At 38.4% G+C, this 576,716-nt stretch overlaps 6 protein-coding genes, 1 long non-coding RNA gene and 4 pseudogenes across 9 annotated transcripts; 5 read left to right on the top strand and 6 right to left on the bottom strand.

The window, feature by feature from the left end:
- Positions 1-23,917: 23,917 nt before the first annotated feature.
- LOC114262542 (protein EARLY FLOWERING 3) lies at positions 23,918-42,134 on the bottom strand. Its single transcript, XM_082900351.1, is given in 8 exon segments — positions 23,918-24,396; positions 24,448-24,848; positions 24,851-24,899; positions 25,030-25,081; positions 26,728-27,224; positions 28,246-28,503; positions 41,909-41,934; positions 41,996-42,134. Coding segments are annotated over 8 exon segments (1,734 nt in total). The 3' UTR covers positions 23,918-24,084.
- Positions 42,135-42,617: 483 nt separating this feature from the next.
- Positions 42,618-50,825, top strand: LOC114262563 (glycosyltransferase BC10-like; annotated as a pseudogene). The gene is made up of 2 exons (XR_014348540.1): positions 42,618-43,245; positions 50,043-50,825. The product of XR_014348540.1 is annotated as a glycosyltransferase BC10-like (transcript).
- Positions 50,826-117,141: 66,316 nt separating this feature from the next.
- LOC114261452 (uncharacterized) lies at positions 117,142-129,983 on the bottom strand. The gene is made up of 18 exons (XM_082901734.1): positions 129,589-129,983; positions 129,101-129,153; positions 128,807-128,856; positions 128,612-128,651; positions 127,459-127,530; positions 127,061-127,263; positions 124,187-124,231; positions 124,060-124,089; positions 123,804-123,923; positions 123,175-123,434; positions 122,932-123,023; positions 121,294-121,445; positions 119,652-119,909; positions 119,339-119,563; positions 118,776-118,867; positions 117,823-117,885; positions 117,606-117,722; positions 117,142-117,504 (listed from the first exon to the last, which is right to left on the bottom strand). The coding sequence occupies exons 10-15, from the start codon at positions 123,252-123,254 to the stop codon at positions 118,814-118,816; spliced, it is 861 nt and encodes a 286-aa protein (XP_082757860.1). The 5' UTR covers positions 123,255-123,434; positions 123,804-123,923; positions 124,060-124,089; positions 124,187-124,231; positions 127,061-127,263; positions 127,459-127,530; positions 128,612-128,651; positions 128,807-128,856; positions 129,101-129,153; positions 129,589-129,983; the 3' UTR covers positions 117,142-117,504; positions 117,606-117,722; positions 117,823-117,885; positions 118,776-118,813.
- A 47,653-nt stretch (positions 129,984-177,636) lies between these two features.
- Positions 177,637-429,516, top strand: LOC114261451 (profilin-1-like; annotated as a pseudogene). The gene is made up of 4 exons (XR_014347831.1): positions 177,637-177,751; positions 179,291-179,432; positions 398,095-398,156; positions 429,388-429,516. The product of XR_014347831.1 is annotated as a profilin-1-like (transcript).
- LOC114261449 (protein JINGUBANG pseudogene) lies at positions 203,399-204,031 on the bottom strand (annotated as a pseudogene).
- On the bottom strand, positions 301,976-311,035 carry LOC114261359 (uncharacterized). The gene is made up of 5 exons (XM_028201632.2): positions 309,648-311,035; positions 309,421-309,489; positions 305,951-306,187; positions 305,776-305,841; positions 301,976-302,331 (listed from the first exon to the last, which is right to left on the bottom strand). Exons 1-5 carry the CDS (start codon positions 310,915-310,917, stop codon positions 302,291-302,293), a joined length of 1,683 nt encoding a protein of 560 aa, XP_028057433.2. The 5' UTR covers positions 310,918-311,035; the 3' UTR covers positions 301,976-302,290.
- On the top strand, positions 324,931-358,982 carry LOC145806247 (serine/threonine-protein kinase Aurora-2-like; annotated as a pseudogene).
- Positions 369,161-378,605, bottom strand: LOC114261368 (vacuolar protein sorting-associated protein 26A-like). The gene is made up of 4 exons (XM_082903875.1): positions 377,956-378,605; positions 377,597-377,705; positions 369,691-369,757; positions 369,161-369,575 (listed from the first exon to the last, which is right to left on the bottom strand). The coding sequence occupies exons 1-4, from the start codon at positions 377,996-377,998 to the stop codon at positions 369,570-369,572; spliced, it is 225 nt and encodes a 74-aa protein (XP_082760001.1). The 5' UTR covers positions 377,999-378,605; the 3' UTR covers positions 369,161-369,569.
- Positions 429,517-481,021: 51,505 nt separating the features above from the next.
- On the top strand, positions 481,022-492,505 carry LOC145805250 (uncharacterized). The gene is made up of 5 exons (XM_082900350.1): positions 481,022-482,114; positions 482,275-482,346; positions 484,994-485,230; positions 485,340-485,405; positions 492,213-492,505. Exons 1-5 carry the CDS (start codon positions 481,022-481,024, stop codon positions 492,263-492,265), a joined length of 1,521 nt encoding a protein of 506 aa, XP_082756476.1. The 3' UTR covers positions 492,266-492,505.
- Positions 492,506-519,459: 26,954 nt separating this feature from the next.
- On the bottom strand, positions 519,460-520,107 carry LOC145805794 (uncharacterized). Its single transcript, XM_082901011.1, has 2 exons — positions 520,011-520,107; positions 519,460-519,768 (listed from the first exon to the last, which is right to left on the bottom strand). Exons 1-2 carry the CDS (start codon positions 520,074-520,076, stop codon positions 519,484-519,486), a joined length of 351 nt encoding a protein of 116 aa, XP_082757137.1. The 5' UTR covers positions 520,077-520,107; the 3' UTR covers positions 519,460-519,483.
- A 29,007-nt stretch (positions 520,108-549,114) lies between these two features.
- On the top strand, positions 549,115-553,477 carry LOC145806077 (uncharacterized). Its single transcript, XR_014348538.1, has 5 exons — positions 549,115-549,170; positions 549,271-549,318; positions 549,413-549,459; positions 552,133-552,375; positions 552,907-553,477. It is a non-coding gene; the product is annotated as an uncharacterized LOC145806077 (long non-coding RNA).
- The last annotated feature ends 23,239 nt before the right edge of the window (positions 553,478-576,716 follow it).

The following is a 576,716-nucleotide window of genomic DNA, read 5'->3' as shown; positions in this document are numbered from 1 at the left end:
TTGGGATTAGGTATGGACCAGAAGTTGATGGTTGGTCGGCTGGATCAGAGGTTGACCCTTGGTCAGCCCGAGATGTTGATGCTATTTGTAGAATGGTAGCAGAGGACGGAGATAGGCTCTTCTTTTTTCTTTTTGGGACGTCGGGCAGTGTAGATTTGTATGTCAGAATAAAATTCAGTAACAGGGGAGCCTTGCGCTTGTGGATTGGAAGAGCTAGGAGCTTCTTTAAATCTTTTCCTGGGAAGTAGGATTGGCGGAAGTTTTTTGGTGGCTGATGAAGATCTGCAGGACAGACAAACGGACATTAAAAACAGACAAAGTTTTGAAGATTTGGAAAAGAAACAACTAAGTATTGACGCTGGGCTCTTACCCTTGCCCTCTTTAACTGTTCGAGGAAGAGGGTAGAGATGAACATCTTCCTCTGGGCCAAATTCCCAACTTCCCGAAGCAATGACATAGTCATCCCCGGCTCCCTTGTTGGAGTTTGGGAGGTCGGCTACAATTTTAAATTCAGTAGACCTCGGCTTGAGGTAGTAGACGTAACCTCTTTCCTTCAGGTTAAAGGGGCACATGGTATAGCAGTATTGTATATCGGCAAGGGTGATCCTAACATTCTCCTGCCTAGCTAGGGCTATGATACCATTAATCACGCGATAGGAGTTGATGGTAAGTTGCATGGGGTTCAACTTGTAAAAGTGAAGAATTTGGCGAAAAAGAATGTTAAGTGGGAGCCGGAGTCCGCACTCAGTAAAAGCTACTATAGGGAAGGGCATTGAATCATCTGTGGGCACGATAGTGTCATCATCTTCAGCTAGCCTCAGATGGACATCGGCAGGAATAGAAAACTCCCGCCTAAAGTACTCAAGTCTGGTCGGGGTATCGACCCTATGTCTCCACATGCCCATAACGTCGGCCTAAAATCAGAGGGCTAGATTTCAGAAAGAAGGTGTTGTCAAGGGGTTATTGGGACCTCGGCAAAACCCTAGGTAAGGACTGATAAGGCTTGCTTTAGTTTTTTCCTAAAAATTGAAGGCTCTACAGACAAAACCCAAACCTAAATTTATGAAGGCAAAGATTGAAAGCAAGATTTAAAAGCAGAGATCTGGAATGGAAAAACATAAAACAAAAAACAAAGAACAACGTTTCAGAATCAAAGAACAGATGTACGGTTCTTAAAAAAGAAAAGAAAATACAGAAGTAAAAGGTCAAGAACAGTGGCAAGAAAAGTGTTGAAAACAGTGCAAGTGTTTAAGATATAGGTGAAATCATGAATAGACACATCCAAATAGATAGTTCAGTAAATCAAAGGTTTGAAACAGAGCAGTAATGGCAGTACGTAAACGAAAGCACATAGAAGAAATTGGGAATAAGAGGAGCGAAGGCTTACCAAAACAAAAGATGCCGGAATAAGAGTCGCTGAGGTAAGGCAGCGGTTGCAGACACGACGGAATGACGAAAGCTTCGTTGGAATGGAGGAATGAAGACGGTTGCAGAGCTTTGAGCAAGATCAATGGCGGTTTTGAGAAAGTTTAGAGAGAGAGAAAGCCAGAAAGCCGAATACAAAAGTAAAGAAGTAAAGATGAAAAGAAAAGTTTTGTAAAAAAACTCGAAACGGCGACAAAAACACGGCATTTATTGTGCCTAGAGGAATGCGTGCGTCAGACGGCATAGACGGACGAAAGACGGCTTACAGGCGCGTCGCGGACACGGGCCAATAAGGATGTAATGCATGAATAAAACGGTTGAAAAGTGATGTGTGACAGCTCATACGCATAAAGGGATTCACTTGAAGTTCTTATTCCCCGATGAAGACATGTGGGCCTAACGTGAATGATCTCGGCCAAGGAGCTCTTACGCCGAGGCAATAGAAGAAAATACAGATATAGGTTCCATCACCTCAGAATGCCGAGGTAATAGAACCTAGGGGGCAGTTGTGGGGATATATTTTCTGAGTACCAACACGTGGCATGGTGACGCCGACGTGTCAGCCGAGGTGCCACGTGTCGTGGTAGCTGTGCCGAGGTTATCTTGGCGATGCCGAGGTTGCCTCCGAAGATATCGGAATCCAAGATAAGCGGATAAGGGTTAAGAGTCTTGGAGAAAAGAGAAGACTTTACTAAGATAAGGATAAAGCTCTAAGGGAGTTTATCTTTATCTCTTAAGGAATCCAAAGTGAGTACTAAATTGGAGTCCATAGAAGTCAGACTTCTAGTGGGACTTGGATTTAGTAAACTATAGAAGAGAGGCACCCCCGTGGGTCTAAGGTACGCAGTTTTATACTCAAGCTTATGAGTTTAGCACTTGATTATCTTTGAAAGATATACTAACTTGATCGTCGGAGTGCCCCCGGGTGGAAGAGCCACCGCCGGAGCCTTTTTCTTTCTGTTACAGGTTACTAAAGCCATCTATTCTGCCGGTGCTCTCCAGCTGATTACTAGGCGGACAGTGTGGTCGGAAAATCACCCACACAATTTCTACCTAATCTATATTATATATTGAAGGAAAAAATAGTGAAACATCACTCTACTTTGTGTAGTAAGAGAGGTCCAAAATGTGTTTTTTTATTAGCTAAGGTCTCTCAATATTTTCACAGAGTAAATTCGACTCAGAAAAATTTCGTCTGACTTAGAAAAATTTCACTTTAGTCAGAGAAATTTCACCTCCGACTCAAAGAAATTTCTCTGGAATCACAGAGAAAAAATTGAAGGCTCCGTTTGGTGGAGTTTTCAAAATCTAGTTCCACACTTACTTTTGAGTGTGGTGTTTGTTTAGGGTTTTCAAATCATAATTCTACACTCATTTCTCAAAACTCAATTCAAAACATAATCATTACTTTTCAAAACTCATAACCAAACACATAATTCAAAACTTTTTTCAAAACTCCATTCAAATCAATATTTTAAAAATATTTTAATTTTGTTAAGATTTTAAATATTTTAATATTTAAATATGTTACGATTTTTTTAATTTTTTAATTTTTTTAATTTTTTTGAATATTTTTAAATATTACGATTTTAATTTTTTAAATTTTAAAATATTTTATAAAAATAAATTCAAACTCTATTTTATAAAAATATTTTTAAATATTTTAATTTTTTTGTTATGTATTTGGTTACGATTTGAGTGTAGAGTTGTGAAAGTAGTATGGAGTTTCGAGTTATGTGTTTCGTTATGAGTTTTAAAAATAATTTTTTAATTGAGTTTTGTTTTATGTGTTTGGTTACGATTTGAGTGTAGAGTTGTTTTTAAATTTAAATTTTTAAAATTTTAAATTATTTTAATTATTTAAATTTTTACGATTTAAAATTTTTGAATATTTATTTTAATTTTTTACTTATTAAAATTTTTAGATTATTTAAATTATTTAAATATTTATGATTTAAATTTTTTGAATATTTATTTTGAAAAAAAAAATTATTTCCTTTGTAGTATTTTCAATTAAAAAATTGATTAATGTTATTTTTTGTTAATAATAAATTTTTTTAATTGAATTTTAAAAAGAGTTTGGTTATGAGTGTTGATCAAAATTTTCAATAATGTGAAAATAATGTGTTTTGTTATGAGTTATAACAATTTGAATTAAGTTTTGAAAACTCTTTTCAAAACTCATAACCAAACAAATTTTCTTACTTTACATATCAAATCAAACTTTCAAAACTCAATTCTACACTCAATTCCACACTCAATTCAACACTTTATTCAAAAACCATAACCAAACAAATTTTCTACACTCAAATCATAATTCTAAAATACACAAACTCAAAATACAACTCATATTCTCAAATCATAATTACAAAACTCTACCAAACGGAGCCGAAATTTCTCTGAGTCGGGATAAAAATTTTCTTGGTTAAATTTTCTCAGTGAAAATATTGAGGAACTTTAACTATTACGAAAATATTATATATTTTTTATCTTATAAAATTTTAATATCAAAAATCTTAAAAAAAAAAAAACTCCCATGTCAAATAGACTTTATGTTCTGTGTATTTTGTGTACAAGATGTATGTTTGTCGGGGAGAGAGAACAAGAACAAACAATTGCTCAAAAATTGGCTTATTGAAGGTAACTTCAAATTGACTTGCGATATACTGTCTCTCTCTAACACGCACATGACACCAATACAATCTAAAACAGCACAAACTCAATCCAACGATTCCACGTGAGAGCATGTATGGGTTGCTTTTGTTGGACAATTCTCTCTCTCTCTCTCTCTCTCTCTCTCTCTCTCCGAGCCAAAAACAATATTTATACAGTTTATTTTATAAATCACATAGTAAAATCTATTTGTGTAAAAAATTATTTTCGTTAGATATTGATGCATTAGTGAATGAATCAAATTTTATTTTACAAAATTAGTTTAAGTTTGAACTCATAGTTTTTATTTATTTTTTGAAATAAAATATAATTTGTTCACTAAAATCAATTTATATAAACTATTTTTACTATAAAATTTACAAGATGAGCCATATCATCGTTGTGGGCTCGGAATGATACCCATAAACTAGAGTATGGTGAATTGCGAGGTTCCTCTATAGAATCCCTACAATTACAAACATTTTTTTTTTTTTAATGTTTAAGGCTAATTTACCAAATCATCCTTTAGTCAATTTTTTCAAAATTTTCTTTCGGCTAATGCCTCGTTTAGGAATATGTTATTTTAATAATTTTTTGACTTTTTAAAAAAAGATATGCAGAAAAGTAAAGAGAGTAATGTGACAATTTATAATAATTTTTTAACTAAAATACTTAATCTCCGAACGAAGCTTTAAGAGAGAGTTTGGTAACTTCATAAAAAAAAGCCAATAAGCAAAAAAAATTATTATAACTTATCACATCATATATTTTATAAAAAATAAAAAATTAAAATTAAAATCCCACTCTAAAATTATTAAGTTGCCTTTAAAGCCAAGCATACTTAGGCTTCGTTTGGAAAGACAGATCCGGGTTATTTTAGTCACGAAAAGACAAAATAAATCTTTTAATTTAATAAGACAAAATATCACACCCAATTCATAATCATTACATTCTTTCTTTCACAAAAAATCAAAAAAATCAAAAGATTTTTCCAAACGAAACTTTTTAGTCTCAAGCTAAAGTAGTCAAAAAGCCAACTTATTTTCCAAACGAACCGTTAAGTGGAAGGGGCAAAAGCAGTTACTTGTGGTTTCGGCGGTGTGTGTTGATTTTCCGAAAAGAAAATAAAAAAAACAAATTGTTGTTGTAGTGGAAAGACAAAAAATATTTGCAAAAAGTAATAAACATTATAAATATGAGAAAATTATTTTTAAAAAAAATTGTAAAATTTAATCCTTATAACAAAATAAATATTGAGATCTTAATTTTATCACCTTAAATCCTGAAGTTTTTATTTGTTTTCAATATAAACTATTTATCTATTTTTGTGAAGTAAAATCAATAAAAAAATTAGATATTTTAGTCATTAAATTTAATAAAAATGGGTATTTTGTTAAAATATTATTTTTTAATCATTTTTATTTAACAAAAATAGACAAATAGTTTATATTGAAAACAAAGTAAAAGATTAGAGTTTAAATTGATAAAATTAAAAACTTAAGGTTTATATTATTGCAAAGGTCAAACATTGGAAATTTTTTATTTTATTTTATAATTATCCCTATATATATTAATAATTATAATTATAATTTTTTTTATAAATATTTTTGTCTTTCCACTTATGTCTAATTCTCTCATTTATTATAGATAATGTATAATATAATAATGGCCGATAAATATTTGCAGAATACTAGATTAAATTTTTTTTTCCATTCCTTTTAGGGGAAATTATCAAAAAGTCCTATTTACCAATCTATTACTCCATCTGGTCCCACATTCATTCTTTTGGATTGGCAAGTCCTGTTTGGCATGTTTTGTGGACAACCAGGTTCCATTTTTAATTTATGTGATGTGTGTGGACGGGTTTGCCCTTTTTTTGTTTTTTCTTTAGAGGTGTATATTGGGATTGAATGCAGATTTTGTGGGATATGTTTGCTGATCCACGTTTGGTAATTCGGATCCCATGTTTTGGGGTGTGATAACGTGGATTATGGAATCACACCAACACTGCGTGAACCAACAAATGTGAACCCAACAAATCAAATACTTCTGTGAACCCAACAATGGATACAACGGCCACACACTGACAAGAATACTCCTCCTGAGCTTCAAATGGTGCCTCCTCAGCATTCTCAGTTCCATACATCTTCATCGCTATCCATGGCCAAGCATGGAGCTCAGACCAAAGCAGTGGAGTTTTGGTGGCTTTTCTAATGGTTTGGGCTCTTTTGTCCTTCATAAACCCTAACCCTAGTTCTGGTTTCTCAGAGAACGAAACGAAGGCATCGATTTTTTCAAAGAAGCGAGATTGCACTGGGGGTGTGCACGGGGTTAACCTGCACAACGACCCAGATGACCCGATATTCTACGACGACCCAGAACTCAGTTACTCCATAAGAGGGCAGGAGATTGAGAGCTGGGACGAGAAACGGTGGGATTGGCTGAAGCATCACTCGTTGTACGTCGCCGGAGCAGGCGATCAGATTCTGCGTGAACCCAACAAATGGTAAGGTTCACGTCGAAAGTGATGCTTTAACGTGACTGAGAAGGTAAAAGATGTGAGAGAGAGAGAGAGTGATGCTTTATTTTTTTGTATTGTTCAGTCACACTGCTAGGAAAGCCGAAACGTCACAAATGGCAATCGGAAAAAAAGGGGTCAAATTGTGGGAAAGCCGAAACGTGACACACTTGCTCCTGTCAAATTGCTTGTGTTCACGTCACGCACGGAATAACACTTACAACGTAACCCACGTCCCACTTTGCAAGTGTTACACATTTACTAAATTAAAAAAAGTATTAGTGCGCTTTTTCGATCAATGTGACACACAAACACCCATTCACCTTCTCCCATACAAACCCACACCAAATGTCAATCAATAATACTAACAGTGGCAAAACTATCAACAAACAAATTAAGGGATCACTCAGTCACCAAGAAAACATTCAGGACCTTATGGATTACAAGTCCACAAAATGAGATTTACTGGTCAATTCCCCTTGATTTTATTCAATAAAAATATTAATAATTCTAATTGAGAATAAATTAAAAATTAAAAATTTATTTTATTATAAACCCTATAATAATAATAAAAAACAAGAATTTTGTTTTGTTTGAATTTTCAAAAATTATTTTTAGATGAATTTTTATTTTTTTTATTGAATTTTATTTCATATTTTAGTTTTTTTTTTAAATTTAGATTAAATGTATCTAAAAGGTAAAAAAATTTAACTAAAATAATTTTAAAAAATCATTAAAAACAAATAAAAACCCAAACAAAAATGCACATAGATTTTTGTTTCAATTTTCATTTATTTTTAGCGATTTCTTTTTAAAATATTTTAATTTATTTATTTTACTTTCTAACTATATCTTAATTAAAAACATTTAAAAGTACAAAAACAATTAATTTAAATATAAAAGCTCACTAATAATAAATGAGAACTCATCCACAAATAGGTTTTTAAAAATTAAACCACATACACACGAGTTTTTGGGTCTACCTCAAACTCTACAGTTTGTGTGTGTGTTTATGTATGTGTGTTTATTTTCTCCTCATATAATATAATTCAAGTAACTCAAATTGTGATGGCATATCTTATGTTATAGTGGCGTATCTAAGATGATGATATTGTTCTCACTGGCAGCAGTAGCTATAGATGCCCACAGTTTTATGTTTCTGTTCTGTGCTGTGAGGCGGTTGAAAGCGGATCCTTTGGGTTGCAGCTTAATTAAGGTTTTTATAAGTATTTGGTAATTGAAATTATGATATAAAACAAATAGCAAATAGCATGCATTTTTAAGTGTATACTTGTAGATCATGGCTTGTTGAAATTTTTTTACTTTTGTTGATTTTAGCTATAACTAACATGACGTTTGTTCACCCAAAAACACATATGTTCTTTGCTAGAGCGAGATCAATTGTCCGTTGTCTGAACGACGATGGTGTTTTTCATCAATGTAATCAATTGGGGATTTGTCAAGTAGTTGCGAAACTTTCCCCTCATCTCCAGCATATAGAGTTCGATGGAGCTGGACCTCCTATATGGTCCTACAATTTTCATGCCCCTTTCACATATGATGGTCTTGGCGGTAAACGCATTTTCTTTTTTTGATTTTATTTAAATTTACGTTTTACTTTTTAGATTATTTTTTTTTTTTGGTTGTAAATACGGTGATTAAGTACAATGATGTCATTCATATTGAAGCATGTCTGTATGGATGTACCACTTAACATGAGAACTCTTCTTAAGTTGCCATTTTATCGATCAATTTCTCAAAATATTACCAATTTCTATTCTAGGGCTTTTGTTTTTTTATTTTTTACTTATAAACACTAGTCATATATATTTAAAAGGATGTTTTTACATCTATCAAAATTGGCCGCCAACATAGTATGGGTGGATGGTATTGATTGATGTCCGGGTGCAAAGTGTTGCTGTGATCAAAGGGATTATTGTAGCTCAAAAGAAAGTAACTTTAACTAGCTTGATTCTAATCCATTTTTTGATACGTTGTTTTTAAATGTTGAGTTAATTTCAAAATAAAATTTTGAATCCCTGTATAAGAGGGTGCATAGCAAGAGTTTTGTGCTAGTCATATATATTGAGAAAATTTCAACATGTTTAAAACACTTTACACATATTAAAATTAGGATAAATTACACTGACACCCCCTGAGGTTTATATTTATTACAGTTCTTTCTCTCACCTTTTGGAAATTACATCTTTTCCTTGAGATTTAAAGTTTTATTACAGATTCCCCCCTCAGCAATTTAATTTTTTTAAATACCAATTTTGCCCTCATTGCGTAAATTACATTGCCACCCCTCACATTTTAGAAATTACAATCCCCTTCTTAAGGTTTAAAGTAGCATTACCAATTGTCCACTCGGTTATTATTAGTTGGAAAAAAAAAATTCATTGATTAGAAAAAAAATTAATTGAAAAAAATTAACCAGATTAATTTTTGATAAGTCATAATTTTTTCATAATTAATTTGGTCAAAAAATTTATTTGATAATTATTTTTTATTTCTTAACCAAATTAATTTTTAATTTTTTTAAAAAAAAATTTAAATCAAACCATACATAGCCTAAGAATCTTTTGATAAGTCATTTCTTATGTTGGTAACTTATTTAATTATTTGTTAATTTTACGACATTTTTACCATGTGAAACCTATTTGGTAATCATTTCGTTTTCAGTTTTCAATTTATATTTACAAAAATTTTAAAAATTGTCATAAAAACTTATTTGATAATTTTTTTAGTTTATAAATGATTGTCTCAGTTTGTAAATTTGAGAAAAAAATATAAATTCAAAAAATGAATTTGCGTTAGTTTTTAAACAAAAATTTAAAAATTTTACTAACAAAAAAATTTTTCAATTAATTTTTTTTTCAATGAATTTTTTTTTCAACTAATACTAACCGAGGAGGCAATTGGTAATGCTATATTAAATCTTAGAGAGGGGATTGTAATTTTTAAAATGTGAGGGGTGTCAATGTAATTTACCTAATGAGGGAAAAATTGGTGTTTAAAAAAATTAAATTGCTGCGGGAGAAAATTTGTAATGAAACTTTAAACCTCAGGAGGAAAAATATAATTTTCAAGAGGTAAGAGAGAAAACTGTAATAAACATAAACCTTAGGGGTGCCAGCATAATTTACCCTTAAAATTAAAAGGAAAATGATTCAATTTGGTCTTTATGAGCTTTAATTAATGACTCAAACAGTTTTTAATATTTTGGAATTGGAACGTAATCATTTCATGAAAAAGTTGGATAAATTATAAATATACCTTTTAAGATTTATTTAAAAATTAATTTGACAAAAGTAACAGATAAGGTAAAAATCCTAACTAATATTGTATACAATAATATATTAATTAAATTATTAATTGAAATATATTTGTAACGTTGTTAAAAATTATTAATCTATTTGATAATTTATTTTTTAATAAAAGAGAAAATTTGTTATGAAATTAGAATATTTGTAATTAATGTAAAAGGTATGAAGATATAAAGATAAATAACATAATATATATTTTTTAATTTTAAAAAGATGTTAATATTATTTTTTAATCTATAAAACTAATGACTATTGATAAAAATAAAAATAAATATTATGCAAATTAAAATTTTAAAAGAGTAATATAATTATATTAAAATCAAACGAAACATTTAAGTCAGTTTTGATTTCCTCAATTCATAAATCCCATTGAACCAAACCGAAACAACTACTCGAACACCCACCCTGTATCCCTTCAGAAGAACCCAACCATTGCCTCAGAAGGTAACTTCAAACTCAGATACGATGATAAGAATTACAAGCTGAAAAGGACGTGTGGGGATATATTTTTTGAGTATCCACACGTGACAAGGTGACGCCGACGTGTCAGCCGAAGTGCCACGTGTCATGGTCGTGACGCCGAGGTTATCTTGGCAAGGCCGAGGTTATCTCCAAAGATATCGGAATCCGAGATAAGAGGATAAAAGATAAGGGACAAGAGTCCTAGAACAAAGAGGAGATTTAGCCAAGATGAGGATAAAGCTCTTAGGGAGTTTATCTTTATCTCTTGAGGAGTCCAAAGTAAGTACTGAATTGGAGTCCATAGAAGTGAGGCTTCTAGTGGGACTAGGATTAAGTAAACTATAAAGAGAGGCACCCCCGTGAGTCTAAGGTACGCATTTTGTGCTTTGAGTAGTGAGTTTAGCACTTGATTATCTTTGAGAGATATACTGACTTGATCGTCGGAGTGCCTCCGGGTGGAAGAGCCACCGCTGGAGCCTTTTCTTTCTGTTACAGGTTAACTGAAGTCATCTATTCTGCCAGTGCTCTCTAGCTGATTACTAAACGGGCAGTGTGGTCAGAAAATTACTCAAACAATTTGGCGTCGTCTGTGGGAAATTAGAAGAATAGATGGCCAGTAACGGACAGAGGGAAAAGATTGGGGACGGCACTCCTGCTAGGAGTGGCAGACCTATCGACCTTGATATTGAAGGAGACAACAACAATGCAGAAACTCGTGACCAGGGCCACGAAGAGAAAGGCGTTGGCCAGGAGACCGACACTTCGAAGAAGACAGACCAAAACAAGTACTACAACGAAGATAACCTCCAGGTATGGAGGGATAGGTGCCTGCGGAGGGATGAAGAAATAAAAGAATTGGCAAACAAGTTGGCAGACCTACAGTCGGTCGTCAACTTCATGATGCAAAACAATGTCATGCAGCCACCATACCCGCTGCACGACACGCCAATTCCAGCAATTAATACCCAGACGGGAGGAAGGAAAACAATCCCCGAAGCCCCTCAGCACACCAGAAGTGGAAGGCACTCTCACCGACCTTCCAGGGAAGTCGGACGAGAGGAGCCGAGACGAGAGGAGTCCCGAAGGACGTATCACACAAAGGACCCAGAGCCTAAAGAACATCGGCATGTTCAAGGGCAGGCGCTCTGCTTTGACACAACCCATGGAGAGAGATCAAAACGGGCCCACCACAAGGCCGAAAGTAGTGTGCCGAAAATATTGAAGTCCAAAGATAGCCGAGCTCCAAGAAGGAGTAAAGAAGACTTGAGAGATTACCTCAAGAGGAAGTAACAGAATGCTGAAGCCGAAGTAACTTCCCCGGTTAAGCCGAGGACACCATTCTCGGTGGAACTAGACAAATTTGAAGCACCAAAAAGATTCAGTATGCCGAGATTCCAAATATATGATGGTAAGTCAGATCCCAACTTTCACGTTGGACTATACCTAAATTCAATGGCGTTATATAGTGGGAACGAGCCGTTGCTCTGCAAAGTATTTCCCTCATCTTTCGGGGAGATTGCATCAAATTAGTTCCATAAACTACCGAAGGGAAGCGTAAAGACTTGGGAAGGCCTGGCCGAGATGTTTGTGACCAGGTTTGTGACGAACAAACTACAGCCCTTGAGGGTCGACGCACTGATGGCTTTAAAAATCACCAAGGATGAAGGCCTTAGGGCCTACGCAAAAAGGTACTACGAGGTGTTCAATCGAATACCCGAATGCAACCAAGAGGTGGCGGTCGTGTCTTTCAAGAACGGCCTGAAAGATGACTGTCCACTACGAAAGTCTTTGGCAAAGACATTGCCAAAAAGCATGGAAGAACTCATGGCGAGAATCGAGAAGTACGCTAGAGCCGAGGAGGATGCGTCGGGAAACAAAGAGACAAAGCAGGAGAAAGGAAACGGCTCGCCGAAGCGAAGCCGAAGTAACAATGGATCGATCAAACAAGAAACGGAATTGAGGGCTAAACAGGCAGTGACGACTGTGTTCCGAATCCCAGTCCACAAAGTCCTGGATCAAATACGAAACTAACCCTATTTCAGAGCATCGACAAGAACACCAGGGGAATTTATGGGAAGAAACGTCGGTAGGTGTTGTGCTTACTACAATGAAGAAGGGCACCCAACTCAGGGTTGCAGAGCCCTAAAAGCACACTTAGAAGACTTGGTGAGGCAAGGCCATTCGAGGGCCTTGTCGATGAAGCTAGGACAAGGGAAGAACAGGCAAGATTGCCTCAAGCACCAGCAGCTCCGCCTCCCCCAGCACAGCAACCACAGGCTGGAGGACCACGGGTGGTTAATATAATTCACTCAAAAGTGAACGAAAACGACATACGAGGGGAGACCCAGAAGGTAAAACACCTACAGCACGTAAACCAGGTCAGACATAAAAGACCTCAGCCTGAAGAATGCCAGGGACCGATAATAGCCTTTACAGACGCCGACCTAGAGATGGTCCAGCATCCACATAATGATGCCTTGGTAGTATCCCTCCAGGTTGGGGAGTGCCAAGTGAAACGCATCCTGATTGATCAAGGCAGCTCTTGCGACATCATGTATGTTAGATGTTACAAGGAGCTGGGCCTTCATCCTGATGACTTGGAAGAATCCAATGGCCCGATGGTCGGCTTCAATGGAACGCCGACGTGGCCACTGGACGTAACAAGCTTGGAAGTACAAGCCGGCACTAAGAAGATCAAGACAGAATTCATGGTGATTGACACGCCCTCGCCATACAACATCATCTTGGGAAGGCCATGGTTGCATGCAATGGGAGCAGTTCCCTCAACGTTGCATCAACTACTACGGTTCCCAACAGAGCATGGGATTGAAGAAGTCAAAGGAGATCAACTGCAGGCAAAGAATTGCTCCATGACAGCAATGAAATCTACCTACAGCGTGCGAGAGCCAAAGAAGGCAAAAATTGAAGATGAGGGCGTGGAGGTCCTAGAAGACGTCGGCAAAGAACCAGCCGAAAAGAGCAAAGAGGCGCTAAAGAAGATCCTCGTCCAGGATGGAGATGAAGAACGCTTCTTTCTTCTCGGCTCGGGCTTAGCCAAAGAAGAGGAAAAAGAGTTGGAAACATTTTTTAGAGCAAATATGGAGGTGTTCGCTTGGACACCTTACGAAATGCCTGGCATTGACCCCGAGGTCACTTGCCACAAACTAAATGTTGACAGGTCGGCCAAACCTGTAATTCAGCGAGCCAAAAGACCGACGTTGATACACGTCGAAGCAGTAGAAGAAGAAGTAGACAGACTTCTGGAGGCTAGGGCCATTAGAGAAGTACACTACCCAACATGGCTATCCAATACAGTGGTGGTATAGCGATCCCGGTTCTTTCTCCTTTGGTTGTAGTATCCGGACTTAGTTCCGTGGATTCCGGTTGTTGTTTTGAACTTGTTTCTGTCCTTCAATTCTTTAAATTTGAGTTATAGAATGTTTTGGACTTGTTCGTTCCAGGTTGGGTGTGATTGGGAGCAGGTGGTTGCTGCCCAGGTTTTTAGTCCTTCGCTCGAGCGAGATGTTTGTCGCTCGAGCGAGCGTTGAGTTTTGTGTCTGGTGGGTCAAGCCAGGGTGGCTTCGCTCGAGCGAGCGTTGCGTCTGGTACTAGGACCTGAAAACTGGAATTCTTGGCTCGAGCGAGCTTGTCTTCGCTCGAGCGAGTCTATCGTATTTCAGTAGGCAGCAGCGGGGAAAAAGATCATTTTTCTCCCTCTTTCATTCTTGAAACCCTAGCAACCGAGAGTCTCTCTCTCTAAACTTATTATCTCTCTAAATTTCATCTCCTTCTAGTATGAATCCATCCTAGGTCCTTTGTTAAAAAGGTAGAGGGTGTCGAGGGCTTCGTCTTAATCGGAAAAATTGTGGATTTGGAGCACTTTGATTTCGGGTCATCATCTCCCTTTGAGTTCTCCTTTGAGGTAGGGATTCTCCTTGTTCTTTTTCAATACTACGTCTATAGATAGACATGTGGTAATTTTTGTATTGCATGAAAACCATTTTATGTTGGATTTTTGTATAAATTCATGAGGTTGAACTTTAGGTTAGTTGTTGGATTTAGATCTATTATCATTAGATGTGTTTTGGGGCTAATTGGGTGTTAATTAGCATGTTGTTGTTGTAAGGAGAGGAAACCCTAATATTTATTTGGTTTAATAACTCAATAGAGGGGTTTTGATCATTGGGTAAATATTTGGGTATTTTGGGTTTTGAATGAAGCCATTGTTGTTTATTGTAGATGATTAAACCTTTTTATCCATATTGGGAGAAGGGGAGGGAAATCCTATTTTAGTGATTATGATTTAACTTGTATAATTAAATTGGAATGGCTTGGAGATGAATGTAGTAGATTAAAATGAGCTTTGGCTTTATTGTCCTTGGATTTGATTTTGTGAAAAACAAAAGGAATAAAACCGGTTTTGAAAAATAAAGAGAGTTGGTTTTGTGAAATGGGAAAGGTACTTTGAAATGAGTATGAATGTTGGATTGTTGTATCTTATACTACTATGTTAGTATTAGTGATAAGTTGATGATCTCATGATATTTGAGTCTGTTAATAGATGTACAATATACATGCATCTAGAGGTTTTGTCCTTGGTCATCGGTGGAGGATGACATGGTTGTGTTGAATTGTTGTGGATACATTACACCTATGTGTTTATCTACTTTAACTCGTTGTTAGATTTTTGTTGGTTATGTATATGCATTATACATGTTGGATATGCCTTGTTGCATGGTTGTTGTTGGCGTTATATGCCGCGCTTATAATCAAAGGTACCGTTACTTTCCAGCTAGCGCCTGGAGAACTGTATGCGCTAATAATAGAAGGCACCATACCCTTCCAGCTAGCGCCTGGTAAACTGGTATTTTGGCTTACTACGCACATAGCTAGTAGAGCGAAGTTGGTTGTAGTTATTTTAGTATATCTTTGGCTTACTAAGCGCATAGCTAGTTGAGCAGGGTGGAATTGTTGTTGTTTAGTTGTAACTGAAAATATCATAGATTTGATTGGTTCCATTTCGGAGAACCGAGTTACACCATTGATTGATTGTATACATGTGGGTGGGTTGTACATTTATATTTTTACAAGGTTATGCATGTATAGGTATGATAGTAGTGGAAATGAACCAAAATGTCTTTTTTTGTCTTTTGGGAAGTGTGAAGGAGAATGAATGTTTAACGATAAACATGATTTGAAAAGGTACATCTGTGTATGTATAGGAAGTGGAAGAGAGTATCGGGCTTAGTGAGATTATTTTCCTAAGTAATTGTTAATGTTATGAAAGAATGGGAATGGGGATTAATGAAAGGAATAAGGAAAGATGAATCGCTTATAGCGTTGAATGAAACGGTTGTTTTCAAGAAAAGTTTATATATATATATATATATATTTTGTATAAACTGTCATATTACTATTCTAGTACGAGAATGAGTGTGCATGATCATAGCTATCTGTAAGTTGTTATTGTTGAGGATCATGTTGAGATCCCTACTAGACTTTATGTTCATCCCACGTTGTTGAATCTTTTTCAGGTATTTAGCAGGTTGTGCTACAGGATTTGGATCTTCTTATTTGTTGGCCACAGGGCCTCTTTGTTGTTGGCGGAACACCATAAGTGTAAAAGGGTTACACCCCTTCATTTGTTTATTTAAAGGTTGTAAGCCCAAGGGCAATTTATAGAGTATGTTCATGTAACATTTACTTTGCATACGAATGAGAGTATTTATATTCATTTCTATGGATTGAATGTATGAGTTTATTTCCGCATGTTATCTCTGAAATTGAATTAAGTTAATAAATTTGGTAATGGCTTCGAGTAATAAAAGTGGGGCGTGACAGGTGGTAAAGAAGAAGAACGGTAAATGGAGGGTCTGCGCAGATTTTACAAGTCTGAACAAAGCTTGTCCCAAAGACAGCTTTCCTCTACCCAAGATTGACTAGTTGGTAGACGCCACATCTGGATATAGAAGGATGAGCTTCCTGGATGCTTACAGGGGATACCACCAGATAGCCATGTACCCCTCAAATGAGGAGAAGACAGCGTTTATCACCCCGAAATGGCTGTATTGTTACAAGATAATGCCTTTTGGGTTGAAAAACGCAGAAGCAACTTACCAAAGGCTGATAACCAAGATGTTCAAACACTTGATTGGCCGAACAGTAGAAATCTACATCGATGACATGGTCGTGAAGACCAAGGAACCTCAAGGTCATCTTGCCGACCTAAAAGAGGTCTTTGATATACTCAAAACATACAGGCTCCGACTCAACGCATCGAAGTGCGCGTTTGGAGTTAGATCAAGTAAGTTTTTGGGGTACCTGGTAACAAGAAAGGGCATCGAGGCCAGCCCAGATTAGATCAAGGCCATCTTAGAGTTAAAGAGCCCAACGTCGGCAAAACAGGTGCAGATGCTAACTAGAAGGGCCGCAGCCCTAAACAGATTCATCAGCAGAAGCTCAGACAAATGTAAACCTTTCTTCAACCTGGTGAAAAAGGCTACTGACTTCCTATGGACTGAAGAATGTGAGGTTGCTTTGGCCGACCTAAAAAATTATCTGATCACGGCTCCAGTCCTCTCAACACCTGAACCTGGAGAAGAACTGTTTTTGTATTTGGCAGTTTCAGAACACGCAGTAAGTGCAGTGCTAATCCGAGAGGAAAAGGGGGAGCAAAAGACTGTTTATTATGTAAGCAAAACCTTGGCCGATGCAGAAACAAGGTACCTACCACTAGAGAAATTAATGCTGGCCTTAGTAATGGCTTCAAAGAAGTTGAATCATTACTTTCAAGCGCACAAGATTATAGTGCTAACAGAGCACCCACTGAAGTCCTTGTTGCAACAAGGAGACTTAACTGGAAGAATAGCAAGATGGGCAGTGGCCTTGGGCCAGTACGACCTGGAGTTCAGGCCGAGAACAGCAATTGAAGGCCAAGTTTTGGCCGACTTCGTGGCCGAATTCACGCCGAAATCCATTGAACATCGGGCTCTGTTGAGCCAAGATGAACAATGTCTAAGCAAACAAGGAGAAGCCCAGCCAAAGGCAAAAGAACAAGGAAAGGAAAAACTCAGACCCTGTAGCATTTACATCGGCGACTCCTTTCGCCTGTTTGTCGATGGGAGCTCAAACCAGCAAGGAGCGGGGGCAGGAGTAGTGTTAATATCTCCTGAGGAGATATTGGAATAGTCTATTCGATTAGGGTTTAAGGCCTCAAACAATGAGGCAGAATACGAAGCATTGATTGCAAGACTAAAGCTGGCGGTGGCAGCAGAGGCAGATGAGGTAATAATTTTTTGTGATTCACAACTTATAGTAAATCAAACAACAGGAGAGTTTGCAACCTGAGACGAGAAGATGTCGGCATACGCAAAGGAAGTCATCAGGCTGGCAGCCTTGTTTCGCAACTGCCGACTTCTGCAAGTTAGCCGAGATGATAGCAGCCACACCGACGCATTGGCCAACTTGGCAAGTTCAATACAAACTGAAAAAACAAGGACAATAATAGTTGACTATTTGTCAAACCCGAGCATAGAACCACCGCTCACAGAACAAGAAGCAATGTGTGTAGACTTGGGACCAAGCTGGATGGATGCGATTGTTGCATTCCTAAAAAAAGGAAAGCTACCAGAAGACCATAAGGAAGCACAAAAGGTCAGATTGAAGTCGGCAAGATTCAATCTGACAGCGGATGGACATCTCTACAAAAGGTCTTTCACTAGACCCCTTTTAAGGTGCGTACACCCTTTGCAGGTTGAAGATTTTCTATATGAAATTCATGAAGGGGTTTATGGAAGCCACGCTGGGGGCAAATCACTAGCTCATAGGGCCATTACCCAGGGGTATTGGTGGCCCTACATGCAAAAAGATGCAGAAGCCTACGTGAAGAAGTGTGAACAATGCCAAAGGTTTGCACCTTTGATACACCAGCTAGCTACTGACCTGAACCCTATATCCAGTCCATGGCCATTTGCCCAATGGGGCATAGATCTCATTGGGCAGTTGCCCCAAGCAACTGGGCAAATGAAGTACTTGCTGGTAGCAACAGATTACTTCACAAAGTGGATAGAAGTAGAACCTCTTGCCAAAATCCGAGATGTGGACGTCAAAAACTTTATATGGAGAAACATCATCACCGGATTTGGCATTCCAAGGGCAATAGTTGCCGACAACGGAACACAGTTTGACAGCAAACTTATCAAGAACTTCTGTGCAAAATTCAAGATAAAGAATTACTTTTCAACACCAAGCTTTACCCAAAGCAATGGCCAAACAGAAGCATCCAACAAAGTAATTTTGGATGAGATAAAGAAGAGGCTGCAGGCAGCAAAAAGAAAGTGGGTAGACGAGTTGCCCAATGTACTCTGGGCATATCGGACTACGCCGAGAAGATCAATATTCCCTTTTCCATGGCTTACGGCACAGAAGCAGTCATCCCACTAGAGATCGGCATCCCAGGGATCAGAACCCAGGGAGTAGAGAATGGGACTAATGACATACTTCTAGCCCGAGATCTAAATCTCTTAGAAGAACGAAGAGAGAAAGCTGCAATTCAGCTCCCAGCATACTAACAGCAGCTTGCTAGAGCTTACAATAAGATGGTCAATCCAAGGGATTTTCAGGTCGGCGACCTAGTCCTAAGAAAAGTTGTTGGCAACAAGAAGGATCCCAGAGAGGGCAAGCTTGGCCCAAACTGGGAAGGACCCTACAGAATTACTTCGGTATTAGGCAATGGAGCATACCGGCTTGAAGATAATGAAGGCAAAACATTGCCAAGACCCTGAAACACTTGTAATTTGAAATTTTTCTATCATTAGCTGTTCCTTGTTATTTTCTTTTTCTTTTTGCCGACGTCATCAATAAAATCTTAGTAGAATTTTTCAAGACTTGTGAATTGATAAAAGATACATAATGTTGTTTCTGAATAATGAGAACCCAAGTGGAACTCAGGTTCACATTGGGGGCAGAGAGAAGATACAAATGCTTAACGCTTGTTGAAATTTGTAGCAATTTACAAGTTGAAATTAAGCCTAGATTATTGTTTATCTTCACTTATTAAAATTTGTAACAATTTACAAGTTGAAGTTAAACCGAAGTAATACTTAACGCTTGTTGAAATTTGTAGCAATTTACAAGTTGAAGTTAAACCGAGATTATTGTTTATCTTCACTTGTTGAAATTTGTAGCAATTTACAAGTTGAAGTTAAGCCGAGATTATTGTTTATCTTCACTTGTTGAAATTTATAGCAATTTACAAGTTGAAGTTAAACCGAAGTAATGCTTAACGCTTGTTGAAATTTGTAGCAATTTACAAGTTGAAGTTAAGTCGAGATTATTGTTTATCTTCACTTGTTGAAATTTGTACCAATTTACAAGTTGAAGTTAAGCCAAGATTATTGTTTATCTTCACTTGTTGAAATTTGTGGACAATTTACATGTTAAGTTAAACTAGTATGATGTTCAACATCTACTAAAAGTTTACAAGAAATTTGTCTATCCAAGGTATGTCACCCCGAGAAGATTGCACAAAGAAGGAAGAGTACATAAGACATACGAAATATTCTAAGTATATAATCATGCAAGAACAGTTAAAAGAAGACAAAGATACAAGCATTCACTGAATAAAAATTGTGTTAAGCATTCAGTTGAAACAGGAAAACATCGGCCATATGAAAAAGCATACATTGTCTAAGGAAACAAAACAGTATAAAAGACAAAACAGGAAAAACATGAAAATTAAGCTTCATCGGCATCAACAGCAACTTGGGTTTAGACCTCGGAAGGTTCTGAAAGAGCTACCTCGGCCGCCTTTTCCTCCGCGATCTCAGCATCAATCTGGGCAAGGGTATCATCAATGCTTTTTTCGGCTACAGGAACATCGGAGGATGCCTGCTCTGGGGTAGTTTCCTTGACAACTCCATCGCCCTCTTCATCTTGAATCAAGTCTGGGACTTGCTCAGTTGAAGGAAGGGATTTGGACGCAGTAGCCTCTTTCTTCCCTTTTCTCACCAAGGCATCGTCCTCTTCCTCATCACCATCTTCAGACTTAGATTCGCCGATATCTTGACATGAAGATTGAGCTGGAGGGAATGGAAGAGGGATAGCATCGGCTTTCCTCAATGGTGAGTCCTCAGGAACATTGAGTTTTTTCAAAAGAGACATCCAACTAAGAGTGAAACTCTTGTTGCATGCCTGCTTCACTTGAAGTTCATAGGCCTCAGTAACGGCGGCCATGCCTTGAGTATACGCCTTTTCATCAGCTTCTTTTATTTCGACGTCCTTGGTGGCCAGGGCTTCCTGAAGCTCCTTTTCGGCCTGGGCCATTTTTTCCTCAGCTTCTCTCTTTTGAGACTCAGCCACTTTTCTGATGGCCTCAGCAGCCTCAGCCTTTTCTTCGGCATTGTTCTGAGCTTTGATCGCAGCCTCGGCTTGGTCCTCTAATTTTTTCATCTTTGCTTGTAAAACTTTGTTAGTCTTTTGGAGGGAAGAGAACTCCCTCTTCATCTCGACAAGCCTCTCCCGATTCTCAAAAGACTGCATTGAGAAAGAGTGGGCATGCTGGATGGCCTGAAAAAAAAACAGAGGTATTAGAGAATATTCAAAGTATGAAATAAAGGGAAGGAAAGAAGAACGTTACCACATAGAAGACATTTACCTGAACGGAGTGCTGAAGCATTAAAGCGTAGTTCTCATACTCACTATATTGGGCGTTTCACTCCAGATCGCTTAGAAGAAGCAGAGCGGTACTGAGTGCGATGCCGACGTTTATATCATCGGCGCTATCACTTGCCATGACAGGCTTGTCTTCTAGAGTAATTGTGGGGGCCCATGGGGCATCAGGCTTTTTTGATCCCGAAGTTGTTGCAAAAGAAGACCTCGGCTTTTTTGGTTATTGTGATTCTAGTGGTTAAGATTCAAAGCACCTCTTCCCAGCGGAAGGCTGAGATTTATCACTCTCAGCCAACTTTGAAATAGGCAGAGTGTCTTCAGACTCAACCTGAGCTACCTTGGCCTTTAGTTGAGCCTTTTTTATTCTTTTTGGCTTCGGTGGAGGAAGGGTTTGTGTTGGCTGCTCATCAACAGATGATGGAATACTGGCCAAAAGATCTTTTACAACAGGCTTAGGGCGACCCATCTCGACAGTAAGGACAAGTCGTCGCCGACGTTTTCGTTCTGATATTAGGACCAGGTATGGAGCTGAAGTTGATGGTTGGTCAGCTGGATTAGATGTTGATCCTTAATCTGTTCGTGATGTGGATGCAGTCAATGAAGTTGTAGCAGAGGGTGGAGAAAGGCTTTTCTTCTTCCTTTTGGGAACATCGGGCAAAGTTGACTTGTATGATGGAATGAAATTAAGAAGCACAGGCGCTTTCCTTTTATGGACTGGCAAGTCCAAAAGTTTCTTCAAGTCTTTGCTAAAGATAAAGGATTGTCGAAAATTTTTCGGTGACTAACGAACAGCTGCAAGAAGAACAGATGTCAGAAATAGACAAAGTATTTAAGACTTCGAAAGAAAACAGGCAAAGATGAATATTGGGCTCTTACCCTTGCCCTCTAAAACTGATCGGAGAAGAGGGTAGAGATGGATGTCCTCGTCTGGAGCAAACTCCCAATTTCTCGAGGTAATAAGATAGTCATCTCCAGCCCCCTTGTTGGAGTTTGGGAGGTCAGCTACGATTTTGAATTCTGTAGACCTCGACTTAAGGTAATAAATGTAGTCTTTTTCTTAAGGGCACACATGGTATAGCAATACTGGATATCGGCTAGGGCGATCCTAGCGTTTTCCTGTTTAGCTAAGGCTATGGCATCAAAGATCACTCGATAGGAGTTGATTGCCAGTTGCATGGGGTTCAACTTATAATAGTGAAGAATCTCGCGAAAGAGGATATTAAGTGGGAGCCGGAGTCCGCACTCAGTAAAAGCTACAATGGGAAAGGGCATGGAGTTTTCTGTAGGCATGATGGAGTCATCATCCCCAGCCAGCCTCAGATGGACATCGACAGGGATGGAGAACTCTTGCCTAAAGTACTCAAGTTTGGTGGGGGTATCTACCCTATGTCTCCACATACCCATGATATCGGCCTAAATTAGAAGGGTTGGAATTCAGAAAGAAGATATTTCTTATTGATGGGACCTCGGCAAAAACCTAGGTTTGGGCTGGTACAGAAATTTGTAAGGAATGTTTCAGCTTTGCCCTAAATCGTGGGTTCTACAAACAAATTCCAAACCTAAAACTATGGAGGTGAAGATCAAAGGCACAGATCTGAAAAAGACGCAAAAAAAAAAAAAAAAGCAAGAATGGAATTTCAGAATCAAGAACAAAGATGGTTTATTAAGAGCATAAAGAATACAAGAAATACAGGGCCAAGAATAGTGACAAAGATACAAGGAAGTAGTGAAACAATGCGTATGTTTAAAATATGGGCAAGGGCAAAATCATGGGAAGGACACATTCAGATGTATGAATCGCAAATTAAAAGTTTCAACAGATGTAGTAAAGGCAACAAGTAATGAAGAATATCAACAGAATTGAAAATGAAAGGAACAGTAGCTTACCAGAAAAGAGTGAAGCCGGTATGAAGATTACCGAAGTCAGACGACAGTTACAGATGTAACGAGAACGACGAAAGCTTCATCAGGAAGGGAGAACGGAAGACAATTGCAGAGCCTGGAGCTTGAGCAATGGCAGATTCGAAAAAAAGAGTTTAGAGAGAGAAAAAGCAAGAGAAATCAGATGCAAAAGTAGAAAAATAAAGAAAGGGAGAAAGGTTTTGTCAAAAATAATCAATACGCCTAAAAGAACGTATACGTCAAACGGCGCACGTGAGAAAGAGACGGCTTATGAATGCGTCACAAGTACGAACCAGTAAGAAAGAAACGCGTGGTTAAAAACAGTTGAATTATGGTGTATGACAGCTCATACGCGTGAAAAGGTTCTTGAAATTCTTGTTCTTCAATAAATGGATATCGGCCAAAATAATGATCTCGGCTGAGATACTAAAAACCGACGTACTGGAAAAACAGAATGATATAGGTTCCATCACCTCAAAATGCCGAGGTAATAGAACCTAGGGGGCAGTTGTGGGGATATATTTTCTGAGTACCAACACGTGGCAAGGTGACGCCGACGTGTCAGCCGAGGTGCCACGTGTCCTGGTCGTGACGTCGAGGTTATCTCGGCAAGGCCGAGGTTATCTCCGAAGATATTGAAATTCAAGATAAGAGGATAAAAGATAAGGGACAAGAGTCCTAGAATAAAGAGGAGATTTAGCCAAGATGAGAATAAAGCTCTTAGGGAGTTTATCTTTATCTCTTGAGGAGTCCAAAGTAAGTACTGAATTGGAGTTCATAGAAGTGAGGCTTCTAGTGGGACTAGGATTAAGTAAACTATAAAATAGAGATACCCCGTGGGTCTAAGGTATACATTTTGTGCTTTGAGTAGTGAGTTTAGCACTTGATTATCTTTGAGAGATATACTGACTTGATCGTCGGAGTGCCCCCGGGTGGAAGAGTCACCGTCGGAGCCTTTTCTTTCTGTTACAGGTTAACTGAAGCCATCTATTCTGCCAGTGCTCTCTAGCTGATTACTAAACGGATAGTGTGGTCAGAAAATTACTCACACAGGACCCAAGCCTAAAAATCAAATTAATACAACAAAAACTGAAAGATAATCTTCAGACACAGGTAAACTGAATCAAATTAAAATGAGTCGCACTGTTTTCTTTCTTCTTGTATAGACTGGAAAATCCGAGCTGTAGATTCAGTGGCAGATCTAGCATTGCGAGGCACGACTTTAATCACTCTTGTTGGTTGGCAAGTGTCTTGGAGCTCTGCGGATCCCTCTGCAAAGTGCACAACTGGTATTGGAGAAGTTGGGAAAAGTGTAAGCACATTTCTTCTTTTGCTACCAAATTCTTGAGCTCTCTCACCGGAGCTACTTGCTGTACTGCCTAAAAACTCACTCTCACTAGATGCAGGCTGCTTAACGTCATTTGAAATTGCTCCACTCTTCTGGGTTGGCACATTACACGAGTTTTGGTGTAACTAGCCAGGTTAATTTGCTTGTTCAACAGCTGAGCCTGAGATACCCATCATAGGATTTGACCCCGGATGCCCACAACCTCTGCAAACCGGGCCCAGGAGTCCGTGTCCGGGATAATATGGCTTGTATATTAGTCCTTCAGAAGGGGACATTACCAGAACCAACCATTGGTGCCCAGGTGATTGATGGAAACCCCAAGGACTAACACCTTGTTCTGAAAATAGTCTGTAGTTTGAAGGCTGACTAAAATTTTGCTCAGAAGAACAAAATGTCTTTCTAACACCGTTTTCAGCCAAGCATTCCATCTTACGATTTGGGTTCCTGGAATCATCTTTATGCTTCACAATATGAGGAGATGGTTTAACAACATTCTCGATTGGAAGCTTCTTTGGAGAAGAGCCCTTTAGAGGTTTTCCTAAAAAGCACTACCTTCGATCAAAAGATGTGGTGATCCAGCAATCAATCTCTGGGCCTGTTACAATATCAAGAACTAAACTCAAATCCGCTTCCATATAAAATAAATAAATACATAGGATGCAAAATAAATTACGCTTCATATTTCAGGTAAGTTGGAACTTAGCTAAGATTGATGACCTCCTTACCTTTATCAATCTATGCAACTCGAATACTTGAACAGCAAACACTCTTTGTTGACTGAAAAGGGTAAGAGGGATCAGATCAAGAATGAAGAAAATACAATTTCATGTGGCTTGGCTTTTACAAGCATGCAACCAACATGAGATATAAACCTAACATCGATTGACCAGTGATTCACAATCAAGCACCATACGGTACCATCATTTTGAGAAAAAACAAAAACAAAAACAAAAACAAAACAAGAGCATCAATTTAGACCAAATACAAATCTATGAAGGTATAGTAGTAAGAAACTTGAGAACTACTTAAAATTTTTATCTTCTATTTGAGCAAATAACTTTCTTCTATTGTATGTGAAATAGTGTGAATTGCAATAAAGTGACAAGTGTATAAATAAAAACCCCGGGATAATGTCAAGTTCGAAGCTCAAGCCCAGGAATAAAAAGCTTTAAGGCAAAAGCCATTAACCCAATCTCCTTTGGGTAGTCACAGAGCTATTCTTAAAGTGCTTCATACCAATTGGGGCCATGGTTAAAAGAATTCCCAAGAAAGCAAGAGGTTAATATCATCATGTCCATATTCAATACAACTTTACATGGAACAACATAAAAAATTTGAAAATATTCACCAAAAACTTGTTTCTCTTCTTCCTCTGAAGCCACAAACTGCTAGAAAAAGTGAGCTTCCCCAAATGTGAAGGGTTGAAATCCAATCAATATGTGAATGAAAATAAAAAATATCCTGAAAGGTAGGAGCAAAATAGAAAATGAATTGAGAATCACCCACCATCTAGCAACTTACCTTGCATAATATACATTAGTTCGAAATGGGTATACGATACTCCACCACCAAAAACCTTCAAGGGCCGCTGAACACAAAAATGTCAATTTGGAGGGAACCCCAGACTCCGCACCTGAGATCTTCCCTCCCTTAAGACCTTATTTCCAAATTTTCAGCTCAAATTGGACAAAATATACCCAACCAAAAGTATTAAAACTCGATATTGCCTTCAACGATCAAATTAAGTTTTGAACTATTAGAAGATGAAAAAGAAATAATCCGAAACATACAAAATAATTGCAGCTTCTAAACTCTACATTAGATGACTACATGTTGTCCCAATACAAGATCACTAATCTTCACCAAGAAATATAAAATACTATCTAAAATATAAGAATAGAAATTACCCAATGTTCCCAATATCACGTGCAATCATCTTACAATACCTCGGCAGGTCTAACCCAAAGATGGGATTAGAAAAGGATTCTATAAGGAATAATTTTGAATCAGCTAGGACAAGACTTCCAAAAATAGCCCTAAAGCAATTCATCCTTTCTAAGTGCTCAACAACCAAGAGATAAATTGAGATGCAGAATATCATGTGAAAGCACTAATGTTTAGAAGATAATTAAGGAAACATTAGTAAACTAGCAATTTTATTTAATTTGATGGAAAAGAAGATAATTCTACAGTGTCTTTCAAAAATCTAGTTCCTTTCTACTACTAGAGTATAATAATTTTTTATTTCTTATCGAAGAAGAAAATATCAAGATAAAAATTGTACACTACTTTTTCAGATTTTATCAAATTAACGTATCTACTGGAGAGAGAGAGAGAGAGAGAGAGAGAAAAAAAGGAAGCACATATGTGATATTCAAAAATACAACATATTTGAGAAGCTATTTGTAAGCAAAGGAACTTACTTTACTATTGCTCTTCGTGCTTTCCAAAATTGCTTCTGACCTATAATTCCCACAACATCATCAGGGGACATATCCAAGCCTGGTACAGAATCCACCATGGAAGTCTCTGAGGCATCATCCTCTCTGTCCCCTTTTGCTATCTGTAATGACTCACATCTATTGTCTTCGTGATAACCACTTTCAAAAGTGGGGTTATTAGGACTTCCCAGCTCTTCTAGACAAGAATCTTTACTAAGGATGGAAGAATGCCCATTTTCTATGCCCCTCACAGGCTCATTATCCTCCCTATCAATGCCATTAGAATTTTTTCTCTGATCTTGACCTATTTCCAACTGAACAAAGATAGGAACCATAAAATCCTCTTCATCGTGCTTCTTATTGTGCTCAAGTGGTGTCAATGGGGAGTTAAAATCAGAATAGCCAGCATATGACTTCCCAGCTGGATGTGTTGAACGTTGTAGGTGAGGTGGAAAAAACATACCCTCATGGTTGGTTCCCTACAACAAGAAGTTATTACAAGTGTCAAGCAATTTCTACATGAGTATAGATACGAACAGGCTGACTTTTCTCAAATGTAAACATAGAAGGACAAAAAGACCATGAAGAGTGAAAACTTAATAAAAGAAAAATAAAAATTCCATACTAGAGATGGCATCTAAGACTTGAATAAGCAGTTTAGAGAAGTTTGAGTTTCAAAACTCCATGGATCACAACTATACTAGCTCAAGTTCTTCCCTCATGGAGGGGCAATGCAGGTAATGGGTTCTTCATTTTCCATGAGCCCCTCTTTCTAAATTTTTTTTCCCTGGGTGAACATGATTATTGGAAAACCACTAGTAAATAATAAAGCAACAAACAATAAATTGTTGGGAAAATTTCACTTTGCCCCTCCTGTGGTACACAGGCCATATGCATATAACCCCTATGATTTGTCGACAAAAATACACCGTCACATTTTCAATCCAAATTAACAGGAAGTGCATTACACATTTCCAAACGACATGAATTTTACGTGCCCATAACCTATACCACAACAGTTAAAGTGAAGGGTTTAGTTCAAAAATAAGGAAGAAGACAAGGACAATTAGATTAATTTACAAGTGCCATTGATGGAAATTAGTGGTGCGTTTTAGTCCACAAACCACAAAATGGTGGAATTATATGCACATGGCCTATAGGGCCGAGTGAAGTTTGCCCTAAATTGTTACACCAAATTTCAAACCTATGGTCTACTCCATTAGGTCAATAACCCCACCTCCACCAAACCAAAAGAAATGATTAAACAGTATACTCCTTTAAACACACAATAGTTATGCAGCAGCCTATTAAAAGCATAAATATGACATAAAACACACAAAATCATTTTTCTTTAATATTCAAACAGTTCCATATACATAAAATTGTGCACCAAAGATGTCAATTACCTCAAACAGAACATTATAGAACCATCACTGAAAGATGCACAAATAAAAGAAACCATGAATTTCAAACAGCAGACCCATTTAAATTCTAGCTCACTTGGCTTGAGGATGCTGGAGGAGGTACCACACTGGCAGTATTTTTAGGGTTAGGATTGAATCTCTGAGAAGGGATGCTAAGCTGTTCATAAAGGGCCATCTTGTTCCTTGGGGGTGCTCTTGGCCCTCCTTTCTCTTTATCATTAACATGAAGCCTCAGGAACATAGGTTGCATAATTTTCTCATTATCTTTCCCTCCTTCATCCTCCCTCCCTCCCTCCCTCTCTCTCTCTCTCTCTCTCTCTCTCGCTCTCAATTTCTAACCCTGCATCAACACATACCCCAACTACATGACACTTAAAAATCCCGTGTAACAAACCTCCAAAACCTATCAAAATCGGCTCGAATTCACGGGAAACGAGATCTTTAAAGCCAAAACGCACTTGTAGAAGCCCAGATTTCACAAACCAAGAATCCAAAATCGAACACTTCTCTTGAACATGATGCTATTTCTCACCGACCCAGTTCAAGAAACATTGTTTATTCACCTGAAATTGATGAAAAATGTGTCAAAGCCCACTTGGAGAAATCCGGAATCAAGCAAACCCAGATCAAAAAAAGCTCCTCTTTCTCAAAACTCAAAGCGATTCCTGAAGAACACACAACAGGGGTATAGTGTTTAGTTCGTTTTAGGGTAAACTAGCAATAATTTACAATAGTTGGACTTAATTTCTATCAAGTCGTGTTGAAAATAAGTCTCGATAAAATTATCGTTAAAAATAATTTTTTTGTGATAATTTTTTATATATATCACTAAAAATTGACAATTAGTAACTTTTATTTTCATAATTTTTATAAATTATCGCTAAAACTTATTATTAGTGACTTTTTTATAATAAATTTTTATCATAAGACCTATTAGACAATAAGTCGACTTATTAGAACTTACACGTAAGTACCCCTTAGTTTTAAGTCTTGTTTGATCTAAAATGTATTTTTTTTCACTTTCTATAAAAACATATGTAAAAAATAAAGAGATGATATGATTTAAAAATGATAAAAAGATAAAAATTTTAAAAAATGTGTTTATATAGTATACGCCAAATAATTTGGGAGTTGTGTTTTGAGTTTTTGAATAATGATTTGAAATGAAAAAAATTATTTGGTCATAACCAAATAATTTTGGAATGTTTGTAATTTTTTTTTTTTTATTGATTGATGTATAGAATGTGAGAGGAGAAAATTTTTATTGATAAATCTCATTAAGGGGTGTTCTAACCCAATAAGTCTAAAAAAAAAATTTATAACCTAATTAGTTCCATATGTTTGTACTTTTATTCCATGAAATTCTTTTTTCCTAGTTTTATATTTTTTTTTGGAACTATATTATACCCTTATATATTATATTGATACATAATATACATAAAAAATGAAATACACGTTGCTGTTTTGTTTGTTAGTGTTATTCATGTTGATGGTTCTGATTCAATTAATCAATGTCGATCGTTTATGGTAGGGTTTCATTGTGGTAGGGTTTCGGTGCAGTGGAGAGAAGACAACGATAGGTTTATGTGCAATGGGAGAGAAGACGACGACGACGAGGAGTTTCTGTCCATAGGTGTGTTCGTTTTCGTAGTTTAGTGTTTGTGTGTGCTCTGGTTTGTTACGTAATTGTTGGAGATCAATCGTTGATCGAAGGTGGAGAACGATTACAAAATTTCTTTCTCAAGGTTAGTATCATTTTGTTTATGAATACATGTTTATTTATGTGAAGGATTGCGTGCTCTGCTTTTGAATCATGTGCATTTTCTATAATACATGGGTAATACAAGTGTATGTTTGATGAATGATGTTTTGATTTTTTACTGATAATGCATGTATATTTTTGTTGTTGGAGTTTCGAATATTTGACAGAGATGCATGTACAGTTATTTGAACAAATTGATTGTGGTGGGTCATTAGTGAAAGGTTGTTTTTGGTTGATTGGTTTATTTTTTCTTATTGTTTTGTGATTGTTTTCATATGATTTTTGTAGTATTCGGTGTATCATCTCTGTTTGGTTAGATAATTTAGATTATGTGAACAATTTTACAATCAACACGTAATAAAAAAAAAATTGATTTAAGATATCATCTTGGAATTTACTAATACATAATACAATAGATAAATTTTTTTTTAATAATACTGTAATTTAGCTGGGTTTTGTTCCAATCACTAGAATGACAACGAACAATTTGTTCAAATGACTTAGGAGTGACTTGTTGAAGGAGGATGCCACCGTAACCAACATCAGAGGCATCAGTTTGAATAATCTTAAAAGAATTCTCAGTAAGAATACCAAGATAAGTGTGACACTTTTGTTTTTGGGTCCGCTCGAGCGTCAAAAGATGTGCTCCAGAGGAAAATCTTAACTCTCAGTATCCTTTGAGTTTGCAGGCGGGACGCTCGAGCACAAGAAGTGGTGTTCGAGCGGAGAATGTTGGCTCCCAATAGTTCTTCTGTAACTCTGTAAAACTACTAGAACTTGTCATTTTATGCTCGAGCGAGGGATTCATTGCTCGAGCAGGCCTCTTAGTTTGTGTCTTACGCTCGAGCGGACTGCGCGGACTCAGCAACTTTAAAAACGTGATGCTAAATCTTTCCTTCCACTTTTCATTTCTATCTTCCCTCTCCTCACCCCTTTTTCAAAAAACCCTAGTTTCTCACTCTAAAATACCTCCCATTCCATTAAGATTTGGCTTAGATCATCTAGCTAAAAGTGAAGAACACTTGGAGATCTTACTCTCCCGCCGATTGGATCTTGATTTTGCGAAGGATTCTTCAAGGGTCTTCATTTTCTTCATATTTGTAGAGGTAGGGATACTTTTACCCTAGTATTTCTTTATTTTGAATGGATTTCATGGTGTGGTTGTGATTTATGAGCCAATTTGAAGATATTATTGGATTGTTCCTATGTTCCACATAAGAAACCATTTTATTTGACACTTGTTTGAAACTTCTTATACTCTCCTCTCAAAACATGTATATAAATATTGTTGGAACCCATTTCTTTGATAAACAAGACAAACCCCCAAATTTGGTAGAGCCCTAAATTTTCAATTTGAGTTAAAGACCCTAAATTGAATGAAATTTCCTTTAACTCATGGAATGTTGTGAACAATAAAGATATGAGGAGATTGTTATAGTAGATGAATTGAGGCTTGGATGTCATTTTCTTTAAAATGTGGTGTTGTATTCCATTCGTTGATAATGTTAGATGCTTGTTGATTGAATTAAAATGTGATTGAATTGTTGATTGTGCATGAGTCCGGGTAAGAGTCACTTTTGAAAATGTGGTGTTGTGTTGGTACCGTGCGGGGAGTTTAAAAGGTACCAAATTGCCCTGTCTAGGCTTATCGCTGGACGAATGTGGGAAAAATGATTTTTGGGTGTCCACACAGTCTCGCCGTATAATAGCCAGCAAAAGTGGAAAAACTGATGGTTTTCTTTGGGTGCCCACTCCCTGCCATATAATAGCCGGCAAATGTGGGGTTGGTTTTAAAACAAAGGCAAAGAGTGTTTTGAGTTGGACTCTTATAGGCGGACTCTTGGTTTGTCTTCCATGGTTGTGATCATTTATGTGTGGTACTTGATGACATGAATTGTGTGGTGCCTGACGGTGTGAATTATAATTTATCACTCTTGAGTCATTTTGTATCACTATGATTGATTAAAGCCATTTGTGGAGATAAATTTTCCCTGTTCTATTTTGTCACAAAGATACCATAATCCACTTTGAAAAGATTAAATACTTGGTTAAATGTATTCCTATTGGGCATATAGCTCAACCCTATGTTATTTTTCAAGAATTAACGAAGCACCACCCCCTTGATGGATAGGATCCAGTTGTAGCTCTTTTTTAGATGAAGTTGACTCAAGTGTATTTTGATATTTTGAATTGGGATTTTGTAACAAGACTATCAAGTTCGTTTGTTGTTGTTGTATGCCCTAGAGGCTTATAATTTGTAAGACCATCTAATTCATTGAACTTGCATATGAATCATGAATCTTGGGAAGTTGTACGTGGTGAAATGTAATCTTTTGATGTTTAGTTCAATGAAAAAGATGACTTTTGAGCATGTTCTTATGTTTGTCTTGGCTAATCCTTGTGCGAATTTCTAGGGCGTTACAAATGGTATTAGAGCTTAGGTTTGAATACGACCGGGACATAACCGGACATTCGGGTGGACATCCGGGCAGATGACCACCACAAACAAAACTCTATCTGGGACATCCGGGTGGACAACCACTCTATATGAATCAGTTCTACAACGGTTATTTTTCAAAGGTCAACTTTGTAACGGCTAGCTGATTCACACCCATCTTCCAGCAAGCAAAACTCACATAGGCTAGAGACAAAGGCTTGCATTGATTATATATATTATCTCACCATCACTTCAATGGGAAGAAAACAAGCATACGTTAGAGCTCTAAACTCTATTATATATAGAGAGAGAGACAGCTCTGATGTGAAAAGCAAATATAGAAAGATGAACAACAAACCAAAAATTTCTTATTCTTCACATATTCCATCTTCTCTGAGCTATCTGAAGAGGTCTCACTCTTTATTTCATCAATCATTCAGCAAACATACACTGAGCTTTAGCCTTAAGCTTATTTTCCTTTGAGAGGTTTTACACTGTGATTTCAGGCACGGGTATACGCTAGTATATATATATATATATATATAACGAAGGTGTCACATACAAATAGGGGGAATCAATAGTAAGAAAGTAAAGGCTAAGGGTCAATATTAAGGTGAGTTATATTATATCTTAAATCACCATAACATATTTTATGTATGTCTCGAATTATCATAATTTATTTTATACAATTCATGTTTTATAAATTATATTAATATTTTAATTACATTGGTTATTTTCTGAACTCTATTTGCTTAAATTGAAACCCATGAATACGATTGTTTAAATTTTAGAAATTATTTGACAATAATTATGTAAATACTTATTTTTATAAGTACCACAACGGGAGTTCTATGCCTTGGAGGATTTAAATAAACCATTGGCTTTTGATTGGTCACTTTGTGATCTTCTGTTTGTCATGAATCTATTGACCTCTATTCTGTTCTGTACCGTAGTTATGATTATTTGTTTACATAATTTCTGGACTTTAGATTCTGCCACTTAAATAATTTATTTATTCGAATTAAGTTATATAATGTTTTAGCTTAAATAACTATCCATGGTTATTTTGAATCATACGCTCTTGACATAATATCTCTCACTCTACTATCCCTTTCAAGTGATGAGATTTAGCGAGATCAAGATTGAGAATAAATCGCATTGATTTTTTATTTATTTTGTTTTTTTATTTACTATTAGTAATCTTGATCAAACTTTTATAATTAAATAAGGCTCAAATAAATATTTGCCTTTTAAATAAATTTGTTGTTTTTGTATCAATTTATTTTATTTGATCCGCTTATACTATTAATATAAAAATTTTAATTTTTTTTTTATTATCGCGATGCTTAACCGCTTGGTACCGAGGTTCGATTGTGAAAAAATATCACGCGTGAACAATGTGATGATGTGAATATATGAAAACTAATTTGAATTACAAATCAAATCATAACACAATAAATCTAGAAACTCACATCAAGATGTGACCAAAACCGACAAAAAGGCACGAAACAAGCCCCCACAGTATCCCTTCAAAACCCACGTCAAGATTATTCAGAAATTGATGTAACCACCAAACCCACGCACACAACCAACAAACCCACATCAAGATTATTCATCGGCCGCTTGACTAGCCGGTAGTGGCGCATGATGAATTATGACATGAGGATTGGCTAAAGATCTCACATACCTAACGAAATACAAAACGTAAGCTAATAATTTTGATATTATATTATTAACAAAGTATTTTTTTTAGGTGAATAAAAAAAAACTTTATTGATATTATAATGTCAAAATTATTAAATACAAAACATTCAGGCTTGTGCCTTAGGCCTCATATTTTGGCCTAAAAATAGGGCTCCTAAATTTAAAAAGTTGTTATAGGTTCATCATTTTTTTTTTTTTAAGATCAATTTAAAGAGCCCCAAATGTTTTATTGGGCCCATGTATAATTTAGCCCATATTTATTTATAATATTTATTTATAAATGTGTTTGGCCCATATTTATTAAAATGAAAATACATATATAAATAAATAAAAAACAATAGGGCCCCTAAATTTGGCCCAAAAATAGGGCCCCTAAATTTGATAAAATATTATAGACTCAATGTTTTTTTGTTTTTTTTTGGTTTTAGGATCAATTTAAAGGGTCCCAAAATATTTTTTTGGGTCCATGTATGATTTACTCCATATTTATTTATAAGTGTAGTTTGGTCCATATTTATTAAAATGAAAATATATATTAAAAAAAAAGTGTTTGGGCTCAAGAAAAATAATACATACAATATATGGGCCCTATTTTTTTATTTTTTATTTTTACCTTTTTTTTCTATTAGATTTTAGTGGAATAAATAATTTTGCTCAAATTTTTTTACCTAGGTCTTTATCAATTTTAATTGAATAATTTTTTCCTAATTTTTTTGTTCTAATTTTGTTTTATTAAATTGTTTTATTTATAATTTTAATGATTATATGTGTAAGTAATTTTTTTTATGGTTACAAACAAATAAAAAAATTATAACTTATCGTTTTATTCATGAATTTTTTTTCAATATAAAAGGGCCCCATTTCCGAAATTCGCCTTAGGCCCCGACCAACTCAAGGCCGGCCCTGAAAACATTAACTATACTTATTCTCAATACAAACCTTTCTGACGCACCAATCTACTTTATACCACAACATTTTTATCTTATTTCATAAACTAATAATTTTGATATTATATTATCAACAAAATCTTTTTTTTGGGTGAATAAAAAATAAAAAAATAAAAACTTTGTTGATAATATAATGTCAAAATTATTAAATACAAAACATTAACTATACTTATTCTCAGTAAAAACATTTCTCACCCACCAATCACTCTATACCACAACACTTTTATCTTATTTCTATATTTTTAAAATGCCACAACATTTTTATCTTATTTTTATAATTTTTAAAATGAGGGATGTTTCCTGTATAATCATTCACTTCCTTAGGTCTCGTTTGGCAAGTGATTTTTTTAATAAAAAAATCAAAAAGTTATTAAAAAAATCAAAAAGCCAACAATCTATATTAAAAAGTCAAAAAAAAAAAATTCTCTCTACTTTTTACACATTTTTTCATAAAAAATTAAAAAGCCATCTCAAACATACTAATTTTTTTAGCTCATATTTTAATCAAATAGTTAAAAAATTACTAAATTAGCATGTTCCCAAACGAGACCTTAATAAATGGTTAGGATCAACTTGATTTAAGAGCTAATCATTAACCTTCTAAAATATTTTATGATCTTTTTATCCTTTCACTATATTTTAAAATTCTGTAAATTTTTTTAATACGGGTGTTAGAACCTTCTAAATTTACTTAGGTAATTAATGAACCTATTCCCATGAATAAGATTAGGTTGATAGATGTGATCATCCACATGGTAACATAATTGGTCCAAACTAGCTCGCCGCCATTGAATTTTTATGTTTATAAATATTTTACTGAATGAGTTTTAAAAAGTAAATAATTTAAATAACTGAAATTAATCTTAAAATGAGTTTACTATGCTTAAATAATCTCTCAAATTGAGATGACAATTTAGAAAAAAATTAAAACCTAATTATAATCCATTGAATCAAAATGATGACAAATCATAAACTCTGAATGATAATAATAGAGATACAGTAGATAAGATAAACAACGCACGAGACTGGTAGAGAGGGTGTTGGAAAAATTGAGAAAGAGAGAGATCTATGGAATCTGCTTGTTGGGTCTTTGAAGAATGTAATTGACATTGGTTTGTACAAATTTTGGCCAAGTTAATAGATTATTTTTGTATTTTTTTAATTTTTTGATTAAAATATAAGGTAAAAAAAATTAATATGTTTGAAATGACTTTTTAATTTTTTTATAAAAAAGATGTATAAAAAGTTGAGAAAAAATAAAATTTTAACTTTTTGATATATGTTGTGGACTTTTTAGTCTTTTTAGTGACTTTTTGATTTTCAAGTTAAAATATTCACTTGCCAAACAAGGCCTAAAGAGGTTTTAGATAGGTGTGCCAAGATTTGACAAAAATAAATGTTAAAAAATTATTTTTGAATTTTTTAAAATTATTTCTACCTACTAAAGATAAAATTATATAAAATTAATAAATCTTTAAACATCTATTTATTTTTTTACCAAATTAATTTTTATTATGTATTTGGATGATGATCATGTAAAATTAATTTTTAAAAATTAATCATGTAATTTTTATTAATTTTTATCAATTTTACATAATTTTATTTTTGGTGGATAGAAATAATTTTTAAAAATTTTAAAATATTTTTTTGACGTTTATTTTTTGTCAAATTAGTTTATATTTTATCAAATTAACGATTTTGCCCTGAAAATTAAGCAATGGTATGTTAATTGTCCTTATTTGGAACAAGATTCAAAATTCAGGGTCAAATGTGTCACAATTGAAAAGTCAGGGACTAAAGTGACACAAGTCCTAAACTATAGGAACTATTAGTTAATTTGTCCTTTATAATTTAAGAGATCAAAATGATACTCCTCAATAATAAAGGTGAGTAATGTTCGGTTTGGTTTGATTTTGAAATAAATCTTGGAACCAAACCAAACTAAACCATGAAAACATGGTTCGATTCAATTTGGCTTGGAATCACGATTTTTATAAATCTTGTTACCGGTGACAATATGATCACAACATACACAAATATCAAATAAAATGCCATCATTTTACAAGCAATAGTCATTTAAATGATTATTTGATAAAACTACAATTATAAAAGAGCATACTTGCAAGAGTGATGATTAACAACTTATGAATATATATGAGATATTAGTAAAGTATTCAAGTATTTATGATAAATAACAAATTATATATATAATTAAACGGGGTGGTTTGATTTTGAATTGGAATTATAATTATATAATTACGGACCGAATCATTAAATACCGTTTGCCTATTTTAAGAGTTAGGATCAAACTATATACTAAAAAGTAAACCAAATCATGTGATTTGATCTGAATCAGAACAGTTTGAATTTTTTTTTCCGCCCAATCTACTCAGTAGTTTAGGCAGTTTTTATATAAATAACCAACAAAATGATCATATATTTTGTTATTATTAAGGGGTTGTTTAGGAATGCACTATAAGTGTACTTATTTGAAAAAAGAACTTATTTAGGTTATATCACATCTTTATTTTTTTATACATTTTTTATAAAAAAATAAAAAATACAAACAATCCCTAAGCAAGATACACGACAACACAGGTAGGAATGGCAATGGGGTGGGGCGGGGCAGGGGATCACCCTTCTCGTCCCCGATCCCTGATTATGAAAATCTCCCCGGTCCGGCCCCGATCGGGAACCCACCACCTCCCCCGCCGCCATCTCCTAACGGGGATCGAGTTTCCCCGACCCCGAAATATCCCCGACAGTTCTCAACACACACACAAGAACTGTTCAGATCAACAACCATCACCAATAGCGACAGATATATATATATCAACTTTAAAAAAAAATATTTGTTCATCAACACAAACAGACAACAACAGATGTATATATATATATATATATATAACTTTAAAAAAAAAAATTGTTCATCAACAAGAGAGAGAGAGAGGGAGGGCTTCTGCAGATCCAGATCGATAGCTTCACGGTCTGTTCAAATCGAACCACGATCTGTTCAGATCGATCCAGATCGGTAGCTTCACGAGATCGATCCTGGTCCTGTGTACAGGGCTGTGACACGGTGATATGAAAGAGATGAGAGACGTGAGTGAGGGAGAGAGAGATGAAAGAGATGAGAGACGTGAGAAACAATGAGGGAGAGAGATATGAGAGAAGCAGTGAGATGAGAGAAATGAGAGACATGAGTGAGGGAGAGAGAGACGAAAGACACGGTGAAATAAGTCTGAAAAATGAAAGTGTGATAAAGGGTTGGTTTTTATATATATACCTAGGGGTAAAATAGTAATTTCATTTCGGGGATAAACGGGGACGGGGACGGGCCGGGTACGGGGCTGTGACACGTATCTCCGGGCCCGGCCTGCGAGTGATCGGGGATTGATTTTTTAATACCATTTCCGTCCCGTTGGGAATATTTTTCGAGAAAAAATCGCTCAAATCGGGGTCGGGAGGTTGGGTCCCCATCGAGCCGAGTTCAGATTGCCATCCCTAAACACAGGAGCGTTTTGACAACATAGTAAAAAGCCAATTTTTTGGTTTTTAGATTTTTTTAAATCGTATCGTCTCTCTACTTTTTTAACACAAAAAGTTAAAAAACTATAAGGGTGTGTTTGGTAACGTTTACGTTTTCAGTTTATATTTACAAAAATTTTATAAACTGGTTTTTGTTTATTTTTAGAAAAACATAAACTGCAAACGCGTTTGGTAATTGACAAAATGTTTAAAAAAAATTTAAAATATAAAAAGAGTGAGAAATAACAAGTGGTGGCAAGTGGCGGCAGAAGACGGTGGTGGAAAGTGATGACGGTGGGTGGTGGGTAGCTGGTGGTGGCGGGTGGGTGGTGGTGGTGGGTGAGTGGGTGGGTGGGTGGGTGGGTGGGTGACGGTGGCGGGTGGTGAGTGGTAGCGAGTGGGTGGTGGTGGTGGTGGTGGTGGTGGCAGGTGGCAGATGGGTGGCGGATGGCGGTTGGTTGTAGCGGGTAGGTAGTGGGTGGTGGTGGTGGTGGGTGGATGGGTGGTTGACAGTGGCGGCTGGTGGGTGGTGGGTGGTAGCGAGTGGGTGGTGGTGGCGGGTGGCGGGTGGATGGGTGGTTGACGGTGGCGGGTGGTAGGTGGTAGCGAGTGGGTGGTGGTGGCGGGTGGGTGGTGGGTGGTGATGGTGCGTGGGTGGGTGACGGTGGCGAGTGATGGGTGGTAGCAAGTGGGTGGTGGTGGTGGTGGCGGCGGCGGCGGCGGCGGTAGTGGTGGTGGTGGTGATGGGTGGGTGGGTGACGGTGGTGGTAGGTGGTAGCAAGTGGGTGGTGGTGGTAGTAGTGGTGGATGGTGGCAGGTGGTGAGTGGTGGTGGCAAGTAGGTAGCGGGCGGTGGATGGTATTGGCGGGTGGCGGGTGGATGGCAGATGGGTGGTGGGTGGTGGTGGTAGTGGTGGCGAGGGGTTGATGGTGGTGGTAAGTAGGTGGCAGGTGGGTGGTGGTGGCAGGTGGGTGATGGGGGGTAGGTGGTGGTGGCGGAAGATGGTGGTGGAAAATTGTGGCGGGCGGTGGCTAGTGTTGGGTGGTAAAAAAAAAAAAAACTGAAAACTCAAAATGGAAACACATTTTTTGTGTTTTCATTTTTTAGACAAATTTATAAACTGAGACCACTGATTTATAAATCAAAAATTTTACCAAACAAGTTTTTATTTGAGTTTTTAAAATTTTTGTAAATATAAACAGAAAACAGAAAATATAAGTGTTACCAAACGGCACCTAAAAAAAATAAAAAATTAACTTTTTGCCAAAATTTTAAAATATAACATAGTAGGTACAACCTACTGAATTATTTTTTGAGAAAGAATTGTCTGACAAGGATAACTCGTATCTATTCGTGTGGAATCGTGGATTGAATTTGTGTTGTATTATATTGGGTTTGTGTCGTGGGTAACTAAATCATAAATTTTTATAATATTAATTATAAAATTTTAAATTTTTTATTATATTAATTTATAATAAAATTGTGTATTTTATAATTGATAAGAGTTAGCAATTCTTGATACAAAAATAATAGGGTAAATTACACTTTGTTCCCTAAAGTTTCACCTATTTTTCACTTGGGCTCTTTAAGTTTAATTTTTTTTTTTACTTTGGTTCTTTATATTTGCAATCCTTCTCACTTTGACCCTTTAAGTTTAATTTTTTCTACTTTGGTCCTTCATGTTTGCTATTCATCACATTTTGGCCCTTCATATTTGCAATCCTTTTCACTTTATTCCTAAACTAACGTTCATTCAAAAAATTAACAGAACCTGCCACATCACTAACACAACCAGCTCCATGTGTGATGTAAAAAATTCACTAAAAATGCAAAAAATAAAAAATAAAAAACAAAAAAATTGAATTTTTTTTTAGTCTTTAATGATTTTTTTTTTGTCAAATTTATTCATAAACATTATTACATTATAGATGCATCTAGATTAGATGTGACTAAAAAAATAAAAACAAATTTAACTAAAAAAAGAAAAAAGTTCACTAAAGACCCACAAAAATGAAAATAGATTGACTTAAACACTTGTATTGTCAATTCTGAAATGAAAAATTTACTATCTTTTTTTTTCGTCTTTATTAAACTTTTTTTTTTTTTTGGTTAAGTTTGTTTTTATTTTTTTAGCTGCTTTTAATGTAGATGCATCTATAATGTAATAATGTTTATGAATAAAATTGAAAAAAAAAATACTAAAGACAATTTTTTTTATTTTTTTGTTTTTTATTTTTTACTTTTTGCATCTTTAGTAATTTTTTTGCATCACATATGGACCTGATGTGTTAGTGAAGTGACAAATTCTATTACTTTTTAAATGAAAGTTGGTTTAAGAATAAAGTGGGAAAGATTACAAACATAGAGGGTTAAAATGAAAAAAATTAAACTTAAAAGGCCAAAGTAAAAAATGGGTAAAACTTTAAAGAGGAAAGAGTAATTTACCCAAAATAATATACCAATTCACTTTTTAAATTTATTTTCAAAAATCAATAATACATAATTGGTATTTTGGTTTTTCCTGATTAGGGGTGAGTATGGTTCAGATTGGATCGGATTGGGATAAAATCAGGACTAATCTGTTATTTACGGTTCTTGAAAAATTTGAACCAATCTAATCCGTTTAAATCGTGAAACTAAACCGAACCAATCTATTTAAACATGAATTGGATCGGTTTAGGACTACAGATTTATATAATTAAATAACAAAAATATATATAAATATATAACACTTTAATTTCATAAAAATATAATTATAGTATCATATTAGTTTCATAATAACAACATGTCTTTTCATAATAGCGACATAATGTTCTAGAATTTAAACAATCATAAGAAAACTGATTCCGCCATAAGTATTTAGACCGTTACAAATTAACATTAAAAACTAACAAACAAAAATAATAAAAGAAGATACTATGTGAGTTTAGGTTTAGATTTAAATTTTATACAAAATAAGAGAAGATACTATGCAAGAGGGTATATAATAAAAATATAGACTATTTATATACGGTCCGGATCGATTTCAATCTGAAATCATGAGATTCAATCCGGAACCAATCCATAAACTACAAACTATGTTTGGTTTGTGTTTGAGAGATGTGTTTTAGAGATAAAAAGTACGAAAAGTTGTTTGGTTTGGTTTTTTTCAAAAGATATTTTGGAAAATTATTTTGAGAGAGAATTTTGAAAAAAGTGATTGATTTGATGTGTGTGAGAGAGAGATTTGTTTGGAAAACTTGTTTGGTTTACAAGTTTTGAGAATTTTTTTTAAAAAAATTTGTTTGGTTTGATTACTTTTAAAAATTTAATTGTAAAAAACATTTCCCAAATTTTTTTCAGAAATACAAACCAAACGAACCTTTAATTTTTCAATCCGAAATCGACCTACGAATTCAAAAAAATTCAATCCACACATACTAAATTGGACCATACTGAATCTAATTACGGCCTTCACGGATTTCTTCCTGCTCAGCACTGTTCCTGATATCAATTATACATTTTTCACGGACCCAGCTAAGAGATTCCCATAGATCTCTCTTCTCCATCTTTCCATTCTTCTGCCACTCTCGTGGGTTGTTGTTCATCTTATCTACTATTCTCTGTTTTTTCACTCTCTCAGCCGCCTTAAACTTGCTCACTTTTGACCACGGCCGGTCTTCTCTACCAAAAAAGAGCTAAACTATTTGCTCAAGGTAAAGTTACTCTGCCGAAGAACAAGACTCGAGACTCAAAGTAAAGTTGTCTTCTCATCAACTCATGGTACGCTTATCTCTTTGCTTTATCGAAAATCAATCGAAATCTTCTTTCTATTTAAAAAAAATTTGATCTTTGAAACTCATGCCCATGATCTGTATGCTTGTATTTCAGCAGATGTGCTAAAGGTTGCTATTTGTTTCTCTGCTTTGAAAAATAGAGTACAATTAGATCCCAAAGTTTTTCTGATGCTAAGAAGGCCTTACTCTACATAAGTTAAACCCTAGAAAAATTCAAACCCACTTCACTGATTAGAGTGCTCTAAGATGCTATTCGGGAATCTGGGTTTGCTGTATTTGGGGGAAAAGTTGCAAATTTTGAGAACTTTTGGAATTCGAAATTGTTCTGTGTTTGGAAAGGGTTTTATTGGAATTGGAATTGCAGAAAACAAAATACCCAGAAGGTAGATTTTGATTTGTTTTTGTTGTGAAAGGTGCAACCTAGGGTAGTGCCAATGGAGGAAGGCAAGGACCCTACTGTTACAGCTAGAACAACTCAATCTAGGGTTTTCCCACAAAGGCTGCTTCTTGCACATTCCTGTTATTGTTTATTTGCTTTTCAGTCATTAGTATCTACATGATTCTGTATTTCGGAGTTAATACTGCCACAGCACTGCCGAGTTTCCAACCATGTGTCGTTGAGGAGCCTACTAGTTTAGAACAATGGATCAAGCCTCCGTCGAATTTGCTTCGCAAAATGACCGACAAAGAGCTCTTGTGGAGGGCATCTTTTACCTCGTGAGTAAAGAAGTATCCATTCGATAGAGTTTCAAAGATTGCATTCATGTTCTTGACCAAGGGGCCATTGCCATTGGCACCTCTTTGGGAAAGGTTTTTAAAGGGGCACGAGGGGCTATATTTGATCTATATTCATTCACTGCCATCGTTCCAAGTTGATTTCCCTTCCTCCTCGGTTTTCTACAGGAGACAAATACCAAGCCAGGTATGCAGTTAAATTTCAAAGAAAAAAGTTGTGGATTAAAAGCATGTGCAGTTAATGTTGTAATTTTCATGTTGTATGTTTCTCAATACTGTCTCACATTTTTGTTATGCATGAGCTTATCGTTGCACAAAAGTTCATTTTTATTTGAAGAATAAGGTGATATGTGAGCCATTTCCTCTTCTCCCCAATATGTTGAACTGTTCACTCAGAAATATGATAATTGCTGATCTTATTTAGGGGTAACTCAATTAGGAAGTGATGTCTCTATATAATTGGCTCTTTCTAACATTTTGGAAGAACTTTTTTTAGGCATATGCCATTTTTTTTCTTTATTTTGTGTGCTTTAAATGGATTGTTCCCCCGTCTGGTCTGCATTGGTTGCACTGATGATTGTGATTTTACATTTGATTTCAGTACACATGAACTACTATCTCAAACAACTCTCTCTTAGGTTGTCCTCGGTGCTACCATTAGGGGTTTGAGGTTTGATTATAGTATTGTAGTTATCATGTTCTCATACCATGCTAGATTGATACGTGTATAATTTTCTAACTCTTCCTAAACATGTACAATGGTGAAGATCACATGATGAAAAACATCCTTGTTTGCAGCACTTGTCTTTGAGTAACAGTTCAACTGTTGGATGGTTGAGGTCTGATTTCCATTCAATTTTAATTCAGTTTAAGATTACGTTTTTGACGCCCCCATGGTAACATAATTTTAGAATGCATTATAATTAATTTTATAATTCACTTAGATGCAGTGTGCTTTAGTTGACTACCTTCTTTTTCTATCAACAATGACACAAAGCAAAAATTACTTGTTTGCTTCTTTTTCTCTTTTTCTTCTTTTGCTAACTGGAGCCATCTCTTCTAATTAGAGAATAGTTTAGGTGTTGCACATGATCTGTCTCCAACGTAGTTCATTCAGAACTCTGTTTTAGTCAGAACAGAAGGGAGATCTAATCACAAAAACACACAAAAGGCATCTTCTAGAGGAACATTTGAATACTTTTACATTTAATGCAGGGAATTCATATGGGATATACAGTTCATCAAGCAAGAGAATACCAGAAAATTTAAAGAAACCTTGTACAAAAAATTTTGGACAGAAATATCTGTGTGGCTCATATATCTTGTGCATTTTCACTTTGCGTGGAGGAAGTATTGAAAGATTGGCTCATAAGAGACAATCATTTTAAGAGTTTGGAGATGCCATGTGCTAGGTTGACAATGAGTGTTGGTTCTCTCTCTCTCTCTCTCTCTCATGCAGACATTTTTCTGTGTGTGTGTTGGTTTTGGGCAAGGGAGATGTGAGAATTTGATTTAGCTTTGTTATTATGTGTTTTGAGAAGGAACGTTAGGCTCTCTTCACCAATTTGACTTCTCTGAATTGGTAATAGTTTGATGAATGTATCAAATCAATTGGATTTGGGCAGAGTCTTCTTTGAAGCTAGATGGAAATATGGTGGTAAAGTAGGGTTGGTTTGGTTCTTTAAGCAAGGGGAGTCTTGGGTGTTCAGAAGGAAATGATGGAGGAGGAAGTACTAGTAAGTAGTTTCATCTGACAAATGTTGGTCCCATTGTGGCAATGATGAGAGGCAGCCTTCTTGGGCAGTGTTTTCTCTGGCCACTTGCCCACACAGAGAAGTTCACTGAAGTTGTTATCTAGAGCTTTACCTTAGTGTTATTGATAATAATGCTCATTGCTCTTGTATTGAGCATATTACATCACTAGCTGTTAAATTGTGAAATATGGCTTCTGTGAGAGGAATTTTATGTCCATTGACCATTCTGGTTGATGCTTAGAGGGAGCATAGCATCTGTGGTTTTGCTGCATTAAGGTATAATGATTATATTCATTTTTGAAATTAAGTCCAGATATCATTACCGGTGTAACAACCCACATTTATGGCTTAGTCATGTTTGCATGCATTTATATGTTTTACCATGTTAAGTTGCCGTAACAACCCATATTCATGTTGTAGTCATGTTCATGTTCATTTATATAGCTTTGTCTTGTTAAGTTTGCATTCATGAATCTTATCTTGTTTCGTGTTTATGTGATTTGTCTAAGTGTTGTCTAAGTGTTGTGTGCCTGCTTTGTTCCTTCCTTGGTGCCTCAAGCCTAAGTTATGTTTAGCCGAAGTCATTCCAAGCCTAGGTTATGTTAAGCCTAGATCATTCCAAACCGAGGTCATCTTCAGTCTAGACTTATCTTGGAACCACTTCGTTTGACCTCCACCTTCGCGTTGACATATTGGCCGAGATGTCATTATCTAGGCCGAGGTGTTCATCACCAAGGCCGAGATGTATATTATCTAGGCCGAGATGTTACCTTTGCACCCAAGTGATCTTGTCCTGGAGTGGTATGACCTAGACCGAGGTGTGGCACATCTAGGCCAAGGTGTGGCATAGCTTAGTCAAGCGTTGTCCTTCCTAGTCGAGGTCATTGTCACCTTAGTTGCCGAAGCTTTGTCCTTAGTCGATGTCATCACTTGCCGGAGTGCCTTACCGAGTAGCTTGTTAGATACGCTTTGTCATAGTCTTGTCTTGTCAATCTATCACCTTTTTGAGGAGAACCAACCAGCCGTTGCCACGTGTCCGAGCCGAGTGTTAAGTTAGCCGGCAGAGAGAGAAACCTATCATTTGTTGTATCTTTGTTTTGAAGAAGAGAGAGAAGCTCTAGGAGAGGAAGAAGAGTTCTTGAGGGAGAGTGGATTTCTAAGCTTGATTCCTAGAGATCGAATCGTTAGATCCGTGTTCTAAGGTTAGATTCTTGATTTGCTCTTGTCGTTCTTTATGTTTATGTTATTGCATTGCATGATTGAATATGATTTGTAAGCCATGCATTGCTTTGAAGTTCGGTTTTAGAAAGAGAAAATAACATTCATGTGTTCTTCAAGAAAAGTCATGTTTTGATCCGAAGGCTCATGCCTAAATCCATGTTTTTGTGTTTGTTTTCACATGATTTTCAAGTATGGGTACCCAGGTCCATGTTTTCGAACTCATAGCGTGAAATCCCAGATTTTGTAAATAAAGAAGTTATGATTTTAGCATTCATGTTCTTCATGATCTTCATGCTCATGTTCTTCCTGTTCTTCACGGGTGGAAACCCAGATCTCCAGACCTCACTTCCCGAGGTGTAGTCGCCGAGATCACTCTTACATAGACCTCACACTTAGGCCAAGCATCGTATCTCACCTTGGCCTACCTTGCATGATCACTTACACCTTTAGTTTGTCTTGTGCGCATCTCGGCATGCAGCCGCATGCCGAAGCCGAAGCCTAGGTAACCACACCTCGACCAGGAGGTGTGGGACCTCGGCAAAGACCTGGTTGGTACCCAGCATGTCTTCTTGACATGCAAAACAGTGTTTTGACTTCCAGCATGTTTTTTCGAGATCATTTGCATGCATGTGAGATTTGTTTTGAAAAGTATGTTCAGTATGCTTTGCCATGTTTTTGTAGGACTTGGACCTTTGCCTTGATCCCGACGACCCAAGAACTAAGTGAGTGGTATTTTTAATAAAGTTATGTTATAAGATTTTGATAAAGCTTTGCCTTGTTTTGATAAAAGTATTTGTTAAGCATGAATGATATCCCTATTTTATGTATCAAGTATAAGTTTTGCGTATCAAGTATAAGTTTTGTTTTGATGACATTTTCGGGAAAGTCCCTTGTGCTGGAGGACTCTAAACTTTCGCAGCACATCTTGTTTTGAAAGTCCCTTGTGCTGGAGGACTCTAAACTTTCGCAGTACTCTCGTGTTAAAGGGCTATGGGCCTTTGTAACATAGGTCCCTTGTGCTGGAGGAGTCTAAACTTTCGTAGCACATCTTGTTTTGAAAGTCCCTTGTGTTGGAGGACTCTAAACTTTCGCAGCACATCTTGTTTTGAGGGTCCTTTCGTGCTAGGGGACTTTAAGCCTAAGTAGTACCGTCCTTTCGTGCTAGGGGACTTTAAGCCTAAGTAGCACCGTCCTTTTGTGCTAGGGGACGTTAAGCCTAAGTAGCACCCTTGTTAAGATATCGGCCACCGACGGACTATGAACGGGTGTGCTCGATGCCGAGGTTATGTTTTAAGATTTGACGTTTGTTAAGTAAGTAAGTAAGTTTTGAAAGACCAAGGTTCGATTGATGTTTTGTTTCAAGCCAAGTAAAGCTTTGTTATGTATGGTTTTGACAAGGATATACTGTGTATTGTTTTGAAAAGATCTCGGGTATCATTCATTTAACCCTTTATTACTTATACCATTCACTAAGTATCCAAGCTCACCCTCCCTATGTATATATGTAGGTAACAAGCAAGAAGTCGGCTACGCCGAGATGTGTGTGTGTTTTGCATGTATGTTATGTCGGCAGTGAGGATGACGGCAAACTGGAAGATTATATTTCATGATTTGTGGCTCAAGTGTTTTTGTTTATGTCGGCAATCTTGAAGTTTATGTATTTTGAACATGTCGGCTCGAGAAGCCTTTTATCAAGATGTAATATGTATTTTTGTACCTCATTTTGTTTGTATTCAAGTTTTAAAGTTATGTAAAGATGTATGCCATTCCATTTGACTTATGTACTGCTCTTATGGACCACTTGTATTTTAAATTATTGCTTCCGCACTTGTGAGCCCCATACATTTATACTCTGATTGTGTGTGAATTTTGAAAGTTGGCCTTCGGTAATCTTGGATTACTGGCCATCATGGCACCAAACTATTAGGGGCAGTTTGGGGTCGTGACGACCGGGGTCAGGGTGCAATAAGTAGAACCATAGAAGGATACCGAAAGCTATGGAATTTTCTGCTGACCTGAAATAAGATAGATTCTTAGCAATTACTGATGTGGAGCATGTGGTTCTTGATGATAACTCCTCTAAAAAATACTCTCTTTTTTTGTTATTTTATAAATAAGAAGGGGAAAAAAAAAACATTTTGAGGAAAGTGGTTAGTGTTTATGGTTCCTGAATCCATTCTAAGGTAATTAATTTCAGCATGATATTAATAACTAAACTAATTTCCATGTCCAGATTCCGAAATATGTGCTGCTTCGAAGAAATATTCCACTTTATAGATATGAAGATAGAGTTCTAGATTATCTTTTAGTTTGGTATTGGCTTAGATTTGTATGGAATATAAAAACTCATTGAATTCATGAATTTTCTTAGTATGAGTCACATTTGCCCAGAGGAACAACATATTGAGCTTTGATACTCCAGATGGTGTAGAACCAGTAGGGAAAAGAAAGAGTTGCAGGGAAGGAGAGGAAACAGAAATGGAAAAGAGGTAGAGGGGAATTACAGAGACGAAAGAAAGGAAGGGAAGAAGCAGATGAGAAGAAAGGAGGGAGGGTGAGTGAATCCGCCAAAGAGTGAGAAGTAGGAAAATCAATCCTTGATAAATTCAATTATTCCAAATCTGTAATAATCTCACAATATAATCCAACTCTATTTTTATGGATTGTTCCAATAATTCTAATGTAAATGAAATTAAGAAGATCTAATCCTAATTCATTTACAAAATCTAATCCTAAGAAAACTATAATAGATAAAATCATAAACAAATTAAAATTTGTCTTCTTTTAAGCTCTCAATTATTACTTCCTTCAAGATCTCTACAATTCTCCCTGGCTTGGAATTACTCTGCGAGGAGTAAAGGCAGTGATGCTACTCAAATAAATCAGGATCAAAGTGGCAAATTTATCCTCAATAATTAAAGTAGCAATAGGGTCTTGATGATTCTTCCAATGCACAAGAGATTGCCAAAAGCCATCATGCAAAGACGCTACATACCAAATCGCAAGAAGACTCCCAATTTGATCCTCATGTTGGGGTAAAACTGGTGGACACTAGGCAATGGATCCTGGAACTGAAGTAGAAGGAACTTTGCCCATAGGTAAAGCTGCCCACAAAGTGGGAACCTCCAGGAAAACAATTCCGTAACAGTGAAAAACAGTACTAATAGGCATATCTGAAGGCAAATCAAGTAAATATGTGTTAGGTCCGAATGACTTATCTACTTAAGCAATTCTATATGGTTGTGGCTCAAGCTGCAACTTTATCTTAGCAACAACAAATTTAGATACCAAATTCGTGGAACTCGTACTATTCATGTCGACTTTACAAACCTTGTATACATATGATGAAGAAGATAAGGAGAAATAGAGAGAGGAGAAGGGAAGTAGCAATTAAGAAGAGAAGAGGTAGGAAAATCAATCCTTGATCATTTCAATGATGCCAAATCTATAATAATCACACAATACAATCCAACCCTATATTTATAAGATGTTTCAATAATCCTGTAAATGTTTTCAAATATTAATATGTGGCATTTATAGGTGTGTTTGGCTTGTATTTCCTTTGACTCGTTACACATGATCACAATTTCTTTTAAGGTTTTTTTTATTGTCCACCTTGTGCATGTGTGGCAAGTTGGCAACAGACCAATTAATGTCCTTGTTAAATAGCATTTCTGTAGATGTATACCATTTTGTGCCTACTTTAGCTGAACACAAACCACAAAATTGGATGAAAGGAATTGCGGGTAAGAGGCTTCTTTGAGATTGATTGACTTGTACTTCTAATCTAAGCCTAGCTCCTTGAAAATAAGGTGCCACTGATAATGACATCAAGCACAAGTAGACATTTGGGTACTGTTGGTATGTTTTCAAATGTTATGCAATAACTGTTCTCTTTAAAGTTTTGAGTTGCCTCAACCAATTTTATACTGTTTGATTCATTTTGTATACCTATTTTGATTTTGGTGCCTTTAGTTTTGTCATTTTGAAATAGTTCTTCGGTGTGCAGCTATCAGAATGGGGAAAGATGAGTATGTGCGATGCCGAGAGAACACTTCTTGTTAATGCATTGCTTGATATGCAATGAGTGGTTTGTGCTTCTCTCTGAATCGTGCATTCCTCTCTACAATTTCAGTGTCATCTACCATTGCATCAAGAAATCCAAATATAGCTTCATTGGCGCATTTGATGACCCCGGGCCATATGGGAGGGGGCGTTATAACCAGAACATGGCACCTGAGGTCAACGTTATGTTGTTGCGTAAAGGGTCACAATGGTTTGAAATTAACCGGAAGCTTGCAGTTTACATTGTCGAAGACACGACGTTTTACCCAAAGTTTGATGAGTTCTGCAAACTTGCATGCTACGTGGATGAGCATTACTTTCCGACCATGTTGACGATTCACGCATCGAATCTCTTGGCAAACAGAAGCATCACTTGGGTGGACTGGTAGAGAGGTGGGGCCCACCCAGCTACCTTTGGAAGAGCAGATATCACAGGAGTTCTTGAAGAAAGTTCTTGAAGATCAGAGCTGCCTCTATAACAACCAGCCATCTTCAGTGTGCTTTCTTTTTGCAAGAAAATTTGCTCCAAGCGCCTTGGAACCTTTATTGCTAGTAGCACCCAAGTATTTTGGTTATTGATATTTCAATGAGCATGCCGAATCTTTCAAGTGATTGTAGGAAACGCTGCAAGGGGTCCTCCTTGGTTTACATTCAATGAACTCTCTACTGAATAACTTTGGTACTTAAGATTCATTCTTGGTGCCTCGCATGTTGTGAGTTGCTTTCATTGTGATCTAGGTTGTTTCTGTTGTATAATTCTCGGCACTTGCAGCATCATCCACAGTCAATTTTTTTTTGGATGTACAAAAACTAGGAATTGAATTGAGTGCCATAAATTGTATTCTTGTATTGGAGGTCAGAGATTCAAATTCCCAATAGGAGGTCAGAGCCTCTTCTTGTAGTTATAAAAGTTGTAATAGGCCACATTTTCTCTTTTAGGGATTGGAGTGCAGTTGTAAGAGAGTTGTGAGAGAGAGCGCTTGAGTTTTGATTTTGTCTGCCATGGTTGCCCTTTCTTGGTCAATACCAGATTATGTTGTGAAATTTAATAGCCTTGTTTGGTAATTATATATTTTAATTAAAAAAAGTTAAAAAATTATTATAAATTGTCACAGAATTAAAAAATTATTAAAATAATATGTTTTCAAATGAGTCTCGGTTAAATTTTAAAAAGAATTTATTAAATTTTTTTATTAAAAATGTGTCCAAACATTTGTGGATATTAGTTCGAAATAAAATTATTGAATATTTAAGTATTATTATTTTATTGTGGACGCTTGCACCGCCATAAATAATTTTTCTGAAAGGAAAATGTATCAAACCGTCACGGGGTGACCCCCAGTGGGGTTTGAATGGCCAAATATATTTATTTATTTATTTTTTCAAGTCTTGCGCAACTTTTATGTGAGGCTGGGGGTGCTAGGGGTGCCTACATTGGGGGTCTCAGCACGGCTGCTTCTAAAAACTCCTTACGTTCATTAAAAAAAAACAAAGGAAAATTCATTTTCACACCCCGCTTTCCTTTCTAGTGTATATATTCCTAACAGTAGTGATTGATACCATTAAACTACCACTAATGAGGTGAAAAATTAAAAAAAAGAAAAAAAAAAAAAAGACACAGCAACACTGTGGTTAGGGCTATGCAAAATACTGTTAAAATCATATCGATCCGCATCAATTTGTACCACTCTAATCGCTAATCGTGGTTTAAACTTTAAAAGTTATAATCTGCCAACCGAACCGCTCCGTTATAGTTAATATATATATTTTTTAACTTTCAATAAAATATCAATGTAAAAATGAGTGAGAGAGATTTAACATATGAAATTTATTACAAATTAGTAGTTATATATATAAAACATATTATGTAAAATTACTTTATGTTATATATCTAAAAAATATTATACAAATTAGTGTTATATATTATGCAAATATATGATAATTAGTTAAAATATTTTTCAATCTGTCAATTCGTCAAAAACCGCTCAAACCGCAATTTATCAATCCGCTAACCCGCTATTCGGTTTGTAATTTTACTCTCAAATCGCCCGAACAGTACCGCGCACACCCCTAACTGTGGTAGTGAGTGAAGCCTACTGCCACATTATTAGTGCCACCACTAATTAGTGGTCTCAAGTATTTTTGTAGTCCTAAAGGATATTTTTGTACTTTCTCCTTCCCTTGACCAATAGCGAGACAACACGTATACAACATTGCGATGGTTTTGGAAACTCGAAATAGTAATCAGTTACCAATATACATCCTACATGTGTTTTATTGGGCATTTTCGCACACACGTGTTGTGTCCTTCCCGGAAAATTATACCAATTACCAATTTTACGCCAATACGGTTTTATCGTGGGTACCATAGTCAAACAGCTGTCCAAATAACCTCTAGCCTGTAAAATCCGGGCAGCTGCCCAAATCTTCCTCCCCCGATCTCTCTCTCTAGAGAAAATTTTAATATACAACTTGAAAATTTTAATATACAACTTTATAAAAAGATGGGTTTTTAATTATGATATATTTTTAAATTATTATATTATTAGCATATTACTCGTATTATGTATGAGATTGAATTAAAAAAATTTATTTATAATTATGTCAAATATATTTTTAAATTATTAGAATAAAATATACATAATTTTGAAAGAAAATATTGACATTGCATAATTAAATAATAAAAATAAAAAGTTATTATATTTGTTTGAAATTCACTAAATAAATAAAATATATTATAACTAAAATCTAAATTGTTGTGGGTCTTCTTTGAGCATTCCTTTCCAGCATTATCAACATGATAGTTGATATTATAACTGATGAATAATACATATATTATGTATTTATAAAATGTTATAATGTAAAAATATTATACTTACACACACACACACACACATATATATATATATATATATATTTACTTTCTAAAAGGTGTAGACATTCTTGAGGGCAATTTATATTTAAAACAAAAGTCATGCACGGTGCACAATATAGTTGACGTAGCATTATTGGTACATGTAAGTTATAATATAAAAGAATCATAATTAGTAAATATTATTACTTGAGGTTCTTATCATTTAGAACATTAGTGTTATTTGTCAATATGGTGACCCTTGAAACATTTTGGTGGAAGTGAAAGTATCTAGAATTATAATTTTAAAAATCATAATTACAAAATCTATATATATATGTGTAGCTCGGCTTTTTCGTGCCCCCTTTCGGAAGACGAATAAGCCCTACAGTATCGGACTCCCGCGGTTCTGAATATGATCTTACAAGTGCAATGTGAAATAGATAAACACCAAAGAGTCCCAATCTGGCAAATCTTTTGAAAAATTGATTTTGAATCAAAATGCCAAAAATGGACTGCTTTGCCAGATACAGAGTCGCCACCTAAATATTTTTGGAAAATTTAGAAAATCCATGATTCGTGCCAAAGGCCACGTGTCCGTCATCACCAAGATTGTCTCGGTTCGGGAATTTAGGTACGAGAGGAGAAGGTCATGAATTGAGCACCTCCACTCGTCCGATCAAAGATCGGCCTCTACTAATCATGATATGATTCTTATCTACATTATATGCTTTTGTTCCGGTTTATTAGGCTAATATTACTATGTGATGCGCACACATACAAATATAGACTAAATTTGCAAGAATTGGAACACTTGATTTCATGTTTGCTTTGAAATTCATTTCGAATACGTACCACTTGAAAAAATGATCACATATGAACATTACTCAAATTATTCCAATTCAAGCAATTAGTCCTCATCCACAAGCATTCAAAATAGTTTATCAGATAAGCACTTAGCCTCATGATGAACATGCTTTGTCATGGCAACAATCACACTCATACAATTATGCTAAAGCAAGTAAAGGCTCACCTAGTACTCCAAGCCAACAGAGAAACTAGTTAGAAAAAAGCATGATCCCTAACTATGCAATATGACTAATGCAACACATGCGATATGCAATTACTAGGCTCGACTACTAATATGACATATAAATCAAGTTGATAGCATGTGGTCTAAGCACGTATTCAAAAAATGTTTATCTAACAATGCAAGTTAGAATGATGAACCGAGCCTTAGTGCATGCAATACAAGTGGATGCAAGGCATGGAGAATGCTAAACAAAACATGATACTCTAAGCTAACCATCATAAGCGAGTAAATAAAAGGGAGAAAGTCGTGGGGTTGAAAAACATGCACATTATTACAACATTGCGCTCTTATAAAGGATAGTCCAAATGAACTAACTAGCTAACTAATTAAAGCTAACCTAATTAACTAACTATTACAAACCCAAATGAATAATTTAGCTAAACTACTTAACTAATTATTATAACAAATTAATTAACTATTTTAGGTAACTAATTATTACAACAAATTAACTAATTATTTACATGAATACAACATGAAAATGGTGCTAAGCTAGCTATTCTAATTACTCCGCTTCAAAAAACGAGGAATCCTCATGCATGAATGGACTTTCCACTCGAAAATGCCACTATTTTTGTTGCCAAATGCCTCTGTTGCACAGTAGAACACTTGCATTGATTTCCACCTCAGAACCACCTCTGTTTTTCTTCAAAAGTTCACTAGTGGTCGGCAGATGGCCTGCCGTCCACTGATGACTGGATTGTCCTGGTGCAACAGAGAGCAAACAGAGCAGGGATAGGGTATTCTCAAGGGTTTGTTTGCACAATTGACCACTCCTTATCATTTGAACAGCTCAAAGAAGTAGTAAGTTTGATTCACAAACCACCAATGGATGCAATTTCATTACATGATGGCTTATAAACCAAGTGTGCAAATTCAATAAATGCAACAAAATAAGACTTTCAAAACCACCTCCCTATCATGAAAGATCAAGGGAAGTAGTTGATAATGAATCTTGAACCGTTTCCATCACTAATGAGTATGAAACGACTCAAGACTCAAGGGTTCAATTAACGTCCGATTGAACCCAAGATCAAATTATTATCTTGTACCTTTTTTATTCACCAATTTTATTACTCCATTTTAATTACCTTTCAATTCTTTAATCACTTAAGTCCACAAGTGAATTTAAGTCCTCTAATGGAAAGAGGTTCAAACCAAGTGTTGCTTTGGGCATGAAAAAGACATCATACCATTGGTAATGAACCCCCAAAGGGATTAAACCATTAAGTATGACACCTCAATCTCCTGCTTGAACAAACAAATAATTTGAAACCACTTTTAGAGCAAAAAAAAAAAAAAAGCCAAGAAAGGAGGGAGGTTGTAGAGGTGATTAAAGGTGAGAACAAGTAAGGAAAGCACTAAATAAATGCAATCAACTCAAATAAGGTGGTGTCTAAGGCCTAAAACATCAAATTTATGAGGACAATTACACTACAAGCATGCAATATAAGGCTCAAATGCAATGAACACTTAAAAACAGTCCTAAAATAGTGCTAAATAAGTCCTAAAACATGCTGAAATTAAGACAAAAATATCTAAAATAATAAGCTAAAACGTAGAGCTATGTAAACTAGTGAACAAGACATAAGCAGGGGAGGCTAACCCCTCTAATTTTGGACTTCAAAAAGTGTTTTTAGCCATTGAAATAACTATGAAATTCAGTATTTAAAAGCTCAAAAAAAAGGTGACAACAAGGTGAGAAACACAAGGGTAAAGGCCTTAGAAGCTAGGCAGAAGGGATGGTGAGCCACCCCTCCACCCTTATTGGCCTTAAACCACAAGTTTCAGCCCAAAATTTCAGAGTTTAGACAGTCCAAAAATAGTACAAAAATGTGATGGAATGAATACAAAAGTAGCTAAAATAATAAGCTAAAACATGGAGCAATTTAAGCTAGTAAACAAGCCAAAGAAGGGGTGGCTAACCCCTCAATTTTTAAGACTTCGAAACCACTTTTTTAGCCTCTGAAAACCTCTGAAAATCAGTGGTAAAAAGCTCAAAAAAATTTGATGATGAGATGGGAAACACAAGTGTAAAGGCTTAGAGAACAAGGTTCAGAAAATGGTAATTAACCCCTCTACCTTTAATAGCCTTAAACCATAAGCTTTAGCCCATAAAAACAGTTGAAAAATAGTTCAAAATCAGCAAGAAAAGATAGAAAAGAAGTAGTGCAAAGGAGCTAATAGTTATATCTCTTGAAGAGGAATAACATTTTTGTTCACAAACCAACAAGTTCTCACTCTCAAGGGCTGAAATTTGGACTCAGTAATCTCAGTAAGGAGAGCTCCAATATTGGTTTATGAAGTGTTTGGGTAAGGTGTGTGTGCTGCAAGATAGAGATAGAGAGAGAATTTCAGGGATTGGAACTTTTGAAATTTTTTTTAACCTTAAACCATGAAGTAAGGCCTGGTATATATAGAAAAATAGCCCCTCAGGTCGAAAATATCATACCCGGAATAGCTGGAGCTTTTGGTGGGCAATTGGCCAAAAAATATCTGTGTTTTTCACTAGTGGCTGGCAGATCAGAAGTGTGAATTGCTGGCCACAAATGGTGGCCTGCCGGCCACCAATAGTGGTCTGCCGGTCACAAAAAATCTGTTTCCAGGCCCGACTTTAAATGGGCATATCTCCTTCATCCGGACTTGGTTTTAGGTCATTCTTGAGTCTAAGTTAAAGCCCCAGAAGTCTACTTTCCAATGGTGGCAGTCCCATATATAAATTCTAAGTGTGCAAAGAGATATACCTTTTTTAGTGAAGGTTGCTCATTTCTATTTTAATCGAATTGATGCCCAACTTCAAACGGCCATATCTCTCTCATCCGGACTCGACTTTAGGAGATTCTTGCGTCTAAATTGAAGCCCCAGAAATACACTTTCCAATGGTGGTGGCCTCACAACTAAAATATAAGTGCACAAAGAGATAGGTTTGATTTAGTGAAGGCTGCTTAGTTCTTTCTTAATGGTTTCATGCTCAACCTCTTCTCTAACTAGTTTTCTTCCCTCTCATCCAATTTTCTTCAACTCCAAACCTATAAATAGGAGGTTTTAAATATTTTTCAAAGAGTTCACATCTCTTTCATTTATTTCCACTTTGTTCTTACTGGGTTTACTGAAAAGTGCAACATTTAATGAAATGCGAGCCTTAGAACATCGTGGAAACATTCAGAAAAATATTTTGAAAGAGAGGGTTGTAAGGTCTAAAATAGTTTTGGTAAAAAAATGGGGTGTAAGGTTGGGATTTAGATGCTCTTCTTGCTAAAGAAATCAAACATTTATACAACATAACTTTCATCATCGAGTGATCAACTTGAGGCGCCTAAGTTTTAAGGGCAATCAAAAATGGGATGTCTACAGTTGTCCCTCTTTGATAGAGCTCGAAGTCATGAAATGGCATAAGTGAATGTCAAAGCCCGAAGATGACCTATTTTGACAAGGCCGTAAGACTTGGGCAAACAAACAAAATGCAGACGTAGTTGGTTGAACCCAAGGGTTGCCTATGTATCCCGTTGCAAGGAATCAAACTAGCGTAGTTTAGGGGCAGGATGCAAAATGATACACAATGTAATGCAATAATACAAATGATATACAGGGCGATGCAATAATATAATCAAACCACAAGCAGTGCTTACCACACAAATATCATAAAGGGACATAGATGCAAATCAAACTACGTTTTATATAGAAAAGAAGTGGGCATAGCTAAATGACGTCTAATACAGGCTAAGTGCCTACATCCTCAATACTGGTCTCAGCACAGCATGGATGCTTACACATAATGGAACCATGTTTCAATGTGAATGGGGTGCGAGCACATACAAAACTATGTTTTTCATAGAAAGAGAAAGAATACAAGTAATTGGGTGGTATGATATAAGTGAGAAATGATCTGCTGGGAAAAGATAATGATCCTAAATGCTGAATGCAGCAAAACAAAATACAATGCAATGGATGAAGTGAATAAGACGTAGGCTGAACCACATTTTACCTAGAAAAGGCATGGACACAAAATAGATCACGTCTAACACAAAAAATGTGTCGACACCCTCAATACTGGCCTCAGCACAGCATGGGTACTTACACATGATAGAACCATGTTTCAAGGAGGAAAAGGTATGAGTACATGCCAAACTAAGCTTAACATGGAAATGATACATGATGTAATGGATGTAATGGACAATGTAGTAAATAAATAAAGGTGACATACTCCAACCACGCTGGAATCGTGAGAGGAGGACGAACAAATCCCAAACACGCTGAAATCGTGTGAGGAAAGGAACACTTTAACCACGCTGAAATCGTGAGAAGAGGTCCTAAGAAAAACACTCAGGGGCGCGTTCCACGCGTCCTGAGATAAATTCCAAATATGCTGAAATCGTGAGAAGAGGTCTTAAGAAAACCGCTTAGGGTCGCATTCCACGCTTCCTGAGATAAATTCCAAACACGTTGAAATCGTGAGAGGAAAAAAAAAAACACTCAAACCATACTAAAATTGTGTAAGGGAAAGAACACTCCAACCACGCTGAAATCGTGAGAAGAGGTCCTAATAAAATCACTCAGGGTACAACGATCCTAAATGCTGCTTAGCGTAAAAGGATAAATGATACAAGATAATACAAGATGCAAATAAATGCAATAAGTGCGATGATATGATACATGTTACAAGCAATGTAGTGCATGATGTTTAGGGAATGCAATAAATAAGCAAAGCGGCGCTTTAGAAAGCACCTCATGGGGTGAGTGACGATGAATCGCTCTACCCTGACAGGGATCTCCCTCTTGTGTTCTTTGAACTCTTACCTTTAACTCACAGTTCAAAGGCCCTCAAATGCTGACAAGGGGTAACCTCTGCATGTAGAAGTCATGGATGCCGCTTTTCTTTGTGATCATATTCACAACTTTCCCTATTCTCCAACGGGGTGATAGACTAGGTTGGTTCAGTATCTAGAATTGAGGCACACACATGCTATCTCAATCTGTGGGGCTGCCATACAGATTTCATGCCGAGGATACACCCCTGAGTATTTAAAACAGACTTTAGTCTCGAAAATTCCAAACCTTTGTGTTCTAGACATCGCCATTCGAACTCTAGTTTCCACCATCGTAGTTGGCCTCCTAGGAACTCATTGTAAACATAGCCAAGATACCTCTGACAGGGAATGGTGTTTAGGGATAGCACTTTGATCGCCATTCTGGCTTGAAGCAGGCTTGAGCTTGAGCTTGAGGTATACTCTAGAGAAAAGACAAGGCCTGAGAAGGTGCATCCGGAATGCAATCTCGAAATTTTCTGAAGTTGAAATACACTAAGATGCTCCAAATTTTCCCTATTTTCTTTTGCTTTCGCAGTTCGGAACCTATGTAGCTTCAGATAGGTCCTTGTTAGGGATGGCAATTTGAAACCGGCCCGACAGGGACCCGACCCCCCGTCCCCGATAAGAGTGATTTTTCCCCAAAAAATACTCCCGACGGGCCGGGGATGGTATTTAAAATTAAATCCCCGATCAAATTCGGGCTGGGGACGGGGATCACTTTCACAGCCCCGGCCCCGGCCCCGGCCCCGTTCCCGTTCCCGTTCCTGTTCTCGTTCCCCGCCCCGTTTCTCCCCGATCTAATCTATTATATATCTATTATTATATTATATATCAAATCCAATCCCCGATCTAATCTATTATATATCTATTATTATATTATATATCAAATCCCCTTATATCTATTATTATATTGTATATCAAATCCCTGATGATCTAATCTATTATGTATCTCTGATCTCTCTCTCTTCTCTCTGATCTCTCTCTCTTCTCTCACTGTCTCACTTTCTTTCTTCTCTCACAGACGCTACGCAACGCAGTCGCCTCCTCCTCCTCCAGGCCACTCCTGCCTCTCCATCACTTCCTCCTCCTCCGTCGCCTCTCGCAGCCTCCTCCCGTCGCCTCTCGCGGCTGTCTTTCTCTGCCAGGCCACCGTCAGATCTGAGAAGATCTGAGAAGATCCGTCGGCTCGACTCCTCCCTCCTACCAGATCTGTCTTTTTTTTTTTTTTTTGATGATGTTACCGTTGATGAAAATGATGTTATTGATGATCGATGATGTTGGTGTTGATAATCGATGATGTTGTTGATGATGATAAGCTAAACAGAGACGGGGATTTTCCGGGGTCGGGGAAACCCGATCCCCGTTGGGGGTGGGGTCGGGGAGGGTGAGGGGTTCCCCGCCGGGGATCGGGGCCGGGGACGGGAAAGTTTGTAGTTTCGAGGATCGGGGACGGGGAGGGTGATCCTCGGCCCCGTCCCGTTGCCATTGGTAGTCCTTGTTTGGTTGTTCTCTCTTTTGATCAAGGATGGACCCTACAGTTTATAAAAGAAGGAATTTTGTTTTGTACATCATGTTGGGAATAACACAGCACTCTGAGCACAAAGAAATTTATTTTTGAAATTGAAACCAAGAATGAATTCTTAATCGGGTATTGAGCCTATGACTGACCATTGTACACCACGACTCAACAAAGGAAAAACAAAGTAAAACAACCTAAACACATCTATTTACACTCAAAACGACTCAAAACAAAATTGAGGCAAACAAGAACAACAAACACAACACTCGAATATTTACCATCGGTGGGAGACCTTTCAGTTCATGGGGAGCCTGCTTCTCCAGGTATTATTTCCTTTCCTTTCTTATTTGTGATTCTTGCATCACTTTGGCACTCAATCTCTATTTTCTCTGAAAAGCCCTTTCCTTATTTTTTCTCTCAGCGCACATCTCTCTATTCTTTAATCTCTCTGATTTTTTATCCCTTTCCAGGTGTGGTTGATAGATAAGCTAAAAGTTGTGGACCCTATGAGGGAAGTCAGATATCCTGCTCTATTTCCAGTTCGTGCTTCGCACTTGGTTCGATACCTCGCTGCTTGGAGGATGAGAAAGCCTTCGGCCCCTACTGCTAGCTTCAGCTGTGCCGTTTCTGGCGAGTACATTGATAACGAGGAAAAGACAAAAAACCTGACTCGACTGTGCCCCTAGTTCATCATTTTGACCATTTTGTTTTTTTGTTTTTTTGGCTTTCTGTTAAAACAATCTTGACCAACATGAGAGTTAGATTAACATGCTTGTTCAACTTTCTGCCTTGAAATCATACAAGTCAGGTTGTGAGCACTGAAAATTTTCCTTTTTTGGGTCTAAGAAATGGTCCAATTTTGAAAAAAAAAATGGAATAATTTTCGAGAAAATTAGTCAACCTCGTTAAAACTCCTCAAAAACTATTTTTCCAAATGGCCACTGCTCAACCAGCGTGGAATTAACTCCTGAGATGCGTAACCTCAGATTTGAACTTGATTTGTCTTGCAGCTGAATCTTCTAACAGAATAGGACAATCGATTTTAAACAAAGATGAGCATGAAGATGAGCCAATTTGCACATGGATAGGATAGCCGAGTTTGAATAAGGATAAGCCAATCAACAAGGATGAGACAAGCAGGCTAAAAATGGTTGGGGCCGAACTTTAGGATGAAGTTTCCTACGTGTCCCAAAGATGGGAATCAGGTCGTACGTAGTTCCGAGGGGTTAAGGTGCACTCCGGTATTAACACTCTCCTTTTATGCTCTAACTTTTGCCAAAGCTGTCCTTCCAGTTTTTTAAACTTGCGAGCTCTATTTTTCCTTTTCATTTTTCTTTATTATCATTTTCTTTCCTTTTTTGTTCTTTGTTTCCATTTTTTTGTTTTTGTTATTTTTTATTTTTTTGTCTTGCTCTAACTTTTTCCTGGGTCGCCCTTCAGAATTTTCGGCCCAGCGAGTCTCTCAAGGATAAAAAAGTTTAACTTGTCCATGTTGATCGGTCGTAGGATCTCTAAGCTATCTGAATCGAGGAGAATGGTTGCTGTTCCCTAATGATATAGTCTTGATGATGTAAGGGCCCATCCAATTGGGTCTAAATTTGCCCCTAGTGTTATGGATAGGAACTTGATTGTCCTCCAACAAAAATTTTCTTCTCTCAGATTCTAGGATTTGGTTTTCTTGCTGATCTCCATTAGCTTAAGAAATGACCTAGTTTTTAATCTTCGAGTGTATCTGACCTTTTTTGCCCCTAGTTCAAGGGATGCTTCTCATCCAGCTTTGCAAGCTTCCTTTGATGGTATCTGACCTTATTGCCCCTAATTCAAGGGCTGCTTCAAATCTGGCCATGCAAGCCTGACATTGTGGTTGATTGTTTGAGCATTCTGCATCAAGGGTTGAGTCTCGAGGCCGAGAGTGATCCTATACTGTACAATCTCAGGATTGATTCTAAGCATGTCTTCGTAGGATGACGCAAAAACAATTTTTGAAATCTTTTAATAAAGCGACTAGTTGCTCGTGCTCTTCTGAAGACAATGTAGAACCAATCTGGATTAAGCCAGGATCCTTCTCAGTACTCACATTAACAGACATGATTTCACTCATCAAGGACTTAGCAGGCCTCTCTTTCTCTCAATTGATCAAATTTTGCAAATCTCGAGGAATTCCTTCCTCTTTATTTTCATCACAATTTTGGAAACAATTTTGAAAAACTTTGGTTAATGTAATGATTTAAAGGCATAGAGAAGTAAGTGGAAAAGTACTGTCATTTCATTCAGATCTTCTGGCGCAACTGGCTCAATGGTAGAAACAGACTTAAAGAGTGAAAAAGACAAACAAAACAAGATAGTGATGTGATGTCCAAGTTAACACGTCCGAAATCACCTGACTTTAACACAACAAGACTGACTCAAAACAACAAGACTGACTCAATACCCAAGTCCGAAAGTAAAATAAACAACATTTTCAAATTGCTAAAAAGTGTGTGCCATCCACCACATTTGGAGTAAAATGAGCACCATCAGCAGCTGGTTCATCCTCGATCACATAGTCACATTATCCCTCAAGTTCATCGATCCAATGCTGATAGATTTTGTAAGACCTGGTGGAGTGATGACTTTATTGTCAATCAGATCTTGAACTTCATGGCAAAGACGAAAACAATCGTTAGTGTCATGGCCGGTTTGTTGATGGAAGGCATAGTACTTGGCAGCATTATTCCTGGATGAAAAGGGATCAGGGAGAGGCCGAGGGTCAAGTGGTTTAGATGGCCTTGTCCTATGAGGATTTGGAGAGCTTTGGACAGGGTCATGTAAAGGGGATTGAAGGTGCGGTTTCCAGTCCTGCCAAGGTTGACAGAGGGGTTGTAGGTGTTGATTAGGTTTGATGACCTCTTATGGGTGTAGGATTGGAGGTGAAATGGGTGTTTCTGGTATAGCATCTATTTTCATAGTTTATCCTTGGATTCAAAATGCTTCTAACTTGAGCAACGAAAGTGTCATCCACAGTCTTTGTAACAACTGCAAGCACTTGCTGTTTGTTTAGCCCTTTGACCTTCAACACCTTAATAGCCTACTGAAGCTATTCATAAGGATCAATACTTGTCTTGACCTTGTACTTGCCCCTTGCCTCCACTTTGCCAAGGGATAGGGTCGCTATATTAGAGCAGAGCCCAGTTGTTGTCGACATGTCATCACCCAGACTTGAGATAGCTTTTGGTTGGCCATTTTTAATTGCAGCTCGCCCCAAGATTGGGGAGCCTTTTGGCGTGAAATTTTTGGCATGTGATGTGGTCGATGATGGAGCCAAAATCCCAAAGGCTAAATCTGCCACAGTTCTTTGAAGATTTTCAATCATACTTATTAGCTCAGAAGTAGTGGGTTCATGGGTTTGAAATGATTGGGGTTCAAGTGCATCCATCATACACAAGTCCATGCTTTCTGGAATGAACACCTCAGGCTTGGGTAAATGGGTTGGGGCGATGTATATGTTGGGGTTGTAGGTGGATGGTAGTGTATGGATTAGGTTGAGGTGTGAATATAATGAGTTAGTGGTGGCCTGAGGTCCTTTTGGTGGAGCTATGATCTCTTCATCAATAAGATCTTGAATCTTATGACGGAGGCGGATGCAATGGTTTGTATCATGACTGTGCTATTGATGATAGACACAGTATTCAGCGAAGTCATGTCTTGGTGGAAAAGGATTTGGGAGGGGTCAGGGTTCTAGGAGCTCTAGGTACCCTTTTTCTAGCAGTGTTTTCAAGGCTTGAGAGAGACTCATGTAAAGAGGATGAAAATTTTGGGCTTGGGACTGAGTTGAAGTGGTGGGTTTTTGGGCATTAATGAGAGTGGTGATAGTGTTTACTTCTGAGTATTTCGCAGCTGTGCTACCATTGAAGTTGCAAACAACATTCCTCCTTATAGGTTTATTACCTTCCACAATAATCCCTTGCCTGATGGCATTCTCGATTTGAACCCCAATTTTATGGAGGTCCTTAAAGTTAAATAATTGGAGGACTATCATTTTCTACAATAGCCTTTCGTGAAGATTTCTAACAATTATACGAACTTGCTTTTTCTCTGGAGGCCTGCTTGCCATCATAGCCACCTTTGCCCTACATTGAATAACAAACTCTGAAAAGCCCTTCTTTAGTTTCTGAAGCGTTGCCTCAAGATCACGAGTTGTGACCCCGATTTGTGTGTTGTAGGAATATTGGGCAATGAAGGATTCAGCCAACTGCTGCCAGCTCTATTTCACGGAGTCCTCCAATTAGCATACCAGATGACAGCTATTCTAGACATGGTTCGGCTGAATAGTGACAACTTCTGTACTCGGGTCAAACCCATTGGTCGTAGGATATCAGAAAACAGACGCAAATGCATCATTGGATCTCCAGAGCCATCAAAGCGGTCAATATACGGCATCTTGAACCGCTCTGGTAAGGTAATCACCAATTCAGTGTGCCCATCGTCTATGTCTGGAATAGAGTTGACCCCCTGTGCCTTTCTGAATAGCTTTTCCAGCTTGCTGACTTTGAGTGCAGTTAGATCAACCTCGAATTCGAATGATGCCATGGTTTGATACATCGGGGCTTTGGAAGTTTGTGTTGGGATGGGTTTTGCTTGGATTGGGAAAACTGGAACACCCTCAGTTTGTGGATCTTGAGTAGTGGCAGCATTAGTTGTTGTACCGGGAACAGAGATAGCCGCAGTGGGTGTATGTGATACAGAGGTCGTTGCTGGCTGCGGTTGCTGTTGCTGTAGGCTAGTTATAACCTCGGCCTGATGGGTCGTAACCTCGGCCTGACGGGTCGCGCCATGTTGGAGGGAGTCAACCATTTGCTGGAGATAGAGTAATAATTCCTCCAAATTTGTTGGAGGCTGAGCCATGATAGGGGTAGATGCCCGAGATGAGCTGAACAAAGGTAATCTAACTGGTGAATGTCAAAACAGTGGAACTGGTGAACCCTGTCTGGTCCTCCTTTGTCTCGCCACCAGCAAAAGTGAAGCAAACACTGGTTACCTCTGAACTAAATTTCCGACCTGACAAAGTCTATCGACACGGGTCCAGAGTACCTGGGGAATATCAGAGCCTTCTGAAGCTATGGTTCTAGGCCTACCTTGCAAAAGAGCAAACAGATAGCACCTCAGCCAAATTTCACGAGAATAGATATGATCATAGCTGAGTGAATCTACTCCCCGATGAATTCTGTCCCAAAATAGATACCAACTGTACCACTGATATGAAGTACCCCTTTATAGTTTCACTACAAAGCACATACCAGGTAAAAAGAGCCAAAGCACCCCTATACGGGGGTGGGGTTACCCTGTCCTAGTTTTGGTATGAACTAGGGTTTCACTATTTCAAGCAAGTGGTCTTACGCAATCTTGCATACGGGCGAGCATCCTGTCCTAAGTTTGGAACAGTCTCTATGGCTTTTCGATATGCAACTGGGCCAAATGGCCAAAAGAGAGTACCTCAGCAAGAGTACCTAATATACCTCTCACACCTAACACCGAGAAGTGAAAGGAGGATCAAACGGTACATCGGTAGTCCAGATCCAAGGGTTGTGTTCCTAACATGGCAGAGCCCATAACCGGTCAGCCTTTTGGCAAGCTTTTGGGCAAGCCATCCAGGAATAGCAGATGGAAAACACAGTGACTTAGGCGCACCAATGCAAATGCAAATGCAAAGAAACATATAAGTGTAGATAAAATTTCATATCATGAATTTCGAGTCAAGTTCTCAAAGTCCTCAGCAGAGTTGCCAAAAACTGTAGCTTGACTTTTTCATGCCCCTTTTCGGAAGATGACTAAGCCCTACAGTATCGGACTCCTGCGGTTCTGAATATGATCTCACAAGTGCAATGTGAAATAGATAAACACCAAAAGTCCCAATTCGGCAAATCTTTTGAAAAATTAATTTTGAATCAAAATGCCAAAAATGAACTGCTTTGCCAGATACAGAGTCGTCACCTAAATATTTTTGAGAAATTTAAGAAACCCATGACTCGTGCCAAAGGCCATGTGTCCGTTATCACCGAGATTGTCTCAGCTCGGGAACTTAGGTACAAGATGGGAAGGTTATGAATTGAGCACCCCCACTTACCCGATCAAAGATCGGCCTCTACTAATCATGATGTGATTCTTATCTACATTATATGCTCTTGTTCCTGTTTATTAGGCTAACATTACTATGTGATGTGCACACATACAAGTATAGACTAAATTTGCAAGAATTGGAACACTTGATTTCTTGTTTGTTTTAAAATTCGCTTCAAATACGTACCACTTGAAAAAATGATCATTTCATGACCCCATTCCATCCCTAGTAGAATGGTACCGTGATGGCCAGTAATCCGAGATTACCGAAGGCCAACTTTCAAAATTCACACACAATCGAAGTATAATATATGGGGCTTACATGTGCGGAAACAATATATGTAAATCTAACTAGTCCATAAGAGCTGTGCATAAGTCAAATGAAATGGCATACATCTTTATATAGCTTTACAACTTGGATATAAGCAGAATAAAATACATATTACATCTTGATTGAAAGGCTGCTCAAGCCGACATAAACAAAATACATGAAATACAAGGTCGAGAGGCATAATCTTCAAGATTGCCGACATAACATGCATCCAAAACATCTTGCAAAACACACATCTCGGCGTCACCGCCTTCATGCTAAACACCTACATATATACATAGAGAGGGTGAGCTTGGATACTCAGTAAATGGCATAAATAATAAAGGTTTAAATGAATGATTGCCGAGGTCCTTGTCAAAACAATACATATATCATAACTTGTACAAAACAAAGCATGGGATGAATCAAGTTCATCAATCAAAACTTTCAAAACTTCTTGGATGTTAAAACATTAACATATACTTGGGGTGATGACATTTCGGACAAAACAAATCCACCCGTCTATAGACCGTCGGTGGTGGCCATCCGTTCACAGACCGTCGATGGCCGAGATCTTACAAACATGGTGCCACAAATGCTTAAAGTCCCCTAGCACGTACGGACTATGCTACCTAGGCTTAACGTCCCCTAGCACGGAAGGACGGTACTACCTGGGCTTAACGTCCCCTAGCACGGAAGGACTTGTGCCACAAATGCTTAAAAGTCCCCTGGCACGTACGGACTTCCCGAGAATGTCATCCAAAACAAAGCATATACTTGATACCCGAAACTTATACTTGATACACAAAATAAGGGTAATCATTCATGTTTAACAAATACTTGTCAAAACAAAGTAAAGCAAAACTTTATCAAAACTTATAACATAGCTTTATTAGAAATACCACTCACTTAGTTCTTGGGACCTCGGGATCAAGGCAAAGGTCCAAGTCCTACAAACACATGGCAAAGTCTACTAAATGTACTCCTCAAAACAAGTCTTACATGAATGCAAATGATCTTGGGAAAACATGCTGGGAGTTAAAACATTGTTTTACATGTCAAGAAGACATGCTGGGTACCAACCAGGTCTTTGCCGAGGTCCCACACCTCTTGGCCGAGGTGTGGTTACCAAGGCTTCGGCATGTGGCTGCTTGTCGAGGTGCTCATGCAAGACAAACTAAAGGTGTAAGTGAGCATGCAAGGTAGGCCAAGGTGAGATACGATGCTTGGCCTAAGTGTGAGGTCTAGGTAAAAGTAGCCTCGACGACTACACTTCAGGAAGTGAAGTCTGGAAATCTGGGTTTCCTCTTGGTGAACATGAAGAACATGAATGCTAAAATCATAACTTGTTTATACAAAATCTGGGATTTTATGCCATGAGTTCGAAAACATGGACCTGGGCACCTATGCTTGAAGATCATAGGAGAACAAACACAAAAACATAGATCTTCATGCAACCTTTCAGATCAAATCATGACTTTTCTTCAAGAACACATGAATATCATTTTCTCTTTCTAAAACCGAACTTCAAAGCAATGCATGGCTTACAAATCATGCTCGATCACGCAATGCAGCTAGATGAACAATAAGAACAACATGAGCAGATCAAGAATCTAACCTTAAAACACGGATCTAACGGTTCGATCTCTAGGGATCAAGCTTGAAAGTCTATTCCTCTCTCAAGAACTCTCTTCCTCTCTTCCTAGAGCTTCTCTCTCCTCAAGAACAAAGACATAACAAATGATACATTTATCTCTCTGCCGGCTGACTTAACACTTAGCTCGGACACGTGGCGTTACTGGGTTGGTTCTCTTCAAAAAGGTGATTGAAAGACAAGACATGTGTAAGGCAAAGCGTATACAACAAGCTTGGCGGCAAGGGCACTCCAGCAAATAAAGACTTCGGCAAAGGACAAGGCATCGGCAAGTAAGGTGACAATGATCTCGGCTAGGAAGGACAACGCTCGGCCTAGCTGTGCCACACCTCGGTCTAGGTCGCACTAATCCAGGAACAAGATCACTTGGGTTCAAGGATAGCATCTCGGCCTAGATGATACACATCTCGGCCTTGGTGATGAACACCTCGGCCAATATGTTAGGGCAAAGGTGGAGGTCAATCAAAGTGGTTCCAAGATAGTTCTAGGCTTAGGATGACCTCGGTTTGGAATAACCTAAGCTTAACATGACTTAGGCTCGAGACAACAAGGAGAGAACAAAACATGCAATCAACACTTAAGCAAAACAAGACAAGATTCATGAATGCAACTTAACAAGACAAGGTTATGTGAATGCACATGAATATGACTAAGACATGAATGTGGGTCCTTACAGATCACATATGAACATTACTCAGATTATTCCAATTCAAGCAATTAGTTTTCATCCACAGACATTCAAAACAGTTTATCAGATAAGCACTTAGCCTCACGATGAACATGTTTTGTCATGGCAACAATCACACTTATACAATTATGCTAAAGCAAATAAATGCTCACCTAGTACTCCAAGCCAACAGAGAAGCTAGTTAGAAAAATGCATGATAACTATGCAATATGACTAATGCAACACATGTGATATGCAATTACTAGGCTCGGCTACTAATATGGCATATAAATCAAGTTGATAGTATGTGGTCTAAGCACGTATTCAAATAATGTTTAACTAACAATGCAAGTTAGAATGATGAACCGAGCCTTGGTGCATGCAATACAAGTGGATGCAAGGCATGAAGAATGCTAAACAAAACATGATGCTCTAAGCTAACCATCATAAGCTAGTAAATAAAAGGAAGAAAGACGTGTGGTTGGAAGACATACACATTATTACAACATTGTGTTCTCACAAAGGAGAGTCTGAATGAACTAACCACCTAACTAATTAACTAACTATTACAAACCCAAACGAATAATTTAGCTAAACTACTTAACTAATTATTATAACAAATTAATTAACTATTCTAGGTAACTAATTATTACAACAAATTAACTAATTATTTACATGAATACAACATGAAAATGGTGCTAAGCTAGCTATTCTAATTACTCCACCTCAGGAAATGAGGAATGCTCATGCATGCATGGACTTTTCACCCGAAAAGCCACTGTTTCTACTGCTAGATGCCTCTATTGCACAGTAAAACACTTGCATTGATTTCCACCTCAGAACCAACTATGTTTTTCTTTAAAAGTACACTACTAGATTTTGCATTAGTGGCTGGCAGATGGCCTGCTGTCCACTGAAAGAGGCCTACCGACCACTGATGACTGGATTGTCCTGCTGCAACAGAGAGCAAACAGAGCAGGGACATGGTATTCTCAAAGGTTTGTTTGCACAATTGACCCCTATTTATCATTTGAACAACTCAAAGAAGCAGTAAGTTTGATTCACAAACCACCAATGGATACAATTTCATTACATGATGGCTTATAAACCAAGTGTACAAATTCAATAAATGCAACAAAATAAGACTCTCAAAACCACCTCCCTATCATGAAAGATCAAGGGAAGTAGTTGACAATGAATCTTGAACCGTTTCCATCACTAATGAGTATGAAACGACTTAAGACTCAAGGGTTCAATTAACGTCGGTTTGAACCCAAAACCAAATTATTATCTTGCACCTTTTTTATTCACCAATTTTATTACTCCATTTTAATTACCTTTCAATTCTTTAATCAATTAAGTCCACAAGTGAATTTAAGTCCTCTAATGGAAAGATGGCTCAAACCAAGTGTTGCTTTGGGTATGAAAGAGACATCATACCATTAGTAATGAACCCCCAAAGGGATTAAACCATTAAGCATGACACCTCAATCTCATGCTTGAACAAACAAATAATTTGAAACTACTTTCAAAGCAAAGAAAGAGCCAAGAAATGAGGGAGGTTGCAGAGGTGATTAAAGGTGAGAACAAGTAAGAAAAGCACTAAATAAATGCAATCAACTCAAATAAGGTGGTGTCTAAGGCCTAAAACATCAAATTTATGAGGACAATTACACTACAAGCATGCAATATAAGGCTCAAATGCAATGAACACTTAAAAACAGTCCTAAAATAGTGCTAAATAAGTCCTAAAACATGCTGGAATTAAGACAAAAATATCTAAAATAATAAGCTAAAACGTAGAGCTATGTAAGCTAGTGAACAAGACATAAGCAGGGGAGGCTAACCCCTCTAATTTTGGACTTCAAAAAGTGTTTTTAGCCATTGAAATAACTATGAAATTCAGTATTTAAAAGCTCAAAAAAAAGGTGAAAACAAGGTGAGAAACACAAGGGTAAAGGACTTAGAAGCTAGGCAGAAGGGATGGTGGGCCACCCCTCCACCCTTATTGGCCTTAAACCACAAGTTTCAGCCCAAAATTTTAGAGTTTAGATAGTCCAAAAATAGTACGAAACTGTGCTGGAATGAATACAAAAGCAGCTAAAATAATAAGCTAAAACATGGAGTAATTTAAGCTAGTAAACAAGCCAAAGGAGGGGTGGCTAACCCCTCCATTTTTGGGACTTCAAAACCACTTTTTTAGCCTTTAAAAACCTCTGAAAATCAGTAGTAAAAAGCTCAAAAAAAGTTGATGAAAAGAAGGGAAACACAAGTGTAAAGGCTTAGAGAACAAGGTTCAGAGAAGGGTGATTTACTCCTCTACCTTTAGTAGCCTTAAACCACAAGTTTTAGCCCATAAAACCATTTGAAAAATAGTTCAAAATTAGCAAGAAAAGATAGAAAAGAAGTAGTGCCAAGGAGCTAGTAGTTATACCTCTTGAAGAGGAATAACACTTTTGCTCACAAACCAACAAGTTCTCACTCTCAAGGGTTGAAATTTGGACTCAATAATCTCATTAAGGAGAGCTTGAATATTAGTTTAGGAAGTGTTTGGGTAAGGTGTGTGTGTTGCAAGATAGAGATAGAGAGAGAATTTCAAGAATTGGAACTTCTGGAATTTTTTTTCAACCTTAAATCATGAAGGAAGGCCTGGTATATATAAAAAAATAGTCTATCAGATCGAAAATATCATGCCTGGAAAAGCTGGATCTTTTGGGGAACAACTGGCCAAAAAATTTCTGTGTTTTTCACCAGTGGCCGGTAAGCTAGAAGTGTGAATTGCCGGCCACAGAAAATCTGCTTCTAGGTCCGACTTCAAATGGGTATGTCTTCTTCATCCGGACTCAATTTTAGGTCATTCTTGAGTCTAAATTGAAGCCCCGAAAGTCTACTTTCCAATGGTGGAAGCCTCACATCTGCATTATAAGTGTGCAAAGAGATATGCCTATTTTAGTGAAGGTTGCTCATTTCTATCTTAACCAGATTGATGCCCAACTTCAAATGACCATATCTCTCTCATCCGGAATTGACTTTAGAAGATTTTTGAGTCTAAATTGAAGCCTCAGAAGTCTAATTTCCAATGGTGGTGGCCTCACAACTAGAGTCTAAGTGTATAAATAGATGGGCCTGATTTAGTGAAGGCTGCTTAGTTTTCTTTTAATGGTTTCATGCTCAACCTCTTCCCCAACTAGTTTTCTTCCCTCTCCTCCAATTTTCTTCAACTCCAAACCTATAAATAAGAGGTTTTAAAGATTTTTCATAGAGTTCACATCTCTTTTATTTATTTCCACTTTGTCCTTACTCGGTTTACCGGAAAGTGCAACATTTAACGAAATGCGAGTCTTGGAACATCGTAGAAACATTTGGAAAAATATTTTGAAAGAGAGGGTTTTAAGATCTAAAATAGTTTTGGTCAAAAAATGAGGTGTAAGGTTGGGATTTAGAAGCTCTTCTTGCTAAAGAAATTGAACATTTATACAACATAACTTTCATCCAAGGTTTTAAAAACCGGACCGAACCGGCTGGTTCGACCGGTTGAACCGTCGACCGGTCGGGGTTCCGGTCCGGACATACCCTCTGAACTGGCCAAAGATGAAAACCGGTGTATTTAGCCAGAACCGGAAAAACCGGCGGTTGAACCCGCGAACCGGTCAACCCGGAGTCGGTTCGCCGGGCTGTCCGGCTAGTTTTTTTTTTTTTTTTAGTTTTTCTTTTTTTTTTATTTTCTTTCTTTTCTTTCTTTCTTATTATATATATATATATATATATAAAATATAAGAATATAAGAAAATTTTAATTTGAAACTCTTTTTCAAGGGTCTCCTCTTGTGAGGAATCCCATCAAGAGCTTGATAAAATTATTGTGAAAGCCTTCACCTATTTATAAGAAAAAAACTCTTTCAAAAAGACTCAAGAAATCCATGTGGGATTTAATCAAATGTATTGGAGGGAATATTGAAATTTTGATATCCCTCCAAATTTTTTGCTCTCATTTCAATCAAATTATTTGAATTAAAATCACTTGGAGGGAATATTAAATATTTGATTTCATCTTCTAAAATTGAAATTAATAATATTTTAAAATATATTATTATATTTTTCAGTAAAAAAAATATTAGGACAAATATTTAAGATAATTTAATATTTTTAATTTATAATTTTATTACTTATATTTTTATTTAAATATAATTTTAATATATTTATTACGTCACGATTCGATTCCGGTTCAACTCGACGGTTGAACCGGTGACCCGTCCACCCGATTCCTTTTCTGGTTCGCTCACCGGTCCGATTTTTAAAACGTTGCTTTCATCATCGAATGATCAACCTGAGGCGCCCAAGTCTTAAGGGTGATCAAAAATGGGGTGTCTATAATATGTTAGTGTTTATCTTGTTGTAGGACAATATTATTATTCACCACCCATGTGACTTTTGAAACATTCTCATGTATCTGAACACCCTAAAATATCAGGAACATAACAATTCCTTGATTTGGATTTACATGAATAAAATAATTATTATAAAATCATTACTTTTTTAAAGTTATAAGAATATTTTCAAATAAATTATAATTGTAAAATTACTATAAATAATTTTTCTTACATTCTTCCTTAGATATGGGAGGCATGACTATTGTATCATAAAATTTTTATGAAAAATATAAACAATATAACTATTAGTATTCATTATGAAAGTAACAGATATTAGTGCTTGCAAGTTATAATATAAAAGAATCATAATTAGAAAATAGGGAGCTTTTTTGATAAATCCTCTTTCTAAGAGTTTTATTCCATCTAACCCATATTTTTTTTTGACTATTCCATTAGGTCCTATTTGAGGTAAGAAGACCAAAACACCCTTAATCTCTCATGCCCCCTATTAATGTTGATATTTAATGTTGATTGTCATTATATTTTGGTAGTTCGCATACATTAAGATGTTGTCATTATATTCATATTAATTTGAAATGAATTTTTGTCATTGTGTTGTCAATTACATGATGTGAATATTCACATCATGTAATTGACATGAATATTCACATCATTATATTCACATTAATTTGAAATGAATTTTGTTATTGTGTTGTCAATTACATGATATAAATATTCATACTAAAACATACGAATGTGAATGTTCATATCACTACATTAGATGAGAGAGAATGGTCATATGTTGTGAACGTTGACATCACTACATGCTGTGAATAAAAATGTGTTGTCAATTAAAAATATAATAAACATTATTTTTAATGTGTTGTTAATTAAAAATAAGAAGGTTTACATATTGTGAACGTTCACATCACTACATTCGATGAGAGAGAATTTTTCAGAAATGTGTTGTGAACGTTCACATCAGATAAGAAAGAATGTTCACATTATTTTTAATGTGTTGTTAATTAAAAATATATTCACATCAGATGAGAGAGAATGTTCACATTAATTTGTTGTCAATTAAAAATATATTCACATTATATAATAATATAAAATAATAACATCAATGTTATTTAATTTGTGTATGAAATTTCCTATGCCTTGGTCGTTTCCCTTCTCTCTCCTCCCCCAACATTAAATATCAATATTAAATATAAGGGCATAAGAGTCTAAGAAAATAGTGTAAATCAAGAAAAAGGATTTTATGGAATAAAAATATAAACACATGGAACTAAGTGGGTTAAAAAATTCCTTCATGGACTTCTTGGGTTAGAACACTTCTAAATGGGATTTATCAATAAAAATCTCTAGAAGGGTATTATTACTTGAGGTTCTTAGTATTTAGAATATTAACATTGTTTGTCAATGTGGTGACTCTTGAAACATTTTGGTGGAAGTGAACACCCTTTGATGTGAAAGGCATAACAATTCTTATATTTTAAATTACAGCAAAAAAATATATTTAGTATAAAAACTTAATTTGTGACATTCCGAACATTTGTTCTATAATGCAATTGTTTGTCACATAGAACACATGTTCTTAATCAACGTGATTTTTTTTGAAGTTGTTTCAATTTATCCTTGAATATGGAATCATCATAATTAGTTTGGCGTGAAATGAGTAATTTTCTTTTTGAGATAGTCGATTGATTTTAGTGGTAACTGTATCACGTTCTATCCTGTAAAAACACAAAGATTGTCACAACGCAAACAAATTTTTTTTCCTCATCATGTGATTGAAATGGGGTGTAAAAAAAACACAATCAATTAAAAAAATCACCGTGTGATCAAAATAGAGTGTAAAAAAACACATTCACATGTTTGCTTATAATAATAATAATAATAAAAGAGAGCAATGAAGTCAATTGATAGTTAAAAAGCACAATTTTTTTATTTTTATTTTTTTCCAAAACACACAGTGAGTTAAAAATCTAATCACAAATTAAGTTAATTAATAGCTAAAAAAACACAATCATTTATTTTTTCAAAAAAAACAGTGCGTTAAACAACTCAATTATAATTTTTTTTTTCAAGATAAAATATAATCTAATCATCATCAATAGTAATGAATACAATCCATTTTTGTTTTAAAAAAAACCGATATTGTCACATCCCAAACAAATTTGTTTCTCATTATGTGATCGAAATGGAGTATAACAAAACACAATCAACTAAAAAATGTGATCAAAACAGAGTGTAAAAAAGCATAATAATATTTTCGCTCATAATAAATAAAATAAAAAAGCATTGAAGTCAATTGATAGCTAAAAAATACAATCATTTTTTTTAAAACACAGTGTGTTAAAAAAACCAAATTATAAATTTTTTTTTTTTGCTAGACAAAGTACAAATTTTTTTAATTGATATTAAAAAAAAACAATCATTTGCAATCATTTTTTTAAAAATACTCTGAATTAAAAATCCAATCACAAATTAAGTTAATTAATAGTTAAAAAATACAATCATTTTCTTTTCTTTAAGAAAACACAGTGAATTAAAACTCAATCACAAATTAAGTCAATTGGTAGTTAAAAATACAATCACATTTTTGCTCATAATAAAAAAAAACAAAGCGAGTCAAAAATCCAATCACAAATTAAGTCAATTGATAGTTAAAAAACACAATCATTTAATTTTTAAAAAACACAATGAGTGAAAAAAATCAATTATAAATTATTATTTTTTTCAAAATACAATCTAATCATCATCAATGATGGATACTTTATGTGAACCTAATGAATACAATCCATTTCCCCCCCAAAAAAAACACAGTGAATTAAAAATCAAATCACAAATTAAGTTAATTGATAAAAAACACAATCAATTTTTTTTTCTTCAAAAAATAGAGTAAGTTAAAAAACCAATTGCAATTTTTTTTTTTCAAAATACAATCTAATCATTATCAATAATGGGTACTTTATGTGAACCTAATGAATACAATCTATTTTTTTTTTCAAAAAATCACAGTGAGTTAAAAATCAAATCACAAATTAAGTCAATTGATAGTCAAAAAACACAATAATTTTTTTTTAAAAAATACAATGAATTAAAAAAATCAATTACAAATTTTTTTTTCAAAATATAACCTGATCATCATCAATAATAGGTACTTTATATGAATCCAATGAATACAATCCATTTTTTCAAAAAACACTGTGAGTTAAAAATTAAATAACAAATTACGTCAATTGATTGTTAAAAAACCCAATAATTTTTTTTTTTTCAAAAAACACAGTGAGTTAAAAATCAAATTATAATTTTTTTTTGCTAGACAAAATACAAATCACAAATTTCTTTTTTTGGTGTAGATATGCCGAACACTTGGAAAAAATGGTTGAGTATTTGGGTTTAAGTTTGGTTGTTTTATAGTTGTTATGATATTTTTGTGATTGTTTATGTTTATCTAAATACAATCACATTTTTCTCATAATAAAAAAAATAAATAAAAAAAATGAACCATTGAAAAATAAATAAAAAGATTGCTTACAGGTTTTGAAACTTTCTTTTTGTGACTATTCATGTTTATCTAATTGCAATGACATTTTTTTCGTAATAAAAAATATATATGAAAAAAAAGAACCATTAAAAAATAAATAAATAAGATTACTTACTAGCTTTGAAACTTTCTTTTTGTGATTTATCTAACTATAATAACATTTTTCTCATATAAAAAAAATAAATGAAAAAAAAAGAACCATCAAAAAATAAATGAAAAGATTACTTACAGGCTTTGAAACTTTATCTTTATCTTGGTTTGTCCTGACTTGGTTTGTCTTTCTAGTATAAAAAATAAGTGAAGAATTATGTGTTATAGGTATGGGAGAAGTTGAAAGTGAAGAATTATGTGGTAGAAGTGAAAAATGTTGCAATAGGTATGGGAGAAGTTGAAAAGGCCGTACATGAGAGAAGTCAATAAGTACTGTTGTTTTTTTTTTTTTAAAATTTAAAAAATTAAGAAATTAAGGTTGAGATATTGGAGTTTCCACAAGACTTGTGAGTAAAAACTTCATTTTCCTTATATAATATATAGATTTTAATCAGGAAAAATTACTTGACAGTGGATATAATAAATTTTTTACAAAAATATAAGAGTACAAGTGAATCTATAGTGAGTGTAAGTGAAAAGTTGTGGAAGTACAAGTCTCACTTGCATGTTTATGTATTTTTTTTCATTGTCCAACTGTTAAATAATTCTTCCTTTTAGTTATAACTCATTAATTATTGGGAAAATTAGTCTAAGATCCTTCTCTCATTTTTAGTAATGAAAAAGATCCACAATATTATTTTATGATATCTACGGTCCCTCAACCCCACACCCATATATTATAGAGAAATTTGAGTCTCTCAAATCAAATCAAATCTCATTTCTCTCTTTTTCTCTCACACACACACACGCGCGCGCACACACACACACACACACTCTAAACTCTCTTTGTCACTCTGCTAAATTCAACTCAACCACGGCAAATTATTGTGTGATCTTCTGTGAAGAAGACGATGATGAAGGCGTTGTTGTGTCCTCCGAATGTTGCTTCTTTTTGCTTCTACTGCTCATTTGTATGTATATATATATATATAGAAAGAGAGAGAGAGAGAGAGAGAGAGAGAGAGAGAGAGAGAGAGAGAGAGAGATTATGGTTTCTTCTATGAAGGAATTTGACTAATTAGGTGAGAGAAACTTTCGGTGCCATAGAAACAAACCACAATATTTTGAATTGCCTCAAAAAACTGAGAAATGAGTTAGTAAATCGGAGAAAGTTGGTTCCCAATTGAATCAGAAGAAACTGATGGTGGAGAAAAAATCTAATTGACTGTTGCTTCATTGTGGAACTTCCGCCATAGCCGCTACTTCTGCTATAGCCTACTCTCTCTCTCTCTTTCTCTCTCAAAATCTGTGTGTGTTTAGCTATAATCTTATGGTATTATACTCTGACCCTATGTATGAAATCAATTTGCTTGTGTTTTGAACTCTTGTTATTTGATTTGATTGAATATTTCTGATTTAATTCAATTCTTCTCTTATTATTTCAAATGCGTATGTATATAAATTTTGGAGTGATTTGGTATGAATTATATGCGATTAAGTGATGTTTGTGATGATATGTTAGATTAATTTCTGGAAAACTCAGGGATGTGTTGGTTCCTTTTTGATATTTGGTTGCTTCAGTTTCTCTATTAATTTGTTTGCTTTTTCAGATATTGGAAGGAGCTCAAATATTAGAAGGAAAAAATGTGATTTTAAATGGATTTTCTCTGGGTTGATAATGATTGGGTATATATATTTTTTGAGGTAACTTATTGATCAATTTTCTCTGGTTGAGTTAAAACACAATTTTCTTTGTTTTGATCAAAACGCAGAGAAAATTATAAGCAAACTAGAGAATTTGGGAAAGATGAGGAATGAAGTTGGAAGAGAAGAGAGAATTGTCACTTAACACTCTCGTGTGTGTAATTTTTTTTGACATGTTTAATTTTCTTTACCATGTGTAATTTTCTCTGCCATGTTTAATTTCCTTTGCCTTGTTTAATTTTCTCTATGATGTTCAATTTTCTCTGGATTTTCTCTTGTTTGAATTTAGAAAAATTTCAATTTTTTCTGATTTGAATTCAAAGAAATTCTTTGGGAAGTCCAGAATTTTTCTGGAGAGAATTTCTTTGAAAAATCCAGAAAAAATTTTTAGATTGAAATTTCTCTGAATTGATGTTGAGAAATCTTAGACATTATGAAAAATATTGAATATTCTTTATGCTATAAAATTTTAATGTCAGAGACCCTAAAAAAAAATCCCCTTAATTATTTAGTTATACCCTATATTATATTTATAATGCATATTTTTTTTAAAATTATGATTTAAACAATTAAAATTATTTATTTATTAGTTGTGAGTTCTCCCTCTAAACCTCTTTTCACTCATAAACACTTCCCCCCCCCCCCCCCCCCCCCCCCCCCTCTCTCTCGTCGAAATGGCGGTATCACAGAGCAAAGCTTCGCTGATTGCGCTAATGGCGGTGGTTGTAACTATCTTCTCTCTCATCGGAGGATCTCTCACAGCCGAAGCTCTGCCGAGCCCTGTCGCCGCCGCGGGCGTGGTCTCTCCTTCGTTCGCCGTCGGTTGCATCGCCACCTTCGCGGCTTTCATCTTCGGATCTGCGCTGAAGATTTGAAGATCTCACTCTTCGATGAGAATCGTGAGTTGATTTGTTTAGCTGTTGGTAATGAGTTTGTGACTATCGATGACCGTAGCAGTGATATATATATATATAGTGGTCATATAGAGTATCGACGATTGGTTTCTATTCTAAATCTTTACAGATTTATCTACTTCATTGCTTTCTAGTAATGCTAGGTCTTGGTTCTGCGAAGATTCTATCGTTGCTGATTGGTTTATGTTGCATGTACTCTGTTTTGATGCACAGATCGTTCAATATAATGCATGTTTAGTGTTTGGTTATGGTGTTTTCTTTTTGTTCGTGTTCTTTTTACAATTTATGATATAGTTCTTGATGTTGTTAATGACAGAAGGATATAAAAATTAACCTCCTTGGTTTGTTCTGGTTCATGCTCTGTTTGGTAGCTGAGGAAATATAGGAGAACGAGAGACTATTAGATTTGAAATTTTTTAGTGGACAGAAACGTAAATAAGTTAAAACTGCTACTCGCAGTTTCTTTTCTTTCGTTTTCCTCAGTTTTGTATGCAACCAACCAGAGGATTGTGTCCTTTTTCGTTGTGATTTTTCTCGTTGATCAAAAGGACAAAAATATGCATGAATTATGTGATTCTGTTATTCTCACATCTTATACTTGGTGTGAAAATGAAATTTTTATTCCCATTTTTGGAAAAATTCAATTTGATATCATGTTCTACATTTAAGGGAAAAGTGTGACAAAGCTAAGTAGGAAAGTTAATTTTTAAAATTTTACAATTACCCTCATAAGTTAGCAAATTGGGCCAAAAATAAGAAAAAACAAATAATATAAGGACTAGGGTGGGTACAATGACAAACAATATATCTAAGAATGAAAATGCAATTTATTATTTTTAAAAAAGGTAATGGAAAAGTTATGATTGTGGAAAAAAAGTTACAATCATTGAGTTATGGTTATGATTCATTAGTAAAAATTATGATTTGTACTACAAAAAGTTATGATTTGTTATGGTGAATCATAATAAAAAATGTTACGATTTAAATATTACGATAATTTGTTAGAAATAACTACATTTGTTATGAGTCGTTGCCATATTGTTATGATTGACAATGTCTTTATTATGACACCATAGTGTATATTATGATATTATTATGATTCATTATAGTAATTGTTATGATTTTAAAAAAAAGTTATGACTCTTTTATATAACCTATTAAATGACATGTTTAACAAGTTACTTTTTATGACGTGACACAATATGAATCACACAATAAATACATATCATATGCCCTTTTAAAAGGTGCACATTGTAAACTTTTCTTTTTAAATAATGAATTACCAATCCATTGGGCCATCGTTTAAAAATCGTTACCTAAAATTTTTCATTCCCTACAATGAAATAAGGAAAGAACAATTATTTGTGAGGGAAACACATACGGTTTAGTAAACTTTCTAATTAAAATAAATAAATTACAACTTTCTAATTTATTGCTGACTTTCACAAATTGGACAAGTCTTGTGCTTTGGTTGAGTTTGTTTCTCTCTAATTAATTTGTGGTTTCTCGCTATATACCTTCAAGTCACCCATAAACATAATTATACTTCTCCCATAAACAGATTCTCTCTCACTCTCAACAGGTTAGCCAATTCTATCACTACAAATCTCTTATAAATTATTTGTATGTATATATTATTTTGATTTTCCAGGGAGACTTGCAAATCCCTTTGCTATAATGTGGGTTTTCTTTTTTGTTCTTTTTTTTTTTCTCCTGTTTTTTGTTCTTTCTTTTTTTTTTTTTTTTGGGTCAACTGTGTAACTATTGTGGTATATGAATTTCATTAACATCATACAAGGGTTATGGATTTGTCTAAATGTGTAAATAATTTATAACGCTACAATGGATATATATACATATAAATTATTTATATTGTGATGTGGATTTGCTTTTATATTTAAATTGTATGATATATTATTTATTATTTTTGTAACTAAATATAATAGAATGATCATTGAGTGAACCGAACACTACCTAATTCTATGAACATTGCTGGAGAGATTAAATAAAAAATTAAGGAAAATACATATTTTTTATCTTTAAAATTTTAATTTGTAAAACTTTTTTTTAAAAAAAATAGTTCATGCAACCTATGATTTATGGTTGATTTTTTCGTTTTATAGTTCTAAACTAAACAAATTTCAAAATATCACTTCGCTATTTTTCAAAAAGTTGAAGTATACCAAAAAAAATTAATAAAAATGCCAAAAATATATATACAATTTTTTTAATTTTGTTTATAAAAAATATTCAAAAAATATTTACTAAAAAAATAAATAAATAAGTGAGCTAAATGACTCATGAGTTGAGCAACAACCATAACAGTTTGTTAAGAATTGGATTGTTGGCTTAATAATCAATCCCGATTCAACTTCTAATCCAGAGAAAATTATAATTTAGGATATAAAATCAAAAATATTAGCAGAACATGAGAAGTACAACTTATGTGCGGGGTGTAACTAAAAAAGGGGTGCAAAGTCACACCCCTCAATGTTTGTGTATTTTTTGTTTTGTTTGCTCCATAGAGTTGTAATTCTTCTATTAAATTATGACATCTATTTTTTTTTTATTAAAAAACTTAAAACATGCAATTATTGACGTTTAAAAAAAAAAAAACTCCAATAAACATAGTTAAAATTTAATTGATTCTAAGTTTTTTTTTTTCAATACATTTTACATATAAAATATGTTATCGTATAATTGTAAAATTAAATTTTAATTATTTATTTAAATTCGTATGCATGAGTATTATGCTAGTATATATATATATATATGAGACCCTCTTTCTATTTCCCATTTCCCCAAGCATGCTGGCTTTCCTGTTGTTTTTCTTCAAGCGGCTTTCCTATTTAGTAATTTTTCTAATTCAATTATATATATATATATATATATATAAAAGACCCTCTATCTATTTCCCGCGTGCTGAACTCAATAATATATATAATATATATATATATATATAATTTTTAATGTAAGGAAGCCATTTGGTATATAATTTTTAATGCAAGGCTTTAACAATGAAGCAAATGTTTAACCACAAATCCATTTGGTATATAATTTTTAATGCAAGGAATTGGACCGGGTCAATTGGTTCAGGGTTTCACCATAAATCCATTTAGTATATAATTTTTAATGCAAGGAGGCAACATAACCGGACTGAGTCAACCGATTCAGCGGTTTAATCGTAAATTGAAGTGAATTTCATAGAACACTCTAATTCTTTGTATAGAACGGTTCTAGTAGAGACTTGAATCAGACCAATGACTAGTTGACGGGCCAACTGGTTCAATTGGCTGGTCTATTCCAATTTTTAAAACTATGGAATCACTAACTAGTTTTGCTATTTTGAGGAAGCCCAAGCCTCAAAAGCCATAAAGTCTAGGAATGGCAACGGGTCGGGGCGGGGGCGGGGATTACACGCCTTGTCCCCGATCTTCGAAGGTATCAATGTCCCCGCCCACGCTCCCGATCCCCAGTGGGGAACCTATCACCCCCTCCGGCCCCTGACCCCAAAAAATCCGTAACCTCTTTTTTTTTTTTTGAAATTTGCATATCCCATTTTATTTATTTATTTTTTTTGAGGTAAATAAAAATAATATATATAAAAGCATAATCTAGCAATGTCCAAACATAAATATCCAAACAACAACAACATGACAAACAAGATACAAAATAACACCCACACCCACACCACCAAAAAAAATAAAAAACCTGTGAACCTAAATCCTAAAATGAGTCAAAAAAATCCCTAGAGAAACATATATATATATATATATAGAGAGAGAGAGAGAGGGGGGTATAGTAGTAATTTCAGTTTGGGGCAGAAACGAGGCCGGGCCGGTGGAACCTATCACCGGCCCCGGCCCGAAAGTTGTTGGGGATTTATTTTCGAATATCGTCCCTGACCTGTTGGGAGTATTTTTCGAGAAAAAAATCATTCTAATCATGGTCAGGGAGCCGGGTTTCCGTCGGATGGGATTCAAATTGCCTTCCCTAATAAAGTCAAACTGAAAAAGCTAGACCACCAAACACAATTGGTTTCTAAAACTGCATTTTTCCCTTTCAAAAATTGTATTTTTTTAAGATAACACTTAATTATATATTTAATTTTACTTGTAAAAATTGGTCCAAAAACATTTTCTCAAAATAGTTTCTTAAATGTTTTCCATTTAGTTTCTGTTTATATATATATATATATATATATATATTTATTTAGGAAAATTTACCCATAAATCCTATTTTGTGGAAAGTTGAACCATTTAGTCCCCTTTTTTTTGGTAATGTTGCTTAGTTAATTTTGGGCATTTTGCAGGTTACAATAATACCTTTTTTGTTTCCTAAATTGGGGGGGTTTGGTGTGTTGGTTTGGGGGTTTGGTAATGTTAGTGTCTGTAAAGGTTTGGAAACATGTTTTGTTCATTGGGTTGTTCCATTGGTGCATAAGAAAACTCGGTGTTGACACATAGTTTTACTATCGCTGTGTTTGGCGTTTCTTGGCTGACAAGTATGTGATGTTTGTGATTTTTTGTTACTTTCAGTGCAATGTTGTTGTTACGTGGTTGTCAATTGATGTTATTTGATGTCATGTGATGTTATTTGGTTGCAATGTTATTGCTGTTTTTGGGTTGTCAGTTGATGTTGTTGATTTTATTTGATGGTCTTTGGCTGTGTTGTGTATCTAATGTGATGTTACGGGCTGATTTTAGTCCATGGTTTTGCAAAATCAGTAGCGAATATTGGTGTGTTTTTGTCCCTGTTTTCTGCGTTTTTCGGCTGACCAACGGCTTCATTCTTGGTTCTGGTAACTACCACGCATGTGCTGTTGTTGTTATTTGGTTTTCATTTTTTTTTAATTTTGGTGCTTTCACTGCCAATCACGCATGTGCTGTTGTTGTCATTTGGTTTTCATTTTTTTAATTTTGGTGCTTTCACTGCCCATGTCTGTTTGTTATTTCGATTTTTGAATTATTTCAATGTGTAAGGGTTTTTAAAGTGTGAAGTATGGGTGTGTTGTTGTATCTTGTGGATGTTATGTATATGTCCTCAATGGTCAATTCTCTTATAATGGGACTATTTGGTTTATAAAAAAACTTTTGAGACTAAATAGTGTATAAGTTCATAATTTGGGATTTATTGGTGCATCACCCATTTGTTTATTTGTCTCAAAAACTAGAAATAACTTTTGAAAATGATATCAAACAGGTCTTTAATAGTAGTTGGTTCTAGAGAAAAATCTTATTTCTTGCTGATTTTAATTCTTCACTTTGTTTCACCAAGTGGGTGTTTGACGCACCATATTTAATAAATTGTAAGACTTGTCATGCAATATAAATTTTTCGGTGGTGGTACATGAACCAATTGGTATACTACTTAGTATACCAACATGTCTTATGATATTATTATTGATCCCACCCATTATATAAATTATAAATTTCCAAAACCTCTAAAATTATTCCACATCATCTATTAGTATACTAATTAATATATTAATTAGTGCATATAACATTATTCTAAATTTTTACATAGCAAGTTTAAGAGTTTTAGTGAACTATTTGTTGATATATAAGCATTTGTCAATTCTAAATGAGGTCAGTATTAATTTTAAAAACACGTAAGATTGAGAGTATATTGAGAATGTCTATATATAAATGGAGAATTTTATAATACAGATCAATATATCATATGCACCCTTAATTATGCAATTTTATTTATTTATTTATTTATTTAGTTATGACATTGTTTTGACATATTTGGTTATACCTCATATAATGTTTTTTTTTAATTTTTTAATTTAATTTAATTTTTTTTAATTATGACTCAGAAAGTATGAAATTACAGTGTGTTTGGTTTGAATTTTCTGGATTAAGTTTTTTGAAAACTGAGTTTTTTAGTTTTCGTATTTTTTTGTTTTTAGTGAATATTTTTAAAATTTTAAACTTTTTTTTTACTTTTTTAGATGTACCTTATTTAGATGTATCTAAAAAGTAAAAAAAATGTGAAAAAATCTTTTAAAAAATTAAGAAATACATAAAAATACAAAAACAATGTACTGAATTCTTGTATTTTTTTATATTTTTGGTATTTAGTGAATTTTAAAAAGATTGTTTTTTACAATGTTTTTACTTTTTAGGTGTATATATGTTAGGTGTGTCTAAAAAGTAAAAAATTTGCATAAAATATTAAAAAAATTCAATAAAAATAAAAAAACACGGAAAATAAGAAAGTAGAATTTTCTAAAAACTGTTTTTAGAAAAATGGAACCAAACATAGCCATTATTTTTTTCTGTAATTATAAGGTGCATACAATACGCACGTTTTTAAAAGGGTATATACCATAGTCTTTGCCATATATAATATAAACGGGATATACTGTTTGGCTTGGTTGTTTGGTATTTCAAAGGATTTTAAGAATATCAAATATATAAATATCTCATGTATTGTACCTAAGTAGGATGCCTAGCATGGTGGGAAGTAGTTATGTCTACCCAATTTGTATAGTTTCCCCATCCAAAAAAAAAAAAAAAACAAAGGAGAAATTATCAAAAAAAAAAAAAAAAAAAGCTTAAAGATCCATGTAACAAAATAAATTTAAAAATTTTAATAAATTCTTTTATTGTCTAAAAGGTGCATGGTTTAACATTTATGTTGTCTAGCAAATATCCTTAATACATTATTTCACGTTAGAAACTGTATAGTTACTATATGCTACTATTTGATATTTCATCAGATATGGATCCGCATACTGGAGGTGCTGGAGATCCCCCCGGAGTTGGTGGAGGTCCCCCCATTATTGGGGCAGTAGGTATTTATCTATCTGTCTATATTATATATGACACAAAAATGTCTTAGAATTCTAAATTAAGAGTTCTAATGTTTGTTTGTTTGTTTGTTTTTTTTCTTCATTGCCAAGTGTATAGAGCTCTCTTTAGAACTCTATTTTTGGGGAAATGAATCACTGCCTATATAAAATTAATAGGTGACATGTGCGATGTACGGAAAATTATTTTTAAATGAAAATTTAATTTTGAGTTTAATACTACATGATTTTAACAATTGAAAGCTAAATGCAAATAAATTTGCTAATGGCTGATAAAAATTTTTGTCACTGTATGTGTGATCCTATGTAGAAGGCTCATAAAAACAATTTTTTTCAAAGTTATAAAAAAAAATATGTATTCTCAATTTGAAATAAAATCCTTATTTGTATTAATCAAATTCACCAAAAATCATGAATTTCACTTGTATCAAAATATTTTTTTTTATGAAAAATAAATAAATAAAACAACGAAAATTCTATAATATACAAATTATGACTTGGTTATCACTGATTAATTATGTAACACATCATTATAATAGTAAATTTTTTATTCTAGCCAAATTATTTTTGCTTATATTTTCTGGCAGAGCTCATGATTATGCATTATCAGTAATACTATAAATTCTAAATTTTTCTATAAAAATTATTCAAGAAACATCAATAGGTGCCTTAAATATGGAAAATGTTTGAGGGCCACAATTTTTGTGGCCACAATGGTTCAAAACTGCCAAAACGACGTCGTTTTGGGTGCAAAACATGCCAAAACGACGTCGTTTTGACAGTTTTGAGCCATTGTGGCTATAAAAATTGTGGCCCTCTAGCATTGTTGCTTAAATATACACAATCATTTTCAATGAATCATTATTATTTAATATAATACTCTACACTATTGATTATTTGACATTTGTCAATTTATTTTCTAAGGATTTGTACCATATGCAGGTTATAACTACTAAAGAAAACTAGTTGTTGACCCGTGCAATGCACACTAGCTATTTTTTCTCAAAAACTATTTGATGATACAATGTGTGTTATAAAAGAATAAAATATCATTAACATAATTAATATCCAACAATGGCATTCAAAAGTTAAACTAATTATCAATGATTATAAAATAGAAGTCATAGCCTTAATTGATACATGCACAAACTTTAATTGTATTCAAGAAGGTTTAATCCCTACTAAATATGATCATAAAACTAGTGAACAATTAAGTTCTGCTGATAGATGTCAAATGTATATTAAGTAATGCTAGGTCTTGGTTCTGCGAAGATTCTATCGTTGCTGATTGGTTTATGTTGCATATACTCTGTTTTGATGCACAGATCGTTCAATATAATGCATTTTTAGTGTTTGGTTATGGTGTTTTCTTTTTGTTCGTGTTCTTTTTACAATTTATGATATAGTTCTTGATGTTGTTAATGACAAAAGGATATGAAACTTAACCTCCTTGGTTTGTTCTGGTTCATGCTCTGTTTGGTAGCTGAGGAAATATAGGAGAACGAGAGACAATTAGATTTGAAATTTTATAGTGGACAGAAACGTAAATAAGTTAAAACACCTACTCGCAGTTTCTTTTCTTTCGTTTTCCTCAGTTTTGTAGGCAACCAACCAGAGGATTGTGTCCTTTTTTCTTGTGATTTTTCTCGTTGATCAAAAGGACAAAAATCTGCATGAATTACATGATTTTGTTATTCTCACATCTTTCCATGAGCTGTCATCTTATATTCGGTGTGAAAATGAAATTTTTATTCCCATTTCTGGAAAAATTCAATTTGATATCATGTTCTACATTTAAGGGAAAGGTGTGACAAAGCTAAGTAGGAAAGTTCATTTTTAAAATTCTACAATTACCCTCATAAGTTAGCAAATTGGACCAAAAATAAGAAAAGACAAATAATATAGGGACTAAGGTGGGTACAATGACAAACAATATATATTTAAGAATGAAAATATAATTTATTATTTTTAAAAAGGCGTGACGGTAAAAAGGTAATGACCGACTACAAAATAATAAGCAAGCACTAATATTGGTATGTGTTAGAGTTATAAATGTATCAAAGTGGTTTATAGCTGACGTCATCATTTGGACATGACGACAACATGACACTAGTAGCGGCAACAATGCTATTATAGTGGTCTAAGTCGATGATGATGGCTGTGTTTCAGTGGATAAAAGGGCATGATTAATTAAAGTTGGTAACAATGGAGTCTTTTGGGAAGCTGGTAAAAAGTTAGCTTCCAGCTTTTTTCTATTTTAGGTTACATCACCTCTCACATAACTTATTCACAAAAAAACAAAATAAACTAAAAAAGCGAAAAAGTCAGCTTTTTACTAACTTCCCAAAACACCCCAATAACATTGTTGTCTAATTCACTAATAAGGACAAGGAAAGAAAGAGTGAGATTCGATGAGATAGTCATAGCAACAACATTTTAGGTAGAGAGAGAGAGAGAGAGATAGAGAGAGATAATCGTAGAGCGAGAAACGTAGTTGGAGTGTCATGCGTTTTTGTTAGTGATAATGTTTGAGAATGGCAACACAACAACATAATTACGAAAAAATGGCGATCGATGAACTGATCAATTACTATTCGAATATTGACTAAATTGATAATAATGATTAGGCTTTTACTAATTGATTGGGAACTATGAATAAGTTGGGAATTAATTGGTTTAGTGTGACTTATGAACACTAATTGATTATTGAATCAATTATGTTTGTTATATCAAGAATCCCTTCAATCAATTGTGATATTTGAATCTTCCTTATATTCTAATGGATTGTACAATCAATTGTGATTGTTCAAAACTTGGCTACTAATCGATTATATAATCAATTGTAGTCTTTGAATCCAATCGATTTTGCAATCAATTATGATTTTTCATTTACTCTAATATGCCATATCAATTAATTACACAATTAATTGTGCTTGAAATTTTAAAAGTTATGATGTTTTGTTAATGTTGTTATGATTTTCAAGACAAAATTATAATCAACGTGCTATGTTATGATTCATTAGTAAAAGTTATGATATTTTGTTAATGCCGTTATGATTGTGGAAAAAAAGTTATAGTCATTGTGTTGTGGTTATGATTCATTAGTAAAAGTTATGATTTGTACTACTAAAAGTTATGACTTATTATGGTGAATCATAATAAAAAATGTTACGATTCAAATGTTACGATAATTTGTTAGAAATAACAACATTTGTGATGAGTCGTTGTCATATTGTTATGATTGATAATGTCTTTATTATGACACCATAGTGTATATTATGACATTGTTATAATTCATTGTAGTAATTGTTATAATTTTTTAAAAAAGTTATGATTCTTTCATATAACCAATTAAATGACTTGTTTAACAGGTTACTTTTTATGACGTGACACAATATGGACCACATAATAAATACATATCATATGCCCTTTTAGAAAGTGCGCATTATAGACTTTTCCTTTTAAATAATGAATTACCAATCAATTGGGCCATCTTTTAAAAATCATTACCTAAAATTTTTCATTCCCTACAATGAAATAAGGAAAGAACAATTACTTGTGAGGGAAACGCATATACGGTTTAGTAAACTTTCTAATTAAAATAAAAAAAATTACAACTTTCTAATTTATTGCTGACGACAGCCTTGATTTTGGTCTTCACAAATTGGACAAGTCTTGTGCTTTGGTTGAGTTTGTTTCTCTCTAATTAATTTGTGGTTTCTCGCTATATACCTTCAAGGCACCCATAAACATAATTATACTTCTCCCGTAAACAGATTCTCTCTCACTCTCAACAGGTTAGTCAATTCTATCACTACTAGGGGTGGACGTGGGTCGGTTGCGGCCACGGAACTTTCAATCCGCCATCCGTCCGTCAGATTGGTGGATTGGAGAAAATCAATCCGCATCCGTCCACCAATCCGGCGGATGTGGATTGAGCGGATTGGCGATTTGACGGATGGATGCGAATCGGTTTGGCGGTTTAAAATTTTATAAATTTTCAACATAATTCAATTTGTGCACTCCCTCAAAAAAAGAAGAAGAAAGTATTACATTCAATGACTTAAAAAAATATTACAATCACTGCATGCATCATCCACATACTACAATCACAACATGCCTCATCCATATAAAGTATTACAATCTGTTGTTCTTAAAATATAAAAATAATTCAAACCACCAAAACCATGAACAGAGCAGTAGTAGAGATTGTATGTCTCTGTATTGTTACATCTAGATCTGTTTTTGAAAATAAAAACCAACCAGCATATATCATATTTTCTATTTATTATTTTTAAAGATAGATTTAAAAACCAAAAAATATAGATAAATAATACGTATATTTTTTTCAATTCAAAAAAGATATTCAAGTTGAAAACTTTTTTTCAATAGAATATTTATACTCTTTTTTAATTGAAAATATAAACAAAATATTTAAACAAACTAAAAACACAAAGTCTTATAAATTACTAGGGGTGCTCGCGGTTTGGTAGTTCGGTTGAGGCCAAAAGAATTTCAAATCCGCCATCCGTCCACCAGATTGGCGGATTAGAGAAAATCAATCCGCAACCGTCCGCTCATCTGTCCAAAATGCGACGGATCGGTTCGGTTCGGTTTGGTCGGTCTTGACGGATCGGTATATCCGCTACTCACTCCTAATCGCTACACGTACATAATACACAAATCTCTTATAAATTATTTGTATGTATATATTATTTTGATTTTCCAGGGAGACTTGCAAATCCCTTTGCTATAATGTGGGTTTTCTTTTTTGTTCTTTTTTTTTTTTTTCCTGTTTTTTGTTCTTTTTTTCTTTTTTTTGGGGTCAACTGTGTAACTATTGCGGTATATGAATTTCATTAACATCATACAAGGGTTATGGATTTGTCTAAATGTGTAAATAATTTATGAGAGGGTAATTTTTGGAAAAAATTGGGCCGAGCTGCGAGTTGGGCTTTGAGGCCCAAAACGCGAAGGACTAGGTAAAAAGGCCGTAAAGATACTCCGGCCCAGGAGAACAAGGTTATTCCGGCCTTGGGGAGACAAAGTTACTCCGGCCCACGGAGGTGAAATTACTTCGGCTCACAAATGATAAAGTTACTTCGGTTAGAGGATTGTAAATGTACTCCGGTCCGGAGGCAACTTGGAGTTAGGCCGGTCTAAGAGTTAGTTCGGTCGCAGTATGTTCAGGTTAGGCCGGTTTCAGAATTAGTCCGGTGGCAGTTTGAAGTAAAGTCCGACCTTGCATTTAGTCCGGTCGTGACATACTATGGTTAGGTCGGTCAGAACTTGTTACTTGGAAGTTTGATCTAAACACACCAAGGTTGAACAGGGGCAGCCGAGGTAAGAAGTTAGAGGAGAAGACCGAGCTAAGGACAGTTCGGCCCTTTGTGGCTCGGCATAGCCAATTTTACTTCGGTCACATGGAGGTTCGGCCATGGAGAAAACCATCCCACTTGGTTTAAGCAGTGGGGGAGGGTGTTAAAGGATAAGCATTATCCTTTGAAGTATGAATCCTAGGAGGACTCTGCGTGGAGAAATACAAGTCCTACCAGGATTGTGCCACGGGAAACTTATAAAAGCCCATAAACATCACCTTGGAGGAGGTAATTGAACATAATTCTTTTTGAGAGCATAAAACTTTGTCTATTTGTCAAGCTTACTGACTTAGGCATCGGAGAGGTTTCCGGCACACACCCGCCGGCTAGCTCACGTTTGTGTTTTCAGGTGATAAAGCGACGTCGTACGGAGGAGCGTGGACTTGGTCAACAGGATTATACGAGGAGAATTATTTCCTCCCCGTACAATTGGCGCCGTCTGTGGGAAGAACAGACAAGAACAAAAACCTCTTGACTAAGCTTCTCCTTTCTCTCAAATCAATGGCACACATTGAAGAACTACCGCAGTCCGCCGTCGACGGACTAACCCCAGACGGGGGCGCAAGGCGTGAAGGATTACCCTCTGTCCCTCCTATGGCAGATCTGGAGCCCCAACAACATAACTCCAGGAGGAGTGACAGGGGAAGGCGGAATAGCAGCCCTTGTCACTCTCAAAGTCCTGACAGGCAAAGGAGGAGGATTGATCCTCAAGCCCTGGAAGATCGCGTAAAGGAACAAGATGAACTAATTCGGAAGATGGCGGCGGACATGGAAGCATTAAAACGCCAGATGAAGACTAAAGATGTGGCGACAGGAGAGGGGCGCAAGCACAAGACGCCCCCTCGCCACTCAGAGAATCATAGTAGGAATACTACACCCTCCCAAGGAGAGAGCAGAAGCCTCAGGACAGGCGACACTCACTCCTTATCTTCAAGGACTCGTCACTCCAGGTCTGAGAGGACGAGATCCGAAAGATCATACACTGAAGGAAGCACGTATTGGCCTTCACATTCACACCAAACCAGATCTAGACAAACGGAGCTGCCCAGGTCATCCGACTTACGAACCGTACTCGAAGAAAAAGCACGATGCAAGGAGGACGCCAGGGCAAGGGATCCACACCGAGTTTCGGCCTTACAACGGGTGGCTCCTCGGACGCATGGAAGCGTCGAGGTTGGAATGCCAATACCGCGACCGGCCTATGAACCAACGGACAAGGCATTGGCAAGACTACAGACTTCGCCGTTCGTTCCAGCAATCGAAAACGCGCCCCTACCATCAGGCTTCCTTCAGCCGAAATTCACTACCGATGAAGGGAAGACGGACCCGTATTCACACTTTCGCCACTTTCGCCAAGTCATGGCTGTGTACAGGCGAAACGAGGCCTTAATGTGCATACTCTTCCCGTCAAGTCTTGGCGACCTAGGCTTGACTTGGTTCGAAAAGCTCCCAGAGGGCAGCATAGCCTCCTGGGCCCAATTGGCAGAAGCGTTCGTAACAAGGTTTCGAACAAACACTAAAACACCGGTGGAGATAGACCAGTTACTCTCCATCGACATGGGTGAAAAAGAGACCCTCAAATCTTACAACAGTCGCTATTGGGAGACATTCAACCAGATTGGAGACTGCCCCACCAATCTAGCCATTGCGCAATATAAAAGAGGCCTACCAGTAGGGAACAGACTAAGGGATTCGATTACCATGACGCCACCCCTCACCATGGAGGCCATGATGGAAAGAGTGCATCAGCACATCAGGGTAGAAGAGGATGGCGCACGTGCAAAAGGAAAATCTAGTGCAACCACGGTACCAGAAAAGAAGGCCTCAGCAAAGGTCAATACAGTAGATAGGCAGAACAAAAACGGGCGTGGCAGACGAGATAACGGAGAAGACCCAGACAAAAGATGGTTGAGAATCCGCACTGCCATTACAACGGTGTTCAAAAAACCAATATATCGGATTCTGAGCGAAATAAAAGACGAGCCTTTTGTCAAGTGGCCAGCTAAGCTAGGGGAAGGTCAGAAAAATTACGATGACAGATCACGGTGCACCTTCCACAAAGAAAAGGGGCACCGAACTGAGAATTGCACACCACTGAGACAGCACTTGGAAGAATTGGTGGCAGCAGGCCACTTGGACGAATACATTGAAGGAGGGACGCAACCAGCCCCCCAAGATCATAATAATCATCACAACAGAATGCCAGTTGACGCCCCACCACAAGGCATCATCAATGTAATACATGAAGTCTTTGAACCTGAGCGTGTATGCGAGCTCAGGGGATCGATAAAGAAGGCTGAGCACTTTAGGGAAGTGTTAAGTGCCCAACCTGCCGCCAAGAAGGGGAAGACAGAGGCAACAAATGTCATGTCCTTTTCAGATAAGGACTTGGATCGAATATACTGTCCTCACAATGATGCACTGGTCGTCACTCTCCGAGTCAAGGATTTTGACGTCAAGCGGATTCTGATTGACCAGGGTAGTTCATGTGAGATCATGTACTACGACACATTCAAACAACTGAAGCTGCAAGACAAAGACTTGGCACCTGCAGTTTCTCCCCTGATTGGATTCAACTCCATGCCAGAGTGGCCTGTCGGCAAAATAATCCTTCCAGTCAGAGCAGGGAGTGTAACAAAACAAGTGGAGTTCTGGGTATTGAAGGTCCCCTCCACATACAACATCATCTTGGGCAGAGCATGGCTGCATGCCATGCGTTCGGTAGCATCATCTTACCATCAGGTAATGCGGTTCCCCAACGACACCGGCATAATTGAAGAAGTCTATGGCGATCAGATCATGTCAAAACAATGCTTCGCCACAGCGAATGGAAGCCGAGCTGCCAAAGGATACGTTCATTCGGTGGAAGAACCAGAAAGTAATGAACTATTCGCGGACGTCGGCAAAGAGGCTGATCAGAAAGCGGTAGAGGACTTGGTGGAGGTAAAAATAGATGAGAAGAACCCGGATAAGTTCTTCTTGCTTGGCTCATCGTTGTCCAGCACTGAAAGATTAGAGGTCTTGGAATTCTTGACCTCTAATATCGAAGTGTTTGCCTGGATGCCCTACGACATGCCAGGTATTGACCCAAACTTCATCAGTCACCAACTCAATGTCCACCCATCCGCCAGACCAGTCATCCAACGCACACGCAGATCGGCACTCCACCACGCCGAAATAGTGGCAGAAGAGGTAGGCAACCTGCTGGAGGCAGGAGCAATAAGAGAAGTGCACTACCCCAGATGGATCTCCAACACAGTTGTAGTGCCAAAAAAGAATGGTAAATGGCGTGTCTGCGTCGACTACAAAACAGTCAACAAGGCGTGCCCGAAAGATAGCTTTCCTCTACCAAGGATAGATCAACTGGTGGACTTAACGGCAGGGCATAACCGACTTAGCTTTCTGGATGCATACAGAGGCTACCACCAGATCGCCATGCACGAACCAGACCAGGAGGTCACATCCTTCACAACACCAAGGGGGTTATATTACTACAAGGTCATGCCCTTTGGCCTAAAGAACGCAGGGGCGACATTCCAAAGGATGGTCACCAAGATATTTGAACCATTGTTAGGCAGAACAATGGAGGCTTACATCGACGACATGGTGGTCAAAAGCAAGGATGAGAATGACCATCTTAAATATCTAGGCGAGATGTTCCAGATCCTGAAGAAACACAAGTTGCGCCTCAATGCGTCCAAATGTGCATTCGGAGTTGGATCTGGCAAATTCTTGGGCTTCCTGGTGACCAACCGAGGTATAGAAGCAGACCCCACTCAGATCAAAGCAATCCAGGAGTTGGAGAGACCAAACTCAGTCAAAGAAGTGCAGCATCTCACTGGTATGGCAGCTGCACTCAACCGGTTCATAAGCAGGTCATCAGACAGACTACGACCGTTCTTCCAAGCTTTAAAAGCCAAATTTGAGTGGGATGAAGAATGCGACCGAGCTTTGGAAAGCTTGAAGGAGTACATGTCCTCCCCACCACTACTTGTTACTCCAGTACCTGGTGAAGAACTCTTTTTGTACCTGGCAGTCTCTCAGCACGCAGTCAGCGCAGTGTTGGTTCGTGCAGAAGGAATACAACACTTGCCCATCTTTTATGTCAGCAAGACATTGTTAGGAGCCGAAACAAGGTACTTGCCCTTGGAGAAACTAGCATTAGCATTAATGATGGCATCCAGAAAATTGGCGCACTACTTTCACGCCCACACCATAGTCGTTCTCACAGCCTTTCCACTAAAAGCTCTGTTCGAAAGGGCAAACTTTAGTGGGCGAATTTTGAAGTGGGCAGTAGAGTTGGGACAATTCGACATCAAATTCCAACCCAAAACCGCAATAAAAGCCCAATCTTTGGCAGACTTCATCGCAGAGTTTACTCCTGGAAGTCATCATATCTGCCCAGTCGACCTAACTGACACAACCGAACTAGGGACGGAAGTTGACGCCGGAATAGCGCAACCCCTAGTAGAAGGTAGTCAATCAAGCACCAAGGCAGACCATACTAAGGACAACAAGGAAGAGACAAACAAAGGCTCACCAACAGTTCAAACAGAGGACGAAGGACAGACAGCCAACATGGACCTTGAAGAAAACACCATTCTTGACCTCACGACATCATCTGATCCTTCCACTTGCTGGAAACTATTCGTTGGAGAGATGTGGAAGCTCTTTGTGGATGGAGCATCCAACCGACATGGAGCAGGGCTTGGCATAGTCCTCATCTCTCCAGACGGCCTAGTTATAGAGCAAGCAATCAACCTTGGCTTCCCAGCATCCAACAATGAAGCGGAGTATGAGGCGCTCCTCGCAGGACTCAAGTCAGCACACTTCATGAAAGCAACCGAACTAATGGTATACAGTGACTCTCTGCTGGTGGTAAACCAAATTTCTGGCGAATACGAAGCAAAGGACGACAGAATGGCCAAGTACTAAGAGTTAGTCAGAACGGAGATCAAAAAGTTTGATGTAGTAAGGATAGAACAAATTGGCAGGGAAGAAAACTGCCGAGCAGACGAACTAGCAGGCCTGGCCTCAATGGCAGATACATCAATCCCTCATCCATTACTCATCGACTTCTTACCAAGACCAAGCATAGAAGACCCCGAAACAGAAGAAGTATGTTGCACAGAATTAGGCCCTTCCTGGATGGATCCTATCATCCTATTCCTAAAAGACGGCATCCTACCAGAAGAGAAAAAAGAAGCCAACAGAATAAGGGCAAAGTCGCAGCGATTTTGGCTATCTCCATCTTTGGCATTATACAAGAAGTCGTTCCGGGCCTTACCTCAAGTGCGTTCATCCCAGCAAAGTAGAAGCATTCTTGTTCGAAATACACGAAGGGGTGTGTGGAAGCCATCAAGGGGGAAGGTCGTTCGCTTACAGGGCTATTTCGCAAGGATATTGGTGGCCATATATGCAAGCAGACTCAGAAAAATATGTAAAAAAGTGTGAAAAATGCCAAAAATTCGCGCACCAAATACATCAACCAGCAAGGGAACTCCTACCATTAACTAGCCCATGGCCCTTCGCAATGTGGGGCTTAGACATAGTAGGACCGCTTCCAACAGCACCCGGCGGCAGAAAATTCTTTCTCGCAGCAACAGACTACTTCACAAAGTGGGTGGAAGCAGAAGCATTAGCGTCAATCAAAGAAAAAGATGTGAAGAAGTTTGTTTGGCAGAATATCATCACTCGGTTTGGCATACCAAAAACACTAATCTCAGACAATGGAACTCAATTCGACGGCAGAATCTTTAGAAGCTTTTGTGAAGAATACAAGATAGAGTTCTACAATTCTACACCGGTATATCCTCAAGCGAATGGGCAAGCTGAAGCATCAAATAAAGTCGTCTTGGATGGACTAAAGAAAAGGCTAGAGAAAGCAAAAGGCAAGTGGGCAGATGAACTCCCTCACGTCTTATGGGCTTACCGCACCACGCCCCGGCGATCAACTGGAGAAACACCATTCTCCTTAACTTACGGAATGGAAGCGGTGATCCCACTAGAAGTTGGCCTCCCACAATTCGAAGCGAAAATTTTGATCCAAACTTAAATGGAGAAGCCATAGCCTTAGAACTCGACCTTGCAGAAGAAAGAAGAGAAAGAGCACTAGTCCACATCGCCTCATACCAACGAGAGTTAATCAGAAAATACAGCAAAAAGGTTCATCCAAGACAATTCAAGATTGGGGATTGGGTACTACGCAAAGTAATGGGAAACACCTTGATCCCAGGAGACGGCAAGTTAGGCCCAAATTGGGAAGGTCCTTATAAGGTGGTTGGGTTAGCAGGCAAAGGGGCATACCACCTAGAAGACAAGGATGGCAAGGCAATCCCAAGGCCATGGAACACGGCCAATCTCAAGTTATTTTACTTTTAGCTTTTCTTTTTCACACATGTAATTTTCTCTTCCTTCAATAAAATGAGAAATTCTTTTTAGCACAAGTTGTTCCTTGTAAAAGTTAGCTTTAGTAAAGATTAGGCGCATTGCAAGCATTTTTTCATTCTAAGTTAGCCGGAAAAACTAACTCAGAGGTTGGCTGGAATAAACCAACACCCTTTCTAAGCCCAGGATAAGGATCTAGGCTGCAGGACATTTGGTCGGAATAACCAAATACTATAAGTTAGCTGAAAAACTAACTTCGATGGTTGGCTGGAATAAACCAACTCTTGTTACTCTTCAGCCAAAGTAAGTGTATGGCTGAAGAGTGGTTGGCTGGAATAAACCAACTCTTGTTACTCTTCAGCCAAAGTAAGTGTATGGCTGAAAAGTGGTTGGCTGGAATAAACCAACTCTTGTTACTCTTCAGCCAAAGTAAGTGTATGGCTGAAGAGTGGTTGGCTGGAATAAACCAACACTTGTTACTCTTCAGCCAAAGTAAGTGTATGGCTGAAGAGTGGTTGGCTGGAATAAACCAACTCTCGTTACTCTTCAGCCGAAGTAAGTGTATGGCTGAAGAGTGGTTGGCTGGAATAAACCAACTCTCGTTACTCTTCAGCCGAAGTAAGTGCATGGCTGAAGAGTGGTTGGCTGGAATAAACCAACTCTCGTTACTCTTCAGCCGAAGTAAGTGCATGACTGAAGAGTGGTTGGCTGGAATAAACCAACACTTGTTACTCTTCAGCCGAAGTAAGTGCAAGGCTGAAGAGTGGTTGGCTGGAATAAACCAACTCTTGTTACTCTTCAGCCGAAGTAAGGGTATGGCTAAAACTGGACTGGCTAGATTAAACACTTTGTACTCCTCAGCCGAAGTGATTATATCGGCTAAGGAGTGGTTGGCTAGTAAGCATATTTTAACCAGCCAAAACCGAAATAACTGTTGGGGTAACTGAAGGCATTACAAGTGCAAACATACACATCAAAACCGGAGTAAGAGTTGCGTAAAATTTTCATTCAGAGAAAAGTCATTACAAGGGGGCTTAGTTCGGTTACAAAGAAAACAAAAAGTAGAAAATCAAGAAAAAAGATCTTCGATTTCGGCGTCGAAGGCAGCATCGGCGTCGACCTGAAGACCGGTTTCGGGCGCGAGGACGTTTTCAGTCGGAAGAATGGCTTCGGCCGGAACCGCGGTTTCACTTGGTCGATCAACAGTCAGATCTTCCACCATGGGCTCCGACCGAACTACCTGGTCTACATTCACAACCGGGGTATCCTCAGTGGCAGAGTCTTCATCTGAGCCTGAGTCCTCACGGAATTGCTGCTGCATCGCATTGGCGTATTCCAGCAGGGAGTTTGGTATAAAGTAGGCTGGAGGGTCGAAAACCTCGGTCTGAGGATCATGACCGAGCTTCTCAACGGCTCCCCTCCAGCCGCACTTAAAGAAAAGCTCCTTGGCAGCATTGCATTGTTGGGCGTAAGCATCCTCTGCCCTCTTGAAGCCTTGTTTTTCAGCTTCCTTTGCCCTCTCCTTTATTTCGGCATCCTTCTTTCTTTCAAGTTTTAACAGCTCGCGCAAGTACTTGTCCTTCAGAGCAATGGCAGTCTTTTGTTTTTCAGCTTTGGCCGAACTAACCATTCCGGTCAGTCGGCCGACCTCGCCTCGGAGTTCGGCCAGTTCCTTTCTGGCCTCTTCCAGTTCGGCCGATTTCGCCTCTGCTTCTGCCGCTGCTTGCCTAGTCACTTTCCTCAGCTCCAGTACTTTCCTATGGGTGATTTGGTTTTTCTGAATGGCCTGACAAAGCAACAACTTCCCTTTAGTCGAAGAAAAAGTTGAAAAGAACAGGAAAAATAAACAGAAAAGCGACCGAAGTTACTAACCAGAATCATGGATTTAGTCGCAGACCGGATGGACTTCAGCTCGGTGGTTAACTGTTTTTGGTGATGCTCCATGTCTTTGGGCAGACACACACTCTTGGCCAGATTGATGGCCAACAGGTGGTCTTTCTCAGCAACAACCGAGTCTGTATCTAGAATGTCTCGGTCGTTGAAAGTATGTTTTGGTGCCCAGCTGCCGATGGTTCGGTCGGAAGACTCCGGTTGGGGGCTTGGCGGTAAGCTCGGCTGAATAGCAGGTTCTTCATCAATCAAAACTTGTTCGATTTCGGCAGTTCGGGCACGTTTGGTTCGGCGGGAAGAGGATGGCTGTTGAGAAGGGAGGGCCACAACAGCAGGCTACGATTGACTGGGAGGCGTTACTTCGGGCCTAGTTGTTTCAGTGAGAAGGGCCCTAACTCTGCTCCTCTTCGCCATCTCTTCTTCAGCGGTTAGTGGGACAAGTCTTATTTCGGGCAAAGTTGGGTCCGGCTCTGGGGCTTCTTCAAGGAGAAAGTCAGTTACTCTTGCTTTTCGGCAACCGCTGTACCGGTAGGTCGGCTCAAAGTTCAGAAGCTTTGCCCAACTTCTTTCTTTAATCCGTAGTGCGGCTCACAAAATTGCAAGGTTTGGATAACTATATAAGGAATGAAGATGGGCGAAATCTGCAAAAAAGAGAAGTGTTAGTTCGGTTAATAGACTAACCAAAAACCGAAATAAAATACAAGGAAGAAGACCGAAGTTAAATTACCAGGCTCTCCCTTCTTCCAATTTATAGGTCGGCTAGGAATTTAGGCTTGAAAATCCTCAAAATTCCCAAAGACCCAGAAGAAGTCATCATCATTAAGGTCTTTGTCCGGTGTGTGCTTAATTATCTTCTCTCGGCGGCGGCGGATCCTAAGGTAATAGACCCACCCAGCATCTTTCGAGCCGATGGAATACTGATGGAATATTTCGGCAAGGCCAAGGTTTAAACCGGTTTGGTGGTTTAGTGCGGCTATTTCCATAATAATACGGTATGTATTGGTGGACAGTTGGGTGGGGCATAACCTAGTCTGCCTAAGGAACTCGCAGATCAATGGTTGGACAGGAAACCGTAGTCCGGTTTCTATTATGGATTGAAGAGTAAAGGGGACGAAGCCTTCATTATCCCAGGGTGTGATGTCTTTTTCGGCCAAAACCAGCTGGACGTCGTCAGGTATTTGGTAATCTTTCCTGAATTCGGCTAGGCCGCCCGGGGTCTCAACTAGATACCTATACTTACCCATCTGATGTGTAATTTACTTATAAGTTATATCGGTGCAAAAATCGTGCTCAGTAGCTCGGTTGAGCGCACACAGGAGTGCCTGGGTAACCTAAGTCTGCAAAGTAAAAAAACAAAGGGGGGTTAAAGCACTGATCAACGGACCGTGCTACAATCTAAAAAGCAAGGTATAAAAGCCCTACTTCGGCCTCAAAAAAAACTGGTTCTATCTCGGTTCATCAAAAGGTTTGGTAGCTTGGTTTGAGCAATTTGCTCGGTAGACCGGTTTAACGTCTAGGGGCAGCTTTCTGAGTTCGGTCTAAAAAACTAAGAAAGCTGGTTTAGCCCCGAGGCCTAAATCGGTTGCAGTGTGAATAGAGTTACTTCGGTTGAGCCTCAAGGGGCGGCTTTCTAAGTTCAGTTTAAGAACTAAGAAAGCCGGCTTGGCCCCAAAAGATTAGTTCGGTCGACAACCGAGGTTCCTAGTTTGCTATATTCAAAACTCGGTGATCTTACTTCGGCTAAAGAGAGTCGGGCATCGGTGACTCTTTGAGACTTTTATGTTCTAGTTCGGTTGATTGTCTACGGTTATCTACTTGTTTAGGGCAAACAGGATCCTAGTTCGGTTGCTATGTGATTTTGGATCTAAGATTGGTTTTTCTACATAGCAGTTCATACACGTACAAGTTCTATGGTTTTTTCATGAAAGTACAGAAGCAAAAACAAGAAATGCACAAGCATGCTTCACCAAGATAGAGAAAACAGAAACGAAGAAAGCAAAAACAAGTTTTTTCAAAACTTACCAGAGGGAAACAAAGGCAAAGAAGGAAGAATGGTAGCAAAACCACAGCCTCTTCGAGTACAACGGAAGAACAGCTAGAGCACGCAGAGAGAAGACGAAGAATATGAAAAGTGTAAGTGAATGATTCAAGAGTAGAAAAGTTGTTTTGTGAAAAGGGACTGAGAAGAGGCGGCAAAAAGATGCAGGACTGTTCAAAATTCACGAAGTACGAAAGACGGCGTGACAGCCGTCCTCAGCCTATCATAATCTACCACGTGTCATTGGAAGGGGAAGCGTTACAGTCGCTGTGATTGAAGAGACGTTTTGACCGGACATAGTGAAGCCTGAAGTAAAATTAGCTCGGTTGGAGAGCCCGAGGGTTTTTCGCTCGGCTGGAGAGGCTAAAGGGTTTTTAGCTCGGCTGGAAAGGCTTAATAAACTCTAGCTCGGCCAGTAGACTGATAATCCCAATCATGTTGCGCAGATGGAATTAAGGGGCAATTGAGAGGGTAATTTTTGGGAAAAATTGGGCCGAGCTGCGAGTTGGGCTTTGAGGCCCAAAACGCGAAGGACTAGGTAAAAAGGCCGTAAAGGATACTCTGGCCCAGGAGAACAAGGTTATTCCGGCCTTGGGGAGACAAAGTTACTCCGGCCCACGGAGGTGAAATTACTTCGGCTCACAAATGATAAAGTTACTTCGGTTAGAGGATTGTAAATGTACTCTGGTCCGGAGGCAACTTGGAGTTAGGCCGGTCTAAGAGTTAGTCCGGTCGCAGTATGTTCAGGTTAGACCGGTTTCAGAATTAGTCCGGTGGCAGTTTGAAGTAAAGTCCGACCTTGCATTTAGGCTGGTCGTGACATACTATGGTTAGGTCGGTCAGAACTTGTTACTTGGAAGTTTGATCTAAACACACCAAGGTTGAACAGGGGCAGCCGAGGTAAGAAGTTAAAGGAGAAGACCGAGCTAAGGACAGTTCGGCCCTTTGTGGCTCGGCATAGCCAATTTTACTTCGGTCACATGGAGGTTCGGCCATGGAGAAAACCATCACACTTGGTTTAAGCAGTGGGGGAGGGTGTTAAAGGATAAGCATTATCCTTTGAAGTATGAATCCTAGGAGGACTCTGCGTGGAGAAATACAAGTCCTACCAGGATTGTGCCATGGGAAACTTATAAAAGCCCATAAACATCACCTTGGAGGAGGTAATTGAACATAATTCTTTTTGAGAGCATAAAACTTTGTCTATTTGTCAAGCTTACTGACTTAGGCATCGGAGAGGTTTCCGGCACACACCCGCCGGCTAGCTCACGTTTGTGTTTTCAGGTGATAAAGCGACGTCGTACGGAGGAGCGTGGACTTGGTCAACAGGATTATACGAGGAGAAAATCAATCCGCAACCGTCCGCTTGTCATCACGCATCTGTCCAAAATGCGACGGATCGGTTCGGTTTGGTCGGTCTTGACGGATCGGTATATCCGCTACTCACTCCTAATCGCTACACGTACATAATACACAAATCTCTTATAAATTATTTGTATGTATATATTATTTTGATTTTCCAGGGAGACTTGCAAATCCCTTTGCTATAATGTGGGTTTTCTTTTTTGTTCTTTTTTTTTTTCTTCCTGTTTTTTGTTCTTTTTTTCTTTTTTTTTGGGGTCAACTGTGTAACTATTGTGGTATATGAATTTCATTAACATCATACAAGGGTTATGGATTTGTCTAAATGTGTAAATAATTTATAAAGCTACAATGGATATATATACATATAAATTATTTATATTGTGATGTGGATTTGCTTTTATATTTAAATAGTATGATATATTATTTATTATTTTTGTAACTAAATATAATAGAATGATCATTGAGTGAACCAAACACTACCTAATTCTATGAAGATTGATATGTGCTGGAGATTAAATAAAAAATTAAGGAAAATACATATTTTTATCTTTAAAATTTTAATTTGTAAACTTTTTATTTATTTATTTTTTTTTTATAGTTCATGCAACCTATGATTTATGGTTGATTTTTTCTTTTTATATTTCTAAACTACACAAATTTCTTTTTGTCCATGTGCAAAATATCACTTCGCTATTTTTCAAAAAGTTGAAGTATACCAAAAAAAATTAATAAAAATGCCCAAAATATATATACAAATTTTTTATTTTGTTTATAAAAAATATTCAAAAATTATTTACTAAAAAAATAAATAAATAAGTGAGCTAAATGACTCATGAGTTGAGCAACAACCATAACAATTTGTTAAGAATTGGATTGTTGGCTTAATAATCGATCCAAATTCAACTTCTAATCCAAAGAAAATTACAATTTAGGATATAAAATCAAAAATATTAGTAGAACATGGGAAGTACAACTCATACGCAGGGTGTAACTCAAAAACAGGGGTGCAAAGTCACACCCCTCAATGTTTGTGTATTTTTTGTTTCGTTTGCTCCACAGAGCTGTAATTCTTCTATTAAATTATGATATCTATTTTTTTTTATTAAGAACTTAAAACATGCAATTATTGACATTAAAAAAAAAAACTCCAACAAACATAGTTAAAATTTAATTGATTCTAAGTTATTTTTTTCAATACATTTTACACATAAAATATGTTATCATATAATTGTAAAATTAAATTTTAATTATTTATTTAAATTCGTGCTATATAACATGACACCCTCTTTCTGTTTCCCATTTCCCCAAGCATGCTGGCTTTCCTGTTGTTTTTCTTCAAGCGGCTTTCCTATTTATTTATTTATTTTCTAACTCAATTATATATATATATATATATATATATACGTGTGCTGCTGGCTTTCCTGTTCTTTTTATCGAACTCAATAATATATATACATATATATATATAATTTTTAATGTAAGGAAGCCAATATAGAAGCGAATGTTTAATTGCAAATCCATTTGGTATATAATTTTTAATGCAAGGCTTTAACATTGAAGCAAATGTTTAACTGCAAATCCATTTGGTATATAATTTTTAATGCAAGGAATTGGACCGGTCAACCGGTTCAAGATTTAACCATAAATCCATTTAGTACATAATTTTCAATGCAATGTGGAAACATAACTGAACTGAGTCAACCGATTGAGCGGTTTAATCGTAAATTGAGGTGAATTTCACAGAATACTCTAATTCTTTGTATAGAACGGTTCTAGCAGAGACCCGAATCGGACCAACGACTAGTTGACGACCAACTGGTTCAACTGGCCGGTTTATTCCGATTTTCAAAACTATGGAATCACTTATTAGTTTTGCTGTTTTGAGGAAGCCCAAGCCTCAAAAGCCATAAAGTCTAGGAATGGCAACGGGTCGGGGCGGGCTGGGGATTACACTCCTCGTCCCTGATCTTCGAAGGTATCACCGTCCCCGTTCCCACTTCCGATCCCCAGTGGGGAACCTATCACCCCCTTCGGACCTTGACCCCAAAAAATCCCTAACCCTTTTCTTTTTTCTTTTTTTTTTGAATTTTGCATATCCCATTTTATTTTTTTATTTTTTTTGAGGTAAATAAAAATAATATATATAAAAGCATAATTCAGCAATGTCCAAACATAAATATCCAAACAACAACAACATGACAAACAAGATACAAAACAACACCCACACCACAAAAAAAAAAAAAAAAAAAAAAAAAAAAAAAAAAAACAACAACAACAACAACAACAACACCTGTGAACCTAAACCCTAAAATGAGTCAAAAAAATCACTAGAGAAACATATATATGTATATATATATATATATATATATAGAGGGGTATAGTAGTAATTTTAGTTTGGGGAAGAAACGGGGCTGGGGCGGGAGAACCTATCACCGTCCACGGCCCGAAAGTTGCCGGGGATTCATTTTCGAATATCATCCTTGGCCTGTTGAGAGTATTTTTCGAGGAAAAACCATTCTAATCGTGGTCAGAGAGCCGGGTTTCCATCGGATCGGATTCAAATTGCCTTCCCTAATAAAGTCAAACTGAAAAAGCTAGACCACCAAACACAATTGGTTTCTAAAACTGCATTTTTCCCTTTCAAAAATTGTATTTTTTAAAGATAACACTTAATTATATATTTAATTTTACTAGTAAAAATTGGTCCAAAAACATTTTCTCAAAATAGTTTCTCAAATGTTTTCCATTTAGTTTCTGTTTTTTTTTTATATATTTATTTTTATTTATTTGTCTCAAAAACTAGAAATAACTTTTGAAAATGATATCAAACAGGTCTTTAATAGTAGTTGGTTCTAGAGAAAAATCTTACTTCTTACTGATTTTACTTCGTCACTTTGTTTCACCAACTGGGTGTTTGACGCACCATATTTCATAAATAATAAGACTTGTCATGCAATATAAATTTTTCGGTAGTTCTATATGCACCAATTGGTATACTACTTAGTATACCAACATGTCTTATGACATTATTATTGACTCGACCCATTATATAAATTATAAATACCTAAAACCTCTAAAATTATGTCACATCATCTATTAGTATACTAATTAATATATTAATTAGTGCATATAACATTATTTTAAATTTTTACATAGAAAGTTTAAGAGTTTTAGTGAACTATTTGATGATATATAAGCATTTGTCAATTCTAAATGAGGTCATTATTAATTTTAAAAACACGTAAGATTGAGAGTGTGTTGAGAATGTCTATATATAAATGAAGAATTTTATAATACACATCAATATATCATATGCACCCTTAATTATGCAATTTTTTTTTTTATATTTAGTTATGACATTATTTTGAGATATTTGATTATACCTCATATAATGTTTGGTGTTTTTTTTTTTCAGTTATGACTCAGAAAATATAAAGTTACATTATTTTTTTCTATAATTATAATGTGCATATAATACGCACGTTTAAAAAGGGTATATACCATAGTCTTTCCCATATATAATATAAACCAGATATATTATTTGGCTTGGTTGTTTGGTATTTCAAAAGATTTTAAGAATATCAAATATATAAATATCTCATGTATTGTACCTAAGTAGGATGCCTAGCATGGTAGGAAGTATTTATGTCTACCCAATTTGTATAGTTTCCCCATCCAAAAAAAAAAAAAAAAAACAAAGGAGAAATTATCAACCAAAAAAAAAAAAAAAACCCTCAAAGATCCATGTAACAAAATAAATTTTAAAATTTTAATATATTCTTTTATTGTCTAAAAGGTGCATGGTTTAACATTTATGCTGTCTAGCAAATATCCTTAATACATTATTTCACATTAGAAACTGTATAGTTACTATATGCTACTATTTGATATTTCATCAGATATGGATCCTCATGCTGGAGGTGCTGGAGATCCCCCTGGAGTTGGTGGAGGTCCCCCCACTATTGGGGCAGCAAGTATTTATCTATCTATCTATATTATATATAACACAAAAATGTCTCAAAATTCTAAATTAAGAGCTCTAATGGAGCTCTAGAGGTAATGAGCCCAATTGATGTGACGTTTTGGTCCTGTTTGTTTGTTTGTTTTTTTTTTTTCCCTTCATTACCAAGTGTATAGAGCTCTCTTTAGAGCTCTATTTTTAGGGAATGAATCACTGCCCTATATAAAATTAATAGGTGACATGTGTGATGTACGGAAAATTATTTTTAAATGATGAAAATTTAATTTTGAGTTTAATACTTCATGATTTTAACAATTGAAAGCTAAATACAAATTAATTTGCTAATGGTTGATAAATTTTTTTGTCACTCTGTGTATGATCCTATATAGAAGGCTCATAAAAGCAATTTTTTTCGAAGTTATAAAAAAAATATTTCTCAATTTGAAATCAAATCCTTATTTGTATTAATCAAATTCACCAAAAATCATGAATTTCACTTGTATCAAAATATTTTTTTATGAAAAATAAATAAATAAATAAAACAACGAAAATTCTATAATATTCAAATTATGACTTGGTTATCACTGATTAATTATGTGACACATCATTATAATAGTAAATTTTTTATTCTAGCCAAATTATTTTTGCATATATTTTCTGGCAGAGCTCATGATTATGTATTATCAGTAATACTATAAATTCTAAATTTTTCTATAAAAATTATTCAAGAAACATCAATAGGTGCCTTAAATATACACAATTATTTTCAATGAATCATTATTATCTAATATAATACTCTACACTATTGATTATTTGACATTTGTCAATTTATTTTCTAAGGATTTGTACCATATGCACGTTACAACTACGGAAGAAAACTAGTTGTTGACCCGTGCAATGCACACTAGCAATTTTTTTCCAAAAACTATTTGATGATACAATGTGTGTTATAAAAGAATAAAATATCATTAACAGAATTAATATCCAACAATGACATTCAAAAGTTAAACTAATTATCAAGGATTATAAAATAGAAGTCATAGCCTTAATTGATACATGCGTAGACCTTAATTGTATTCAAGAAGGTTTAATCCCTACTAAATATGATAATAAAACTAGTGAACTATTAAGTTCTGCTGATAGAAGTCAAATGAATATTAAGTACAAATTACCCAAAGTACATAAAATTAAAATTAAATTATGATTTTAATTATTTATTTTGATAATATTAGCGCTATCGTTCTATAAAATTATTACTTCAATACTTATATATATATATATATATTAATTTTAGTTAAATTATTTGTGTATTGTGATAATTTTAGTTCTATCGTATTATAAAAATGTAATTATTATATAATAATTTTGTATGATATTTATTAAATTATAAAATAATAAAATAAATACTCATTTTGATATTAAAATAATATTTAAATTAGAAGAAGAATTAGTAACATAAAATTAATAGTAATTCTAACTATTTAATTTTCTTTTTTATTCATTTGAAAAATAAAAATATGTAGAAATAGAAATTATATAAAATTGATTAAAAAAATTAAATATAAATATGTTGTAGTTGAATTATCATATAATGATTTTATATGATATATATATATATATTAAATTGTAAAATTGTAAAATAAACACTCTTCATTAAATTAGCATATCAATTGTATAAAAGAAATTCATAACCAAGAAAGAATCACGTAATAAAATCTAAATCAAAAAAGAAAAAATTAGTATAATTCAAATTGATATTGGGTAAAGAGAGCTCATATAAAATTAGATAAAATTAGTATAATTGAAATTAGGTTTGAGTTTTTATAGAACTCTATATGTAATTAAAGAAATGCATGCTCACGTGGCCCTTCACCTAATAGAATATGGAGTCTTTTGAGCTCATCCTCCTCCCAAGCATGTAAGGATCTTCTAAAATTGAAACTCCACCTGCTGTGGCTACTGAGTCTTGACAGCTGCCCATTCAGTGAGATATCCTTCTCTGAGCATAGCTGATATAGTCTAGGGAACTTCAACTTAAGACATGAAACCCCCCTCCAATTGTCAATCCAGAATAGGACCCTGTTACGATTTGCAATCTTAATTTCCACATTCTCGACATACAAACTATGCAGCCTTGGATTGGACTGAGGCACACTCAGAATATCCCTCCAAATATTAGAAACTTTGACAGATACTTCTATTGATGGTAGCCATCTCCCTCCTGTTGATCCATACTTGTCGCAAATAACTTGCTTCCACAATGCATCATCCTCCAAAGCAAGTCTCCACCACCATTTCATCAACATACAATGATTTGCTAGCCTGACATCTCTAATCCCAACTCTCCCTTGCTTCTTGTTCAGTGTTACCTCTCTCCATTTAACCAGATGTACTTTCCTTTTAGACTCAGAATCCCCCCACAGGAATGCTGCTTGTAGCCTGTCAATCTCCTTAGCAACACACTTAGGTAATCTAAACAAAGACACGTAGTAAGTAGGCAAGGAGGCCAAAACAGATCTAATGAAAGTCACTCTACCAGCAAATGACAACATTTTCCCTTTCCAACCAGTCAGCCTTTTCTTAAAATTGTCAATATCATGCAATATAAATTTTTACTGACCTATTTGATGATATATAAGCATTTGTCAATTCTAAATGAGGTCAACGTTAATTTTAAAAACACTTAAGATTGAGAGTGCATTGAGAATGTCTCTATATAATGGAGAAATCTATAATACTCATTTACATACCATATGTAACCTTTAATTATGCAATTTTTTTTTCTTTAGTAATGACATTATTTTGAGGTCCTTATTGTTTATTGCAGCACCTCTTGCCAATGCTCCTGAACAGCCTGAGCCTGATAACAATGAGCAAGAAATGGGACCTTGGGTCATTCCAGGGGATATCCCCGACAATATTTGGGTAATTGGGGCACAGGTTGACCGGGCTGCAATTTTTCAAGACCTTGTTGGTCCTGTCCCAGTGCAGCCTGTTATTGGTTACCAAGGTATGGATATAAACAAAATATATATTTTTTTACTAATTAAACATATTCCTTTTAGCAATAATTATGTATAAGGGTAATTTTGTTTTACTATCTTTCATCACTTTGTCTCACCAATTAGGTGTATTGATATAATAGAGATTTTGTAAACACAACATACACCCATAAAAACTAGGAAAACAAGAACAAAATCAAAAACAACCCAGCAGCTTCTCCTCATCAGAAAGTCCTCTTTTCTCTGGTCTTAGCCTAACTGATACATTTGATCACCTGTTGGAGGCTCTGTACTATATCATTGATAGTGTAAGAACCGCGTATATCATGAGCCTTCATCCATGTAGCCATCCTTACTTTGATAATCTCACTAAAAGCCTCAATATAAAGTTGAGTACCATTGAAAATGTAATCATTCCTATACTTCCACACAAACCACCCCACTGCCACAGGTAAGGCTTTCCAAATTTGCCTCACTTTCTTTTTGCATTTCCATCCCTTCCACCATTGAAACAAACTCTCCACAGACCCGGGTATAACCCAACTCAATCCCCACCAATCTACTAAGCATGACCAAATTTGCCACACAAATGGGGACCATAACATTATATGATTCAAGGACTCTGTTTCAAGGACTCGACTTGACTTGACTCGATATGATTTTTTTTAATATTATTTAATATATAAATAACATATTTATTATAAATTTAAAAAAAGATAAATGAATCGAACTTATTCGAGCTCGAGATCGAGCTCGGCTTGAGCTTAATATTGTAGCTTGAGCTCGGCTCATTTACAAAATGAGCCGAGCCGAGCGCTTAACGAGTTGTGCCGAGCTTATTTGTGAACAACTCAGTTTATTTGCAGCCCTAAACATAACTTGATCGAGTCAATAGGTTCTGTGGTTCGACCGCGAATTGAACAACAAATCCATTTAGCATATAATTTTTAACACAAGGAAGATAGCAACATAACCGGACCGAGTCAACCGGTTCAGTAGTATAATCATGAATTGAAGCGAATTTCACAAAATACTCAGATTCTTTATATAAAACGGTTCTGACTAAGATCTGAATCGGACCAAGGACCAATTGACGGGCCAACTAGTTCAACTAGTCAGTAAGGTACGATTTTCAAAGCCATGGCAGCACTCACTAGTTTTGCTATTTTGAGGAAGCCCAAGCCTAGATCACCAAACATAATTCGTTTCTAAAACAACAATTTTTCCTTTAAAAATTGCATTTTTTAAAGATAACACTTAATTATATATTCAATTTTTACTTCTAAAATTGGTCCAAAAATTTCTCAAAATAGCTTGTCAAATATTTTAAGTTTAGTTTCCATTTTTTATTTTTATTTTCCCAAGAACTAGAAACAACTTTTGAAAATGATACTGAACAAGTCTTTATTAGCAGTTGGTTCTACAGAGAAACCCTATTTATTATCAATTTTATTTGATCACTTTTTTCACCAATTAGGTGCATAGATATAATATAGATTTTGTAATTGTATGACACAACATATTTAATGAATAGTAAGACTTATCATGCTATATAAATTTTTGCATAGGAAGTTAAGAGTTTTATTGAACTGTCTGATGATATAAAGCATTTGTCAATTCTAAATACGGTCAACGTTAATTTGGAAAACACTTAAGATTGAGAGTGCATTGAGAATGTCTATATATAATGGAGAAATCTATAATACTCATTTACATACCATATGTAACCTTTAATTACGCAAATTTTTTTCTTTAGTTATGACATTATTTTGAGGTCCTTATTGTTTATTGCAGCACCTCTTGCCAATGCTCCTGAACAGCCTGCGCCTGATAACAATGAGCAAGAAATGGGACCTTGGGTCATTCCAGGGGATATCCCCGACAATATTTGGGTAATTGGGGCACAGGTTGACCGGGCTGCAATTTTTCAAGACCTTGTTGGTCCTGTCCCAGTGCAGCCTGTTATTGGTTACCAAGGTATGGATATAAACAAAATATATTTTTTTTTACTAATTAAACATATTCCTTTTAGCAATAATTAGGTATAAGGGTAATTTTGTTTTACTATCTTTCATCACTTTGTCTCACCAATTAGGTGTATTGATATAATATAGATTTTGTAAACACAACATACATCCATAAAACCTAGGAAAACAAGAACAAAATAAAAAACAGCCCAGCAGCTTCTCCTCAGAAAGTCCTCTTTTCTCTGGTCTTAGCCTAATTGATACATTTGATCACCTGTTGGAGGCTCTGTACTATATCATTGATAGTGTAAGAACCGCGTATATCATGAGCCTTCATCCATGTAGACATCCTTACTTTGATAATCTCACTAAAAGCCTCAATATGAAGTTGAGTACCATTGAAAATGCAATCATTCCTATACTTCCACACAGACCACACCACTGCCACAGGTAAGGCTTTCCAAATTTGCCTCACTTTCTTTTTGCATTTCCATCCCTTCGACCATTGAAACAAACTTTCCACAGACCCAGGTATAACCCAACTCAATCCCCACCAATCTACTAAGCATGACCAAATTTGCCACACAAATGGGCACCCTAACATTATATGATTCAAGGACTTTGTTTCAAGGACTTGCCTTGGCTCGATAAGATTTTTTTAATATTATTTAATATATAAATAATATATTTATTATATATTTTAAAAAAAGATAAACGATTCGAACTTATTCGAGCTTGAGCTTGGCTTGTTTACTAAACCAGCCTAATATTGTAGCTCGAGCTTGGCTCGTTTACAAAATGAGCCTAGCTGAGCGCTTAACGAGCTGTGCCAACCTTATTCATGAACATCTCAGTTTATTTGCAGCCCTAAACATAACTGGACCGAGTGAATAGGTTTGGCGATTTGACCGCGAATTGAACAACAAATCCATTTAGTATATAATTTCTAATACAAGGAAGGCTGCAACATAACCGGACCAAGTCAACCGGTTCAGTAGTTTAATCACGAATTGAAGTGAATTTCACAAAATACTTAGATTCTTTATATAAAACGGTTTTGACTGAGATCTGAATCAGACCAAGGACCAGTTGACGGGCCAACTAGTTCAACTAGTCAGTAACGTACGGTTTTCAAAGCCATGGCAGCACTCACTAGTTTTGTTGTTTTGAGGAAGCCCAAGCCTAGATCACCAAACATAATTCGTTTCTAAAACAATATTTTTTTCCTTTAAAAATTGCATTTTTTAAAGGTAACACTTAATTATATATTCAGTTTTTACTTTTAAATTTTGTCCAAAAAATTTCTCAAAATAGTTTGTCAAATAATTTACGTTTAGTTTCCATTTTTTATTTTTATATTCCCAAGAACTAGATACAACTTTTGAAAATGATACCAAACAAGTCTTTATTAGCGGTTGGTTCTACAAAGAAATCCTATTTATTATCAATTTTATTTGATCACTTTTTTCACTAATTAGGTGCATAGATATAATATAGATTTTGTATTTGTATGACACACCATATTTAAATGAATAGTAAGACTTATCATGCTATATAAATTTTTACATAAGAAGTTAAGAGTTTTACTGAACTATCTGATGATATAAAGCATTTGTCAATTCTAAATAAGGTCGACATTAATTTTAAAAACATGTAAGAATGAGAGTGCATTGAGAATGTCTATATATAATGGTGAAATCTATAATACTCATTTACATACCATATGCATCTTTAAGTACGTAATTTTTTTCTTTAGTTATGATATTATTTTGAAATCTTTGGTTATGCCTCATATAATGTTTGGTTATGATTTTTATTTATTTATTTATTTTTTTAGTTATGACTCAGAAAATATGAAATTATGTCATTTTTTTTTTTTGTATAGTTATAAGGTGGATATGATATACACTTTTTGAGAGGGTGTACACCATAGTCTTTTCCATATATAATGTAAATGAACTATATTATTTTGCTTGGTTGTTTGGTATTTCAAATGATTTTAAGAATATCAAATGTATAAATATCTTATGTATACCTGTACGTAAGTGGGGATGGCTAGCATGGTGGGAAGTATTTATTTCTACCCAATTTCTATGGTTTCCCATCCAATAAAAACCAAAGGAGAAATTATCCACACAAAAAAAAAAGAAAAAAAAAGAGACCCTTAGAGATCCTTATAACAAAATAAATTTTAAAATTTTAATATATTCTGTAATTGTCTAAAAGATGTATTGTTTATCATTTATATTGTTGAGCAAATATCCTTAATACATGATTTAATGTTAGAAATTATATAATTACTATTAGTTAGTCTTATTTTTTTGTAATTATTACGTATTTTTTTTTTATGTTGCATATGGTTTGAATTTCTCTTTTCATGCTACTATTTGATATTTCATCAGATATGGATCCTTATACTGGAGGTGTTAGCGATCCTCCCATTCCTGAGGTAGCAAGTGTCTATTTATCTATCTATCTATATTATATATAAAACTAGTAGGTGACCTGTGCGATGCATTAGAAATTATTTTTTAAATAAAAATTTGATTTTGAGTCTTAATACTTCATGTGTAGAAAATTTTAACAATTGAAAGCTAAATACAAAGAAACTTTTTAATTGCTGATGAAATTTTTTGACACTGTGTTAGAAAAGCAATTTTTTTAAAGTTATATATAAAAAAAAGAGTATATTCTTAATCTGAAATCAAATCCTTATTTGTATTAATCAAATTTATCAAAAATCATGAATTTCACTTGTGTCAAAATATTTTTTTTTGAAAAAAAAAAAATGAAAATTCTATAATATACAAATTATGATTTGATTATAACTCATGGTGTATTATTTTGGTTATTAATCAAAAAAGTCTGTGCTAATTTCTTATATTTTTTGTTTTGTCTAAAATGGTACATCGGGTCTTTAATTATGTTTTAAAATAAATATAAATGTTTTGTAATAAAGAATTTTATGTTACATAGAAAACTCAATATAAATTAATATTAAGATATTAATAAGGTAGACCGTGGCAGGAGGTGTATCTGCATCCAATGCTGCTGGAGCGAGTGATTTGCATGCTGATTGCAACCTTGGCAGCGACGATGATAGTGATGATGAGGGAGTTCCTTCCCAGGGCGCCTCAAAGCGTCGTCGGGTAGGTTGACTGGGTTTCATACCATAGCTTTAGGATTTTTACTTTTTTACTTTCGTATTTTTCTTATTCTTTTAGAAAAGATGTTCTACGATCCCCTGAAAGAAAGGGGTTGTTGGTCTATTTGCTTGTTTTATTACTTCATTCATGGGGATTGATATGAACAAAAAGGTAGAAATCAGAATTCTACGAAAACAGCAGTGACGAGGATGGGTTTTCGTGTTTTCAAAACCGCTCGTTCCTTTAGTGATACCATTGGATGACTGTAAGCAAGCTTAAAACACCAAAAGGCCTTACACCACTACACAAGAAATAGAAAGGTAAGATATTGCATAAAAATAAGCATCTTCAAGAGCCAAGACGAAACCCATGGTATATAGAAAATAATAGCTGAGGAAAAGAAAAAAAGTTCATGCACACACTCGGCAACAAAAGCAGGTAAGGGAATGAAAAGAAAATAGCACTCCAAAAATTTAGAGCTCTCAACACTTGACCCACAACAATGGACTTACTTAACAAAAGTACCAGCATATTTAAGTACCTGCATATAAACACTTAGAACAAAAATATGGTAACTCACATCACTAGACCCACAACCTTACACACCCACACATATGGTGTAGGCGTCGTGCTTCGCACGATTAGCCTTGCCCATGATTAAAAAAAAAAAAAATTGAACTGTTAAAGTTCTACAAGTTTCAGAAAATTGTGTGTAAAATGTTCACTTATAGGAAAGCCAATAGTATAGTATGGACCATTTCTTGTTAAAAATGCTTCATGCAAACAAAAGCTTAAAGCAAAGAAATACGAATCCATGGAAATAGAAGATACCAAAATAGCAAATTTAACATGGTAAAAGTCAACACAAGTGGAAAAAGAAAAAGAGAAAAAAATTGAATTTTTTAAACAACATAGATAGAAACTCATGGACATAGACGATACCCAAAGACCAAAGACTACAAATTTTCTGGCTGCTAGCTCATGCTCAAGAGCAGAAAGATAAATTGCTAGTCCTGAAATACTAGCTCCCAAATTCGAGAACCACTTTCCAAACACACAACCCACTGCTGGAAAAATGACTTTTAGCGGCGTTTTAAAAACGCCGCTATATGTATTAAAAACGCCGCTAATTTCTTTAGTGACGCTTATCACCAAACGTCGAGGACGCGGCCGTCGCTATAAGTTTATGACGCTTTAAAAACGTCGTAAAATTAGTATAGGCGGCGTTTTTAAAAACGCCGCTAAATGTGATAAATAATGATAAAATGACGTCATCCAATATTTAGCGACGCTTTTAAAACGCCGTGATAGATTTTTTTATTTTAAAAAAAAGTCCGTTGGCACTGTAGTGGCGTTTTGTAAAAACGCCGTTATAGCTCTTTTTTAAAAAAAAAAAATTGTTCTGAATCTGTTATATTTAACTAAAAAACATACCTGTAATAAAGCTGAAAAATAACAATAATATGAATAAAATTTTACAGCTACTTCAATATATTGACTAAATAAACATTACATGATTGTGTCTGAACCAAAATCAAACAACAAACACAATCAAAAAATAAAAAGAAAAAATAGGTTAAGTCATTTGCTTGCACATGCAAATGCAATGGAATAGTCAAGCATATTACACATCATTACACTGCAGAATAGGGATTCGTATTCAATTAATCATAATAGGTTCATGTACAACAAAGACAATTTTGAGCAGGATACATTCCCAAATCCCAGTCAACACAAAGGAATGTAGAGAGCCCGATGAACAGTGGCGCTGACACCTTCTCCAACTTCTTCATACAATTTGTAATTTTCTGCATCATAATCCTTCACCTTTATCATAAAATGAAATTTAGTAAAACCAAAGCAAAGAAGAATTGAGCATGATGCCCAGTAGTTTAAATGGGAAAATCAAGAAAAAGAATCCCTAATACCGCTTCTCTATATTCTCCAATAGCATGGAAGGAAGAAGCTCTTAAATATAAACACTCAATGTTTGAGCTTTCAAGCTTAACCCAACGGATAAATCCTTGATGGCATTCCTGCAACTACTGGGCATATCCAACTTAAGGATTAGAGTTAGCTGAGCTAAGCTGTTCCAATGGTTTAGTATAAATTTTCAATAACAACATGTAGGTTATTGCTTTATACCTTCCAAGACAGAGAAGCATCGAGCATCCCTGTTGCGATGGCTTCAAGGCGTGAGCCCTTATCCTGCAAAAGTGAGTGGTCAATGTTATTAATCTACAAAAATATAAATTTTACATGAGCGCCTCAATGTAATCTTCATCTTTTCATTACTGGCATCAATTCGAACCACATTTGCAGCCATATACATACACATGCACAATTTGAGAAGGCAAATTATCACTTTCACAAAAGGTCTCTCTAATCATCAAACTATCAAGAGTCACACAGATTAAACCCAAGGTAAGATTTCAAATTACAAATTAATTATGATTCACTTTTATTTTTAGTTTTTGGGAAGAGCGATCATGAATATACGCATCCCAAAACACGTGGTCAAAAACCAAAACTAGAAGAAAAAACTCGATTAGAACAAAAACTACGGTTGGAGCTGTAATTAAAGTTATAGTTTACCTTGAACTTAACTGAAAATCATGACTTCACATAGAACAAAAACTAGAAGAAAAAACTCGAGTCAGGATTATGGCTGCTTGAGTTGAGTTGGTCAGTTAGCACCAAAATAAGAGTATTATCAACTTCACTTTTTCATTATTAATGCTATCTGCTTCAGATTTTGACATACTAGTGCATGTCATTGCTCGATTTTACAAGCCATGTCATTAGTGGTGGATATGTAAAATGAAGTGATATGTGATGCAAAGTAATTACTATGATGCAGAAAGAACGACATCAAGCTTGAATTCTAGAAAAGAATTCAGTTGTACTTTCGTGTATCATCTATAATCCCTAGGGTTCTTCAGTTGCAAAAATTGTCAAATTTATTCTATTTAGGCTTAAATTATGACTCCTAAGCAAATGAAAATGAGATTTTCAAAGAAGGCCCAAGTTTCTAAAGTTATGAAGCACCTAGAATATAATCACTTTTGTCAAAATGTAAATTTAAATATAAAAGATACCTGCACTTGAAGTTGATCCTTTGCTCTTTAAAGTGGAATCATTTACTGAAGGCTAAATTTTGAGATCTGGAAACTACTGTTTGGTCAACCTGCTGAATTTTGAGATATAGAACTTTTAACATATATGAAGTTCGAAAAAATTTGAACACAATCTATAAGTGGGATAGCTTTGATATGAAAAAGGCCAAAATAAGAACAGAGAATGGTAAAATAAAATTATATATGCCCATCGTATATAGGGACAAACAACAATGCATACAATTATACTCAAAATAAAGAATGAGAGCAAGGAGCTTTTACATCAAACTGAAATTTCAAAATAGTTAAATTTGCATTAAATTTGCAGTATAAGGCTTGACATCATTGTTCTTTTTCCATTAAATAAAAATGCTCTCAAATATGCCCTGCCTTAAGATGCACCTTAGTTCAACTGAGTAATGCATATGATAAAGATGCTCTGAAAGTTTGAAAACAGCATAGCACAAGCTGAATCATCAAAAATATTAATAGACATACCACAATGCAGTGTGTGGGGTCCAAAATGACCAATCCAATTACCATACCAGTTTTTGCGTCCTGTGATGCAACACTATCTTCAGCCTCATAAGAAGATGGCTCTCTGAATGAAATCCACAACCACAGTAAGTAGATGAGCCATGCCAGAGCCATAACCCATCCGGGCAAATTGTTTTCATTAAATGTAATATTGAAGAGCTTAAATTGCGTTTGGAGTAAGCAAGCGAGAGCAGGACCACATGCCATTCCAAGGGCACTGGCACTAACAAAACCTGCATATTGAAGAACAATACTACTAAATACAAAAGGTCTGAAGTACGATTTATTTGCCCACACACTGAAGTATATTGAAGAAAACACCTGTGCAACTGCCATTGCCCCAATCACAACACCGCAAATGGTTGCAGCAGCTCCAAGGCTTATGGAGTAGTCGTCTGCTGTTGGGACAATAATGTATGTGTTGACCATATACAAAAATGTGTTGACTAAGATACATACATACCCAGCTGCAGCAACCACAGATTCACAGCTAGAGGCAGAGCCATCACTGCAGAAGAAGTCAGCATTGATATCTTGTTCATCACAGTTCTGTTTTCCTAAATGCTCTTCAGAAAATATCTGTAACAAACATAGCTACAGTTGTAATGTTTGTTAGATGGTTAGAGTGTTTGTTAGCTGAGTTAGTTACTGCATTAGTTACTGAGTTGGTTAGTTAGTTACTGAGTTAGTTAGATATTTTCCTATTTAATATATTGTACAGTGTATATGTGATTCATTGAATAAAAAGAAAAGTTAGAAAAGTCTTTCATTCTTTTCAGAGGCCAACGCAAGTATGCAGGCACAGGATTGACTTGCTTGTTTTCTTCATTCCTGTCAGCTGCATCATATAATAACAATACTAATAAGAAAAGAGCAAACAAAGCTTATCCAAAGCTATACATTTGCATGAGATTTCCACAACTACATTATGGCCGTTGTGAGCTCTATATATGTGCAAAACAGTTACTGCAGACGGAAATCCACCCCTGGGACACTACTAAACAAAGTTTATTACTCTACGCAGAACAAGGCAATCCAATGGTGATGAATGCAACACTATCTCTATAATCGTGAATCTTTTTTTTATTTATAGGTAATATGTAATTATGAGACTTGAATTATGCACCTTTTCCTAAAGCTTATTCTAAGTGGTGTCAAACAGAGATTTTTATTTTTATTGTTCACCATCCAGATAATACACAAAGTTTACAAAGCCGATCAATAATATATATAAAAAGTTTACAACAGATACAGAACCAGAAGCAATCCAGGGTTCCATTTGTCCATGCTTTGAAGGCACACATCATCATGAAATTAATTGGCAGAACAATCCTTTTAAGAACAAAAATAAGAGTGAAGAAATAAAATTGACGGCATTGAATAATTGATAGATGAATGAAGGTGAAGCCAACATGTTAACAACTAAATAAAATTGACGGCATTGAATAAAATTGACGGCATTGAATAATTGATAGATGAATGAAGGTGAAGCCAACCTGTGCTCTGAAGGATTCAAAACTGAATTTTACAAACTACCTGATTATGATGCAAGCAGTCTAGGGGAATATTAGAAATCAGCACTCTGGTCCTACTATAAAAGATATTCTATATCCATTTGTTCAATTTGAGTTGAGAAGCCAGGAAGGCATGGGTATGACGTTGAGGTATATTCATCAAAGAGAACCTCAAACCAATTAACATTGACAATATAGGTCCATCACTTAATTACAGCTACTGTTTAGTTCTAGGTAGGCATGAATCCGATATTGTACATCCATAACTGGTAATTATTGCCAATAAAATTGATGACAAAGAGCGATAAATTTGTAGCTTAGCTTCAGAATACAGGGGAAAAAGGTTACATAAAAAATAAATTTAAAAAAAAAAAGAAAAAAAAAGAAGAAAGAAAGATGGACTGCCAGACCTAAATTAATGCTAAAGTAAAACCGAGAAGACCAATTACCTCCTGAGGAATGCCATTCCAGCCACCCAACCGTGATCCTGGAACATTTGACATAAGGTTTGAAGAAGCCATGGGACAGGGGCTTCTATGCCGCAGTCTGTCAAGTTCACCAAAACCTTGGTTGGGCATCATACCAGAAACCCGTAAAATCTCTGTGGGGAGATGAGGACAATGCAAGGTGTGTAAGAGGAGTCACAAAAAGAGGACGAGACAAGGCAATATTGAAAATGAAATAGAAATGTAGTTACAAGGTCATTTCAACTAAATATCACAAATAAACAGGTAATGCCTGACCTACAATCCTGTTCACTTAATGCTAGAAGCCATTCCTTGATTTTCAATACCTACAATCCTGTTCACTTAATGCTACATAAATAAATTCTATTTATCTGTGCCAGTTTCCACACCAGCTTTTTAAGGCAATATTGAAAATGAAGTAGAAATGTAGTTACAAGGTTATTTCAACTAAAAATCACAAATAAATTCTATTTATCTATGCCAGTTTCCACACCAGCTTTCTAGTCAGCAAGTGTTTTCGATAAACAAATACACATGAAACCCAAATGCCAAAAACATTTGAGTCCATGATAATACAAATGTTGCAACTTTAAGCACCAGTTTCCATAAATAACTAATTTCAATTTACAGTAATGCAATGCAAGATATATCTATCTCTTACATTACTTCCAAAGGAAATATCAAATTTTGGCATTGCCACTAAATCAGGTATAAACTTAGGATTTATATGGTCAGACACCCCAAGTCATGCTGTGCATTATACAAGTTCACTTGGAAACTGAAGTAAATGGTTGCCAAAGCTCACATAAAAAGTCAAGTATTCTTTGATAAGACAACAATATATATGGTAGAAGCAGTCCAGTCTACCAGTCCAAAAAACTTAGGAAAGCAACTGCGTTTTCAAAACCAAAAATGAAATCTGTGAACAATTAAGATGATGCCAAAGGACCCCAGCATGCCCATGATAATTGAATATATCTTTTGTGCATTGCATACCAGTAAGGGGGAAAAAAACAGTTTTACAGCATTTCTTGGATCCATTCACTCAACCTCAGACCAGTTTGAAGGTAGTCATTTTAGCATTCCAACAAAGGACCTCTCTATTTGGCCATTGGTAAGAATTGGGGTCATAACCTCTAGGTTTTTGGTTCAACTCTGGGCGAAGCCAAGGCTTTCGCTTTTTGCCCGGTGACGAAGAGTGGTGCATCTCATTACCCCAGGTTTGGGTGTCTAATCTAACTTGAAAGGGATCATGTCCCGGTTATAAAAAAACAAAAATTAGAGGACTGACATTGTACACTATATCTACTTAAGTGTCTCAGATCCTATGGCAAACGCAGTGAGTGATATCTACCTGTTCCATGGGAAATCCAAGTTTCCCCATAGAAAAATCTAAATCAGATGTGCATGCGATTGAGGAACAAGAGAGAGAAATGAATACAATGATGTACTACCAATCAAAGCCAAGAACTGTACGAAATAATCAAACCAATTGAGTGGAATCAAGCTTCTACTTTGTTCACACAAGCAAACACAGTACTGTGCCAAGCAATGCAGCTAAAACCCATAAAAACCCTAGATCCAAAACCCAGAAATGGTAGTACCCAGTACAGAACTAACCTTGATTCAACAGTCTGTTACATATCGGAAGAACTTGCATGAAGGGTGCAATCTTCTGATGCTCTGCCAACAGCTCCGACCAGTACTGATTACTACACCAAGATGAGCAAAAAAAGGGGGAAAAAATGAAAACCACATCAATCAAACCCCACGTAACTTCAAATTCAAGTCAAGTGATCAAAAAAACATACAGAGAATGAAGAGCAAAGAGAATTGAACTACAAAAAACAAGTGAAAGTATACCTTTCAACATCTGGGGTACTTCTAATCTGCGGAGAAACAGCCCTTGCAGGTGAGAAGTTGGGATTGTAGAGGCCTGACATCGCTTTTTCGAAGACCTCTCTCTAATCAATGGAACCCAAAAGGGCTTAGACTTGCAGAAGAGAGAGAGAGAGAGAGAGAGAGAGAGAGAGAGAGTGAAAAGGGTTTGTATAAAAAGAAGGGTAGAAGCAAGAAAGGTCTGTGAAATTTGCTGGAGCGCCCAATCCTTTTGATAGACATACCTGGATTACATAATGTGAAATAATGTAATATAACAAAATAGAGAAGATGACTTGTTCAATTATGTAATTTAATTTTCTTCATGCAAGCTTCAAATAAAAAAAATAGGTCCAACTAAGAACTAAGTTGTAAAAACAATATGGAATGAGAATCACCTCTAATGACATAAAAACCAGAATGAACTACTTTCCCATTTTGAACTATCAATAGTGGTAAAACCGAATTTTGTTGACGAATTCGTTCACCATCACATTGAGCATCAAATGCCACAAAACAAATCTATTTTCATTCCATACTCATATATGAGCTGATGTTTTAGGGTCCCCTTACAAATATATTGCCAAATTTAACAGGTGAAATTCCAGGCATACCCATTTGAACATGTAGCCGTAATGATCATTCCATGTATATGGAATATTCATGCCAAATATTCCGGCCACCAAAGAATAGATGGATAAAGAAACAGTTCCTGAACTTAGAAAAAGCTCTAGCTGCAGCCATGCAGTAAAAATATGAAAAATTTCTATTGTCAAGACATAAACTCCGCAAAGTTCAGTTACTTAAAACAGACAAACAAGAAAATAATCAAGACTATCAATATCATAAAAAGCACGCATAATAAAATACCTGAATCAACTGGTTTCGATGATTGTCAAGCTACAAAAAGGGAACATGAAGTGTATTTAGACTAACATAGGTAAATCCCAACCAATTTAACTCAATCAATTAATTCAAATTTTATGTCCCAGTTTACCTGAATATTAATGTAATCCTCTGTATCATCAATATACTCACGCAGCTGCAAAATTTGTGAGCATGGGTTTTAGTTGTGAGCATGGGCTTTAGCGGTTTTTCTATGTGCAATAAACAAATAATAAATAGGGAGTTTGACAATTTCTATGTGCAATAAACAACTGAATAGGGAGTTTGACAGTTTTGATGAAGATTGCCAGAATCTAGCTACTTTTAATAGACACTAATCAGGATATTACTTGTGCAGAAGACACATTTTTCCTCAGAATGAAGCAGACCATACAATACCATTAAACCCAGCTTGGAAACAAAAAGGTTATGCTCAGAAAGAAGGAGACCAGTGAAGAACTACGCAAGAGCCAAGATTGAGCAGTGATGGATTACTAAGGTTTGACTTGCGCCCAAATAAGCTTCCTGCCTAAAGTTAACTTTTTCCCTTTTTTTTTTGTTTTTGTTTTGATCAGCAACATTTAGGCTCCAATTGGATATGTGGATTTGAAATGAAGGGATTTGATGTTCAACTTTATAAAATTATAAGAAAGTTGATTAATGGATATAGATTGATAATTCTAATGTGAAGGATGCATAGAGATAGGAAAGATGAATTTTGTTAATAAATTTTACAAGTACAATCATTCATTAAAGGATTTCAAATAACCATATTCACTCAGATATTTCAAATCCATTAATCTAAAACTCTCAAATCCATTGTTGAAATCCATACCTAGAATATTACATTGAACTAAACGTTATACTCCTTGAATGAGTGATATCAAATCCATTCATTTCAAATCCATGTATATATATATATATATATATACCCTAGTGTTTCCCCTGTATATCAGATTTTTATCCATAGAGGTCTTGGCAAAAGAGAAATAATCAAAAGGAGATGCGAGAGGAGGGAGGGACATGGGTCATATGGCTCTTGGAATCTACAAGATGACCTTAATTTCATGACCAACTTAGTTAGAGGTGAATAACAAATAGGTCATGAAAATTCCACACAAAAAAAAAATTAACAAGAAATGGAACATGTATACAGTTTTAATTGATCATTCTGTGTATCTAAAAATTATCCTCATAATAGAATTAAAAAATATATACTTTTTTTTTCAAATGAAGTTAAAATACAAATTATCACCATTCTAATAACAGAGAAGTAAATAATGTGAACTCAAAAACCTTCATATTCGAGCTTTCTGTCACTTGATTTTCAAATAAATTGATGTCAAGACAGTTTAGATTTTGTTTGAAGGGAAAAACTGTCACCAAAACTCCGCCATCTACTCCGCCGCCACCAGCCCCACCACCGCCTTCACCGCCCCTCCCTTCACCGCCCTCTCGTTGTTCACCTTCACCGTACACAGCTTGTACAGCGTCGTCATCGCGTCCTTCTTCCCCCTATTCGATCCATTCATCAACAGCGTTATCAAGGGCGGAATCGCTCTGCAAGCTCCGATCGAAATCTTGTTCTCGTCGATCAACGACAAGTTCAGCAACGCACATGCCGCTCTGAATCTTCGAAATCGCTTCAAAATCGCTCTGAACAGCCGATTGATATCGATCTGAATCTTCGAAATCGCTTCGAAATCGCTTTGAACAGCCGATGGAGCTTGTGTTCTTTGAAGCTCTCTTCAAGAACAGTCGATTGATCTTTCGAGAGATGAAGTTTCTTCCTAGAGTACTCTCCTTCGTCTTCTTCGTCGCTGAGAGAGAGAGATATGTGTGCGTATAAGATAAGAGAGATGTGTGGCTATAAGAGAGAGAAAGGGCACAGATTCATGAATAAGGGTTTCAAAAGGGGCGCGTGTATGCACCGCATTCGGAGGCGTTTCTAAACGCCTTCCATTACAAAACGGTGCCGTTTTGGTTAAAAAAATATACGGCGATTATAAAAACGCCGTTAAAAATTAAAAAACGTGACGTTTAATAAAACGTCGTTAATCAAACGCCGTTAAATCCCTCATTTCCTGTAGTGACCTGTTGACTTGGATTTCACATCATTGAATGAAACTTGGGAGGGATGTTCTACAAGGACAAGCAAAAAAGAAGCAGCAGTATTTTTATTTAACATCTTAATTGAAAAAGAAAAATGTAAAAATTGAGTAACAAGAGTAAAGTATTAATAGCGTAAAAGAAAAGAAAATTCAAGAATGATAATGCAGAAGAAATGTGCACTTAAAGTAATAAGAGTAAAGTATTAAAATATCAGTTTCATGAATGATTTGTGACGTTGTCGTAATATATACTAAGAATGCCTAGACTTTGTTAATTTCAGTTAGGAAATAATATTCACCTTCTTTATGTATTTTCTTTTATTTTTGAGTACGGGTATCAACATAAAAAACTCTTGGGCTGCCTTTTCTTAAAAGGATATGTGCATGCCCATAATCGTTGTTGTCTAAATATAGATGAACCTACAAATTTTAAATTTCATGACTATTTTATTCCTATCAAGACCTGACCATTAGACAAGAATACAGAACAATAAAAATGAAAAGAAAATCATATCAGAGTAGAAAAACTCCGAGGCACATTTAACATTATCTAAGAATTTATAGTCATGTCAAAATCAAATTCATCCACTATTTCATTTTCCCTATGATCAAATGTGGATTTAGATATTGTCCCAATCATTACAATTTTTATTTTTATTTTTTCACTTTCTTCAGGTCTATAGCATTGCAAGAGCTTAAAGAGTATGCGAGACAAAAATATTGCATCATTTACATTTTTTTTTTCTCTGAAGAAACAAATCTTTCAAATCACATTAATTAAAGAAACACAGGAAACAAAGATTGAAAATATGTATCACTAACTTACACATACATGAAACTCAACAAAGAAAAAAAGAGAAAAGGCAGAGAGCAACCTGTAACTTTGACGCCATGTCGTGTTGAGAGAATTGGTTTTGCTCTACTGCTGGTTTTCATTTGAATAATTGGAAGAATCTTAATCATTCCCATCATCTTGGCCTTTGTTAAATTCATTCTACTCAACTTTTTCTTCACTCTCAATGTAAAAACTCTGGTCTAACACCGAATTCTTCTTCTTCTCCTTCTCCTTCTGGGTGTCCTAAACATTGACATATTAATCAAAACTTTGATCTTTGTAAAGAAGTTTAATATAGAAATTGTGAACATATTAAATAAAAAAAAATTGTTTTCTAAAATCTTTGACTATACGATTTTGACCATTTGTATCTAGTATTCAAATCCAAATCAATCAACAGAAAAAAGTGAAATAAAAGTTGAAATTCAAACTACATACTTTTTATATAGTTATTTCAGTCTAAATCCCACTACCTCACTTTTGGAAGTTTTTCTTGAGTGGAGTAACCTGCTATAATCATGTAAGTCGTCAAAACAAAGAAAAGAATCATATTTGGATACATAGTTAGATGCAAACACACACAAACATATATGTATCTATATAAGATAACAATAAAATTAAATATTGGCAAATAAAATGCACCTTTAAACATAAAATTATCTACTAAAATATTGCAATGATTAAAAGGGATATCCGAATTGCCATTTAGAAAATTACATGTTGGACGTTGATTAATTCGGAATAAGCAAAAAAAAAAAAAAAGTTGACATGAAGACATCTGGAAAAGACTAATAGAGATGTGTGCAAATATACATATACATGTGAAGTTTGCAAAAAAATAAAAACTGCAATTGAGAATGTAGAATCGTGATGGCCTAACAAACAACTCTTTTGAATCATTCCATTTCCTAGATCTATTTTTCAAACCTTCAACAAAACTTTTGTTTCCTTCCTCATTCCTTCTTGGTTGATTGGCTTTCATCTGCTATTTTCTAGTAACTTCTGATATATCCAGTGTAGAAAGAGAGGATATATCAAACTTTTGAATTGTGATTTTTTTTTTTTTAAATACCACAAACCCAAAATGTTGAATAATGAGTAGAGAGTTACCTTCAAAGAAAGAAGAGTTCATTGTTGTTATTCAATAACTCTGACCACCATAATACCAACAAAACTCTTAACTTCTCTTAAAATAAATAAACAAACTAAATGATGAGCTAATGCAATCATCAATATTCATTCTCTTTGAACTACCCATGAAAAGATTACCCGTTGCTGTAGATATTGTAGCATAGAGGACTTCAACCCATTTTTTTCTTCTCTATAAATTTTGTCATAAAAATAACGAGTTCTAACACTACCCAACCAAACACCACCAATTTAACATACTGCTCACAAAATCCAAACTAAACTAAAACAATTATTAATATAAATAAAAAGGAATTTGGGATAGAGCAAAAATTCCAACACTAATATTAAAAACCACAGGAAACAAACGTGAATGAAGGATTTACAGTTATTTAACATTTAAAATGTGTAAACCAATAAAAATAAGAATAAGCATGAGAAATGAATAGAAGATGTTTCTTACCTAAAATAAAAAATAGTCCTTACAACATCAATAGCATCACCTATTTACACCAACATAAGAGAAAACATAGCATAGTTTTAAAGAGATTAAAAAAATATACCCAAATACCATATAATACACCCAAAAATAAATAAAATCTATAGAGAAGAAATAGATCAGAAGAAGCTTAAGAAATTAAGGGAGAACATTTCTTACCTGAACAAAATAAAAGTATTCCTTCCAACACCATGAATCAAATAATCACCCTTTCACTCACAAAATCATAAGAAAATTATAAACATAAGAAACATGAATCATAAAAAAATTAGAAACATGAATCACATTTATTAATAAGATAATGAACCATGAATCACAATGGAATGAAAACCACCCACAGAATCACAATGGAAAAATTAACCACTACTTAAATAATAAAATTTATGAACTAAAGTTAATTAGAGAAACCCCTATTAACTTTAGTTGATAGTTAAAGTTAGAAACAGAAGCAACCTCATTTTTGTTTGCTTTCCCTTATTTCTTGCCTTTTAATGTATTAGAAGCCCCTGAAACCCATTAAAGAGAAAACCATAAAACTCATTTCATAGAAAGAGACCCATTTCACAACTATTTCACAGAAATCATTAGGAATGCTTTTTGTGAAGAAGCATGATCATGCCTAACATTCATTAAGTGAAGAATATTAGGCATGAGAGCACTTAAATTACAAGTATTCACAAAGCATGAGGACCAAAGTCCACAAAATAGAGTTCTCATGTCCAATACAATTTGACAGAGTGCTAATGACTAATATCCGAAATCAAAGATTGAAACCATTTGATAAACCCATTTCAGATTCAGAAAATAGAAATAGAAACTATCTAGGAAACCCATTTCAAAGAAATCACACCATTTCATAACTGAAATCAAATCAGTTCGAAACTATTTCACTCATAGAAACCCATTTCAGAAAATAGAGAGTGAAATGGAAGTTTCGTTACCTGTATGGAAATGGCGTGATGGTACTGATCCAATGGTCTGACGAGACAGAAATGGGGTAAGCTTGTAGAGATGTTTCATGTGAAAGATGGTCTCTTCGACTCAATGATAGTGGTCCGTTAGCCTTTGGGTGTCATGAATCAGTAGTCCAGGCAATTCTTGTCGATGATATGTAATCCACCGTCAGAGCCATGGAGGACGGAGAAAGAGGTAGAGACCCAAAAATAAATAAATAAATAAAGGGATAAAACCCTATATAGTTCTCTCTGCATCCTCTTTTCTTGCATTTTCCCCTCCCTAGATTGTTGCTGTCTGTCATCATTGTTTCCAATGCACTCGCGTGTGCATGTGACTAGAAAGCACGGATAGGGATACAGATTTAGTGATAGAGGAATATAGATACGACGTTACGTCAAAATTTAAAAGAAAAAAATTGATATAGGTACGGCAGGATACATTCATAAAAAAGATATTTTTATAATTTTAATAATATAATATGTATGAAAATAAAATTTAAAGTAAATTAATAAATAAAGAGAGGGATTTCTATTAATCTAAAAGTCTTCAAACATTCATAAAACATCTAAACTAAAAGCAAAAGTAAATGCAAATTAAACATCATCCTTACATGCTAACACCAAAAAAAAAAATGAGAGCAGAGAGAAGAAACGTGAGAGAGTGAGAAAGCGAGAGAGAAGAGAGAGAGACAATAAGGATAAATCAATTTGACAAATTATATTACCTTAACTCTCACTATATTCCTCTTATCAAAGAACTAAACAAAATATTATAAGTAATATGTAACTTCGAGTATCCGATACTTTAAAATTAAGTATCTGATACTTCAAAATTAATTAAGAAGTATCCGATACATTAAAAAAGTATCTGATACGTATCCGCAAGTATCTAAGGAGTATCGGTATCCAATAAATATCCGATACGAATACGTCTCTCTTTTTGAAGTATCCATGCTTTATAGGCGTACCAAAAAGCAAGCGAGAGAGTATTTTTGAGTAAGAGAGAGAGAGAGCGAGGCCATTCCAGAGACCAAAGAGAAAGTGGTTTCAGATATGGCAGACTAAGAAAATTGAATTAAGGCTAATGAATCAAAAAGAGAGGCAAAGAGAATTGGAAAGGAAGAGTCATGTTGTGATTCCAAAATATCTATATATATATATATAATGACACTTCATTAAAAAGTGACATAAAAAATATATATAATCACATTTAATTAGAAGGTGTGATTACAAAAATATATATATAATCACACTTAATGAAAAAGTGACATAAAAAATCATAACTTTAGCAACTTCTACAATGTGCACCTTCTAAAAGGGCATATGATATGCACTTATTGTGTGGTCCATATTGTGCCACGTCATAAAAAGTAACCTGTTAAACAGGTCATTTAATAGGTTACATGAAATAATCATAACTGTTTTTAAAAATCATAACAATTACTACAATGAATCATAACAATGCCATAATATACACTATGGTGTCATAATAAAGACATTATCAATCATAACAATATGACAAGGACTCATAACAAATGTAGTTATTTCCAACAAATTATCGTAATATTTGAGTCGTAACATTTTTTATTATGATTCACCATAACAAGTCATAACTTTTGGTAGTACAAATCATAACTTTTGCTAATGAATCATAACCATAACACAATGACTGCAACTTTTTTTCCACAATCATAACGACATTAACAAAATATCATAACTTTTACTAATGAATCATAACATAGCACGCTGATTGTAATTTTGTCTCGAAAATCATAACAACATTAACAAAACATCATAACTTTTAAAATTTCAAACACAATTAATTGTGTAATCAATTGGTATGGCATATTAGAATTGTTAGGACCTTTGTTGTCAAATTCCATGGATCAAAACCAATGTTGTAACAAGATCTAGTTTTCTAGGTTTTCCAATTTTTGTCAAACTAGGATTACTTTGGATTTCTCTAAGAAGTTGGTTTTCTTCCAAAACTAGGATTACTTTGGAGTTCTTTAAGAAGTTGGTTTTCTTCCAAAACTAGGTTTTCTCCCAAAACTAGAGTTATTCCTCCAGATCTTCTTTTTGGATATTAAGGTTTATATCTGAGGATATTTTGTTAGTTTTTCTTTGATGTTTTATTGAGTATTCAACTCATGGTTTAAAAAGAATACATCAAAGGTTTTGTTTGTTCTACACAAAAGAGAGAGTTGTTCTCCGGTGAATTTGAGCCTGAAGCTTTGGTGGATTCTGGAGTGGCTCATCATCAAGACAATTCCGAGGTAAAGACAGGGTTGGAAGAGGCACATAGGGGTTGGTTCAATTCGGGCGTGGATTCGCTAAGTAATTGAGAGTATACCTGTGTAATTCCTTTATATCTTCTTAGTGGATTGTTTTGTAGCTGTTGCCCGTGATTTTTTTATCACAATTGGAGGTGCCCAATTGTGATTTTTCCACGTAAAATCGTTATATCGATTTGTCTTGATTGTTTGATTGTGATTGTTATATACTGCTTAAAATTGATACATAATCACAAATCAACATTTAGGAGATTTCTAGATTTTTCAATTGGTATCAGAGCAGGTCGTTCTATTTTTTTAAAAAAAATCTTTTAGAACGAGATCTTGTTTGATTTGTGATAATGGATTCAATTCGTGAGGGAAATTCTATGGTTCGACCACCCCTACTTGACGAATCCAATTATTCTTTTTGGAAAGCTTGGATGAGATCGTTTTTAAAATCTATTGATGAAAAAGTTTGGCAATCTGTTATATATGGGTGGACTGAACCAACAATTACCGTTGATGGAGTAACTTTCCCCAAACCAATTGATAAGTGGGACATAATTGATTACCAAAATAGTAGCTGGAATAGTAAAGCTATCAATTCTCTTTTTTTGCGTTGTCACGCCTGAAGAGTTTAGTCGTATCTGTAATTGTGAAATCGCAAAAGAGGCTTGGGATATCTTACAAACTATTCATGAGGGCACTTCTTCTATGAAACGCTCAAAACTTCAAAGGCTCACATCTAGTTTCGAAAACCTTTTAATGAAAGATAATGAGACCTTTGATGAATTTTATGCGAAGTTGAGTGACATTGTAAATTCCAGCTTCAATTTAGGTAAAAAAAATACCAGAATCCAAAGTTGTGGGTAAAATTTTGAGATCCTTGCCCGATCGGTTCCAACCAAAAGTTACGGCTATTGAGGGGGCTCAAGATGTTGACAACCTCAAGCTGGATCACTTGGTTGGAAATCTCCAAACTTATAAGGCACATAGAAATTTCAAAAAGAAACAAAAAGATACTGTTGCTTATAGTAGTGCTCATAGAGTTGGAGAAGATTTTGATGAAGACTGTGAGATAGATTTCAAGATTACGGATGCTTTTGTAAAACAATTTAAAAAATCTTTTTTGGAAAAGAATCCTAATCTTTTGGACTCTACTCATACTCATAAATCCAAAGGTAAATATAAACTCAAAATTAATTCTATAGCCAAGAAAAAGAAAGGAAAGATACAAAGAAACTCTGAAAGAGTCCAATGCTATGAATGCCAAGGATTTGGCCACTTTGCTTCAGAATGCCCCACTCGTTTGAAGAAGAAGAAAGCCCTCGCCATCATTTGGGATGATGAATCAGAATCTGATGAAGATGAAAGTGACAACGAAAATCAAGGCAAAGAGGGACATAAGCAATTCCTTGCTTTCATGGCGGCTTCTGAAACTGAAAGACGAACAGAGTATCCGAAGATACCGATTGAGAATGCCACTGATGATGAATCCTCAGAGAGTGATGATGAAGAGCTTGAGCAAGCTTATGAAAAGTTGTATAAGGAATCTCTTAACTTATCCAAATTAAATGACAAACTCACTATGAAACTCAAAACATGTGAAAGTGAGAATGTCAAACTAAAGGAGCAGATTTCCGAGGCTAAGATTGATGCCATCAAGATATCTAATGATCGACAAGTCCTTTGTGGAAAATCTTGACTTGTGAGGCAGAGAGGGATGAGCTACAACAAATCTTTGCAACATATGAAGAAAAGATTGAAAGTCTCAAGATGTCTCAAGTTGCCTTGGAGGAGCTAATCATCAAGAAAGAGGAAGAACTCAAGTGTGCTATGGCTACCATTGGTCTTTGGAACAAAGGATCAAAGACTTTGGATAATATCATTGGGTCTCAACAAATTTGTTCTGACAAGAGTGGCATTGGCTTTGGTGATAACAGAAAGCAGAAACAGAGTGCATCTACATCTCATGATACAAGAACTCAAGGAAAAGGAGAACAAAAAATTCAACATAAGGATGGACTTCTCAAACTTCCTAGAGTTGGTAAGGTAAAAGAAAAAAAGGTACACCTTGTTTTTATTTGTCATCATTGTGGTATGCATGGTCATATTCGCCCTTTTTGTTATAAGTTGCATGGGAGAGTGTATTTTCCTAGTGACTTAGCTTAAAGCACCAGTCGGTTATTGATGAGTTGTTTCGGGGGAGGTTTGGTTTGTTGAGGCTTGCGTACCTAAGGTGTTGCCGTTTAGAATGTGTTCCCTTGGTTAGTCTCTTCCTTGGTAAGAGTGAGTCGGAGGTTTGTTGTGATAGTAGTTTCTTTCCTTGGGGCTCGGTTGTTGAATACTCTGTGATCAATTGGCCTTGTGCTTTGGCGTACCCTTAATTTCGGGGACGAAATTCTTTAAGGGGGGGAGGTTATAGCGATCCTGGTTTTCCCTTTCGTGCTTAACTGTAATCCGGATTCGGTTTCGTGAGGGTGCTGTTGTCTTATCCTCTTTCTATCCCTTTCTCTTTGTGTTCGAGCTTTGGGTTGTGTTGGGCAAGTTGAGAATAAGTTGGTTGTGTTTTAAAACGTAAAATCTTTGCCCAGTTTTTTGGTCTCTCCGCTCGAGCGGCGCTTTTGACGCTCGAGCGGGACTCTGTTGATGCTTGTCCACTCGAGCGGGGGTGTTGGCGCTCGAGCGGGGAAATCACCCATCCAGTATTTCGTCTGCAGTGGTAGACGCTCGAGCGGGGGATTGGACGCTCGAGCGGGAGTTTGTGTCTGACGCTCGAGCGGGGAGTTTGACGCTCGAGCGGGAACCATGTCTGTAAAAGTTCTGGGAGCGTGCATCCGCCGTTCGAGCGGGGGATTGGACGCTCGAGCGGGGATCTGTGAGTGACGCTCGAGCGGGGAGTTAGACGTTTGAGCGGGGCGACTTTTATATAAAGCCGAGATCCGACCTTTTTGTTCACTTTTCAACATCCTTTCTCTCTCTTACTTTTCCAAAAAGCTATTTTGAGAGCTCCTCTCACTAAAACCCTAACTTCTCTCTTAGGATTGATCTAGTAGGAGTTGTTTTCTCACCTTGGGCCTTTACAAAAGTTGTGTTGATCGTCGAGGGCTATCTTCTAATCTGAAAATTTCAGGATTTGGAGCATTTCCGTTTCTTCATCTCCTTCGTTGGGTCCCATCATTCGAGGTAGGGATAACCTACTCCATCTTATGAGCTTTGTCTTTAAGTTTTAGCATTTTGATATGTTGGGGGTTGTTAGGTAATTTTGAGAAAGTTTGGGCCTTTATGTAATTTTACAAAAGTTGGGGTTTTAAATATATAAACCTATATGCATGTTAGGCATAGAGAAATGAGATTAATGTTGGGACATTGATGGAAATGGAACCTTAGGGTTGTTTTGTGAATTATGGTAATTTGCCCTAATTGGATTAATTAATTAATGCATATAATTAATTGAAGAAAATGAGGAATTGAATTGAGAATGCTGAAATTGGGAATGTATGGGACCAAAGAGTGTAGTCGGATCTTTTATCGCTCATCTAGTTGAAATGTTGATATATTATCCATTTGTGCATTTATTTTCTGCTTAGAAATAATTGCTTTGGGCTACCGGTGGAGGGTAGTGTTGATTGTTGTAGACAATGCATGATGATTAGGCAAACCAAAACTAATCAATTAGATGTGTCATAGAGTATGACGGTGGATAGAATACATTAACTTTATGTGTTGGTTGATTGTGCATATGGCCAATGTGTTTATATGCGTTATGTGTAGACGGTTGATGGATTGCATTAACTTTTTGTAATGATTGATTGCGTATGTGATTCCGTGTTTATGTGCATTACTTGTGTATGGGAAGAGATAGGGGATGTACTCCACGGCTTAGGGGAAGATGGGGGATGTACCTCTAAGCTGGTTAATGGTTTAGGGGAAGATGGGGGATGTACCTCTAAACTGGTCAATGGTTAAGGGAAGATGGGGGATGGACCCTGGGATGTAGCTCATATGGTCACCCGTTGAAGTGTTGATACAGCTCATATGCTTATCTATTGGAATGTTGATATAGCTCATATGCTTATCTGTTGTGGTAGTGATATAGCTCATATGCTTATCTATTGGAATGTTGATATAGCTCATATGCTTATCTGTTGTGGTAGCGATATAGCTCATATGCTTATCTATTGGAATGTTGATATAGCTCACATGCTTATCTGTTATGGTAGTGATATAGCTCATATGCTTATCTATTGAAAGGTTTGTTTGATTTGATATAACACTAAAATGTATGTCATCATCGTTTGTGAAGTATGGAAGTAGTTTATGTGTTATTGATACAACACCAAATATGTGTATTCACCTTGAATTTCAAAAATGTCCTAGTGATGGACTATAATCTCATCAAATGTTTTGGCCAGAATACTGAACCTTGTTTTCTAACTCAAAGTTGAATAAGAACTGGAAAGTGAATTGTAACATAACCTGACTGTCCTGGAATTTTAATAAGATGTAAATGGAAGTGTAAGTGTTGACCATCTACCAGTTGCTAATCTCTTAGTCATTGTTCATAGTTGGTTTAGTATATTTCTACTGGGCTGTGGCTCACCCTATATGGGGACATCATTTTCAGGTACAGGTAGCTTGCCACCTCTAAGGACATAGCTTGGGAGGCTAGAGACGGACATACTTTGGCTGTCTTTTTTTTTGATTGTATTATATATAGTTTCAAACCAAGGGCTTAAGGTGTAATTGAGTTAGCATTCTCTTTTGTAACCAAGTGTTAACTTGGAAAGCTGTACGCCCGTAGGGCATTTGTTTTGTTGTAAACATGTAATACTTTTGTAATAAAATACTCTGATGGATAGATGAATGTGGATCTTTTTTTTGTATAAATGCATGTGTACATTGTTGGTTTAAATGTTATCTTTTGAGGGCGTTACATAGAAGTAGGAAGTTGGAAACCACGTCGAGACGGGTTTTCATTGAAAGCAAAGGGAACCACAACGTCAAGACACCACCCAAGAACCACAATGCTCACAACTTTGTTTATACTAAAGCGGTTTGGGTGAGAAAACTTGACTTGTGTTAATTTGTTTATTTGTTTTAGTTTTTGGGTTTCTGTTTTTTTTTTTAATGAAAAAAAAAATGTGTGTATGTTCGTTTTCTATCATTGCTTTGTTTAGAAAAAGAAAAAAATAATAAAAAAAATCCAAAAAGATTTTCTTGTATGGTTTTGCAAGCTTGAAATTTTTGAGTAGTTCTTGGTGCATATTGGAATTGATGAGAATATCCATTACATGTTAATATGTGTGTGCTTTTTGTGGTCATTATTCATTTTGGAGTGTGTTTTTTTGATTAGTATGTCTCATTCTGTACACACTCTTGGATTACCAAATATTGGAGTCTTCCGCCTTAGTGATTTTTTTTTCTATGGACTTCTGGCATTGTATCTTTTGCTTTTCTAAAGGAATTGACCTATACTAGCATATCATGGGTGATGTTGAGTCTCTTAACCATCTTCCATCTTTTTGCATCTCCATGGCTTTTCCATCAGTTCTTTGTAGTCCAGGCATGAGGAAAATGCTACCTCAGAGTCACCAACCAGGCCATCCTTATTATACCCATGCTTCTCTGGTTCGGTTTCCATACTCTTAAGCGTGTCAACCGCCAATGAGTGTGCAAAAGAATGAAAAAACTGTGCAAAAGAAAGGAAAAAAAAATGTGAAAAAGAAAGAAAAAATGTGCAAAAGAAAAAGAAAAATAAAAATAAAAAAAAGAAAGGAAAAAGATGTGAAAAAAAAGCGAAAAAAATAAATGATTCATTGATTGAGGGGAAGCCTCCACCTTTACTCACCAAATACTCATTGATTCCTAGTGGTTTGACTCTCCTTAGTTGTGCTTAGATTCTCTTGTCAGAGGTCTAGCTTTCATATCACTACTAGGATTTGAATCTAGTGTTTGTCGAACTCCAAGAGTCCCACACACACTTTTATCATGGGATCTATACTTTCCACATATTGCATCACTTTCTTTATGAGGAATCTTCTAGAGGTTGTGCACATTGTGTTTTCAAGTAATTGTGCTTCTTGGATAATCTTGTGTGTTTCAAGGTACAAATCTGAAATTCATTACTTGCTCCACCATATTATTTTTGTCGTTTTTTTCTTGTTCATTGTTTTTAGTAAGGAGGAGTTTGGTTTATCTTTACAAAAGTTTGTTAGCATGAACACTTTGATTTGTTTGGTAAGGGAGATTGGCTACAGTTGTTTTGCATGTTACTATGCACTGTTTGCTTATTATTTAATCCAGTTCCACATATTTTTGGTTGGCTTGTGTGTGGTTGTTTTCTTTCAGGATAATTGTTCAAGAGCATGGATTTGAGATTTGGTTGTGAATGTTGGTTCATAGTTGGTGGTGTTGATTTTGTGATTTTGGTTGGAAAATTGTTTTAGACTAGTTTGGAAAATTGTTTTAGTGCTTTTGTGCTTTTGTTAGGAAAACTGTTTTAGAATGGTTTTGTTCGGGATTTGACAAAGGGGGAGATTGTTAGGACCTTTGTTGTCAAATTCCATGGATCAAAACCAAGGTTGTAACAAGATCTAGTTTTCCAATTTTTGTCAAACTAGGATTACTTTGGATTTCTCTACGAAGTTGGTTTTCTTTCAAAACTAGGATTACTTTGGAGTTCTTTAAGAAGTTGGTTTTCTTCCAAAACTAGGATTACTTTGGTTTTCTATAAGTAGTTGGTTTTCTCCCAAATCTAGAGTTATTCCTCTAGATCTTCTTTTCTGATATTAAGGTTTATATCTGAGGATATTTTGTTAGTTTTTCTTTGATATTTTATTGAGTATTCAACTCATGGTTTAAAAAGAATACATCAAAGGTTTTGTTTGTTCTACACAAAAGAGAGAGTTGTTCTTCGGTGAATTCTGAAGAATTCGAGCCTGAAGCTTTGGTGGATTCTGGAGTGGCTCATCATCAAGACAATTCCGAGATGAAGACGGGGTTGGAAGAGGCACATAGGGTTGATTCAATTCGGGCGTGGATTCGCTAGGTAATTGAGAGTATACCGGTGTAATTCCTTTATATCTTCTTAGTGGATTGTTTTGTGACTGTTGCCCGTGATTTTTTATCATAATTGAAGGTGTCCAATTGTGGTTTTTCCACGTAAAATCGTTGTGTCGATTTGTCTTGATTGTTTGATTGGGATTGTTATATACTGCTTAAAATTGATACATAATCACAAATCACAATCTAGGGGATTTCTAGATTTTTCAAGAATAAATGAAAAATCATAATTGATTGCAAAATCGATTGGATTCAAAGGCCACAATTGATTATACAATCGATTAGTAGTCAGGTTTTGAACAATCACAATTGATTGTACAATCCATTAGAATATAAGGGAGATTCAAATATCACAATTGATTGTACAAATGATTGAAGGGATTCTTGATATAATAAACATAATTGATTCAATAATCAATTAGTTTTCATAAGCCACACTAAACCAAATAATTCCCAACTTATTCATAGTTCCCAATTGTAGACTGCCCAAACTCTGCTCCGCGCGCGAGGGCGCGAATTGTAGTTCTAGCTACTACAGTTCGGACTCATGTCACGGTTTTGAATCTAATCTCACAAAGTACAATGTAAGACTGATAAATCACCAAAGAGTCCAAATCCGGCAAATCGTTTTGGAAAATCAATTTTAATAAAAAAGCGCCAAACATGGACTGTTTTGCCAGATTTCAGAGTCGCCATCTAAATATTTTATTTTGGAAAAATTTAAGAAACCTTGACTCGTGCCTAAGGCCACGTGTCCGTCATCACCAAAGTTGCCTCGGCTCGGGAACTTGGGTACGAGAGGGGAAGGTCCTGAAATGAGCACCCCCGTTCGCCCGATCAAAGGATCGGCCTCTACTAACATGATATGTTGTTTTTGAAAACACATACGTTCTTATTCCAGTTATTAATCTAGAATTACTATGTGATGCGCACATCATACAAGTATAGACTAAATCACTTAATTTGGAACAAATCATCTCATGTTTGTTTGAAAATGGTTTGAAAGTGCTACTCGAAAGTAGGCTAAGACGCGGATTTGTCACCCTCAAGTGGGCTTAGAAAAACATGATTTTGCCACTCTCAAGTGGGCTTAAAACTCACATTTTGATGAATTGTTCCAATTCAAGTAATGAAGCCTTCATTCGTAGGCATTCATGCAGTTATAGCAATTAAGCAAATAGCCTCATGGCAAACATGCTGTCATGGCAACACTCACACTCATGCAAGGATGCTAAAGCGTAAAAGCTTACCTAGTACTCCGAGCCAAAACAGAAACCAATTAGAAATCAATGCATGATCCTAATTATACAAGATGCCTAATGCAACACATGCAAAATGCAACTAAGATAGGATCGGCTATTCTAAGATGTCATGTGAATGCAACTTGATAACATGTATTCAAATTGGTATTGAAATATAATGCAGTTTGTATGATTCGTCGAGCCCGATGCATGCAAGACAGATGAATGATGGACGCATGCAAACATAAGTACGCTAATTGAAACATGCCCTAAAACTAACCATCAAAAGCTGGTAAATAAAAGAGAGAAAGAAATGGGGGTTGGAAGACATGCATCACACACACGCACACTTATTACAACAGTTGTGCCCTCTCGATGGAGGGTTCGAATAATAAGCTAACTAGCTAATCTAAACTAATTAAACTAATTATTACAAAACGAAACTAATTAACTAACAAGTTAACTAATTAAGTACAAAACCAAAGCATTAGCTAACAAGCAAAGTAGCTAAGTAAAGCAGTAAAGAGATGTCCTCAGGACGAAGAGTGCATGCATGCTCGGTCGCCCCGTTCGAAAATCCATCACCATGCCCCAACTTGCCTCTGTTTGCATTTGATCTCAGAACATTGCACAAACCTCTAGATAGCTTCTACTCCATCATGGGAACCTCCAGGAAGGCTGCCGACCACTTAGTGGTGTTGTAGACCACCTGTAGACCACTTACATTTGCTACAGACCAGAAAAAGTGGTTGGCCAGTCACTTTTATTGGTCTGCCGACCAGAAAATTCTGCACAACTCCATTTTGCTGCAACAGAGAACAAGAAAGGGCACAACAATGTATTTGCAAGGTATGTGTGCACAACCACCCTCCATATCATTTCTCAACCTCAAGGGAGTGTGGTACTTGACTCTCGGGCCACCAACCAAGCATCGCAATGCACGATGGCCAGGAAGCCAAGATTGTACAATTCAATGTTAATGAATGCACAAATAACACATAAGGGCCTTAAACTCTATCATGCATGATCAGGAGCGTCAGCAACCGAGAAATGAGGCACGTTTCATCACTTCAAGTATGAAATGTCCCTCGTTTCTCGTGTTTGGATTAACACCCTATCCAAACACAATGCAAAGCATATAACATACCAAACACAATGCAATGCAACATAAGCATGTCAAAACGAAGTCCTTAAGCATAGAGGCACACAACACTAAGGCTATACAATGCAATGCATAATGGACTAAACCAATCCCAAATAGACTTCATGCATGCCAAGACAATGGCCAAAACACTCTTAAATGATGGCATGAAAGGCTAGAAAATGCATGCTCATGCATTGGCTCACCAACTAAGCATAAGAGCACAACTCTCAAAAGTGCTCAAGGAGTGACAAATGTAAGAGTGTAGCCACACTATATGCACTGAAATCATTTGTGAAATGATGCCAAATCATCCAAACAACACAAGCATGGCATGCTAGGAGGCTCAAAGCTTGAAACTAGCATAGACACTTGCATTATAGCTATGCAAAACATGAACCCTATGGCCAAGACAACCCAAAACAGTCCTAGAGCATGGCAAATCAAGGCTAAAACATGCACGAAGTGTAGCCAAAACATGCTAGCATGAAGGGCATGAAGCATGGAGTATGCAAGGACAATAAGGAGGGTTACACTACACCTACCAAAGCCAAGCATGAGATGACTTCACCAACAAAAATCAGAGTTGTAACATGGCAAAACAAGACCAAATACACACTGAAATAGTAGCCCAAAAGCCTAGGCAAGATGGCATACATATTGGCTCATATTTAAAGCATGAAGCATGAACCCTCCAAAGCATTGAAAGAGTGAAAGATGTGAGGGCATGGTAGTGAAACATGTGATGCCAAATAATGTGAATAGCCTAAGTAATGCATGGTAGTGGCTTGGAAACTCAAAGCTAGCGAGCAAGAATGCACTACGGCTACACAAAGCAAGGCATGCATGACCAAAACAACATAAAACAGAGCTTAAGCATGGTAAAACATGAGCAAAAGCTTGCTGGAGTAGAGCCAAAAATGGGCTGGCAAGACATGCTAAAACATGAGGCATACAAGGCTAGTTTGTGAGAATTACACTACAAGTGTATAAAGCATGCAAGGGTGGCCTAAACAAAGCCAAAATAGAGGTATGCCGTACTGAAATAAGGCCAAAAATATGTTGAGATGGAGCCCAAACAAACTTAACAAACATGCTAACTTGGTGAGCCATCAACATAAGCACACAAGAGGAGAGGAGGGGGGGACAACCCCCTCCTATTTGAGGCCTCAAAATCAAGTTTCCGCCACTGAAATTCCCCTAGAATTCAGTGGTAGAAAGGCCAAATAAAGGTGATCACAAGGGTCTAAAGTGATGGCACAAAACAAAGCCAAACAAGGCACAAAAGGGGGTAGACCACCCTCAACACCAAAAAGGTCTTAAACAAACATGTTAAGCACTTAAAATCAGAACTTTTTGCAGTTTAAAGTTAGGCCTAAATCACCATTCAAATAGGGCCAAAGACTTAAACAAAAACCAAGCTTTAAGGGGTTAGAAACTCACCATTGTAGAACAACTTCAAGGAAGCAACTCCAGCAACCTTTTTGGATCAAAACCAGTCTAAAAAACCCAAAACCAGCTTCAAGGTGCCTTAGCAACAAGAGTGTGGTGTTTCATTAGGTGTTTGTGTGCAAAAGTGTGAAGAAAAGGCACTTTCAAGCACAAATATGAAGAGAAATGAGCAATATAGAGATATAGGTGTATGTATATCTCCAATGCAAAATTCTGAACCCGAGACAAGAGGGAGGAGGCTCCCTTTTATAAAAAATTAAGGATCAAGCTTGTTGAACAAGCTTGGATCTTGAATAAATCCCTCTATACACGTGTATGGAGGTTGCTTTCTGTGCCCAACAGCTGGCACAGCTGGCATGGAAAATATCTGCAGAAAGTGCAGGAAAGCTGCCGACCAGTTGAAGTGGTCGGCCAGCTACTTGTACTGGTCGGCCGACCAGTAAAAATGGTCTGCAAGGAGACCAACTGGTCGGCAAGGGGGAGGAGTGGTTTGCACACAAAAAGGAATGTGGTAGCATGGCTGCCGACCACTTTTGGTGGTCCACAGACCACCAAGACTAGTTGACCGACCAGAAAACTGGCTGACAGGCAGGAAAAGTGGTTTTTAGGGAGAGAAACTGGTTTACAACCCTTATTCCACCCTCCAAGCAAGGAAAACAAGGTTTGTTAAAAAAACAAACCAAAAAGGATGAAGGACAAAAGTTCGCGGGACAAGGCGCGCAGCCGGAAGCCCCGAAAATTAGTCTACAGGCACAAAAATTGGTCTACTAGAAGGAAAAGTGGTCTACAAGACCTCTGTGTCCCCCTAGGCAAAGGCAACAAGGCATGGTCCAAAAACCAGGCGAAGAGGAGAACGTTAAGCGGTCCCGAGACAAGGCGCTCGGCCGAAGGCTCCAGAAATCAGAAACTAGTTTACAAGAGAGAAAAGTGGTCTACAACCACAAAAAGTGGTCTACGGACCTCTCTCTCCCTCTTGGCAAGGTCAACAAGGCATGGTCTACAAACCAAGCCAAAACACAAAGAGTTCAGAGGCCCAAAGGCAAGGCACTCAGTCAAAAACTCCGAAAACTCGAAACGAGCACAAACATGCACTATCACCGAGCGCTCAAACGATGACGTCTGAGTCTTAAGGTCGGTCAAAAATGGGGTGTCTACAGTTGCCCCTCTTTGACAGAACTCGGAAGTCAAGAAGTGACGGGAGTGAATATCAAAGCCCAGAGACGACCCATTTTTGACAAGGCCGAAGACTTAGACAAACAGGCAAGATAACAAAGAGATACGCCCGCAGGTAGGGGCAAGATGCAAATGACATGCACGATGCAGAACGTAACTTATGATCATGCAAAGAGAGCTGTAATGAAATAATTATGCAAAATAAATGCAACATTTTAAGCGAATGCTATGCGAAGAAATGCGACAGCAAACTCATACATAAGCAAGTAAACGCGAACCGAACTACATCTCCTGCAGAAAGGATGTAAGAGAATTTTGCAATTCTCACTGCGTCTCATGTGGAGAAGGCTAAAATCGACTACCGAGAACACCCGGAGTCTCAAACGAAACACCTCCTAGCGTATCAAATGCAAAAAGAGAAGGACTGTGCAAGAAAGTGTAGTCATCCAAACGCGTGTCAAACGCGAGAGGAGAAAGGTACATCCAAACGCGTGTCAAACGCGAGAGGAGAAAGGTACATCCAAACGCGTGTCAAACGCGAGAGGAGAAAGGTATGTCCAAACGCATGCCAAACGCGAGTGGAGAAGGGTAGCAGTCAAACTGAACCGAAACTTCTCTTGAATGAACCGTACATACAATATCGTTTGGTTTCACCAACATCAAATGAACCGTACATACAATATCGTACCTGCACAAAAGAGAGATTTTGACAAGTATAATATAATGGAAACACATGACCAACGCTATATCAAGATACAATATCAACACAAGATAAACACGTGCACATATGATGTCGATGGAAATATGCATAACAATGCGAGTGAAAAGTGCATAACAATGCAATGCACTAACAAGTGCATGTAAGATGCGCAAGAAAGCGCAAACAATGCAATGCACTAACAAGTGCAGGTAAGATGCGCAAGAAAGCGCGAGTATAAACTGCACAAAACAATGCGATGTCCAAGAAAGCGCGAGTGTAAACTGCACAAAATAGTGCGATGCGCAAGAAAGCGCGAATGTAAACTGCACAAAACAGTGCGATACGCAAGAAAGCGCGAGTGTAAACTGCACAAAACAGTGCGATGCGCAAGAAAGCGTGAGTGTAAACTGCACAAAACAGTGCGATGCGCAAGAAAGTGTGAATGTAAACTGCACAAAACAGTGCAATGCGCAAGAAAGCGCGAGTGTAAACTGCTCAAAACAATACGATGCGCTAAACAGTGCGAGTGTAAACTGCACAAAACAGTGCGATGCGCAAGAAAGCGCGAGTGTAAACTGTACCAAAACAGTGAGATCCGCTAAACAGCGTGACTGTAAACTGCACAAAACAGTGTAATGCGCAAGAAAGCGTGAATGTAAACTGCACAAAACAGTACAATGCGCAAGAAAACGCTAGTGTAAACTGCACAAAATAGTGCGATGCGCAAGAAAGCGCGAGTGTAAACTGTACAAAACAGTGCTATGCGCAAGAAAGCGCGAATGTAAACTGCACAAAACAGTGCGATGCGCAAGAAAGCATGAGTGTAAACTGCACAAAACAGTGCGATGCGCTAAACAGTGCGAATGTAAACTGCACAAAACAGTGCGATGCGCAAGAAAGCGCGAGTGTAAACTACACAAAACAGTGCGATGCGCTAAACAGTGCGCGTGTAAACTGCACAAAACAGTGCGATGCGCTAAACAGCGTGAGTGTAAACTGCACAAAACAGTGCGATGCGCTAAACAACGCGAGTGATAAACTGCACTAAATAGTGCGATGCGCAAAACAGCGCAAGTGATAAACTGCACTAAACAGTGCGATGCGCAAGAGAGCGCGAGTGTAAACGCAGGATTTTAAGGTCTCTCAGACCAGAGATTGCACAAGACAATGCGAGTGAGACATAAAGTGTAAGTGCACAAGACAGTGCAAGTGAGATACAAAGTGTAAGTGCACAAGACAGTGCGAGTGAGATAAAAAGTGTAAATGCACAAGACAGTGCAAGTGAGATACAACGCACAAGAAAGTGTGAGGAAGGTGCACACAAAAAAAGTGCGATAAAATGCATTTCTATGCAAGTGAGGTGCACAAAAAAGTGGGATAAAATGCATTTTCTATGCAAGTAAGGTGTACAAAAAAGTGCGGTAAAATGCATTTTTTTATGCAAGTGAAGTGCATTTTTTATGCGAAAGATACGAGCATTTTCTATGTAAGTATGGAAGAGTGCATTTTCTATGCAAAAGACACGAGCATTTTCTATGCAAGTATGGAAGAGCGCATTTTCTATGCCTGAGACAGGCATATTCTATGCAAAATTAAAAGCATATTCTATGCAATATTAAAAGCATATTCTATGCATGAAACAGGCATATTCTATGCAACATTGAAAGCATATTCTATGCAATATTGAAAGCATATTCTATGCATGAGACAGGCATATTCTATGCAACATCGAAAGCATATTCTATGCAATATTGAAAACATATTCTATGCAGAAACGAAAGCAAGCATATTCTATGCATGAATCATAACGATGCGCGACATGCATGCAACAGAAGTGTATATGAAAGTGCACATTCTATGCAATAGAGGGGCATCAAACATCTACTCTGGTGCCTCCGATTTATCTCTCGGAGGGCTTTGCAACACATTCAGCTCGAAAAGGGTACACCCTGTTTATATTGGTGAGGGATAACATCTGTTACTGTTTTAATTGTCATTCTGACTTGAAGCAGGCTTAAACTTGGGGTCGAGACACACTCAAACTCCAGAGAAAGGAAAGACCTGACAAGATGCACCTGGAATGCAGTCTTAGAATTTGCTGAAATTGAAACATGCTAAGATGCTCCACATTTTCCCTCTTTTCTTTTGCTCTGTAGTCTGGAACCTAAATAGCTTCAGATAGGTCCTTGTTCTACTATTCTCACATGACCTGGGTTGAACCCTGCAGTTCATGAAAGAAAGAATCTTGTTTTGCAAAAATGTAGAGAATGGCACAGCACTCTGAGCACAAAACGATTTTTTTTGAAATTGAAATAAGAAAAGGGTTCTCAACTGGGTATTGAGCCTACGACTGACCACAGCCAAAATGACTCAACAAAGAGAAAGACAAGGTAAAACAACCTAAACACATCTATAGACACCCGAAACGACTCAAAACAAGAATAAAGACAAACAAAAAACACACACACAACACTCAGATGTGTTCTAATGGCAAGAGACTTCTTAGTTCGCGAGGGGCCAGTTTCTTCGGGTATTGTTTCCCACCATTTCTTATTTGTGTTTCTCACATCACTCGATCTTCAGGCTCTATTTTTCTGAAAATCCCTTTTCTTCACTTTTTCTCTCAGTGCACATCTCTTTATTCTTCAATCTCTCTTATTTTTTATCCCTCCCCTGGGTGGTTGATGGATAAACAGGAAGTTGCGGGCTCCTACTGTAAGGACCCACATTCATGTCTTAGTCATATTCATGTGCATTCACATAACCTTGTCTTGTTAAGTTGCATTCATGAATCTTGTATTGTTTTGCTTAAGTGTTGATTGCATGTTTTGTTCTCTCCTTGCTGTCTCGAGCCTAAGTCATGTTAAGCTTAGGTTATTCCAAGCCAAGGTCATCCTAAGCCTAGAACTATCTTGGAACCACTTTGATTGACCTCCACCTTTGCCCTAACATATTGGCCGAGATGTCATTATCTAGGCCGAGATGTGTATCATCTAGACTGAGATGCTATCTTTGAACCCAAGTGATCTTGTTCCTGGATTGGTGCGACCTAGACCGAGGTGTGGCACAGCTAGGCCAAGTGTTGTCCTTCCTAGTCGAGATCATTGTCACCTTACTTGCCGATGCCTTGTCCTTTGCTGGAGTCTTTATTTGCCAAGTGTCCTTGTCGCCGAGCTTGTTGTATACGCTTTGCCTTACACATGTCTTGTTTTTCAATCACCTTTTTGAAGAGAACCAACCCAGTAGCGCCACGTGTCTGAGCTGAGTGTTAAGTCAGCCAGCAGAAAGAGAAATATATCATTTGTTATGTCTTTGTTCTTGAGGAGAGAGAAGCTCTAGGAAGAGATGAAGAGAGTTCTTGAGAGAGGAGTAGACTTTCAAGCTTGATCCCTAGAGATCAAACCGTTAGATCCATGTTTTAAGGTTAGATTCTTGATCTGCTCATGTTGTTCTTATTGTTTATCTAGCTGCATTGCATGATCGAGCATGATTTGTAAGCCATGCATTGCTTTGAAGTTAGGTTTTAGAAAGAGAAAATGATATTCATGTGTTCTTGAAGAAAAGTCATGATTTGATCCGAAAGCTTGCATGAAGATCCATGTTTTTGTGTTTGTTCTCCTATGATCTTCAAGCATGTGTGCCCAGGTCCATGTTTTCGAACTCATGGCATGAAATCCCAGATTTTGTATAAACAAGTTATGATTTTAGCATTCATGTTCTTCATGTTCATGTTCTTCATGTTCACCAAGAGGAAACCCAGATTTCCAGACTTCACTTCCCGAAGTGTAGTCGCCGAGGCTACTTTTACCTAGACCTCACACTTAGGCCAAGCATCGTATCTCACCTTGGCCTACCTTGCATGCTCACTTACACCTTTAGTTTGTCTTGCATGAGCACCTCGGCAAGCAGCCGCACGTCGAAGCCTTGGTAACCACACCTCGGCCAAGAGGTGTGGGGCCTCGGCAAAGACCTGGTTGGTACCCAGCATGTCTTCTTGACATGTAAAACAATGTTTTAACTCCCAGCATGTTTTCCCAAGATCATTTGCATTCATGTAAGACTTGTTTTGAGGAGTACATTTAGTAGACTTTGCCATGTGTTTGTAGGACTTGGACCTTTGCCTTGATCCCGACGTCCCAAGAACTAAGTGAGTGGTATTTCTAATAAAGCTATGTTATAAGTTTTGATAAAGTTTTGCTTTGCTTTGTTTTGACAAGTATTTGTTAAACATGAATGATTACCCTTATTTTTTGTATCAAGTATAAGTTTCGGGTATCAAGTATAAGCTTTGTTTTGGATGACATTCCCGGGAAGTCCGTACGTGCCAAGGGACTTTAAGCATTTGTGGCACAAGTCCTTCCGTGCTAGGGGACGTTAAGCCCAAGTAGCATCGTCCTTACGTGCTAGGGGACGTTAAGCCCAGGTAGTACCGTCCTTCCGTGCTAGGGGACGTTAAGCCCAGGTAGTACCGTCCTTCCGTACTAGGGGACGTTAAGCCTAGGTAGCATAGTCCGTACGTGCCAGGGGACTTTAAGCATTTGTGGCACCATGTTTGTAAGATCTCGGCCATCGACGGTCTGTGAACGGATGGCCACCACCGACGGTCTATGGACGGGTGGATTTGTTTTGTCTGGAATGTCATCACCCCAAGTATATGTTGATGTTTTAACATCCAAAAAGTTTTGAAAGTTTTGATTGATGAACATGATTCATCCCATGCTTTGTTTTGTACAAGTTATGATATATGTATTGTTTTGACAAGGACCTCAGGAATCATTCATTTAAACCTTTATTACTTATGCCATTCACTGAGTATCCAAGCTCACCCTCTCTATGTATATATGTAGGTGTTTAGCATGAAGGCGGTGACGCCGAGATGTGTGTTTTGCAAGATGTTTTGGATGCATGTTATGTCGGCAATATTTATGTCGGCAATCTTGAAGATTATGCCTCTCGACCTTATATTTCATGTATTTTGTTTATGTCGGTTTGAGCAGCCTTTCAATCAAGATGTAATATGTATTTTATTCTGCTTATATCCAAGTTGTAAAGCTATGTAAAGATGTATGCCATTTCATTTGACTTATGCACAGCTCTTATGGACTAGTTAGATTTACATATATTGTTTCCGCACATGTAAGCCCCATATATTATACTCTGATTGTGTGTGAATTTTGAAAGTTGGCCTTCGGTAATCTCGGATTACTGGCCATCACGGCACCATTCTACTAGGGGCGGAATGGGGTCGTGAAACCTGCCCCTAGTATTCTACTAGATGCTCCTTCTTCCACTCACAACAATGAGCTTTCCCACAGTTGCGCTACGACTGGATGTGCAGCAGATCTACATTTGTCATCAGTTAACGAAGCCCATGGCTTAACTTGATCGAGATGAGCTACAACATGTCCCACCGGCTAGGTATACAATTGATTGGTCTCACACATTGCATTTTCTACGTCCCTATTTCGGGTCAGACTCTAATTTTTGATTTGATCATCTAGATGAGGGAATCAAATATCCCGCTCTAGTTCTAGTTCGTGCTTTACACTTGGCTTGATACCTCGCTGCTCGGAGGATGGGAGAGCTTTCAGCCCTTTGTTATTAACTTCAATTGTGCCCTTTCTGGCAAGTACGGTGCCTTTCTGGCAAGCATGTTGACAACGGGGAAAAGACAGAAAACCTGACTCAACTGTGCCCCTAGTTCATCATTTTGACCATTTTTTGATTTTTTTGGCTTTCTACTAAAACAATTTTGATCAATATGAGAGTTAGATTAACATACTTGTTCGATTTTCTGATTCAAAATCATGTAAGTCAGGCTATGAGCATTGAAAAATTTCCTTTTTTGGGTCCAAGAAATGGTCCAGTTTTGGAAAAATAGAATATTTTTGAGAAAATTAGTCAACCTCATTTTAAAAAATGTCAAAACTTATTTTTACCAATGGCCGCTGCTCGACCAACACAGAATTTACTCTTAAGATGCACAACCTTAGATCCAAAACAATGAAAAATTGCCCTTTATCTAAATGGCACTGCACGGCAACGGAAAATTGCCCCTTGTCTGAATGGCACCACAGCGCACTGTAATCAGTCCTCAAAGTGACGATCACAACCGAACTCTCGGATACAGAGAAGACAAAGATGATCAGAGCCATTACATGGACACAGTCGATTTGGAAGTGTTTATGGCTGGACTTCAGAATGAAGTTGCCTACGTATCCCAAAAATGAGAATCATGCCTTACGTAGTTCGGGGTTAAGGTACTCTCGGGTATTTAACCTCTCCTTTTGCGCTCTAACTTTTGCCAAGGCTGCCCTTTCTGGGTTTTCAACCTTGCGAGCTATGTTCTTCTTTTCTATTCAATTCTTCTTTTCTTTGTATTTCTTTTCATCTTTTTTCATTCTTTGCATTTTTTCTTTTTTGTTCTTTTTCTTTGCTCTAACTTTTGCCTGGGTCGCCCTTCCGGGTTTTTGGCCCAGCGAGCCTCTCAAGGGTAAAAAGTGTAGCTTTGTCCATGTTGACCGGTCGTAGGATCTCGAAGTCATCTGAATCTAGGAGAATGGCTACTGTTTGTTGATGATGTAGGAGTCCATCCAACCGGGTTTGAATTGCCCCTAGTGTTGTGGATAGGAACTCGATTGTCCCTCAGCAAAATTTTTCTTCTTTCCTATTTTCTGGGATTTGGCATTCTTGTCGATCTTCATTAGCTTGAGAAATGCCCCAATTTTTGACTCTTCGAGCACATTCGACATTTTTGCCCCTAGTTCAAGGGCTACTTCTGATCGAGCTTTGCTAGCCTCTTTTGACGACGTCTGACCTTCTTGATCTGACTTTCTTGCTTCTAGTTTGAGGGCTGCTTCAAATTTGGTTAATGGGCCTCCTTTGATGTTGATCGTTGAACATTCTGAATTAAGGTTCAAGTTTCAAAAGCAAAAGGGGATGAGTCTTGAGGCTGAGAGCGATCCTAAGCTGCATAATCTCAAGAGCAATTCCACACAGGTCTTCGCAGAACCACGTAAAATATTTTTTGAAATCTTTTAAGAAAGCGACTAGTCGCTCGCGCCGAAGACAATGTAGAACCAATCTGGATCAAGCTAGGATCCTTCTTAGTACTCACGTTAACAAACATGATCTCATTCATTAAGGGCTTAGCATGCCTCTTTTTCTCTCAATTGATCAAATTTTACAAATCCCGAGGAATTTCTTCCTTTTGGTTTTCATCACAGTGTTTGAAAAGTTTTGAAAAACTTAGGTCAACGCAATGACTTCAAGGCACAGAAAAGACACAGTTTTTAGTCAAATACTGCCATCTTATTCAGAACTTCTGGCACAATTGGCCCAAAGGCAAAAACAGACACAAAAAGGTGAAAATCATTGCTGTTTCATTCAAATCTGTTGGCCCAACTGGCTCTAAGGCAGAAACAGACTCAAAGGAAAGTGAAAAGAAAAACACAAAACAAGCAAGTGATGTCCGAGGTAACGCCCCTGAAATCACCCAACTTCGATATAACAAGACAGACTCGATACAACAAGATTGACTCAATACAAAACAACAAGACTGACCCAATACCCAAGTCAGAAAGTACAAAAACTAGCATTTGTACAATGCTCAAAACAGTGCAGGCCATCTATCACATCTGGAGTGAACTGGGTGCCATCCACAGGTGGTTCATCCCCTTGATCATATCACATTATCCCCCAAGCTCATCGATCCAGTACCGATAGACTTTGCAGGACCTGGTGCGACAATGACCTCATTGTCAATCAAATCTTGTATTTCGTGACAAAGACGAAAACAAAGGTCAGTGCCATGATCGGTTTGTTGATGGAAGGCACAGTACTAGGCAGCATCATGACCGGCTAGAAGACGACCAGGGAGAGGCCTAGGCTCAAGGGGTTTGAGATGGCCTTGTCCAACGAGGATTTGGAAAGCTTTGGACAAAGGCATATAGAGGGCATGGAAGACCCTCCGACCTCGGGGTTGGCACTTCGAGGTTTGTGGATTTTTGCTGGATGCACTAGCAAAGAGGTCGGCAGGTGCTGACTTGGTTTGCTAATCTCTTCAGAGTGCAAGATTAGAGCTGAAAGGAACGTTTCTGGTATGACGACCCTTTCTCCGGTTTGCCCCTTGACTCTGACTGCTCTTATTCTGAGTGGCAAAAGTGCCATCCACAATCTGTGCAACAACTGCAATCATTTGCTATTTGTTCAGCCCTTCGGCTTTCAAAGCCTCAATAGCCCACTGAAGGTGTTCATGGGGACCAATGCCTGCCCCTACCTTGTTCTTACAACTCGCTTTCACTTTGCCAAGGGATTGGCCTTCTTCCAATGCAACCTGTCCTAAGATTGGGGAGCCTTTTGGCGTGAAACTCATGGCATGCGATGTGGGTGATGACGGAGCCAATATTCTAAAGGCCAGATCCGCCACTGTTCTCTGAAGATCTTCAATCATTCTCAACAGCTCAGAAGTAGTGGGTTCATGGGTTTGAGATGATTGGGGTTCCGAGACTAGATGTGTGGTAGGTGCCCCAGATGGGCATTGTATTTCAGCATTGGTCTCACCCTACCTGGGGATTTCCTGGTCTAATGCCGCTGTCATGGCCACAACTTCTTCCAAACTTTGTGTCATCATGAGTCTACTGAGTTGAACAGAGGTGATGTGACTGGTGACTATCGGATCTGTTGAACCGATGAGCCCTGACTGGCCCTTCTTTGCCTTGCCTCAGCGAAGGAACACTGGTTGCTCTGAACTGAATCTCTAACCTGACAAAGTCTATCAGCACAAGTCCAATGTACCCAGGGGATATTGGAGCCTTCTGAAGCTATAGTTCCAAGACTACCTAGCAAAAGAGAAAACAGACAGCATCTTAACCCAATTTCACCAGAACAGATTTAAGCATAGCTGAATGACTATACTCTTTACTGAATTCTGCCCCAAATTCTGCCTGTAAATTGATACCCTCAAGCCGATACTTAGACTTGCAAACTGATACATGCATTCCTGTAGAGGCACACTCTAAAGCACATTGAAAGCAAGTGAGAGCCAAAACACCCCTATATGGAGGGTAGGGTTTCCCTGTCTTATCTTGTCAGGAGCTAGGGTTTCACTACGCACACAGCGATTTCAAATAACCTACAATCGGGTAAGAAACCTGTCCTAGTTTGGAATAGTCATTGCAGTTTTCGATATGCACTAGGTTGAATGGTAAAAAAGGGTGCCCCAGTAAAAATCGAGATTTGTGTTCCCATCGTGGCAGAGCCGACAATCGGTCAGCCTTATGGCACGCTTTTCTAAGCAAGCACATGGCAAATACTGTGACTTAAGCGCACCAATGCAAATGTAATGCAAAGAAACACATAAGTGTAGACAAAACAACATATCATGATGTTCGAGTCAAGTTCTCTAAATCCCTAGCAGAGTCGCCAGAAACTGTAGACCGCCCAAACTCCGCTCCGCGCGCGAGGGCGCGAATTGTAGTTCTAGATACTACAGTTCGGACTTATGTCACGGTTCTGAATCTAATATCACAAAGTGCAATGTAAGACTGATAAATCACCAAAGAGTCCAAATTCGGCAAATCGTTTTGGAAAATTGATTTTAATAAAAAAGCGCCAAACATGGACTGCTTTGCCAGATTTCAGAGTCGCCATCTAAATATTTTATTTTAGGGGAATTTAGGAAACCCTGACTCGTGCCTAAGGCCACGCGTCCGTCATCACCAAAGTTACTTCGGCTCGGGAACTTGGGTACGAGAGGGGAAGGTCCTGAAATGAGCGCCTCCGCTTGCCCGATCAAAGGATCGACCTCTACTAACATGATATGTTGTTTTTGAAAACACATGCGTTCTTATTCCGGTTATTAATCTGGAATTATTATGTGATGCGCACAACATACAAGTATAGACTAAATCACTCAATTTGGAACAAAATATCTCATGTTTGTTTGAAAATGGTTTGAAAGTGCTACTCGCAAGTAGGCTAAGACGCGGATTTGCCACCCTCAAGTAGGCTTAGAAAAACATGATTTTGCCACTCTCAAGTGGGCTTAAAACTCGCATTTTGATGAATTGTTTCAATTCAAGCAATGAAGCCTTCTTTCACAGACATTCATGCAGTTATAGCAATTAAGCAAATAGTCTCAGGGCAAACATGTTGTCATGGCAACACTCACACTCATGTAAGGATGCTAAAGCGTAAAAGCTTACCTAGTACTCTGAGCCAAAATAGAAACCAATTAGAAATCAATGCATGATTCTAATTATACAAGATGCCTAATGCAACACATGCAAAATGCAACTAAGATAGGCTCGGCTATTCTAAGATGTCATGTGAATGCAACTTGATAACTTGTATTCAAATTGGTATTGAAATACAATGCAGTTTGTATGATGCGCCGAGCCTGGTGCATCCAAGACAGATGAATGATGCACGCATGCAAACATAAGTACGCTAATTAAAACATGTCCTAAAACTAACCATCAAAAGCTGGTAAATAAAAGAGAGAAAGAAATGGGGATTGGAAGACATGCATCACACACACGCACGTTTATTACAACAGTTGTGCCCTCTTGAAGGAGGGTCCGAATAATAAGCTAACTAGCTAATCTAAGCTAATTAAACTAATTATTACAAAGCGAAGCTAATTATTACAAAACAAAACTAATTAACTAACAAGTTAACTAATTAAGTACAAAACCAAAGCATTAGCTAGCTAAGCAAAGCAGCTAAGTAAAGCAGTAAAGAGATGTCCTCAGGGCGAAGAGTGCATGCATGCTCGGTCGCCCCGTTCGGAAATCCATCACCGTGCCCCAACTTGCCTTTGTTTGCATTTGATCTCAGAACATTGCACAAACCTCCAAATATCTTCTACTCCATCATGGGAACCTCCAGGAAGGCTGCCGACCACTTAGTGGTGTTGTAGACCACCTATAGACCACTTACATTTGCTGCAGACCAGAAAAAGTGGTCAGCCAGCCACTTCTATTGGTCTGCCGACCAGAAAATTCTGCACAACTCCATTTTGCTGCAATAGAGAACAAGAAGGGGCACATCAATGTATTTGCAAGGTATGTGTGCACAACCACCCTCCCTATCATTTCTCAAGCTCAAGGGAGTGCGGTACTTGACTCTCGGGCCACCAACCGAGCATCGTAATGCACGATGGCCGAGAAGCCAAGATTGCACAATTCAATGTTAATGAATGCACAAATAACACATAAGGGCTTTAAACTCTATCATGCATGATCAAGAGCATCGGCGACCGAGAAATGAGGCATGTTTCATCACTTCAAGTATGAAACGTCCCACGTTTCTCGTGTTTGGATTAACACCGTATCCAAACACAATGCAAAGCATATAACATACCAAACACAATGCAATGCAACATAAGCATGTCAAAACAAAGTCCTTAAGCATTGAGGCACACAACACTAAAGCTATACAATGCAATGCACAATGGACTAAACCAATCCCAAATAGACTTCATGCATGCCAAGACAATGACCAAAACACTCTTAAAAGATGGCATGGAAGGCTAGAAAATGCATGCTCATGCATTGGCTCACCAACTAAGCATAAGAGCACAACTCTCAAAAGTGCTCAAGGAGTGACAAATGTAAGAGTGTAGCCACACTATATGCACTGAAATCATGTGTGAAATGATGCCAAATCATCCAAACAACACAAGCATGGCATGCTAGGAGGCTCAAAGCTTGAAACTAGCATAGGCACTTGCATTATAGCTATGCAAAACATGAACCATATGTCCAAGACAACCCAAAACAGTCCTAGAGCATGTCAAATCAAGGCTAAAACATGCACGGAGTGTAGCCAAAACAAGCTAGCATGAAGGGCATGAAGCATGGAGTATGCAAGGACAATTAGGAGGGTTACACTACACCTACCAAAGCCAAGCATGAGATGACTTCACCAACAAAAATTAGAGTTGTGACATGGAAAAACAAGACCAAATACACACTGAAATAGTAGCCCAAAAGCCTAGGCAAGATGGCATACATATTGGCTCATATTTAAAGCATGAAACATGAACCCTCCAAAGCATTGAAAGAGTGAAAGATGTGAGGGCATGGTAGTGAAATATGTGATGCCAAATAATGTGAATAGCCCAAGTAATGCATGCTAATGGCTTGAAAACTCAAAGCTAGCGAGCAAGAATGCACTACGGCTACACAAAGTAAGGCATGCATGACCAAAACAACATAAAATAAAGCTTAAGCATGGTAAAACATGAGCAAAAGCTTGTTGGAGTAGAGCCAAAAATGGGCTGGCAAGACACGCTAAAACATGAGTCATACAAGGCTAGTTTGTGAGAATTACACTACAAGTGTATAAAGCATGCAAGGGTGGCCTAATCAAAGCCAAAATAGAGGTATGCCGTACTGAAATAAGGCCAAAAATATGTTGAGATGGAGCCCAAACAAACTTAACAAACATGCTAACTTGGTGAGCCATCAACGCAAGCACACAAGAGGAGAGGGGGGGGGGACAACCCCCTCCTATTTGAGGCCTCAAAATCAAGTTTCCACCACTGAAATTCCCCTGAAATTCAGTAGTAGAAAGGCCAAATAAAGGTGATCACAAGGGTCTAAAGTGATGGCACAAAACAAAGCCAAACAAGGCACAAAAGGGGTAGACCACCCCCAACACCAAAGAGGCCTTAAACAAACATGTTAAACACTTGAAATTAGAACTTTTTACAGTTTAAAGTTAGGCCTAGATCAGCATGCAAATATGGCCAAAGACTTAAACAAAAACCAAGCTTTAAGGGGTTAAAAACTCACCCTTGTAGAACAACTTCAAGGAAGCAACTCCAGCAACCTTTTTGGATCAAAAGCAGTCCCAAAACCTAAAACCAGCTTCAAGGTGCCTCAGCAACAAGAGTGTGGTGTTTCACTAGGTGTTTATGTGCAAAAGTGTGAAGAAAAGGCACTTTCAAGCACAAATATGAAGAGAAATGAGCAATATAGAGATAGAGGTGTATGTATATCTCCAATGCAAAATTCCGAACCTGAGACAAGAGGAAGGAGGCTCCCTTTTATAAAAAATCAAGGATCAAGCTTGTTGAACAAGCTTAGATCTTGAATGAATCCCTCCATACACGTGTATGGAGGATGCTTTCTGTGTTCAACAGCTGGCACAGTTGGCATGGAAAATATCTGCAGAAAGTGCAGGAAAGTTGCCGACCAGTTGAAGTGGTCGGCCAGCTACTTGCATTGGTTGGCTGACCAGTAAAAGTGGTCTGCAGGGAGACCAACTGATCGGCAAGGGGGAGGAGTGGTCTGCACACAAAAAGGAAGGTGGTGGCATGGCTGCCGACCACTTTTGGTGGTCCACAGACCACAAAGACCTGTTGGCCGACCAGAAAACTGGTTGACAGGCAGGAAAAGTGGTTTTCAGGGAGAAAAACTGGTCTACAACCCTTATTTCACCCTCCAAGCAAGGAAAACAAGGTTTGTGCCAAAAACAAACCAAAAAGAATGAAGGACAAAAGTCCACGGGACAAGGCGCGTAGCCGGAATCCCCGAAAACTAGTCTACAGGCACAAAAAGTGGTCTACGGGAGGGAAAAGTGGTCTTCGGTCACAAAAAGTGGTCTACAAGACCTCTGTGCCCCTCTAGGAAAAGGAAACAAGGCATGGTCCGAAAACCAGGCCAAGAGGAAAACATTAAGCGGTCCCGGGACAAGGCGCTCAGCCGAAGGCTCCGGAAATCGGAAACTAGTCTACAAGAAGGAAAAGTGGTTTACGACCACAAAAAGTGGTCTATAGACCCCTCTCTCCCTCTTGGCAAGGTCAACAAGGCGTGGTCTACAAACCAAGCCAAAACACAAAGAGTTCAGAGGCCCAGAGGCAAGGCACTCAGCCGAAAACTCCGGAAACTCGAAACGAGCACAAACATACACTATCACCGAGCGCTCAAACGATGACATCTGAGTCTTAAGGTCGGTCAAAAATGGGGTGTCTACACCAATCAATTAGTAAAAGCCTAATCATTACTATCAATTTAGTCAATATTCGAATAGTAATTGATCAGTTCATTGATCACCATTTTTATGTAATTATGTTGTTGTGTTACCATTCTCAAACATTATCACTAACAAAAATGCATGACACTCCAACTATGTTTCTCGCTCTATGATTCTCTCTCTCTCTCTATACCTAAAATGTTGTTGCTATGACTATCTCATCGACTCTCACTCTTTCTTTCCTTGTCATTATTAGTGAATTAGACAACAATGCTATTGTTACCAACTTCAATTAATCATGCCCTTTCCACTGAAACACAACCATCATCATCGACGTAGACCACTATAATAGCATTGTTGCCATTACTAGTTTCATGTTGTCGTCATGTCCAAATGATGACGTCGGCTATAAATCACTTTGACACATTTATAACTCTAGCACATACCAATATTAGTCCTTGCCTATTATTTTGTAGTCGGTCACTACCTTTTTATTGTCACTTCTTTTTAAAAATAGTAAATTATATTTTCATTCTTAGATATATATTGTTTGTCATTGTACCTACCTTAGTCTCTATATTATTTGTCTTTTCTTATTTTTGGTCCAATTTGCTAACTTATGAGGGTAACTATAGAATTTTAAAAATTAACTTTCTTACTTTGATCACTTAGAAAACTTTGTTTTCCCACTTCAAAATAGATAGGTCATGGCAAGCGGTAAACGGAAGTGTTCTATGTTGGAGGATTGCATGTAGAGGTGGTCTATAACGGAGGTTTTCGTACAAATGAAGGTGAACTTCACCCATGCCGCATTTTCCGTCAAAAAAGTATAACATTTGTTACAATTTGGACCAAAGTGAAAAGAATATAATAGTTTCAAGACCAAAGTGAGAAATTATTCAGAGCTAAGAGGGGTAAAGGTGTAATTTACCATTTTACAAAATGTAAAACATGCCCTAATCTGTGAAGAAATTGTTGATGTAATTAATATCATAATAATTAATATTTATTATTATAAAATATGCTAACATAATTTAATATGAAGATTTAATAATTGTAATAAAGGTAAAAGAGGAAATATCATTTTGTCTCTCATACTATCACTGAAAAATTAATTTAACCTCTGTTGTTTTATAATAATATTAATTTTACACTGAGTTTATTTGATTTTTACCCCCGCTATTAGCTTCTGTTTATAATCCAACGAAAGTTGCTGACATGGCCATGAAATTTGAATTTTCATTTTACCCTCCACACTATCTATAAAAATATCAATTAGACCTCCAAACTTCATTTTATTCAGAGAACTAATTGATATTTTGGGTGCCACGTGAGCAGCTTCTAGTTGATTATAGATCGTAATTGATGGTGGAGTAAAATTGATGCAAAAGCGAATAGTTTAGATATAAAGAACATATTATTAAGAGAACAGTGGTTGGATTGTTTTTTGAGTTATAGTTTGAGGGAAAAATGATATTTTCTCAAAGTGAAATTTCAATAATTTTTTTTAAAAAAATATATAGTTTGAGGAAAATAAAAAATAAAAAGATATTCATAAATTTGTATAATTTCCTTTTTAACAAGTACTCTAGGCTCCGGACGGCTAGAAGGAAAAATAAAGATTGATAACAAACATCCTTTTTGGCACTAAACTTTTTCAGAATTATGAACATATTAGATGGTCGAAGAAACATGGATGAATAAACTAATCTAGTTTGGTAGTATTTTGTGGACGATTGAAGAAGCATATTAGTTTTTGAGTTTCAATTTGTATGGAATTTATAGTGTTGCTTAAGATTGGTGTGATGAAACTATTTATGATATTTAAATGTATCACATTACTCTTAGTTGTTACATTTACAATCCGTCAAAAATTTTACACATGTTCCAAATGTTAGTGGGGAAACTATTTAAAAAACTGGAGTAAGAGTCCATGTTTTGCTACATATACAGTACAATATAATTTTTTTTGCATAATGAGTTCATGTCCAACTAAAATTATGCCATTAGTGTATACTATTATATACACATTTCAAATGCCAGGAGAGTAAGAGGACAAGTCCTAGGCAAAGTAACAAAATAACTAATAAATTTTCTCATTTTTCCATTTAAACACACACACACACACACACACACACACACACACACACAAACATATTGTTAATGCAGAGGAAGTGATAATTAATGTCATCTCCCCACTTAGAAGAAGCACAATGGTAGTTCTTTGCAAATTTTAAAAATACTAAGAACAATGACAGTATTTGCTACAAAAAGCAGCAATATGAAATTCCTTGTTAGTAAGCAAAACCTAATGTATCCTTCAACGACTTAGAAAAAAAGAGCATCTAAGAAATGGAATGAATTATCTCCTCAATCACATTCCAATGTATCCACTGCGTAGTCGATTGGTATCCATAAATTTCAACAACCTATACATACATCATTGGCATTGTAACAAAAAAAAAAAAAAAAAAAAAAATAGTTGGACATATCTATCCAAAATGACGAAGCATCATCCTAAATAATATTGTTCACATAAACCATGCAAATGTTGTCCATCATATAAGCCATCCATGAAGTCTGCCATTGTTTACAATTTTCTTTTTCTAATAAAGGGGAAAAAAATAACACTGTTCGCAAAATAATGGGCTAAAAAAAGTAACACTGTTTGCAAAAAAAAAAAAAAAGTAACACTGTTGACAAAATTATGTTCGCAAAGTTTGGTCAACCATCATTGTATGTGTCTATTTGTTGGTTGTCATCATGGTTGGACCCATCAGATTCCTGCTCACTATCATTAGAACTAGTTGAATTCTCAAAATCTTCACCACAAAAGTCTTTCTTCATTTGTTTAGTTCTAACTTGACCTTTCTCATGTTTTTCTTGTGCTGCAAGTGCTACACTCGTGCGTACCCTATTAGCAATTAAAATCAAACAAATCAACAAAAAAACACAACTGCCAGTGCCTTGCTATAAATTAAAATCAAACAAATAAATTAACACACCCGCCAGTGCCTTGCTATCAATTCAAAACAAATAAATTCAAAAAATAAATTAAAATCAAATGAACAAATAAGCAAAACAGCCAGTGCTCTACTATCAATTATACGCAAATAAAAAAAAGCACACCAGTAAGTACCCTACTATCAATTAAAATTAATTAAATAAATAAATAAATAAGCACACCCGCCAGTACCCTACTATAAATTAAAATCAAACAAATAAATAAGTACACCCGCCAGTGCCCTGCTATCAATTCAAATGAAATAAATAAATAAAATAACACACCCGCTAGTGCCCTGCTATTAATTCAAAAAAAAAAAAACAAACAAACAAAAAGACAACACACCCGCAAGTATCCTACTATCAATTAAAATAAATAAATAAATAAAAAGCACACCCGCCAGTGCCCTGCTATCAATTCAAATGAAATAAATAAATAAAATAACACACCCGCTAGTGCCCTGCTATTAATTCAAAAAAAAAAAGAAAAAAAAAAGACAACACACCCGCAAGTATCCTACTATCAATTAAAATAAATAAATAAATAAAAAAGCTCACCCGCCAGTGCCCTGCTATCAATTCAAAGAAAATAAATTCAAAAACACATAAGCAAATATCCTACTATCAATTAAAATGAAACAAATAAATAAAATAGCACACTCGCCAGTGCCCTGCTATTAATTTAAAAAAAAAAAAGGTCTGCAATATATGGACCTTGACCTGAACAAATTTATGACCATTTCCACAGATATTGCCAAGAAGAACCAAGTGATAAAAGTGAGTGAGTTTTGCTATTTTTTTTGTACCATTTTGAGAAAGATCCGATGCATGACTCGGGTATGATAATAGTGAAGTGGAAATGACACACTCCATAAAATTCTAATATGACTTTAATGTCAACAATTGTTATCATTCAGTAGCATGCAATTTCCTCATAATGCCACTCTAGTGAAATTGGTGATAGATTGTAGCAAGCACATGCTTAAGCTAGCAGACTTTGGATCAGCCAGGGAAATTGGTGTTCCTCTTCAGACATATACCAAAGGGGAAAAGGTATTCACTTGTATATTATTCTACCCTTGCCTTCTTTTCAGCTTCAAGTCCTCTCAAACAGTTTATATTTATGACAGGTAAGAGCTTGCCTGTTTCGACTTTCATTCTTAGTAACTGAATGGTATTCTGACACTGCCTATTAGAAGGTGATTTACATTACTTCTTTATTCTTTTGTAACACGTTTTTTTAGTTAGAAATATATGCTTTGATAAATATTTAGCACGAACTCCTTTTCTTTCTCTTCACATGTTGCTTGTAAACGCGTATTTGCAAATGAATTCAAGTTACTTCCTATATCTAACACTGGAGAAAGAATAATGGGTTTGTAGTTGGTTTCTTCACATAAAGGGACAGCTCTAGCCAATTTGAGACCTTAGGCGGAAAAATTAGGCAAGACCTGTTAATTCTAGTTAGTTTTCACTAATTATAAAACCACATAAGCACATTAAACTAAAAGAGAAAGCTAAAAAACTATTATCAGTATGAAAAACAACATAAAAATTTAAACCAATCACATCAGTAAGAACAAATATTTAAACTCATACAATCAATTAACCAAAGAATAAAAAAACAAAATTGTTCTTATGGATGCTCTTTTATTTTTTGTTTTTTAAACATAAGAGTAAAATGGCAGAACTTAGTGAACGAGATAAGGTTATAGAAAAAATACAAAGGATAGAGTACAAATTTAAAAATAAAATAAAATATGTATATTGCAATTACTTTGTAACAAGATGACCAACAAAATTTGTTACTATGAAAAAATATATATGCTTGTATGGGGCTTCTTGATTCAAACGTATGTTCCACATCAAAAACACATCCAAACATCAATTAATTCAATTGTTTTGAATTCTCCACTAGTCATTGTGGTATATCTTCTCATACAGTTAGGGTAGTTCTTTAGGTTGCAAGTCTGTGGTACAAGGCACCTGAACTCTTACTTGGCGGCCAAAAATACTCTACTCTAGTTGATATTTGGTCTGCAAGTTGTGTATTTGCTGAGTTGGTGATCCAACAGCCTTTTTTCGATGGAGCTACTGACTTTGTTCAAGTGATCAAAGTTTTCAGGTGAATCTTAATATTTTTTTTCGTTGCATTAAAAATTTGATTCCACTTGATTGTATTCAATTGACAGAATCAAATCAAAACATGGTGTATAAGCAGAACTTTCAATTATTCAAACACACCAACTGGACAATATACAAAATCACATCAATAGCTTTGACTTGTGTCCTAGCTCGTCTGAGAGCTAGATTTGCCTCATTATTTTCTCTCTTGCCTTCACCGTTCTTCAAATTAGCTTCTATATAACTTATATATATATATATATATATGCAAACATGCTCACTGATTGTTATAACTTCTTAATGCCATTTAATGGTGTAATTCTTACAATTTTCATTATAATGTGAAGCATTACGGGAAAGCCAAATGAGGAAACCTGGCCTAGAGTGACTTCAATATATGATTTTCTAGATTCATTTTCAAGTAGTGAACCTCAGGTAATACTTTATTTATTTATTTATTTTGGAGACTAAAATCTTGTATGAGAAATAATTCTTCTACCTTGTTTCTTCTTCTTCCACGCAGAATCTGGCCGAAGTAGTCCCGAGTCTTGAACCGACCGGACTTGATCTTCTCTGCGTAAGTTTATAATTTCACCATATTTGATCAACAATCAAATATTTTAGTTTATCAGATAAGTCTTATTATTCTTGCTTTAACCAATGCCCCCATAGCCCACATATGGGACTGACTGAAATATTTGGATTTATTGAGAAAGGGGCAGTTTCGAAGAAGGAGATTTCGGTCTAGGGTTTCATAGAATGGAGATGGAGAAAGGGAGAGAAACAAGTTGCAGAGAGAGAGAGAGAGAGAGAGAGAGAGAGAGAGAGAGAGACATACCTTGAGGCAAAGTCGAGGGCAGGTTGTGTCCGTGGGATAGTCTTTGACGGCGAAGAAGAGCTTCAGAGTCGTGTTTGAAGAACAGAGCATTTTGGGCAAACAAGGTGAAGAGGGTTTGTGGAACATAATAGAACAATCGGAAAAGAAAATCGTAACCGGTTGAATAGGTATACAATATTTCCAATCAAATTATTTAATGGTGGAGATCAATTTGTAAATATCTAATGGTTTAAAACAAATATGTATATGATGTGCACTATTTAATGAGGTGCACATCTTAACAACTCCCTTTAAATAGAGCTAATGTTATAAGGTATCCATAGAGATAAAAGTTTATAAGTTAGACATCTTTTTGTTTATTCTCTCTCTCTCTCTCTCTCTCAATAACATATGCTCGTCAAGGATTCTTCACAAAGATTGCCACTGCACAAGCTTCTTGAGCATCCATGGATTGTTCAAAATGCAGAGCATCTGTAACGCCCTCATAATTAAGCCCATAAATCCTACATTCATGACATCCATAAACTTAAGAGAATAAAACATATTTCCATTCATCAGAGTATTAAGTACAAAAGTATTACATGTTGACAACAAAAGTAAATGTCCCACGGGCTTACAACTTTCCAAGCCAACACTTGGTTACAAAAAGGGGAGTACTAACTCAAACCACATTAAGCCCTTGGCTTGAAATTTACATGTAATACACAAAAAGACAACAACAAAAGTCCCTCAGCCTCTAAGCCTCCCAAGCTACGTCCTTGGAGGTGGCATATCACCTGAACCTGAAAATGATGTCCCATATAGGGTGAGCCACAGCCCAGTAGAGATATACTAAACCAAGTTGTAACAAGCCCGCGGGGGACCTCGCTACAGCTCGGACTCGTCTTTGTAGTCACGGTTCCTAATCTGAACCAAAGAGTCCAAATCCGGCAAATCGTTTTTAGAAAACAGATTTTTTTGAAAGAAGTGCCAAACATGGACTGCTTTGCCAGATACAGAGTCACCACCTAAATATTTTATTTTGGGAAATTTAGGAAACCCTGACTCGGTGCCAAAAGGCCACGTGTCCGTCATCACCAAAGTTGCCTCGGCTCGGGAACTTGGGTACGATTGGGGAAGGTCACTTCGTGAGCACCCCTGCTCGCCCGGTCATAGACCGGCCTCTACTAACCATGATATCAATTTTTGGAAAACATTGTGAGTTCTTATTCCGGTTATTAGCCTAGGTTACTATGTGATGCTCACAACATATAAATATAGACCGGGTCGCCCAAATTGGAATGAAACATTTCATGCTTGTTTTTGAAAATGGTTTGCTACCCGCAGGTAGGCTTGAAACATTTGATGATTTATCCCAATTCAGATAACCCAACCTTCATCCACAGGCATTCAGGCAGTTATATCAGATAAGCACATAGCCTCATGGTAAGCATGCTATTCATGGCAGCTCTCACACGCATGCAAGGATGCTAAAGCATAAAACTCACCGAGTACTCCAAGCCAAAATAGAAATTCATTAGAAATTATGCATGATCCTAACTATACAGAAATGCCTAATGCAACACATGCAAAATGCAACTATAGTAGGCTTGGCTATTCTAAACATGGCATATGGAATGCTACAGCTAACATGTATTCAACTTTTAAATCGAAAATACAATGCAGTTAGTATGATGCGCCAAGCCCGGTGCATGCAATACAGATGAATGATGCAAACATGCTGTCATACTGTATGCTAATTTAAACATGCCCTAATCTAACCATCGTAAGCGGATAAATAAAAGGGAGAAAGACGTGGGGTTGGAAGACATACATCACACTCACCCACACTTATTACAGTTATGTCCTCGCTCAGAGGGTCCGAATAAATATACAGTCCAAATATTACAGTCCCCAAATAAAAGAATATTACAGTCCAAAAATATTACAAAATTCTAATTAATTAAAGAATTAACTAAGAAAGCAAATAAAACTGGCGTGCAGGCTAGGGACTGCCTTGCTTCTGATGGATGATGCATGTCCGGATTGTCTTGCGCGGAAATCCACCGGAATGCCCCAATTAGCCTCTGTTTACACCTGTTCTTGAAATGCGTGCCAAGCCCCAAAAGGTTGCTGATTCCTGATTTTGCTGCAACAGAGAGCAGGAAAGGGGCATAGCAATGTATTTGCACAGATATATGCATGTCTCGATCCTCGTGCCACCAATCACGCATACCTAGGCATGATGGCCGAGGAGTCGAAATGCACAACTCAATATAGGATGAATGCACATGAAACTACAGCTAAAACCTAACTCCATCATGGATAATCCGGAGTGTCGGTGACTAGAGAATTGAGACACATTCCGTCACTCGGAGTACGAAATGCATCTCGTTTCCCGTGCCCGGACTAACTCCTATTCCGGACACGATGCAATATGCATGATATGCATGAAATGCAACTAAGATACAATCCTAACATACTCAATGCTATGAAAATGAGATGCCTCGAAATGCGTGCACACGGGCACGCAAACCGAGAAAATACACGAATGCAATGAAAATGATATGCCTCGAAGTGCGTGCACACGGGCACGCAAACCGAGAAAATGATATGTGTCTCGAAATGCGTGCACGCGGGCACGCAAACCGAGGCAATGATATGTGTCTCGAAATGCGTACACGCGGGCACGCAAACTGAGAAAATGATATGTGTCTCGAAATGCGTGCACGCTGGCACGTAAACCGAGGCGATGATATGTGTCTCGAAATGCGTGCACGCGGGCACGCAAACTGAGACGATGATATGTGTCTCGAAATGCGTACACGCGGGCACGCAAACTGAGACGATGATATGTGTCTCGAAATGCGTGCACGCGGGCACGCAAACCGAGGCGATGATATGATGTGATGAAATGACATGGAAATGACAAATGGGCTTATACCAACATGAGTGAGCCTCAGCCACACTCACATAGGATGCCTGCGGGTAAAAAAAGGAGTGCCTTGAAATGCGTGGACACGGGCACGCAAACCGAGGCGATGCAAAAGCGATGCGAATGACATGGAAAATGCAACATGGACTTATACTAACATGAGAGAGCCTCAGCCGCACTCACATAAGATGCCGATGGCAGAAAATGAAGTGCCTCGAAATGCGTGCACACGGGCACGCAAACCGAGGCGATGCTAAAATGTGATGAAATATGGCAAAAATGATATGCAAGCATACTAATGGAATTTCAGCACTAAAATATGGGGGAAAACAGTCCCGAAATGAAGCGAAATGACATGAAATGCAAGGAAATGTCCCGAAATGCAACATTAGGCACCCGAAATGGCCTATAGCTATGCCAAACATGCACAATATGGACATGCAATGCAAAGACAGAAGCTAGAAAGTCCCAAAAGATGCACTTTCACAGTTATAAACATGGCCAAACAGCAAGTATAGGTAGGGGAAAAATAGCATGCAAGAATAGGGGCCAAAAGAGGGGTAATGAAGCAAGTGGTATAAGAAAAACTCAAAATGAAAAATTTCCTTCTACAACACTGAAGATGGACCAAAAATATGAACATTTACAGTATATGGCAGACCTCAAATCAGTATACAAATATGCCAAAAATGTGATGCAAGACAAGGCTCAAAAGGTGCTATAACATGAAGTATATAAAATAATCACCAAACAGAAAAAAAGTGTGAATGAAACATGAAGTATAGGCCAAAATAAGGCAACTTTTAGTTCGGACCAAGGGCAAAAAACAGAAGCAAAGAGGGCTATCAATTTATGCAAAAATGGGGCCAAATAGGGGATATAACCACAAGTGACACATGGAAGCACCACACAATGTTGAGCCCTTCTCCAATGTTGAAGAGGGGCTCAAAATAAGCCTTATATCAGTTTATAACATGCTCAAAAACAGATTGCTCATGGGCCAAAAATAGCATGCAAAACTATGACATACAAGAGGATCAATGAAGCAAGTATATTATGGAGGGCTCAAACAGGGTTGAGCCCTTAATGAGAAGTGAAGATGAGCTCAAAAGATGGCCATTTTCAGTTAAGGCCGGAGCTTGAAACCAAAAAGAAGTGAGGCTTAGAAATAGATCAAGAGAAAGGGTCAAAAGGGTAAAAGTGTTACTTACCCTTGAAGATTCAAACTTTTGTTGCTTTTTGGATGGATTTGCAGCTTCTTTAGCCTTCAAGAATCCTTCCTTGTTGCTGGAAATGAGATGGTGGTGGTAGAGCTTGGTGGTGTAGAAGGAATAATGGTTAGGGACTTAGGGTTTTTTCAAGAGTTGAGAAGGAAGAAGATGGAGTTGGCTATGGAAGCTTGAAGGAGAGTTTTTCTAACCCTTGCAAAGGAGGCCACCAGCTGGTTATAAGGGTTCAAAAAGGGGTGTAAAGGTGGGGGAGAAGGAGAGCAAAACTCCCCCACAAAATATCCCCCGGATACAGAAAATATCTGGGGGACATTGCCCCACAGCTGTAAAGTGCACAGTGCGAGGAACACGGCCGGCCTCTCACTTTTGCTGGAGGTGGCCGGCCGGCCACACCCCCTAGTCGGCCGGCTAGGGGTCAAAAGGGTCAATGTGATTTTCTGGCCGGCCAGCTACTGGGGAGGTACTCCTATGTGTGTACAACACAACCATGTGGTTAAAATTCCAAGAAAGTGGGTCCAAGGGGTTCAACATTGGCTCGGAAAGAGGGGGTCAAAAGGGTCAAGTTGAATTACTGGCCGGTCACCAACTTTTAGTGGCCTCTCATGTGTGTAGATCACAGATATGTGGTTCAAAGTTCAAGAAAAAGAGTCTAAGGGGTTCAACATTAGCCCGGAAGAAAGGGGTCAAAAGGGTCAGGTGACCTTAATGGCCGGCCACCAACTTTTAGTGGCCTCTCAAGTGTGTAGATCACAGATATGTGGTTGAAAGTTGGCAACACTAGCTCCAAGGTATTCAACATTAGCCCGGAAGTTGGAAAAACGGGCGCCGGGAGGCTCCGGAGGAGAGATAACTGGCTGCTGCAACAATTGCTGGCCTCCCACCCTTCAGTGACCTTCCCTGTGATAAAACAGAGGTACCTGCCAAAAATGAACGAAAACCGTTGCAAAACGAATGTTCGGGAGCCAAAACACGCAGTTCGGGATCCCGAAAATGGGCTGTTAAACACCGAAAGTGGCGTTCGGCTACGAAGTGGGTTTCTCAGCCCCCAGTGTTCCTCAAAAGGGATGAAATAAGATGTATGCCAAAAATCAGAGCAATAGGAGATGGTTAAGCAGTCCCGAACCGAGGCACACAGCCTGACGGCTCCGAAAACCGGGAACCGGACTCCGAAATGGGTAAAATGGCCTACGGCCACCAAATGTAGCCTACGGACATTGAGAGATGGTCTACGGGACCTCTCCCTCCCCTCAGGAAAAGAAACAGAGAAAACCGAGTCTGGTTCGCAAACCGAGACAAGGTACAGAAGAGGGTTCGGAAGTCCGGAGGAGGGGCTCGCAGTCGCGACTCTGAAACTTCTGAACAAGCACAGCATGCAACATCACCAAGCACTCAATTGGTGAAGTCTGAGTCTTAAGGTCGGTCAAAAATGGGGTGTCTACACAAGTATGAGAAATAACTAAAACAGTAGAATTCGATAGATGGTTAACACATATAAACCAACTTACAACACAATCCAGTTCCATGACAAATAGTCCATGTTCCATTCCATTTTCCTTTACTTATACAATTTCGATTTACAAACATGGCTCAGAACCTGACCAAATAATTAAATGAGACTACAACTCATATTAAAACACTTCCATACTTCACAATTCACATGAGACTACAACTCATATCAAAACACTTCCATACTTCAATTAATACACATATTCACTGTATTAATGGAGTTCATCCCCTATCTCCTCCCAAACAGGTTTGAGAGTCCATCCCCTAGCTCCTCTCAAACCATGGAGTACATTCCCTATCTCTTTCCAAACAATATACATATACAATGTATTCAAACACTTATCATATACAATGATCAATCAATACACATATTCGCTGTATTATTCCAACCGTTATATTCAATGACATAACACGTTCGATTAGTTTCAGTTTTCCCTAATCAACATACAGTGTTTACAAACAATCAAGACTATCCTCCACCGATAGCCCAAAGCAGTTATCTCTAAACAGATAATAAATTTATCAATAGATAAAATATCGACATTTTCATAGGTGAGTGGTTAAATTATCCAACTACACCATTTACTCCCACAATTCCCAATTTCATTATCCTCAACTCAATTTCACATTTCCCCAAATTAATTATTCAAATTAATAATTCAACATAATTAGGGCATTTCCCCAATTTTTCCCAACACTAGCCCTAAGGCTCATTTTCATCAATTCAACAACAATAATTCCATTTTTCATAGTCTTACATACACATGGATTTTAACATTTGAAAATCCCCTTTTTATAACCTCAAATCAAACCCTAACTTTTCCAAAATTACCAAATCTCACCATCTAACCAAAATGACTAAAATTTATGTCAAAACTCATAAGATGGAGTATGGTATCCCTACCTCAAAGTTTGAAGCCCAAAGGAAAAGATGAAGAAACTCAAAGATGCTCCAAATCAACACTTTTTCGGATCCAAAGATAGACCAAGCCAAACTCTACCTTTTATACAAAGGAACCAAGGTAGAAACTCTCTAGAACTAGATGGATTCTTAGAGAGAGAGAGAGTGTGTAGAGAGAAAGGCTACCAAAATTAGGGTTTTGAAAAGTTAGAGAGAAAGAGTAAGTTGAAAAAGTGATTTAAAATGACCCAACTACGATCTGATATATGCATAATCCGCTCGAGCGGAGAATAGGACGCTCGAGCGTAAGGCACCAAAACTTAACCCGCCCGAGCGCAAAAATACCTGCTCGAGCGCCAAGGAACAAACACAAGACACTACCCGCTCAAGCGCAAAGAGACCCGCTCGAGCGTAGATTACACTCCTCCAGTACTTTTTACAGACCTCGAATACTCGCTCGAGCGTAAGGAACTCCACTCGAGCGTGAAAAACACACCTGCAGTATTTTTGCAGACGCACAAAATGCTGAAAGGCTGCAAACTCCGCTCGAGCGGATCACTAAAAATTTGGGCAACAATAATAGAGACAAAAGCTCAACCAACCTATTCGAAACACGCCCAAGACATTTCTAAACTCAACTTCGAAGAATTAAAGGACTGAAATGCAATACAGACAACAACAATCATCGATGGAACCGAGTTCGGAATACAATAAACAATGAAAGGAAAACCGGGATCGCTATAGCATCCTGGCATCTATAAGGGTTAATTAGCAATGTCAAATGTGTTGGGTTACACAATCGAATATCAATCAAGCCTCTAGTTCTGCAAGAATGCCAACAGCTCCACTTGAGTCAGGTGAATTCATAAACTATATAACCATAAATATGTTGTATTGTAAGGAGATTGGGACATATTAAAATAGGTTTTCTTACATGAATCCGAGACAAAGTTGGAATGATCTTGTGCCACATTTTTTGGAGTTCATAACACAAATAATATTCTTTCATGTTACATTTTTTTTGTCTTAATTGTGGTCTCTTAATCATATTGTTTGTTTAATAGTGTTGTGTTTTTGCCAAGAATTGAGTTGATTGATCTTTTGCAACTTGTTATCAGCACAAAAACCTGAAAGAATAACGTCTCTATCATCCAATGATACAACTTTATTTTTATTTCATTTTGGTTAAATTTTGCTTCATGATATTCCACAGAACCCGAACAAGATTGGAAAATGACACGAGTTTAGTGTTACATCCAGATTATAGTTTCTTAATAACTCTCTTGATTGTCTTGGAAACTAAAGCAAAAAGCCCTTTAGGGAGTTCAGATGCTCTCCAGTATTTCCTTCGGGGGACGGTCTAAATTGGGCCACATCACCCTAAAAAAAATTGGTAAATTTCAAAACACACACTCTTTCTCTGACACACACACACACACACACTCTCTCTCTCTCCCTCACTGACTCTCTCTCTCTTTCGGGTGATTATTTAGTACTCCCGGAGTATGGACACGTGGTGCTCCATAATGTTTTGATTGGTGGAGAGACACAAGGGCCCACAATTTATGTTGGAGATGGGGGGACAACATGGGGCTAACTGATTGGTGATTGGTTTGGAGTATGGACACGTGGTGCTCCGGGAGTATTGAATAATTTCCTGACACTCTCTCTCTCTCTCTCTCGCTCCTCCCTCACTCACACGCATACGTCCCACTACACACACACACACTCTCTTTCTAAAAAAAATTTAAAAAATTATTTTAATCTTTTTAATTTTATGTTAATAATATATATAATTTTTAATATAAATTTTAATTTTTATAGAATTAATATCATTGAAAATATATTTTCAAAATGAGACCAATATTAAATATATTTAATAAAAAATTAAAATAAATAAAAAATAATTACTATGTTTAGTTATGTTTTTAAATTATTATTTTTAAAATAAAAAAATATTTTGATGAAAATAAACACACAAAAGTTATATATTTTTGAAATTTTTTAAAAAAATCTTAATTTCCCCCCTCCCCAAAAGTCATATAAAAATAAATATTTTAATTTAATTTTATTAACGAAATGAGTTTAAATTTTTTTTAAAGGAAATAAAAAATTATTTGCACCTATGTATAGATTGGATTTATGTTTTAAAGAAAAGAAAAACATGTTTGATTTGCACCTGTGCACAGATTGTATTTGTGTTTTAAACAAAATAAAAAACATGTTTGATTTGCACCTGTGCATAGATTGGATTTGTGTTTTTTATTTCTTTAAAAAAAAATTATAATCTCGTTTGGTTAAAATTCATTATTTTTATATAATAGTCATTATTCATATAATATGTGTGTTTATTTTAAAAATAATAATTTAAAAACATAACTAAACATAGCAATTACTTTTTATTTATTTTAAATTTTTATTAAATATATTTAATATTAGTTTCATTTTAAAAGTATATTTTCAATGATATTAATTTTATAAAAATTAAATATATATATAGTATTAAAATAAAATGAAAAAGATTCGAATAATAGTTTTTTTAATTTTTATTAGAAATGTGAGAGATAGCGTGTGTGGTGGGACGTGTGCGTGTGATTGAGGGAGGGAGAGAGAGAGAGAGAGAGAGAGAGAGAGAGAGAGAGTGAGTGAGTGTGTGTGTGTGAGAGTGTGTGTGTTTGCAAAATTTTTTTACTTAAAGAAATAAATCTACGGCATCCATTTTTTTGAGGATGACATGGCCTAATTTAGTGGAATGAAGTTGGTGATGTTCTTTATAGGCATAGTATCGTGGTGTGAGCTGTGAAGGCACGTCTTGAATTTATTTTAATGATCTGAAATGTTTATTGTATAGGGTTCGTTGAATGAATCATTCATAAAAAAATTCAAGTTAATTAGACATTTGTAACTTATAACAAAACTATGTTTATGTTTAAAAAATAAACGGTTAGTATGATTTTAATAATTTTTTAGGATTATTATTTGCCTTGATCGTGTGATTATATTTATTCAATTAATTTCATTTTTATAAGGATAATATACTCAACAAATCTTATAATATGAACGATTTAGATTATTAAAATATAATCAAAATAAATCATACAGGGTGTGACAGCATGGGTGTTATCACATCACCCACTCCCAATCCCTAATTTAGGTTGTCTCTTGGAACAAATATCGGAGAGGGAGAGGATCTAAACTCCCTTTAACCACCACCTCTAGTCACTCATTCACAACCAACTCTGACTACCTCTCTTACCGGCCACCACCTTCGACAATCCCTCGTGCTCTGCCCACACAACTCGCAAAATATATATTTTTTTATTTAAACTTTTTAAACAAATATATATATGAATATATTTCTTAAATTTCTGTTTTTTTTTTTTTTTTTTTTTGAAAAATCACCAAATTTTTATGCATATTTCAAATACTTGGACCAGTCATTCAGTGAATTTATTTGAATCCAATTATTTTGACTTTATATTTAAATTTGAATCATTCAATTCAATACTTGGTTCGTTCAAAAAATATAAAAATATAAATGAATACTCGGCCCAACTTTTGAAAATTAAACCAACTTTTTGCCCAAAATAATTATAAAAAAGAATATTCGAAGAATAATTTCATCAAACGTTCTAAATTTGACCAAAAACGTGATTATATAAAACCAAAATAATAAAAGGTAAAAAAGTAACTTTTAGAATCTAATAAGCACAAAATTAAAAATGATTAACTTATTAATTGTACATTTGGTACATCTTATGGGGTTGTTTATAGTTTTTTTTTTTTTTTTTAAAGAAATTTGTGTAAGAGTGTCTTGTACAACTTTTATCTTATAAGACATAAATACCTTAAAAATTGATTATTATTAGGAAGTAAGTTAAAAGTTAATTTTTTTTAAATTTTTTTTTGAAAAAATGTATAAAAAAATATAGAGGTGATGTGATATAAAAAAGTTAAAAAACTAACTTTTTAGCTTTTAACCCAATTGCCAAAATAGACGCAAGGGGAGAGGTGCTTTTAGCTTTTATAAGATTGTTTTGGGAAGTTAGTTAAAAATTCATTTTTTGATTTTTTTTGACTTTTTTGAAAAGATGTATAAAAAAATAGTGGTGATATGACTTAAAATAAGTTAAAAGTTAACTTTTGATTTTTAATCAAGTTCCTAAATTGAGCCATTATTTGATTGAGATATGATATGGAGCTCGAATTCAGCCCCCCGAATGCCCTGAAAATGAAAAAGGCTTAGAAAAGAAGAAGAAGAAGAAAAAGAACAGGAACTGGAGGGGGCCATAGCCATTCATCTTCATCATCAACATCATCAACCATTTCAGATCCAGAAAAAAAAAAAAAACAAAATCGGGCAGAGGCATGGCGATCGGCGGCGAAGGCGGAGGCGCGGCGATTGGCGACGGATCGACGACCTCTTCCCCTCTCTCTCTTTCTCTCCCTCTCCCTCTCTTTCTCTCTTTCTCTTTCTCTCCCTCTCCCTCTCCCTCTTCCTCACTGCGTCTGAAACTGGAGGAAGAAAAAAAAAAAATTTGAATTGCTGAAACGACGTCGTTTCAGCAATTCGGGGGCATTCGGGGGAAAAAATTTTGAGGCACAAAACATTTTTCTATTTGATTATCATTTTTCAACTTATATTATTTAATTATTATTTTTTAGCTTGCTAGAAAATACACCAAACAAATTCTTAGAATACTTATAAAGTGTTTGGCAAAGGCTATTTTTTGGTTTCTAGGTTAAAATTTACAAAAAGACAAATAGTTTAAAATAGTCAATAAGACAAAATGTCACATTAAATTTATAATTATTTCACTTTTTCTCTTACAAACATCACATCTAACTATAAAAAAATCAACTATCTTTCCAAATACAAAAATTTAGCTTATTAAAATAGCCAAAAACTAAAATAACCTATTCAAATAGCAACTTTCCAAATATCCACTTAAAAAAATATCAAACAAATATTTATATATTTTTAAAAAGTGAACTTTAATCATTTCATCAAATCCATATCAAATTAGGCATTGTTTGGCAAGTAGCTATTTTAGTCAAAAAGTCAAAAAGGTACTAAAAATTTCAAAAAGCCAACAACTCATACCAAAAAGTCAAATATTCTATTTTCTCTCTACTTTTTGCACATCTTTTTGCACATCTTTTCGTAAAAAGTCAAAAAGTCATCCCAAACATATTAATTTTTTTAACAACATATTTTAGCAAAAAAGTTAAAAAGTTACTAAAATAATTTGTTCCCAAACGAGGCCTCAATATAAACACAACTTTCACCAAATTCAAAATGAATTAAATCCTTTACTATTTTTTTTATCCTTTACTATTTTTTTCCAATCATATTTTTATTCAAATTTAATAATTTTTTTTTAAAAAAATAGAGATGATTTTTTTAATATAAAATAGTTAAAATAGATTTTTAAGATAAGTGTAGAATATTAAAAAAAAATTATGAAAAAGAGAGACTAATTTGATATGGATTTGATATAGATTTTTAAGATAAGGATTAGAGAGTTTAATACCGGATCAAACTTCTAACCAAATGTCCATCAAATTTGATAAAAAAAAAAAAAATGACGGTAAGAATTGGAGGTGTTTTTGATTTTTATATTTGTTAATTTAATAATTCAATCTTTTAGAAAAATTTAAAAAATTAAAAATTGATAAAATACAAGTAAAACATAAGTGGTACAAATTAGAATTATTATTATTTTGTTTAAATTACATTATAATAAGTCACATAATTTTAGTATAATTAGAGTATTCTCTTGGATTTTATAGCACGAAACTATATAAATACACTCCATCAAACTTAATTCTTAACTAGTTATTTTAGTTGAATATCAAATTACTAACTATATATAATTAGGGAAATATGACTCAATAAATGAAATAAAAAATGGAGAGTTTATTGGAGAATGTTTTTAAAATGATGGTTAACTAAACTAAAAAAATAGACTTTTAATTAAAAATTGGATTATTTTAATGGAAATATTCTTATAATTACTTTAATTTTAGTAAAGCACAATGATAAATAAGGAATAATATGCATTTTATTTTATTTTTATTTATCATTTATCTGAGAAATTGTAAAAAATGTGTAACAAAGGTTAAAAAAATTAAAAAATAATCTTCACGTCTCTATCTCTCTCGTAGAGCTAGCTTATTTTCAACGCCGCCTCAACTAGAATTCGCATACTTCTTCAATTCACAGCTGCGCAGTTTGCTCTTCTAATCCCAAAAAACCATCATCGAATCGAACCGAATCGAAGAAGATCGAAAACGGCGCTGCTTGAGGGCCCGAGACTTCGGGGCTCGAATGCCCCGAAAGTCCATTTTAAGTAAAAAAAAAAAAAAAAAAAAAAAGGAAAAAAGAAAGAAAAAAAAAAACAGTTTCCAAAATTGGAAATTAGGGGTATTAGGGGCAAATTTTTTAGGGCCACCAATCATTTTCCGATCGAAAATACGGTGAAAGATGTCGTATGTGAATGATCACTTTTATGTGCTAAATCGAAGGCAACTACCTCTCCGCCGCCGCCATCATCGGTCATGACGGCAGCGTTTGGGCCCAAAGCTCCTCCTTCCTTCAGGTTTCTTCTCATCTCCAAATTTATTCAATTGGGTTTGATTCCTTGATCTGAACCACCATGTCCTTTATTGTTCATTTTTTATGTGTTGTAGTGAAAATGATGAAATTTCTGAAGCTATTCAACTTTTGTAATTATGATCGGTTCCGTCGAATTGATTTCTCTAATTTGGATCTGGGTTTTTCTTTTTTATTTCGAGGGTTTTATTTATTTTTGTCTGGGTTTGCTTGGTTTGCCCATTCTTCAATTAGTGTATCTACATATACACATTAATACACTCGCCAAAATTACTATATACAGAAAAATAATATATGAATTCTATTTTCTAGAGCATAAGCTAAAGCTGATATTTCTTCCAATTTTTTTTATATTTTATTTTTTTATTCTGGGTTTGTTTATCTGTTTGTGTTGTACAATTATACATGTCTGTAGATTTTACTTGTTTTTGGGTGCTCAATAGGCTTGCAAATAATTCGATAACATTTTATTTCATGTGAAAAATAGTATTTTTGGATCGAGGTTTTTGGGGTGGTTATTGTGCATATATACATTAATACACTCACACCACAGATATTTATACAATACATATACATATACATAGACATATATATATGAATTATATTTTCAAGATTAAGCTGAGAAAGCTGATATTGCTTCCGATTTTTATTCTGGGTTTGTTTGTACGTTGGTGTTATATGCATATCTTATTCAGGTGTGTGTAGATTTTACTTGTTTTGGGGTGCTCAATAAGCTTGCAATAACAAGCCCTTTGTTTACTACCCTTGTCTCTGATTTTTCTAGAAAGAACAGGTTAATTTGATCACACCCAACATTCTTTTTAAGGGCATGGGTTTTATTTCAGCCACTTTGCTTCATTTGTCTAAATTTATATGCCCCATGGTATAATGGGGACTAGAAAGCATTGTATCAATTCAGTGGAAGTGGAGTGAGATGTTGAGCATTCATGAAGGAACCACAAATTGCTTTTTGGTGGCAACTATTGAGTTCTGATTGGAAAGTTCATTATGTGGCTCTGATTGTCTTTGGAATTGTTGAATGATAAGTTTTCAGGAGACATTGGACTCCTTCAATTTTTTCAATATGTTGTACTTGACTAAAATATATTCACACAAGTTTAGGGTTTGGAATCCATATTACCTAGGAGGTTGTGATTGTCTATTATATACTCTTTCATTATTTTGTCAAATATATTTTTTCATAACTGATACTGTGTTCTTGATTTTATGGATGTAAACTATGAGTGCATGGCCTTACTTCTAAACTTTATATACAATTGTTCTGCTCGTGTGTGTGCGTTGTGTGTATACTGATGCATGTTTTGAAATTGTTCTGATTAAAAGTACAGTCTCATATGTTTTGCTTTCTGTATATGTTTTAGTGATCAAGTTGGTCTGGGAATGGATAATTAATTGGAGCATCCACTAGCTGTCTACATGATACATAAATATGATTTATATAAGTTTTTTCTTTTTATTCCTTTTGTGGAACTCACATTAACTGTTTATTGGATTGATTTTGCAGTTCAAGCCTGAAGAAATAGCTGCAATTATGACTGATTTTGCTGCACCTGGGTCACTTGCACCGACTGGCTTGTACCTTGGTGGCAGAAACAAAGTATATGGTGATCCAAGGTGAACAAGGGGCTGTTACAAGAGGAAAGAAGGTAATGCAATTGACTTCACACCATATTACTTCATACTTTGTATTACATTATATAAGAACGCTTTTTCCAAAATATGATATTTGATATAAAAACTTACAACTCATAACCAAACACATAACTCAAAATTCTATTCAAAACTCATAATTTTTTTTTAAAAAAATTCCGATTTTTTATTTATTTAAAATATAAAAAAATAATAGGTGCCAATTGTTAAAAAAAAAAAATTTTTTTTTACACTACACTGGTCAACCGGCCGAACATCCGGGAGGACGACCGGTTAGCCTAAATTTTCCCACATTGGAAAGAATTTTTAAAAGTGGGCGTGGAATTAACTTTTGAAAACTCTAAACAAACACCATACTGAAACCAAATGGTGGAATCATAGTTTGAACATCTAACCAAACACAGCCTTAGAAGTGAGTTGGCTTTTTGACTTTTTTGGCTATTTTAGCTTGGGCTAAAAAGTTTGGTTTGGGAAGGGCTTTTTGGCTTTTTGGTTTTTTTGACTTTTTTTTGTGAGAGAAGAGTATAATGATTATGGGTTGGATGTGATATTTTGTTTGTTGTGGCTAACATAGCCTATTTTGTCTTTTATGACTATTTTAGCCACAAATCTTCTTCCCAAACGGACCCTTAATTTATTTGTATTGATTCTTGTAGTTATCATCTTAGAACTCTATAGCTGGGAATCAAGTTATGGCATGTTAGAATGGCATTGTCTATGTTAGAAATTGGGCGCCCATGTGGCATGACCCTTTGAACCTGAACCTTTTGAACCTTATCCATATAAGTTTGAATTTGAATTCAAAACTTATTTGAATAACCATTCTGGATATCTATATCTATCATATCAATAGATATGGATAGATGGATAGATTGATATATATGTGGTTATATATCAAATTATATGGTTAATCTATGAGATACGTATATCAGATATACGTTATGTGGTTTTTACCCATTACCATTTTTCTCATACTCTCTCTCTGAGATTCTCTCCCATAAAACAACGATCAAGTCATTTTGCCCTGTGACTTGTGTGGGTGATACTCATTTGTAGTATCACTCCACTGTTGGGTTCGTTATTCAGATTTTGGAAGCACGTGATTTACCCACGAGGTTCTTCGCTACAAGGTATGATTCTGATATTTTTTCCCGCTGTAATATAATACTTTGATTTACATTGGTATCAGAGCCTAATATGAGTATTTTCGTGCTTAGTTGTATGCGATAAAATATGTGTATAATTTTATACAAATATACATACATATTATTTGCATGAAAATTAGATTGAGAATGTGATACATCTCATTTTTATGTCCATTAAATGTCATTTTTGAGACTATAAATGTATTTATTGCGAAAAGTGGAGTCCGACAGTACCAAAATTAGACCAGAAAACACCGTGGAAGGCGGCGCGTGTGCCTCACGCGCTATATAACGCCGCCCAGCGGTTCTACGCGCTTCGACGCGGCACCACGCGCTTCCACGTGCTAGGCGTTCTTCCCATGCGCTCCACGTGCGCGCTGTCCGCGACCTTTCCACGCGCGCGTTAGCTGCGCCGCTTCGCGCCGCGCCACGTGCGCAGCCACGCGTGCGCCGCGCCGCCGTTGAGCCGCCTCGCGCCGAGTTGCGCTGAGTTGAGCGGCGCAAGCCGAGCCGTTTTTCCTAGCTGGCTTGGTTCTAAGGCTCAGTTTGTTCTTTTTTTAATTCTGAATTAAGTTAAATGGTCATAAGTAATTCGTTATAGCTTTGTTTTAAGCATGGTTGGTATTGTTAGATTCAGAATTACATTTTCTATCTTCTGTAAAATTTTGAAAATTTTATGAAAATAAAAATATTTTTCCTGAAATAATAATTCATTATTTCTGCTTTAAAATGCATCTGGTGTTGCATGATTAAGTTTTTGAGGCTGAATTTTTTATTATAGACTATTGTTGTAGTTTACTATTTACTGGTATGGTTATTGCATTTTACCAGATTTTGGAATATTTATTTCTAATTTTATGTGTGTTTATTAGTTATTTAAAATTCCAGAAAAAATTTCAGAAAAATTTCAAAAAATTTCAGAATGATATACTTTCTGTTATGGCATAATCTGAATATTAAATACAGTATATTGTTATTTTTTGCATATGTTGTAATTAAAATAGCATGATTAATTATTTTTTTATTTTAATTCCGTTATTAAATGTAACATAGCATGAGTTGATTGTGAATTTACATTATGATGCTATTGTATGGAATTAGAATATTTTATCATGCTTTTAGACATGCCATAGTCAGTGGGAGGTTATTCGGTTGAGAAAAATCTTTGTAGATTAACTCCCGAAAATCAATATTTTGCGCATAAATTAAATTAAAATTTGGATAATTGTCACCTGTGACGCAAGAGATGATTACGAGCATAGCGGATTTTCGATCTTGCGACTTGTGTAATATCGTCACTATTTAATTTAGATTTTTGTGGCAAAATTATATTACGCTAATCAAATTAATCCCAATGCGAATTTCTCTCTAAATTGACTTAGCTTATGGAAGTTAATTGGTTGACCTAGACTTAGTAAAGATGTTCAAATGTGAATAATGTAATCCCATTCTTTAGATGAGCAAAAGTCTTGGAGACTTTAGGTCAAGTTTTAATTGAGCCAAAGTAAGGAAACATGACTCAAAGTCGCCGTTGTTGTGTTGCCTTGTTTGGCATAATAAAAACTAATGTGTGTGCTATGGTTAGTGGCACGCTACGTAGTTTTGGTTGGCCAGTTTTGGAGTTATGAAATTAGTAAGCCCTCAATAGATCTGTATATGATCTTGACTATTGAGTTGCGCGGATTGACTTTGTAATTTGACTTGTAAATAATGTTACATCATTAGATGAAGTAACATTCAAGAGTCACGTCATCCAAGAAATACGAGCTTAAATAAATTAGTCATTAAGTGTAAGACGAGTAGCCAGTATGAGCAGTGTTTTGCTCTTTACCCAATTATTGGGAGTGGATGGAGCAAAATTTCATGCACTATAATAGTGTGCGTTGAAATATCACGTGAAGTTAAAAATTAGCGCTTAGAAGCTGCAAAATCTATTAACACTAAGTGAAAAGATTAGCGCTTAGAAACTGCAAAATCTATTAGCATTGCCAACTTGTCTAAGTCTGGACACTTACTATTTCCACACTTGAGTGTGAGACATGAGGAGGGACTTCTTTGTATGATTCCTTAGCTAGGCTAACGTTTTTGAATAACGATTAGCACTAAGCACAAACGTTGCGGCATAGTGATGAAAAGGTCAAGACCGACAATGTTGTTATGACTCTAAAAATTTGACGCATCGCTTGTGAGAGCATTGTGTTTAATTAGACTCTTTAGCCTAATTCGCGCTTAAGTTACTTTGGAGCTGTCATAGTTGATAGCTTATTCTCTCCTTCTTGTAGATAGTAGAATTAATTGCAAGTAACTATGAAGCGAGAAATAGATATGGCAAGAGGAGTATCGTCATCTTTCAACTAGATGCAGTAAAGTGTATGGAGAATAAAATTGACTTGAAGGTGCAGGGGATCAGCACTTAATAGTTAAATTTGCGACTTAGGCGCACTTGATATCTCCATGACATCCTTTTATGATCTAGTGAATATGAATTAGTCGTGAGTCATTACCTAGTTGGGCCTAAACCTTTAAAACTTGTCTTCGAGAACTCACACATTAAGATGATTGGAATTAGTTTATGACATTGGTCATGAACCAGTGGCTTATTATACTTAATCACATTAATGAGATGATGACACGATGGTTTGAGTAGGCCTTCTTGGGCCCACTCGCTTATGACATCCTGCTCTCATGTGAATGTGTAACTTGTTCGTAATGGGTGCGCACAAGTAAGTAGGAAAGCCGTAGAAGGTCATTTGTTTTGGTGCATTTAGTCCACTATGATATTTGTGACTAGATATGTGTAAGGGTTTGGTAGCTAAGCCTCAATCTTGACACATTTATAGATTACGATACACATCTGAGTCAAGACTATTTGATCTCCCATAAGTCAAAAGTTTTGAGATGATTTTTGACATTGCACATACGAGGTTGAGATCAATTAGATAACAACTTTCGTGCTTTTAGTTTTGACCAAGGTGGCGAGTATCTATTTAAGTTATTTTTAGAAAACTCTGTGAAGAAAGATGGATGCTTAGAAAATTGATTATTCCTAGTACTCAACAACACAATGGTGTAGTAGAAATAAGGAATTAAATATTGTTAATGTTAGGTGGATAATGGCGCAAAATGTTTCCCAATTGGAAATTGCACTAGTTTGTTGCCTATATCCCTAACTAAGTGCCCTCCATATCAGATTTTACACTCCATTTTGAGTCATAGGTTAGCGGAGAGCCATCTATGGGCGATCTGCAACGGTTAAGCAGCTTATCTTTATTTTACTTCTCATAAGATTGCGAAGTTAAGACCTAGGGTTCTATAGGGCATTATTGTATGCTGTCTTGTAAACACAAAGGGTCGTGTGGCGCATTATTGTATGCGGTCATGCAAACCCTCCGGGTCATGTGCATATAGGTAAGCAGTTTTGTGATAGTGTAACTAAGTCACATAAAGTTTTATTAGTAAAGGTGACGTGAATAGAGTTTTTGGAACTCTATAAGATAGAGAATTCTAAGCATAGCGCTCTATGTAGCCTAGTTGAGAATGGAAAGAAATTTCCAATATCCTAGGGACAGTGGGAGCGATGTGCCTACTAATGGATTACTTCATTAGAGAAGAATACTCTACATTCTTTGTTGCGTGGTAGTGAATGTGAAAATTTTCTACGTCATCATTGGGTGATTGAGAGGGAAACATTCATGATTGCTCCGCAAGATGATAAATAGCCTAGGATAATGCCTAAGGCTCTAGTCCCCTATTTTTAGAAAGTGGATCAATGTTGCGCAGTTTAAGACAAAGTCTTTGAGGATTAACTATTTTTATAATTTGGTTGACTTTCCATTATGACGCAAAACTGTTATAAAGTTATGCATAATTTGGATAGTCATTGTTGAGGCATAAGGCTCGCTAGATACCGAAAGGTCGCACCATTGAGGAAAGTGTAGACCATGAGAAGACTTCCTCCTGGGGAGTGAGGTTATTTTGACTTAGACTATGATTGACATAAGTTCGGAACATTGATTTGTGGACATTGTGACCCAACTTTCTCGTTAGAGAATTGGATAAGTAGATCCGTAGGGATTTACCTTCTGCTTTTATGGTGAAAAGTTAGGAGCGCAAAAAGGTCGCTAGTTCCAATAAATCTTTTACAGCCTAAAACAGTTATCCAAATAGTGGTTCTTAGATTTCGTCAAGCCATGATAGGCCAACGATGATCGATGAAGATCACTGAGGCATGATTAATGGTCCAAAAGAAGTTTTTCTTTACTTAGTCATTATGAGCCAGGAATTTATAAGGTTGTCGCCACCTAGGGTGGGCAGTCCTCTATTTTAGATATGATGGACATGGGTGATGTAATTTATATGCTCGGATGTACGATCCTTAGGAATTGCTTTGGGAGAATTCATGTTTTGTCTTCGATGACTTACATAAGGAATATCCTAGAACGATTCTAGATGCAAAATTGCAAGCCCATTGACTTACCTATCGGTAAAAGCCAGAGCCTTAGCTATTGAGTGAATCCTCAGATTGTCTTTGGGAGAAACAGATGACCTATATTCCTTGATCTTTTATTTGTTGTGGGAGCCTAAAGTACGCTATGTGGGCGTATTCGGCATGATAAGTGTTATCTTTGGTAAATGATCAACTGAGTTGTTTAGACATTGACCTTGCTCATTAGACTGTGGATAAAATGCTTTACTAGTAGTATATTAATTTGCTCCTTGTAAGATTCAATGCTCTAGTTGGGTGCATCTGCGCTAGTTGGACGCATTAAGAATGAACGCAAATTGGTCACCAAAATATCTTTAGAGAGGTTATTGCGCAAGAGGTAGTAATCTTAAATTACTTCATGTGAGGCGCACATGGTGGATTCCGTTGTATATACTTATCGTAAGAGGTGCTGATAAGGCTTATGTTTGGAATCTATAATTGCGCAAGCTGTGGTCATTTTTTTAAAATTTGATCACTTATTTTGAGATGATGGGATGTTGACACTATTATGGTTTGTGTCATAATGATTAGCAAATGATGATGTCAGCAGGCAAGATTGGCTCACTTACACGAGTAATCGCCCTTGGCGCTTGGGAGCGAGCAAGGATGAGACTAGTGATTTATTTTTATTTGGAGCCAAGAGAGGCTTAAATAATCCACTATGCATGTCGCCCTGGTTACAACCAAGATGAGGTCGTGTTAAGGACCAAACATGGATGTTAGTACCCACTTTCCATGTTGTGCCTGTTATGATTAGCTAGATGCGAGATCTCATTTGGTGCCTGGAAGGCGAGCAAATAGAGAATTCGGGTTAGGCGCTAGAATGCGACTAGACTAATATCTGTATGATGTATCGAGTATGACGTCACTCTTTATGGAAGAGTTACTCCATCGTAGCATGTATTCATACTATATGTGCTTGGCAACCGAGTAATGAGGTGAGAGAATGGATCCCTGTTTCCTCACCGTGTGAGTCTTACGTGTCATTATTGATATGACTTTTATTTATGTACCCTTTTGTGACTTTTGACTATGTCATAAGGTAAGGGGTTGATATTCTGTTACTTTGGTATGTTGTATGCGGTCATGTATGATTCGGCCTTAAGGGACATCACTGAGACAGCGGTCAATCCTAAACTAAATGGCATGAGGGCAAAGGGAAGATCATTTAGTATTACACCACTGTTGTATATTCACTGCCGGCAACTCACATCGCTCTGTATGAGAGGCGGATTGAGTGTGAATATATTGCAAGAATTGAGAGGGTCAAACATGCTCTTTTTTGAGGGATTAGAGATGTTTTTTTTTTTTTTTTTGGACCGGTGTAATTAGATGGGTCTGGGGTATATGAGACACTATTTCTGTTCTTTTTGGGTTGATGTCTCTATGCTGACTCATTTCGAGTTTCTAGTATAGAGCTCCCACATGCAGGTGTTCTCAGCAGTCACACGGTGCATTGGTTAGTATGAGATTGTTTTTTTTTTGGGGGAGATTGAGATAAGAGATGTGGCAGTGTCATGCCAACTCATGTGCGAGTGGGAGATGTTAGAAATTGGGCGCCCATGTGGCATGACCCTTTGAACCTGAACCTTTTGAACCTTATCCATATAAGTTTGAATTTAAATTCAAAACTTATTTGGATAACTATTCTGGATATCTATATCTATCATATCAATAGACATGGATAGATGGATAGATTGATATATATATTATATGGTTAATCTATGAGATACGTATATCAGATATACGCTATGTGGTTTTTACCCATAACCATTTTTTCCATACTCTCTCTCTGACTCTCTCCCATAAAACAGCGATCAAGTCATTTTGCACTGTGACTTGTGTGGGTGATACTCATTTTGTAGTATCACTCCACTGCTGGGTTCGTTATTCAGATTTTGGAAGCACGTGATTTACCCACGAAATTCTTCGCTACAAGGTATGATTCTGATATTTTTTTCCACCATAATATAATACTTTGATTTACAGTCTACCTTTTACATGATATTTCTACCTAATAATTATCATGTTAAGTGGAACTGTATTAAAGTTCATGTATTTGTGAATTCATGGAAACCTAAAATGACAGTACTAGGGGGGCTATGGTAATTTCCTATATTTTGTCATGGCATAAATTTGTGCGATGGATTTTTGTCTTAGATAACACGGGAGTGCAAAAAGGCCATCCAAATTCGAAGGAACTTCAAAACCATGCCTTGGATTTTATGCCCCTTGCACAGATGACTATAACGTCTACAAGTCCCACAATTACGTGGACCCGTGGATATGCATTCTCCAATTAGCTTTATTTCTCAGTGAAGTCTAAGGCTGTTATATTTAATATCTGGTCTGAACCCATGTTGTTTTCCACCAAGGATCCTCTAGAGTTTTTTTTTCCTAAAGTTTTCTAAAGTGGTGTGTTGTATGGGTGAAATTTAATGCTAAAAAATTGATGTGACTTGTCATTAAATCTCAACCATACAACACACCACTCTAGGAAACTTTAGGAAAAAAAAAACTCTAAAGGATCCTTGCTCGTTGTTTTCAGCTTTTGTTTTGTGAGGCCGAGGCCTTCTCCCCCTCTTGACCCTGCGGCGCCGTTCGTGATTCAGTCGAAGATGAAAGGGTCGTTAATTCTAACCGGCGCCTCTACAATGAAGGATCCTGCAGTCGCATTGGGTGTAGCCGCAGTCAAAAATTATTATAAGTTATTATATTATTTTTTATTATTTTTTAACATAATTTTTTTGTAATAGGTATAAAAATTAACTGAAATAATCAATTTCCAAACGATTCCTTAGTTGATTTTGAATTTTTAAATATAGTTTTTAATTTTTTATATATTTTTATTTTTAGTAAGTTTTTAAAAGTATTTTAGTCAAGATTTTATTTTAGTTGTACTTAATCTAAATATATTTATGAAAAAATCTAAATATAATATAATAAATACAAAAAATACTAATTTGTATTTGATTTTTGTATTTTGTGAAATTTGACAAATATTTTAATCTTTAATTCTATTAGGTTATTATAAGTCTAAGAAGTGAATAAATTTGATTGAATATTAAATTTTTTTACTAAACATTCAAAAATATAGAAAAGAAAAAATTTAAAAATTATTTTGAAAACTCAAGCCAGAGTGATTATTTTTCTTTCTATTCCCTTAATTCATGAATTGCTTATTTCCCCCTTTTCCTATTCTCTTTACTTTATTAATTTTTTCACCATAATAAAGTTTCTCTCACAAATTTAAAAATGAAAAAAAAAAATAAAGGAGAGGAGAAATTTTGTTGTTTATTATTGACTTTAACTTTTGAATTTCTTGCATAATGTGCAATTTATCTTCAAGATAATTGGAATAAGAAAACTTCGTGCATAGGAAAAAAAATTCCTTAAAAATTGAAATTTTAACAATTCAACACTGTTTTAAAATCAAATATTCTTATTGCAAAAGTCTAAAGGGCACAAAATAGAACACTGAAAAATATTTAAAATGTCTTGTACTGTTAAAATAAATTATAATTACATAATGCACTCATTTTGAGTTTGATGTTAACTGTACTTGAAATAATTTCAATTATAATATATATTATATACTTTAAATATTTTAATTATACGTACTTAATATTTTGTTTCTCTTTAAACCTCCATTCAAAGAATATTAGAAAATAAGGTGGGAAGAGTTATATATAACCCTTTTATGAGGAAGTATTGTATTTGTATGAGAATACAGATGCTATGATGATATAATTTATAAGTATATATTTGGAGAAATTGTAAATACATGGGGAAAAAATTTACACTACAAGTGAATTTTTTTTTTTTTTTGATGCAACTCTGATATATAAAAAAAGTTGCACTAAGAACAATAATATATTTGTATCATACACAATAAAATTATATTATCATAGAATATATATATATATATTTTACAACTCTACTAAAATACAATTTCTCCCATATGTTTAAGCTTTAGATAATAAAGATGTGGTGAAAAAGAAAGAGAAGACAGGTCAACTTTCTGAAGGGCACTATTGTCTTTTTGATTGTTTAATATAGATCATGTGCTCGGTACACGTGTTGTTATGTTAGTCGGCTCTTTTTTTTTTTTTCGAACTAATAAGTCGGCTTGTTTTTAAATTTCTCACTTCGCACATGGTATATCATTTTCGGATCCTTTAAAATAATTTTTGATAGATTAATCTTAAAGTGTGGAAATAAACTTTCTTAGGATATGAGTGTGGAGAATGTAATGCCTTAACCAAAATATTCTTTAATTGTTTTTTAAATTTTAAAATTGGGAGTTTTTTTTGTTTAAATCTCCTTTCTAAGAGTTCTATTCCATGCAATCCAAAATATTTTAGAGTATTTTATTAGGTCCTATTCATTGTACAAAGACCAAAAACCCCTCCAGTCAAAATGCGTGTTTCATATATTTGAATCAATGACAGCCACTCTCTCTCTCTCTCTCTCTCTCTCTCTCTCTCTTCTACGAATATCACGCAGAAAATCTCTCAACCTTCTAAAACCCTAAATCCTAGTCATCAATCCTCTATATTCTCTTTCGTTGTCTCATCGTAGTATTCATCGTCCCTGTGCTGTTCTTTGTCAAAATGGCCATTTCTTGCTCCGTTTTCACTGGAATCACCATTGTTGATCATTTGGAACCCTACTCCGAAGTGAATAATCAACACTGTGAACACTAACCATGTGATGACCGGTTTCGTTTTACTTCACTTCACTTCACTTATTATGTCTTTCTTGAGTTTGTGTTACCCGGAAGCTTTTCCTCAAATAAAATTCTTGTTCTAGTTTTGTTCGGTGTTGAATTTCACTTGCTTTGGGGGATGCACGGTTGAGTCCGGAGTGCCCGAGGGTCGAACCAAAAAATTTTGAGCTATTGGGCCAGGGCCGTACGTGTGGGGCCTTAGGCCGCACGTGAGGGGGGGGGGAGGCTGCACGTGTGGAGAGGGGTGAGTTCTTGAGAGTTGCACACTGCTTAAATTGCAGGTGCGGAGGGGGAGGTGTGGAGGTAGCCGCACTTGCAGGAGGCCCGCTCCACATGTGCGGGAGCAAGTGCCGTACGTGCGGTCGGCCTGAGTCTGAGAAGGCTTTGTTTTTCTCCTCTTTTGGGCTGTGTGTATCATTTTTTCTTGCGTCTCTCTCTCTCAAAAAATACATTTCCCTCACCTCTCTCTATATTTCTACCTCAAAACAAGATCAAATCCTTGATCCTTCACCATCCATTAGAAATTGGCCCATAGTTCTTCATCAACATTGTAGAGCCTTTTGAGAACCACATTGTGTGCAATGGAGATCTCTTTTCGACTCCATCAAATCTAGGGTTTCATCTCCATTTCTTCATCAAACCGTGAGGTAGGGTTTCCTTTGAGTTATATATATATTTTTGCAAGTTTTGATTGATTTTGTGAGCTCAACCTTGTATATTTCGAAAATGGGTTCGTGGCTCAAGAAATTGTTGATTTTGTTGAAGAAAACTCAATCCTAGTCTTTTTCAAAGGATTTTGTGAAATGTTGAGCTATATGGGTTAAGGTTGAGGTATGTAGTGAGGTTCCAAAATGGGGATGAGGAAATGTTGAAATTGGGGGTTTCTTAAATGAAAGAGGATGAGGGCCCATGTTGATATCATATACATATATATATGTTTATAAATGTATTGTTGTGTGCCATGGTAGGCAAAGAGAATGGGGAATGTTTAGTTGTATACAAATTTTCATATATATATATTTCCATTGATGAAGAATTTCTTAACATATGAAAGATTTTGGGATTTAAAGTTGATACTTATATGTTGTTATGGCTTGAATTGATTAAAATGTTGAAAGAGCACAAATTGTGGCTATATTGTTACACATGGACAAATGATGATGAACTCTTGGCTATTGGTTGGAAAGACATGGAAATAAGGAAAATGGAAATTTAGATCCTTGTGGAACATTGTTGTAGATATGATCAATGTAGAGAAGCATGCAGTAGTATGGACAATTGTTGCATTGGCATTACTAAAATCTTGCATGTCATGAAAATTGGTTTGAAAAATTGGAACTTTCATTGAGAGTGAAGTATTGTGATTGAAATTATGGAAATGTCATGGGGTAAATATGTTGGTAAGTCCGGTTAGGGGGTGTAGATGAATTTAATAAGTTGGTCTAAGTGTCCGGGGTGAAAGACCGAAAACGCGCGGAGAAGGTACTACTTCCCTTTCGGTTAGTAACTGGTAAAGTGAGGTTATTGGTAGTGCTTGTTGAGCCTACTTGTAGACACCAACCTAGGGATTACCTGTGTCGTATTTACCGTCTCTATTGAATAAAATTGTAAATGTCAGAATTGTGGGGATTTCAAACTTGGTTGAACTTGGTGACTTTCAAAGTCATGTAAATGAAATTTTCTTTAAATTTGACATTGCATGGGATTCACATTTACTATCGGAAATTTTGCATAAATGTATATATTTTGTAAGGATTCTCTATTGAGCTTTATGCTCCACCCTATGGGTTTTGGTGCAAGAAAAGTTGTGGTGATTCCGCCGAGTTGAGGGCGTGGATATATGTGGTGAAGAGTAATACTCTGTTTTGTTATGATTTAATTGCAAGCCAAAGGCTATTCGTGTATGGGTCCGTGAGGCCATTTTGTGTAATCGGGCATATGCCTTGGAACTTGTAAGCCCTTGAGGGCCTTTATTCATTTTAGTTAAACAATTTTACATGCTATAGATTCATGTACTAGCTTTCAATGAATGTATAATCGCATGTGAGATTATTTTTGTATAAACCTTATTAATTTATGATGAAAAGGTTGGAGATTGCCCTTATTATTCCGTGGACGTGGGTTGATGTAATTAATTATATCGAATTATTTTGGGGCGTTACAAACCATCAGTCGAACATGTTATTTATATTGTTGTTATTATTTTCCTTCCTTTGTGATTGTTGTTGATGGTGTTCAAAGGATATGAGCCCCTTGCTTTTTGCTTTTTATTTTTATTTTTATTTTTATAGAAAATAATAAAATTGTGGCTTGATATATTGTCCATGTGTGTAAATAGTGTAGTGATGTAAACATTCACAATATGTGAACATTCTTATTTTTAAGCAGTGATAATATGTTACTTTCCCCCTTTTGTTGATTATTGTTGCTGTTGTTGTTGATGTTGATAGTGTTCAAAGGATGTGAATCCTTTGTTTTTTGTTTTTGTTTTTGTTTTTTTTTTAAATAATGAAGTAGTGGTATGATATGTTGTCTATGTAGATAGTGTTGTGATAAGAACATTCACATCATCTGAACATTCTTATTCACATCATGTTTGATACCCAAAAAAATAGTGATGTGTGGTTAATGCATTGTTGATGTTGTCATGTTTTTGTATTTTGTAAGCTACAATGTAAACATTAACATCATTCTACATTCAAAATAGGGGTTGTTAATGTGAATATTGACGTGAACATTGTGAACATTAACATTTGTATGTAGATATAATATGAAGATTATCATTGAAAAGTATCAATTCCTACTTAATATTGTCTATTTTTTTGCCCCAATGTGAACTTTCACACATGTCACCATGATTATATTCTGCGCTATTCCCCATTCCCTTTAAGTTATGGACTTATGCTATTTTTCTGCAAGTATAAAATATATACTTTTGAAGAGGAATACCAGTTATCTTTTCATAGATAATAATTTGTTGGAAGTCAAAGGCTCATGAGAATTATAATTACAAAAATGTCATTAGTACATTATAAATTTTCCTATACAACCTATGTATATTTTAGCATTTTCCTATAAAACACAATATTGGCAAAGACGTGTTTATTCGACTATTCCACACCCAAGTTGGCATAAATAAAGTATATCATTAAGACTTTAAAAAAGTATTTAAATCCAAAAAATTATAAAACTGTTGGACAATCTTCACTGTATTTGAAAAATAAATAATGTTTGTGTACTTAATAACAAACAGAAGAAATAAAGAAAAGGAGAGAGATTGTTTGATTACAAAAATCAAACTAGTAAAGAAAATAAAATAATAGATTCTTATTTTGTTACAAAAACAAAATTAGAATCTGATAAAAATAAATAAATAAAACAGAAAGTAAATTAATTACTAACCTTATGTATTTATTGAACAAAATTATGATCAAGTTCAGTGCTTAACATTGTGTTTTTAAGACAGATTCGTCATCTCCACGATGCTTTCAGATTATGGACGTTTATCTCCTAGGATAAAATGATCAACTATGAATAATAGCAGCACTACAAATTATTTGCATAACGAACACACTTTGTGTTTACACTCTTTCTCACAGAAAATTAAATACAGCAAAATACAGAGAGAGCAGGCAAAATTTGGGACAAAAATTGGAGTGAAAAAACCAAGTGAGGGACTACCTATTTATATAGGAAAATGGTGGTTGTTTGGTTTGAATCCAACAGGTATGGTACATGTTCGGTTTAAATTAAGCAGATACAAATCTGTTTGAATTTAAATTAAAATAGGTAAGGGTTTTTTGAACTGAAACTGTTCGGACAAATTTGAAATCTGTACAGAAAGTAGCAAATTTTCCAACAAAAATTTGAATTTAAACAGTTAGATTTTATTTTACCAAAAAATAAAATTAAATTCAAATGTTTTTGGCCTAAAAAGATAAGTATTGGATCGAACAAGCCCAACCCAACCTCACACCACGCGCCCAAGCCCAGGTCTAGGCCCAGCCCACCCAACCGGACGGACGGTGGCGGCACGTGCATGTGTTTATTTTTGAGTCCATTGGGTCTAGCCCAATTTGTCCATAATCTCTTTCTTCTACAAACTTGGGGTGCCCCTTGGGGCTCTCCCCAAGTTACAATCCTATGCCTTATAAACCCACTCAATGCTTAATCAATATAGGACAAGCCTTAAACCAAACCTTTAGGAAATTTCACCAAAAACACCATTTCCATGGAGCTATCTTTGGCTTCAATTTTCTATTCACCTGATAATGGTTTTGAATAACCAAATATATTATGTGAATCACAACGCGACATATAACGCGTTACCACGTAGACCCGCCAATTTTGGCACATGGGTCCTACCTAAAAAATAGACAAAAGTTAAGGAAAATCATATTTTCCAAAATCATTTCTAACAATTCCCCACATGAATGGAATTTGATGACAACAGAAATGCAACAACATGCAGAATTTGTCGAAAGAGTATAAATCGAAAATATCTTGCATAAGGATAGGTAGCTTTCAGCCTTGAACCTTTCATAGTGATAACCTATCGGACTTACTAGCTAATCCATGGACGCGATGCCTTGAATTGTTCAGTCGTTTGTGTAAGCCAAGACAATAGATTTCACACAAAATATCTTCTAACACATCGTGGTTTTCATGATTGTGTTCATTTTGGCCTTGAACGCTCCTAGTTGTTCATGAGTGCTTCTAGAGAATTTTGTCTCTTTATTCTCATAGAATTGGCCCTAGTTCGACACTCATATAGGTGATTCTTATTGTGAGTATTTCTTATACTCGTCTTGATTTTTATGCTTAAATCAAGATATAAGTAATCATTAAAAGCAAAGCTTATCCTTAAACCCCTGCATACAACACATGTTGCAGATATCACTCTCGCCATAGGAATGGGTTAGGAATTTTAATCACTTGGTGATTTCTGGAGAGCCACACATAACTTAGTTGTCCCTTTGAACTTAGTTCTTGGGATCTCCAGTTATATAAGTAAGGTTACCATTATGATGACTCTTATGTAATAGGCTTTAATCACATCCCCTTCGATGAACTATACATTTGCTCTTTTGTTAAACCTTTTGTTAATGAATCCGCAATATTCTCTTTAGATTTTATATAATCTATTGAGATTATTCCATTTGAGAGCAATTGCCTTATGGTATTATGTCGATGACGAATATGTCGTGACTTACCATTATACATATGATTTTGTGCCCTGCTTATTGTAGATTGACTATCACAATGAATGCCAATAGCTGGCACAAGTTTTGGCCACATTGGAATGTCTTCTAAGAAGTGACGAAGCCATTCTGCTTCTTCTCCTACTTTGTGTAAAGCGATGAACTGAGATTCCATTGTGGATCCTGCGATGAATGTTTGTTTTGTGGATTTCCAAGAAACAACAGCGCCTCCCAAAGTAAAGACATATCCACTAGTAGATTTTGAATCTTTAGTATCTGATATACAATTGGCATCACAAAAACCTTCTAGTACTACTGGATATCGAGTGAAGTTCAAACCATGATCATGGGTAAACCTTAGATATCTAAGAACCCGAATGATCGCTTTCCAATGGTTTTTTCCAGGGTTACTAATGTATCTACTCAATTTACTGACTACATAGGCTATATCAGGACAAGTACAATTCATTAGGTACATTAGGCTTCCAATGATTTGGGAGTATTTTAGTTGAGACACCACATCACCTTTATTTTTCGATAAATAAAGACTGATGCCAATAGGTGTTCTAGCTATATTTATATCATCGTTGATAAATTTATCAAGACTTTTCTCGATATAATGTGATTGAGATAATGCATATCCTTCGGATGTTTTAATAATTTTCATTCCTAATATTACATCTGCGACCCCCATATCTTTCATATCAAATCTTTTATTTAGCATTTGTTTAGTTGATTTGATCTTGTTTTGACTGCTTCCAATGATAAGCATGTCATCCACATAAAGACAAACTATGACATATCCTTGGTCAGTGTTTTTAATATAGATGCATTTGTCACATTCGTTTATCTTGAACCCATTAGTAAGCATAGCATGATTAGATTTTTCATGCCATTGCTTAGGTGCTTGTTTTAATCCATAAAGAGATTTTACAAGTCGACAAACTTTCTTTTCTTGCCCTGGCACTACAACTCTTTCGGGTTGCTCCATATAGATCTTTTCATTTAGGTAACCCTTTAAGAAAGCTGTCTTAACATCCATTTGATATATTTCTAAATTATACAACACTGCTATAGCAATAAGCATACGAATGGATGTTATTCTTGTCACAGGGGAATATGTGTCAAAATAGTCCAGACCTTCCTTTTGTCTGTAACCTTTTACTACAAGTCTTGTTTTATACTAGTCTATTGAACCATCTGCTTTCATTTTTCTCTTGAATATCCATTTATATCCAAGTGGTTTAGAATCGGGTGGAAGATCCACCAATTCCCAAGTACGATTTTGTATAATGGATTCAATTTCATTATTAACAGCCTCTTTCCACAAAGGTGCTTTTGGACTTGTCATTGCTTCCTTAAAGCTTTGAGGTTCATTTTTTAACAAGTATGTCAGAAAATCTGGCCCAAAGGATTTTGATGTTCTTGCTCTGTTACTTCGTCTTGGTTCATCATCAGTTAAATCCTGTTGGTCGAGACCATTACTAGTCTCTTGTGTTTGATTGTTATTAGTCTCTTGACTTTGTGTACAATCATAAGTTATTTTATGTGAACTTATTTCCTGTCCTTTCTTCTAAGGAAAGACATGTTCAAAAAACACAGTATTCCTTGACTCTATAATAGTGTTCACATTTATATCTGGTATTTCTGATTTATAAGTCAGAAACTGATATGCACTACTATTCTGAGCATAACCAATAAACACACAATCCACTATTTTTAGTCCTATCTTAGTCTTTTTTGGAACAAGAACTTCAACTTTTGCCAAACACCCCCACATTTTTAAGTATTTGTAGGAAGGTGGTCGACCTTTCCACAATTCATAAGGATTGCTGTTGGTTTTTTTGTGGGGTATTCTGTTAAGAACATAATTAGCAGACAATATTGCTTCCCCCCCCCCCACAAGTTTTGTTGTAAGTCTGAACTTAGTAACGTGACATTCATCATTTCTTTAAAAGTTCTATTTTTTTTTTTTAGCAATTTCATTTTGCTGTGGAGAATAGGGTGCTACAGTTTGGTGAATAATGCCATGTTGTGCACAAAATTCATTTAATGGTGCATCATATTCACTACCCCTATCACTTCTAACCATTTTAATGGTTTTACCAAGTTGATTTTTAACTTCAGTTTTGTAGAGTTTAAACATTTTCAAGGCTTCACCTTTACTTCTAAGTAAGTATACATAACAATATCTTGTGCAATCATTGATAAATGTTATGAAATACTTTTTGCCTCCTCTAGTTTGAACAAATTTAAGATCACATACATCTGTTTGAATTAATTCTAGAGGTTCGGTTTTCCTTTCAACCGATTTGAATGGAGCCTTACTTAGTTTTGCTTCTACACAAATCTCACATTTGTGATTATGATCAATTTCAAACTTTGGTATATAATCAAAACCAATTAATCCATGCAAAGTATCAAAATTCACATGTCCTAATCTACCATGCCATAAATTTGACTCAAGAATATAAGCAAAAGATGTGTTATTCTTATTAATAGCAAGTTTTGGTACAACTGTCATTACATTTAACTTGAAGAGACCATCACTCATGTATCCTTTACAAACATACATACCACTCTTTATTAATACAAATTTATCAGACTCAAATACAAGCCTAACCATTTTTACTTAACAAAGAATCATAAACTAAATTCTTCTGAATGTCTGGTACATGCAGTACGTTGTTGAAGGTAAGTTCCTTTCCTGATGTCATCTTCAAGATCACCTTTCCTTGTCCAGCCACAGTAGAAGTAGAAGAATTTCTCATGAAAAGTTGTTCACCATTTGCAGCCTCATTGTAAGTAGTGAACATCTTCTTGTTCGCACAAATGTGATGAGTTGCCCTAGTGTCAACCCACAATTCCTTGGGATTTCTAACCAAATTAGCCTTAGACACTACAGCAGAGAGATTGATGTCATTTACCCGGTTAGAGATGTAATCTAATTCTGTCACATTGACTTGATTGGTGGTCTTCTTACTTGTACTTCCGCGATCCTTCTTAGGGTGGTGGCAATCAAAAGCTCGATGTCCAGTCTTGCCACAGTTATAACATTTTCCTTTGAACTTCTTATTGCCATTGTTGTCGCCTTGTTTAGAACCATCTCCAGCAAACTTCCTCTTTTTGTTATGTAGTTTGGGCACATGTTCAACCACATTAGTCTTGGACTCAATGAGATTTTTACCATTCCTCTATTCAGCTTTACGGTTATCTTCCTCAATTCTTAGTCTTACAATTAATTCATCCATGGTTATCTTCTTGCGTTTATGTTTTAAATAATTTTTGAAATCTTTCCAAGCCGGTGGTAACTTTTCCACTAAAGCAGCGACTTGGAAAGATTCGCTAAGAGACATACATGCAGAATGAAAATCATGCAAAATTAATTATGGACTTTGAACTTGAGAAGTTACCGTCTGGCAGTCTACCCTAACGAAGTCTAGAAATTTACCGATAACAAATTCTTTGTGCCGGCATCCTCTATTTTGTATTTTTTCTCCAAAGAATCCCATAATTCTTTTGCTGTTTTCAGAGGGTTATAAACATTATACAACATGTTGTCAAGACCATTGAGGATGTAGTTTCTACACAGAAAATCAGAATGTTTCTAGGTGTCTACAGCGGCAACAACTTGCCGATCACTTTCATCCTCTCTAAGTACTGGAGCCTCTTCACGGAGAAATTGGGCAAGATTCAGAGTTGTAAGATAAAATTGCATTTTCTGTTGTCATCTCTTAAACTCAGTGCCATTAAATTTTTTTGATTTTTCTTCATGATTAATTGGAACTTGAACATGGTTCTGGATAGGAACTGGAGTCGTTGTAACGATCGGATTTGGAGTACTACTTTCAGTAGCCATAATATCTGATTACAAAAATCAGAAAAACCAAAACACAAATTAATTTTCTAGTTACTAAAACCAGAAAATAAATCATAACACAAAATAATTTTACTTTTCTTATTACTAAAACTAGAAAAATAAAATACCTCAATAATTTTCTGTAACACAAATTAATATTCTGCAATTGTTAATGATACCAGTATATTACTACTAATTGTCAAAGAAAATAAACAGTATATTACTACTATTTGTATTTTCCAACCAGAATATCACTTCGTGAAAACACAGAATAATAAATACAATTAAGACACCAAAAAAGAATCTGTCTTAAGATTGTTGGACAATCTTCACTGTATTTGAAAAATAAATAATGTTTGTGTACTTAACAATAAACAGAAAAAAATAAAGAAAATGAGAGAGATTGTTTGATTACAAAAATCAAACCAGTAAAGAAAATAAATAATAGATTTTTATTTTGTTACAAAAACAAAATTAGAATTTAATAAAAAAAATAAAAATAAAACAGAAAGTAAATTAATTACTAACCTTATGTATTTATTGAACAAAATTCTGATCAAGTCCAGTGTTTAACACTGTGTCCTTAAGATAGATTCATCATCTCCACGGTGTTTTCAGATTATGGACGTCTATCTCCCAGGATAAAATGATCAACTGCGAATAATAACAACATTACAAATTATTCGCACAATAAACACACTTTGTGTTTACACTCTTTTTCACAGAAAATTAAATGCAACAAAATGCAGAGAGAGCAGGCAAAATTTGGGACGAAAATTGGAGTGAAAAAAACCAAGTGAGGGACTACCTATTTATATAGGAAAATGGTGGTTGTTTGGTTTGAATCCAACAGGTACGGTACCTGTGCAGTTTAAATTAAACAGATACAAATTTGTTTGAATTTAAATTAAAATAGGTAAGGATTTTTTGAACTAAAACTGTTCGGACAGATTTGAAATCTGTACAGAAAAGTGCAAATTTTCCAACCAAAATTTGAATTTAAACGGTCAGATTTTATTTTATCAAAAAATAAAATTAAATTCAAATATTTTTGGCTCAAAAAGATAAATATTGGGCTGGACAAGCCCAACCCAACCTCACACAAGGCACCCACGTCCAAGCCTAGCCCACCCGACCGGCCGGCGACGGCGCGTGCGTGTGTGTGTGTCTATTTTGTGGTCCAATAGGTCTAGCCCAATTTATCCATAACCTCTCTCCTCTACAAACTTGGGGTGCCCCTTGGAGTCCTCCCCAAGTTACAATCCAATGCCTTATAAACCCACTCAAAACTTGCCCACCAAATCAATGTGGGACAAGCCTTAAACCAAACCTTTAGGAAGTTTCACCAAAAACACCATTTCCATGGAGCTATCTTTGGCTTCAATTTCCCATTCACCCCATAATGGTTTTGAACAACCAAATATACTACGTAAATCACAACGTGGCATAGAATGCGTTACCATTTAGACTCGCCAATTTTGGCACATGTGTCCCACCTAAAAAATAGACCAAAGTTAAGAAAAAATCATATTTTCCATAACCATTTCTAACAAACACTTCACTTTTAGTTCTGATGGATATAGCTAACTGTTCACGTTGTTGTTGAACTGATCTATCCATTCGAAAGCTTAGATAGATTCAACCGAGATCTTTCTTTTCCTTTTTTCCAAACAGCAAAAATAATACCCACTAGACAAATAAGACATAAAATACTAGCAACAAAGTTGAGAAGTAATAGGGTTGATAAAGCAGAAAATAACAAGAGTTGTATGATGACTTTTCCTCCTACAATTTAGTGAATGATTCTCTATGGGGGTTCTCAGTATGAACCCCTGGGTATGAAGAATTTATTTTGTGAAGTCATCACTATGTGTACAATAATTTCAAGAATTACTCAACAAAAGTTAAAGAGAAGCAGGGCAAATCCAAAAGAACGAACACAGATCGACATACAAATCTGCCAAGAATGAAAGAAATGAGGAAAATTCGGTAACAGACCCCAAAAATTTCAGAGATAATTTGTAAAGAAAACCGAAAATAATAATCCATCAGAATTTGTTTATGGACCATCCATCATCATACAAAACAAACAAAGAACAAAAACACATACAAAAAATTGGAAGAAATTTTTGAATCACCCAGAACAATGCCTTTCAGAGATAAACCCCCCAGATCGGGTTGAAGGAGACGTTATTACGCAAAACAAAACCAAAAAAAAAAATTCTAGTACCTGACAATTGGTGGTGTCGAGGACATGATGGACGCAGTGTCACCGTCGATGTGCACTCCGGTGGCCTTGGGCTGTGGTGAGCTTTGTTATTCTTCTTCACCATTCAGCGTCGTGTTTTCGCCTCATTCCTTCAGCGTCTGTCGGTGTCCTAGGTGAGAGAGTGTTGTGTGGTTTGAATTGGTGTTGGTGTGAAACATATTGGCATTGGAGGGTAGTTTGGTAAATTCCACCAACGTTGAGTTGTTTGCCAGCACGTGCATGTGTGTCTCTTATGGCTAATTTAGCCTATTTTGGACAGATGTGGCTAAATTAGCCCAAAACCAGATTACCAAACCAAGGCTGAATCAAATTTTATTAGTTTGGAAATGTGATTCCTGTTAAAATAAAGAATAAGTAATTACTTTACATTTTAATCTGTTCCAAACGTTAGAATCATAAAACCCGAACTTACATTCTCATTTAACTTTAAGATTATTGTCATTTTAATGAAAAATTATTAGGTGTTTTAGTGGCATTATGGGGATGTTTGTTGCAACTTTTATAAATCGATTATAACTTAATTTAATGTAAAAATCTGTGTTAGACTATTTGATGGAATTTTTATTTATATGTTATTAGCTAAAAATAATTTAAATAAGTTTAAAAAAATTAATTATTTAAAAATTATGAAAATTATATTTTTAACTTGTATTTTCTAATTATCAACTTTTAATTAAAAAAATTTACGCCAAACAGAGCCAATGTGTCCATGCTATTAATAAATCACCAATTATTATGTCTCGAGAGTGGACACAGGTCGGATTTGTCATTAGTTGCTACCCAAACCAAACAGTTCGAGTTGGCTGTGCGCCCACCCATTTTCAACCGAATCACTGTTCGAAATCGAACCACTCATTTCTTTCGATTCTGCGGTGGATAGCGGTCAGATCGGTTTTACTTACAGCCAAAAATCAAAAAGCTGAACTATAAATGAAAAAGATTAAAACTGAAAGAACAACCAACAATAGAAACATTGATCCTAAAATTCAACAAAGAATTAATAAGTAGATCTGAAACAAAAATATCTCAGCTGGTTTGGTTTGAGAATTAATTTTTTAAAAAATTAATTTTTTTGTTTATTATATTTTTGTTATTTTTATTGATTTTTTTTATATTTTAATTATTTTTTAATTTTTAAATATATCTAACATAAATACATTTAAAATGTATAATATTTATAAAAAAAATCTTTAAAAAATTTATAAAAAAATACGAGAATTCAATATATTTTCATATTTTTGTATATTTATTAATTATTTAAAATATCTTTTTATAAATATTTTACTTTTTAGATAAATCTAAATAAGGCGCATCTGAAAAAATGAAAAATTATTTAAAATTTTAAAAATATTCACTAAAAATAAAAAACACAAAAATAAAAAAAAACTCAAATTCTAAATAATTAAATTCAAAAAATTAAAACCAAACACAATGATTATTTCTCATCAATCAAGCTCAAATCCCCTTGAACATCTTTACGAAGACAGAAAAAAAGAAGAAGAACCAAAGCAGGAAGAAGTGATGGTGGTCTCCAGCGTCGACGGTGGAGGAAGCAGCAGTAGCAAGGCGACAAAGTAGAAGCGACTTGGTTTTCTCTGAACATGAAATGGCAACTCCGATGATGAAATCAACAAATGACGAGGGGCTTTGGTTTTTCTATGGAACCAATACAGCAATGATTCAGGAGATTATTTCATTTTTACCTCTATACTTTTATACGATTTTCAATGACCTCCAAAACTACTCTTATTTTCACACGTACCCCTATACTATTTACGTTACTTTCAATTTTGCCCCTGCCGTCACATTTGAAACGAAAAATATTAAAAAAAATTACATTTGGCCCCAAATTTCAAAAGAAAGATGCCAATCCACTATTTCCTACCAGCAAACCACTACCACCAACCACCACTTCAAGCCCTTGTATCTCCTTCGTCATAACTCCGTTTTGCTTCATTTTTACGTCGTTGGATTCAACTCACGGTCTAGTTGTCGTATCACATCTCACACGTCTCGTTCTTTATCTTTTTGCATACTATCGAAGCTCCGAAAGTTGATAAAAAAAATAAGACTTCTCTTCTCATTTTTGACTTTTCTTTGAGCCATCTTTCGGACTTCATATCTTTCTCGATTCTTGATGGTTCTACTTCATTCTTTCACCATTCTCTTCACCTCACTTCCTACTTCGTCCTACAATATCTCGCTTTCTCACTTCTTTGTATAATGGGCGGTTTTGGTATGCCAAAAGTTGTTTGGAAACTAATTTTGAAAATTTCAAAACATTACAACTCATATGGTGCAGTTTTGTGAAAAAAAGTGTTTGGTACCCTTCCCCTGCATCTCTCGCCACCATATCTTGACACTCCCATCTGCGGAGCCGGTGAAGACCAACCCATCAAATCCGACAACCACCGCATTCACTGCGTCATCATGAACATGAATCGATTCCAAGCATTTCAAATTCAATACTCTCCAAACCTTCATTGTCTTATCCTAAGAAGCTGAGTATAACAAAGATTTGTCTTTGCTCAAACTACGACACGAATCACGTCGAAATGTTTGATCCAAACCGTATTTCGATTCCTTCTCACCTCAACATAATTACTCGGATTGATCGACCTCTTTATATAAGGTTTCAACGTGGGTAAAGTCTTGATTCATTTGTGAATTGTTGGATTCTTCGCAGACACTTTCCATAATCGAATCTTTCCATCTTGATGGCCAGTGAAGATGATTTCATTTGCAATTACAATGGCTTTAACTAACCCACTATTCAATTTGAACCTAGAAAACTCCTTCTGATTCTTCCATACCCGAATGTTCTTGCTATCAGAACCAGTGTACAACAAGTCGCCATAGGTGGCAAGCGAGTATATATGGCCTTCTTCGCGAACAAGAGAACCCATTAGGCTTGTGTATGGATAGTAATCGTCGATTTGAGCGGCATGAGAGGACCATGGAGATTTCAATAGTGGCGAGGACTAATCCCAGGAAGTCGCGTTTGGTGGAGAAGTGTTAGGAGGGTTGGTGTCGACATTGCTAAATTGAAGCGATTCGTCTGTGGGGTTGTTTGGACCGAATTGTTGTTGTTATTGTTGTTGTGATATTTTGCCATATTTTTAGCGGTGAGAATTGGAGGTTTCTGCGATTTTGTTGCCTCTTCTTGAGCTTTTCATGGTTGTGTTCTCTCATGAAGAAGTGGTTGGTGATGGTGGCCAAAATGTAATTTTTAAAAGGGTGGGTTTGCATTTTTTTTTTGAAATTTGGGGCCAAAATGTAATTTTTTTAATGTTTTCCATTTCAAATGTGACAGCAGGGGAAAAATTAACAGTAAGTTAAATAGTATGGAGGTATGCGTGAAAATAAGAGTAGTCTAGAGGGTCATTGAAAATCGTGTAAAAATATAGGGATAAAAATGAAATAATCTCATGATTTAGAGCACTAATTTTGGTGCTCTAATGGAGCACTAATGACATGGCAAGGGGGAAAAAAAATCCAAGACCAAAACATCATATCACAGTAGGTGGGGCCCATTACCAACTCATTAGAGCCGACTTTAGAGCTCAAGAATTAGAGTTTCAAAGCATTTTTCGGAACCCAATATTCATCACCAGATTGTATGGAAGAGAGAGAGAAAGAGTGAATGAGTGTGAGTGTGTTAAAGATTTAGATATGATCTGAAATGCATTAAAAAAAATATGAAAGAAGAAAAAGAGTTACACAGAAAGGATCTTGATTGCTTCTAGCCCAAAATTGGATTGCATAGTTCAGTCTGGCATGGTCTATTTTTAGATTTGTTTTGATAATTCGAATTATTTTTATTTTACGGTTCGTTAAGTATATTATTTTTATAAAAAAATAAATCGATTAGATAATAAAAATAACGTACTTGGATTAATTTTGTATGAACTGTTAATTTTATCGCCGTTCATTTTTTTTTTTCATACAAAATTGATCCAAACTTGTGGTTGCCATTATTCGATTGACTTGATTTTTTGCAAAAATAATATACTAATAAATTTTAAAATGTGAACGGTTCGAATTATAGAAATGAGATCTAAAAATAAGTCCAATAGGCCGAATAGTACCACTTCGGTCAAATTTCGGAAAGAAAAGCCAGTCTCATATAGAAAATGGGAGAGGCATCTCTCAATTTCTCAGTGGATTGGAACGTATTGTTGAGTCTGTGGGACCTACCACGAGTCCCATTCGATAATCTGAACCGTTCTATATGTAGAGCTACTTGAGTACTTGATGTTGCAAAAAATCATATTGATTGAATATCGATAATTCTTTGACTGGAACACATTTTTTTGTTAATGATTATTGATATCCGATCAATATAACTTTTCACAGACATGAATTACTCGATTAACTCTATACATAGAATGATTTGAATTATCAAAACGGAACTTGTATTAAGTCTCACGGGTCTAATAAGTATGTTCTAGTCCACATAGTGGACTGGAGAGAATAAAAAATGTGCATAGAAAACTATGAAAAGAAAGACAAAAGAGTTGTACTTGTACAGAAAATTCATTAAAAGATAGGCAGTGGCTTGCCTCCAGTCCACCATCTGGACTGGAGGGTCCAGTCCGGCCCATTAAATTTATTTTTAGATTTCTTTTTGATAATTTAAAATTGTTTATATTTTTGCAAAAATAACACTTTATACAAAATTTCACTTTAGTCCATACACATCAAATTGTGACACTTAAAAAAAAAAAAAATTTGTGACACTTGAATTGTTTATATTTTCACATCAAAATTAAAAAAAAAAATTGCACATTGCACCCTTGCACTTTGCACAAAATTTCACTTTAATCCCTACACATCAAAATTGTGACACTTCTGTTACCCTCACTGTTAATAGAAGGGTCAATGTGACACTTGACCAAAAGTGCAAGGGGTTAAGTGTCACAATTTGATGTGTAGGGACTAAAGTGAGATTTTGTGTAAAGTGCAAGGGTGCAAAGTGTAATTTACCCTTTAAAATTTATTGAGTACATTATTTTTGTAAAAATCTCGTCGATTGGATAACAGATACTATGTATTCAGATCACTTTTTTATGAACCGTTAATTTTCTGACTATTCATTTTTTTCAAGACAAAAGTGATCCGAATACGTAATATCCGTTATCCGATTGACATGATTTTTTATAAGAATAATGTATTCAACAAACCCTAAAATGTGAACGATTCGGATTATCGAAAATAGATCAAAAAATGGACCTAATAGGCTGAACTAGGTCCGATTGTTCCATATCTAGACTAGAGACGGTCCAAAGCCTAAAGATAATTGTCTATTTTGACAAGTTGATTAAAAGTAAAGTTTTTTTTGCTTTTTGATTTTTTTAGGTGGTATAATTTTTCTTTTTTTTTTTTACATATTTTTTTAAATAAAAACTTAAAAGACTAAAAAATTAATTTTTAATTTACTTTTTAAAATAAGCTAATATATGTAATCTCTTAAAGCATCCACAATGGGATGGCTAAAATTGTTTGTTAAAATGTATTATATGACAAAAAATGATAAAAGTGGGGCCTAAAATGTGTGTTAAGGTATGTTAAGAGTTTGTTAATTTTAGTGAGCAAGTGGTGGTGCAATGGATGTATTAAGGTGTGTGTTAAGAATATATATATATATATATATATATATAAATGCGCACCATAACGGATTGGGTCGTCCACCGGGACAATTTAACATGCTCGGGGGGTATCCACATGCGTTAAACAGTTCGGACCCTTAAGATCTCTTTGATCTAGTCTCACGAGTGCAATGTGAAACGTAGATGAGAGTCCAGATTTGGCAACTTTTATTGAAAATCCATTTTATTGCAAAACGTTTTGCCAAAAATGGACTGCGTCATCAGATCTCAGAGTCGCTATCTAATATTTTGGAAAATTAGGAAACCCATGACTCGTACCGAGACCACTGTTCGTCATAACCAAAGTTGTCTCGGTTTAGAACCTTAGGTATGAGAGGGGAAGGTCATTAATTGAGCACCCCTGCTCACCCGATCAAAAGATTGGCCTTTACTAACCATTATATGAATTTTATTTTCTTTATATGTTCATATTCTGATTATTTAATAAATCCTACAATTTACTATGTGAAGCATACAAGTATAGACTATGTCATCCACTTTGGAACGATTTGATTTCATGTAGTTTTGAAAGAGTTTTGAAGATGTACAACCCAAATAAATTGAGTTTACAAACAAGAAAGTCAACATCATTCCAAATTAAATGACACAACCTCCATCCACAGGCATTCATAGAGTTATATCACATAAGCAAATAGCCTCATGGTAGAATGCTAGACATAGTAAGAAAAACACACACAAACGGGATGCTAAAGCATAAAAACTTGCATGTTTGACGTCCCACGAACAAACTACAAAACAAAGTTAGTAAAATATGTATGATCTTATATACAAAATCCTAATGCAATTCACTCATGAGATGCAACTAAAGATTCGGCTTCTAAAATATGATATGCGAATCATCTCAAGAATATGAGGTAGCGCACATAATCACATAGGAATTGATTAAATCCACAAATGCAAACTTAGCCGAATCAAGATGCATGAAACATGGATGCAAAGCATAACTATGATGAAAAATAAATATGATGTTTATGTACAAATAAAGAAAGCAAGTAAAAGAACGGGATAGAAAGAAGCGGGATGGGAAATCATTACAACATTTTAAAGAATAATTACAAACCAAATTAGAGAGGGATGAGGAGAATATTACAACAAAATAAAAACCTCACAATACACTCAAACTAAAATAAACAAAAAAAAAAGTTTCATGTGCCTTGGGAACCACCGGAAGTTGGTTAACATCGAAAGACAACACCGTCTTGTCCAAAAGAAGCTAACTAGCTGGCTAAATAGGCCGGCCGGCCAACTAGGCCTAGCAAAACCTGTCTTATTGCAAAACCAAGAAAAGGAACAAACAAGAAATATGTAGGTGGCTCAACTAACCACTACCGGTTAGATTAAAAATGAGAAAACAAATATAAAATAAAAAAAAATACAAACTTACAACAAAACTAACATGAACCTAAAACAAGAAAACAAGTATAAGATAGAACATGCAAGATTACAAACAATATATAATACAACAAGAAAACAAAGCAAAAGAGCAAAATAAGTATATATATATATATATATATATATATATATATATATAAAACAATGGGTTTAATATGACGTCTGATTGAACCCAACTCAATTTTATTATCTTGTGCCTCTTTTAGTCCAATTTTATTAGCCCTTTTAATTACCTTGCCATTTTTTAGTCATTTTAGTCTAAAAGTGAGAGTTATGTCCACTAAAATAAGAGAAGCGTCAAACAAGGAGTTGTTCTTGGCATGAGAGAGATGTAATGCCTTGGTAATGAACCTCTGAAGAGATTAAACCATTCAGCATGGAAGATCTCTTTCTCGTGCTAAAGAAACATATATGGGACTTCAATTCACCATTTTCAATTAGATTACAATAGTATATAATATAACAATAAATCAAAGCAAAAAAAACAAAATAAGTAAGAAATGTAAGAAAATGAAAGGTTTGTGAAATTCACCTTCCAAGGAAAGGATGAACTCCTTAGTTCACAAACTCCCTCTTGATCACCCTCAAGTGTAGGAAATGTGTTCTCAAATCCTCAATTCGAAATTATGAAATTTATGGAGTTTATGGGATGGAAAGTGGCTAACTCTCTTGTTTTTCTCACTTTCAATTACTAAACACTCTTCCTTATGATCAAGGCAATTAATCTATGGATATATCAAAATTTTTGGAGTGGTTTTGGTGCATGGAAATGAGGAATTTCAGTAGCTATGGGAGCTTGGAAGTGTTTTGGCTCAAAAACTTAATTTTTTTCTCTTTTTTTACCCTTTTTCTCACTCTTTTCTCTTCAATTTCGTGGTCCTCCTTCTCTCTTACAATATGATCATTCTATATAGGCAATGAGGGAGAGTAAAGGTCAAAAAGAAGGTGGGAGACAAGAATGTGATAGTAGGGCAAATTTTCAAGGTGGTTGCATGGGATACTCCTTTATGGATGCCAACAAAACCTTTTTTTGACAATGGGAGATGATTAGGAATAATGGAGGATTAGTGGAGATAATGGAGGATGAGTGGGCGCACTTAAATGGATCAGAAAATAGGTAAATGGGGTGTCCCAACTGAACCAAAACCAAGAAAAATGGGGCTGCTGCTATTTTGGGCCGAGTCAACAAAATCTGTTCTCAATATCTAGACTTGGTTTTAGGTGATTCTTGGGTCTAAATTGAAGCCCCCAGAAGTCTACTTTCCAATGGTGGTGGCTTCACATCTAAATTCCAAGTGTAGAAAGAGATATTCCTAATTTAGTAAAGGCTGTTCATTTCCTTCTTAACAATTTGATGCTCATCCTTTTCCTAAACCAATTTTCTTCCATCCCCTCTTGTTTCCTTCAAATCCAAACCTATCCAAACCTATAAAGAAGATGTTTTTAAATATTGGTTTCAAAGAGTTCACCTCTCTTCCATTTATTTCCATTTTGTTCTTACTCGATTTACTGAAAAGTGCAATATTTTAATTGAAATGGGAGCCTCGGAACATCGTAGAAACATTTGGGAAAATATTTTGAAAAGAGGGTTTTAAGGTCTAAAATAGTTTGGCCAAAAATGTGTAAAGGTAGGGATTAAAGCTCAAATTCCATTTTTCTTGTTGAAGACTACTAGGGAACACATTCTGATTATCATCATTGGGTAATCAATAGAAAGCACCCAAGTCATAGGGCCGGTTAAAGTGGGGTGTCTACAGACATCTGTCGGGATGTTCGGTCGGTCAACTGATTTTGTTTTTTGTTTTTTTTTTTTTTTTTTAACTTGTTGGACATTTTTTTTTTAACATTAATGTTTAATGTGGTTTTTTTTATTGCATTTTTGTTTTTTTTAATGCTATTTTCTGGGTTGTTATTGAAAAATAATATTCTATTTTTTGGGTTTAAAGCAAACCCAGCACCTTCTCTCACTAGCTAAAATGCTAGTCACAGTTAACATACAAATTAACACATAACACTAATGACTGACACTAATACACAAGTTAGCAGTTCCATTGCAGCACAAAACAGTGTTTTTAACTGGCCAAAATTTGGCCGCTGACACTAACACACCCACTAAACACATCTGAGAGGGCAATTTATGTGGAAATTAGGCCGAGCTAAGATCGTCTGTTGAATGAACCGAGCTAGGTATACACTCTCGGTCATTGGGCCGAGCTGGGATAAGGATGGACCGCACTATAAGCCCAAGAGAATGTAGGCGTATTACAGACTTGGGACAAAGTAATTATCTCGAGAGCACGGTCCTAGACCTTCCACATCTAACTGGTCAGTGGAGATCAAGCCGAGCTAATAGATAGCTCGGTAGAGTGTCATTTCAAAGTTAAGGTTAATTCAATTGATTTAATTAATACCGAGCTGTGTGCCAGCTGAGGTAAGAGATTGTAACTATCTCACTTTGGTAAGCAGTGAGCAAGGAGTTATCAGGATATGCATTATCCTTGAGAGTGTGATTCCTAAGAGGACTCTTGTGAGGAGAGTTGGAGTCCTACTAGGATGGTGCCAGGCAGAATCTACATAAGCTCATGACAAGACCTATGTACAGATATCACAATTCTTATTCTCAAATACACGAAGCTTTTGTGTCTATTGTCTATTTTGCTGACTTAGGCATCGGAGGGGTTTCTGGCACACACCTGCCGGCTAGCTCACATTTGTGTTTTTAGGCAGCAATGCGACGACGTTTGGAGGAGTGCAAACTTGATCAACAGGATTATACGAGAAGATTATTTCGTGCTCGTACAATTGGCGCTGTCTATGGGAACAATCAGAAAGAACAAACCTTTTGATTGAGTTCTCCTTCAATCAATGTAAATGGCACATAACGAAGACTTACCACATTCTGCTATTGATGGGCAGACCCCAGAAGGGGGCGCAAGGCCTGAAGGCTTGTCTTATGTACCACCCATGGAAAAATTAGATCCCTAGCGACGAAATCTAGAAAGAGAGGTGCGAGAAAGACGGGGCTCAAGTCCATGTAGCTCTGAAAGCCCAGATAGACAGAGGTGGAGGATAGATCCTCAGGTTTTGGAAGATCGCGTAAAGGAGCAAGACGAAGTGATAAGAAGAATGGCGGATGACATGGAGACAATGAAACGCCAGATGAAAGGCGAAGAGGTGAAAGAAGAGGGGCGCAAAGGCAATACACGCTCTTACCACTCAGAAGATCATGACAGACAAGTCACACCATCACAAGCTGAAAGTAGAGACATAAGGACAGGCGATACACAATCAAGGACTTCCAGGATTCGTTACTCCAAGTTTGAGAGAATGAGAACTGAAAGGTCTTACACAGAAGGAAACAGTTATCGACCCTCGCATTCGCACCGAACAACATCTAGGCACACGCAGCTGCCTAGGTCGGTGGACTTGTGGACAGTGCTTGAGGAAAGGGCCCAAAGGAGAGAAGACACTCAGGCTCGCGACCCCCGCATAGTCTTCCTAGAACACGTGGAAGTATCGAGGTTGGAATGCCAGAACTACACCTAGCTTACGAACCAGCTGACAAAGCATTAGCAAGGTTGCAGAGCTCGTAGTTCATTCCAGCGATAAAGAACGCATTATTACCCTCAGGTTTCCACCAACCCAAATTCACCACTTATGAGGGGAAGTCAAACCCCTACATGCACCTGAGCCACTTTCACCAAGTTATGACTGTGTATCGACGAAACGAGGCTCTAATGTGTACCTTGTTTCCTTCCAGCCTTGGTGACTTGGGTTTAACATGATTTGAAAGGTTGCCAGAAGGTAGCATAGCTTCATGGGCGCAACTAGTAGAGGCATTTGTGACTAGATTCAAAACAAACACCAAGACGCTTGTGGAGATTGATCAGCTTCTCTCCATAGACATGTGCGAGAAGGAAACATTGAGGTCTTACAATAACCGGTATTGGGAGACTTTTAATCAAATTGGAGACTGCCCCACAAACCTGGCTATTGCACAGTACAAACAAGGTTTGCCGGTTGGCAATAAATTGAGGGATTTAATGACGATGCCGTCACCCCTCACAATGGAGGCCCTAATGGAAAGAGTGCATCAGCACATCTCTGTAGAAGAGGATGTCGCACGCACCAAAGAAAAAGCTGGTACAACAACGATGCCAGATAAAAAACCTACGACAAAAATGCACACGGTCGGGTGAAAAGAACAACAGAGCAAGAATGGGCGAGGCAGACGAGACAACAGAGAGGACCCCCAAGCAAGGAAGTTGAGAGTCTGCACTGCCATCACCATGGTATTCAATAAACCTATCTACCTGATTCTTAGCGAGATACGCGATGAACCCTTTGTTCGACGGCCTGCCAAGTTGGGAGAAGCGCAGAGGGGCTACGATGACAGATACCGTTGCACCTTCCATGATGAAAAGGGGCACTGAACTGAAAATTGTATGCCGTTGAAGTAATGTAATAACCCTAACCACTGCTTACCGATAAACACTGATTACCGTTAAACTGAACTGATTATGACTGATAACTGAACTGATTATGACTGATAACTGAACTGATTAAAGTACTGAACTGACTGACTGAAAAACTGGAATCGAATTGACTGAGTGTGTATGTTAATTTGTATTCTATCTGTTTGACTGTTTGACTATCTGTTCATGTTTTATGTTTAAACTGCTAATTGAAGGCCTTATCGGCGGCCGAACTGGGAATTGATTAATGTTTTATGATCCTCATAATTAATGTGGTTTTATGGTATATTTATCTGAAAACTGATTAGGTATGATTAAAATAGTTTAAAATAAGCTAATTAAAGAGTTAGGCTTAATTGCCATATTGCCATCCTAGTGGGTCACTTACTTAATGCTTTGAGGGCTCATTCTTATGCATTACAAACATCTGCTCAGCCATTTCTCTTGAGTGTATAGCCGACCATGAGAGGGAGAGAGTGAGAGAATTTGGACTTCATCTTGAATTGCTTGGAACTTGGAGAATTGCTTGCTAATTGAAGTGTAGATTGCTAATTTGAGCTTCTAGTCTTGCATTGGAGACCTAAGGTAGAGTAATTACCCTCTTGTTTATCTTGTTCTTGCATGATTCATGTCAAATTGAGAATTGAGCCATGGATTAGTTCACACATGTTGATATAGAGCATAATTCATGCTTGCATGTTTGAATTGTTGAGTTGGGAGTTGATTTCATGGTAAATGGTACATGCATGCCCATAATTTTGTAATGGTCCATGTTTTCAACTTGTTTTTGGATCAATTGGCTCCTTAGAGCATCAATTTGGAGCTTCAAAATGATTTGAATTCATGCATGTTTGCATGTTCATCTTGTTCTTGAAAAATGGTTTGAAATTGGGTTTCAATTAAACACCCTTGGGCTTTGATTTCTCAAATTGAGTTTTGAATCATGTTATTCCATGTGTTTATAAGAGTTTTCCAGAAAATTAGCCCAAGAGGATCGGTTTTGATGCATTTGAACCTGGTTTTGGCTTGGAGGTGCAATATGGAATTCCCAGATTTTGCACTTCCGCTCGAGCGGGGAAGTGGCGCTCGAGCGTGGAATCCGAGCATCCAGTATTTCTGCGCACTGTTTTACAGTCCGCTCGAGCGGAGGATTGGGCGCTCGAGCGGAGGCATGTGTCTCACGATCGAGCGGGCGTCGAGCGCCCGTCGAGCGGAGATTTCACCCATCCAGTACTTTTACAGTACGCTCGAGCGGGAGAGTTGACGCTCGAGCGGGGAAACCTGCGCTCGAGCGGGACTCTGTTTTCTGAAATTCTGAAATTGCTTTTTTAGTACATCTTTGCATCCTCATCCCACTCTAGGCATTCTTAGGCCTAGTTTAAGACATCTTATGAGGACATAGGTGTAGAACACACCGAGGCAAATTAGGGATTAAGTGATTACCTTTCCCAGCTGTGTAGCTTAGTGTGTTCAATCTGTTGACTGTGTAGGGTTGGCGACTGGGGAGGCACGCTCTAGCATACTGTAGCCCAAACTCTGTGAGTAACGATTGTGTAAAGATATGTTCACAAATGATTATCTTCTGAACAACTGAACTGTACTGTTTCTGAACTGATTACTGTTACTGAATGAATGTATGCCCTATATTCTGAACTGTATTGTGGCATTCTTAGCACCTACTGTTTACTGTTACTGTTACAGAGATCTCTGTCGGTTCCCTTGTTGGAACCACTACTGTTTACTGACTGATGGCCATCATTACTGTTCGGTCTTTTAAGACTCACTGTTTACTGTACTGTTATGCTAATGGGTGTACCACATATGACTGTACTGACCGAACGACTGAAATACTGTTTAAATGAACTGTTTTCATACTGTAAGGACATTCATTCTTAACCCCTTTACACATTATGTTATTCACTGGGCTTTAGCTCACTGCTCATATATATATGTACGTGTACAGGCACCAGACCGCGGCTAGGAGCGTCAGGGTTACTCCAGTTTTGTCAAGCCAGCCTATGTGCCTCACTGCGAGGTTCCGAGCCTATCTGTTAAGGCTTAGGGGTGTTTTAGATTTCCCCATTCTGTACTGTCTTACTGTTCTGTATAGACTGAATGTTTACTGTACTGTTATGCAGGGATTGAGTCCCTAGTCTGAATGATTGTAAATATTGTGCATATTGTTCTGTACTGTTTATGTATAAATGTATGGAAAGTCTTTTTGCATACAGACTGTCACAGCTCATTGGGCATTGTTTCTTTACTGTTTTGGCTTCCGCCAGGCCCTGTACTCTGTTTTACTATACTACTGTTCTGCAGGCCTTCGGTAATCTCGGATTACTGGCCGGTTACGGTGCTAAACCCATAGGGCCGGGTTTGGGTCGTGACAGGTAGCATCTGGAGGAACTAGTGGCCGTAGGCCACGTGGACCAGTATATAGAGGGGGGAACACAACTAACCTGCCAGCACCGCAACAGGCCGGATGAGATGTCTGTTGCGGTCGACGGTTCACCCCAAGGCATAATCAACGTAATACATGGAATCATTGAACCTGAACGGGTATGTGAGCTCAGAGGGATGATCAAAAAGGCTGAGCACTTGAGAGAGGTACTAAGTGCACAACCTATCGTCAAAAGGGAAAAAATAGAGACAACGAACGCCATCTCTTTTTCTGATAGGGACTTCGCAAGATTACAATGCCCTCACAACGACGCATTGGTGGTTACTTTACGTGCCAAGAACTTCGACATCAAGCGGATCCTAATTGACTAAGGGAGTTCCTGCGAGATAATGTACTACGACACCTTCAAGTAACTAAAATTGGAGGACAGAGACTTAGTAGCCGCAACATCACCCTTAGTCGGCTTTAACTCAATGCCAGAATGGCTGGTGGGCAAGATAATTCTGCTTGTCAAGGCAGGAACGATGACGAAACAGGTGGAATTTTGGGTATTGAAAGTCCCTTCCACTTACAACATAATCTTGGGAAGAGCATGGTTGCACGGCATGCGATCGGTGGCGTCAACCTACCATCAGGTGTTACGGTTCCCCAACGAAACCGGAGTAATTAAAGAAGTCTTAGGGGACCAAATCATGTCGAAATAGTGCTTCGTCATAGTAAACGGCAGCTGGGCTGCAAAAAGGTTTGTATAGATGGTAGAAGAGCCAGAAAGCAACGAGCTGTTCGCAGACGTCAACAAAGCAGCCGAACAGAAGGCAGTTGAAGACTTGGTAAAGGTTAGGATAGATGAAAAGAACCCAGAAAAGTTCTTTTTGTTTGGCTCATCTCTGTCCAACACTGAGAAAAGAGAGATCATGGAATTTTTGACCTCCAACATTGAAGTGTTCACCTGGATGCTATATGACATGCCTGGCATTGACCCCAGTTTCATCTGCCATCAACTCAATATCCACCCAACCACCAGACCAATTATACAGCGAACTCGCCGATCAGCACTCCACCACACAGAGATAGTGGTTGAAGAAATGGGAAACCTGCTGGAAGCAGGGGCAATTAGAGAAGTACACTATTCCAGGTGGATATCCAACACTGTGGTGGTACCAAAAAAGAACTACAAATGGCGTGTTTGCGTGGACTACAAGACAGTCAATAAAGCATGCCCAAAAAATAATTTTTCCCTACCACAAATAGACCAACTAGTGGACCTGACAGCAGGGCATAACCGACTTAGCTTTCTTGATGCGTGTCGTGGTTACCATCAGATCGCTATGTATGAACCGGATCAGGACGTCACGTCGTTTACAACACCTAGAGGATTATATTGCTACATGGTCATGCCCTTTGGCCTAAAAAATGTAGGAGCAACATTCCAACGGATGATCACCAAAATGATTGAACCATTACTAGGAAAAACAATGGAGGCTTACTGTAGCTTGACTTTTTCGCGCCCCCCTTTCGGAGAGCTCGAATTGGTCCTACAGTTCGGAATCCTATCACGGTTCTGAATCTAATCTCACAAAGTACAATGTGAAACTGATAAATACCAAAGAGTCCAAATCTGGAAAATCTTTTTGGAAAATTGATTTTAGGATAAAAAATACCAAAATTGGACTGCTTTACCAGATTACAATGTCGCCACCTAAATATTTTATTTTGGAAAAATTTAGGAAACCCTAACTCATGACTAAGGCCACGTGTCCGTTATCACCAAAGTTGCCTCGGCTCAGGAACTTGGGTAAGAGGGGGGAAGGTCATGAAATGAGCACCCCTGCTCGCCCGATCAAAGGATTGCCCTCTACTAATCATGATAGGATGTTTTATAAACCTCATGTGTTCTTTTCCGGTTATTAGCTAACCTTACTATGTGATGTACACGTATACAAGTATAGACTAGATCGCAAGAATTGGAACATTTCAAGTTATGTTTGTTTTGCAAAAATGGTTTGAATTTGCCACCCTCAAGTGGGCTTAAAACATGATTTGCCACTTTGCAAAGTGGGCTTAAAACATACATTTGTTGAACTGTTCCAATTCAAGCAACAAGCCTTCATCCACAAGCATTCATGCAGTTTGGCATTTAAGCATATAGCCTCATGGCAAGCATGCGAAACATGGCAATATGGCAACCACACTCATGCAAGTATGCTAAAGCATAAAACTTACCGAGTACTCCAAGTCAAAACAAAAACTAGTTAGAAAGATGCATGATCCTAACTATGTTAAATGACTAATGCAACACATGCAATAAAGCAATTAATAGGTTCAACTACTAATATGGCATATGATCGATTTGAACAACATGTGATTAAACACGTATTCAAAGAAGTATTGAAATTGACAATGCAGTTTGAATGATGCGCCGAGCCTCGGTGCATGCAAGACAAATGAATGGATGCAAACATGCAAGCATAAGGCATGTTAATCGAAAATGTCCTTAATCTAACCATCGAAAGCAATTAAGTAAAAGGAAGAAAAACGTGGTGTTGGAAGACATATGCACATACACGCACACTTATTACAACATTATGCCCTCGCGAAGGAGGGTCCGAATGAATAAGCTAACTAGCTACGCTAATTAAGCTAATCAAAACTAATTAACTATTCTAAGCTAATTATTACAAAGCGAAACAGATTAACCAACTATTCTAAACTAGTTAAATATTACAAATCGGAATTGAAGAATTAGTTACACTAACTAACAAAATCAACCAGTTAAATGGCATCGAGGAACTAGGGATGCATGCACGCTTGGTTTCTCCACCCGAACATGCCACTGCCTTGCCATCGGATGCCTTTGTTTGCACTCGTTTGATCACTTATAATTGTGCTAACTCCCAGAATACCTCTGCTCCAACTAAGGAGCACATTTGTGCAATTTTTCATTGGTGGCCGGTCGATTACAAAATGTGGCTGTCGGCCACTTCAAGTGGCTGGTCGGCTACTGCAAGTGGCTGTCGGCCACCCCTATCCTAAACTTCTTCTTTTGCTGCAACAGAGAGTAAACAGAGGCAAAATAGTGTATTCTCAAGGTCTGTGTGCATTCTTACTCTCCTTGTCATTACACAAATTCAAAGGAGTGTAATTCTCGACACCCGAACCATCAACCAAGCATTTTCAATGCATGACGGCTAAGGAGCCGAGCTTGCACAAGTTAATGAATGCAAAACAAAACTTGACAAAACTACAACCCTATCTTGCATGACCAAGGGTGATAGTGACCAAGAAAAGTGGCACGTTTCATCACTTTGAGTATGAAACGTCTGATTTTTCTCGTGTTCGAACTAACGTCCGATCCGAACACATGCAATGCAACACGGAGATGCTCAATCTTGCCTCTTTTACTTGGTTCGTTTTGTTTACACATTTTAACTTACTAATCCATTCTTTAATTGATTAAGTCCAAAGTGAGTGTCCTCTAACGGAAGAGGTGTCAAACAAGGGATGATTTAAGGCAAGAGAGAGATCATGCCTTTGGTTAGTAGAAACCCCCAAAAGAGGATTAAAACCATTAAGCACGAATCTCAATCTCAAGCTTAAACACAACCCTAAGGCTAACCAACCCTCAAAGAAAATGAAAAAGTAATGAAATGAGGGAGGTTGTAGAGATTGTAAGTGCTGGAATTATGTGCAAAATGACATTAAAACATGCAAGCAACTCATGCAAGTGATATCAAAGGCCTTAAAACACCAAACTAGTGAAGATCACTACACTATAGGCATGCAATACAAAGCTCAAAGGGTACAAACACTTCAAAATAGTTCTAAAACAGCCTAAAAGGAGTCCTAAAACATGTTTGAAGTAAGTTAAAACTAGCTAGAATAAGAGGCCAAAACATAGCACAAGTTAAACTATTAAGCACAATTGCACTACAAGCATACAAAGGAGGCCTCAAGTACTCCAACCAGCCCAAAACAAAGCTAAGACCAGTTAAAATAGTAGTGAAAACATGCTGAAATTAGGCTAGAAAATCATGCTAACATGTTGAGCTATCTAGGCTTGCAAACCAGACTCAAAAGCAATTCTCAAAAGCAATGAAAGAGTAAAAATATGAGCATTTGACAGAGCTATATATGCTGCAATTACATGTAAAAAGACACTACAACATGCAACCAACTCAAGCAAATCATGTTTGATGGCCTAAAACACCAAACTAGTGAAGCCATTTGCACTACAACTATGCAAAACAAGGCTCCTATGACCAAAGCTGTGATGCCCCTGTTTCGTAATATGCTAATCGGTCCTTAATTTAAGTATGATTATGTGTTGATATGATTCTGTGTGCCAATTATGTGAATATATGTGATTTTGAAGTTCTATCTGTTCACCGTAAGAATATCTGTTTGAATAATCTGCTTTGGAAATTAAATTGAGGGCCTTAACGGCCACAGAATCCGAAATTGATTACGCCATTGTGATTGGCATAATTTTTAGAGCCTTTGGTGAAATTTAATTGAAAATTGATTTGGATCAAATTAATCAGATTAAAATTAATGATTTAGTGCCCAATTATTTAATATTATTAAATAATAGTTAGTGGGTTATGTTGTATAGACTCTACACCCTCAAATTTCTCCCCTTAGTGCATTTTGGCTGATTCTTGGACTCAAAATTGAGAGAGAGCCGATTATAGAGAGGAAGAAAGAGGGATTGTGCAATTTTGGTCTTGAGACTTGGAGATTTGAAGTCTAATTCAAGATTTGATCATAAATTGGGGAGATTAAGGCTCCTAGGTGAGTGAATTTGTGCATGCTAGTTTGTAATTTTTGTGAATTCAAGTGGAATGTTGATAAGGAACATAAAATGAATTGATCATGCTGAAATTGAGTTGGGTTAGTTGATTTGGTAGTCTATATGCACATGCATGTAAGAAGGTATTTTGAAATTTCGTGTTTGAGCATAAAGGTGTATAATTCATGTTGAATCTTGTTTGAAATCCATGTATTGATTATCTCTTCACCAGTTAAGTTGATATGAATGAATATTTTCCACATGCAAGAGTAGATCATAGAGGTATCAGCTTTGCATGCTTGAATGAGATGTATTGGTGATGAGTTTGGGTTCAAATGAGGCATGCATATAGATGAATTATGAAATTAAGCTTCCCATTGTTGTAAACTTGTGTTGGTATCATGTTAATATGTGTATATGTGAAAATTGAGCCATAACATGCAAGAAAAATTGGTTGAATGTTGAGTTTGAACTCAAGGAAGTGTTCTGGAAAACCCAGAATTTTTGACTCATGCTCGAGCGGAGAATTCGAGCTCCTAGCATTTTTTGCAGACATGGTTCTCGCTCGAGCAGGGAAGTTGACGCTCGAGCGGGGAGCTATGTAGGCAGAGGCCGTCCGCTCAAGTGGCCGAGTTCACGCTCGAGCGTGAATTTGAGGTAACCAGCACTTTTGCAGGCTTAAGGGTCCGCTCGAGCGGGGAAGTCCACGCTCGAGCGTGGACCCTGTTTTCTGAAATTTTGTTTTTGCATTTTGTGTTCTGTTTTTCTGTTCCCTTTCACTTCTAAGCACTCTTAGGCATATGTTAAGCATTGTAAATGAGTTAAAGAGATAAGAATGAAGCCTAAAGAGGAAAATGTGAATTTTGAACAGATTGAACTGTTAGTGACCCTTTTATGTTCATGGCATGTGTAGGTTCGAGTTCCAAGGCAAACCAATCAACCGATCACTGTGAGTAATATCTGACATATGTTATTGTCCAATTGGTACTTCTGTGTAAGTTTTGCAAAGTTCTTTAATTTGAATGGTGGACACAGTTTGATATGACAGTCTGATATAAAGGCCTAAGAGCCAGTCTGATATAAAGGCCTAAGAGCCAGTCTGATATGAAAGGCCTATGAGCCAGTTTGAAATGAAAGGCCTATGAGCCAGTTTGAAATGAAAGGCCTATGAGCCAGTTTAATATAAAAGTTTGAAAAGGCCTCAGAGCCAGTTTGACATGAATGAATTGGGCCCAAGGTCGTCTATTGTATAATGTTTCAATGCATTTGCTTTACTTGATATTATTCACTGGGCTTTCGCTCATGCTCATTCATGTGTTTGTAGGTGAGCCAAGAGAGGTCCAGACCCAGCCCTAGTGAAGCCTAAGTGGATCAACTTAGGTTTTGGAAAGTCAGCCCTTGTGTCTCACGTGCAAGACCCATCTTCGCCCTTTTGTTATGTACTTATATTTTGTCATGTTGGCGAAGTTTTGTATATGTCTGTGTAGACACCCCATTTTTGACCGACCTTAAGACTCAGACATCACCAACTGAGCACTTGGTGATGTTGCATAATGTGCTTGTTCAGAAGTTTCAGAGTTGCGGCCGTGAGCCCTGCCTCCGGACTTCCGAACCCTCTTCTGTGCCTTGTCTCGGTTTGCGAACCAGACTCGGTTTTCTCTGTTTCTTTTCCTGAGGGGAGGGAGAGGTCCAGTAGACCATCTCTCAATGTCCGTAGGCTACATTTGGTGGCCGTAGGCCATTTTGCCCATTTCGGAGTTCGGTTTCTAATTTTCGGGACCGTTGGCCGTGTGCCTCGGTTCGGAACCGCCTAACCATCTCCGTTTGCTCTGATTTTTGGCATACTTCCTATTTGCTCCCTTTTGAGGGACACTGGGGGCTGAGAAACCCACTTCGTGGCTGAACGCCACTTTCGGTGCTTGGCAGCCCATTTTCGGGACCCCGAACTGCGTGTTTTGGTCCCCGAGCATTCGTTTTGCAACGGTTTTCGTTCATTTTTGGCAGGTACCTCTGTTTTATCACCGGGGAGGTCACTGAAGGGTGGGAGGCCAGCAATTGTTGCAACAACCAGTTATACATTCTCCGACGCCCTCCGGCGCCCATTTTTCGCACTTCCGGGCCAATGTTGAACCCCTTGGACCCTTTTTCTCGAACTTTGAACCACATATTTGTGATGTACACACATGAGAGGACCCTAAAAGTTCATGGCCGGCCAGTAATTCAACTTGACCCTTTTGACCCCCTCCTTCCGGGCTAATGTTGAACCCCTTGGACCATTTTTCTTGAACTTTGAACCACATATTTGTGATGTACACACATGAGAGGACCCTAAAAGTTCATGACCGGCCATTAATTCAACTTGACCCTTTTGAACCCCTCTTTCCGAGCTAATGTTGAACCCCTTGGACCCACTTTCTCGGACTTTTAACCACAGGGTTGTGTTGTACACAGATAGGAGGACCCCACCAGTTGGTGGCCGGCCAGAAAATCTGATTGATCTTTTTGACCCCTAGCCGGCCGGCTAGGGGGTGTGGCCAGCCGGCCACCTGCAACAAAAGTACCAGGCCGGCCGTATTCCTTGCACTGTGCACTTTACAGCTGTGGGGCTTTATCCCCCAGAAAAGATCTTTATCCGGGGGATATTTCTTGGGAGAAAGTTACTCTCCTTTTCCCCCACCTTTACACCCCTTCTTTGGCCTTTATAACAAGCAAGCTAGATCATATTTTGGGGTTAGAAAACTTCACCTTCAAGCCTCCATACACAACTCCATCTCCATACCTCTCATTTCTTTAAAAATCTCTAAGTCCCTAAGCATCATTTCTTCTACACCACCAAGCTCTACCACCACCACCTCATTTCCAGCAACAAGGAAGGTTTCTCAAAGGCTAAAGGAGCTGCAAATTGATCCAAGAAGCAACAAAAGTTTGAGTCTTCAAGGGTAAGTGATACTTTTCCTCTTTTGACCCTTTTTCTTGATCCATTTGTAAGCCCCACTTGATTTTTGTTTCAAGCTCCGGCCCTAACTGAAAAGGGCCCTCTTTTGAGCTTATCTTCACTTTTCATTAAGGGCTCAACCCTGTTTGAGCCCTCCATGACACACTTGCTTCATTGATCTTCTTGTATGTCATAGTTTTGTATGCTATTTTTGGCCCATGAGCAATTTATTTTCGAGCATGTTGTAAACTGATATTAGGCTTATTTTGAGCCCCTCTTCAACATTGAAGAAGGGCTCAACACCATTTGGGACTTCCATGTTATACCTACCTTTATACTCCTCTTTTCTTCCCCATTCTTGCATGCAATGGCAGCCTACCATGCTTTTGTTTTTGGCCATTTTACAGTTCTGAAAAAGTGCTTATTTTGGTCCATTCTTCATGTTTCATTTAGGTCCTTTCATGGTTTGGGGCCTCCATAGGTCACTTCATGTTATATCCCTCTTTTATTCCCCATTCTTGCATGTTTAATTAGCCTACCATGCTTTTGTTTTTGGCCATTTTACAGTTCTGGAAAAGTGCTTATTTTGGTCCATTCTACATGTTTTATTAAGGGCCTTTGGCTGTTTGGTGATTATTTTGCATACCTCATGTTATAGCCATTTTTGAGCCTTATTTTGCATCACATTTCTATCATGTTTGTATACTGATTTTGAGGTTGCCATATACTGTAAATATTCATATTTTTGGTCCCTCTTCAGTGTTGTAGAAGGAAATTTTTCAGTTTGGGTTTTGCTTACATCACTTGCTTCATTACCCCTCTTTTGGCCCCTATTCTTGCATGCTATTTTTGTCATACCTATGCTTGCTGTTTGGCCATGTTTATAACTATGAAAGTGCCTTTTTTGGGACTGCCTACCTTCTGTCTTTGCATTGCATGTCCATATTGTGCATGTTTGGCATAGCTATAGGTCATTTCGGGTGCCTAAATTCGCATTTCGGGACAATTCCATGCATTTCATGTCATTTCGCCTCATTTCGGGACTGTTTTCCCCCATATTTTTCTGCTGAAATTCCATTAGAATGATTTCATATCATGTTTTCATGTCATTACATCGCATTTTTGCATTGCCTGCGTGCCAGTGTGCACGCATTTCGAGGCACCCTTTTTTTATCCGACGGCATCCTATGTGAGTGTGGCTGAGGCTCACTCATGTTGGTATAAGGCCATATCATGTTTTCATGTCATTTCATCGCATTCCGTCATTGCCTCGGTTTGCGTGCCAGTGTGCACGCATTTCGAGGCGCCTTTTTTTTTTATCCGACGGCATCCTATGTGAGTGTGGCTGAGGCCCACTCATGTTGGTATAAGCCCATATCATGTTTTCATGTCATATCATTGCATTCTGTCATCGCCTCGATTTGCGTGCCCGTGTGCACGCATTTCAAGGCGTCTCATTTTCATTGCATTCATGCATTTTCTCGATTTGCGTGCCCGTGTGCACGCATTTCGAGGCATCTCATTTTCATAGCATTGTGCATACTAGGTTGTATCTTAGATTGTATTTTGTCATTTTCTCGGTTTGCGTGCCCGTGTGCACGCATTTCGAGGCATCTCATTTTCATAGCATTGTGCATACTAGGTTGTATCTTAGATTGCATTCTGTCATTTTCTCGGTTTGCGTGCCCGTGTGCACGCATTTCGAGGCATTTCATTTCCATAGCATTGTATATGTTAGGATTGTATCTTAGTTGCATTTCATGCATGTCATGCATATTGCATCGTATCCGGAATAGGAGTTAGCCCGGGTGCGGGAAACGAGGTGCGTTTCATACTTCGAGTGACGGAATGTGTCTCAATTCCCCAGTCACCGACACTCCGGATTATCCATGATGGAGTTAGGTTTTAGCCGTAGTTTCACGTGCATTCATTCTATATTGAGTTGTGCATTTCGACTCCTCGGCCATCATGCCTCGGTATGCGTGATTGGTGGCACGAGGTTCGAGACATGCATATATCTGTGCAAATACATTGCTATGCCCCTTTCCTGCTCTCTGTTGCAGCAAAACAAAGAATCAGCAACTTTTTGGGACTTGGCACGCATTTCAAGAACAGGTGTAAACAGAGGCTAATTGGGGCATTCCGGTGGATTTTCGCGCAAGACAATCCGGACATGCATCATCCATCAGAAGCAAGGCAGTCCCTGGCTTGCACGCCAATTTTATTTGCTTTCTTAGTTAATTCATTGATTAATTAGGATTTTGTAATATTTTGGACTGTACTATTCTTTCATTTGGGACTGTATTATTTATTTGGACCCTCTGCGCGAGGGCCACAATTGTAATAAGTGTGCGTGAGTGTGATGTATGTCTTCCAACCCCACGTCTTTCTTCCCTTTTATTTACCAGCTTACGATGGTTAGATTAGGGCATATTTAAATTAGCATACAGTATGACAGCATGTTTGCATTCATTCATCTGTATTGCATGCACCGGGCTCGGCGCATCATACTAACTGCATTGTACTTTCAATTCCAAATTGAATACATGTTAGTTGTAGCATTTCATATGCCATGTTTAGAATAGCCGAGCCTGCTATAGTTGCATTTTTGCATGTGTTGCATTAGGCATTTCTGTATAGTTAGGATCATGCATGATTTCTAATAAGTGTCTATTTTGGCTTGGAGTACTCGGTGAGTTTTATGCTTTAGCATCCTTGCATGTGTGTGAGTGACTGCCATGAATAGCATGCTTACCATGAGGCTATGTGCTTATATGATATAACTGCCTGAATGCCTGTGGGTGAAGGTTGGGTTATCTGAATTGGAATAAATCATCAAATGTTTCAAGCCTACCTGCGGGTAGCAAAACCTCTTTAAAAAACAAACATGAAATGTTTTGTTCCAATTCAGGCGATTCAGTCTATACTTGTATGCTGTGCGCATCACATAGTAACCTAGGCTAATAACCGGAATAAGAACACACAAAGTTTTCAAAAATTGATATCATGGTTAGTAGAGGCCGGTCTATGACCGGGCGAGCGGGGGTGCTCACGAAGTGACCTTCCCCAATCGTACCCAAGTTCCCGAGCCGAGGCAACTTTGGTGATGACAGACACGTGGCCTTTTGGCACTGAGTCAGGGTTTTCTAAATTTCCCAAAACTAAAATATTTAGGTGGCGACTCTGTATCTGGCAAAGCAGTCCATGTTTGGCACTACTTTTTCAAAAATCAGTTTCTCAAAACGATTTGCCGGATTTGGACTCTTTGGTTCAGATTAGGAACCGTGACATTTAAGAGTCCGAGCTGTAGTGACCCTGTAGAGCGCGCCCGCGTGGGACCTCGTTACAGTTCGGACTCGATTTGTGTCACGGTTCTTAATCTGAACCAAAGAGTCCAAATCTGGCAAATCGTTTTGAGAAACAGATTTTTGAAAAAGTAGTGCCAAACATGGACTGCTTTGCCAGATACAGAGTCGCCACCTAAATATTTTTTTATGGGAGAATTTAGGAAACCCCGACTCGGTGCCGAAAGCCACATGTCCGTCATCACCGGAGTTGTCTCGGCTCGGGAGCTTGGGCACGATCGGGGAAGGTCAGCTATGAGCACCCCCTTTCGCCCGGTCCGAAGACCGGCCTCTATTAACCGTGATATCCAGTTTTGAAAACGTTTATGTATTCTTATTCCAATTATTAGCCTAAGATTACTATGTTATGCGCGCAGCAAACAAGTATAGACCAAATTGCCCAAATTGGAACAAAACATTCTATGTTCATTTTGAAAATGGTTTGCTACTCGTAAGTAGGCTAAAATGCAGGTTTTGCCACCCTCAAGTGGGCTTTTTTAGAAAAGACGGTTTTGCCACTATCTAGTGGGCTTAAAACAAATATAGTTTTAACGCATTATCCCAATTTAAGCAGTTTGACCTCCACCCACAGGCATTCAAGCAATTTATCTCATGTAAACACTTAGCCGCATGGCAAGCATACTTTTATGGCAACATTCACACGCATGTTGGATGCTAAAGCATAACCACTTACATTGTACTCCGTGCCAAAACAGTAAACTAGTTAGCAAATATGCGTGTCCTAGTTCATGTTATTTTGCCTAATGCAACACATACAAGATGCAATTTTAGTTAGGCTTGGTTAACCTAAATATGGCATATGATATGCAACCAACTGTTTCATGTATTCAATTTTGGAATTTGAAAATACGAATGCGGTTAGTATGATGTACCGAGCCCGGTGCATGCCAACAGATGCATGAATGCACGCATGCATATCATAAGGTGTGCTAATCTCAAAAATGCCCTAATCTACCATTATAAGCAGATAAATAAAAGGGAAGAAAGAAATGGGGATTGGAAGACATACACACACTCACCCACACTTATTACATGTTTACCCTCACTCAGAGGGTTCGAATTAATATTACAGTCCCAAAATAATGAACAAATAAAATTATTACAAAATTTCTCTAATTAATTAAAAAAAAAGGAGCAAAAGGAAAGAAGAGGGTAGCCACAGCCTTTGCCTCGGGGTGCGCGGATGATGCATGCTCGAGTCCGTCCTGCCCGGAAAACCCGTACTATACTCTTGTCGCCTCTGTTTGTACTGCCTTGTCCTTCTGAAAATTGCCAAAGTACTGGAACAAGCTCCTTGCATCCTGCAGAGCACCACCGGCCAGACAGAATTGCCACCGGCACTTCAAAATTCTCATCAGCACTTTATCGGATTCATCGGCATTCCAGATAGTGCCGGTCGGCACTAAATTCTGCCGGTCGGCAGAAACTTCCTGCAGAAGACAATTTGACAGCAAACAGAGAACAAACAGTGCATAGCATGGAGTTTTTGGACACATGTAAGCATGGTCCTACTTCTTATCATATTTTGAACTCAAAGAAGCATGACTTTCGATCCTTGAACCATCAATGGTACATGGTGGGTCAAAAGATCGAATTTGCCATTTGATATGAAAATGTATGCAACAAACAACATGAAAACCGGGGCCTTATCAAGATGGAGTCAAAGGTCCCGATGACCGGGAATCGAGGCACATTGCATCACTTGAAGTATGAATGGTCCTTGATTCCCACACTTAGTTTGACACCCCAAACCAAGTAAATGCAATGCATGTAATGCTCAACAAGGCTCAAATGTATCATGCCATCAAGATGTAAAGCACAACAAGCATTATGCAACCAACATGATAAATGTATAATATCAAGTATACAAGGTACAAACATGATATAAACATGGACCAAATTGACTATGGGATTGATGTGCTACAAAGCTTAATGGAACAACTATGCAACAAACATGGAGCAAGCATGCAAGAGGGCTTAAAAAATGGCAAAAGGGCAGGCCCTCACCCTTCTCAAAACAGTGGCCAAAAGTGCTCAAAATGATAGACAATCAACTCATGTTAACAAGCAAATTCATGGTCCCAAAGCTAAGGCACACAAGGAGACAACTTACCTTCATTGACATGACCACTCATGGCATGATCAAAACAAGTAAAAAGAGAATCTATGCATGCAAAATAGGACCCCAAAAACTCCTAATATGGCAACTAAGATATCCCCCATGAAGCAAATACACTAAGGCTCATTCTTAGGCATAAGAGGACACACCCTCAAGACATGAAAAAGGCCATGCATGCACACATGTAAGCATGATTCTTGGACTAAAAAGAAAGTCCTTAGATGATATTAAACCAAGAGGGTAGTCACAAACATATATGCTAGAGGCCATCATGCTCAAAGCTTTTAAGCTAAAATACAAAGCAACCCTAACAAACATGTCAAGCATGGCTAAATGAATAACCAATAAACCTTAAGCATGGAAAAACATCACCAAGAACTTCATGGAACTAAGCCAACTCTCACAAGAATCATGGCCTAACCATGATGTGCACTTCTAAGCAAAGTAGAACAATACAAAACAAGTATTACAAGCATGCAAGGAGGCACAAGTTTGACCAAAAACAGAGATTATATATGACCTAAGATGCCTAAAAAAATGCTGGAATGAAGCCAGAAACATCAAGCACACATGCTACCCTCTTGAGCCCAAAAAGCAAAGAAACAAAACCATAAAGGGAGAGGGGTGTCCCTCCCCTATGCAAGACTTCAAACCAACTTTTTTGACACTAAAATACACTGATTTTTAGTGATGAAAAGATCAAAATGCTGAAGTGAACAAAACCTTATCAAAGAGGCACCAAAATAGGCCAAACAAGGCCTATGAGGGTGAGTTTGCAATCTAACCACAAAGTGACCTTAATGAAAGTGTTAGAGCAGGAAAATATGAGCCTTTTTTATGTTATACACAAGAGCCAAAAAAATAAACAAAATAGGTAGAAAACCAATGCAAGTTTGGGGAATAAAAGGGAAGATGCTCACCCTTGAAGAACCCTTGAAGAACAAATGGTCTAGCCTCCTTCTTTGGATCAAAACCAGTCCAAAACTCAAGAAACAACTCCTCTAAGTCCCTCAATCTTGGAATAAGGTGTAATGGTGTGTGTAATGGTGCAAAAGTAAGGTAAAACACACCTTTTGGGCCAAGAAACACACACAAGAAGGGAGAGGGAGAGAGGTATATAGATAATATGTATCTATATCTCTAAAGGCCGATTTTTGCTTCTGTTTTTCTAACCTAGAACCAAGAGGAAAGCCTCTCTCTTATAGGACTCCCTCTTGCAAAGCTTATTCAACAAGCTTGGCTAGAGGGAAATCCCTCCATACACGTGTATGGAGGGGAAAGGAGTTGGTGCCAGCTATCACAGTTGGCACAAAATATCTCCATAAAGTGGAGGAACAGTGGTCGGCTGCCCAAAAAAGCTATTTCGGCAAAAAACAGTGCCGACCGGCAACAAATTATGCCGACCGGCAATAAAGTGTGCCGACCGGCAAACAAAATTGCCGATGGAAGAAAAAGACCAGCCGGTGGCCTCCAGCCACTGCCGGTGGTGTACGGGGATGTCTCACAAGGCATTCCCTGCCCTTCTAAGGCAAAACAAAAGTGTTTGGTGCGAAACCAGACACTAAACAGTCGAGTTCGGGGATCCTGAGGCAAGGCGCGCTAGCCGAGACCTCCGGGAACTCCAAACGAACACAATCATGGAAGATCACCGTGTGTTCAAACAGTGACGTCCAAGTCTTGAGGACGGTCAAAAATGGGGTGTCTACAGACCCCAAATGAACAGAACGGGACTTAACCCTCCCGGGGCGTTCGGGGACGTCTACAGTCTGTACATAGTTATCTTGGGTTGACTTACTTTTGCATGATCCTGTTGTACAGAAGTTATGCTACTGTATTGAGTTGTGAGTTATTAATGTCTATGTGTATGGTTTGTTTTGACGTGCCATGTAAGCACAGCTCTAAGGACAGTTTTTTTAAATTGCTTCCGTTTGGCCACCATCAACTCTGTTAAATACGTTTGGTTTAGTTTGAGGACGTAGGTAATCTCATGATTACTGGCCGGTTATGTCCTTAACCCATGGGGGTGGGTTCGGGTCATGACAGAGTGGTATCAAAGCACGAGTTAATAACTCACACACTTGTCCAAAAGAGCAGTAAGCGTCTAGAAAAGATCTAGGATGCATTCATGTGATAAGTATGAGTTTGAAAGCATTGAGAATGTGCTTAACTATTTAATGTGAACAGCTATATGTTATAAGTTGTGAACTACTTGCAATGCAAATTACCTGAATATGTATGCTCTTTGTTATATGCATATTTGCATATCTTTTGTATAAACTATAATGCAAGTTTAATCAGATGGTGAGAACAAGAGGTGATGAGATAGAGGAATCCTCCACTGCCAGAATGGACAGGATGGAAAGATTAATACAGGAAATGGCAGAAACCTTGAGGCAACAACAGGAATGGCAACAACAGTGGCAGTAGCCACATCCTCCACCTTCACCTCCACCTCCGACACCTTCCGTGCCAGATAACCAGAATGATGACCGAATCATAGCCCTCACCAAAGAGTTCAAAAAGATGAAATCACCACAGTTCCATGGTGGATTGGACCCTTTGAAGGCTGAAGCTTGGGTCCTCGGCATTGAGAAATTATTTGAAGTGTTCCCTTGTTCAGAGACACAGAAAGTGCTTCTAGCCACCTTTATGCTAGAAGACGAGGCCAGAAGATGGTGGATGTTAATGCGGGAGAGTTATAAAGATGCTGATTAGGCAAAATTTTTGGAAATCTTCTTTGACAAGTACTTCCCGCAGTGTGTCCGGGATAGGAAAGTGGCAGAATTTATGGAACTCAAGCAAGACAGAATGACTGTAGCTGAGTATGAGGCCAAATTCACTGAGTTGGACAGGTTTGCACCACATGTAATTGACACCGATTATAAGAAGGCAAGACATTTTGAAGGTGGACTCCGAAGTGATATCCTAGAGAGAGTGAATGTCCTGAAGTTGGAGATCTACATTGGGGTGTTTGACAGGGCCATCATATCAGAGAATAACATAGCTAGTCAAGCTAAGCCAACGACAGAATGGAAGGGTAACAAAAGGCAAGGTTTCTTCTCAAAGAAGAATTTTCGAAAAAGCAAAACACGGGCTCCTCAAATACTTCGAATTCTTCCCAAGACACATCTCCCATGTGCAACATTTGCAACAAAAGGCACCGTGGGGTTTGTTTCCGTGTGTCAGGGGCCTGTTTCAAGTGTGGTAAACAAGGGCACATGGCCCGAGATTGTAAGCAGAACAGTGGGAGAATAGCTGCTAGCTCCACTGCATCGATCCCGAAGCCCGGAAATACTTTGAGATCCGCTATTACCGGGGATACCGTAAGACAGGGGAGATTTTTTGCGCTTGTTCCGGGCGATACACGGAATGCCAATGTCGTTGTCTCAGGTACAATTTCAATATGTAATCAGGATGCCTTTATATTAATTGACTTTGGATCAACACACTCATTTGTGACATGTACATTTGCATCTAGACTAAATAGGCCCCTAGAATTATTGCCATATTTGTTAGGTGTGTCTGCTCCATTAGGGGAATCTGTGCTATGTGAATCCATATATCAGTTTTGTGACATGCATATTGAGGACGCTACCCTATATATAGATTTGTTGCCTTTGAACTTTAGACATTTCGATGTAATTTTGGGCATGGATTGGTTGACCAAATATTGTGCCACCATTGATTGTGTGACAAAACGGGTTGTATTTAAACCACCAGAACAGAAAGAGATTGTGTTTGTGGGTAATGGGGTAGTGCCTCCACCTTATTTGATATCTACAATAAAAGTATGTAAACTGATCAGGAAAGGATGCTAGGGTTATTTGTGCTATGTGTTGTCTGAACAATCTGAGAATGTTGAATTGAATAATATCCCCATTGTTAAAGAATTTCTGGATGTGTTTCCAAATGAACTACCAGGGGAATTGGTAGACAGGGAGATAGAGTTTACTATTGAAACTGTGCCAGGCACCCAGCCCATTTCTAAAACTCCCTACAGGATGGCTACTGCCGAAATGAAAGAATTGAAAGAACAGTTGCAAGACCTGCTTGATAAAGGATTTATCCGACCTAGCACTTCGCCGTGGGGTGCACCAGTTTTGATTGTGAAAAAGAATGATGGAACTTTCCGTTTGTGCATCGATTACCGGGAATTGAACAAGGTAACGATAAAGAACAAATACCCTTTACCCCGTATTGATGATTTATTTGACCAGTTGCAGGGATCACAGGTGTTTTCTAAGATTGATTTGACGTCCGGGTATCATCAGTTGAAAGTTAAGGCAGAAGATGTTGAGAAAACAACGTTTAGAACGAGGTATGGTCATTTTGAGTTTCTTGTTATGCCATTTGAAGTGACTAATGCTCCGGCAGCATTTATGGACCTAATGAACCGAATTTTTAAAACCTACCTCGATGAGTTTGTTGTAGTTTTCATTGATGACATTTGGATATATTCTAAAGATAGACTTGAACATGAACACCATTTGAGAACTGTCCTACAAATACTTCGAGAAAGGAAATTATTTGCTAAACTTAAGAAATGTGAATTTTGGTTGGATGAAGTTGTTTTTTTAGGGCATGTGATCAACAAGGAAGGAATCTCTGTAGACCCACAGAAAATTGAGGCGATTGTGAATTGGACTACATCGACTAATGTGACAGAGGTTCGTAGTTTTATGGGCTTAGTTGGGTATTACAGGAGGTTTGTGAAAGACTTTTCAAAGATAGCAGTACCACTTACCCAACTGACTCGCAAGGGGCAACCATTTGAGTGGAACGGTGAAAGAGAATCAGCCTTCCATGAATTGAAAACGAGATTGACCACTGCACCAGTGTTGACGCTACTGTCAGGTACGAAAAATTTTGTGATTTTCAGTGATGCATCTTATAAAGGTTTGGGTTATGTATTAATGCAGGATGGAAAGGTTATCGTTTATGCCTCCCGACAGTTGAGACTGCACGAGAAAAACTATCCAACACACGACCTAGAATTGGCCGCAGTTGTTTTTGCTTTGAAAATCTGGCGGCATTATTTGTATGGAGCAAAGTGTGAAGTCTACACAGATCACAAGAGCCTGAAATAATTCTTCACACAGAAGGAGCTAAATATGCGACAGAGGAGATGACTTGAACTGATAAAGGACTATGATCTTGAGATTCAGTACCACCCCGGGAAAGCCAACACAGTTGCTGATGCCTTAAGCAGAAAATCAATGGGGAGTATGGCTTGTTTGCTTACTGAACAGAAAGAGATTTTACAAGATTTTGAGAAGTCAAAAATTGAAATGGTATTGTGTGAATAGGGCGGTTTGATAGCCGCTATTTCAGCTGAGCCGACAATCATTGAAGATATCAAATAGAAACAGAAGGAGGATAAATTCCTCAGAAAAGTAATTGATGAATTTGAAGCAAGTCCGAAAGCAGAGTTTAGCACTGAGAATGAAGTGTTGAGATTTCGAAATAGAATATGTGTCCCAGACATTCCGGAACTAAAGAAGAGGGTTTTAGATGAAGCCCACAGATCCACATTTGCTATGCATCCGGGTAACAACAAAATGTATCAGGATTTGAAATAAACCTACAGGTGGCCTAAAATGAAGAAAGAGATTGCAGAATATGTGTCCAAGTGTCTTCAATGTCAGCAAGTTAAGGCTGAACATTAGAAACTAGGCGGTCTACTTCAACCTCTCCCTATTCTTGAATGGAAATGGGAACATGTGACTATGGACTTCGTCGTTGGCCTACCTCGGGCTTCTCGAGGTATGGATTCTGTTTGGGTTGTAGTTGATAGACTGACTAAATCTGCACATTTTCTGCCTGTCAAAACTACGTTTACTACTTACAGATTGGCTACCATTTATGTTGATGAAATTGTCCGTTTACACGGAGTTCCGGTATCTATTGTGTCGGATAGAGATCCGAAATTTGTATCTAGATTGTGGAAGAGTTTGCAGGAAGCGATGGGAACGGAACTAAGGTTCAGTACTGCATTCCACCCATAGACAGATGGGCAGTCAGAACGAACAATACAAACTTTGGAAGATATGCTTCGGATGTGTGCTTTGGACTTTCAGGGGAGTTGGGAAGACTATTTGCCACTGGCAAAATTTGCCTATAACAACAGCTTCCACACCAGCATCGGTATGGCACCATATGAGGCTTTGTATGGTAGGAGGTGTGGATCACCTATTTGTTGGACAGAGGTCGGGGATAGAGCTTTGCTTGGGCCTGAAATTGTACAAGACACTTCTGACAAAATCAAGGTTATTCGACAAAGGCTCAAAACAGCTCAAGACCGATAGAAGAATTATGCGGATGTTCGAAGAAGACCTCTTGAGTATGACGTTGGTGACCATGTGTTCATTTGTGTTTCTCCGATGAAAGGTCAAGTCAGGTTTGGAAAGAAGGGCAAGTTGTCGCCCCGTTACATTGGGCCATTTCAGATTTTGGAAAGGCTTGGTCCAGTTGCCTACAAAGTTGCTTTGCCAACGAGATTCGAGCAGATCCATAATGTGTTTCATGTGTCGATGTTGAGGGGTTACCTCCGAGACTCGTTTCATGTGATTGATTATCACCGGGTAGTTATTGATGAGAATATGGAGTATGCTGAATGGCCGGAAAGAATTGTTGACCGACAAGTGAAAGAATTGAGAAGCAAATCCATCCCAATGGTGAAAGTGGAATGGAAGGAACACTATGGGACGGATGCCACATGGGAAAAAGAGGAGGAAATGCGACTACGTTATCCACATTTGCTTCCCGACGAAGGTAAATTAAGTTTGGAGGACCAAACTTCCTAAAGGGGGGAAGACTGTGATGCCCCTGTTTCGTAATATGCTAATCGGTCCTTAATTTAAATATGATTATGTGTTGATATGATTCTGTATGCCAATTATGTGAATATATGTGATTTTGAAGTTTTATTTGTTCACCGTAGGAATATCTGTTTGAATAATCTATTTTGGAAATTAAATCGAGGGCCTTATCGGCCACAGAACCCGAAATTGATTACGCAATTGTGATTGGCATAATTTTTAGAGCCTACGGTGAAATTTAATTGAAAATTGATTTGGATCAAATTAATCAGATTAATATTGATGATTTAGTGCCCAATTATTTAATATTATTAAATAATAGTTAGTAGGTTATGTTGTATAGACTCTACACCCTCAAATTTCTCCCCTTAGTGCATTTTGGCTGATTCTTGGACTCAAAATTGAGAGAGAGCCGATTATAGAGAGGGAGAAAGAGGGATTGTGCAATTTTGGTCTTGAGACTTGGAGATTTGAAGTCTAATTCAAGATTTGATCATAAATTGGGGAGATTAAGGCTCCTAGGTGAGTGAATTTGTGCATGTTAGTTTGTAATTTTTGTGAATTCAAGTGGAATGTTGATAAGGAACATAAAATGAATTGATCATGCTGAAATTGAGTTGGGTTAGTTGATTTGGTAGTCTATATGCACATGCATGTAAGAAGGTACCTTGAAATTTCGTGTTTGAGCATAAAGGTGTATAATTCATGTTGAATCTTGTTTGAAATTCATGTACTGATCATCTCTTCACTAGTTAAGTTGATATGAATGAATATTTTCCACATTCAAGAGTAGATCATAGAGATATGAGCTTTGCATGCTTGAATGAGATGTATTGGTGATGAGTTTGGATTCAAATGAGGCATGCATGTAGATGAATTATGAAATTGAGCTTCCTAATGTTGTAAACTTGTGTTGGTATCATGTTAATATGTGTATATGTGAAAATTGAGCCATAACATGCAAGAAAAATTGGTTGAATGTCGAGTTTGAACTCAAGGAAGTGTTCTAGAAAACCCAAAATTTTTGACTCCCGCTCGAGCGGGGGAAATGCCGCTCGAGCGGAGACTTCGAGCTCCTAGCATTTTTTGCAGACATGATTCCCGTTCGAGTGGGGAAGTTGACGCTCCAGCGGGGAGCTATGTAGGCAGGCCGTCTGCTCGAACGGCCGAGTTCACGCTCGAGCGTGAATTTGAGGTAACCAGCACTTTTGCAGGCTTAAGGGTCCACTCGAGCGGGGAAGTCCACGCTTGAGCGTGGACCCTGTTTTCTGAAATTTTGTTTTTGCATTCTGTGTTCTGTTTTTCCGTTCCCTTTCACTTCTAAGCACTCTTAGGCATATGTTAAGCATTGTAAATGAGTTAAAGAGATAAGAATGAAGCCTAAAGAGGAAAATGTGAATTTTGAACGGATTGAACTGTTAGTGACCCTTTTATGTTCATGGCATGTGTAGGTTCGAGTTCCAAGGAAAACCAATCAACCGATCACTGTGAGTAATATCTGACATATGTTATTGTCCAATTGCTACTTCTGTGTAAGTTTTGCAACGTTCATTAATTTGAATGGTGGACACAGTTTGATATGACAGTCTGATATAAAGGCCTAAGAGCCAGTCTGATATAAAGGCCTAAGAGCCAGTCTGATATGAAAGGCCTAAGAGCCAGTTTGAAATGAAAGGCCTATGAGCCAGTTTGAAATGAAAGGCCTATGAGCCAGTTTGATATGAAAGGCCTATGAGCCAGTTTGAAATGAAAGGCCTATGAGCCAATTTGATATAAAAGTTTGAAAAGGCCTCAGAGCGAGTTTGACATGAATGAATTGGGGCCAAGGCCGTCTGTTGTATAATGTTTCAATGCATTTCCTTTACTTGATATTATTCACTGGGCTTTCTCTCATGCTCATTCATGTGTTTGTAGGTGAGCCAAGAGAGGTCCAGACCCAGCCCCAGTGAAGCCTAAGTGGATCAACATAGGTTTTGGAAAGTCAGCCCTTGTGTCTCACGTGCGAGACCCATCTTCGCCCTTTTGTTATGTACTTACATTTTGTCATGTTGGCAAAGTTTTGTATATGTCTGTACATAGTTATCTTGGGTTGACTTACTTTTGCATGATCCTATTGTACAGAACTTATGCTACTGTATTGAGTTGTGAGTTATTAATGTCTATGCGTATGGTTTGTTTTGACGTGCCACATAAGCACAGCTCTAAGGACAAAGTTTTTTTTTAAATTGCTTCTGTTTGGCTCTCATCAACTCTGTTAAATACGTTTGGTTTAGTTTGAGGCTGTAGGTAATCTCATGATTACTGGCCGGTTATGTCCTTAACCCATGGGGGTGGGTTCGGGTCATGACAAAAGCAGCCCAAAATAGTGGTAAAACATTCTAAATTAGAGGCAAAAATATGCTGGAAATAAGCTAAGTTAAGCCACAAAAACATGCTACCATGTGATGCTAACTAGGCATGCAAGTAAGGCACAAGGAGGGGAGGCTAACCCCCCCCAATCTTGGACTTCAAAACATGTTTTCCATCACTGAAATAACTCTGAATTTCAGCGGTTTAAAGGCCTAAAAAGTTTGATTGGAGAGCCTTGAAAGATGGCACAAAAGGCTTCATAATTAGGCAACAAGAAGGGTGGACTACCCTTTTACACAAAATGACCTCAAACCATCATGTTAAGGCTCAAAAATCAGAGTTTTTTGTAGTTAAAAACCAGGCCAAAAACAATATAAAAAGATGGTAAAACAAGTAGTCAAAACAAAGCCTACAAGGTAAGTCTTATACCTCTTGAAGCACAGGACAAAACAGCCACAATTTCAGTCTCAAAACTCCTTCCAAATGCTCAAACTAGGCTCCAAGGGACCTCAGCTCCAAGGTGGTCAAGTTTGGTTAAGGGTTACTGTGCAAAGTTGTAGAAAAACCTAGCTTTAAGGCATAAAATAAGAAGAGAGAGAAAAATTCGTTCCATATTTTCTAACCCTTACAAATGGGGGAGGACATCCCCTATCTATAGAAAAACAAGATTAAAGCTTGAATTCATCCCTCCATACACGTGTATGGAGATGCACTTCAATGAACACCAGCTGGTATAGCTGGCAAAAAATATCTGAAAAAGGAGAAAAATGGCCGTCGGCCACTTTAAGTGGCCGTAGGCCACAAAAAGTAGCCGACAAGAACGAAAAGTAGCCGACAAGGTCCCTCCCCCTTCCAGGCAAGAGGCAACAAGGTTTGGTCCAAAAACAAGCACAAAACAAATAGGTTTAGAGGTTCAAAGACAAGGCGTTCCGCCGAAGACTTAGGGCGCTCAAAATGAGCACAAACAAGGACAATCATCGTGTGTACAAATGATGACGTCCGAGTCTTAAGGTCGGTCAAAAATGGGGTGTTTACAGTTGCCCCTCTTTGACAGAACTCGGAAGTCATGAAATGATGGGAGTGAATGTCAAAGCCTAGAGACGACCCATTTTTGACAAGGCTGAAGACTCAAACAAATAACCAAACAAAACAAAGAACAATTGCGCCCGTAGGCTGCCTACGTATTTTTTTGCAAGGAATCAAACTAGCGTTGTTCTGGGGCAAGATGCAAATGATATGCACGATGCAACAACATAACTTGTGATCATGCAATAAGGCTGTAATGAAACATCTAGATGCAAGCGTTATGCAAAGAAATGCTACAACAATCTCGTACATGAAGAGAAACAAGAAAACACGCCACACGTGAGGAACACGAGCCAAACTACATTTCATGCAGAAAGGATGTAAGAAATTATGCAATCTTAACTACGCATCACGCAGGAAAGGTAAAGAATAACACAATCCATCGAGCGCACCTGAGGTGCCAAACAAAATCCGAGCGCGCTGCACACGCAAGGAGAAAGATGGTGTGAAACGGGGACACACCTGAATGTTTCCAAACCAAAACGTTCAAACGCATCACATACGAGAGAAGAAAATAAGGTGAACACTAGGACACGCCCGCATGTTTCCAATTGAAAGCATCCTACCACGTTGCACACGAGAGGAGAAGAGAGTAGTGTAAACACCGGAGGGTGGTATAAACATCGGAACACGTCCCAATGTATTCAAACAAAATAGGGGGGTATAAGCATCGGAACACGTTCCAAATGCTTCAAACCAAAGCAGGGTGCGGTATAAGCATCAGAAACACGTTCAAATGCTTCTAACCCAAAACAAGGTGTGGTATAAGCATCGAGAACACGTTCAAATGCTTCTAACCAAAGACAAGGTGTGGTATAAGCATCAGGAACACATCCAAATGTTTCTAACCAAAGACAAGGTGTGGTATAAGCATCGAGAACACGTTCAAATGCTTCTAACTAAAGACAAGGTGTGGTATAAGCATTAGGAACACATCCAAATGCTTCTAACCAAAGACAAGGTGTGATATAAGCATCAGGGACACATCCAAATGCTTCTAACCAAAGACAAGGTGTGGTATAAGCACCGGGAACACGTCCAAATGCTTCTAACCAAAAAGGAGTGGTGTAAACATCGGGCATACCCGAATGTTTCTAACCAACAAGGAGTGGTGTAAACACTGGGCGTACCCGAATGTTTCTAACCTACAAGGAGTGGTGTAAACAACGGGCAGACCCGAATGTTTCTAACCAACAAGGAGTGGTGTAAACACCGGGCGTACCCGAATGTTTATAACTAACAAGGAGTGGTGTAAACACCGGGCGTACCCGAATGTTTCTAACCAACAAGGAGTGATGTAAGCACCGGGCGTACCCAAATGTTTCTAACTAACAAGGAGTGGTGTAAGCACCGAGTGTACCCAAATGTTTCTAACCAACAAGAAGTGGTGTAAACACCGGGCGTACCTAAATGTTTCTAACCAACAAGGAGTGGTGTAAACCCCGAGTGTACCCGAATGTTTCTAACCAACAAGGAGTAGTGAAAGCACCGGGCGTACCTGAATGTTTTTAACCAACAAGGAGTTCAAGGGACATGAATGATCTTACCAAGAGTTCCTATGAATGAACCGTACATACAATATCGTCTAGTTGCACCAGCTTTGGATAAACCGTACATACAATATCGTTCCTGCATAAGAAAGAAACTCAACAAACATAAAATAGTAAGAGTGCATGTTCTATGCAACAATAAACAAAAGAATGTTCTGTGCAAATGTGGCGATAGCATGTCCTATGCAACAAGGGGAAAATACATGTTCCATGTAATAACAGCAAAAGCATGTTCTATGCAATAGATAGAGGAATGCATATTCTATGCAATAGTGTAGGATGCATGTTCTATGCAAAGATCAATAGTGGATAATGCATGTTCAATGCACGATTAACAGCATACTCGATGCAAAACAGTGAATACATGCTCTATCTGAATGAGAACCAAAAAGCATGTTCTATGCAAATTCAAGGAACGCACGTTCTATGCAAGATCTCACGTCAAAGGCATGTTCCATGAAACCACAAAAAGGACGCACGTTCCATGCACTGACACAAACGCTAACAAAAAAGCGTACCAAAGCATGATAAAAGCAATCAACCACAGCTTTCGAGTTACCTCTCGGAAGAGTTGCCACATATTTTAAAAGGATACACCTCATTCATGTTGACTAGTGATGAGTCGTGCACCAAAGACATGGTTCGAGACTGCCGCAGAAACACTTTGAGTTGAAAAGTGAACTTTCCTTGCACTTTCTTGAGAACCAAGAGCACAAAATAGCAACAAAACACACAGGGAGCACACTGGAAGGCTGTCGGCCACCCTGGAGAAGTGTCGGCCACAAAAAGTGGCCGGTCGGCTACTTATGGTAGTTCGGGCCATTTTGGTCTTTTTTGCATGGAGATCTTTAAGTACACCTTTCCAAACCTCATTTGCTCACACCTACATGCCGAAAATACCTCATCTTCCTCCCTAGGCACTTTTCCTCCAAGATCCGTGCTTTACACGCATTTTCCAACGCCCCACGCGAAATTGATTCGCTAAAACCTCTTGATCTCCTCCGTTTTGAACTGATTGAAATTTGTTTTTGGCACTTTTTTCTCTATTTTTTCCATTTGAGGTTTATTTCCCTCGAGTTTTTCTTAAGTTTGGCACCGTTTCCCGGGCTTTGACTTTTTCTCCCATTTTTTCCCTCCGAGAGTTGACTTTTGGCACTTTTCACCTAGTTTGCTCATTTTCGCCTATTTTCTCACCTTCTTTCTAGATGGAAGACGACATTCCTCACGACGGAGGTTCACCAAGGATGGAGGACGATCCCGAGCACATCCTGTTGCCACCTTGGGTTTGACCCTTCGACCAGGAGAGATACCACCTCGAGGCGCATATACTACCGCCTGATACAATCCGTCATTTCAGCAAATTTGCACGAGGCGCACCAGATGATCTTTTGCTGCAAGAGCCAGAGTCTCACCTATCCCATGATGCCTCTGAGGTACGCACTGTTTCCTCACATTTTCCGCAATGTACTTTGCATTTACTGTATAGCTCGCACTTTTGCACTATCTGCTCATCCCAAACACATTCATGCACCATATTTCTTATATTGCTTTTCATCTGCTCATTCTGAACACAAGTGGACTCTCGCTTCACCCGAGGATATGGGACCACATCGGTGAGGGAGTGGTACATGGACCTCCCCGTCGGTGTCCACCAGGTCATCGACGAGGTAGGGTTTGGCCTATTCTACATGGGGTTGTCGCGCTTCATGGCGAGCAGATCCCTACTGGGCGCGCTGGTAGAGAGATGGTGTGACACCACCAACTCTTTCCATTTCTCTACTACAGGAGACATGACGATGACCCCGTATGATTTTGTTATGTTGACGAGCATCGAGGTAGGAGGCCAGCCGATCCCATGTGACACTGACATGGGTGAGTGGAAGGCTGCCTGGATCTATTTGCTGGGGGCACGCCCACCTATCTTCCGATCGGGGACAGTTCGGTACAGCTGGTTTGCAGACCAGTTCAGAAGGACATCTTCAGAGATTGTAGAGGAGATCGAGCAGTATGCTTGAGGATTCCTGATGTTCCTCTTTGGCACTACCTTATTCGCTGACAGGGCGAACACAGTCGGGTTGTATCTTTTGAGCACTTTGGTGGACTTGTCCCAGTTCTGGCATTACGACTGGGCCGACACTGGCCTTGCTACCCTGTACTCCTACATAAGCTCGACCTCCCGCAGGAGCGGGAACAGGGTTGGCGGCTATTGGAGAGCCTGGGAGGTATGCTTTACTTTTCTACTTTACATTTTCTGTTGTGCTTTCTGTTTTGCACTTTCTGTACATTGTACACACATAGTCTAATTTCTTTCTCTACATTTGCACTTTCTGTACGTCATATAACGCACATTGCTTTCTGTATTTTCTCTGTATTTTGTATTCTTTACATTCTGCATTTTCTGGACATTGCACACATACTTTACTTTCCGCATTATTTGTGTTTATCTGTTGTATACTCATTGTCGCCCTTGTACTTTTTGCAGCTATGGGTGTATGCCTATTTTCTGATGCTCACCCCAGAGCCAGAGGTTGAGATGCCACCTGTCGTGCCATACTCTCATCGGTATGACGGGAGATGCCAGCCGACGGCCCGAGAGACTCTCTCATTCTTCTGTCGATATTGCGACATAGTGAGGGCAGCAGAGGTAACTCAAACTCATAGTTCTTTCTACTTTCAGCTTTGATTCATATCGTATATCTCATGGCAACTAATCCATCTATGCACTTGCTGTCTGCAGATCACGTGGCAGCCCTAGGCGACGATGCTAGAGGGTGTCAGATATGAGTTCGCCGGCGCTTGGGGCGCTTCTTGCTATCGGCTCATGCATGAGGATCGATAGGCTGAGCCTGGTTCCTGGGCGAGCGCTTCCTGCGCCAGACGCTAGGTTTGCCACTACAGACAGTCCCCATGCCACCTTCGTCATCCATGCGGGCCACAGAGAGTCTCTCTTCCCAGGAGATCATTGACTTTTCACGAGGTGTGGAGGCGGACTATTTTCTCGAAGAGGAGAACTACACAACATACATTCAGACGCACCTCATGCCTCCCTTGACGGATGTTCGTTCTCATACAGGGAGGGCAGCTGATGCCCCTTCGACGAGCAGGACCCAAGCACCATGGGGCAGGGCTAGAGGGATGCCCCCCACTAGGTAGGGTTTTGGATGGCCAGAACTTCCAACCAAGATGACAGGTTGGCGGTACTCCAGAGAGGCTTATCTGATTCTGATCGAGCCTCCACTACTTGGTCACAGATATGTCAAGACTCTCGACTCACCTCTGGTATGTACTACAGTTTTCATTATTTTTTCCATTCTTGCTTAGATACTCAGACATTTATTCCTTCCGGATACTAATGATTCCAAATTGCATTTGCAGGCGCCCACAGGCTATGTCGAGGGTTGCTTGAGATGCTGGCCTCATTCGAGGGCATGATCTTGCGGAGGGAGGCACTGCTCGGCTCCCACGGCATTCAGATAATTTCTCAGTTTTTCTTAAATTTTGGTCATCATATTTCTGTTGACATACTGAAACTGACACTTCAACTGAACACATCCCACATTGTACTGATACACTGCATGTATAGATCACATCTGACACATTGCATTCACCCACCATATCTGACTTCTGTCTGTACTCATTCCGCATACCATACTTGCATTTGACATACTACTGCCTTTTCAGGTCCCACCTCTACTGACAAGACCGGCGGCAACAGAAGTAGGACCATCAGCGCCCCCTCCAGTAACAGGGAGAGGGAGACAGGCTCTGGCACGCGGCCTTGGGGGTTGTCGTGAGCCTATTGTGTGTGATGACGATGAGACCAGTGAGACCAAGGAGGCTGCAGATCAACATAACAAGTCATCTGAGAGCGGATACGATGATGCTGGCTTAGCTTTTGCCAGTGGAGATGAGACTGAGCCCGACTTTGATGCAGAGGGTGACGACGACTCTGGCTCCGGTTCTGATTCAGCATCGGCCTCAGATAGCAGTGCGGATGGAGACAACTCTGCAGAGTCCACTCTGCCGAGGAAGAGAACAAAGAGGACCTCTATAGCTTGAGCTAGCTGGCGCTGATTCATGTGTTTTTTTTGCTTAGTTTCTTTTTGCTAGTAGCGTAGCACGTTGTACAGCTTAGATAGCTTTATTTTCTTAAAAACTTGTACTCTTTGTAAAAAGAAACCATGATTGGAATGAAAACAGTTTTTCGATGAAAAAGTGTTACATTTCTTTTTTGCATTCTGAGCATCACATTGCACCACACATCATAAAAAAAAACAAGAGCAATGGGATTTGAACCTTGTGTAGTGTATTGGCATTCGCTTAATCAGGTAATGAACCAACCAATACACAACAAACCGAGTAAAACAATTCAAAGAATAACGTAACAACTCGATAGACGAAACAAAACAAATACAACTTATTAAACAATACAACAACTCGATAAACAAAGTAAAACAACTCGATAAACAAATTAAAGCCATTTGTGAGCAACTGAACAAAACTACTGAAACAAAATAGCAGAATGCATCAAGTGCAGAAAAAAACACAAGTTCTCAGCACTCAACATAACAGGAATACCAAAGGAATTCTGTTGGGCACAAACAGGGGCTGTTGGCCACTTAGTGATGACTGTCGGCCACCAAAAGTGGCCGGTCGGCCACTAGTGTAGGAAGCCTCTAGATTGTTGCCACCTGTCTTCCACTCAACACCTTATCTCCTACAAATGTTAGGACTTCATAGTTTCTTCATTCCAGCTCTGTTTTTGCCACAAATGGAGCTATTTTTCACCGAAAAACTCTCGACTTGGATTGCAACTTTAGGAGGCTCGAAAAGAGTGAATTTTCAGAGTTTCGGGATGAATGCACTATTCTTGCTAAGTCGTACCCCACTGTGTTTTCCGTTCCTCCATGCTACTGCTAGATGTTGGAACCCGGTTACACACGTGTTCAGCTTCGGAGGGCAAGAGATATACCCTACAATTGAAGAATTCCAAGTTTTGATGGAATCCCAGCGTGATGAGGAAATCTTGCCCTAATCCCGTTTTGGTCACATCCAAGCTTTAGGAAGGATGTGCGGGCTTACTTTGCCCGAAGCTTGATCCTTGGTTCACAATGGAGAGCTGGATATCCTCAGCCTCATTCATCGATTTTCGGACGCCGGTGATCGCGGCGACCGTCATTGGCAGGGTTTTCGGTAGCATGCCCTCTGTTTGTGCATGTTGGCTCATTTTCTACCTGCCCCTGGTTCCGGAGGGTCTAGCATTCGCTTGATCGAAGTAGCTCAAGGTTTGAAAGAGGGAAAGAGCTGCATGGGCCTAGCATTGGCCGAAACCTTAATAGGCTTGGATGCTTTCCATTGCCGGGAGACAACCAAGTTCACAGGAAATCCACTACTCTTATAGGTAATGTTTCCCACCCTTCTCACATGTGTTTCTCACATCACTCGGCCGTCAAGCTCTGTTTTTCTCTCAAAACCTTTTCTCACTTTTCTCTTCACATACACCTCTCTATTCTTTAATCTCTCTTATTTTTCATCCCTCCCCAGACATGGCTCATGGACAAGTTAAAAATAGTGGACTCTTGCCCTGCATATTCAGCACTTGGCTATTTTTTTCGCCAACGGCTAGTCGATTTCCCAAACGAGGGGTGCTGGTGCTACTGGATGTGCAACAGGTCTGCTGTTGACATTATTTGGCATTGCCCCTGGTTTGATCTGCCCGAGATAAGCTACAACATGGCTCTACAACCCAGCATTCAGCTGATTGGCTTGACACACTGTGTTCTCTATTTCCCATTTCGGTTCAGGCATCAGTTCGGACATGACCAGACTTGCCCAGAAGAGGGGATAGAGTACCTGGCTCCATTTCCAATCCGAGGCTCACAGCTAGCTCGATATCCCACTGCCTGGAGGACAAGAGAACTTCTGGCTCCCACACCTAATTTCAATTGCGTCCTTTCTGGTGAATGCATAGCTTGGCTTGAAGATGAGGTGCAAACCGGGCCTACTTTAGCATCCGAAGCTTTCACAAGCTCAAGAAGAGGGCACAGGAACACCTGACTCATCGATGCCCCAAGTTTATTGCTTTGATCTGTACTTTCAAGTTTTCTTTTTGAATGTAATAAAAACAACTTTGATTTGTATCAAGAGTTAGATAACTCTATACTGAAATCAATGAAATTGAAGGCTATGGGCACTGAAAATTTTCCTTTTGGTCCAAAAATGCTCTAAGCTGTAAAAAAATTAATTTGAACAAAATCAACTTTTATTAAAACTTTTCAAAACCATTTTTGATAAGGATCATAATTGGACACACCCGGAATCTATCCTCAAGATGTATAACCCCGAATCCAGTAAATGAAAAGTTGCCCCTTGTCTAAATAGCACTGCATTGTACTGAAACCAGCTCTTCTCTTAGGGTAAGGATCACAACCGAACTTTCAGATAACAAGCAGACCAAGATGCCTTGATCAAACACATGGACACAGCTGATTTGGAAGTGTTTATGGCTGGACTTCAGAATGAAGTTGCCTACGTATCCCAAAGATGGGAATCAAGCCTTACGTAGTTCAGTTCGGGTTCACCCGGGTATTAACACTCTCATTTTATGATCTAACTTTTGCTAAGGTCGGCCTTTTTGGGTTTTTAACCTTGCGAGCTCAGTTTTTCTCATTTCAATTTTTTTGTGCTAACTTTTGCCTAGGTCGCCCATTCGGGTTTTTGGCCTAGCGAGCCTCTCAAGGATAATATTTCTTCAACTTGTCCATGTTGATTGGTTGGGAGAATTCGAGGCCATATAGGTCCATAAGAATAATAGCTCCACCCAACCAGATTGATTTGATGATGTAAAAGCTAGTCCAATTGGGTTTGAGCTTGCCCCTAGGGTCATGGATGGGAACTCGGTTGTCTTTTAGCACCAAATCCCCTTCTTTTAGATTCCTAGACTTAACTTTCTTGTTGAAAGCCCTGACAATCCTGCGTTGATATCCTTGAACATGGTAGAGTGCTTTCAGCTTCCTTTCGTCAAATAGCATTAGTTCCTCGAACTTGCTCTGCTGCCAATCCGCTTCTGCTATCTAGCACTCAGCCATAACCCGCAGCGACGGAACCTCCATTTCAGTGGGAAAAATAGCTTCCATTCCATAAACCAGAGAATATGGAGTTGCCCTAGTAGATGTTTGAATTGATGTCTTGTAGCCCTAGAGAGCAAATGACAATTTGTCTGGCCAGTCCCTGTAGGTCTCAACCATTTTCTAGAAAATGTGCTTGATGTTCTTGTTGGTGGCCTCAACAGCTCCATTGGTTTGTGGCCGATATGTAGATGACTTATGAAAAGCCACGTTGTATTTCTCCAACAAGTCGATTAGTTCTCTTTTGAAATGGGAGCAATTGTCTGAAACAATCTCATTCGGGACCCCGTAACGACAAATGATGTTATTCTTGATAAACTTGGCTATATGCGACGGTTTCAGCACTGCATAGGATTGGGCCTCAACCTACTTTGTAAAATAGTCTATTGCCACCAGGATATACTCATGCCCGTTTGACCCTTTTGGAGTAACTGCCCCAATAATATCAATTCCCCAAACTAAAAAAGGCCATGGTGAAGTCATGTTGTACAGTTTCGATGGCGGGATATTCATGCGATTTGCATGAATTTGGCATTTGTGGCATCGCTGAACAAAACTGATACAATCCTCCTCCATGGTTGACCAGTAATAACCCTGCCTGAGAATCTTTCGGGCTAGCATTACTCCACTCACATATGATCTGCACTCTCCTCCATGAATGGCCTCCATTAGGCGTTTTGACTCTTCCACATCAACACACAGCTTGTGCATTCCTAGATGGCCTCGTTTGTATAACTTACCCCCACAGATGATAAACTGAGCAGCCATTTGCCGTATTGCTCTTTTATCTTTGGCATTTGCCCCTGGTGGATAAGCCTTTTTTTCCAAGAAGTTCCAGACATCATGATACCAGGGGTTCTAATCTTGTACTTTATATATTGCGCCAATCAACTCGTACACCGGCACATACCTCTGTTCAATAATGATTGGACGCATCCGGACTCCCAAAGGGATGTCTATCATGGAAGATAGAGTTGATAAAGTGTCAGCGAACCTATTGTTCTCTCTTAATAAATGTGTGAAGGTTAGCTTCTCAAACCTAGGAATTAGAATATCCAGGGTTTGCTGATAAATTTTCATCCTTTCTTCCTTAACCTTCCAGTCTCCTTTTGCTTGAGACACAACTAGGTTCGAGTCTCCAATGACGTCCAACCTTTTTGCCCCTAGTTCCAGGGCAGCTTCTAAGCTAGCGATACATGCCTCGTATTCTACTTTGTTATTAGATACCTTGAACCGGAGTTTGAAGGCTAAAGGTATATGGGAATTGTCGGGTGTTATCAGCAACACCCCTATCCCATAACTATACTGATTAGACGTTCCGTCGAAGTACATTGTCCAAGTTTCTTCTTCGACCTGCAGAATAGCCTCATCTGGGAACAAATACTCTACTGCTTCGTGTCCCTCCACTGGGTGGTCAGCCAGGAACTTAGCTACTATTCTCCCTTTGACAGACTTGTGAGTTAAATTCTTCAAATCAAATTCGGAGAGAAGAAGTAACCAACGGGCTAGCCCACCCGTAAGCGCTGGTTTCTCGAAGAGATATTTGATGGGATTTAATCTCAAAACCATAATTATGGAGTGAGCTAACAGGTAGTGCCTCAACTTCTTGGTAACCCATACCAAAGCTAAACAAGCCTTCTCCAGAGGGGTATAACGGGTCTCATATTCCAGCATCTTCTTGCTTAGGTAATAGATGGCCTTCTCCACTCTATCCTCAGATTCTTGTGCAAGCATGCAATCCATAGTCATGTCGGTTACTGATAGATACAAAATCAACGGCTTCCCTGGCTCTGGCGGTGACAACACGGGCGAGTTCTAAAGGTACGGTTTGATCTGCTCAAAAGCAACTTGGCATCATTTATCTCATTGGAATTTCTTTCCTTTCTTCCGGAGACCAAATAGTGGTTCACAAGTCAAGGTTAATTTTGTAATAAACCGTCTTATGAATTGCACTTTACCTAGAAAGCCTCGCACTTCCTTTTCAGACCTTGGTGGTGGCATTTCTAGGATGGCGTTGATTTTGGAAGGATCAACCTCAATGCCCCTCTGTCTGATTAAGAACCCTAGCATTTTCCTTACTGTGACACCAAAAGTGCATTTTTGTGGGTTCAGCCTCAACTGATATTCTCTGATCCGTTGGAAAAATTTCTTCAAGGCGGTGTAGTGGCCTTATCTTTCCTTGAACTTGACAATCATGTTGTCCATATACACCTCAACCTCTTTGTGGATCATATCATGTAAGATCATAGTTGTAGCCCGTTGATAAGTAGCCCCAGCATTTTTCAAACTGAATGGCATCACCCTGTAGCAGTAGGTTCCCTACGGTGTAGTGAATATAGTATTCTCTCAGTCCTTGGGTGCCATCAAGACCTGGTTGTACCCGAAAAATCCATCCATAAAGGAGAGCAGCGCATGGCCTGTGGTGAAGTCCACCAATTCATCGATGTGCGGTAAAGGAAAGTCATCCTTCGGACTAGCTCTGTTCAGATCTCTGAAATCCACACACACCCAAATTCTACCATCTTTCTTTGGCACCAGAACAATGTTGGCCAACCAACTAGGATACTCAGATACTAGCAAAAACCTTACATCTATTTGCTTGGTGAACTCTTCCTTGATTTTCAAAGCCCAATCCGGGCATATTCTCCGCAGTTTCTGCTTGACGGGTCAGGCCTTAGGGTCAAAAGGGATCCGATGCTGTACAATCTCAGGATCGATTCTAGGCATGTCTTTGTAGGACCACGTGAAAATATCTTTGAAATCTTTTAATAAAGCGACTAAGCGCTCGCGTTCCTTCGAAGACAATGTAGACCCGATCTGGACCAGACGCGGATCCTTCTCAGTACCCACATTAATTGAAATAATTTCATCAACAAGGGGTTTTACAAACCTCTCCTCCCCTCGATCAATCAAATTTTTCAAAACCAGAGGAATTCCTTCCTCGTCGTCTTTATCAAAATTTTGAAAGTCATGATCAATGCAATATACAAGTGGCACAGAAAAGTACTCAGAAACAGCAATGGTACCATTCTCATTCAAGGCTTCCAGCTCATCCAATTCCTCAGTTACAACCAACTCAAAAGAAAAGGAAAAAGACGACCTGGACAAAACAATGACATTCAGGTTATCAACCCCAGGAATACTGGACTCTGACTCAGAAGAACTGGAATTTGATTTCGCTCGACAGACTCTGTGGAATCAGATTCCAGCTCACTACCTGATACAGAACTGCTGCACAAAAAGCCCTCCTTAAACTGCCATACGAGGTAGGGTGCGATAGATGCATCTAGAATACCACCGGAAGGGTCCACAGCCGATTGATCTTCAATCATGGTAACAGTGAAGTCATCCCCCAAGCTCTCTGGTTTGATCTGAGGATCCGAAAGGAGACAAGCCAGCGTTGCTCCTACCTCGAGTTCATTTCCATTGGACTCATCATCTGTACTCTGTTCAGCCTCAGCTGGTAAGACAGTTTGTTCTTCTGCGGCTTCATCCCTTTGCAGCTGTAGGTCAAAGAAAATCTCAAAGCCGGGCAAACCCCGCTTTTCAGAGTTCAACCATTGCTAAAGAAAGCTGCAAAATGGGAAATCTTCCCCCTTCCGGACAAAGTGGCCGTTCAGGGTTCCTTGAATGGGTCTATGCACCAGCTCATAGTGCTTCCCTCTTTGCTTAGCTTTGGCTCTTCCTGCATTTCCTTCCCTTTTCTTATCTAGTCTTCTTTGGTAGGCGTGTAACCTGGACCAAAGATATGAGGGTTATGTAGTACTTCAGCCAACGCAGCAACGCCCTTCCGGCCACTCTTTCCTAATCCCATCCCCGGTAGGTGTTGTAGCTTGTTCATGAGGTAGACTGATTGAACACTAACGTACAACCCCTCATCATTAGCCAAGATATTTTGCACCACCCGGGCCTTAGCCAAGGTAAATCCAGACAAGAAAATATCCTCATCACCGTGTACAATTTCCAGTACTGCTGTAGTGACCTCCGGCAGAGGATGTATTGAAGAGTTCCCAAACACAATGGCCACCCCCTTCTCGTGAGGGTACTTCAACATCTGATGCAGAGGGAAGAGACAACTTTTACTTAGTGCAGCCACGGCCATCCAAGGAGTAAGTTAAAAGTGACGAAACATCCAGGATGTGAAACTTAATATCTTGTTGCGCCGGGCTAACCTATGTTCTGATCTGAACTGTCCCCATCACTTCTCGACTCGTGTTGTCGTAAGCCCGGATCACCTGGGCTGTTGGTACAAAGTCTGCTGGCTTCAAGCCAATAGCATAGGCCGTGCGAGATGGACAGACATTGATTGCAGACCCAGTGTCCACCAAGACAACTGGCACCCACTTCTCTCTGCATTCAACTGAGATTTAAAGTGGTTTGTTATGCGTAGAGCCCTCAGGTGGAAATTCCTTATCCGTGAAGGCCAAAGTTGGAGAAGCACCTCCTGGAAAGACCAGTCCCACTAACTACTCGGGAGTTGTGTCGATAGATAGCTTAGCCTTATCCATTGCTGATAGGACGGCTTGTCTGTGTACCCGTTAAGCCATGAGCAATCCCCAGATAGATATGTCTGCCTGAATATTCTTCAGTTGCTTAAGTACAAGTTCTTCTTCTAACAGTTTCTCCTTCTGTTTTTCGGCCTCCTTAGCCTTTACAGATGCTTCCAGTTGGTCCAGGTGTGGGGGCTTGAAGTACCGCCCGCTCCTAGTCATGTGATCCACTTCTTCAGAATACCATGTATTGTCTGGCAGTTTCTGTCCCAAATCTTCATTAGTGTAGGTAAGATGCAAATCATTATCTTCCCACCACATTCCTCCGACAACTAACAAGCAACTGTCCGGTTCTGTTGTAAGTATTCTAGCATCCACATCACAATCAGTCCCCATAGGGCCTTTGGCTTTTCTAGCCTTCTGATCATTCTCATCACTCTCGTGTTCAAACCGCTTCAGTGCGGCCTCCTGCTTTGCATCATCTATACTAACACCACTCAATTCCTGAGCAAAATTCTTAGTATCAGTGCTCTCCGGCAACTTTCCCTTGTTATCGACTGTTCTGGCCGATGTAGCAGTTCCTGCTTTTAGCTGTTCTAGCTTTAGTTGAGACCCCTCATCCACATCTGGTTCATCACTGAGCCACCCCAAATTATCCGCTGATCCATTTATATCAAACCAGTCAATATGTACACTCTTTAGATCTTGTTCATCGAAGAACTGCAGATTGCTGATGTCCTTCTCAAGGTCAGCTAAGTCATCCAGTCCCTAGCTTGGTCCGTCCTCCTGGACTACATTAACCTCTATTCCTGTCGGCAATTCCACCTCTGGCTTGGCCTGACTGGTTGGCACAATATAATAGCACAGGTTGAATTCCTCTTCAGTTAAGCTCACGGAGCCCTCATGCATGCCTTCTTCTACCACAGCCACCACCACAGGTTCGGGTTGGGATATGGACGCGCTCATCATGCACAAGTCTATGCCTTCCAGGATGAACAGTGCTGGCTTAGGTAGGTGAGAGGGGGTGATGTATATACTGGGGTTGTATGGGGCAGCCAGTGTTTGGATAAGGTTTATTTACCGGGGTGGAGGGGCTTGGTTATGTGGTGGGAGCGGATTTTGTGGTGACGTTAGGCTTTTGAGGAGGCGCTATCACTTTGTTATCAATGAGATCTGGAATCTCATGACGCAATCTAAAACATAGGTCGGTGTCATGACCATGCTGTTGGTAGAAGGCGTAGTATTTGGCCGGGTTGTGTATAGGAGGGAGGGGATTAGGCAATGGGAGCAGCTCTAGGGGCATCAGCTACTGCTTTTTGAACAGGACCCTTAAGGCCACAGATAGAGACATGTAGAGTGGGGTGAAAACCCTTTGGCCTCGGGGTTGGTGTTTCATGATTTGTGAGGTTGTGTTGGATGTACCGGCAAAAGGATTGGCAGTTTTCGATGTGGTAGTGACCATACTGACATTAAAAGACCTCGCAGCTACGCTACTACTCGTAGCCACGCTACTACTCGTAGCCGCATTGAAACTGCGTGTAAAAGCCCTTTTGGGCTGCTCTTTCTCGTGGTCTATCGGACCCTGCTTCATTGCATCCTCTATCTGCACCCCTATTTCATGGAGGTCAGTGAAAGTAGGCAGAGGTATGACTATCATCTTCTGTAGCAGCCTCAGTTACAGATTACTGACCACCATTCTAATCTGGTCTTTTTCAACTGGCTGGGTGGTCATCATAGAGGCATTGGCCCTCCACTGAGTGACAAAATCGGAGAAGCCCTCATTCGGCTCTTGGTGAGTTGCTTCGAGATCACGCGTTGTGACCTCAATTTAAGTGTTATAGGAGTATTGAGCAATAAAGGCCTCGGCCATCTCTTCCCAGTTCCTCTTTATAGAATCCTCAAGTTTAGCATACCAAATGGCCGCGATACCCGACAAGGTCCAGCCAAAGAGGGATAACTTCTATAGTCTAGTTAGGCCCATAGGATCACCTGAGCCACCAAAACGGTCTATATGCGGCATTTTAATCCTATCTGGTAAGGTCACCACTGCATCGGTATAGCCATTCTCTATATCTGGGATCGAATTGACACCCTGAGCTCGTTTGAAAAGCTTCTTAACCTTGCTCACTTTCAGTGCAGTAAGGTCGACCTCAAACTCGAGCGGTGCCTCCATTGGGTAAACTAGTGCTTTAGAAGTCTGGGGTAAAACTAGCTCTGCTGGAATGTCCGCATTTTCCTGGACATTAGTTGTAATCCCGGGTATTGGGACCTTGACTGGGGGTGGATGTGATGCAGAAGATGTTGCTTGTTGTGGTTGTTGTTGCTGCTGGAGCCTGTTGATCAACTCATCCTGTTGGGCTGCAATTTCCGCTTGGCGGGCGGTGACTTTCGCTTGGCGGGTAGCATCCAGTTGCATATTCTCAATAGTTTGTTGAAGTTGGTGGAGCATTTCTTCCATATTGACTAAGGGCTGTTGATCTATCAGAACTTGTGTGTATTCTCTTTTCGAAGCGGAAGTAAAAAACTGGACTTCACTGAATGAAGGTAACTGTCGAACCGGTGAGTTATGCCTGGCTTTCTTCCGTCTCGTAACCAGGGGTAACGAAACAAACACTGGTTGTCCTCTTACAAGATCCCTAGATCGGTGAAGTCACCTTAATCAAGTCCAGAGTGCTTAGGGGGTAACTGCCTCGTCTAAAGTAATCGTGAAACACTACCTTGCAAAATAAAAAATAAAGCAAAAGAAACAAAAATTAGAAACCGCACAGCAACTCGGCTAAGATAGAAACAACACACAGTTGCAATCTTAAGTTGGACGACTGTACTCAAACACTGATTTCTACCCAAATCTCTGCCTCAAAACTGATATCCTCAAACTAATACCCAGACTTGCAACTGATACATACATTCCTACAGAGTTTCACTCTAAAAGCACATATCAAGCAAGTGAGGGCCAAAACACCCCTATGATGGGGTAGGGTTGCCCTGTCCTAATCTCGTCAGGAGCTCAGGGTTCACTATGCAAACAAGCAGTTTCATACAATCCTGTATTCGGGTAAGTAACCTGTCCTAGTTTGGAACAGTCTCTATGGCTTCTGATATACAACCAGGTCGATTGGTCAAAAGGGGTACCTCAGGAAGACTACCTAATATACCTCTCGCACGTAACAATGAGAAATGAAAGGAGGATCAAACGGTACAGTGATAGTCCAGATCCAAGGGTTGTGTTCCCATCGTGGTAGAGCCTGTAACCGGTCAGCCTTTTGGCAAGCTTTTCCAAGTGAGCCTCCGGGAAACCATTCAGGAATAGCAGATAGAAAACACTGTGACTTAGGCGCACCAATACAAAGGCAAATGCAAAAAAACACATAAGTGCAAATAAAACAACATATCATGAGTTCGAGTCAAGTTATCTAAATCCCCAGTAGAGTTGCCAGAAACTGTAGCATAAATTTTTCACACCCCCCTTTTTGGAGAGCTCGAATTGGTCCTACAGTTCGGACTCCTGTCACGGTTCTGAATCTAATCTCACAAAGTGCAATGTGAAACTGATAAACACCGAAGAGTCCAAATCCGACAAATCTTTTTAGAAAATTGATTTTAGGATAAAAAATGCCAAAATTGGACTGCTTTACCAGATTATAGAGTCACCAACTAAATATTTTATTTTGGAGAAATTTAGGAAACCCTGACTCATGCCTAAGGCCACGTGTCCGTTATCACCAAAGTTGCCTCGGCTCGGGAACTTGGGTACGAGGGGGGAAGGTCATGAAATGAGCACCCCCGCTCGCCCGATCAAAAGATCGGCCTCTACTAATCATGATAGGATGTTTTATAAACCTCATATGTTCTTTTCCGGTTATTAGCTAACTTTACTATGTGATGTGAACGCATACAAGTATAGACTAGATCGCAAGAATTGGAACATTTCAAGTTATGTTTGTTTTGCGAAAATGGTTTGAATTTGTCACCCTCAAGTGGGCTTAGAAGATGCGGATTCGCCACCTCAAGTGGGCTTAAAACATGATTTTCCACTTCGCAAAATGGGCTTAAAACATACATTTGTTAAACTGTTCCAATTCAAGCAACAAGCCTTCATCCACAGGTATTCATGCAGTTTGGCATTTAAGCATATAGCCTCATGGCAAGCATGCGAAACATGGCAATATGACAATCACACTCATGAAAGTATGCTAAAGCATAAAACTCACCGAGTACTCCAAGCCAAAACAAAAACTAGTTAGAAAGATGCATAATCCTAACTATGTTAAATGACTAATGCAACACATACAATAATGCAATTAATAGGCTCGGCTATTAATATAGCATATGATCGATTTGAACAACATGTGATTAAACACGTATTCAAAGAAGTATTGAAATTGACAATGTAGTTTGAATGATGCACCGAGCCTCGGTGCATGCAAGACAAATGAATGGATGCAAACATGCAAGCATAAGGCATGCTAATCGAAAATGTCCTTAATCTAACCATCAAAAGCAATTAGGTAAAAGGAAGAAAGACGTGGGGTTGGAAGACATACGCACATGCACGCACACTTATTACAACATTTTGCCCTCGCCAAGGAGGGTTCGAATGAATAAGCTAACTAGCTACGCTAATTAAGCTAATCAAAACTAATTAATTATTCTAAGCTAATTATTACAAAGCGAAACAGATTAACCAACTATTCTAAACTAGTTAAATATTACAAACCGGAATTGAAGAATTAGTTACACTAACTAACAAAATAAAGTAGTTAAATGGCCTCGAGGAACTAGGGATGCATGCACGCTTGGTTTCTCCACCCGAAAATGCCACTGCCTTGCCATCGGATGCCTCTGTTTGCACTCGTTTGATCACTTCAAATTGTGCCAACTCCCAGAATACCTCTGCTCCAACTAAGGAGCACATTTGTGCAATTTTTCATTGGTGGCTGGTCGATTACAAAATGTGGCTGTCGGCTACTTCAAGTGGCCGGTCGGCTACTATAAGTGGCCGTCGGCCACTAATTCTGGCTGGTCGGCCACCCCTATCCCAAACTTCTTCTTTTGCTGCAACAGAGAGTAAACAGAGGCAAAGTAGTGTATTCTCAAAGTTTGTGTACATTCTTACTCTCCTTGTCATTACACAAGTTCAAAGGAGTGTAATTCTCGGCACTTGAGCCATCAACCAAGCATCAATGCATAATGGCTAAGGAGCTGAGCTTGCACAAGTTAATGAATACAAAACAAAACTTGACAAAACTACAACCCTATCATGCATGATCAAGGGTGATAGTGACCAAGAAAAGTGGCACGTTTCATCACTTTGAGAATGAAACGTTCGATTTTTCTCGTGTTCGAACTAACGTCCAATCCGAACACATACAATGCAACACGGACATGCTTAATCTTGCCTCTTTTACTTGGTTCATTTTGTTTACACATTTTAACTTACCAATCCATTCTTTAATTGATTAAGTCCAAAGTAAGTGTCCTCTAATGGAAGAGGTGTCAAACAAGGGATGATTTAAGGTAAGAGAGAGATCATGCCTTTGGTTAGTAGAAATCCCCAAAAGAAGATTAAAATCATTAAGCATGAATCTCAATCTCAAGCTTAAACACAACCCTAAGGCTAACCAACCCTCAAAGCAAATGAAAAAGTGATGAAATGACGGAGGTTGTAGAGATTGTAAGTGCTAGAATTATGTGCAAAATGATATTAAAACATGCAAGCAACTCATGCAAGTGCTATCAAAGGCCTTAAAACACTAAACTAGTGAAGACCACTACACTATAGTGTATACACCCCATTTTTGACCAATCTTAAGACTCAGACGTCATCGATTGAGCGCTTGATGATTGCACATGATTGTGCTCGTTTTGAGTTTTCAGAGTTTTTGGCTAAGTGCCTTGCCTCCGGGCCTCTGAACTCTTCGTGTTCTGGCTCGGTTTGTGGACCAAGCCCTGTTGACCTTGCTTGGAGGGAGAGAGGAGTCTGTAGACCCCTTTTTGTGGTTGTAGACCAACTTTCCCTCTTGTAGGCTAGTTGCCAATTTCTAGAGCCTTCGGCCGAGTGCCTTGACTCGGGACCGCTTAACGTTCTCCTCTTGGCTTAGTTTTTGGACCACGCCTTGTTGCCTTGGTCTAGAGGGACACTGAGGTCTTGTAGACCACTTTTTGTGGCCGTAGACCACTTTTCCCTCCCGTAGACTACTTTTGGTGCCCGTAGACTAGTTTTCAAGGCTTCCGGCTACGCGCCTCGACCCCCGGACACTTATCTTGCATCCTTTTTGGTTTGTTTTTGGCTTAAACCTTGTTTTCCTTGCTTAGAGGGTGGAATGAGGGTTGGAGACCAGTTTCTCTCCCTAAAAACCACTTTTTTTCCCCGCCAGCCAGTTTTCTGGTCGGCCAACTGGTCTTGGTGGCCTTTGGACCCCCAAAAGTGGTCGGCAGCCATGCCACCACTTTGCTTTCTTAGTGCAGACCACCTCTCCCCCTTTGCCGACCACTTGGTTTTCTTGCAGACCACTTTAAGCGGTCGGCCGACCAGTGCATGTAGCTGGCCGACCACTTCAAGTGGTCGGCAGCTTTCCTACAGTTTTCTACAGATATTTTCTTGCCAGCTGTGACAGCTGATGAGCACAGAAACCATCCTCCATACACGTGTATGGAGGGATTGCATCTAGTTTCAAGCTTGTTCAACAAGCTTGAGGCTTGGTTTTCTATTAAAGGGAGGCCCTCTCTCCCTTCTCCTGGTTCAGAAAAAAGTTCTTTGAGCTATACATATCATCTATCTTTATATTTCTTCCTTCCTCTCTTGTTTTGTACTTAAAAGTCCCTTTTCTTCTAACTTTTGCACACAACCACATAGTGAAACACCATACTCTTGGAGCTGAGGCACTTAGAAGTCGGTTTTGGTGTTTTTGGATTGGATTTAGCTCAAAAAGGTTGCTGGAGCTGCAGCCTTGAAGTTGTTCTACAAGGGTAAGTTTCTAACCCCTTAAACCTTGGTTTTTGTTTAAGCTTTTGGCCCTATTTGCATGCTGATTTAGGCCTAACTTTTAACTACAAAAAGTTCTGATTTTAAGTGTTTGAAATGTTTGTTTAAGGCTTTGTTGGTGTTGGGGGTAGTCTACCCCCCTCTTGTGCCTTGTTTGGCCTTGTTTTGTGCTATCCTTTTAAGCTATTGGGACCACCTCTTTTTGGCCTTCTCACCACTGAAACTCAAAGAAATTTCTGTGGTGGAAAGTATGTTTTGAGGTCCCAAATAGGAGGGGGGTCATCCCCTCTCCTTGTATCTTGGATGCTTGCCTTATTGGCCTCATGTTTGAGCATGGTTTTCTAGCATGTGTTGGCTTATTCTCAACTTTTTTTTGGTGTTATTTTGACATGGAACACCTCTTTTTTAGCTTGGTCGAGTCACCACTTGCATGCATTCTACACTTGTAGTGTAATCTTGCAATCTAGCCTAACATGTATCATGCTTTGGACCATCATTCCAGCATGACTTTGGCTCTACTCCAGCAAGTTTTTGGTCATGTTTTAGCATGCTCTATGTCTGATTTAAGTGTTTTGGGTCGTGCATGCCTTCTTTGTATAGCCATATTGCATTCTAGCTCACTAGCTTTATGTATTGAGTCCACTAGCATGCATTACTTGGGCTATTTGCATGATTTGGCATCATTTGTTATGTGATTTCAGATCATGTTTCATTGTCGTGCCCTCACATCTTTCCCTCATTCGATGCTTTGGAAGGTTGGTTCTTTATGCCTTAAGTATGAGCCATTGTGCATGCCATCTTGCCTAAGCTTTTGGGTTGCCATATCAATGTGTTTTGAGTGTTATTTTGTCATGATATAACTCTGATTTTTGTTGGTGAAGCCATCTCATGCTTGATTTTGGTAGGTGTAGTGTAATCCTCCTTATTGGCCTTGCATATTCTATGCTTCATGCCCTTCATGCTAGCTTGTTTTGGTTTTGCTCCATGCATGTTTTAGCATCATTTTGGCATGCTCTAGGACTATTTTGGGTTGCCTTGATCATATGGTTCATGCATTGCATAGATGTAGTGCAATTGGCCTTGCTAGCCTTGAGTTTTGAGCACCATAGCATGCTTCATTTGTGATATGTGCATGATTTGGCTTCATCTACCATGTTATTTCAGAGCATATAGCATTGCCATGTTCCCATTTCTTTCACCCTTTGAATGACTTTAAGGCTCATGCATTGTTGCCTTGTTTGTGGCCTAGCTTGTATGCATGCGTGCCTAGACTTTCGAGCTCCCATCTTAGCATGTCTTGGTCTTTGTTTTGACCTATTTGAGCTTTGTTTGTGGCTGGTTCATTCATTTGTGCCATGCATTGCATGCCTTTTGTGTAGTCCCTTTTGGTAGTCTTGTGTTTAAGGGCTCTTGCATGCCATACTTGTGTTGTTTGAGTGGTTTGGCACCATTTCATACATGATTTCAGAGCTTATAGTGTTATCACACTTCTATGTTTTTCACTCTTTAAGTGCTCTTGAGAGTCACATCTTAATGCCTTAATTCTTGAGCCTATTGGCATGCATGCTTGTATATGCTTTTGGACTTCATTTTCAGCATGTTTTGGCCATTGTCTTGGCATGCATGAAGCTTGTTTGGGATTGGTTTGGTCCATTGAGTGTTGCATTACATAGCCCTTGCCATGTCCATTATTTTTGCATGCTCGTTGCATTGCATTATGTTTGCATACATTGCATTGAGTTTGCATGCCATTAGATTTGATAAGTTGATCATGCATGCATTGCATTATGTTTGGATAGGGTGTTAGTCCAAACATGAGAAACGAGGGATGTTTCATACTTGAAGTGATGAAACGTGCCTCATTTCTCGGTTGCTGACCCTCTTGATCATGCATGATAGAGGTTAAGGCCCTTAAGTGTTATTTGGGCATTCATTTACATTGAATTGTGCAATCTGAGCTTCTCGGCCATCGTGCATTGCGATGCTCGGTTGGTGGCCCGAGAGTTGAGAACCGCACTCCCTTGAGCTCATGAAATGATAGGGAGGGTGGTTGTGCACACATATCTTGGAAATACATTGTCGTGCCCCTTCTTGTTCTCTGTTGCAGCAAACTGGAAGTGTGCAGAATTTTCTGCTCAGTAGATCAGTAAAAGTGGCTGGCCGACCATTTTTTCTGGTCTATAGCAAAGGTAAGTGGTCGGTAGGTGGTTGGCAACACCAATAAGTGGTCGGCAATGCTCCTGGAGGTTCCCATGGTGGAGTAGAAGCTATCTGGAAGTTTGTGCAGTGTTCTGAGGTCAAATGCAAACAGAGGCAAGTTGGGGTATAGCGATGGATTTCCAAACGAGGAGGCTGAGCATGCATGCACCCCTCGCCCCGAGCACCTCTTCTTATTGCTTTACTTAGCTGCTTTTCTTAGTTAGCTAGTTTGATGGTTTTGTACTTAATTAGTTAATGCATTTAGCTATGCATTTGTTTTGTAATAATTAGTTTAATTAGCTTAGATTAGCTAGTTAGCTTATTATTCGGACCCTCCGTCGAGAGGGCACAACTGTTGTAATAAGTGTGTGTGTGTGTGATGCATGTCTTCCAACCCCTATTTCTTTCTCCCTTTTATTTACCAGCTTTCGATGGTTAGTTTTAGGGCATATTTCAATTAGCATCCTTATGCCTCGCATGTTTGCATCATTCATTTGTCTTGCATGCACCGGGCTCGGCACATCATACTAACTACATTGTATTTCAATACCAATTTGAATACATGTTATCTAGTTGCATTCACATGACATCTAGAATAGCCGAGCCTATCTTAGTTGCATTTTGCATGTGTTGCATTAGGCATTCTTAACATAGCTAGGATCATGCATTGATTTCTAACATAGCTTTTGTTTTGGCTCGAAGTACTAAGTAAGCTTTTACGCTTTAGCATCCTTGCATGCGTGTAAGTGTTGCCATGTTTAGCATGCTTGCCATGAGGCTATGTGCTTAACTGCTATAACTATTTGAATGCCTGTGGGTGGAGGCTTGATTGCTTGAATTGGAACAGTTCATTGAAATGTGAGTTTTAAGCCCACTTGAGAGTGGCAAATCATCATGTTTTAAGCCCACTTGAGGGTGGCAAATCCACGACTTAGCCTACTTACGAGTAGCACTTCCAAACCATTTTCGAAAAAACAAACATGAGTTGTTTTGTTCCAATCCGTGTGATTTAGTCTATACTTGTATGTTGTGCGCATCACATAGTAAGCTAGCTAATAAACCGGAATAAGAACACATGTGTTTTCAAAAACAACATATCATGTTAGTAAAGGTCGATCCTTTGATCGGGCGAGCGGGGGTGTTCATTGCATGACCTTCCCCTTTCGTACCCAAGTTCCCGAGCCGAGGCAACTTTGGTAATGACGGACACGTGGCTTTAGGCATGAGTCAGGGTTTCCTAAATTTTCCAAAATAAAATATTTAGGTGGCGACTCTGAAATCTGGCAAAGCAATCCATGTTTGGCACTTTTTGATTAAAATTGATTTTTCAAAATCAATTGCCGGATTTGGACTCTTTGGTGATTTATTGATCTTACATTACACTTTGTGAAATTAGATTCAGAACCATGACAGGAGTCCGAACTGTAGTAGCTAGAACTAAGATTTGCTCCCTCGCACGCGGAGCAGAGTTCGGGCGGTCTACATATAGGCATGCAATACAAAGCTCAAAGGGTACAAACACTTCAAAATAGTCCTAAAACAACCTAAAATGAGTCCTAAAACATGTTTGAAGTAAGCTAAAACTAGCTAGAATAAGAGGGCAAAACATAGCACAAGTTAAACTATTAAGCACAATTGCACTACAAGCATACAAATGAGGCCTCAAGTACTCTAACTAGCCCAAAACAGAGCTAAGACCAGTCAAAATAGTAGTGAAAACATGTTGAGATTAGGCTAGAAAATCATGCTAACATGTTAAGCTATCTAGGCTTGCAAACCAGACTCAAAAGCAACTCTCAAAAGCAATGAAAGAGTGAAACAAATGAGCATTTGATAGAGCTATATATGCTGAAATTACATGTAAAAAGACACTACAACATGCAACCAACTTAAGCAAATCATGTTTGATGGCCTAAAACACCAAACTAGTGAAGCCATTTGCACTACAACTATGCAAAACAAGGCTCCTATGACCAAAGCAGCTCAAAACAGAGCTAAAACCTTCTAAATCAGAGGAAAAAAATATGCTGGAAATAAGCTAAGTCAAGCCACAAAAACATACTACCATGTGATGTTAACTAGGCATGCAAGTAAGACACAAGGAGGGGAGGCTAACCTCTCCAATTTTGGACTTCAAAACATGTTTTCCACCACTAAAATAACTCTGAATTTTAGTGGTTTAAAGGCCTAAAAGGTTTGATTGGAGAGCCTTGAAAGATGGCACAAAAGGTTTCACAATTGGGCAACAAGAAGGGTGGACTACCCCTTTACACAAAATGACCTCAAACCATCATGTTAAGGCTCAAAAATCAGAGTTTTTTGTAGTTGAAAACCAAGCCAAAAACAGTATAAAAAGATGGTAAAACAAGTAGTCAAAACAAAGCCTACAAGGTAAGTCTTATACCTCTTGAAGCACAACACAAAACAGCCACAACTTCATTCTCAAACCTCCTTCCAAATGCTCAAACTAGGCTCCAAGGGACCTCAGCTCTAAGGTGGCCAATTATGGTTAAGGGTTAGTGTGCAAAGGTGTAGAAAAACCTAGCTTTAAGGCATAAAATAAGAAGAGAGAGAGAGAAAAATTTGTTCGAAATTTTCTTACCGTCACAAATGGGGGAGGACGTCCCCTATATATAGAAAAACAAGATTAAGGCTTGTATTCATCCCTCCATACACGTGTATGGAGATGCACTTTAGCGAACACCAGCTGGCACAGTTGGCAAAGAAATATTTGAAAAACCAGAAAAATGGCTGTTGGCCACTTTAAGTGGTCGTAGGCCACAAAAAGTAGCCGACAATAACAAAAAGTGGCCAACAAGGTCCCTCCCCCTTCCAGGCAAGAGGCAACAAGGTTTGGCCCAAAAACAAGCACAAAACAAATAGGTTTAGAGGCTCAAAGACAAGGTGTTCCGCCGAAGACTTCGGGCACTCAAAACGAGCACAAACAAGGACAATCATCATGTGCACAAATGATAACGTCCAAGTTTTAAGGTTGGTCAAAAATCTATAGTTGCCCCTCTTTGACAGAACTTGAAAGTCATGAAATGACGAGAGTGAATGTCAAAACCCAAAGACGACCCATTTTTGATAAGGTCGAAGACTCAAACAAACAACCAAACAAAACAAAGAACGGTTGCGCCCGCAGGCTGCCTACGTATCCTTTTGCAAGGAATCAAACCAGCGTAATTCTAGGGCAAGATGCAAATGATATGCACAATGCAACAACATAACTTATGATCATGCAATAAAGCTGTAATGAAACATCTAGATACAAGCGTTATGCAAAGAAATGCTACAGCAATCTCGTACATGAAGAGAAACAAGAAAAACACGCCACACGTGAGGAGCACGAGCCAAACTATAGATGCCAAACAAAATTATGCAATCTTAACTACGCATCACGCAGGAAAGGCAAAGAATAACACAATCCATTGAGCGCACCCGAGGTGCCAAACAAAATCCGAGCGTGCTGTACACGCAAGGAGAAAGATGGTGTCAAACAGGGACACACCTGAATGTTTCTAAACCAAAATGTTCAAACTCATCGCATGCGAGAGGACAAAAGAAGGTGAACACCGGGACATACCCACATGTTTCCAATTGAAAGTATCTTACCGCGTCGCACATGAGAGGAGAAGAGAGTAGTGTAAACACCAGAGGGTGGTATAAACATCAAAACACGTCCCAATGTATTTAACCAAATCAGGGTGGTATAAGCATCGGAACTCGTTCCAAATGCTTCTAACCAAAGCAGGGTGCGGTATAAGCATCGGAAACACGTTCAAATGCTTCTAACCAAAGACAAGGTGTGGTATAAGCATCGAGAACACGTTCAAATGCTTCTAACCAAAGACAAGGTGTGGTATAAGCACCAGGAACACGTCCAAATGCTTCTAAGGAAAAAGGTGTGGTGTAAACACCAGGCGTACCTGAATGTTTCTAACCAACAAGGAGTGGTGTAAACACCAGGCGTACCTGAATGTTTCTAACCAACAAGGAGTGGTGTAAACACCGGGCGTACCCGAATGTTTTTAACCAACAAGGAGTTCAAGGGACAGGAATGATCTTACCTGGAGTTCCTCTGAATGAACCGTAGATACAATATCGTCTAGTTGCACTAACTTTGAATGAACCGTACATACAATATTGTCTAGTTGCACCAGCTTTGAATGAACCATACATACAATATCGTGCCTGCATAAGAAAGAAACTTAACAAGCATAATATAGTAAGAGTGCATGTTCTATGCAACAATAAAAAAAAAAAAGCATGTTCTGTGCAAATGTAGTGACAGTATGTTCTATGCATGGTGAATTGGAAGCATGTCCTATGCAACAAAGGGAAAATACATGTTCCATGTAATAACAGCAAAAGCATGTTCTATGCAACAGACAGGGGAATGCATATTCTATGCAACAGTGTAGGATGCATGTTCTATGCAAAGATCAATTGTGGATAATGCATGTTCAATGCGCGATAACCAGCATACTCGATGCAAAACAGTGAATACATGCTCTATATGAATGAGAACCAAAAAGCATGTTCCAGGCAAATTCAAGGAACGCACATTCTATGCAAGATCTCACATGAAAGGCATGTTCCATGAAACCACAAAAAGGATGCATGTTCCATGATCCCTCTCAGATCAAGGCCATCCAAGATCTTGAGAGGCCTAACACAGTCAAGGAGGTATAGCATCTCACTAGCCTGGTAGCCGCGCTAAACCAATTCATAAGTCGATCGTCAGACAGGTGTCAACCGTTCTTCCAGGCACTGAAGGCAAAGTTTGAGTGGGATGATGAGTGTGACTATGCCCTAGAAAGTTTGAAAGACTATATGACCTCTCATCCATTGTTAGTGACCCCAGTACTAGGAGAGGAGCTCTTTTTGTACTTGGCAGTTTCCCAGCATGTAGTTAGCACAGCATTGGTACGAGCTAAGGGAATTCAACACCTGCCTATCTTTTATGTGAGCAAGACATTGCTGGGCGCTGAAACAAGGTACCTGCCATTGGAAAAACTGGCCTTAGCTTTGATGATGGCCTCAAGGAAATTGTCGCACTACTTCCATGCTTATACCGTGATTATCTTAATAGCCTTCCCCTTAAAAGCCTTGTTTGAGAGGGCGGGTTTTTTTTGGACAAATTTTGAAATGGGCAGTGGAGTTGGGGCAGTTTGACATCAAGTTTCAACCAAGAACCGCAATAAAGGCCCAAGCCTTGGTACACTTCGTGGCTAAGTTCGCACTAGGAAGTCATCATGTTTACCCGATCGACTTAACCAAGGCAACTGAAAGAAGAGGGGAAAGTGGCTGTTGGAATAGCACAGCCTCCAAAGCAGGAGGATGCTCAATTGCATAGCAAGCCATTCAGCCCTGAAGAAAGGGAAGAACGAACAGACCACAACACTGCTGGCAAGGACTCACCCAAAAGTAAAGTCTTGAGACAGTCAGACAGTGAAAATCAAAGCCCAACGACAGACAATAACCAGGAAGAAGGCATCAGCAATGCCCCTGATCCCAAGACATCATCAGATCCCTCTACTTGTTAGAAGCTATTCGTCAGAGAGATGTGCAAACTCTTCGTGGATGGAGCATCCAACAGACACGGTGCAGGACTAGGCATAGTCATCATCTCACCGGATGGCCTAACAATTGAACGGGCAATCAACCTTGGCTTTCCAACATCTAACAATGAGGTGAAATATGAAGCATTATTAGCAGGTTTGAAATCAGCATTTCGCATGAAGGCCACAGAGTTAATGGTGTACAGTGACTCTCAACTGGTAGTCAACTAGATTTTAGGCGACTATGAGGCGAAGGATGAGAGAATGGCTAAGTACCAAGAGTTGGTCAGAAAGGAGATCATGAAATTTGAAGTAGTCCGGATAGAGAAAATCGGTAGAGAGAAAAATAGTAAAGCAGATGAGCTAGCCAGTTTTGCGTCAATGACAGATATATCTCTCTCACACCCATTGTTAATTGACTTCCTATCTAGACCAAGCATTGAAGAGCCTGAAGCAGTTGAAGCATGTTACGCCGAGCTAGGCCCTTCCTGGATGGATCCAATCATAGTGTTTTTAAAAGATGGCATATTACCTGAAGAAAAGAAAGAAGCCAACAGAATTAAAGCTAAGTCACAGAGATTTTGGCTCCCTCCATCACTAGTACTGTACAAAAAATCCTTCATAGGACCATATTTGAAGTGTGTCTATCCCAGTAAAGTCGAGGCATTCTTGCTCAAAATACACGAAGGCGTTTACGGAAACCACCAAATGGGAAGATTGTTGGCCTACTGCGCAATTTCACAAGGGTATTGGTGGTCGTACATGCAAGTAGATTCAGAGAAATACGTCAAGAAGTGTGAAAAATGTCAGAAGTTCCCACATCAAATACATCAACCAGCCCGAAAGCTCTTACCTTTGACCAGCCCATGGCCCTTTGCAATGTGGGGCTTGGATATAGTGGGACCACTCCCAATTGCACCAGGCAACATAAAGTTCTTTCTCGCAGCAATAGACTATTTCACAAAGTGGGTAGAGGCAGAAGCACTTGCCTCCATAAAAGAGAAAGACATTAAAAAGTTTGTCTGGCAAAACATCATAACTCGGTTTGGCATACCCAAGGCATTAATATCCGACAACGGCACTCAGTTTGATGGAAAAATCTTTAGGGGCTTTTTACGAAGAATACAAAATAGAATTCTACAACTCTACACCGACGTACCCCCAAGCTAATGGCTAGGCTGAGGCTTCCAACAAAGTAGTCTTAGACGGTCTGAAGAAGAGGTTAGAAAGAGCAAAAGACAAGTGGGCTGAGGAACTTCTCCATATTTTATGGGCTTATAGTACTACACCTCGATGATCGACTGGCAAAACACATTTTTCCTTGGCCTATGGCATGGAGGCGGTAATTTCACTAAAAGTAGGCCTCCCCACTATTAGAAGCAAAAATTTTGATCCAAACTTGAATAGTGAGGCCACAACCCTGGAACTCAACCTTGCAGGAGAAAGAAGAGAAAGGGTATTAGTACAAATTGCCTCATACCAACAAGAGTTATCCAGGAAATATAACAAAACAATGCACCCAAGGCAATTCAAGATTGGAGATTGGGTACTACGCAAGGTAACAGGAAACACTTTGGTACCTGGAGATGGCAAGTTAGGACCTAATTAGGAAGGGCCATACAAAGTGATTGGTTTAGCAGGAAAATGGGCATATCACTTAGAAGATATGGACAACAAAGCTATTCCCAAACCATGGAACACGGCCAATCTCAAACTATTTTATTTTTAGCCTTTTCTTAAAAACACTTGTAATTTTTATTTTTCAATAAAAGAAGTAGACTTCTTTCTAGAAAAATTCCTTCATCTGTTTGTAAAAATCGTTCGTACTTATTGCCGACTGGGGGCAACTAAGAAGGTTGGCAGGTTTGACCAACACTTTTCTTTCTTCAGCCGAGATAAGGATCTAGGCTGAAGAAGGTTGGCAAGTTTGACCAACACTGTTCTCTCTTCAACCGAGATATAGATCTAGGCTAAAGAAGGTTGGCAGGTTTGATCAACACTTTTCTTTCTTCAACCGAGATAAGGATCTAGGCTGAAGAAGGTTGGCAGGTTTAACCAACATTTTCCTTTCTTCAACCGAGATAAGGATCTAGGCTGAAGAAGGTCGGTAAGTTTGACCAACATTTTTCTTTCTTCAGCCGAGATAAGGATCTAGGCTGAAGAAGGTTAGCAAGTTTGACCAACATTTTTCTTTCTTCAGCCGAGATAAGGATCTAGGCTGAAGAAGTTTGACAGGTTTGACCAAACCTTAACTAGATCCCGAAATTGTTATCTAGCTGAGATACTTATCTCGGCCAAAAAAAGTGCGTAGGATACGGGAAGGCCGAGCTAAATTAGGCCAGCTAGGCTTGTAAAAAAGATAGCACACTAAAGGAAAGAAGTACAGTGACCAAACAAAAAGATGTCAAAAAGCAAATAAAAGATTCATTCATTAGAAATTCAGTACAAGAGAAGGGGCTTGTAGCCCAGTTACATTTTTGTTGAAAGTAAAAAATAGAAAATAATTAGGAAAAAAGGTTGTCCAAATCGACATCCAGATCAACCCAAGATTTGCCACTTGGTAAACCAGTTTTGGCAGAGACTTCCTGGGCTAGATCGGCCACATGCACCCCTTCAACTGTACTTGGCACCGGTTGGCTGAACGGATCCACCCGAGCTGGTAGAGAAGGCTAGAGACCGAGGTCAGTGTTTGCAGGTGGGGCATTATTGGGTTCAGGGGATTCTTCCTCCTCCACCCCCTCTTGGAGAAGGTTTTGTTGGACCGCGTTGGCGTAGTCTGCCATATAGCTTGGTATGGAGTGAGGGGGAGAGTTCAGAAGGATTTCGGTGTCTTGCCCCTGACCAAGCTTGACAACCGCAACCTTCCACCCGCATTTCAAGAAAATGTCTTTAGCAGCTTCACACTACAAGACATAGGTTGCCTCCCCTTCTTTGAAGGCTCGGTCCTCAGCATCTTCCATCTTCTTCTTTAGCTTGGTGACCTTGGCAGCCTTCTTTTTTTTCCAACTTGGACAATTCGCACAAGTAGCGATATTTTTTCTCGGCCAGTGTTTTTTTCTTATCGACCTTCGTTGCGTTGACTAGTTCAGTCAAATGCATGTTTTCAGATTCCAGCTCGGTCAACTTTATCCAGGCCTCCTTCAGTTCGGCAGCCCTAGCATTTGCATTAGCCACGGCCGACCGAGTGGTCTTGTGGAGTTCAAGCATACGCTTTTGGGCCACATGGCTTTTTTGCAAAGCCTGCGAAGGGGAAAGGTAGTGGTTAGGATAAACTGAGTAGACAGATGGATAATTTGGATACGAATAGAGGAGAGAAAACTTACAAGCACCATCGACTTGGTCGCCGAGCGAATGGCCTTGAGCTTGGTCAAGTGGTCATGGTGCTCCATGTCTGGTGGCAGACAGACACTTTTGGAGAGATAAAAAGCAAGCATATGGTCCTTGTCAGCAACCACTGAATCCGTGATGGATACAGCTCGGTTCTTGTAGGACAAAGAGGGCACCCATTCAGAAGGGCTTGCTCAGCCAGAACGTGTATGTTCTGGGCTTGACAAGACAGGTTAAGTTAGCATGGTCTCCTCCTCATCCACCAAGTGTTGCAGTTCAGTTGATGAGGTGCGCGCAAGTTTGCCCAGTCGAGATGATGTTGGCCTAGTAGTTGGTAGTGCAACAACGGTCTCACGCAGTTGATTGGATGGGGCTTGTTCTGATTGGTTTTCGGCAGAGGTTTGCTCGGTGATGAGAGCTTGCACGACCCTTCTTTTTGTCATTTCTTGTTCCTCAGCCAGGGGAATTAGACTGATCTGGGGAAGAGTGGGGTCCTGCTCAGGTGAAGGTTCTAGGAGGAAGTCGGTGACTCTGGTTTTTCTCTTTTCGTTGTAGCGGTAGGTTAGCTCAAAATTTAGTAGCTCGGTCCAATCTCGGTGGCGGTATCGAAGTGCGGCACAGAGGGCCTCTTGATTGGCGTAAGGATAATGTAATTTAAGTTGGTTTAAATCTACATAAACGAATGAAGGACACAAGGGTTAGTACGATGGTTATTGGAAACAGTAAAGAAAGTCGAACCGAAATGTTCTTACCAACAGTTCCTTTATTCCAGTTTATATTATAGCCCGGTATCTGGGCTTCCTGATCTTCAAAATGGCCAGAAACCCAGAGGAAATCATCATCGTTTAAATGTTTGTCTGGTGTGTTTTTGATAATTTTTTCTCGACCACTTCTTACTCTGAGGTAGTACACCCAACCGTCGTCATTTTGGCCAAGCGAATATTGGTGAAATAGCTTGGCCAATCCGAGGTTGAGGCCAAGCCAGTGGTTTAGCTCGGCGATACCATTTATTATTCTGTAAGTGTTTGTGGATAGTTGGGTTGGAAAAAATCTTGTTTGCCTAAGGAACTCGCATATAAGGGGCTGAGTAAGGAACCAGAGCCCAGCTTTTACAATCGATATCACTGTAAAAGGGACGAAGCCCAGTTTTCTCAGGGTGTGGTGTCTAGCTAGGCTAAGGAGAGGTGGACGTCATCAGGAATATGGTAGTCTCTTCGAAATTCGGCAATGGCCCCAGGCGAGTCTACCAGGAATCAGTATTTACCCATTACACTTAAGATTGGTATATTACAATTTAACACGGTTGCCTAGCCCGGCGCTAAGGTGACTTTGGGTGGCTCGGTTGAGCAAAGTCGCCCTGGGGCAAAGTGTAAGGGTGTGCCTGGCCAACCTAGTCAAGCCTGCAAAGTGGAAATAACAAGGGTTATGCCCAGTAAATGGACCGGGCTAAGTAAAATAGACAAAGCAAAATAAGCCTTGCTCGACTACAACTGGGTTACAGACCATTCCTAGTTCGACAAAAAAGAGGACCGACTAAGGTTTATAGCTCGATTTTTTATCAAAGGCATTTTTTAGTTCAGTCGGATGTAGGCCTAAAGGTCACAAACAGTTGCGTAGTTCGGTCATTGCACGATTTGGGATTAACAAAGAACCGTTCTAGACTAGTTCTTAGTCCCAATCAGTGTGTTTCTAGGTTTACTCATGGTGTTTTAAGGTTCTTTATATTGGTTTGGACCTTAGTGTTCATAAATACATATTTGGTAACTGAGATACTATCTTTAGAAATAAGCAGAAATAGTTACAAGGATGAAGAACTTTCCAGTTTGGGAATGAAGTCCGAATCCAGTCTAATGAAACGAGTGCAGGCAGTGTTGAGAAAGGCAGGAGACGTGTAGGCCCAGTCTTGAGCATAGGAAGATTAGGGGTTGAAGAATGAGAGCTTAAAGGAACGATGGCTAGCAAGAGGGAAGATGAATAGTAAGTGGCCTTTCAGAAGAAAAGTGAAGCTATATAGTTCAGGCAAAATGGGATGGACTATTCAAATTTCATAGTACAAGACAGCTATAAAAGATGTACTTGACTAGTGGGGGCATGCCACGTGTCCAGAGGAATAAATAACGTTTCAGACGTACTTGAGTAGTGGAGCGGCGTGTAGAGCAACTAACAAGACATTTCTAGACCGAAAGAATTGGGAGCCCGGGTAAAATTGAGCTCGGTTGGAGGCCTTATATCTAACTCGACTGGAGAAGACTAATCCCAATCATGCACTGCAGAAGGAATTAAGGGGCAATTTATGTGGAAATTAGGTCGAGCTAAGACTGTCTGTTGAATGAATAGAGCTAGGTATACACTCTTGGTTATTGGGCCGAGCTGGGATAAGGATGGACCGCACTATAAGGCCAAGAGAATGTAGGCGTATTACAGATTTGGGCCGAAGTAATTATCTCGGTAGCACGATCCTAGACCTTCCATGTCTAACCGGTCAATGGAGATTAGGTTGAGCTAATACATAGCTCGGCAGAGTGTCATTTCAAAGTCAAGGCTAACTAAATTGATTTAATTAATACCGAGCTGTGTGCCAGCCGAGGTAAGAGATTGCAACTATCTCACTTAGGTAAGTAGTGAGTAAGGAGTTATCAGGATATGCATTATCCTTGAGAGTGAGATTCTTAAGAGGACTCTTATGAGCAGAGTTAGAGTCCTACTAGGATGGTACTAGGAAGAATCTACAAAAGCTCATGATAGGACCTATGTACAGGTATCACAATTCTTATTGTCAAATACACAGAGCTTTTGTGTCTATTGTCTATTTTGCTGACTTAGGCATCGGAGAGGTTTTCGGCACACACCCGCCGGCTAGCTCATGTTTGTGTTTTTAGGAAGCAACGCAACGACATTTGGAGGAGTGCAAACTTGATCAACAGGATTATACGAGAAGATTATTTTGTGCTCGTACAACATCCATTGTGGATGCTCTTAAATCGATGAGAAGAAGCCACGTGGCAGAAATCATAAAACATTGTCAGTTCCGGTGAAACTGATTTTTATATTAAAAATCTGATATTCGAACGAGAAATTGAAAATTCAAATACTAGCAGCACGTTATCAATCACAGTTGGGATTGAAACTGTCCGTATGTGGTCGGATTGGGACGGGTCAACCAGGTTGGGTGAATCGGCCGAATTTTTAAATACTCATTTTCTTATAATTTAATACAAAATTATCAGCCTCACTTTTACTGTCAATCACAATCTCCCTAGGGCACTATTTGGCCATACACTAGAACCACTAAATAACCCATTTTACAAAAAAAAAAAAAGAAAGAAAAAAAAAAGTATTTAGTTTTTATAGAAGTTGGTATAGGTATTTTTGAAAAAATTATATTACCTATGTCATACACAATTAATTGGAGTTAAAGGTTGAATAATAGTGGTGTCATTTGTTATATTATTAAAAATTTAAATGTGTAAAATATAAAATTTTAAATGTAACAAGAGAATTTATATTTTTAATAAATTTTAGCTATATATTTACTATGTATCTATTTTTTTAGGTCCCTATTTCAACAAAAATTATAGGGTAGTTATGAGACAAGTCTCAATTTAATATTTATTGATTAAAATTATGAAAATTAACAACTTTTATTATAATTTTAATAGTGTAGGGGCAGAATTAATGGACTTACTAATCAGCAAATAGGGCACATTCAAACCCATCTTTGATTGGTCAAATTCAGCCAAGACGGTTGAGCTTTGCGATGCCCATAATTATCCAATAGAAGTTAAAGTTTGATTGGGAAGGAATTATCCCCAGAAGTGAAGAACGGATCTAAGCAAAGGATGAAGGGAAAAACGAACTCCACCTTCAACAATCACCAATAACTAGAGAATGATGGTGCTCACATCAGCCCTTTCGAGGTTAATCTATGCATCCCCAACGAGTTCGAGTTAAACGTCGTCATGGATTACGAAGTGGTGACAGAAGACAACTCTATTCTCAAAAAGGAGGGTTGTCAAGTAGTTCGCCATGGGAGAGTCAAAGGGCAGAACGTGAAATAGAAGGAGGATGGAGTCGAAAACGTAAACTATGAAAACGAAACAAAAGAGAAAGCTTAGAGGACTTACAAATATGAATGAAGGATACTCAAGCAATGGAGATTGAAGCAACTGCAAATGAAGTGGAGTCTTTTCGGAAGTGAAAGGGCGGAAAAGACAGTTTTTGAAATCATAATTAATGAGGAATGAGAAGGGAGTATGAAGAGGCAAGAAGCTTTACATATTCTTCATTGGGTCTCACCCGTCGTGTAAGAAGTGGAATGACATGTCCACCACGTGCCCAGATTTCAAGGCATGATTAGGTGTAAGCCAAGTTTGTTACAACTAGCTGAATAATTGGCCTAACAAGAGCCGAGCGAGCACGCAAGCCACTCGGAACTTCAGTTAACCAAGTGCTTGGGGAGCAATTGTGGCGGCTGAATTAATAGACTTACTAATCGGCAAACAAGACACATTCAAACCCATCTTTGATAGGTCAAATTCAGCCAAGGTTCATTGGGCTCAAACAACCCATCGCCGAGTAAACCCAAACGGGCTGGTACGTGCCAAGTACAAGGTGGAGATAATGCGTTGAGGTCGAGTATATAAGGGAAGTCAGCATGGAGATCCTTTGTTAATGGGCCTAACCTATCATTTTCCAGAAGAGTAGTAGGGAGAAGGGCTTTGACATGGCAATGATCAAAAGCTACAGGAGAAAATATCTAAGAAAATGTCTATAAAAGGAGGATAATAGTGAATGGGAACGTATGTTCTAATAACTTACACTATTTACTCTCTTCTAAAGGATTAACTTGTTCGTTGGAGTGCTAATTCCTGCACCCCCAATCGAAGTACCTTCTTGTTTCAAGTAGCAGAATGAGGATCTTTTAAAGACTTGCTTGCAGTGAAGAAATATCGCAAAACCACCTCTCACAAATAGACATTAACAAGTGTATGATAAAGGAGTGATTTGGGAAGATGGTTAAAAGTTGACTTTTTGATTTTTTTTTGGCTTTTTTGTATGAAAAATATGAGAAGTAATATGGCCTAAAATGGATTAAAAGTTAAAAGTTAATTTTTAGCTAGCTTCCCAAATCACTTAAAAATAAATAATGTGAAGGATTGTTCTTGAATCACTAAATAACTACCTAATATCCTCAAGTACAAAACACACCACACATCAATTCCTCATCTCTCACGCTCAAACCCCTTCCATAACTTTCTCATCAAAATGTGTATGAAATCGAGCTCGTGACTCATCCGATCACTGGCCTGGATGGAAGGGCACTTCACTCCAGCCCTTGATTTTGTGAAATATTCATCTAAAAATTGTTCATGAAAAAAACTTCATTTCATTGTGTGGAATGAGAATCAAAGTACGATTTTTTTTTTTTTTTTTAGAACTAAGAATCAAAGTACTCACAAGTTGAACAATTCATGTCTTACACGCGTTGGACACAGACTCATTCCTTGGACATTTCTGATACATGGTAGAGCATTTTAATCCTCAACTTTTTCTTTTCTTTTCTTTTCTTTTTTCATTACATTTAAATTTGATGAAAGTATTCGAAAATATCTCCAATTATTTTATCAAATCTTTATCAAATTAAGGGGGGGAAAAAACGTTTTGTCCAACAAATTTAAGCTCTATTTGGTTTAATTTGTAAAATGAGTTTTGAATTTTGAGTTGTATTTTGAAAAATAAGTTGTTGAAAAGAGTTTTAAAAATTAAAAATTTATTTGGTTATGAGTTTTGAAAATAGTTTTAAGATAATTTGTAATTATTTTTTAGTTTAATAGATGAGTGTGAGAAAAAAATTTGATTAATTGATATGTAGAATGTGAGAGAATGAGAGGTGAGAGAGGAGAGAAGAGAGACAAAAAGTGATTGATTAATTTATTAATAATAATAAATAAATAAAAAAGAGAGAATGAGAGGAGAGAGAAAATTAAGTTTTGAATTGCATTTTTAAAATTTGTTAACCAAACAAAGGTAATGTTTGGTTCTATTTTGAAATTGTGATTTCAATCAAAACTCTTTTCAAAACTCATAACTAAATACACAACTCAAAAACATATCAAATTCAATTAAAAAATTATTATCAAAACTCGTAACTAAATATACAACTCAAAAATCAATTCAAAACTCAAAACCAAACTCTTTTAAAAACTCTATTTTAAAAAAAAAAATCAATTTTTTTTATTTTGTTTTCTAAAATTATTTTAGAATAATAATTTGAGTGTGGAGTCGTGTTTAAAGTTATGAGTTTTAAGTTGAGTTTTGAAAAAAGAAAATTTATTTAGTTATGAGTTTTGAAAAGAGTTTTGAGTTGTATTTTAAAATTTTTTAGATTTATTTTTTTAAAAAATATTTAAAAAATTTCTTAATTTTATTTTTTTAGGGTAAATATTTTATATTTTAAATATTATTTATTTATTTTAATGTGCACTATATTTCATACATCTGTGTATTGTATTTTTTTTTTTAATTTTTAAATATTTATATATTTAAAAAAATTTAAAAATTATTTTTTATTTTAAATATATAATTTTTATTTTAAATATTTTTTATTTTTTTTCTTTCAATATTTTATTTTATTTTATAAATATATTTTTAAATATTTTAATTTTTTAGTTATGTGTTTGGTTGCGATTTGAGTGTGAAGTTTTGAAAGTAGTGTAGAGTTTTGAGTTATATGTTTGGTTACGATTTGAGTGTGGAGTTGTATTTTGAGTTTAAAATATTAAAAAAATTAAAATATCCACAAAATATAAAAAAAATATTTAAAATAAAAAATAAATTCAAAAACTCAAATTGAAAATACAATTCAAAACTTTTTTCAAAACTCAAAATAATTTTCATAATTAAAAATTCAAAAATTATTTTAAAGACTCATAATCAAACAAATTTTCTCTTTTCAAAACTCAACTCATAACTCAACACTCAGTTCATAATTCTAAAATTAAACCAAACGAAATTTGGTTCAGTTTTTTAATCATGATTTGTGTTTTGAATTGTATTTTAAGTTTTGAAAAGAGAAAAGTTATTTGGTTATGAGTTTTGAAAAGAGTTTTGAGTTATATGTTGAATTTAAGTTTGAGTTTTGAGTTATTTTTTGAAATTTTTTAGTTTTATTTTTTATAAATATTTAACAATTTTATTAATTTTATTTTTTTAGGGTAAATATTTTTTATTGTAAATATTTATTTATTTTTCAATGTTTGCTGTATTTACTACATTTGTGCATCGTATTTTTAAAAATATTTTGAATATTTTTCTTTAAATATTAAAAATTTTATTTTATTTTATTTTTATTTTAAATATTTTTTAAAAATCTTTTTGAATATTTTATAATTTTTTTAAATTTAAAAAAAATTGAATAACTCATATATATCTAAATCATAACAAAATATTTTTTTCAAAAAAAATAAAAAAATAAAAAATATTTTGCATAAAAAATAAAATATATTTTTTCAAAAAAATAAAAAATAATTTTAACAAACAAAATAAAACAAAATCAATTTTTTTAAATAGAGTTTTGAAAAGAGTTTGGTCATAAGTTTTGAAAAGAGTTTTTGAATTGAGTTTTGAGTTGTTTGTTTGGTTATGAGTTTTGAAAAGAATTTTAATTTTTTTTCATCCAAATCATGATTTGAGTATTAAACAAAGAGTGTTGCTATTAACATCCCATTAATTATTTTGGATCTTCCATTTCTTTGGACTGTCACTTATAAATTCTAAAACCCTTAAAATTTCTTTTCTCCTCCTAAATAATACCAAAATTATTCTTATAAAAATATTCCACTAATTCAATTGAATGCACACCCCCATAGCCCAAAAAGCCTCTCTCCCAAAATCCTCAACAAAACCCATGAAGGTGATTACTACGTTATCTCCACATATTTGTTCATAACCTGAGAAAATAAATGTAAGATTTTTCTGTTGTTAATTCAAAATTTCTTTTTTTATTCAGGTTGATTTTTTTAGGTTGCTCTATATGCAAGGTGGACATTCTTTTTATTCATCATATACAAGCCCAATTCATATATACAAATCCAAACCCAATTTTGAATCCGAAATTTAAAATTATATTCTTTGATTCACTGTGCATATATATATATATATATATATATATCTTTGATTGGGAAACATTATTAAAAGAGAGAGAGAGAGAGAGAGAGAGAGAGAGAGAGAGAGAGAGAGAAGATGAAGATGAAGATAAGAGTAAAGGAAGAGAGAGTTCACTGTGTATATACATACATACATACATACATACATACATATATCTTTGATTGGGAAACATTAAAAAAAAAAAAAAAAAAAAAAAGGAGAGAGAGAGAAGACGAAAAAGATGAAGATGAAGATGAGGGTGAAAGAAGAGAGAGTTCACTGTATATATACATACATACATACATAGCCATTGTTTGGCAATCTAGTTTCGGCTAATTTAGCCACATTCGTCCAAAATAGGCTAAATTAGCAAAAGCAGACAAAACATATTCACGTGCTGGGGAACAACTCAGCGTTGGTGGAATTTACCAAACTACCCCCTACTGCCAACACTCCTCTCACCTAGGGCACCGACAGACGCTAAAGAAAGGAGGCAACAACACGACACTGAACGACGAAGAAGAGTAGCAAAGCTCTCCATAGCCCAAGGTCACCGGAGTGCACATCGGCGGTGACACTACAACTCAGCGTCCTTGACACCACCGATCGTTAGGTAGTGGATTTTTTTTTTTTTTGCATAATGACATCTCCTTCAACCCGATCCGGTGGGTTTATCTGTGAAAGGCATTGTTTTGGGTGATTCAAAAATTTCTTTCAATTTTTTGTATTTGTTTATGTTCTTTGTTTGTTTGGCATATGGGAAAACCAGTGTATGATGATGGATCGTCCATAGACAAATTTTGATGGACGATTACTTTCGATTTTCTGTACAAATTTAAAATTTTTGGGGTCTGTTACCAAATTTTCCTCATCTCTTTCAGTCTTGGCAGCATTTGTATGTCGATCTATGTTCGTTCTTTTGGATTTGCCCTGATTATATTCAACTTTTGTTGAGTAATTCTTGAAATTATTGTACACCTAGTGAAAATCATGTGTTTGATCTTTTGGGTTTACTTCAAAAGAGGGTTCAATTTACATAGAAACAAATTATGTTTTGCCATTAATTTGAAAATCATGTTTCTATTGTTTTCTATTATAATTTCTCTAAGATTTTAGGTATTACTTCTTGATTGCATTGTTACAAGAGCTTATGCTTTATGGTTTGGATCTTGTAGTGAATTCAATTGTATTTTGTACTGCCCATCCTTGCAAACTTTCCTAATTTGGAATTATTTAAAACTGACATTTTAGGGGTTAAAAACTCAGGAGAATAGAACTGCCTATGTTAGCATGTTTCTTTGACAGAGTTCTGTCAGTTTTGGCTCCTTTGGTTGAGTCCAATTTTGTTAGTGTGTGAACAATACCTTTTGTCATTGATGGAAAATAATAAAAGTTACACTTTCGGTATATACAGGTCAAAATTTGTGTTATCTTTCTTGAAAATTCATTTTCCCTTTCGTCTTAGTTATTTGCAAAAAATAGTGAACATTAACATACATGCCCTCAAGGATTGGTAGAGTTCAATTTTGAGAAGTAATTATGAAATGTACTAGTCAAGTAATAAAAGAAAAATCGAAGCGTTATTGCATTAGCCTAGTAGGATGTTGGAGGGAATAATGCTACTCATATTGGATGTTAGAGGTTGGACAGGTCAAAATAACACATAATATCAAATTTTTTATGTATATTGATATTACAATATATTATTTTAGCAATTTTCTTCTTAATTTATTTTTATATATTTGTATACAGTTCAAACATTACTGTGTGTACAATAATATTTGGGAAAAATAGCATAACTCCACAACAAAAAAGGGAATGGGGAATAGCACAGTTAGGACATTTCATGTACACAGTTCTTGTTTACTATTAGTCAAGTGCTTTATGCTTGTAACATTTTTTTCTTTTGTAAAACCTTATGTTTAAATAACAAATGGGGACATTTCACATTTTATACATAACCAATTCCTGAACTGTGAATAATGTGGCACCTACACGTTAACATATGAGTCTTTTACACAGTCAAAAAACAAACCATGGCTTTATTTACCTCTACTGCAACTTCCAGTACATGGCCACGTCGGATGTGTGCCTGTAGCTATGGCCAATGTGTTGTGAAGATATCCAGATCGACAAAAAATCCAAGGTGTTTGTACTTTGCATCTCCCCGCCTTGTGGTGAGTGCCCAATTCATTAACGGTCATAATTGCATGTCATTCCAAACCAATTGACTAATAGCTTCATCATTTTCACTCATCAGCTCTGTGTCAGTTGGATTGGTTGGTGCAAAGAACCAAGGAGACAGAGACAGAGCACAGACTATGCCTCATCCACAAACGACATTGTCATGCAATTGTTGGATGATGTCATACACATTCAACAGTCGTTGCGTCTCTTTAAAATCATTGTCTATGTATTGTGCATTGTCGTTGTCATATTGTTGTTGCGTATGTAAGCAAATTTAGAGTTTTTGATCCAGGACTCTTGTTAGGATATTGACTGTAATGACTTTAAGTTTGCCTTGCGTTCCATGACTAGTTTGAGGGAGACATTAATGACTAGTTGTATATACTATTTGTATTCCAATGTTTATATTTCATTCTGCATAAATGTTATGTGTTTGTATTCTTATGTTAATTACTGTGCAATGGTTATATACTGTCAACTTAGCATCCAATTGTTTTGTTTACTGTGCAATGGCCACACATGGTTCACATGGCAACCCATTTAAATTACTGTGGTATGGTCTTATATGTATGTATATAACAAACAATTTTGTGATGGTGATAATTTCGGCCCATCTTTAATTACTTGGCTTAGCTATGTGGTTAGTCCAAATGGCTTCCATACGTACTTCTCCTCGTACCCAATCGAAAAACAAAGGCATTGCTCCAGAGAAGTCTAGCAGTGTTGAAGAAACACACAAGCAGTTAAACCACAAGGCATCTTGGGACAGTGAGTCAATCTGAATTTTCCTACAGCTAATTACTGATGAGATTACCAAAGGAAATCACCCTTTCCTAGTCCTAAGCCAAGCTGGGTACAATTCGTTGGCAAGGAAATTTGAAAAAAAAAACTGAAAGAAAACATGGGCTGAAACAGTTGAAGAATAAATACATGAGTCTGAAAAATGAATGGAATGCTTGGAGGAAGTTGATGGATTCCAGCGGAGGAGTGTCAGGGATTGGTTTTGACATCGAAACTAGTATGTTTCAGGCGTCAGATGAGTGGTGGGATAAGATGGAATCGGTAAGTATAATGTAATTTTCGCATGTTTGTTTCGTTTCATATATGCCTGTTACCAATTAATTTTTCTATTTTTGTTGTTAGTGAAAATTCCACCTATTGCGTGTACTAAACGTTTTTTTTTTTTTACAATGTCAAATTTTGCAGACAAACAAGGCATGTACAAAGTTTAGGAAAAAAACTTTGGAACATCGCGAGTTGATGGAGACAGTCTTTACAGGGGCATCAGCTACTGGTAAGAACCATTGGACCCCAGGAGAGAAGGTTGCTGAAACTGCCAATGGGTCATCCGATTCTGTGGCCAGTGGATTCAGATTCTTCAATGGAACCAATTGATACTAACGTGAAAAGGAAATGGACTCCGTTAACAAGTTGTGCAAAGTTGAAGAAGGCAACAAGTGGTGCGTTAATTATAGCGGAAGGCATGAACAATTTAACAAATGTGGTTCGTACCCAGAATCAACAAGTTACGATCAGGCACCTCACAGGTAACGAATCACTGTACACAATTTTGGAGTGCATGCAACTTCTCAAGAACATTTCTTCCCTTCTCGGTACGCCGCTATTCCATTTTGTGTCGACACTTATGGATAACGCAAATTACTCAGAGGTGATGATGTGCCGGCCCGATGACGACCACATTATAGGCTGGCTGACACAGAAACAGCTACAATGCAGTGCAGCAGCGTCGTTTGCGACCCTGTTCGGGGCTCGCCGGGATTGATAGCGATGTGATGCTGAAGATGCCTTCCCTTCTCTTGGTTTAAAATTTTTTTAATTACCGTTGATGTTGGACTTGTAATAAACAAGATGGTTGTGCGTGCTATTTTTATTTTATATGTTTCTTTTTTCCCCGGGTTTGCTCAAGAAATTAAGATGTTTGTGTCTATTTTTTTTTATGATGGAATAGGATGGTTGTGTGTTTTTTTATGGTGGAACAAGATAATTGTGTTTGCTTTTTATTATGGGAATTAGATTTGCAACGGTGGGCTGTCGTGTCTTGCTTGTTTATTTATTTATTTTTTTTGTTTGTTGTTAGGTTTCTATACCGTTAGTTTGGTTGTGTTGGTAACGCAAACGATCTTTTATTGGTTTATGTATTACCAAGTAACAGCAGATTCAGTGTTTATTTAGTATGTATTGACATAAGTTTACATGCAATTGTACCTTGCTGTTAGGCATGTTCAACATGGTGACGCAACATAAATATTTGCAAGGTTGTTACCAATGTATTTCGAAACTGTTAGTACCTTATGCCACTCCATCACGTGTAAACTGATTGAAACTCTAACACTATTGTAGGTGTCGCTTAAATCAACGTGATGAATCCCGGGGATGGAAGCAACAATGACGGTTTAACAAAAATGCTTAACCAAATGGCCATACAGCTTCAACAACTAAATAACTGGACATTCCTCCAAGCATGCCAGTATGTCCAAGAGTGGTACGAAAAACACATGTTTAAGACTCCATGTCGCACTTCTATTTTAACCGGGCATGCATGGATAACCGAACTATATGTGGGCCATGTGAATTGATTTGAGGAAAATATGTGCATGCCAAAGGAAGTTTTTGCGTCTTTGTGTCATACATTAGTAACTGATTTTGGGTTACAAGTACCGCAACGTCCACATGGCTTAGCTGTTGAAGAAATCGTTGCAATGTTTATCCATGTGTTTGAGAGGGTTTCAAAATCGCGAAATCCGAGAACAGTTTTGACATTCGGGAGAGGCTGTGTCCCAGCACGTGCATAATGTATTAACAGTGATGAAGGAGTTCACTGTTGTACATTGCAGGCCAACATATAGTCAGCATTATATAGATCCATATGTGCGGTCTAAACGGAAATACCTACCGTTCAAGGTACTATTTTCAAACCTCACTCAGTTAAGTTTGTTTGCCTTATTATGGAAATTATTTTGACATGACGTCTAAAAAATAACCATTACATGTACCCCTAGTAGCAAGATAACTGGGTTGTTGGCAGGACTGTATCGGAGGCATTAAAGGAACACATGTTACTACATGGGTTACAGGGCCAGATGCCCCAACATATTTAGTAGGAAATACCATAACACCCAAAATATCATGGCTGCGTGCGATTTTGATATGTGTTTCATCTTCGTATCGCTTGGATGGGAATGAAGTATGCACAATAGCATCTTTAATGAGATAATAACAAATGACAATGTCTCATTTCCACGTCCTGAACAAGGTAACACATTGCATTGAAAATTTTTGGGTACATAAGATTTGGGAAAACATCTTTAATTAAAAATTAAACAAAATTTGGTGGTTTGTTTGAAATTCTGGTACTGTTTGCAGGAAAATATTATCTTGTCGATGGTGGCTATTTGAACCAGGTAGGTCACCTAGCACCATTCAAAGGCAGTCGTTACCACCAACAATAATTCCACGTTACTAAAAGGCATAGGACAGCAAACACCCCCAGGGAATTATTTAACAAAGTTCACTCGTCGTTACGGAGTGTGGTGGAACGCACTTTCGAAGCACGAAAAAATCGATGGAGGATTATTAGAGACATGCCTTGGTATGATTTTGTAAATGTGCAAGTTCAGTTGGTAGGTGCGTCAATGGCACTACATAATTATATATGTAGAAATACAGGCAATCCAACAACCGTTAACCCCATCTTCAATGAGGAAGAGGCTATGGCAATAGTAAATGCCATACTAGAAGTTGAATATGACGAGGATGGTTTAATGGTTGGGGATGAGGGCCCACATATGGCATTGGTTTGAGTTCACATACGGGACAAGTTAGTGTACATGCGTAATAACATAATGTTAGGAAATATATAATAGTCAACCTAATATTCGTAGGCTTGTAACATTGTTAACCCACGAGGAAGAGGCTGTATGTGATTATATTATCCTGTACAATATGTATGTGTTTACACGGGAAATTGAAATTTGAATAGTTCACGTGCCTTAATTTGTAAAATTATTGTGTTGGAGAAGGACAAATTTTGTTACGCACTTGAAAATAATCAAGCAGGACAGCACAATGGGAAACCGTGGTATTATGATTTGACGACTATAACACAAAAATTAAAAACATTTAAAAACTAAAATGGGCACGTAATATGTGGCCGTCAATTGAATTTTGGGTAAAAGGTAGGACTATGATTTGCACAATTTTTTGTTTTACAACTTGAGTAAAGGAGAGAAAAAGTAATTTTGCAAATTATTTTTAAAAAAAAAATTTAACAAAAAAAAAATTAAATGTTCCAACAAACGGTTACAATCGTTGACATAAATATTTTGAGATGTTTGCCTTTTTCTTTATTAAAAAAAAAACTATCATTTTCCCCGTAATTAAAAAAAATAATATAAAAAGGCCCGCTCAACAACAAAAAAAAATTAAAATTAAAATTAAAATTAAAAAATAAACCAGATTAATCAGCTGACGTGTCAACCTCAACCCACCCGCCCAACAGCGGCCAACACGTTGGGGGAACAACTTTTACCCCAAGGGCAGTTGGGTAATTTCATATATGGACATCTCACCAAAAAGCCAAAAGCCTATCCCAGACCAGGCTTTTTAGCCCCAGGTTGAAATAACCAAAAAGCCAACCCACTTCCCAAACGAACATATATATATATATATATATATCTTTGATTGGGAAACATTATAAATAAAAATATAAAATAAAATAAAATAAAAAAGGAGAAAAAAAAATAATGGCATTCTTTGGTAAATTTAAAGATGTATAAAGGGTATTTTCATCCTAAAAGTAGACATACTCTCTATATAGGCGTGTGACTCCCACAGCCCATTATCTTAGACAGGAAAACTAATGATACATTTTGGTCCATAAATCACGTGGGGGTTACATGTGATTTTCGAATGTCAGAGGTAATCCGCACCTGATCCTAACCACAGAGATAAAGTGAAGTTTGCCCAAAATAAAAATAAAAACATGGATGATTGGATATCTCATAACTACAAAGAACATATCACAAATCCAAAAGAAATCAAACAAACAAGCAAACACGGTCAATTAGAGCAACAAAAAATCAAAACAAGTGCTAATTAAAAGAGAGAGATAAAATGAGAAAGAAACTCACCAGGCTGGAGAACCACTGTGGTAAACGCCGATGGAGATCACCGCTATTAGAATCGTGGCTGTTGCTGCCGCAAATCACTGCTAATGGAGGAGTAAAGGAGTGAGAGAGTATATTTGGACAGAAATGAAAACCCTAGCTCTTGTTTACCGGGTATGTCAAAATATATGGAGAAATGGTACGATTACCCAACCCTGAGAGTCCGACCGACCTGACCAATGAGTAAGGCAATGGGAAAACCAAACGGATTTTTAGACAATCAAATAAGTTATTAGTGTGTGTGTCAATTTTCGACCACACTGCTAGTCTGGTACTCAGCTAGAGAACATTAGCAGAATAGGGTAAGCTCGAACGACCTGCAATAGAAAGAAGAGATTCCGGCAGTGGTTCGTCCACCCGGGGGCACTCCGATGATTAAGTCAGTTATCTCTCAAAGATAGTAAAAGTGTTTAACTCACTATTCAGAACATAAAAACCAAACCTTAGACGCATGAGGGTGCTTCTCTTTTATAGCCAACACTGACCTAATCCCAATAGATGCCTAGCTTCAACGGACTTAGGATTACTGCTAATCTTGGACTCCCAGTAGGATTGGGATAAACTCTCTAAGAGTCTTATCTTTACCCAAACTGAAGTCCTCTCAATTTCTAGGACTCTCGTCCCTTATCCGCTTATCTCGGATTCCGATATTCTCGCAGATAACCTCAGCCTAGCCGAGATTATCTCGGCGTCATGATCAGGACACGTGGCACCTCGACTGGCACTTCGGTGTCATCTCAGCCATGTGTTTTCATTCAAAAATTATGTCCCCACAACTGCCCCCTAGGTTCTATTACCTTGGCATCCTGAGGTGATGGAACCTATATCGTTTCTTCCATTTTGCACGTCGGCTAAGCTCGCTTTCATTATTCCTTGCTGAAGTAAGAACTCGTCGGCTCAAAATGATCAAGACATATAGTCTGCTTTCATCAAGGCTTTAGAACTAACAACCAGGTTCGTTCAAGTTCATTTAAGCTGAGATCGCCTCCTTAGCCGAAGCCTTTGCTTCACTAAACCAAGAACTCCAAGAGTTTTATCACGCGCATGAGCTGTCACGCACGACAACTCAACCGTTCTTGCCACGCATCTTTCCCCCTCTGGGCCGTACCTGACACACACCACTAAGTCGCATCGTTCTCACGTGCGCCGTCTGACACGTACGTCGTCTTAGGCACATTAATTGCCTTTTTACCGCCGTTTTGTGTTTCAACAAAACTTCTTCCCTCTCTCTTCGTCGTTTCACTTTTTGCATCTTCATTCCCATGCAAACTCTTTCTCTCTTTCCTCTCCCAAATCTGCCATTGATTCAAGCGTTCTTGCTCTGCAACTGCTTCCAGTTTCCCCTTCTGGCGAAGCTTTTGGCTAATTTTCTCCAATTGCTGTCATCTCCTAACTCCGGCGTACTCAACACCGGCTTCACTCTTCTGGTAAGCCACTGCTTTCCCTTGTTTCAGTTTCTAGTTTTTCTTTAAACTACTACGTTTGTGTGCTGCTACTACGACTTCACTTCACGTTCTTAAATCTTCATTTTTGTTGCAAATTTTCCTTTGTATATAATTTTGCGCATGGAAATATACACATATACACAATCTGTTTCACACACCTAGTTGTTTTCCACTATTCTTGGTCTCACACCCTTGTACACACTCTGTTATAGCGTTTCTTGATAGTTCACTTCTATTCTTGATTCTGAATCATTGTTCTTTGTTTCTGTTTTCTGTGTCTTTTCTAGATTCTTGCCTTTAATCTTTGTTTGCCTAGGCTTAGGTTTTGGGTTTTGTTGTAAAACTCACGAATTTTAGGAAGAACTTAAACGAACTTCACTTAGATCCTCAAAACTTCTTGCCCCATCATTTTCCTGGGTTTTGCCGAGATCCCTCCAACCTTTACAAAACACACCCTTCTGAAATTCAGTACCTTTCCCCAAGCCGACATCATGGGTATGTGGAGGCATAGGGTAGACACCCTAACTAAGTTAGAATACTTTAGGCAAGAATTTGACATCCCGACCGACGTTCACCTAAGGTTGGCTGGTAAAAATGACTCCATTATGCCTGATGGAAACCTCATGCCTTTCCCTGTCATTGCCTTCACAGAATGTGAACTTAGGTTTCCACTAGACACCCTTTTCCAAGAAGTCCTCTATTACTACAAATTGAACCCAATGTAGCTCGCCATCAACCCTTACCGAGTTATCAATGGCATAATAGCTTTAGCCAAAAAAGAGAACGCTAGGATTACCCTTGCCGACATCCAGTACTACTATACAATGTGTGTCCTTAAGTTAGGAAAAGGCTACATCTACTACCTCAAACCGAGGTCCACAAAATACAAACTAGTTACCGACCTCCCAAACTCCAACAAGGGAGCCAGGGATGATTACTTCATTGTCTCGGGCAACTGGGAGTTTGCTCCAGATGATGATCTTCACCTCTACCTCCTCAGCCGAACAGTATTCGTAGAGGGTAATGGTAAGAACCAAGTGTTACACTCACTTATTTTTCTAGTCTTTAATACTTTGTTCCTTCTGTATGTTCTAACGTCTGTGTTCTTTCGTGCAGCTCTTGCACAGCCGCCAAAAGACTTTCGTAAGTCCTTCTTCCCCAGCAAGGACTTGAAGAAGCTATTGGATTTACCAGTTCAGCAGCAAAAAGCTCCTTTGTTGCTCAACTTAATCCTGACCTACAAGTCGATGTTTCCTAACGCCTTGAAGAAGAAGAAAAGCAAGTCTCCTCCATCAGCAACAACTCCACCAGCAACCTCATAATCTCGGCAAGATCAGGGGTCAACCTCTGATCCAACAGAACAATCATCTACCTATACTCCACAGCTGATCCCACCATCTCAACACCGACGTCGAACTGCAATTGCCACCGAGATGGATCGCAAGAAAGTAGTCGTAGAAGATCTTCTAGCCAACATCGCTGACACCGTTAATGCTCAACCAGCACAATCCCAACCTCAACCAAAACCAAAGCCCAAAAGACTGAAGAAGGTCAGCCCAAGGCAACGGTGACTCAGATTGACACTGAGGACACCTTGCCTATTTCGAAATTGGCTGAGAATGAGAAGACCCCCTCCACTGCCGAGAAGAGGCCCGCCGAGGCCGAACCATCCCAATCAACTCGGTCGAAGAGGCCGAGGTCTGAATCGGCAACAACCTCAAGGCCCCTGAAATCAGACGATCCCTGGGCTCCCCCGATCACTGTCAAGGATAAGCCAGTCAGAGTTGGCGATAGTGCAACTAATCTTGAAGTCGGCGTTGCCTTCTCTACAGCTTTGCTCCTTCCCAAGGATCTCAACCGTAACGCCGAGATAAGTGAGTATGAAAACTTCGCTTTGATACTGCAGCATTCCGTTCAAGTAAGTTCCTTACACTTGGTATTTTTCCTTCTCTATTTTTCCATACTTATAGAATTTCTACTAACTTTTGTCCTATCCATTTTCTTTCAGGCGATCCAGCACGCCCACTCCTTTTCTATGCAAGCTTTTGAAATAATGAAGGAGTTGGCTAACAAGATGAGGGAGGTTCCTAGTTTGCAAAGGGCCATTAAGAAGGCTGAGGCCAAGATGAAGACTTTTTCAGATCAGGTCGAGGAAGCCCTAAAAGCAAAAGATGAGGCCGAGGAAAAGGCTGATGTTGCCAAGGCCATTGCCAAGGTCCTTATGGCCAAAAAGAAAGAGGCCGAAGAAAAGATGGCCGAGGTCCAAAAAGAACTCTAGGATGCCTTGGCCACAAAAGATGCTGAGATCAAGGCCGCTGACGAAAGAGCGTACGCCGAGGGGGCGGCCGATGTCAAGGAGGACTATAAGAAACAAGTGAAGCAGGCCTGCAACAAGGGTTTTACCCTTGGTTGGATGGCCACCTTAAAAAAGTTAGACGTCCCTGAGGACTCCCCCCTCAAGAATGCCGACGACCTCCCCTTGTCATTCCCCCCTACTCCAAGCCAATCTGAAGATGATTCTGAGTCCGAGGAGGAAGCTTTGGACAGGAAGAAGAAGGAGGCTACTGGGGCCAAATCCCCAACTCTAAACGAGCAAGTCGTAGATTTGTCTCAAGATGAGGAGGGTGAGGTCTCCAAAGATGCCACTCCTGAGAAGACAACATCGGACGCGCTTATCGTCGACAAGAGCCTTGACCAAACTCTCAAGGAGATTGATGCCGAGCTCGCAGCTGAGAAGGCCACCGAGAAAAGTTCCCAAGTGTCCTCTGAGCCCCAAACTCAACCAGCTGACGACGTCGAATAGTCTAGTTTCTTTTACTTGAACTTTTTCTTTCTTTTGAAACAATGTAAGCTTTTAATCTGGCCAATGCGCCTTCTTTTTGTGACTCACAAAAGTAATCCTTTCGTAAGCCGAAGTGCCCTTTCTTTGAATGTAAATATAACTTCCTCTTTTGAATGCTTGCATGTTTGTCTTCCTTTTACTGTCTTGTATGATTTTATACTTACAATAATTTGGGTGTCTTCAAAATACACCTTAACTGTGCAGCCTCCTTGGGGTGGAATACCTCGGTTAAAGCCCACTAACGGTTTATTTCGGTAAGTACATAGGTACTTCTTTCAATACAACCTTGGCTTAAACTTGTAAATTTTAAAAATTTCACAAGTGTTAAAACCAATCTTCTTTTAATCATAACCTCGGATTCCTTCAACTTGTAAATTTATAGCGATCCCGGTTGTCCCTTTACTGTTCTGTTGTATTCCGGATTCGGTTCCGTGAAGTTGGTAGTTGTATCTATCTTATTGTCGTCCTTTAATTCCGCTTGATTGAGTTTTAGGATGTTTTTGGGCAGGGTTGTTACAGGTTGGTTAGCCTTTGTTTCAATTTCTTGTTGCCCAGTTTTTAGGCGGTCCGCTCGAGCGGGTCTTCTTGCACTCGAGCGGGGTTTACACACTTCCAGTATTTCGTGACCCTGCAAAACTTCTGCAGGTGTGTTTTCTACGCTCGAGCAGGTCGCGCTCGAGCGAGATTGTTGGCGCTCGAGCGGGTAGTTCTTTTCCTGAAGAGTTCTGGGAGACGAAAATCTGCGCTCGAGCGGACTGGCTTTTCACGCTCGAGCGGATGTATTTTTCTTTTGTTTCTTGGCGCTCGAGCGGTCATCTATGTGCTCGAGCGGGACCAGATGTTTGTGCTTTACGCTCGAGCGCTCTATTCTACACTCGAGCGGGTCATGCATATATGAGTTATCCGCTGGGTGATTTTAAATCACTTTTCACTTTTCTTTCTCTCTCCTACTTTTTCTAAAACCCATTTTTGAGAGCCTCTCTCTCTAGAAACTCCCTTCTCTCTAGGGTTTGATCTAGTTAGAGTGTCCTCCTTCTCTTCGGCCTTTGTAAAAGTTGTGTTGATCGTCGAGGGCGTCGTTTTGATCTGACAATCTTGGTTTTTGGAGCACTTTGGTTTTGGTCTCTTCTCCATCTGAGCTCTAACTTTGAGGTAGGGATATCCTACTCCTCTTTATGAGCTTTGTCTTTAAATTTTTGCATTTCGATAGGTTGGGGGTTGTTGGGTAATTTTGAGAGAGTTTGGGCCTTTGTGTAATTTTACAAAAGTTGGGGTTTTATTTATATGAAACCTAAATGCATGTTTGGCATGAAGGAATGAAATTAATGTTGAAACATTGATGAAAAAGGAACTGTAGGGGTTGAAATGTTAATTATGGAAAATGCCCTAATTACATTGATTGGTTAATTTGTATAATTAATTGTTGGAAATGAGGGATTGAATTGAGAATGTGGAAATTGAAAAGGGAAGGGATTACAGGGTGTAGTTGGATCACTTATCGCTCACCTAATTGAAATGTTGATTTAATATCCATTTTTGTGCGTTTATTTTCTGTTTAGAAATAACTGCTTTAGGCTATCGGTGGAGGATAGTCTTGATTGTTGTAGACAATGCATGATGATTAGGCGAACTAAAGCTAATCGATCGAATGAGTCACAGAGTATGACGGTGGATAGAATACATTAATTTTATGTATTGATTGATTGTGTATAGAACCTTTGTGTTTATATGCATTGTGTGTAGAGGAGGAGATGGGGGATGTACTCCGCGGTTTAGGGGAAGATGGGGGATGAACCTCTAAATCGGATAGTGTTGGGAGGAAATGGGGGATGAACTCCGTAGATACAGCTCATATGCTTGTCTAGAGAAGTGAAGATACAGCTCATAGGCTTATCTTTGAGAAGTGTAGATACAGCTCATATGCTTGTCTAGTGAAGTATGGATACAGCTAATATGCTTATCTGTTGATGTGTAATATGTTTATCTGTTGATGTGTTGATATAGCTAATATGCTTATCTATTAAATAAAGGTGGAGAATGAAAAGTGACATAGACTTGTATGTTATGAAATTGTGATGTGATACATGTGGACGTATCAATGTTGGACATCTATCAATTGCTAATCTTTTAGTCATGGTTCATAATTGGTTTAGTATACTTCTGCTGGGCTGTGGCTCATCCTATATGGGAACATCATTTTCAAGTATAGGTAGCATGCCACCTCCAAGGACATAGCTTGGGAGGCTAGAGGCGGACGGACTTTTGTTGTCTTATTCCCTTTTGATATATTACATGTAAATTCAAGCCTAGGGCTTAATGTGTAATTGAGTTAGTACTCTCTTTTGTAACCAAGTGATAACTTGGAAAGCTGTAAGCCCGTAGGGCATTTGCTTTTGTTGTTAACATGTAATACTCATGTAGGGAAATACTCTGATGAATTAAAGAATGTGAATCTTTTATATATAAATGCATGTTTATATTGATGGGTTTAATGTTATTATTTCGAGGGTGTGACAAAATTTTTCATAAAATTTCAACAAGTGTTAAACATAACCTTGGATTAACTTCAACTTGTAAATTTAAATTTCAACAAGTGTTAAACATGTCCTCAGTTTAACTTCAACTTATAAATTTAAATTTCAACAAGTGTTAAACACGTTCTCGGTTTAACTTCAACTTGTAAATTTAAATTTCAACAAGTGTTAAACACGTTCTCGGTTTAACTTCAACTTGTAAATTTAAATTTCAACAAGTGTTAAACACGACATCGATTTAACTTCAACTTGTAAATTTAAATTTCAACAAATGTTAAACACGTCCTCTGTTTAACTTCAACTTGTAAATTTAAATTTCAACAAGTGTTAAACACGACCTCGGTTTGACTTCACCTTGTAAATTTAAATTTCAACAAGTGTTAAACTAATCTTAGCTTGTAAATTCCAGCTCCCAAGCATCATTCTCCAACCCTCTGCCCCCTAATGTGAACTTAAGTTCCACTGGGATTCTCATTAAGTATGTAGCTCTATTGCTGAGGTCAGGTTCAAACAAAGACTAGCTAAGGTTACCGACCTTGGACTCTTTGTTAATCTGACTAATAGGTACGTAATTCCAATTTGTGTTTGTCTCTACCAACATGGCATATCCAGGTTAATTCAACTTAGCTCAACTCTATTATATGCAAGTAGGAACTCTGTCATCTAATAAGTCTAAGTTATTCGTCATGTTTCAATTAGAAACATCGTTAAGTTACTGACCAGTCATACTTTACAATTGTAAAGAATCAAGCTAAAACTTTATTATTACTTTGGCTAATAACAAAGAACAAGAAAATCTAATGATAAAAAAACTTCAAATTGCAAGTATTTCAGGGTCTTGGCAACTCTTTGCCTTCGTTATTTTCAAGCTGATATACCACATTGCCTAAGACCGAGATGATTCTATAGCGTCCTTTCTAATTCGGGCCAAGCTTGCCCTCTCTGGGATCTTTCTTGTTGCCGACGACCTTTCTCAGGACGAGGTCACCAACTTGGAACTCTCGCGGGTTCACCTTCTTATTATAAGCCTTGGAAAGCAGCTGCTGGTATGGCCCCAGCTGAATTGCTGCTTTCTCCCTTCTTTCTTCTAGCAGATCCAGATCTCGGGCTATAAATACATCATTAGTTCCATTCTCTACTCCCTAGGTTCTGATCCCTGGGGTGCCGACCTCCAGAGGAATGACTCCTTCTGTGCCGTAAGCCATGACAAATAAGGATTCCCCAGTTGATCTTCTCAGCATAGTCCGATATGCCAAGAGTACACTGGGCAATTCATCCACCCACTTTCCCTTTGTTGCTTGCAGCCTCTTCTTAATCCCATCCAAGATAACTTTGTTTGATGCTTCTACTTATCCATTGCTTTGAGAAAAACTTGGGGTGGAAAAATAATTCTTGATTTTGAACTTTGCACAGAAGCTCTTGATTAGCTTACTATCAAACTGTGTGCCATTATCAGCTATTATTGTTCTTGGGATTCCAAACCTGGTGATGATGTTCTTTCATATGAAGTTCTTCACATCAACGTCCCGAATCTTGGCAAGGGGTTCAACTTCTACCCACTTGGTGAAGTAATATGTTGTTGTCAGTAGGTATTTCCTTTGTCTAGTTGCTTGAGCCAGTTTTCCAACAAGATCCATACCCCATTGGGCAAATGGCCAAGGGCTGGACACCAGGTTCAAGTTTGCTGCTAGTTGATGTATTAAAGGTGCAAACCTCTGGCGCTTCTCACACTTCTTGACATAGGCTTCGGCATCTTTCTATATGTAGGGCCACCAGTACCCCTGAGTAATGGCCCTATGAGCAAGTGACCTGCCCCCAGTATGGCTTCCACATTTTCCTTCATGTATCTCATACAGAAAGTCTTCAACCTGTGCAGGATGCATACACCTCAGAAGGGGTCCAGTAAAAGATCTTCTGTAAAGATGTCATTCTGCGGTCAAACTGAATCTTGCCGACTTCAGTCTGATCTTGTGCGCTTTTTTTTTGGTCATCTGGCAGCTTCCCATCTCTAAGGAATACTATTATTGCATCCATCCAACTTGGTCCCATCTCTACAAAAATTGTTTCACGCTCTGTGTTCAGTGGTTCTATGCTTGGACCTGACAAGTAGTCCCATCTCCACAAACATTGTTTCACGCTCTGTGTTCAGTGGTTCTATGCTTAGACCTGACAAGTAGTCAACCATTATTGTTCTTGCCTCTCCAAGCTTCATTGCACTAGCCAAGTTGGCCAGAGCATCGGCATGGCTATTGTTATCTCGACTTACCTGAAGTAGTCAGCAATTTTGAAATAAGGCTACCAGTCTGCCCACTTCCTTTGCATAGGCCGACATCTTTTCATCTCGGGCTGCATATTCGCCTGTTGCCTGGTTTACTATAAGTTGGGAGTCACAAAAGACTATTACCTCGTTGGCTTCCATGGCTGCTGCCAGCTTTAACCCTGCGATTAGTGCTTCATATTCTGCTTCATTGTTTGAGGCCTTAAACCCCAAACGAATGGATTGTTCCAGTATCTGCTCATCTGGCGATACTAGTACTACTCCTGCCCCTGCTCCTTGTCGGTTTGAACTCCCATCAAACAGTTGGAAGGAGTCTCTGATATAAATACTACAGGGCCTGAGTTTCTCTTCTTTCCTCTGTTCAGCCGTCCCCAGCTGGGTTTTTCCTTGCTCATCCAGGCATCGCACGTCTCGGCTCAGTGAAGCCCGATGTGTGATAGCACCTGGTGTGAACTCGGCCACAAAGGCGGCCAAAACTTGGCCTTTGATTACTGTTCTGGGTCTGAACTCCAAGTCATATTGGCCCAAGGCCACTGCCCACCTGGCTATTCTACCTATCAGATCTCCCTGCTGCAATAGGGACTTCAAAGGATGCTCAGTTAACACCACAATTTTGTGGGCTTAAAAGTAATGATTCAGCTTCTTGGAAGCCATTACTAAAGCCAGTGTTAACTTTTCCAAGGGTAGGTATCTGGTCTCTACATCTGCTAGGGTTTTACTTACGTAGTAAACTACCCTTTGCTCTCCCTTTTCTTCTTGGATCACCACTGCCAAGTATAAGAACAACTCCTCTTCAAGTACTGGATTTGAGAGAACTGGAGCCGTGGTTAAATACTTCTTCAAATCGGCCAAGGCGACTTCGCATTCTTCAGTCCATAAGAAGTTTGTGGCTTTCTTCACTAAGCTAAAGAAAGGTTTACACTTGTCAGAGCTTCTGCTTATGAACCTATTAAGGGTTGCAGCCTTTCCGGTCAACATCTGTACTTGTTTTGCCGATGTTGGGCTCTTCAGTTCTAAAATGGCTTTAATCTGATCCGGGCTAGCTTCAATGCCCCTTCTAGTAACCAAATATCCTAAGAATTTACCAAACCCAACTCCAAATGCACACTTCGATGCATTGAGTCGGAGCCGATATGTTCTAACGATGTCAAAAACCGTCTTCAAGTCTTCTAGATGATCCTCAGGTTCCTTAGTCTTCACGACCATGTCATCTATGTATACTTCTACTATTTTGCCAATTAGATGTCTGAACATCCTGGTTACCAATCTCTGGTAAGTTGCTCCTGCATTTTTCAACCCAAAAGGCATTACTCTGTAGCAATACAGCCCTTTTGGGGTGCTAAATGCAGTCTTTTCCTCATCTGGTGGGTACATAGCTATCTAATGGTACCCCCTGTAAGCATCCAGGAAGCTCATCCTTCCATGCCCTAAAATGGCATTCACCAGTTGGTCAATCTTGGGTAATGGGAAGCTATCGTCGGGGCAAGCCTTGTTCAGGCTAGTGAAGTCTATACAGACCCTTCACTTCCTATTCTTTTTCTTCACGACAACCGTATTTGATAACCATTTCGGGTAACTTACCTCTCGAATGGCTCTGGCCTCCAGAAGTCTGTCCACTTCTTCTTCTACTGTCTCAACGTGCATCAACGTCGACCTTCTGGCTCATTGGATTACAGGTTTGGCCGACCTGTCCACATTTAGTCTGTGGCAAGTGACCTCGGGGTCAATGCCAGGCATCTCGTAAGGCGTCTAGGCAAACACCTCAATGTTTGCTCTCAAGAACGCCTCTAGTTCTTTTTCTTCTTCCTCGGCCAAGCCCGAGCCGAGAAGGAAGAAGCGTTCTTCGTCCCCTTGATGGACAAGGACTTTCTTCAGGGCTTTCTCACTCTTCTTGGCTGGCTCTTTGCTGACGTCCTCCAAGACTTCCATGTCTTCATCCTCAATCTCTGCTAGTTTTGCTTTTCGTATGTTACAGGTAGATTTTATTGCTGCCATGAAACAATTCTTTGCTTGCACTTGATCCCCTCCAACCTATTATATCCCATGCTCTATTGGGAATCGCAGCAACTGGTGCTTGTCAAGGGAACAACCCCCATTGCATGTAGCCATGGTCTTCCCAGAATAGCATTACAAGGGGATGGGATGTCAATTATGGTGAACTCTGTCTTCACCCTCTTGGTGCCAGCTTGCACCTCTAAGCTTGCTGCTCCTAGGGGCCATGTCAGCGTTCCATTGAACCCAACCATTGGGCCATTGGATTGCTCCAGGTCGTCTTGGTGAAGGCCAAGCTCCTTGTAACACTTGACATATATGATGTCACAAGAGCTGCCTTGGTCAACTAAGATGCGTTTCACTTGACACTCTCCAATCTGGAGGGATATTACCAAGGCATCATTGTGTGGACGATGTACCATCTCCAGGTCTTCCTCAGTAAAGGACACCACTGGTCCCTGGCTCTCATCTGTCCTAGGTCTCTTCTTCCCGACCTGATACACATGCTGCAAGTGCTTTACCTTCTGAGTCTCCCCACGTATTTCGTTCTCATTGACTTTCGAGTGAATCACATTGATCACTCGAGGTCTGCCTGCCTACGATTGTGGTGCTGGTGGGGGAGGCGGTGCTGCCGGTGCTTGAGGCAGTCTTGCTTGTTGTTCCCTTGTCCTGGCCTCGTCTATAAGGTCTCTTAATTGGCCTTGCCTTACCAAGTCTTCCAGATGTGTTTTCAAGGCTCTGCACCCCTGAGTTAGATGACCAGCCTCATTATGGTAAGGACAGTGCTTGCCGAGGCTTCTTCCCATAAATTCTCCTGGAACCCTTGCTGGTGCTCTGGAATATGGCTGGTTTTGGATCTTCTCTAAGACTCTGTGAACTGGGATTCGGAATATTGTTGTGACTGCCTGTGCAGCTCTCAACCCTATCTCTGGTTTGTTGTATCCACCATCACCTCGGCCTCGCTTTGGCAAGCCGCTTTTCTTCTCTGGTTTCGACGCTTTTGTCCCCAGCGTGTCCTCCTCGGCCCTGACATACTTTTATATCCTGGCCATAAGTTCCTCCATGCTTTTTGGCAATGTCTTTGCCAGTGATTTTCGGAGTAGGCAATCATCTTTTAGGCCATTCTTAATATGACAGCCACCTCTTGGTTGCATTCTGGTATTCGGTTGAATACCTCATAATACCTTTTGGCATAGGCCCTCAGGCTTTCGTCCTCGCCAATTTTTAGAGCCATCAGGGCGTCTACCCTCAATGGTTGTAGTTTGTTTGTCACGAACCTAGCCATAAACATCACGGCCAGGCCTTTCCAGGTTTTCACAGTTCCTTTCGGCAACTTGTGAAACCAGTCCGATGCTATTTCCCCGAAGGATGAGGGGAGCACCTTGCAAAGCAACGGCTCGTTCCCAGTGTACAATGCCATCGAGTTCAGGTACAAACCGACGTGAAAGTTGGGGTCTGACTTACCATCGTATATCTGGAACCTCGACATACTGAACCTCTTCGGGGCCTCAAATTTGTCCAACTCTACCGAGAACGACATTCTCGACTTGACTGGGGAGGTTACCTCAACATTTTGTTGCTTCCTCTGGAGGTAATCTCTCAAATCCTCCTTGGTCTGTCCAGGAGCTCGGCTATCTCCGGATTTCAGCCTTTTTGGTGCGCTGCTTCCGGTGTCATTGTGAGTCCTCTTGGACTTCTCTCCATTAGTTGCGTTGAAACAGAGCTCCTTCTCCTGAACATGCCAATGTTCTTTGGGGTCTGCTTCTTTGCCACGATGCGTCCTTCGTGAATCTCCCTTCATTGACTCTCTTCGTCCGACCTCCTTTGAAGGCCGGTGAGAGTGCTCCTTGGTCCTGGTGTGCTGGGGAGCTACATGGACTGTTTTCTGCCCTCCCTTCTGGGCATTGCTCTTAGCCGCTGGAACCGGCGTGTCTTGCAGCGGGAACGGTGGCTGTATGACATTGTTTTGCATCATGAAATTGACGACCGTTTACAGGTTCGCCAATTTGTTCGCCATCTCCTTCATCTCTTCGTCCTTCCGTAGGCATCTATCCTTTCATACCTGGAGGTTGTCCTCGTTGTAGTACCTGCTTCGGTCTGATTTTTTTGACGTTTCGCCCTCCTGGCCGACATCCTTTTCTCCATGATTCTTATCACAAGTCTCTTTGTTGCAGTTGTCTTCTTCAACGTCAAGGTCAATTGGTCTCCCATTCCCAATAGGGGTGTTGTCCCCAACCTTCTCTTTTTGTCTGTCGTTGGCCATCTATTCTCCTTTCTTTCCCACAGATGGCGCCAAATTGTGTGTGTCAATTTCCGACCACAGTGCTACTGTGGTACTCAACTGGAGAACACTGGCAGAATAGGTTAAGCTCGAACGACCTGCAACAGAAAGAAGAGATTCAGGCTGTGGTTCGTCCACTCGGGGGCACTCCGACGATCAAGTCAGTTATCTCTCAAAGATAGTAAAAGTGTTTAACTCACTATTCAGAACATAAAAAGCATACCTTAGACCCATGAGGGTGCCTCTCTTTTATAGCCAACACTGACCTAATCCCAATAGAAGCCTAGCTTCAACGGACTTAGGATTACTGCTAATCTTGGACTCCCAGTAGGATTGGGATAAACTCTCTAAGAGTCTTATCTTTACCCAAACTGAAGTCCTCTCAATTTCTAGGACTCTCGTCCCTTATCCGCTTATCCCGGATTTCGGTATTCTTGCAGATAACCTCGGCCTAGCCGAGATTATCTTGGCGTCATGATCAGCACACGTGGCACCTCGGCTGGCACTTCGGTGTAATCTCAGCCACGTGTTGTCATTCAAAAATTATGTCCCCACAATTAGTAATTGAAGAAAAAAAATATAATACAACTCAAAAAAAAAAAAAATGTGCTACTGGTTTTGAAAGAGGAAAAAAAAATCAAAAATCAAAAATAAGGAAATAGAATCACTACAACTAAATTTCGATGAACCCAATCAAGACTCAAAGAATATATTCATTCTATAATTGAAGCATCAATTCCTACAATAACCAGTTTACTTTTACCCTCATTCATTCAAGTGCCTTGAGATCGTTCGAATTGCATGTCAGGTTTTGGGAATTCAAAACTAGAAATCGTGAAGAGAACACAAGAGGGAAAGTAAAGATTACCCATAGCTTCATCTTAGAGAAACAATTACTATGTGCTAGAGAGAGAGAGAGAAAAAGAGAGAACGAGAGAGAGGCTCACCTAGCCGGAATCGTGGTCAGAGCTGACGGAGAGAACGGCCATTGGAGATCACCGTTGCCGGAGGAGTGAGAGAGAGAATACAAAACCCTAAGGCCCCGTTTGTTTTGGGAGATAGAGGAGAAATTGGGTTTGAGATGGAGGTGGACCCACTAATGTTGTGTTTGTTTTGGGAGATGGAGAGGGGATTGAGATGGGCCTCTAGATTAGAATGGAAGTTGGTGAGGGGATTGAGACGGAGGTAGGAGAGTTGGCATTAGAAGTTAGTCCTCCAGATTACTAGTTTTTTTTTTTTTTTTTTTTGAACATTGATGTTTAATGTTTTTGTATTTTTTGTTAAGTAAAAATCATAGTTTCATTTGTTTTAATATTTTATATTTCTTTTATAGGGTAATAATTTAACAATTCCCACACTAACAACTATTATAAAAAAAAAAATACAATTTTACTTAATTCTCTCGCTATCAATCCCCTCCATTTTACTTCTGAAAACAAACGAGTCCTAACTGTTTGTTAAAGAGAGAAAGAAAGAGTGTAATAGAAAACAAAACCACAACTAAGGGATTTTTTTTTTTTTTTTTTTTGAACTAACTAAGGGGTTGTTTGGACTCCCTTATTTTAACTTTATCTTTTTATTTTTATTTTTATTTTATTTGGTCACATCACTTTTTTGGTTTGGCAATTTTGGTTGGGGCTAAATTAGTCACTAAATTATAAAATAGGCTAAAAATTAATAAAATAAAATGTCACATTTTAACTATAATTATTTCACTTTTTATTTTACAAAAATTAAAAAAGTCAATCAAAATGAACTTTCTAATCTCAAACTAAAATAGATAACAAGTTAACTAAAAAAGTCAATTGCTAAATGACGACGATACCACTTTACACATTTTTTACGAAAAATAAAAAAATATATATACTTATTTAGATAATCTAAAAGGTTCTCTAATTTTATTCATTCGGGGGCAAAAGTAGCCTTGAACACTGGCTGCTAATTGTTGATAAGTTAATGCAGTTTCTGTTTTCTAAAAAATAAATAGATTTCTCACAAATTGATATAACTAATTTTTATCATAACCCATCTAATAAATAAATAAAAAAAATTACCAAAAAAATCATGACTTTCTCTTAGGGTGATCGCGGATAGGGTTGGATCCGGTGGCATTCCATCCGTTATCTGTCCAAAATTAGACAGATTAAAAAAAATTAATCTGCATCCATCCACCGGTTTTGGTGGATGCAAATTGAATGAGCCGTGTCGGTTGACAGATGGATAAAATCAGTTTAGTGGTTTGGACATTTTTTTAAATTATAATTCATAACTTTTACAATCTTCAATAATTAGTAATTTAAAAAAATATGTATTATGTCTATAATAGACCATGGCACCTCACATGTATATTTTTAAGATGTTGTTTTCTATTTTAACAAAAATATATATTTTATTATTTCTATTCTATGTTGTTACTTGTTAGTGATTTCTTTTCTTTTTCTTTTTTTCTTTCCTTTTTTTGACTTCATCTACAAGCGGATCAAGTTTATGTAGGTGCAAAATAGTTGATCCGCCATCCGAATCTTATCAGCGAATTTTAAAATATTTCATCCACATTCATCCGTTAAAAGACACGTGTCCACCTAAAATTAATCGAATTGAACCAATTCAGTCGAGTTAGGCAACCCAAACGGATCTATGATCACCCCTACTATCTCTTGTATACACCCATTTAAGGATAATTGAGAATGCAAGAATTTTGTGTCTACATTTTTGTAATTAACTTTTTCAAATTTAAAAAAATTTTAAAAAAAAAATAAAAACCGAATGAATTTTTATTTACAATTTTTAAGAATTCTATAAATGTAAATAAAAAATTATAAAAATAAATATTACCAAATAAACAGTTAACATATGATTATATCCACGATCTTAAATAAATAAACAAATAAAGACGTTTGTTCGCTCAAATCTAATAAGAGCCGGAATAAGCCGGATATAGGTTGGATACTGTCACAAAAAGACACGCTCATGATTTATTCCAAATATATTTTGATAATTCAAATCGTTTATATAAAATCATATGATCTTATTATAAGCTACTACTCGATAAATTTTATAATATGAACTACTTGAATCATCAAAATAGATTGGAGTCAACACACCTCGGACTTCATAGCACCAACACCCCACTTCGGTTAGAAAAAATAAACAGGGGAGGGGGAAGGTTCTAGAAATTTTATCATCCTCTTTTGTTGATTTCAGTGAAGGCTCAGTAACGGAATCCTCAATTTATTGTGGCACAAATGTAAAAACCCACATAACTGGATGACCTAGATCTTTTTGTGGCAATACCACATATGGCCTGGACTAGGGAAAAATTGAATGGAAAAGGAGGCTCTATTTTTTTATGCTTTTTTGAGTAATAGCACTGCTGCAACACAAGAAAACATTCTTTTTACTGCAATATAAAAGCTAATTTTTCGAGTTGGTTATTGGAATTCATTCTTTAAATAAATAAATAAATAAATAAATAAATAAATAAAAGGAATGTTGTTGAGAGGGAAGAACAAAAGAACATAAATAAGCCAGAAATTTCCACATCTAGGGCAGAGCACTGGAGATGCTTTCAATTCCCCCAAGAAGCTCCAATGGCAACAGCTTCAACTTCTGCTGATCAGAAGGCGAGCAACTCCTCACTCTGGTGGTGTACTCGCTGAATGACCTCCCATCACACCTGGTCGAAGCAAAATATATCAGAGTCCCACAAAGCAATATAGCTGAGGGCAAATTACCCACAAAAGACTACAAACGCACGGAATATATATATATATATATATATTTAAATGTCTTAAATTTTAAAAACCTAAGGACCTCAACTTGAAAGCATCTTTTGTTAAGATCCCCACTAACTATAAACTTCTCCCAGAGGACTGATTATTAATTTTCCCATTTATTAATTAATGCCACTGTACATAATAAATATATATAATAATAAAAAAAAAGGAGGTAAAAATAACAAGTACATGAATCTTCAAGTCATCTATAACATATATCAATTTAAATAATAATAATAATAATAATAATAATAATAATAATAATAATAATAAATTCTAAAACGAACATAAATCAAGCTAAAGCTCATGTTCTCAAACTCGTAATTGTGGTCTTATAGGACTTGTCGAGAAAATCATTTCATACCAAAAAACAAAACATATTGATCAGGTATTAATAATCACGATCAAATCATATTTGTCACTTAAAAAATAAGCAATTTATTCTCAAAATTATATCTGCTGCTCATTTTTTTTTTTATGGCAAATGCGAACCAATCATGTTATTTCCAATGTCCTGACATTTACATGGATGATTTACCTGTCAAGCCCTACAATGTGAACTGTTTGGATATACCCAAAAGAAATGTTTCTATTGCAACTGTTCAGTTTATTAACCATAAACCAAATATCTAGCACGAGATTGCCTCTTAAGTGTGATGGTAAAGGAAAGGCATTTACCCTGCCTTAACAAAATATGTCAGCAATGAATGTCTTTGTTCTGGGAAATTAAGACTCACTCCATAAACAACCTCATCCACAAAAATTGCAAAATAACAATCAGACATTCAAACTTTTCACCATCACAGCCCCTCTCCTTTTTGCAAAGAATTAAATAGAAACTTTGGCAAGTCCGTGTCGTGTCCATGTCGTGTCCATCTCGGAGGACACTCCCCAACAAGTGTCCAACACATCAAAATGTGCCCTATTTTTTTTTATAAAAAAAAAAAAATTAAACCCAAATGCTCTTCGGCAACTTGGAGGACATGTGTGTATCACTTAAACACATATGTCAATCAATTAGACACACGTAAAACTAATTATAATTTTGAATTAATTAACTTCGGATACATACAATAACAAAATAAAATTAATACACATTTATAGCAATTAGTATTATATCGCATCTTTTTATCATCTTTCAATGGTGTATTCATGTATGACATGTAATAAATATATAATACATTTTGTATATCTTTCCTACGTGTCGTGTCCTATATGTTTTGAAAATTGACGTGTCGATGTGTCGTATCCATGTCATGTCACGTCACGTCACGTGTCTGCATCCATGCTTCTTAGGTCTTTTGCGTGTAGATGTGTGTTGATCAAACATGTCCTCTCAGCCATTCCTAAGTATCTGTTGTCAGCTTTCACAGCTCCTAAATATTTCATTTCACAAGTAAGGAGTGTAGTAACCATGTCATTGTGGGATATTAAAGAGGGTAGAGGGTTGTATAATACAACTTGTATTTGGTGTTCAGGATTATGGGTTCTTCAATCAAGCTCTTCTTGCCAAACATGTGTCGCGAATTATTTCATATCCAACTTTGTTCGTCTTTGGTAAAGTGTTTTCTGCTAAGTATTGTGTAATAAAAACTTTCTAGAGCTTAAACCGAAATCAGGTTATACTTTAGGCTAGCATAGGATTCTGTGGGGAAAGGAACTGCCAAAAGGGATCAAAGATGGGTTGTGGGAATAGGGCAGAACAGGAACAATGGATCCCAATCTTGCAGAATCCGTACTGCAGAATGGCCAAAGGGAAAATTAATTCAATCTAACATGTCTCACACCTCATAGATTGCGAGTCTAGGACTTGGAGGAACCCCTGGTTCGTACTCTATTCCAAATCAAAGTGACATCTAGAAAATTTTGTGGGGGTTCCAAAATGGGCCCTCTTTCTCTGGAAACTCCTTCACTGCACTATACCTGTTTAATCTATTCTTAGTAATAGAGGCTTGGAAAAGAATGAGAATTGTCCTAGATGTGGAAGGAGGGGGGAAATGATGGATTGTTTTGAATGCACCCATTTCAAGTGGGTATGGAAGGGATTAGTGCTGGGTTTAGACTTTGAGCAAGGTCAGGCTGTAAACTTTTGAGGAATGGTTTAGAAGTTGGCTATGGCTGGCACCAGATAGTGATGCAATTATTTTTATTATTATTTAACTCAATATCTGGCCCAATGGACCGACTAATCTGGAGGACCAATCCCACCGTCCACTAGCAAGGAGCCCAATTAAAAGCCTTGTCTTATGGCAACTTGGTTATATCGGAAATGGGTTTGTTTTGATAATGACTTGGTTCTCGTAAGAATTAGAATAGAGTTAGTAAAGCAATTATGGGGCATCCTGATCCGTGGCCAAGGATTCAGACTTTGAGTGTAGACAAATTCAGTATCCTATCTATGGACTGTGGAAGGATGATTACACTGACTTTTATTTACATTCTCATCGTCTTCTTTATAATGCAGATGAAAATAGAAAGCTTGTTGCAGTGGATGCAGCTTGGGTGTGAGACTCATGTGCAACAGGGATGGCTTGGGTAAGCTTAAACTATTTGGGAAGAGAGGAGGATCAACAATGTAGGTCTCTGTTCACATACTCTCTGCTAGTAGCAGAAGCCAGAGCTTGCTTAGCAGCTGTACAGTGGTGCATGCAGGAAGGTTTCAGGGCAGTTGAAATTTGGACTGAGTACTAGGTGTTAGTCCAGGAGTTAATCTAAAGAAGATCAACAAACAGAGAAGTTGATTCCATAATCTAGGATATTTTATGGTTGTGTACTGTTTTGGGCTATATTGAGATTAGGCAAGTAGATTGGACCAGGACCATGTTTTGGCCAAAGCAGCCCGAGGCTCAGGAAGCTAACTATAATTGATGTGTGGACGTCCATTATACATATATATTACTTCTGTATTTTAATCCGCAAAGGGAAGAAAAACTAGAATACTAATTGGGGATATTTTCGGAAACTAAGCAATAGAGTGGGAGTTATTTGCATAATTAGAAATTTAGAATCAGCTCAAGGTTACCCTCTCCCATCCCCAAACCGGAACAGCTTCACCCTTGCTCACCCAAACTTGACTCTATCCTATTAATGGCCCCACACGAGTCACATTAGGGTCAGGTGGGTCACAGTTTTTGCCATCCTAGGAAAGACACTTCTTTTTTCTTCTTTAAGTGGCATTTTCAACTGCCATTAACAATAAAACTGCAAACAATTTTAATTCCATAAATCTATTTATTATTAATTTCTAATGCTAACAACAACACGACTGTGATAAATGCAACAAGAAAATAAAATAAAATGTATCACTAACATAAAGAAAATGCAAACTTTAGAAGAGTCCTCACGTTTAGCCGTGCATCCATATAGACATCCTTCAACCCGTATGAAGTCATTGTACTTGACCACTGTATCTGACGAGCAAAAAAAAAAAAACTTCTTGTCATTAGAAAGTTAAATAAGTCAACAATTCAAAAGTCAAATATAAATTTAAATACAATCAAATAAAGAAAATGTGTTTACCACGAAGACCGATGAATGTTAAAGGGGCATGCAGATTGTAGAAGGACCATACAGGAATTCCTGTTGGATCGAACTGGATATGCTGGAGATGAGGAAAACATTTCGCAGCCACTTGACAAATCCCAAGTTGACTAGAGAGATGAATAAGGCCATCGTCGTTCAGACAACGAACGATTGATTTTGCTCTAGCTAAGAACATGTTTGCTTTCGGGTGATCAAACGTGTCTTCAGTTATAGCTAAAACAACGAAGTTTAAAAAATAAATAAATAAATAAAATAAAATTTGTCAGATGTGGAAAGCCTTTAGGGCAATTGTATTCACAATACTCTCATGCACAATACGTCTTAACGTGGCATTTCTATAAATAACATTTATCCAAATTGTTGTAACAAACAATATATCTACAAGTATATACTTAAAATAATTTCAATTATAAAAAAATCATTACTTCTTTAGGACAATTTGAATCACAATACTCCCATGTACAAAACTTCTTATTGTGGCATTTCTATAAATAACATTTATCCAAATTGTTGTAACAAACAATATATCTACTAGTGAATAAAATTGAACTTAAAAAATAAAATGATATTCTTATAAAACTATAATCTTACAAAAAATTTATCAAAATAATATGGTGGTGGGATTTTGATAATTAAATATTATTTTTATAGATGTTTTATTTTAAATTAATAAATGTTAATGTAGTCACTTAGTTTGTATACAAATTATATATATTCATATTCTTGATGTTTGTATTATTATTATTACTATATCCTTGGTAACAATTTGAGGAATATATATATATACATTAAAAAAATAATAAATATGAATAATATCTTACCATATAAAATAGTGAAAAAATAGCTAACATATAGCCATCCTTTTTTTTAACTTTTTAACCTATTTTCAAAACACTTTTAAGGCTAGTACAGACAATAGTTTAAGAGTTGTGCTAGAGACTCCAAATATTCTACCAAACCTCTCACATGGGTATGGGACCCACATACATGTAGATTTGTGTGAGTCCCACCCTAGGTGAGAGGTTTGGTAGAATATTTGGGGTACATAGCATTTCTCATAGTTTAATGTTTTTCCATTGAAAGATGGAATGAGAATTTAAAACTTGGGAACGAAAAGAAAGCATCTAGAATCAGAAAAACATAGTGAAATCAATTACAAACAAAAGTAACCAAAGATAAGTTTTCAAATTTTAAGATGAACTGGACCCCAAAAAGTGGATAGCAAATAGAGCTGAACAAAATTGGGTGTAAGGATTGAAACCGAAGTTTTACACATGCATTTACAAAACCAAAAATAACAATAAATAGCAAAAAATGTACAGATGTTAGAACTTAGAACACATGATTGCATCCAAAAAAATAGAAATAGTAAACTTCGACCATAGATCAATTCCCTTTTTTATTTGGGAGTATTGAATACACCCATAATTCTAAGTTTCATGTTACTCCTCCCAAGAGATGATTACATAGCTACATCTATACTCTAGGTCAATTCCTACTTGGATTTGGACTTTAATTCACAAAGAATCCCTAATTAAAATTCACCAATGGTATCCATTTACATGACCCAATATAATATCATCGGCAATCTAGAACCTTTCCTCTTCCCAACCATTTCAGGTTAAGAAGATGTGAAAGCACGTTTATCTCTAGTTCATCTCTATAAGGAATGGTGCAGATGCCTATACATATAGTACACCAACGGGAGGCCCTACAAATGCTTTACACAATCATTCCCATTTCGGGTTAAGAAGATGTGAAAGTGTGTTTATCTCTCTAGTTTGGGTCTAGAGTTGAATCTATTTTTTTTAATCTGTTCTTTTAATGCAAAGGGCGAAGAAAAAAAAAGAAAGAAATATGCAATTTGAATAAAAAAGCTGATGTAAGGTAATATTAAAAGGTAATATATAAGACCATCCTAGAGTCTTAGTGACTATCAATATTAAAAAGTAACATATAAAATGTTTTTCTATGTGTGAACATATTTATATTGTTAAAAAAATACAATAAAAATGGATTTTACCTAGGAAGCATAGATACGGATACGAGATACGGATACGACACGATACGGATACGGCGATACGAGAAAACCTAAAAAAATAGGATACGGGTACGGCTAGGATACGTTTGTGGAAAATATATTTTTTAAAATTATTAATAGTGAGTTACACATAAGCTAAAGAATGTTAAGAAATCACAATGTAATTTTATAATGCACAATACTATCCTTTAAGAATTTTGTATTAATTTAAGCTAGTAGCTTGTTTACTTTTTAAATTTTTTATAGGTCTTGCAAATATTTCATTTCAGTATCAAGTTTAATATATTTATATTACAATAATAGAACAATTCACAACTTGTCCCTATGCTTTTTCCTTTGACACTAGTGAAAAATATTATATTCAAGTTTACTTGCTTATTTATTTATTGATATTTAATTTTACCATTGTTATATTCTTTTGTTAATTCTTAGTTTCTATGTAGTTATAGGGGACATGCAAGAAATAATTAGGATACATCAATTTGATAAATTCTATTATTTAACTCACTATGCTCTTCTTATCGAAGAACTTAACAAAGTATTAAAAAAATATTCTTATATTTATACTTGCAATTATATTACATTCTATTACTATGCAATAAATGTTACAATTCTAATTTCATAAAACAAGTAAACATGACTTGGAGTATCCGATACTTCAAAATTAAGTATCCGATACTCTAAAATTAATGAAAAATTAATTAAGAAGTATCCGATACTTTTAATAAGTATCCGATACATATCCGCAAGTATCTAAGGAGTATCGGTATCCGATACGGATACGATACGGATACGTCACCCTATTTGAAGTATCCGTGCTTCATAGGATTTTACAGTCCTTTTGGATGGGGTTGTTTGACGAGAAATGAAATTCTCTTGGCTACTTAAGAGGAGAGAAATGGGAAGAAATGAAGAGAAAAAGTTTTCTCTGTAAACCCATTTTTTGAATCTCTCCAAAAGGGAGGGATTGGGAGAGAGAAGAAAACAGCTCATTACTAATATTTGATAATACCAATTGCCCATCTAAATATGGAAGAAATAAAAAAGAATGACACCCATGTTGAAAATGACATAATAAACAAATCATCAGTTGAAACAACCTGAAGGCCATGCCGAAAACAACCTTCTACAGAAAACTAACAATCCCAAGTAAAAAAAACTCAAAAGAAAAGATACCTAACTTTATGTCAATTCAAACACTAGAGACGCCATTGCACAAGGTGTCGAATTATATAAGAAGTACACTGGTTGAACTATTATCAAGTAAGAAAATTTCTTTTGAATAATACTCATTGAAATTTTGTTTTCAATATTATTTTATACACTTAAAATAATTTCAATTAAATTATCAAATAATTATAATTTATAAGAACCATAATCCTGTGCATGTGCAGCCTTGTTTTACCTAAAGGATCGGCTTGCAACTGCTTCACAGCATTGAGCAGGGAAGCAAAACCTTCATTCGAGGATAAATCTGTCAGAAAGAACAATATATTCATCTTAGATACACCACTATAACATAACATATGCCATCGCAATTTGAGTTACCTAAAAACTATCTCAAGGAAACAGGGTTATATTATATGGGGAGAACATATACATACACACGTAAACTGCAGAGTTTGAGGTTACCTTGGGGAGTAATACCGGGAATGGACAAGGAAATTTTTGGCAGATGATAGGGAATGATAAAGCCAAGGCAATTCTCTCCTCCTCCATATTCTTTAGTGATTCTAAAAAGCTCTTGAAGCACACCATCAAAGAGGCTATATGAAAAAATCCTCCTTTTCACCCTCAGGTATAGGACAGGGGTCTCCATTTTGTGGAATTCTAAAACGCAACCCAAAAAGAGAGATTCGGGTAAGTTCCCAACATTAATGACACTGGTATGAGACCATGTACCGCAGTTGAGAGCCCAGAGTGACAACTGAGAATGACCCGTAACTCGAATGTATATTAGGTCGTCTCCGGATACCCCCAAATAACGGCAACTACAATAACCGTTGGAATATAACCCAGCATGCCTCATCATCTCAACACATATGCACAACCCATCGTCATCTAAGTATTTCTCATCGCCCGGTATGTTAATCAAGGAGAATGAAATGGTTTTGGCGCGAACATCAAAGGAGACGACACCCGAAGGTTCCAACAACCAATGCAAAGCCCCTTTACAGAAGGTGGACCGACCAGATAGTGCATAGTCGTCCCTGACATAGGAGGGGACCCTGTGATAGGTTGTCCTCCAATATGAGCAAAGTGAAGAATAAGAAAAAACCCGAAACTTACGAGCTCCAGTATCTGCAATGTCGACGATTGTGAAGCAGGGATGGGTAGAATAAGGATCAAAAGCAAATCCAAATACCATGTACCGTGTGGCAAAGGTTTCGAAATTGTAAGCTGATCGGACAGAGACTTTATCACTGGTAGTAGGATTATAAACCTCATAGCAAGGAGCAGGCCTTGAAGAGTAGAGGAGGAGTAGGCCATTGGAAGAGTTAATGACTAGCAGGGTGTTATCTGATGCTCCGCTACAGCTTTTAAATCCGGTTCGTAGGAGATTGCCTGTGGAAATCGAAATCGAACTCGAACTCGAACTCTCATCATTGGGATTGGGATTGGGATTGGATGGGATCGCTCTGAAAACGAACTTGTTGTAGCTTGTCTGGTAGAAAAACCCTAAAACCGAGAGATTTCTAGCCTCATATCTATCCACGAACGGTGGTTCGGACAGATATCGTCGCCACCACTTGGAAATGGATTTGAATCGAGCCACCGACGGCGGTGAAAGCCTCAAAAATACCTCCTCGATCAACAACTTCTTGCGTTCCTCCTCGATCAACTCATGGCGTTTCATGCGTGCTTCCTCCTCCTCCATCATCGTCGTCACCACCACCCCCATCAATTTTGTGTTGCCCCAAAATTTTGTTCTTCTAATAGAAGGCAAATTGAGGATAATTCTATTTCCACGCCCTAATTTCCTTAGCTACACATTCTTAATAAATACTCTCTCAATATATATATTATAAAAATGTAAATTCTCAATATATATTTTTATATTTCAATATTACTCTTATTTTCAATTTTAAAGTCTTAAGAGTATGTTTAGTTTCAATTTTTGAATCAATTTTTTAAAATTTTTATGAGAAAAATATAAATTAATTTAATAAAAATAAATATCAAAAAAATTATTTTTAAATTTTTAAATTGTTTTTCCACTAAAAAGATTAAACCATATTGAAATAAGAAGTTTTTTTTTACACCGTATTATTTATTTTTGAAAACATATTCTAAAACTATATTAAACAAAGTCTAATTTGTTTTTTCCATTCATCCACTCATCTTTTACTATCATTGCCGCCACATTCAACCCTCCACCACCACCATCACCATCGCCACTTCTAACTCATCCCCTCCATCGTAGACCTCCACAGTCAACATTGAATGATTCGTGGTGAGAGACTTGTGGGAATGTGTGGTTCATGGCAGAAAATGATCGTAGGCGGATAAGAAAAGAGGTGACCAGAGGAGGTGGCGGATGAGAGAGTTGGCATTGGCAATAGAGGTTGGTTGTAGCATTTTAGAAATAGGATTCGAGTAGAAGAAGATGAGTGTCACGGCCCCAAACCGCCCCTAGTAGTTTGGAGCCGTGATGGCCAGTAATCCGTAATTACCGAAGGCCAACTTTCAAGAATCACACACAATCAGAGTATTTATATAGGGGGCTCACAAATGCGGAAGCAATAATTCAAAATACAATTGGTCCATAAGAGCAGTGCATAAGTCAAATGAAAAGACATACATCTTTATAAGGTCTTACAACTTAAATACAATAAGGAAATAAAATACAAAACACATCTTGACCAAAAGGCTTCTCAAGCCGACATATACAAGTACAAATGAAAAATACGCCGAGAAGCATGATCTTCAAGATGGTGCAAAAAAAATGCTAATCCAAAACATGTCGGCAAAGCACCCAAATCACATCGGCAATCACGTCTAGGCCTCAATGCCTTCTTGTTCATCACCTACATATATATAGAGAGGGTGAGCTTGGATACTCAGTGAATGATATTAGAAATAAAGGTTTTGCATGATTGATATCCAAGATTTCTTTCAAAACAATACATAGCATACTTTACAATCAAGAGGGAAAATCAAGTTCATTGCCGGCCTTTCAAGTTCTTTGGATGTTATTACATCTACTTAATACAAGAGGGTGATGACATTCCCAAGACAAGAGTGCAGTTGCATTATGGTCCCCTGCAACTAAGGACTTTCAAGACAAGCTGTGCTGCGAAAGTTTAGAGTCCTCTAGCACTAAGGACTGCCAAGACAAGCTGTGCTGCGAAAGCTTATAGTCCTCTAGCACTAAGGACTGTCAAGACAAGCTGTGCTGCGAAAGTTTATAGTCCTCTAGCACTAAGGACTGTCAAGACAAGTCATCAAAACAAGATAGTGCTTGTTATGCAATTAGGGATAGTCATTCATGCTAAATCAAATACTTTTCAAGACAAGGCAAAACAAGATTTATCAAAACAAGTGTAACATAGCTTTATTAAAAATACCACTCACATAGTTTCTTCACACGTCGGGGTCGAGACAAGCCCAAGTCCTACAAACACAAGGCAAAGCCTATTGAATGCACTTTCAAACAAGTCTCTCATGTATGCAAATGATCTCGGAAAGCATGCTGGGCACTAACCAGGTCTAGGCCGAGGTTCCACACCTCCTCGCCGAGGTGTGTCCCCGAGGGCCACATGCAAGGAAAAGAGGTCGGGAAACTCTGGGTTTCCCTCTGCTGATGAACATGAAGAACATGAGCGTGAAAACATGAAAAATACGAATGTTTGATCATAATCTGCCATCACAAATATGGGATTTTCGTGCTATGAGTTTGAAAACATGGACCTGGGTACCCGTACTTGGAATCCTTGCGGAAATAAACACAAAATCATGATTCTTTATGCAAGCTTTCGGATCAAAACAAGACTTTTCTTGAAGAACACATGAATGCCATTTTCTCTTTCTAAAATCGAACTTCAAAACGATGCATGGCTTACAAATCGTTTTCAATCATGCAATGCAATAACATAAACATAAAGAACATCACGAGTAGATCAAGAATCTAACCTTAGAACGCGGATCTAACGGTTGGATCTCTAGAAATCAAGCTTGAAGATCTACTTCCTCACTCTAAAACTCTTTCTTCCTCCTAGAGCTTCTCTCTCTACAAGACAAGGTTATGACACCAAATGATAGTTTTCTATACCCGGTTCTGGGGTTAACCCTCTGCTGAGACACGTGGCGGCGACTGGTTGGGTTTATCTTGAAAAGGTGGCTGACAGACCAGACAAAACATGGTGGAAGGGTGTTCAACAAGCAAAGCGGTATGGGCTCTCTGACGAGGCAATGACATCGGCTAACAACAAGGCGTATCTAACACGCTACACGGAATGGCACTCCGGCAAGGGATGTCATCGGCTAACAAAAGGACTTCGGCAACTAAGGCGACAATGACCTTGGCTAGGAAGGACAACACTTGACTAAGCTGTGCCACATCTTGGCCTAGATGCGCCACACCTCGGCCTAGGTCGCACCACTCCAGGACGAGATCGCTCGGGTGCAAGGTAACATCTCGGCTAAAGTGTCAAGGCGAGAACGGAGGTCAACAAGGGGTTCCAAGATACTACTACTAGACTAAGGATGACCTCGGCTTGGAATAACATCGGCTAGTATAACTCAGGCAAGGCGTGACCTAAGTTTCACATCAAGGAAGGAACAAGACAAGCACACTACACTTAGACAAATCACAAGTCTGCAAATCAAGACATGGATCGCATTAGCTCAAGCGAAACAAATCACAACATACGCATGCAAGCTAAACAAGTCATAATCATACCGATGCTCATGAACATGATGAGGACATAAAGTGTGGGTTCCTACAATGAGGGTATTATGGTATTTTTATTTTAGGACAAAATTGTATTAATGAAAATTTTCATTAAGTGCGTTGTAATGACTCGAATTTTAATTCATATTGGATTGATGTATAGTGGTACCCGTTACCTTAAAACTTGAGTGGTTATTGGACTCTTGAAATTGATGGGTTGGCAAGTGAACCTTAAATATTATAATTGAGGACCCTTGGGTGATGTTTGGAACCTTGATTGAAGTCTTAACAAGGTATTTAGGTAAGATTGGATAAAAAGCCCCAAGTTTTAGTTTGAGTTTTTGACCAACCTTCACTCTTTTGCCCTTTTCTCATTCCATGCTTTGAATTTGAGTATGAGGTCGGAACCATTGGAAAGCTTATTTTCGAGGCTTCGATTTGGACACAAGAACGACCTAGAATAGAGTCCCAATAAGAGAGTTATACCCGTTTGAAGTTTTCATATCTGTGCTGAAAACAGGTACGTTCGAGCGTGGAAATATACGCTCAAGTGAATTGCGCGAATTCAGCAGCTTAAAAATGTGATTTTTTGCTCATTCTTTGTATTTTCCTTTTCCTTCTTCATTCCTCTCACCCTAGGTCCGAAAACCCTAGGTTTCTGACCTCAAATAACTTCCATCTCCCTAAGTTTTAGCCAAGATCTTCTACCAAAAAGTGAAGAACACATGAAGATCAACATGTTCTACCGATTGGAATTCGAATTTGTGAAGGAATCTCAACAAAGCTTTGCTCTCTTGCTTGATTCTTGAGGTAGGGGTCCTAGTTCTTCTTTAATACTTGCATTTATAGATAGATTTGTGGTATTTTGATTATATAAATACAAAATCTCCATTTTTAAGCATATAGTGTTATATCATGGAAATTGGGGGTTTAGGGTTTGAAGTGTTGGGGTTCAATTGCTGGGTTAAGCTTGTGGATTAAGAACCTTAGATGTATAATCAAGGGGAAAATTGTAATTAAAAATAGTGGTGGAAGAAGTTTCAATTGTTCTTGAAATTCTTGATTTTTCTTGAAAACCCTAAGTTGATTCATGGTGATAATTAATGAGTTTGCCTAAATTGAAAGTAGAATCATGAAATTGAGGTATTGAATTACATATATACCAGTTTAATTGAATTTTGGAAGTGTTTAAAAATTATGTTAAAAATTAGCGAATGAACCTTTGTTATGAATATTGTAAATCATGCTATAATATGAAATTAAATTTAGGAAAAAGATTTATTAATGATATGGATGGCATGAGACTTGGGATGAAATGATGAAATGGGGATTAAAGAGTTCACCTTGAGTTATGTTGAATTACATTTAGTGACATTGAATTGAATCATGTCGAATAGTGTTGATTATGTTGAATTGTGGTGAATTAAGTTGAGTTGTGTTGGGTTGTATTGAGTTTGGGTTGATATAAGGGGAGTTTGCCCTAATTGGATCAAATTGTCATTTGCATAAATAATTGAAATTGTCATTGTAAATGTGAAATCGGAGGATTATTAATGATGATGGTGGAGCTTGATATGCATTATCACTCCCATATGAGATTTTGGAAAAGCGAATCATTAAAGGAATTTATTTATCAGTTTAGATATAAATGTATTAGGCTATCAGTGGAGGATAGTCATAATTGTTGTAGAAATTGTATGAGGATTAGGCGATTTAATGCTAATCTATTGTTGGTGTCATTGAATATGACCTTGTTTATAAATACATTGTATATGTATATTTATTGGGAGAAGAAAGGGAATGAACTCCATATGTGATTATGTTTATAAATACATTGTATATGTATATTTATTGGGAGAAGAAAGGGGATGTACTCCATATGTGATTATGTTTATATATACATTGTATATGTATATTTATTGGGAGAAGAAAGGGGATGTACTCTATATATGATTATGCTTGTAAATACATTGTATATGTATATTTGTTTGGGAGGAGAAAGGGGATGGACTCCATTTAAAACAAGTTGGTCGAAGTGTCCTGGGTAAAAGACTCGAATTTTATATATAAATGGGTGTCGATTCCTTCGGACGAAATATCCGTAAAATGGAAAAGTTTGAAGTGTTTATGTGTATTTTGTTTGGTTGGGAAAAGCATTGAGTTGTAGTCTCAGTTTGGTGGTTGTGAAATAATGAAATTGACTCATGAATTGAGAAGAACAAATGAATTGAAAATGAACTGAAGGAAAATGGATTAAGGATTGAAATTGGCGTCATGTGGGTAATTGGATTAGGGGCTAGTGATGATGAACTCAATGGATTGCTTATGACAAAAGGGAAGATTATGAGTTTTGTTTTGTAAGTAATTGGGAAATTGAATTAAAAAGGGGTTTGTGATTCTTGTGTTATGTTGAAGTCTAATCCTTTAGATTTTCATGTTATGGAGTATGGTAATTGGAAATGAAAATGAAATGTGGAATATTAAAATGGAAACGAAATGAGGAATAATTTGGAATTGGGTTGATAAATTTAAGATGATGTTCTTCCTTAAGTATGTACTTGTTTTCAAGGAGAATCTATGGCTCCCTAATGATGAGAGACTACATTTATGGCAGGGAGTTTTCTTAAAGGTTCAAGTGAAATTTTAAGAAAAGATAGTTTTTGTATAATATTTTGAACTTACAAAATGTCATCTTACTATATGGTATCACTCTGCATGTATGATCATTTCCATCTATGTGTTAGCTATTGTTGTAGACCTATAAGATTCCTATTGGGCATTAGTGCTCACCCCTCGTTGTTTTATTCTTTTTCAGGAAGAGAATTTCAGATTCATTAGTTGAAGAGTATGGATTCCATGTACCTTATGTGTATAATTTTAGCATAGATGCTAAAGGAATGAAAAATGTATCATGTGGTTTGTAATTATTTATTTGTAGCTTCGCAGCAGAAGGTTGGCATGTATTATTGCATTGTTGTTTTCAATGAGAGAGAGAACATGTATTATTGTATTTCTATTACTCAAGAGTAATAGATATATAAAAGAAAAAAATGGACCTAAATTACAGACTTGGGTAATGTTTCCGATTAATTAAAATATTAGGGCGTGACATGCGTGAATTGAGTGGAATTTGCGTGTGAAAATAGAATTACCCCAACTTGAGCCCTAAATTTCGAAAAACTTGTTTGGCAAAATGACAACTCTAGGCTATGGTTTAACTCCTACAACAAATTTCACCTTGGTTTTTTTTCCTTTTTTTTTTATAAATAAAATAAATTAAACCTTAATACTCCATCCGTCCCAAAATATTAGTCCCTTATTTCATTTTTCATTGTCCCAAAATATTAGTTCATTTTCAAAAATCAAGTACAAAAATAATATAAATTTCCTATTTTGCCCTTTTTTTAAATTCACTAACAAGATAAAATGTACAATAATGATGTTGATATTCAACAAAAAATGTACTATTAAAAGGCAATTTTGGAAAATCAATTTTTTTGAAGTGCAATAATTGTACTACCAAAAAAAGTTGGATTCCCCAAAAAGGAGCATTATTTTGAAACAGAGGGAGTATTTGAATATTACATAAAAGGACGGTCCAAAATACCATTTAATCCGTTAACCACAAAAATTAGTTTGTTTATAATCCGTCTTCTAAATCATCTCGCTATGTGATACTTTATACATATATTTTTTTTTTGCCTTTAATGAAATATCAAAATAAATATCAATGTGTCACAGATTTATATGTGAAATTTATTACAAATTAGTATCATATATACATACTAGTGCATGTTTGTACCTGAAGGTACAGTGTAAATAAAATAAGTGAGCAAAAAGGAGAAGGCAAAAAAAGAAATATGAAGGAAAATAAAAGGAGGGAAAAATAAAAAAACAAAAATATAAAAAGGAAAGAGGAATGAAGGTCGGCAGGAGAGAGAGGGAGAGAGATTGCATGTAACACCTGCCTCCTTAATTACCAGCTAAAGTAGAGGTTACTTTAATTATATGCCTTTACGTGATTTACCTCTTTCTGCCGCCGTTACCCTCTGACCGACACCATCCCCTCATTACTCCACCGCCGTCGCCGTCGCCGTCGCCTTCGCCTTCCTAACACAGATCTTAATGATCAAACATGGCCTAGTAGGGTTATAGTTTTTATTTTGATCTTCTTTTTAAAGTTGTTCTAGTGAGTGTAACCAGTCTTGTATTTTTGTTTATTTTTACTCTTACTGTAAGAATGTTCTTTTGGTTGGTCACTATTGCTTTCTTGTTCTTATGGATGGTCACAACTGCCTTCGTGGTCACTTTTACTTTTTTATCAGCTTCATGGTTATGTATCTTCTTATTTCTTTACACTATCTGTAGCGATCTCGGTTTCGATCCTTCTTTCATGTTTTACCACTTCGACTGGGCCGGTCGGGGGTCCAGGGGGCAGCACCCCTTTTCGGGTCTAAGGGCAGTGCCTTGGCAGGGGTCAAGCTACCCAGTCCGCTCGCAGGGGTTCAGAGGGCAGCACCCCTCAAAACAAAAATGCAAAACGCATTCGAAGTTGCATATCCGCTCGGTCGGTCTGGAGTTCGAGAGAGGGTCGGACGTGCGGGGAATGAGGCCGCACGTGCGGAAAACAGGGCAGGGGGCTGAAGCACACTGCTAAAAAGGCAGGTGCGGCTGGAGATGCGGGAAGTTAGATAGATCCGGAATTTTTCCTTTTTTTCTCTCTTTAGGCTGATTGAATGTCAATTTTTGTATATCTCACTCTCTCTCTCTAAAAACATTTCCTTTCCATTCTCTCTACATTTCTTACCAAAAACTTCACAAGATCTTTGATTTCTCCAAATCCATTGGGATTTAGATCCAAGTCCTTCATCAAAGTTGGTTATCTAGGCGAGGGCTACGTTGTGTGCGGTGGAGATCGGGTTTAGGCATCGTTGATTTTGGGGTTTCAACTCATTTCTTCTTCAAACTTGAGGTAGGGATTTTCTACACTCTAATGTGGTTTTTAGCTTAGTTATTTGCTATTGTGTATAGATGATGAGATTTGGTTGTGGTTTGGACAAATCTAGGATTTGGGTGTGAAATGAAAAGAGGGGTTTTGATGAATATGAGGTAAACAAGTATGAGGCTTGAATATAAGATCATGTTGTGCGAAAATAGTTGATTTTGGTGTTTGGGTTGATATTTGGTGAAAGGGGGATTTTGCCCTAATTTTGATTAAATTATTATTTTGCATAAATAATTGGGATTAACATTGAAAACGTGAAATTGGAAGGTTGTGATTATAAATGGTGATATTGGATATGTATTATCTCACCTATGGAAGTTTTGAATAAACTATTTATTTTGATATTGAACATCTCTTCAGAAATAATTGCATTGGGCTATCGGTGGAGGATAGCTATGATTGTTGTAGAAATTACACGAGGATTAGGCGATTTAATGCTAATCCATTGCTGGTGTCATTGAATATGACCATGTTATAGATATATTGTATATGTATGTTTATTGGGAGGAGAAAGGGGATGTACTCCATATGTGATTATATTTATAAATACATTGCATATGTATATTTGTTTGGGAGGAGAAAGGGAGTGGACTCCATTTAAAGCAAGTTGGTCGGAGTGTCCTGGGTGAAAGACCTGAAATTTTATATATAAATGGATGCCGATTCCTTCGGACGAAATATCCGTAAAATGGCAGGTTTGAAGTGTTTATGTGAGTTTTGCATAATTGGAAAATCATTAAGTTGTAGTCTCATTTTGATTGTTGAAAGATAACGAATTTAACTCATGAATTGAGTAGCATATATGAACTGGAAATGAAATTAACGGAAAATGGAATAAGGTTGGTCCTAGTGGCACATGGATATGCAGGTCTTGTCGATGTTTCAGGATCGGTATTATTTATGTACGTGGTATTTATACCTTTGCTAAACCTCATAAATTGTGTTAGATTATTTCTATTGGGTTGCTGGCTCACCCTATATGAGAATACCATTTTCAGGTACAGGTGAGATGCTTCCTCCAAGGCAAATGCATGGATGGAGTTTTGGGAAGCAAGAGCTTCTTAATTATGCCTTATGTGTGTATGTTTGTTATTTGTAAAGCCAAGGGCTTAAGATGTAATGAGCGAGACTCAATTTGTGTAACCAAGCAATGACTTGGAAACATGTAAGCCTACATGGCATTTAACTAGTTGTTAAACAGTGAACTTTGATATATGAAAGTATGTTGTTTCTCATATTTATTCCGCATATGAGTTATCTTTATTGTATTATTTTGGGGGTGTGACACTATATTTGGATCTTTGATTGGTCAAGGGAATAGAAAATTGAGATGGAAACAAGTTAGTTAAAATATTCATATTCATATTCATATTTCTTTTTTCTTTTTTATTTTTTCATTCATTTTTTCTGTGGTAACCAACTAAAAACGATGGATTTTTTTGATAATTATTTCTTCTCTTTTTTCTTACCCAACTCAATGGAAGATTGAAGATTGTAGGTGGGGTGTGAGAGTGAGTAATGGTAAAGATGGAAGATTGTGGGTGAGGTGTGTGAGTAAGGGTAAAGATGGAAGATTGTGGTATGTATTGAGCAAATTTCTTATTTATCAAATTACTAAAGGTGTGCCTTGAGTAGTGGTGTGCCTTGAGATGAAATGTGGTGTGTAAATAGAGGCACCCATTATAAAAATATAAATTCTCAATATATATTTCTATATTCCAATATTACCCTTATTTTCAATTTTAAAATCCTAGGACTATGTTTGGTTTCAATTTTTGAATCAATTTTTTGAAATTTTTATGCGAAAAATATAAATTAATTTGACAAAAATAAATACCAAAAAAATTATTTTTAAATTTTTTTGCCACTAAAAAGATGAAACCATATTGAAATAAGAAGTTTTTTTTACTTCGTATTATTTATTTTTGAAAACATATTCTAAAACTATACTAAACAAAGGCTAATTTGTTTTTTCCATTCATCCACTCATCTTTTACTGTCGTTGCCGCCACATTCAACCTTCCACCACCACCACCATCACCACGTCTAACTCATCTCCTTCCATCCTAGACCTCCACAGTCAACATTGAGTGATTCGTGGTGAGAGACTTGTGGGAATGTATTGTTCTTGGTAGAAAATGATCGTAAGCGGATAAGAAAAGAGGTACCCGAGGGGATGGCAGATGAGAGAGGTGGCGCTGGCGATAGAGGATGGTTGTAGCGTTTTAGAAATAGGGTTTGAGTAGAAGAAGATGAGGGTATTATGGTATTTTTATTTTAGGACAAAATTGTATTAATGAAAATTTTCATTAAGTGTGTGAACTGAATGGAATTAGTGTGTGGAAATAGAATTACCCCAAATTGAGCACTAAATTTCAAAAAGCTTGTTTGGCAAAATGACAACTCTAGGCTATGGTTTAACTTCTACAACAAATTTAACCTTGGTTTTTTTTTTAAAATAAATTAAACCTTAATACTCCCTCCATCCCAAAATATTAGTCCCTTATTTCATTTTTTATTGTCCCAAAATATTAGTCTCTTTTCAAAAATCAAGTATAAAAATAATATAAATTTCCTATTTTACCCTTCTTTTAAATTCATTAACAAGATAAAATATACAATAATGATGTTGATATTCAACCAAAAAAAAATGTACTATCAAAGGGTAATTTTGGAAAATTAATTTTTTTTGAAGTGCAATAATTGTACTACCAAAAAAAGTTAGATTCCCTAAAAAGGGGCATTATTTTGGGACAGAGGGAGTATTTGAATATTACATAAAAGGACAGTCCAAAATACCATTTAATCCGTTAACCACAAAAATTAGTTTGTTTATAATCCGTCTTCTAAATCATCTCGCTATGTGATACTTTATAGATATATTTTTTTTTTACCTCTAATGAAATATCAAAATAAATATCTATGTGTCACAGATTTATATGTGAAATTTATTACAAATTAGTATCATATATACATACTAGTGCATGTTCGTACCTGAAGGTATAGTGTAAATAAAATAAGTGAACAAAAAGGAGAAAAAAAAAGAAATAGGAAGGAAAATAAAAGGAGGGAAAAATAAAAAACAAAAATATAAAAAAGAAAGAGGAATTATAGCGATCCCGGGTTTACCCTTGTTATACCGTGATCCGGACATGTGTCCGTGGATGTTGGTAGTTGTTTATTATTTTGTTTACATCCTTTTACTTCGTATTTGAGTTATAGGATGTGTTGGGCGGTTTTGTTTCAGGTTGGTTGAGTTTAGAAACCAAAACTAGTTGCCCAGATTTTTGGCCTGTACGCTCGAGCGGAGGTGTTGGCGCTCGAGCGGAGATTACACCCATTCAGTATTTTCCTATGCAGCGTTGTACGCTCGAGCGTGGTATTGGCCGCTCGAGCGGGGTTGTCTGAGTGCCGCTCGAGCGTAGGGTTGGGAGCTCGAGCGGAGACCTGGTTCTGCAAAAGTGCTGGGCGAGTGCATTCTGCGCTCGAGCGGGAGGTTGGCCGCTCGAGCGGAAGTCTGTGAGTGGACGCTCGAGCGGGGTGTTTTACGCTCGAGCGGAGACCTGGGTTAAAGTCCCGAAATTGTGACTTTTCAAATCACTTTTTCACTTTCTCTTCTCTCTCTTACTTTTCCAAAATCACCATTGTTGAGCCTCTCACTCTAGACTCTACCTTCTCTCTAGGTTTTGATCTAGTAGGAGTGATTTACTCACCTTTGGCCTTTACAAAAAGGTTGTTGATCGTCGAGGGCTTCATTTTAATCTAAAAATCTCGGGTTTTGGAGCACGTTGGGTTTTGTCGTCTTCTCCTTTGGGACTCCGAATTTGAGGTAGGGATATCCTACTCCTCTCTATGGGTTTTGTCTTTAAATTTTGGTATTTTGAGATGTTGGGCCTGGTTTGGTAATTTTGTGAAAGTTTGGGACTTTTGTGTAATTTTACCAAAGTTGAGGTTTTATTCATAATAAACCTAGATGCATGTTTGGCATAGAAAAATGGAATGATTGTTGAATCATTGATGAAAATGGGACCTAAGGGTTGAAATAGTAATTATGGAAAATGGCCTAATTACATTGTTTAATTAATTGGGATAATTAATTGGTGAGAAATGAGGAAATGAAATGTTGATTGAATATCTATTTGTGCATTTATTTTCTGTTTTAGAAATAACTGCTTTGGGCTATCGGTGGAGGATAGTCGAAATTGTTGTAGACAATGCATGATGATTAGGTAAACGGAAACTAATCAATGGAATGTGTCATGGAACTTGACGGTTGATAGAATACATTAATTGTGTGTATTGTGTGATTGTATATAGAACCAATGTGTTTATATATGTTATGTGTAGAGGAGGAGATAGGGGATGTACTCCGCGGTTTAGGGGAAGATAGGGGATGTACCTCTAAACCGGATAGGTATTGGGAGGAGATAGGGGATGAACTCCGTAGACACAGCTCATATGCTTGTCTAGAGAAGTGAAGATAGAGCTCATATGCTTATCTTTGTGGAATGTGGATACAGCTTATATGCTTATCTGAGGATATTGTTGTTATACATATCTGTTGAGAATGTGGATATAGTTTTTATGCTTATCTGAATGTGAGATATAGTTTTTATACATATCTGTGGAAATGATGATAGAGCTAGTATGCTTATCTGTTGTTAAAGGGAAAATGAAAAGTAATTGGGACTTGTAAGTCGTTGACATAAATATGTTATTTATGTGATTGTATCAGTGTTGACCAACTATCAATTGCTAATGTTTTAGTCATTGTCCATGGTTGGTTTAGTGTATTTCTACTGGGCTGTGGCTCACCCTATATGGGAATATCATTTTCAGGTGCAGGAAGCATGCCACCTCCAAGGACATAGCTTGGGAGGCTAGAGGCGGACATAGTGTAGTTGTTTTACTTTTGATGTATTACATGTAACTTCAAGCCAAGGGCTTAATGTGTAAACGAGTAGTACTCTTTTGTTGAAATCAAGTGTTAACTTGGAAAGCTGTAAGCCCGTAGGGCATTTTGTTTTGATGTTAACATGTAATACTTATGTAATGAAACTCAATGAAATAAAGGAATGTGGTTAGTTTAATGTTATTATTTTGAGGGCGTTACAGGAATGAAGGTTGGCAGGAGAGAGAGAGAGAGAGACTGCATGTAACACCCGCCTCCTTGATTACTAGCTAAAGTGGAGGTTACCTTAATTATGTGCCTTTATGTGATTTATCTGCTAAAATGTATGAAAATTATGTGCCATGAAGTGGAAAGTTGGAAGGGGAAAGTTCGGCCATGTTTATCTGGCAAGAGAAAAGGAGGTCAGTGGTTTTCAATTCTATTTTATGCTCCAGTAATGTTAGCTTTGGTGAATCACTGTGTATATTAACTTTATTGTGTTTGGAGTAATTTGTTTTCAGTTAAATATGTGCTTGATATATTATGGATTGGTACATATTACCATTAGAATTTGGTTTTTATTATATGATAACAGGCTCAGCCATTGCCCTATATTAAATGCAATTTATGGAATTTTGTTAGTTTCTTTACCTTGGTGTTTGCTATCTTCTATAAATTAGATTTTCGTTTTTCCATTTTCATGTTTCAATTTTTGCCTTATCAGCAACCAAACAGAGTGTTTTTATTCCATTTGATTGACTTTTCTATGTTCTTCTATTTTTGGCCTCAACAGTACCAATATTGTGTGTTTAATTCTGAGTTAGTCCGAAGATTTAAAAATAAAAGAGAAAACCCCAATTCTTTTTAAAGCTTATAGTATTACGCATAATGAAGTCCAATGTAATTGAATCTATATATTATTTGTGAACAAAGCAATCATATTGCGGCCTTGTTTGTCATAACCTGAAAAAGCCAAAAAGTCACTATCCTATTTAAGTCACATCATCTTATTTAAGTCATATTATCTCTCTATCATATCACTTCAAACCCAACCCATACCCAACCCATATTTCATAAAAAGTCAAAAAGTGCACTTATTTAAATCATCCCAAACCACTCCTAAATCATGAACCAGCTAAAACAGTCTCAGGTTGAGCATCAACTTCGCCGTGAAGTTGAAATCCAGAGTCATCTTAGACACCCTAATATTCTACGCCTTTATGGATACTTTTATGATCAGGTATGGTTGGTCTAGTAATTCATCATACATACAGCTTTCCATATAGATAACTTGCCTGCTTTTATAGCCACATGTAGACACCCCATTTTTGACCGACCTTAAGACTCAGACGTCATCGATTGAGCGTTCGGTGATGGTGCACGTTGTGCTCGTTCTGAGGTTTCGGAGTTTCGGCTGAGAGCCTTACCCCCAAACCTCGGGACCCTTTTGTGCTTTGTCTCGGTTTGCGAACCAGGTCTTGTTTTCTCTTCCCGAAGGGAGGGAGAGGTCTCGTAGACCATCTCTCAGTGGCCATAGGCTACTTTTCGTGGTTATAGGCCACTTTTCCCGTTTAGAGATCAGTTTTCGATTTTTGGAGCCGTCGGCCGTGCGCCTCGGTTCGGGACCGCTTAACTTTCTTCGTTTGGCACGATTTTTGGCACACACCTTGCTTCCTCTCTCTAGAGGGACACTGTGGCCCGAGAGACCACCTTTGTGGTCGCACGCCACTTCCGATGCTTAACAACCTGTTTTCGGGGCACCCGACTGCGCGTTTTGACCCCTGAACCCTCATTTTGCATCCGTCTTGGTTCATTTTTGGCATGGACCCCTATTTTCATTGTTTGGAAGGTGGTACAAGGGTGGGAGAGCACCTTTTCTCCATGGAGACCACCTCTCTCTTCGCCGGTCGACTTTCTTGACAAGAAGCTGGTCTCCTTGGTTTTTGGGCCACATTTACTAGTCTTCCACTATACCACTTGCTTGCATTTCATGTAGAGACCACCTTGGGAGGTTGCCGACCACTTGAACCTTTTGACCCTAGTCGGTCGGCCGACCACTTGAACTGGTCGGCCAGCTCCCATCAGTTCTGTCTCAGTGAGTTGATTCCAGATGTGCCAGCTGGAAGGCACAGACTGTATCCTCCATACACGTGTATGGAGGATCTTGAGCCTTGGTTCCTAGCTTCTTGAGGAAGATTTGGCCTTGTATCTCTATAAGAGAGGACCTCCTCTTCCTTATACCAGGTTCAGAAATTGGTTGAAAGAAAAATATATCTCCCTCTCTATATCTCTACACTTAGGCTTAGAAAGTGCATGGTTCTTGCACCTTTGCATACCATGTCCCAACCTAATCCCTCCACCATCACTCTAAGCATCTTGGAGGCCATTTTTAGAGGTTGAGAGGCTGTCTTTGTGGTCCAGAGGTTGCTAGTCCTTTTGTGCTACAAGGGTAACACACTTTCTCCCTTTTAAGGCTTTATTTTGCTTCATCTTTTAGCTATACTTTCAAGCATATTTGAGCTTCGGTGTAAACTGAAAAAGGTCTTATTTTGAGGCCCTTAACATGTTTGTTTCAGATCATTTTTTTGTTGGGGGTCATCTACCCCCTTGCATGCTTCATTTTACCTTGTTTTGAGCCATGCCTTAGAGCATTTGTGTTGGCCTTTGTTTGGCCTTTTAGCCACTAAAATCTAGTGAATTTTCAGTGGCTAGCATGCTATTTTGAGTGTCAAAATCAGAGAAGGGTGACCCTCTCTCTCCTTGTTTTGTTTTCTAGCATTTTTGGCCTTACAAAGGAGCCTTTATTTGCATGCTTCCAAGCCATGTTTCAGCCCATTTTTGATGAGTTTTAGGACCTACATAGGCTCTTTCCAGAGCTTGTTTTTCCATATTGGATGTCCATATTGCATGTGTAGAATAACCCTCTTCATAGCATATCAAAGGAACATCTCATTCTTGCATGCATTAACCATGTTTCAGTGGGTTTTTGGGCTTTATTTGGCATGTCATACCTCTGAATTTTGCTGGTTTAGTGGCCTCCTGATTGCCTCACATGCTTGTAGTGCAAATCCTCTTTACTAGCTTACATTGCATGCTATTTTGGCCTTTGATTCTAGCACTTTTTGGCCATGCCTTAAACTAATTTTGTCCATGTTTTGGATTGCCTTAGCTCTATTTTTGGGTCTCATGGTCGAATGATGTTTGCTATGCATGGTTGTAGTTCAATACCCTTGCCTAGCTTTGAGTTTTGAAGCCTATTGCATGCGTATTTTGAGATGTTTCCATGTTTTGGCATCATTGTGAATTATATTTCAGAGCTTATATATATGCCATATTCCCATGTTTTCCACTATTTAAATGTATTTGAGAGTTATGCATGAATACCTCATTTTTGGACCATCGCATGAGCTTCATTTCCATGCTTTGCGAGCCATCATTTTAGTCCATATTTGCTACTATTTTGGCCTGCATAAGGACTGTTTGGGGCTGGTTTTGCCACTTGGGTATTGCTTTGCATGCCTATAGTGTAATCCACTTCATTAGTTTCGGTATTTGGGCCATCTAGCATGCATTGTGTGAGGTGTTTGCATGATTCGGGACCATCTTACGTGTCATTTCAGAGCTGGAAAATATGTGATTGTATGTCATATTTCATGCTTACCATGCTTTAGTGGAGTTGCACTTTGTGCCTTAGGTTTGGTCCCTTGCATTTGTGCATGTTTGCGTGCGTGTTGTTGCTTCATTTTAATCATGTTTGGCCACTGATTTGGGTGCGGTTGAGGTCCATCCATCTTGCATTATGTATGCCATATAATCCATGTTATCGCATGTTCGATCATTGCATTGCGTATGCCTCGTTCATAACATTGCGTATGTTAGTGCATTGTGTATGCATGTCATATAATCCACGTGCATTGAGTATGCCATTGATTAGTTCATAGCATTGTGTATGCCATTTGCATGCTTGCATGTCATTCCGTGCATCTTCGTATCACTTAGTTGCATTGCATTTAGATCGCATGCTAGGGTTGCATGCTAGTCGTATTGTGTATGCCATGTATATTGCATTGGGTTTGGAATAGGGTTTAGTCCAAACATGGGAAACGAGAGACGTTTCGTACTCCAAGTGACAAAACGTGCCTCGATTCTCGGTCGCTGACACTCCGGATTACCCATGATGGAGTTTAGGCCTTGTTGTGTTTATATGTGCATTCATTTTACATCGAGTCGTGCAATCCGATTCCTCGGCCATCATGCATCGAGATGTGTGATTGGTGGCACGAGGATCAAGAACTACACTCCCAGGAGCTTGTGCAATGATGGAGAGAGTGGTCATGCACACATATGTTGAAAATACTTTGCTGACCTTCCCCGATCGTACCCAAGCTCCCGAACCGAGACAACTCCGGTGATGACGGACATGTGGCCTTCAGCACCGAGTCAGGGTTTCCTAAATTCTCACATTTTAAAATATTTAGGTGGCGACTCTGTATCTGGCAAAGCAGTCCATGTTTGGCACTACTTTTTTAAAAATCTGTTTCTCGAAACGATTTGCCAGATTTGGACTCTTTGGTTCAGATTTAGAACCGTGACGCAAATCGAGAGTCCGAACTGTAGCGGGGTCCCCCGCAGACTTGTTACAGTTTCTGGCGACTCTGCTGGGGAGTTTAGAGAGCTTGACTCGAACTCGTGATATCCTGTTTTGATTCCACTTATGTGTTTCTTTGCATTGCATTTGCATTGGTGCGCCTAGGAACACCGTGTTTGCCATCTGCCATTCCTGAATGGTTTGCCGGAGGCTTGTCTTGTCAAGGCATGACCATAAGGCTGACCGGCTATGGGCTCTGACAGTATGGGAACACAAACCCCGGTTTTACCGGGGCACCCTTTTCGACCATTCGACCTAGTGCATATTCGGATCCATAGTGACTATTCCAAGTTAGGACAGGCTACTTACCCGATATTAGGTTGTTTGAAAACCGCTGCGGGCGTAGTAAAGCCCTAACTCCTGACAAAATAGGACAGGGAAACCCTACCCCAACATAGGGGTGTTTTGGCTCTTTCTTACTTGCTATGTGCTTTTAGAATGTATTTCTACAGGAAAGTACATAAAGTACATACCAGTTTGCAAGTTTGAGTATCAGGCCCGAGGGCACCAGAGTCAGTGTTGTTGAGAATCAGTTATCTGCGGGTATCCGGATTCAGTTTTGGGGACAGTAATTTCTGGAGAAACAGTGATCAGTAGTGGAGTGCAGTTGTTCAGCTACACCTGTGTCTGATCCGTTTTGGGGCTGAAATGCTGTTTATTTTCCCTTTCAGCTCAGAGAGTCAGAGAGTTGATACAGAATAGCCAGTGTTCCCCCTTGCTGAGGCAGGATTTATGGCGGCACAAAATTCAGAAGAAATTGTGGTTATGACGGCAGCATTGGAGCAGGAGACCGCTCCGCAGAGTGAGGCCAGCATCAATATGTCACATCCACCCAGGTCACCTGTTGTGCACCCGGTCTGGGCTCCCCAGTTATACCAGGCTCGTGAGCCCACCACCTTCGAATTGATGGGGATAATAGGTGACCTCCAGAGGTCCGTGGCTGATCTGGCCTATGGAATGTCGGCTTCACCACCAGTGGCGCCGTATGCCGGGAATTTCATACCACAGGAGCCCCTGCTATTGGGGCGGATTGTGATAGAGCTCAGCCAGCCAAAGGTGGCTTCCGGCTATAGCCACGACATGCCAGCACCAACCCAGACCCTTGATCAGGTTGACACCAGAGGAAAGGACAAGGCAAAGGTAGATGCCGATCCTATTGAACAACTGCTGTGGGCAGTCGAGGCTCTGAAAGTCAGAGGGATGAACAAGCAACAAACATCCACGATCGTGACCAAAGCTGTGGATGATGCTTTCCCCACTCCAATCAAAGGCAGTTCAAGCCAGGCAGAAAATCGGGATGGGCCCCGTCATGCCCAGACAATTCCTGTCATTCCCGCCCCTGCACCCGGGAAAGATCAAAAAGCTAAGGTAGCGCCTGCCGACCCTTTTGCCTGTGCGGCTAGTAAAAGTGCTCAGACTCTGAAGTACCTGCCCCGAGGGCGCAAGGCCTTCCATGCTCTCTACATGCCTCTGTCCAAGGCACTCCAAATCCTCGCCGAGAAGGGGCACCTTAAACCCTTGGAGCCTCGGCCACTCCCAAAGAATCTCCCAGCCACGCATGATGCTACTCAGTACTGCGCGTACCATCAGCAGACAGGCCACCCAACCGACAATTGCTCCCGCCTCCGTCATGAGGTACAAGATTTGATTAATAACAAGGTTATCCTCCCGCCCACCTCAGCCAAGTCCGTTACCACCCAGTTGTTGGATTTTGAGGGCTCAGATACTGCGAGTATGTAGTCAGAAAGTGAACCACCTGCGGGCGGCATTCGGTATATTTTGGATGTGGCGTCTGGCACGCATTTTTGAGCATCGGTGAAATCGAGTTTTGTAAATTCTGGCTCGGGTATCGGGTCAGTCTTTTGTTTTGAGTCTGCCTCTTTACTTTGAGTCAGTCTTTTTGTTTTCAGGTCTGTCTTGTGGTACCGAGTCAGTCCCGTTGTATAGGATGCCGAGTGATTCCGGGGTTGTTGCCTCGAACACCGTCTTGTATTTAACCTTTTTGCTTTCTTTTTGAGTCTGTCTCTGCTGTGGAGCCAGTTACATCCGAGAAACCTGAATGAAACAGCTGCGGCCATCATGTTTCCGTGCTTATTATTTGTTTTGGGCTAGTTATGCCAGGGGTTTTGAATGGAACGACCCTACATTCTACCTGCTCTTCTGTGCCTTGAGAATTATTTCATTGACCTAAGTTTTTCAAAACCTTTTGAAACATTGTGATAAAAACGAAGGGGAAGGAATTCCTCGGGTTTTGCAAAACTTTGATCATTTTGAGAGGAAGAGAAGCATGCTAAGCCTTTTAATGAATGGAATCATGTTTGTCAGCGTGAGTACTGGGAAGGACCCTGGCTTGGTCCAGATTGGTTCCACACTATCTTCGGCGTGAGCGATTCGTCGCTTTCTTAAAAACTTTCAAAAACAAATGTTTTACACGGCCCTGTGAAGACTTGTGTGGAACTGCTCTTGAGACTGTGCAGCCTAGGATCGCTCTCGGCCTCAAGACTCTACCCGTCCTTTTCAAGCCTTGAACCCGTTCAGAAAGTTCAACGGACAAACGCCATGCAAGGTCTGTATGGCCAGTTTTGAAGCAGCCCTCGAGCAGGAGGCACCATAGCCGAATTAGAAGAAGTAGATCCCGCCAGAAGAAGCTTGTGAAGCAACCAGGATGGATTCCTCTGCGAATCATTGCAACAACCGTTCTCCAAGACACAGAGGGGACTTCAATTTCAAAAACCATTTGACATGGACTTGCTACACTTTTACCCTTTGAGAGGCTCGCTGGGCCGAAAACCCGGAAGGGCGGCCCAGGCAAAAGTTAGAGCAAAAGAAAAAATAAAAGAAAAGAAAAGAAAAGAAAAAAATGCAAGAATACAAAAAAAGAAAAGCAAAAGAAAAAAGAAAAAAAAGAGAAAAAATGCGAAAAAGAAAAAGAAATGAACAAAAGAAAATGAAAGGGAGCTCGCAAGGTCGAAAACCCCCATCAGGCACCTTGGCAAAAGTTAGAGCCTGAAAAGTGAAGGTTAAAATACCCGAGTGTACCTTAACCGGAACTACGTAAGGCTTGATTCCCATGTTTGGGATACGTAGGCAACTTCATTCTGAAGTCCAGCCCCCAACGCTTTCATAGCGTCTCAGTCCATGCAATGGTTTCGATTTCATCCCAAAGTCTGGTCGCCAACACCTTCCAAGGCGATTGTGTCCATATATTTGTTGTGACCGTCTTCGTCATCTCTGTGTCCAAGAGTTCAGCCACCACCAATGAAGACTGTCTGCGGACTGCTGCGGCACCTCCAAACAAGGGGCAACTTTCCGTTGCCACCAGTCGCCGTGAGTCGCCATTCAAACTAGGGGCAACTTTTCGTTGCCGTGCGGCGTTCTCCAAACCAGGGGCAATTTTCCATTGCCTCCGATCCGAGGTCGCGCATCTCAAAAGAGTAAGTTTCATGCTCGTTGAGCATCAGCCGTTTGCAAAAATAGTTTTTGAAAATTTTTACTGAGGTCGACTATTTTCTCGAAAACTATTCCATTTTCCAAGACCGGACCATTTTCTTGGACCCAAAAAGGAAAATTCTCAGTGCTTATAGCCTGACTTGCGTGGCTTTCAAATCAAAAATCGAACAAGTACGTTAATCCGACTCTCATCTTGATCGAAACTGTTTTAGTAGAAAACCAAAACAAAAAATGGTCAAAGTGATGAACTAGGGGCACAGTTGAGTCAGGCGTTCTGTCTTTCCCCCGTCGTCAACATATTTGCTAGGAGGGCACTCTATCCACCAGAAGAAATAGCTGCGAGCTAATGGCATCGGGCATGAACCCGCAACTTCCTATTCACTCATTAATCACCTTGGGAAGGGACGAAAAATGAGAGAATAAAGAATAGAGAGGTGTAAGTTGAGAGAAAAGTGAGCCAAAGGGTTTTGAGAGAAAAACCGAGCCCGAGGGCCGAGTGATGTGAGAATCACAAATGAGAAAAGGGTGGGAAACAATACCCAGAGAAACTGGCTCCTCGTGATCTGAGGTTCCCCCCCCGTCGTCGTCGATGCGTCTGTGTGTCGTGTCTTTTGTTTCGTTTACTTCAACCTTTGTTATAGGTCTCTTCCGAGCGTGTCTCGTTGTGTTTTAGGTCGTGTACCTTTGTTTGAGTCTTCCCCACTGTGTTCAGTTGTAGGCTCGATACCCCGGTTAAGAAAACCCCTTTTCTGAAAGTTAATCGTTTATGCTCAGAATGTTGTGCCATTCTCTATATTTGATTGTGTTACAACTCCAGCTGGTTTCACCTCCGTAGTCCATCTTGTCAGATTGGGCTGTTTGTTCTGGATTTGCTGTGTGTGCAGAATAAACCGAATGTTGTGTTATGGGCTGTATATAGATTAATCCCCAACAGAGTGAGGGCTGTGTGTCCAAAATCAGCCAGTGGGTTACTTGGGTTATTTTGCTGTTGGCTGTTTAGTTATCTGATTATTACAGTGCAAGTGTTTAATTTTCAGACAACCAATCAATTTCATTTACATTGCGGTGTAATATGGTGTGATGCGATGCAAAGTTTGAAATGTAAAGACATATGGATGTAAACACTTTTTAAGATAAAAAGCCTGTTTCATTTCATCATCTTTTCAAATGTACAAGTTTTGGAAACAAAAATCTGCCTGCGGCAGTACAAGGTAATCTAACTACCTACCAAAAGAGAAAGTACAAAAAAGAAGAAAAATATCAAAAATCTGTATCTGTATCGAGCACTCCGGGAGGGGGGCCATCACTCCGTCCTAGTCCTCTTCCTGGACGAGGGTCCAGGAGCATCATCAGCATCGTCGTCAGAGCCCGAGCTAGTGCCGTCGCCGGTCTCCTCCTCTGATGACTCTGACTCCGCGTCTGCCTCCACCTCTGAATCCTCGTCATCATCATCGTCCAGGACTGGAGCTCGTGAGCTACTCCCAACATGAGCGCGCCCCGCCTTGGAGCGGGGGAATACTCGGCCCTCCTCATCTCTCCCTCGAGCCGGGACAGAAGGTCCAGCTGGAGCGCCGCCTGCCATGGGAATCTGGAAAGGAGGCTGAAAAAGTACATAAGAGGGAAATACATCAGTATACTGTGAACAGTTCATCAATGTAGAATGCAGTGTATGAGTACAGTGAGAGAATGCCGTGAGCAGTTTATCAATGCAGAATGCAGTGTCTGAGTACAGTGTGTAAATGCCGTGAGCAGTTTATCAGTGTGGAGTACAGTGCAGAATGCAGTGTATGCAGTGTATCAGATACTGTGAGATCAGTGTATCAGGTGTTGTGCCGTGCATTAGACTATGTGAAGCAGTGTATGATTGGTTTGAGGCCAGTGTCAGAAGAACATACCGGGATGCTGTAGAGGGCCAGGAGATCGAAAGTCCGCTGAAGCATCCCCATCATCGAGGCATTCATCGCCAACGACTGACGGGTGTACTCAGAAGAAGCCTGCAAAAGTGTCAGATGCATTAATATTCTGTGGAATATCAAATAAACTAAAAGGAAATGACTGTACAAAATGCAGTAGTACATACCGGAGGTAAATCGGGGACGTCGGTGAACTCGTGACCAGCTGGTGGAGGGGCGAAGGGGATCTGATAGGTCGACCCACTCTGCCCTCGAAAAGTCAATGCAGCGGGCAGGGGGGGCCAGCCAGCTCCCCGTCCTCCCTGCACTCCGCCCCTGCCACGGACCCGGGCCTTTCTCACAACTCCTGCTCCTACTCCAGCCGCCGGCGCCATGGGCCTGGCCCCCTCTGCTCGACGGCCGCCACTCAGAGGTCGCATCAGGTATGTCTGCACATACTCCCGGTAGTCGCCGACGCCTCTGAAGCCGGCCTCCTCCCAGCCAACGGTGTAATCGTCCATCTGCTCGGTCGTGAGCCTCTCGGTCTCCCTCATGTCCGTAGGAGGGTGAATCGGGACTATCTGCTCAGGTAACCCTAGGGTCTGGCGTAGGAAATTCTCACCCAGGTACCAAGCCCGACAGACCGGGCCCTCTAGCAAGATCCGGAAACACGAGGTCTCCTCCGCACCGGCAAACCGATCCCGCGTCACCGCCGGCAACGGAGCCCACGGCCGCCAAGTGATCTGAAAGTGACAGACAGTTTGTTATCTACTATTTTTGAAATATACAGTGGAAAAGCGAAGCTTAAACGAACTGCAAGTAAAACATACCTCAGCAGGGGTAATGGTGTCAAAATATCGGCGGAAGAAACCGAATGTCTCTCGTGGCCGCCGGGTGCATCTCCCATCAAATCGCCGTGAGAAGGGGACGACCAGAGGGGTCTCCGCGACAGGCACGGGAGCGAGCCTAGGAAAGTAGGCGTAAACCCACAACTGCAAGATAAATACCAGTGCATTTATCAGATAAAGCAGAATACAGCATAAAGCAGAAATGGCAGAGCCGTGTGTTGTGCAGTGTATTGTGTATAGTGTACAGTGTGAGCAGTGTGCAGTCAGTGTAAAGCAGAATGTATGTGTGTGCCGTGTGTACAGTATACAGCAAATATAAAGCAGACTACAGTGTGTACAGTGTACAGAATACAGAAAGCAGAAAGCAGAAATGAAAAGCGGAGAAGAAATGTACCTCCCAAGCCCGCCAGTAGCCTCTGAGTAGCTGGCCGCTGCCGCGGGAAGCCGAGCTCATGTATCCATAGAGGGTGGCCAGAGCGGCGCCACCCCAATCATAGTGCAAAATGTCCCGGACGTCCACCAGTGCGCTGAGAAGGCAGAGAGGCATGGTGTTCGCCCGGTCGGCGAAGATAGTCGTCCCAAACAGGAACATGAGGAAGCCGCGAGCATACCTCTCCACGTTCTCCTGGGTCATCTGCGCCTCCTCCTCCAACACGGGCTGGACCCGAAACTGCACCTCAAACCAGGAGTACCGCACGAAGCCCGGACGAGCAAGAGGTGGGGCCTCACCTAGCAGATGGACCTGAGCGGCGGTCCACTCATCCATGTCGATGTCAAAGGGGATCGGATCACCCCCTACCCCGATGCCTGTGAGCATCGAGAAATCGTAAGGGGTCATCGTCATGTCCCCTGCAGTGGAAAAGTGAAAAGAATCCGTGGTGTCCCACCACCTCTCTGCCAGAGTGGCGAGTAGAGGTCTGCATGTGGAGAGCCTGGAGAGTCCTCGGCAGAAGGCGCCGAAACCTGCTCGATCCACGATGCGCCGGACTGCATCAGGGAGCTCGCCGTACCACTCCCGAGCGCCAGTGTTCCCATACCCGCGGATGGTATGGGAATCCTTCTGTAAACAGAAAATAACAAATTGCAAGACAACGTTCAAAATGCAGTTTGGGGAAGCATACAGATATGGCATGCGTGCAAGTTAGATAGATTTGAACAAATACCGGGTGCCGGTGTGCTTATAGTGAAACTACAATGTGTGATGCGTCAACATGTTTGGGGGGTTCAGAACAGATATAGCATGTGTGCAAATTTAACAGATTCAGACAAGTATCGGGTACCGGTGTGTTTGCAGTGAAATACAGTGTGCGCCGTGTGTTTGAGTGATCCGGGGTTAGTGCAGTGTGTGTGCATGTGCCAGTCTCAAACAGATATCAGTTGTATGTATGTTTACAGTCAACTACAGTCTACAGCATATCAGTTTTCAGCAGTTAAAGAATACAACTAGCTATGACAGTTTTTGTATCCTACATTGCGGAAAGTAAAACAGAAGAAAGAAAGTTACCTCGGAAGCGCCGAAAGAAAGGTGGGAGGTAGGCTCGCGCAGCAATAGCTCGGGCGCCACGTGCCTCTCAAAGCTCCGGAACTGACGCAGGCTGTCTGGGGGCAGAACATGGATCGCCGGTCGGTAGGTCGCCGGGTCGAACGGGCGCTCGCTCAACGGTAGGAGCTCGACCCCGGGATCCATCTCGTGGTCCGGGGGAGTCCCGCCGCGTGGAATGTCGTCCGTCATGTCAAGAATGATGAGAAAATGGCCGGGGGAAGGAAAGCCGGGCCGGAATACGAAGAGTCAACTGAAAAGTCAACTCCCGAGAGGGTCGGAAATGGCCGGAAAGGCCGAGATGTGAAAAGGCACGGGAATGAAGAGGGAAACGAGGGGAACAAACCCCGAAAAGGCGGGAACGCCAAACGAGGCACCGAAACGAAAATGTGATCGGTTGAAAATGTCCGAAACGCGAAGAAAATCGCGAATCCGACGACGAAACGGGCGTAGAACGCGAAGAAATGGAGAAACGGGGAGAGAAAAACGCTCTAGAGAGTGTGAAGGATTTCGGCGGAAGAGGAATGAGAAAATAGGGTTTGGAAACCCTATTTTAAAATGCCCAGTGCGTAGCACTCCAACCCATGCAAGATTGTATCCTTTTCGTATCCTTTTGGCTTTTACAAGATCCAAAAGTTGCCCCATGTGCATTTCAAATCGTCACACTGTTTTGTGCATTTCAAATCGTCGCACTGTTTTGTGCATTTCAAACCGGCGCACTGTTTTGTGCATTTCAAATTGTCGCACTGTTTTGTGCATTTCAAACCATCGCACTATTTTTGTGCAATTCGAATCATCGCACTGTTTTGTGCATTTCAAACCGTCACGCTGTTTTGTGCATTGCATTCCGTTGCGCGGTTTCGCGCATCTCATTGCATTTTTGCCTGCGTAGACCGCATGCTCCACTTACATGTTCGTATTTTCACAGCATTGTTATGCTCCCCACTTGCTTTGCGCTGTCACGCATTTCGAGTACACTACTATGCATATTGCTAACAATATTGTACCTGTATAGTTTGTTTTCTTTGCAGGCACGATATTGTATGTACGGTTCATTTGAAGCTGGTGCAACCAGACGAGCCGGACAGGTATTTCACGGTCTAGGAGACCTTAAATCCTTGGAAGGTGTAAGACCTTTGGCACATTGATGTGCACAGTTCGCTTGCATTGTCATGCGTATCAAAAGTCGCGCGTGGTCGCGCACTTCAAACCTTTGCATTTCATAACAAAAAATATATAGTTACATTGTCATGCATACATTTTGCATTCCGGTCTAGGAGACCTTAAATCCTTTGAAGGTGCAAGTCCTTTGGTGTTTGTCGTGCCCGAACGACTTTCGGTGGTCTGGTAAAGCCACCGGCCTATGTTTGCGGTGAGTTCCTAGAAGACCAACTGGGACGGTGGAAACTAGAGTTCGAACGACTTATGCCTAGAACGCAAAGGTTCGGGAGTTCCGAGACTAAAGTCTGGTTTAAATACCCAGGGGTGTACCCTCGGCTTGAAATCTGTATGGAAGCCCCATAGATTGAGGCAACATGTCTGCGCCTCAGTTCTGGATACTGAACCAACCTAGTATATCGCCCTATTGGTAAGATAGGGAAAACTGCAATCATAGTCATTGCATCAACATGCATTGTCATGCATTTTTGTAAATATCCATTCCATTGCATATTTGTAGATATTGCATTGCAGATTGCATGCATTCATTGCATCGCTTCTCACCTTGGCTTGCACCTTTCCAGGTTGAGCTTGGTCTGGTATGTGCCCTTACTGTTCATGTTAAAACACAGTTCTACATGTGTATCGCGCCTATTCCACGCTGGTATGTTGGTTTAAGGGTTGCGGCACCTTTTCTGTGTTACACATGGCTCGTATGCGTACATGCCTTTCCTAGGCAAGATTTGGTTTGGCCTGCGTGCCATATCCATTGTATTGTAGATTGCATGCATTCATTGCATCGCTTCTCACCTTGGCTTGCACCTTTCCATGATTGAGCTTGGCCTGGTATGTGCCCTTACTTTTCATGTTAAAACACAGTTCTGCATGTGTATCGCACCGATTCCACGCTGGTACGTTGGTTTGAGGGTTGCGGCACCTTTTCTGTGTTACACATGGCTTGTATGTGTACATGCCTTTCCTAGGCAAGATTCGGTTTGGCCCGCGTGCCATATCCATTGCATTCTAGTTTCCATGCATTCATTGCATCACTTCCATCTATGGCTTGCGCCTTTCCATGTTGAGCTTGGTCTGGTATGTGCCCATACTTCTCGTGTCGAAGCATAGTTCAGTAGACCGTTCTATGTTAAACATGGCCTGTATGCGTACATGCCTTTCCTAGGCAAGATTTGGTTTGGCCCGCGTGCCATAACCATCGCCATCTTCCTAGCATATCCATATAGATTACATTGTAGTGCAATTTTTGCATCCGGCATTAGGATCATAGTCCTCTCTCCAGCGGGTCGTTTCCCCACTTGTGTCAATTCCACCCAATACTTGTTCTTGCGTCTGTCTACAATGCTCATAGTTCAGTTGACCGTTCTATGGTAGACAGACTTGTTACCTCCATCAATCTATTTGACATAGGTGTGGTTTCGAACCACTCGTGATTGAATCACGATTCAATTGCTTTGCATATAGCTTGCATTGTTTCAATTACATTGCATCTTCATTTGCATTGTTTATACATTGTTTTGTATATATTGCATATCGTCTTGCATCCATCTTGCATTGTCATGCATGTTGCTAACAATATTGTACCTGTTAAGTTTGTTTTCTTTGCAGGCACGATATTGTATGTACGGTTCATTTGAGATTGGTGCAACCAGACGAACCGCACAGGTATTGTATCCTCCGAGTGAGACGTATTGAGAATTGCATAATTCTCTTACATCCGTTCTGCATTGTAGTGTAGTTTGGTGTATGCTAGCTTAAAATTGTCGCATGTATGCTTCATTACAGCTTTCTTTGCATGATCATAAGTTATGCTCGGCTTCGTGCATTGTCTTGCATTTTGCCCCTGCCTTCGGGCACATACCTTGTTTGTCTTGCATGTTTGTCTAAGTCTTCGGCCTTGTCAAAAATGGGTCGTCTCTGGGCTTTGACATTCACTCCCGTCATTGTTATGACTTTCGAGTTCTGTCAAAGAGGGGCAACTGTAGACACCCCATTTTTGACCGTCCTCAAGACTTGGACGTCACCGTTTGAACACTCGGTGATCATCCATGTTTGTGTTCGTTTGGAGTTCCCGGAGGTCTCGGCTACGCGCCTTGTCTCAGGATCTCCGAACTCGACCGTTTAGTGTCTGGTTTTGCACCAAACACTTGTGTTTTGCCTTGGAGGGGCAGGGTAGGGCTTGTGGACCATCCCCACCCACCACCGGCAGTGGCTAGAGGCCACCGGCTGGTTTTTGCTGCCACCGACAATGTATGTTGCTGGCCGGCACATTTTGTTGCCGGTCAGCACTTTTTAGTGCCGGTCGGCACTCTTTTTGGCCAAAATGGCATTTTTGGCCGGCCGACTACTGTGCATCTGCTTTTGCAGATATTTTAAGACATCTGTCTTGCTTTTGCTCCCCTCCATACACGTGTATGGAGGGATCTCCCTCTTATGAAGCTTGTCTTGTAAGCTTTACAAGACAAAAGCTTCTATATAGAGAGGGGCTCTCTCTTGGTTGAAGAGGTTAGAGAGTTTAGACATTTTAGAGAGAGGAAAATACAGACCAAGCTCTGGTTTTAGGGTTTGAGTTACATATACATCCTATCTCTATATTACTCTTGTGTGTGTTTTAATCCATACTATTGCACACAAGCACCTAGTGTTTCACATTCCTTTTGAAACTGAGGTTCTAAGTGACTGATTTTAGTGTTTTGGTGTTGGATTCAAGCCAAGGAAGGTCATTGGAGCACCATTTGTGAAGGGATCTTCAAGGGTAAGAATCTAGCCTTTTTATTCCCTAATCTTGCATTGTATTTCTACCTATCTTAAAATCGTTTTTGAGCTTAGTGTATAATACAAAAAAGTTCTGTTTTTAAGCCCTCTTGGTTGTTTGTTAAGAGTGTTTTGTGGTTTGGGTAAGTTTGAACACCCTTAGGCCTTGAAAGGCCACTTTTTGTGCTATTTTGTGCAAGTTTCGAGACTTTAGTGTTTGGGCCTCTTCACCACTGAAATCTTGAGGGATTTCAGTGGGGAAGATGGTGCCTTGAAGTCTCTAGAAGGAGAGGGCCACCCCCTCTCCTTGTTGTCCTTGAAAAGGGCATGTTTTGGCCTCTAAAGGGAGCCTATGTTTGAGTGCGTGTTGAGCATGTATAGACTGTTTTTCGTGCTTATATTTCCATAATATAACATGATTTTGAATTGGTTTTGGTACCCCATGCATGCTTAGCATACCTACCATGTAATGCCATGATGTTGCCTCAATGTGCTTTAGGTTGTTAGCCCTTGTTAGAGCATGTTTTAGGCTTAGATTTGTGAAGGTTTTGTGCCTATCTTGACATGTTTTAGGTCTGTCCATAAGTGTTTGGGTTGATTTGGGCATGCTTAATATAGCCCCTTTGCATTCCGGCTTGTTGGCCTTAAGTATATGCATGTATAGCATGACATTCTTGTCTTGATTTAGTGGTTTAGAGTCATCCACCATGTCATTTCAGACCTTATAGTATGCTTGTATGCTTGCTTTAGTTACCCCTTTGATGCTTTGAAAGCATGTGTTGCATGCTCCGTGTTTTGACCATTGTGCATACCTCTAAATTGGAGCCACTTAGATGCCATCTAAGTAGTCCTTTAGCCTTGTTTTAACATGCTAAAAATCTGTTTTTAGTTGTTTAATGCATGCCGTGATTGTTATGCTAAATGTGTTTCAAAGCTTCATGACTTGCCTCAAGTATTTGGACCATGCTTGCATGCATTTGCCTATCTTGTTTAACATGATTTGGGCATCATTTTATAGCATGATTTTAGGGCTTACAATGTATGCTAATTAGTCCATGAATACCTTCTTTCAAATGTGTTTGAGAGTTGTTCAATTTGTACCTAAGTGTTGGCCTTTCAACATATGTATGTGTGCATGTGTATTTGGTCCCTCATTGTAGCACTTTGGCCCTTGTTTTAGGTCTTATTAGAGTTGCCTAAACCATGCTTAAGTCCACCTTGACATTAATTGGCATTGCCTCATGTTTGCTTGTATGCTTGCATAGGTTTGTTGCCATGCCATGTTGCATCCTTAGCTTGTATGCCTAGGTTGCATTGCATCTTGCATGCATGCCTTATTCCTTGACTTGGTGATAGGAATTGGGCCTTGTTTGTTTGATTGGTTTGCATTTCATTTGACATGAAAATTGCATACTTGATTCCTTGGGCCATCATGCACGAAAATGCGCGATTGGTGGTCCGAGAATCGAGGCACATGTCCTTTTGAGTCACAAACATGATAAGGGACATGAGTGGTGCATGCATGCTTTGAATTGTGCTGCCATGCTTTGCCTTGCCCTCTGTTGCTGTGAGTTGCAGGTTCTGCAGGCTTTCTTTGCCGACCGGCAGTGTCAAGTGCCGACCGGCAATATTTTATCTGCCGATAGCTTCACTTTGTGCCGGTGGCTAAACCACACTGCCGGTGGAAATTCCATTCAGCTGGTGATGTTTCCCAGCATCCAAGGAAGCAGTCCTGAGGTTTTGGCAGCCTCCAGAAAAGTGAAGGAAGGAAAACAGAGGCAGCCTATGCATGGCGGCGCGTTTCCCGAGGCTATTTTCCTATTTTTCTTAGCTTAAGATATTTTGCTTAGTTGATTAGGAAATTTGCAATATTTAATTAGCTCGCGTAGTTAATTAATTTGTAATATTTATTTGGTCCCTCCGAGCGAGGGCAAATCTGTAATAAGTGTGGGTGAGTGTGTGTATGTCTTCCAATCCCCACTTCTTTCTTCCCTTTTATTTACCTGCTTATGATGGTAGATTAGGGCACGTTTAATTTAGCATACCTTATGCTATGCATGCGTGCATTCACGCATTTGTATTGCATGCATTAGGCTCGGTACATCACGCTAACAGCATCTGTACTTCAATTCCAAATTGAATACGTGCATCAATTAATCGCATTTCATATGCCATGCTTAGGTTAGCCGAGCCTACCTAATTGCATCCTATATGTGTTGCATTAGGCAATTTAACATGAACTAGGGCACGCATATTTGCTAACTAGTTTCTTGTTTTGGCACGGAGTACTATGTAAGTATTTCCGCTTTAGCATATCGCATGAGTGTAAATGCTACCATGACAGCATGTTTGCCATGCGGCTAAGTGTTTATGTGATAAACTGCTTGGATGCCTGTGGGTGAAGGTTGGATTGTTTGAGTTGGAAAAACTCATTGAAATCCGTGTTTTAGCCTACTTGCGAGTAGCAAATTCCAAAACATTTTGTCAAAACAAACGGATATGCAATGTTTATTTCCAAATTAGGCAATCTAGTCTATACTTGTTTGCTGCGCGCATAACATAGTAATTCTAGGCTAATAATTGGTTTAAGAACACATAACGTTTTCAAAATCGGATATCATGGTTAGTAGAGGCCGGTCTTCGGACCGGGCGAAAGGGGGTGCTCATAGCTGACCTTCCCCGATCGTACCCAAGCTCCCGAACCGAGACAACTCCGGTGATGACGGACATGTGGCCTTCGGCACCGAGTCAGGGTTTCCTAAATTCTCCCATTTTAAAATATTTAGGTGGCGACTCTGTATCTGGCAAAGCAGTCCATGTTTGGCACTACTTTTTCAAAAATCTGTTTCTCAAAACGATTTGCCAGATTTGGACTCTTTGGTTCAGATTTAGAACCGTGACGCAAATCGAGAGTCCGAACTGTAGCGGGGTCCCCCGCGGACTTGTTACACATATCCATATCTATATTACATTGTAGTGTAATTTTTGCATCCGACATTAGGATCGTAGTCCTCTCTCCAGCGGGTCGTTTCCCCACTTATGTCAATTCCACCCAATACTTGTTCTTGCGTCTGTCTACAATGCTCATAGTTCAGTTGACCGTTCTATGGTAGACAGACTTGTTACCTCCATCAATCTATTTGACATAGGTGTGGTTTTGAACCACTCGTGATTGAATCACGATTCAATTGCTTTGCATATAGCTTGCATTGTTTCAATTACATTGCATCTTCATTTGCATTGTTTATACATTGTTTTGTATATATTGCATATCGTCTTGCATCCATCTTGCATTGTCATGCATGTTGCTAACAATATTGTACCTGTTAAGTTTGTTTTCTTTGCAGGCACGATATTGTATGTACGGTTCATTTGAGGCTGGTGCAACCAGACGAACCGCACAGGTATTCTATCCTCCGAGTGAGACGTATCGAGAATTGCATAATACTCTTACATCCTTTCTGTATTGTAGTGTAGTTTGGTGTATGCTAGCTTAAAATTGTCGCATGTATGCTTCATTACAGCTTTCTTTGCATGATCATAAGTTATGCTCGGCTTCATGCATTGTCTTGCATTTTGCCCCTGCCTTCGGGCGCATACCTTATTTGCCTTGCATGTTTGTCTAAGTCTTCGGCCTTGTCAAAAATGGGTCGTCTCTGGGCTTTGACATTCACTCCCGTCATTGTTATGACTTTCGAGTTCTGTCAAAGAGGGGCAACTGTAGACACCCCATTTTTGACCGTCCTCAAGACTTGGACGTCACCGTTTGAACACTCGGTGATCATCCATGTTTGTGTTCGTTTGGAGTTCCCGGAGGTCTCGGCTACGCGCCTTGTCTCAGGATCTCCGAACTCGACCGTCTAGTGTCTGGTTTTGCACCAAACACTTGTGTTTTGCCTTGGAGGGGCAGGGTAGGGCTTGTGGACCATCCCCACCCACCACCGGCAGTGGCTAGAGGCCACCGGTTGGTTTTTGCTGCCACCGGCAATGTATGTTGCCGGCCGGCACATTTTTTTGCCGGTCAGCACTTTTTAGTGCCGGTCGGCACTCTTTTTGGCCAAGATGGCATTTTTGGCTGGCTGACTACTGTGCATCTGCTTTTGTAGATATTTTAAGACAGCTGTCTTGCTTTTGCTCTCCTCCATACACGTGTATGGAGGGATCTCCCTCTTATGAAGCTTGTCATGTAAGCTTTACAAGACAAAAGCTTCTATATAGAGAGGGGCTCTCTCTTGGTTGAAGGGGTTAGAGACTTTAGACATTTTAGAGAGGGAGAAGACAGAGGAGAGCTCTGGTTTTAGGGTTAGGGTTAGATATACACTCTATCTCTCTTTTACTCTCTTTGTGTTCTAGGTGTTTTGTGTCTTACTATTGCACACAAACACCTAGTGTTTCACCTTCCTTTGATTACTGAGGTTCTAAGGGACTGATTTTAGTGTTTTGGTGTTGGATTCAAGCCAAGGAAGGTCATTGGAGCACCATTTGTGAAGGGATCTTCAAGGGTAAGAATCTAGCCTTTATATTCCCCAATCTTTCATTGTATTTCTACCTATCTTAAAATCGTTTTTGAGCTTAGTGTATAATACAAAAAAGTTCTGTTTTTAAGCCCTCTTGGTTGTTTGTTAAGAGTTTTTTGTGGTTTGGGTAAGTTTGAACACCCTTAGGCCTTGAAAGGCCTCTTTTTGTGCTATTTTGTGCAAGTTTCGAGACTTTGGTGTTTGGGCTTCTTCATCACTGAAATCTTGAGGGATTTCAGTGGGGAAGATGGTGCCTTGAAGTCTCAAGAAGGAGAGGGCCACCCCCTCTCCTTGTTGTCCTTGAAAAGGGCTTGTTTTGGTCTCTAAAGGGAGCCTATGTTTGAGTGTGTGTTGAGCATGTATAGGCTGTTTTTCATGCTTATATATCCATAATATAACATGATTTTAAATTGGTTTTGGTACCCCATGCATGCTTAGCATACCTACCATGTAATGCCATGATATTGCCTCAATGTGCTTTAGGTTGTTAGCCCTTGTTAGAGCATGTTTTAGGCTTAGATTTGTGAAGGTTTTGTGCCTATCTTGACATGTTTTAGGTCTGTCCATAAGTGTTTGGGTTGATTTTGGCATGCTTAGTATAGCTCCTTTGCATTCCGGCTTGTTGGCCTTGAGTATGTGCATGTGTAGCATGACATCTTTGCATCGATTTGGTGGTTTGGAACCACCCTATGTGTTATTTCAGTCATTTTAGCATGCCTAAATGTTTGCATTTTGTGGTCCTTTTGTTGCTCCAAGAGTTGACGCTCCATGCTTCATATTTGTGCCATGATGTATACCTCTAGGATTAGGTTGCTTAGATGCCATCTAAGTGATTCTTGAGGCTTGTTTTTGCATGATTTGGGACTGTTTTCGTTCAATTTGGTCATTTGCTTCATGAGTCATATGATCATACTCTAGGTCGTTGGGCCTCGTAGCATGTATAGCTTGCATGAGTAGGTTAATTTGGCATCATTTCCTACATGTTTTCAAGGCTTATAATGCATGCTAATTAGTCCATGATTGCCCCCTTTCAAGTGTCCTTGAGGGTTGTCTAATTTGTGCCTAAGTGTTGGCCCTCAATCATATGTATGTGTGCATGTGTATTTGGTCCCTCATTATGGCACTTTGGCCCTTGTTTTAGGCCTTATTAGAGCTGCCTAAACCATGCCTAAGTCCACCTTGACATTGATTGGCATTGCCTCATGTTTGCTTGTATGCTTGCATAAGTTTGTTGCCATGCCATGTTGCATCCTTAGCTTGTATGCCTAGGTTGCATAACATCTTGCATGCATGCCTTATTCCTTGACTTGGTGATAGGAATTGGGCCTTGTTTGTTTGATTGGTTTGCATTTCATTTGACATGAAAATTGCATACTTGATTCCTTGGGCCATCATGCATGGAAATGTGTGATTGGTGGTCCGAGAATCGAGGCACATGTCCTTTTGAGTCACAAACATGATAAGGGGCATGAGTGGTGCATACATGCTTTGAATTGTGCTGCCATGCTTTGCCTTGCCCTCTGTTGCTGTCATTTGCAAATTCTGCAGGAACACTCTGCCGACCGGCAGTGTAAAGTGCCGGCCGGCAATAATTTCTCTGCCGACAGATTCATTTTGTGTCGATGGCCACATACTACTGCCGGTGGTAATCCCACTCAGCCGGTGGTACTCCCCAATGTCCAGGGATGCAGTCTTGAGGTTTTGGCAGCCTCCAGAGAAGTGAAGGAAGGAAAACAGAGGCAACCTATGCATGGCGGTGCGTTTCCCGAGGCAATTTTCCTATTTTTCTTAGCTTAAGTTGTTTTGCTTAGTTGATTAGGCAATTTGTAATATTTAATTAGCTTGCGTAGTTAATTATTTGTATTATTTATTTGGTCCCTCCGAGCGAGGGCAAATCTGTAATAAGTGTGCGTGAGTGGTGTGTATGTCTTCCAACCCCACTTCTTTCTTCCCTTTTATTTACCTGCTTATGATGGTAGATTAGGGCACGTTTAATTTAGCATACCTTATGCTATGCATGCGTGCATTCATGCATTTGTATCGCATGCATTAGGCTCGGTACATCACGCTAACTGCATCTGTACTTCAATTCCAAATTGAATACGTGCATCAATTAATCGCATTTCATATGCCATGCTTAGGTTAGCCGAGCTTACTTCGATTGCATCCTGTATGCGTTGCATTTAGACATTCAAACATGAACTAGGACATGCATGTTTGCTAACTAGTTTATTGTTTTGGCACGGAGTACGATGCAAGTATTTCCGCTTTAGCATATCGCATGAGTGTGAATGTTGCCATGATAGCATGCTTAACATGTGGCTAGATGCTTATGTGTTAAACTGCCTGAATGCCTGTGGGTGAAGGTTGGATTGTTTGAGTTGGAAAGACTCATTGAAATCCGTGTTTTAGCCTACTTGCGAGTAGCAAATTCCAAAGCACTTTTCAAAACAAACGGATATGCAATGCTTATTTCCAAATTAGCAATCTAGTCTATACTTGTTTGCTGTGCGCATAACATAGTAATTCTAGGCTAATAACCGGAATAAGAACACATAATGTTTTCAAAATTGGATATCATGGTTAGTAGAGGCCGGTCTTCGGACCGGGCGAAAGGGGGTGCTCATAGCTGACCTTCCCCGATCGTACCCAAGCTCCCGAGCCAAGACAACTCCAGTGATGACGGACATGTGGCCTTCGGCACCGAGTCAGGGTTTCCTAAATTCTCCCATTTTAAAATATTTAGGTGGCGACTCTGTATCTGGCAAAGCAGTCCATGTTTGGCACTACTTTTTCAAAAATTTGTTTCTCAAAACGATTTGCCAGATTTGGATTCTTTGGTTCAGATTTAGAACCGTGACACAAATCGAGAGTCCGAACTGTAGCGAGGTCCCCCTCCGCAGGCGAGTCTACACACGCACCCCTCGGTGGTTCTTTCAAATTTTGAAAACATGGCTCCTCAGCCCTCATCTTTCCCAAATCAAGTCACACGCCTAATACTAAAAAAAAAAAATTTTTTTATGGTTTTACAGCAACTTTATACATTGATAAAACTTCAGAGCTACAACATGCTCCAATTCACCCATTCCAGGGAAATTAACAAACAAAGCACATATGTATACATATAGATAAACAAACAGTTTAGATGTTTCAACATTCCCAAAGCACATATGCCCAGTCGAATGAAACTGAGCCTGGTGGTACAACCACTGGTTGAACTGCTAACCCTGCCCCCTTCCTCTGTGGGCAACCCGAAACCTTGTGGCCCAGTAGACATTTGAAACAAATGACACCCCTCTGTTTACATTCTTCCGAACCCAAATCCGACACTAGAAGGGGAGTTCTAGCCCGACCTCTCTGTTGCGGGTTTAAACCCCTCTGCCTCTTAAAAGGCCTACCCACACCCTGAGTCACGGGAGTTGCCGAGATGGCTCCCTCCCCACTCTGCCCCATTGCTAGCACCGCAACCTCTACATGGGCAGCTGCCTCAACAAGCACACTATATCTTTTAAGCCAAGACCCTACTATCCTTACACGGATGTCGTCACATAGTTTACTCTCAAACTCGAAACAGCGCAAGTCCTCCGTCTCCACCAATTCTGGAGCAAACCTCGACAGATTAGCAAACCACCTTTCGAACCGCACCAAAGGTGTAGTACCTTGGCGTAACTCCACAAACTGTTTCCACAACTCTTCCCGAGCGGAAGGAGGGAAATCGCAACTTCCTCGCCTAGGCATCCTAGTAAAAGTAACAGAGACACGTTAGCACACTCATACATGTGCCAAAGCTAAACACTCACGTCCTAATACATGGACAACTGCAATTCACTCCACGTAAGCACATAAACACATAAGCACTTACGAATTTCATTCCCGGATAATGATAGTCCCAAGGCGTTACTAGAGTTTCGGTTAGAAACAGCATTGATCAAGTGCCTTTCCAACAGGACACCCAGAAACCCAAGGATCCAATCAACATCCTAGAAACTAAATCCCATACCCACATAGTCACACAAGCATGTTATCAATTCAGCACACAGCATATGACACTACATCTAAGTCTCTATCAAGCGAGACAAACCCATTGTGATCCTAATCACTTCCCACGTACCCAAAGTATTCGAACCCGGTACGCTCTAATACCAAGTTGTAACGCCCTCAAAAAAATAACATTAAACCCATCAATATAAATATACATTTATATACAAAAGATCCACATTTCCTCAATTCATCAAAGTGCTTCATTACAAAAGTGTTACACGTTAACAACAAAAGTAAATGCCCTACGGGCTTACAGCTTTCCAAGTTAACACTTGGTTACAAAAGAGAGTATTGACTCGGTTACACATTAAGCCCTTGGCTTGAATTTATATGTAATACATCAAAAGGAAAAAAATAAGGCAACAAAAGTAAGTTTGCCCCAAGCCTCCCAAGCTATGTCCTCAGAAGTGGCATGCTACCAGTACCTGAAAATGATGTTCCCATAAAGGGTGAGCCACAGCCCAGTAGAAATATACTAAACCGACTATGAACAATACCTAAAAGATTAGCAACTGATAGATGGTCGATACTTACACTTCCATTTACATCTTATTTCAATTCCATGACAACCAAGTCTACGCTACAATTCACTTTTCATTTCTTGTTCAACTTTGGGTTTGAAAACAGGGCTCAGTACTCTTACCAAAACATTTTGATGAGATTATAGTTCATCACTAGAACATTTTCAAAATTTACGGTGGATACACATTTTGGTGTTGTATCAATAACACATAAACTACGTCCATACTTCACAAACGATGATGATATACATTTTAGTGCTATATCAAATCAAACAAACTTTTCAATAGATAAGCATATGAGCTATATCACTACTACAACAGATAAGCATATGAGCTATATCAATATTACAACAGATAAGCATATGAGCTATATCAATACTACAACAGATAAGCATATGAGCTATATCTACACTTCACTAGACAAGCATATGAGCTATATCTACACTTCACAAAGATAAGCATATGAGCTGTATCTTCACTTCTCTAGACAAGCATATGAGCTGTATCTACGGAGTTCATCCCCCATCTCCTCCCAATCCTATCCGGTTTAGAGGTACATCCCCCATCTTCCCCTAAACCGCAGAGTACATCCCCCATCTCCTCCTCTACACAAGCAATGCATATAAACACAGAGTCATATACACAATCGATCAATACATAAAGTTAATGTATTCTACCAACCATCTACACATGATGCATATAAACACATTGGTCATATACACAATCACTCAATACATAAATTTAATGTATTCTATCAACCGTCATACTCTATGACACATCCGATTGATTAGTTTTAGTTTGCCTAATCATCATGCATTGTCTACCACAATCAACACTACCCTCCACTGGTAGCCCAAAGCAATTATTTCTAAGCAGGAAATAAATGCACAAATGGATAATATATCAACATTCCAATTAGGTGAGCAACAAATGATTTGTCTACACTCTTTAATCCCATACATTCCCAATTTCAACATTCTCAATTCAATTCCTCGCTTTCTTCAATTAATTATATGCATTAATTAATTAAACCAATTAGGGCAAATTACCATAATTCACAAAACAACCCTAAGGTTCCCTTTCCATCAATGTCCCAACATTAATCTCATTTCTCTATGCCTAACATGCATATAGGTTTATATATTTAAAACCCCAACTTTTGTAAAATTACACAAAGGCCCAAACTTTCTCGAAACTACCCAACAACCCCCAACATATCAAAATGCTAAAATTCAAAGACAAAGCTCATAAGATGGAGTAGGTTATCCTACCTCAAATGATGGGGCTCAACGAAGGAGACGAAGAAACGAAAATGCTCCAAATCCCGAAATTTTCAGATTAGAATATAGTCCTCGACGATCAACACAACTTTTGTAAAGGCCCAAGGTGAGAAAACAACTCCTACTAGATCAATCCTAAGAGAGAAGTTAGGGTTTTAGTGAGAGAAGCTCTCAAAATACCTTTTTGGAAAAGTAAGAGAGAGAAAAGATGTTGAAAAGTGAACAAAAAGGTCGGATCTCGGCTTTATATAAAAGTCGCCCCGCTCGAGCGTCGAACTCCCCGCTCGAGCGTCACTCACAGATCCCCGCTCGAGCGTCCAGTCTCCCGCTCGAGCGGCGGATGCACGCTCCCAGAACTTTTACAAACATGATGCCCGCTCGAGCGTCAAACTCCCCGCTCGAGCGTCAGACACATACTCCCGCTCGAGCGTCCAATCCTCTGCTCGAGCGTATACCACTGCAGACGAAATACTGGATGGGTGATTTCCCCGCTCGAGCGCCAACACCCCCGCTCGAGCGGACAAGCAACAACAGAGTCCCGCTTGAGCGTTAGAAGCGCCGCTCGAGTGGAGGGACCAAAAACTGGGCAAAGACTTTACGTTTTAAAACGCAACCAACTTATTCCCAACTTGCCCAACACAACCCCAAGCTCGAACACAAAGAGAAAGGGATAGAAAGATGATAAGACAACAGCACCCTTACGAAATCGAATCCGGATTACAGTTAAGCACGAAAAGGAAAACCGGGATCGCTATACACAAAGATATTAAACCAGAGAATCTTTTGGTTGGTTCACAAGTAAGTAGCTTACATTTAGTTTTTTAATTGATAATAGAGGATAAACCTTGTGCTTATTTTTATCAACGTGGGATTTCTTTGTTAGGGGCAACTCAAAATTGCAGATTTTGGTCGATCAGTACACACTTTCAGCAGTAGGCAGACCATGTGTGGCACACTTGATTACCTTCCACCTGAGATGGGTATGTTTATCTGATCTGACATAGGATGCAACTGTTTAAACTATTTGCTATTCCTCTCTATAATTTATGTGTTTGAGTTTACAATGTGAAATGCAAGAAAAGTACCTCATTATAGCATATTGTAATCAACTGCCATGTATTGTTTTCTTTGCAGTGGAGAGTCTTGAGCACGATGCAAATGTAGATATATGGAGCCTTGGTGCCTTGTGCTACGAGTTCCTTTTATGGGGTTTCCTCCTTTTGAAGCAAAAGAACTCTCGGACACGTACAAAAGGTGAGCTTGGAATGCAAAGTGCATAAAGATGATTAGAGATGATTTAAAATTACCTCTGAAGTTAATTTTATGAACGAGTTTGTGTTGAATGAAATTATAAGATATTTTTAGTGTGAATTAATTTTAATCTTAGGGGTATGGCTTGCTTATTCTTTTTTGTACAGGATTATGCAAGTGGATTTGAAGTTCCCTATAAAGTAGGGGTGGGCGTGGGTCGGTTGCGACCACGAAACTTCCAATTCGCCATCCGTCCGCCGGATTGGCAGATTGGAGAAAATCAATCCGCATTTGTCCGCCAATCCGGCGGATGCGGATTGAGCAGATTAGCAAATGGATGCAAACTGGTTTGACAGTTTAAAAGTTTACAAATTTTTAACATAATTCAACATGTGCACTTCCTTCAAAAAAAAAAAAAACACAAACATGTGCACTTCCTTCCTCAACCACCACCTGTGTGCAATGCATATACAAACACTGTGCAATGGGCAAACATTATGCATGAAATAAACACAGATACAAATTCTGTTGACCACAATCAAATAAATTGCCAAAAATCAATAAAAAAATCATTCAAAATAGGTCACATATGGGAAAAAACACAAATACAAATTCTGTTGACCATAATCAAATATTTCAGTCACAAGGCTATTATCAAATTTTGTTGATGAGGGCATTAAATGGTAGGCTTGTGTATGGTCAACCACAATCAAATATTTCAGCCACAAGGCCATTATCATATATTATCCAAACTATCTAATAAAACATGAGGGATTGTCACACTAACAACAAAGACCAAAGGAAAAAAAACAAAAAAAAAAAAAGAGAAGAAGAAGACTTGCAGAGAACAGAGAGCATTGCAAACTTTTAGCCATGGGTAATATGTGATATTGGGATTGTTGTTGCTATTTTATAATAAAAACTCAACAAAAAAAGAAAAAGAAAAAGAAAAGAAGTAGAAAGATTTGCAGTGAACAGAGAGCATTGCAGACTTTCAGCCATGGATAATATGTGATTTTGGGCTTGTTGTGTTGCTATTTTATAAATAAAAAATCAAGAAAAAAAAAAAAGACTTGCAGAAAACAAAGAGCATTGCAGACTTTCAACCATGGATAATATGTGATTTTGGGCTTGTTGTGTGGCTATTTTATAAATAAAACCTCAAATACTGTGTAGGTCATTGTTGGCTTCAAAATCTAATATATTAAAAGACTAATAATAAAATTTTCAATGGTTCAAACTCAAAATCACATGACAGATATGTGACAGATTTCATTGCATTTTCATAAAACAAAATCAAAACAATAAATTAAAAAAACAGAAGAAAAAAAAAACTTTTCATTCATTGATTCATTGAAAGAACATAGAGCATTGCTTTCAAACATTGTGAGACATTTTCATTAATCATCACAACACCACCATGAGACAATAGAAGAAAGAGCAAAGACAGAGAGAGCAAATACCCAGAAAACAAATATAATCAAGAAACAAGCAACTCTCTCTTAATTAGACAACCTAGATAGTAGAAAGATTAAAAACCATTGAAATTAGATAAACAAGAAATCAAATACCCAAAACACACTCACAAAACACAGGTGGAGAAACCCTAATTACTGAAAAAACAAGTCCTAAAAAAAAAAACCTTCGAATCGATGATATTGAACGCACTCACAGAACAAAGGTTGAGAAAAGAAGATCCATTAGAGAAAAAGAGAAGAGAAGAGAAGAATACCTTCGAATCAATGCTTCGATCGCCGCTCGCCCCCATTATCGCATATTGCCGATCGTCGCTAGCCACCACTGTTATCGATCGCCGATCGCCTTCATTCATGTGTGAGAGAGAGAGAGACAAAGACAAAGACAGACAGTGTTAGGCTAGGGCTACAAAACGTGAAATGGAAAAAAAAAAAAGGCAAGATAGAGGGAAAAAGGGGGGGAAAATAAGTGGGGAAGGCGGGGGGGTCAGGTATACCAATAAAAGTGGCGATTTACCTGTGACCGGAACTGTCACGCTACAAAATTTGGACAATTAAATTTTAATTTAGGACTAAACCCCAATCAATATTCCATCATCCAAATCCTAGGGTGAAACAAAATCTAAACGTTCTCATCTTCATAAGGTTTAAGTAAATTTCCATGTTCAAAAAATTACAAGGGATAAAAAACACTAACAAAACGCCAATCAAACCATTCACCATAATTTCATAACTATCCAATGCCTCCAACATCTCCAACATTAAAGTAACAATAACTAGTCAAAACAACTTAAGTATTGTAAAGTTACAAATCATGCCAAATTATCAAAATATTAAGGTCATAAAAAAAATAATAAATACATAAACTAATATTAACTCTAAGCTTAAGAAAACAAAAGAAGTCCAAACGACATGTCTAACAACTATAGTTATTTCTCGTCACTACCGTAGTCCCAACTAATCCTCTAAAGAAAGTTCGACTGCGCACAAATAGAACGCACCCGAGTTGCCAAGAGACAAAACAGGTCAGTATACAAGCATACTGGTATGAGTACAAATATTTGACATCCATGTGTCCACCAGACACAAATAAAAGTACATTTAATTCTTGTTACGGGACAAGACAAGTAGTTCCACCCACACTGAGATGAAGGGATAGTTTCTCGAGATACGGTGGTATTTAGTTTCTTACCCGTACATAACTAAATATAAATTGAGTATAGAATAAACAAAATAAACATAAAAATTATGGTGGGTCAGCCGTGCATAAAAAGTTAGTAAGACGCACCATTCTGCAAAAAAAATAAAGTGTGTAATTTAATCATAAGTAAATTGCTGAAGCAGTATAAAAATGCATTGTTTCATGCTTAAATCATTCGAATTGACCAAAACTCAAAGAACAAAAGTGAATCAAATTTTCTAAAAGTTAACATGAACAAATTTAGTAGAAACTGAATAGGTTGAGAGAAAAACTTAATAGAAGAACCTAAATGAAATTTGATCGAAAAATCTAGAACCGAAAATGAAAAGAAACTGCCCTAAGATGATTTTTTTCGGAAAAGTTCAAAACGTGAAAAGTGTTCAGAATAATTTTTTACTTCAGTTTTTGAGAAATCAATAAAAATGAGCTTGTTTCTTGGGTTAAAACAGCCTCTAAAATCTGCATTGCTAAAATGAATAAAAACTACTATAATAAAGATCATTCGATTACAAGTTTTAATCGATCTTCTTAGTACAAAGTTAAAATAAAAAATTTGTCTAGAATTATGTATACATGCCTTTGACCAAATTTCATAATTTATCAAGGTCATTTACTATTTTTCAAGATGTACAAATCAATACAATTCACACTATACCAATAAATTCATATTTAATTATTTGTACCTTAATTCCACCACTTCGACCCTTCACTTCCAGTCTACACATATATCCCATGTGCCTCCTGCATACCTAACACTACTCCAAAGCCAAACTTGCACAGGGATATCGTCCCGAGTTTGACCTACACTCCCCGGATGGATAGCATATACGTACGCTCGTAAATCAAAACACTCGTCTACTCCTGAGAACGAGGCAATAATATATATACACAATCTTTCATCTACTCATGAAAACAAACATAACAATGCCAAGCCTAAGGTATTCAAATAAATTTCATAATCCTCACTTTTTTTTTTATACACTCTTTCTCACCAACACTCAAATAAAACAACAATCCATGGAGTCATGGTGGAGTGTAAGGAATTTATCTATGGGTTCCTAATTTATTTTAATTTCATATATTCATGAGTGTGATTACAACCATATAATAAATACATATAAAAATTCTAAACTTGACATACACAACTAATCAAAATAATTAAAATCAATCTATCATCTTTATGTAAATACAAAATCAAATCAACATCAAATAAATAAAAATAAATAAATAAAAAACAACGAATTAAACATAAATCAAGGGAAATGGGTTTTGTACTCACAATTATTTTTTGAAGATCAAAGAAATATTTGAAAAACTAATGGAGCCACCAAAACAAAACCCTAACTTTTTTTTTTTTGGTTCTTCTTCACTCCTCTTTCCCGCCTCACTATTCACGCCACACACAACACTCTTTTTTTTCTTTGATTACTCTTTCTCTCTTTCAGCTGCTCTCTCTTTCGGCTGTGCTCTCTCCCTTTTTTGTTTTCTTTTGTTGCTGATTACCTAATCACTATTCTAACCTAATTGACTATTATATAATATTATATAAATGCACATAAATATAACATATATAAATATAAATATAAGATCAATATATATATATATATATAACACCTTTTATGTATATAAAAAAATATTAAGATATATAAATAATCAAATTAATTATATATAATTAAATAGCACATTAAATTAATTAAATATCATATTAAATTCTCATGTATCCACACAATTAATAAAGTCAAAAATAAAATAAAGTAATAATAACAATAATAAATAATGATTTAAGAAAATTAGGGTTGCTACACGAACCGAACCCGCAAAATGAAAATTCTGAACCCGTATCCGCCCGCCACGTGTTACGCATCCACCCAAAAGGTGTCGGGTCGGCACATCCGCTACCCACCTCTACTAAAAAGCCTATAGTATCTTTAGTTGCAAAGGGCCTCATTAGTCAAGTTCCAATTGTAACAACCCTCGTCACTGTTTACCGATTAACCACTGATTATTGCTAAACTGAGACTGATTATGATTGGTAACTAAATTGATTGAAGTACTGAACTGACTAAATGAAATCTAGAATTGAATTGATTAAGTATATCTGTTTAATTGTATGTCTATCTGTTGACTGTTTGATTATCTGTTCATGCCTTTGTGTTTAAATTGCGAATTGAAGGCCATATCGACGGCCGGATATGAAATTGATTGATGATTTGTGATCCTTAGAATTAATGTGATTTTATGGCATATTCAGTTAAAATGTGATTTGGTATGATTAAATTAGGTTGAATATTGATAAATTACATATATTGGCTTTAATTACCATTAATGCCACTTAGTGGCCACTACCCAATACATTTTGAGACTTGTATACATTGAACCAAACATTTCCACAGCCTTATTTGAGAGCTCTTGCCGACTTGAGAGAGTGAGAGGTAGTGAAAGCTTGAGTTCTTCACAATTTGGCTTGAATCTTGAGGAATTGATAGCTTAAGTGCATAATTGAGCCTATAGACTTGTAATTGAGGAACCTAGGTATGAATTTCATCCTCTAAATTGTATATTTAAGCTCTATCTAGCATGGATCATGATAGTTTAATGAGCTAAGTCAAGAATTGGTCTTGTAGTGTTGGATTAAAGCTTGTATCATGCATGCATGTGTTTATCCTTGCATTTTGATGTTGATTTCATGGCATTTGGTGCATGCATATTCATAATAGTGTGATAGTCCATGGTTTCATCATGTTTTTGTAAGAGTTAGCTCATTTGAGCTTGTATTTAAAGCTTTGAAATGATTTAAGTTCATGCATGTTGCATGTTCTTCATATTCTTGAAAATTGGTTTGAAATTGAGTTGTTTGAAACACCCTTGGGCTTTGATTTTACAATTGAGCTTTGGAATCATGTTAAACTATGAGTTTTGGGATGTTTTCTGGAAAATTGGCCCAAGAGGATCGAAATTTATGTTTTAAAACTTGGTTTTGAGCTTGAGGTTCAAATCTGGAATTTCCAAAATTTGGACTCACGCTCGAGCGTGGAATTCGTGCTCCCAGCACTTTGCACTGTTTTGATGTCCGCTCAAGCGGAATAATTGACGCTCGAGCGGGACATTGTGTCTCATGCTCGAGTGGGTGTCGAGCGCCCAATCGAGCGTGATTTTCACCTATCCAGCACTTTTGACTGTTTTGCAGAACGCTCGAGCGGGTAACTCTACGCTCGAGCAGAAAGCTTTGTCTGTATGTCCGCTCGAGCGGTGTAACCTACGCTCGAGCGTGACCCCTGTTTTCTGAAAATTCTGAAAATGCTTTTAAAGTGCATCTTTGCATCCTCATCCCATCCTAGGCATTCTTAGGCCTAGTTTAAGACATCTTAATGAGGATATAGATGTAGAACACATCGAGGCAAATTAGGGATTAAGTGATTATCTTTCCCAACTGTGTAGCTTAGTGTGCGTTCAATCTGTAACTGTGTAGGGTTGGCGACTGGGGACGCGCTCTAGCTTTACCGTGGCCCAGAACTCTGTGAGTAACAACTGTGTAAAGATATGTTCAAAAATGATTATCTTCTGAACAATTGAACTGTACTGTTTCTGAATTGATACTGCTAATAGAATGAATGTATGTCCTCTATTCTGAACTGTATTGTGGCATCCTTAGCAACTATTGTTACTGACTGTTACTATTACAGAGATCTCTGTCGATTCCCTTGTTGGAACCACTACTGTTACTGATTGATGGCCATCATTTACTGTTCGGTCCTTTAAGGCCTACTGTTTACTGTACTGTTATGCTAATGGATGTACCACATATGACTGTATTGACTGAACGACTGAAATACTGATTTAATGAACTATTTTCAATACTGTAAGGACATTCATTCTTAACCTCTTTACGCATTACGTTATTCATTGGGCTTTAGTTCACTGCTCATATATATATGTAGGTGTACAGGCACCAGACCGTGGCTAGAAGCGTCGGGGTAAACTCCAGTTTTGTCGAGCCAACCTATGTGCCTCACTGCGAGGTTCCGAGCCTGTCGAGTTATGGCTTAGGGGTGTTTTAGTTCCCCCTTCTGTCTCTGTAACCATTTTGTTTACTGTACTGTACTGTTTAATAAGGATTAGGTCCCTGAACTGAATGATTGTATATATGTACATACTGTTCTGTACTGTTCATGTATATGTGTGTGAAAAGTCTTTTTGCATACAGACTGTCACAACTCATTGGATATTGTTTATTTACTGTATTGGCTTCCGCCAGGCCCCTGTACTCTGTTTTACTGTATTACTGTTAAGCAAGCCTTTGGTAATCTCGGATTACTGGCCGGTTACGGTACTAAACCCATAGGGGCGGGTTTGGGTCGTGACACCAATTATCTTTAACATTTTAAATAGAGCTAATATTATAAGGTATCCACAGAGATAAAAGTTCATAAGTTAGACATCTTTTTGTTCCTTCTCTTTCTCTCTCTCTCTCTCTCTCAATAACAGATGCTTGTTAAGGATTCTTCACAAAGATTGCCACTGCGCAAGCTTCTTGAGCATCCATGGATTGTTCAGAATGCAAAGCATTCTGGCATGTATAAGGGTTAATTAGCAGTGTCAAATGTGTTGTGGTTACACAGTCGAATATCAATCAAGCCTCTAGTTCTACAAGAATGCCAACAGCTCCACTTGAGTTAGGTGAATTCATAAGGTATATAACCATAAATATGCTGTATTGTAAGGAGATTGAGACATATTAAAATAGGTTTTCTTACATGAATCCGAGACAAAGTTAGAATGATTCTTGTGCCACATTTTTTGGAGTTCATAACACAAATAGTATTCTTTCATGTTACAGTTTTTTTGCCTCAATTGTGGTCTCTTAATCATATTGTTTGTTTAATAATGGTGTGTTTTTGCCAAGAATTGAGTTGATTGATCTTCTGCAACATGTTATCAACACAAAAACCTGAAAGAATAACATCTCTATCATCCAATAATACAACTTTATTTTTACTTCATTTTTGGTTAAATTTTGCTTCATGATATTCCATAGAACCCGAACAAGATTGGAAAATGACACAAGTTCAGTATTACATGCAGATTATAGTTTCTTAATAACTCTCTTGATTGTCTTGGAAACTAAAGCAAAAAGCCCTTTAGCGAGTTCAGATGCTCTCCAGTATTTGCTTCGGGGGACGGTCTAGATTGGGCTACATCACCCTCAAAGAAATGGGTAAATTTCAAAACGCACACTTTTTCTCTGACACACTCTCTCTCTCCCTTCCTCCCTCTCTCACTGACTGTGATACCCCTGTTCCGTAATATGCTAATTGGTCCTTAATTTGAGTATGATTAGGTGTTTAGCATGATTTTATGTGCCATTATATGAATATATGTGATTTTGAAGTTTTATCTGTTCACCGTAGGAATATCTGTTTGAATAATCTGCTTTGGAAATTAAATTGAGGGCCTTATCGGCTACAGAACCCGAAATTGATTACTCCATTGGGATTAGCATAATTTTTAGAACCTATGGTGAAATTTAATTAGAAATTGATTCTGGTCAAATTAAATTGATTTAATTGATGAATTGAGTACCCAATTATTTTATGTTGAAATAATATGTGAGAGGGGCTATTATAAACCTTATTAAAACCAATTCCTTCCCTTTACATTGATTTTGGCTGATCAACTCTAAGAAAAGAGGAGGGCCGGCTATTAGAGAGAGGGAGGGGAGAAAAATCTAAGTTTTGCTCTTGATTCTTGAATGCCTTGAAGATAACACAAGAATTGCCATAGAGTGTGAAGATTAAACTCCTTGGTGAGTAGTTCATGTAAATTTTTAACTATCATTTTGTGAATTCAAGGTTGAAAGAGGGTCTAGAGCATGGAATTGTTTGATCATAAGGAAATTGAGTTGAATTCGTTATAATGGAGACCCATATATGCATGCATGTGTGTGATTGTCTTGAATATTGCATGTTTTGAACTCAAAGGGGTATGATCCATGTAAATTGTAGTTGAAACTCATGTTTTGATCACCAATTGTGCATCTAAGTTGAGAATGTGGCTAATTCATCACATGCATGTACAACTTGAGAAGATATGAGCTTGAATGCATGAGTTTGTCATGTTGGTGTTGAGTATGGCATATTTTGGGACATGCATGTAGATAAATCAAGAAATTGAGCCTCATGATGTTATAATCTTGCATTGGTGCCATGTTAGTATGATTATATTTGAGATTTGGGCCATTGCATGCAAGTAATGTAGCTGGGAATTTTTTTATGTCTGCTCGAGCGGGAAAATCGTGCTCCCAGCACTTTTTGCAGAGTTGGATGTCCGCTCGAGCGTGATATTTCACGCTCGAGCGGGGAGCTTTTGTAGACAGGCCTTCCGCTCGAGCGCTCTATCCCACGCTTGAGCGTATTTTTCATGCAACCAGTACTTTTGCAGGCCTTAAGGGTCCGCTCGAGCGGGGAAGTTAACGCTCGAGTGGGGACCCTGTTCTCTGAAATTTTGTATGCTCGTTCTGTGTTTCATTTTCCGTTCTCTTTTACTTGTAAGCACTCTTAGGCATATGCTAAGCATTGTAAATGAGTTAATAAGATAAGAATAAAGCCTAAAGAGGAATATGTGAATCAAAGAACGGATTGAACTATTAGTGACCCTCTTGTGTTCATGAAATGTGTAGGGTCAAGCTCCAGGGCAAATCCACAAGCCGATCATTGTGAGTAATATCGATATTCGAATAATTGTGAATGTCCAATTGTTTATTCCCTTATAAGCTTTATGATTTGCTGATTGGGATTGTGGACAAAAATCTGACATGAAAATAATTGGACCTAAGGTCGTTTTGATAGAAATGAATGGACCAGAGGTCGTTTTGATAGAGATGAGTGGACCAAAGGTCGTTTTGATAGTAATGAATGGACCGGAGGTCGTTTTGATAGAAATGAATGGACCGAAGGTCGTTTTGATAGAAATGACTGGACCAAAGGTCGTTTTGATGTACATGAACGGACCGAAGGCCGTTTTGACATATATGGATGGACTGAAGGTCGTTTTGACATGAATGAGTGGGCCAAAGGCTGTTTTGACACGAATGAGTAGGCCGAAGGCCGTTTTGCCACAAGTATATGGGCCGAAGGCCGTCATGACATAAATGAATGGGCCGAAGGCCGTTTGACATAAATGAATGGGCCAAAGGCCAGTATGTTTGGAACTACAGTCACTCGATCTAAACCTTGCATAAATGTACATATGTTAAGTAGGAATATGAATTGGGCCTAAGGCCGTTTGAAGTATGTTGTCTTACATATTGTTTATATGACTTCTGTATTTGATATTATTCACTGGGCTATCGCTCACGCTCATTCATGTGTTTGTAGGTGAGCCGAGGGAAGTCTAAACCCAGCCCCAGTGAAGTCTGCCAAGAATAACATGAGTTTTGAGAAAGTCAGCCTTGTGTCTCACGCACGAGACCTATCCTTGCCATTTTGTTATGTAACTATATTTTGTCTTGCTGGCAAGGACTTTATGTATATTTGTAAATAGTCTGTCATGGGTTGACTTAGTTGGATGATCCTGTCTGTAAAGAATTTTATGGTACTGTACTTTTGACGTGGGCTATTAACGTATATGAGTGTGGTTTGTTTTGAAGTGCATATAAGCACGACTCTATGGACAAAGTTTTTGATTATTGCTTCTGTTTGGCCCCTTTACTCTGTTGAGTTATGTCTATTTTGGTTTGAGGCCGCAGGTAATCTCAGGATTACTGGCCGGTTACGTCCTTAACCCATAGGGGCAGGTTCGGGTCGTGACACTGACTCTCTCGCTCTCTCTTTTTCTTTGACACAAACACACACTCACTCCCTCTCTCTCTCTCCCTCACCCGCATGCACACGTCCTACCACACACACTCTCTCTATCTCTCACATTCCTAATAAAAAATTAAAAAAATTATTTTAATCTTTTTCATTTTATTTTAATAATATATATAATTTTTAATATAAATTTTATTTTTTATAAAATTAATATCATTGAAAATATATTTTTAAAATGTGACTAATATTAAATATATTTAATAAAAATTTAAAATAAATAAAAAGTAATTACTATGTTTTTGTTTTTATGTTATTATTTTTAAAATAAAAAATTCATTTTGATGGAAATAAACACACAAAAGTTATATATTTTAGAAATTCTCAAAAACAATCTTCATTTCCCAAAAAACAAAAAATCATATAAAAATAAATATTTGAATTTTATTTTATTAACCAAACAAGTTTATAATTTTTTTTAAAAGAAATAAAAAATGATTTGCATCTATGTATAGATTGGATTTGTGTTTTAAAGAAATTAAAAACATGTTTGATTTGCACTGGTGGACAAATTATATTTGTGTTTTAAACAAAATAAAAAACATGTTTGATTTGCACCTGTGCATAGATTGGATTTGTGTTTTTTGTTTCTTTTAAAAAAATTATAAACTTGTTTGGTTAAAAGTCATTATTTTTATATAATAGTCATTATTTATATAATTTTTGTGTGTTTATTTTCATCAAAATAATTTTTATATTTTAAAAATAATAATTTGAAAACATAACTAAACATAGTAATTACTTTTTATTTATTTTAAATTTTTGTTAAATATATTTAATATTAGTCTCATTTTAAAAGTATATTTTCCATGATATTAATTTTACAAAAATTAAAAATTATATATATTATTAAAATTAAATGAAAAAGATTCAAATAGTAGTTTTTTAAATTTTTTATTCGAAATGTGAGAGATAGAAAGAGAGTGTGTGTGGTGAGACGTGTGCGAGTGATTGAGGGAGGGAGAGACAGAGTGTGTGTTTTGAATTTTTTTATTTAAAGAAATAAATATGAGTTATCCATTTTTTTTGAGGATGACGTGACCTAATTTAGGCCATCTCCTAGAAGAAATATCAGAAAGGAAGAGGATTTGAACTCCCTTTAACCACCACCTCTAGTCACCCTTTCACAACCAACTCTGGTCACCTCTCTTGCCGGCCACCACCTTCGACAATGTAGCGACTCTGATTTTTCGTAAATCATTATTATTGTTACTTTATTTTATTTTTGGCCTTATTATTATCTAATAGTATTATTAGCGGCGGTCGAAAACGTCGCCAAAAAAGTAGTATTAAGTTAATACCGTATTGGCAATAGTTTAAACTGTCACAAAAGATTTATTTGCGACAGTTGAAACCGTCGCAAAAGATTGGAACTAATATGTATATGCGACAGGTTAACCCGTCGCTAATAAAATATAAGAAAATGAGAATTACATTAGCGACGATTTAGCACTGTCGCAATAAAATTATTTTTTATAAAATCATATTTTATTAAATATTCCTTATACAAATTATTAATATTTTCTAAAATACATCCACATTCACATCCACATCCACATCCACATCCACATCCAAATTCACATTCAAAAAATCATATACCAAGAATAATATATGTACCTTGTAACAATTGTCAACAAAATATTCTTTACAAAAATATATAAAATAACCTCTAACAATACTAATAATTTTTGATATTCAAGAACTCAAATTTTTAGTATCGACAATAGAAATAAAAAAATAAAAAAATAAAAACAGATTGTGTGGGTGATTTTCCGACCACACTGCCCGCTTAGTAACCAGCTGGAGAGCACTGGCAGAATAGATGGCACCTGACTGACCTGCAACAGAAATATAAGAATCCCGCGGTGGTTTCGACCACCCGGGAGCACTCCGACGATCAAGTCAGTATATCTCTCAAAGATAAATCAAGTACTAAACTCACAAGCTTGAGTATCAAAAGCATACCTTAGACCCATGGGGGTGCCTCTCTTTTATAGCCAATACAATCCTAGTCCCAATAGGAGCCTGGCCCTAATGGACTTAGGATTACTGCTAATCTGGGACTCCCAGTGGGATTAGGATAAACTCTCTAAGAGTCTTTTCTTTACCCAAACTGAAGTCTTCTCCCCATCTAGGACTCTTGTCCATATCCAAGTTGAGTTCCCTCTTCATTCTAGGACTCTTGTCCCTTATCCACTTATCTCGGATTTCGATATCTTCGGAGATAACCTCGGCTTTACTGAGATCACCTCGGTGTCACGACCAAGACACGTGGCACCTCGGCTGACACGTCGGCGTCACCTTGCCACGTGTTGGTACTTAGAAAATATATCCCCACAACTGCCCCCTAGGTTCTATTACCTCGGCATTCTGAGGTGATGGAACCTACACTGTTCGTTCATTTGTGCCTTTCTGTCTGAGATCAAACTTGCCGACCTCAAAGTTCCCTGGACTTTACTGTCCACTTCTGTCATGTATCAAGATTCATGCCTTCCAAGCTGCTTGAAATCGCACCTCCTAGCCGAGGTTCTGGTTCCATTAATTCGTAAGCTTCAAGAGCTTTTGCAACTGTTCCACTTACACTCTCTGGTGAGTTCCCGATTTCCAGTCATCTATTTGACTCCGACGATTTCATATCGGTGTTCATTTCACTTTATAGATTCATAAACTCTTTACTTGCTATTAAGCTCAATCTTTCATAACTCTTTTGATTTACTTTAAATCTGTTTATTTGCATCTGTTGCCCTCTATTTTCATCTGTCTTCAAGTCTTGAATTGTTTGAATGCCTGGCACCTGTTCTTGTCATATTCGCTTTCTGTTGCTAGCATCATGTCTGGGTCATTGCTTCCTTGTTCTTCACATACTTACTTAGTGCCTGTGTACTTGGCTTTATTCTTTGAACTTTGTCATCTTCTTGACTTCTGTTTTTTCTCTTTTTGGTAAGTCACTGTTCCTCTTGGTTTTATTTCTTATTGCTTTCCAAGAAGCTCTGCTTCATTGTTAATCACCATTGTTGTTTTACCCGTTGTTTCCAAATCATCTTCTTGAATACACACTGTTCACACATTTGTTGATTTCTACCACTATTCTTGGCTTGACACATTTGTGCAATCTTTTTGTCTTGATTTCTTGATAGCTTCATCATCATTCTTGATTACGAATTACATTCTTGTTTTTGTTTTCTGTGTCTTTTTCCAGATTCTTGCTTTCAATCTTTGCCTTCAAACTCCGAGGTGCCAATCGCCGAGAAGAGCCTTGATCAAACTCTTCAGGAGATCGAGGCTGAGCTCGAGGCCAAGAAGGCTGCTGAGAAGTCTTCCCAACTATCTTCTATATCCTGCCATTGATGCCGAGTAGTTTTGTTTTCAATTCTCTTTCTTCTTCTTCGGCTAAGCCTGAGCCGAGAAGAAAGAAGCGTTCTTCGTTGCCCTCCTGGACGAGGATTTTCTTCAGTGTCTCTTCACTCTTTTCAGCTGGCTCCTTGCCGACATCATCTAGGACCTCCATGTTCTCGTCTTCAATCTCTGCCTTCCCTGGTTCCCGAATGTTGTAGGTAGTTTTTCAATGCTGCCATGGAGCAATTCTTTGCCTGCAGTTGGTCTCCTCTGACTTCTTCAATCCCATGTTATGTTGGGAACCGCAGTAGTTGATGCAATGTTGAGGGAACTGCCCCCATTGCATGCAACCATGGCCTTCCCAAGATGATATTGTATGGCGAGGGCGTGTCAATCACCATGAATTCTGTCTTGATCTTCTTCTAACTGCTCTTATATGATTCTATACTTAGAATATTTTGCATGCCTTTCATACTTTGCCTCCTTTGTGCAATCTTCTCGGGGTTACATACCTCGGGTATAATAGCTACAAAACTTTTACTTCGGCAAGATACTGACCTGCAAACTTTTCATAAATTTAACAAGTGTGAAACATATACTACTCAATGTTAACTTTGCAAACTTTTCTCAAGTTTCAACAAGTGTTTAAACGGTGATCTCGGTCTAGCCTACTTGTAAATTGCTACGAATTTCAACAAGTGTTTAAACAACATACTTAGCTTTTTCCTCAACCTGTAAATTGCTGCAAATTTCAACAGATGATCATATGTCGGCTTAACGTTATCTTGTAAATTGCTACAAATTTCAACAAGTGTTAAGCATCTTTTTTGGTTTAACCAACCTGTAGATTGCTACAAGTATTTAGCAATAACCTCAGCTTTGCTTCAACTCGTAAATTGCTACGAATTTAAACAAGCGAAGAGAAACAGTAATCTCAACTTAACTTCAACTTGTAAATTGCTACAAATTTCAACAAGTGAAGATAAGGAACCATCTCGGCTTAACTTCAACTTGTAAATTGCTACAAATTTCAACAAGTGAATTAAGGAATAATCTCGGCTTAACTTCGACTTGTAAATTGCTACAAATTTCAACAAGTGAAGATAAGGAATCAGCTTAATTCCAACTTGTAAATTGCTACAAATTTCAACAAGTGAATTAAGGAATAATCTCGGCTTAACTTCGACTTGTAAATTGCTACAAATTTCAACAAGTGAAGATAAGGAATCAGCTTAATTCCAACTTGTAAATTGCTACAAATTTCAACAAGTGAATTAAGGAATAATCTCGGCTTAATTTCAGTTAAGCATTATCTCGGCTTAACTTCGGTTAAGCATCATCTCGGCTTAACTTCAGTTAAGCATCGTCTCGGTTTAACTTCGGTTAAACATCATCTGGGCTTAGCTTCGGTTAAGCATCATCTCGGCTTAACTTCGATTAAGCATCGTCTCGGTTTAACTTCGGTTAAACATCATCTGGGCTTAACTTCGGTTAAGCATTATCTCGGCTTAACTTCGGTTAAGCATCATCTCGGCTTAACTTCGGTTAAGCATCGTCTCGGCTTAACTTCAGTTAAGTATCATCTCGGCTTAACTTTGGTTAAGCATCGTCTCGGTTTAACTTCAGTTAAACATCATCTGGGCTTAACTTCGGTTAAGCATCATCTCGGCTTAACTTCCGTTAAGTATCATCTCGGCTTAACTTCGGTTAAGCATCGTCTCGGTTTAACTTCGGTTAAACATCATCTGGGCTTAACTTCAGTTAAGCATCGTCTCGGCTTAACTTCGGTTAAGCATCGTCTCGGTTTAACTTCAGTTAAACATTATCTGGACTTAACTTTGGTTAAGCATCATCTCGGCTTAACTTCGGTTAAGTATCATCTCGGCTTAACTTTGGTTAAGCATCGTCTCGGTTTAACTTCAGTTAAACATCATCTGGACTTAACTTTGGTTAAGCATCATCTCGGCTTAACTTCGGTTAAGTATCATCTCGGCTTAACTTCGGTTAATCATCATCTCGGTTTAACTTCGGTTAAACATCATCTGGGCTTAACTTCGGTTAAGCATTATTTCGGCTTAACTTCGGTTAAGTATCATCTCGGCTTAATTTCGGTTAAGCATCATATTGGTTTAACCAACTTGTAAATTGCTACAAATTTCAACAAGTGGTAAACGCATTCTTCTTCTCTACGCCCCCAGTGTAAACTTAAAATCCACTTGGATTCTCATCATACATGTAGCTTCGACCTTGTCGCCGAGGTTGAATTCAAGCCAAGGTTGTCGGCCTTGGTTTCTCTATTTGGCTCTAACCTGAGTTTGATTTTCGGCCTCGCATCGGCGAGCTGTTTCCCTTTTCTCGTTCCGACGCCTTTGTTCCTGGCCTGTCCTCCTCGGCCCTAGTATACTTCTCAATTCTGGCCAACTTTAGTCTGATCTTGTGTGTTTTCTTTTTATCTTATGGGATCTGAGATCTGCTCATTGTGCTCTTCTCTTCTCGGACTCAGGTGCCGAGATCTTATCTTCTGGAATCTTGGATTTGCTCACTTAGGTTGAGTTCTTCTCTTCTCGGACCTACTCATCTAGGCCAAGATTATGTCTTCTAGGATTCGGGATCTGGAATTCGGGATCTGCTCACTTAGGATGAGTTCTTCTATACTTGAATGTTATCTCCTTGGGAGCGCTCATGCCCCCTGTCTTTGCATCCCTTCTGGAAGGGTCTTCGTTCCTCTGCAGGTATCTATCCTTCCATACCTGGAGGTCGTCTTCGTTGCTTCAATCTGTTGTCTTTGGTGCGTCACCTTCCTGGCCGGCTTCTTTCACTCGGTGACTCTGGTCACGTGTTTCTGTGTCGCTATTGTCCCCTTCAACGTCGAGATCGATAGGTCTCCGACTCCCAGCATGGGCGTTGTCTATAATCTGATCCTTTTGTCCGTCATTGGCCATTTATTCTTCTTTCTTTCCCACAGACGACGCCAAATTGTGTGGGTGATTTTCTGACCACACTGCCCGCTTAGTAACCAGCTAGAGAGTACTGGCAGAATAGATGGCACCTGACTGACCTGCAACAGAAATATAAGAATCCCGCGGTGGTTTCGACCACCCGGGGGCACTCCGATGATCAAGTCAGTATATCTCTCAAAGATAAATCAAGTACTAAACTCACAAGCTTGAGTATCAAAAGCATACCTTAGACCTATGGGGGTGCCTCTCTTTTATAGCCAATACAATCCTAGTCCCAATAGGAGCCTGGCCCTAATGGACTTAGGATTACTGCTAATCTGGGACTCCCAGTGGGATTAGGATAAACTCTCTAAGAGTCTTATCTTTACCCAAACTGAAGTCTTCTCTCCATCTAGGACTCTTGTCCATATCCAAGTTGAGTTCCCTCTTCATTCTAGGACTCTTGTCCCTTATCCACTTATCTTGGATTCTGATATCTTCGGAGATAACCTCGGCTTTACCGAGATCACCTCGGTGTCACGACCAAGACACGTGGCACCTCGGCTGACACGTCGGCGTCACCTTGCCACGTGTTGGTACTCAGAAAATATATCCCCACACAGATATAGTGTAGCTTGTTTTGATATCAATAGTAAGCTCCCATATCGATATGCAAAGATATCACGTATTCAAAAGGTTTGCATCTGCAAAAAGAAACAAAAAAGAAAAAAAATCATCATTTACAACATAATTATTTTCAAGCTTACAGAAAATGTAAAACATTTGATATTTTTTTCAAAAAATAAAAAAATAAATAAGATTGTAAACTCTAATATCGATATGCGAAGATATCATCACGTACTCAAAATGACATATTTCATACATGTCCCCCACATGTCTTATCTTGTATTTTTTGAAAATTGGCATGTCCATGTCGTGTCTGTGTCCGTATCCGTGTTTGTACTTCTTAGGTGTCAACGTATCCGTGTCTGTGTCGTGTCATGTATCTGCGTCTATGTCCGTGTCCGTGCTTCTTAGTTCTACATAATATTTCTTCTTCAGATATAGCCGAGTACAACCTCTTTGCTTCTTTAAAAGTTCAAAAAAATGGTCAATTAACACATACACACACACTCATACTCATAGACAGATTACCACAAAATCTTGGTATTCCACAATGCTGTCAACATAACCACGACTAATTGTAACTTTCAGGACATACCTGCAAAGAGCATAATTTAGGGAAATTTCAACATGAATCTTAACATCACAGATACTATACTGAATGTATCAGTATGATGAAGAACATAGCTGAAGGTATACTACAAATCCATAGTTATAAGTTTCCACTATCTATTGTTAACTTCAATAAGTTGAATGGCCATATCTAATGTCAATAAGGTATTTCAAGACACATTGTCCATTTATCAAACTCCCCAGCCCCCACCAAAAATAAAGTGTTAGGTTCAGCCTAGGATAAGGGATGGGATAGCTTAAAAGTTAAAATTATTCAATTGGGTTCAGAGGGCATTTCTCTGAATATTTTTGGCGATGAGGCCTAGGGCTATTTAGTCTAGTTCCACCCCCTTATATCTGAGAAAACAAACACGACTATAAGAAACAATGTTTTCCTCATGCAAACAAGCCAGGCCAAGCCACAAGAAAAATGTTTTAACTCAAGCAAGGCAGTTAACCGCCAAAATGAGACAATTTTCCCTCAACAAAAGACTTAAACTCTGGAATGACAAAGCTCTTTCTGTAAAAGTGCACTTTGAAAATAATCAAAATTGAACTAGGATAGGTTTTAGGTGATTTGATCCTGTGAAACTTAAAATTCTGTATATCTGATATTCTTGATATCAGACTGTTGCAGTCTGAAGCATGCAAGTCTTAATCAAAGCCTTAAATAGTTATGAAGCAAACAATGGCACATGATGACCTTAAAAAACGCCAACATCAGAGGTTAAGATTTAAATTTAAATAGTCATGAAGCATGCAACTACATTAAGGCCACGTTGCACATAATAAATGATGAGGACCATCAAAATGAACTTCAACAGTGTCTTTGTCACGACCCCAAACCACCCCTAGTAGTTTGGTGCCGTGATGGCCAGTAATCCGAGATTACCGAAGGCCAACTTTCAAAATTCACACACAATCAGAGTATAAATATATGGGACTCACAAGTGTGGAAGCAATAATCTAAAATACAAGTGGTCCATAAGAGCTGTGCATAAGTCAAAAGAAATGGCATACATTTTTACATAGCTTTAAAACTTGAATACAAATAAGATGAAGTACAAAAATACATGTTACATCTTAACAAAAGGGCTTCACAAGCCGACATAAACAAAATAAATCAAATACAACTAAAAGCATAATCTTCAGGGTTGCCGACATCCTCACTGCCGACACAACATGCATACAAAACACACATCTCGGCGTAACCGACTTCTTGCTTGTTACCTACATATATACATAGGGAGGGTGAGCTTGGATACTCAGTGAATGGTACAAGTAATAAAGGGGTTAAATGAATGATACCCGAGATCTTTTCAAAACCATACATAGTATATCCTTGTCAAAACCATACATAACATAGCTTAGCTTGACTTGAAACAAAACATCAATCGAACCATGGTCTTTCAAAACTTACTTACTTACTTAACATACGTCAATCTCAAAACATGGGGTGATGACATTCCGGGCAAAACAAAAGCATAACCTCAGCATCAAGCACAACCGTTCATAGTCCGTAGGTGGCCGATATCTAACAAGGGTGCTACTTAGGCTTAACGTCCCTTAGCACGAAAAGACGGTGCTACCTAGGCTTAAAGTCCCCTAGCACGGAAGGACTTCCAAGAATGTGCTACAAGTGCTTATAGTCCCCTAGCACGTACGGACTTCCAAGAATGTGCTACAAGTGCTTATAGTCCCCTAGCACGTACGGACTTGTGCCACAAAAGCTTATAGTCCCCTCGCACGTACGGACTATGTTACCTAGGCTTAACGTCGCCTAACACGAAAGGACGGTGTTACTTAGGCTTAACGTCCCCTAACACGAAAGGACGGTTCCAAGAATGTCATCCAAAACAAAGCTTATACTTGATACATAAAATAGGGATATCATTCATGCTTAACAAATACTTTTCAAAACAAAGAAAAGCAAAGCCTTTATCAAAACGTGTAACATAGCTTTATTAAGAATACCACTCACATAGTTCTTGGGACGTCGGGGTCAAGGCAAAGGTCCAAGTCCTACAAACACATGGTAAAGCATATTGAACGTACTTCTCAAAACAAGTCTTACATACATGCAAATGATCCTGGGAAAACATGCTGGAAGTCAAAACACTATTTTACATGTCAAGAAGACATGCTGGGTACCAACCAGGTCTTTGCCGAGGTCCCACACCTCCTGGCCGATGTGTGGCTACCTAGGCTTCGGCATGCGGTTGCATGCCGAGGTGCGCACATGACAAACTAAAGGTGTAAGTGATCATGCAAGGTAGGCCAAGGTGAGATACAATGCTTGGCATAAGTGTGAGGTCTAGGTAAGAGTGATCTCGACGACTACACTTAGGGAAGTGAGGTCTGGAGATCGGGGTTCCATCCGTGAAGAACAGGAAGAACATGAACATGAAGAATATGAATGCTAAAATCATAACTTCTCTATTACAAAATCTGGGATTTCATGCTATGAGTTCGAAAACATGGACCTGGGTACCCATACTTGAAAATCATATGAAAATAAACACAAAAACATGGATCATGGCATGAGCTTTCGGATCAAAACATGACTTTTTCTTGAAGAACACATGAATGCTATTTTCTCTTTCTAAAACTGAACTTCAAAGCAATGCATGGCTTACAAATCATATTCAATCATGCAATGCAATAACATGAACATGAAGAACGACAAGAGCAGATCAAGAATCTAACCTTAGAACACGGATCTAACGGTTCGATCTCTAGGGATCAAGCTTGGAAATCTACTCTCCCTCAAGAACTCTTCTCCCTCTTCTAGAGCTTCTCTCTCCTCTTCAAAACAAAGATATAGAAATGATAGGTTTTCTCTCTCTATCGGCTGACTTAACACTCAGCTCGAACACGTGGCAACGGCTGGTTGGCTCTCCTCAAAAAGGTGATAGATTGACAAGATAAGACTATGACAAAGTGTATCTAACAAGCTACTCGGTAAGGCACTCCGGCAAGTGATGACATCGGCTAAGGACAAAGCTTCGGCAACTAAGGTGACAATGACCTCGGCTAGGAAGGACAACACTTGACTAAGCTGTGCCACACCTTGGCCTAGATGTGCCACACCTCGGTCTAGGTCATACCACTCCAGGACAAGATCACCCAGGTGCAAAGGTAATATCTCGGCCTAGATAATACACATCTTGGCCTTGGTGATGAACACCTCGGCCTAGATAATGACATCTCGGCCAATATGTCAGGGCGAAGGCAGAGGTCAAACAAAGTGGTTCCAAGATGATTCTAGACTGAAGATGACCTCAGCTTGGAATGATCTAGGCTTAACATAACCTAGGCTTGGCATGACCTAGGCTTAACATAACTTAGGCTTGAGACACCAAGGAAGGAACAAAGCATGCACACAACACTTAGGCAAATCACATAAACACAGAACAAGGCATGGACCTTACTTAGGTAAAACAAGTCATAAACGTACAAATGCAAGCTTAACGAGTCATAATCATGAAAATGCTCATGAACATGACTAAGACATAAATGCGGGTTGTTACATCCTTCCCTCCTTAAAGAAGTTTGGTCCCCAAACTTCACTCACCTTGTTCCCAAAATGACTCCCGATGTCAAGTTCTCATCTCTTCTTATCATCCTTAGCTTTTACCTTGGGGCAATGCTTAATACGATGACCTCTCTCACCGCATCCGAAACATGCTCCAGTTGTCCAATGACAAACTCCAAAATGTCGCTTCCCGCAACTTGCACATGTCGGCCAAGTACCACCTTCCTGATTTGCGCTGTTGGAACTGTCCACCTTTGTCTCCTTCTCGGCATCAGTCGGGTCTGCCTCTTCTTCGCGATTGTCATAGGTCTACCTCTTCTTTTGATTCTTCCCCAAACTTTGACTTCTGTTCAGGTTGGTTTCTGCAAGGATGGCTTTATCTAATACTCCAGCATACGTTGGCATGTTGAGCAAATTAATTTGATCTTGTATCGGCCCTCGGAGTCCACTCTCAAACTTCCTAGCTTTTCTGTATTCGTTGTCAACCATGTGAGGTGCATACCTTGCCAACTCGGTGAAAGCACGATCATACTCTGCCACTGTTTTGTTACCCTGTGCCAATATTTGAAATTCTGTAGTCTTGTGATCTCAGACACTGAGGGGGAACTGCTTGTCATAGAACAGCTCCAAAAATCTGGCCCAAGTCAAGTCTAGATTACCTTCTCGGATCATCATCCACCATCTACGGGCGTCGTCTTCCAATGTAAATGCTGCCAGTGACATCTTTTGGGCGTCGGTGCTAGGAAAAACCTCGAACAACTTCTCTATTTCAAGAACCCATGCTTCTGCTTTCATCGGCTCTATACCTCCATGGAACTTCGGTGGCTTCATCTTCTTGAATTCTCTAATTAGGGTCAATGTGTCGTCTCCATACAAAGTTGGTTGCGGCTGCACTTGTGGTACTGGAGGAGGCAGAACTGCATGTCGGTCATCTGTCTGCTCAGCTTGGGCGGAGGTGGTACCGGTGTTCTGCTGCCTTGCTTGCCTTAACTCATCGGCCAAACTTTCAACTATCCTTTCTAATCTGTCCAACCTGTCTTCGGACTAATCTCGGCCAACTGGGGGTCTACCTCTTCTCATGGTGCTAGGAGTATGCAGGATGTGACTCTTAGAACAAAATGAACAAATGAACATGTATGCAAGTGAGCATGATCATGCCAATGTAACAAAATGCTCATGCTGAGATGATGCACACCTTGTTAAGTAGCAAGCAATATGATGCAATCCTAAGATCATTCTAAGGGACATCCTATGCTCTTGAGGACTCAAGTGTGTGAATAATGTATACTAAGGAACTTGTGCTCTGATACCATTCTGTCACGACCCCAAACCGGCCCAAGTAGTTTGGTGCCGTGATGGCCAGTAATCTGAGATTACTGAAGGCCAACTTTCAAAATTCACACACAATCAGAGTATAAATATATGGGGCTCACAAGTGCGGAAGCAATAATCTAAAATACAAGTGGTCCATAAGAGCTCTGCATAAGTTAAATGACATGGCATACATTTTTACATAGCTTTAAAACTTGAATACAAATAAGATGAAGTACAAAAATACATGTTACATCTTAACAGAAGGGCTTCACAAGCCGACATAAACAAAATACATGAAATACAACTAAAAGCATAATCTTTAGGATTGCCGACATCCTCACTGCCGACACAACATGCATACAAAACACACATCTCGGCGTAGTCGACTTCTTGCTTGTTACCTACATATATACATAGAGAGGGTGAGCTTGGATACTCAGTGAATGATACAAGTAATAAAGGGGTTAAATGAATGATACCCGAGATCTTTTCAAAACAATACATAGTATATCCTTGTCAAAACCATACATAACATAGCTTAGCTTGACTTGAAACAAAACATCAATCGAACCATGGTCTTTCAAAACTTACTTACTTACTTAACATACGTCAATCTCAAAACATGGGGTGATGACATTCCGGGCAAAACAAAAGCATAACCTCGGCATCGAGCACACCCGTTCATAGTCCGTAGGTGGCCGATATCTAACAAGGGTGCTACTTAGGCTTAACGTCCCCTAGCACGAAAGGACGGTGCTACCTAGGCTTAAAGTTCCCTAGCACGGAAGGACTTCCAAGAATGTGCTACAAGTGCTTATAGTCCCCTAGCACGTATGGACTTGTGCCACAAAAGCTTATAGTCCCCTGGCACGTACGGAGTATGTTACTTAGGCTTAACGTTCCCTAACATGAAAGGACGGTGTTACTTAGGCTTAACGTCCCCTAACACGAAAGGACGGTTCCAAGAATGTCATCCAAAACAAAGCTTATACTTGATACATAAAATAAAGATATCATTCATGCTTAACAAATACTTTTCAAAACAAAGAAAAGCAAAGCCTTTATCAAAACGTGTAACATAGCTTTATTAAAAATACCACTCACATAGTTCTTGGGATGTCGGGGTCAAGGCAAAGGTCCAAGTCCTACAAACACATGGCAAAGCATACTGAACGTACTTCTCAAAACAAGTCTTACATACATGCAAATGATCTCGGGAAAACATGCTGGAAGTCAAAACACTGTTTTACATGTCAAGAAGACATGCTGGGTACCAACCGGGTCTTTGTCGAGGTCCCACACCTCCTGGCTGAGGTGTGGCTACCTAGGCTTCGGCATGCGGCTGCATGCCGAGGTGCGCACAAGACAAACTAAAGGTGTAAGTGATCATGCAAGGTAGGCCAAGGTGAGATACGATGCTTGGCCTAAGTATGAGGTCTAGGTAACAGTGATCTCGGCGACTACACTTACGGAAGTGAGGTCTGGAGATCGGGGTTCCACCCGTGAAGAACAGGAAGAACATGAACATGAAGAATATGAAGAACATGAAGAATATGAATGCTAAAATCATAACTTCTCTATTACAAAATCTGGGATTTCATGCTATGAGTTCAAAAACATGGACCTGGGTACCCATACTTGAAAATCATATGAAAACAAACACAAAAACATGGATCTTGGCATGAGCTTTCGGATCAAAACATGACTTTTTCTTGAAGAACACATGAATGCTATTTTCTCTTTCTAAAATCGAACTTCAAAGCAATGCATGGCTTACAAATCATATTTAATCATGCAATGCAATAACATGAACATGAAGAACGACAAGAGCAGATCAAGAATCTAACCTTAGGACACGGATCTAACGGTTCGATCTCTAGGGATCAAGCTTGGAAATCTACTCTCCCTCAAGAACTCTTCTCCCTCTTCTAGAGATTCTCTCTCCTCTTCAAAACAAAGATATAGAAATGATAGGTTTTCTCTCTCTATCGGCTGACTTAACACTCAGCTCAAACACGTGGCATTGGTTGGTTGGCTCTCCTCAAAAAGGTGATAGATTGACAAGACAAGACTATGACAAAGTGTATCTAACAAGCTACCCGGTAAGGCACTCCGGCAAGTGATGACATCGGCTAAGGACAAAGCTTCGGCAACTAAGGTGACAATGACCTCGGCTAGGAAGGACAACACTTGACTAAGCTGTGCCACACCTTGGCCTAGATGTGCCACACCTCGGTCTAGGTCATACCACTCCAGGACAAGATCACCCAGGTGCAAAGTTAACATCTCGGCCTTGGTGATGAACACCTTGGCCTAGATAATGACATCTTGGCCAATATGTCAGGGCGAAGGCGGAGGTCAAACAAAGTGGTTCCAAGATGATTCTAGACTGAAGATGACCTCGGCTTGGAATGATCTAGGCTTAACATAACCTAGGCTTGGCATGACCTAGGCTTAATATAACTTAGGCTTGAGACACCAAGGAAGGAACAAAGCATGCACACAACACTTAGGCAAATCACATAAACACAGAACAAGGCATGGACCTTACTTAGGTAAAACAAGTCATAAACATACAAATGCAAGCTCAACGAGTCATAATCATGCAAATGCTCATGAACATGACTAAGACATAAATGCGGGTTGTTACAGTCTTAATCAAAGCCTTAACCAGTACGTACAGAAAAAATCAAAGCAATGTAGCAAACAAAGGTAGGTAGATATGATAGGTAAATATGGGTGTGCAAATAGAACATGATGACCTTAAAAAATCTGCCAGAGGTTCTTAGAATTTTTTTTTAATTTTATTTTTGGTCAGAAAAGTTCTTAGAATTTGTTAGATTCATAAAACCACAATAGATTTTTACAAGAACAAGTTGATATTCATACAGTTAACTACGAATTGTCCAAAAGAAAGACAAAAGATACAACATATATACAAAACTTAGACAATTTCATGACTAGTGCTTAACTTACCTGAGCCGCACATTCACCCCATTGTGTTTCATAAGGCATTTCAATCGTAGAAATTCGAAGGGATATGTCTTCCTTTCAAATAATTCACCAGGAACATCCAGTTCACGAACTATAAAAGATAAAAAAATAAAAAAGAATTAGGGGAGGGAGAAAAATCCATGTTGCTAATAGTTGTGGGAAAATATGTTGAAAACTAAATAAACTATGTAACAATGATGGACATATTGACAAGGACAACGAATGTTGAGATTTATAGATTGAAAGCCAATGAAACAGATGTTTTACAAAATAATTGGAAGTAGAATAATAAAGAGTTGGTAAAGTCTAAGTTAATGGGATCTAATTACTAGTACACTCACCAAGGGAGGTAAAGTCATAGAAGTTGCCTCTGTCAAAATACATTTTTGCAAAAACCCACAAAAAATGTAACTGCAATAAAAAATGAAATCTCACATCTACTTTTTAATCATTAGCAACGAAGCAAAGGTATTCAACGGGAATGGATTAGTCCAAAAAGAAGAGGAAGAAACTAATTAGAGGAGTAAGCTCTTCTCTCCAGAGATTACAAGATATACATGTCTACGTCCAACCAAAATAAAATAAAATGACATTAATAAAAAAATTAAAAAATAAAAAGTGTTGGGAAACACTGTATTGTTAAGTTGCATGAGAGATACACAGAGGTGTCTCTATTCTTTTACTGATTAGTTAATTAGAAAGACAATACATACTGAAAAAACAAACCTCATTAGGTAAATATAAGAAAAGTAGATATTACAAGACAAAAGATACCAATAAACAAAATAATACAAAAAGAATCACCTAAGATTCTAAGAATGACAATTATAACTTTATCTCAAATTGCACGGGAGTGTCTATTCTATCCTTTTTGATCAGATTAAGAACTTCATTAAATGAGTGTCCGCTTGACGGGAAAAGTTTGGGCTGACAAAGGAAAAGGAACCCTCGTCATTGTATATGCTATAATGTCCCGTGTCTCTACTTTTCAAGGAATATATCATATTAGAAACTTTGAGTAAACTCACCTATCTGACCAAGGAGTTCAATTTTAATCCCATTATGTTCAACCCTCTTCCCTTGAATTGGTTCAATAGAAATCTGAAAAGGCCACCACCACCAACAAAAATTACATGAATATATATATATTTATAGACAATATACAGTATGCACATCTTATTAACATTTAAATTGTTGAACTAATGAATTCAGAGCTAATTTTAAACTAAACAGTGAAATTTGTTTTTGAAAGGAAAAGTGTTGCACAGTAGCAGCAAGTTGAGTACAAAACCAAATTCGAGCCATCACATTTCGAGCTACATAGCGGCACTCTATTAATTAATTGATTCTCAAAGCTGATATAGGTTATACAAAATTAGGGAAGGTTTAAAGCCATAGATTCCTTTCAACCCTTGAATAACACTTTAATTTTTTTTAATTTAATTTTAATTTTAGTTTTAGTTTAGTTTATCAAATTAGAAGCAACTGTCACAGTTTTTGAATTAATTTGTGCACTCGTCATTGAATTACCGCAACTCAGTCTTTTTGTTCCGGAGAATTGGCATGCACCCGAATGAAACTACCCCACTATTCTACACAAATTGGGGTTAACCATGTGTTTGAGTTGTGAGTTTGATCTAGAATCATACATATAATATATATATATATATACACACATCCAATTTTCGCACAAATCAAACACACACCAACACGAAATCAATGATGAAATTCTTGATTGTTATTGCGATGAACTATTTTATTCTTAATCAAAAGAGTTTCAATGAACTGATGAGAAGGGAGAAACAGATGGTAGAAGACCAGAGGAGAGCAGAGGAAAGCAAATGAAGGCTATACCTGGATGCCGGAGGGTGAACTAGAGTGACGCTGTTGTTGCTGCTGCTACAGACGCTGTTGTTGCCGTTGCGCGAGCAAGAGCGAGAGACAGAGTGACGACTGTGTGAGAGGGAAGGTCTGCGCGAGCAAGAGCGAGAGGAAAGAAGAGGGTTACCTAGATGTTGTTGTTGCCGCTGCAAGAGAGATAGAATGGAGACTGGGTGAGAGGGAGGGAGCGAGAGAGCAGTGAGATTAGGGCTTCTTTTTTTTTTTCGATCTCAAGAGATAACAGAGAATTTGGGAATATCGGGAAAGAGGAAGAGTGGGAGGGGGGTTTTGGCGCGAATTTAGGAATTACTATTTGCGACGATATTAAGGCCCGTTGCAAATGAAAGAGAAAAAAGTAAAATTTTGCGACGGATTACCAAAAGAACATCGCAAAAAAGGAAAAAAAAAATTAAAACCAGAAAAATTTTGCCACGTTTAACTTACCGTCACATATAACCTTACTTTTTGCCACGGGTTAACTTTTTCCTTCACAAAAACTATAAATTCCATGACGGCAATTAAACCGTCGCAAAAAGCAAGCTTTTGCGACAGCACTTAAACCGTCGCAAATTGTTCCATGTCAAATGCCCCTTTTTCTAGTAGTGTTGGATTCAGACTTCAGTAGATTGGGCCGGCTCAAAGCTTGGACCCGACCCATTTCACATTTAGCCCCTTCACTAGCCTTATAGTTCCCTATAGGGTATAGAGTTTCCGTTCAATTCAACTCTCTCTAAACCTCCACCTCCGGGCCTCACTTTTGGCCGGCCGACCGCCGCCTTTGGCTATGGCGGTCGGTTGGCCCAGCTCTCTTTCGTGTTTGTGTACTGGTTTCTGCTTTCAATAAACTTGATTCCCACAATTTCTTCCCACTTTGGTGTCCTTTTTTTGTGTCTTCAGGGAGGCTTCGGCTTGTTTTTTTTTTGTTGTCTGTTTCTGTGTCCACCTTGGGGTTTTAGGGACAAAACAGAGTAGAAGGAGGTCGGGTTTGGACCGGTATAGAGGTTGGCCAGATCTGGATGGATCTTCATTCGGGCACTCTTTTGTGAGCGGGAGTTTGAGGGATGAGCTTGGTTTCGGATCTATGGAGTTGCTTCGGTGCTTTGTTTGGAGGGAACAAGGGTGTTGTAGTTGATCTATATCTGTCTAAGATTTCATTCGAGCTCTCCTTTTCGAGTGGGAGTTTGAGGGGTGAGCTTCATCCAGATGTATGGTTTTGTCTCAGCGGTTGTTCGATGTTTTGGGTTGTCAACACTGAGGCTATTGCATTGGGCGTGTTTGGAGTTTGGAGCCGGAAAGCTGTGCCCGATCATGGAAGTGGAGATGGCAGTGGGTCTTGTTGTCATGAGTGTTGATCGGCCTTGGGTGTATTCGAAGTGCTCGGAGTTTTGAATCAGTATAGAAGTTCAGACCGTGGAAGTGGGTTTTGGCTGTGTTCAGATGGGTGGCTATGAAGTTTTCCGGCCAGAGAAACTCCTCGGTAGGAGCAGAGAAGTGTGCAGCAGGTAGGTAATCAAGCTGGTAGCTATGGTGATCAAGCTGGTAGGAGCGTGTAGCAGCAGGAGTTTTGAAAAGCTTTAGCAGTAGTAGGTGGCTATGGAGTGGGTGTAGCAGGTTTTCAGTGGGGGTAGCTATGGTGATCAAGCTGTGTTCAGTGGGTGTAGTAGGTTTCCAGCCATGGAGATGTTGGCTATGGAGTCTTTCGGCCAGAGGAGCGTGCAGCAGATAGGTGAAAAGATGTTGCAGTAGGAGCAGGTGGGCGTTGGGCGTTGGAAGTTGTCAGGTGGGCGTTGGGAGTTGAAGCAGGTGAGAAGTTTAGATTCAAAAATTAGCTACTGGGCGGTAAAGATTTAGTTTTATGAATAGCAAGTGGGAGTTAAAATAGCAGAGGCATAGTGATTAAGAATTTTCAGGAGCTGTAGCAATAGCATAGGCGTTCGGGAGTTGCAGCATTAGCAGAGGCATGGTGATTAAAATATTGGATTGTTGATATTGATGATTTAAAATCATGAGGCTTGCAGTTTAGGTGATTAAAATATTGGGTTGATTTTGGGTTGATTAGAGGATTTGCAGGAGCTGTTTGGGGGGTTTGGTGGGTTGATTTTGTGGGGTTTCATGTATTTTATTTTCTAGTTAAATCCTTCTTAACTTTTTATTTAAAATTCGAGAGGCCAAGGGGTTGGTTGTATGGATGCGAGTAGTAGTAGTAGGGGTATTTTTGTACTTCCGAATCTCTCTCGATGCATGTCATCTTCCTGTACCTTTAATTTCATGCTGTTAATGAAAATTTTCTTTGCTGATAAAAAAAAGAGTTCTATGCTGTTAAAACTCCCAAAACATGTTTCTATTCTATTGGTCAGGCAACATCCTTCTCAATATCCCGTGAATGATAACCAATCTGAAATGAATATTGTCTTGAGACACAAACACGGTTAACAAAAACTCTTATGCACTCATGGCCAAACATGATTAGCTGCTCAAATATTAACGTACTTTTCATTTTCTGGGCAACCAATCATGTTTCGCAATGTATTTAAAAGTGTGTGTCTTCAGAGTCTACTCTTATTCATCTGACATTCCAGGTCCAAACTGTTGTCTACTAAGAAAAAAAAAAAGGTTGCTGTATAGATGATGTTGCTCTCTTTAGAATTCTAGTAAATCAGTGTATTACGTTAGTGAAATGTATTTGCTATCCTAGTTCACTTAAACTAGCATCTTGCCCGTTTATGTACGGGATAAAATAATATGTTATTTAATAAAAATATAATAATTATATTTAATTTTTTATATTATGTAAAATAAAATTTAAATGGAAGCTAGCAAATCAGAATTTTCTTAATTGTTTAAATTTAGAAAATCAAAAAAATTAGCATGAGATATTGATCATAAGGTTTCTCACTAAAAATTTCATTTTGCTTATATAAATGAGAGTGTAAGATTCACTTTATGTAAGTGTAACAATTCAGTTTTTTCTTATTTTTTCAATGTGAGATTATAAATAAAAATTAAATGAAAGCTAGTCAATGAGAATTTTCTTAATTGTTTAAAAGTTAACAATTGTTTAGATGAAAAGTTTATTTTGAATCAAACAATCCTAGTAGTTTAATCTTTAATTAGGTTAATCTTTAATTTATTTTAAATCAAACAAATTTAACCAATATATTTTGATAAAACCGCTAAAATTGCAGTTAAACCAACGAATCAGTCAAACTGAAAACGGTTCACCCTATCGGCTAAGTCAAAGGACCAACCAACTTATACAAAAATTAATTAATTAAAACTTTTAAATTTTATTTTAATTTTAAAATTTAAACTATCTTGAACTGAAACATACACAACACTACAATATTAAATGGGAGCAAAAGGTTTATATAGTGAAACAACTTATTTTTTTCTCATTTTCCTAATGTGTGATTGTAAAATAAAAGCTAACAATTGTTTAGACGAGAAGTTCATTTCTAATCAAACAATCTCAGTCATTCAATTTTTAATAAGGTTAATCTTAGTTTATTTCAAATCAAACAAAACTAAGCAATATATTTTGATAAAATAGATAAAACCGTGGTTAAACCAGTGAATCAGTCAAACCAAAAACGATTCAACCTAATCAGCTAAGTCAAAAGACAAACCAATTTACAACAAAATTAATTAATTAAGATTTTTAAATTTTATTTTGAAATTTAAACCATCTTGAATTGAAACATGCACAATACTATAATATTAAATGAGAGTATAAGATTTACTTTATATAAGTGAAACAATTCACTTTTTATTTTTTTTCCTCGATGTGGGGTTGTAATTATTTTAAAGTTAAATATTATGAGAGTTTCAAAATCTCATACAAAATTATTTTTAAAATCAAAACGTTTATGTGAGATTGTAAAATAAAAGTTAAATGGAAGCTAACCAATGAAAATTTTCTTAATTGTTTAAAATTAAGAAAATAAAAAAAAATGGTATTGATTATAGGACTTCTCACTAAAAATCTTCTTTTACTTATATAAATAGGAGCATAAGATTCGTTTTATATAAGTGAAATAATTCACTTTTTCCTTTTTTTTTTTTTTGATGTGGGATTTTAAAATAAAGTTAAATGAAAACGAACAAATAGAGATTTTTTTTTAATTGTTTAAAATTAAGAAATTTTAATAATTTATATAAATTGGAGCATAAGATTCACTTTATGTAAATGAAACAATTCACTTTTTTTTTTCTCGATCTGGGATTGTAAAATAAAAGGTAAATGAAAGCTAATCAATGAGAATTTTCTTAATTGTTTAAAATTAAAAAAATTCAATAATTTTAAAATGAGGGTTTGGAATTTCTAGAAAGTTTTTCCCTTAAAATTTCCTTTATAAGATTCATTTTATATAAGTGAAAGTACTCACTTTTTCTTTCTTTTCCTGATGTGGGATTGTAACACTTTATATAAATGAAACAACTCATTTTTTATTTCTTTTTTTGATGTGAGATTGTAATTATTTTAAAGTTAAATATTATAAGAGTTTCAAAATTTCATACAAAATTATTTTTAAAATCAAAACTATGTGGAATTGTAAAATAAAAGTTAAATGAAAGCTAGCCACAACTCACTTTTTTTTGCTTTTCCCAATGTGGGATTGTAACACTTTATATAAGTGAAACAACTCATTTTTTCTTTCTTTTCTCGATGTGGGATTGTAATTATTTTCAAGTTAAATATTATGAGAGTTTCAAAATCTCATACAAAATTATTTTTAAAATCAAAATTATGTGGAATTGTAAAATAAAAGTTAAATGGAAGCTAGCCACAACTCACTTTTCTTTTTTTTTCCCGATGTAAGATTGTAACACTTTATATAAGTGAAAAGCTCAATTTTTCTTTTTCTTTTTTCCCTCGATGTGAGATTGTAATTATTTTAAAATTAAATATTATGAGAGTTTCAAAATCTCATACAAAATTATTTTTAAAATCAAAACTATGTGGGATTGTAAAATAAAATTTAAATGGAAGTTAGCTAATGAGGATTGTTTTAATTGTTTAAAATTAAGAAAATCAAAAAAATGAGTATGAGATATTGATCATAGGGCTTTTCACTAAAAATCTCATTTTCCTTATATGAATGAGAGCATAATAGTCACTTTTAGGTAAGTGAAACAATTCACTTTTTCTTTCTTTTTCCGATGTGAGATTGTAAAAGGTAAATGGAAGGTAACCAATGAGAATCTTCTTAATTTTTTAAAATTAAGAAAATTCAATAATTTTAGAATAAGGGTTTGGAGCTCCTCGAAGGCTTCTCCATGAAACCTCGATTTTCCTTATATAATATATAGATAGATAGTGAAACAAACTTTACTTTTTCTTTTTCTCCCGATATGGGATTATAAAATAAATCATAAATTAATTAGATTTTTATTTTTATATGATTAAATGGAAGCTAGCCAATAGAATTTTTTTTAATTGTTTAAAATTAATAAAATCAATATGAGAAATCGCGATTCAACCGGCGAATCGGTCAAACCCAAAATGGTTCAACCTAATCGGTTAGTTCAAATAACTAACCAATTTATACAAAAATTAATTAATTAAAACTTCTAAATCTTATTTTAATTTAAAAATTTAAACTGTTTTGAATTGAAATATACACAATACTACACTATTAAGATTCACTTTATATAAGTGAAACAACTCACTTTTTTTTTTTTTCCAATGTGGGATTATAAAATAAAAGTTATAGCGATCCCGGGTTTTCCCCTTTTATGTATTGTATTCTGGACTCGGTTCCGTGGATGTCTGTGTTGTATATGTTGTATTTTTCATCCTTTAATTATTTGTATTTGAGTTTTAGGATGTGTTTTGAAACAAATGGTTGCTGCCCAGTTTTTGGTGTCTTCGCTTGAGCAAGGATTTTGTCGCTCGAGCGAGCTCTGTGTTTTAGTTCCTTCGCTCGAGCGTGCGTCTGCGTCTAGTCTGGACCTGAAGGTTGTGTTTCTTGGCTCGAGCGAGCTTTTCTTCGCTCGAGCGAGCGAGGACTATGTTTTGGGTTTCTTCGCTCGAGCGAGCATTCTTGCGCTCGAGCGTGCTTCTGGGTTGCAGACCTGAAGCTTCGTGTTGTCGGCTCGAGCGAGGCTTTCTGCACTCGAGCGAGGTTTGTTGTGTCTGGTCGCTCGAGCGACCACTCCTTCGCGCGAGCGAGGCTCGATTATATCAGTTCGCAGCAGCAGTCTCCTTCATCACTTTTTGATCCTCTTTACATCCCAAACCCTAGATCCGACTCTCTCTCATTCTACAAACACCTTCTCTCTATAAATCCATCTAGTTCTAGTGGTCTTCTACCCTAGTCTCTTTGTAAGAAGTGTGGAGCTTGGTGTGGGCTTCATTTCAATCTGAAAAAGTTGGTGTTTGGAGCGTTTTGGGTTTTCACATTCAACTCCTTTGAGTCTCTTCTCTTGAGGTAGGGATACCCTACTCCTTCTTATGAGTTTTGACATAGATTCTAGTCATTTTGTATAAATGGTGAAGTTTTTTTAATTTGGGATGTTAGGGTTTATATTGAAATTATATAAAGAGGGGTTTTGTGTTTTAAAGCTCCATGTGCTTATAAGGCCTTGGGAATAAGTGTTTGTAAGTCAAATTGGTGGAATTTGGTCTTAGGATCAATATTTGAGAAAAGGGAAAAATGTCCTAATTAGTGTGATAAATTAATTTGTGTAATTAATGTGGGAAATATGAAATTGAGTTGAAAATCATGAAATTGGAAAATTATGGAATTGAATGGTGTAGTTGGATAAATAAATCACTCACCTATGAAAATGTTGGCATTTTATCTATTTGATGCATTTATTATCTGTTTAGAAATAACTGCTTTGGGCTATCGGTGGAGGATAGCCTTGATTGTCGTAGACACTGTATGTTGATTAGAGAAAACTGAAACTAATCAAATGTGTTATGTCATTGAAAATGACAGTTGAATTGTCACATTGAATATGTGCCTGGATGGATCATTGTATATGATAGAGCTTTTAAATACATTGCTTATGTATCTTGTTTGGGAGGAGATAGGGGATGGACTCCATTGATAACTAAGTTGGCCGGAGCATTCAGGGTGAAAGTCCCGAAATCCACATTGCGTTTGCATAACGTAGATAATTGAAGTATTGAAGTGCTAATGATGTGAGTTGTAGTCTCACCTTGATTGATCATGATCGAAGTATTGTTTATATGAGTTGTAGTCTCATTTTAAACTGTCTGGGTAAACAGAGAACCATATCTATGAATTGGTTTGGATAATGAAACAGGAAATGGAATTGAAACATATTTGTAAATATGGGTTGATTAAGAAAGAGATGTGCTTTTGTTTTTATGAGTTAAGCATTTATCAAATGCTAATGTCTTAGTTATTGCTCATATTTGGTTTAGTATATGTAACGCCCTCAAAATAAACCTATAATTCATACATTCATGATACAAAAAAAGGACAATATATTCCATAAATCAGAGTGTTTACTACAAAAGTGTTACATGTTGACAACAAAAGTAAATGCCCTACGGGCTTACAACTTTCCAAGTCAACACTTGGGTTCAACAAAAGAAGAGTCTAACTCTTTATACAAAATAAGCCCCTGGCTTGATTTACATGTAACACAAAGATAACATCAAAAAGATCTTCCAGTCACTAAGCCTACCAAGCTATGTCCTTGGAGGTTGCATATCACTTGAACCTGAAAATGATGTCCCATATAGGGTGAGCCAATGCCCAATAGAGATATACTAAACCAAACATGAGCAATGACTAAAATAATAGCATTTGACAGAAGGTTAACACTTATAAACCAGCTTATATCACATTCCAAGACAAACATGTTCATGTTTCATACCACTTTTCTTTACTTAACAAATTATCAATTTGAAAACATGGCTCAAAACCTGGCCAAACGATTTTCATGAGACAACAGCTCATATAAAAATATTTCCAACATCAACCATTCTAATGAGATCACAATTCATGTTAAAACACTTCCCTCATTCACAATTCAAATGAGACCATAGCTCATTTAAAACACTTCCATACTTTAATCGATACACATATTTGCTGTATCTATAGAGTCCATCCCCTATCTCCTCCCAAACAGGTTTTAGAGTCCCTCCCCTATCTCCTCTCAAACCATGGAGTACATCCCCTATCTCCTCCCAAACAATATGCATATACAATGCATTTAACACTTGTCATACACAATAATCAATCAATACACATATTTGCTGTATTAATCCAACCGTCATATTCAACGACATAATCAATGTGATTAGTTTCAGTTTTCCCTAATCAACAGACAGTATCTACAACAATCAAGACTATCCTCCACCGATAGCCCAAAGCAGTTATCTCTAAACAGATAATAAATTTATTAACAGATAAAACATCGACATTCTCATGAGTGAGTGATTAAATTAACCAACTACACCAATCAATCTCATAATTTCTCAATTTCATGATTTTCAACTCAATTTCGTATTTCCCCAAATTAATTATACAAATTAATTTATTATAATAATTAGGGCATTTTTCCCCCTTTCTCAATATCAACCCTAAGGTTCGATTTCACCATTTCAACAACAATAATACCATTTTTCCAAGGTCTCATATACACATGGGTTTAAACATTTGAAAACCCCTCTTTATAAATTACAAGACCAAACCCTAACTTTTCCCCAAATTACCAAACACCACCAACTAATCAAAATGCATAGAACTTATGCCAAAACTCATAAGATGGAGTAGATTATCCCTACCTCAAATTTGGAGCTCAAAGGAGTTGATGAAGAAAACTCGAAGTGCTCCAAACCAAGAAATTTTCAGATTAAAACGAAGCCCACGCCACCCTCTATCTTTCTTGCAAAGAGATTTGGGTGGAAACACACAAGAACTAGATCAAACCTTAGAGAGAAGATGTATAGAGAGAGAAGAAGAGTCGGATCTAGGGTTTGTGTAAAAGAGGAGATAAAAAAGTGAAGTGTAATCCCGTTGCTGTGTACTGATATAACAGAGGCTCGCTCGAGTGCAGAAGTGGTCGCTCGAGCGACCAGACACAAAGGACCCTCGCTCGAGCGTAGAAAGCCTCGCTCGAGCCAACAATACGAAGTTTCAGTTCTACAACCCAGAAGCACGCTCGAGCGACAAAATGCTTGCTCGAGCGAAGAAACCCGAAACATACAACTCGCTTCCTCGAGCGAAGGAAAGCTCGCTGGAGCCATGAAATGCAACTCTTAGGTCCAAACCCAGACGCAGACGCACGCTCAAGCGAAGGAACCCTGGCTCGAGCCACCAGACACAACACCCAACTCTCGCTCAAGCAAAGGAATCCTGGCTCGAGCGAAAGATCTAAAACAAGGAGCTCGCTCGAGCGACAAAAGCCTTGCTCGAGCGAAGAACCAAAATTCTAGGCAATAACCATTTGCTCCCAGTCACACCCAACCTGTAACAATCCTGCCCAAAACATCCTATAACTCAAATACAAAGTATTAAAGGACGGAAACAAGATATATACAACAACCCATACCACGAAACCTAAGCCCGGGATACAATAATAAATGGAGGAAAAACCGGGGTTGCTATAACCTCCCCCCCTTAAAGAATTTTGTCCCCAAAATTTAATGCAAGTTTTCAAAAACATGTTTTTCTCAATTCTCAGTAACATCCTAGTTCAACATTCCACATCCTGACCCATTACCGGTCATCTCATCTCTATTCAAGAGGCATTTCACAATATTCTTTCCAACATGCATTGTCAATATGCCTTCATTTGAAATTTACCAATTTCAACATATATTCCAAAATTCAATTACATAACCAATGCCAACAATATATTTGCATTTCTATAACATATTTAACATACACAATGTTAAAATAAACTTCCATTCTCAAGGCATAATTCATAATACCTCCATAATATTTCCATAAACCAAACATATACAATGTTTTACAACTTGAGACATATACAATACTCTTAAGGTTTATCAATACAACAACATAATTATCATATGCTCGAACATTCCCAAATAAATCCGGATACTTCTCTCGGACCTCCAATTCACGTTCCCAAGTGGCTTCCTCAACCCCGTGATGTTTCCACAGAACTTTTACCAAGGGAATGGTCTTGTCTCGCAAGACTTGATCCCTCCTATCCAAGACCCGCACCGGTCTCTCCTCATACGAGGCATCCTCATTAACCTCTAAGTCTGTCCAATCCAATACATGAGACAGATCCGGCTCGTACTTCCGAAGCATACTAACATGAAACACGTCATGCACTCCGAACAACTGCGGTGGCAAAGCTAAACGGTAGGCAACCTCCCTAATCCTCTCAAGGATCTCAAAGGAACCAATAAACCGAGAGGACAACTTCCCACTCTTCCCAAACCTCATCAAACCCCGCCTAGGTGATATTTTCAAGATGACATGATCACCCACCTCAAATACTAAAGGCCTTCTCCTACGGTCAGCATAACACTTTTGGCGACTCTGGGCTATAACAAGCCTCCTACGGATAAACTCAACTTTCTCTGTTGTTTCCCTCACCAACTCCGAGCCCAACAAAGGTGCATCACCCACCTCAGCCCAACAAACCGGAGACCTACAAGGTCGGCCATATAAAGCCTCAAACGGTGCCATACCGATAGTCGACTGAAAACTGTTGTTGTAGGCAAACTCCACTAAGGGAAAGTGCCTCTTCCATGACCCACTAAAGTCAAAGACACAACCCCGAAGCATATCCTCAAGGATTTGAATAGTACGCTCGGACTGCCCATCAGTCTGAGGATGATAAGCCGTGCTAAAGGTCAACCTAGTGCCCAAAGCACTCTGTAAACTCTGTCACAACCTCGCAGTAAAACGTGGATCTCTATCTGAGACAATCGACACTGGAACCACGTGCAACCTCACTATGTCCCGAATATACAAGTCGGCAAGATGATCTACCGAATCTCTCACGCGCATAGGAATGAAGTGCGCCGACTTAGTCAGCTAGTCTACAACCACCCAAATAGCATCACTACCTCGCTGAGTGCTCGGAAGACCTATAACGAAGTCCATAGTGACATGCTCCCACTTCCACTCGGTAATAGGCAAGGGTTGTAACAAACCCGCTGGCCTCTGATGTTCGACCTTCACTTGCTGACAAGTAAGGCACTTGGACACGAAAACTGCCACATCTTTCTTCATACCTCGCTACCAAAACTGGCGACCCAAATCACGATACATCTTAGTGCCTCCCGGATGCACCGCAAGGCGTGAATGGTGAAACTCTCGGAGTACCTCTTCTCGGTAGGACTCCGGCACAAACAAACGGTCTCGGTATCTCACACTCAGGTTGGGATACACAGTCAAACCCTTCTCAACCTTCCCACTGGAGATCTTTTCTCGGAGGGATTCTACCTCAAGGTCACCTCTTTATGCCTCTAATACTCGACTCACAAGCATAAGCTGCACAACAACAGAAAACAAGGCCGCAGCCTTAACAGATTCGCCTAGAAGCAAATCAAACTCACCAAGTGCACCCAACATCTTCTACTCCCGGATGGCTATACAAGCTACATCACTAATGGATTTCCTGCTAAGGGCATCGGCCACAACATTGGCCTTCCCCGGATGATAATGCAACTTGAAGTCGTAATCCTCAATTAATGCCATCCACCTCCTCTGCCTCAAGTTCAAGTCCTTCTGTGTAAACAGATACTTCAGACTCTTATGATCCGAGAACACCTCGAACCTTTCACCATACAGGTAATGCCTCCAAATCTTCAAGGCAAAAATCACAGCTGTTAACTCTAGGTCATGAGTAGGGTAATTCCTCTCGTGTATTTTCAACTACCGCGAGCCATAGGCTACCACTTTTCCCTCTTGCATCAACACACAACCCAAACCCTCTCGTGAAACATCACAATAAACCGCATAACCCATGCCTCTCTCCGGAATAATCAAAACCGGAGCGGTGGTAAGTCTAACTTTCAGCTCTTGGAACAACTTTTCACAAGTCTCACTCCATACAAATTTGACCCCTTTCTGTGTCAATCTAGTCAAAGGCGAAGCTAGCCTGGAAAAATCTTTCATAAACTAGCTGTAATACCCAGCTAATCCCAGAAAATTGCGGATCGCAAAAACACTCATAGGCTGTGCCTAATCCTGCACTGCCTCTATCTTGGATGTATCAACAGACACCCCTTTCCCGGAGGCTGCATGGCCTAAGAATTTCACCTTTCTTAGCCAGAACTCACACTTCCCACACTTAGCATATAGCTGATGTGCTCTAAGCAACTGAAGCACCACTCTCAAGTGTTCCTCGTACTCCTCCTCAGAAGGTGAATAAATCAAAATGTCATCTATGAAAACGACTACAAAACGATCTAAGAATTCCCGGAATATCTGGTTCATCAAGTCCATAAACACTACCGGTGCATTGGTGTGCCCAAAAGGCATCACCAGAAACTCATAGTGGCCATACCGCGTACGGAATGCCGTCTTCAGGATATCCTCCTCCCTGACCCTCAACTGATGGTATCCCGATCTCAAGTCTATCTTACAGAAACAACGGGACCCTTTCAACTGGTCAAACAAATCATCAATACGAGGCATAGGGTACTTATTCTTAACCGTAGCCCGATTCAATTTCTGGTAGTCGATACAAAGTCTCAAAGCCCCATCTTTCTTCTTAGCAAAGAGGGTTGGTTCTCTCCACGACGAAGTACTAGGGCAAATAAAGCCCTTATCTAACAACTCCTAGAGTTGAATCTTCAACTCAATCAACTCGGCTGGGGCAAAATGATATGGTGTTATAGAAATCAGCGTCGTGCCGGGCACTAGATCAATAGAGAACTCAATCTCTCGATGAGGTGGTAAGCTAACAAGGTCCTCGGGAAAAACATTCGAATACTCACAAACCACTCTCAGTAATACTGTCTGGGTCTCATCACACTCACTACTCAAAAAGCTAGCGAGAAGACCACTAAGCTCACTCCGCCCTCGCGGATCATACACTGGTGGAAAAACAATACCAACCCGATCCCCCAAGAAATGGAAACAATCCCCGCTCAAGGTACACACGGTAACCCTCTGGCGGTAGCAATCAATAACAGCTCGATATGACGATAACCAGTCCATATCCAAAATCACATCAAAACCCGACATAGCCATAACCACAAAAGAAAATGGAAGCCAACGATCAGCGACCTCTATATCACAACCTTTATACCCCTGCTTCAAAATCAACTCACCCCCAACAGGTAATACAACACAAATAGGAGATGCTAACTGCGCCAACTCCAACCCCAAAACAGATGCAAATGCAGCAGATATAAAGGAATGGGATGCACCTGTATCAATCAACACATTAGCAACCGAGTTGCAAAACAAAAAGGTACCTCTCAAAACAGATGGAGCCAGTACAAGATCATGCGCGGTAACAGCATACACACGCCCTGAAGGTCTCTAATCTACCTGCTCACCTCTCGGAGCATAATACTGCTGCACAGACTGGGACGATGAGGCCCTCTGATTGGCCCTCGAGGCCTAAACTGACTGAGCTGGCTGATGGCTCTGAGTCTGCCTCGAACCAGATGCACCAAATGTGCCACTCAACTGCGGGAAAAACCTTTTCAGGTGCCCCTCCTGACCACACTGGTAACAAGAGAGCGGCTGGCCTCTGCCTTGACTCTAGCTCTGAGGTCGAGCCGAAGATGAAGCTGCTCTCTGCCCTCCTCCCCTCTGCGGGCAAGCTGGAGACTTGTAGCCCCGCTGACCATATTTGTAACAAGTAATGTCTCCCTGACTGCTTCTCCCAGAACCTGAACTCGGCACTGGAAAGGTTGATGGGGCTGCTGAAGGTTAGAACCCCTCTGCCTTCTACCATCTCCCCGGCTATCCTGACTCCTCTTGAAGCCCCTCATCCTCTCCTCCTCCTCACGCATGACAATCTCCATATGAGCTGCAGCATCCACAAGACGCCCATACTCTCGGATCATGGGCCCCGCAACTCTAGTCTTGAGCCCGTGCCTCAACTTCTTCTCAAATTCCAAACAACGGCGTTCCTCAAACGCCACTAACTTAGGAGCAAACCTCGACAAGCTAGTAAATGCGGCCTCAAACTTAGCCACAGGCATACTCAGCTGATTGAGCTGACATAGCCGATCTCTCAACTTCTCCCTGACAACGGGAGACAAAAACTTCTCCTGGAAGGCATCAACGAAAGCCTCCCAAGTCCCACCAATACGGCCCCGAATAAACTTCCACTACTGACCCGCGTCCCCCTTCAGCTGGAAGGATGCCAAGGTCACCTTCAAAGCCCTGTCTTCGATGCCAAGCATCTCAAACATCTTCGTCATCTGCTCAAACCACTCATCAGCCTTAAGTGGCTCCTTTGGATTGCCCAGAAACTCATCCGGATTAGACCGGAAAAACTCCCTCTTCAGAAAGGAAGGCCCTGCTTCAGCTACATGAGCCTGGGCTTGATTCTCAGCCCTGAGAATGCCCATAGATTCCCTCAATGCTCCTGCCATCTCGCGGGCTAAGGCGCCCATGGCCTGCTAACCTACTGGCTCGGCCACATTGGCCTAGCCCACACCCTCCTGCTGCGCCGGAATCTCATTCGGTATAGGCATCTCCTGCCTCCTAGGCCTACCTCGCCTACCACCACGTCTTCATCCTGACATCCTAATAAAGGTAACGAAGAACTTTAGCCCATTCACAAATGTGCCGAAACTATAACACTCACGTCCTAATGCAATGGACAACTGTAATTCATTCCACGTAAGCACCTAATCACAAAAGCACTTACGAATTTCATTTCTGGATAATGACAGTCCCGAGGCGTTACTAGAGTTCCAGTTAGAAATAGCATTGATCAAGTGCTTTTCCAACAAGACTCCCAGAAACCCAAGGATCCAATCAACATCCTAGAAATTAAATCCCATACCCATATAGTCATATAAACATGTTATCAAATAAACAGATAACATCATGCATAAGTCTCTAACAAGCGAGACAAACCCATTGTGGTACTAACCACTTTCCGCGTACCCAAAGTATTCGAACCCAGTACGCTCTGACACCAAGTTGTAACGCCCTCAAAATAAACCCATAATTCATACATTCATGATACAAGAAACAGACAATATATTCCATAAATCAGAGTGTTTACTACAAAAGTGTTACATGTTGACAACAAAAGTAAATGCCCTACGGGCTTACAACTTTCCAAGTCAACACTTGGGTTCAACAAAAGAAGAGTCTAACTCTTTATACAAAATAAGCCCTTGGCTTGATTTACATATAACACAAAGATAACATCAAAAAGATCTTCCAGTCACTAAGTCTTCCAAGCTATGTCCTTGGAGGTTACATATCACCTGAACCTGAAAATGATGTCCCATATAGGGTGAGCCAATGCCCAATAGAGATATACTAAACCAAACATAAGCAACGACTAAAATAATAGCATTTGACAGAAGGTTAACACTTATAAACCAGCTTATATCACATTCTAAGACAAACATGTTCATGTTTCATACCACTTTTCTTTACTTAACAAATTATCAATTTGAAAACATGGCTCAGAACCTGGCCAAACGATTTTCATGAGACAACAGCTCATATAAAAATATTTCCAACATCAACCATTCTAATGAGATCACAACTCATGTTAAAACACTTCCCTCATTCACAATTCAAATGAGACCATAGCTTATATTAAAACACTTCCATACTTCAATCGATACACATATTTGTTGTATCTATGGAGTCCATCCCCTATCTCCTCCCAAACAGGTTTGAGAGTCCATCCCGTATCTCCTCTCAAACCATGGAGTACATTCCCTATCTCCTCCCAAACAATATGCATATACAATGTATTTAACACTTGTCATACACAATAATCAATCAATACATATATTTGCTGTATTAATCCAACCGTCATATTCAATGACATAATCAATGTGATTAGTTTCAGTTTTCCCTAATCAACATACAGTGTCTACAACAATCAAGACTATCCTCCACCGATAGCCTAAAGCAGTTATCTCTAAACAGATAATAAATTTATCAACAGATAAAACATCGACATTCTCATGAGTGAGTGATTAAATTAACCAACTACACCAATCAATCTCATAATTTCTCAATTTCATGATTTTCAACTCAATTTCGTATTTCCCCAAATTAATTATATAAATTAATTTAATATAATAATTAGGGCATTTTTCCCCCTTTCTCAATATCAACCCTAAGGTTCGATTTCACCATTTCAACAACAATAATACCATTTTTCCAAGGTCTCATATACACATGGGTTTAAACATTTGAAAACCCCTCTTTATAAATTACAAGACCAAACCCTAACTTTTCCCAAAATTACCAAACACCACCAACTAATCAAAATGCATAGAACTTATGCCAAAACTCATAAGATGAAGTAGATTATCCCTACCTCAAATTCGGAGCTCAAAGGAGTTGATGAAGAAAACTTGAAGTGTTCCAAACCAAGAAATTTTCAGATTAAAACGAAGCCCACGCCACCCTCTATCTTTCTTGCAAAGAGATTTGGGTGGAAACACACAAGAACTAGATCAAACCTTAGAGAGAAGATGTATAGAGAGAGAAGAAGAGTCAGATCTAGGGTTTGTGTAAAAGAGGAGATGAAAAAGTGAAGTGTAATCCGCTGCTGTGTACTGATATAACAAAGGCTCGCTCGAGCGACCAGACACAAAGGACCCTCGCTTGAGCGTAGAAAGCCTCGCTCGAGCAAACAATACAAAGCTTCAGGTCTGCAACCCAGAAGCACGCTCGAGCGACAGAATGCTCGCTCGAGCGAAGAAACCCAAAACATACAGCTCGCTCGCTTGAGCGAAGGAAAGCTCGCTGGAGCCAAGAAATGCAACTCTCAGGTCCAAACCCAGACGCAGACGCACGCTTGAGCGAAGGAACCCTGGCTCGAGCCACCAGACACAACACCCAACTCTCGCTTGAGTGAAGGAATCCTGGCTTGAGCGAAGGATCTAAAACAAGGAGCTTGCTCGAGCGACAAAAGCCTCGCTCGAGCGAAGAACCAAAATTCTGGGCAGCAACCATTTGCTCCCATTTACACCCAACCTGTAACAATCCTGCCCAAAACATCCTATAACTCAAATACAAAGCATTGAAGAACGGAAACAAGATATATACAACAACCCACACCATGGAACCTAAGTTCAGGATACAATAATAAATGGAGGGAAAACCGGGGTCGCTATAGTATATCTCTATTGGGCTTTGGCTCACCTTATATGGGACATCATTTTCAGGTACAGGTGATATACCACCTCCAAGGACATAGCCTGGGAGGCTTAGAGGCAAAAAGATCTTTTGTTGTTATCTTCTTTTTGTATTACATGTAAATCAAGCCAATGACTTATTTTGTATAAAGAGTTAGAACTCTTCTTTTGTTGAACCCAAGTGTTGACTTGGAAAGTTGTAAACCCATAGGGCACTTACTTTTATTGTTAACATGTAATATTTTGTACTTAATACTCTGATGAATGGAAATATGCTTTATTCTCTTAAGTCTATAGATGTCATGAACGTATGATTTATGGGTTTATTTTGAGGGCGTTACAAAAGTGAACATTTATTTGGACAGAAAGTTTATTTCTAATCAAGCAATCTCAGTATCTCAATCTTTAATCAGATCAATCTTTAGTTTATTTCAAATCAAACAAATCTAATCAATATATTTTGATATAATCGCTAAAATCGTGGTTAAACTAACAAATAAACCAAATCAAAAATGATTTAGCCTAATCGGCTAGGTCATAATTAATTAATTAAAACTTTTAAAATTTAAACTATATTGAATTGAAACATGCACAGCGCTATAATATTAAATGTGATGGAAGTATAAGATTCACTTTATATGAGGAAAATAACTCATTTTTTTTTATTTCTTTTCCCGATGTAAGATTATCAAATAAAAGCTAGCTAATAGAAAATTTCTTAATTGTTTGAAATTAAGAAAATCAAGAAAATTAGTATGAGATATTGAAACTCTCACAAGGCTCTTCACTAAATGGGATGAGAGTATAAAATTTCCATTCTATGAGTAAAACAACTCATTTTTCTTCTTCTTTTCCCGATGTGGGATTATCAAATAAAAGTTAGTCAATGGAGATTTTCTTAATTATTTAAAATTAAAAAAATCAAGAAAATTAGTATAAGGTATTGAAACTCTCACAAGGCTTCTCACTAAAAACACTATTTTGCTTATATAATATATAGATTTGATATGGTTGTTTGGGATGTGGTTGGTTGCACAAGTGATGATTGCCATTGTGCTGGACACATTTGCTGATAAATCAGGTGCCAACATATTGTGTCTGTATTCTCTTCGACTTTGGCTGATAACTTGCAGTTTGTATTTTGACCATTTTAGTGTTTATCCTATGGCCTTTTTGTTGTTTTGATTGTCCTTAATTTTAGTTTGAAAAAGATTGTGATATATAGCTTTGATATTCCAAATTTGAAAATGACAATATAATTCAATTAATGCCCAAATTTCTCGTCATATTGTGCCAAAACTAAACTACTATATTGGTTTGTTTTCAGGGCCCTGGTGGTGTTACTGTCAAAACGACCAATCAGGCTTTGATCATTGGAATATATGATGAACCTATTGTTGGAACAATCTAATAAATAACTTACATAATTTATTTTATCGAACCGAATGGAAAAATAAAAAACCAAGTCGAGTGTGTGACACTCTGTCTTTAAGACAGATTTGCCCCACTACGGTGCTTACGGTTAAGTGGCGTTTATCTCCTAGGATACAATGATCTTCACAAATTTTTAGTAGCACTCTAAACAAATTTGTACGGTGAACCAAACTTGTGTTCTAACTCTCTGAATTTTATTCTAAAACTAAAATGAAGAATAATGCGCCAACGATAAAAGTTTGGACAACAAAAGAATTGTTTTCAGACTAATTTTCGGTGCCCAAGACTACTGGAAATGTCAAGTATTTATAGGCAATAAATTTGACCCGAACAGGTGTTTTGTGGAAGTGAACAGGTGCTAATTTGAATTGAACATATATCATTCAAAATTCAAACATATTTGCAACAAAACTGTCCAGATTTGAAACTGTCTTGATAGTTTTGTATCTGTCCAGTTTTTGAACAGTTTGAAAAACTGTTTGGACTGAAAAATCTGTTGTGGAATATTTACACAGGAAAAGGTTTGTTTGGACAAAAATTTAAATTCAAATTTGAATTAAATTCTCGCAATAATTTTTGAAAAAATTCAAATGAATTTTGTCCAAAAAATTAATATTAGAACCGACCCACAACCCACACCCGCGGCCAACACGGCCGGACGAACGACGGCAGTGGCGCGCTTGTGGTGGTTTGGGCTAAGGTTTACTTTGTCTATAACTCCTCCCTTCTAAAAACTTGGGGTGCCCCTTGGGGCCCAACTCAAGTGCTGTAGTCTAGCGCTTATATACTTAACAAAACTCTCTTAAAATTTCAATGTGGGACAGCCCACAAGGAAACCCACATTAAAACTTTTAAATGTCCATTCCACAAACCCGAAAACAACGTCATGTTCCCATTCACTCATAAATGGTTTTGACGAACCGTCTTCACCGTGTGACTTGCCACGCGGCAAGGAACACTTTAACTCTTTGGACCCACCCCAAAAGACGTTCACTCAATTTTGGGCTCAAAGTTAGCCCAAAATATGCTTATGTTAAACCATTTTTCCAACAATCCCCCACATGAATGGAATTTGACGGAGAAAAAATGCAACAACATGATCTAATTACAGAGTGTACAAAAATTAGAAATATTCTGCAAAGGATAGGTAGCTTTTGGCTTTGAACCTTCCCATGTGAGACACTATTGGATTTATTAACTAACCAGTGAACATAATGTCTTGAACTGTTTAGCCATGTGTGTAAATCAAGACAATAGAACTCACACAGTATATCCCCAGACACAGTTTAGTTCTCACTATTGTGTTCATTTTGGCCCTGAACAACCTGGTCTTTCATGAGTGCTCTAGAGAATTGTAGCCTTTCACAAATCTCATAGAACTGGCCCAGTTCACACTCATATAGGTGATTCTTATAAAGAGTATCCTGCCATACTCCACTAGGTATACCTAGATATAAGAATCATTAAAGTATTACTTAACCTAAAATGTTGTAGACATCGCTTATTTCATCAAAGAAATGGGTAGGAGTTAGACTCCCCAATGATCCTTCTGCGTTATTCACAACTCGGTTGTCCCTTTGAACCTAGATCTTGGGATCTCCAGTCAACTAGGTTGGGTTGCCGTTGTGGTAACTCTTATTAATAGGCTTAAGTCCCATTCCTCTCGATGAATTCTCAACTAGCTTTCTTGCTAACCCTTTGGTTAGTGGATCCGCTATGTTGTCTTTAGACTTCACATATTCAATGGAAATAATTCCATTGGAGAGTAGTTGTCGCACGATGTTATGTCAACGACGAATGTGCCGTGACTTACCGTTATACATATGACTCTGTGCTCTACCAATTGCTGATTGACTATCACAATGTATGCATATAGCAGGCACTGATTTTAGCCACATTGGAATATCTTCAAGGAAGTGGCGAAGCCATTTTGCTTCTTCCCCAGCTTTGTTTAATGCTATGAATTCTGATTCCATAGTAGACCTAGCTATACAAGTCTGTTTGGAAGATTTTCAAGATACAGCCGTACCACCAAGAGTAAAGACATACCCACTGGTGGACTTTGAGTCTTTAGTATCCGATATCCAATTTGCATCACAGTAACCTTCAAGTACTGCTGGATATCTAGTATAAATTACCCAATGTTACGAGTAAATCGGAGATATCTTAGAACCCTTATAATTGCTTTCTAGTGTTCTACTTCCGGATTACTCGTATATCCACTTAATTTACTTACTGCATAAGCTATATCCGGGCGAGTGCAGTTCATCAAGTACATTAAGCTTCCAATATTTGGGCATACTCTAATTGAGAAATACTTTCCTGTACATTCTTAGATAGAAACAAATTAACATCTACAGGTGTTTTAGCAAGATGATCATCATCTTTGCTGAATTTGTCAAGTATTTTCTCAATGTAATGAGATTGTGACAAAGCATAACCTTCTGATGTTTTGGTAATTTTCATACCAAGAATTACATTAGCAATGGCCATGTCTTTTAAGTCAAAATGTTTATTCAACATTTTATTGGTAGTTTTAATCATGTCATTATTACTACCTATGATGAGCATATCATCTACATAAAGACATACAATGACATAACCTTTGTCTGTGTTTTTAATATAAACATATGTGTCACACTCATTAATTTTAAATCCATTTGACATCATTGCCTTGTTAAATTTCTTATGCCATTGCTTTGGCACTTGTTTTAAACCATATAATGATTTAACCAATTTACACACTTTCTTTTCTTTTCCTGAAACAGAAAAACCTTCTGGTTGTTCCATGTAAATTTCTTCATTTAACTCACCATTTAAGAAAGCGGTTTTCACATCCATTTGATGAATTTCTAGATTGTATAGAGATGCAATGACAATTAGCATTCTAATGGATGCTATTCTAGTAACCGGTGAGTATGTGTCAAAGTAATCAAGACCTTCTTTTTGTCTAAAACCTTTGACCGAAAGTCTTGCTTTGTATTTGTCAATTGATCCATCTGCTTTCATTTTCCTTTTGAAAATCCACTTGTACCCAAGTGGTTTACAACCTGGTGGTAAGTCCACTAATTCCCAAGTGTGATTTTGCAAGATGGATTCAACTTCACTATTGACGGCTTCTTTCCATAAAGGAGCTTCAGGACTGGACATAGCCTCTTTAAATGTTAAAGGCTCATTTTCTAACAATTATGTTAGAAAATCTGGACCAAAAGATTTTGAGGTTCTAGCACATTTACTACGCCTAAGTTCCTCTTCTTCATTTTGATCTAACTCTTGTTCTTGATCATGTTCTTAATCCTGACTAGTAATAGCATCATGAGATCTTTTATTGTAACTAGTCTCTTGTTTAGTCTTATTTGGAAATACATGTTCAAAGAAAGATGCATTCCTCGATTCAATAATAGTATTTACATGCATTTCAGAATGTTCTGATTTATGAATCAAAATCCGATATGCACTACCATTCTTGGCATAACCAATGAAAATACAATCAATGGTCTTAGGACCTATCTTAGTCTTTTTAGGACTAGGAATAGCCACTTTAGCCAAACACCCCTACACTTTTAAGTATTTGTAGGATGGTACCCTTCCATGCCACAATTCATAAGATGTTTGATTTACTTTCTTTCGGGGTACTTTATTAAGTATATAATTAGCAGAAAGTATTGCTTCCCCCCACAAGTTCTGAGGTAATCCAGAACTTATTAACATGGCATTCATCATTTCTTTTAATGTAACGCCCTCAAAATAAACCCATAAATCATACATTCTTGACATGCTTAAACATAATAGAGTGAAGCCTAATCACATTTCATCAGAGTATTCATTACAAAATGTATTACATGTTGACAACAAAAGTAAATGCCCTATAGGCTTACAACTTTCCAAGTCAACACTTGGTTGCAAAAGGAGAGTATTAACTCTACACAAAAGAAGCCCTTGGCTTGATATACATGTAATACAAAAATGTAATCACAAAAGATGTCCCAGCCACTAAGCCTCTCAAGCTATGTCCTTGGAGGTGGCATGCTACCTGTACCTGAAAATGATGTCCCATATAGGGTGAGCCAACGCCCAGTAAAGATATGCTAAACATAATATGAGCAATAACTAAAACATTAACACTTGATAAATGTTCAACTTAACAAAACTTCAACTTATAAATATGGCTCAGAACCTGGCCAAATAACTGAAATGAGGGTACATCTCATGCCAACAACACTATAACTTGCCATTTTACGGAAATTGCGTCCGCGGGATTTGACATCCATGTATTTTCATTCTCTTATGGCCATTTTACGGATATTTCATCCGTGGGACTCGGCACCCATGTATAGATATATTCGGATTGCCATTTTATGAAAATTGCGTCTGCGGGATTCGGCACCCATGTATAATTATATTCAAATGGCCATTTTACGGAAATTTCATCTGCGGGATTCGGCACCCATGTATTCAAATACACAACTTGATTAGTTTCAATTTACCTAATCATCATGCAATATCTACAACAATCAAGACTATCTTCCACCGATAACCCAAAGCAGTTATTTCTAAACAGATAATAAATGCCTCAACAGATATATAATTGACATTTTCAAAAGTGAGCGATTTATAAATCCAACTCCACCATTCTATCTCTTAATGATCAAATTTCATTATCCCCAACTCAATTTCATAACAAATGTCATTAATTACACTAATGACTCAAATATACCCAAATATGGCATTTTTCCCTTTAAACTCACTATTGACCCAAAGGTCCAAATATTACCAACAACATCAATAATCTCTTTTTAAGATCCCAAATATATATATATGAGTCAAAAAGACAAAACCCCTCTTTTCAATATAATACATTACAAACCCTAACTTCCCAAACTAAACCATTTACACAAAAGCTCTACATTTAGGTTAAAGATCATAAAGATGAGTAAGAACCCCTACCTCAAATTCGGAGCTCAAAGGAAGAAGATGTAGAAATCTCGAAGTGCTCCAAATCAAGAACTTTTCGGATCAAAAGATAGCCCACAACAAACTCCACACTTTTTGCAAAGGGACTAAGGCGGGAGATCACTCTAACTAGATCAATACCTAGAGAGAAGTTGGGTTTCTAGTGAGAGGAGCTCTCCAATGGAGTTTTTCGAAAAGTAAGAGAGAGAAAGGATGTTGAAAAGTGATCTAAAAAGACCCAGCTAATATCTGATATACGTATGACCCGCTCCGGAGAATAGGACGCTCGAGCGTCAGACACAAAAACTGGACCCGCTCAAGCGTAAAGATTCTCGCTCGAGCGCCAAGACACAACTGCAAAACACACCCGCTCGAGGGCAAAGGAAAAGCCGCTCGAGCGTAGATTTTCCCTTTTCAGTACTTTTACAGACAATGAACTACTCGCTCGAGCGCCAAGATACCCGCTCGAGCGTAAGGAAAACCGCTCAAGCGTGAAAAACGCACCTGCAGAAGTTTTGCAGAGGCACGAAATGCCGAGAGTGTGTAAACCCCGCTCAAGCGCAGTAAGGCCCGCTCGAGCGGACAACCAAAAATCAAACTCTGCTCGAGCGCAAAGGGACCCGCTTGAGCGTACCACCAAAAATCTGGGCAACAAGGAATGAGACTAAAGCTCAACCAACCTGTTCGAAACATGCCCAATACATCTTAAAACTCAAACACACGAAATTAAAGGATAACAACAATATCTACAACCACCAACTCCACGGAACCTAAGTCCAGAATACAACAATCAAAGGAAGAGAAACCGTGATCGCTATATTTAAAGTCCTATTTTTCCTTTCAGCAATTCCACTTTGCTGAGGTGAGTAAGGAGTGGTGGTTTGATGAATTATTCCATGTTCTTTACAAAATTCACCAAAAGGTGATTCATATTCACCACCTCTATCACTTCTTAGTTTTTTTTATTTTCTTACCTAGTTGATTTTCAACTTCATTCTTATATTGAATGAAAGTTTCCAAAGCTTCATCCTTGGTTCGAATTAAATAAACATAACTATATCTAGTATAGTTATCTATAAAAGTGATAAAATATTTTTTCCCACCTTTAGTTTGAATTGATTTAAAATCACAAATGTCACTATGAATTAATTCAAGTGGTTTCGTACTTCTTTCAATTGAATGAAAAGGAGTTTTGGATAATTTTGCCTCAACGCAAATTTCACATTTATGATTTGAATCAATGCCAAATTTAGGTATACATTCCATATTAGTTAATCTACGTAAAGATCTATAATTAACATGTCCTAGTCTACCATGCCATAAATTTGAAGACTCAGGCAAGTAAGAAGAAGATGTATTTTTATTAATAACTGAAGGTACAACGGTCATTACATTTAACTTGAAAGGGCCATCAGACATGTTATCTTTTCCAACATACATCCCATTCTTAGTAAGTACACATTTATCACTCTCAAACACTAGCCTAAACCCATTCTTACTCAACAAAGATCCAGAAACAAGATTCTTGCGAATGTCCGGTACATGCAGCACATTGTTGAGAGTGAGTTCTTTCCAAATGTCATCTTGAGAACAATCTTCCCTTGTCCTTCAACTTTGGAAGTTGAGGAGTTTCCCATAAAAAGTTGTTCACCATTGTCCACTATAGAATAAGATGTGAACATCTTTTTGTCGGCACAGATATGGCGAGTAGCACCAGTGTCCACCCACCATTCTTTAGGATTTTCGACAAGATTTGCCTAAAAAACAATTGCAGAAAGATTGATGTCATCTACACCATTGGAAATATTGTCCACTTCCGTCATATGGGCTTGAGTAGGCTTCTTGTTTGTTCTTCTTTTGCTTTTGCCTTTGCTACGACAATCTTTGGCCCGATGTCCCTCTTTGTCATAGATGTAACATTTGCCATTAAACTTGTACTTTTATTTTTCCCCCCTTTAGAGCCTTGTGATAAACGTTCTCCAGAAGACTTTCGTTTCTTAGTTTTTGAAACATGTTCCACCACATTTGCCTTAGACTCCATAGGATGCTTACCAGCCCGCTTTTCAGAATTGCGGTTGTCCTCCTCAATCCTCAAACGCACAATTAATTCTTCCAAAGACATTTCTTTGCGCTTGTGTTTGAGGTAGTTCTTGAATTCCTTCCAGCCTTGTGGTAATTTCTCAATTAAGGCTGCAACTTGGAAGGATTCACTGAGAGACATGCCCTCTGCGTGAATGTCATGTAGAATGAGTTGGAGATCTTGAACTTAGCTGATCACAATTTTAGAATCAACCATTACAAAGTCTAGGAATTTGCCAACCACAAATTTCTTTGAGCCGGCATCTTCCGTTTTGTATTTTTTCTCCAAAGACTCCCAGAGTTCCTTTGCTATTTTGATAGGACTGTAGACGTTGTATAATGTGTTGTCAAGTCCATTCAAAATGTAGTTTTGGCAAAGGAAATCAGCATGTTTCCAGGCATCGACCGCAACAACCACTTGCCGGTCAGTTTCATCCTCTTTCAAAATAGGAGCATCCTCACGGAGAAAACGAGCCAGGTTCAGAGTTGTAAGATATAACAACATTTTCTGTTGCCATCTTTTAAAATCAATTCCTGAGAACTTCTCTGGCTTTTCATCGTGATTTACCGGTACTGACACCACAGGAGAGGGGGTTGGTGCAATTGCAGCCACCACAGTAGTACTTGTTTGAGCATTTGTTTCAGTAGCCATGAATTCTAAATTATAAAAAAAATTATAATTAGAATTTATACGACACAGAAAATTAATCCAAATTCACAGAATTAAATTCTGTAAAAATAAAAGAAACAAGAACGTAACTTTTATTTTTCAATTAATTTGGAAATAAAATAAAATTTTATTTAACCAGAGCCACGTTATGTTGTTATATATTGCTTCCTGCATTGCTACTTGTGAGTCAACTTTATTTTTCTTTTGATTAATCTATTTCCAGTTATCTTAATATGTCAAAATTCTATCTGTGTCTTTCCACTTTGGAACTAGCCACCTAGTCTTCGTCCCAGTCCTTGGTAAGTCCTTTGGTTAGGCAGTTTTGGATTTTAGGGGTCAACCGAATTAGGTATGTGTGAAACCAGAGTATGTGAAAACATGATAAATTTTGACAATGTATTAAGATCCCTGTAAAACAGTTTGTTTCAAAGAAAAATGAGTCGATTATTTAGAAATAACTCTTCAGTTAGTTCTAGGTCAACAACTTTGCCCTCTATATCTAATCAAGGATTAGTAATTAATGAAGAAGATGTTGAAATATAGAATGATAAAATTGACTTAAGTTGGAATATACCAAAACTATCAGTTAAAGAAATTTATAAAACTACTTTTTTACAATCTACTTTTAATGTTAATCTGCATGTTAAAACATTAGAACAAGTTTATGCTTTAGAAAAACCTCGGGAAACATGCCAATTATTTGATGCTAATATGATTAAAAGACATTTAAAAACTGGTCATAACTTTATTCATTTAGGATTAATTCAAGTTGGAATAAAACCACTAACTCCACGAGGTAAAAATGCTTCTATTTTATTATGTTTAAGAGATGCTCATTTTATTGATTACAATGATAGTCGAATGGGTATGGTAGAAACTGGTCTCCACAAAGGACCCGTTCATTTTAATTGTTTTCCTGATTTTCCACTTAATCTTCGTGATCCATATATACTAGATGCTTTAACATTAAATATTCAATTATATGGTTCATTTACAAATATGAAAGAAAAAGTCCATAATTGTCACGCCCCACTTTTTATTACTCGAAGTATTACCAATTTCATTTACTTAATTCCATTTCAGAGATAACATGCGGAAATAAACTTGTCTATTCAACTCGTAGAAGTGAATAACATTGCTCTCATTCATATGCAAATAAATACATCATGAGTATAACAAATAAATTGCCCTTGGGCTTACATCATTAATGAATCAAGAATAAGGGTACAACCCTTTTACACATATGGCATTCCGCCAATACAAGGGAGGCCCCGTGGCCAACAAATAAGAAGATCCAAATCTTGCAGCACATTCAGCTCAACACCTGAAAAGATTTAACAACGTGGGATGAACATATAGTCCAGTAAGGATCTCAACATGGCCCTCAATAATAACAACATACAGATAGCTCTGATCATGAATACCCACTCTCATACTAGAATAGTAATATGACAATTTATACAAAATATCATAAGTATGAGCTTTTCTTGAAAACAACCTTTTCAATCAACGCCATAGGCGATTCAATTTTCTTTTCCTTTCATTAATCCCCGTTCCCAATCTTTCATAACATTAACAATACCTTAGGAAATAAATTCACTAAGCCCACTACTCTCTTCCATTTTCTAAACATACACAGATATACCTTTTCAAAATATATGTTTCTTTAAAAAAAATCCGTTCTCCTTCACACTTTCCAAAAGACAAAGATGACATTTTGGCTTCTTCCCGATACAATCAAATCTATACATGCACTGTTATAAAAAGGGAGATAACAACTCACCAACATGCATAAGATAAACTAATGAGGCAACTCGGCCCTCCAAAACCGTAATCAACACAATCCATGATATTCCCAAACACACTGAAATATCAACAACAAAACTTTGCTCTACTAGCTATGTGCGTAGTAAGCCAAAGATACACCTCTCACAACAACATGCCAGTTTACCAGGCGCTAGCTGGAAGGGTATGGTGCCTTCGATTCTCAGCGCAGTCAGTTCTCCAGGCGCTAGCTGGAAGGTCACGGTACCTCTGATTTTTAGCGCAAGGTATAACACCACCAATCCAACACAACAGGGCATAATCAACATGTATAACACATATACACACACCATCAAGATACAAGCAATGTGTTAAAGTATATGAACACATAACTACCTTCTCCCGAGCAAGCATACATATATAATGTATATCAACACTTCATCACATACGATGTTCCATCAATAATGGTATAATGCATACATGACAATTCAACACAACCGTGTCATCCTCCACCGATGACCAAGGACACAACCTCTAGATGCAAATATTTAGTACATCTATTAAAGACTCAATTACTATGAGACCACCAACCCAACAACAACATTAACATGGTAGTTAAAGCTACAATCCTTTACATGTGTGTGTTCAACACTCAAGAAACAACAATCCAATCTTCATATGTATTTCAAAAATACTTTTCCCATTTCACAAAACAAGTTCCATTTCCCTTTTGTTTTCATAAAACCAACTCCGTCCCTTTTGTTGTCACAAAACCAAATCCATTCCTTTTGTTTTACAAAACCAATTCCATTGATGATAAAGCCATAACTCACATTAGTCCATTATCTTCATTTCAAACCCATTCCACAACCATGGTTAATCCCTTAGGCATTAACACCTTCACCCAACTCACAATAATAATACAGATTTCCAACATAGGTTAACTACCATCCATTTTAATTTACCAATCAAAATATAATTTAGGGCTTTTTCCTCTATCAACTACAACATGCTAATTTACACTCCAATTAGCCCAAAACAACCATCAATGATAACATAACCATTTTTCAAACACCCAACCCTAGGTTCCTTTTCATGATTTCAAACAAATCCAACATGGATATGATTTTCATGCAATACAAAATTAACACATGTCTATCTATAGACGAAGTATTGAAAAAGAACAAGGAAATCCCTACCTCAAATGTAGAACCCAAGGAGAAGAAGAGCTAAACTCGGAAGTGCTGCAAACACCAAATTTCTCGGATCAAAATGTAGCCCTCAATGATCAACACACTTCTTACAAAGGCTCAAGGTGAGGAAAACACTCCTACTAGATCAAACCCTAGAAAGAAGTTAGGTTTTAGAGTGAGGAGCTCTCAAAATCGGTTTTGGAAAAGTAAGAGAGAGAAAGGAAATGTAAAAGTGATTTAAAATAGCCTAGCTGCTAACTGATATACGACTCTCCCGCTCGAGCGGAGAACACAACGCTCGAGCGTCAAGGACAAAAAGCTAGGTACGCTCGAGCACAAGAAGGCCCGCTCGAGCGCCAAGACACAAGAATAAAGTACAACCGCTCGAGCGCGAAAACCAGTCCGCTCGAGCGTAGATTTCTCCCTCCCAGAAGTTACACCAAAAAGTACCACCCGCTCGAGCTCTAGAGTACCCGCTCGAGCGCGACCGCTCGAGCGTAAAGAAATCCGCTCGAGCGTAGAAAACACATCTGCAGAAGTTTTGCAGAGGCACGAAATACTGGAAGTGTGTAAACCCCACTCGAGCGCAAGAAGACCCGCTCGAGCGGATCATTCAAAAACTGGACAACAACAATGGGAGCTAAAGCTCTACCGACCTGTAACAACCAATCCCAACACATTCTAGAATTCAAACAAACGAGTTTAAAAGTTGACAACACGATAGGTACAACTACCAACTCTACAGAACTACGTCCGGAAAACAACAGAACAGTAAAGGGATAACCGGGATCGCTATAATAATATTGCTTTAATATATCGTGTTCATTATAAATGCATTAAAACCAATTTAAATGTTCAAGCTTTACATAAAAGTTCAAAAGATAAAAATTTATTAATTCAAAGTAGTAGTACTGATACAAATATTAATATTCCTCAGATGATTGAATGGAAAAATATTACTCTCCCTGATCAATGGATTACTGTTAATGAAAATTACAAACAGAATCAACAACAGTCTACTAGTCAAGATATTCAACAATTTACTGACGGATCTGTTAGGATTACATTTAATCGATCTCAATCTTCTCGTCATAGTACTTCTAGTGTACCTACTGATATTGAAACTGAAGATGAAATCTTTAATACACCTTTATTTAGAAAAAATAGTCAGATTCATTTTGGTCAAAATTCCCATAGTAAAATGAAGGGTGTTGATAATTCCACAACTTTTCAAATTAGTAAACCTGTCTATTCCACTCACACACATTTACATGATGAAGATACTAAGTCTCAAAACTCCCCAACTCAAACTGATTTTGAAATAATACCTCCCATCAATCCTCAATTAATGACAATTAGTAAATCCTTTGCTCCTGATCTAGATAAATTACTTGTTGAATTTAAATCTAAAGAAAACAAGACTAAACGCCATGCTTATCGTTCTAAATATGATCCTAATCAACAATCCAGAATTACTCGCACGTGGTATGATTTTATGATTGAATATAGTCTTGAAATCCCTTTCTTTGAATACTTAGAAAATTACTACACAAAGGTAAACACAATCACAAAACACAAATGGAAAACGTCTCCTAATACTACTGTTAGTTCTAGTCATCCTCCTCTAGCTAATATCATTATTGAACATCAAGGATCCCAAGTTCCAACCTCTCCTTTTAAGTTGCCTGGTACTGACCCTGAAATCAAAAAGGTTATTGAACAAAATAATTATACTAATCAATGTCTCCAAACCATTGGTAAACAATTGGATAAATTAGAAACTAATTTAGATGATTATTCAGCCAACACTACATTTACTAAACAATCCTTAGATCAACCTTTACTTAATTTACCTAGTAATCGTTCTAAACGAACTAGTTTAGTCACTCAAGATCATTCAACTGTTAAAGCCATTGAACACTTAATAAATAAATTGAGCATTTCTGAATCTACTTCTCAATCGCCTGAAAAAGGTCTTACTGTTTTAAATCAGCAACCTCCTTTAGATAATATTTCTAATCTACTTGAAACTGATACAACTGATAATGAAATTAATCAACTAGCCCAACAATTTCAATCCGCTACTCTTAATAAACTTCATTATCCTAAACCTAATCCCACGTCTCTTACCAAAAATTGGTACTCTCGACCTACCCCACCTGATCTCCAACACGAAGAAACTAATCTTAATAATCAATTTTCTGTATCTGCTAAAAAATTATATGAATGAAACATTGATGGCCTTAGTGAAGATCAAATCCTTCAAAAATTAAATCATTTATCTATGGTCTCAAATAGCTATCTTAGTAATTATCCTAATTATAGTCAACCTGAAATTGTTTCCTTAATTACTTCTGGTTTTACTGGTATGCTCAAATCTTGGTGGGAAAAATACCTTACTGAAGATCAACGTGAATCTATTTTACATGCTAATCAAAAAGATGAAAATGATTTACCTATCTTTGATGAAACTATTGGATATTATAAACCTAGTGGTATTAATACATTATTCTATACTATAGTCAGACATTTTATAGGAAATCCTATTAATATCTATTCTCGCATACATGATCAACTTAGTAATCTTACTTGTCCTACCCTCAGTGATTTTAGATGGTATAAAGATGTCTTTACCTCTCGAGTCATGCCAAGAGAAGACTGTACTAAATCTTTTTGGAAAGAAAAATTTATTAACGGCCTACCTAGTCTTTTTGCTCATAAAATTAGAGATGTTCTTAGTCAACCTACTGGTGTTATTGAATATGATAATTTAACTTATGGTGATATAATTAGCACTATTCAAAAAGAAGGATTAAGAATGTGTATCGATCTTAAACTTAGTCAAAAAGCTGCTAAAGATAAACATAAAGCTAAATATGAATTAGGAAATTTTTGTGAACAATATGGTTTACCTCCTATCGCACCTTCTCGATGTAAATCACATAAATATTCTAAACATAAACATAAGACATCCTACAAATATTCTAATAAATATAAAAAGAATTATAAACCTTCTAAATCAACTGATAAATTCTATACTAAACCAAAAAAGAAATTTTATAAGAAATCACATCCAAAATCCAAATCTAATAAAGATGTTACTTGTTATAACTGTGGTAAAAAAGGTCTTTATTCTAATAAATGTAAAGAAAAATAAAAATTAAAAGATAAGGTTAATCAACTTCAAATTGATGATAAATCAAAAAATTAATTATATGAAATCTTTCAATTAAATCAATCTGATCATAATTCTAATTCCTCTTCTGCTAATCTAAATACTTCATCTGATTCTAATTCTCCATCAGTTAGTGTTGATTCTGATAATAATATTGAATTAGGATGTAATGATATATGTTGTAAACCTGTTAAACAAATCAATGTTCTTACTAAACAAAATCAAGAAAAAACTGCTCTTATTGAATTAATTAGTCGTTTAGAAGATCTAGAGTTAAAACAAAAATATACTGATAAGCTTAAATCTTTATTAACCAATCCTGATAGGAAACCTAAGATTGATAAACCAATTATTAGTTTATCCACAACCTTAGAAAGATTTAAAAATAAACAAAAAGAAGTCACCTTACAAGATTTACACCATGAAATTAATCAGATTAAACAAACTATTAAAGATTTACAACATAAAAATACAATCTTAGAAGATGAAATTATTAAATTAAAACTTGATAAAAATTTAGATAATTTTCAAGGAAATCCCGATGAATCCCCTAATGCATCTGATCATGATTCTGATCCTACTAATCCTGAAAATCTCCTATTTGATAATCGATCACACCAATCTCCTAATCTTGAAGACAAACGATTAAATCTAATCAATAAAATTCATATTCAAAAATGGTATTCACGAATTAAAATAGTTATTAATGATTTTGAATTAGATGTTATTGCCTTACTCGATACTGGTGCTGATCTCAATTGTATTCAAGAAGGCTTACTCCCAACTAAATATTATCAAAAATGTCATGAAAAATTAACTTCTGCTAATGGTAGTAAAATGCATATTAAATATAAATTACCTAAAGTTCATATCTGTCAAAATAATGTTTGTTTTAAAACCTCCTTTGTTTTAGTAAAAAATATGACTAATAAAGTTATCCTAGGCACACCATTTATGTTTTTGCTATATCCATTTACTACTTCTAGTGAAGGAATAACTACTCATGTTTTAGGTCAACCAGTTACTTTTAAATTTTTATCTCCTCTTGAAATGCTAGAATTACATCAATTAAAAGATTGTTCTATTTCTCAACAGATTAATTGATTAACTCGTCATTTGAGGTATCTCAAAGAAGAAGTCAATTATAAAAGAATTGATCAACAATTAAATGATCTAGTTACTATTTCTCAAATTAATGAATTTAAATTAAAATTAGAAATAACTGTTTGTTCTACTTTACCAACTGCCTTTTGGCATAAGAAAAAAAATGTAGTTACTCTACCATATATTAAAAATTTTAATGAAAGACAAATTCCTACTAAATCTCACCCTATTCAAATGAATCATGAATTAGTTGAAATGTGTAAAAAAGAAATTAATGAATTTTTAAAAAATAGAATTATTAGTCCCAGTAAATCACCTTGGTCTTGTCCTGCTTTTTATGTTAATACAAATGCTTAATTAGAAAGAGGTGTCCCTCGCTTTGTTATTAATTACAAACCATTAAATAAAGTTTTAGAATGGATAAGATAGTGATTAAGGCCGAAATGTACATCATTGAGGCCGTTAATTACAATCTCTTAACTTCACTTGCTAGTCAAACTGTATACTTTATGTGTGTTGAATGTCAATCAGGTTGTACATCGTCGGAGCATAAAATGAGCAAAAAGACTGAATTTGGACATAGTTGACTTTCCCTCACGTGTGTTGACTTTCCCGTACGTGCGTTGACTTTTTCTGGGAAAGTCAAACTGACGTTTTAAACCTGTTTGGATGTGAGTAGAAGGAGAGAAAGGCAAGGAAAAGGCTGGAAGAGGGTTCGAAAGTTGTTTTGACCTAAAGAGAGAGGCTAGGGTTTGGGAGAGGGGAGAAACTAAAAGCTTCAAGGATGTCTCCCATGGTGGTTCCTTCTCCATCTACCTCCTTCCACTCCTCTATGAGTGGCTAGTCTCCTTTTCTAAGGTTTTGATGAAACCCTAGCCATGTAATTATTTTGTTTTCTTTTTTATTTTTAATTATGTAAAGGTTTGAACAATTGTATGGTGATTTAGAAGTTCATATATATATTTTTCATTATCTCTTCAAATATTTGACTTTCTGTGATTGTTGAATGTTATCCATACATGAGTTTTCTATTCCTTCACATTCAAGGTATGTGACGAACCATGCTACGAGGAACGAGTCGTATCACTACCTTAGTTTAGAGTGAACGATTCGTATTACTTGAGATGGTTCGTGCTCGTACATTGAATGTGATGATCTTCTTGTTAAATGCTTTGAGCTTGTAGTTGCGAAGCATTAATCCGTTCAAACCATAGCATAATTGATTTCAATTAGAAACCCTAATTATGTGGTTAGTGGTGAATTCTCTACCCTAGGATTTTTCCCCAATTTAGTAAACCCAATTTTATTTATTATTGATAATTTAATTCCTTAGTTTAATTTATTCGTTATTAAATTAGGTTATAAACAATCAATCTTTTATTCAAAATTAATTTAGGAATTTGGCAATTAAATTAGTTTAATTTCACAATAGTCCCTGTGGATCGATACCTGAACTTGCCATTATTCTGATTGAATTTGGTATTGTTTAGTATTTAATTTTGGTGTGTTCAACGACCCATTAAATTGTGGCGCCGTTGCCGGGGACTTCTGGTGAAATTAGTTAATTTAAAGTTACATTCTTATTTTAATTTTTAGTTTAGGATTTTATACTTTTGGTGTTGTTAAGTGTGCAGAGCATTTGAAATTGGAGCTATCACCGAGGTGCAAGCGAAGCGCAGCTGAGCTTTAAAAATTAAAAAAAAAAAAAAAAAAAACGCAGCATTAAAGTGAGTATACAGAAGCAAACACTCACAACCAAAGCACCAAAGTACTAAAACGAAAGTCAAAGCTCAAATAGAGGTTGGAGACAACGTCTACACGTCAAGCATCCGCAAGACGAGTAAAGCATTTTCGTTGAATCGTTGTGAGTATTTCTCCTTTAGCATTCTGCTTTCGTAACTTAGTGCACAGAGTCGTACTTTTTGTGTGTGTGTGGGTAGTGTATGCACGAGCGTCGTTCTTGTCGCCCTGAATTGTGGAGTTTGGACCTTGAACTAGAAAGGACCCCTAGGAGACTTAGGGCCTCTGCCCGTGTTCCTAGGCTTGAATATTCGTATTCGTATAGTGAACCATTAGAGATGGCTAATCCTGATGTCTCAAATGTGCCTAACCGGACCCTTAAGGATTATTTTACACCCACTGCATATACATCACTATCATGCATCCAATTACACAACACCACTGCTGCTCATTATGAGATTAAGTCCAGCACCATACAAATGCGTCCATCATTCCATGGATTAACTCATGATGATCCTTATAAGCATTTGAATGAATTTCTGGAAATTTGCTCGACAGTAAGGATCCAGAATTTCACAAATGAGGCTTTAATGTTGCGATTGTTCCCATTCTCATTAAAGGATAAAGCCAAACACTGGCTAAATTCTTTACCTGCTAATTTAATCACAAATTGGGATCAATTATAGCAACGGTTTTTGGAGAAGTACTTTCCCATAGGTAAAACTAACCAACTTAGGCGAGCCATCACAAACTTTGCTCAAATGGATGGTGAGCAATTTCATGAGACGTGGGAAAGATTTCGAGACCTTCTCCAACAGTGTCCCCACCACCAAGTGCCTAATTGGAAACTTGTTCAGACATTCTATTATGGCTTAACTGAGCCGCACCACCAAATGGTGGATTCGTCCTGTGATGGGACATACATGTCTAAAAATGATGCCGAGGAATGGCAATTGTTTGAGAACTTAAGTGATAATTCCCTGCACCATGCCTCCGCAACCCGGCAAGTTCGGTAACCAGTAGTTGGAGCCCCGAAAAGAGGGGGCATTTATGAGGTCGGGCAAAACCTAAAGCTAGCCCAACAAGTAGAGGCATTGTCCCGCAAGATGGACCAATTATTAACTACGAGACATGCCCCTACCCAGCAAGATCAACCTCAATTTCACGAGGAATGTGTTATTTGTGCGAGCCCTGCTCATGACTTGAGTGAGTGCCCTTCGGCATCACAATTTTCGGAGTTAGTCCAAGAGCATGTGAATGCGGCTCAAGGATTCTCCAACCCGGGTAATGATCCATACTCTAACACATACAATCCGGGATGGAGAAAACATCCTAATTTCTCATGGAGACCCCCTTCACAAGGCACTTCTTACAATCCTCCACCACCAAGGCAGAATTTCAATAATTTTGCTAACCAATCATCCTACCGACCACCGCAACCTTATCGACCCCCACAACCGTACCGGCAACCACAACCCCCACTTATTCCTCTGGGAAACTCTGCCTTTGAGACTCAGGTTTTGAAAGTTCTCTTAGAACTTAAGGGGTTAACACCGGTAGTTCACTTCCACACTCACTCTATTGCCAAGCTAGAGGCCCAATTGGGTCAAATGGCTAACAACATGAATCGAAGAGAGGAGGGAAAATTACCAAGTCAAACTGTAGCCAACCCTAAGGGACAATACGGGGCAAAGAGTTCAGGTGGGAATGGGAAACAACATGAGCAAGTGCAAGCGGTGGTTGCTTTGAGAAGTGGTAGGGAGTTAGAACCTCAGTCAGTTGCGTCTGATGCAACTAGAGTTAAGAAGGGTGACCACGGTGGTTCACCTAATGAGAGCAAGGGTGATGGGGGAAACTCTTAAGAGGGATGACTTAGTCCTTAGCACTTCACTTGAGTCCAAGGCACCATATGTGCCTAAGGCACCCTTTCCCTAATGCCTTGATACACCGTCCCCTTTTAATAAGAAGGCGGCATCTATGGAGGCAATGATGGAGGTCTTTAAACAGGTAAAAATCAACCTCCCCCTGTTGGAGGTGATTAAGCAAGTACCATCATATGCCAAATTTCTGAAGGACCTATGTACGCAAAAGCGTAAATCTAGGACACATGTGTCCCAAAAGGTCCTACTCACGAAGCAAGTAAGCTCCATCTTGTTGAATGACACACCTCCTAAGCTTAAGGACCCAGGTGCCCCAACCATTGCATGCATTATAGGGGACCATTTCATTGATAGGGCCTTATTAGATTTAGGGGCTGGTGTCAATTTGTTGCCGTACTCTGTGTACGAGGAATTTGGGCTTGGCGAGTTGAAGCCCACTACTGTTACTCTTCAGTTGGCTGACCAGTCCCTCAAAGTGCCACGTGGCATGATTGGGGATGTGCTAGTTAAGGTTGATAGGTTCTACTTCCCTGTTAACTTTTTGGTATTAGATATGGAACCGGTAGCCAGTTCTAGGAAACAAATCCCGGTGATCTTAGGACGACCTTTCTTGGCTACGGCCAATGCATGCATTAATTGTCGGACCGGGGTTATGGAAGTTTCATTTGGTAACATGCAAGTGAAACTTAATGTTTTCCAAGCATCCCAACAACCTCATGAAAGAGAGGAGTGCTTATTAGTGGATGTTGTGGATGAGATTGTGGAGGAGGCTTTGCCCTCCATTCTTGTAGAGGACCCTTTAGAGGCTTGTTTAGCTCATTTTGGGTTTGAAAATTTTGATATTGATGGGTCGATTGAGGAGATGAATGTCTTGCTTAATGCTTCTTCTACACCGGATTTTCCTCCATGGAAAACCCGGTTTGAGTCACTTCCTCCTCTGTCGAGAGAGCCTGCCATACCATCTTTGGTCACACCACCTATACTTGAGTTGAAGCCACTCCCGGCCACACTCAAGTATGCATTTTTAGGGCCCCAAGATACTTTACCGGTCATCATTGCATCTGACTTGACTGCAGTGCAGGAGAGTCAGTTAATGAGTGTTCTCGTGGCACATCGGTGTGCTATAGGGTGGTCAGTGGCTGATTTGAAAGGGATAGATCCCTTCATGTGCATGCATTATATACACCTAAAGGAACCTGCTCGCGAAATGCAACGGAGACTGAATCCTAATATGAAAGAGGTGGTGAAGAAGGAGGTTTTGAAATTGTTGGATGCGGGTATCATATACCCCATCTCAGATAGCAAGTGGGTGTGTCCCACACAAGTGGTGCCCAAGAAGTTGGGCATCACCGTTGTTGAGAATGAGGGAGGAGAGTTAGTCCCCACACGAACCACTACTGGGTGGTGAGTGTGCATTGATTATAGGAGACTAAATTCCTCGACTAGGAAGGACCATTTTCCCCTACCTTTCATTGACCAAATCCTAGAGCGGTTAGCGGGGCAGGGTTTCTATTATTTTCTTGATGGCTACTCGAGGTATAATCAAGTCCCGGTGTACCCCGCTGACCAGGAAAAGACCACATTCACATGCCCTTTTGGCACTTTTGCTTACAGGCGCATGCCCTTCGGGCTATGTAATGCACCGGCGACCTTTCAACGGTGTATGATGGCCATTTTCTCCAATGTGGTGGAGAAATTCTTAGAGGTCTTTATGGATGACTTATCGGTGTTTGGACCGTCTTTTGAGGAATGCCTTAGGAACTTGACTAGAGTGTTAAAACGATGTATTGAGGCAAACCTAATCTTGAGTTGGGAAAAGAGCCATTTTATGGTTCGTGAGGGTATAGTGTTGGGACACATTGTGTCCCCTCGAGGTATAGAGGTTGACAAGGCTAAGGTTGACCTTATTGCAAGCCTTCATCCACCCAATTCCGTGCGTCAAATTAGGTCTTTCTTAGGGCATGCAGGTTTTTACCGTAGGTTCATCAAAGACTTTAGTAAGATATCACGTCCTTTGTGTAGTTTACTGGTTAAAGACGCGTCTTTTGTCTTTGATGAGGCATGCTTAAAGGCATTTGAAACACTGAGAATGGCCTTGACCACCGCCCTAATCATGAAATCACCAAATTAGTCGCTTCCCTTTGAAATCATATGTGATGCCTCTGATTATGCTGTCGGGGCTGTGTTGGGCCAAAGGGTCAATAAGGCACCATTTGCTATATATTATGCTAGTCGCACTCTCTCGGATGCTCAATTGAACTACACTACTACCGAGAAAGAGTTGCTAGATGTGGTCTTTACCTTAGACAAATTTCGGTCTTACCTCCTAGGTTCCAAGGTCATAGTCTTCACTGATCATGCCACTTTGCGGTATTTACTATCTAAGAAAGAGACCAAACCTAGGTTGATTAGATGGATTTTGTTGCTTCAGGAATTTGATTTAGTGATCCGTGATAAGAAAGGATCTGAGAATATGGTGGCGGATCATCTCTCCCGAATCCTCGTTGAGTATAATAGCGACCCTCTTATTTTGCATGATTCGTTTCCGGACGAACAACTCTTTGAGCTGTCACAAGCGAGCCCCCCGTGGTTTGCACATATTGTGAATTACTTGGCCATTGGGCAAATTCCATAGAATTGGTCTAAACAAGACAAAGACCGATTCTTTTCACAGGTTAGGTATTACTTTTGGGAGGATCCGGAGTTGTTTAAATATTGCCCCGACCAAGTGATCCGACGGTGTGTGCCGGAGAGTGAGGTGCATAGCATTCTTACATTTTGTCATTCTTCTGCATGTGGCGGTCATTTTAGTGGGCATAAAACGGCCGCCAAGATTTTACAAAGCGGGTTTTATTGGCCCACAATTTTTAAAGATGCCCATCAATTTTGTAGAACTTGTTTGCGCTGTTAGCAAATGGGTTCGATGTCTTGGCGTGACATGATGCCAATGTCCCCTATTCTTGTGGTAGAAATATTTGATGTTTGGGGGATTGATTTTATGGGCCATTTCCCGTCGTTGTTTGGGTTTGAGTACATTCTCTTGGCAGTAGATTATGTGTCTAAGTGGGTGGAGGCAATAGCTACCCAAACAAACGATCATAAAGTGGTAATCAAATTTTTGCATGAAAATATCTTTAGTCGTTTTGGGTTTTCTAGAGCCATAATAAATGATCAGGGTACACATTTTTGTAACCGGTTCTTTGAGTCGGTAGTTAAGAAATACTCTATCACCCATAAAGTTGGCACTCCATACCATCCTCAAACTAGTGGCCAAGTGGAAGTCTCAAATAGGGAGGTAAAGCACATAATTGAGAAAACGGTGAGACCGGATAGGAAAGATTGGTCACAATAGTTAATTGATGCATTATGGGCTTACCGCACTGCTTATAAGACACCTATTGGGATGTCACCATATAGGGCGGTGTTTGACAAAGCTTGTCATCTCCCGGTTGAACTTGAGCATCGAGCATTGTGGGCCATAAAGAAGTTTAACTTTGATATGGCCGCGGCTGGGCTCAACCGGAAATTCCAACTAAATGAGCTGGAGGAAATCCGGAATGATGCATATGAGAGTTCGAGAGTTTTTAAAGCTCGGACTAAAGAATTCCATGACAAGCACATTAATAGAAAATCCTTTGAACCCGACCAAAAAGTGTGACTTTTTAATTCAAAATTGAGACTCTTTCCGGGTAAGCTAAGATCAAGATGAGATGGCCCCTTGAGGTTGTTGAGGCATTTAGTCATGATGCCGTTGAGGTGCGAGATCCAAAAACTGGCCACACTTTCAAAGTGAATGGCCAAAGATTGAAACCATATATAGAGGGAATTGGGAATGGGGATATGATTGAGTCCATTGCTTTGATGGACCCATTTTACTATGATTGATAGATTGATTTCTTGTTCTCTTTTCTTTCCCTTCTATGCTATTATGTTTTTCTTTGTTCTCGTTATGCTTTACTTGCGTCTAGGAGACTTTAAATCCTTTAAAGGTGTAATTCCTTTGGTGTTTGCCATGCCCGAATGACATCTGACGGTCTGGTATAGCCACCTAACCGTGTTTGTAGTGAGTTCCTGGAAGACCAACTGAGACGGTGGAAACTAGAGTTCGAATGGCAAAGCCTAGAACACAAAGGTTTGGGATTTTCGAGACTAGAGTCTAGTTTAAATACCCAGGGGTGTGGAGATTGCTTCAAAACTACCTCGGCTTGAACTCTGTATGGTAGCCCCATAGGTTGAGGTAGCTTTATGCGCCTCGATTCTGGATACCAAATCAACCTAGTCTGTCACCCTATTGGAGAATAGGGAATGTTACAAACACAGTTAGGGAGAAAAGTAGTACCCGTGGTTTTCGCGTGAAGATTACACCTTTAGTGAGCATTTCGTATGTTCTTTTGTGCTATATTTATTCTGGATGTCAATTGAAGGTAGAAATGTTTATTTTCTGTGTTTAAAAGCATGCTTTCATGTTTATTTTCTGTGTTTAAAAAAAAAAAGGTGTTATACTTGTTCAATTCAAAATAAACAAATAAATAATAATGAAAAAAAATGGTTATACTTAAAAAAGAAAGGGAGAAATCGCCGCACGTGCGGCCTGGGCCCCGCACGTGCGGGACTTTTGGTGAAACACAACTTTGCGCACTGCTTAATAAGCAAGTGCGGAGGCAAGGGCGTTGACCAACCCGCATGTGCGGCTTGACTCCCGCACGTGCGGGACGCTGATTTTTCAAAAAAAATAAAAATAAAAATCTGCGAGGAGGAGAATCGCCACACGTGCGGCCTGGGCCCCGCACGTGCGGGAAATTGTGAATTTGTGAGTTTGCACACTACTTAATAAGCAGGTGCGTGGGTGGTGCGGAAGAATTAAAAAAAAAAAATTGTTTTGTTTTCTTCTTATTATTATTATTCTTTATTATTTATTTTTATTTTCATTTATTCATTTTTTCTAGTTTCGTATAAAAAAAAAAAACACAAACCTTATCTAACACAACTCATTCTCTCCCAATCACTCTCACTCTCAGATTTCTCTCTCTCTCTCTCTCTCTCTCTCTCTCTCTCTCTTAACCCCACAAACCCACTTCCTTCTTCCTCAGCTGGTTGGTGCCCCAGTTGATGAGGCCCAGGACCCCGTACATGACCACCCAGCTCATCCTGTTCCCCCCGTGCCTCCCCAAGGGGACCCACTCTACATGACTCACGAGGAGTACTTACAGCTTCAGCACTCTGTGGATCAGGTCCACCGTACTCTTCGTGATCACCACCAAAGTCTCATGGAGTTGCGCACGGATTTTCAGGCGCATCGCAATTATTCTGAGGCGCGCTTCGATCAGCTACACGCCGACAACCTCGCCATTCGGCAACAGGGTCAGGATGACGTCTTCGAGACGCGCGCTTTGATGCAAGCCTTGTTTGCCCAGCATTTCCCGCCACCACCACCACCGGCTTCTTCGTAGTACCCGCCTGTATATTGCTTTGTCTCTTTTATTTTTATTTTTCTTTTTAGTTCTTTCTTTTCTTCAAAAAAAACAAAAAAAAAAAACAAAAACAGAGTGTGAAGTGTGTATATGTTACTCTCTGCCTACCTGGATGTGCACCTACAATTCTGGTAATATTCTCTCATTTCTCTTTCCTTTTCCATTGAGGACAATGTAATATTCGAGTTGGGGGATGAGGGTTATATTTTCTTTTGTGCATTTCTATTTGCCTCATAATTCATGCTTATACATGTTTCACTTGATTGCATTACTTCACTTGATGTGACTTTTTGCTAGTAGAGTGATGATATTTGCATATGTTAATTAGAGAGCATAGTAGACTTGTATGAAAAGGGTTTATTGGGTAGATACTTGCATGCCATGTTTGCACGAGGAGAGTTGTCTATGTTTGTGGTTTTAGTACACTTGTCATGAGTATGCCTTAATTCACATGAACACACTATCATAGCGGTGATCTTTTTATTATAATCTCTGGTGTACATCATTGATAATAGCTAGACTTGCAGAAAAGAATAAATGAGGAGCCAAGATTCTTAAAAAACAAAAAAAAAACCCACTTGACTAGTTTGGGTTCGTAGCCATTTTAACTCGAGTTATTAAGCCCGTAAGGGTGTCTCTACACCTAATGCCCTAAAACCTTCTGGTTTGGGAGTCATTGGCCCAAAACTTGCTACATGGGTTAATTAGAAAGCTTAAGGGACTTGAATATTGCACAGTTAAGGAAAAATAAGAAGAATGACTAGTTCGGATTCGTAGCCTTTTCAACTCGAGTTATTAAGCCCGTAGGGGTGTCTTTACACCTAATGCCCCAAAACTGTCTGGTTTGGAAGTCATTGGCCCAAAACTTGCTACATGGGTTGATTAGAAAGCTTAATGGATCAGGACATTGCACAGTAAAAAACAAAAAAAAATTGAGAATCTTGGCTGCAACAGGTTAGCTTTTCTGTATATGTTGGGTGTTATTATGAGTTACACTGGGTTATTATAGTGGATAGTTAACTAATATGGAGATTGCACTTTATACCGAGGGTACTCATGACTTGTCTATTAGCATGCACAAGTATAGGGAACTTTACTTTTGTATTAACTGAATTGTGGTTTCCACTCAATAGGTTCCTTCATGCTTGTCCACTGTGCCTTTAATGACTCATGATGTCTCAATATCACACTGTAGTGGCACATAAGTTGATTGTTAGGTGGAGTAGTGTGGTCATTTGTTGTTGAGTATATATGAATATGTTAATGTTTGTGGGTATCATTTCTGGAAACCCTCACGAGACTTTACTCGTCCACTTAGGGTAACCTTGTGGTTTAAAGGCTTGTTGCACATGCTAAATGCAACCGTTTTCCCACGAAAGAGGAAATAGATAGATTTTGTTTAATTTAATTTTATTTTACTTGCTTAAGGACTAGCAAGTAGTAAGTTGGGGGATGTGATTAAGACCGAAATGTACATCATTGAGGTCGTTAATTACAATCTCTTAACTTCACTTGCTGGTCAAACCGTATACTTTATGTGTGTTGAATGTCAATCAGGTTGTGCATCGTCAGAGCATAAAATGGGCAAAAGACAGAATTTGGACATAGTTGACTTTTCCACACGTGCATTGACTTTTTCTGGGAAAGTCAAACCGACATTTTAAACCTGTTTGGACATGAGTAGAAGGAGAGAAAGGCAAGGAAAAGGCTAGAAAAGGGTTCGAAAGTTGTTTTGACCTAAAGAGAGAGGCTAGGGTATGGGAGAGGGGAGAAACTAAAAGCTTCAAGGATGTCTCCCATGGTGGTTCCTTCTTCATCTACCTTCTTCCACTCCTCTATGAGTGGCTAGTCTCCTTTTCTAGGGTTTTGATGAAACCCTAGCCATGTAATTATTTTGTTTTCTTTTTTATTTTTAATTATGTAAAGGTTTGAACAATTGTATGGTGATTTAGAAGTTCATATATATATTTTTCATTATCCCTTCGAATATTTGACTTTCTGTGATTGTTGAATGTTATCCATACATGAGTTTTCTATTCCTTCACATTCAAGGTATGTGATGAACCATGCTACGAGGAATGAGTCGTATCACTACCTTAGTTTAGAGTGAACGATTCGTATTACTTGAGATGGTTCGTGCTCGTACATTGAATGTGATGATCTTCTTGTTAAATGCTTTGAGCTTGTAGTTGCGAAGCTTTAATCCGTTCAAACCATAGCATAATTGATTTCAATTGGAAACCCTAATTATGTGGTTAGTGGTGAATTCTCTACCCTAGGATTTTTCCCTAATTTAGTAAACCCAATTTCATTTTATTATTGATAATTTAATTTATTCGTTATTAAATTAGGTTATAAACAATCAGTCTTTTATTCAAAATTAATTTAGGAATTTGACAATTAAATTAGTTTAATTTCACAATAGTCCCTATGGATCGATACCTGAACTTGCCATTATTCTAATTGAATTTGGTATTGTTTAGTATTTAATTTTGGTGTGTTCAACGACCCATCAGATATTCTATTCCTAATAAAAAAAAACTTAATTAAACGACTTAGTCAAGCTGTTATTTTTAGTAAATTTGATTTAAAAAGTGATTTTTGGCAAATTCAAATCCATCCTAAAGATCGATATAAAACGGCATTCACTACACCTTTTCGTCATTATGAATGGAATGTTATGCCTTTTGGATTAAAAAATGCTCTTAATGAATTTCAAAATATAATGAATGATATTTTTAACCCTTTTAGTCATTTTTCTATAGTTTACATAGATGACATATTAATTTTTTCTAAATCCATTAGTGGACATTGGAAACATTTAACTGCATTCTTTTATACTATTAAAAGTCATGGTTTAGTTATCTCTGCTCCTAAGATTAAATTGTTTCAAACTAAAGTCCGATTTTTAGGATATGATATTTACCAGAATACAATCTTACCTATTAGTCGCTCTATTGAGTTTGCATCTAAGTTTCCTGATGAAATTTTGGATAAAACCCAGTTACAAAGATTTTTAGGTTCTCTCAATTACATCACTAAGTTCTATAAAGACCTTAGGAAAACTTGTCAACCTCTGTTTGATCGGTTAAAAGATAATCCTCCTCTTTGGTCTTCTGTTCATACTTCTATTGTTCAACAAGTCAAACAATATGTCAAGTCTCTTCCTTGTCTTGGTATTCCTACTGAAAATTCATACAAGATTATTCAAACTGATGCTTCTGAAATTGGTTATGGTGGCATTCTTCTTCAGCAAGTCACTCCTCAGTCCTTTGAACAAATTGTTCGTTATCATTCTGGTGTTTGGAATAAAGCACAATTAAATTATAGTACTATTAAAAAAAGAAATTTTATCTATTGTTTTATGTATTAGTAAATTTCAAGATGATATTTTAAATCAAAAGTTTTTACTTCGTGTTGATTGCAAATCTGTTAAATATGTTTTAGAAAAAGATGTTCAAAATTTTGCTAGTAAGCAAATTTTTGCCCGTTGGCAATCTATTTTAAGCATTTTTTATTTCGATATTGCTTACATACCTGGTTGTCAAAATTCTATTCCTGATTTCCTTACCCGGAAATTTTTACAAGAGGGATAGGGATGGCCACTCCTTTTATATCTTACCATAAAACCCAAATTACCCACTACCGAGATCTAATTCACCAAACTGCTTACCGTATTGCCCGATTAAAATTAGCCAGAAAAACTACAAAACGTGCTCAGTATATTCAGTTCCACCAAATTCAAGCTCGTCGCCATTTACTTGCTGATTATTACAACTGTTTGGATTATCATCAAAATTATTTAAACCTCCTTAGTCGTTGTTAACCTTTCTTGCTAACTCTTTATTTCTGTTCAACAGATGTCTCGCCCCAGTCCTCCATCCAAAGCCTTGGTCCCTTCTAGTCAACCTTTTGTTCCACCTCCTTTGGAGCTTGTAACCCAATACCATCCTATTGAAATGATTAACCGTTACCAAGTTCTTAGCAACATTCCTAAACCTAGTTACACCTCTGTTTTGGCTACTGATCCTTTTGCCTCTTCCAGCCAAGCAGTTACTCCTTACCCTCCTAATCCTATTAAAACTGCTTGATCTGATTATGTTAAATCTACCACAACTAATCACTTTTTCAAAGAGCCTAGTCACCCAAAGAGTCAGTCTGTTCATGACCTGGTTAAGTCTTATTTCCCTCCCGGATGGCATTTTGTTCCCATGCATCCAGAAAAAACAATCACCTTCTACAAAGATATCCTGTTCAACCATCAGTCAATTGCAATTAAACCCATTTATGATTATACCTACACTAGTAAAGTTGTTTACCATTCACTTTATATTCATAACATTGTTTCCTTAGTTGAATGGGGTTCTCCTTATCAACTTCGAGATTTACCTAATCACTCTCTTCAGTATAGTTATTATGACTATATTGATGCCTGGTTCAAAGTGTTTTTGTATCAAAATGAAACATAGTCACTGGTTTTTCCAGTTTGATCAAAAGTTCAAATCAGAATTACCCACTTGGTTTTTGCGATGGTGGTCTTAGTATGGCGCCATTACAGACATCTTTCCTGATATTCTGATTGAACAGTTTAACTATTTTTCAATTGTTTTCTCATTCACTCCACAGCAGAGGAAATTTCCTAAATTGCTTATTTTTATATCCAATTATAAAATCCCTTGGATATTCAAATGGCAGTATGGCATTTCTGATGATGTTGTTTATCGTCAACATATGGTTAAATGGTGGGATAACTTCAAAGTTTCCCGCATTGTTGAAATTGTTCAAACTAAATTCCCGATCAACATTCATGCTCCTACACCTGCCATGGTTAAAGCTCAGCAGAACCCAATTGCTTCAGTCACTCAAGGAAGCCAACTTCCTACAGTCAACCTTGGAAGCCCAACTTCAAGTTCTTCCAAGCCCAAGTCATCCAAATCAAAGATTAAATCCAAACCGACCAAGCCCAGCACTGATCAGCCCAAATCAAAGGATAAATCCAAGTCTAAGGCTCAGCCCACTTCATCTAAGGCTAAGCCCAAAGTCAAGACTAAGTCCAAGTCATCAAGAGATGAGCTACTCCAGATGGCTCGTCTACTTGTTGATCAAGCTGAAGCCCAGTCAGACTCAGACAGTTCAAATTCAGAAGAAGGCTCAGACAATTCAAATTCTTCTGAAGGTTCAACTACTCAAAATCCATATGGACCCAAATTTCAAGATGCACAGGATCCATATGCTTAGTCAGTCCTGCATTGGATTCCATATAGATACAAATTAGCATCAATCAATACTCTTTTGAGAAAAGCTACCAATTTGTGTTTATATTGATTTCTTTAATCATGTCAATCAACCTGCTAAAAACTGCTTCAACTTTCAGTCAATCAACCGAAAGCATCCGACAGCCTGCTCCATCCCATGTGCTGCCAGCTGCTCTCCTAGTCATCCAAGTCACATGCTGCATAGTTAGTTTATTAATCTATATATTGTAATGATTGGTTCAGTAGCAATCAGAGGTTCGAAACTATAAACACTCTGAATGAGAACCAACACCTGTGTTACTTCAATTAAACTATTGTAAGGGTTTTATTGATAAAAATTTAATTTTGTTTTACATCATTTTGTGTGAATGTTATTCCATATTTTGCATCATCATCTGTATTTTCATCTTCATCGGCTTCTCTTTTATTTAACCAAATTAATTCCACACAGAAAATTAAATTTCTGTAATACTTCAATAATTAAAACACTAAAACTGAATTTTGATTAATGAACACTCAGAAATAAATTTTTAAAAACCAAAATTAATTTCTGACAAAATTCCACAAATAAATATTCTGAATTATTAATGACACCAGTATATTACTACTATCTGTCAAATAGCATATAATCACTATTTATTTTTCCAACCAGAATATTATTTTGTAAATCCATATAACATAATTTTCTTAAAAGAAGAAAGAGAAAGGGAAACAAACGAACAATTCTATAAACAGAATAATTCGAATCTGTCTTAAGATTGTTGGAACAATCTTCTGTGTAAATAAATAAATTGAAACTAAATCAAACAAAATAAAATAAATAACTTATAGAATTTATTTTATCGAACCGAATGGAAAAATAAAAGACCAAGTCGAGTGTGTGACACTTTGTCTTTAAGATAGATTCGCCCCGCTACGGTGCTTACGGTTGAGTGGCGTCTATCTCCCAAGATACAATGACCTTCACAAATTTGTAGTAGCTCTCCAAACAAATTTGTACAGCGAACCAAACCTGTGTTCTAACTCTCTGAATTTTATTCTAAAAGTAAAATGAAGAATAATGCACCAAAGATAAAAGTTTGGACAGCAAAAGAATTATTTTCAGACTAATTTTCAGTGCCCAAGACTGTTGGAAATGTCAAGTATTTATAGGCAATAAATTTGACCCGAACAGGTGTTTTGTGGAAGTGAACAGGTGGTAATTTGAATTGAACAGATATCATTCAAAATTCAAACAGATTTGCAACAAAACTTGTCCAGATTTGAAATTGTCTTGACAATTATGTATCTGTCCAGTTTTTGAACAGTTTGAAAAACTGTATGGACTAAAAAATCTGTTGTGGAATATTTACACAAGAAAAGGTTTGTTTGGACAAAAATTTAAATTGAAATTTGAATTAAATTCCCGCAATAATTTTTGAAAAAATTCAAATAAATTTTGTCCAAAAAATTAATATTAGAACCGACCCGACCCACACCCGCGCCCGGTACGGCTGGACGGACGACGGCGGCAGCGCACGCGTGTGGTGGTTTGGGCTAAGGTTCACTTTGTCCATAACTCCTCCCTTCCACAAACTTGGGGTGCCCCTTGGGGCCCAACCTAAGTGTTGTAGGCTAGAGCTTATATACTTAACAAAACTCTCTTAAAGTTTCAATCTGGGACTAGCTTTACAAAGAAACCCACATTTAAAACTTTAAATTGTCCGTTCCACGAACTCGAAAACGACGTCATCTTCCCATTCACTCATAAATGGTTTTGATGAACCGTCTTCACCGTGTGACTTGCCACGCGGCAAGGAACACTTCACCTCTTCGGACCCACCCCAAAAGACGTTTGGGGCCCACTCAATTTTGGGCTCAAAGTTGGCCCAAAATATGCCTATATTAAACCATTTTTCCAACACCTATAACCCCTGGCCAGTGCAACGTGATTGTGGAAAAGCTTGGTGATTATCTCATTGAACAGGGTCTCTAGTCGCATTTGTTTGTTTTTGTGCTTTTATTTTCTTTTCTCCATTTCTTTTCTTCTCTCTCTCTGGAGCTTGCATCCATCTATTAGAAGTTGTTGCAATGTTATAGTATTTATATCTTTCAGAGTGGTGGAGAACTTGGTGTGGATTGTTGCTTGGGAAAGGAAGAATTTGGTCACTTCCTTTGTCAGTGTACCCTCCCTTTAAAAGGGGTTATGCTTGATATTTACTGTATCGTAAACAATTACTGATTTTGGGCTTTAATGGAAGTGTTTGTCTTAGATTGAAAATTCATATTCATGTAATATTATTATCTTGTCCACTGTTTGGAGCTTGATGTGAAAGCATTTCTCCTTGACCTCACCTATTAATGTACACAGTAGTGTACCAACTAGTGTTATACTATTATTACTGATTCTACCTATTATACAAATTACAAATACTCCAAACTTCTAAAATTATGTCACATCATCTATTAGTATATTAGTTAGGAAATTAATTGATACATATAGGATTATTCATATTGAAATAGCCAATTTTGTTACCTTTCATATTCCGTCCATTTGAAATTGGATGTCTTCTTATATATATATATATATATATATATATTTATGCAACTCATCCAAGTAATTTTTGTTTTTGCTTATAGTTTTTTCTTAATTTAATTTGGCTCAAGTGGCAATATAAGAAAGTAAAAAATATATAATGTATGTATAAGGGAGTTTCTATTTGTATACACCATACTTTTTCTTAGTTAAAACACAATTTTGATTTTTGATTTTTCACCATTTTATTTCCATAATGCCCTTACCATTAACCTTTGCGGAACATAAACTAAAAACCATTAATGATTCAATTCTATACATGAAAACTATATGAATTTCTACTATACAAAATAAGTGTATACATACCTTGATCCATGATAGTATGAAAACCTCTTTTAAGAAAGAGAAAACTTGAATAGAAGACCTTGATCTTCAAGTTCTTTATTTGTCTAAGATCTTCAAACCACTTCTCTCTCTCTAGGCGATGGGAGCCTTCTTATGGTGACAACTTAAGTTTTTGTGATGGAGAGTATGGTTTGGGGCTTACATTATTTATACTAGAATTCTTCCCATCAAAGAATCCATTCATTCAATGAACTTCATTAAATAGATTAATGTATCTTTTACATTCATGATACATAATGCATCTTCTATATTAATGAACTCATTAGATAGAGTAATGAATCTATCATATTCAATGCATTGACACTATCTCCATTAGTCTTCTATACATTATGTATATATAGGTGCATTCATCAATAATTAGTCATCATCTAATTGATGTACATGTATCTTGCTTAATGAGATGAATCTAGTATAATCATGCATAAGCCACATTAAGCCATATTTAGGAAAAATTCTTACATCAAATCCTAATTTTTACTCACTGCAACCACCTCTGTTGGTTTTGGGGCCTGGCGCCTTCTCCTCCGCCAACCTCACCACTCGTCAACTCCTTCATCTTCCCTCTTGTTCCTCTCCATAACATCTCTTCCCACCTTGTTTGGATCTAAAAGCACCCCTTACCTTTTTCTTCTTCTTCCTCCTAAATCTAAGTTTCACAGTAATGGAGCTGGCAGTGGTGGGTTGGGAGGAGAGTGTTGTCCTTAATGGTAATTTGCTTGAAAGATTGAATGGACTATCATTAAGACCTTGTTTGTTTTAATTTGAAGGTGGTAGGATTTTGGACTAAAAATTCAATGGATCCCACATAAATTATGTTTATTTGGAACCATACAAATCCCCCTCCAATGGATATTAGCAATCTCATGAGGTGGTTGGGTTTGACAATCCAATTTTATAGAATTGGAGATGGAAAATATCATTTTACTCTCACTTTACATGAATATTAAATCTACTTTTTATATATTAAAAAGTTTTATGTAAATTAAAAAATTTAATGTCAACTAATTAATAAATATTACCATACTACTACACAAATAAATACAATTTGTTTTATATTTCCAATCTAATATCACTACATTAATAATCTCCTTACTTAATTCTTCCGTATTAAGAATCTCATCCAACGTAATTCAACAAACAAACAGACTCCTACGATGACCCATTTAATGTGTTGCGGTTTCTTGTTTATTGAAAGCACCATATAAGAAATAGTAAGGATGGATATGACACGGGCTGAGCCAAGTTTGAGTTAGGTCTATATAGAATAACACTTGAAATAATTTTTTAAGTTTGGCCCCACCTCACACCGAGCTTATATTTTAATACCAAGCCCATCCAAAAGAAAATTAAAAAATGATAATCCCGGCCATACAACCCTAATATTATTTAATATATATATATATATATATATATATTTATAATCAACGAGTCTTTTTTTAAGCTCAATCCATATTATAATTGAAACTTAAAAAAAAAAAAAAATAAATATGGCAACACAATCCAAAGGGTTTAAACTACAAATCCAAATCTTAAAGATTAGGATAAATTATAAATATATTTTTTGAGATTTGCTTAAAATATAATTTGCCGTCTCTAATTTTGAAAATTATATCCCGCTCTTTGAAATTTCTATCTTCATAACAAATAGTTATTTTCATTAATAAATCATTTAGTCAATTACTAATTGTTAATGATATCAAAAATTTATTTCAATTAATAATTTATGTTATTTTTTATTTTTTTTAATTAATTTTGTTAAATAAAAATTATGATGAGGGGAGGATTTAAAATTTTTCAAACTGTGGGGAAGTATTTTGAGAATAATGTCATGTGGTTAAGGTACCTTCGAAATGTCGACCGAGGTGCCACATGGACTGGTCATGTTTGTTGAGGTGATTGCAGCATTGCCGAGGTTCGATGCAGTAATGCCGAAATCTGAAATATTTGGATAGGGGACAAGAGTCCTAGATAAGAGAGGACACTTAGTCTTAGGGGTGGGCGCGGGTCGGTTGCTGCCACAGAACCTCCAATCCGCCATCCGTCCGCCAGATTGGCGGATTGGAGAAAATCAATCTGCATCCGTCCGCCAATCCGGCGGATGTGGATTGAGATGATTGGCTGTTTAAAATTTTATAAATTTTCAACATAATTCAACTTGTGTACTTCCTCAAAAAAAAAAAAAGAAAAAAAAAAGAAAGTATTATAGTCAATGACTTAAAAAAATATTACAATCACTGCATGCCTCATCCAAAGTAAGAAAGTTTGAAACTTTAGAATATCACAATCACTGCATGCCTCATCCACATACTACAATCACAGCATGTCTCATCCACATAAAGTATTACAATCTGTGGTTCTTAAAATATAAAAACAATTCAGACCACAAAAACCATGAACATAGTGGTAGTAGAGATTGTATGTCTCTGTATTGTTACATCTATATATGTTTTTGAAAACAAAAACCAACCAGCATGTATCATATTTTCTACTTATTATTTTTAGAGGTAGATTTAGAAACCAAAAAATATAGATAAATAATACATTTATTTTTTTTAATTCAAAAAAGATATTCAAGTTGAAAACTTTTTTCAATAGAATATTTAAACTCTTTTTTAATTGAAAACACAAATAGAATATTTAAACAAACTAAAAACACAAAGTCTTATAAATTACTAAGGGTGCCCGCAGCTTGGCGGTTCGGTTGCAGCCAAAGGAATCTCAAATCGGCCATCCGTCTGCCAGATTGGCAGATTGGAGAAAATCAATCCACAACCATCCGCTCGTCATCACGCATCCGTCCAAAATGTAGCGGATCGGTTCGGTTCGATCGGTTTTGGCAGATCGGTATATCCGCTGCTCACCCCTACTTAGTCTAGATAAGAATAAGGCTCTTGAGGAGTTCATCACAATCTAGCTAAGAGTTCGAGATAAGCATTGTGCTTAAGTCCTATGAAGTGAGACTTCTAAGGGACAAGGACACTACAGGTTATAAAAGTGAGGCACCTTTGTGTGTCTAATGTACGCTTTATTATGTAAATTTAGTACTTATTTGATATCTTTGAGAGATTGTTTGACTAACTTGATTGTTGGAGTGCCCTTGGGTGGATGAACCACCGTGGTATTCTTAACTTCTTGTTGGCAGATGGTTAGCTTAATCTATTCTGCTGTGTGCTCTCCAGCTAAGTTCCCTGTTTGGTTGTGTTGTCGAAAATTAACACCTATAATTTGGCTCCATCTGTTGGAACTTAGTGAGAATAGATGGCTAACAATGGACAAGAGGTGAGAATTAGGGACGACATCCACTGTGAGGAGGAGGAACACATGGATCCTAATATCGGATGAGGGAACAATAATGAAAAAGTACAAGAAGTCGACACCGAGGTAAACAATGTTGCTCAGGGTCAAAACGGGAACAAGAAGGGTAGTCGAGATGAGTACTACCATGAAGGCGATCTCCAAGTATGGAAGGATAGATGCCTGAGAAGAGATGAGGAATTGAAGGACATGGCGAACAAGTTGACAGACTTACAGACAGTGGTCAGCTTCATGATGCAAAACAAAGTAATGCAACCAGTGTTTCTCTTGTAAGATACACTGGCACCAGCAGCCAAGGCCGGTGTCTAGAAGGAACGACGTAAGACAGTGCCAACTGTCCCACAACATGGCAAGGAATAGAGAAATTCACATCAGCAATCAAAAGATGTCGGGCGAACAGAATCAAGGAATATGGAGTCCTAGAGGACATCACGGACCAAGGAAATGTACATCAGGGGATCTCGGCAGATCCACAGGTAGGGCCTTCGCTTCGATGATGCAGGGACGTAGAGAAGTCCAAGAGAACGTACCCTAACACAAGAAGTAGTGCATCGAAAAGGCTGAAGTCGACTGACAGTCGAGCTCCTAGACGAATGAAGGAGGACCTGAGAAATTACCTCCAAAGGAAGAGACATGATGCCTAGATCATATCCAACACCCAGCCGAAGACGCCATTCTCGGTGGAGTTGGATGCGTTCAAAACTCCAAAAAGGTTTAGCATGCTGAGGTTTTGGATCTATGACGGTAAGTTTGACCCAAACTTTCATGTTGGTTTATATTTAAATTCAATGGCTTTGTGGAGTGGGAACGAACAACTATTGTGCGAGGTGTTCTCGTCATCATTTGGGGAAATAACATCAGACTAGTTCTACAAATTGCAGAAAGGATGTATAAGGAGTTAGGAAGGCCTGGCTGAGATGTTTATGGCTAGATTTGTTACAAACAGATTGCAGCCACTGAGGGCAAATTCCTTACTAGCTTTGAAGATTAGTGATGGCGAAGGTCTTAGGGCCTACGCCAAGAGGTACTATGAGGTTTACAACCGGATCTCGGCTTGTGACCAAAAACTTACAGTTGTGTCTTTTAAGAATGGCTTGGATGATGACTGCCCACTCCGGCAGTCACTTGTGAGACTCTTCCAAAAAATATGGAAGAACTAATGGCATGGATTGAAAAATACGTCAGGGCAGAGAAAGATAGGAAAGCAAGAGAGAAAAAATGACTCAGCAAAGCGAAGCCGAGAAAATACCAACATTGACAGGCTAGAGACAGGATTGAGATCCATGCAGGCAGTGAGTACAATTTTCAAGATCCCCATATATAAGATCTTGGAAAGAATAAGAAACCAGCCATACTACAGGGTACTGGAGAAGACCCCAGGTGAGTACATGGGCAAAAGTGTTAGGAAATATTGTGACTACTATGAAGAGACCAGAGATATGACTCATGAATGTCGGGTTCTAAAATCGCACTTGGAAGATTTGGTCAGACAAGGACGCTTGAGAGACCTAATCAACGAAACAAAAACAAGAGAGGAGCAGACGAAGCTGACCTAGGCACCGACAGTACCACCACCACCACCACAGGTAGAGGGACCACAGTAATCAACGTGATTCACTTAAAGATCAACGAGAATGAGGTTCGAGGAGAGACTCAGAGGGTAAGGCATCTGCAACATGTCCACCAGGTCTAGCAGAAGAAGCCTAGGACATGTGGACATCAGGGGCCGATGATATCCTTTACTGAAGAGGACCTAGATATGGTACATCATCCACACAACGATGCTCTGGTGGTGACTTTGAAGATTGGAGACTACTAGGTGAGGTGCATCCTAATCGATTAAGGCAGCTCTTGTGATATCATGTACGTTAGATATTACAAGGAGCTCGACCTCTATAAGGATGATCTAGAGCAATTCGACAGCCCTATGATTGGATTCAATGGTACACTGACATGGTTGATGGGAACCACGAGTCTGAAGGTGCTAGCAGGGACCAAGAAGGTAACTGCAGAGTTTACCGTGATAGATACCCCCTCCCCATAAAACATCATTCTGGGAAGACCATGGCTGCATGCAATGAGGGTTGTTCCCTTAATGCTACACTAATTGTTGTGATTCCCAATTGAGCAAGGGATTAAAGAAGTGAGGGAAGACTAAGTACAGGTGAAAAATTGCTCCATGGCAGCAATGAGGTACACCTACAATGTAAAAAAAACAGAGAGAGTAGAGATTGAAAGCGAAGACCGGCAGGTCTTGGATGATGTCAGCAAAGAACCTATCGACAAGCGCGAAGAACCCTTTAAAAAGGTTCTAGTACATGAAGGCGATGATGAGTGATTCTTTCTCCTCGGCTCTGGCTTAACCGAGGAAGAGGAAAAAAAACTGGAAGAGTTTCTAAGAGAAAACATAGAAGTGTTCGCCTGGACACCCTATGAGATGCCGAGGATTAACCTTGAGGCTACATGTCACAAACTGAATGTGGATAGGTCAACTAAACCTATCATTCAGAGAGCATGGAGACCAAATTTGATCCACGTACAGGCGTTTGAAGAAGAAGTGGAAAAGCTACTAAAGACATAAGCAATTCGAGAAGTGAACTACCCTACCTAGCTGACCAATACGGTAGTAGTAAAAAAGAAGAATGGCAAGTGAAGGGTCTGTGTAGACTTCGTGAGTCTGAACAAAGCATGCTCGAAGGACTGTTTCTCCCTATCCAAGATTGATCAGCTTATTGACGCTACATTAGGGCATGAAAGAATGAGCTTTCTAGATGCATACATGGGATACCACCAGATTAGCAATGTATGCCCCAGATGAAGAGAAGACAGCATTAATCACCCCCAAAGGACTTTACTATTATAGGGTAATGCCCTTTGGGCTAAAGAATGCAGGAGCGACATACTAGAGGTTGGTTATCAAGATGTTCAAGCACCTAATTGGGAACAATGTGGAAGTCTACATTGACGACATGGTTGTCAAGAGTAAGGAACTAGGAGATCATCTGGCTGACTTGAAGGAAGTTTTTAGCATATTAAAGGCATACTGGCTTCGGATGAATGCCTCAAAGTGTGCATGTGGGGTAGGATCTGGTAAGTTCCTAGGGTACTTGGTAACTGGGAGAGGAATTGAAGCAAACCCAGATCAGATCAAGGCCATCCTTAATTTAAAAAGCTCGACAATAGTGAAAGAAGTCCAAATCTTGATCGGCAAGGCAGCAGCCCTGAACAGATTCATTAGCCGGAGTTCAGATAAGTGCAAGCCATTCTTTCTGCTGTTATAGAAGGCCATAGACTTTCTGTGGACAGAAGAATGTAAAGTAACCCTGGTTGACTTGAAAAAGTACCTGACAACCCCACCAGTGTTGTCGAATCCGGTACCGGGAGAAGAGTCGTTCTTATACTTGGCAGTTTCAGACCACGCTGTCAGTGCCATGGTAATCTGAGAGAAAGAATGAGAGCATAAGGCAGTGTACTATGTCAGTAAGACCCTGACAAATACAGAGACCAGGTACTTGTCCTTGGAAAAATTAACACTTCCTTTGGTAATGGCTTCAAAGAAACTAAACCATTATTTTCAAGCCCACGGGATTGTGGTACTAACAAAGCATCCACTAAAGTCTCTATTGTAACATGGAGACTTGACAGGCAAAGTAGCACGATGGGTTGTAGTTCTATGTCAGTATGACTTAGAATTCAGGCCAAGGACAGCAACAAAGGGTTAGGTTTTGGCTTGTGGTAGAATTTACACCAAGTGCCTGCCCAAGAGCAACACCAGTGAACCTCGGTCTAGGGTGCCCAAGATAGATGGAGGAAAATCAGTTGGGATCATGGAATCCCATGTTGGCCAGGCAGAAGAAGCTAGGGATGTAAATCTGGCCCGGTCTGGCCTATATCGGGCCTCGCAGGCTTCCGCCAATATTCGGGCTGGCCCGGGCCAGCCTATAGGCCAAAAAATTAGGAATAGGGGTATTCGGGCCTTGGGCGGGCCAGTGGGCTAGGCCTTGGGCTTGGGCCGGGCTTGGATAGGCCTGACCATTTTTTTTGTTTATTATTTTCCACTAAAAAGACACTGGGCCTCAAGCGGGCCGATGGATTGGGCCCACGGGCTGGGTCGGGTTGCAAAATGATGGTCCAGGCCCTAAGGCTCAGGCTCGGGGCCGGGCCTAAACGGGTCGGGCCCACCCCGGGCTGCGGGCGGGCCGCGGGCCATTTTTATACTCCTAGAAGAACGACAAAGAGAAGTTAAAGCCCTGTGATGTTTACATCGGCGATTCATTCCTTCTCTTTGTCGATGGTAATTCAAACCGACAAGGAGCGAGGTTAGGAGTGGTTTTGGTTTCGCCAGAGGGACGAATGATAGAATAGTCCATCCGTTTAGGGTTCAAGACCTCAAACAGTGAAGCAGAATACGAGGCACTAATTGTTGGCATGAAACTAGCAACAGTAGTTGAAGCCGAGGAGGTAGTAGTCTTCTGCGACTTCCAACTCATTGAATATCAAACGACGGGCACAACCCGAGATAAGAGGATGGTGGCCTACGTCAAAGAGGTCATTAAGCTGCTACCACAATTCCAAAGTTGTCGGCTGCAGTAGGTCAGCCGAGATAATAATAGTCATGCCAACGCCCTAGTAAACCTTGCCAGTGCTACGAAATCAGGCGAACCAAGAACAATCATGGTGGACTATCTATTAAGCCTAAGTATAGAACCTCTGATAGCAGAGTATGAAGCAATGTGCGTAGAGTTGGGTCCAAGTTGGATGGACGCTATAGTCATGTTCCTTAGAGATGACAAGTTGCCAGAAGACAGAAGGAAAGCTCACAAGATCAGATTGAAGTCGGCCAGGTTTTGCCTGTCAACAGAAGGCCATCTATATAGGAGATCTTTTATTAGACCTCTACTACGATGTGTGCACCCATCACAAGTAGAGGAATTTTTGTACAAAATCTATGAGGGAGTATGTGGAAGCCATGCAGGGGGCTGATCACTTGCTCACAGAGCTATATCACAGGGATTTTGGTGGCCCTACATACAGAAAGATACCGAAGCTTATGTAAAGAAATATGTGAAGTGTTAAAGGTTTGCACCTTTGATACACCAGCCAGCTGGAGATTTCAATCTGGTATCCAGTCCTTGGCCATTCGCCCAGTGGGGCGTGGATCTTGTTGGGCAACTACCCAAGGCAATTGGACAGAGGAAGTACTTGCTTGTAGTAATTGATTACTTCACAAAGTGGGTAGAGGCTGAACCCTTTGCCAAAATCTGAGATGTAGATATAAAGAACTTTATTTGGAAAAACATTATCACAAGATTTGGGATCCCGAGACCCATTGTGGCAGACAATGGTACCTAGTTTTACAGCAAGCTGATAAAAAACTTTTGTGCAAATTATAAGATCAAGGATTAATATTCAACTCCCATTTTTCCCCAGAGAAATGATCAAGCCAAGGCGTCAAACAAGAACATCTTGGTTGGAATAAAGAAAAGACTGAAAGCTGCCAAGGGCAAGTTGGTGGAGGAATTGCCCAATGTTCTATGGGCATATCGTACGACACCGAGAAGATTTATTAGAGAATCTCCTTTTGCCATGGCTTATGGCATAGAGGCTGTCATTCCGCTAGAAATTGGTACTCCTAAGATCAGAACCCAAGGAGTAGAGAATGGAACAAATAAGGCATTCCTTGCCTAAGATCTAGACCTGATTGAAGAAAGAAGAGAAAAAGCAATAATTCAGCTGGAGGCTGTAGACAGCCCATTTTTGACCGCCCGCAAGGCTCGAGCGCTTTGTCCAGTACGCTTGATAATGAAAGTGGTATTGTGCGTGGTTCGAGGTCTCAATGAAGGGACTATGTTTAAGCTCCGAAACAATCCCAGATATGCCATATTCCCATTATTTGTACCCTAAAAATCCATTTCTACACATTGTGTCATCCTGTGCTGAGTCTGAAGCAAGGAAATAGGGGATCACATCGAGGCTCGGCCGTGCCTCATTGAGAGCCGGCCGTGGCTATTGATGGCTAACCGTACCTTAGTAGCGAGAAACACTGTTCTGGGTGGGAACCCGCCAGTTGTCTATTTTTGAAGATATTTATGATCTTTTTGGCTCAAATTCTATAAAAACGAAGTTGTATCTCTATTTTGAGGGTTGAAAAATTTCTAAAAAGCTTATACACCTTCTTGAGAGCTCCCTCTTCTTGTGCAAGCAACCTTTGAGCAAGCTTACCATCTTGAACCTATATCCATACACCATATACACCTTTACACCTTAGCTTTGGAACCTTAGTTGAGCCTTGAGCATCACAATTCAAGCTTGAGAGTGTATTTGGACCAAGTTTGATTCACAAACAAAGAGCTTACCATTCTTGAGAGGTATAAGCTCACTATCTCCTCTCTTGCTCTCTTTGCTATCTCTTGCTATCTAGTTCTTGCATTTGTGTGTTGTTTTGATCCTCTTGTAAGTGTCTAAGCTTGGGTTTGGATAGCTACCAAAAGGGTAGAGAGAGTTAACACTCTTTCTTACACCTTCACTTATAGCTCAAACCCTTGTTTTGCACTCTTTTCTTTGCTTTCTAAGTTGATTTTCAGAGTTTAAAAGAGGCTAAAAATCGTGCTTTGAGGTTTCAAAAGTGGAGGGGTTAGCCACCCCTCCTTGTTCTTGCTTACTAGCCTTATTTTCTTCGTTTGTTGTTCAACTTTTTAGGCTCTTTTCATATACTTTGAGTCACTGTTTTTTACGTATTAGAGGTTGTTTTAGGGCTGTCCTAGGTTGTTTAATTAATTCATGCTTTGATTAGTTTTCTTGTAGTCTCACATGTGCATATGCATAGCTTGTTACATGTTATTCTTACTTCTTTTTAATTAATTTCCATGTTAAGAACCTCATTTTAACAAGCAACTTATCATCCATTTCTTTCATTTGAAAGTTGTTTCAACCGGTTGATGGTTGTTCAAAACATGAGCTAGAGATTTATGCTTAATGGCTTAATCTCTACAGAGGTTCATCGCCAGCGGCATAGCCTCTTTTTCATGTTGAGATGTACTTCCCGTTTGACACGCTTCTCATTTAGTGAACGTAATCATCACCTTGGACTTAACAGACTAAAGAATGGAAAGGTCTAAAAAATTACTAAAATGAACCAACCCACATAAAGAAAATGAAGTATATTGCTTGGACTCGGCCGGACGTTATGCCGAGTCTATTGAGTCAAGAGTCGTCACATGTCAATTCATGACATTTTGACGACTCTTGAAGCGTCTCTACTCCCCCCTTTTGAGCTCATTCCATGATAAATGGGAGAGATGGTTGTTATTCATTACATTCATTGAATTTTGTCCAAATTGTGGCCGAGATCATCAAGCAAACAAATTGCTCGTTGATTGTTTTAGAAACGATTCCAATCTCCTCTTGAGGCTTTCCCGTGACAGGGGAGTATGAGAAGGACAAACAGAGTTCAAAAAACTCTGTCTGCATTATTTTCATTTCAGAGCACAAAAACAAGATTTTGCATAAAATTAAGGCACGGCTGGTCGTTCTTGGACCCGGCCGGGCTTCATTGGGGGCCAGCTGGCCTTTAATGTTTGGCCAGTAGTATGTTTTGCAGAAAATAGATGGCAGTGGCTAAAGGTGAAATAGAGCAGGCCCAGACAGACAAAGCAGTTCTTGAATGCTGTGCATGCAATCCTTGTGCATCTTTGCTTATATCAATGTTGTAAATTAATGCTCTGAATATTGTTGTAATTAATTATTTACTTATTATTGTTGTAATTATTATTATTGTTTATTTGTAATTGTTATAGCTAGTTAACTTTGATAGCTCGTTTATTTCTCATTATCATCCTTGTTGTAATAAAGTAGCTAGCTAGTTAATTCTTTAATTCGTTCAATCAGTTTTGTAATAGTTAGTTTGATTCGGACTCTCGGACATTGATTCGCACCCTCTTGCACGAGGGCCAACATGTAATAAGTTGTATGTCTTCTAACCCCACATCTTTCTCTCTTTTACTTATTCGCTTACGATGGTTAGTATAGAGCATCATTTTTAAAATTAGCATCTTTATGATTCGCATCCATCGTCTCACATGCACCCAAGGTTTGGCTCATCATATTAACCAAATGTTTAAATTCATTGCTTGAATACGTGATTCATCACATGTCTTGAATGGAATCATAGGCCATGCTCACAGCCGAGCCTATTAAAAATACATAACATGTGCATTACATTTAGTCATATTGCATTAGTTAGGAGCATGCATTTTTTTCTAATTATTTTGCTTTGTTTTGGCTCGGAGTACTAGGTGAGCAATTTATTACTTTAGCATCTTGCATTACGTGTGATTGTTGCCATGCCAAGCATATTTCCACGAGGCTAATTGCTTAATTGATATACCTATTTGAATGTCTGTGGATGAAGGCTAATTGCTTAAATTGGGCTAATTTGAGTAATGTACATACAAACTCACCTTTTCAAGTGACGAGTATCAAAAATAATTTTCCAACAAACATAAAATCAAAGTGTTCCAATTTTTGCAAATTAGTCTATACATATGTGTAACACATATTAATGTTAGTCTAATGAAACTGGAATAAGAGCATATAATGTAAATAAAAATCACATCATGATTAGTGGAGGCCGATCTTTGATCGGGCAAGTGGGGTGCTCAATTCATGACCTTCCCCTCTCATACCTAAGTTCCCGAGCCGATACACTTTGGTGATGACGGACTAATGGCCTTTGGCACGAGTCACGGGTTTTCTAAATTTCTCAAAATAAAATATTTAGGTGGCGACTCTGAAATTTGGTAATACAATCCATTTTTGGCATTTTTGATTCAAATAGATTTTCTAAAAGAATTGTCGGATTTGGACTCTTTTTGTGTTTTCACTGTTTCACATTGCACTTGTGAAATCAGATTCAGAACCACAGGAGTCCGAACTGTAGGGCTAGTCGTATCCGAAAGGAGCACGAAAAGCAAGCTACAGAGGCATACCAGCAACAACTTTCCAGGGCATACAACAAGAAGGTCAATCCTATGGGGTTTCAGATTAGAGATCTCTTCCTAAGGAAAGTCGTCGACAATCAAAAGGATCCCAAAGAAGGCAAGCTTGGCCCAAACTGGGAAGGACCATATCGCATCATCTCGGTCGCCGGTAATGGTGCTTACCGGCTTGAAGACAATAATGACAAAGAGTTGCCAAGACCATGGAATACCAGCAATTTGAAATTTTTCTACCATTGATTTTTTGTTTTTCAAATTTCCTCCCTATGTAAAGGACTTTTAGTCGAAGTATTAATAAAACACTAGTATCGATTTTGTTCTTTACAAAATGTCGTTTATGATTGTGAGATATGACTGAAAATGTCTTAAGGCGATGTTCTCGTGGTGAACAAGGCGATTAACTTAGACTTGTCATGATGGTAGAGTTGAACTAAGTATAAGGTGATGTTTCAGTATGAAATAAAGCAAAACTTGCCACGTTTTGGTCGGCTTGTGCGAAAAGTAGAGATAAATAGTACTCTCGGTAGACTGAGGTCAAGCCCAAGTGTTTAGTTTGGGCAAGCCAAACACGATAACATCAGTCATGGATGTTTAAGTTGAACTTAGGAAAAAACTAGGCGATGCATCCTTAATGTGAACATAAGTGATACTTAGGTTCATATTAGGGGACAGGAAACATGTATAAGCATAACACTTATAAAAAAATTTAAATTTTTTTTATAAGTTGAAGTTATCCGAGACTAGTGTTAGAGATACTATCCGAGATATGTTAATTCGAAATAATTGATCAGATCTAATCAATAATAATGCACCCGAGGTATTCTGATCTGAGATAAGGAACCAAGTTGTCAGACATGGAAATATAAGAAAAAATCTAAGCATGGAAACATACAAGACAGAGAAGATAACAAGCACACACAAAGCAGTTATAAAAGGCAAACATCCAACACTTAAAAGAAAGAGAAAAAAAAAAAACAGACAGGCATCTAGAAGAGAAAGGAAACTTGTTCAGTTACATGAAAAAGGCATTCCGGCCTGACAAAAGTAAAAGCATTCAAAAATAGAGAAAAGGGTAAAACTGTTCAGCAAAAAAAGAAAAACAAAGTCCTAGGAGTTGGGTTCTGGAGCATTGCTCACTGCCTGATCCACCTCGGCAATTGGTTGTGTTTCGGCCTCAGTGGACAGGGTAGCAAGCATTTCTGCATCGGCATTGGCTTTGACCTCGGCATCGATCTCACGAAGGGTCTCCTCAAGGCCTTTGTCGGCTGCCTCAATCTCGACTTCAGCAATGGCTTGGTGTGGGATAGAGCTCTTGGCAACCTCATCCTTGTCCTCGTCGGTCAGGTCCAAGACCTAATCGTTTAGGTTGGGGGACTTGGGCCCAACAGCGTCAACGCTTGTTCCTTCTTCTTCCTTATCCTCCTCGGATTGAGCCAGAGAATGAGGGAAGGGCACTTGGAGCTAGCTGGGATCCCGAAGTGGAGCATCTTTAGGCACCAAAAGCTTATCTAGGGCCGCCGACCAACCAAGATAGAAGACTCGATTGTAGGCTAGGTTGACCTGTTTCTTATATTGCTCCTTGACGTTAGCTTGGCCCTTGGTGTAGATCAACGTTTTGTGCTCCTTTCGGATATGACTAGCCCTACAGTTCAGACTCTCGTGGTTCTGAATCTGATCTCACAAGTGCAATGTGAAATAGATAAACACAAAAGAGTCCAAATTCGGCAAATCTTTTGGAAAATCATTTTGAATCAAATTGCCAAAAATAGACTGCTTTGCCAGATAGAGAGTCGCCACCTAAATATTTTTGAAAAGTTTAGGAAACCCATGACTCGTGCCAAAGGCCACGTGTCCATCATCACTAAGATTGTCTCAGCCAATTCTCTCTCTCTCTCTTGTTATTTTGTGCCCTAAAGTCTAGTTTTTCTACACTTTTGCACATCAACCCTTGATCAAACTTGACCACCATTGAGTTGAGGTTACTTGAGGCCCTCTTTGAGCTCTAGGAGAGGATTTTGCCTTGATTTGGCTTGTTTTGTTGCTCTAAATTGCATCTTGTCTTCAAGAGGTAGAACACTTGTGTTTTAAGCTTGTTTTAAATACTTGTTTTGCCATCTTTACATACTGTTTTTATGCTGTTTTTGAAGTGTAAAAAACTCTATTTTTGAGACCTAAAAGTGGTGGTTTGAGCTCTCTTGACTTAGGGGGTTGTTTCCCCTTTTTGCTTTTCTAGCTTGTTAAGCTTTTGAGCCATCTTTTCACCACTTCCAATCAAACTTTTTGGAGCCTTTTAACCACTGAAAATCAGAGTTATTTTAGTGGTAAAAACTTTGTTTTGAAGTCCAAAATTGGAGGGGTTAGCCTCCCCTCCTTGTGCCTTATTTGCATGCCTAGATAGCTTCACATATTAGCATGATTTTCTAGCTTAAATTAGCTTAAGTGCAGCATGTTTTGGCCTTTGTTTTGGCAAGTTTCAACTCTGTTTTGGGTTGGTTGGAGCACTTGAGGCTTGATTTGTATGCTTGTAGTGCAATTGTGCTTACTAGTTTAGCTCGTGGTATGTTTAGGCCTATTATTCTAGCTATTTCTAGTTCAATTCCAACATGTTTTAGGACTCCTTTTAGGCTATTTTAAGACTATTTTAAAGTGTTTGTGCCTTTTGAGCTTTGTATTGCATGCCTATAGTGTAATAGTCTTCACTAGTTTGGTGTTTTAAGGCCCTTGACACCACTTGCTTGTGTTGGTTGCATGCTTTAAGTGTTGTTTACACTTCATTTCAACACTTTAAATATTTGCAACCTCCCTCATTTCTTCACTTTTTCATTTGCTTTGAGGATGGTTTAACCTTAGGGTTGTGTTTAAGCTTGAGATCGAGGTTTGTGCTTAATGGTTTCAATCCTCTTTTGAGGGTTTCTACTAATCAAAGGCATGACTTTTCTCTTTCCTTAAATCATCCCTTGGTTGACACCTCTTCCATTGGAGGACACTCACCTTTGGACTAATTAATTAAAGAATGGATTGGTAAGCTAAAATGAGTAAACAAAAAGGAACAATTAAAAGAGGTAAGATAAAGCATCTTTCGTGTTGCATTGCATGTGTTCGAATCGGACGTTAATTCGAACACGAGGAAAACGGGACGTTTCATACTCAAAGTGATAAAAACGTGCCACTTTCTTTGGTCACCATCACCCTTGATCATGCATGATAGGGTAATGGTTTTGTTGAGTCTTGTTTTGTACTCATTAAGCTTGTACAAGCTTGGTTCCTAAGCCATCATGCATGGAAAATGCTTGGTTGATGGTTTGAGGGCCAAGAATTACACTCCTTTGAACTTGTGTAATGATAAGGAGGGTAACAGTACACACAAACCTTGAGAATACACTGATTTGCCTCTGTTTGCTCTCTGTTGCAGCAAAAAAGAAGTTTGGGGTAGGGGTGGCCGACCGGCCACCAGTAGTAGCCGACGGCCACCATTGGTAGCCGACCGGCCATCAATGAAAAAAGTTTCTCAGTGTGTTCCTAAAGGGAAGCAAAGGTATTTTGGAAGTTGGTGCAATTTTCAGTGATCAAAAATGTGCAAACAGAGGCTGCAATGGCAAGGCGCTGGCATTTTCGGGTGGAAAAGCCGAGCATGCATGCATCCCTTGCCCCTCGAGGCCATTTACTGCTTTGTTTAATTAGTCAGTTGTAACTGATACGTTCATACAAGTGTTGTAACTATTTAGTTAATTAATTCATTTTGTAATTAATTAGTTTAAATTCAATTTGTAATATTTAATTAGCTTAGAATAAGTTAGTTAATTCATTTTGAGTTGTATTAGTTAGCTTAATTAGCGTAGCTAGTTAGCTTATCCATTCGAACCCTCCTTTGAGAGGGCATAATGTTGTAATAAGTGTGCGTGTGTGTGTGTGTGCATGTTTTCCAACCCCACGTCTTTCTCCCTTTTATTTAATCGCTTTTCGATGGTTAGACTAGGGACATTTTCAATTAGCATACCTTATGCTTGCATGTTTGCATCCATTCATTTGTCTTGCATGCACCAAGGCTCGGCACATCATTCAAACTGCATTGACAAAATTCCATACTTCTTTGACTATGTGTTTCAAAGCATGCTATCAAAGTGTTGCAAAGACCATGATTAAGTGGTCGAGCCTATTTAGTTGCACTATTGCATGTGTTGCATTAGTCACTTTAACGTAGTTAGGAATCATGCATTTTTCTAACTTTGTTTTCCTTCCTAGCTTGGAGTACTTGGTAAGTTTTTAGGCTTTAGCATATTGCATGAGTGTGAATGTTGCCATAATTAGCATGCTTGCCATGAGGCTATATGCTTAAATGCTAAACTGCTTGAATGCCTGTGGATGAAGGCTTGTTGTTTGAATTGGAACGATTCAACGAATGTGCGTTTTAAACCCACTTTGTGAAATGGCAAATCATGTTTTAAGCCCACCTTGTTTGGTGGCAAATCTGCGACTTTAAGCCCACTTGCGGGTGGCAAATTCAAACCATTTTTGCAAAACAAACATGACTTGAAATGTTCCAATTCTTGCAATTTAGTCTATACTTGGATACGCGCATCACATAGTAAGGTTAGATTAATAACCAGAACAAGAACAAATAATGTTTATAAAAAAACATATCATGATTAGTAGAGGCCGATCTTTGATCGGGCGAATGGGGGTGCTCAATTCATGACCTTCCCTCCTCGTACCCAAGTTCCTGAGCCGAAGCAACTTTGGTGATGACGGATACATGGCCTTTGGCACGAGTCATGGGTTTCCTAAATTTCCCCAAAATAAAAAATATTTAGGTGGCGACTCTGTATCTGGCAAAGCAGTCCAATTTTGGCATTATTTGATTGAAAATCGATTTTCCGAAATAATTTGCCAGATTTGGACTCTTTGGTGATTATCAATTTCACATTGCACTTGTGAGATTAGATTCAGAACCACGAGAGTCCGAACTGTAGGGCTTCTTTCGAACCTTCCGAAAAGGGGCGCGAACAAGTCAGTCTACAATGAGTCATGATCTCGGTTGGAAGAGTATCTCTAGCATGTTGTTTAGCTAACATGTTAGAAAATCAGACGATATAGGTTTCATCACCTTAGGTTGCCGAGGTAATAGAACCTCGGGGGCAGTTGTGGGCACATATTTTTTGGGTTGTCCACGTGGTCGAGGTTGTTAGCCTAGATGCCATGTGGATGGACCAAGTTGCCGAGATATGATGTGATCATATCTGAATCTAAGATATTCAGATAGAGGACAAGAGTCCTAGATGATATCAAGCTACCTATTTGGATAGAGATGAGACTCTTGAGGAAGTTTATCTTAATCTGAATAGTGTGAGTTGTGATGTATGTTATCCTTTTAAAGGATAGAGTCCCATGAAGTAAGACTTCTAGTGAAAGTTGGGCACTGATCATTATAAAAGTGAGGCACCCCCGTGGGTCTAAGATATGCTCTTCCTTGTGGACTGAATACTTGTTTGATATATTTGAGAGATAAGATTGACTGATTTGATCGTCGGAGTGCCCCTAGGTGGATGAGCCATCGTTGTATTCTTGTCTTCTTGTTGGCAGGTGCTTGGTTTAATCTATTCTACCGCGTGCTCTACAGCTAAGTTCCATGTTTGGTTATGTGGTTGGAAATCAACACCCACAGTTACTTACAAATTGGGCACAAGTACACGTGGGTTTGTTTGTAACCAAACAGAGTTGAAAAATATTTCAAAAAGAAACAGAGCAACATACGTAGTAAATATGCAATACAATTAAACTGAATACTAAACTGGAAATTGTATTATTTAATTATTTTATAACTTGGGTGAGCGTTTGAGCTCGACATCCCGCTATTTCTTTTCGAGGACATATCATTTTGCCCCCCAAACTATTACGCGTTTTTCAATTTGACTCTCATACTTTGATTTATATCAATTTAGTACTTGAACTTTTAACAAATGGATAAATTTAACCGTTGCCGTCACATTCCATCTACAATTAGACGGAATGTGCTAACGTGGCACCAGAGTTCATTTAGAGTCATTTTATCCCCCAAACTATACCTTGAAAATCAATTTGCCCCCTAAATATAAAAAAATTAAATTTAAATATTTAATAAATATTTTTTTATCTCAATAATGAAAAAATTAAATTTTAAATAATATATACTTTGCAAAAAAATAATAAAAAAATGTAAAAGTCCTCATTTAGAGTTATTTTGAGACTATGAAGCATGGATACTTTGACAAACATGTCGTACCCGTACCGGTTACTTACTGAATTTTGAAAAAAAGTCCCACTCAATTTTGAAATTACTAATAGTTTATAGCAATCCTGGGTTTTTACCCTTGTTGTACAGTGATCCGGACATGTGTCCGTGGATGTTGGTAGTTGTTTATCACCTTGTTTGCATCCTTTTTACTTTGTATATTGAGTTATAGGATGTATTGGGCAGGTTTGTTTCAGGTTGGTTGTGTTTGGGAGCCTAGTGTTGCTGCCCAGATTTTTGGACCTTCGCTCGAGCGAGGCGTTGGTCGCTCGAGCGAGAGTTGAGTTCGTGTCTGGTGGGTCGAGCCAGAGTGGCTTCGCTCGAGCGAGTGATGGCGTCTGGTTCTGGACCTGAGAGTTGTGTTTCTTGGCTCGAGCGAGCTTTTATTGGCCCGAGCGGTCTGGTTTGTTCTTCGCTCGAGCGAGAGATCTGTCGCTCGAGCGTGTTGCTGGTTACAGACCTGAGGGTTTGAGTTATTGGCTCGAGCGAGCATTCCTTAGCTCGAGCGCACTTCTGAGTTTTTGGCTCGAGCGAGAGTTTCTGTGTCTGGTCGCTCGAGCGACCAAGTCTTCGCTCGAGCGAGCGTGTTTTATATCAGCGGACAGTAGCGATTTTGAACTTCACTTTTTCACTTTCTTTTTTGATCAAACCCTAGATTCGAGACCCTCTCTCTCTAAACTTACACTCTCTCTAAGAATTGATCTCCCTAGAGTGTGAATCTAGCCTAGGGCCTTTGTTAAAAAGATAGAGGGCGTTGAGGGCTTTGTTCTAATCTGAAAAAGTTTGGATTTGGAACACGTTGATCTTCGAGTCTTCATCTCCTTTTTGGCTTAAACTTCGAGGTAGGGATATCCTACTCCTCTCTATGGATCTTGTCTTTAAATTTTAGTATTTTGAGATGTTGGTGTTGGTTAGGTAATTTTGTGAAAGTTTGGGGCTTTTGTGCTATTTTTACAAAAGTTGGGGTTATATTCATAATAAACCTAGATGCATGTTTGGAATAGAGAAATGGAATAAATGTTAAATCATTGATGAAAATGGGACCTAAGGGTTGAAATGTTAATTATGGGAATTGACCTAATTACATTGTTTAATTAATTGAGATAATTAATTGTGAGGAATGAGGAAATGAAATGTTGATTGAATATCCATTGTGCATTTATTTTTTGTTTAGAGATAACTGCTTTGGGCTATCGGTGGAGGATAGTCGTGATTGTTGTAGACAATGCATGATGATTAGGCAAACGGAAACTAATCAATGGAATGTGTCATGGAATTTGACGGTTGATAGAATACATTAATTGTATGTATTGAGTGATTGTATATAGAACCAATGTGTTTGTATACGTTATGTGTAGAGGAGGAGACGGGGGATGTACTCCGCGGTTTAGGGGAAGATAGGGGATGTGCCTCTAAACCGGATTGTGTTGGGAGAAGATAGGGGATGAACTCCGTAGATACAGCTCATATGCTTGTCTAGAGAAGTGAAGATAGAGCTTATATGCTTATCTTTGTGAAGTGTGGATATAGCTTATATGCTTATCTGTGGATATTGTTGTTATACATATCTGTTGTAGCATGCGAATATAGCTTATATGCTTATCTGTGAATGTGGATGTTGTTGTTATACATATTCGTTGAGAATGAGGATATAGCTTATATGCTTATCTGTTGAAAAAGGGGAAAATGAAAAGTAACTTGGACTCATAAGTCGTATGACATAAATAGGTGATTTATGTGAATGTATCAGTGGTGGCCATCTATCAATTGCTAATCTTTTAGTCATTGTTCATGGTTGGTTTAGTATATTTCTACTGGGCTGTGGCTCACCCTATATGGGAATATCATTTTCAGGTACAGGAAGCATGCCACCTCCAAGGACATAGCTTGGGAGGCTAGAGACGGGCACGCTTTTGTTGTTTTACTTTTTGATGTATTACATGTAAATTCAAGCCAAGGGCTTAATGTGTATGAGTTAGTACTCTTTTGTTATAACTAAGTGTTAACTTGGAAAGCTGTAAGCCCGTAGGGCATTTTTCTTTTAGTGTTAACATGTAATACTTGTGTAATGGAATTCTGATAAATGGAAGAATGTAAACCTTTTACATATCAATGCATGTCTTATTTGTTGGATTTAATGTTACTATTTTGAGGGCGTTACAACTTGGTATCAGAGCGTACTGGGTTCGAATACTTTGGGTACGTGGGAAGTGATTAGGATCACAATGGGTTTGTCTCGCTTGATAGAGACTTAGATGTAGTATCATATGCTATGTGATTGATTGATAACATGCTTATGTGACTATGTGGGTATGGGATTTAGTTTCTAGGATGTTGATTGGATCCTTGGGTTTCTGGGAGTCTTGTTGGAAAAGCACTTGATCAATGCTATTTCTAACCGGAACTCTAGTAACGCCTCGGGACTATCATTATTCGGAAATGAAATTCGTAAGTGCTTATGTGTTTATGTGCTTACGTGGAGTGAATTACAGTTGTCCATGCATTAGGACGTGAGTGTTTAGTTTCGGCACATTTGTGAATGTGCTAATGTTCTGTGTTACCTTTATTAGGATGTCAGGGCGAGGAAGAGGTGCTAGGCGTGGTAGACCTGCGAGGCAGGAGGTACTGTTACCGGAGGAGGTTCCGGCAGTACAGGAGGGAGTTGGCCAGGCCAATGTGGCCGAGCCAGTGGGTCAACAGGCCATGGGTGCCTTGGCCAGAGAGATAGCAGGAGCTTTGGGTATTCTTAGAGCTGGGAATCAGGCAGCTGAGGCAGGGCCTTCCTTCTTGAAGAGGGAGTTTTTCTGGTCTAATCCGGATGAGTTTATCGGGGATCCGAAGGAGCCACTGAAGGCTGATGAGTGGCTAGAGCAAATGAGTAAGACGTTCGAGATGCTTGGCATCGAGGACGGAGCACTGAAAGTGACCTTGGCATCCTTCCAACTGAAGGGAGATGCGGGTCAATGGTGGAAGTATGAGAAGGCTCGTGTTGGTGGTAATTGGGAGGCATTTATAAATGCTTTTCAGGAGAGGTTTTTGTCTGCAGCAGCTAGGGAGAAGCTGAGGGATTAGTTTAGCCGGCTTAATCAGCAGGGCTTGTCAGTGGCCGAGTTTGAGGCTACCTTTACTAGTCTGTCCAGGTTTGCACCGGAACTAGTGGCGTCTGAGGAACGTCGCTGCTATGAGTTTGAGCGGAAGTTGAGGCGGGGCCTCAAGTTGAGAGTTGGTGGGTCGTATATCCGAGAGTATAGACACCTGGTAGATGCAGCTGCTCATATGGAAATTATGATGCAGGAAGAGGAGGACGAGCAGAGGGGCTCCAAGAGGGGCCAAGATGGCCAGGGTGATGGCAGGAGGCAGAGGGGTTCTAACCCTCAGCAGTCGCAGGGTGGTGTTGCTAGATCGACCTTTCCAGTCCCGAGTGCAGGCTCCGGGAGAGGTGGTCAGGGGGATTTCACCTGTTACAAGTGTGGCCAGTTGGGTCACAAGGTTTTTGTTTGCCCGCAGAAGGGTGGGGGTCAGAGAGCTGCTTCTTCTTCAGCTAGACCGCAGAGTCAGAGTTCGGGCAGGGGGCAGCCCTTGTCTTGTTATCAGTGTGGACAGCCTGGGCACCTGAAGAGGTTTTGCCCGCAGTTGAGTGCCACTTCAGGAGCGTCTGGTTCTAGGCAGACGCAGGGTTTTCAGCCAGCTCAGTCTGTGCAGGCCTCGAGGGCCAATCCGGGAGCATCGTCATCCCAGACTGTGCAACAGTCTTTTGCTCCGAGAGGTGAGCAGGTAGACCAGGGGCCTACGGGGCGCGTGTATGCTGTTACCGCGCAGGATTTAGTACTGGCTCCATCGGTGGTGAGAGGTACTTTTCTGTTTTGCAACTCGGTTGCTAATGTGTTGACAGACACGGGTGCATCTCATTCTTTTGTATCTGCTGCATTTGCATCTGTTTTGGAATTGGAGTTAGCACGGTTAGCATCTCCTATTTGTGTGGTATCGCCTTTGGGTGGTGAGTTGATCCTGAAACAGGGTGTTAGAGGATGTGATATTGAGGTCGCCGATTATAGGCTTCCTTTTCCGTTTGTTGTCATGCCCATGAAGGGTTTTGATGTTATTTTGGGTATGGATTGGCTATCGTCATACCGGGCTGTTATCGATTGCTACCGCCAGAGGGTCACGTTATGTACCTTGAGCGGGGAGTGGTTCCATTTCTTGGGAGACCGGGTTGGTTGTGTTTTGCCACCGGGGTATGATTCGCGAGGGCGAAGTGAGCTTAGTAGTCTACTTGCCAGCTTTGAGCGTGGTGAGAGTGGTGAGACCCAGCTTGTGTTGCCGAGGGTGGTTTGTGAGTATTCGGATGTCTTTCCCGAAGATCTTGTTAGTTTGCCACCTCACCGAGAGATAGAGTTCTCTATTGATTTAGTGCCCGACACGGCGCCGATTTCTATGGCACCTTACCGTTTTGCTCCAGCAGAGTTGGTTGAGTTGAAAGTCCAGCTCCAGGAATTGCTAGATAAGGGTTTTGTTCGCCCTAGTGTTTCACCGTGGGGAGCACCGGCCCTCTTTGTTAAAAAGAAAGATGGTGCCTTGAGATTGTGTATTGACTACCGGAAGTTGAATCGGGCTACGGTTAAGAATAAATACCCTATGCCCCGTATAGATGATTTGTTTGACCAGTTGAAGGGTTCCCGTTGTTTCTCTAAGATAGACTTGAGATCGGGTTACCACCAGTTGAGGGTCCGGGAGGAGGATGTTCCTAAGACGGCATTCCGTACGCGGTATGGCCATTACGAGTTTCTGGTGATGCCATTTGGGCTTACCAATGCACCGGCAGTCTTTATGGACTTGATGAACCGGATCTTCTGGGAATTCTTGGATCGGTTTGTAGTCGTTTTTGTGGACGACATTCTTATTTATTCGCCTACTGAGGAGGAGCACGAGGCACACTTGAGAGTGGTGCTTGAGTTACTTAGAGCCCACAGGCTGTATGCCAAGTTTGGGAAGTGTGAGTTCTGGCTGAGGGAAGTCAAATTCTTAGGCCACGTGGTATCCGGGGAAGGGGTGTCTGTTGATACATCCAAGGTTGAGGCAGTGCAAGATTGGGCACAGCCTAAGAGTGTGTTTGAGATCCGCAGTTTTCTGGGATTGGCTGGGTATTACCGTCGGTTTGTGAAAGATTTCTCCAGGCTAGCGTCACCGTTGACTAGACTGACTCGGAAGGGAGTCAAGTTTGTGTGGAGTGAGACTTGTGAAAAGTCGTTCCAAGAGCTGAAAGTTAGATTGACCACCGCTCCGGTGTTGATTATTCTGGAGAGAGGGTTGGGTTATGCGGTTTATTGTGATGCCTCACGAGAGGGTTTGGGTTGTGTGTTAATGCAAGAAGGGAAAGTGGTAGCTTATGGCTCACGCCAGTTGAAAATACACGAGAAGAATTACCCCACACACGACCTAGAGGTAGCAGCAGTCATCTTTGCCTTGAAAATCTGGAGGCACTACCTTTATGGTGAGAGGTTCGAGTTATTCTCGGATCATAAGAGTTTGAAGTATCTGTTTACCCACAGAGACTTGAATTTGAGGCAGAGGAGATGGATGGAGTTCATCGAGGATTATGATTTTGAGTTGCACTATCATCCGGGAAAGGCCAATGTTGTGGCCGATGCCCTTAGTAGGAAGACCATTGGTGATGTAGCTAGTATAGCCATCCAGGAATGGGAGATGTTGGGAGCACTTGGCGAGTTTGATTTGCTACTGGGCGAATCTGTTGAGGCTGAGGCCTTGTTTTCTGTTGTTGCGCAGCCTACACTTGTGATTAGAGTGTTAGAGGCACAGAGAGGTGACCTTGAGGTAGAATCCCTCCGAGAGAAGATCTCCAGTGGGAAAGTTGAGAAGGGTTTGACGGTGTATCCCGACCTGAGTGTGAGATACCGAGACCGTTTGTTTGTACCGGAGTCTTGCCGAGAGGAAGTACTCCGAGAGTTTCATCATTCGCGCCTTGCGGTGCATCCGGGAGGTACTAAAATGTATCAAGATTTGGGTCGCCAGTTCTGGTGGCCGGGTATGAAGAGAGATGTGGCTGTTTTCGTATCGAAGTGCCTTACTTGGCAGCAAGTGAAGGCCGAGCATCAGAGGCCAGCGGGTTTGTTGCAACCCTTGCCTATTGCCGAGTGGAAGTGGGAGCATGTCACTATGGACTTCGTTGTAGGTCTTCCGAGGACTCAACGGGGTAGTGATGCTATTTGGGTGGTTGTAGACCGGTTGACTAAGTCTGCGCACTTCATTTCTATGCGCGTGAGAGATTCGGTAGATCATCTTGCCGATTTGTATATTCGGGACGTAGTGAGATTGCACGGGGTCCCAGTGACGATCGTCTCAGATAGAGATCCTCGTTTTACTGCTAGGTTGTGGCAGAGTTTGCAGAGTGCCTTGGGCACTAAGTTGACCTTTAGTACGACTTATCATCCTCAGACTGACGGGCAGTCCGAGCGTACTATTCAGATCCTCGAGGATATGCTTCGGGGTTGTGTCCTTGACTTTAGCGGGACGTGGGAGAGGCACTTACCCTTGGTAGAGTTTGCCTACAACAACAGCTTTTAGTCTAGCATCGGTATGGCACCGTTTGAGGCCTTGTATGGCCGACCGTGTAGGTCTCCAGTTTGTTGGGCCGAGGTGGGTGATGCACCTTTGTTGGGTCCGGAGTTGGTTAGGGAGACGACGGAGAAAGTTGAGCTTATCCGTAGGAGGCTTGTTACAGCCCAGAGTCGACAAAAGAGTTATGCCGACCGTAGGAGGAGGCCTTTGGCGTTTGAGGTAGGTGATCATGTCTTTCTGAAGATATCGCCTAAGCGAGGCTTGATGAGGTTTGGAAAGAGTGGGAAGTTATCCCCTCGGTTTATTGGTCCTTTTGAGATCCTTGAGAGGATTGGCGAGGTTGCTTATCGGTTAGCCTTACCGCCGCAGTTGTCCGGAGTGCATGACGTGTTTCATGTCAGTATGCTTCGGAAGTATGAGCCAGATCCATCACATGTGTTGGATTGGACCGATTTAGAGGTAGATGAGGATGCCTCGTATGAGGAGAGACCGGTTCGGGTCTTGGATAGGCGGGATCAGGTCCTGCGTGGCAAGACCATTCCTCTGGTGAAAGTCTTGTGGAAACATCACGGAGTGGAGGAAGCCACTTGGGAACGTGAGTTGGAAGTCCGTGAGAAATATCCGGACTTATTTGTTGATATGTAATCTTGTATTTACACTTTGAACTATTTTTGAACTTAAGAGCTTTTATATATGTCTTAAGTTGTGAAACATTGAAAATGTTTGGTTTATTGGAAGTATGTTTTAGAACTTGCCTCATATGGAAGTTGAATGTGACATTATATATGTGGATTGTATTGTTGAAATTGGAAAGTTAATGCGTAATGTTAATGCATGTTGAAAGTACATATGTGATTTACATATTGTGAGATGCCTCTTGTTAAATGGAGGGGGTGACCGGTAATGGGTCGGAATGTTGAATGCTAAAATGTAACATTGTTTAAAATGGAGGAAAACTTGTTTTGAAAACTTGTGCTTATTTTCGGGGACGAAATTCTATAAGGGGGGGATGTTATAGCGATCCCGGGTTTTTACCCTTGTTGTACAGTGATCCGGACATGTGTCCGTGGATGTTGGTAGTTGTTTATCACCTTGTTTGCATCCTCTTTACTTTGTATATTGAGTTATAGGATGTGTTGGGCAGGTTTGTTTCAGGTTGGTTGTGTTTGGGAGCCTAGTGTTACTACCCAGATTTTTGGACCTTCGCTCGAGCGAGGCGTTGGTCGCTCGAGCGAGAGTTGAGTTCGTGTCTGGTTGGTCGAGCCAAAGTGGCTTCGCTCGAGCGAGTGATGGCGTCTGGTTCTGGACCTGAGAGTTGTGTTTCTTGGCTCGAGCGAAGCTTTTCTTGGCTCGAGCGGTCTGGTTTGTTCTTCGCTCGAGCGAGAGATCTGTCGCTCGAGCGTGTTGCTGGTTACAGACCTGAGGGTTTGAGTTGTTGGCTCGAGCGAGCATTCCTTAGCTCGAGCGCACTTCTGAGTTTTTGGCTCGAGCGAGAGTTCCTTGGCTCGAGCGAGAGTTTCTGTGTCTGGTCGCTCGAGCGACCAAGTCTTCGCTCGAGCGAGCGTGTTTTATATCAGCGGACAGTAGCGATTTTGAACTTCACTTTTTCACTTTCTTTTTTGATCAAACCCTAGATTCGAGACCCTCTCTCTCTAAACTTACACTCTCTCTAAGAATTGATCTCCCTAGAGTGTGAATCTAGCCTAGGGCCTTTGTTAAAAAGATAGAGGGCGTTGAGAGCTTTGTTCTAATCTGAAAAAGTTTGGATTTGGAACACGTTGATCTTCGAGTCTTCATCTCCTTTTTGGCTTAAACTTCGAGGTAGGGATATCCTACTCCTCTCTATGGATCTTGTCTTTAAATTTTAGTATTTTGAGATGTTGGTGTTGGTTGGGTAATTTTGTGAAAGTTTGGGGCTTTTGTGCTATTTTTACAAAAGTTGGGGTTATATTCATAATAAACCTAGATGCATGTTTGGAATAGAGAAATGGAATAAATGTTAAATCATTGATGAAAATGGGACCTAAGGGTTGAAATGTTAATTATGGGAATTGACCTAATTACATTGTTTAATTAATTGAGATAATTAATTGTGAGGAATGAGGAAATGAAATGTTGATTGAATATCCATTGTGCATTTATTTTTTGTTTAGAGATAACTGCTTTGGGCTATCGGTGGAGGATAGTCGTGATTGTTGTAGACAATGCATGATGATTAGGCAAACGGAAACTAATCAATGGAATGTGTCATGGAATTTGACGGTTGATAGAATACATTAATTGTATGTATTGAGTGATTGTATATAGAACCAATGTGTTTGTATACGTTATGTGTAGAGGAGGAGACGGGGAATGTACTCCGCGGTTTAGGGGAAGATAGGGGATGTGCCTCTAAACCGGATAGTGTTGGCAGAAGATAGGGGATGAACTCCGTAGATACAGCTCATATGCTTGTCTAGAGAAGTGAAGATAGAGCTTATATGCTTATCTTTGTGAAGTGTAGATATAGCTTATATGCTTATCTGTGGATATTGTTGTTATACATATCTGTTGTAGCATGCGAATATAGCTTATATGCTTATCTGTGAATGTGGATGTTGTTGTTATACATATTCATTGAGAATGAGGATATAGCTTATATGCTTATCTGTTGAAAAAGGGGAAAATGAAAAGTAACTTGGACTCATAAGTCGTATGACATAAATAGGTGATTTATGTGAATGTATCAGTGGTGGCCATCTATCAATTGCTAATCTTTTAGTCATTGTTCATGGTTGGTTTAGTATATTTCTACTGGGCTATGGCTCACCCTATATGGGAATATCATTTTCAGGTACAGGAAGCATGCCACCTCCAAGGACATAGCTTGGGAGGCTAGAGACGGGCACGCTTTTGTTGTTTTGCTTTTTGATGTATTACATGTAAATTCAAGCCAAGGGCTTAATGTGTATGAGTTAGTACTCTTTTGTTGTAACCAAGTGTTAACTTGGAAAGCTGTAAGCCCGTAGGGCATTTTGCTTTTAGTGTTAACATGTAATACTTGTGTAATGGAATTCTGATAAATGGAAGAATGTAAACCTTTTACATATCAATGCATGTCTTATTTGTTGGATTTAATGTTACTATTTTGAGGGCGTTACATAGTTGATCAATTCTATTGAAATTAATTTGGTTTGGGTAATAAACTAGTTACAATTGCATGCACACACACACACATAGAGTAGTCAAGAAATTTTCGGCTCACTAAGTTTCCCTAGGATCAACTCGAGATAATTTGAGACCTATGAAGCACAAGTATGGGTATGAGTACTGGTATTGGTACGATATGAGTACATTGATATGGTAAAATCTTAAAAAAAGTAGGGTACGAGTACAGGTATGGTTTAATACGTTTGTAAAAAAATATTTATTTTTAATTTGAAATAATACAAAAATTGATTAAATGGTTTAATTTGTTAAATCCAACATACAATTGACATTTAATGCCAAAAGCATAAGTATAAGATAAAATTAAATATTATTATATTAAATAACTTATAAACCATAACTTAATTTTAAAACCATACTAGGCACAAAACTAAAAATGAAAAAGAAGTTTAGCAAAAAGAATTTTATCTTTGTAGTAGAAGAAAAATATTATTTTCGATTGAGGTATGGCACGGCTTGGATATATATTAGATATGTCTGGGTAGGCCAAAAATTAAGAAAGAAAATTTTGAGTACATATTTTGTGTACCTGGTATGTATGCAGAAATATCATACGTCAGTAAGTACCCGAACGAGTACGACATGTTTGTCGAATTATCCATGCTTCATAGTCTCAAAAAAATTCAAAATGAGAATTTTTATATTTTTTATTATTTTTTTGCAAAGTATATTAAAATTTAATTTTTTTTTTTATATTTGGGGGGCAAATTGATTTTTAAGGTATAGTTTAGGGGGTAAAATGAAATTCCAAATGAACTTTGGTGCCACATCAGCACATTCCATCCAATTATAGACGAAATGTGATGACAGGGGTTAAATTGATCAATTTTTCGAAAGTTCAGGTACTAAATTGAAATAAATTGAAGTATGAGGGTCAAATTGAAAAACATGTGATAATTTGGGAGGCAAAATGACATTTCCTCTTTCTTTTCCTTCTTTCTCTATAAGAAATATAATATAATAATACATATAGTATATTATATCTAATATCCTCAACTACTTTGAGTATGAACATTCAAATTATGTAAAAACATATAAAATCATACAAAACTATAATATAAATAAATGGACTGACAAAATATAACATTTAGGTACCAATCACTAGAAATCCTTTTTTTTAATTGTGCCTATGTCCTATGCTCCAATGAATTTAAAAATAAAAATAAATAAACTATGTTTACCAATTTTCCAACAGTAGCAATAAAATTCATTGGAGCAATAAATAAACTAATATAACATTTTCCAACAGTAGCAATAAATAAACTCAAAGTCGGCCCAAAATAAGCCTATGTAAACCAATTTTCCAACAGTAGCAATAAAATTCTCCAGCCACTTGCCTACATTTCACTATAATTCCCTCTTGGCCCAAATATCTATATAACTACATTATCATCTTTTGGTTAAACACAATTACATTTTAACATATACAATTATAAAATTAAATATTCTTTTCCAAGTATCAATTTAACTATTTTATATTAATTTAGCTTATGGTATTCAAAAATAGATTATCGTATAATTTTCGTGAAAGGTATTATTCGAAGTGTTATAGGAATGACGTGTTTGGTTTCTTTGAGTATCTTAATGACATGGTGCCTTTACCTTCCAGGGCAAAAATCAAGGTCATGTCATTAGTCGTAAAGGTCAAGTTCTTCTTACCAATTGTGAATGCTTTGTTTTTTTCATTGTATCGTTGGAAGATTGCAACTACATTATCATCTGATTTCCTACACTTCCTTGGATCCATCCTTCCCGTTGTTAGAGCTTGGATCAAATACCAAAACGGGGTCTTTTGAAGCTCTACAACTTGATTTGAATTGAATTTAAGTGTTTGAAAAAAGGACACAACAGATGAAAGGTTTGATCGGTATTGAATGTTGTAATTAGCTCTCTTCCTTTGGAGTTTCACAGGTCTTTTTCCCTTTGAGCTTGAGTTGTTTGAAGTTGGTGTCATCCTCTTTATGCTTGTTGCCTCTTCAACTTGGACTTTTTATTTTTGGTGTGGAGTTTGTGGTGTTTTGCTACTGCTGCGTTTTGATTTCAATATCTGAGAAAATTAAAGATACGAATACACAATTAGATAGAGAAAATAAACAAAGCAAAATAAACATGCCAGAGAAAATTACACAACAGAGAAATTTGGAGGAAAGCGAGAATTGAACAAAATAAACATGCCAGAGAAAATTTTAACAATTGCGAAAATTACAAATAAAAGTAACATATAGCCAGACAAATCCAAAAAAGAAACATAAATCTAGCAAGCCACAGAAAATTAAAATGCCAGAGAAATTTACAGACACAAGCACACAACAAGCTTTAATAATAAGCTTGAAATGTACAGAAATTTTATTTTTCAAAACAACAGGGAAATTTTCAATAGAAAGACAATGAAAACATAAAGATGTCAACATTAAATCCTAGAGAAAATTAAACATGGCAGAGAAAATTAAGCCATGGCAAAAAAGGAACAACTAGCTTAAATTTTTAACATCTTATTGTGTTCTGGGTAACATGGATGCTTTGACAGCTTAATATTTGTTGGAATGGATTGGACAATGGGCCCATAGGATTTATTAAGTGGTTTTTAACAAAATAAATCAAACATGGTAGAGAAAATTGTAAATACTAGAGAAAATTAGACACATAAGAGAGAAAAGTAATGTGGCCAGAGAAAATTACACACACACAACAGAGTACTAAGTGCTTTTCAATGGAATACAAGTAGCCACAAAAAATTTCCATTCCCAGAGAAATTTTCAATAACTGAGAAAATTAAAGATACGAATACACAATTAGCCAAAGAAAATAAACATTGCAACATAAACATGCCAGAGAAAATTACACAACAGAGAAATTTTGAGGAAAGCGAGAATTGAACAAAATAAACATGCCAGAGAAATTTTCAACAATTGCAAAAATTACACATAAAAGTAAAATATAGCCAGAGAAAATTCGATAAAGAAACATAAATCTAGCAAGCCATAGAAAATTAAAATGCCAAAGAAATTTACAGACACATGAAATGCACATAAATTTTATTTTTCAAAACAACATGGAAATTTTCAATAAAAACCCTAATTAATGAAGGCTAATATAAAATGGAATTAACTATGCTTCAAGAGAAAAACTTACCAGAGTAAGGATGAAATCCTATTTACGAACTGCGATAAAGAAGATAAACCGAGACGACAACCAACAGTGATGAAGATGAACTGACACGACGACTCATAGTGATGAAGATGAATCGAAATGACGACAAACAGTGAAAATGCGTCAGAGAAATTTGTGCGGAAGGAATCGAAAATATTTTCGCGGAAGATGATGAAACCCTAATGTCAATCGTGAAGGTGATTTTGAAACCCTAGTGTCTCTGTTCTCGCTCGTGGATGTCAGTTGTGCAACTTGTTGTCAAAGAAATTTGATCGAAATGAATGCAAATTAGTTTTCTCGGACAGTTGAGTGTCAAGGGTATTTTGGTCCAAGAAATGAATAAAAAGTGCGGGTGTTTTGGTTCAGGGACCCGAGGTATCATCTATTTTTTTTAGTGTCCTTTATCCTCTAAATTGATACTATTACAGGCCTTAAAAAAAATTCCCCGATATTAAGGTAAGCACATATCTATTGTAGAAGATAAGTAAAAAAATACTATAGATAATTACCCTTATCCGTATAAAGGAAATTCAATATATGGATTGGCGCCCACTTTTCAAAGACAGAATAAAAATTTAAGGTTTTTTTGAAATAAAATTTTAACCAAATAGGGTGTTTTACTAATTTATAATATTTATGGGCTTATATTTTATTTTTATAATCTTTTTAGGGACTAAATATGTTTTAATTAAATACTTTAGGGACTTAATGGATTCAATTGATAGTTTAGGGACTAAATAGATTTGATTTATATACTTTAGGGACTAAATAGAGAATTTGATGATAGTTTAGGAACTAAATAGATTCAATTGATAGTTTAGGAACCAAATAGAGAATTTGATGATAATTTAGGGGTAGAAATAAACCCGTAAAAATATAACCACACTAGATTGGTCATTTTCATTAACTTTTCAATCATCCTGCCCCTTCCCTTTTCTATTCCACTAACTCTTCTCATTTTTCTCTTACAATTTTGATTAATTTAAAAAATTGGACAAATTATATTACGTAAAATCATATTGTCATTTTTCTTCTTTTATCGAAAAAAAAGACGATTTGTGGAGATACTATAGTATTTGTGGGCTTAGATCCTAGAGTAACCGGTTACTGACCATATTTAACTTAATCCACCACCGAAACACACAATAAATCTCACTCACCTACCACAACAAAAGGCAAAGTCTCGATTAGAATATAGCACAATCAACGAAAAGTGTTTTGCACCCCCAAAGTTTGAACCCTGATCTTCTGTGTAAATGACAAGTGCATTATTCATTTGGGTACTACCTCGGTGGTTTTTTTTCTGTCTTCTCTCTTTTCCAATGAACTGTTCCTTATCCATTTCCTAATAAAAAATGAGAATTCGAATTGACATTGGCAACGAACAACGAAAATAAGAATCAACAGTGACGGGGTGGTGGCAAATATGGTTAGGGATGGGTTTGTTTATTTCTAAGGGATAAAAATATAATTAAAAAAATTTAGAAAATTTATACTTAAATAGAATTATCAATTCATTTATTAAGACACACAAATTATAATGGGTAAATTAAAAATATATTATCTGAAATTTGCTTAAAATATGAGTTGTCTCATGTGATTCTAAAAATTATACCTCGCCCTTAAAGTTTTTTTAATTTCATAACAAATAGACCATTTTTCTAATAAATCATCAAGTCAATTTATAGTTTGTAATGATGTCAACAATTTATTTCAATTAATAACTCAAGTAATTTTATTATTGTGTAGAAGAGTAGTTAATAATTTTATTTTTTCAGTTAATTCTATTAAATAAAAAATCCTAACAAGGGAATATTTGTAATTTTCTAAATGAAAGAGGACAATCCGTATTTTAAACAAAATTTCAGGAGTGTATTTGTAATTTACCCAATTATGATGTATATGTTGAGTATAAAGGGTAGTTTTGGAAAGTGGGTATTAGTGCGATTTGAAGATAAAATTATGAGAAATTCTTCTTACACTACGAAATCAGCTTATTACACCCTTAACTTTTTACTTTTTTTTTATTACATTTTTATCCTTAATTAAAAATATAAAAATCCCTCAAATCTAAAAAGATGAAATTTTAATTTTTTCTCCTACCTACCTCCTTTATCTCCACCAGAGCACCATCCACCATCGCCCGCCGCCACCCCAACATTCTTTCTTCTCTCCGGCGATGCCCTAGTTATCTCTCATCTCGTTTTTCTTCCTGTCCTCTTTATTCTTCTTCATTCACTTTCTTAAAACCCTATATCTAAAAGTAAAAATCACAGATAGCGATGGAGATGGGTTGTGATGACAGTGGGTCACAGGATAGAAATTGCGACAATGGTGATCGTGATGTCGAAGTGGGTAGTTGGCGATCACGATGGCTAAGGTCGTGATGGTGGCAACTCGCATAGGTAGGAACTATGATGGCGGCAGGTCATCGATCGTAGAGGGCTGCGATGGCGGTGGATTAGCAATCTTAGGGGACTGCGATAGTGGTGGATTGACTGTAGTAGATGGTAGTGAGTCGGCTGTCGTTGGAGTTTGCAGTAGCGGTGGTTTGTGCAATAATAAGGGTTTGCGAAGGCAAATGGATAGGGTGCTGCTGGGTGGATCATAGATGGATAGGACGTAAGGAAGGACTGGTTGAAGGTAGAGGAAGGTGGTGGTAATGCGGTTGTAAGATTTGTTGGACAATCTTCACTGTATTTAAATAAATTAATTCTGTTTTTGTACTAAACGACATACATAATACAAAAGAAAAAAAAGGAAAGAAGAGAGATTTTTTGATTACAAAAATCAAACTAGAAATAAAAATAAATAAATAAAAACAGATTTTATTTTGTTACAAAAACAAAATTAAAATATGATTTAAATAAACAAATAAAATAGAAAATAAATTAAACAACTTACCTGATTAATTTCTTGAATAATATTCTGATCAACTCTAATGTTTGACACTGTGTCCTTAAGACAGATTCGTCCTCTCCACGGTGCTTTTAGAATATAGACTTCTATCTCCCAAGATAAAATGATCTATCAACGAATAAATGTAGCACTACAATTTATTCGCACAACGAACACACTAAGTGTTTACACTCTTTCTCAGAAGAAAAATAATGTAGCAAAAATGCAGAGAAGGCAGACAATATTTAGGACGAAAATTCTAAATGAGAACATCAAATGAGGGCTAGTCTATTTATAAATGGATTGGTGGCTGTTCATTTTGAATTAAACAGGTATGATACCTATTCAGTTTGAATAAACAGATACAAATCTGTTGGGTTCAAATTTTGAATAGATAAAACCCGTAGGGACCTGTTTGGATGTAGGGAAAAACCGGAACAGATTATTTCTGGAACTAATTTGAATTCTGGACTGTTGGACAGATTTTATTTCAAAAATGAAATTAATTCCAAATGTTTTTGGCCCAAAAAGATTAGTATTGGGTCGGACAAGCCCAACCCAACCTCACACCACGTATTTGCGCCCAAGCCCAGCCCGCCCGACCGGACGGACGGTGGCTGTCACGACCCCAAACCGCCCCTAGTAGTTTGGTGCCGTGATGGCCAGTAATCCGCAATTACCGAAGGCCAACTTTCAAAACTTAACCCAATCAGAGTATAATAATCGGGGCTAACAAATGCGGAAGCAATAATTCAAAATACAAGTGGTCCATAAGAGTTGTGCATAGATCAAATGCAATGTCATTCATCTTTACAATTTGAATACAGTAAGCAAAACAGGTGTTACATCTTGATCAAAAGGCTTCTCGAGCCGACATATACAAAATACAATAAATACAAGTCAAGAAGCATGATTTTCAAGATTTGCCGACATGCAATGAAGGGCATCGCCGACGTAAATACAAAAGCAAAGCCGACATAAGCACGGACCCAAAACAAGCATCCAAAACGATCTAGGCGTCGCCGTCGTCCTGCTCATCACCTACATATATATAGAGGGGTGAGTACAAATACTCAGTGAATGGTACTAATAATAAAGGTTTGCATGAATAAAGCCGGAGTCCTTTCAAAACAACACAAGTCAAAACTTTGTCGAACAGGGGATGAACCGTATTCATCAATCAAGTAGCATAACATCGGCGAAGCTAGGGATGAACCGTATTCATCAGTCAAGTAGCATAACATCGGCGAAGCAAGGGATGAACCGTATTCATCAATCAAGTGGCATAACATCGGCGAAGCAAGGGATGAACCGTATTCATCAATCAAGTGGCATAACATCGGCGAAGCAAGGGATGAACCGTATTCATCAATCAAGTGGCATAACATCGGCGAAGCAAGGGATGAACCGTATTCATCAGTCAAGTAGCATAACATCGGCGAAGCAAGGGATGAACCGTATTCATCAATCAAGTGGCATAACATCGGCGAAGCAAGGGATGAACCGTATTCATCAATCAAGTGGCATAACATCGGCGAAGCAAGGGATGAACAGTATTCATCAATCAAGTGGCATAACATCGGCGAAGTAAGGGATGAACCGTATTCATCAGGCAAGTAGCATAACATCGGCAAAGCAAGGGATGAACCGTATTCATCATTCAAATGGTACTGCGAGAGTTTAGAGTTCTCCAGCACAAGGGACTTGTGTTACTTAGGCCCGTAGCCCGATTTAACAAGGACCGTATCATTTTATACTTAGTACTGCGAAAGTTTAGAGTCCTCCAGCACAAGGGACTTGTGTTACTTAGGCCCGTAGCCCGATTTAACAAGGACCGTATCCTTTTATACTTAGTACTGCGAAAGTTTAGAGTCCTCCAGTACAAGGGACTTGTGTTACTTAGGCCCGTAGCTCGATTTAACAAGGACCGTATCCTTTTATACTTAGTACTGCGAAAGTTTAGAGTCCTCCAGCACAAGGGACTTGTGTTACTTAGGCCCGTAGCCCGATTTAACAAGGACCGTATCCTTTTCAAAGTTGGCATCAAAACAAGGAGTATACTTGAGACATCAAAACAAGAGCTATTCATTCATTCTTAACAAAACACTTTTGTCAAAACAAAGCAAGCAAGATTTATCAAAACAAGTATAACATAGCTTTACCAATAATACCACTCACCTAGTTCTTCAGGTGTAGGCTCAAGGCAGGAATCAAGGTCCTACAATCACATGGCAAATCACATTCTCAAAACAAGCTTCATATGTATGCAAATGATCTCGGCATTCTCACCAGATTCAAGTCAAAGACAAAGCAAAACATGCTGGGAGCTTAAACACTGCTCTTGCCTCATAAGAACACACTGGGCACTGTCCAGGCCCTCGCCGAGGTCCCATCAAACAAAGTCGGGAAAAACCTGGGTTTCCCTTTGAAGAATAAGAAGAACATGATCATTTGAAAGATGGATGCAAGTTCACAACTTGTTACAAAAATCTGAGTTTTCATGCCAAGAGTTCAAAATATGGACCTGGGTACCCACACAAGAAAGTCATGCAAGAACAAACACAAAATCATGATTTTCGTTCCAAATTTTCGATCAAAACGAGACTCTCTTCAAGAACACATGAAAACCATTTTCTCTTTTCAAAACCAACTTCAAAACGGTGCATGACATGCAAAACAGATCCGATCATGCAATGCAGCTAGATAATCGATAACAACAATCAAAGTAGATCAAGATTCTAACCTCAAACCTCGAATCTAACGGATCAAACCGCGAAGATCAAGCTTGGAAGACTCACTCTCACTCAAGAACTCTTCTTCCTCCTCTCTAGAGCTTCTCTCTCTAAAAACAAAGATTGAGACCAAAAATGATTTGTTTCAAGGTCTGCCGGCTGTCTTAACAACTAGCTCGGACACGTGGCGTTATCGGGTTGGTTTAGCTCAAAAAGGTGATTGATAGATAAGACAGGTCTCTGACAAAGCGTATGCGGCAAGCTCGGTAAAACACATCGGCAAGAATTGACATCGGCTCAAATCAAGGATCCGGCAACAGGATAACAAAACATCGGCTAGGGAGGACGACGCTTGACTAAGCTGTGCCACACCTTGGCCGGGGTGTACCACATCTCGGCCTAGGCCATACCTGCCCAAGGACAAGGTTCACAGGATGCAAAACATCTCGGCAATAAATGCCCGAGGTGAAGATGGGGGTCGACCAAGGTCTCAAAACAGTTCTAAGTACAAGGGTTCAAAGGCGAACTAAGCTCAAGGCCACCTCGGCCACACACACACACTAAGCAAAGGACAAAATCATGCAAGCAACTGTAAGCAAATCAAGGCAAGACAAAACCTTCAAATTATCATAACAAAGCAAGATCATGCAAGAATGTATGCAAGTATGACAAGAGTAAGGTGAGGGTTGTTACATCCTACCCCCCTTAAAGAAGTTTGGTCCCCAAACTTAGATTACCTTGCTCCTTGAACAACTCCGGATAACGGATTCTCACATCCTCTTCTTTTTCCCACGTGGCCTCTGTGCCATAATGCTCCTTCCATTCGACCTTTACCATCGGTATTGATTTGCTTCTCAACTGCCTCACTTGTCTGTCAATAATCCTCATTGGCTTTTCCTCGTAGCCCAAATCCTCATTAACTGTGATCTCGGAATGATTAATTATCTGCAGTGGATCTCGGATGTACTTCCTCAACATCGAAACATGAAACACATTGTGGACTTGGCTCAAATTTGGCGGCAAAGCAAGTCTGTAGGCAACGGGGTTAATTCTCTCAAGAATTTCAAACGGTCCAATATACCGAGGTGCTAATTTACCTTTCCTTCCAAATCTAGAAACTCCTTTCATTGGTGAAACTTTCAGGAATACATGATTTCCAACTTCAAATTCTAGCTCATTCCTTCTCTGGTCGGCGTAGCTCTTTTGTCGGCTCTGGGCATTTTTAATCCTCTGTTGGATAAGTTTAATCTTCTCTGTCGTCACTTGAATCAATTCGGGACCAAGCAGAGCTCTGTCTCCGACTTCGGTCCAACATATCGGCGACCTACATTTCCTTCCGTACAAGGCCTCATAAGGCGCCATGCCAATGCTAGCTTGATAACTGTTATTGTAAGCGAATTCCACTAAGGGCAAATGTGTTCCCCAACTCCCTAGGAAGTCCAATACACAAAGTCTAAGCATATCCTCAAGTGTCTGGATTGTCCTCTCTGTCTGCCCATCCGTTTGGGGATGAAAAGCTGTACTAAATCTCAGCTCGGCTCCAAAAGCCCTCTGTAAACTCTGCCAAAATCTAGAAACAAATTTAGGATCTCGGTCTGACACGATTGATATCGGTACTCCATGAAGTCTGACAATCTCGTTCACATACAACAAGGCAAGTTGATTGGCGTTGAGTGTAGTCTTAACAGGTAGAAAGTGTGCTGACTTAGTCAATCTGTCAATAACAACCCAAATCGAATCCATGCCTTTCGGTGTCTTCGGCAAACCAACCACAAAATCCATGGAGATATGTTCCCATTTCCACTCAGGAATCGACAAAGGTTGAAGAAGTCCTGCTGGTCTTTGATGTTCTGCTTTCACTTGCTGACAATGTAAACACTGGGACACGAATTCTGCTATCTCCCTTTTCATATTTGGCCACCAAAAGATCCGCTTCACATCTTGATACATTTTGGTGTTCCCAGGATGGACAGCAAATTTAGAACCGTGAGCTTCCTGCAAAATCTTCCTCTTCAACTCTGGGATGTCGGCCACGCATAACCTTCCCTTAAACTTAAGCACTTGTTTTTCGATAGTATATCCTGATATCAGCTTTGTGTCGATTTCCTCGACTATTCTCTTGAAGAAGTCATCCTCCATCTGCCTGGTCTTTACTTCATTAACAATAGTCGGCTCTACTGACATCACGGTCAAACACGCCAAATTTCCATCTAACTTCCTGCTCAAAGCGTCGGCTACACTGTTAGCTTTACCTGGGTGATATTGAATTTGCATATCGTAGTCTTTCAACAACTCAAGCCACCTTCTCTGTCTCAAATTCAATTCCTTCTGTGTGAATAGGTACTTCAAACTCTTATGATCTGTAAAAACCTGATGGCAGTGCAAGTACTGGTGCTGTAACTAATCTTGTCTTCAGTTCCTGGAAGGCTGATTCCCGATCTTCAGTCCATTCATACAGTGTTCCCTTCTTAGTCAGTTGCGTCAATGGAATTGCAATCTTTGAGAAATCTTTCACAAACTTTCTGTAATAACCTGCCAAACCCAGAAAACTACGAATCTCGGATACATTAGTCGGCCTCGGCTAATTTACTACGGCTTCAATTTTGCTAGGATCAACTGAGATACCCTCTTCATTAATCACATAACCCAAAAATGAGATGGTAGAAAGCCAAAACTCACACTTGTTAAACTTAGCATACAATTTCCGCTCTCTCAAAATCTGTAAGGCAAGTCTCAAATGATTTTCATGTTCAGTTTCGCTCTTGGAATAGATCAATATATCATCAATAAAGACAACTACAAACTCATCTAAATACGGCTTGAAGACTCTGTTCATTAAATCCATAAATGCTGCGGGGGCATTGGTCACTCCAAAAGGCATCACTAAAAACTCGTAGTGGCCATATCTTGTTCGAAAAGCAGTCTTCTCAACATCTTCGGCCTTAACTTTAAGCTGATGGTAACCAGACCTAAGGTCGATCTTGGAAAAGACTCGTGCTCCTTGTAATTGGTCAAGCAGATCATCAATCCTAGGTAATGGGTACTTGTTCTTAATGGTGACCTTATTAAGTTCTCTATAATCGATACAAAGACAGAGTGTGCCATCCTTTTTCTTAACAAATAAAACAGGTGCTCCCCATGGTGAAGTGCTCGGCCTAATGAATCCCTTATCTAACAACTCCTGCAATTGCAGTTTCAATTCTCTAAGTTCAGCTGGGGCCATCCTATAAGGTGTTTTGGAGATCGGCTGTGTTCCTGACACGATGTCAACAGTAAACTCTATTTCTCTATCGGTCAAGTGGCCAGGCAATTCGTTCGGAAAGACGTCGGGGAAATCATTAACAATCGGGATGTCGGCTAAGCTAACATTTCCATTCTGATCACTCAGTATACTACACAAGTAGCCTCGACACCCCTTCTGAATTAACTTACAAGCCTTAATGGACGAAACCAAGTATGGTGGGGGCACTATCCCTTTACCCTGGAAAATAACCTCGGCTAGGTTTGGGGGTCTCAGTGTGACACTTTTCGAAACACAATTAATAGATGCATCGTTTGCGACTAACCAATCAGTATAATATCAAAATGAGCTATGTCTAGAGGCATTAGATCTACTAACAACTCAACATTCTTAATCACAACAACACAAGCCCTGTAAATGGATGCAACAATCATAGATCTCCCAGATGGAGTAGATACAGACAACACATAATCAAGGGGCTCTAGTTCTCTATTAATTTTCTCGGCAAACTTAGTAGATATAAACGAATGAGTAGAACCCGAATCAATCAACGCATAAGCATCTTGGGAGCAAATTAGAAGTGTACCTGACACCACTGCCTCAGCATTCTGAGTGTCTCCTGGTACTAACGCAAATACTCTGCCCTGTCTCATCTGTCCTTTCCCAGCATTTCCCTTCTGAACGGAACCCGAGGTATTCTCACCTTTCTTGTTGTTATCAGCCTTTGTTTTGGGGCAATCTCTCATATAATGGCCCATCTCACCACATTCATAACAGGCTCCAGACGTTCGTCGACAGATCCCGAAATGTTGCTTTCCGTAATCCGAACACGTCGGTTTAGAACTCCCTTCCTGCCTTAGGTTACTAGTACTGCCCATGTTCATCTTCTTCTTGGTGCCAAGCTGTCCTCGGCGATTGTCATAGTTTTGCCTTTTTCGTTGGTTCTCCCCCGAGCTCTGGTATCGATTCAAATTAGCTTTGGCGTGTATGGCTTTGTCTAGTACTTCGGCATAAGTCGGCATGTCGAGCAAGCTAACCCGGTCTTGTATCGGTCCACGAAGCCCACACTCAAACTTCCTGGCCTTCATATATTCATCATTGACCATGTGAGGTACAAACCTCACCAATTCGGTAAAAGTGCGGTCATATTCCGCCACTGTTCTGTTGCCTTGCGTCAGAGTATGAAATTCGGTAGCCTTGCGGTTTCGAACGCTTAGGGGAAAATGTTTCTTGTAGAACAGCTCTAAGAATCGGGTCCAGGTCAAATCTGGATTGCTCCCTCTAACCATCATCCACCACCTGCGGGCGTCATCATCTAATGTAAATGCTGCCAACGTCACTTTCTGAGCGTCGGTGCTGGGGAAGATTTCGAACAACTTCTCCATTTCTAAAACCCATGCCTCAGCCTTCATCGGCTCTATACCCCCAGAGAACCTCGGTGGTCTCATTTTCTTGAACTCCCTGATCAAAGCTATCGTGCCATCCCCATATAAGGCAGGCTGCGGGGGAACTTGCGGCACTGGAGGAGGTGGAGGCGAAACTACATTTCGGCCGTTGGTCTGCTCGGCCTGAGTCGACGTAGCACTAGCGAACTGCTGCCTGGTTTGCCTCAACTCGCGGGCCAAACCTTCAACCAATCTTTCCAGTCTATCCATTCTGTCTTCGGGCTGATCCCAGCCAATTGGAGGTCTACCTCTCCTCATGATGCTATGATCGTGCAAAGTATGACTTTAAGACAAATAAGCAAATAACCACGTAGGCAAGCAACAAATAAGCATATCAAGACAATGCACACATCACTTAAACAACAAATACCATGATGCAACCCTAACATCTTTCTAAGGGAAATCATATGCTCTTTAGGACTCAAAGTGTGTGATTAACGTATACCGAGGAACTTGTGCTCTGATACCATTCTGTCACGACCCCAAACCGCCCCTAGTAGTTTGGTGCCGTGATGGCCAGTAATCCGCAATTACCGAAGGCCAACTTTCAAAACTTAACCCAATCAGAGTATAATAATCGGGGCTAACAAATGCGGAAGCAATAATTCAAAATACAAGTGGTCCATAAGAGCTGTGCATAGATCAAATGCAATGTCATTCATCTTTACAATTTGAATACAGTAAGCAAAACAGGTGTTACATCTTGATCAAAAGGCTTCTCGAGCTGACATATACAAAATACAATAAATACAAGTCAAGAAGCATGATTTTCAAGATTTGCCGACATGCAATGAAGGGCATCGCCGACGTAAATACAAAAGCAAAGCCGACATAAGCACGAACCCAAAACAAGCATCCAAAACGATCTAGGCGTCGCCGCCGTCCTGCTCATCACCTACATATATATAGAGGGGTGAGTACAAATACTCAGTGAATGGTACTAATAATAAAGGTTTGCATGAATAAAGCTGGAGTCCTTTCAAATCAACACAAGTCAAAACTTTGTCGAACAGGGGATGAACCGTATTCATCAATCAAGTAGCATAACATCGGCGAAGCAAGGGATGAACCGTATTCATCAGTCAAGTAGCATAACATCGGCGAAGCAAGGGATGAACCGTATTCATCAATCAAGTGGCATAACATCGGCGAAGCAAGGGATGAACCGTATTCATCAATCAAGTGGCATAACATCGGCGAAGCAAGGGATGAACCGTACTCATCAATCAAGTGGCATAACATCGGTGAAGCAAGGGATGAACTGTATTCATCAATCAAGTGGCATAACATCGGCGAAGCAAGGGATGAACCGTATTCATCAATCAAGTGGCATAACATCGGCGAAGCAAGGGATGAACCGTATTCATCAATCAAGTGGCATAACATCGGCGAAGCAAGGGATGAACCGTATTCATCAATCAAGTGGCATAATATCGGCGAAGCAAGGGATGAACCGTATTCATCAGTCAAGTCGCATAACATCGGCGAAGCAAGGGATGAACCGTATTCATCAATCAAGTGGCATAACATCGGCGAAGCAAGGGATGAACCGTATTCATCAATCAAGTGGCATAACATCGGCGAAGCAAGGGATGAACCGTATTCATCAATCAAGTGGCATAACATCGGCGAAACAAGGGATGAACCGTATTCATCAGGCAAGTAGCATAACATCGGCGAAGCAAGGGATGAACCGTATTCATCATTTAAATGGTACTGCGAGAGTTTAGAGTTCTCCAGCACAAGGGACTTGTGTTACTTAGGCCCGTAGCCCGATTTAACAAGGACCGTATCCTTTTATACTTAGTACTGCGAAAGTTTAGAGTCCTCCAGCACAAGGGACTTGTGTTACTTAGGCCCGTAGCCCGATTTAACAAGGACCGTATCCTTTTATACTTAGTACTGCGAAAGTTTAGAGTCCTCCAGCACAAGGGACTTGTGTTACTTAGGCCCGTAGCTCGATTTAACAAGGACCGTATCCTTTTATACTTAGTACTGCGAAAGTTTAGAGTCCTCCAGCACAAGGGACTTGTGTTACTTAGGCCCGTAGCCCGATTTAACAAGGACCGTATCCTTTTCAAAGATGGCATCAAAACAAGGAGTATACTTGAGACATCAAAACAAGAGCTATTCATTCATGCTTAACAAAACACTTTTGTCAAAACAAGGCAAGCAAGATTTATCAAAACAAGTATAACATAGCTTTACCAATAATACCACTCACCTAGTTCTTCAGGTGTAGGCTCAAGGCAGGAATCAAGGTCCTACAATCACATGGCAAATCACATTCTCAAAACAAGCTTCATATGTATGCAAATGATCTCGGCATTCTTGCCAGATTCAGGTCAAAGACAAAGCAAAACATGCTGGGAGCTTAAACACTGCTCTTGCCTCATAAGAACACACTGGGCACTGTCCAGGCCCTTGCCGAGGTCCCATCAAACAAAGTCGGGAAAAACCTGGGTTTCCCTTTGAAGAATAAGAAAAACATGATCATTTGAAAGATGGATGCAAGTTCACAACTTGTTACAAAAATCTGAGTTTTCATGCCAAGAGTTCAAAATATGGACCTGGGTACCCACACAAGAAAGTCATGCAAGAACAAACACAAAATCATGATTTTCATTCCAAATTTTCGATCAAAACGAGACTCTCTTCAAGAACACATGAAAACCATTTTCTCTTTTCAAAACCAACTTCAAAACGGTGCATGACATGCAAAACAGATCCGATCATGCAATGCAGCTAGATAATCGATAACAACAATCAAAGTAGATCAAGATTCTAACCTCAAACCTCGAATCTAACGGATCAAACCGCGAAGATCAAGCTTGGAAGACTCACTCTCACTCAAGAACTCTTCTTCCTCCTCTCTAGAGCTTCTCTCTCTAAAAACAAAGATTGAGACCAAAAATGATTTGTTTCAAGGTCTGCCGGCTGTCTTAACAACTAGCTCGGACATGTGGCGTTATCGGGTTGGTTTAGCTCAAAAAGGTGATTGATAGATAAGACAGGTCTCTGACAAAGCGTATGCGGCAAGCTCGGTAAAACACATCGGCAAGAATTGACATCGGCTCAAATCAAGGATCCAGCAACAGGATAACAAAACATCGGCTAGGGAGGACGACGCTTGACTAAGCTGTGCCACACCTTGTCTGGGGTGTACCACATCTCGGCCTAGGCCATACCTGCCCAAGGACAAGGTTCACAGGATGCAAAACATCTCGGCAATAAATGCCCGAGGTGAAGATGGGCGTCGACCAAGGTCTCAAAACTGTTCTAAGTACAAGGGTTCAAAGGCGAACTAAGCTCAAGGCGACCTCGGCCACACACACACACTAAGCAAAGGACAAAATCATGCAAGCAACTGTAAGCAAATCAAGGCAAGACAAAACCTTCAAATTATCATAACAAAGCAAGATCATGCAAGAATGTATGGAAGTATGACAAGAGTAAGGTGAGGGTTGTTACAGTGGCAGCCGCGCGCGTGGTTATTTTTGGGTCCAATAGGTCTAGCTCAATTAGTCCATAACCTCTCCCTTCTACAAACTCGGTTTGCCCCTTGGAGCCTACCCATAAATTTCTTCCCACCAAACCAATATGGGACAAGCCTATATTCAAACCTTTAAGGATTTTCCGCCAAAACTCCATTTTCATGGAGCACACTTTGGCTTCAATTTCCCATTCACCAGATAATGGTTTTGAGCAACCAAATATACCACGTAAATCACAACATGGCGTAGACTGCGTTACCACTTTGACCCACGAAAATCGACGCATGGGTCCCACCTAAAACTTAGACTAAAGGTGATGAAAAATTATGTTTTTACCCAAATTTTTTCCAATCATTTCTAACAAGATTAGTGTTTGAATGAGTTGAAGGTGTAAGGAGAAAAAATTGGTAGGGATGTGGATTGGTTTGAAATTATGAAAAATATAAAGTGGTAAAAAAAATTTAAAAAAATTAAATTTTTTAAAAGGTGTAATGAGAAAGAAAGTGTAACGAGATAAATTAATGATGTAAGTAGAATTACCCTAAAATTATAAACTAAATTGTGAAGGCTAGATTGACAAATAACTAAATTGTGGTTTGGACAATTACAATTTGTTAGTTGATTAAAGAATAATATTAAACAATTGCTAAGCATTTGCATAATATATAACTTTAAATAATATTATATACATATATATATATGATATTAATTTGTAATAAATTTTACATATAAATTTGTGACACACTAACATTTACTTTGATATTTCATTAGAGGTAAAATATATATATATATATATATAACTATCACATAGTGAGATGATTTAGAAGGCAGATTATAAACAAACTAACTTTTGTGGTTAACGGATTGAATGGTATTTTGCACCGTCCTTCTATGTAATATTCAAATATTAAGGTTTAAATTATTATTATTTTTTTATTATACTTTGTACCCTTAAACTATCGTCAAATTGTCTACTTAACCCCTGAACAATCAATTGTGTCTATTAGGTCCCTAAAGTATATAAATCAAAATCTATTTAGTCCCTAAACTATCGATTGAATCTATTAAGTTCCTAAAGTATATAATTAAAACTTATTTAGTCCTTAAAAGGATTATAAAAATAAACTATAAGCCCATAAATATTATAAATTAGTAAAACACCCTATTTAGTTAAAATTTTATTTCAAAAAAAAAATCTTAAATTTTTATTCTGTCTTTGAAAAGTGGGTGCCAATTCATATATTGAATTTTCTTTATAAGAATAAGGATAATTATTTACAGTATTTTTTTACTTATCTTCTACAATAGATTCGGGCTTGCCTTAATATTTAGTATTATATGCCAGATTTCGTTTATAATTTCTAATTGATTGTTTTTAAGTTTTTCGCTAAATTCTTTTTATTACTTAATTACTTTATTATTTTGTTCTATTACTATTTGTACAAAAGTGTTATTATTTAAACTATTCAATCCTACTTCTTCAGTATATCTAATATTCATATAATCTGTTGGTAAGACTGAAAAATTAGACTCTAATTTAATATTAATTTAAACACAAAATGAAATAAAATATCTTTTAAAGACAAAATAAAAATTTAAAAGATTATAAACAAACTAATTTTTTTGGTTAACGGATTGAATGGTATTTTGAACCGTCCTTCTATGTAATATTCAAATATTAAGGTTCAATTTTTTTTTTTGTTTTTTTATTTTTTTTTTTAAAACTAAGGTTAAATTTGTTGTAGGAGTTAAACCATAGCCTAGGGTTGTCATTTCGCCAAACAAGCTTTTCGAAATTTGGGGCTCAATTTGGGGCAATTCTATTTCCACATGCCAAATTATCTCTGTGTACATCTTTTCTCAATCCACACATGTAGTAATTTGATTTTTATTTCTTTGTCTCAGTCCACACACTTCACATTCCACACATGTAGTAATTTGATTTTTATTTCTTTGTCTCAGTCCACACACTTCACATTCCAAATATATCCTCACATTCTCTGTGCACATCCTCTCCTTCCATCCTTTCTCCCTCCAAAAACCTTAACCCTAGCTACACCAGTTACTCACGACGACGATAGCGACGACATCAACCACTGCCCCTTCCCCAGCCTCTCAGCCATTCTCACACAAGGTTCAGGTGTGATTAAGCTCGTTGATTATTCGATTTTGTCTCATAGATACACACACACATATATATATATATATATATATATATATTTGGATTTGGATATAGTGTCTTAGGATTTGAGAGTTAGAGTCAAGAAGACAAACAGCAACCATGTCACTTAGGCCTAGTGCGAGAACCAAGGTTCGCCGAAGATGTGTATAGAGAAATTGATCTTGAGGCGCAAAAGACTGGTATTACAATGGAATCTTTTATTTTTATTGTTTCTGAGGTTAATTTCTTTGGCCTTGACATAGAAGTTGTCTTCTTTCTTATGACTGCTACAAGTTTTTCTTTGTAGGCTATTCTGGATAATTGCATTATGCGCTGTTTAAACTTGATGATCTCTTTCATTTTGCAAAGAACATGATGCAACCACGGATTATAGATTTTGGAGAATTAATATTCAGGGAGGAAATAGATTTGAAAATTGGATTTTGATCGTCTCTATTTCTTACCCTTTCTTGTTTGCTAAAAATGGGATTCAATCAAGAAAAATAAAAAAAATTGACAGTTACATGTTGAAAATGTATCACCTTTTAGTAAATCTGACTAATAAATTATGTATGCATACAAGCATGATTCAATTTCATTTTTCGGGTGACCAAATATCATTTTTTTTTTTTTGTGATTGAATCCTTCTTAATTTGTATTTTTGACATTTCAATAAAATTTTTAATACTTTTATCAATTTTGTTAATATTTTAAATCTATTTAATCTAAATATAATTAGAAAGTACAAATTTTACAAAAAAAAAAAAAATTCGAACTCTGTATTTGAGATGGTGGTGGGTGAGATACGTATGGAAAAATTATGAAATATGTGGGTGAGATAATAATGGGTGAGATGATAATTTTGTTAGAGGATAAAATTGTAACATAAAAAAATTCATTAAATATGTGAGGGTTAAGGAAACGCCTAAAACTTGGTACGTTGAAATAAAATTTCCCCTCAATTTGCCTTTTATTAGAAGAACAAAATTTTGGGGCAACAAAATTAATGGTGGTGGTGATGATGATGATGATGGAGGAGGAAGAACGCCTGAAACGCCTAAAACGCCATGAGTTGATCGGGGAGGAACACAAGAAGTTGTTGATCGAGGAGGTATTTTTGAGGCTTCCACCGCCGTCGGTGGCTCGATTCAAATCCATTTCCAAGTGGTGGCGACGATATCTGTCCGAACCACCGTTCGTGGATAGATATGAGGCTAGAAATCTCTCGGTTTTTGTAACACCCTCAAAATAACAACAATAAACCCATCAGATAAGACATGCATTTACATATAAACTAACCACATTCTTTTATTCATTGGAGTTCCATTACATAAGTATTACATGTTAACATCATAAACAAAATGCCCTACGGGCTTACAGCTTTCCAAGTTAACACTTGGTTACAACAAAGAGTACTAACTCGTTTACACATTAAGCCCTTGGCTTGAAGTTACATGTAATACATCAAAAGTTAAGCAACAAAAGTATGCCCGCCTCTAGCCTCCCAGCTATATCCTTGGAGGTGGCATGCTACCTGCACCTGAAAATGATATTCCCATATAGGGTGAGCCACAGCCCAGTAGAAATACACTAAACCAACCATGAACAATGACTAAAATATTAGCAATTGATAGATGGCCAACACTGATACAATCACATAAATCATATATTTATGTCAAACGACTTACAAGTCCCAATTACTTTTCATTTCCCCTTTTTCAACAGATAGGCATATAAGCACTACCCACATGCCCAACAGATATGTATAACAACAATATCTACATTCTCAGATAAGCAAATAAGCTATATCCACATTCTACAACAGATATGTATAACAACAATATCCACAGATAAGCATATAAGCTGTATCCACACTTTACAAAGATAAGCATACAAGCTCTATCTTCACTTCTCTAGACAAGCATATGAGCTGTGTCTACGGAGTTCATCCCCTATCTTCTCCCAACGCTATCCGGTTTAGAGGTACATCCCCTATCTTCCCCTAAACCGCGGAGTACATCCCCTATCTCCTCCTCTACACATAACGTATATAAACACATTGGTTCTATATACAATCACCCAATACATACAGTTAATGTATTCTATCAACCGTCAAGTTCCATGACACACTTCATTGATTAGTTTCAGTTTACCTAATCATCATGCATTGTCTACAACAATCACGACTATCCTCCACCGATAGCCCAAAGCAGTTATTTCTAAACAGAAAATAAATGCACAAATGGATATTCAATCAACATTTCATTTCCTCATTTCTCCCAATTAATTATCCTAATTAATCAATAATGTAATTAGGTCATTATCCATAATTATCATTTCAACCCTTAGGTCCCATTTTCATCAATGATTTAACATTCATTCAATTTCTCTATGCCAAACATGCATCCAGGTTTATTATGAATAAAACCCCAACTTTTGTAAAATTACACAAAAGCCCCAAACTTTCACAAAATTACCAAACCAAACCCAACATCTCAAAATACCAAAATTTAAAGACAAAATCCATAGAGAGGAGTAGGACATCCCTACCTTGAAGTTTTAGCCAAAAAGGAGACGAAGACTCGAAGATCAACTTGCTCCAAATCCAAACTTTTTCAGATTAAATCGAAGCTCTCAACACCCTTTATCTTTTTAACAAAGGCTCTAAGCTAGATTCACACTCTAGGGAGATCAAATCTTAGAAAGAGAGTAAGTTTAGAGAGAGAGAGGCTCGGATTTAGGTTTTGGATCAAAAAGAAAGTGAAAAAGTGATGTTTAAAATCGCTACTGTCCGCTGATATAAAACATGCTCGCTCGAGCGACCAGACACAGAAAACTCTCGCTCGAGCCAAGAAGTTCTCGATCGAGCGAAGAAAAACCCAGACCGCTCGAGCGAAGGAAGCTCGCTCGAGCCAAGAAAGGCAACTCTCAGGTCCAGAACCAAACGCAACACTACTCTCGCTCGAGCGACAAACTCCTCGCTCGAGCGAAGGACCAAAAATCTGGGCAGCAACACTAGGCTCCCAAACACAACCAACCTGTAACAAACCTGCCCAACACATCTTATAACTCAATATACAAAGTAAAGAGGATGCAAACTAGATAATAAACAACAACCAACATCCACGGACACATGTCCGGATCACTGTACAACAAGGGTAAACCCGGGATCGCTATAGTTTTAGGGTTTTTCTACCAGACAAACTACAACAAGTTCATTTTCAGAGCGATCCCATCCAATCCCAGTCCCAATCCCAATGATAAGAGTTCGAGTTCGATTTCGATTTCCACAGGCAATCGCCTGCGAACCGGTTTTCAGGCCCATATTGGAGCATCAGATAACACCCTGCTAGTCATTAACTCTTCCAGTGGCCTACTCCTCCTCTACTCTTCAATGCCTGTCCCTTGCTATGAGGTTTATTATCCTACGACCGGTGATAAAGTCTCTGTCCGATTCTCTTACAATTACGAAACCTTTGCCACACGGTATATGGTATTTGGATTTGCTTTTGATCCTTATTCTACCCATCCCTGTTTCACAATCGTCGACATTGCAGATACTGGAGCTCGTAAGTTTCGGGTTTTTTCTTATTATTCACTTCGCTCATATTGGAGGACAACCTATCACAGGGTCCCCTCCTATGTCAGAGACGACTATACACTATCTGGTCGGTCCACCTTCTGTAGAGGGGCTTTGCATTGGTTGTTGGAACCTTCGGGTGTCGTCTACTTTGATGTTCGCGCCAATACCATTTCATTCTCCTTGATTGACATACCGGGCGATGAGAAATACTTAGATAACGATGGGTTATGCATATGTGTTAAGATAATGAGGGATGCTGGGTTATATTCCAACGGTTATTGTAGTTGCCGTTATTTGGGGGTATCCAGAGACGACCTAATATACATTCGAGTTACGGGTCATTCTCAGTTGTCACTCTGGGCTCTCAACTGCGGTACATGGTCTCATACCAGTATCATTAATGTTGGGAATTTACCCGAATCTCTCTTCTTGGGTTGCGTTTTAGAGTTCCACAAAATGGAGACCCCTATCCTATACCTGAGGTTGAAAAGGAGGATTTTTTCATATAGCCTCATTGATGGTGTGCTTCAAGAGCTTTTTAGAATCACTAAAGAATATGGAGGAGGAGAGAATTGCCTTGGCTTTATCATTCCCTATCAACTGCCGAGAATTTCCTTGTCCATTCCCAGTTTCACTCCCCAAGGTAACCTCAAACTTTGCAGTTTACGTGTGTGTATGTATATGTTCTCCCCATATAATATAACCCTGTTTCCTTGAGATAGTTTTTAGGTAACTCAAATTGTGATGGCATATGTTATGTTATAGTGGTGTATCTAAGATGAATATATTGTTCTTTCTGACAGATTTACCCTCGAATGACGTACTTTTTGCTTCCCTGTTCAATGCTGTGAAGCAGTTGCAAGCGGATCCTTTAGGTAAAACAAGCTGCACATGCACAGGATTATGGTTCTTATAAATTATAATTATTTGATAATTTAATTGAAATTATTTTAAGTGTATAAAATAATATTGAAAACAGAATTTCAATGAGTATCATTCAAAAAGAAATTTTCTTACTCGATAATAGTTCAACCATTGTACTTCTTACATAATTCGATACCTTGTGCAATGGCATCTCTAGTGTTTGAATTGACATAAAGTTAGGTATCTTTTCTTTTGAGTTTTTTCTACTTGGGATTGTCAGTTTTTTGTAGAAGGTTGTTTTCAGCATGGCCTTCAGGTTGCTTCAACTGATGATTTGTTTATTATGTCATTTTCAACATGGGTATCACTCTTTTTTATTTCTTCCATATTTAGATGGGCAATTGGTTTTATCAAATATTAGTAATGAGCTGATTTCTTCTCTCCCAATCACTCCCCTTTTTGAGAGATTCAAAAAAATGGGTTTTCAGAGAAATCTTTTTCTCTTCATTTCTTCCCATTTCTGTCCTCGTAAGTAGCCAAGAGAGATTCATTTCTCGTCAAACCACCCCATCCAAAAGGACTGTAAAATCCATTTTTCTTGTGAATTTTTTAACAATATAAATATGTTCATACATAGAAAAACTTTTATATGTTACTTTTTAATATTGATAGCCGCTGTAGACTTTAGGATGGTTTTATATATTACTTTTTAATATTACCTTACATGAGTTTTTTATTCAAATCGCAATTTTTTTTTTCTACGCCCTTTGCATTGAAAGAACATATTAAAAAAAATGATTCAACCCCAGACCCAAACTAGAGATAAACACACTTTCACATCTTCTTAACCCGAAATGGAAATGATTGTGTGTAAAGCGTTTGTAGGGCCACCTGTTGGTATACTATATGTATATGCATCCGCACCATTCCTTATAGAGATAAACTGGAGATAAACGTGCTTTCACATCTTCTTAACCCGAAATGGTTGGGAAGAGGAAAGGTTCTGGATTGCCAATGATTTTATATTGGGTCATGGCATACCCTTGGTGAATTTTAATTGGGGATTCTTGGTGAATTAGAGTCCAAATCCTAGTAAAAATTGACCTAGAGTTTAGATGTAGCTATGTAATCGTCTCTTGGGAGGAGTAACATGAAACTCAGAATTATGGATGTATTCAATACTCCCAAATAAAAAAGGGAATTGATCTATGATATTATTCATATTTATTATATTTTTAATCTATGAAGCACGGACACGTCCCTGAGGCTTGCGTATTAGTGTCGGACACGCGTACGACACGCTGTTGACACGTGTCCGACACTCTCCCCTGGGTGTCCTCCTTTTTTCAGAATTTTTCAGAGTCGGACACGAGGTTGGACACGCGAGGACACGATTCAGACACGCAGGTGGGTGGATCGAAGAAGCCCTAGAACTGTTGGAGAGGAGAAAGAGAGAGAGCCAGAGACAGAGACAAATCGAGGGAAGAGAGAGAGAGGGAGATAGGTCGAGGGAAGAGAGAGACAGATTGAGGACAGAGAAGAAACCCTAACCTGTTCGTCTTCCTCGCCTCCCTCTCTGCGCCTCAATCGACCATCGATCGCCCTCGTTTGACCCTCGTTTGACCATCGATCGACCATCGACCTCGTCTCCCTCTCTGCGCATCGTTTGACCCTCTCTGCTCTCTCTCTCTCTCTCTCTCTCTCGCGCGCTAAACCATCGATAGCTATATACGTTATATACTAACAATATATATACATATATATATATATATATTTATATTTATATACTAATAATAAATTATATACTAATAATAAATAATATAACCCCTAACATTTCTTTTGGTCTTAAATAATATAAATAAATATAAATAATATATTTATTTTTTAATTTTACATATAATAAATTAAATAAATAAATAAAAATGAATACAAATAGTATATATTTTTTAATTTTACATATAATATATAAATAAAATTAATTATGTATATTAAACGTGTCCCTAGCGTGTTGTGTCCCTTATTTTTTAAAAATTTGCGTTTTTGCGTGTCCGTGTCGTGTCGCGTGTTCGTGTCCGTGCAACATAGTTTTTAATGTATATATATATTTCTCAAATTGTTACCAAGGATAGAGTAATAATAATAATAATACAAACATCAAGAATATATATCATTTGTATACAAAATAAGCGACTACATTAACATTTATTAATTCAAAATAAAAAATTTATAAAAATAATATTTATTTATCAAAATCCCACCACCATATTATTTTGATAAAAAATTTATAAGAATATAGTTTGTATAATATCATTTTATTTTTTAAGTTCAATTTTATTCACCAGTAGATACATTGTTTGTTACAACAATTTAGATAAATGTTATTTAAAGAAATGCCATGATAAGACGTTTTGTGCATGGGAGTATTGTGAATCAAATTGCCCTAAAGAAGTTATAATTTTTTTATAATTGAAATTATTTTAAGTATATACTTGTAGATATATTGTTTGTTACAATAATCTGGATAAATGTTATTTATAGAAATGTCACGTTAAGACTCATTGTGCATGAGAGTATTGTGAATCAAATTGCCCTAAAGACCCACAGTTGACAAATTTTATTTTATTTTATTTATTTATTTATTGAACTTTGTTGTTTTAGCTATAACTGAAGACATGCTTGCTCACCCGAAAGCAAACATGTTCTTGGACAGAGTGAGATCAATCGTTTGTCGTCTGAACGACGATGGCCTTATTCATCTCTATAGTCAGCGCGGGATTTGTCAAGTGGCTGCGAAATGTTTTCCTCATCTCCAGCATATCGAGTTCGATCCAACTGGAATTCCTGTATGGTCGTTCTACAACTTTCATGCCCCTTCTACATTCATCGGTCTACGTGGTAAACACATCTTCTTTATTTGATTTTATTTAAATTTACATTTGACTTTTGGATTGTTGGCTTATTTAACTTTTTGATGACAAGACGTTTTTTTTTTTTTGCTCGTTAGATACAGTGGTCAAGTACAATGACTTCATTCGGGTTGAAGGATGTCTGTATGGATGCACCGCTAAATGTGAGGACTCTTCTAAAGTTTGCATTTTCTTTATGTTAGTGATACATTTTTTTTTCTTTTCCTGTCGTATTTATCAAAGTCGTGTTGTTGTTAGCATCAGAAATTAATAATAAATAGATTTATGGAATTAAAATTGTTTACAGTTTTATTTTTAATGGCACTTGAAAATGCCACTTAAAGAAGAAAAAAGAAGCGTCTTTCCTAGGATGGCAAAAACTGCAGCCCACCTGACCCTAATGTGACTTGTGTGGGGCCATGAATAGGATAGAGTCAGGTTTGGGGTGAGCAAGGGTGAATCTGTTCCAGTCTGGGGATGGGAGAGGGTAACTGTAGACACCCCATTTTTGACCGTCCTCAAGACTTGGACGTCACCGTTTGAACACTCGGTGATTATCCATGTTTGTGTTCGTTTGGAGTTCCCGGAGGTCTCGGCTTGCGCGCCCCGCCTCAGGATCCCCGAACTCGACCGTTTAGTGTCTGGTTTTGCACCAAACACTTGCATCTTGCCTTTGAGAGGCAGGGTGGGGCTTGTAGACCATCCCCACCCATCACCGGCAGTGGCTAGATGCCACCGGCTGGTTTTTGCTGCCACCGGCAATTTAGTTTGCCGGTCGGCACTATTTGTTGCCGGTCAGCACTTTTTTGTGCCGGTCGGCACTTTGTTTGGCCAAGATGGCATTTTTTTCCGGCCAAGATGGCCAGATATTGAGTTAAATAATAATAAAAATAATTGCATCCCTATCTGGTGCCAGCCATAGCCAACTTCTAAACCATTCCTCAAAAGTTTACAGCCTGACCTTGCTCAAAGTCTAAGCCCAGCACTAATCCCTTTCATACCCACTTGAAATGGATGCATTCAAAACAATCCATCGTTTCCCTCCTCCTTCCACATCTAGGACAATTCTTATTCTTTTCCATGCCTCTATTAGTAAGAATAGATTTAACAGGTATAGTGCAGTGAAGGAGTTTCCAGAGAAAGAGGGCCCATTTTGGAACCCCCACAAATTTTTCTAGATGTCACTTTGATTTGGAATAGAGTACGAACCAGGGGTTCCTCCAAGTCCTGGACTCGCAATCTATGAGGTGTGAGACATGTAAGATTGAATTAATTTTCCCTTTGCCCATTCTGCAGTACGGATTCTGCAAGATTGGGATCCATTGTTCCTGTTCTACCCTATTCCCACAGCCCATCTTCGATCCCTTTTGGCAGTTCCTTTCCCCACAGAATCCTATGCTAGCCTAGAGTATAACCTGATTTCGGTTTAAGCTCTAGAAAGTTTTTATTGCACAGTACTTAGCAGAAAACACTTTACCAAAGACGAACAAAGTTGGAAATGAAATAATTCGCAACACATGTTTGGCAAACAGAGCTTGATTGAAGAACCCATAATCCTAAACACCAAATACAAGTTGTATTATACGACCCTCTACCCTCTTTAATATCCCACAAGGACATAGTTAATACACTCTTTACTTGTGAAATGAAATATTTAGGAGCCGTGAAAGCTGGCAACAGATACTTAGGAATGGCTGAGAGGACTGTAGACACCCCATTTTTGACCGCCCTCAAGACTTGGACGTCACCGTTTGAACACTCGATGATCATCCATGTTTGTGTTCATTTGGAGTTCCCGGAGGCCTCGGCTACGCGCCTTGCCTCAGGATCTCCGAACTCGACCGTTTAGTGTCTGGTTTTGCACCAAACACTTGCATCTTGCCTTTGAGAGGCAGGGTAGGGCTTGTAGACCATCCCCACCCACCACCGGTAGTGGCTAGAGGCCACCGGCTGGTTTTTACTGCCATCGGCAATCTTTTCTGCCGGTCGGCACCTTTTGTTGCCGGTCGGCATTGTGTTTGGCCTTCCGGCCACTGTTTTAGATCAGTCGGCCACTTGTCCTGGCCGAGACCTTTTCTTGAGGGAGCTTGACCCTCTTGAACCTTTTTTTAGCTTCTCCAAGAAGCTTGACCCCTTTTGGCTTCTCCAAGAAGCTTGATCTTTTTTTAGCTTCTCCAAGAAGCTTGAACCTTTTGACCTTTTCTAGCTTCTCCAAGAAGCTTGAACCTTTTGACCCTTTTAAACCTTCTCCAAGAAGCTTGACCCTTTTGAACCTTTTTGTTTAGCTTCTCCAAGAAGCTTGAACTTCTTGACCCCTTTGCCTAGCTTCTCCAAGAAGCTTGGCCCTTTTGCTCCAAGCTTCTAAGAGAAGCTTGGCCTTTTTGGTCAAAGCTTCTAAGAGAAGCTTTGCCCCTTTGGTTTCTCTATATAAAGAGAGCCTCTCCTCCCCTTTAGGAGGTTAGAAAAATCTGATATAGAAGAGATATATATCACTCTCTCTATATATCTCTCCCTCTCTCTACATTTGTGTTGGTTTTGAGGGTCCAAAAGGGCCTTGTTCTTGGCCTATTTGCACTACACCCTATAGCATCATTCCACCACTTCCATTCCAGCAGAAAAGGGAGGAATTCCAGCAGCTTAGAATCATCAAATTTGGTCCAAGAAGCAACAAAAGCATTGGTCTTCAAGGGTGAGTAGCATTTCCCCCTTTTTGGTCCATTTCTTGCACCATTTGTAAGCCATACATGCTTACTGTTTTGAGCTCCGGCCCTAACTGAGAGTGGCCTTGTTTTGAGCTCTTTTTCACTTTTGCTTAAGGGCTCAACACTTTTTGAGCCCCCCATCTTGCACTTGCTTCAATATCCTCCTTGAATGCCATAATCTTGCATAGAATTTTTGGCTTGCGTGTGATCTGTTTTGGAGCATGATGTAAACTGTAAATAGGCTTATTTTGAGACCCTCTTCAACATTGAAGAAGGGCTCATTACTGTTTGGGACCTCCATGTGCCACTTCATGTTATATCCTCTTTTTGGTCCCCATTTTTGCATGCTTTGGCAGCCTATCATGTTTCTGTTTTTGGTCTTTTTACAGGCCTATAAATAGTCTTATTTTGACCTTCTTAACATGTTTCATCAAGGGTCTTTGGCTGTTTGATGAATATTTTGTATACCTCATGTTATAGCCTCTTTTGAGCCTCATTTTGCATCGCATTTCTAGCATGTTTGTATACTGTTTTGGAGTTTTTACAGTTCTGTAAATATGCTTATTTTTGGCCCCTCTTCAATGTTGTTGAAGGGCCCTAACCTATTTGGAGTTAGCAGCTGTGAGTTGCTTCATAATCTCATGTTTAGGGCCATTTTTGCATGCCGTTGTTGCCCTATCTTTGCTTGCTGTTTGGCCATGTCATAAATTGTAAAAATGCTTGTCTCAGAGCTGTCTTGCTTCTGTCTTCATGCTCTATGTCCATATTGTGCATGCTTTGTATAGCTGTAAGCCATTTCATGTGCCTAATCTTGCACTTCGGGATTTATTCCATGCGTTGAGTGTCGTTTCGTTATGTTTCGGGGCTGTTTTGCATCACCTATTGCCTCTGAAATTTGCATGCAAATTGTCCATGTTTGTGCCTTTCAAATGCGTCGAAAAGTTGCTTCATTACGCTTAAGTCTTGGACCATGTATCTATGCATGTTTGCATGTCATTTGCCTCCATGCACTCAGCATTTTAGCCACTGTTTTGGGCCTAACTAGAGCTGCCTAATTTATGTTTAAGACCATCCTTTGCTTATTTGCATGCTCACCTTGCATGTTTGCTTGTATCGGCATGTTGCATCCTTAGCTCGTATGCCTAAGTTGCATTGCATCTTGCATGCATCACCTTGCCTCTTGAGATGAGTATGATAGAGGTTAGGCCCCCCTCGTGTGTTTATTTGGTTTGCATGCATTTTGAAATTGAAGTTGCACACTTGATTCTCTGGGCCATCATGCATGGAAATGCGTGATTGGTGGTCCGAGAATCGGGGCACATCCTCCTTTGAGTCATTAACATGATAAGGAATGTGATAGGTGCATAAATTGCTTGAATTGCATTGCCATGCAAGATTTTGCCCTCTGCTGCTGTGAGTTGCAGGTTCTGCAGGAATTTATTGCCGGCCGGCAGTATTTAGTGCCGACCGGCAGTCAATCGATGGCCGGTGGATCTATTTTGTGCCGGTGACTAAATGCTACTGCCGGTGGAAATTCTGCTCAGCCGATGATATCCCCCAGTGTCGTGAGAGGCATCCCTGAGACTTTGGCAGTTTTCAGAGGAGCAGAGCAGGGAAAACAGAGGCAAACTATGCATGGCAGTGCGATTCCGAGCCAGTCCCGAGCATGTGTTGCATCTGGCCCTTGCCCCGAGGCGGTTTACTGTTTTTCTTTAGTTTAGTTAATTTGTTAATTAATTAAGCAATTTGTAATATTTAATTAGCTTGCGTAGTTAATTAATTTGTATTATTATTTTGGTCCCTCCGAGTGAGGGCGTGTCTGTAATAAATGTGAGTGCGTGGTGTGCATGTCTTCCAACCTCCACTTCTTTCTTCCCTTTTATTTACCTGCTTATGATGGTAGGTTAGGGCGCATTTATTTTAGCATACCTTATGCTATGCATGCGTGCATTCATGCATTTGTTGACATGCACCGGGCTCGGTACATCATACAAACTACATTGTACTTTTCAATTCCAAATTGAATACATGTTACTTGTAGCATTTCATATGCCATTTTAGGGTTAACCGAGCCTGTTTAGATTGCATCTTTGCATGTGTTGCATTAGCCATTTTTAACATGAACTAGGATCATGCATATGATTACTGACTAGTTTCTGTTTTGGCTCGGAGTACTAGGTAAGCTTTTATGCTTTAGCATATCGCATGCGTGTGAGTGTTGCCATGACAGTATGATTACCATGAGGCTAGCTGCTTATGTGATATAACTGCTTGAATGCCTGTGGATGGCGGTTGAATTACCTAAATTGGAATAATGCATTAAAACTGTGAGTTTTAAGCCCACTAGATAGTGGCAAAATCATCTTTTCTAAAAGCCCACTTGAGAGTGGCAAAATCTGCATTTTAGTCTACTTGCGAGTAGCAAACCATTTTCAAAACAAACATGAAATGTTTTGTTCCAATTTGGGCGATTTGGTCTATACTTGTTTGCTGCGTGCATAACATAGTAATTCTAGGCTAACAATTGGTTTAAGAACACATAAAGTTTTCAAAAACAGATATCACAGTTAGTAGAGGCCGGTCTTCGGACTGGGCGAAAGGGGGTGTGCATAGCTGACCTTCCCCGATCGTACCCAAGCTCCCGAGCCGAGACAACTCCGGTGATGACGGACATGTGGCCTTCGGCACCGAGTCAGGGTTTCCTAAATTCTCCCATAAAAAATATTTAGGTGGCGACTCTGTATCTGGCAAAGCAGTCCATGTTTGGCACTACTTTTTCAAAAATCTGTTTCTCAAAATGATTTGCCAGATTTGGACTCTTTGGTTCAGATTAAGAACCGTGACACAAATCGAGTCCGAACTGTAGCGTGAGGCCCACGGGCGCGTTTACAAGGACATGTTTGATCAACACACGTCTACACGCAAAAGACCTAAGAAGCATGGATACAGACACGCGACGTGACACGACATAGATACGATACATCGACACATCAATTTTCAAAACATGTAGGACACGACACGTAAGAAAGATGTACAAAATGTATTATATATTTGTTACATGTCATACATGAATACACCATTGAAAGATAATAAAAAGATGCAGTTTAATACTAATTGCTATAAACGTGTATTAATTTTCTTTTGTTATTGTATGTTTAGTTTTATGTTTGTCTAATTGATTGACATGTGTGTTTAAGTGATGCACACGTGTCCTCCAAGTTGCCGAAAAGCGTACGGGTTCAAATTTTTTTTTTTTAAATAAAAAAAAAATAGGGCACATTTTGATGAGTGTTGGACACTTGTTGGGAAGTGTCCGTGGAGTGTCCTCCGACATGGACACGACACGGACTTGCCAAAGTTTCTATTTAATTCTTTGCAAAAAGGAGAGGGTCTGTGATGTGAAAAGTTTGAATGCCTGATTGTTATGTTGCAATTTTTGTGGATGAGGTTGTTTATGGAGTGAGTCTTAATTTCCCAGAATGAAGACATTCATTGCTGACATATTTTGCTAAGGCAGGGTAAATGCGTTTCCTTTACCATCGCACTTTAGAGGCAATCTTGTGCTAGATATTTGGTTTATGGTCAATAAACTGAACAGTTGCAATAGAAACATTTATTTTGGGTCTATCCAAACAGTTCACATTGCAGGGCTTGATAGGTAAATCATCCATGAAAATGTCAGGACATTGGAAATAACATGATCGGTTCGCATTTGTCATAAAAAAAATGAACAGCAGATATAATTTTGAGAATAAATTGCTTATTTTTTTAGTGACAAATATGATTTGATTGTGATTATTGATACCTGATCAATATGTTTTGTTTTTTGGTATGAAATGATTTTCTCGACAAGTCCTATAAGACCACAATTACGAGTTTGAGAACATGAGCTTTAGCTTGATTTATGTTCATTTTAGAATTTATTATTATTATTATCATTATTTAAATTCATATATGTTATAGATGACTTGAAGATTCATGTACTTGTTATTTTTACCTCCTCTTTTTTTATTATATATATTTATTATGTATAGTGGCATTAATTAATAAATGGGAAATTAATAATCAATCCTCTGGGAGAAGTTTATAGTTAGTGGGGATCTTAACAAAAGATGCTTTCAAGTTGAGGTCCTTAGGTTTTTAAAATTTAAGACATTTAAATATATATATATATATATATATTCCGTGCGTTTGTAGTCTTTTGTGAGTAATTTGCCCTCAATTGTATTGCCTTACTTGTGGGGCTCTGATATATTTTGCTTCTACTAGGTGCGATGGGAGGTCATTCAGCGAGTAAGAGTGTGGAGGAGCCACACCACTAGAGTAAGGAGTTGCTCACCGTCTGATCAGCCGAAGTTGAAGCTGTTGCCATTGCAACTTCTTGGGGGAATTGAAAGCATCTCTAGTGCTCTACCCTAGATGTGGAAATTTCTGACTTATTTCTATTCTTCCCTCTCAATAACATTCCCTTTTCTTTCTTTTTTTTTTTGTAGAATGAATTCCGATAGCCAACTCAAAAAATTAGCTTTTATTTTGCAGTAAAAAGGATGTTTTCTTGTGTTGTAGCTGTGCTATTACTCAAAAAGCATAAAAAATAGAGCCTCGTCATCCATTCAATTTTTCCCTAGTCCAGGCCATATGTGGTATTGCCACAAAAAGATCTAGGTCGTCCTGTTATGTGGATTTTTACATTTGTGCCACAATAAATTGAGAATTCCGTCACTGAGCCTTCACTGAAATCAACAAAAGAGGATGAGGAAATTTCTAGAAGCTTCCCCCTTCCCTGTTTATTTTGTCTAACCGAAGTGGGGTGTTGGTGCTATGAAGTCCGTGGTGTGACTCCAATCTATTTTGATAATTCAAATCGTTCATATTATAAAATTTGTCAAGTAATAGCTTATAATAAGACCACATGATTTTACGTAAACGATTTGAATTATTAAAATATATTTGGAATAAACCATGAGCATGTCTTGGTGTGACAATATCCACCCTACATCCGTCTTAAATCAGCTCTTATTAGATTTGAGCTAACAAATGTCTTTATTTATTTATTCAAGATCGTGGATATAATCAAATGTTAACTGTTTATTTGGTAATATTTATTTTTATAATTTTTTATTTGCATTTATAGAATTCTTAAAAATTGTAAATAAAAATTCATTCGGTTTTTATTTTTGATTTTAAAATTTTGTAAATTTGAAAAAGTTGATTACAAAAATGTATAGACAAAATTCTTGCAGTCTCAATTATCCTTAAATGGGTGTATACAAGAGACAGTAGGGGTGATTATAGATCCATCTGGTTTGTCTAACTCGTCTGAATTGATTCAATCCGATTAATTTTAGATGGATACTTGTTTTTTAGGGATGAATGTGGATGAAATATTTCAAAATTCGCTGATAAGGTTCGGATGGCAGATCAACTATCTTGCACCTACATGAACTTGATCTGCTAGTAGATGAAGTCAAAAAATAAAAATAAATAAACAAAAAGAAGAAGAAGAAGAAATTACTAACAAGTAACAACATAGAATAGAAATAATAAAATATATATTTTTGTTAAAATAGAAAACAATACCTTAAAAATATACATGCGTGGTGTCATGGCCTATCATAGACAAATAATACATATTTTTTCAAATTGCTAATTATTGAAGATTATAAAAGTTATAAATTTTAATTTAAAAAAATATCCAAACCACTAAACTGATCTTATCCATTTGCCAACTCGCATGGCTCATTCAATCTCCATCCGCCTAACCGATGGATGGATGTAGATTAATTTTTTTTAATCCATCTAATTTTGGATAGATAACGGATGGAATGTCACCCGATCCAACCCTATCAGTGATCACCCTAAGAGAAAGTCATGATTTTTTTTGGTAATTTTTTTTTTATTTATTTGATGGGTTATGGTAAAAATTAGTTATATCAATTTGTGAGAAATCTATTTATTTTTTAGAAAATAGAAACTGCATTAACTTATCAACAATTAGCAGCCAGTGTTCAAGGCTACTTTTGCCCCCGAATGAATAAAATTAGAGAACCCTTCAGATTATCTAAATAAGTATATATATATTTTTTATTTTTCATAAAAAATGTGTAAAGTGGTAGAGTTTTCGTTTAGCAATTGACTTTTTTAGTTGACTTGTTATTTATTTTAGTTTGAGACTAAAAAGTTCATTTTGATTGACTTTTTTAATTTTTGTAAAATAAAAAGTAAAATAATTATAAGCCTATTTTGCATTTTAGTGACTAATTTAGCCCCTACCAAAATTGCCAAACGAAAAAAGTGATGTGACCAAATAAAATAAAATGCAAATAAAAAGATGAGTTAAAATAAGGGAGTCCAAACAACCCCTTAGTTAGTTTAAGAAAAAAAAAAAATCCCACAGTTAGTTGTGATTTTGTTTTCTATTACACTCTCTCTTTCTCTCTTTGACAAACAGTTAGGACCCGTTTGTTTTCAGAAGTAGAGTGGAGGAGATTGATAGTGAGGGGATTAAGTATAATTGTGTTTGTTTTTATTATAGTTGTTAGTGTGGGAATTGTTAAATTATTACCCTATAAAAGAAATATAAAATATTAAAGCAAATAAAACTATGATTTTTACTTAACAAAAAATACAAAAATATTAAACATTAATGTTCAAAAAAAAAAAAAAGCTCAACATGTTAAAAAAAAAAAAAAAAAAAAAAACTAATTAATAAGCCAGAGGACTAACTTCTAATACCAACTCTCCCACCTCCATCTCAATCCCTTCACCAACCTCCATTCTAATCCAGAGGCCCATCTCAATCCTCTCTCCATCTCCCAAAACAAACACAACATTAGTGGGTCCACCTCTATCTCAAACCCAATTTCTTCTCTATCTCCCAAAACAAACGGGGCCTTAGGGTTTTGTATTCTCTCTCTCACTCCTCCGGCAACGGTGATCTCCAACGGCTGTTCTCTCCGTCGGCTCTAACCAGGGTTTCGACTAGGTGAGACTCTCTCTCTCTCTCTTTTTTTTTTTCTCTCTCTCTCTCTCTCTAGCACATAGTAATTGTTTCTCTAAGATGGGTGTGTTGAAGCTGTGGGTAATCTTTACTTTCCCTCTTGTGTTCTCTTCACGAGTTCAAGTTTTGAATTCCCAAAACCTGACATGCAATTCGAACGATCTCAAGGCACTAGAATGAATGAGGGTAAAAGTATACTGGTTATTGTAGGAATTGATGCTTCAATTATAGAATGAATGTATTCTTTGAGTCTTGATTGGGTTCATTGAAATTTAGTTGTAGTGATTCTATTTATCTGATTTTTGATTTTTTTTTTTTTGCCCTTTCAAAACCAGTAGCACATTTTTTTTGAGTTGTATTATATTTTTTTTCTTCAATTACTAATAACTTATTTGATTGTTTGAAAATTATAAATTCCATTACTTTAAAATTAGCTTCTTAATTAATTAATTAAATGTGTATTTGGTTGTGAAAAAAGGGGCTCATGTCGAGTCAGTTAAAAATCGAAGCCATTAGGGGATGGGAATTAAATTCCCCCCGGTTTTCCCATTGCCCTACTCATTGGTCAGGTCGGGTCGGACTCTCAGGGTTGGGTAACTGTACCATTTCTCCGTATATTTTGACATACCCTGTAAATAATAGCTAGCGTTTTCATTTCTGCAGCAGCGACGGCCACGATTCTAGCGGCAGTGATCTCCGTCGGCATTGACCACAGTGGTTCTCCAGCCTGGTGAGTTTCTCTCTCATTCTATCTCTTTCTTTTAATTAGCACTTGTTTTGATTTTTTGTTGCTCTGATTGACCGTGTTTGCTTGTTTGTTTGATTTCTTTTGGATTTGTGATATGTTCTTTGTAGTTGTGAGATATCCAATCATCCATGTTTTTATTTTTATTTTGGGCAAACTTCACTTTACCCCTGTGGTTTGAGTCAAGTGCTGATTACCCCTGACATTCGAAAATCACACGTAACCCCCACGTAATTTATGGACCAAAATGTACCGTTAGTTTTTCTGTCTAAGATAACGGGTTGTGGGAGTCACACGCCTATATAGAGAGTATGTCTACTTTTAGGCCGAAAATGCCCTTTATACATCTTCAAATTTACCAAAAAATGCCATTATTTTTTTCTCTCCTTTTTTATTTTTATTTATTTTATTTATAATGTTTCCCAATCAATATATATATATATATATGTGTGTGTGTGTGTGTGTTCGTTTGGGAAGTGGGTTGTCTTTTTGGTTATTTCAACCTGGGGCTAAAAAGCCTAGTCTGGGATAGGCTTTTGGCTTTTTGGTGAGGTGTCCACATGTGAAATTACCCAACTGCCCTTGGGGTGAAAGTTGTTTCCCCAATGTGTTGGCCACTGCTGGACGGGTGGGTTGAGGCTGACACGTCAATTGATTAATTTGGTTTATTTTTTATTTTTATTTTTTTTGTTGTTGAGCAGGCCTTTTTATGTTTTTTTTTTAATTTTAGGGAAAATGATAATTTTGCTTTTTTATTTTTTATTTTTGTAAAGAAAAAGGCAAACATCCCAAAATGTTTATGTCAACGATTGTAACTGTTTGTTGGAACATTTAATTTTTTTTTTCTTAAATTTTTTTAAAAAAAATAATTTACAAAATTACTTTTTCTCTACTTTACCCAAGTTGTTAAACAAAAAATTGTGCAAATCATAGTCTTACCTTTTACCCAAAATTCAGTTGATGACCATGTATTACGTGTCCATTTTAATTTTTAAATGTTTTTAATTTTTGTGTTACAGTCGTCAAATCATAATACTGCGGTTTCCCATCGTGCTATCCTGCTTGATTATTACAAGGACGTAACAAAATTTATCCTCCTCCAACCCAATAATTTTACAAATTAAGGCACGTAAACTATTCAAATTTCAATTTCCCATGTAAACACATACATATTGTACAGGATAATATAATCACATACAGCCTCTTCCTCGTGGGTTAACAATGTTACAAGCCTACAAATATTAGGTTGACTATTATATATTTCCTAACATTCCATTATTACGCATGTACACTAACTTGTCCCGTATGCGTACTTGCACCAATGCCATATGTGGGTCCTCATCTGTAACTATGAAACCATCCTCGTCATATTCAACTTCTGGTATGGCATTTACTATTTCCATAGCCTTTTCCTCGTTCAAGATGGGGTTAATAGTTATTGGATTGCCTGTATTTCTACGTATATAATTATGTAACACCATTGATGCACCTACCAACTGAACTTGCACATTTGCAAAATCATACCGAGGCATGTCTCTAATAAACCCCCATCGATTTTTCCATGAGCTAAAAGTGCGTTCCACCACAAAATAATCATAACCACAGTATAGAACAAAAAACATAACAGAGGGTTAGTGGATCCATGACAATACAGATGAATGGACCCATGAGGTGACTCGTAAGGACCCTAGAGGTAGCTCCCACAATAGTGTAGCACTTAACTCCACACATCACTTTGCTCTACACCAGAGGGTCAACAAAATGACAAATCAGAGGGCCAATAGTTATTTTAGTCCCCCAAGGCATGGGACCCCCTTGGTGGTACTTACAAAATAATTATTCAAAAACATATTTAATAAATAGTTATACCCATGGGTTTCCATTTTTAAGCAAATAGGGTTCATTCAACAAATAATATAGTTTAAAATTAATATAATTTGCAAAACATAATTTACATAAAACAAGTTAAGGTAACTTAAATTATAATAAAACTCACCTTAATATTAATTCTTACTTTATCTCCAAGTTTTCCAAATCTCCCGAGGCTCTCTTCTTTTACTACCAATTCCGTTGAGTCCTGTTGCTACCTATTGATCCTCTTTTTATACTTAGGCTTGGAAGATGACTCAACACTCAATCCAAGTGTTGATTCACTACTCTACACCTTAGCTTCCATAGGTGGTAGCTGTTAGAACAATCTTCTGTGTAAATAAAATAAATTGAAACAATCCAAACAAAATAAAATAAAACTTACAGTATTTATTTTGTTGAACCGAATTAAAAGAAAATTCAAAGGCCAAGTCGAGTGTGTGACACTCTGTCCTTAAGACAGATTCGCCCCGCTACGGTGCTTACGGTTAAGTGGCGTCTATCTCCCAGGATACAATGATCTTCACAAAATTGTTGTAGCACACCAAACAAAATTGTACGGCGAACCAAACCTTGTGTTCTATACTCTCTTTAAATTATTCTAAAACTAGAATGAAGAGAAATGCACTAAGTAAAATCTGGACAGCAAAAGGAATTTATCAGACTAATTTTCAGAACCCTTAAACACTGCTGGAATGTTGGTATTTATAGGCAAAAAATGTTTGACCCGAACAGGTACCAAGGAAGTGAACGGATGCAATATTTAAACTGAACAGATTCAGTTTGATATACAAACAAATCTGTTTGTAACTGCTGCATTGTTTCGAACTGTAGCCCTGCTGGACAATTTCGAAACTGTCTGGGCAGTTTTGCTAACTGTTCAATAGATGGAATTCGGACCAGAATAGAAGCAACAATTATTGGACAATAAATTTGAATTCAAATTCAAATTTTAAATTAATTTTTCCGGCAATAAATTTTTTTTTTGAAAAAATTCAAATGAATTTCGTCCAAAAAATTAATACAAGAACTGACCCGACCCACACCCGTGCTCGGCACGGCCGGACGGCGGCGCGCGTGCGTGGTGGTTTGGGCTAAGGTTCACTTTGTCCATAACTCCTCCCTTCTACAAACTTGGGGTGCCCCTTGGGGCCCAACCCAAGTGTTGTAGGCTAGAGTTTATATACTCAACAAAACTGTCACGCCCCACTTTTTATTACTCGAAGTATTACCAATTTCATTTACTTAATTCCATTTCAGAGATAACATGCGGAAATAAACTCGTATATTTAACTTGTAGAAGTGAATAACATTGCTCTCATTCGTATGCAAGTAAATACAACATGAGAACACTAAATAAATTGCCCTTGGGCTTACATCATTAAAAGTCAAGAAGAAGGGTATAACCCTTTTACATAAATGGCATTCCGCCAACACAAAAGAGGCCTTGTGGCCAACAAATAAGAAGATCCAAAACCTTGTAGCACATCCTGGCTATCACCTGAAAAAGATTCAACAACGTGGGATGAACATATAGTCCAGTAGAGATCTCAACATGATCCTCAACAATAACAACTTACAGATAGCTATGATCATGAATGTTCAATCTCATACTAGAATAGTAATGTGGCAGTTTATACAAAATATGCATAAGTATGAATTTTTTTCGAAAACAGCCATTTCATTCAACGCTATAAGCGGTTCACCTTCTTTCCTTTTAATTACCCATTTTTCCAAACTTTCATGACTATAACAGTTTTAGAAAAACAACTTCACCAAGCCCATTACTCTTCCCCCACTTTCCGTACTTACAACAAAATGACCTTTTTTTAAAACATGTTCACAAATACCCCATTTTCCTTCACACTTTCCAAAATCTCAAAATGGCATTTTGGTTTGTTCCCAATACATTCATATCAATACATGCATGCCTTAAATAAAAGGGAAATAACAAATCATCAACATGTATATAATCCACAAATGAGGCAGCTCAGCCTTTCAAAACTGTAACCACCGCAACCCATAACATACTTAGATACGCTGACGGTAACAATTAAAACTCTGCTCTACCGGCTATATGCACAGTAAGCTAAGGATACGCCAAGCGATAAGCGAGATAATAACTCATTTTAAACATTTCATACCTCATAATAGATACACATTTTAGTACTGTATCAATCTCAGATAAAAACACTTCCATACTTCACAAATGATACACATTTTGGTGTTGTATCAATATCAAACAAAAACACTTCTATACTTCACAAATGATACACATTGTAGTGCTGTATCAATGTCAAACAGTTTTCGGTTTAGAGGTCCATCCCCTATCTTCCCCTAAACCGTGGAGTACATCCCCTATCTCCTCCCACACAAAACAATGTATATAAACAATTATCATATACAAATTCCTCAATACAACAAAGCATCAATAACAAGTGTAATACATACACATAAACTATTCAATAATGTTTAGCCAACACAAGTGTAACGCATACATCACAATTCAACACACCAATGTCATCCTCCACCGATGACCAAGGACAAAACCTCTAGATGCATGTATTCAGTACACCTAATAAAAGAGACTCAACTCTCAAGCAAACCTTAAACCCAACAACGACACTAGTACGATAGGTAAGGATAAAACCCCCAAATATGTGTATTCGACACTCATGATACAATAGTTTAATTCTCAAATTTACTCTCCGAGACTCACATAGAGTTAACATTTCATTTACCATTTTCAAGATCAACTACATAATTTTCTTAAGTCAACATGTTCCATCACTTATTCCAAAAACACTTTTCCCTTTTCACAAAACCAATTACATTTTCTTCATTTTACAAAATCAATTCCATGGATAATAAGCCATAACCCAACTTGATTCAATACGTTCATTTCAAAATAACCCCAATACCATAATTAATCCCTTAACTGTTAACACCTTCTACACAACTCATATTAACAATAGAAATTTACCAACATTGTTCAACTGTAAATCCTTTTTATTTTACCAAATCAAAATATAATTTAGTGCTTTCTCTTCTTTCAACAATAACATGCTAATTTTACTCTCTGATTAGTCCAAACCACAGTCAGTGATAACAAAACCATTCTCAAACAACCAACCCTAGGTTCCCCTCATGATTTTCAAACAAATCCAACACGGATATGATTTTCATGCAATACAAAATTACCACATGTCTATCTATAGATGGAGTATTGAAAAAGAACAAAGAAATCCCTACCTCAAATGGAGAAGATGAAGGCCAAAAACCAAAGTGCTCCAAATCGCCAAACTTTCAGATTAAAATGAAGCCCTCAACCCACTCTACCTTTCTTACAAAGGACTTAGTCTAGATTTACACTAGAGGGAGATGAAAACCTAGAGAGAAGGTGTGTAGAGAGAGAAAAGATGGTTCTAGGGTTTTGAAATCAAAAGGGAGATGAACAAGTGATATTGAAAGATTGTTATTAAAGCCCATTAATTGGAAAATGAAAGGACAAGTTAGAATTAAATGAACACTAACTAGCATTAAATGAACACTAACTAGAATTAAATGAACACAAGTTACAAATATGAATGGACAAGTTTGAATATGAATGGACCACTAATAAGGGTAGTAACTGAACTACTAATAAGCATATTAAATGAACAAGTTTGTAACCACTAATAAGGATATTAAATGAACCACTAATAAGGATATTAAATGAACAAGTTTGTAACCACTAATAAGGATATTAAATGAACCACTAATAAGGATATTAAATGAACCATTATGAAAATTTAATGGACACTAACCCTTGGTTTCCAAACACAACCAACGTGTTTTAAACCTACCCAACACGACCCAAGACTCATATACAAAGAGTAAAGGATGGAAACTAGAAAAAGACAACAACACATCCACGGAACCGAGTCTGTAATACCATTAAACAATGAAGGGAAAACTGAGATCGCTATAACTCTCTTAAATTTTCAATGTGGGACAACCAATTTCAAGGAAAGCCATATATCATTCTTTAAAAGTCCATTCCACGAACCCAAAAACGACGTCATGTTCCCATTTACTCATAAATAGTTTTGACGAACCGTCTTCACCGTGTGACTTGCCATGCGGCAAGGAACACTTCACCTCTTCGGATCCACCCCAAAAGAAGTTCGGGGCCCACTCAATTTTGGGCTCAAATTCGGCCCAAAATAAGCCTATGTAAACCAATTTTCCAACAATAGCAACAAAATTCTCCAGCCACTTGCCTACATTTCACTATAATTCCCTCTTGGCCCAAATATCTATATAACTACATTATCATCTTTTGGTTAAACACAATTACATTTTAACATATACAATTATAAAATTAAATATTCTTTTCCAAGTATCAATTTAACTATTTTATATTAATTTAGCTTATGGTATTCAAAAATAGATTATCGTATAATTTTCGTGAAAGGTATTATTCGGAGTGTTACAGGAATGACGTGTTTGGTTTCTTTGAGTATCTTAATGACATGGTGCCTTTACCTTCCAAGGCAAAAATCAAGGTCATGTCATTGGTTGTAAAGGTCAAGTTCTTCTTACCAATTATGAATGCTTTGGTTTTTTTATTGTATCGTTGGAAAATTACAACTACATTATCATTTGATTTCCTACACTTCCTTGGATCCATCCTTCCCGTTGTTAGAGCTTGGATCAAATACCAAAATGGGGTCTTTTGAAGCTCTACAACTTGATTTGAATTGAATTTAAGTGTTTGAAAAAAGGACACACCAGATGAGAGGTTTGATCAGTATTGAATGTTGTAATTAGCTCTCTTCCTTTGGAGTTTCACAGGTCTTTTTATAGCGATCCCGGGTTTACCCTTGTTGTACAGTGATCCGGACATGTGTCCGTGGATGTTGGTAGTTGTTTATTATCTTGTTTGCATCCTCTTTACTTTGTGTTTTGAGTTATAGGATGTGTTGGGCAGGTTTGTTACGGGTTGGTTGAGTTTAGAAACCAAAACTAGTTGCCCAGATTTTGGCCTGTCCGCTCGAGCGGGGGTTTTGGCGCTCGAGCGGGAATTGCACCCATCCAGTATTTCCTGTGCAGTGTTGGACGCTCGAGCGTGGGGTTGGCCGCTCGAGCGGGGTTGTGTGAGTGTCGCTCGAGCGGGGAGTTGGAAGCTCGAGCGAAGACCTGGTTCTGTAAAAGTTCTGGGAGTGTGTATCTGCCGCTCGAGCGGGATTGTTGACGCTCGAGCGGGAGTCTGTGAGTGACGCTCGAGCGGGTCGACTGGGTTTAAGTTCCGTGTTTTGACTTTTCAAATCACTTTTTCACTTTCTCTTCTCTCTCTTACTTTTCCAAAAACGCCATTGTTGAGCCTCTCACTCTAGAACTCTACCTTCTCTCTAGGTTTTGATCTAGTAGGAGTGATTTGCTCATCTTTGGCCTTTACAAAAAAGTTGTTGATCGTCGAGGGCTACATTTTAATCTGAAAATTTCGGGATTTGGAGCGCGTTGGGTTTTGTCATCTTCTCCTTTGGGGCTCCGAATTTGAGGTAGGGATATCCTACTCCTCTCTATGGATTGTGTCTTTAAATTTTGGTATTTTGAGATGTTGGGGTTGGTTTGGTAATTTTGTGAAAGTTTGGGGCTTTTGTGTTATTTTACAAAAGTTGGGGTTTTATTCATAATAAACCTAGATGCATGTTTGGCATAGAGAAATGGAATAAATGTTGAATCATTGGTGAAAATGGGACCTAAGGGTTGAAATGTCAATTATGGATAATGACCTAATTACATTGTTTGATTAATTGGGATAATTAATTGTGAGAAATGAGGAAATGAAATGTTGATTGAATATCCATTGTGCATTTATTTTCTGTTTAGAGATAACTGCTTTGGGCTATCGGTAGAGGATAGTCGTGATTGTTGTAGACAATGCATGATGATTAGGCAAACAGAAACTAATCAATGGAATGTGTCATGGAATTTGACGGTTGATAGAATACATTAATTGTATGTATTGAGTGATTGTATATAGAACCAATGTGTTTGTATACGTTATGTGTAGAGGAGGAGATGGGGGATGTACTCCGCGGTTTAGGGGAAGATGGGGGATGTACCTCTAAACCGGATAGTGTTGGGAGAAGATAGGGGATGAACTCCGTAGATACAGCTCATATGTTTATCTAGAGAAGTGAAGATAGAGCTCATATGCTTATCTTTGTGAAGTGTGGATATAGCTTATATGCTTATCTGTGAATGTGGATATTGTTGTTATACATATCTGTTGAGAATGTGGATATAGCTTATATGCTTATCTGTGAATGTGGATATTGTTGTTATACATATCTGTTGAGAATGTAGGTATAGCTTATATGCTTATCTGTGAATGTGGGATATAGTTTTTATACATATCTGTTGAGATGATGATAGAGCTAATATGCTTATCTGTTGAAAAAGGGAAAATGAAAAGTAACTTGGACTCATAAGTCGTATGACATAAAATTGTGATTTATGTGGATGCATCAGAGTTGGCCATCTATCAATTGCTAATCTTTTAGTCATTGTTCATGGTTGGTTTAGTGTATTTCTACTGGGCCGTGGCTCACCCTATATGGGAATATCATTTTCAGGTACAGGTAGCATGCCACCTCCAAGGACATAGCTTGGGAGGCTAGAGGCAGATATACTTTTGTCGTTTTACTTTTTGATGTATTACATGTAAATTCAAGCCAAGGGCTTAATGTGTAAATGAGTTAGTACTCTTGTGTTGTAACCAAGTGTTAACTTGGAAAGCTGTAAGCCCATAGGGCATTTGCTTTTGTTGTTAGCATGTAATACTTTTGTAATGAAACTCTGATAAATGGAAGAATGTGGAACTTTTACATATCAATGCATGTCTTATTTGATGGGTTTAATGTTATTATTTTGAGGGCGTTACAACTTGGTATCAGAGCGTACCGGGTTCGAATACTTTGGGTACGTGGGAAGCGATTAGTATCACAATGGGTTTGTCTCGCTTGATAGAGACTTAGATGTAGTGTTATATGCTACGTGCTTAATTGATAACATGCTTATGTGACTATGTGGGTATGGGATTTAATTTCTAAGATGTTGATTGGATCCTTGGGTTTCTAGGAGTCTTGTTGGAAAAGCACTTGATCAATGCTGTTTCTAACCGGAACTCTAGTAACGCCTCGGGACTATCATTATCCGGAAATGAAATTCGTAAGTGCTTATGTGTTTATGTGCTTACGTGGAGTGAATTACAGTTGTCCATGCATTAGGACGTGAGTGTTTAGTTTCAGCACATTTGTGAATGTGCTAATGTTCTGTGTTACCTTTATTAGGATGTCAGGACGAGGAAGAGGTGCTAGGCGTGGTAGACCTGCGAGGCAGGAGGTACCGTTACCGGAGGAGGTTTCGGCAGTGCATGATTGAGTTGGTCAGGCCAATGTGGCCGAGCCAGTGGGTCAGCAGGCCATGGGTGCCTTGGCCAGAGAGATAGCAGGAGCTTTGGGTATTCTGAGAGTTGGGAATCAGGAAGCTGAGGCAGGGCCTTCTTTCTTGAAGAGGGAGTTTTTTCGGGCCAATCCGGATGAGTTTATCGGGGACCCGAAGGAGCCACTGAAGGCTGATGAGTGGCTAGAGCAAATGAGTAAGACGTTCGAGATGCTTGGCATCGAGGACGGAGCACTGAAAGTGACCTTGGCATCCTTCCAGCTGAAGGGAGATGCGGGTCAATGGTGGAAGTACGAGAAGGCTCGTGTTGGTGGTACATAATTTATTTAAAAATAAATTATTTAGTAGAAAAACAAAAAGAGATCACTTTTGGCGACTAAAAATAATTTTAGTCTCCAATTGTATACTTTTGGCTACTAACTATTTTTTAGGCGTTAAAAAATAAAATTTCTGTGCTAAAATTACCACTTTTGGCGACTAAACTTCTTTTTAGTCGCCAAAAAGCCTCACTTTTGGCTACTAAACATGTTTTTAGTGGCCAAATGCCTCACTTTAGGCTACCAAATTTTTTTTAGTCGCCAAAGGGCCTTACTTTTGGCTACTAAAATGTTTGTAGTCAGTAAAAGCCTCACTTTTGGCTACTAAACGTGTTTTTAGTCGCCAAATGCCTCACTTTAGGCTACTAAATTTTTTTTAGTCGCCAAAGGTCCTTACTTTTGGCTACTACAATTTTTTTAGTCTGTAAAAGCCATATATTGGCGACCAAATAGATTTTTAGTTGCCAAAACCTATACATTTGGCTACTAAATTTTTTTAGTCGCCAAAAGTCCACACGTTTGGCTACACTTTTGGCTACTACTGCTTTTTTAGTCACCAAAAATGCTACTTTCAGCGACAAAAGGTGATTTTTTAGTCGCCGAAAATGCTTTTTCTTGTAGTGCTTGTTGCCTCTTCGACTTGGACTTTTTATATTTGGTGTGGAGTTTGTGGTGTTTTGCTGCTGTTGCGTTTTGATCTAAGATCATAAGAGGCAAACTTAGAGACTTTCAGGTTTTTTTAGTGTTTGTAGTGTTTTGCTACTTCTGCACTTTTCTATTTCTAGACAATGAAACATAAAGATCAATATTAAATCCAAGAGAAAATTACACATGGCAAAGAAAATTAAAATGCCAAAGAAAATTACACATGAGAGAAAAGTAATGTGGCTAGAGAAAATTAGACACACGCAAGAGAGTACTAAGTATTTTCCCGTGGAATACATGTGGCCACAGAAAATTTCCATTCCTAGAGAAATTTTCAATAACTGAGAAAATTAAAGATACGAATACACAATTAGCCATAGAAAATAAACAAAGCAAAATAAATATGCCAGAGAAAATTACACAACAGAGAAATTTGGAGGAAAGGAAGAATTGAACAAAGTAAACATGCCAGAAAAATTTTTAACAATTGCAAAAATTACACATAAAAGTAACATATACCCAGAGAAATCCAAAAAAGAAACACAAATCTAGCAAGCCACGGAAAATTAAAATGCTAGAGAAATTTACAGACACAAGCACACAACAAGCTTTAGTAATAAGCTTGAAATGCACAAAAAATTTATTTTCAAAACAACAGGGAAATTTTCAATAGAAAGACAATGAAAACATAAAGATATCAACTTTAAATCCTAGAGAAAATTAAACATGGCAGAGAAAATTAAGCCATGGCAAAGAAGGAACAACTAGCTTAAATTTTTAACATCTTATTGTGTTCTGGGTAACATGGATGTTTTGACAGCTTAATATTTGTTGGAATGGATTGCACAATGGGCCCATAGGATTTATTAAGTGGTTTTTAACAAAACAAATCAAACATGGCAGAGAAAATTGTAAATACCAGAGAAAATTAGACACACAAGACAGAAAAGTAATGTGGCTAGAGAAAATTAGACACACACAACAGAGTTCTAAGTGTTTTTCATTGACATACATGTAGCCACAGAAAATTTCCATTCCCAGAGAAATTTTCAATAACTGAGAAAATTAAAGATACGAATACATAATTAGCCAAAGAAAATAAACATTGCAACATAAACATGCCAGAGAAAATTACACAATAGAGAAATTTTGAGGAAAGCGAGAATTGAACAAAATAAACATGCCAGAGAAATTTTCAACAATTGCAAAAATTACACATAAAAGTAAAATATAGCCAGAGAAAATTCGAAAAAGAAACATAAATCTATCAAGCCACATAAAATTAAAATGCCAGAGAAATTTACAGACACATGAAATGCTCATAAATTTTATTTTCAAAACAACAGGGAAATTTTCAATAGAAACCCTAATTAATGGAAGGCTAATATAAAATGGAATTATCTGTGCTTTAAGAGAAAACTTACCAGAGTAAGGATGAAATCCTAATTACGAACTGTGATAAAGAAGATGAACCGAGACGACGACCAACAGTGATGAAGATGAACTGACACGACGACTCACAGTGATGAAGATGAATCAAAATGACGACAAACAGTGAAAATGTGTCAGAGAAATTTGTGCAGAAGGAATCAAAAATATTTTCGCGGAAGATGATGAAACCCTAATGTCGATCGTGAAGGTGATTTTGAAACCCTAGTGTCTCTGTTCTCGCTCGTGGATGTCAGTTGTACAACTCGTTGTTAGAGAAATTTGATCAGAATGAATGCATATTAGTTTTCTCGGACGATTGAGTGTCAAGGGTATTTTGGTCCAAGAAATGAATAAAAAGTGCGGGTGTTTTGGTTCAGGGATATCATCTATTTTTTTTAGTGTCCTTTATCCCCTAAATTGCTATTATTAGAGACCTTAAAAAAAAATCACCGATATTAAGGTAAGCACGTATCTATTGTAGAAGATAAGTAAAAAAATACTATAGATAATTACCCTTACCCGTATAAAGGAAATTCAATATATGGATTGGAGCCCACTTTTCAAAGACAGAATAAAAATTTAAGGTTTTTTTGAAATAAAATTTTAACTAAATAGGGTGTTTTACAAATTTATAATATTTATGGGCTTATACTTTATTTTTATAATCTTTTTAGGGACTAAATAAGTTTTAATTAAATACTTTAGGGACTTAATGGATTCAATTGATAATTTAGGGACTAAATAGATTTGATTTATATACTTTAGGGACTAAATAGAGAATTTGATGATAGGTTAGGAACTAAATAGATTCAATTGATAGTTCAGGAACCAAATAGAGAATTTGATGATAATTTAGGGGTAGAAATATACCCGTAAAAATATAACCACACTAGATTGGTCATTTTCATTGACTTTTCAATCATCCTGCCCCTTCCCTTGTCTATTCCACTAACTCTTCTCATTTTTCTCTTACAATTTTGATTAATTTAAAAAATTGGACTAATTATATTACGTAAAATCATATTGTCATTTTTCTTCTTTTTTTATCGAAAAAAAGACGATTTGTGGAGATATTATAGTATTTGTGGGCTCAGATCCTAGAGTAACCGGTTACCGACCATATTTAACTTAATCCACCACCGGAACACACAATAAATCTCACTCACCTACCACAACAAAAGGCAAAGTCTCGATTAGAATATAGCACAATCAACTAAAATTGTTTCGCACCCCCAAAGTTTGAACCCTGATGTTATGTGTAAATGACAAGTGCATTATTCATTTGGTTACTACCTCGGTGGTTTTTTTTCTTTCTTCTCTCTTTTCCAATGAACTGTTCCTTATCCATTTCCTAATAAAAAATGAGAATTCGAATTGACATTGGCGACGAACAACGAAAATAAGAATCAACAGTGACGGGGTGGTGACAAATATGGTTAGGGATGGGGTTGTCTATTTCTAAGGGATAAAATATAATTTAAAAAATTTAGAAAATTTATACATAAATAGAATTATCAATTCGTTTATTAAGACAGACAAATTATAATGGTTAAATTAAAAATATATTATCTGAAATTTCCTTAAAATATGAATTGTCTCATGTGATTCTAAAAATTATATCTTGTCCTTAAAGTTTTTTTAATTTCATAACAAATAGACCATTTTTCTAATAAATCATCAAGTCAATTTACAGTTTGTAATGATGTCAACAATTTATTTCAATTAACAACTCAAGTACTTTTATTATTGTGTAGAAGAGTAGTTAATAATTTTATTTTTTCAGTTAATTCTATTAAATAAAAAATCCTAACAAGGGACTATTTGTAATTTTCTAAATGAAAGAGCACAATGCGTATTTTAAACAAAATTTCAGGAGTCTATTTGTAATTTACCCAATTATGATGTATATGTTGAGTATAAAGGGTAGTTTTGGAAAGTGGCTATTAGTGCGATTTGAAGATAAAATTATGAGAAATTCTTCTTACACTACGAAATCAGCTTATTACACCATTAACTTTTTACTTTTTTTTTATTACATTTTTATCCTTAGTTAAAAATATAAAAATCCCTCAAATCTAAAAAGATGAAATTTTAATTTTTTTCTTCTACCTACCTCCTTTATCTCCACCAGAGCACCATCCACCATCGCCCGCCGCCACCCCAACATTCTTTCTTCTCTCCGGCGACGCCCTAGTTATCTCTCATCTCGTTTTTCTTCCTCTCCTCTTTATTCTTCTTCATTCACTTTCTTAAAACCCTATATCTAAAAGTAAAAATCACAGATAGCGATTGAGATGGGTTGTGATGACAGTGGGTCACAGGATAGAAATTGCGACAGTGGTGATGGTGATGTCGAAGTAGGTAGCTGGCAATCACGATGGCTAAGGTCATGATGGTAGCAGCTCGCATAGGCAGGAACTATGATGGCGGTAGGTCATCAGTCGTAGAGGGCTGCGATGGCGGTGGATCAACAATCTTAGGGAACTGCGAGGGTGGTGGATTGACTGTAGTGGATGGCAGTGAGTCGGCTGTCGTTGGAGTTTGCAATAGCGGTGGTTTGTCCAATAATAAAGGTTTGCGAAGGCAAATGGATAGGGTGCTGCTGGGTGAATCACAAATGGACAGGACGTGAGGAATGACTGGTTGAAGGTAGAGGAAGGTGGTGGTAATGCGGTTGTAAGATTTGTTGGACAATCTTCACTGTATTTAAATAAATTAATTCTGTTTGTGTATTAAACGACAAACAGAATACAAAAGAAAAAAAAAGGAAAAGAGAGAGATTGTTTGATTACAAAAATCAAACTAGAAATGAAAATAAATAAATAAAAACATATTTTATTTTGTTACAAAAATAAAATTAAAATATGATTTAAATAAACAAATAAAGCAGAAAATAAATTAAACAAGTTACTTGATTAATTTCTTGAATAATATTCTGATCAAGTCCAGTGTTCGACACTGTGTCCTTAAAACAGATTCGTCCTCTCCATGGTACTTTCAAAATATGGACGTCTATCTCCCAGGATAAAATGATTTATCAACGAATAAATGCAGCACTACAATTTATTCGCACAACGAACACACTAAGTGTTTACACTCTTTCTCAGAAGGAAAATAATGCAGCAAAAATGCAGAGAAGACAGACAATATTTAGGACGAAAATTCTGAATGAGAACATCAAATGAGGGCTAGTCTATTTATAAATGGGTTGGTGGCTTTTCATTTTGAATTAAACATGTATGATACCTATTCAATTTGAATAAATAGATACAAATCTGTTGGGTTCAAATTTTGAACAGATAAAACCCGTAGGGATCTGTTTGGATGTAGGGAAAAATCGAAACAGATTATTTCTGGAACTAATTTGAATTCTGGACAGTTGGACAGATTTTATTTAAAAAATAAAATTAATTCCAAATGTTTTTGGCCCAAAAAGATTAGTATTGGGCCAGACAAGCCCAACCCAACCTCACACTACGCATCCGCGCCCAAGCCCAGCCTGTCGGACAAGGCGGACGGTGGCAGCCGCGCGCGTGGTTATTTTTGGATCCAATGGGTCTAGCCCAATTAGTCCATAACCTCTTCCTTCTACAAACTTAGGTTGCCCCTTGGGGCCTACCCGTAAATTTCTTCACACTGTAGACACCCCATTTTTGACCGTCCTCAAGACTCGGACGTCACCGCTTGAACACTCGGTGATTATCCTTGTTTGTGTTTGTTTGGAGTTCCCGGAGGTTTTGGCTCTCGCGCCCTACCTCAGAATCTCCGAACTTGACCGTTCAGTGTCCGGTTTTGCACCGAACACTTGTGTTTTGCCTTGGAAGGGCAGGGTAGGGCTTGTAGACCATCCCCACCCATCACCGGCAGTGGCTAGAGGCCACCGGCTGGTTTTTGCTGCCACCGGCAAAATAGTTTGCCGGTCGGCACTATTTGTTGCCGGTCAGCACTTTTTTGTGCCGGTCGGCACTTTGTTTGGCCAAGATGGCATTTTTTGCCGGCCGATTGCTGTTCATCTGCTTTTGCAGATATTTTTGGACAGCTGTATAACTTTTTCTCCCCTCCATACACGTGTATGGAGGGATCTCCCTCTTGCAAAGCTTGTTGAATAAGCTTTACAAGAGGCTTATAGAGAGGGCTCTCTCTAAGGCTTAGGGAGAGAGGCTTAGACATTTTTGAGAGAGAAAAGACAGAGGAGAGCTCTGGTTTTCTAGGGTTAGGGTTAGATACACTCAATCTATCTCTCTTTCCCTCCCATTTTGCACACTAGGTGTTTTGTGCCTTACTATTGCACACAAACACCTAGTGTTTCACCTTCCTCTTAAGATTAGAGTTCTAAGGGGTTGTTCTTGAGCTTCTTGACTGATTTGGAGCCAAAGGAGGCCATTGGAGCATCCTTGTTGAAGAGGACTACAAGGGTAAGAAACTTACACCTTTATTCCCCATTCTTGCATCAATTTTATACCTATCTTAGAGCTGTTTTTGGGATTATTGTGTAACATAAAAAAGTTCTATTTTTAAGCTCTCTTTATTGTTTATTAAGAGTGTTTTGTTGTTTGAGGGGTGTTGACCACCCTTAAGCCCCAAAAGGCCTCATTTTGAGCCATTTTGTGCTAGCTCCGGGATTTTGGTGTTGAGGTCTCTTCACCACTGAAATCTTGAGGGATTTCAGTGGTAAAGATGATGCTTTGAAGTCCCAAGAAGGAGAGGGCCACCCCCTCTCCTTGTTGTCCTTGAAAAGGGCACATTTTGGCCTCTTAAAGAAGCCTATGCTTGAGTGTGTGTTGAGCATGTTTGGTTTGTTTTTCATGCTTATATATCCATGATATAACATGATTTCAAGTTGGTTTTGGAACCTTATGCATGTTTAGCATAGTTGCCATGTAATGCCTTATTTGTGCCTTAACATGTTCTAGGTTGTTAGCCTTTGTTGGAGCATGTTTTAGGCTTGTATTTGTGAAGGTTATATGCTTATTTTGCCATGTTTTAGATCTGTCCATAGTCGTTTGGGTCGATTTTAGCATGCATTATAAGGCTCCTTTGCATTTGGGCTTGTTGGCCTTGAGTATGTGCATGTGTAGCATGCCATCTTTGCATTGTTTTGGTGATTTGGGATCATTCTATATGTCATTTCAGTCCCATTTCCATGCTTGTTTGATTGCCTCGCATGTCTCTTTAATGCTTTGAAAGCATGTTTTGCAATGTTCCATGTTTTGGTGCCTTTGCATGCCTTTGAATTTGGGCCACTTAGATGCTATCTAAGGAGTCCTTTGGCCTTGTTATGAGCTAAAAATCTATTTTTAGTTGTTTAATGCATGCCATGTTTGGTCATGATAAGTGTAGTTCAATGCCTTATCAACTTGCCTTGAACACTTGGACTTTTTGTTGCATGCTTGACTTGATTTATAATTTGATTTGGCATCATTTTATAACATGATTTTAAGGCTCATGTTGCATGCTAATTTGTCCATGTTTCCTTCTTTCAAGTGTGCTTGAATGTTGTTTGATTCATGCTTAAGTGTTGGTCCTTATGAGCATGTGTGTGTGCATGCCATTTAGCTCTCACTCTTTAGCACTTTTGGATACTGTTTTAGGCCTATTTTAGAGTCGCCTAATTCATGTTTAAGTCCATCTTTGCATCCATTTGCATTGCCATATGCATGCTTGTATGCTTGCATGAGTTGATTGCCATGCCATGTTGCATTCCTAGCTTGTATGCCTAGGTTGCATTGCATTTCGCATGCATGCCTTGTTCCTTGAATTGGTGATAGGAATTGGGCCTTATTTGTTTGATTGGTGTGCATACATTTGAAATCAAAGATGCATACTCGGTTCTTTGGGCCATCATGCATGGAAATGCGTGATTGGTGGTCCGAGAATCGAGGCACATGTCCCTTTGAGTCATTACAATGATAAGAGACATGGTTGGTGCATACATGCCTTGAAATATGCTGCCATGCCTTGTTTTGCCCTTTGTCGCTGTGAGTTGCAGGTTCTGCAGAAATACTCTGCCGACCGGCAGTGTAATGTGCCGACCGGCACATTTTTCTCTGCCGACAGGCCCTATTTTGTGCCGATGGCCATACCACACTGCCGGTGGAAGTTTCATCTAGCCGGTGGTGATCCCCTCTGTCCAAGGATGTAGTCCTGAGGTTTTGACAACCTCCAGAGGAGGAAAGGGAGGAAAACAGAGGCAGCTTGCGCATGGTGGCGCGTTTCCCGAGACGCTTTCCTGCTTTAATTAATTTAATTTAATTTGTTAATTAAATTAGTTAATTTGTAATATTAATTAGCTTGCGTAGTTAGTTAATTTGTAATATTTATTCGGTCCCTCCGAGCGAGGGCAAATCTGTAATAAGTGTGTGTGGGTGTGTGAATGTCTTCCAATCCCCACTTCTTTCTTCCCTTTTACTTACCTGCTTTGATGGTTAGTATTAGGTCACGTCTAATTTAGCATACCTTATGCTATGCATGTGTGCATCCATGCATTTGTATTACATGCATTAGGCTCGGTACATCACGCTAATTGCATCAATACTTCAATTTTCAAACTGAATACGTGATAATTGTGCATTTTCACATGACATGTTTAGGATAGCCGAGCCTATCTTAGCGACATTTTGTATGCGATGCATTAGGCACTTCACATGAACTAGGACATACATGTTTGCTAACTAGTTTACTGTTTTGGCACGGAGTACGATGTAAGTATTTTTGCTTTAGCATATCGCATGAGTGTGAATGTTGCCATAACAGCATGCTTAACATGTGGCTAGATGCTTATGTGTTAAACTGTTTTGAATGCCTGTGGGTGAAGGTTGGATTGTTTGAGTTGGAAAGACTCGTTGAAATCCGCATTTTAGCCTACTTGCGAGTAGCAAATTCCAAAGCATTTTCGAAATGAACGGATATGCAATGTTTCTTTCCAAATTAGGCAATCTAGTCTATACTTGTTTGCTGTGCGCATAACATAGTAATTCTAGGCTAATAATTGGAATAAGAACACATAAAGTTTTTAAAATCAGATATCACGGTTAGTAGAGGCCGGTCTTCGGACCGGGCGAAAGGGGGTGCTCATAGCTGACCTTCCCCGATCGTACCCAAGCTCCCGAGCCGAGACAACTCCGGTGATGACGGACATGTGGCCTTCGGCACCGAGTCAGGGTTTCCTAAATTCCCCCATTTTAAAATATTTAGGTGGCGACTCTGTATCTGGCAAAGCAGTCCATGTTTGGCACTACTTTTTCAAAAATCTGTTTCTCAAAACGATTTGCCAGATTTGGACTCTTTGGTTCAGATTAAGAACCGTGACACAAATCGAGTCCGAACTGTAGCACGAGGTCCCACGCGGGCGCTGCTACAGTTTCTGGCGACTCTGCTGGGGACTTTTAGAGAGTTTGACTCGAACTCGTGATATCCTGTTTTTGATCTCATTTATGTGTTTTTTTGCATTGCATGTGCATTGGTGCGCCTAGGAACACAGTGTTTGCCATCTGCCATTCCTGAACGGTTTGCCGGAGGCTTGTCTTGTCAAGGCATGTCCATAAGGCTGACCGGCTATGGGCTCTGACAGTGTGGGAACACAAACCCCGGTTTACCGGGGCACCCTTTTTTTGACCATTCGACCTAGTGCATATTCGGAATCCATAGTGACCATTCCAAGCTAGGACAGGTTGCTTACCCGATTATAGGTTGTTTGAAACCGCTGCGTGCGTAGTGAAATCCTAGTTCCTGACAAAATAGGACAGGGAAACCCTACCCCAACATAGGGGTGTTTTGGCTCTCTCTTACTTGCTATGTGCTTTTAGAGTGTATCTCTACAGGAATGTACATACCAGTTTGCAAGTTTGGGGCATCAGGCCTAAGGGCATTGGTATCAGAATTTGAGAATCAGTTATCCGCGGGTATCAGATTCAGTATTTTGGGGAACAGAAATCTGGGAACAGTGATCAGCAGTAGGGAACAGTTGTTCGGCTACACCCGTGTTTGATCAGTTTGGGGCTGAAGTGCCGACTGTTTTTCTTTCAGTCCAGAGAGTTGCAGAGTTGATACAGAACAGCCAGTGTCTCCCCTTTGCTGAGGCAAGATTTATGGCGACACAAAGTTCAGAAGAAATTGTGGTTATGACAGCCGCACCGGAGCAGGGAACCACTCCGCAGAATGAAGCCAGCATCAGTATGTCATATCCGCCCAGGTCGCCCGTTGTGCACCCGGTTTGGGCTCCCCAGTTATACCAGGCTCGTGAGCCCACCACCTTCGAATTGATGGGGATGATAGGCGATCTCCAAAGGTCTGTGGCAGACCTCGCCTATGGAATGTCGGCTTCACCACCAGCGGCACCGTATGCCGGGAATTTTGTACCACAGGAGCCCCCGCTACTGGGGCGGATTGTGATAGAGCTCAGCCAGCCAGAGATGGCTTCTGACTATAGCCACGATATGTCAGCACTAACCCCGACCCTCGATCAGGCTGAGGCCAAAGGAAAGGACAAGGCAAAGGTAGATGCCGACCCTATTGAACAACTGCTGTGGGCAGTCGAGGCTCTGAAGGCCAGAGGGATGAACAAGCAACAAACATCCGCAATAGTGACCAAAGCTATAGATGATGCTTTCCCCGCTCCAACCAAAGGCAGTTCAAGCCAGGCAGAAAACCGGGATGGGCCCCGTCATGCCCAAACAGTTCCTGTTGTTCCCAACCCTGCACCGGGAAAGGTTCAAAAAGCCAAGGCAGCGCCAGCTGATCCTTTCGCCAGCGCGTCTGGCAAGAATCCTCAAACTGCAAAGTACCTACCTCGAGGGCGCAGAGTCTTTCACGACCTCCACATGCCTTTGTCTAGGGCATTGTTGATATTGGCGAAGAATGGGCATCTTAAGCCTTTGGAGCCCCGACCGCTCCCGAAGAATCTCCCCGGCACCCATGATGCTACCTTGTACTGCGCGTACCATCAACAGTCCGGTCACAGCACCGATGGATGTTCCCGCCTTCGCCATGAAGTGCAGGATTTGATTGATAATAAGGTTATCCTACCACCTACCTCAGGCAAGCCCGTCACCACTCAGTTGTTGGATTTCGAGGGCTCAGATACTGCGAGTATGTAAAGTGAACCGCCTGCGGGCAACATTTGGTATTTTTTTTTTTTGATGAAGCGTTTGGCACGCATTTTTGAGCATCGGTGAAACCGAGTTTTGTAAATTCTGGCTTGGATATCGAGTCGGTCTTTTGTTTTGAGTCTGTCTCTTTGTCTTGAGTCAGTCTTTTTTTGCTTAAGGGTCTGTCTTGTTGTATCGAGTCAGTCCCCGTTGTATATAATACCCGGTGATTCAGGGGTTGTTGTCCCGAACACCGTCTTGTTTTATTATTATCTGTTTTTGTTTTGAGTCTGTTCCTGCCGAGGGGCCAGTTACACCAACAGAGCCGATTGAAATAGCTGTTGCTATCTCAACTTCATGCTTGCTTTCAGCATAAGGACCAGAGAATTTGATTGGGCTGACAGTACATCTCGCCTGCTCTCCTGCGCGCCAAACTCATAGCATTAACCTAAGTTTTCAAAAAAAAAAACTTTTTGAACACTGCGGTGATGAAAACGAAGAGGAAGGAATTCCTTGGGTTTTGTAAAATTTTGATCATTTTGAGAGAAAGAGAGGCGTGCTAAGCCTTTTTATGAATGAAATCATGCTTGTCGGCGTGAGTACTGAGAAGGACCCTGGCCTGATCCAGATTGGTTCCACACTATCTTCGGCACGAGCGATTCGTCGCTTTCTTAAAAACTTTCAAAAACAAATATTTTACGCGGCCTTGTGAAGACCTGTGTGGAATCGTTCTTGAGATCGCGCAGCTTAGGATCGCTCTCAGCCTCAAGATTCAACCCGTTCCGACTTTGAACCCATTCAGACTGTTCAAAAAGTTCAACGGACAAACGCCATGAAAGGCCCGTGTGGCCAGTTTTGAGGTAGCCTTCGATCAAGAAGCATCAAGGCCGAATCAGAAGGAGTAGATCTCGCCGGAAGAAGCTCGTAGAGTAACCCTGATGGGTTCTCCGCAAATCAGTGCAACAGCCGTTCTCTTAGACACGGAGAGGCTTCCAGTTCAGGAACCATTTGGCATGGACTTGCTACACTTTTACCCTTTGAGAGGCTCGCTGGGTCGAAAACCCAGAAGGGCGACCCAGGCAAAAGTTAGAGCAAGAGAAAAATACAAAAAAGAAGAAAAGAAAAGAAAAGACAAAAGATACCAAAAAGAAAAGAAAAAGAAAAATGCAAAAAAATGAAGAAGAAATAGAAAATGAAAAGAAGCTCGCAAGGTCGAAAACCCGCATTGGGCGCCTTGGCAAAAATAAGAGCCAAACAAAGTGAAGGTTAAAATACCCGAGTGGACCTTAACCGGAACTACGTAAGGCTTGATTCCCATGTTTGGGATACGTAGGCAACTTCATCATGAAGTCCAGCCCCCAACGCTTTCATAAGCGTCTCAGTCCATGCAATGGTTTCAATTTCGTTCCAAAGTCCAGTGGCCAACACCCTTCAAGGTGACTGTGTCCATATATGTGTTGTGACCGTCTTCGTCATCGCTGTGTCTAAGAGCTCGACCACCGCCAATGAAGACTGTCTGTGAATTGCTGCGGCACCATCCCAAACAAGGGGCAACTTTCCGTTGCCACGAGCCGCTGTGAGCCGCCTTTCAAACTAGGGGCAACTTTCCGTTGCCTCCCACCCTCCTTCAAACCAGGGGCAATTTTCCATTGCCTCCGATCCGAGGTCGCGCATCTCGAAGAGTAAGTTCCATGCTTGTTGAGCATCAGCTGTTTAAAAAATAGTTTTTGAAAATTTTTACTGAGGTTGACTATTTTCTCGAAAACTATTTCATTTTCCAAAACCGGACCATTGTCTTGGACCTAAAAGGAAAATTTTCAGTGCTTGCTGCCTGACTTGCATGCTTTTCAAAACAAAAGTCGAACAAGTACGTTAATCCGACTCTCATTTCGATCAAAACCGTTTTAGTAGAAAGCAAAAACGGAAAAAATGGTTAAAATGATGAACTAGGGGAACAGTTGAGCCAGGCGTTCTGTCTCTCCCCCGTCATCGACGTACTTGCCAGAAGAGCACTCTGCCTGCCCGAAGAATAGCCGTGAGCTAACGGTGTCGAGCATAAACCCGCACCTTTCCATTTATCCATCAATCACCCCGGGGAGGGATGAAAAATGAGAGAATGAAGAATAGAGAGGTGTAAGTTGAGAGAAAAGCGAGGAAAAGGGTTTCGAGAGAAAATCCGAGCTTGAGAATTGAGTGATGTGAGAATCACAAATAAGAAGGGGTGGGAAACAATACCCAGATTGAACTGGCTCCTCGTGGTCCGAGGTCCCCCATCTTTGGTTACGCGTCTGTGTGTCGTGTCTCTTTCATTTGACGGTCTCGTCTTTTGTTTTTAGTCTTTCCCGAGCGTGTCTCGTTGTGTTTAGGTCGTGTACCTATATTTGAGTCCTTTCCGCTCTGTTCAGTGGTAGGCTCGATATCCCGGTTTGAAAAACCCTCATTCGATTTCAAAAATCGCTTATGCTCAGAATGCTGTGCCATTCTCTACATTGGAACGTGTTCCGACTCCAACCGGTTCCATCTTTGAGGTCCGTCCTGATTAGATTGGGCTGTCTTGTTTGAGAATTGCAGTGTGCAGAATGAACTGAATGCTGTGTTTTGGGCTGTATGCAGATCAATCCCCAACAGAGTAAGGGCTGTGTGTCTAAGAATCAGGCAGTGGGTTGCTTGGGTTGTTTCGGTTGTTAGCTGTTTAAGTTATCTGATTATTACAGTGCAAGTGTTCAATTTTCAGACAACCAATCAATTCCATTTACATTGAGGTGTAACATGATGAGATGCGATGCAATGCATGAAATGTGTAAATGTAAACACTTTTTCAGATAAAAAGTTCGTTTCGTTTCATTTCATTATCTTTTTCAAATGTACAAGCTTTGGAAACAAAACCTGCCTGTGGCAGTACAAGGTAATCTATCTACCAACCAAAAAGAAAAGTACAAGGAAAGAAAGAAAAGATAGCAAAAATCTGCATCTGTGTCGATCACTCCAAGGGCCGTCAGTCTGTCCTGGTCCTCTTCCTGGACGAGGGTCCAGGAGCATCAACAGCGTCGTCATCAGAGCCCGAGCTAGAACCGTCTGCGGTCTCCTCCTCCGACGACCCTGCCTCCGCCTCTGACTCCTCGTCGTCGTCATCGTCCGGGACTGGAGCCCGCGAGCTGCTCCCGACGTGAGTACGCCCACCCCTAGTGCGGGGAAATATCCTGCCCTCCTCATCTCTCCCCCGGGCAGGGACAGAAGGTCTGGCTGGAGCACCTCCTGCCATGGGAATCTGGAAGGGAGGCTGAAAAAGCACACAAAAAGTGAAATGCATCAGTATACTGTAGACAGTTTATCAGTGCAGAATGCAGTGTATGGATACAGTGTATGAATGCCGTGAGCAGTTTGTCAGTACAGAGTTTAGTGCAGAATGCAGTGTATGCAGTGCTCAGATACAGTGAGATCAGTGTATCAGGTGTTGTGCCGTGAATCAGATTATGCGAAGCAGTGTATGAATGGTTTGAGGCCAGTGTCAGAAGGACATACCGGTATGCTGTAGACAGCCAGAAGGTCAAATGTCCGCTGGAGCATCCCCATCATCGAGGCATTCATCGCCAACGACTGACGGGTGTACTCAGGAGAAGCCTGCAAAGGTATCAGATGCATTAGTATTCTGTGGAATATCAGTAAACTGAAGTGAGTAACCGTACGAACTGCAGTGATACATACCGGCGGTAAGTCAGGGATGTCAATGAACTCGTGACCAGCCGGTGGAGGGGCGAAGGGGATCTGATAGGTCGACCCACCCTGCCCCTGGAAAGTCAGTACAGCAGGCAGGGCAGGCCAGCCAGCTCCTCGTCCTCCCCGCGCTCCGCCCCTGCCACGGACTCGGGCCCTCCTCGAAGATCCAGCCCCTGCTCCTGCTCCGGCCCCAGCCGCCGATGCTACAGGCCTGGCCCCCTCTGCTCGACGACCGCTCAAAGGTCGCATCAGGTACGTCCGCACGTACTCCTGATAGTCGCCGGTGCCTCGGAAGCCGGCCTCCTCCCAGCCGATGGAGTAATCATCCAGCTGCTCAGGGGTCAGCCCCTCGGTCTCCCTCATCTCTGCAGGAGGGTGAGCCGGGACTATCTGCTCAGGTAACCCGCGGGTCTGGCGTAGAAAACGCTCCCCCAGGTACCAAGCCCGACAGACCGGGCCCTCTAGCAAGATCCGGAAACGCGAGGTCTCCTCAGCACCAGGGAACCGACCCCGCATCGCCGACGGCAAGGAAGCCCATGGCCGCCATGTGATCTGAAAGTAACAGACAGTTTGTTATCTACTGTTATTGAAACATGCAGTGGGAAAGCGAAGCTAAACGAACTGAAAGTAAAGCATACCTCTGTGGGGGTGATGGTGTCGAAGTATCGGCGGAAGAAGCCGAATGTCTCCCGAGGTCGCCGGGTGCATCCCCTGTCAAAGCGACTCGAGAAAGGAACAGCCGGAGGAGGCTCCGCAACTGGCACAGGTGCAAGCCTAGGGAAGTAGGCATAAACCCACAACTGCAAAACAGATGTCAGTATGACCTTCAGATAAAGCAGGGTATACAGAATAAAGCAGAAATGGCAGAGCCGTGTGTTGTGCAGTGTATTGTGTGCAGTGTACAGTGTGAGCAGTGTACAGTCAGTGTAAAACAGAATGTATGTGTGTGCCGTGTGTACAGTATACAGTGAGTGTAAAGCAGACCGCAGTGTGTGCAGTATACAGAGTACAGAAAGTACGAGACAGAAATGAAAAGTGGAGAAGAAATGTACCTCCCAAGCTCGCCAGTAACCTCCGAGCAGCTGGCCGCTGCCGCGAGAAGCCGAGCTCATATATCCGTACAAGGTGGCCAGAGCAGCGCCGCCCCAATCGAAGTGCAGAATATCTCGGACGTCCACCAGTGCACTGAGAAGGCAGAGAGGCACGGTGTTCACCCGGTCGGCGAAGATAGTAGTCCCGAAAAGGAACATGAGGAAGCCCCGAGCATATCTCTCCACGTCCTCCTCGGTCATCTGAGTCTCCTCCCCCAATGCGGGCAGGACCCTGAACTGTGCCTCGAACCAGGAATAGCGGACGAAGCCTGGGCGAGCTAGCGGAGGGGCCTCCCCCAGTAAATGAACCTGAGCGGCGGTCCACTCATCCATCGCTATGTCGAAGGGGATCGGATCACCCCCTACCCCAATGCCTGTGAGCATCGAGAAGTCATGAGGGGTCATCGTCATATCTCCTGTAGCAGAGAAATGGAAAGAATCGGTGGTGTCCCACCACCTCTCCGCCAAAGCAGCAAGGAGAGGTCTGCATGTGGAGAGCCTAGAGAGCCCTCGGCAGAAGGTGCCGAAGCCCGCTCGGTCCACGATGCGCTGGACCGCATCAGGGAGCTCGTCATACCACTCCCGCGCACCAGTATTCCCATACCCGCGAATGGTATGGGAACCCTCCTGTAAACAGAAAACAACAATTGCAGGACAACATTCAAAATGCGATTTTGAAAAGACAAATATGGCATGTATGCAAGTTTGTCAGATTCAGGCAGATACCGGGTGCCGGTGTGCTTATAGAAAATACGTGTGCTGTGTCAGCGTGTTTGGGCGTTTCAGAACAGATGTGGCATGTGTGCAAATCGAACAGATTCAGACAAATACTGGGTACCAGTGTGTGTGCAGTAGAATACAGTGTGTGCCGTGTGTTTGGGTGATTCAGGACTAGTGCAGTGTGTGTGCATGTGTCAGTCTCAAGCAGATATCAGTTGTATGTATGTTTACAGTCAACTACGGTCTACGGCCTATCAGGTTTCAGCAATTAAAGAATACAGCTAACTATGGCAGTTTTGTATCCTACATTGCAGAAAGTAAAGCAGAAGATGAAGAGTTACCTCGGGAGTGCCGAATGAAAGGTGGGAGGTAGGCTCACGCAGCAGTAGCTCAGGGGCCGCGTACCTCTCGAAACTCCGGAACTGACGCAGGCCGTCTGGGGGCAGAACGTGAATCGCCGGTCGGTAGGTCGCCGGATCGAACGGGCGCTCGCTCAGTGGTAGGAGCTCGACCCCGGGATCCATCTCGTGGTCCGGGGGAGTCCCGACACGTGGAATGTCGTCCGCCATGTAGAGAGTGGTGTGAAAATGGCCGGAAAAGGAAAACCGAGCCGGAATACGAAGAGTCAACTGAAAAGTCAACTCCCGAGAGGGTCGGAAATGGCCGGGAAGGCCGGAATGTGAAAGGACACGGAAATGAAGAGGAAAGTGAGGGGAACAAACCCCGAGAAGGCGAGAACGCCGAACGAGGCGCCGAAACGAGAATGTGATCGGTGGAAAGTGTCCGAAACGCAAAGAGAAACGCGAATCCGACGACGAAACGGGCGTAGAACGCGAAGAAACGGGCGAAAAATGAGACAGAAGCACTCTAGAGAGAGAGGGCAAGAATTTTCGGCGGTGGAAAAGTGAAGAATAGGGTTTTCAAGCCCTATTTTATAATGCCCGAAGTGAAAAGACAAAACTGCCCCGATTCAGCAACTGTTTGCCGGTCGGCAATGTTTTGTGCCGGCCGGCACTTTTTTGTGCCGATAGAATTATTTTTGTGCCGATGTCCAGCCGGTGGCCTCCCATTACGGCCGGTGGGGTTCCCACAGCCTTGGTTAGGCCATATGAGAAGTTTGTGGTCTTCATAGCTCAAGAAAGTGCAAGAAAGTGCATCTCCGATGTTCAACCGGCCTCCGTTTTGACTTCGGGCCGTGTCTCCAGTGCGTGGCACTCGAATTCGTGCAAGGTGTATCCTTTTTGTATCCTTTTGAATTCAAAAGTTGCCCCATGTGTGTTGCACGAACTCATCACACTACTTCGGTGCATTACATCGCGCTGTCACGCGCCACACATTTGCATTGTTATGCACGTGTTACATGCGTTGCAACACGCACCCCTTTGCATTGTCGTGCACATTTCTCATGCATCATCATTGCATTTCCATTCCATGCATTGTCATGCATTCCGGAATACGTGCGTTGTTGCGCATTTAAGCCCATTTACACTCCGTGTGGCATGCACGTCACACTTGGCCTTGCACTTGTTAGTGCATTGTATTTTGTTCGCGCTATCTTGCGCACCTTACTTGCACTTGTTTGTGCATTGTATTTTGTTCGCGCTGTTCTGCGCATTGCACTTGTTAGTGCATTGTATTGTTCGTGCTGTTCTGCGCATTGCACTGTCTTGTGCATTTCAAACCTCGCGCTGTTCTGCGCATCGCACTGTTCTGTGCATTTCAAAATTGTTCGCGCTGTTTTGCGCATCTCATTGCATTTTGCATGCATTCCATCGCACTGTCTTGTGCACTCGCGTTGCCTAACGCATTGCGCTATTTTGCGCATCATACCGTCGTGCAATACCGCCCGGTCTGGCGAGACCTTAAACACGCACGGTCTGGCGAGACCTTAAACACGCACGGTCTGGCGAGACCTTAAACACGCATGGTCTGGCGAGACCTTAAACACGCACGGTCTGGCGAGACCTTAAACACGCACGGTCTGGCGAGACCTTAAACACGCACGGTCTAGGAGACCTTAAATCCTTTGGAGGTGCGAAACCTTCAGCGCATTGTCACGCGTCTTGTAAATACCCCCGTGGTCTGGCGAGACCTTAAACACGCATGGTCTGGCGAGACCTTAAACACGCATGGTCTGGCGAGACCTTAAACACGTACGGTCTAGGAGACCTTAAATCCTTGGAAGGTGCAAAACCTTTATTGCATTGGTGTGCACACTATTGCTTTGTACATATCTTAAGCCGCGTGTTGTCGCGCATCTCATGCAACATGCATTTCATACATCATTTGCATTTCAAAAAACAAAAAAACATGCATTGTCATGCATACATTTTGCATCCCGGTCTAGGAGACCTTAAATCCTCTGAAGGTGCAATTCCTTCGGTGTTTGTCGTGCCCGAACGACTTTCGGTGGTCTGGTAAAGCCACCTGTCTGTGCTTGCGATGAGTTCCTAGAAGACCAACGGGGACGGTGGAAACTAGAGTTCGAACGGCTTATGCCTAGAACGCAAAGGTTCGGGAGTTCCGAGACTAAAGTCTGGTTTAAATACCCAGAGGTTTACCCTCGGCTTGAAATCTGTATGGAAGCCCCATAGGTTGAGGCGGCATGTCTACGCCTCAGTTCTGGATACTGAACCAACCTAGTATATCACCCTGTTGGTAAGATAGGGAAAGTTGCAATCATAGTCATTGCATATTTGTAGATATTGCATTGTAGTTTGCATGCATTCACTGCATCACCTTCCGCCTTTGGCTTGCGCCTTTCCAGGTTGAGCTTGGTCTGGTATGTGTCCTTACTTTTCATGTTAGAACACAGTTCTTGTGTATCGCGCCGATTCCACGTTGATATGTTGGTTGAGGGTTGCGGCACCTTTTCTGTGTTACACATGGCTCGTATGTGTGCATGCCTTTCCTAGGCAAGATTTGGTTTGGCTTGTATGCCATATCCATTGTATCCATTCCATTGCATATTTGTAAATATTGCATTGTAGATTGCATGCATTCATTGCATCACCTTCCGCCTTTGGCTTGCGCCTTTCCAGGTTGAGCTTGGTCTGGTATGTGCCCTTACTTTTCATGTTAGAACACAGTTCTGTATGTGTATCGCGCCGATTCCACATTGATATGTTGGTTGAGGGTTGCGGCACCTTTTCTGTGTTACACATGGCTTGTATGTATGCATGCCTTTCCTAGGCAAGATTTGGTTTGGCCTGCGTGCCATATCCACCCATTACATTGTAGTGTAATTTTTGCATCCGGCATTAGGATCGTAGTCCTTTCTCCAGCGGGTTGTTTCCCCACTTGTGTCATTCCACCCAATACTTGTTCTTGCGTCTGTCTACAATACTCATAGTTCAGTTGACCGTTCTATGGTAGACAGACTTGTTACCTCCATCAATCTATTTGACATAGGTGTGGTTTCGAACCGCTCGTGATTGGATCACGATTCAATTGCTTTGCATGTAGCTTGCATTGTTTCAATTACATTGCATCTGCATTTGCATTGTTTATACATTGTTTTGTATATATCGCATATCGTTTTGCATCCACATTTGCATTGTCATGCATGTTGCTAACAATATTGTACCTGTTAAGTTTGTTTTCTTTTTCAGGCACGATATTGTATGTACGGTTCATTTGAAGCTGGTGCAACCAGACGAGCCGCGCAGGTATTGTATCTCCCGAGTGAGACGTATTGAGAATTCCATAATTCTCTTACATCCTTTCTGCATTGTAGTGTAGTTTGGTATGCTAGCTTAAAATTGTTGCATGTTTGCTTCATTACAGCTTTCTTTGCATGATCATAAGTTATGCTCGGCTCTGTGCATTGTCGTGCATTTTGCCCCTGCCTTCGGGCGCATATCTTATTTGTATTGCATGTTTGTCTAAGTCTTCGGCCTTGTCAAAAATGGGTCGTCTCTAGGCTTTGACATTCACTCCCGTCATTGTTATGACTTTCGAGTTCTGTCAAAGAGGGGCAACTGTAGACACCCCATTTTTGACCGTCCTCAAGACTCGGACGTCACCGCTTGAACACTCGGTGATTATCCTTGTTTGTGTTTGTTTGGAGTTCCCGGAGGTTTTGGCTCTCGCGCCCTACCTCAGAATCTCCGAACTTGACCGTTCAGTGTCCGGTTTTGCACCGAACACTTGTGTTTTGCCTTGGAAGGGCAGGGTAGGGCTTGTAGACCATCCCCACCCATCACCGGCAGTGGCTAGAGGCCACCGGCTGGTTTTTGCTGCCACCGGCAAAATAGTTTGCCGGTCGGCACTATTTGTTGCCGGTCAGCACTTTTTTGTGCCGGTCGGCACTTTGTTTGGCCAAGATGGCATTTTTTGCCGGCCGATTGCTGTTCATCTGCTTTTGCAGATATTTTTGGACAGCTGTATAACTTTTTCTCCCCTCCATACACGTGTATGGAGGGATCTCCCTCTTGCAAAGCTTGTTGAATAAGCTTTACAAGAGGCTTATAGAGAGGGCTCTCTCTAAGGCTTAGGGAGAGAGGCTTAGACATTTTTGAGAGAGAAAAGACAGAGGAGAGCTCTGGTTTTCTAGGGTTAGGGTTAGATACACTCAATCTATCTCTCTTTCCCTCCCATTTTGCACACTAGGTGTTTTGTGCCTTACTATTGCACACAAACACCTAGTGTTTCACCTTCCTCTTAAGATTAGAGTTCTAAGGGGTTGTTCTTGAGCTTCTTGACTGATTTGGAGCCAAAGGAGGCCATTGGAGCATCCTTGTTGAAGAGGACTACAAGGGTAAGAAACTTACACCTTTATTCCCCATTCTTGCATCAATTTTATACCTATCTTAGAGCTGTTTTTGTGATTATTGTATAACATAAAAAAGTTCTATTTTTAAGCTCTCTTTATTGTTTATTAAGAGTGTTTTGTTGTTTGAGGGGTGTTGACCACCCTTAAGCCCCAAAAGGCCTCATTTTGAGCCATTTTGTGCTAGCTCCGGGATTTTGGTGTTGAGGTCTCTTCACCACTGAAATCTTGAGGGATTTCAGTGGTAAAGATGATGCTTTGAAGTCCCAAGAAGGAGAGGGCCACCCCCTCTCCTTGTTGTCCTTGAAAAGGGCACATTTTGGCCTCTTAAAGAAGCCTATGCTTGAGTGTGTGTTGAGCATGTTTGGTTTGTTTTTCATGCTTATATATCCATGATATAACATGATTTCAAGTTGGTTTTGGAACCTTATGCATGTTTAGCATAGTTGCCATGTAATGCCTTATTTGTGCCTTAACATGTTCTAGGTTGTTAGCCTTTGTTGGAGCATGTTTTAGGCTTGTATTTGTGAAGGTTATATGCTTATTTTGCCATGTTTTAGATCTGTCCATAGTCGTTTGGGTCGATTTTAGCATGCATTATAAGGCTCCTTTGCATTTGGGCTTGTTGGCCTTGAGTATGTGCATGTGTAGCATGCCATCTTTGCATTGTTTTGGTGATTTGGGATCATTCTATATGTCATTTCAGTCCCATTTCCATGCTTGTTTGATTGCCTCGCATGTCTCTTTAATGCTTTGAAAGCATGTTTTGCAATGTTCCATGTTTTGGTGCCTTTGCATGCCTTTGAATTTGGGCCACTTAGATGCTATCTAAGGAGTCCTTTGGCCTTGTTATGAGCTAAAAATCTATTTTTAGTTGTTTAATGCATGCCATGTTTGGTCATGATAAGTGTAGTTCAATGCCTTATCAACTTGCCTTGAACACTTGGACTTTTTGTTGCATGCTTGACTTGATTTATAATTTGATTTGGCATCATTTTATAACATGATTTTAAGGCTCATGTTGCATGCTAATTTGTCCATGTTTCCTTCTTTCAAGTGTGCTTGAATGTTGTTTGATTCATGCTTAAGTGTTGGTCCTTATGAGCATGTGTGTGTGCATGCCATTTAGCTCTCACTCTTTAGCACTTTTGGCTACTGTTTTAGGCCTATTTTAGAGTCGCCTAATTCATGTTTAAGTCCATCTTTGCATCCATTTGCATTGCCATATGCATGCTTGTATGCTTGCATGAGTTGATTGCCATGCCATGTTGCATTCCTAGCTTGTATGCCTAGGTTGCATTGCATTTCGCATGCATGCCTTGTTCCTTGAATTGGTGATAGGAATTGGGCCTTATTTGTTTGATTGGTGTGCATACATTTGAAATCAAAGATGCATACTCGGTTCTTTGGGCCATCATGCATGGAAATGCGTGATTGGTGGTCCGAGAATCGAGGCACATGTCCCTTTGAGTCATTACAATGATAAGAGACATGGTTGGTGCATACATGCCTTGAAATATGCTGCCATGCCTTGTTTTGCCCTTTGTCGCTGTGAGTTGCAGGTTCTGCAGAAATACTCTGCCGACCGGCAGTGTAATGTGCCGACCGGCACATTTTTCTCTGCCGACAGGCCCTATTTTGTGCCGATGGCCATACCACACTGCCGGTGGAAGTTTCATCTAGCCGGTGGTGATCCCCTCTGTCCAAGGATGTAGTCCTGAGGTTTTGACAACCTCCAAAGGAGGAAAGGGAGGAAAACAGAGGCAGCTTGCTCATGGTGGCGCGTTTCCCGAGACGCTTTCCTGCTTTAATTAATTTAATTTAATTTGTTAATTAAATTAGTTAATTTGTAATATTAATTAGCTTGCGTAGTTAGTTAATTTGTAATATTTATTCGGTCCCTCCGAGCGAGGGCAAATCTGTAATAAGTGTGTGTGGGTGTGTGAATGTCTTCCAATCCCCACTTCTTTCTTCCCTTTTACTTACCTGCTTTGATGGTTAGTATTAGGTCACGTCTAATTTAGCATACCTTATGCTATGCATGTGTGCATCCATGCATTTGTATTACATGCATTAGGCTCGGTACATCACGCTAATTGCATCAATACTTCAATTTTCAAACTGAATACGTGATAATTGTGCATTTTCACATGACATGTTTAGGATAGCCGAGCCTATCTTAGCGACATTTTGTATGCGATGCATTAGGCACTTCACATGAACTAGGACATACATGTTTGCTAACTAGTTTACTGTTTTGGCACGGAGTACGATGTAAGTATTTTTGCTTTAGCATATCGCATGAGTGTGAATGTTGCCATAACAGCATGCTTAACATGTGGCTAGATGCTTATGTGTTAAACTGTTTTGAATGCCTGTGGGTGAAGGTTGGATTGTTTGAGTTGGAAAGACTCGTTGAAATCCGCATTTTAGCCTACTTGCGAGTAGCAAATTCCAAAGCATTTTCGAAATGAACGGATATGCAATGTTTCTTTCCAAATTAGGCAATCTAGTCTATACTTGTTTGCTGTGCGCATAACATAGTAATTCTAGGCTAATAATTGGAATAAGAACACATAAAGTTTTTAAAATCAGATATCACGGTTAGTAGAGGCCGGTCTTCGGACCGGGCGAAAGGGGGTGCTCATAGCTGACCTTCCCCGATCGTACCCAAGCTCCCGAGCCGAGACAACTCCGGTGATGACGGACATGTGGCCTTCGGCACCGAGTCAGGGTTTCCTAAATTCCCCCATTTTAAAATATTTAGGTGGCGACTCTGTATCTGGCAAAGCAGTCCATGTTTGGCACTACTTTTTCAAAAATCTGTTTCTCAAAACGATTTGCCAGATTTGGACTCTTTGGTTCAGATTAAGAACCGTGACACAAATCGAGTCCGAACTGTAGCACGAGGTCCCACGCGGGCGCTGCTACACACACCAAACCAATGTGGGACAAGCCTATATTCAAACCTTTAAAGATTTTTCACCAAAACTCCATTTCCATGGAAAACACTTTGGCTTCAATTTCCCATTCACCCAATAATGGTTTTGAGCAACCAAATATACCACGTAAATCACAATGCGGCACAGAACGCGTTACCACTTTGACCTACGAAAATCAATGCATGGGTCCCACCTAAAACTTAGACTAAAGTTGATGAAAAATTTTGTTTTTACCTAGATGTTTTCCAACCATTTCTAACAAGATTAGTGTTTAAATGAGTTGTAGGCATAAGGAGAAAAAATTGGTAGGGATGAGGATTGGTTTGAAATTATGAAAAGTATAAAGTGATAAAAAAATTTTAAAAAAAAATTAATTTTTTTAAAAGGTGTAATGAGAAAAAGAGTGTAAGGAGATAAATTAATGGTGTAAGTAGAATTACCCTAAAATTACAAACTAAATTGTGAAGGCTAGATTGACAAATAACTAAATTTTGGTTTGGACAGTTACTGTTAGAAATGGGCGCCCATGTGGCATGACCATTTCAATGCTTTGAATTTAATAACTGTAACTCCTGCATTAATGGGGCTTGTAACTCCTGCCTTTATTGCAGAGGTTAATGGTGCATTAATGACCAGCCATAGAGGCTGGAGGCTTTTCCTCTCTCCCCTATACATGTATAAATTGAGACCCTCCTGTCAAGTCTAAAACACAGAAATTTCCCATATTCTGACTCTTTCCCAAAAACAACAGTCAAAGCCGTTTGCACTGTGATTTGTGTGGATGATATTCACTGTTGTAATATCACCCCACTACTGGGTTGACTGATCAGATTCAGGAAGCACGTGATTTACCCACGAGATCCTTTATATTCAGACTCTGCAGGAAAGGTATGACTATAATTTTTATTCCGCTGCGTTGTACTACTGATTTACATTGGTATCAGAGCCTAGTTGGCTATTTTCGTGTTTTTTTAATCATGTATATATATGTACACATTATATAGCATGAATTATTTGTAAATTTACATGAAGATGCTATTGTATGGAATTTATCATGCTTTGTATATGCCGTAAGTAGTGGGAGATTGATTGATTGTTTTTTGCGCATGGAATTAAATTAAATTTTGATAATTATCACTAGAGGCGCAAGAGATGATTACGAGCATAACAAATTTTCGATCTTGAGACATGTGTAAAATTATCATTATTTAATTTAGATTCTATTTTTTGCTGCAAAATAATTTTTTTTGTGTTGCTATCATTAATATCCCCTGCGCATTTGTTTACTCTATATGTAGAAATGGATGCAAAGACAGTGGTGGCAGACTTAACTAAGGGAGAGAAATTGGATGGTGACAATTATGACATATGGTGCTGTAAGATCTAATACCTCCTCAATGAGCAAGAAGTGTTGACCACACTTGAACAAGTGATGGTTGAGCCAGAGCAGGGCAATACAGCTCAACATCGTCGTGATCTTGAAACCTTTCAGACTTGGCGTAACAAAGATCAGTGTGCGCGCTTTACTATGTTGAGCAGCATGCACAACGACTTGATTAGTGAGTTTGAGCATTGCCCGACTACATTTGAGATGTGGGAAGCTCTCAAGCAAAAGTTTGGTATTACCTCTTTGGCAAAGCTACGTGGGCTGACTATGAAGTTTGACTCATATCAGAAAAAGGCGCATCACTCGATGAAGCAGTATTTGAGGGTCATGTCAGCCATGATACGTGAGCTTGCGGCTGCTGGGCATAATTTGACTCAAGAGCAGCAAGTACAAGCTGTGATTCGCTCTCTGCCAAATTTTTAGGAGCAGATGAAGTAGAACATGATGCATAATGAGAGTATGAAAACATTCGAAGACATATCGCGTCATTTGGAGCTAGAGGCTGAGCGCCTTGAGGCGGCTAAGTCTGATGGTTCTGCTATGGTGGTTGAGTCAAGCTCACGTAGCACTTCTCAGTTCAAACATGGAAAAGCAAAAAGTACCCCTAAGGAGCAAGCAACAGCTGCGCTTAAGCCCAATGGTGCTAGAAATTTCAAGCGTAGGGGCACGAGAGGTGGAAAGAAGGCAAAGGCTAAATTGACATACTTTAACTGTAACAAAGAAGGACACTTCGCTCGGGATTGCCCTGAGCAGAAGAAGGTACTCCCTTACTTAATTTCTCGCATTCAATGCTTTGTGTCTAGTCAAGCATTAATTGCTCATTCTCCTCATTTTTAGGTTGTAGACTCTGGATGTAACGCCCTCAAAATAATAACATTAAACCCATCAGATAAGACAAGCATTTACATATAAACTAACCACATTCCTTTATTTCGTTGAGTTTCATTACATAAGTATTATATGTTAACATCAAAACAAAATGCCCTACGGGCTTACAGCTTCCCAAGTTAACACTTGGTTTCAACGAAAGAGTACTAACTCGTTTACACATTAAGCCCTTGACTTGAAGTTACATGTAATACATCAAAAGTAAAACAACTACACTATGTCCGCCTCTAGCCTTCCAAGCTATGTCCTTGGAGGTGGCATGCTTCCTGTACCTGAAAATGATATTCCCATATAGGGTGAGCCACAGCCCAGTAGAAATACACTAAACCAACCATGGACAATGACTAAAACATTAGCAATTGATAGTTGGTCAACACTGATACAATCACATAAATTACATATTTATGTCAACGACTTACAAGTCCCAATTACTTTTCATTTTCCCTTTTTCAACAGATAAGCATGCTAACTCTATCATCATTTCCACAGATATGTATAAAAAAAAACTATATCTCACATTCAGATAAGCATAAAAGCTATATCCACATTCTCAACAGATATGTATATCAACAATATCCACAGATAAGCATACAAGCTGTATCCACACTCTACAACAGATATGTATATCAACAATATCCACAGATAAGCATACAAGCTGTATCCACACTTCACAAAGATAAGCATATGAGCTCTATCTTCACTTCTCTAGACAAGCATATGAGCTCTGTCTACGGAGTTCATCCCCTATCTCCTCCCAATACCTATCCGGTTTAGAGGTACATCCCCTATCTTCCCCTAAACCGCGGAGTACATCCCCTATCTCCTCCTCTACACATAACGTATATAAACACATTGGTTCTATATACAATCACACAATACACACAATTAATGTATTCTATCAACCGTCAAGTTCCATGACACATTCCATTGATTAGTTTTCGTTTACCTAATCATCATGCATTGTCTACAACAATCTCGACTATCCTCCACCGATAGCCCAAAGCAGTTATTTCTAAAACAGAGAATAAATGCACAAATGGATATTCAATCAACATTTCATGTCCTCATTTCTCACCAATTAATTATCCCAATTAATTAAACAATGTAATTAGGCCATTTTCCATAATTACCCTTTCAACCCTTAGGTCCCATTTTCATCAATGATTCAACAATCATTCCATTTTTTCTATGCCAAACATACATCTAGGTTTATTATGAATAAAACCCCAACCTTTGTAAAAATTACACAAAAGCCCCAAACCTTTACAAGATTACCAAACCAAGCCCAACATCTCAAAATACCAAAATTTAAAGACAAAACCCATAGAGAGGAGTAGGTTATCCCTACCTCAAATTCAGAGCCCCAAAGGAGATGAAGACCAAAACCAAAATGCTCCAAACCTCAAAATTTTCAGATCAAAAGGAAGCTCTCGACGATCAACACAACTTTTGTGAAGACAAAAGGTGAGTAAACGATCCTTACTAGATCAAAACTAAGAGAGAAGGGCCGATTTAGAGTGAGAAGCTCTGAAAATGGCTTTTTGGAAAAGTAAGAGAGAGAAGAGAAAGTGAAAAAGTGATTTGGAAAGTCACAATTTCGGGATTTAAACCCAGTCTTCCGCTCGAGCGTAAAACACCCCGCTCGAGCGGCCACTCACAGACTTCCGCTCGAGCGGCCAACCTCCCGCTCGAGCGCAGAATGCACTCGCCCAGCACTTTTGCAGAACCAGGCCTCCGCTCGAGCTCCCAATCCCTACGCTCGAGCTCACAACACTGCACAACAAGATACTGGATGGATGTAATCTACGCTCGAGCGCCAACACCTCCGCTCGAGCGTACAGGCCAAAAATCTGGGCAACTAGTTTTGGTTTCTAAACTCAACCAACCTGTAACAAACCCGCTCAACACATCCTATAACTCAAATACAAAGTAAGAAAGGATGTAAACAAGATAATAAACAACTACCAACATCCACGGACACATGTCCGGATCACTATACAACAAGGGTAAACCCGGGATCGCTATAACCTCCCCCCCTTAAAGAATTTCGTCCCCGAAATTAAACACAAGTTTTCAAAAACAAGTTTTCCTTCATTTTAAACAATGTTACATTTTAACATTCATCAATTCGACCCATTACCGGTCATCCCATCCCTTTAACAAGAGACATATCACAATATGTAAACAACATATGTATTTTCAACATGCATCAACATTATGCACTATCCTTCCAATTTCAACAATATATTTAACACATATAATGTCACTTTCAACTTCCATATGAGGCAAGTTCCAAAACATACTTCCACTAACCAAAACATTTTCAATGTTTCACAACTTAAGACATATATCCAAGCTCTTAAGTTCAACAAAATGTAAAATTTAAATATAAGATTACATAACAACAAACAAGTCCGGATATTTCTCTCGGACTTCCAACTCACGTTCCCAAGTGGCTTCCTCCACTCCGTGATGTTTCCACAAGACTTTCACCAAAGGAATGGTCTTGCCACGCAGGACCTGATCCCGCCTATCCAAGACCCGAACCGGTCTCTCCTCATACGAGGCATCCTCATCTACCTCTAAATCAGTCCAATCCAACACATGTGATGGATCTGGCTCATACTTCCGAAGCATACTCACATGAAACACGTCATGCACTCCGGATAACTGCGGCGGTAAGGCTAACCGATAAGCAGCCTCGCCTATCTTCTCAAGGATCTCAAAAGGACCAATAAACCGAGGGGATAACTTCCCACTCTTCCCAAACCTCATCAGGCCTCGCCTAGGTGATATCTTCAGAAAGACATGATCACCTACCTCAAACGCCAAAGGCCTCCTCCTACGGTCGGCATAACTCTTTTGTCGACTCTGGGCTGTAACAAGCCTCCTACGGATAAGCTCAACTTTCTCCGTCGTCTCCCTAACCAACTCCGGACCCAACAAAGGTGCATCACCCACCTCGGCCCAACAAACTGGAGACCTACACGGTCGGCCATACAAGGCCTCAAACGGTGCCATACCGATGCTAGACTGGAAACTGTTGTTGTAGGCAAACTCTACCAATGGCAAGTGCCTCTCCCACGTCCCACTGAAGTCCAGGACACAACCCCGAAGTATATCCTCGAGGATCTGAATAGTACGCTCGGACTGCCCGTCAGTCTGAGGATGATAAGCCGTACTAAAGGTCAACTTAGTGCCCAAGGCACTCTGCAAACTCTGCCACAACCTAGCAGTAAAACGAGGATCTCTATCTGAGACGATCGTCACTGGGACCCCGTCCAATCTCACTACGTCCCGAATATACAAGTCGGCAAGATGATCTACCGAATCTCTCACGCGCATAGGAATAAAGTGCGCCGACTTAGTCAACCGGTCTACAACCACCCAAATAGCATCACTACCCCGCTGAGTCCTCGGAAGACCTACAACGAAGTCCATAGTGACATGCTCCCACTTCCACTCGGCAATAGGCAAGGGTTGCAACAAACCCGCTGGCCTCTGATGCTCGGCCTTCACTTGCTGGCAAGTAAGGCACTTCGATACGAAAACAGCCACATCTCTCTTCATACCCCGCCACCAAAACTGGCGACCTAAATCCTGATACATCTTAGTACCTCCCGGATGCACCGCAAGGCGCGAATGATGAAACTCTCGGAGTACTTCCTCTCGGCAAGACTCCGGTACAAACAAACGGTTTCGGTATCTCACACTCAGGTCGGGACACACCGTCAAACCCTTCTCAACTTTCCCACTGGAGATCTTTTCTCGGAGGGATTCTACCTCAAGGTCACCTCTCTGTGCCTCTAACACTCTAATCACAAGTGTAGGCTGCGCAACAACAGAAAACAAGGCCGCAGCCTCAACAGATTCGCCCAGTAGCAAATCAAACTCGCCAAGTGCTCCCAACATCTCCCATTCCCGGATGGCTATACAAGCTACATCATTAATAGTTTTCCTACTAAGGGCATCGGCCACAACATTGGCCTTTCCCGGATGATAATGCAACTCAAAATCATAATCCTCGATGAACTCCATCCATCTCCTCTGCCTCAGATTCAAGTCTCTCTGTGTAAACAGATACTTCAAACTCTTGTGATCCGAGAATACCTCGAACCTCTCACCATAAAGGTAGTGCCTCCAGATTTTCAAGGCAAAGATCACAGCTGCTAACTCTAGGTCGTGTGTGGGGTAATTCTTCTCGTGTATTTTCAACTGACGTGAGCCATAAGCTACTACTTTCCCCTCTTGCATCAACACACAACCCAAACCCTCTCGTGAAGCATCACAATAAACCGCATAACCCAACCCTCTCTCCGGAATAATCAACACCGGAGCGGTGGTCAATCTAACTTTCAACTCTTGGAACGACTTTTCACAAGTCTCACTCCACACAAACTTGACTCCCTTTCGAGTCAGTCTAGTCAACGGTGACGCTAACCTGGAGAAATCTTTCACAAACCGACGGTAATACCCAGCTAATCCCAGAAAACTGCGGATCTCAAACACACTCTTAGGCTGTGCCCAATCTTGCACTGCCTCAACCTTGGATGTATCAACAGACACCCCTTCCCCGGATACCACGTGGCCTAAGAATTTGACTTCCCCCAGCCAGAACTCACACTTCCCAAACTTGGCATACAGCCTATGGGCTCTAAGTAACTCAAGCACCACTCTCAAGTGTGTCTCGTGCTCCTCCTCAGAAGACGAATAGATAAGGATATCGTCCACGAAAACAACCACAAATCGGTCTAAGAACTCCCGGAAAATCCGGTTCATCAAGTCCATAAAGACTGCCGGTGCATTGGTAAGTCCGAATGGCATCACCAAAAACTCATAATGGCCATACCGCGTACGGAATGCCGTCTTAGGAATATCTTCCTCCCTGACCCTCAATTGATGGTAACCCGATCTCAAGTCTATCTTAGAGAAACAACGGGAACCCTTCAACTGGTCAAACAAATCATCTATACGGGGCATAGGGTACTTATTCTTAACCGTAGCCCGATTCAACTTCCGGTAGTCTATACACAATCTCAAGGCACCATCTTTCTTTTTAACAAAGAGTGCCGGTGCTCCCCACGGTGAAACACTAGGGCGAACAAAGCCCTTATCGAGCAATTCCTGGAGCTGAACTTTCAACTCAACCAACTCTGCTGGAGCAAAACGGTAAGGTGCCATAGAAATCGGCGCCGTACCAGGCACTAAATCAATAGAGAACTCTATCTCTCGGTGAGGTGGCAAACTAACAAGATCTTCGGGAAAGACATCCGAATACTCACAAACCACCCTCGGTAATACATGCTGGGTCTCACCATGCTCACCACTCTCAAAGCTAGCAAGTAGACTACTAAGCTCACTTCGCCCTCGCGAATCATACCCCGGTGGCAAAACACTACCAACCCGGTCTCCCAAGAAATGGAACCACTCCCCGCTCAAGGTATACAATGTAACCCTCTGGCGGTAGCAATCAATAACAGCCCGGTATGACGATAGCCAGTCCATACCCAAAATAACATCAAAACCCTTCATGGGCATGACAACAAACGGAAAAGGAAGCCTATAGTCGGCGACCTCTATATCACATCCTCTAACACCCTGTTTCAGAATCAACTCACCACCCACAGGCGATACCACACAAATAGGAGATGCTAACTGTGCTAACTCCAATTCCAAAACAGATGCAAATGCAGCAGATACAAAAGAATGAGATGCACCCGTGTCTATCAACACATTAGCAACTGAGTTGCAAAACAGAAAAGTACCTCTCACTACTGATGGAGCCGGTACTAAGTCCTGCGCGGTAACAGCATACACGCGCCCCGTAGGCCCCTGGTCTACCTGCTCACCTCTCGGAGCAAAAGACTGCTGCACAGACTGGGATGACGAAGCTCCCGGATTGGCCCTCGAGGCCTGCACAGACTGAGCTGGCTGAAAACCCTGCGTCTGCCTAGAACCAGACGCTCCCGAAGTGGCACTCAACTGTGGGCAAAACCTCTTCATGTGCCCAGGTTGTCCACACTGATAACAAGTCAAGAGCTGCCCCCTGCCCAAACTCTGACTCTGCGGTCTAGCTGAAGAAGAAGCAGCTTTCTGACCCCCACCCTTCTGCGGGCACACAGATACCTTGTGGCCCAACTGGCCACACTTGTAACAGGCGAAATCCCCCTGACCACCTCTCCCGGAGCCTGCACTCGGCACTGGAAAGGTCGATCTAGCAACACCACCCTGCGACTGCTGAGGGTTAGAACCCCTCTGCCTCCTGCCATCACTCTGACTATCCTGGCTCCTCTTGGAGCCTCTCTGGCCCTCATCCTCCTCCTGCATCATAAGCTCCATATGAGCTGCAGCGTCCACTAGGTGTCTATACTCTCGAATATAAGACCCACCAATTCTCAACTTGAGGCCCCGCCTCAACTTCCGCTCAAACTCATAGCAACGGCGTTCCTCAGACGCCACCAGTTCAGGTGCAAACCTAGACAGACTGGTAAAAGTAGCCTCAAACTCGGCCACTGACAAGCCCTGCTGATTAAGCCGGCCAAACTGATCCCTCAGCTTCTCCCTAGCTGCTGCTGATAAAAACCTCTCCTGAAAAGCATTCACAAACGCCTCCCAAGTACCACCAACACGAGCTTTCTCGTACTTCCACCATTGACCCGCATCTCCCTTCAGTTGAAAGGATGCCAAGGTCACTTTCAGTGCTCCGTCTTCGATGCCAAGCATCTCAAACGTCTTCATTGTCTGTTCGAGCCATTCATCTGCCTTAAGCGGCTCTTTAGGATCCCCGATAAATTCGTCCGGATTACACCGGAAGAACTCCCTCTTCAAGAAGGAAGGTCCTGTCTCAGCTGCCTGATTCCCAGCTCTAAGAATACCTAAAGCTCCTGCTATCTCTCTGGCCAAGGCACCCATAGCCTGCTGACCCACTGGCTCGGCCACATTGGCCTGCCCAACTCCCTCCTGCACTGCCGGAATCTCACCCTGTAACGGTACTTCCTGCCTCGCAGGTCTACCAAGCCTAGCACCTCTTCCTCGTCCTGACATCCTAATAAAGGCAGCACAGAACGTTAGCACATTCATAAATGTGCCGAAACTAAACACTCACGTCCTAGTGCATGGACAACTGTAATTACTCCACATAAGCACATAAACACATAAGCACTTACGAACTTCATTTCCGGATAATGATAGTCCCGAGGCGTTACTAGAGTTCCGGTTAGAAACAGCGTTGATCAAGTGCTTTTCCAACAAGACTCCCAGAAACTCAAGGATCCAATCAACATCCTAGAAATTAAATCCCATACCCACATAGTCACATAAGCATGTTATCAAATAAACACATAGCATATGGTACTACACCTACGTCTCTATCAAGCGAGACAAACCCATTGTGATCCTAATCACTTCCCACGTACCCAAAGTATTCGAACCCGGTACGCTCTGATACCAAGTTGTAACGCCCTCAAAATAATAACATTAAACCCATCAGATAAGACAAGCATTTACATATAAACTAACCACATTCCTTTATTTCATTGAGTTTCATTACATAAGTATTACATGTTAACATCAAAACAAAATGCCCTACGGGCTTACAGCTTCCCAAGTTAACACTTGGTTTCAACGAAAGAGTACTAACTCGTTTACACATTAAGCCCTTGGCTTGAAGTTACATGTAATACATCAAAAGTAAAACAACTACACTATGTCCGCCTCTAGCCTTCCAAGCTATGTCCTTGGAGGTGGCATGCTTCCTGTACCTGAAAATGATATTCCCATATAGGGTGAGCCACAGCCCAGTAGAAATACACTAAACCAACCATGGACAATGACTAAAACATTAGCAATTGATAGTTGGTCAACACTGATACAATCACATAAATTACATATTTATGTCAACGACTTACAAGTCCCAATTACTTTTCATTTTCCCTTTTTCAACAGATAAGCATGCTAACTCTATCATCATTTCCACAGATATGTATAAAAAAAAACTATATCTCACATTCAGATAAGCATAAAAGCTATATCCACATTCTCAACAGATATGTATATCAACAATATCCACAGATAAGCATACAAGCTGTATCCACACTCTACAACAGATATGTATATCAACAATATCCACAGATAAGCATACAAGCTGTATCCACACTTCACAAAGATAAGCATATGAGCTCTATCTTCACTTCTCTAGACAAGCATATGAGCTCTGTCTACGGAGTTCATCCCCTATCTCCTCCCAATACCTATCCGGTTTAGAGGTACATCCCCTATCTTCCCCTAAACCGCGGAGTACATCCCCTATCTCCTCCTCTACACATAACGTATATAAACACATTGGTTCTATATACAATCACACAATACACACAATTAATGTATTCTATCAACCGTCAAGTTCCATGACACATTCCATTGATTAGTTTTCGTTTACCTAATCATCATGCATTGTCTACAACAATCTCGACTATCCTCCACCGATAGCCCAAAGCAGTTATTTCTAAAACAGAGAATAAATGCACAAATGGATATTCAATCAACATTTCATGTCCTCATTTCTCACCAATTAATTATCCCAATTAATTAAACAATGTAATTAGGCCATTTTCCATAATTACCCTTTCAACCCTTAGGTCCCATTTTCATCAATGATTCAACAATCATTCCATTTTTTCTATGCCAAACATACATCTAGGTTTATTATGAATAAAACCCCAACCTTTGTAAAAATTACACAAAAGCCCCAAACCTTTACAAGATTACCAAACCAAGCCCAACATCTCAAAATACCAAAATTTAAAGACAAAACCCATAGAGAGGAGTAGGTTATCCCTACCTCAAATTCGGAGCCCCAAAGGAGATGAAGACCAAAACCAAAATGCTCCAAACCTCAAAATTTTCAGATCAAAAGGAAGCTCTCGACGATCAACACAACTTTTGTGAAGACAAAAGGTGAGTAAACGATCCTTACTAGATCAAAACTAAGAGAGAAGGGCCGATTTAGAGTGAGAAGCTCTGAAAATGGCTTTTTGGAAAAGTAAGAGAGAGAAGAGAAAGTGAAAAAGTGATTTGGAAAGTCACAATTTCGGGATTTAAACCCAGTCTTCCGCTCGAGCGTAAAACACCCCGCTCGAGCGGCCACTCACAGACTTCCGCTCGAGCGGCCAACCTCCCGCTCGAGCGTAGAATGCACTCGCCCAGCACTTTTGCAGAACCAGGCCTCCGCTCGAGCTCCCAATCCCTACGCTCGAGCTCACAACACTGCACAACAAGATACTGGATGGATGTAATCTACGCTCGAGCGCCAACACCTCCGCTCGAGCGTACAGGCCAAAAATCTGGGCAACTAGTTTTGGTTTCTAAACTCAACCAACCTGTAACAAACCCGCTCAACACATCCTATAACTCAAATACAAAGTAAGAAAGGATGTAAACAAGATAATAAACAACTACCAACATCCACGGACACATGTCCGGATCACTATACAACAAGGGTAAACCCGGGATCGCTATACTGGAGCAACAGACCACATCGCGAGGGATAGAGTAGGGTTCGTTAAGTATCGCCGAGTACCTGCTGGGAGCAAAAAAGTTTACATGGGGAACGAGTCCAGTGTGGAGGTGCTTGGCATTGGCACATTCAAGCTGGAAATGCGACGAGGGCGCACCTTGTATCTTCATGATGTTCTTTATGCTCCGAATATTCGGCAAAACTTAGTTTCAGTTGTTAGCATGATGAGCCTTGGATTTAGTTTTTGTTTTGAGAATAATGGTGTTAGCATTTATTTGGGAACAATTTTTTATGGTTTTGGTTTTCTTTCAAATAGTTTTTTAGTTTTGGATGTGGATGATTCTAGTCTTAATAAAAATGCCAATGGCTCTGTTTCTAATATTGCATTTTTTTGTGATAATGATTCTATGAGTTGGCATGCCAGATTAGGCCACATAAGGCAAGACAGGATGACTAGATTGGCTAGAAAAGGTCTTTTAGGCCCACTCGCTAGAGTCACTTTGCCCACTTGTGAGCACTGTCTTGCTGGTAAGGCAACAAGGAAACCATTTGGGAAAGCCATAAGGGCATCAGTCCCATTGCAACTTATTCATTCTAATATATGTGGACCAATGAATGTGAGGGCAAGACATGGAGCCCCTTATTTCATCACATTTATAGATGATTGCACGCGTTTTGGTCATGTTTATTTGATTTCTCACAAGTCAGAAGCATTGAATTGCTTTAGACGGTATGTTCATGAGGATGAGAATCAATTAGACATGAGCATTAAGGCTCTAAGGACTGACCGAGGACGTGAGTATCTATCTGAGCAATTTAAAGTGCTCAGTGAGGAAAAAGGAGTCATCAGGCAATTGGCAATTCCTAAGACTCCGCAGCAAAATGGTGTAGCGGAGAGAAGGAATCGCACATTGCTTGACATGGTTAGATCAATGATGGCGCAAGCTAATCTTCCCATTTCTTATTGGGGAGATGCTTTATTGACTGCTGCCTACGTCCTTAACCGTGTGCCCTCCAAATCAGTTCCTTCCACCCCATATGAGATGTGGACTGGCAAAAAGCCTGATTTGGGCAATTTGCGGCCTTGGGGTTCGACAGCTGATATACACAACGCTTCTCATAAGTTTGGGAAGTTGGGCCCTAGAGGAAAGAAGTGTATCTTCATTCGCTATAGTGTGCATTCTAAGGGCTATGTGTTTGTTGGGGAGCATCCGGATGGAAGTGTGACTGAAATTGAGTCACGAGATGTGGATTTCCTAGAGGAGGATTTCCCTAGCAGAAGTGAGGTAACTAGAGAAGTAGAACTCTATGAGATGAAGGATCTACTTGAAGGCGCACCTAGTAGCCTAGTAGAGAATGAGGAGATAATTCCTTAAGCTCCTAGGGACAGTGGGAGCGATCTACCTGCCCATGGATTAGATCCAATGGATGAGGATTCTCAGGATTCTCAACTACGTAGAAGCAAACGTGGAGCTATATCCCGTCGTCATTTTGAGATTGAAGGGGAAGCATTCATGATTGCTCCGAGTGATGAGATGGAGCCTAAGAATCTCAAAGAGACTCTCTCATGCCTGGGACTTGGTTGATTTGCCGCCAGGGTGCAAGACTATTGGGAACAAATGGGTTCTCAAAATCAAGCGCAAGACAGATGGTTCCATAGAAAGGTATTAGGCTCGCCTAGTGGCGAAAGGTTACACCCAACGAAAAGGTGTAGACTATGAGGAAACTTTTTCACCAGTTGTAAGGTTTGCCTCTATTCGCCTAATCCTGGCCATAGTAGCTCAGTTGGACTTAGAGCTATATCAGATGGACGTTAAGACTGCATTTCTCAATGAAGAATTGGATGAAAAGATCTATATGGATCAACCAGAAGGCTTTGTGGCAGTAGGTCAGGAGCGCAAAGTTTGCAAGCTTCAACGATCTATTTATGGCTTAAAGCAATCATCCAGACAGTGGAATCTGAGATTTCATCGAGCCATTGTTTCTAATGGGTTTACGATGATTGATGAAGATCACTGTGTATACGTTAAGCGGTCCAAGGACATTTTTGTGATATTGTCATTATATGTAGATGACATATTAATGGCTGGAAATGACAAGGAGATGATTGTCGCCACTAAAAGGTAGTTGTTCTCTACATTTGAGATGAAGGACATGGGTGAGGCAAGCTATGTGCTCGGTGTTAAGATCCTTAGGGATCGCACTAGGAGACTTCTTGGTTTGTCTCAAGAGACTTACATTAAGACTATCCTAGAGTGATTCCAGATGCAGAGCTGCAAACCCATTGTCACTCCTGTTGCAAAAGGCGAGAGCCTAAGCCTTGATATGGGTCCTAAGACTCAAGAAGAGAGTGAAAAGATGGCCCGTGTTCCCTATGCAAATGTTGTTGGAAGCTTGATGTATGCTATGATGTGTACGCGTCCTGACATTTGTTATGCGGTCGGATTGGTGAGTCGTTACCAATCCAACCCAAGACCAGCTCATTGGAAAGCAGTTAAGAGGATATTACGATATCTTAGAAGGACTGCAGATTACACACTTTGCTACCAGAGTTTAGATCTACATCTAGTTGGCTATTGTGATGCTGACTGGGGAGGAGACTTAGATGAGCGTAAGTCTACTTCAGGATATTCTTTCATGCTTAGCGATGGTGCTATTTCTTGGAGCAGTAAGAAGCAATCCTGTATCGCCTTATCGACAATGGAGGCTGAGTTTGTGGCTTGTTCATCTGCCGTTCAGGAAGCCGTGTGGTTAAGGAGATTCCTTCAGCATTTGGATGTTGTCACACACACTTCAGACCCTGTGACTATCCATTGTGACAGCATGGCTACACTCGCTTACGCTAAGGATCCTAAATACCACGGCAGAACCAAACACATTGATGTGAGGTTCAACTTTATCAGAGACATTTTGGCGCAGAAAGAAGTGATCCTGGAGCACATCCCTACGAGTCGTATGGTTGCGGACCCTCTGACTAAGCCCATTGCTAGAGATGTTTATCTTACTCATGTTAGGGCTTTAGGACTACGTAGGTGGTGATATTTTTTTTATGTGTATCCAGTTGAACTCATATTTTTTGGGGATATTTATGCCATTAGTATTCATATTTGTTTCTATTACACATTCATGTTTACTACCTTTTGCAATGGCTTATGAATTAGCATACACAAAATAATTAAATTGATGTTAGTAGGCAAGATTGGCTCACTCACACGAGCAATCGCCCTTAGCGCTAGGTAGCGAGTAAGGACGAGACTAGTGGCTTATTGTATTTGGAGCAATTAGAAAAGCCAAAATTATCTACTAGCTATGTCGCCTTGGTTGGAGCCAAGATGAGGTCTTGTTAGAGACCGACCATGGATATGAGAGTACCCACTTTTCCATGATGTGCCTGTTATGGATAGCCAGATGCGAGATCTCATTTGATGCCTGAGAGGCGAGCAAATAGAGAATTCGAGTTAGACGTTACAAAGCGACTTGTGCGCTTAAAAGCGACTAGACTAAGATCTGTATAGTGTGTGAGTTTAACATCACTCTTTGGAAGAGTAACTCCACTATAACATGCATTCATACTACATGTGCTTATCGACCCGTTAGCGAGGTAAAAGAATGGATCCCTGCTTCTTCACCGTGTGAGTCCTAAAAGTCATTTTTCCCTAAATGACTTCACTTTGTGCCTTTTGTGACCTTTGATTATGTCATAAGATGAAGAGTTGATGTTCAGCTACTTTGGTATGTTGCCTGCGGTCATGTATGATTCGGCTTTAAGGGACATTACTGGGAAAGCGGTCAATTGCAAATTGAATGATATAAGGGTGAAGGGAAGATCATCTAGTTCTACATCTCTGCTCTATATTCACAGTCGACAACTCACATCACTCTTTATAGGATGCTGATTGGGTGTGAATATAATGCGGGACCTAGGAGAGTCAAACATGCTCTTTGAGGGATTAGAGATGTTTTTGGACTGATGTAGCTAGATGGGTCTGGGTACATGAGACACTATTTCTGTTTTTTTTAGGTTGATGTCTCTATGCTGACTCATATTGAGTTTCTAGTATAGAACTCCCACATGCAGGTGTTCTCAGCGGTCGCACGGTGCATTGGCTAGTATGAGACTGTTCATTTTTTGGGGAGATTGAGATAGAGATGTGGCAGTGTCATGCCAACTCATGTGCGAGTGGGAGATGTTAGAAATGGGCGCCCATGTGGCATGACCATTTCAATGCTGTGAATTTAATAACTGTAACTCCTGCATTAATGGGGTTTGTAACTCCTGCCTTTATTGCAGAGATTAATGGTGCATTAATGACCAGCCATAAAGGCTGGAGGCTTTTCCTCTCTCCCCTATACATGTATAAATTGAGACCCTCCTGTCAAGTCTAAAACACACAGAAATTTCCCATATTTTGACTCTCTCCCAAAAACAACGGTCAAAGTCGTTTGCACTGTGATTTGTGTGGATGATATTCACTGTGGTAATATCACCCCACTGCTGGGTTGACTGCAGGAAAGGTATGACCATAATTTTTATTCCGCTGCGTTGTACTGCTGATTTACATTTACAATTTGTTAGTTGATTAAAGAATAATATTAAACAATTGTTAAGCATTTGCATAATATATAACTTTAAATAATATTATACACACACGCACACATATATATATATATATGATATTAATTTGTAATAAATTTTACATATAAATTTGTGACACACTAACATTTACTTTGATATTTCATTAGAGGTAAAAAAAAAAAAATATATATATATATATATATATATATAACTATCACATAGTGAGATGATTTAGAAGGCAGATTATAAACAAACTAACTTTTGTGGTTAACGGATTGAATGGTATTTTGCACCGTCCTTCTATGTAATATTCAAATATTAAGGTTTAAATTATTATTATTTTTTTATTATACTTTGTACCCTTAAACTATCGTCAAATTGTCTACTTAATCCCTGAACAATCAATTGTGTCTATTAGGTCCCTAAAGTATATAAATCAAAATCTATTTAGTCCCTAAACTATCGATTGAATCTATTAAGTTCCTAAAGTATTTAATTGAAACTTATTTAGTCCGTAAAAGGATTATAAAAATAAACTATAAGCCCATAAATATTATAAATTAGTAAAACATCCTATTTAGTTAAAATTTTATTTCAAAAAAAATCTTAAATTTTTATTCTGTCTTTGAAAAGTGGGTGCCAATTCATATATTGAATTTTCTTTATAAGAATAAGAATAATTATTTACAGTATTTTTTTACTTATCTTCCACAATAGATTCGGGCCTGCCTTAATATTTAGTATTATATGTCAGATTTTGTTTATAATTTCTAATTGATTGTTTTTAAGTTTTTCGCTAAATTCTTTTTATTACATAATTAATTTATTATTTTGTTCTATTACTATTTGTACAAAAGTGTTATTATTTAAACTATTCAATTCTACTTCTTCAGTATATCTAATATTTATATAATCTGTTGGTAAGACTGAAAAATCAGACTCTAATTTAATATTAATTTAAACACTAAATAAAATAAAATATCTTTTAAAGACAAAATAAAAAATTGAAAGATTATAAACAAACTAATTTTTGTGGTTAACGGATTGAATGGTATTTTGAATCGTCCTTCTATGTAATATTCAAATATTAAGGTTTAATTTGTTTTTTTGGTTTTTTTTTAAAAAAAAACTAAGGTTAAATTTGTTGTAGGAGTTAAACCATAGCCTAGGGTTGTCATTTCGCCAAACAAGCTTTTCGAAATTTGGGGCAATTCTATTTCCACATATCAAATTATCTCTGTGTACATCTTTTCTTAATCCACACATGTAGTAATTTGATTTTTATTTCTTTGTCTCAGTCCACACACTTCACATTCCAAATATATCCTCACATTCTCTGTGCACATCCTCTCCTTCCATCCTTTCTCCCTCCAAAAACCTTAACCCTAACTACACCAGTTACTCGCGACGACGATAGCGACGACATCAACCACTGCCCCTTCCTAGCCTCTCAGCCACTCTTACACAAGGTTCAGGTGTGATTAAGCTCGTTGATTATTCGATTTTGTCTCATAGATACATATATATATATATATATATATTTGGATTTGGATATAGTGTCTTAGGATTTGAGAGTTAGAGTCAAGAAGACAAACAACAACCATGTCACTTAGGCCTAGTGCGAGAACCAAGGTTCGCCGGAGATTTGTATGGAGAAATTTATCTTGAGGCGCAAAAGACTGGTATTGCAATGGAATCTTTTATTTTTACTGTTTCTGAGGTTAATTTCTCTGGCCTTGACATAGAAGTTGTCTTCTTTCTTATGACTGCTACAAGTTTTTCTTTGTAGGCTATTATGGATAATTGCATTATGTGCTGTTTAAACTTGATGATCTCTTTCATCTTACAAAGAACATGATGCAACCACGGATTATAGATTTTGGAGAATTAATATTCAGGAAGGAAATAGATTTGAAAATTGGATTTTGATCGTCTCTTTTTCTTACCCTTTCTTGTTTGCTAAAAATGGGATTCAATTAAGAAAAAAAAAAAAAAGAATTGACAGTTACATGTTGAAAATGTATCACCATTTAGTAAATCTGACTAATAAATTATGTATGCATACAAGCATGATTCAATTTTATTTTTTGGGTGACCAAATATCAATTTTTTTTTTTTTTGTGATTGAATCCTTCTTAATTTGTATTTTTGACATTTTAATAATTTTTTTAATACTTTTATCAATTTTGTTAATATTTTAAATCTATTTAATCTAAATACATTTAGAAAGTACAAATTTTACCAAAAAAAAAAAATTCAAACTCTGTATTTGAGATTGTGGTGGGTGAGATACCAATGGAAAAATTATGAAATATGTGGATGAAATAATAATGGGTGAGATGATAATTTTGTCAAAAAAATAAAATTGCAACACTAAAAAGATTCATTAATATGTGGGGGTAAGGAAACGCCTAAAACTTTGTACGTTGAAATAAAATTTCCCCTCAATTTGCCTTTTATTAGAAGAACAAAATTTTGGGGCAACAAAATTGATGGTGGTGGTGGTGATGATGATGAAGGAGGAAGAACGCCTGAAACGCCTAAAATGCCATGAGTTGATCGAGGAGGAACGCAAGAAGTTGTTGATCGAGGAGGTATTTTTGAGGCTTCCACCGCCGTCGGTGGCTCGATTCAAATCCATTTCCAAGTGGTGGCGACGATATCTGTCCGAACCACCTTTCGTGGATAGATATGAGGCTAGAAATCTCTCGGTTTTAGGGTTTTTCTACCAGACAAATTACAACAAGTTCGTTTTCAGAGCGATCCCATCCAATCCCAATCCCAATCCCAATGATAAGAGTTCGAGTTCGATTTCGATTTCCACAGGCAATCGCCTGCGAACCGGTTTTGAGGGCCATATTGGAGCATCAGATAACACCCTGCTAGTCATTAACTCTTCCAATGGCCTACTCCTCCTCTACTCTTCAATGCCTGTTCCTTACTATGAGGTTTATAATCCTACTACCGGTGATAAAGTCTCTGTCCGATTCTCTTACAATTACGAAACCTTTGCCACACGGTATTCCTTATTCTACCCATCCCTGCTTCACAATCGTCGACATTGCAGATACTGGAGCCCGTAAGTTTCGGGTTTTTTCAATGTGTTCTGGTCTCCGGACAAATGTGGGCTCCAGACAGATGCCAAGTTCATTAACCATTTTTATTATTTCTGTAATTAGGATGATTCATATCTGGAAAGTTACATTAGCACTATTGGAGTTGACTTCGTAAGCAATCTTTTTTATTTCCCTTGGTTTGTGTTGCTGATTACCTCAACATAGATTGTAAAGTTGTAAATTATTCTTATGTTCTCTTCTGCAGAAAATTCGCACAGTTGAGCAGGATGGAAAACCATTAAACTCCAGATTGTAAGTTTTAAGTGCATTATTAGTTTGTTTTGTCTATCAAAGCTGTAAATTTCATTTTCAGCTTTGATTTAATGTTTGATTGGGAATCTGTGTAAATAAGGAATGCCATATAAACATTTCTTTGCCATAGGATGGAAATTTTGCATAAAAGTATGCTTAAATTCTGTAAAAATTTGAAGGATAGCTTTATTCGAAATGAAATCCAGAGAATTCACACTCTTGAGATTATATGTTAATTATATTACAATTTTGTTTTTAGTCAAAATTTATTGTGATGTTTTCTTCAACATGGTGTACCATAAGGTTAGGTATCTTTTCTTTTGAGTTTTTTCTACATGGGATTGTCAGTTTTCTGTAGAAGGTTGTTTTCAGTATGGCCTTCAGGTTGCTTCAACTGATGAATTTGTTTATTATGTCGTTTTCAACATGGGTATCACTCTTTTTTGTTTCTTCCATATTTAGATGGGCAATTGATATTATCAAATATTAGTAATGAGTTGATTTCTTCTCTCCCAATCACTCCCCTTTTAGAGAGATTAAAAAAAATGGGTTTTCAGAGAAATCTTTTTCTCTTCATTTCTTCCCATTTCTCTCCTCTTAAGTAGCCAAGAGACATATTCCAACGCCTTCGCGCATGCCCCAACAATCTTCCAAATGGAAGTTGAGATGATACGAACTTAATCCCCTTGAGATTTCTTTATTCAGCACAAACTCATAATAAGCTGACATAGTTTGTGCTTTATCAGCATGATTAAATGCAATAGGCAACATAGCATACTTTACGGATGCTAAGTCTGAAACACCATTAATATGAACAAACCCTAAACGAGTTCCACTAGAACCACCATGGGCAGCACCACCGACAGATACAGCTATCTTTTCTATGTATAACTTAACAGCTCCTTCAGTCGCTTCCACTGAAAATAGGCGATCTACATCAAACACATCATTAATGAGGAGGAGTACGCCTTATATAGAGTGATAACAAAAGGCGTACAAATTCATAACGGTTGGATTTCCAACCGTTGTTGCATTTATGCCACGCGTTGGAGCAGGATGAATTAGCACTCCATTGTCTACTTCATTCTATAAAAGGAGTGCTCTCCCTTCATTATTTTTCATCCCTCTCTCTCTTGGTGCTCTCTCTCTCTCTTGTCCATCTTCAACATATATTATGGACAAGTGGGATATGTTTCCCTCTGATATTCAGTGGGAGATTAAGAAGAAATATTATTATGATTATGTGAAAGATATATTTGGAAGGAAGATTTCTTTATTGAATCAATTCAATAATACTGCTGAAGCAGATGGTATTGTCATTCATGGCGTTATGAAAGAAATATGTAAGGCTCAAGTATTGCTTGAGCAAAAAGATATAAGAGTTCAGATTATTATTGATCGTTCTGATTTTATTGTGGAAGCACATGAATATGTTTACACTCATTGTTGGCATTTAGTTATGGCTCATCGCATTGCTTATGAGGATTACAGAGCTGCTCGCTCTATTGGAGATATTATACAAGGTCGATATTATGTATTTGATGGAGAAGATTGGCAGGCCGTTGAAGCTGCTCACGAAGTATTATACGAAGATGTTGTTACATTTTTTATAAATAACAATGGAATCCATTGTTATGATTATGAAGCTGTTATTAAGATTGTTCTACCATGAGTTTTACTCGCATGTTTCGCATGCTTATGGTGCATCCCCTGTACTCACCTGTGGTGCTGGTGTATCCTCTGTACTCTCCTCCTCCTTGGAGGATTTTATTAATAAAATAATATATTATGATTACATCATCTCTTACATCATAATTACGTCACTTCTTAAAAGCTTGTTGTGGCATTTTATCAAACACATACAAGGCACATGAATGTGTGCAGCAGCATCAACAACTAAAATACAAAAATTCAAAAATTAAGTTGCTATCGGAATGGTAAACCAAAATGTGATTATTGTAACATTCCAATAGCAACTTAATTTTTGAATTTTTGTATTTTAGTTGTTGATGCTGCTGCACACATTCATGTGTCTTGTATGTGTTTGATAAAATGCCACAACAAGCTTTTTCTTTATTGTTATATTTCATTTTGTTTTGGTTTATTTATTTATTTATTTTTGAGAAAATTGATGTCCATTATTTTAATGCTTGTACACTTGTATAGTTTTCTTGGCCTAATAATGTGATTAGAGAAAATTCAACACTGAATTATGCCCCTTTTTTGTTGAATCCAAATACACAACTAACGAAGAACTTTGAAACATTCCACCCTTTTTACTAGTTTAGCAACCATCATACAAATCCAAAATGACTATACTTTCATTGGTTAGATGCACAATAATGTGGTTCTAGGTAACCAGATAACATAGTTAAGGTCACACTTGTCTTAGGGAAGATCCAGTAAAAATGACTTTAATTTCATTGGTTAGATGTGAAAAGGTCCAGCTTAACCTCCAATTGGATTTCATTCTGAGCCTTTTGTTTTCCATAGAGAGAGGTGAGTTTTAGACCTTTTTTCCTCCCATTAAATACAGCTTCTAGAAACAAAATTGCATGCTTTCTTAAGTCTCACTCTATTCTATGGCTGAGTTTTCAAACTAGGAAGTACTAAAAAAACGTATTGATTTATTTGATCATTACTTCTCATGTCCTGGTTGCAACCAAAAAATAGGCTGCAACCCCAAAACCCAACAGCAGCCACCAAAAAACAGGAAAATAAAACAGAACTGCCACCATCATAGCTCAATTGGAGATCAGGCTGCAGCCCCAAAATCCAGAATAGAACACACTCAGAGCTCCACATTTCCACCTAAACACCTTCTGATCTGGCTAAGGAGGAGAAGATGAAGGGAAGAAACAAAGAGGTGGTGACTAGGGAGTACACCATCAACCTCCACAAGCACTTGCACAGCTGGTACTAACCTATCTATCTATATATGCATTATAGCTTATTGATTATATCAATTAATATATGAAGTTTGGTTCTTGGTAGTGTTGAATCAATTGTTAACGTGAAATTACAACATTATCAACTTGAGTTTATGGGAAATTATTAATGCTGTCTCATAGGGAACACAGCCATTTTGGAATTTGGATTTTTTTTGACTTTGCAAAGATCAAATGGAACCATTGTTGGTTTAGTTTACCCAAAAATTTCCACTCTCACACAAAGATATATATATATATATATATACATAGAGAGAGAGAGAGAGAGAGAGAGAGAGAGAGAGAGAGAGAGAGAGAGAGAGGGGCATGAATTTGATTGCTCTACATTGTAATCTCTGATATATCCTAGTTTGTGTCAGATTTGTGCATATGTCCATAACAAGGTCACATGCTAGCCTAGTTTTTCAACCTTTATATTATACTCTATGTTACACCTTTTCCCCTTTTTTGTTTTTTATGTTTTTATTATTCTTTTACACTTTGTTGCTTTGTAACACAGAGATTTTGAATTTGAAAAGTGCAAATGAATATAAATACTTGAGGCAAAGTAATTGCTATTCAATACTTTGAGGTTGATGATGCTTAACAGTTTCGCATTGTAATGGTATTTTCTTCTTGTCCTTGTTCTTATTATTATGAGCACAGTTATAACCATCAGTGAACTGTTGAATTTGAATGAACAATCCTATTTATTGCAGTTTGGACATACAAATCCATACTAGCCCTCCTTGAGCCTGTTGCTCTTGAGTATGACCCCATGCACCTCAGTTCAAGGGTTCAAATGCTAGTGATGGATTGCTAAAATTGGACATGGCAATCCTTGTTGCAGTGAAGAGGTTTTGAAACCCCTTTAAAAAAATTACATTGCTGATGGTACTTCATGAATGCCATCAACTGTTCTTATAGTCAAATCAAAAATTTAGAAAACAAGCTCATAGGATTTTGGAAGAGGGAGAAGAACTATTAATAGATTAGATTGATTGTTGATATTTGCTGATATCTACTTGTTTCTCTCACTTCAATCCATTGTCTTGATGATAGCATGAGTGGATTAATAAGTTCTTCCCATACTTTCCGTTGTCTTTAAGCAAGAAGTTTTATACATAGGTGGATTAATAAATTCTTCCCATTCTGAACCAGCATAAATTTGGTGAATTTTATATGATAAATCAATAAATGGTGGGTTAAAGATCAATTTTCTAGGAGAATGGCTTTAAGCCAAACCTTGATTGTACTATTGTGGATTAAAGATCTGGGCATTGATATTGTTTGAATTTTATGCATATTTTCTAAAAATGATAAATGAAAGCTCAATTTTCCATCTTTCCGCTATCTATGCTCCCTTGAATCTCAGGAATCTGTTGACAACGTGGTAGTTGAACTCTACAAGGTACGCACATTTCTTCAAATCTGACCTTCTCTATCACCATAGATATAGCTGTTGATCTGATGTGAATTTTGTTGGTAACAATTAGGAGAATTTGGAAATGCAACTTTTGTGTATGGGTGATTGGTGTGATTTTCCTAGCATTTGGAAAGAATGCCTTTTTGATTTTCGTGGCATTTGGAATAAGTTGTGTTTGGATTTAATGGATAGGAAATTAAATGATTTGGCACTATTTATTCAAGGAACTAGTTCAAATTTAGATTTCATAGTTTACAAATGGATTTCAAGCCTTTTTTGAGAACTTTGTCGTGATGAATTTAAAATAACCTGTTAGTAGTTTCTTGAATCTTCATGGTAAGGGGTTTTAGTTCTACAATGATCCTAATAAAAAAACTTTTTTTTCCCCTCTGTTTTCTCTTTCCCATTTAGCCTAATAGTTATAGTTTGACATCTTGACACTGCTGGAAAATTCATTTTTAGCGGCGTTTTTTCAAACGCCGCTAAAAGTACTAAAAACGTCGCTAATTCTTTTTGTGACGTTTAGTACCAAACGCCGATGACGCTGCCATCGCAATAACTTTATGACGTTTGGAAAACGTCGTTATATTAGTATAGGCGGCGTTTTTCAAAACGCCGCCAAATGTCCTACTAACTATACTGTGACGTCACTAAGGCATTTAGTGACGTTTTTGAAAACGCCGTCATAAACATTTATACATTTTAAAAATTTAGCCGTTGGGGTGGGATATAGTGACGTTTTTTAAACGCCACCATAGCCTTTTTTTTTAATTTTTAAATTTTGTTAATTTTGTAACGCCCTCAAAATAATAACATTAAACCCATCAAATAATACATGCATTGAGATGCAAAAGTTCCACCTTCTTCCATTTATCCGAGTTCTATAACATAAGTATTGCATGTTAACAACAAAAGCAAAATGCCCTACGGGCTTACAGCTTTCCAAGTTAACACTTGGTTACAACAAAAGAGTACTAACTCATACACGTTAAGCCCTTGGCTTGAGTTTACATGTAATACATCAAAAGTAAATCAACAAAAGTGTGCCCGCCTCTAGCCTCCCAAGCTATGTCCTTGGAGGTGGCATGCTACCTGTACCTGAAAATGATATTCCCATATAGGGTGAGCCACAGCCCAGTAGAAATACACTAAACCAACCATGAACAATGACTAAAATATTAGCAATTGATAGATGGCCAACACTGATACATTCACATAAATCACATATTTATGTCATACGACTTATGAGTCCAAGTTACTTTTCATTTTTCCTTTTTCAACGGATAGGCATATAAGCACTAACCACATTCTCAACAGTATGTATAACAACAATATCCACATTCTCAGATAAGCATATAAGCTATGTCCACATTCTACAACAGATATGTATAACCACAATATCCACAGATAAGCATATAAGCTATATCCACACTTCACAAAGATAAGCATATAAGCTATATCCACACTTCACAAAGATAAGCATATAAGCTCTATCTTCACTTCTTTAGACAAGCAAATGAGCTGTATCTACGGAGTTCATCCCCTATCTTCTCCCAACACTATCCGGTTTAGAGGTACATCCCCTATCTTCCCCTAAACCGCGGAGTACATCCCCCATCTCCTCCTCTACACATAACGTATACAAACACATTGGTTTTATATACAATCACTCAATACATACAGTTAATGTATTCTATCAACCGTCAAATTCCATGACACATTCCATTGATTAGTTTCCGTTTGCCTAATCATCATGCATTGTCTACAACAATCACGACTATCCTCCACCGATAGCCCAAAATAGTTATTTCTAAACAGAAAATAAGTGCACAATGTATATTCAATCAACATTTCATTTTCTCATTTCTCACAATTAATTATCCCAATTAATTAAACAATGTAATTAGGTTGTTATCCATAATTACCATTTCAACCCTTAGGTCCCATTTTCATCAATGATTCAACATTTATTCCATTTCTCTACTCCAATCATGCATCTAGGTTTATTATGAATAAAACCCCAACTTTTGTAAAATTGCACAAAAGCCCCAAACTTTTACCAAATTACCAAACCAACCCTAACATCTCAAAATACTAAAATTCAAAGACAAAATCCATAGAGAGGAGTAGGATATCCCTACCTCAAAGTTTGAGCCAAAAAGGAGATGAAGACTCGAAGATCAACGTGCTCCAAATCCAAACTTTTTCAGATTAAAACAAAGCTCTCAACGCCCTCTATCTTTTTAACAAAGGCCCTAGGCTAGATTCAGACTCTAGGGAGATCAATTCTTAGAGAGAGTGTAAGTTTAGAGAGACAGAGTGTGTCGGATCAAGGGTTTGAAAGAAAAATAAAGTGAAAAAGTGATGTTTCAAAACGCTACTGTCCGCTGATATAAAACACTCTCGCTCGAGCGAAGACTTTGTCGCTCGAGCGACCAGACACAGAAAACTCTCGCTCGAGCCAATAAGTTCTCGCTCGAGCCAAAAACTCAAAAGTGCGCTCGAGCGAAAGAATGCTCGCTCAAGCCAACAACTAAAACCCTCAGGTCTGCAACCAGAAGCACGCTCGAGCGACAGACCTCTCGCTCGAGCGAAGAACAAACCAGACCGCTCGAGCCAAGAAAAGCTCGCTCGAGCCAAGAAACACAACTCTCAGGTCCAGAACCAGACGCCATCACTCGCTCGAGCGAAACCACTCTGGCTCGACCCACCAGACACAAACTCAACTCTCGCTCGAGCGACCAACTCCTCGCTCGAGCGAATGTCTAAAAATCTGGGCAGCAACACTAGGCTCCCAAACACAACCAACCTGAAACAAACCTGCCCAACACATCCTATAACTCAATATACAAAGTAAAGAGGATGCAAACAAGGTGATAAACAACTACCAACATCCACGGACACATGTCCGGATCACTGTACATCGAGGGTAAAAACCCGGGATCGCTATAACCTCCCCCCCTTAAAGAATTTCGTCCCCGAAATTAAGCACAAGTTTTCAAAACAAGTTTTCCTCCATTTTAAACAATGTTACATTTTAACATTCAACATTTCGACCCATTACCGGTCACCCCCTCCATTTAACAAGAGGCATCTCACAATATGTAAATCACATATGTAAATCACATATGTACTTTCAACATGCATTAACATTACGCATTATCTTTCCAATTTCAACAATACAATCAACATATATAATGTCACATTCAACTTCCATATGAGGCAAGTTCTAAAACATACTTCCAATAAACCAAACATTTTCAATGTTTCACAACTTAAGACATATATAAAAGCTCTTAAGTTCAAAAATAGTTCAAAATGTAAATACAAGATTACATATCAACAAACAAGTCCGGATATTTCTCTCGGACTTCCAACTCACGTTCCCAAGTGGCTTCCTCCACTCCGTGATGTTTCCACAAGACTTTCACCAAAGGAATGGTCTTGCCACGCAGGACCTGATCCTGCCTATCCAAGACCCGAATCGGTCTCTCCTCATACGAGGCATCCTCATCTACCTCTAAATCGGTCCAATCCAACACATGTGATGGATATGACTCATACTTCCGAAGCATACTCACATGAAACACGTCATGCACTCCGGACAACTGCGGCGGTAAGGCTAACCAATAAGCAACCTCGCCAATCCTCTCAAGGATCTCAAAAGGACCAATAAACTGAGGGGATAACTTCCCACTCTTCCCAAACCTCATCAGGCCTCGTCTAGGTGATATCTTCAGAAAGACATGATCACCTACCTCAAACGCCAAAGGCCTCCTCCTACGGTCGACATAACTCTTTTGTCGACTCTGGGCTATAACAAGCCTCCTACGGATAAGCTCAACTTTCTCCGTCGTCTCCCTAACCAACTCCGGACCCAACAAAGGTGCATCACCCACCTCGGCCCAACAAACTGGAGACCTACACGGTCGGCCATACAAGGCCTCAAACGGTGCCATACCGATGCTAGACTTAAAAATGTTGTTGTAGGCAAACTCTACCAAGGGTAAGTGCCTCTCCCACGTCCCGCTAAAGTCAAGGACACAACCCCGAAGCATATCCTCGAGGATCTGAATAGTACGCTCGGACTGCCCGTCAGTCTGAGGATGATAAGCCGTACTAAAGGTCAACTTAGTGCCCAAGGCACTTTGCAAACTCTGCCACAACCTAGCAGTAAAACGAGGATCTCTATCTGAGACGATCGTCACTGGGACCCCGTGCAATCTCACTACATCCCGAATATACAAATCGGCAAGATGATCTACCGAATCTCTCACGCGCATAGAAATGAAATGCGCAGACTTAGTCAACCGGTCTACAACCACCCAAATAGCATCACTACCCCGTTGAGTCCTCGGAAGACCTACAACGAAGTCCATAGTGACATGCTCCCACTTCCACTCGGCAATAGGCAAGGGTTGCAACAAACCCGCTGGCCTCTGATGCTCGGCCTTCACTTGCTGGCAAGTAAGGCACTTCGATACGAAAACAGCCACATCTCTCTTCATACCCCGCCACCAGAACTGGCGACCCAAATCCTGATACATCTTAGTACCTCCCGGATGCACCGCAAGGCGCGAATGATGAAACTCTCGGAGTACTTCCTCTCGGCAAGACTCCGGTACAAACAAACGGTCTCGGTATCTCACACTAAGGTCGGGATACACCGTCAAACCCTTCTCAACTTTCCCACTGGAGATCTTCTCTCGGAGGGATTCTACCTCAAGGTCACCTCTCTGTGCCTCTAACACTCTAATCACAAGTGTAGGCTGCGCAATAACAGAAAACAAGGCCGCAGCCTCAACAGATTCGCCCAGTAGCAAATCAAACTCGCAAAGTGCTCCCAACATCTCCCATTCCCGGATGGCTATACTAGCTACATCACCAATGGTCTTCCTACTAAGGGCATCGGCCACAACATTGGCCTTTCCCGGATGATAGTGCAACTCAAAATCATAATCCTCGATGAACTCCATCCATCTCCTCTGCCTCAAATTCAAGTCTCTCTGGGTAAACAGATACTTCAAACTCTTATGATCCGAGAATACCTCGAACCTCTCACCATAAAGGTAGTGCCTCCAGATTTTCAAGGCAAAGATCACTGCTGCTAACTCTAGGTCATGTGTGGGGTAATTCTTCTCGTGTATTTTCAATTGACGTGAGCCATAAGCTACCACTTTCCCTTCTTGCATTAACACACAACCCAAACCCTCTCGTGAGGCATCACAATAAACCGCATAACCCAACCCTCTCTCCGGAATAATCAACACCGGAGCAGTGGTCAATCTAACTTTCAGCTCTTAGAACGACTTTTCACAAGTCTCACTCCACACAAACTTGACTCCCTTCCGAGTCAGTCTAGTCAACGGTGACGCTAGCCTGGAGAAATCTTTCACAAACCGACGGTAATACCCAGCCAATCCCAGAAAACTGCGGATCTCAAACACACTCTTAGGCTGTGCCCAATCTTGCACTGCCTCAACCTTGGATGTATCAACAGACACCCCTTCCCCGGATACCACGTGGCCTAAGAATTTGACTTCCCTCAGCCAGAACTCACACTTCCCAAACTTGGCATACAGCCTGTGGGCTCTAAGTAACTCAAGCACCACTCTCAAGTGTGCCTCGTGCTCCTCCTCAGTAGGCGAATAAATAAGAATGTCGTCAACAAAAACGATTACAAACCGATCCAAGAATTCCCGGAAGATCCGGTTCATCAAGTCCATAAAGATTGCCGGTGCATTGGTAAGCCCAAATGGCATCACCAGAAACTCGTAATGGCCATACCGCGTACGGAATGCCGTCTTAGGAACATCCTCCTCCCGGACCCTCAACTGGTGGTAACTCGATCTCAAGTCTATCTTAGAGAAACAACGGGAACCCTTCAACTGGTCAAACAAATCATCGATACGGGGCATAGGGTATTTATTCTTAACCGTAGCCCGATTCAACTTCCGGTAGTCAATACACAATCTCAAGGCACCATCTTTCTTTTTAACAAAGAGGGTCAGTACTCCCCACGGTGAAACACTAGGGCGAACAAAACCCTTATCTAGCAATTCCTGGAGCTGGACTTTCAACTCAACCAACTCTGCTGGAGCAAAACGGTAAGGTGCCATAGAAATCGGCGCCGTACCGGGCACTAAATCAATAGAGAACTCTATCTCTCGGCGAGGTGGCAAACTAACAAGATCTTCGGGAAAGACATCCGAATACTCACAAACCACCCTCGGCAACACAAGCTGGGTCTCACCACTCTCACCACTCTCAAAGCTAGCAAGTAGACTACTAAGCTCACTTCGCCCTCGCGAATCATACCCCGGTGGCAAAACACTACCAACCCGGTCTCCCAAGAAATGGAACCACTCCCCGCTCAAGGTACATAACGTGACCCTCTGGCGGTAGCAATCGATAACAGCCCGGTATGACGATAGCCAGTCCATACCCAAAATAACATCAAAACCCTTCATGGGCATGACAACAAACGGAAAAGGAAGCCTATAATCGGCGACCTCAATATCACATCCTCTAACACCCTGTTTCAGGATCAACTCACCACCCAAAGGCGATACCACACAAATAGGAGATGCTAACCGTGCTAACTCCAATTCCAAAACAGATGCAAATGCAGCAGATACAAAAGAATGAGATGCACCCGTGTCTATCAACACATTAGCAACCGAGTTGCAAAACAGAAAAGTACCTCTCACCACCGATGGAGTCGGTACTAAATCCTACGCGGTAACAGCATACACGCGCCCCGTAGGCCCCTGGTCTACCTGCTCACCTCTCGGAGCAAAAGACTGCTGCACAGACTGGGATGACGAAGCTCCCAGATTGGCCCTCGAGGCCTGCACAGACTGAGCTGGCTGAAAACCCTGCGTCTGCCTAGAACTAGACGCTCTCGAAGTGGCACTCAACTGCGGGCAAAACCTCTTCAAGTGCCCAGGCTGTCCACACTGATAACAAGACAAGGGCTGCCCCCTGCCCAAACTCTAACTCTGCGGTCTAGCTGAAGAAGAAGCAGCTCTTTGACCCCCACCCTTCTGCGGGCAAACAGAAACCTTGTGACCCAACTGACCACACCTGTAACAGGTGAAATCCCCCTGACCACCTCTCCCGGAGCCTGCACTTGGGACTGGGAAGGTCGACCTAGCAACACCACCCTGCGACTGCTGAGGGTTAGAACCCCTCTGCCTCCTGCCATCACCCTGGCCATCTTGGCTCCTCTTGGAGCCTCTCTGCCCCTCATCCTCCTCCTGCATCAAGAGCTCCATATGAGCTGCAGCGTCCACTAGGTGTCTATACTCTCGGATATAAGACCCACCAACTCTCAACTTGAGGCCCCGCCTCAACTTCCGCTCAAACTCATAGCAACGGCGTTCCTCAGATGCCACCAGTTCAGGTGCAAACCTGGACAGACTGGAAAAAGTAGCCTCAAACTCGGCCACTGACAAGCCCTGCTGATTAAGCCGGCTAAACTGATCCCTCAGCTTCTCCCTAGCTGCTGCAGACAAAAACCTCTCCTGAAAAGCATTCACAAACGCCTCCCAAGTACCACCAACACGAGCCTTCTCGTACTTCCACCATTGACCCGCATCCCCCTTCAGTTGGAAGGATGCCAAGGTCACTTTCAGTGCTCCGTCCTCGATGCCAAGCATCTCGAACATCTTACTCATTTGCTCTAGCCAATCATCAGCCTTCAGTGGCTCCTTCGGATCCCCGATAAACTCATCCGGATTAGACCGGAAAAACTCCCTCTTCAAGAAGGAAGGCCCTGCCTCAGCTGCCTGATTCCCAGCTCTAAGAATACCCAAAGCTCCTGCTATCTCTCTGGCCAAGGCACCCATAGCCTGCTGCCCCACTGGCTCGGCCACATTGGCCTGGCCAACTCCCTCCTGTACTGCCGGAATCTCACCCGGTAACAGTGCTTCCTGCCTCGCAGGTCTACCACGCCTAGCACCTCTTCCTCGTCCTGACATCCTAATAAAGGTAACACAGAACATTAGCACATTCACAAATGTGCCGAAACTAAACACTCACGTCCTAATGCATGGACAACTGTAATTCACTCCACGTAAGCACATAAACACATAAGCACTTACGAATTTCATTTCCGGATAATGATAGTCCCGAGGTGTTACTAGAGTTCCAGTTAGAAATAGCATTGATCAAGTGCTTTTCCAACAAGACTCCCAGAAACCCAAGGATCCAATCAACATCCTAGAAACTAAATCCCATACCCACATAGCCACATAAGCATGTTATCAATCAATCACATAGCATATGATACTACATCTAAGTCTCTATCAAGCGAGACAAACCCATTGTGATCCTAATCACTTCCCACGTACCCAAAGTATTCGAACCCGGTACGTTCTGATACCAAGTTGTAACGCCCTCAAAATAATAACATTAAACCCATCAAATAAGACATGCATTGAGATGCAAAAGTTCCACCTTCTTCCATTTATCCGAGTTCTATAACATAAGTATTACATGTTAACAACAAAAGCAAAATGCCCTACGGGCTTACAGCTTTCCAAGTTAACACTTGGTTACAACAAAAGAGTACTAACTCATACACGTTAAGCCCTTGGCTTGAGTTTACATGTAATACATCAAAAGTAAATCAACAAAAGTGTGCCTGCCTCTAGCCTCCCAAGCTATGTCCTTGGAGGTGGCATGCTACCTGTACCTGAAAATGATATTCCCATATAGGGTGAGCCACAGCCCAGTAGAAATACACTAAACCAACCATGAACAATGACTAAAATTTAGCAATTGATAGATGGCCAACACTGATACATTCACATAAATCACATATTTATGTCATACGACTTATGAGTCCAAGTTACTTTTCATTTTTCCTTTTTCAACGGATAGGCATATAAGCACTAACCACATTCTCAACAGATATGTATAACAACAATATCCACATTCTCAGATAAGCATATAAGCTATGTCCACATTCTACAACAGATATGTATAACCACAATATCCACAGATAAGCATATAAGCTATATCCACACTTCACAAAGATAAGCATATAAGCTATATCCACACTTCACAAAGATAAGCATATAAGCTCTATCTTCACTTCTTTAGACAAGCAAATGAGCTGTATCTACGGAGTTCATCCCCTATCTTCTCCCAACACTATCCGGTTTAGAGGTACATCCCCTATCTTCTCCTAAACCGCGGAGTACATCCCCCATCTCCTCCTCTACACATAACGTATACAAACACATTGGTTCTATATACAGTCACTCAATACATACAGTTAATGTATTCTATCAACTGTCAAATTCCATGACACATTCCATTGATTAGCTTCCGTTTGCCTAATCATCATGCATTGTCTACAACAATCACGACTATCCTCCACCGATAGCCCAAAACAGTTATTTCTAAACAGAAAATAAATGCACAATGTATATTCAATCAACATTTCATTTCCTCATTTCTCACAATTAATTATCCCAATTAATTAAACAATGTAATTAGGTTGTTATCCATAATTACCATTTCAACCCTTAGGTCCCATTTTCATCAATGATTCAACATTTATTCCATTTCTCTACTCCAATCATGCATCTAGGTTTATTATGAATAAAACCCCAACTTTTGTAAAATTGCACAAAAGCCCCAAACTTTTACCAAATTACCAAACCAACCCCAACATCTCAAAATACTAAAATTTAAAGACAAAATCCATAGAGAGGAGTAGGATATCCCTACCTCGAAGTTTGAGCCAAAAAGGAGATGAAGACTCGAAGATCAACGTGCTCCAAATCCAAACTTTTTCAGATTAAAACAAAGCTCTCAACACCCTCTATCTTTTTAACAAAGGCCCTAGGCTAGATTCAGACTCTAGGGAGATCAATTCTTAGAGAGATTGTAAGTTTAGAGAGAGAGAGTGTGTCAGATCAAGGGTTTGAAAGAAAAATAAAGTGAAAAAGTGATGTTTCAAAACACTACTCTCCGCTGATATAAAACACTCTCGCTCGAGCGAAGACTTTGTCGCTCGAGCGACCAGACACAGAAAACACTCGCTCGAGCCAATAAGTTCTCGCTCGAGCCAAAAACTCAAAAGTGCGCTCGAGCGAAAGAATGCTCGCTCGAGCCAACAACTCAAACCCTCAGGTCTGCAACTAGAAGCACGCTCGAGCGACAGACCTCTCGCTCGAGCGAAGAACAAACCAGACCGCTCGAGCCAAGAAAAGCTCGCTCGAGCCAAGAAACACAACTCTCAGGTCCAGAACCAGACGCCATCACTCGCTCGAGCGAAACCACTCTGGCTCGACCCACCAGACACAAACTCAACTCTCGCTCGAGCGACCAACTCCTCGCTCGAGCGAATGTCTAAAAATCTGGGCAGCAACACTAGGCTCCCAAACACAACCAACCTGAAACAAACCTGCCCAACACATCCTATAACTCAATAGACAAAGTAAAGAGGATGCAAACAAGGTGATAAACAACTACCAACATCCACGGACACATGTCCGGATCACTGTACATCGAGGGTAAAAACCCGGGATCGCTATAAATTTTATATGGTTGAACACAAAAAATACCTGTCAAACAATTATTAAGAACTAATAATTGATGTTTATTAAAATAATTAAACTAAGCTTGAAAACAAAATTAAAAATAAGAAACAATGCATTACATACCTAAGAATAGCAACAATTCAGACTTTAAATACATCAATTAAAATCAAAATGGTTAAGAAGTGTTATTTGCCCAAAAAAATTAAAAAGGAATAGAAAGCACACTAATATGGATTGATCTAATACCTAGTACAGAATTTTAGGGTTTTTATTTTTATTTTTTATACCTAACATCGCTCAATCTAAAATGAAGATAGATCTATTCTGATGAAAGTGAACATGATAAGAGGATAAAGATGGTTTATTAAACAGCATCAATAAACATTTTAAAGACATTGCACTGTAAAAGTTTACCTGGCTAGACTTTTTATCGGAATCCAAAACGGTGACAAGACTATTGAGATTGTCAATTTTCATTTGTTGTTCCCTAATGCATTGATCTCGTGCTTTGTGTGATTTCCTCTATCTCTAGTTTTTGTCGCTTCAGTAAGGCAGCATCTGTCAAAATCTACAAACAAAAAGAAACAAAAAAAAAAAAATCAACTCCAATTAGCCATACCATTAGATTTGAAAGGAGCAAGGAATCAACTTTAACATAATAATTATTACTTTAGATAATATGCTTAATCATTATTTAAAAACTATTTGCAAACAAAATGATGTCAAACCCAGAGGGACTAGTTAAGTTAAAACACGATAATTTACACAATCAAGGCAAGCTCTCAATGAACAAATCCAGAAATGTTTAACTTTTTGGCTTTCAAAAATCTATGTAACCAACTTGGTGATTAAACTGCAAATACACAAGGAAGTGGTGCTATAATGCAATATATGATATAAGTAAGATCCTTCAATTTATAAACATTGGAAAATGTTCCATACTTAATATTTTCAAAGTCATTTTAGTTTGATGCCACCCACGTTAACATTTTTGACATTCTAGTTTAGCCCATTTGAACTAGTTCAAGTGTAAAGTTCCTAGTTTTTTTTTTTTTAACAAATCATTATTTTACAACGACCAAAACCATAAATGAAGTCAATATTGAAACTGGAAACTTAAGAAAGAGGTAACCATCCAACCAACTGCAAGCTACTTTTCAATTGGATACAGCATGAATCATGTAAACCATCACATTTAGGTTTTCTCTTTGGCTCAACTCATTTAAATTTTATGAACTTCCCCATGATAAATTACAAACCATAGGAAAGAAATCAATATACAAAAAAATTTAAGAATATTCAGCATGCCCTCATCTCAAAAATAAAAAATTCTAGGAACACTTCAGACACTAACTTCTATTGAATCCATATTATATATTACCTTTTACAGCTAGATTCTACTAAAAAGTTTGTCAGGGACAAACAATATGGCAGCTACAGTAACAAAAGTATATGTTGAAGTAAAATGTTGTAATCTTACTAAGCTGGAAAAGAATTAAGTGTTATTAAACCAAATAACTAACAAACCTCATTCACTTGAACACAATTTGTTATTCTCTTGGCTCTGCTAGCAAACTGAAGGGTTCCTTTCGTTTCCTCTATGTGAATCTGGATGAAGTAGCCATATTAAAACCATACTATAATGTTAAACTTGATGTAAGATATATATATATACACACATGTAACTCGATAACATATTAATAACCTACCTCTTCTGGTGCTAAAGAGCAAATTATAGAAGTTTTGGCATTGCCACCAAGAGTAGGTTGAAGTATGCGAGTGAGCTTACTATCCCGATAAGGAATGTGTCCCCTGCATTTATATTTTGATTCATTTAGACAGTTGTTTTATGAGATGGATTATTAACTTAAGGAGGCAAATACCTTTGCTTTGCACCATCACTTAGTTTGTTAATCACATTGCCAAGAATCATTAATCACATCTCTTAGTAAATGCTTGATTACTATAAGTTTGCTTCGCTTCTTCAAGCTCCACCCCTTACTAACTAATCTGACAAACTTAAACTCTCAAAACTTGACCCTCCATGCGATTAGTGGAAATTCCTAGGAAAATAATAAATTAAATTTCAACTCTTAACTCCTACAATTCATGTTCTTTTTGTTTCAACAAGCAAAAAAACTCCATGATTTAAAAAATAATAATAAAATAATTTCAAATCAGCCAAAACTTGTTGGCTGCTAGATTCTTGGCTATTTGGGAGCCAAAATCGTGAGAAACCTAACATCATATTTTAATAAATTTCCTTTCCTATATTTCCTTCTAACAAAGCAGAGCAATAATTTAAATTCAACCCTAGTTTCTTTACATCAACATTTTCTCAACAACCAAACAAACACTGCATAAGTATAAAAATGCTCTCAACAGACAGGACTCTCACCATAAGATGCCCCTGTGTAGTCTTCAGAAGAGAAAGTCGAAACTGAAATATTAAGCCATGAAATGAAATGAAATCCAAAACAAACAAATAAATTAAATCCAGTGAACAGACCAAAACATGAAATGAAATGAAATCCAGACCTTGTTGAAATGCTCATATTGTCTATTGCCAAGGCCAAACACTCCGTACGAAAGATTAAGCCATTTCTCTCTCCTTTACCCTATAGGCAGTCATATAACACACCATGAAACCCAAATCTCACTTGGTAAAAGAACCATAGTAACAATAAAAATTAGAAATTAATCAAAATTTACCTTTGAAAACCATTTATAGAACCTTGCAGAATTGTCAGTTGGCTCACCATCTCCATATCTATACCACAACAAACAAATAAATTAAATACAATGTTATATACCAACAATACACAAGTATGTATATATGTATGTATGTATGTGATGTGAAGTAAAAACTCACATAGCTAAAAAGAAAAATGCCTAAATAATATAATGAACTGGAGAAAGAATTAGATTGGAAGACTTATTGAAATCTTCCAATAACAAGATAGCTTAGCTTAAGTTCATCTTCCTAAATAATTATCCAAAAATCAGATTGGAAGAGTTATTGAAATCTTACATTTTGGGATGATGAAGCCACTAAATAATAAGACAAACAATACAAACAAACTACCAGCTGTTTGTAGACACCCCATTTTTGACCGTCCTCAAGACTTGGACGTCACCGCTTGGAACACTCGGTGATTATCCATGTTTGTGTTCGTTTGGAGTTCCCGGAGGTCTCGGCTCACGTGCCCTGCCTCAGGATCTCCGAACTCAACCGTTTAGTGTCTGGTTTCACACCAAACACTTGTGTTTTGCCTTTGAGAGGCAGGGTAGGGCTTGTAGACCATTCCCACCCACCACCGGCAGTGGCTATAGGCCACCGGCTGGTTTTTGCTTCCACCGGCAATGTATATTGCCGGCCGGCACTATTTGTTGCCGGTCAGCACTTTTTAGTGCCGGCCGGCACTCTTTTTGGCCAAGATGGCATTTTTGGCCAGCCGATTACTGTGCATCTGCTTTTGCAGATATTTTAAGACAACTGTCTTGCTTTTGCTCCCCTCCATACACGTGTATGGAGGGATCTCCCTCTTATGAAGCTTGTCTTGTAAGCTTTACAAGACAAGAAGTGCCATATAGAGAGAGATGGGTCTCTTGGCTTAGGGGGAGACATTTTAAGATATTTTGAGAGCTTAGACAGCCATTGTTAGGGTTTGAGATCTAGGGTTAGGGTTTGTTACACATTATCTCTCTCTTTTTCCCTCTTGTGTGTGTTTTAGTGTGTTTAGTCCATACTATTGCACACAAACACATAGTGTTTCACCTTCCATTGGCTCTTGAGGTTCTAAGGGACTGGTTTTGAAGTTTTGGTGTTGGATTCAAGCTAAGGAAGGCCATTGGAGCACCATTTGTGAAGGGGTCATCAAGGGTAAGAAACTAACACCTTTATTCCCCATTTTTGCATTGTATTTCTACCTATCTTGAATTCGTTTTTGAGCTTAGTGTATAATACAAAAAAGTTCTATTTTTAGGCCCTCTTTATTGTTTATTAAGAGTGTTTTGTTGTTTGAGGGTGGTTGACCCCTCTTAGGCCTTGAAAGGCCTCATTTTGAGCCATTTTGTGATAGCTCCGTTATTTTGGTGTTGGGGTCTCTTCACCACTGAAATCTTGAGGGATTTCAGTAGTGAAGATGATGCCTTGAAGCCCCAAGAAGGAGAGGGCCACCCCCTCTCCTTGTTGTCCTTGAAAAGGGCATATTTTGGTCTCTAAAGAGAGCCTATGCTTGAGTGTGTGTTGAGCATGTTTAGGCTATTTTTCATGCTTATATCCCCATAATATAGCATGATTTTAAGTTGGTTTTGGTACCCCATGCATATTTAGCATAGTTGCCATGTAATGCCATATTATTGCCTCAATGTGCCTTAGGTTGTTAGCCTTTGTTGGAGCATGTTTTAGGCTTAGTCTTGTGAAGATTATGTGCTTATTTTGCCATGTTTTAGGTCTTTCCATAAGTGTTTGGGTCGATTTTGGCATGCATCATATAGCCCCTTTGCATTGTGGCTTGTTGGCCTTAAGTATATGCATGTATAGCATGGCACCTTTGCATTAATTTGGTGATTTGGGACCATCTTACATGTTATTTCAGTCCCATTTTTATGCTTGTGTGACTGCCTTGCATGCCTCTTTAATGCTTTAAAAGCATGTGTTGCATGCTCCATGTTTTGACCATTATGCATGCCTTTGTTTTTTGAGTCATTTGGATGCCATCTAAGTGGTCCTTAGGCCTTGTATCAATGTCCCAAAACTCTGTTTTTGGTCAATGAGTTCATGCCATGTTTGGTCTTGCTAAGTGTAGTTCAATGCTCCATTGGTTTGTTTTGAACACTTAGGCCATTTGTTGCATATTTGGCTTGATTTATTGCTTGGTTTGGCACCATGTCTTAGCATGATTTCAATGCTTATGTTGCATGCTAATTAGTCCATGATTCCCCCTTTCAAATGTGTTTGAGGGTTGTTCAATTTGTGCTTAAATGTTGGCCTTCAATTAGGTGCATGTGTGCGTGTATTTGGTCCCTCATCATAGCATTTTGGCTACTATTTTAGGCCTATGTAGAGCTACCTAATTCATGCATAAGTCCATCCTTGCATCCATTTGCATACCCCTATGTTTGCTTGTATGCTTGCATAAGTTAGTTGCCATGCCATGTTGCATCCTTAGCTTGCATGCTTAGGTTGCATTGCATCTTGCATGCATGCCTTGTTCCTTGACTTAGTGATAGGAATTGGGCCTTGTTTGGTTTGATTGGTTTGCATTGCATTTGAAATCAAAGTTGCATGCTTGGTTCTTTGGGCCATCATGCATGGAAATGCGTGATTGGTGGTCCGAGAATCGAGGCACATGCCCCTTTGAGTCATTATCATGATAAGGGACATGGTTGGTGCATATATGCCTTGAATTGTGCTGCCATGCTTTGCCTTGCCCTCTGTTGCTGTCATTTGCAGATTCTGCAGGAACACTCTGCCGACCGGCAACAATTACCCTGCCGACAGCTTCATTTTGTGCCGATGGCCACACACCACTGCCGGTGGTAATTCCACTCAGCCGGTCGCACTCCCCAGTGCCCAAGGACTCAGTCCTGAGGTTTTGACAGCCTCCAGAGGAGTGAAGGAAGGAAAACAGAGGCAGCCTATGCATGGCGGCGCGTTTCCCGAGGCGGTTTATCTGTTTTCTTAGCTTAGTTTAATTTGTTAATTAAATTAATTAATTTGTAATATTTAATTAGCTTGCGTAGTTAATTAATTTGTAATATTTATTTGGTCCCTCCGAGTGAGGGTAAATATGTAATAAGTGTGCGTGAGTGTGTGTATGTCTTCCAACCTCACGTCTTTCTTCCCTTTTATTTACCTGCTTATGATGGTAGATTAGGGCACGTTTAAATTAGCATACCTCATGCTATGCATGCATGCATCCATGCATTTGTATTGCATGCATTAGGCTCGGTACATCACGCTAACTGCATTTGTACTTCAATTCGAAAATTGACTATGTGATAGTTGATCGCATTTCATATGCCATGCTTAGGTTAGCCGAGCCTATCTAATTGCATCCTGTATGTGTTGCATTAGGCAATTTAACATGAACTAGGACACGCATGTTTGCTAACTAGTTTACTGTTTTGGCACGGAGTACGATGTAAGTATTTATGCTTTAGCATCCCACATGTGTGTGAGTGTTGCCATGACAGTATGCCTGCCATGCGGCTAAGTGCTTATATGTGTTAAACTGTTTTGAATGCCTGTGGGTGAAGGTTGGATTGTTTGAGTTGGAAAAACTCATTGAAATCCGTGTTTTCGCCTACTTGCGAGTAGCAAATTCCAAAGCATTTTCAAAACAAACGGATATGCAATGTTCCTTTCCAAATTAGGCAATCTAGTCTATACTTGTTTGCTGTGCGCATAACATAGTAATTCTAGGCTAATAAATGGAATAAGAACACATAACGTTTTCAAAATCGGATATCATGGTTAGTAGAGGCCGGTCCTCGGACCGGGCAAAAGGGGGTGCTCATAGCTGACCTTCCCCGATCGTACCCAAGCTCCCGAGCCGAGACAACTCCGGTGATGACGAGCATGTGGCCTTCGGCACCGAGTTAGGGTTTCCTAAATTTCCCCATTTTAAAAATATTTAGGTGGCGACTCTGTATCTGGCAAAGCAGTCCATGTTTGGCACTACTTTTTCAAAAATCTGTTTCTCAAAATGATTTGCCAGATTTGGACTCTTTGGTTCAGATTAAGAACCGCGACAACAAAAATCGCGAGTCCGAACTGTAGTAGCGAGGTCCCCCTCCGCGGGCGCGTTCTACAGTTTCCATCCTGCTCAACTGTACGGATTTTCTGCAGAAGAGAACATAAGAATAATTTACAACTTTACAATCTATGTTAAGGTAATCAGCAACCCAAACCAAGGGAAATAAAAAAGATTGCTTTCGAAGTCAACTCCAATAGTGCTAATGTAACTTTCCAAATAGGAATCTTCCTGATTACAGAAATAATAAAAATGGTTCATGAACTTGGCATCTGTCTGGAGCCCACATTTGTCTGGAGACCAGAACACATTGAAAAATAGCACAATCACATCAAAACAACACGGCTAATTAAAGAAATCACTACAAGAAAAATTCATTGTCACGGCGCTTAGAAAAAGACGCTTTTTGAAAACGTCTTTATTTCTCGCTTTCCAAGACGCGTTTCCAAGACGCGTGCCTTCGCTGATGCTTAACCCTACCAGTTAATTAATGAGTTAAAAAAAAGAAGAAAAAAAAACTAACCTCTGCCACTCAAACTCGAATATCACTTTTTTTCCGAACATCACAGTCACAGACTCATCACCCTCTCCCCCTCTCCCCTCCCTTTCTCCTTTTCCAACATTATTCTCTCTCTAAAATGGCACGAATGAAGCTCTCTTTGTAGATATTGACGAAGCAACTGATGATGAAGATTTCAAGTAAGTCTATTGTAGATCAAAACCTTAGATCTTTTATCTCAATCATTTTTCATTATTCTTATTGTAGATCAAAACCTTAGATCTTTTGTCTCAATCATTTTTCATTATTTTTTTATTTTGGAATCTTGTTTTGTGCCCTCGATTTGACTAATTTTTTTCGAGATTATTCGATCTCTCTTCGATATTGTTCGATCTCCCTTGATTTTCATTTATCTAGGGTTTCGTTCTTCACGGCGCTTAAAAAATGCAGTGGATCTTTTTGAAAGGGCTTTTCATGACTGCACAGTAGAAATCTAGATCTGTTTTGATTTACATTCTATTAGTTTGATTTCCTTTGATTGACTGAAACGGTTGCTTAGGATTTCGATTTCCATTGTTGATCTAGGTGCTCTTCTCTTTTATTGGTCTGACTCAAGCTTGTTTTGGATGATTTTGATTTCGATCTATGTTTTTGTTTTTCTTAGGTATCGGATCTATAACTGTTTTATTTGTTTTAGTTCTCTCAGGTAGTCAGCTTCAATGGTTTTGATCTGTAACTGTCTTTTATTTAAATAGTTTTATTGTTTATTCTACAAATAGGTAGCTAAGAAGATTTATGTATTTTCTCTCACTCTCTGTGTTTCCTCTTTTTTAGGTTTTTATTTGCTAAAAGATGATTGATGAACATTGCTTATTGCTCTCCTTTGCAATTTACCATTGATTACAGACAGTTGCTGGATTAGCAGCAGATGGGAGGCAAGTTGTTGCAAGAGCAAAGTCTGAAGCAACAAATTATGAAAGGTTTACATTATGAATGATGAAAAAACTATCAAGTCAAAAGAAAATATGTAGACAATAGATATTTATTCTCTATTTTGGTTTTCCTCTTAGGAATTTATGGATGAAATTTTTTAATAGTTCTTCTAATTCTGATATGAATTGTTACTTTTTTAATGAGATCTTACTATGCTTATGTCTAATTGGTAGTGGTAATGTAATGTAGGTATTTATGTCTAATTGGTAGTGCTAATGTAATGTAGATCTTCTAATTCTGGTCGATGTTGGGTTCGGTCTGGTCTGCTCTGTTGTGTTTATGTCTTTCTTCTACTCATCTCTCTTTGCCTTCTCGTTGCCATGTCTGCAGAGCTTAAACTCTCCCAATCGAACCATATCTTTCGCCCTAATGTAACTCCCCCCCTCCTCTCTCTCTCTCTCTATATATATATATATATATATCTATATATACATGTATGTGTGTATTTATTGATTCTGTAACTAATTTCAGGAGCCACTTGAAGGCAAAATCATCACAAAGCTTCCATCTTCAATCTCCCACAATGGGATTCGCCTCACTGTCAATGGATCAGTCACCTTACAGGTTCTAGTTCTCTTGTTGTTTCATTTTCTCAGCTTCCAAACAAACATAGATTAAGCTGAAACTTCATATTTATATATTTGTTTAGGTCCGTGGTGGATCAGCTGGAGTGATCGAGTCTTTATATGGTGTTCTCAAGCCTATCCCAATTGTGTAAGCCATCTCCATTTCTCCCTTTTTTAATATCATTAACATTAGGATAAATACGAGTAATTTTTAAGTGGAATTAACAGTTAAAAGAGCAAAGAAAGATGAATTCATTTAGTTATGAACATAGGGAAGAAATTCAAAAGCATGAATTTTTCAATTGATTGATTTTATTAACACTATGCCTCAATATAGGGAATTAATAAAAGAAAAGAATTATAATTTTAGAATTTTGATACGTCAATATCAAGGACTGAAGAAATTTAAAACCTCAATTCAACTGATCTGATCCTAATGCTACAAGAGTATGCATTGAAGATTGTTTTGTTAATAGAGGTTTTATTTCAAGAGTTTTACTAATAGAAATCCTTTCTTGGGTTGGCATCTAAGCTGATGTTTATTAAGAACTCTATATTTGGTTGGTTGGAGTTGATGATTGAAGTATAAGATGGTTCCCATGTTGATTAGAGTAATTTTTAGAAAGATTTATGTCTTTGGCTTAGGCTTTGTCAGGATGGTTCCCATGTTGATTAGAGTAATCATGAAACTTCATATTTTCAACAATGCTTGTTGGATGGTGATACTGCCACATGTTATCACCCTTGCATCCAATATTTACTCCTTGGGGAGGTGTCAACAAAAAACAAAAAACAAAAAAAACTAAACTAAATTTGGAAAATCCGAATAATTCCTCATATCTTTCCATAGTTCCCTCTTGTAAGCAGAAACATAAATGAACTTTAGTAGAATAGATAGTTTTCAGAATAATAAAGGATAGTCATACATGAAGAGCTCAATATGTGTAAGATACAAGAAGTTCAAGGCTATGTGTGATTCATCCGAATATCACATATTTCTATAATAAATGAACAATGGTCATTTTCTGCATCTGGGCTGTTTATATGTATAGATAGTGTGTGATCTGCATATTAATTATTTCTTCTATGTACACTAATTGTATTTATAAAAAAAAAAAAAGTCACTAATTGTGGATTGTTAAAAGCACCTAATTAAGTTTTTAACTTTCAGTATCTAATCTTGTTTCATTGAAAGACAAGTTTGTATTTACTCTCAAGAACTGCAGTGCCTTCTGTTTCTATTTTCTGGAGGCTCGGTTATGCTATATGTAGTTAATATTTACATAGTGACCCTTGAATTAAGGTGCAATTCCAAAATCCCTGTTTTGCTATTTTTGTTTGTGATCAAGTCAATAATTGTGTTTTTTTTCCTTTGTTATCTATGCGTGCAGGTTAGGTTTAATGTTTGTGGGAGGCCTAGTTTTGGCGTATGCTTCAGAACACCTAGGGATTGGATCATTTTTGAGAGGTTTTGAAGAGCATATGTTTCTTATGCTGATTTTCTTAGGCTTGTAAGGAAAGCTTATTTTTTTTTTGAGCAATTGACTCAGAGGATGCTCAACATGCTGATTTTCCTAGGCTTGTAAGGAAAGCTTTTTTTTTTTTTGTTGACATGAAATGTATGTTTCTAGGAAGGATGGTGAACAATGTTATGCTATTGTTGCAGGAGCATGTTGAAGTATTCAAGTATTTAATCAAATTTCGATCTTTAAACAATGTTATGTTATTGTTGCTATTTTACAGGTATATTTTTAAAGTTAAATATTACAAAATTAATAGATTAAAAAAAAAGAAAAAAAAAATCTATTGCGGCGTTTTTCAAAACGCCACCATAGTTGTATTTTTAAAATAACAAAAAAGCTATTACAACGTTTTTGAAGCGTCGCGAATGCCTGTGTGACGTCATGTTACCTTGGCTGCCACATTTAGCGGCGTTTATAAAAACGCCGCCTATACTAATTTTACGATGTTTTTAAAGGATATATACTTACAGCGATGACGGCGTCCTCGGCGTTTGATGGTAAGCGTCATTTTTCCTGCAGTGACATCATTAATGAGGAGTAGTTCACAAAAGGCGTAGAAATTCATAACGGTTGGATTTCCAACGGTTGGATTTCCGACCGTTGTATCATTTGGATTTCCGACCGTTGTATCATTTATGCCATGCGTTGGAGCAGGATGAATTAGCACTCCATTCTATAAAAGGAGTGCTCTCCCTTCATTATTTTTCATCCCTCTCTCTCTTGGTGCTCTCTCTCTCTCTTGTCCATCTTCAATATATATTATGGACAAGTGGGATATGTTTCCCTCTGATATTCAGTGGGAGATTAAGAAGAAATATTATTATGATTATTTGAAAGACATATTTGGAAGGAAGATTTCTTTATTGAATCAATTCAATAATACTGCTGAAGCAGATGGTATTGTCATTCATGGTGTTATGACAGAAATATGTAAGGCTCAAGTATTGCTTGAGCAGAAAGATATAAGAGTTCAGATTATTATTGATCGTTCTGATTTTATTGCGGAAGCACATGAATATGTTTACACTCATTGTTGGCATTTAGTTATGGCTCATCGCATTGCTTATGAGGATTATAGAGCTACTCTCTCTATTGGAGATATTATACAAGGTCGATATTATGTATTTGATGGAGAAGATTGGCAGGTCGTTGAAGCTGCTCACGAAGTATTATACGAAGATGCTGTTACATTTTTTATAAATAACAATGCAATCCATTGTTATGATCTAAGAAGCACGGACACCTCCCCGGAGGCTACGTATCAGTGTCGGACATGTGTCGGACACGGACACGCGTCGGACACGCGGTTGACACGTGTCTGACACGTCTGCAGAGGTGTCTCATTTTTTTTTATTTTTTTTGTTTTCCGGACACGTCCAGACACGCGACAGACGCGCGAGGTCGAAAACATAATTTTTGAAACTTAAACAGGATCAAAGTGTAAAATTAACAAAAATAAAAGGAAGACGATCGCGAGTCGAAGGGGAGAAGAAAGAGTCGAACTTGATCGAAGGGGAGAAGACCTAGATCGTGAGTCGAACCTGATCAAAGAGTCGATCGAAAACCCTAAGAACACGATCGCGAGTAGAAGACGATCACGAGAAGCAGACGATCGACAACCATAGGTATGTTTCGCTGCTCCTGTTCGTCTCTTCTTCTTCTCCCTTTGTTCGTTTCTGTGCTGCGTTGCCTCTGTTTTTCTTTTTTTTTTCTCTCCTCTATGAGTTGACGACCCTGTTATAACAAATACAAACAAAAGAAAAAAATTATTTTATTTTATAAATAAATAAAAAAATCAGTCCTTTATTTTATAAAGGAATAAAAATAGTAATTTTTTTTTTATTTCTTCTTCACTCATAAATATTTATTTTATTTTATAAATAAAATAAATAAATAAAATCAGCCCTTTCTTTTACTGTTTTTATTTAATTTTTTTTTCTTTCTTTAACTTATTCTATATGTTTGTTATTTTTATTTATTTTTATGTATTGTTATTATTATTTTAT

The sequence above is a fragment of the Camellia sinensis genome, chromosome 13, assembly GCF_055761805.1.
Source record: "Camellia sinensis isolate YWXY chromosome 13, ASM5576180v1, whole genome shotgun sequence".
Taxonomy (NCBI): domain Eukaryota; kingdom Viridiplantae; phylum Streptophyta; class Magnoliopsida; order Ericales; family Theaceae; genus Camellia; species Camellia sinensis.
The sequence above is the reverse complement of the archived record's forward strand: the minus strand, read 5'-3'. Positions and strand labels throughout refer to the sequence as shown.

Excerpts from the sequence above, each read along its gene's own strand:
- LOC114261359 (XM_028201632.2), bottom strand. The coding sequence starts at position 310,917 with ATGGGGGTGGTGGTGACGACGATGATGGAGGAGGAGGAAGCACGCATG. Across the intron at positions 305,842-305,950 it reads AACATTCATCGGTCTTCGTG|ATACAGTGGTCAAGTACAAT; the intron begins GTAAACACATTT and ends TTTGCTCGTCAG. Across the intron at positions 302,332-305,775 it reads ATATGGATGCACGGCTAAAC|GTGTGATGGGAGGTCATTCA; the intron begins GTGAGGACTCTT and ends TGCTTCGACCAG.
- LOC114261452 (XM_082901734.1), bottom strand. The coding sequence starts at position 123,254 with ATGTCAGGCCTCTACAATCCCAACTTCTCACCTGCAAGGGCTGTTTCT. Across the intron at positions 121,446-122,931 it reads TAACAGACTGTTGAATCAAG|AGATTTTACGGGTTTCTGGT; the intron begins GTTAGTTCTGTA and ends ATCTCCCCACAG. Across the intron at positions 118,868-119,338 it reads ATCACAGGACGCAAAAACTG|CAGGTTGACCAAACAGTAGT; the intron begins GTATGGTAATTG and ends CTCAAAATTCAG.
- LOC114261368 (XM_082903875.1), bottom strand. The coding sequence starts at position 377,998 with ATGTATTTTGACAGAGGCAACTTCTATGACTTTACCTCCCTTG. Across the intron at positions 377,706-377,955 it reads CTATGACTTTACCTCCCTTG|TTCGTGAACTGGATGTTCCT; the intron begins GTGAGTGTACTA and ends TATCTTTTATAG. Across the intron at positions 369,758-377,596 it reads GGGGTGAATGTGCGGCTCAG|GTATGTCCTGAAAGTTACAA; the intron begins GTAAGTTAAGCA and ends TGCTCTTTGCAG.
- LOC145805250 (XM_082900350.1), top strand. The coding sequence starts at position 481,022 with ATGTCCGGATCACTGTACAACAAGGGTAAACCCGGGATCGCTATAGTT. Across the intron at positions 482,115-482,274 it reads TCCCAGTTTCACTCCCCAAG|ATTTACCCTCGAATGACGTA; the intron begins GTAACCTCAAAC and ends TCTTTCTGACAG. Across the intron at positions 482,347-484,993 it reads GTTGCAAGCGGATCCTTTAG|CTATAACTGAAGACATGCTT; the intron begins GTAAAACAAGCT and ends TTGTTGTTTTAG.
- LOC145805794 (XM_082901011.1), bottom strand. The coding sequence starts at position 520,076 with ATGAATGCCTCGATGATGGGGATGCTCCAGCGGACATTTGACCTTCTG. Across the intron at positions 519,769-520,010 it reads TGGCTGTCTACAGCATACCG|CCTCCCTTCCAGATTCCCAT; the intron begins GTATGTCCTTCT and ends GTGCTTTTTCAG.